Here is a 576716-nt window from a genome sequence, read left to right as displayed (position 1 = left end):
TCATTGATTCTTGGCCAGGACACGGGCCTGCCTGCACAATTTAAAGTGATTCAACATGAGTCCCAGGCTTCCAGGTTGGGTCTTTTTTTATAAATTTTTTTTTTTACTTGTGATAACTTGGGAATTTTAAGTATATGTCTTTTTACTGTGTTTTGTTTTTTTTTTTAAGTTTTCAAATTTGGAGTCTTCTCTGAGACGATGTAATGAGAAAAATGCTTCACCTGAGAGATAGTCTCCCCCAAACCCATCACTGTCATCTGACCATGAGAAGAACATCTGACAAATCTAAACGTGGGGATGTTCCACAAAATACCTGACAGTACTTCTCAAGTCTGTCAGTTTCTGCGAAAGAGGGAAAGACGGAGAAAGTGTCACAGACCAGGGGAGGCCAAGGAGATATGACGTCTGCGTGGAACATGGTCACCAGGACAGTTCAGAACAGGAAAAGGACGTTAGTAAAAAACTGATAAAATCTGAATAAAGTTTGGTGTCTACGTACTGGTAATAGACCCATGTTCTGATCTATGGTAAGGGAGCAGGTAGTGTTTGGCATAAAGTTGCAGTCGTACAAGATGACTAAGTTCTGGAGATCGTGCCTATAACTAACAATATGGATTATGCTCTTCAAAATGTGTTAAGAGGGTAGATCTCACATTAAATGTTTTTACCAAAAACAAACAAACAAACAACAAAAAAGGAGGGATATGAAGATGCTTTGGGAGGTGCTAGATATGTCCATTACCTTGATTGTAGTATTGGTTTCACAACCTTTTGCATATTTCTAAATGCATCAAGTTGTACACATGAAATACGCTCAGTTCTTTGTGTATCAGTTATACCTTCATTAAAGCTTTAAAGAAAAAGAAGTCAAGATTAGAAGAAAATGGATAAAGAAGTTTCTGTGACTAGTTGAATCTCAGAGCCTCAGTATCTGACAGATTATCTTTATGACCTTTCTCAAAATCTAAAATCATTCCAAATGAGTTTATTTTTAAAAATAGTGCCTTAGCCAGGGCTCCCCCCAGGCGCAGACTCAGAGACAAGGATATGAGTGGAAGTCACTTTCTCGGGGGGGGGGGGGGGGGCTGTGATTCTAGGGATCGCCTGGCAGGACGTGGGGACGTGAGACTGGGAAGAGAATGATCCAAAGGGGCAGTGTTGGCAAGTGGATTTCTGCCATGGGCCAACCAGGACAGTTGTGCCCAGAAATCTGGGAGATGATATAGATCAAATCTCAGAGCTACTCCAAGTGGAAAGCCAGGGAGCTAGAATATCTACCCAACGTTCCCTTCAGATATTAGGTGAGGGCTGCCCTGGAGCTGGACGCCTCCCGGCTGCCCCAAGTGGGCCAGGCAGGCTCTGGCAGCCACAGGTTCGCAGGCAAAGAGCTGCAGGCCTTTGGGGTCAGACAGATGAGGGGGGAAGTGTCCCCCCGGGGGAGACAGACCGGACACAGATGGTACCTGCCACAGTTGGCTTCTCTCCCAGAACCAATTCTCCCTTTCAATGTCTCTGGGCTGAGACATCTAAACCCATCACCCTATTAGGATATGCCAATCTGGTGCAACAATATTATTTGTGATTTCGGCAGTCATCTTTATTCAAATTAATGTAAGGCCATCTAAAACTTTCATCTCCTGCTTGATGAGGGATTGGATGAGCAGAGTGAGCTCCTCTCCTGAGAACATCTGATGAATTGTCCCTGGGCAATGTCCTGTCGAACTCTTTCTCTCCCTGCTTCTTGCACACACCCGCCTGGGCCCTTCCACCTGGGTTTGCTGTGACCATGGCGCACATCGGCCCTTCCTGCACTCGCTACTAGGTCTGTTTGTTCTGAGATGTTGTGGTCTACTCGCAGTTCCTGGTCTTTGCTCTTCCCTGGTATGACCCGATCTGTCAAACATGAACCAGGAAAACAGAGGTCCTTTCAATAGTTCACATTGAGGGAGTCTATCAGAGGGGTTGTTGATGTAGCTGAGAAGCCAAAGGAGGAAGCATGGCTGGCCCCATTGGGGACAAAAAAGGAGAAAGTGCTACTGGAGACAGAGGACTCAAGGCCCCAGAAGAAGCTGGCACAGTGTGTCTGGCAGCTGTAGCTACGGAGAGGATGCAGGGGGGCATGCAGCCAGGGACAGACACTGCGGGACACGAAGCAGAGGAAGAGGTCCCCTGGCTCTGCTCCTCTTCCCCTCACCCCTCTTCCAATGACCAGGCCCTGCCAGAGCCCACAAATGCAGCCTGTGAGCAGCGGTCCTCGCATCATGCAGAACAGAGAAGGGTTGGGGTGAGTGTGAGGCTCCATGCAGGTCACAGTCATTATAACCAGCCACCCACCCTACAGAGTTCGTATGCATTAACCCTCCCTCATGTTCTAGCAGAAAAAGTAACTGCATCCTGCTAGTCATCCTCCTCAAACCGTTCAACTACCCTTTTGTTGGTTAGACGGATTTTTCTCATTTGCATATCATTATGAATTCCCAGGCTTTCATGAATGCTCCAATTAATTGCCTTATTAAATGGTCAAATTGTCACCCTGTCCATGTGAGCACTTCGAGGATGCCCTTGGCATCCTTGAAAGCATTCTTCCTTTCCGGCAACAAGATGATCTGAAACTTTCCATCCTGATTTCCCCACCTGCACCCACCCCATCTCCAGCGTGGAATCAACTACCTTCCAAGCAGTCCTGACTCCGTGAGCAAAGAACAAGCATTAAAGATCAGAATCTGGCTACAGGGGTTGACCCTTGATCGTGACAAACCCGGGAACATTTCTTTCTGAGATGATGCATTTATCTCAATAGTTTCAGTTCAACATCCATCTTGCGGAAAAGCAGCATACAGTTTTGCATGACTGAGGCGTTCACGTAGGCAGCCGGACCAAAATGCCTCGAGGAAGAGTCAGAGGAGCCTTGGCTTCAGAAAGGACTCAAGCACAAGCCATGCCTCTGACACATCACAACCCAAAGACATGCTTGCTGTGTGCCAGGTACTGTTTTAAGCTTTCCATTTGCAGACTGTCGTTCAGTTGTCCCAACCCTGGGCCAGTAGAATCATTGTTCCCCTTTTACAGATAAGAAAACAGACTGGGAGATGGTTAAGTACCCATGGTTCTGCCAGATGGAACCCACAGAGCCATGCTCTTTGCCTCTGCTCTGCACTGCCAGGCTGGTCCCTGGACAAACCTCTTGGGCTCCCACAGCCTGGTCTCTGCACCTGCTGCCTGCTGGTCCTCCCTGGCTTGGGGTACTTCTTGACCTTCAAATTCCAATTGGAGCACTCTTCCTGTGTGTCCTTGCTCCTGGTACCCCTCAACCCCCTTAGAGTCGCACGTATGTGTGTGTGTGTGTGTGTGTGTGTCCTCACACCGTGAGCCCCTCCAGGGTAGGTTCTGCATTTCACCTGTGCCTGGCATGTAGCAGCTACTCAAGTCATAGCTGATGAGGGAAGAAAGAGGGAACCCGGGATGTCCCGTAGCTCAAGGCAGCGCTTCCAACACCTGGACAAGCTGAGGGGTCACCCCCAAACTCCCTTTCTATTAGGTGGGGCTTCTCCCCCCTCACCCCACATCTTGAATCTGCACCAGGATGCTCCTCCTAAGACACGTGGATCTTTATCTGCTGCGGAAACCAGCCTAATTTGCTCGTGTCATCGAGGCTTCAGGTAATGATCTGAGAGATGGATGAGGAGAAGCTGGAACGAGGTCAGGACTGGGGGCTTCCAGGCTGTTTTCAGGGGTCTGAGGGCTTGTGAGAAATCTCCACAAGCCTAGTGCCCTTGCCAGCTGGCACTGGATCGCTCCCCGGCCTCCATCGCATGTGCACACACACTCACACACACACGCAGCCTTGGTAACCAATGGTTACTAAAGAACCTCAGATGCAGACACATTCCCCACAAACAGAAATCCTCTAGGATACACCTGGCACAAGCCAATTGCTTCCAAATCCCTCATGTGCAGGGCTGTGGAGCTATGTGGGCCGTGGGCCACCATCCTCGGGATTCCTCGCGCATCAACCTTGTGGGCACTGGGCAGGCCAGGTCACAGTGGCCCAGCCTGCCTCGGTGAGGGCCCAGTAAGCATCTGCCAAGCGGCTGGCATTCAAGTCCTTGAAGCCGGTCTGTCCCTGAAATAGGTTAAAACCCACTCCGCGGCCTCTGTTACCTGCTTACTCCCTTGGCTTGGCCACAGTGCCTATATACGCCAAGAAAAATCCCCGGGAGAAATGATTAGTGTTGGCATAGCAACAATATGCTAACAGCTCCTTCCCTCAAGCAGGCCAGCAGGACTCTCCCGCGTGGGCCCGTGGCCGGTTCCGGCGTGCGGCAAAATCCATTGAAACTGCATTCCTCTGCAGGCCCGCCGTGCCTCGGACCCTCCTGCTCCACTCCTGCTCCACCCCCGGGTTAACCCATGTTAACAAGGTGTAGGTGCTTCTGAACGCTTCCCTGTTGGACCAGAACATGCACTGAATCTGGGTCCGTGAACTGGTCTTGATGTCAGGACACTGAGGAAAAAAGAGATCGTTGTCTTTCCCATCTTCTTTGTCCTTCACCCCAGAACTTCCCTGCACCTCCAACTAACCAACGGAGGAGGGAGGGCTGCCAGAAGCACGGAGAGGGGGACAGTTCCTGTGTTTGGGGCTGCAAGTCCTAGGGGAGGCGAGTCCAACAGAATTCAACCGGAGAGAAGATTGGCAACGGCGTCCAGGCGGGGTGGGCTCAAGGCTGCTCCATTTTGTACTCAAGGACAGAATCAAGAACTCGGGTTCTTTCCAGAATCTCTGTTCATCCATCCCGAGCCCTGAACTCCTTCCAAGTCTGCGCCCCTGTGGTCATGGCTACTAACGCTTAGCAAAGGCGGAGACAAATAAATACAGCGAGACAGACAGACACAGAGGGAGACAGAGAATGGATCTGGCTTCTCATCCCTCCACAAACGGTGGAACAGTTTCCCAGAGACCTTCAGCAAATCACTTCTTGTGTCTCATTGGCAGAATCAGGTCATGTCCAGTTCAGCCCCAGTAAGTAGCAGAGTAAATAGAATTAATCCCAAATGCCTCAGGATCACCCTGAGAGCTGAAGTTAATTTTTCAGACTGAAGTTCTACTCTGCTGTGGTGGAAGGAGCGGAATGGACAGTGGGGAGGCCAGCATGACGTCCGCCGTCAAACAGTGGTAAGTATGACCAGGATGTGTGCACCATCATGGTGCCACCAGTGTGTCCCCTTCACGGTCCTCAAGCTTGGCCTTGTTCACAACCTACCTGGAAACCAGAAGATGGGGTCCGGTAATCCTCCTTTCACCAGAGAGCAAGTACGTTCTCCCTCTCTAATCCTCACTTGTGGCCTGTGACTCAGCAAGGAGCTGGGCTCTGCTCATGGTCAGCAGGAGCTGCTTCCTGAAGTCTGGGCAGATGGTGGACAGGGAGGCTCCCACAAGGGCAGAGCAGAGGCCATTTCTTCCCTTGGGTTCCCTTTATCTTCAACCGTTTTATCCGTGAGGTACCTGCATGGAAGGAGTGTGATATGGCGCCAATAAAGCAACGCCCACAAGCCACCCTTCATACAAGAACCGGGGTGATCAGAGGAGCAGTGGTGGCCCCTGCCCTAGTTCCACTGTTTCACTGGAGCCTTGGAGCAACGTAGGGAAGCAGGTGGAGAAAACTGTATTATCCCCGTATAATCAGGGATGAGGCTCAGGAGCTTGAGTGATTTGCTTAAGCCTTGGTGGACCTCAGATCTCACGAGGACTTGTCTCCAAAATACAAAATAACTCTTAAAACGCAAGGGGAAGAAGAACCACAACCAAGTTTCAAAAATGACCAAGAACCTGAGTGGACACCTCGCCAAAGAGGCCAATGAGAATGGTGGATAAGTGCATGAGAAGGTGGTTCAGCCTCATTGGCCATGAGGAAAATGCAAATCAAAACCACAAACTCGACGTGCACCCCCTAGGATGGCTACAGCGAAAGAGACAGCCAGTACCCAGTGCTAGCAAGAGTGCAGTGCAACTAGGATGCTTCTGGGGTGACACAAAGATGGTTTAACAGTTTCTTATAATGTCAGGCACATATTTTCCAGAGGACCCAGCAATCTTGCTCTTGGATACTTATATCCGAGAAGTGAAAACGTGCTCACACGAAAACGTGCACAGAGACGCAAATATCTGTGAAAGCCCCAGACCAGAAACACCCAGATGGCCCTGGAGGGGTGAAGGATCATCGATGCTATGGAACACTACTCAGCCACGAAAAACGACTGAGCTGTTGGTGGTGACAACTTGGATGAACCTAGAGAACATTGTGCTGAGTGAGGGAAGCCAGGCCCAAGGAGTCACGGATGGCACAATTTCAGGCACCCGAGGTCCTCAAACAGGCCAACCCACAGTGCAGGGCAAACTGGTCAGTGGCTGCCAGGGCTTGTGGGTGGAGGAGAGGGGGGTCTTCTGGGGTCCCAGGATTACGGTGGTCATCGGAGAAATGCATACGTATGTTAACATGCAGAGCACTGTGCCCTGAAAGGAAAAGGAGTCGAATTTTACTGTATGATCGTTTTTTAGATAAAACTTCTTTAAAAATCAGTGGCTTGTAGACCAGTCCAGCTCCTCGCCCATGGCTGTCTCTACGACCGCGCACAGCCTGGATCAGCTCAGGGCTTTGCTTGCCAGGCAGCGCCCAGGCCCATGCTCAAAGCCTCGTCCTTGGTGGAAAATTCTATTAAACTTTGGTCTCCGTTTTTCCAGCTCGAGGAAGCAGGGTGCTGGAAAGAGAAGGTGCAGAGGAGCTGCGGGCACCAACAGCAAGCTGCAGCTGGTCATCCGAGGGGAGGCGGAAAACAACAGAATGCAGACCGACATGTTCAGGCAGGTTCACACCCCGGGCTGTGTGGGTCAAGGGCTCATGGCCCCCAGACACACAGCCGCATGTCAGTCCTGGCTGACCTTGAGGAGCAGGAATCCCAAAAAAGGCCGATTTGGGCTCTCCCTGTGCAGCAGCAGAAAGGAGTGAGTAGGGTTGGTACCCAGTGGGTGTGCTACTCACGGGCAACAGTACCCATTTCAACAAGGTTGAACACATGGTGACTCAGCCTTTAGTTGGGACAAGAATTTGGACCCTAAATTTGGACAGTCCCTACTCCCGTCAACGGCTAGCACCCGCCCCCCCAACACGGCCTTGCTGCTGTCTCTAACTGCCACCACCAGTGACCATCACCCCCGACATTTACTGAGCACCTACTGTGTTCCAGAGACTTTAAGAACTTTCTATTTTTTAAAAGATGTTATTTTTTTTATTCATGAGAGACACAGAGAGAGGCAGAGACAGAGGCAGAGGGAGAAGCAGGCTCCGTGCAGGGAGCCAGATGCTGGGCTTGATCCCGGGACCCCAGGATCACACCCTGAGCCGAAGGCTGACACTTGACCACTGAGCCCCCCGGGGACCCCTCTTAAGAACTATAAATGGACTATTGACTGTAATCCTCACAACAGCCCCAGGAGGAGGAACGATAATAAGCCCAACTTTACAGATAAGGAGGCTGCAGCAGGGAGGACAGGCGGCCTCCTGGACAGCACACAGCCAGCAAGGGGCAGAGCCAAGACCCTGGAGCCCCGCGGCCTGGGAGGGAAAGGGGCAGCAGAAAGAGAGCTCGAAGACCACTGACTCCGGAGCTGTAACAGGAGAGGACTAGGGGAGGCCCATCAGGAATCCAGCTCCTCCCCAGGACCCCACTGGGCAGGACCTGGCGCTCAGGGCGGCCGCTGCCTGGTCTGTGGCACTTGGGCCCAGCCCGGGGGGAGGTCTCCGAAGGAAGAAGATGCAGCGGGGTGTCCACCCCGTGGGCACTACACACACCCAGTGACTCGGGTGGAGCCCGGAGATCTCGGGGACGCCACGCCAGCTCACACCCTGTGCTCCAAAGGTCCGGCAGGCCGCTCCAAGGTTGGGCTCGCCCCGAATAGCACCCGGGCCTCCCAGGTGTGACCTGAGTCCCGCCAAGGCCGCCGCCACCGCCTCAGTATTACTAGGCCCGTGGCCACTCAGAATGACTTTTGTTGTTTTGATCTTTTTTTTTTAAGCAGGAAATCAGATGTCAGCCAATTGTAGGGAAGGACTTGCGCCGAGGAAAAGGAGAATAAGCAACATTCCCAGACAAGTGGGATGGACGGGCCAAGCCGGAGATGGCTTCCTTCCTCTTCTGTGTGAAACGCCAGACACGGGCTTCCCCAGGTTTGTGGCGGGGGCCTAGGGAGACGCCTCTGCCCCTGCGCCCTGTCCCTCTTCCTCTCGGGCCGGCTAACGACTCTGGGCCTTACTTGCTGCCAAGACACCTGAGGCACCTGCGGGTGAGGCATCAGGTGAGCCGCAAGCGGGGCCGCCCAGAGGCCTCGGCCCTCCTTTCCGCCGGGAGATCCTTGGGCCTGGGAGGTCCCCTCGCTGCAGACGCCCTGAGACAGCGGACGAGGTATGGTGGCCCACGGAGCTGCCCTGAGCCTCTGCCCACGGGAAAATGCTTTGTTGTGCCCAAGATCGCGAATCCGAGAAACCCCCGAGGAGCCGACACCGATGCAAACTCCCGAGGGTTGATTTACAAGCTGGAGCTTGGGTCCAAGTGCACCCGACACAGCGGAGCAGGGACTTGGACCCCGAGACTAAGAAGCGTAGCAGCTTTATAGGGGCCAGTGGCCCATGGGATACGCAGAAAGGTGCACAGTCCTGTCGGTCCACACGCAGGTGGCCGATTGAATCACACCTTACCCTAAAGTATCCATTTGAACTGGCTGGTCACTCTGGTCGATTTCCGATGAGGGTGTGCCCAGCTTCTTGACTAGGGTGGGGCAGCGCCCTAAGCAATAAGCAGGTCATGTGGGGGTCATAGGGGAGGTGGCGGGTACAACACAAAATGGAGTTAGTCCTGCTCTGCTTGTCCAGGGGTGGGGGATTTTTGTCAAATTTCCTGAGTCCCACAGCTTCTGAGTTTGACGTCTTCCCCCGGGGGAGGCTCTCCAACCCGGGGACCAAGGCGGAGGGTGGGATGGTCCCACCACACCTCCCTGCAGAGGCATCTCTGGGTTCCTGGTCGGTTCATGTCAGCTCTGGTCCCGTTCAGTCTGTGACCCACCCGCAACCCAACAAAGCAGAGGCCACCACCTACCCTCCCTTCTTCCTCGGAAACAAACACGTGGAGCCCATTAAGTATCCAAATGTCACCAGCTTTAAAGGCATCGGCTTGTGTGGGAGATGCTCTATGTGTCCCTTCCTCCTTTGCTCTACCTGGAGTCCTGCTGTGATGGCTGGAGCTACAGCAATCACGTTGCCTCTATAAAGCGAAATGGAGGGTAGTGGAGAGGACAGCAGAAGGAGCCTGGATTTCGGAAGAGTTTGTGAAACGACCACACCATCCCTACGTTACCCACCCTCAGACTCTAGGTCAGAAAAAGGCAGTCCTCCATCTATGTGTAGGCCAGTACTATGGCAGATCTCCGTCATTAGCAGCCAGAAGGAATGTTCTTGTTTAGAGACAGGATCTCTGCCTCCAATTAGAGACGAGACAGACCCCTTGAGGTTAAAGAAATTGTAACAAGGAGCCCAAGGAGCAAAAGGCAACCCTCAGCAACTACTCAGGTCGCTCCCCACATCAGTACTTGGTCCTTGGTCCCTGTCCTGTGGACTCACTCCCCTGGCAGGTGGGAGACCAAGCAGGTGCAGGAAACCATCCCAGACCTCGTAGATGGAGAGACAAGGACGTAGGTGATGGTCCAAAGTGGACTCTCTAGAACTCTGCTCCCTGAGACCGGTTCTAGAAGACCATAATCACGCCCCACCACGATGCTCTTTACACATGATTGCTGTTGGTTGTTAGTGAGTTTTAGCTATAAGCTAAAGACAGCCTAGGAACTCAGACAATATTCACACTGGTTGTGTTGCGAAAATGAGCGTTTAAGTTCCAAACAACTCACTCGCCTTTAAAACCCTGCTGACCTAAACTGGCGAAGGTCTGTGATGTCACGTGTTTCTCTCCAGCAGCTGCATGTGCTAATGTACATTTAACAACATCAACAACTTTTAAGGGAATGATGTTCATACACAGCTAGTCCCCTTCGGAGGTGGCCAAAATGCAAATTTTTATAAATTAATGGTTTGATGAAATTAGGACCAACACCAGAATATTTTACCATTTTTTCATTGTTCTGTGCACTCACCTCAGTGTGCATGGCCAAGATCCATGTAAAATCAGTTTTTTCATAAGTTGATACAGAAAGTGTGGCTCTAAGCTTTTCTACTTTTTTAATAGTCCTTTGCATTTGCAAATCTACCATTTCCAAAGTGCTTTTGGATCCAGTGGGTCATCTAGACTCACGGCGATCTGTTGTAAGGACAGTATTGTTTTTCCCATATTACAGGCAGAGCAGATTACTTCAAAAGAATGAGCTGAACATGAAATGATTTGCCCAGCATGGCTGGTTAGTATGCGCTCCACATGTAGCTGGAGGCACCTCTGCTGCTCTTTATATCCCGCACAAAAAGCTGCAGGGTTGGAGGTGTGCTGTGGATGCCTTCCAGCGCTTGGGCTATAAACTAACATTTTAAAGGCAAAAGAGTAAAGTGATCCTGGAGACAATAGCTCTCCTGCTTCAGTTTACCGCAGGATCACCTGAGGGAATTGTAGGAAATCTGTGCAGGGTCGAGGAATGTGCATGTTAAATTGTTCTAGAATATTTGCTACTCAAAATGTGATCCTGAGTCCAGCAACAGCAGCCTCACCCAGGAGCTTGTTAGCAATGCAAATTCTCAAGTCGCATCCCAGTCCTCCGGTATAAAAATCTGCATTTGAACAAGTTCCCCAAGTGATTTCTGTGCACATTAAAGTTTTAAGAGGCTCCCCCCCCCCCCCCCCCCCCCCCCGCCCACTGTTTCAGATGCAGATCTTCTAGATCTCACTTTCCCTGTGTCCCGGGACAGGAGGAAATGCTTTAATCTTTTGGTTAATTTACTCAATTCCCTGAAAACTAGAATAGCTGACCAGTTGACTGTGTGACCACGGCCAGCAGACTGGGAACTCTCTCTGAAGGACAAGCCTATGTGGAAGTCCTGGCAAGCACTGTCTCTCATCTGCTCTGCAACACTGCGTATGGTGAGATGCATTATTGGCGTTTCGTTGGTAGGAAAGCCGGATTTCAGAGACTAGCGTGACTGATCCAACAGCACACCGTAAGGGGCGGAATCAGATTCAAACCCAGCACACTCTGACCCTCTGTGGTAGGGCCCTTCTGCTACCCCTGTTTCAGTTACTCTGCAACAAGGGGTTCCAAGTCTGGCCCCCAGACCTGCAGCAGCCACATCACCCGGACACTTATTAGAGATGCAAGTTCTGGGGCCCTACCCAGAAGGGGTAGGTAGACTGAACGACTCAGAATGTTTGAAAATGGAGCCCAGCTAGCCATGGCTTCTGCCTCCCAGGTGATTCTAATGCATGTGCACGAGCTTGAGAACCTCTGTGCTACGGATCCAAGCCTGGCAGATGCAGGGGAGGAGGAGATGGGGCCACCAGGTCTGACTAGAAGCCCACGGCACTCAAAACCATTCCAAGCTTCCGTGGTAGCTGAGATTTCCTCCCTTCACATAATGCTGCAGGACCTTGATGCTCAAAGGGCAGGGACTATAGCAGCACCCCCAGCCCTTGGGAGCTTGGTAGACCTGCAGGATTCAAGGCCATCCATCAGCACCTACTACTGCAGCACCTGCGTCCTGAGGAGGTTCAGGTGTATGTTAGAGCCTGAGAAGCACCGTAGAACGAGCACTAGATTGAGAGGCTCCATCCCTGAGTATAAATTCCAACTTCACCACTTTCTTGGATCTCCCCAGCCTGCTCACTTCCTAACTCAACCGGTAAAACCTTGAGGTCCCTCAAGGTCTTGAGGGAACCTCCAGGTCCCTCCGGAGAGCTGACACAGTTGAATCTCAGCCAGCCTCTAACTTGTGGTGGGACCCTGCCCTTCAGCCTGAGAGATGTCCTGGGGTGTGACATCATCCTGGGGGTTTCCTGTGAGTGGACAAAGCCCAGAAAAAGCACAGAAAGATCACGTGGCTAGAAACAGAGACCTCCCGGGTGGGGCAAGGAGGAGTGGCTAGAGTCTGAGAAAACCCATCAAAGGGCCAGGGGCACAAAGGAGGAAGTCAGTGGCTTAGATTAAGTCTGCACACACCAGGCTAGTGCACCATGCTGAGCAGCTTCCATGATGCTGAGTCCTTTCCCAAAACTGGTTTGGGTTCTGCCTCAGTTTCCCACTTGGCCTTCCAGCCCCGCCCTGCCTGAACCCCTTCCATAAGCTGATGACCAGTCTGCTCCCCACCCCACCATTGCCATCCACCGCTGCTCCCAGCTTCCTTCTCTTCCCAATGTTCACTAGATCCATGTGCCTTAAGCCAAGACCATCCAAAGTACAAGGAGATCTCACAGTAATAAGAAGCCTAGAGAGGGAGCTGGTGGTTAACCTGGCAGACAGGGAAAAGCTGACAGATTTCAGAAATAGCTGAGAAAAACCTACCAAAGCAGGTGTCACAGAGAAGAGAATGGAACCAGAGAAGTTCAGTACTGGGGGTAAAACCACCCGTACTTTGGGAGAAACCTAATCTGCCCGTGTCTAGGACTTCCAAAGCAACAGCATACTTTTTGGTGACAGCCACTTGATATCCAGGAAGCCTCAGGTTGTATTCCAGTAGGCTTTGTTAAGCCCTTTATTTTCAACATCAAACTGTGTTCTGCCAAGAAGAGATTACCCGGACATCAGGTTAAAGCCTGTAAAAGTCCAGAAGAATTCTAATGTGGCCCAACCCATGTGGGACCCACTGGCACCCACCCTGGCACTTCTCCCTGGGTTCTCCTGGATCTGGTTCCTTTCCGAATCCAGGTGTATTTGTTGGCTCAGGCTGCCATCGTGCCAGATTCCACAGACTGACTTAAATAGCAGACATTCATTTTCTCATAGTTCTGGAGACAGAAAGTGCAAAACCAAGATACTGGCAGGGTTGGTTTCTGGTGAGGTCTTGCTTCCCATCAGCCATCCTCTTCCTGTATCTTTATGTGGTCTTTCCTGTGTATGTACACCGAGAGTGAAAGAGCAAGCTCTGGTGTCTCTTCCTCTTTTTTTTTTTTTTTTAATTTTTTATTCATTTATGATAGTCACAGAGAGAGAGCGAGAGAGAGAGGCAGAGAGAGAAGCAGGCTCCATGCACCAGGAGCCTGATGTGGGATTCGATCCCGGGTCTCCAGGATCGCGCCCTGGGCCAAAGGCAGGCGCCAAACCGCTGCACCACCCAGGGATCCCTGTCTCTTCCTCTTGTAAGGACACCAGTCCTACTGAATTAGGGCCCATCTGTGTCACCTTCTTTTGCCTTAATTTCCTCCATATAGGCCCTCTCACCAAATACAATCACACTGGAAGTTAGGGCTTCATCATACAGATCTGAGGAAGGCAGACACTGTTCAGTCCATAACACTAGGGTTGAGAAGCTAGGCTCCAATCAGCCCACAAAATGCAGCAAGTGGGGCCCAGCTGGTACTGGTGGGTTGGCCCCTAAAAGCTGCAGCTTCAAATAGTACAGATGAGTGTCCTCACTTCTGGACCTCAGTTTCCTCCTTTGTAAGAAATGAAGTGGGACAAAGCCCTGTTGTATACTAGGACCCCTAGATATTGATCCTGACTTGGCCACAGTCCTGCTGTCTTTGAATAAGCATGGCTTTCCTATGACCCATTTTTTCCATGTGTAAGAAGAGGTGTCAACTCACAAACAAACAAAAATCCCAACAACTCAATTTTAAAATGGGCAAAGAACTTGAATACATATTTCTCCAAAGAAGATATACAGATGGCCAGTAAGTAGCGAAAAGATGCTCAGTATCACCAATCATTAGGGAAAGGTGAATTGAAACCATACTGAGAGACCACATCATGCCCATTAGGATGGCTACCATCAAAAGAATAGAGGGGCACCTGGGTGGCTTAGTCGGTTGAACGTCCAACTCTTGGTTTCAACTCAAGCCATGATTTTGGAATCCTGGGATCGAGCCCCATGTAGGGTTCTGTGTTCAGCATGGAATCTGCTTGAGAGTCTCCTTCTCCCTCTGCCCCTCCCACTTGTGCTGTGTCTCTCTTTCAAATCTTAAAAAAAAAAAAAAAAAAGTGTTGGCAAGGATGTGGAAAAGTTGGAGCCCTTGTGTACTGTTGGTGGGAATGTAAAATGGCACAGCCAGTGTAAAAAACAGCATGGTGACCCTTCCAAAAACCTAAATATAGAGTTACCATGTGAATCCAGCAATTCCACTTCTGGGTATCTACCCCAAAGAAGTGAAAGCAGACTCAGATATTTGTACCCAAACATGGGTAGCAGCATTTGCAAAAAAGTGGAAACAACCCAAATATTCATTGATAGATGGATAAATAGAACATGGTATATAGATAATGGAATATTATACAGCTGTAAGATGGAAGAAAATCTTGTCACACGATACCACATGGATGACACTTGAGGACATGATGCTAAGCAAAACAAGCCAGTCACAAAAGAATAAATACCATAGGATTCTACTTCTGTGCGGTCACTAGAGTGGTCAAACTCCCAGAGACAGAATGGTGGTTGCCAGGGGCTGGGAGGGGGGGTGGAAAGGGGACTTAGTGTTTAATGGGGACAGAGTTCCAGTTTGGGAAAGTTCTGGAGATGGCAGATAAAGAGGGGTCATTGGTCTAATGGGTCATGCAGCTGAGCCACCAAGACACCCCAATCTTCAGCCTCTTTCCAGCCTGTGCTTCCCATACCTGAAAGGGAAACAAACACTTGTTGAGAATCTGTGGGTTTAACCAGGCTTTAGTCTTTCCTGGGGGGAGGGGATGGGGGAGTGGAAGCCCCTGGAGAAATTTGCACTTTCAGGGAGTTTAGGCCAAGTATTTTGTTTCTGTTTTTGTTTTTTGTTTGTTTGTTTGTTTTTGTTTTTGTTTTTTAGGCCAAGTATTTTGTGATGCCTGTAAGGATAAAATTCTTTAAAAATCAGGATTCTTGTACCTTTGGGTGAGTCCTGCTTATCGTATTTCTGAGCTGGGTGAGGCTGCTGGTGGATAGATTCAGGAAAACCCAAATTGGAGCCCATCTGTTCCATATTTGAAGCAAAATCATGGGAAGTAGTCAGGCTGAAAATTGGTTTGGGGTTTTGGCGGTTGTCTTAAAAAAAGAAAAAAAAAAATCCTTCAGCTGCCATGCGGATGAGTATAGTATCTTAAAACACACTGCCCTATGAAAACACACCAAATGGTCTTTGGGCATTCTAATTTGAGATGTCTGCCCTTCAAATGTGATGAGTCATTGTCAGCTTAAATGCCAGATTCTTGATTCAGGATATCTTTAAAGGACCAGAGGGGTTTGCAGCGATCCAAAGGAATGGTTTCAAACCCGGGTGCCAACCTCTACTGCCACTGCTTCCGTGGAAATCACTGCCGGGTTCCTCTGGAATGGGGTGGGCATGGCATCCCCAGGTTTCAGGCCCAGGCACCGCCCCACTGCCTCCCTGTCTCCCTCAAATCCCAGGGCTAGGGCTAGGCTGATCTCCAAAAGCCCATGTGCACCCCAAGGGTGACGATACAGTATCTTGTTCACCACAGCATCCCCAGCTTGGGAGCAAACAGAAGTTCAGCAAATATCTACCGAGTTTAATTGAATGTCCTGTGGATGATAGAGGATGGAGCATACGGGTCAAAATGTTAATTCCAAATAAACCAATTTAAACACCACTCTTTGTCTTCCTAGCTAAGTAAACAAAGAAGAAGCGCTCAAACTTTATTCCTTGCACTAATTAATACCTGAATTTTAAACCCTAAAATCACCATATTATTTTTGACTTACGATTATTAACCCTGAAAAACAAAGGCGATTATAATGAGTTGTTGGTGCTTAACTTTCTCCATTTGAGTTTCCCCCTTTAGCTAATTGCCTCTTTCTAATAAACGACAAATTCAGAGCTAGAGATCTCTATGCAGCCCAGACACACCTGCCAACCCCACGTGAGGCCAGGTGTGGGTTCACCCACTGGCCTACTTCATCCCTAAACATTGGATCCCAAGGTCCAGCTCTAGGTATGTTTCTGACCAAGCTCCTTTGTTAATCAACTTGGGTAAAATCCTTGCATTTTCTATTATACCTCGCACTTTTCAAAGCCTTTTGATAAGCGTCTATACCACTTTGTTCTCACAATCACCTGGGGAAAGCAAAAGCAACCCCATTTTGCAGAGAAGACTGAGGCATGGAGAGATCATGTGATCTGCTCACTTGCATTAAGAGCACGGTTTGTAGGGCACCTGGGGGGCTCAGTGGATGGAGCATCTGCCTTCGGCTCTGATCATGATCCCAGTTGGGATCGAATCCCCCATCGCGTTCCCTGCTCAGTGGGACATCTGTTTCTCCCTGCCCCTCCCCCAACTCTCTCTCTCTCTCACACACACACACAAAAATAAAATTTTAAAAAAGCTTTAAGAGCATGGTTTGGATCTGAATTCCTTCCCTACTTCTCTGACTTAATCATTTCTGATTTTAATGCACATTTATAAGCTTAAAACTTAGGAGTGCCCTGCTGGTTTTTTAAATAATATGCTCACCGTGACTTGGGCACACTGTAGCCAGTGCAGACACTCAGGATGCCCACCAGCTGCAATCACTTTCTCTTGTAGGACAAGAGCCTTCTTCTGAGTTAGCAAAGCTTCTTAGACTCCATGCTGCCCTCCTCTTTGGTTGCTGAGCCCAGAATCCATTTCAGGAATATGGTCTGAATTAACAGGAAGAGGAACCCAGGACAGACCAAAGAGCTGGATCTCAGGAGTCACAGGGAGCCACGGGTGGTACTGGGTCTAAAGCCGCCCAGGGTCTGCAGCAGCCGAAGACTGTACACCTTCACCCCGTCTAGAACTTTCCTATTAACAAGACTAAGCTCTCAGGGAGACAGCTCAGGGTATTTCTGTCTTGCCTTCATTGCCTGCTGCTCAGGGGGTGTGGAGCTAATGAAGTCAGCATAGTAAATGAAATTCCCATAGAATCAAAATGTGCCCTTGAAAAGCCTGGAAGCCTCCCAGAGAGAGCGGCTGCCATGGATGGGGCTGTGTGCATCCATCCAAGACATGTTACATGCAGAACGTATAGGGTACAATCCTTGCTGAGCTGAGCTATTTTCTCTGGCCCTGCCCTTTAAGCCCTCCCAGTAGAGGTTATCTTCCTCTTGTCCCTGGATGGACACTTGATGCAGTCCCTTGATTTTTTTAAAATTAAGATAAAATTCACATTAACATCAAATTAATAACCATTGGCAGTGAACAATTCGATAGCATCGAGTATATTCACACAATTGTGCAAACCAGCCCCTCTATCTAGTTCCAGGACATTTTGAGCACCCTGAAAGGAAACCCCCTACCCACCAGCACTCACTCCTTGCTCACCAACTCACCTCCTCCTCTGGCAACCACTAGTCCCCTCTCTGTCTCTATGATTTACTGATTCTGAGTATTTCATTTAAATGGAATATTACAAAAACGTGACCTTCTTGTCTGACTTCTTTCCTTAGGATAAATATTGTTGAGTTCATTCTTTTTATCAGCAAACCCCCCCCCCCCATTTTTTTTCCCTTTCTTTGGTTTCAAAAAGTCCTACAGCAGTTTTCTTTGCAAACATGGTCCTCAGTTCAGAAAGTCAACTCTCAGAGCCAGTCAACAATTAGGTCTTCCTAAGGTAAGATTCTGGGCCACCTCTGGCCTTGTACCTCCTGCCCCATTGCCACCACCTCCCCGTGCGGGAGGCAGGCTGTAGTTCTCTCTCCTTCCCTCCTCCTCCCCAGTCTGTGAACTCTAGCTCCAGCTTTCTAGCCCCTGTGGGTTGCAGAGTGTGGAGGGAAAGCCCAGAAAGGAGGTAGGGGAGCAGAAGATTAGCTACTTGATTAGCGCTACAGGAAAACAGCCTCAAGAGCTCTGAGTGTGGGCAGTCCAGGTGGCTCAGCGGTCTAGCGCCACCTTGGGTCCACGGTGTGATCCCGAAGACCTGGGATCGAGTCCCATGTCAGGCTCCCAGCGTGGAGCCTGCTTCTCCCTCTGCCTGTGTCTCTGCCTCTCTCTCTGTGTCTCTATGAATAAATAAAATCTTTAAAAAAAAAAAAAAAGAGCTCTGAGTGTGATTCCATCGTAGGCTTTTCTTGAACGGAGCTGTCTCTGGGCCCTTCGGAAGCACCTGCCGCGGCTCTGCCATTGCAAACACCTTGGTGTGGGCAACACATTCTGTGCTTTTCGTGGTGTCCCATGGCCTTTTCAAACAGCCCTCTGAGCAACATTGAAAACTCTCAGATTGGTCTCTCCCAGGGGGTTGGGGGCTACTAAAAATAATTGCATAGAAATATTTAGCTATTGATCTACAAGTAGGTCTGATTACATTTGTGAACCTATAGAACTGTAAACTAGTCCTACTCAAAATCATACTTAAAATTCTCAGGGCTCCTGTGGGGACACAGTTGGTTGAATGTCCGACTCTTGGTTTCAGCCCATGTGGAGACCTTAGGGTGGTGAGATCACCCCCTCGCCAGGCTCTGGGCTGGGCATGGAGCTTGCTTGAGATTCTCTCTCGAGCTCTCCCTCTGCCCCTCCCCACCTCCACTCACATTCTCTTTAAAAAAAAAAAATCTCAAAATAAAAACATATCTGTATCTGCATATGTCTGAGCAAAAATTTTAAAGTATCTAAACTAATGTGAACATTTAAAAAACTTATTAGAATGATTACTGTGGGTACACAGTGAAGTGCTTGAATCCATTTTGTAGCTATATCTAATAGCATATCACAAATATTCTTCTGAAGAACATGCTTTGTTTTTTTTCAGTTTGGGCTCATTATTTTTAGATTTTCATAGCATAGACTGAAATTGTCTTCAAAGTTGCATTTACACATTAATAAATTTGAAACTGTTGATACCTCCAAAAGAACCCTCAATAGACCATGATATTTTTAATCAAGAAAATATTCTTTGCAGGTGCTGAGATACCCGTAAGCTCAAAGGAAATTCTGGCTAAATGAAAGATGGCCTCATTTCTTTTCTCTTTTTTTAAAGGTTTCATTTATTTGTTTGAGAGAGAGAAAGCGGGGGTGGTGGGGGTGCAGAGGGAGAGAGAAACTAACCAGACTCCATGCTGAGTGTGGAGCCCAGCATGGGGCTCAATCTCAGGACCCAGAGACCATGACCTGAGCTGAAACCAAGAGTCAGAGGCTCAACCCACTGAGCCCCCGAAGTGCCCCAAGGAGAGTCCCATTTCTAACATATTTCATATCATAATTTGATGTGTGATATTTCAGCCCAAATATTTTCCCAGGCGCTGTCTCTTTGCCTCCTTTCAGATTACTCTTCTTTGGTGAATACAGACACAAGATTTTTAAAAAAGCATCAGAGAAGAGATCTCTGTTTAAGACTTTTTTTTTTGTATATATATTTTTTATTGGAGTTCTATTTGCCAACATATAGCATAACACCCAGTGCTTGTCCTGCCAAGTGCCCCCCTCAGTGCCCGTCACCCATTCACCCCCACCCCCCGCCCTCCTCCCCTTCCACCACCCCTAGTTCGTTTCCCAGAGTTAGGAGTCTCTCATGTTCTGTCTCCCTTTCTGATATTTCCCACTCATTTTCTCTCCTTTCCCCTTTATTCCCTTTCACTATTATTTATATTCCCCAAATGAATGAGACCATATAACGTTTGTCCTTCTCCGATTGATTTACTTCACTCAGCATAATACCCTCCAGTTCCAACAACGTTGAAGGAAATGGTGGGTATTTGTCGTTTCTAATAGCTGAGGAATATTCCATTGTATACATAAACCACATCTTCTTGATCCATTCATCTTTCGATGGACACCGAGGCTCCTTCCACAGTTTGGCTATCGTGGCCATTGCTGCTAGAAACATCGGGGTGCAGGTGTCCCGGCGTTTCATTGCATCTGTATCTTTGGGGTAAATCCCCAGCAGTGCAATTGCTGGGTCGTAGGGCAGGTCTATTTTTAACTCTTTGAGGAACCTCCACGCAGTTTTCCAGAGTGGCTGCACCAGTTCACATTCCCACCAACAGTGCAAGAGGGTTCCCCTTTCTCCTCATCCTCTCCAACATTTGTGGTTTCCTGCCTTGTTAATTTCCCCCATTCTCACTGGTGTGAGGTGGGATCTCATTGTGGTTTTGATTTGTATTTCCCTGATGGCAAGTGATGCGGAGCATTTTCTCATGTGCGTGTTGGCCACGTCTATGTCTACCTCTGTGAGATTTCTCTTCATGTCTTTTGCCCATTTCATGAATGAATTGTTTGTTTCTTTGCTGTTGAGTTTACGAAGTTCTTTATAGATCTTGGTTTACGATTCTTTTGAATGTTCCCCCGGACTTAGGTCACAGGCCTTTCCTGTTCCATCCTGGCATATAGAATAGTAATGTATAGAGTTAAAAAGAGAAGCTTCATCTGCAGTGTCTGGCCTCGAGCTGAGCACAGGTGCAGGATGTGCCATGGGCGCGCTCATCCTTGACTTTTCCCAGTTCCTCCTTTCCTTTTTCAGGGGCAAGTTTCCATGCCTTCCCATGTGCAAGCTTTGTTTTCAGTCATTCCAATTTTCAAAAAGGTTTTAAAAGCTGAAATTCATGTTAGCATATTACTCATTGAGTATTTTGATTAATATTTCCAGCTGATTTTTGGCAAGGATTCAGAGGACTCCCTTAAAAAGGGGAAAACAAACAAACAAAAATACTTGGTAGCTTTGGAAGACTCCAGCGGACATACAAAGTAGTCCTGCAAAAGCTCAAGCATTTTCATGTCTGATAAATGACTCACAGCGAAGAAAGCAAGCATGGGCTACTATGCTGAGGTACTTTTTAACACCATATCAGCCTTATCACAGTTCCTCTCAGTTTGCATGCCAATATTTGTGATTTTTGATGGTCACAGCTCCTATGTCAGCTGGTACAATATCACAGCTGGTCTGAATGAATTAGAAGGTCTATGTGCATCACAACCAATTCTAAGGTCACTGCTATTTCAAAGTCTAGTAAAAATATCATTTTGATCATGAAGCTGTGTTTCGTCAAAATACCTATTCCTACTGAGACCACAAAAGCCATTTCATTTTCAGTGCCAGATATTTTAACTAAATTTACAGTAGTGTCTACACTAATTTGGATATTTTACTTTTGGCAGGATTCTATGAATTGGTTGAAAAAAAATCAAATCTCCATCAGATCCACTTAAAACGTCAGATGACACTGATACCAAACCAGCATTGTTTCACTGTTTGCAAAGTTGTTCCTATGCGAGCGGAGCCCACACGTTAACCGTTACTACTTCTCTTTGCCCATGTACAAGAACACCTAGAATCAAACACGAACAAAATTAATTTTTTATTGTGGTAAAATATCATGACAAAAAAGGACCATTTTGATCCTTTTTCAGGGTATAGTTCAGTGGCATTAAGTACTTTCCCAGAACTTTGTCATCATCTCAAACTGGTTCCCATCTCTCTCTCTCCAACATCTGGTAACCATGCCTCTACTTTCATTCTCCATGAGTTGAACTGTTTAGACACTGCATGTAAATACAATCACACAATATCTGCCTGTGTCAGGCTAATTTCCCATAGCGTGAGACCAGCAAGCTTCAGCCCTGTGTAGACCTGTGTTACGGGTCTTGTGGAGAACGCTGCCATGAACACGGAGGTCCAGACATCTGTTCAAATCTCTGATTTCAGTTAGTTGGGGTTGATACCCAGAAGTGGAATTGCTGGATCATAGGGGAATTCTATGTTGGACTTTTTTGAGGAATTGCCATACCATTTTCCATAAAGGCTGATGATTTTACATGCGCGTCAACGATGCACAAAGGCTCCAGTATCTCCACAGCCTCGCCAACACTTGTTATTTTCTGGGGGGCTTGTTGTTGTTGTTTATGTAGGCTTCATGTCCAGCACGGAGCCTGATGTGGGACTTGAGCTCACAACCCTGAGATCAACAACTGAGCTGAAACCAAGAGTTAGACGCTTAACCAGCTGAGCCACCCAGGTGCCCTATTTTCTGATTTTCAGCAATAGCCATCCTAATGAGTAGGAAGCAGTAGCTCATTGTGGCTTTGACCTGCATTTCTCTAGTAAGCAGTGACATTAAGCATCTCTTCATGTACCTCTTGGCCTTTTGTATATCTTCTTTACCCCCCAAAATGAGCAAGATTAATTTTAAAGGACGATCACTCGATACGAACAAACAGCTGTGGTCCACAGAGTGGTATGTAAATGCACTTTTCTCTAGCTGCGGATGGTAAGCCGTCCTCTTTGGGCATCATCCCTTAAAAAAAAAAAAAATCACTACCTTTTGCAGTGAACGTTGACGCTTCTTCCGCATGCAGATTTGTGCCTTCTGGTTTTCATGTGGGTGGTGACCGCAGCCCCAGGGGTGTCTTGGTAAACAGCACGTTGCACTCAGTGTATGTTCATCATCTACGGTCTTGAGAAACAGAAATGTGGTACTTCGGTTTTCATTAAATATGCATGCAAATTTTTGAGCTCATTATGGCTGGATGGATGTATTGGAAAAACAGAAATATTACCAAACAGTACAGTGAATAAATAGAGTCACACCATGTAAGTGACGACCACTGTAGCAAAAGACTCACTTCTCTCTATGCTCCAGGGTCGGGCTGCTCAGCTTCTCCTTCCTGCAGATATTTTCCGACACCAAATCTACACCTACCATCCCTAATCTGCTATATCCCATATTCCCAGCTGACACCACCGGTCGGCAGCCTGCTGGCTTCCAGCACTTGGCAGGCCGCACAGGCCTCGATACAGCTCATTGGCACCACTGGCCGGCACACTGAATGGCCACCAGATCCGCAGCCCCAAATCCTTTCCCTACCACCGGACAAGCCTGGCAGCATCGGCTTTCCCTTGTCACTCATGTCCTAGCCGGCTTGGTCTCTTTGCCAGGGCCCTGCAAACAGTCCTTGAAAGAAAGCTGTGGGTTATGCGGTGCAACTGAAAAAGAGAGATATCACTAGGAAACTTTTGGGCCGCAGCACAGGTGTCACTTGTTACCAGGTGAGACAGATTCAGGTGGAAGCTGGAAGAGCCAAGGGGACGTCTACGAAACTCACACAGCCTGTTTGAGTGGAACTATCCATATAATATATTTTGCTTAAAAATGACACGCTGAGGGGCACCCAGGGGAGGCTGCTGGCGAAGCATCTACCATGGGCTCAGGTCGAGACCCTGGGGTCCTGGGATCGAGCCCCACATCAGGCTCCCTGCTCAGCTGGGAGCCTGCTTCTCCCTCTCCCTTGGCTCCTCTCCACCCATCCACCCCCACTTGTCCCCTCTGTCTCTAACTCTCAAATGAATGAATCAAATTGTCAAAAAAATTTTTTAAATGACTTGCTGAACAGGATGAGACTCCAAGACAACAGTTCCAACAGTGGAACTGTCCCCAGCAAAGGAGGACAGGTAGTGGCTAATCAGCAGCTCCACAAGTGGTCCCTGGGAACCCCACACACCCTGCTCTGACAGGCCATGGGCCCCACGTGGCAGCCACCCATCTGTGCTTCATTGGCCTCTGCTTCCCTACACAGTAAGGGGCTTAGACCCCTGCCCAGCCCCTCTCACAGGCCACGTGGACCCTCGAAGTCAACCGCTCAGGCCCATCTTTCTGCTAGTGCTGGCTCCCTGCCCATGACCGGCTGGCACAGCCTCTGGCCTACACCACCTCCTAGATCCAAGGCTGCCTCCCCATGGGTGGTTCCAAGAGCAGACCCTGACAGAAGCCTTCTAGGAAAGTAGGTTATTTGGGGCGTTTCCCACAGACATGGGGCCTGTGAGGCAGCGGGGAGAGGAGAGAGAAGTCAAGGACGGAGTCACTAGTGATGCAGTTACCACAGGCAATGGAACCCCAGTCTTTCTGGGAAGACCTGGGACGTGGAGTCACCCCACCGACGGCTGGGAAAGCAGAGCATTTACCTGCTGGGTGCCTTCATCCTGGCGAGGGCTGCTTCTGGGAGCATTAGGTCCCCAGCACTTCTGGCTCTCACCTTGTGCACAGGCTAAGCGCACGCCCCTGCCAGACCCAAGCGCCCAGAGGCCCCCCGGGGCTGTGCAGAGACACGGATGGAGGGGCTACGGGAGGGCGCAGGCCGCATCTCCCACGGCACCCACCCCAGCTGAGGAATACCTTTGTCTCAGTTCAGACTCTCAAGGGACAGCAACTGATTGGCTGCCAGCTGCCAGCGGGCTGCTTGCCTTGGGTCAGATGGTGCCCCCCCCCCGCCCCCACAGAAGGTGCTCAGAGCCTGGGGAAGCATCCGCACCTGCACCTGCTCCGACAGCAGAGGCCTGGTTGGGTCTTTATTATAGACACGGGCCCAAGGTGGGGAATGCCCTGCATGCACAACCACCTCCTGCTGAGAGTCCCTCACACTGGTGCTTACGGATGAGGGTACAGCCCATCTCTTGCACCTGTGCCTCTCCCCTGGGTCAGGAGCCTCCCAGGCCAGGCCCAACCAGTCTACAAAGCACCTTCCCCATATCACAGTTGTGCTCACCGGCGCCATGCCCTCTTCTTTCTCAGCTGAATCAACATGCTCAGTTCCTTCAGCTCTTCTTTGTATCAGGCTTGTATTTTCCTTTGGTCAGAAGGACCAGCAGTCCAAAAAAGCGGATGTGAGTGAGGAAGGCCGAGGTGGGAGCTCGAGGCCCCGTGCTGTGACTTGGGCCATGAGCTGGAGGGGAACCGCGGGCAGGAGGCCTCGGCCAGAGCCAGCGGGCTCCCGGTGGCTCAGAGGCCGGGCGGTGCTGCGCTCGCTGTGCCCCGAAGAGCTGCGGGGCGGAGAAGTGAGGAACCCACGCTCGGCCACCCGCGCCCGGCCAGCTGCCCAGGAAACTGAGGGAAAGCGCTGCCCTGGTGGCTGGGGGACAGACCACTGCTGGCAGGAACCCAGGAAGGCAAAGGCTCCGGGTCTGGGAGAAGAGCACCGGCCTGGCACGGGCCCACGACGAGGTCACTTCTCCCAACAGGAGGCTCTTCATCAGAGAGGACGTTGTCACCAGGGACACTGACTAATCCGGACCAATCATGAAGTAGGGGAAACGAATGAAAGCCAGACCAAGAGGAGCACAAACAGCAGCCGTGGCTGATAACCGTCTCCAACCTGACTCCTATCTCTGGGTTCAGCAGACCCAATGGACCCCGGCCTGTCCCAGAATGGAGTCCAGCTGACAGCTCCGTGCCCCGCAGAGGCTTCCAGCACCCATCCCTGAGCAGTGTCCGGCACCTTCCGAGCTGGCATGCCCTGTGTTCGAGGTTACCAGCTCCACTCGCTTCCCAGGACTGCCCCGAGATCCAGACGTCAGCAGAGTCGCACTCCCTCCAACGGCTCTAAAGACACTTGGTGTCCTCGGTGGCCGCTGGCAGGTGCTCCTGGCCCAAGCTCTGCCTCCGCTTCCGCACAGTCTTCTCCTCCGGGTGTCTGCACCGCCTCTCCTGTCTCATGAGGACACTTTGCCATCAGACTTAGACATCACTCGGTTAGTCCGGGGTGATGTCATCTCGAGACCCGTCACTACCTCCACAAAGACTTTGTTCCCAAGTAAGTCCGTGTTCACAGGCTCCCAGGATTTGTATAGGGATGTGTCCTTCTGGAGGCCACCATTCAACCCATGACACCAACTAGTTTAGAAATCCTGGAAATTGGGGCAACTGGGTGGCTCTGTGGTTCAGCATCTGCCTTTGGCTCAGGACATGATCCTGGGGTCCTGGGTTCAAGTCCCACATTGGGTTTCCTGCTGGGAGCCTGCTTCTCCCTCTGCCTGTGTCTCTCATGAATAAATAAATAAATAAATTCTTAAAACAAATGGCATCTGCAATGACCTGATTTCCAAATAAGTCAGGTTTTGAGGTGCTAGAGGTGAGGACTTTGATGTATATTTGGAGAGGGACACAGGTCACTAACTGTCAGTAAAGGGCAACATGCAGTCAGAAGCAGGGCACAGAGCTGTCTGTCCTGTGCTATCTGAGCCACCCCCAGGGCAGGGCCATCCCCGCCAGACACGGGGTGGAATCTTAGAGGGAATGACTGACCTGGAGCTTCACACAGGGCAGGGAGGGTGAAGGCTGCTGCCTGGTCTGGAGGTGCTGGGTGCTAACCCTTCCGGTGGCCTGGTCTGCTTCCCTCAGAACACCCTCATCACTGAGGTCCTGCATCTTCCTCTCCACAGGTGCCTGGGGCTCCGGTTCTCCCATAGCTCCCAGTGGCATCCAGGTTGGCAGCTGCTGTTTATTCATGACAGCCGCCCCCAGTAGGTGGTGGAAGTCAGAGCACGTCCCCCTCTGCCTGTGGCCCCAGGGGCTCCTGTGTCAGCTCTCATCCCCTGCAAGCCCTTGTGCAGCAGGACACAGTCAGGGAGGGTCCTGGCCGTGTGGCTCCAAGGCTGTGTCCCCAGTGTGTTCCCAGTACCTGAAGGACTCCTGGCGAACATTAGGCACGCATGCGTGCATTCATCCGACGTTCACCCAGTATGTGCGGTGGTCCTGGCTCCATCCGGGCCGGTGAGCTTTGTCCCTTGTGCCTTCCCTACCTCTGACCCGTCCCCCTGTCCTTGCCTCTGGCTCGTACCCGCTTCCTGGGTATGCTGTGGGATGCCCCTCAGTCTCCCTGGGTGTGCAGGGGTGACACTCCTCAGTCTCCCTGGGTGTACTGGGGTGATGCTCCACGGTGCTCCCTGGGTGTGCTCAGCTGATGCCCCTCGGTCTCTCCGGTGTGCTCAGCTGATGCCCCATGGTGCTCCCTGGGTGTGCTAGGGTGCTGGGGTGCTTCCTGGGGTGCTGGGGTGCTCCTTGATAGCCACTCAGGAAATGCAGGGAGCCACCCCCGGGGTACCTGCACTGGGCAAAGGCCCAGGATGGGCCAACAGGGGGCTGGGGGCTGCCCGTCATCAGGCCCCACACCGGGCATCCAAAGTGAAGCCCACTCCCTTGGGCCCTGCCTATTCTGCCGACAGTTCCCAGGCGAGCAAGGCTAGGCCTGGCGGGAGCCAAGAGAGGCCCTGACTGGTGTCCCTGTGCTCTCAGGGCTGGTGCCAAACTCCTGCAGCCCAAACACGTCACATCTGTCATTCCTGCTTCTGCCTGTTGGTTCATCGCTTGCTGAGCAGAGGCTGCATCAGAGCCGTGGGCACCGGGATTTTCAGCTTGTGTTTGTCCCTTGGTCTCTTAAGCGGATGTTTTGACACCGGATTAGCAGGGCCTGCGCGGCTGTAGGGGCTAAGGGGGGCTTGGGGCTGCAGGCCATGTGTCGCCTTGGCCTGTGCCCTTCCAGCCACAGCACCCCCACTACCCCACCCTTGGTCCTCCTGGCTAGGGCCCTCTGGTTTGGGCCCTGAATGCCTAGCCTCTTGGCCTCTGTTCCTGGCACGGCCTTCCTGGCCTTGACCCTGGCTTGCCCTGGATCACTTTCTGTCTTACCCCTGACATGTCCTGGATACACTGTCTTTAGCAGCTAGCTGCTCCTCCCAGCCACACATGGTCCTGGCAGCTTCTTGTTCCCAAAGTGTCCCTCAGTCCCATCCTGCACCCTGCTATGGACAACACTCAAGCCGGGCGCCACAAGCAAACACAGAAAATGTTCTTAGACTTAGCAACTCGGGCTCTGTCAGAAGGGGGAAACTGAGGCAGGTGTTACCTAAAGCTTGGCTATACCTCCTGAGGCTGAAGAGTAGGGGGGACAAATGGGTGGATGCTTGTGTGTCTGGATCCACTGAAGTGTGATCTCAAATGCAAACCTCGGGGTATCTGGGGGGCTCAGGCAGGGAGCCGTCTGCCTTTGGATCAGGTCATGACTCTGGGGTCCAGGGGTTGAGCCCCGTGTCGGGCTCCCTGCTCAGTGGGGTGTCTGCTTTCCCTCTGCCCCACCCCCCCGCACATGCTCTCTCTCTCAAATAAATAAAATCTTTTTTAAAAACTTTTTTTTTTTAAATAATAAAATCAAATGCATCGAGAGATGTTCGTGGTCCCATCTGGTTGGTTGAATGGACGAGGAGGAGGTAGGGGCTGGCTGTCCTGCCAGGATGGTTAGGCTGGGGAAGAAGTAAGTCATGGGTGCCAGGGAGGCCCTCTGATCCCCAGAAAGAACCATGGCACCAAGGGGAACGTGATAGACCACCAGAGCACGAGAGGGCAGGGGGGTCATGGGGGTGCTAATAAAGAATCCAGGTGCAGGTGCAAGTGTGGGGTACGGGGTGCATCCCAGGGAACACAGTCCAGCGACTGCACCTGAGGATTTATACTGAGGTTTTAGTGGCCGAGTTTCACCGAGTTAGGCACGGAAAGCTCAGCAGTCCGCAAACTCCAGTGTTGGGCACAGCAGCCGACACCAGGGTGAGAGGGAGAGCGGGGTCATGCCAACTGCAGACAGGATCCCGTGGTCGCATGTGTGCCGTTCCCTGTTGGTGCCGGCCCCGCATTCCAGGCCCTTGGTAGGCGTCCGCATCCCTGCCTCCTCGAAAGTTAGGAAAGTCCTCACCTCTAGCACCTCAAAACCTGACTTATTTGGAAATCAGGTCATTGCAGATGCCATTTGTTTTAAGAATTTATTTATTTATTTATTCATGAGAGACACAGAGAGAGAGGCAGAGACACAGGCAGAGGGAGAAGCAGGCTCCCAGCAGGAAACCCAATGTGGGACTTGAACCCAGGACCCCAGGATCATGTCCTGAGCCAAAGGCAGATGCTGAACCACAGAGCCACCCAGTTGCCCCAATTTCCAGGATTTCTAAACTAGTTGGTGTCATGGGTTGAATGGTGGCCTCCAGAAGGACACATCCCTATACAAATCCTGGGAGCCTGTGAACACGGACTTACTTGGGAACAAAGTCTTTGTGGAGGTAGTGACGGGTCTCGAGATGACATCACCCCGGACTAACCGAGTGATGTCTAAGTCTGATGGCAAAGTGTCCTCATGAGACAGGAGAGGCGGTGCAGACACCCGGAGGAGAAGACTGTGCGGAAGCGGAGGCAGAGCTTGGGCCAGGAGCACCTGCCAGCGGCCACCGAGGACACCAAGTGTCTTTAGAGCCGTTGGAGGGAGTGCGACTCTGCTGACGTCTGGATCTCGGGGCAGTCCTGGGAAGCGAGTGGAGCTGGTAACCTCGAACACAGGGCATGCCAGCTCGGAAGGTGCCGGACACTGCTCAGGGATGGGTGCTGGAAGCCTCTGCGGGGCACGGAGCTGTCAGCTGGACTCCATTCTGGGACAGGCCGGGGTCCATTGGGTCTGCTGAACCCAGAGATAGGAGTCAGGTTGGAGACGGTTATCAGCCACGGCTGCTGTTTGTGCTCCTCTTGGTCTGGCTTTCATTCGTTTCCCCTACTTCATGATTGGTCCGGATTAGTCAGTGTCCCTGGTGACAACGTCCTCTCTGATGAAGAGCCTCCTGTTGGGAGAAGTGACCTCGTCGTGGGCCTGTGTCTGGCCGTCTGCGACGCCCGCCCTTGCCCACTATCGCATCCTTGTGTGAATACTGCTGAATTGTGTCACCTGCTAGTTCTGAGTGTAGATGTGGAGCATTTTGCTGGCAGGTGATGGCAGAAGCTGTTGGCACCCCTCTCCGTGTCCCATGGCCCCGCCGTTCAGGGGCGCAACCACTCCACCCGCAGGACCCTGTGACATCCTGCTCAGGACCCCGGGGTCACGCCCTCAGGGCAGACACCGAGCCCTGAGCCCCAGGCGTCCGTCCCACGTCCTTCTTCTCTCCCCTCACTGCTCTCCTGCCTTCCTGCTGCCGCTGCCGCACAGCCTCAGCCTGTTGGGGTCAGGGGGTCAGGTGTGCCGGCGTCCTCTGCTGTCGCCTGGGTGTTTCAAGGCAGGGCGGCCTGCAGTGGGCAAGTAGAGAGGGAGGGGGACGCCGGTGTCACTTGGGGGGCGGGGTCAGCAGAGCCTGAGCAGCCCTGAGCCAGACCTCTCCCGGGAGCAGGGGAAGTGGGCGGAGGGCAAGGCAGGCCTTCGGGTGCCACACTCCAGCTGCTGTCTCCTCGCTTCCCCGGCCTCCCTGACTGTCCTCTGCCCGCTCTGCCCGCTCTGCCCTGTTCCACTGGACATGGACGCCGCTCCTGGCTCCTGGCCCCGGGGCATGCTGATGGGGCTCCGCTGCTCAACAGCAACAGAGGACATTGCCAACCACAGACACACTGGGTGCTGGAGCTCCTCACGACAGGACCGCATGGCCAGCGTAGGTGGCAGCGGGGTGCCCTTCTGATGGGAGAATGTGGGAGGCCTGTGATTCCAACCCCCTGCAGCCTGAGCTGCCCCGGATTCTGGGAGCAGCGTCCAGCAACCCCCGGGAGACCTGCCAGGGAGTAATGAAGACCGTGGCCTGGGCTAACCAGGGTTGGAAACTCCACTTGCATATTTACCAGCTCAAGTGGACATTCGTCGTCACCCTTGGCCTCTAGAATCCAAATCCCCTTATCTTACGGTGAATCCCCCACCTGGCAAGGTGGAAAACTCTCCACTGTCCTCCTGTAGAAGTGGGAAACACCGGATACTCCCAGTCCCCACCCTCCTGGCTGCTGAGGCGCAGGTATGTGGCCCCCACAGTGTCCATCATCGAAAACCTGGTGCCGGGACACCTGGTGGCTCCGCAGTGGAGCATCTGCCTTCGGCTCAGGTCATGACCTGGGGCCCGGGATTGAGTCCTGCATCCGGGTCCTGGCGAGGAGCCTGCTTCTCCCTCTGCCTGTGTCCCTGCCTCTCTCTCTGTGTCTCTCATGAATAAATAAGATCTTTAAAAAAAAAAAAAGAAAGAGAAAAAGAAAAAAGAAAACCCGGTGCCCTCTGCTTTCCTGGCTCAGCACTCACTGACCGTGGCTGAGTCTAGCCTCCAGCAGGACTCAGAGCATCTCTCACAGCCACAGAGTCTCAACACCAGGTTCCCTGGCCTTCCCAATGACATTTTCCTCCTAGATTTATTGAGATATTCCTTTTCCAGCTTCACAGAGATGACATCATGTAAGTTACGGGGTGCAACGTGGTGACTTGCCACTCACCACACCTATATATGGGGACACGTGCGCCACAGGATACTCATGAAGACATCAGTCCGCTGATGTAGGAACGATGGTGTGGTGAAGACACCAGGCGAAGCGGTCCACATGACATGGGTAACTGTAGTCTGTGTGCGGTACGTAGACACCCAGAAGTTACTCATCTGCCAACTCAAAAGTTTGTACCGCTGACCAACCTCCACCCATTCCCCCAACCCCGGGTTAACCACCATTCTCTGCTCCTGTGTGTTTGATGTTCTGAGATCCCACGTATAGATGAGAGTGTAAAATACTGGTCTCTCTCTGACTTATTTCACTCAGCATACCGCTTTGAAGCTCTAACCACGTTGTCACAAGTGGCATGACTTCCTCTTTCTGTCTGTATAATATGCCGTCTGTGTGTGTGCACGTCACGCATCCCACATCTTCATCCAGCCATCTGTTAATGGACACCTGGGTTGTTCCTCGTCCAGGCTCCTATGACTGATGCTGCCCTGAGCCCGGGGTGCTGTTATCTCTTTTGATAATTCCGTCTTCTTCAGATACACACTGAGAACTGGCATTGTTGGAGCATACGGTAGTCTTACTTTAATTTTTTAGTGACCTCTACTTTGTGTTGTGGCTGCGCCAATTTCCATTCCCCCCAGCGGTGCACCGGGGTCCCTTTGTCTCCACATCCTCACCAACACTCGTTCTTTGTCTTTATGACACTAGCCATGCTGACAGGGGTGAGGTGATAGCGTGCGGTGGTTTTGATTTGCATTTCCCCCATGACGAGTGATGTGGGACACAGTCTCATGCACCTCTTGGCGGCTGGTATTGGGGTCTGTTTTATAGGCAGGGATATTCGCCCTTTTTAAGTGTGTAGTATAAAATCTGGCGAAATTATACAGTCGAATGACAATTCATTCCCACGATCAAGATCTGAAACTTTTCCTTCATACCAAAAAGATCCCATGTGTTCCTCGGGGTCAGGCCCTCCCCTGCCTGAACACCCTGGTGCTGATTTCCATCTCAGTGGTTTGGCCTTTTCTAGAATGCCACGTAAATGGAATCATGCCATGTGCTGCCTTGTGAGTCTGGTTTCTTATACTCAGCGTAACGCTTTAGAACGTCATCACCATCGCTGCATTACATGCGGTCTGTTCCTTTTTATTACTGAGTCAAAGGCTACTTATTGAACACATCAGAATTTAATTCACCAAAAAAAAAAAAAAAAAAAGAATTTAATTCACCAGTTGATAGACATTTGGGTTGTTTTCTGTTTGAGGTGATTAGCCAGCTCCCTTGGCATTTCCACCAACCGCCAGCCGCGTAGGAGGGGGGTTCCACATCTTTATCAGCATTTGATATTGTCAGGTTTCTAAAAGATGAGCCATTTTCAGAGGTGTGTGCAATAGCTCATGGTTTTGACCTCCATTTGCCTAATTAGAAATGCTGATAAGCATACTTTTGTGTATTTATTTACCACTTGTCCACCTTGGTTGGTGAAATGTTGTTCAACACTTCTGTCAATTTATTTATTAGGTTCTTACTGAGCTTTCAGAAGTCTTTATACGTCCTGGTTACCAGTCCTTCATCAGGTTTGCCCTTTGCAGATCTTTTCTCCCAGTCTGTTGTGTGTCTTTTTATTTTCATAAATGTCTTTCAAAGACCAAAAGTTTTTAATTTTGATGCTCATTTTATAGTTTTTTTTTCCTTTTATGATTCATGGGTTTTATGGCTGACCCAAAGTATCAGATGTTCTGTTTAATTCTAGAAGTCTTATAAGTATAGCATTGACATTTAGGTCTACAACCTATCTCAAATTAATTTTTGTATACAGTCTGATTGAGGGGTTTTGGATTTGGGGTTTTTTTGTTTAGTTTGGTTTGGTTCTTTGTTTTCTCATGTAGATATCCAACAGTGCCTTTGTTGACAAGACTATCCTTCCTCCATTGAATTGCTCAACACCCATGTAAAAAAATCCATTTCTATATAGGTCGGCATCTGCATTCTGTTTTCTGTTCCTTGTTCTGTGTGCTTATCCTTTCGCCAATACCATACTGTATTGATTGCTATGGCTACAAGGTAAATCTTGAAATCTGATAGTAGAAGTCCTACAATATTATCCTTTATCAAAGTCGTTTCTGGCTAATTGAGACCCTTTGCTTTTCTATGTAAATGTTAAAATCAGCCCTTCAGTTCCTCCAAAGAAACCTTCTGGGATTTTGGTTAGCATTGCATTGAATCTGGAGATCAATGTAGGGAGAATTGGCATCTTGACCATATTGCATCTTTTGATCCATGAACACAGTACATTTCATTTATTGAAATCCTTTTTGATTTTTCTCATCAATATTTTATAGTTTTTAGCTCACACATCTTGCACATTATTTATCCCAAAGTATTTCATGTTTTTGGTGCCACTGTGAATGGTACTTTGATAAAAGTCTCCCGTTTCCATTTGCATATTGCCAGCATGTAAAGATATAATTAAATAAATGAAATAATTTTAGTACATAGATCTTGTATCCTCCATTCTTGCTAAAGTCACTTGTTGGATAATAGCTATCTTTATAACTTCTTTGAACTTCTCTGTGTAGATAATACCATTGTCTACAGTTTTATTTCTTCATCATCATTTTGCCTTTTATTGCTTTTTTCTGGCCTTATTGCACTGATTAGGATATTGAGAAGGAGTGAGGAGAGCAGATATCCTTGCCTTTACCCCAGTCTTTGGGGAAGAGCGTGGAGTGTTTCGCCATTAAATACGATGGTTGCTGTAGGGTTTTGTAGCTGCTGCTTTACATGATGAGGAAGTTCTCACTTATACCTAGTTCACTGAGTGTCTCTTTATCATGAATAGATGTTCAATGACCTTTTAATACATTTCTGCCTAACTCAACTAGAGCTGATTTCTGTTGCAAATAGGTGCCCTGACTGATATATGATGTGGCAACACAGGGCAAGTTCCTTAACACCCCCTGAGCCAGGGTCTAAAGAAAAGCCTGGTGATGAAAACCTGAGTCTTTTTAATCCTCTCACCTTAAGAGAACAACCACAGTAAACTCCAAGGCCATCCACTGTGCTATAGATGAACCTTGAGTTTAATTTATTATTTTTCCCCCCGCCTTATCCTCAGTAACCTTACCCATTATATGTAATTACGCAAATTATATATATTTATTGTAAAGACCTGAAGCATTCATTAGAGTTGAGAGAAGAGAGTAAAAGTCCACCTAGACGTCACTGTCCCGCGATCACCACCATCAACAGTTTGATGATTCCCCTTCAAGCCACTCCTTATGTGAGCTCACTCATACATACATAATTTCCCACAAGTGAACATCCAGAACACACACACTATCTCATCATGGGCATGCCACCGCCTCCCCGCACCCCTCACATCAGAACCACCCCCTATGTCTCTCACGGGTCATGGGATTGACTGGGCCCAGCCGGATGGTTCTCACGCAGGGTCTCTCTCCTGCACTTGCAGCCACATGCTGGCAGGAGGCATGGTCATCGGAGTGCTTGCTCGGGCTGGAAGTCCTGCCTGCCTGTGTCTCTGTCATGGCCGGCAGTTGATGAGCTATCAGCTAGGAGCTTAGCTGGGGCTGTGGGTTGGAGCACCTTGGGCTGCTCACCGCAAGACACCCAGGTTTGGAGAAGGAGAGTCGAAGCGTAGGAGTTCTGAAACACCCAGGTGAGTCTCTCAGGCCTCTTAGGCCTGAGATTGAGAAGTCCCAGAAGCCACTCTGCCGTGTTGTGTTGGTCAAGCGAGTCAGTAAGGCAAGGCTGGATTCGGAGTGTGGGGAAATCAGCACAGAACTCATGGCCGTCTTTAACTTACCACAATTATTACACAATAAATACATGCTGAGAACCTACTTCACTCCAGGTGCTATCGTGAGTGCTATTGTGAGGGATACAGAGGTGACGAGATGAAGTTCCTGCTCTTCCAGAAATTTCTTTATAGCATGGGGAGAGAGACCATAAACAAGGGGGCATATAAACATCAACAAAAGTGTTTCAATTCATTAAATCAATAAATCAGATGCTATCGCTCCTTCTCTGAAGTTCTGAGAGCTTTACCTGTACTTTGCTTGTGGCTTTGTTGCCTCTGTGCCTTCCCCATTGGGTGTTGCCCTTCCAGGCATATCACAAGGGGCAGATCATCCCCATCTCCGCCACCTCCAAGGACTGCGTGGGGGGCAACATTTAGCAGGCACCAGATGGCCCAGTGATTAAGAACATGAGGGTTTTGAAGCCACGATGTGGGTTCAAATCCCTGTTCTGCCAATGTGCTTACCGTGTGACCTTGGTGGATAACTTAATTTCTCTGTTTCTCACTTTTCCCACAACCTATAAACTGAGGAATTGGGGCCAGTAATAAAACCTACTTCGTAGGGTTGCAGTGAGAACTAACATTTGTGAGCCACTTGTAACAGTGCATGGCACACAGTAGGTGCCTTATCCATATTTGTTGAATGAATGGACAGCCCATCAAGCCCGTGACAGAGTCAGCCCTTCTGCGGCAGATGGTCCAGCCACCCACTGACCCCCAGGCCAGTCTACACCGGTGTGTGCAGGAGCCACACCGAAGTGAGTCCACAGAGCTCGGTCCTCAGGTCGGTCTTTACAGTGGTAATGAGCAGGCCTGTCCCACACATCATTTCAGGAAAACTAAAACAGACCTTCCTTGTAGGGGCTGTGGCAATGCCAGCTCACTCATGAGCACAGCCCCAGCCAGGCAGACAGGACCCAGGGTTGCAGGAGCGGACCTTGTACATGATTAGGGCTCACAGCATGGGCCTCCTCGTCCCACAGAGCATCCCCGTGCACTGTCAGAACCCAATCCCTGCGCTGGGCAGCTGGGGACCTGCTGGCCTGCAGAGCAGGTGCTTTGTGCCAGTGACAGGCTGTGGGCTCAGAGCCTGGCCACTCCATGGTTAAGCCAAGTGGCTTACCTCGTGTGCCCTCCGGTCCCGGGGAAGTAGGCTAAGGCCAGCCTGGCAAGATTATTCGCAGGGAATTAGAGCAGGAGGGAGCGGGCTTAGGGCAGCCTTCCAAAGAGTGGAGGCTCATCTGTAACCACCATCTGCAAAGGGCGGGGGCCACCTTCAGGAGGGCGAGTCAGGAAGGCACCCTTGCAACCGTGGGGGGCGTCCCTGCCCACCTCCTCCTCCTGCAGGCCTGCTCACCAGCACCTGCAGTTCTGTAGAGGACAGGCAAGTCCTTGCTGGGAATGAGACCCATGTGCTCCCGGGCCTGTCGCTCAGTGTGCAGCCTGGGCAACCCACCTTCTCTCTCTGGGTCTCCTTTTCCTCACCTGTAAGAAGAGAGTGCTGGGCTGGAGGCCCTGTCATCCCCACCTACCTGTCCTTCTTGAGATGCCACCACTCCAACGAATGGGGGGACCTGGAGGAGCAGAGACCCACCTGGGATTTCTCCTGGATTGGAAGGCAAGAGCCTGGAAAGAGATAGAATTGTCTCCTCTGGGATAACAATTAGATTTCGTTGTGGAAGGAAGGAAACAGTCGGTGTGGATGACATACAGGACTGTCCCAGGGCAACAGCTTCCTTCCAGGGACGTGGAACCGATATAACTAAACTGACTTCTAAGGGTAAATCATATAATCCCCATAAAATGGATAAAATCAGAATTATTCGGATGCTTTAAGTAACATGAATGGTACGTGTTTATTGAACATTTCTCCACCAGACATCAGTCTTCATGCTTTGCAAACATAACTTCAAGTAGTCCTCACCATAATGTAAAGCAGATAATATGGGAAGCCTCAATTTACAGATGGAGAAACTGAGAGGCAGAAATGCCCAAAGCTGACCTTAGAGTCTGGCTTCGGAGGCCACGGGCTGACATGTCCCAGGTCTGCCTCAGAGCACCCACAATGGCTCTTAGGCCTGAGTGAGCCCTGGCCACAGCCTCAGTGAGGTGGGGACTGTTTCCCTGGAGCCTGCCTCGGTTCCCCCTCTGGAGGTGAGACCCCTCCTCACCACGCAGGGCAGGAAGTCTGAGCTTTGGATCCCTTAGCTTGTCCAGCTGGAAACCCTCAGTCCCCAGCGCCCAGGACACAGTGCTCCCCCCAGCCCGGCAGGGTCAAGCTGTGGGTTACCCTGCCCTGGCGCGCCATGTTGCATGCAGGCCTGATCTGACCCCAGGACCCCAACTCCACCTCCAGCAGCACAGCTCGAGATCCAGTAACTCGGTGACCACTGGCTACAGGGTGATGGCATGAGCAGAGTGACCCTAAGTCCTGCACAATGGCAGGGCCTGGAGGCCTGGGCAAGAGATGATGCTGGCGCACCCCTCAGGCTGGGTCTGCTATGTAAAACTGACGTCAAGCAGCTCACAGCCTCTGTGTGATCTCCAGGACGAGCAGGGCTGAGAGGCCCCTGGGTTCTCACTCACACTTGGGGCCGCCAGACACACACAGTCCGGGACTGACACGTGCTGCTGTTCTCCATCGACTCGCAGGCTCACAGCACCACCTAGAAGGGGGCACGGGTGCTGCTCGTGGGCAAACCGTTTAGGACTCATCTGGATCTCAAAGGTGTTAAAATGTGGAAACACATGCTGCTGAGAATGGAGAACATGATGGGATCCCCAGTTTTTAGCTCAAGGCTTCATGACCTGGTGGACATAATGCATTGGAGGTCACATGGACAGTGAAGACAGGAGACTCCGGGGACCTGTGCTGAGGACAAGCCCCGTGCTGCTCCCACAGACCTGCCTCCCTGCAGTGTGTAAGGAGAGGACTGGGGGGTGGAGGGCGCCCTGCAGACAGAGCCCCCCTGAGGTCAGTGGCTGTTTCCCGTGCAGCAGATGCCGACTTTGCTGGGGATCCTATCACTGCAGTGACTCCAGGAGACAGATGGGAGGTTGGTGTCTGCACAGCGGGTGTGGCAAGGAAGGGATGCTGGAAGGGCACGGATGGGAGGCAGGAACAGCCCCAGCAAAGGAAGAGGAGGAGGGCAGAGGCCCCCCAACTCCTAACTTTCCAACTCACGCTGAGTGGTCTCTGCCCGAGCCCCATGAATGATAGAGGAAGCTGCCTCTGAGGAGGACCTTCAATGACGCTGGAAACCAGTGCATTTGGAAAATCATGAAGCACTGTACAGATTTGTTTCCCAGTATTACAAGTCAAAACATACCACCCCAGCTGCTGTGGGGCTGTCCCAGTGCATGACCCTGTGCAAAGGAATCCCCCAAACCAACTGCAGGGTCATTTACATAATCTCTTGCACATCTGGCTGCTCAATCAGAAGAGCAAGACTCGGGGATCCCTGGGTGGCTCAGCGGTTTAGCGCCTGCCTTTGGCCCAGGGCGCGATCCTGGAGTCCCGGGATTGAGTCCCACGTCAGGCTCCCTGCATGGAGCCTGCTTCTCCCTCCTCCTGTGTCTCTGCCTCTCTTTCTCTCTATGTCCATCATAAATAATAAATAAATAAATATTTAAAAAAAAAGTAGGGATCCCTGGGTGGCGCAGCGGTTTGGCGCCTGCCTTTGGCCCAGGGCGCGATCCTGGAGACCCGGGATCGAATCCCACGTCAGGCTCCCGGTGCATGGAGCCTGCTTCTCCCTCTGCCTGTGTCTCTGCCTCTCTCTCTCTCTCTGTGTGACTATCATAAATAAATTAAAAAAAAAAAAAAAAAAAAAAGTAGAGCAAGACTCTTGATCTGAAAAGTTCAAGATCCCATTTTGGGTATAGAGAATTCTTAAAAAGTTTCAAAAATTTAAATCTTTAGGGGTGCCCTGGGGGGCTCTGTTGGTTGAGCATCTGCCTTGGGCTCAGGTTATGACGCCGGGGTCCTGGGATCGAGCCCCACGTTGGGCTCTGTGCTCCGCGGGGACCCTGTTCTCCCTCTCCCTTTCCTTGTTGCTCTGCCTGCTTCTGCTCTCTCTCTCTATCAAATAAATGAGCAAAATCTTAAAAAAAAAAAAAAAAATCAGATCTTCAATCTCTTGAAAAATTCCAAAAGGGGATTCAGTGCCTCTCTTGTTTGTCCTGTATGATGCAAGCTGTGTCTGTCATTCTTTTCCTTTCTCTTTCCATGAACTCCCAGAACTTTAAAGAGAAAAAGGAGAAGAAGGCCCACCCAGCTGGGCAGCTCTTTCCTTTGCCTCAATCTGTCCCATCTCAGGATCTGTCCTTTTTCTCTCACATGCAATCTCTGCCCTTGCAAATGACTCAATTTATGTTTTCTTTGCCCCTAAAAACTCTGCAGTTGTATCCCTCATCATATCTGGCACAGAGCTGCCAGTCCCAGAAGCTGCCCCCAGAGCCAAGCATCCCTTCTCGTGGGGCAGTGGGGAGCATGTGGACACTTTCTGTTTCTGGCATATCAATAATCACCAATGATCTCTTGACAGCTGTTGGACTTGTGATTGTCAAAGATAATGGAAAGTCTAAGTTCTGGTGGCTTAGGTGTGATTATACACACACAAACGTACCACAGGATTCCTCCCTGAATTTTCCCTCTCACAAAAAAAGGAGTTGCCTTGTATCCCGGTCCTTACAAAACGTAGCGTGTGATGGGGTCACGTATACTTGCTGCTGTTGTTCTGGACGCTAAGACACTGTTCTGAGGAGATACATCAGCTTGAAGAAACAGTCAGTGGATGGTAATTTGGGATGTGCATGAAGATCACCTGACAGAAACAGACAAACAAAAAGGAGCCAAAGACGTTTAACACAGATTGAACAGATGTCAGATATAGTCTTTAAGGGGAAGGTCCTACAATCGTCTGAGATGTTGTTTAAAAACAAAAACATGGGACACCTTGGGGCTCAGGGGTTGAGCATCTGCTTTGCTCAGATCGATCAATTTGATTCTGGGGTCCCGGGATCAAGTCCAACGTTGGGCTCCCTGCTTAGAGCCCGCTTCTCCCTCTGCCTGTGTCTCTGCCTCTGTGTGTGTGTGTGTCTCTCATGAATAAATAAATAAAATCTTAAATAAATAAATAAATAAATAAATAAATAAATAAATAAATAAATAAAACAAAAAACCCACGACTTTGTAAAGACCAGTAAGAAGCAATGCATTTCGTTCAGTGGGGTGGGTGCCTGCCCTGTCCCCACCAAGCTCTGGCCATCTAGAGGCTTCTCTCCTGGGCTTTTGGACCCAATTCAACATGGTGCCGGGTAATGAGCTCAGGTCCTGCTGCCCCTGCCCTCCCTCTGGTGAGGAGGGAATGGTGGCCCTCCCAAGATGTGCACGACCTAGTCCCCAGAACCTGTGATGATGGTGCCTTCCATAGCCATGGGGATGTCACAGGTGAGGTTAGGGGCTGAGAAGGGGACATTATCCTGAGGTATCCAGGTGGGCCTGGGGCATCACAAGGGTCCTCAGAAGAGGGAGGCGGACGTCAGGGAAGAGATGACAGCAGAAACAGAGACTGGAGGGACCCAGGGTAAGCCAGGGCCATGGCCTGGGCAGGCAGAAGCCTCCAGAAGCTGAAAAAGGGAAGGAAATGGATTTTCCCCTGAAGCCTCCAGAGGAAGGAAGGCAGCCCTGCTGACACTGTCTTAGGCCACTGAGAGCCTGTGGATGCCCTGACCTGCAGAAGTCTAACGAGTTTGTTACTTTTTTTTTTTTTAGATTTTTTTTAATTCATGAGACACACACACACACACACACACAGAGAGAGAGAGAGAGAGAGAGAGAGAGAGGCAGAGACACAGACAGAGGAAGAAGCAGGCTCCATGCAGGGAGCCCAATGTGGGACTCGATCCTGGGTCTCCAGGATCATGCCCTGGGCCAAAGGCGGCGCTAAACCACTGAGCCACCCGGGGTTGCCCAAGTTTCTGTTACTTTAAGCCAAAAAAAGACCAATGCAGCTCGCACTTAGGGTGTGGAGGTCACAACTCTGTCTGCAAGAGGAGCTGTCCCCACGTCTCCAAGGACACTGTCATGTGCCCTCTCACAAGGGCCGGTGCCTCTGGCCGTGTGGGCTGAGGCCGTGAATGGTCAGGGCTCAGGGAACAGAGATGTGGATGTCGGGGAGTCCCCAGCAGAACTTGAATGACATGCTCTGTGAACCCCGGGAGTAGAGAAAAAGGAAATTTCTAAATTAGTAGGACCTTTTACATAACATGTGACTTCAGATATATGAGCGCACACTTAAAAAGTGTCATCGGGATACCTAGTTGCCTTAGTCATGATTGGCTCAGGTCATGATCTCAGGGTCATGAGATCAGGGGGGTCTGCTTGCAATTTTCTCCCTCTGTCCCTCACCTTCCATGCACATGCTCGCTTGTTCTCTCACTCTCTCTCTCTGTCTCAAATAAATCCTTTTTCAAAGAATAAGTATTATAAATCCTTGATGATTTCTCTACAAATGAATAGGTTCACACTGGCCCAAACCATTGGCTTCTGGCCAGTTAGTTGGCCGGTGGTGTTTGGGGGCTGCTTTAATGCTTTTCACTGGGAAAAATGGGAAATTGCTTTATATTTAGTCACGTCCATGAACTGGGCACCTAAGGGCACGGCAGGAACAGAACTGAAGGCCTCGAATGTACGATTTAGTCCACAGAGAACCCATGTGCCAGCAGTTTCAGGATAACGACCCCCATCAGAACGTGGAAACTTCTAGTGTGGGAGGCCATCCCCTCCTGGAGTCGGGCCTCTCCGCATATTTGTCCTCTGGGCTGTGCCGTGGACCCTTCAAGGCCGACGATGACCAGGTGAGCCCCTTACACTGTCATAGGAAGCACAAGTCCTGAATTCCCTCTCAAGATCTCTAGAACACTGTGCAGGGGAATGGAGCAGCGAGTTCAATGAGCATCAGCCTCATCCTTTGGAGATTTATGCGGGACAGAAAATGTGCCAGGTTGGTGTGAAAGCCCAGGCTTTCCCCAGTGTCCTTCACAGATGGCAAGAGAAGTGGGGTGGGAGGCCTGACCTGCTCCCCGTGTCCTTTCTGGTCTCCTGCCTTTCTCTCTCCTGGGATTCAGTGTCTAAAGAATGTTCCCCATCAAGCATCAGCAAATTCTAGTCCAACCTGAATCCTACCTCCACCCGATAATTCCTTTTCCCTAACAGCCAGAAACCTTTAGAAACCCAAACTCAACCTGCCATCCTCCCCACAGGGCCTGCTTCATGCTTCTCTTATAAGAAAAGGTGAAAAAAAATTGTTTTTTGAAGGAATGTAGTGTTGTATTTTGAAAAACTAAAAAATAAATAAATAAATTAATTAATTAATTAATTTAATTTAATTTAATTAAAATAAAAGGGACATTTCTGATTTGGCAACATTTCTGCTCTACTTAAAATTCCCCCAAAGAGTCACGATCTGCGAGCGCAGCTGAGTTGGCATAGGGGCACAGGGTTTTGGTTTTCAAAGGGCTTGTCTGTCTGTCCTGTCGACCTGTGCAGCCACACCACCAGGCGCATGGGGCCAGGACTGTCTGTGGTTTGCAGTCCAGAGGCTGAGGCTGTGGAGGGAGATGGAAGCCAACACGCAGTTGCGTGGCCGTCAAGATTGTTGGACCCTGTGGGGCAGGTATGCTTTGGTCTCAACTCTTAGATTCCTAATTCCAGACAAAAAACCAGCTCAAGGTACCTTAAACAAATAAACCAAAAAAAAAAAAAGGGAATTCGTGGGTTCCCATAAGATGGTCACAGGGTCAGTTCAGACAGTGTCATCTGCGCACACACCCCCAAACTGCCCCCCACCGCCTCCATCCTTAGCCTCCTCCTGTGTTGGCACCCTTCTCAGACACACTGTCCACCAAGACGTGGCAAAGAGGCAAAGACAACCAGCAGCCCCGGGATGTGATCCTACGAGTTCAAGGGACTTGCACAAAGCCAGGCCCTTCTCACCAGCATTTGAAAAGGTGTGCAGTCCCTGCCCCTCTGGCCTGGCTGTCGCTGTCCCGAGCCCGAGACAATCGCCGCAGCTTCAGCCTTGGTTATTCCCCTCCCAGTCAGGTGATGGGACAGCCAGGAGGACTGGGTCCTCAGGGCCCCCAGGTGCAGCCACAATGGCAGGGGGACTGCGAGGCTATCACATTCACCATCCCCGTGGTTCCCATGAGAAAGTGGGCGCGACAGGTGTGGCCCTGGGTCCTGGAACCAGACCCACCCCCAGATGCTGTGGCCTGTGTGCATGGCCAGGGGAGTCCCCCAGCCGCCTACACAGCCAGAGCCGGCCCTGCCCCATCAGGAACACCAGCTTCTCCTCATCTCACAGCCTCCCACCGTTAGCACACTCCCACCCCCAAGCAGCACCTCTCATTAGGAAGATTATATTCATGGGGATGCCTTAAGTGAACCATCAGCCTCGAGTCCTTCCTTTCAATTTCCTGGGCCTCAGCCTCCTCTCCTCCTTCTGGGGTTGCCCCTCCCCACCTGGGAGCAGCTGCTCAGCGGCGCTCATTCATGTCGTCTTTCTGTCTGACGCCCTGCTTTTGGGCCTCTGTCTGTCCTGATCTATTTAAGACACTGCTGTGTTGGGGCACCCAGGGGGCTCTGTGCTTGGGAGTCTGCCTTCAGCTCAGGTCCCGGGATGGAGCTGCTGCATCTGGCTCCCTGCTCAGCCGGGGGGTGCTCATGCTGTCTCTCAAAAGAATAAATCTTATAAATAAATAAATAAATAAATAAATAAATGAAAGAAAGAAAGAAAGAAAGAAAGAAAGAAAGAAAGAAAGAAAGAAGAAAGAAAGAAAGAAAGAAAGAAAGAAAGAAAGAAAGAAGAAAGAAAGAAAGAAAGAAAGAAAGAAAGAAAGAAAGAAAGAAAGAAAGAAAGAAAGACTACTGTGTCTTTGTTCTTAAACACATATGATGTCCTTAAAGAAATAATGCCAGGGACCAGGGACCAGACCTTATTTCTTCTCCCCCCATCCCTGCCCTGAATGACCAGTCCAATACTCTGTATACAGTCAGCCTTCAATAAAAAAGTGATTTCTTGAGACACCCAGATGGCTCGGTGGTTGAGCATCTGCCTTTGGCTCAGGGTGAGATCCTGGGGTCCTGGGATCAAGTCCCACATCAGGCTCCCTGCAGGGAGCCTGCTTCTCCCTCTGCCTATGTCTCTGCATCTCTCTGTGTGTCTCATGAAATCTTTTTAAAAAAAGTGATTTGTAGGGTGCCTGGGTGGCCCAGTCGGTTAAGTACCTGACACTTGGTAGCTCAGGTCTCGGTCCCAGGGTTGTGAGTTCAAGCCCCACATAGAGCCCACTTAAAAAAACTAATTTGCTCCTGATTTGTACTAGACTCATTTCTGGAGTGACTCGAGTTACCGTTCAGTAGACAAAGAGAAGACACAGTACTGCTCATTCCCATTTCTAAATATTCTGACCACAGATTGTCTCAGACTGGATGGGAGCGGTTACATAAGCATTACATAGGGGACGATTTGGCCTTGGGGTTATTTTTCTAATCAGAACAGCTTCACTTGCTTTGCAGTGTATTTTTTAGAAAGTAATTTCTCCCAATGATGTCCTCTCTTCGTTCATCACAACTAAAAAAAAAAAAAAAATCTCTTTGACATTTCTCTTTTCATTCTTTCAGATACTCATTTTTCTATAGATAGATATAGATGAATTTAATATATTTCATTTCCCTCAAATTTTAATGTATCTTTTTAGAATCTATACCCTACTTCACGCTGAGAATAGGGAGTTAGATACCTGGAGCATTAAAGATTTATCACCTCCATCACTCTTTATAGGACTTTTCTTATTTCTAAGGAATAACTCATTTGCGAAGGTTATTGTACAGAAAGAAGGAGAATTATAGTTTTCTTGAAGCCCTGCAAGAATTTTCAAAAATCTGTAGGATGGCGAGTTTTTAATAACGTCTACCAATTACCCCTTTTAAGATTAGATGTTAGGTGGAAGCCTTTAGGTTTACCACCATTGAAAATGACTAATAAAACCAACTTATTGTGGACAAAATGCAGTTCCAACACGAGGATACCTCCAGGGCACAGCCGTTCATACAAGAAAGATTTTCCCCAATTCAGGTTTGAAGAGATGCATGGTAAATCCATCCAACAAAGAAATGTTGGTTGCAAGTGCTAAAATGACGTGAGCAGTGAGCTGAATTACCATGATATTTGTTTCCTACTCCTGGGTTGTAGTGGTAATAGGAAAGGGGAGGGCCACGTGAAGGACAAGAGTCATAGGGGCCCAGAAGGGCATTCACGTGCCAGATCTTGCTTTTATGAACTAGTCCCCACAGCATCTGGGATTGAAAAGATAGAACGCCATTCCCTGAGCGCCACAACACACATGACGTGGGTGATAGAATCACAACGTACAAGAGGGTCTTGTAGCCCCACCCCAGGGAGGATCCCATAGAAAGTGGTAGTTTCGGCCTTCTAGACTGCAGCGTTCTTTCTCCACCGAGATACTCATTTGCTCACTCATCGTCCTTGTCATCCACTTAGGGCGCCAAGCTAGGGATGACCCCATGTGTGTGTTCTTGAGCATCTCGCTGGAAACCATATTTAATGTCATGACTTGTCCAGACCTCCCAGTGTTTCTAGGGTGATGGGGCGCATGCACCGTACACGAGATGAGCAGGAGTATCACCATACTGCGGACCCTTTGAAGGCAGGTGGAGAGCAGTGGAAGCCAAGGGCAATGACGCTCTGGGGGAGGTGCTTCTGCATAGCCCTCCCCGCCTGCTGCCCCTGGCCCCTCCTGGCCACCAGGTCCCTGCCTGCCTGATGTTCTGTTGCAGCCCTCAGGGATGCTGAGCAAGAGGAGGCGAAAACTTTCAGACATCCAGCACAGTCTCCGCTTAAATAATGAGCAATTGCTCATTGAAACAAAATAAACACATTGGTAAAATCCATAAACTCAACACTGGCAGGGAAAAAAAAGTTCATCGTTAATGCACACCTGGGTTAGGCTCTTTCCCTGGCCATTTGCATCTGTAGCTTCATGAACACGGCATCATACCTTCTGTATTACTCTGAAATCTACTGTTTGTCATTTTAACATAACACAAACATCTCTCCAGGGGAGTGTGTAGTGTCAACCTATGGATCAAAATTTTTTTTTTTGAGATTTATTTATTTTGAGGAGAGAGAGAGTGTGAGGGAGCCGCAGAGGGAGAGGGAGAAAGAAGCTGAGGCTGACTTTGCAGCGAGCGTAGCTGGACGTGGGGCTCCATCTCACGACGTGAAGTCACAACCTGGGCTGAAACCAGGAGTCAGGTATGCAGCTGAGCTGAGCCACACACATGCCCCTCAATCAAAATTATTTTTTTCTTAAATAGGGGTTAACGGTTCCACAGCCTGGCTACACCATAATCAATCCATGAATGTTCATTGTCACTCAGGTTTACTATTGCAAATGCTGTTTACTAATCAAGTGCTGAGAGCCCAGCAGCAGCTGGGGCAGCAGGGCAGACAACCATCGAGCATCTGACTCTTGGTCTGGGCTCAGGTTTGCAGTCTCAGCGCTGTGACATCAGGCCCACGTCCCTCTGCACATCCAGCCCCGAGTCTGTCTGAGATCCTGCCTCCCCCTCCGTCGGCCCCTCCAGCTCATGTGCTCTCTCTCTTAATCTCTCTCTCAAACAAATAAATGTTTAGGGCACCTAAGTGGTTCAGTCGGTGAGGTGTTGGTCTCTGGATTTGGCTCAGATCACGGCCTGGGGTGTTGGGCTCCGTGCTCAGCAGGGTCTGCTTGAGATTTCCTCCGCCCCTGTCTGTCCCTCTCCCCCGTCTGCTTGCTCTCTCTCACTCTCACTCGTTCAAGAGCTTGCTCTAAAATAAATAAATAAATAAATAAATAAATAAATAAATAAATCTTTAAAAAATAACAAGTGCGTAGCCCAGTGCCTGTGGTGGAGTGTAACCACGTGCCAGGCTCGCCACCCTCCTTTCCTATGGTGCCTCCACGGTCAGAGAGAGGGTGCGGGTGAAGTCAGGGTTAGCAGCTCCAAAGACGTGCCTCTCATGTTGCGCATCTCTGCTTGCTGAGGTCGAGGATTTTCCTCAGTTTCTGAATTTGCATTTGACCCCAGTCCTCTCCCTACTTTACCTCGAGGCTGGAGGTCTCAAAATGTTTAAATGTGTCTGGAGAGTCTCGGTCGATAGCAGAAACATTCTCCCAGCAGGGATCAGGTAAAGCAGCATGCTCTGCAAAAGCGTCTGCAGTAGGGAAGATGTCAGGTGGCCCCCAATTACACATGAATGTGACTCCTGTTCCTGTTTTCACATGGCGGTGAGTTGAGGCCCCGGGAATATCCAGATCCTGGAGTTTCAACAATGGTCAGAGAGACACAGAGGTTTCCTTGTCTGAAAGACAGGCGATAGTCTTGCTTTATGAACCTCATGACGTACATGGAAGTCCCCCACCCAAGTCACGCAGCGGTCCCTCCCTCCTTCCTGAACACCATCTGTTGCACCGTGGGGATAGGGCAACAATTGTAGTTGCACTTTGAAGTCTTTAATGTGTCCTAGTCCAGGAGCGTGGACCTCAGGATACTCAAGTCTGGCTGCATGTCCTGGCAACAGCTCTTAATTGCTGGCACTGGCCCCCTGGGAGCCACGTGCTGGATCCGGCTGGCCACGCGGGGAGGACTCTGCACAAGGGGAGCGAGAGCAGGGCAAGGGCTCACCATCCATGTGGGTCACTGACTGAGCAGACACACAGACCCCATCCCCCCTTAGTGGGCTGAGTAGTGCACAGCGTCCTCTATGACTGTGATTTCTCTCTGCCACCCTTCATCCACCTCTGTAGGACTGGCAACAGCGGCTAATCCTTTCTGAGCACTTGAAAGCTCAATGTGCTAATTGTGGCCCCACTTTTCAGGAAACTGAAGTCACGGGATGAAGAGCTCACTTGGGATGGCTGCCAGGGGCTGACGGCTGGGGGTGAGTTTTGTACAGTAGCCACAATAGATGTTTTTTTTCCCCCCACAGGGCAACACATTATATGATGACTGGTGGTACAGTAATGACAATGACGGTTTCGACAAATGTTTTTTTTTTTTTTAAGATTTATTTATTTATTCATAGAGACAGAGAGAGAGAGAGAGAGGCAGAGACACAAGCAGAGGGAGAAGCAGGCTCCATGCAGGGAGCCTGACGTGGGACTCGATCCCAGGTCCCCGGGATCACGCCTTGGACTGAAGGCGGCGCCAAACTGCTGGGCCACTGGGGCTGCCGGATGCATGACTTTATGACTAAATCTGTCTGCATTTCACATTGTAGAGAAAACCTGGAAACCATCCAACAACTGGGAAGAGCCAAACAATGATACAGCCTGACGAGGGAGTATTTATAGCTATTAGAAGATATTTATAAAGGTGGGGAAATTTTCTCTAAAGGCACAATGAAAACTTACATATCAACTCCTATAAACATTTCATTTAAAAAAAAGATGGAAAAAAATAAAATAAAGATGGAAAGAAGCCAAGATGATATAAGTACTACATTCAGTAAAAGATTTTTTCCTGTTTCTCTACATCTTTTCTATGCTCTCTAAATTTTCTATAATATGCATTTATTACTTATTACAGAGAAAAGCTAAAAGGGGGGGGTAGTCTACTGAATGAAAGCTCGGTCTTACCAGTGGAATGAAGCAGAATCACCATCTTTATTTTGAACAGTCCATTAGTGATTAGTCCAATAGTTTATTAGTAAAATGGCCCTGATTCTTAACCTTTTTGGCAGCCATCTCTATAACTCAGTTTATAGTACAATAACATGCTTCTTTTTAAGCCTAGAATTCTAGGGTTTTCCTCTCCATCATATATTTATTTATGCCACTGGTTTAGAAAGACAGGTGAAATTCCATTTTCTTAGATTTTGCCCATTGTCAGGATCCCTGTAGGCACCAATTTTCTGTCTCTTTATACAAGAGCTAGTTCTTCCAGTGGCAGGTCATTTGCAAATTTTCTGAACCTGCTACCAATATCCTCAACCAGAAAATTTATGAAAATTTCAAGTTAAGGTAAGATGAGAACTTACTGTACTGTACTAATTCAGTACAGTACTAATTCAGTAAGTACTAATTACTGTACTAATTCAGGCTAGCACACATCCATCCATGAGCCATTTTGCAAATAGCTTTGGAAGGGTTAGAAACCCACTTGACTCAATCTTAACCCAACCCCAATGTCTGTCTCTTGTTAGTGTTGGATGGCATTTTGGAATTAATATATTCCTGAATAAATATGCTCCAAGACTATTCTCTGTAATTCTATGGGGAACAGCATAAAATCGCAATAAATTTGTGAAAAGATTCAGTATCTCTAGATTAATGTATTATCACTTTGACCAAACTTGAAAATTTGCTGCATTTAAATTATTTTACTGTATGCCTAAAGATAAAAATGTCTAAGATCAGGGCGCCTGGGTGTCTTAGTCAGTTTGGCGTCTGCCTTCAGCTTAGGTCATGATCTCAGGTCCCTGGGATCGAGCTCCCTGCTCAGAGGAGAGCCTGCTTCTCCTTCTGCCTCTGCCCCTCCCTATTCCCACTCATGCTCTCTCTCTCTCTCTCTCAAATAAATAAATAAAATCGTTTAAAAAATGTCTTAGATCTACATTAGGTCATATGTTGTAAATCACAGTTATTTAGAGGATACTATAAAAACATTAGAAGCTAATTTAAAGAATTCTTGCCTAGACACTAAAAGAGTAAACAGTAGAGGACCTTTTGGTAGATCAAGTGATAATGGTAAAAGAACTCAATTCACTATTGGTCTGAATCAGGAATGTGACTTTTTTTTGTTTTAAAGATTTTATTTATTTATTCATGAAAGACACACAGAGAGAGAGATTGGCAGAGACACAGGCAGAGGGAGAAGCAGGCTCCATGCGGGGTGCCTGACAAAGGACTCAATCCCAGGACCCCAGGATCACGCCCTAAGCAGAAGGCAGGCGCCAAACCGCTGAGCCACCCAGGGATCCCCCATGGAATGTGACTTTGAACAAGCCATTTAAGAACTCCCTCCCCCAGAGCTAGTTTCTGTATTTGTAAAAACAGAGGTGATATGAGCATTTAGGGGTGGAATGGAGTAAATAAGGCAACAATGATCAATAATTGTTAACATATATTGAGGTGCTTACTATGTGCCAGACGCTCCACATGCCTTGCATGATTCATACCACTTAATCTTCATGCAACCCTTATATATAGTACCATTGCATTGCCATGTGGGCTCAGGGATATTGCAGGTTTGGTTCTAGACAACTACAATAAAGTGAATATTGCAGTAAAGTAAGTCAAATAAGTTTTTTGGTTTCCCAGTGCATTTAAAAATTGTGTTTACATCATACTGTCATCTATTAAGTCTGTTTAGGCACAGGGCAATAACATTGTGCCTAAAAACAAAACAAAACAATGTACAGGCTTTAACTTAAAAAATACTTTATTGCTAAAAAAAAAAAAAAGAAGTGCTCAGAATCACCTGAGCTTTCAGCAAGTTGTACCCTTTGTGCTAGTGGAGGGTCTTGCCTCGGGGTCAATGGCCACAGACTGATGAGGGTGGGGGCTGCTGACGGTGCCTGGACCATTTCTTAAAAAAAAAGACAATGAAGTTTGACCCACTGATGAACTCTTCCTTTCACCTGAGCACTTAAGAGGCCATTGCAGGGTTATTAACTGGCCTAATTTAATACTGTTGGGACTAGGGAGCCCAAGGCCAAGGAGAGAGATGGGGAAGGGCCAGCCCACAGGGCGGTCAAACATACAGAAGCTACATTAGGTTCGCCGTTTCACATGGTTCGCGGTCCTGTATTGTCCACGGTCCCATTCGTGGTGCCCCAAAAGAATCACAATAGTGATACCAGAGATCATTGATCGCAGGTCGCCATCGCAAATGTAATTACAGAAAAGTCTGAAATACCGTTAGAGTCACTGAAATGTGACACAGAGACATGAGGTGAGCAAATGCTGTTGGAAAAACAGCACCGTGACCTGCGGGGCGCACGGCTGCCACAGACCGTACTGTGTAAAAACGCACAGCACCCGCAAAGTGCAACAGAGTGAAGCACAATAAAATGCAGTGTGCCTGTGTGTTTTAAGTAACGGGGCCCCACGAACACACCAAGCACTGCCCTCAGCATCAGAGGCCCCCATCTTCGGAGCCTATGCCCCTAAATACCGCATCTCCCCGGAGGGGGTGCTTGCCGGGTTTCAGTCTTTCACCCTGTGGAAACAGACCCTGGGAGTCTAGTGGTGAAGTGTCCCTACCTGTGTGGAACCTTTGGTGGGACTGACCACCCAGGTGCCACCTGAGCCTCAGCGTCCGCTGAGGACAAAGCCAGGCAATGAAGGGCCACCCGCATGATTGTGTGGGGAGGGGCTATTTCCTTGGTGGCTCTTCAAAGGCTGCTGGGCCACCTGCCTGGATCCTCAGAGCTACCTGAGGTTTTTGTCCCCATAAACCCTGCTTGTTCCTAGGCGAGCCAGCATTTCTTTTGCTCAGAGCTGAAGAACTGAGGTACTAACCCAACACCTGTACACACCGCAGTGCCTGTTGTAAGAGCCGGAGGACTATGGACAGACCCTAAGCTTCATTGTCCTTACAGGGTAGGAGCAGGGCCCATTCTGCCCACAATCATGATGGTTAAATGGGACAATGCGTGTAAAGTACTTGGCACAGTATTTGGTACATGGAAAATACTCTGTGTCAAGCACTCTTGCTAGGGGCTGTTATTTATTTTTGTAAAGTAAGCACTTGAGCAATTATTCTCATTAGGTGAGCCAAATCTCTAAATGGGCGAGAGGGGCACTTGATGGGATGAGCACTGGGTGTTGTACTATATGTTGGTAAATTGAACTTCAATTAAAAATTATATATATATATATATAAAGAAATAATTATAGCCATAGACTCTATTTCCCCACAAGTACGAGTAAGTTCTAATAATTATTATACAGGCTCCCACGTTTGTTACATAACTGGACTCCAGCCTGAGCTGACTGAGGAATCGTTTGTCCAGGGGCACAATATTATTCCTCCTACTACAGACTGTGAAGATTGAATAACTGATTGTTTCATAAAAGAACAGCTCAGCGCTCAGTAGAGTGAACTTGGTCCTGACACTCCTAACACTTAAGAGTTAAGGGGGTAGATGATCCAAATGATGAATTGATAGGCTTTTTTTTTTTTCAAGGACAGTTATAAAATAATCTTAATGCAGACCTAAAGATCTTTAACTGCTAATGTTTCAGTGCAGAGGGCATTCTGGAGTGTGATCACTACGGGGTGGTGTCCTCCCACCATGCCCATCATCCCCCTCAAGGCTGTGGTGCCACCTGCTTCCTTTTCCTGCTCTCCTCCATGGACCCACTCCACTGCAGTCATTACTTTGGCTTACCTAGTGCAGAGACTAAGAAAGGAACCTATTGTAACAAAATAACCAAGACAAATGCCTGGACTGAACAGTTCCATTCAATGGAGAAACCTTCAGTTCCTGTGCCCGTTTCACACCCAGACCACAGTGGGAACTGGAAGGCAAGGTCAGCTATGGCACAGCACTCTGGAGCCTACTACTTAAAATACCTACCATGGCATTCAATTGGCAGGTGTGCCGTGGATTGGGAATGGGAGGGCACTCGAGTCACAGCAGCCAGGGTAGGGGGCCTGGAGGTAAGTGGCTAGCCCCTCAGTCAGGAGGTTCGCTAATCCCAGAGAGAGGGAATACATGAATACACTGAGGATTACGGGAGCCTATATTTTTTTTACTATAGAGTAAAGGAGGTACAAATATGGAAAGGGAGGAAACCAGAGTAAACCTCATCTAAGAATGGAATTGGAGATGTGTGCACTTACAGTTTTTACTATACAGAGATGGATGAACGAGGAACAGACGGATCTATTCCCCACTCTTGGCTCAGAAGGCCTAGTAGCAATGATAGCACAGTGGCAATGAGGGTAACCTAGCACCCGGATCTGGTTTCTAAATATCATTTTCCACTGGGACACCTGGATGGCTCAGTCGCTTAAGCAACCAACTCTTGATTTTGGCTCAGGTCATGATCTCAGGGTAGTAAGATCAAGCCCTGAGTTGGGCTGCTGAAAATTCTCTTGCACGCACACGCGCGTGCGTACACACACACACACACACACACAGGAAAAAAAAATACCATTCTCCACTAAACTAAAATAGGACTCTTTGGAGAAATATCTGATCCTAGGATAGGGTAGGAATAATAGAAGATGGAACCTGAAATACCTTGTGCTGAAATGTAAGAAAGTGCTCAAAGAACCATGGGGAAAACAATTATGGAGCCATTATGGAAATGGCAAGTTCCTCCAAAAATTAAAAATATTCCCACTGGATCCATGTCCCAAAGAATTGAAAGCAGCATCTCAAAGAGGTATTTGCACACTCCTGTTCATCACAGAATGAGTCACAATAGCAAAGTGGCAGGAGCAACCCAAAAGTCCACGGACAGATAAACGGATAAAGAAAATGTGGTATTATCCACACAATGAAATATGCAGCCTTAAAAAGGAAAGAAAACCTTCTTAGAAAATAAATAAAAAGGAAGAAAATCCTGCCACATTCTACAGTATGGATGAGCCCTGAGGATGTTATGCTAAGTGAAACTAGCTACTCATGAAAAGGACAAATACTGTGTGATTCCATTCAATCTAAAGCAGTCAAAAATCACAGAAAAAAAAAATCACAGAAAAAAAAAGTAGAAAAGGTAGTTACAAAGGGCTGGGAGGAGGGGATGAGGGTGAGTGCTTTAGTAGGTATGGAGATTCAGTGTTGCAAGATTAAAAAAAGTTGAGACCTCTGTAGTGCAACATCGTGAATATACTAAACACTGCTGAACTGTACACCTAAAGATGGTTAGGATGATTTAATGTTGTTTTTTCACACAATTAAAAAAAAAAAAAAAAAGAACCTGAGAACCATGTTAAAGAACACAGAGGCCAGCTTGAGTGTTCCTGCTAGCCAAATCTAGGGCAACTGGAGAAATCAGAATAGATCGTGATAGTTTGTAGATTATAAAACAGAATCCATGTTCCATGCATACAAATAAATAAATAAACGGGGAAGAGAAAGTATGACTCGAGAATATGCCAATTACATGTAGATGCAGGAGTATAATCAGAAAGCCACCGTTTGGCAATGACTGTTTCAGATAAGAATCATCAATGGATGCTAGAACCAGAGGATAAAAATGTACAGAATATAGATACTGAGGGATGCCTACGTGACTCAGAAGTTGAGCATCTGCCTTTGGTTCAGGGCGTGACCCCAGGGCCCCGGGATCGAGTTCTGCAATAGGCTCCCTGCATGGAGCCTGCTTCTCCCTCTGCCTGTGTCTCTGCCTCTCTCTCTCTGTATCTCTTATGAATAAATACGTAAAATCTTTAAAAATATATATTGATACAGTCCCAAAGTAGCTACCCACAAGACATTTATTCCACATTAATAAGTACAAAATACCAACTTCACAGTGGAAAAACCTTGCAGACGTAACCAGTTATCAACAATTAACATCACTGGTAGCAGCAAAAACGAACACCAAGCACCTCCTGATAGAACACAGCGTCACTTCTCCAGTATTCCTGCCAAAAATTCCTAACCTGATTCTAATCATGAGGTATCAGACAAATACAGTGTAAGGCTCAGTCTACAAAGTCACTGGCCAGCACTCTTCAAAAATATCAAGGTCTTTAAAAATTCTTTATTAAAAAAGGAAAAACCAAGGGAGAGCTCCAGATTGAGGAAAACAGGAGGGAAAACCTAACAGAATGCGTATTGCACTGCGGACAGGACCTTGGAGCAAAGAGGAAAGGATTATTTTAAGGACATTTTTAGAGTAAATGGTAGCATTTGAATGGGGTTTGTGAATTAAATGGTAGAATTGTATCAATATTGTCTTCCTGATTTTGATGGAAGTACTGTCGGGGACTGATGGGACATCATCCCTGCAACTTAGTATCAGACAATTAAAAAATTAATATGTATATATAGAGGGAATAAGGTAAACAGGACAAAAAACAGGAGAGGGATATATGGGGTTTTTAAAATTATTCTTGTAAATTTCCCATCCATTTAAAATTATTTTAAAATAACTTAAATAATAAAATAGATACACGTGGTCTTTCAGCTATTAGAAATTTATTACACCAATTTTTCTACTACTGGAGAAATCTCTACTTAATGCTTTCATTATCTCAGGTAAAACTATTCAAAAGAATAGTTGAAATAAATGCGTTAGAAGCTTTTCTTAATGGACAATAATCTAGGTATAAAATCCTACTTAATAGTTAAAAATGTATATTCTGAATCTTCATTAAACCTGCTTCTTTCTTCTGCAATAGTTTATCTCCTTGAAAAAAACCCCACATACATGATATTGAAAAACCTTGAGATTTTGAGTCCTGTACATTTAATTTTTTCTCATAACTGATAAAGGATTTATACACAATCTCATTAGACTTATGTCCTCTGATATTTAAATATGAAATTTAACCTGAACCAACATAAGGTTGGAAATTACAGTATCTTTACAATTTCTGGTATACTCTACTTTTAATTATAGTTTGGGATTAAATAACCATTTAATATAAAAAAAAAATCTCCTACAGTAGCAAATATCTATTAGAAGAGGGCTCTTTGGGCAGCCCAGGTGGCTCAGCGGTTTAGCGCCGCCTTCAGTCCAGGGCGTGATCCTGGAGACCTGGGATCCAGTCCCACATCAGGCTCCCTGCATGGAGCCTGCTTCTCCCTCTGCCTCTGTCTGTGTGTGTCTCTCATGAATAAATAAATAATCTTTAAAAAAAGAAGAAAGAGGTTACTTTAAATCTTTTTCTTCTTTCTCCCATCATTTAGAGTCAAGTAATAAAGTCATGTTGGATCAAGACCACAAGTTGTTTCTAAAATCATTTACATTCCTCATAAGCTTGGTAAATGAATCTAAAGAGAAATGAGAGCTCCCAAATTATTAAAAACCAGGACAGTGGCAGCACCCTTGGAATAAAAACAGCTTCCCACAGAGAGTTGTTTGAAGGACCTCACTAGTTGTGAATGTTCAATTTAGCAGTGCCTTAAAAAAAAAAATTGTCAGAGGAAAGAAAGGAAATATGATAAGTTGGATATTGAACATTACAATTGACAAAATCTCAGAAAATGAATGGGTAAGCCTTTATGAAACCTTCATACATTCTCCACTTGACGGTATCACTCTGTATCAAAAATCTGAGCAGGACATATGGAACCCAATTAACAACTTCCCACAAAAAAAGCACATATACTTTTGGTTCTCTTCAACTACAGTGCAGAGAAATTTAAGTCTCCAAACTTCTATTTTGCTCCTTGAAATCGTATTTTGACTTCAAGAACTAAAATGAAAGAGGCCTGAGTAATAAATGAAAACACTCAGAAAAAAAAAAGAGAAAGCGAGCGAGCTGTGTGCACACTGGGAGAGGACAGGGGAAGAGGGAAAGGACAGAACAAAGATACCCTTACCTCCTGGTTGGGTAAAGTCCTGGGTTGATTTACTTTTGGTAATTTTTGGTATTTTCTCATAAATGCAACTGAGGTGGTTCACAGTTAAGAGACAGGCAAAAGGAGAAGAAAAATAATCCTCCTTGATCCCTGCTCAGGAGAGCAGATCTGAATGTTCCTTCTGTAGTTCCCACCAAATCTTCACTTCTATGTTCATTGAATGGATGAATATAAGAGGGGAGTGGGGTGACAAGGAACCACCACCACACAATCAAACTCCCAATCACTGAATTGCTAACTACTAGTCCACTGAAACAAAGTGAACATAAAGTATCATCACAGCAGTGCAGAATACAAAAAAGAGTCCAAATTCAGTCTTAACATCTCCTGATGTTATGGTAGGGGCTGTGAAATTTATCTAGTCCAACACTTATTTTAGTGCTGAATGGATTCTACAAGGATTCTAGATCCATTCATGTGGTACCAAATGAAAGGATTTCATGAGGCTGGGTCCCACTCCCACTCTGGTCTATGAGGCTCTCAAGCAAATCCCTTCCTTACCTGAGGTCCATTCACCCAGTATTAAAATAAGCGAGCTGAACTAGATGAATTCCAGTACTCCTCAGCCATAACTTTGTTAAGATTTCATGCTGTAGATTTCAGCTACTTTTTCTTTCCCCTATGGGTTTTCTGCAGACATTGATAAGCTGATTCTAAAAATCACACTGACATGCAGGAGAACCAGAAAAAACAAAACAATCTTGAAAGAATAAAGTTGGGAGGACTCACCTTTGCTGATTTTAAAACATAATTTTAACAGTTATCCAGACACTGTGGTATTGGCATAGGATATATCATATAAATCAATGAGAACTGAGAGACCAAGAACAAACTCATACATTTATGAGCAACTGATTTTCAACAAAGGTGATAATTTAATGAGGAAATGGTCTTTTCAACAAATGATGCTGGGACAACTAGGTAGCCACATGCAAAAGAATGAAATTGGACCCCTACCTCACACCATATATAAAAAATTAACTCAAAATGACTATAAGACTTCAATGCAAGAGTTTAAATTATAAAACTCATAGGAAAAAAACAGGTATAAATCTTTGTGACCTTGGATAAAGCAATGGTTTCTAAGATATAACACCAATAGCACATGGAACCAAAAGAAAAAAACCATAATCACAGTTTACCAAAATTAAAAATTTTTGTGGGGCAGCCTGGGTGGCTCAGCGGTTTAGCGCCACCTTCAGCTCAGGGCCTGATCCTGGAGACCTGGGATCAAGTCCTACGTCGGGCTCCCTGCATGGAGCCTGCTTCTCCCTCTGCCTGTGTCTCTGCCTCTCTCTCTCTGTCTAAATGAATAAGATCTTAAAAAAAATTAATAAATGAATAAAATCTTAAAAAAAATTAAAAAAAAATTTTTGTGTGTGTGGCTCAAGGGACACAATCAAGACAGTGAAAATCAGAATGGGAGAAAATGTCTGCAAGTCACTTATCTGATAAGGATTTAAGTATCCAAACTGTATTAAGAAAATGTTATTAATTCAACAACAAAAAAGATAAATAATTCAACTAAAAAACAGGCAGAGAATCTGAACAGAATACAATGGCCAATAAGTACAGAAAAGATGCTCAACATCATTAGTCATTAAGAAAATGCAAATCAAAACCATGAAATACCTCTTCACACACACTAGGACGATTAAAATAAAAAATAGGGTAGGAAACAAGTGTTGCCAAGGATGTGCAGAAATTGGAATCCTCACATCCTGCTAGTGGGAATGTAATATAGCATTGGCACTTTGGAAATAAGGTTTGGAAAACTGACAGTTTCTCAAAAGAGTTATTGTATTATCCAGCAATTCTCCTCTTAGGAATATGTTCCCCCAAAACTGAAAACCTACATTCACACAAAAAACTTGTATAGGAATGTTCATGGCAGCATCATTTATACTAGACAAAAATTGAAAAAACCCAAATGTCTATCAACTGATGAGTGGATAAACAAAATGTGGTATATACACACACTGGAATATTATTCAACCACATAAAGAGTGCTGACACATGCTACAGTATCAATGGATCTTGAAAATATCATACTAAGTGAAAGAAGTCAGACACAAAAGGCCACATATTGTATGATTTCATTTTTATGAAATATTCAGAATAGGCAAATCCATATAGACAGAAAATAGATTGATGGTTGCTTGGGACTGGGGTGAAGGGAATGGAAAATAACTGCTAATTGGCAGAGTGTCTTTTTGGGGGGATGAAAATATTCTGGAATGAGAGTGGTAATGGTTGCACTACTTTAAATATACTAAAAGCTAATGAATTATATACTTTAAAAGAGTGAATTTTATGGTATATGAATTTCAAATTTTTTTTAAAAAGGCCCTCTTAGAAAATTGATTTCCTCACTTCTATTTCAGACCACCTACTGGTTCATAAAAACAATAATTTTCAACAATACTTGACATTTATAATTCATTGTAACAAATACTACAATAAATTTTTTTGACCAAATTATTTATAATCAGCTGATGGTCCACTTGTATTTATTTTGCCTCTAAACAAAATCTGAAAGTTCCTCTGAGTTCATGATTTATTTTATAGCCTTTTTTAAATGTATATTTTTAAGTAACTAAGGCTAAAGAAATGTCTTCATTTTAGAAATTTTAGTAATCCTGCCATCAATAAACAGGACAAAGTATTGCTCTTGCAATGACATTAGTTAGCACAGCCATCTTCAAGCAGCACTTTAAAATTTAATTCCTGTTCATAGGACAATAAAAAGGCTAAGTGAGAAATAATTTTTCAATATCAGTATCGCAATGTAATCTGTATAACCAGATGCTTCAAGCCATATAACAAATGCAGACTTTCTTTCCCCTGGAATATAAATAGGATTCCAGGCTTACTCTTTTCAGTAACAGGATTTTAAGTTGAATTTTTTCAAAGCTCTACAAAGAAAACATACTCTTTATCGTCACCTTCTGTAATGGTGTTCTGCATATCTGATTTTTGCTATCAGAAGACTGAAACTTTGCATTAGCACTATAATCCACAACAAATTCTTTATAAACTTTGAAAGAGAATAAAATATTAATTCTAGTCTGATATCACTGGGTAGTACTATACTATGTATAGTTCCATATAAGTTAAACAGGAATGATCCTTCTAAAAATGCTAAGCATTAAAAAGAGGGCTTAATTACTTGAGAAATAAAGATCAAGGACTGCCATGATCAAGCTACACACTAGACAAGCATCCAAGATTATAATAGGGCAACATGATTCTCATTTTTAAGTTCAATGAAAATTGCATATATTCAGTTTTTACTCTTAAACACAAGTGGTTTATACTGTATTTGGGCCGCTAGCCCCAAGAAAGACAGGAACACAGAAAGGATGACCTTATACAACTTCAGTATTATTTTTGTAGTAAGGTGTATAAAATCCAACCATTGCTTCTGCAACCTTAGGAGGGAGCAAGCCTAAGAGATGAAAACATTTACACCTTTTGATTCAATTATACTATCACCTTATAAAAATATAAGGTTCAACATTTGTTTCCTTAAAAACAAAGCACTAAACAGTTCTCAATGAAGTAACCTAGCGATAGCTAAGATGTATCTAACATGTATACAGAATCCTTAAGACTAAAATAGCAGGAGTTCTTTTGCACTACATATATTCAAATGATGTTAGTTGTTGTAATTCAACCTGAACAACAAAATCTTGGTAAAGTAATAGGAGAAATAAAAATTGATTTCTGAACGAAATATGTACCACCTTCCACTAGATTGAATAACTGGGAAATACAGGTAGGGTAAGGAGATATGTGTGAAGACAACTGCATATCAGAATTCAAAAGAAGAGTTAGAGCACATACTCTTTGTTTTTTCTTTTTTAAACACACGGGCCTCAAAAAACTGTATCTTCAGTTTTTTTTTTTTTTTTTTTTTTTTACATAGCACATCTTTTCTCAATAATTCTCACTTTTCATTCCAGAAAATTTAAGAAACTGTTTGCAAGAATTCACAACATGCAAACATGTTTCTCTAAGGCCATGAGCTGGTTTGCTAAGTTGCATTGTTTTATTCAAGTAAAAAGCCCTTCTAGAACAAGGGGTCTGTAGAGAAAACCAATCACCTTCGATTCTTGGGCCTGCACACTTGTTAGGATCTCTATCACTCTGAAAGCTAAAATGTGGAGTGCTCATTTGAGCATTAGCAAAATGGACTCTATTTACATTTTTTAAAAAATCGAATGCATGTTAAATTTTTCTGGCAATTCTTTCTGTATGTTACAAGACAAAAAAGCAAAAGCTTAGAATAAGAACGCTTTTTTCTTAGAAAGGTCAAACAGATACTTCCTGACATCATGTCCTTTACACAATGGCATACTGTTCATATAAAAGGTCTCTTATCCTATAAAAATCTTGACAAAGGCAGCCTTCTAATCCAATGCGTCCAGTTTCCGTCTAGAAAGTAAAAAACAAAAACAAAAACAAAAAACAAACTTTAGTATATTTGCTATTAATATGCAGACATAATAAACAAGATATATTAACTCGACTATTTGATGATTGGTCTGGAAATGGGTTGCTCAGCACAAAATAAGGATATTACATTCAAGTCATGAATTTTACATAGATATGTAAATGTCAAGATTCAAGTAATAAAAATTTACAGTAAAATTATACATTATTTCTTTAAGAGTCACTTTTATAAGCCTTTAAGGTCATCATTATGAATATAAATTACGGTCTCCAGTTTGTGAAATTACTGATCAAGAATCACAGAAGTCAAAATGGCAACACATCAGAAGGAAATATTTGTTCACTTTGCCCCTTATTAAAAACACATTTACGGGCAGCCCACGTGGCTCAGAGGTTTAGCACCGCCTTCAGCCCAGGGCGTGATCCCAGAGACCCAGGATCGAATCCCACGTCAGGCTCCCTGCATGGAGCCTGCTTCTCCCTCTGCCTGTTCTCTGCCTCTCTCTCTCTGTGTCTCTCAGGAATAAATAAATAAAATCCTAAAGACAAAACAAAACAAAGAAAAAAACCACACTTACTCTACGGACCGCTACTTGATTGTTGCAAACAAGCACACCTCCTACAAATTCAGCTTGAATCCCCTCCCGTAAAAGAACTTGTTTGAAGTCTGACAGTCTTGGTTCGTTCATAAAAACTGACTGATGTCCAGGAACCTTAAACAAGGATAAAGGGGAAAGAAGAACTTCAAATAAGACACCACACATACAGTTGTACTGAATAAAGTGCAGTAACACATCTCTAAGATATTTTCTATCATTCCCTGAAGACCTCTAAGGGATCCTATCAAGGCTGTAAATCACATTCTGAGTTGCTATTCTGAATTTTACCTCATTATTTAACATTACAAAGCCCAAGTTTCCCATCAGTTTTTATTAGTCATAGCTCACAGTAACAGGGAGATTTGGTGATGTTATGCTCTTCACTCACCCACTTGCCTGAGGGGGTCAAGGAGAGTGCCAGTAGGCAGAACTGAACCAAAAAATTCATTTTCCAGATCCAACTCCTTCACTTAGGGAATTCTCAGGGGAGTCCTCCCCTGATCCCACTTTCACCTTCCCTTCTCCCTTAGAGTGAATGCAGTGGATGCCAGGGGTTTTAGAATCAGAAAAATAAGCGGTTCCACCTATTGCTGCTACTTGGAAATTGCCGTGAAGCTTACTAGCTTTAGCAGAGAGAAAAAAAGATTCTTTTTCCTCCCCCAATCTCAAGAGTATTACTAGAGAGGAATCCAATGACAGAGGTCGGCTCTCTACTCCTTACTACACAGAAAGTCTAGAGTCCTCTGACATGCACACAGGACTCTTACTACACAGTTTTAACACTGTTGTAAGTTAATTACCTGAAATCTTTGCTAAAAGAGTATCTCCTGAGAACATGTAAATACTAGATTAAAATTATACCTATACTTTATAAAAGATTCTTACCTGTATCAAAACCGAAAGTGATTTCAGCTGAGCTAACAATGTACAAAAATGGAGTACAAGAGTTTCAGTCTTAAAAAACTATAAATCTCCTAACTGGAAGTAGGTATGTGATGTAATCCTCACAATCAATATTTAAATACTGAAAAAATAAATCATAAAACAATAATATATCTTATGATATTTGCTAAATATTTCCTGTAATTGTTATCATTCCCTTGCAGTCCAGGATATAAACACACGCTCCTGCATGCACACAGCCATATTGTAAATAATCTTTTTTCTAAAACTCCAAAATTCGTCTACATAGGATACATAATTTAAAGAGTTAAAAACAAAAGAAAAATCCAAAGGATGACAAATGCACAAAAAGCACATGCTTTTTTTTTTTTTTACCTCGTGGGGAGGCAATGGTTCCAAGGTTGGAATGATCTCGCTTTCTTCACCTGTCTCTTTCTCATCATCCCCAAACAGACTCTTCATGGCCTTCTGTTGTGCTATAACGCTGGAATCCGAAGGAGCGTCCACTTGCATTTCGGAGTCTTCTCCATCATCCTTCAGTTCTCCTTCTTCTAAAATAACTCCTGTGTCCACTTTGGAAACTCTCATGTCCAAGACACCGTCTATCCAAGCTAATTCAGCATCTTTTGCCTTACAAAACTGAAGGGAGCTGACGAGTGAATCTTTCAATCTCACCTAGACACAATGCAAAGGGGAGGGAGAGAGATGGGAGTCCACGAAATATAAATTGACAACAAAATACAAACAGCTATCATTTCCTGACTCTGGTAATGTGTATTAAGATTCGAAAATCTTGCACTCATCTGATCCTCACTGCGAATGGTAAAGACCTAGTGACCTGTGAGATCATGAGGACTGCTGTCTGCTTTCCAAAAGGTTCTTAACCCGGGGCCCCGAGGTGGTTCAGCAGTTGAGTGTCTGCCTTTGGCTCAGGACATGATCCCAGGGTCCTGGGATTGAGTTCCACATTGGGCTCCCTGCATGGAGCCTGCTTCTCCCTTTGCCTGTGTCTCTGCCTTTCTCTGTATGTCTCTCATGAATAAATAAAATCTTAAAAAAAAAAAAAAAAAAAAAGTAAAGAAAAAAGATTCTTAACCCTTGACTGCACATTGGGATCACATGGCAATTTCTTTTTTTTCTTTTTTCTTTTTGTTAAAGATTTTATTTATTTATTCATGAGAGAGAGAGAGAGGAGAGAGAGAGGCAGAGACACAGGCAGAGGGAGAAGCAGGCTCCATGCAGGGAGCACGACGTGGGACTCGATCCTGGGACTCCAGGATCACACCCTGGGCTGAAGGCGGCGCTAAACCGCTGAGCCACCCGGTCTGCCCCACATGGCAATTTCTTAAAATATATGTTGATGCTAAGGTCCCACCTCCAGCGACTCTAACAAAACTGATGAGACTAAATCCAGAGCATGGAGTCCCCCTGTCACCCCCAAACCTCCCCCAGATGATTCTAAGGTTGGTGCTCTTCAGGAGTACTGAGTTACTGCTTCCTCCATCACCATGAATTTCACACATCCATATTCTTGGAATGCTACTTCCTCTCGTTCTGCCCAGAATAACTTTGCTGCCTGGTGAATTCCGACCAAATCTAGATATCACTCCTGCTTTAACTGCTATCATCTCCCACTATCAGATAAAAGCTAATCTCTCCTCTGTGCTACTCCTATTTTTTATACCTGCTTCCATTTTTTTCAATTAGGAATAGACCCTTGACATCAGTGAATTTTTATAAAACTTTTGAATTCTTGAATACTCCCTATTCTTCTCCCCTTCATACTTCTGCAAATCTTGTTCCCTCTGCCTGGAATACCCTTTCTCTCTCTCTCCCACTCTCTATGCCACCCTGATGACCCATCTAAACATGTTAGAATTCAGCTTAGTTATTGCGTACTTTGGGACATCTTGTCTAAACTTCCAAATCTGGGTTGGGGGTCTCACTCTTTATACACCCACAACATACTGTATTTTCTCTACTGGAGGTCTAACAATGTGATAAATGCTCTTTCCTTGTTAAAGCCCCACAGACCGTAAGATCTATGAAGACAAGGGACCGTATGGGTCTCACTCACCACTATATTCCTAATGTGTACCTGTCCTTTTTTTTTTTTTTTTTTTTATATAGTATATATTTATATCACTTTTATTTATTTATTTTTTATTTATTTATGATAGTCACAGAGAGAGAGAGAGAGAGAGAGAGAGGCAGAGACACAGGCAGAGGGAGAAGCAGGCTCCATGCACTGGGAGCCCGATGTGGGATTCGATCCCGGGTCTCCAGGATCGCGCCCTAGGCCGAAGGCAGGCGCCAAACCGCTGCGCCACCTAGGGATCCCTACCTGTCCTAATCTGCAACAAAAAGTGTTTATTTCTGTGTGGCTTCAGATGCCAACACACTTACCTGGTAGATATGAGTTTCACTAGTGGCATCCACTGTTTCATGTAGCTTTGGCATGTACACTTTAATATCTTTCCCACCAAATGCACGACAGCACTCTGCGAGATCCTGACTGGCCTCTGGTGGTCCATGGACAATGATTAACTGTCGTGGTTTCATCTGATTAATGATCTTTTTAATGGAATCTCCATCAGAGCGTCCTTCATAGTCTATGTAAGTAACTCTGGCTCTGTAATTAGACAGGATTATTCAAGGTTACTTTTCTGATAAGTTAACTCCAAAACTAGGTTATTAATGGCTTTTATCATCAGGAAAGAAATGCATAGAATATGTAAAATAAGGATTTGAGGAATACGCATATTATATTGTTAATAAGTATTTGAATGGGAAGGATTATGGATTACTCAATAGCTATTAGAAAAAAATAGCTCACTATATAAAGAAAAGTAAAACTGGATCCTGTTCTAATGCCATATATAACAGCAGGTTGAGCTGAAGCCATAAGAGAGAATGTGAAGACTTAAAATATAATAGAATAAAACGTACGAATTATGTCTGTGACCATGGACAGGGAGAGACTTCTCTATACACAATTCTAAAACCATAATGGAAAACATTTTATTATTTCATTACATCAAAATTAAAGATTTTTTTTTTTTAAAGTAGACCATGGACAACTCTTATAAACAGGTAACAGAATGGGAGAAGATATCTGCATTGTCTGTAACCAACCAGGGCTAATATCCAAAATATACAATGATCCCCTGCAAATCAATAACAAAACAGCAGCAACTGCTACAGAAAAATGCACAAAGGCCATGCACGTGGACTTCACAGAAAAAAAAAGTAACAAGCATTTGAAGATAATAATCACAGTAAGACAAATTTAAACAGTGATATGTTACTCTGTACTGGAAAATGCTGAAGAGTTAGATAATGCCAAACACTGGTAAGGAAACAGGGATGAAAGAAGCCTTCTGCTCTTGTTAGGGAAAATATAAACTAATACAGCCATTCTAGAGAGAATTTTGTGATACTGATAATAAGCATTATTTAGATATTAGGTGTACTCCAAAATATATGCTAAATGATATCACTAGACAAACCACTTTGTTCTCTAATGATTTAAAAAAAAAAATCCATCCAGAATGATGATTTTCTGGCGTTATTAACTGCACCAAATGAAAAAAAGGTTTATTAACTACTTCTGATTGTAGTAACATTTTTAAGACATAAGGACACTAGAGATAAGGAGTATAGTTTATGAAACACTTAGAAAAATTAAACTTGTGAACTGCACAAGTTCACATGCTACCAGACTTACTAAAAAGGCCAGAATGTTTCTTCATATAAATGTACAATTTGAAGTTGTTTTGTTTTTTTTAAAGATTTTATTTATTTTTATTTTTTCATGAGAGACACACACACACACACAGAGAGAGAGAGAGAGAGAGAGGCAGAGATACAGGCAGAGGAAGAAGCAGGCTCCATGCAGGGAGCCTGATACGGGACTTGATCCTGGGTTTCCTGGATCACACCCTGGGCCGAAGGCAGCGCTAAACTGCTGAGCCACCCAGGGATCCCCCAATTTGAAGTTTAAACCCCACCTCACCACCAATTCAAACACACTGGCATTCAAATACTATTAATGAAAACAAAATGCCACCATACTTTATAAGTCTTTGCACAGAAAAAGAAATTAAATTTTAAAAGTACAAACTTACTAGATATTCAGAATTTTCACTTCTGAAACAATGAAAAATTATGTAATTCAAGTTCTTAAAATTTTATCTTAGAATTTAGTTTCAAAATGCAACAAAAAGCACTTACTTTATTTCAATAGACTCTGTTGTAGAAATACACTTGGTAGGAACATCAGATAAGTCCTGATCCATGGGTTCATCTCCATTTGTCAAGCCAGATTCTAATTTGCTTTTCTCTTCTTCAGTCGCTTGGAGTTCTGGAACTAAGAAATCTTCTGGTCTAAATAATAAGTCTCTAATTAGAAGTGCTAATGGCAAACTAATATTATATAATATATATAACTAGTAGATGGCACAAATTTTAGACTCCTCACATCTCTCAAGATTTAAATACACAATTGATCCAAAGCTAATGCAACTTTATAACACCGATTACCAAATGACTGTGTATATTCTGTTTTCCTGACCACTGAGGAATGCTCTGTAAAACATGCTGTGTGGGCTAGGAAAGAGGCCTAGACAGACCACTGGAAGATCTTCATGGCTAGGGACACCTGCACCCCGATGTTTCTAGCAGCAATGTCCACAATAGCCAAACTGTGGAAGGAGCCTCGGTGTCCACTGAAAGATGAATGGATAAAGAAGATGTGGTCTTTGTATACAAAGGAATATTACTCAGCCATTAGAAACGACAAATACCCACCATTTGCTTCAACGTGGATGGAACTGGAGGGTATTATGCTGAGTGAAGTAAGTCAATCGGAGAAGGACAAACAGTGTATGTTCTCATTCATTTGGGGAATATAAATAATAGTGAAAGGGAATAGAGGGGAAGGGAGAAGAAATGGGTAGGAAATATCAGAAAGGGAGACAGAACATGAGAGACTCCTAACTCTGGGAAACGAACTAGGGGTGGTGGAAGGGGAGGAGGGCGGGGGGTGGGGGTGACTGGGTGGCGGGCACTGAGGGGTGCACTTGACAGGATGAGCACTGGGTGTTATTCCGTATGTTGGCAAATTGAACACCAATAAAAAATAAAGTTATTATTAAAAAAAAAAAAAAAAGAAAAAAAGATCTTCGTGGCTATCACAAGTACTTTTACAACCTGGCCCTGCATTTGTTTGAATCATTCTTTCTCTCAGTTTCTGTGGTTTCTCTTCCCAACTCCCAGTCTTATAAATCTCGGACCTCTTTTGATTTCCTGAAGGGCCCTGGTTACTCCATCTGTGCCCAAAGAAAGCATATGACTCTCCATTGGCACATTACCAAGTAGACTAAGATACAAAATAATGAGCTCCCTCAAAGGCATTTGCCTTTATTTCAACAAAGTATGAATGCGTCTATGTTCCCATCTTTACTTCCCCTATCAGAGAGAGTTGTATGTTAAAATTAAAGAACAGGGGTGCCTGGGTGGGTCAGCTGGTTGAGCATCTGACTATTGGTTTTAGTTCAGGCCATGATCTTGGGGTTGTGAGATCAAGCTTAGCGTTGGGCTCTCACACTCACCGCAAAGTCTGCTTGAGATACTCTCCCTCTGCCCTTCCCCACTCCCAGGTTCTCTCTCTTTCTCTAAAATAAGTAAATTAAAAAAAAAAAAAAAAGAGAAAGAAAAAAAAGTAAAAAATAAGAATATTCTTTCTCGCCTCCTGTAATTATCTATGCCACATGCCCAAACCCACTCCCACTGGTCTCTGGGAATGCAGGCCTCTGTTACCCAACACCTAGACTGTACAGCAGTTTCTCAGAACCTGGAGTTCAACTTCACCATCTATGATCCACAGAACAGCAGTATAGCAGGAAGCACTCAAAGTGCATCTCCTAGAAGTCATGAGTCACCAAATTCTATGTTAAATGTCTTAAAAACACAACCTCATTTCATTCTTATCCCCACTCTTCAGATAAGGAAATTGAAGCTAAAGAACTCTGTTCACATGCTGAACAGACTGGACACTAATTAAGTGGAATGGTACATAAACTCACCAACGCTATTTATATTGTTATTTTTCCTCTCTACTATTTTAGAGGGCCACACAAACAGTGGAAACTTTGCTCATTAAATTCCAGAATGACCTAAAATCCACTATATGCTCAAGAAAGCATTACCAAGGAACAAAGGAAGTACAAGTGAGGGACCCAGACTGTGTTGGGGTGGTAAGCAAGAAACACAGGAAAGGTTTCCAGCAGTTTGTAACACCCACTTTGGCAGCACAGAGACCTGGGACAGGAAGACAGAACAAAGCTGAGGGATGAACATATGCAAGCGCCTGACGTGGAAAAGTCGCATAGAAGGAGGCTGCAATAAGGATGGTACCACTAGAACAGAGAGCGCACGTCGGCATCACAGAAAACTAGGGAGACACCAAACAGCGTGAGACACCGTGCACTGTGCTACAGCATCTGACATTCAGCTGGAAAGCCACGGGGCCCTGAACAATCTGCACACAGGTTAATAGTGTTTTCAAAATTGGATTAGAACATGTGATTTCAGTTGTTTTTTCCAATAGTGCATGTAGAGCTGGTAGATCTCCCATGGTTCTACCCATGCTATCTCATATTCCTCTCGTAACCAAAACCCTTGTCCAACACTGCTTGAAATATAACACATTTCCCAAACTTCACACATCATCATCCATCAAAAATTCTCTTTATCCTGTGTTGTTCTCCAATGCATGTTCCTTGCCCTCTTTCTCTTTTTTTTAGAATTATTTACTTAAGAGTGGGGGAGTGGGGGAGAGAAAGAGAGAGAGAAAGATAGTGCTTGAGTGAGTGGGGCGGTCGGGAGAGAGACAGAATTTCAAGCAGAAATCTTGATCTTAGGATCAAGACTCGAGCCAAAAATCAAGACTCAAAGGCTCAACCAACTAATCCACCCACCCAGGTGTCCACCTTACCCTCTCTTTAAATGGAGGAAGTCTTGTTCATCTTTTTAAACTTTTCACATACCTAGGTAATAAAACTGCTAGTTTGCCTTTAATACTAATTCTTTAGGTATTCCTCTAAACTTTCTTTTTGTTTCAAACTACACAAGTCCTCTGTATTTTTCAAAGTGCGGTACTCAGAAACTATCGAAGTACACAACATGATCAAAAAGGCCAAATTTATTGAGTTCTAATGATACACTGAGTTATTCACAAAATACACAGTCTAAACTGAAAGAAAGAAAAACTTGTTTTGTTCACATACTTGATAATTTCTCCATATTCATCCCATTTAATTCTTTCTTCTGGGGCAGGAAACATAGGGTAAGACTTTTTAGCCTGTTTGAAGAAACTTCCTTTCCGACTACCTTCACCTTTCATCATCAGGTCATGCTTCATCTTATGAGCTGATGGCTGGTCAATGTCTTCCTCAACATCACTCTCATCACTGGAATCTATGTCTGCCCTAAAAGGATTGTGGAACAGATAAAGGTCATAAAGTCCCAATATTTTGAATTAATATTTACAACACTATTTTTGAATTAATTCAACAATAATAATTAAATTTATAATTTTGTAAAATAGCATTAACTGCTAGTTAATAAATGCATATTAACACTAGCACTGAAAGTGTCAACTATACTCAAAAAATATTTTAAATAACACAACACACTAAGGTACATCATGTTATAATCAATGGAGAAAAACACATACTATAGAGGGACAAAGGAAACAATGACAGCATTGTCTGAAACTCCCTGCCAGAAACAATGAAGTCTGTAAATTGCTGATCTGTATCCTTAGTAAAAATGTCATTCAAATACAAATAGAAAAAGAGAAAAAAGAAAAAAAGAAAAAGATATTTGCCAGACTGAAAAAAATAAAAAAAAACACAGAAAAATCTGATGGAGGTTATTGCCTGCAGATATGTAATCCATGAAACAAAAATCAAAGGAATTTCTTTAGAGAAGGGAAGATGATACCATGTGGCAATATATCCACATAAGGGAGGAACAAGAACAAGAAATTAGAAATACATATAAAATAAGTCATTTAAAAACAATCTCTTTAAAAATAAATTTGATTTTTTAAAAAAACAAAACAAAAAATTAGCACTGAAAGAAGTTGGCATTCTAGCACCAGTTAAAAATGTAACAAAAATCGTGAAGTCAACAGAAAATTTAAATTTTTTTAAAATTTAAATTCAAGTTAGTTAACATATAGTATATTATTAGGTTCAGGGTACAATTTAGTGATTCATCAGTTGCGTATCATACCCAGTGCTCATTCCATCACATGCTCTCCTTAATGCCCATTACCCAGTTACCCCATCCCCATCCCCGCCTCCCCTCCAGCGACCCTGTTTGCTCCCTACAGTCAAGGAGTCTCTTATTTACATATAATTTACATATAAACTCCTAATCTATCTGAAAATAACTCACTCTTTTGACTGCTCAAGTTTTTTTGCTGCCTCTTTCTTTAGTTTCTCTTTTTCTAAGTATTCTTCTAGTTCTTTTCCTTCAAGCTTCACACGTTTCCTCAACTAGAGAAAAACAGCAGACAGAAGAAGTATCAGTATCAGGGGTTACGCAGGGGTGTGAGATGCAGCATATCTGTGAATTTATCATCTTAAATTTGAAATTATTCAAGTTCCCATTACATGCAATTACAGATCCTATTTAGATTAGCACCAAAATTGAGCTGCCACATTTCTAGACTGGGTTTAATTTAAACTGGTTAAAAATAATCAATCAGGAAAAGAAAATATAGATTAAGTATTTTTATAATTTGGAATAGGTGAGGCCTATGTAGGACATAAAACTCAAAAGCCACAAAGGAAAAGATGAATAAATATGGCAAAATGAAAAAAAAAATCTCTTTGACATTTAAAAATCTCATAAAATTACAGGAAATGGAGAAAATTATTTGCAGCACTAACATGACTATCAGAAGCTATTTTTTCCAAAGAGCTCTTTGAAATCAGTTAAGAAAAAGATGGTCATAACACATCAAAAAAGGACAAATCCATTTATAAGCAATTTGCAGAAGAAAAACATATAAGATGTCTCATTTCACTGATTTCTGAAAAGTGCAAAAGTTTTTAAAATATAATATCATTTTAAAATCTATGAGATTGGCAATGCTAATTACTATACATCTATGGGAACAATAGCACAACTACAGTAGAAGGCAATTTACCAACTTTCTTTTTTAAAAGATTTTATTTATTTATTCTTGAGAGACACAGAGAGAGAGAGGCAAAGACACAGGCAGAGGGAGAAGCAGGCTCCCTGCAGGGACCTCAATGTGAGACTCAATCCCAGGACCCCGGGATCAGGCCTGAGCCAAAGGCAGATACTCAATCGCTGAGCCACCAAGGCATCCCAATTTTCCCAATTTTTCTAAACATAAAAATGTGCCTGTCATTTGACACAGCAAATTCTACAAATTCTACTTCTGGGAAATTCTAGGAATTTATAAATTCTAGGAATTTATCCTACAGAAATAATCATAAGCATGAGGAAAAAAAAGTACATTGCAGTAATGTCTGTAATGGTAAAAAAATGGACTCAACTTTAAAATCTATTAATGCGCAGCCCTGGTGGCACAGCGGTTTAACGCCTCCTGCAGTCCAGGGTGTGATCCTCGAGACCCAGGATCGAGTCCCACGTCGGGCTCCCTGCATCGGGCCTGCTTCTCCCTCTGCCTGTGTCTCTCTCTCTCTCTCTCTCTCTCTCTCTCTGTGTCTCTCATGAATAAATAAACAAAATTTTAAAAAAAGAGGGGGGCGGGGATCCCTGGGTGGCTCAGCAGTTTAGTGTCTGCCTTTGGCCCAGGGCGTGATCCTGGAGTCCCGGGATCGAGTCCCACATCAGGCTCCCTGCATGGAGCCTGCTTCTCCCTGTGCCTGCGTCTCTGCCTCTCTCTCTGTGTCTCTCATGAATAAATAAAAAAATCTTAAAAAAAAAAATCTATTAATATGAGATGATTAAATCAGTAGGTCTCAAACTTTTTAATCTCAGGATAGGCTTAGACTTAAAAATTACAGAGAACCCTAGAGAGCTTTTTTTATAGATTACATTTATTAATGCCTACCATTATCAGAAATTAAGAATGAGAAAATTTTAAAGTGTTCATCTGTTCATCAAAAAATAAAATCATGACATATTAACATTATCATATCTTTACAAAAGATAATTGTTACTTTCTAAAGCAAAAAAATAGCAGAAAGCATGGCATTATTTTACATTTTTGCAAGTATCTTCTTAAAATTTTTATATTATTTTTTTAAAGATTTTATTTATTTATTCATGACATATAGAATGAGACAGAGGCAGAGACACAGGCAGAGGAAAAGCAGGCTCCATGCAGGGAGCCTGATGTGGGACTCGATCCCGGAACTCCAGGATCACACCCTGAGCCAAAGGCAGTCGCTCAACCGCTGAGCCACCCAGGGATCCCTGCAAGTATCTTTAATGTCTAGCTCAACAGAAGACAGCTGGATCTTCACATCTGCCGAATTCAATCTTCTGCAATACATTGTTTTCGTTGGTACCCCTGGGTGGGTCAGTGGTTAGCGTCTGCCTTTGGCTCAGGGCATGATCCTGGGGTCCCTGGACCGAGTCCCACATCAGGCTCCCTTCATGGAGCCTGCTTCTCCCTCTGCCTGTGTCTCTGCCTCTCTCTCTCTCTCTCTCTGTCTCTCATGAATAAATAAAATCTTAAAAAAAAATTTGTTTTGGTTAAAGCATATGAAGAAAATGCAGCCTCACACAGAGATATAATTGGAAAAGGGAGAAATATTTAAATAGCGTTTCCATGAATATTCCTTGATATTATATTAAACCTTAAAAACCGGGCTCCTGGGTGGCTCAGTGATAATGTACGCCTTTGGCTTAGGTCGTGATCCCAGAGTCCTGGGATTGAGTCCCATATTGGGCTCCCTGCATGGAGTCTGCTTCTCTCTGTGTCTCTCATGAATACATAAATTAAAAAAAAAAAAAAAAAAAAAAAAAAAAAAACTTCAAAAACCGGTGGCTTCTTAAAGATCTGTTGTAATGTGGAATCTGAAATCAACAACTTTTTTATACTGTTATATTAAATTTATTGATTTATCTTGCACTTTGAATGGATCTTTTATTTGTGCACTATTTTATATGTACAGGCATCGGTTATTTGCAAAACATGGTTTACCAAGTTACATAGATCTTACAAATGTTGATAGTATTTTAAAAATCACATTTGCAAATATCACCACCAAACTCATCAGCAAAGCCGTCTAAGCTTAAGTTGTCAATTTCACGGTGATGGGCATAGCTTTCTAAAATTCTGATTTTCACTTGAAAGTTGGAATTTTATCAGATTGAGGCAACAAAATTTTATCTACTCTTTTCCCTAGAGTGACAAGCTCAACTTATTCATCCTTGAGAGAATATCTGCCAAATATCCAAGTCTGAATAACCATGTTATTATTTCAAGTAAAAATGGTGTTTTAAGAAAAAAGTGGCCAGTTAATTATACAATTGGTTTTCTTGGAGACAAACATCATGTATTAGTATGCAACACAAGTGTTGTACAAATCCTTCCCATCTTGCCATTCAGGTTATTTTTAAAAACCTTGTAATAAAAGGATTTAATAAAAATAAATGACTTTTACTGCTTCATCAAGAGCATTCTTAAGTGAAATGGACTCTTTATTTGGAGCTTCGAGTGTGTGCTGATGCACAATGCGGTGGCCACCATCATCTGGTGCCACTGCCTGGATTTATGCTAAGGCACCAGCACCTTTCCCACCACTGCTTTTACTCAGCAACGTGAAATGTAAGCATGATGGAAAGGTAAATAACATCTTAAGATTACTGTGAGAAGTAGTTTTGACCTTAGGGACTCCCTGAAGGGGTCTCAGGGACCCCCTCCAGGGTTCTCACAGTATACTTTGAGAACCACTGGATTCAATCATCACAGTACATATATACACATGCATTATTAAAAAGTTATTAAAATGAAATCATTTATTTGAAAACACTTAAATGTTCATAATATGGCCATCTGTGCATCAGAAGTCAGGATAGTGGTTTCTCTCAAAGAAGACGGGGAGAACCTTGAGGGGGATGTGTGGGGTACTGGTGTGGGTATAGGCTAGACACAAGTATTCCATTTGTGAACAGGTAACATGATGTACCTGTACCACATGCACACTTTCAGTCTGTATTACATGGCAATGGACGTTTAAAAAATCCATCCTTTTTTGGCCAGAGTAAATCTGTGGGAAGTGCTGCTATTGTCTGAGATGAGGAAGACTTAGAAGAGTATAAGTCTGAGACAAGCAGGAGGGGAAATAGTAGTGTTTTGCATATGGCCAAGGAGAGGGGAAAACTGACAGGTAATGGACAGGGAAGGCATAATTCCCAAGGAAACATCACTACAAGGGGAGTGTTAGTGCTGCTTATAAAGTCAAAAACCTCAAATTTCAAGTTATAGCTCCAAATGTCCTTTTCTATTTTCTTCAAATTGAAACCATTTTTAATATTCTTCTATTAAATCCTCAAATGGCCTTTCAGCCTTAATTGAATTTCTACTAATTATTATTTTCAAATTCAGCATTTCATACCTGATGAAACTATTTCAAGTATTTCAAAGAGCTCTTTTAATTTTTATCTTAAAGATCTATTTATTTATTTTGGAGAGAGCTCATGTGCGAGGGAGTGAGCACACACCAGCACTGGGCAGGGCAGAGAGGCCAGAGGGAGACAGAAAATCTCAAGCAGACTCACTGCTGAGCACAGGAGCCCAACTCAGGACTCTATCTCACCACCTCACAACCCTGAGATTATGACCTTTGAAATAAAAAGCTGGCCGTTTAACCAACTGAGCCACCCAGGTGGTCCTGAGCTCTTTAAATTTTTTTTTCCTTGGCTCTTTTAATTTTTAAAGAAAACTGTGTTTTTAAGCTATTAAATAACCCAAAGGACAGGTTTTATTTTGATATGGTTGCTCGGAATCCTTCTTCAGCAATTCTGTATTTATAATGAATGTATTTGAGATTTTGTCCTTTTCTTAAGTAGATTTAAAGACTAAGGTATGCTTATCACTCACTTCTAACAACATTCCTTAACATGGCTACCAGGAAGGAAAAGTAAAAAACAGTCAACTACAGCCATGCCCAACTCTGGCAGTTGTCAGCCCATTCAGCATCAACTGCTACAGACTTCACAGTTAACGATACTAGCTTTGGAAAATTAATAGATGCAATGGGTTGGTTATTAAGCAAAATGATCTTTTGGCATATTGATCATTTGGCTGCTTGTCTTGCTCCAATTAACAAGAGATAAAATCAGCAAATGTGGATACAGAAACAAGTTTGGCTATCTAGTGGGGAGAAGATGAGGAGATTCTTGTCTGACTTCTACTTCTCAGCCAGGTTTCAAACAAGTTCATGTGCTATGGGTGAGGGCTGTAGGATATTTGAAGGGAATGAAGCTACCCAACTGGAGAGCAGGAAAAGGAGTATCTTACAGAATGTTGGGTTGGTGCTGAGTACCCATCCGAGATGTGATGTCATAAATGTGAAGGGCAACCTGTCCACACAGTAGTGTGTTTAACACTAGTGATGTACGGTTGCTTGGGTTTAGGCATGGTTAAACAAATGGTTTAACTAGAGTCAACACTTTGCCAGGTGAGTACAATCAACAGGAGGGTTACAGAGTTAAAAGTGTTTGTAAAATAATGATGGACCACTGACTAGAAGCTGGAGCAATGATGGATAGTAAAAGTGGCAAGGTTCACAACATGAAAGTCCCAATGGAACCAAAGAACTGTTGGCATGGGAGCATTAGAGCAGGTCAGCTATCAGATCAGAGTGGGATGTTTGAGGTAGAGCTCTTCAGAGGTAACCCGTAATAAGGTGAAGGTATGACCACAAGAGTAGACAGCATGATCTGTGGGGAGGGAGAGGGATGGCTAAGGTGGAATGGGGGAAAAGATCATTAAGAAATAAGGCATCAAGGAACTGAGAGGGCCCAGGACTCAGACAGATCACGCCTATGGATGCCAGAGTCATCACGAATGCAGTCCTGACTAGAGACCAGAGTCAAAGTCACCAATGAAGGACAGAGAATGACTATGAGATCAGTAAATGTCAGAAGGGATCAGTGTATTGTCAAGTCTGATGGCATGACCTAGAGAAGGAAGAGAAATGGCTTGAAAGCTGCAAAACAGAAAAAGGACACCTACCCCACCCCAAGTACCTGAAGTGAGAGAGAGAAAAAAAAAGAGCATCTACTCGAGAGGCCCACAGGAAAATTAAGGAAAGGATGTGAAAAGAACTTTTCAAAGAGAGCTTTAAGAATTCAGAGTCCATGACACCTTCTGGGCACGGTTCCAGAGGATACCACAGAAGGGTTAAAGAACACAAATTTCCAATTAAGAAACTCTAAAATTTGTGCTATTAAAGGCTCTCTACAGTTACTCTGGTAAAAATCTGGAAACAATTTCAAGTTTCATTTTTGGTCACTGACCCCCAAACAGGTTTAAGATACAGTTCACACACAAGAACTTACCTCTATTTCTGTAATTTTTTCAGAAGGATTATCAATTAGGAAACGTGCTAAAGTCCCAGGAGTAGTTCTGTAAGTTAGAATGATTGAATTTTTAGGGTCCTGACACCATTGAATGAAGAGATCCCTTGAAAATCCACATTCCAGGTCAGGCTGGCTGGCGAGTACTACTTTGGGGCTAGGTACTCGAGCCAAGTCAGAAAGACCATGACATAAAGAGAGATGACGAAACTGAAATGGATTGTTTCTTTTGTCTTCAAAACATCTCATCAATTTGTCACTCATCCATTCTACCTAATACAGGGGAAAGGATGATCATAATTAGAAAATACTAGATTATAACTTCAATGCCTTCCACAAAGTCTAGAAATTCATGTTCTGCCTTCTTTTAAGTCTTTACCACCAACCAACCAATGGTTGTTTAAACTTGTACCATTCTGATAAGCAGCACTTATTCTCTGTTCTGTTCCCCATTAGATCCTCTCATCCCATAATAGCTCATCTCGAAAAATCCAATTTTGCATTATATTTCAGTTATAAGTCACCCTAAATCTTACGGAGAAAGCAGAGTATAAGTTCTAAATAAATCTTACCCAAAATTCCTATTTCAAGGGAAAGAGCTATTTAAAAAGAAGAGAAAAATGGTTTCTAACATTTATATCCTATGAGGTACACTTTATTTTTAATCTCCATTTTACAGATTGTGATAACAGACATTAGAGGAGAAGTAACTTGCCCAATCTGTAAGATGGGGACAAAAACAGAACCTACTTCATAGGGTCTAGAAGGACTAAATTAAATATTCCACGTGAACATACAGAACAAGTGGTTTATTACCATTATCATCATCATCAACCTCTTCAACAGAAAAATGAAATCCAAAGGGCAAATAAAACATTGTTTTCCACAAAAGCCCAATTTCTGCAGCAAACTTCTGCATTACAAATGTAACAAGGACAAACCTGGGACTTAGAAAACTCCACTACATTATAGCTGACATTATTCAGGAGCGCCAGTGAGTAGACACCCAGTCCTGCATCTTTAGTTCTCCAGATCTGATCAAGAAGTTGAGCAAGTTCCAAAACTCTGCCTGCAGTGTCCACTGCTATTAATACATTTCCATCACCTCGAAGCGTTTCCAGGACATTTGCTAGAAAACAAGAAAGTCAAATCCATGGAGAACATAACAATACCTTGATGCAAAATTAAAGATGACTTCATCTCCAGAATAAAGACTATAATTTAGGAGCAGCCCGGGTGGCTCAGCGGTTTAGTGCCGCCTTCAGCCCCGGGCGCGATCCTGGAGACCCAGGATCCAGTCCCACATCAGGGGAGCCTGCATGGAGCCTGCTTGTCTTTCTGCCTGTGTCCTCTGCCTCTCTCTCTCTCATGAATAAATAAATAAAATATTTTTAAAAAGACTAATTTATAAATGAGCAATTATTAGGAAAGGTACACAATTCTATTTTTTAAAAGATTTTACTTATTTATTCATGAGAGATATATAGAGAGAGGTAGATATAGAGGGAGAAGCAGACTCCCTGCGGGGAGCTTGATGTGGGACTCGATCCTGGGACCCCAGGATCATGCACTGAGCCACCCAGATACACAATTTTTAAAATTCCATTCAGGTTATTATAACTACTTTGTATTCTGTGAAGGTATCTTCATAGGAGTGAAAGACAACGCCATTAATTCTCAATTTTCTTTCACCGAAAAGTACAGAGGGTCTCCAGCCCTCTTCACCCAGAGTACACATAGAAAATGACATTTGGGGACAGTTAGGTGGCTCAATGGTTAAGCATCTGCCTTTGGCTCAGGTCATGATTCCGGGATCGAGTCTCACATCAGGCTTCCTGCAGGGAGCCTGCTTCTCTCTCTGCCTGTATCTCTGCCTTTCTCTCTCTCTCTTTCATGAATAAATAAAACATTAAAAAAAAAAAAAAAAAGAAAGACAGAGAAAATGACATTGGTATAGTACAGTGGGGCCAATTATTTATAACTTTGTTATAAGTGATTCCCAAATTTATACACACAAAAGTCCATATTTATATTTACATATACATATAGATCACATTCCCTCTTCCAATAAAAGTATCTTTTTTTAAGATGTTTTTTTTTTTTAAGATTTTATTTATTTGACAGACAGAGAGCATGCAAGTACACACAAGCAGGGAAAGCGGCAGGGAGAGGAAGAAGCCTGACACGGGGCTTGATCTCAGGACCCTGGGGATAATGACCTACACTTAACTCGCGGAGCCACCCAGTCATCCCCAAAAGTATTTTTATGAGTAGATTTCCTTGCTCTACATTAAAGTCTACTTGGAAATATCTGAAAAACAAAACAAAACAAAACAAAACAAAACAACAACAACAAAAAAACAAAACTGTAGCAAAAACAAACAAGAAAACATAAAAACATAAAAACTTCTTAATACAACATAGTACACAACTGTGCTTTTAAAGTAAATAGATGAAAGCAGTGTTTTCAGACGTGCTTAAAAGTCAAAATCACTTTTCCTGTTGAAATCTCATGCAGCCTATCAAAAAAGAATCGAAGGTAAAGTAGCTGGAACAGAAGCACCCAGGGATGGCCCAGAGACTCCTCTTCAGAACCGACACTACTAGATTAGAGTTTAAGGCACTCAACACCAAGATCAGTTGACTATTTGCACCCTCATGTATCTCCTTTGCTCATTTTTCTGTTAGAGTGTAAATGTTGTTCTAATAGATTTTTCTGAGCTCTCTGTATATTCTGGCTATGTGCTAAATGACAGGGAGAAGTCAATCTTTATACCTGTCCCACAAAAGCTAAATTCACACCAACCAAAACATCTTTTTGTACAAAATGATGATATGGTCACAGAATATTTTTTTCAAAAATATTAGAGTTAGGGGTGCCTGGGGGGCTCAGCTGGTTAAGTGTCCCGACTCTTGATTTCAGGTCGGGTCATGATCTCAGAGTGGTGCGATCAAGCCCCCACATAGAGCTCCATACTGGGTGGGGAGCCTGCTTAAGATTCTCTCTCCCTCTGCCCCTCCCCGGCCTGTCCCTCTCTTAAGAAAAAAAAAAAAAATGTTAACCAATCATTCATGACAAGAAAAGTATAAACACAAAACAGAATAAACAGTAATTCATTCTACCATGCACCTCCACAGAGGACATCACGAAATACGTACTCAGAAGTTGCTCGTCTCTCTGTTTTCTCCTAGGCTGCACATATGTAGCATTAAATGAATCTGTGATAAGCAGGGAGGGTCTGCTTAGCATTTCCAGGGAACATCCATTTAAATGGCTATAACAAAGATGAAGAGGAATATTTTAGATCAATTCAAATAAACAATAGTTTATCTCACCTAAAAAATAAGCAACTTCATGTAAAATTTTTCCTTCTCCAACTACAAAAGGACACGTGCTTATTAATAGGAAATCTAGTATATTAAAAAAAAGGGGGGGGGGGAATTAAGATCTTCCAGGGTACCATCACTCTGAGAAATCAATATAATATTTTAGTATACATCCTTTTAAGCATACAAATACATTTTTCTATGCATATACATGTGAATGTATTTTACAAAACTGGCATCTCATGTATACACTGATATACTCAGTTCTATGCCTGGTTTTCTCCCATGACACTAAAACTGATTTCTAAACCTATTTTTTAACAATTGTAAAAACCTCCTACTGTGTATTTTATTTGATCACTTCCCTTTTTAAGGTTATTTTTCTTGTCATCATAAATAACTTCAAAGAACATTTCTGTAGAAAGCTTCAATTCCACTTGATGGTTTCTTTAGGACATATTCCTAGAAATTACTTACTCCAATAATTGCTAAGTGGCTTTCCAGAAAGATTTAAACCTTTTCCAGAAAGGCTCTTCCTTTTCCAGAAAAGTTCAACCAGACAGAATGAGCAACTCACTAAATATTTCCCAGAAGAATAATACTATTTAAAAATCAATTTATGATATTTAATTTTAAAAAGAATTGCCATTTAAATTTACTTTTATAAACTTTTGTCTATCTGGCATCTTTTTGATTGGTTAACACTTGGTCTTATATTTGTAAGTCTTTAGCCAATACGCTGCAAATATTTTCCCAACTCTTTTTGTCTTTATTGTTTCTGATGTTTTAAATCTGTATGTAATCAAATCTATCAAAGTTTTCCTTTATAAGTTGGTCCATTGCCTTTACACTTACAAATCTTTTTCATATCAGAAATTAGACTCATCAGTATTGCTTCATTTTCTATTTAATTCTAATCCATCTGAAATTTACTTGGTTAAAATAAAGACACAAACTGATCTTTTCCCAAAATGTTTGAATACCATTTACTTGAATATCCATGTTTTCTTCATTCATCTGTGATTACGAGACTAAAATGTATTAGTCTTATATATTTCTGAATGAGATACAAAAGACCTTGAGCCTACTATAACCTCATACAAAAGAACTATGAACTTAATGTACAGAAATTACAAAAGAAGCCTCTATGAAACTAAACATCAAAACAATTTTCTAGTAATGATGTGAGTACTTGAAGTATACAGTACATAAAGTTACAATTACTGTGTCCCCTTTTAAAAAAAATCTGACTTTATTTATATAATTACTAACATTCCAAAACAAAAACAAAACCCAAAAGCCACCCACAAAGTTCCTTTAAATAGCAGGTCAAGTAGCATATAAAATATAATTTTACATACAAAAATTAATCTCCTTTGCTACGTCTCCAGGGAGATATATGTTCTACACAGTGGATACTTACATGTCAATTTGTAAAATGTATTTTATCTCTTATATCAAACTTTCCCCTACAATGCAAAAAATTAAGTTATTTTGAAAACAGTCACTATGAGGCTTTTAAGTAGTTCTAGATTTCTGGTTAAAAAAAGATCCTTAATTTTCCCTCCAAAGAATCAAACAATACCAACTGCATTTCCATTAGTTTTTGTCTTGATATACCTACATCTCCCTCTTGTGGTTAAAGTCAACTGCGTAAACAATTTCTTCTTCTCCATCTTTGACTATTTTCCATATTGTTCCACCTATCATATGACCAGCTGGCAGAGGTGTGATAGACAAGCCATGTCCTTTACCTATGTTAATAAGATAGTGACAATACTCAGATTTCTTTTACAAGCCTAAAGAAAGCTTATTTATCTGTAAACTATTTTTTAATAGCTAATATATGCAAATCCCGAAGTAAAAAAAGCACATAGTAAAAATGCAACTCTCACTCTTCTGTCCCCCCAGCTACTCCATTCCCTTACTGTAGACAGACACTCATGTTGTTTTATTATGAATTCTTGCAGACATATTTGTGCTCATAAACTGAAATATATAAAAAGACTAGATTTGAAAGCCAGTACCCAGGGAACCTGGGTGGCTCAGTCAGTTACACGTCTGCCTTTGGCTCAGGTCATGATCCTGGGGTCTTGGGATAGAGCTCCCATCAGGCTCTGTGCTCAGTGGGAAATCTGTTTCTCCCTCACTCTCTGCCTCTCCCCCTGGCTTGTGCTCTTTCTCTCTCTCTCAAATCAATAAAATGAAAATGAAAAAAATAATAAAGTAAAATAGCCAGTATCCTATTACTTAGTATGAATCAATAAATTTGGATATTTATACCATACACACAATTATCAAATGTTTCCATTTTTGCTAACCTCTAAACTGACAGAGTAAAAATTCAAGTCTCATGGTAAAAAAATTTATCCTATAGGAAAATTAAGTACAAGCTAAACTGTTGTGACATTATTTCTTGGCTAAATCATCAGAGTCCATTGTGGCACCATTTTCTTGATTTCAACACAAGGCATCGTATTTAATACCGCTCTCTCCGAGAAGATGGGAAATATATACTTAACAGAGGACTTCTTGACTTAATTAAATAATAAACTTCTTAATTTCTAATTCTAGAATTCAGTTATATTCTACTACACTGCCAGGGCACTACATTTCCTTCAAGACTTCAATCACTACAATTTATCACCTAAGCCTCTCAACCTGTGAACTCCTAAAAGGAGGACCTGGCCACATTACATCTTTGGGCATCATATACAATAAACACAAAATAAGTCTTTTCTAAGTTAATGTGAAAAGGCTTGAGCTATTAACATTGTATTAGTATTTAGTCTGGAATATTTTAAAATCCAAATGACTTGGGAAAAAAGTTCAGAGTTCCATATCAGAATATGCTCATTGTTTCTTTTTCAGACCACAGTACCTGTTGTCTTTTACTACAAATTCCCCTTGTACTTTTCAAAGTAGGTTAAACCCTATTAGTACAATTATTTACTATTGGAAACATTTTTTACCTTTCAAATTCACAATCTGAGAGAATTTTAACTGCTGTATCTTATCAAAGGCTGCATCCACATCATCTAATGTAAAGAGTGTAAAGTCTTCTGTATTGTGTCGAGACTAAAAGAAGAACACAAACCAAAGGTTAAAAATGATCACTGCAGGAGTGTAAAAAGCATTTTTTAATTGCTTGAGTTACCTGGTAAAGATCATACATGAACATCTGTCCCATTTTATAAACCGGAATGGTTGCGTAGATAGCACAGTTCAGACCCAGCTTTCCGACGGCGTACGGGAGGGCACCAAGATGCAGAGGATCGGGGTGAGACAACAGTACTGCATCAATTTGGTGAACATGCCTAGGAGAACACGATAGGAGAATACGATCAAAATGCTTTCTCAATTTCTCCAATCTTGGTTTTAAGAGTAAAGACTAGGCTGGGGTGAAAGAGCAAAAGAGCTGAAATTATGATACCTATCAATATCAGTTACTACCCCATCCTGCACAGATATCAGAAGTATGGCATGTGTTGTACATAATAGATGATGTCTATGCACATTAAAAAAAAAAGAGAAAAAAGAAAAAAGAAAGAAAAAGAGAACAAGTAGACGCCATACATAAGATGAATCTGGATGCCTATTTTATGTACTATTAATTAAAGTTCAAGAATTCAACTTGAAATTTCAGAAATTGCTAAGGAGAGGATATTTAAATGGCCATGTATTTATTATGGATTTTGCCTCTGCTTTTTAGCATGGTGACAGGCAGCACATTCACTAGAGTGAAACTTCAATTAATAAAGCATGCTCTCACTGGCTGAAGAAATTAGAAAAAACATATTTTGCTATAAACTCTAAGTTTTTAAATATTTAAGTGCTCTTTCCTTCCACAATTAGTACAGTACTGCAAGCATAACTGAACTTTTCTTTGATGGATTTGTATCCTTTCGTATCCTGTGGTTGTTATTCTGGGCACCAAAACTCAATATGGAGGATCAAAACATACAGAAAGTAAGCTAATGTGATCTGATGGCAGACCTTCCATATGAAGGTTTTTCTTCTCTTCAAATTCTTATATGCTTATTCTTCTCTAAAACTAAAGTGCAAAAATCTCTACTGATACCCATTAGCCAAGTAACAATATTTTACTGAATTTCAATAAACAGAGCTCATAATGCAATCAAAACTTTACAAATGAAAACGGTCAGTCTGGCTCTTTGGCATAGTAAAACTAAGTCTTTTACTATAAATCAAAATAGAAAGCAAACACTGCATAATATTAAAATAGTATTACAGTGTAGAAAAGAGAAGTTGGTTTAATAGAAGTTTAGAAATATGAAAAGTAACTTACTTCCTCAGGGAATCTATAATATCCATAGAAAAGTGCTCATCCCAGCCACAGTCCAACAGAAATCTAAACTCATCAACTTGCAGAAGATAGCAAAGAGCAGACTCTTCTTGAACCCCAGAGAGGGTAGTTAATTTGATAATAGATGTCATTTTCAGTCCAAAATCAATCCAAAAAGTCCTTTCAAAAGAAACAAAAATATAATTAAGCATACACCGTAGCCTAACAAATATAATGGACAAATTAACATTATATCAAATTTCTAAGTGGGTAAACATTCTATAAATATAGAAAGCAAACACTTTAAAGACCTATTTCCATTATTGCTAAGTTTGAAAGTACAAACGTGATCTTGTTTACATTGTGTCCTTCAGAGGCTCCCCAGTGTGGCTTAATGAAAAGCAATAGACTTTAGAATCAGATGGTTTCAGAATTGAAACTACTACTATGTGGTTGTATGCAATTAACTAACTTTTCCTCACTTAATGTGTCCCAGCCTATAAACATGAATATTAATAACATACATAAAAAAGGTGCCTTGGCACAGTCGGTTAAGCATCCGATTCTTTGTGTCAGCTCAGGTCGTGATCTGGGCATCTTCAGACAGCCCTGAGTCAGGCTTTGTGCTGGATGCAGACTTTCCCTCTGCTCCTCTCTATCCCCTCCATGCATGTTCTCCCCCCACCTCTCTAAAATAAATAAATAAATCTTTAAAAACAATTATGCACATAAAAAGAATGCTGGAAGATTTCAAATAATGTGTAAATAGAGACTACAAAGTCCGTCAGTAAATAAATGTATAATGAATTGATGAACTCCTCCTTCAAAGTGAATTTGTGCTTCCTTTATTTGGCTCTGTGATGGCAATAATTTCATTGCATTACAATGAGTAGTTTTTATGTCTCTCTCTCCTATTAGACCAGTGGTCCTTAAATAAATAGACCCCCTTAAGAATCTGATAAAAAGCTAGGGACTGTTTATTCTCCCTTTGGTCTTCAAAAAGCAAACAAGGTGCACATACACAAAGAAACCCACATACTTTTCAGGGGTTGAATATTAAAAAACACTTGCACTGGAAAGTAAGCAACTAAAAATATAAATAGTATCTTTTGTTTGCAGTTCCTAAAAGAGAACCTGATACACAGTAGGTGCTCAATATCTATCTGATGGAATTTATGTTGGGATACCTACTGTTTACATTTCAAGAAGACAGAACACTCAATATCTACCTGATGGAATTTATGTTAGGATGCCTACTGTTTACATTTCAAGAAGATAGAACATGAACACATCTATTGGAATTTAAAACCTAGAATTTCATGCTATTAAATAGATGTTACAAAAACATTCATCAGCAAAGTATAGCTCCACAGCAACATTTCAGATCTCAGCTCCTTGAGGTAAATTAGCCTTCCCTGGCCAACTACGCAAGTAGGAGAGGTCATGCATACTTGATAACTTGATAACCTCTTACCAGCTGCCCCAGATCCTATCAACAAACTCAAGTGAACTGTCATATTTGGTGACAGGCTGTCCGGAGACCAATCCTATCATATCTCCCATCCTTTTCTCCCCAGTCACAGCCAGAGGCCCAGGACTCCTGGGGTACCCATTTTCATGACATGCACATCTACAAGTCGGATCCAATCCCCTACTCTCTAACCCTCCCAAGACCTCCCAGTGTGCCCTCTGGGCCTATGCTGCTTACCCCCACATGTAACTGCACCTCTTCCCTGAAGGTTCTCTTCACCTGGTAATATTCACAGAAACTTTCTCCTGCAGCCTTCTCAAGGAGTTTTTTCCTTGTACTCCCTATACCTCCAAAGCAGGAAGTAAGTGTTCCTTGCTCCTCACTGCAGCTTCCAAACCACGTCTTCTCCTTCTTCCTTCAAATACTCCAATCCTTCCCAGCTGGTTCACCATGAGCCTTCCCAATTTCCTCCTCACTGCTGGCATCTCATTCATGGTGACTTCATTCACAGACTTTAATTCCTGATTCCATCTTCCTCAGTAAATTCACTACTGACTCTAGTCCCCTAACATTCTCAACTCCAAAAACCTCATTTCATTTCAGCCCCCACCACTGTGGTTTTGCCCTGGACCTTATCACCCCTGAGCTGCACCATTTCTCAATGTTCCCCTCCTGAGATCTCATGCTCTCACTCCCACCTTACTTATTGACTGCAAAAACCCTTCAGCCTCACGGACTCTCTAATCAACCAATGGCTCTTTCACGCCCTCCTGTCTCCATTCATGTCCTTCCCATTGATCCACAATCCATCAGAAGTATCTTGCAAACACTATCAAGGTATGGTGGCCAGGGGCTCCTGGGTGGCTCAGTGGTTGAGCATCTGCCTTTGGCTCAGGGTGTGATCCCAGGGTCCTGAGTGTGATCCCAGAGTCCTGGGATCGAGTCTCACATCGGGCTCCTGGCAGGAAGCCTGCTTCTCCCCCTGCCTCTGCCTGTTTCTGCCTCTCTCTCTCTCTCTCTCTCTCTCATGAATAAATAAAATCTTAAAAAAAAAAAAAAAAATCTGGCTGCTCTAATGCTTCCTTGTACCAGCCTGGCAAAACCCTAACCCTGACTCTAATTCTTTGCTTTGCCTATTCCAGAAACTGAATGTTGGGAAGAGGAAGGAACAATCCCACAACTGTGCTATTTGCTCTTAAAATTCACGGTCAAAGATCTCAAATGGAAAAATTAGATATAGATACATAGATATATCTCTCTCTCTCAAATGGGTGCTAAGTACTACCTATCAATCTGAGTTTTTGTAGTAGGTTGACTATTTCTGAGACTGTGATTTCACATCACCTCTTCTCTGCTCATGCACCACTCCCTCTACCCTACTCTCAGCTGATAATCTCACCTCATTCTTCAATTAGGAAAAAAAGTCATCAGACAGTAACTCATTTTCCAATAGCAACTCTACTAATGTATCTGCAAATACACTGTTTGTTGTGTCTCCTATTACATGGAATCAAGAGCCCTGCTCTCGTCCAAAGCCAATCTCCATGAGTAATCTGGATCCCATTCTCATTTTTTACCTTCTAGAGGACTGAACCTTCCCAGTCATTCCCTCTTTTCCCTGTACCACTCCTATTAGCATACACAGATACTCCAGAATTTCCCAATTTAAAAGAACCCTCTCTTAATTCTACAACCCCTGGCAAATACCTCATCTTTTCTACGTTCCCCTTTCATAGCAGGTCTCAGAATATTTGTCCACAAACATGTCTCCACTTTCTCACCTCACATTCAGACTCCTAAAGATGTCATCTTTCTTTAACTGGCTCACCAGAAGTGCTTTCATCAAGGTCACTGACCAACCTCTATGCAATTTAACCCAATGGGCATTTATTTCTCTGGTCTCAACTGAGGAAATCATAGCAGCATTCAATAAAAGTGCTCTGGACCACTTGAAATGCTCTCCTGCCTCTAAGCTTCTGAGTCCACCCTCTCCTGGTTTTCCTTGTTTGTTCATTCGTTCCTTCCTTCCTTTCTTTCTTTTTCCTTGTTTCTAAGTGGCGACTCCCCAATCTCCTTTGCTAGGTACTTGAAAAGCAGTGCTCTTCAATGGGACTTCTTTTTTTCTTTCTAGGTAATCTCACCAGTTCCACAGCTAAAAATATCTTCTGATCTCAGATGGCATCATCCTTGAGTCCTTTCTTTACTTTGTGTCCCACATCCAAACTATCAGTAAGTGCTACATTTTTACCTTCATTCTAATTTCCTTCTATTTCCACAGTCACGAAGAGCTCTAACTAGCTGGTATATTTTCCCTGCCTCAAATTCAATCTGTGAGATGGTTTTCTAACAATCCTAAAATCCTTCTCTATCTCAGTTACACCCTGTGACATCACTCTATTTACCTCAAAATACTCACTGCTCTCTATACCTGCTCTTTCTTTACTTGCTTTAGCCACCTCCTTGTCACCCTGGCACTAGATTACGGACTCCATGGAAAAATAGGCCTTGTCAGGATGTCTGGGCAGCTCAGAGGTTGAGCATCTGCCTTTGGCTCAGGATGTGACCCCGGGGTCCTGGGATCAAGTCCCACATGGGGCTCCCTGCATGGAGCCTGCTTCTCCCTCTGCCTGTGTCTCTGCCTCTCTCTCTATGTCTCTCATGAATACATAAATAAAATCTGAAAAAAAAAAACAAAAAAAAAAACCACAAAAACTTGTGAAACAAATTAAATTAAAATTAAAAACATATTGACTTAGCATGTTCCTATTTGTAAGGTATGAGAAGTACAAAGATATTAATTCTTCACTTGATGAAAAACATTTCTAAATACAATTTTGGAAAGGTTCTAAAAAATAATTCTCCCTGCTGAAAAGCTTCCTGTACCATAATTAATATTAATGGCCTAAGAGAGACTCTGTTTTACTCAAATCCACCTTAATTTCCACTTTATTTAGATTATGAAATGAAAATACAAAATATCTTGCAGACAGAAGTAAATGAGTTCATATCAAAATATTTTGCAGACATACCCAAATTTCAACATATTTTTAATACAATTGCTCAAACATAATAAAACTGTAGCTTTGTTAGACACGTTCATTACTTACTGATATCTCAGTTGTATATAGGATGAAATACCATGAATTCAAGGGAGGAGTTCTTTATAGATCTAAAAAATAAAGAAATGAGAATCTGATGAATATGGTATAACAGACTTACTTCTGTTTCTAATTATGGTGATTAACTTCTATGTCTTGCCCTAAGATGAACACCATGAGCATCAGGAAGTAGTATAATAAATGGTCCTTTTTAAAAAATGAAACTTGTCATCATTTTAGGAAGCTGAAACTTACATAAAACAAATATAATAAAAAGGAATAATAAAAGACAAAATGTATCAAATTGGTCATAATCACGAGCTAAAATCTGCAGGTTAGCATACAGGATTTTAAAAACTGACATTAGCTTATGTTATCGAGAATCACAAGAGGTGGGATCTTAAAATACCTCTCATGGATTAGGAAGACCTGAGTAAAAGAGACAAAAAGGAAGGTATTCGAAACAGGAGAATAATATGATCAAAGGCACATAAAAACTTACAATTTTAGTAGGAAAAATCAGGTGGGCACACTTTCATATAAGCAAAAATCAAAGAAAAGGCCTAATGACTAGAAAGGGGCCAGATAATGGAAGGTCTTGGACTCTGGACCTAGATCGTCAGGCAACAAAGAAATATTTTAGGATCCATTACCAAGTAAAGATGACATAATACAGGAAATTCCATATTTTAGGAAAATTAGCCGGTGTGTATGATTGACTCAATGAGATACAGAAAGCGAGGAGATAAAAAGGAAGAGCATTTAGCAGACCACTTCCTCCTTCCTATTTGCTGGTTTATTTTGAGATTAAATTCTTTTAGCCTCAAATGTACTTTATAACTTTAGGACATGAATTCACTATTAGTCCTTATCTAAGTAACCAAGGCTTGAAACTCTACTTTGGATTCCTTCCTTTACTTTTTCTTGAATAGTCTGTTACCATTCCTGATTATTTTTTCCTCAGAATGCCTTGCATGTGTACCATTCCTTTTCCCTTCCTACCACCAGTATCTTAAAGCAGGACCTCGTAATGACCTGCTTGTATTTGGGTTTCTCTGATTCTCTGCCTCCAGGCTTTCCTCTCTTCATCTCAACCTAAACATTACTGCCAGATTAATCTTCAGAAACACCCCCTGTACATTATCATCCTTTGCCCAGAAATCTCTGAAGGCTTCTGACTACTTGACAAACAAAACAAAAAACCTGAATGCCTTAACTGGCAATGGAGGGCCCAGCCAGCTGTCCTCACATCACTGCTCACCACTGTCTCAAGGTTCAGCTCAAATTGCACCTCCTTACAAATTCCTCTATCATCAGTCTAGACTACATGGGCTCTGCCCAACAGAAATATAACACAAGCCAGATATAATTAAAAATTTTCTCATATCCGCATTGAAGTTTTACATGCAAAACTAATTTTAATATATTTACTTAACCCAATATATTCAAAATATTATCATTTCAGTATGTAACCACTATTAATAGAGATATTTTACATTGTTTTTCATACCAAGTGAAACCCAGTGTGTATTTTATATTTACAGCACATCTCAATTCAATCTAACCACAATTTCAAGTGCTCAACAACTATACAGAACTTGTGGCTATTGCAATAGCACAAATACAGAATCTAAAATCAATGCTTTGTACTGTGGAGCTCTGTGCTCTACCACTGCTTAGAGGGCAGGTTGGCATCATTTTATTTCTATGTACATATCTGACGCTTGATTTTAATGGTTATCACCAACCATTTAGTCTCTCAGACCAAAACTCTGGAGTCGCCTCCTCCCGGCAAATTGCTGCCACCAGTCAAATCCTATGACATTTCAGAAATGTCTTTCACATCTTCTACTACCCTATTTCAATGGAGACAATCACCACCTTACTTCAAATGTCTACCATTTCCTCTTACCTAGTTTTCCTATTCCAAGTTGATTCTTCATACAGCTGTCAGAGACCACCCTAGAAGAACAAATACATTCTTGCCCTTTGCTTGTGCAAAGTATGCACCTTCCAACAAATAAAATCTAAACTCCTTCGTTGGAAATCAAGGTCCTTCATAAGTTGCTCTCAACCTCCCTCTTCCTTCACCAACTAACCTCGCACTACAGGCTCAAGCACATTAACCTTCCCACTCTTCCTCAGTATGTCAAAACCGCTCAAGTCTCAGCGTCCAGGAATGACCTTCCCCTGAGCCCAGTAAATTCCTTTTGACCCTTCAACACCCAGCTCAAACATTTACTCCTTTATGAACTTTTCTGGTGGCCTCGGGAGGTTTTGGGGTTTTTTGTTTTTTTCATCTAGCATGAACTGGGAACCAAGAGTATTTGTTCAAAGGATGCCGAATGTATAGGTCAGGAGTAAGAGCCAGCACTTTTGTATCACCAATATCAAGCACAGCACTGCAGCGACCTACACGTGCGCCTGGAGAATGAACCCCAACCAGATCATCAATTCCTTCCTGACGGATACCATTTCATCTCAGTCATCTCACGCAGTTACTTGCTCTCTCAATAACGACCTTGCCTGTTGGTGACAGCTAAAGGGAACTATGCAAAATCCGAGGGAAAACGAAGGAATCTGCTTTGGCCCTCGAGCGCACGAAGTACACACACACACACACACACAAAGGCGGTTTTCGTACAAAAATCACAGCGGTGGTGAGATAAAAAATCAGGGGATGGGCGACTAATAACTCGGGCTCAGCTGGTGACAGGAGGCCAGAGGCGCAAGGGTCGAGGCCAGTCCGATCTCCCGTTTACTTAGGAGCACGTAGAACCGAGTCCTGGAAGCACCGAGGGCAGAGGGAGCCTGGGGGCTGCGGGCTGCGGGGCTGCGGGGCTGCGGGGCTGCGGGGCTGCGGCGGAGGGCCTAGACCTGTTCTAAATAGAGCCTGGTAATATCTCAAAAGGTCCCCGGGGTCGACCGACTAAAAAAGGGCGCCTGCGGTGTGCCCAGCGCTCAGCAGCCTCGTGGTGTCTACACCCCGGACCGCGGGAAGACCCCCGAAGCGAGGAAGCGCAAAACACGGCGACCGCGAGGCCAAAGGGCGCCAGCGCGGGCATCGGATTCACTCCCCCGGCGACCGGACCCCGAAAGGTCACCGGGAAACGGCAAAAAAGAGGGAAGGAGCACACGGGAGGGAGCCGGACGGACCGCCTCAAAGACCGGGGGCTGGAGACGCTCGGGGAAAGCGCCCCCCTCCCTCGCCAGGCCCGGCCGCGCCGGCCGCTCCCCAAGCCCAGGGGCACGTCCCCAGCGCAGCCTCGGACGAGGGGGCATCGGGGTCCCCCGAGGAGCCGAGGGCGCCCCTCCCCCAGCCAGGCTCCCTCCTTTCCTCCGCCCTCACTTGCCTCGTCAGTCCTCCTCCGACGCCGTCCACCGCCCTTCCCAGCTCCTGGTCGAATCCAGGTTCCAGGGAGAGCAGAGCCGAGGCCGGCTCAGTAGCACCCGCGACGAGCAGCCCGCGCAAGCCCCCCGATGGCGGCCGCCATTTTGAAACTGGAGGCGAGCCGCTGAGGCGGGGAAGGCCCAGGGCGATACCATCTGCGGGGGGAGGTGGGGCCGAGGCTGCGGGAAGGGGACGGAGCTTCGCCAGCAAGTCTCGGCACCTGGGGCAGACGTTTCATTTTTAAGTAATTTGTAATGTGCGAGGGCTGAAAGAAGCACGAAAAGAGTCGGGCTTCCAGAGGAAGAAATGGTGTGGTTTCCCAGCGCCACCCCTCTCTGCGCGGGCGCGGCGAGTGGCACGTCCCAGGGCCGCAGCTTCCGCCGGCGCCGGTGGCTGGGCTCGCAGCTGCCCTTGGCCGCGGGGTCGTTGGAGCTTCCCGGGCTGCAGGTGGGTCTGGGGCCCCCGTGCTGCAGGAGGGGCGAGTCCCCCTTTCCTCCGGGAAAGGCCTCGGCGGCGGTGTGTGCAGGCGAGGGGTGGTCCGGGCCTCCCCGGGGCTGGCGAGCGGCGGGGCCGGGAGAGGGAGAGGGAGGGAGAGGGAGGGAGAGGGAGGGAGAGGGCGAGGGCGGCCTCTTCCCGTGGACAGGTGGGCCCACGTTTCCCGCCTGGCGGCTTTTGGAAAGGGCCGCGGGAGGCAGTCGTTATCGGAAAACGTCTCTAGAGATCGATCACCCGGTGACCGCTCCTGCCCGGGCTGGAGCGAACGCGGGCCGGGATCCGCTCGTAGGGAAGGAAGCGGACGGAGGGACGGCGTCACGGAACGGTCCAGGTCTCAGCGCTCGGGTTCCTGGTTGCTCAGGATGGGAGACCAGCAACTCCTCCTCCAACTCGCAAACCCTCTCGAGCCGACCGTTCCATACACACACCGCGAATAACTTAAAAAACGTTATATTTAATTCGTCCTTGGGTTCCAGGGCGTACGGTGTATTTAGACACAGTCCAGACCTCAAGGAGGTCCGTGTCAGAGGACGATCTAGAGTGCTGTGGGGACCAATGAGAGATTAGGCCTTAGTTTTTGGAACATCTATGCACCCATGTTTTAGAACGCGAATTGACTTACCAAAATACACAGCACATACAGTTTTCTTTTTAGAAGTTAGGCGGGGGAAATCCGGTAGAAAAAGTAATGTTAAGAAATACAAGATAATGCTGAGTGAGGTCAGTCTAAATGTTTATCTGTAGAGTTACCTTACCAGACAATAACACGGATAGCTTGGACCAAGCAGCCAGGCTTCCTGAGTGTTAATCCTAGTTTTGCCACTTAACTGCATCTATGACCCTAAGTGAAATCGATTGTCCCTGGATTTCCTCATCTGAAAAAAAACAAAAAAAAAAAACAAAACTTGCCTACTACTTTGGGGACATTAGTAAATACACACACAGTATTGTGATGGTTGCATGAGTTAGTGATCATGAAAAGCAGTAAGAACTATACCTGACAGTGCTAGAAGAGTCAGCTCTTTCTAGAAGTAGGCAAAACATTTGGAGCATGTTTTGGTATGTTGGTAACAAAGGATTAGGTTACATCTGTTACGTGATGCTGAGTCCATAAGATAAAAACTAGTTTTTCTTAGGAACACCATAGCAAGTCTCAGTTCTGAAGTAAAATAAGGATTTTTCATGAGTCTTCTTATAAAGAAGACACTAATGGGGCACCTGGGTGGCTCAGTCGGTTAATCACAACTCTTGATTTCAGTTCAGGTCATGATCTCAGGGTCGTAAGGTGGTGCCCCACATCAGGCTCTGTGCTGGGCATGGAGCCTGCTGAAGACTCAATCCTTCTCCCTTTGCTCCCCGCCCCGCCCTGGGAAAAAGGAAAAAAAGAAGACACTAATATGTACAGTGTCCTCATGGGCACCCATGTGGATGTCACTTTATCCAAACCTCGGCTTGTTTCACTGGAGCCTCTCCCAGGACCTCACTGCCCTCTGTCCATCAGACAAAGCCCCTTATCATCTTGGGCTCATGACCAGAGCCTGTCTATATTCCCCAGTCGTATCCATTCTCCAGGAAGTCATCCTTAGGTCCATAAATCTTTGTCCTCTCTGGTGATCCACTCACTAAAATACAGAGAACAAATTATGTTTAATGCGACTGCTCCCAAAGTCCCATTAAATAGATTGTACTAGTGTAATGTGAAATGCCTCTGGTTCTAAGATTTGTCATTTACCTGTTAGCGATGGAATCATGGTGGCTGAACTGAGCTCTGGGTTTTGAATATACAGAATCCTCCTGTCAGTCTTCACTTGTAGAGAGTGTGTAAGAGCCTAGGTACAGCCAGTCTCGGGCTTATCTCACCTCTTCTCAGAGTAGAGCCAAATCAAAGTAGCTACTGGCCAACGATAATGCCTTCTAGCCCAGAGGTGGCCATGAGCTTATTTAAAGCAGTCTTGGACTAAGTCAATAAAGCAAACTTATGTGGTTGGTTAAAATACAAATAGTATCTGACCCACCTGAGGGTCAAGCTGAGGGTTAAGCTTGACCCCTGTTACGAAATTAGAGGACCCTGTGAGGGACAGGTGACCGAATACATGACCACTTTACATCTACAGAGACCCATATTGTCTAGTATTTTGCAGTTTTTGTGCTTTCAAAGTTAGAGTAGTTGATAAAGGCATGTATTGTCATTCCTATACTTGACTAGGTCAAGTTTATTAAGCAAGTGGCCACTTTGGTGGGCACTTGGTCAGATTCACAAAGTGCTTTAGTATCAAAATGCAAATAATGTTACTTAAGGAAGGCAGGGTGCTAACAGGAAATAAGATAAGTTTGCTGAGAACTATTTGCATCGAATCAGCAGGTGAGTTCTTTCAACTATAGGTTTTTCTGGCCTCACCAGGAAAGAGGACCAAGAGTCCCTATTTTGTTTGTTTGTTTTAAAGATTTATTTATTTACTAGAGAGAGCATGGGAGCATGACGGGGAGGAGGGGCAGAGAGAGAGAAACTTGAAACCAACTTTCCATCAAGTGTGGAGTCTGACCTCTGCCCCAGTCCCACAACCCATGAGATCACGACCAAGAGCCGGACACTCAACTGACTGAGCCACCCAGGCGTCCCCAGAAGTCTGTATTTTGATAAAGGCTCCCCAGATGCTTTTGATGCGCAGTCACGTTTGAAATTTCCCACTGTAGGCAATAGACTGAAACTTTAATGATTAAACTGGAAGTTATATATTTTAAATATCTCATTAACTTTACATAATTTTCCAAATCAGTGATATTCAGAGTAGGACCCGCTGTCTGTAATAATTATACTTTATCAAATATAAAGTAATTGTGCAACTATTAACTTCATGGCCATTTTCTAGCCTGGTGCCTTTGAATAGTGATGAAGTTTGAGAAATAGAGAATTCTCTCACTTGTGTGAGAACCAGTGTCTTAGGAGAGGCAGGAATCCAGTCTTCTTAACCCTAGCACAGTTTAGTGCTGAGCACTCTTGTTGGCGATACTGTATTCTCTTACCAGGGTGTTGTTATATGCCTTCTCAGCCATTGTCTATGAGTTACTCATCTTAGATTCACGTGTAGGCAGATGTATTTTGATGTCATCTTTAGGCACAAATTTTTACAGAAACTGATAATTCAACCATATTTTTATTGAATTAAGGCCAATTTATTTTCTGTGTGGTGACTGCTAGTGCTATTCTGCCTCTACGTTTTAGAAACCCTTAGAACTTAAAAGTCCTTAAGTATCATAAATAATCAATTCAGGAAGTCTTTTAGAGAGGTATTATAATCTAATGGGATATAGAGTTTTGGAACAAACCTGAGCTTGAATTCCAGCTGTGTACTTAATACCTGTTTAGGTTAAGCTGTTTTCTAGTGTATAAAAAAGAATAATAATAGTTATTTCATGTTAAATATATATAAGATTATACGATGGCTCTGGTACCTAGTAGTCATTCTATAAAAGTGAATTCCCCTCTGTCCATGTCTTTTGAAAACCGTTGATGTTGAGATCTACCATGACATTTTTTGAATGCAATTGTTTTTTTAAAGTTTCTCTCCTTTCCTTTCAAAAATTAGTTTTTAGCTTTTTGCAGTAGCAGTATTGTAGCTAGTGGAGTTTATCTGAGTCACAATTACTGCTAATTGAAAAAATAATTTTCAGTAATTACAGCTTCACTAAAGAATCCTGCTTTTGGCATAATAGTACAATATATTTGTTTTAGCATTGTAAGAGGCTCTGAAAATATTTTACACATGTGTAAAAGCTTTAAATAAATAGTAGGAGGGTGCAAATATTCAGCTTTTGCAGGTAGAATTGTTTTATACTCGCCATTCCTCTGTGCTATACTATATCAGATCACTAGTGGAGCTAGAAAAAAGTTAATAAATTGATTTTAGTGTAATTTTTATACTGATCATTGTTACCTATATAATTGTCATCAGGTAGATTTTAATTTTATCACTACATTCTGATGCTAAGAAAATTTGAAGAGACTTCTTATGCTTTTTAACATCTATCTCTTCTATTCAGGGCTACCTTCCTGTGTCAGATATAATTTTGCAAGATATTTCAAAGGCAGTTATATTTCTGATAATCTTTTTTTTTTTTTTTTCCTAGCACTTAAGATGAACGTAATTCAGATTGTTCGTGACCACTGGGTACATATACTTGTGCCTATGGGGTTTGTCCTTGGATGTTACCTAGACAGAAAGAATGATGAAAAGCTAACTGCCTTCCGGAATAAGAGTTTGTTGTTTAGAAGGTTAGTTTGTACACTTTTTTTAAACCAACAATTAACCAGCTCTTGGAAATAATTCTTTTTAGTACCATATATGCCAAAAATAAACAGAGGATAAATTTTGACCCAAGGACTTATATTTAAGTTATATTGTTTAGCAGCATTAGTTGTTTAATCCTTCTACAAAACTGTATGATTACCTTTGGAATGCCAATAAGTCTTTAGTTTATGAACAGGCTATTTCAGATGTTTGAGTTTTTCTTTCTTTTTTCTTTTTTGGCATTCAGGGTGCATTGTATTATAGAAACAAAGTTTTAAACCAGCTCACCAAAGCCTTTCATACAGCTTTCACATATTATCATATATTATCTCACTTAAGCCAGAAGGTAGCTGAAATCTATGGTACTAATAGTGGCTTGGTGCTATATTCACAGGAACGCTGCTTGAGAGCTTGAGATGCGGTGGCTGAGTGATCAGAAGGCAGCTGGCAGCTGCCTGGTCCCGTTGTGTCTCTGGAGATGACTCTTTTGGCAGAAAGTTAGTTAGCAAGACAGGGTAGCTGCCGCTGGGTATGCAGCTGGGTGGGAAAAGCTCAAGGGACCAGAGGCTTGGGCAGCATTAACAGTATGGAGAGGAGGTTTACAGTTAAGGATTTCAAGAAAGATAAATGAATTGGAAGGTGTTCAGAAAAACCTCAAATGAACTCATTGAAATGATAATAGCTTTTGTACAGACTAAGAAATTGTAGTTCCTTAATTTGGAAAAATGAAATTAAAGGGATGGTAAAAGTTTAAAATCATGAGACAATAGAATGAGTATGTTGAGTCTATATAAAAATTGTAATGGGTCAATTTAATAGAATATAAGATTGAATTAATATTCTTCTGAGTCTTTTCCCCCCTGTAAAAGTTTAATTTATAATTTTTCCTTTCCTTCCTTTTTAATTTCTACACAGGGAATTGAGACCCAATGAAGAAGTCACCTGGAAGTAAAGGCTGTGACTAAATTACAGAATGTTCACATTTTAAAAGTTAGGAGAGAAATAAAAGCACATTCATTATTTAATATGAAGTATGATTCTTTTTAGCTTAAAAATAAATAACTATTGAGTACTTGATTGTGTACATTGATGGTAAGTTTACAATTAAATTTTCATTTTGTTTTCTTCATTTTAGGCCATAGTACTATTAAATAGTAGAGCCAATTTTTTCCTCAGGTATTTTTCAGAAATTTTTTAAAACTGTACTTTAGAATGATGATAGTAGCAGAAAATTTTAGTGATCTTGAGTTTCGCAAAGATTTCTTGAATGCAACACATAAAGCATGAACTAATTTTAGAAGTTTTTGTTCTTCAAAAAACACTTAGGAAAAGGCAGCCATAAACCAGGGAAAAGAATTTGTAAAACATAATATACAACAAAGAACTTATATCTAGAATATGTAAAGAACCCTTATAACTTAATAAGATAACTCAATTTTTAAAAAATTATTCATTTATTTATTTAATCTCTACACCCAACGTGGGGCTCAAAGTCATAACCGTGAGATCAAGAGTTGCATGCTCTTCCAACTGAGCCATCCAGGTGTCCCGAACCCAATTTTTTAAGTGAGCAAAATTTAATAGATACTTCACCAAAAAGATAAAAGGATGGCAAATAAAGCACACGAAAAGACTCCCAACATCAGTAGTCATTACGGAAATGCAAATTTAAGCCACAATGAGATACCACTACACACCTATTAGAGTGGTTAAAATTAAAAGACTGATCCTATTACTGGTGTTGGCAAGGGTGCAGAGCACCTGGACCTCACACACTGCTGGCAGGAATGTAAAACGTAGCTGCCAGGAGTTGTACCACTTTGGAAATCAGTGTAGTGGTTTCAAGTGAAAATAACACCTACCATATGACCCAGCCATTCCACTCTGAGGTATTCATCCAAGATAAAGGAAAGCTTATGTTCACACAAAGACTTTCATGAATGCTCATAGCAGCTTTATAACAGCAAAAAATTAGAGCTAACCCAAACGTCCATCAACAAATAGATAAATTGTATTAAATCTATACAATGGAATACTACTCAGCATTAAAAAAGAAATGATCTGTTGCTATGACATTGATGAATTTCAAATTAATAATCCTAGATGAATGTAGCCAGACAGCACACACTTTACAGATCCATTTATCTAAAATGTTAGAAACTGTATACTATAGTTAAAGCAGATCAGTGGTTGCCTGGAGGAGCAAGGTCCAGAAAAAGGTTAGAGGTAAGAATTACAGGAGGGCACAAGGAAACATTGGGATATAGGTGGTTCATTCTTTTGCTCGTGATGGTTCCATTCAACTACTTCTCAGAAAACATTTTGTTTTAGGTAATACTGAATTTAGGAGAAGCAAAATGAAAATGAAATGATACTCTCTAATTATTACTGCTGGGTCTTTGTTAATGTAATTAAGGTCTCCGCATGAATTACTCTGGATTAGAGTAGGATCTAAATCCAATCATTAGTTCTTGAAAGAGGAGAGGACAGAGACACAGAAGGCCATGTGAAGAAGACCAAAGCCGAGGTTAGAGTCTTGCTTGCAATCACAAGCCAACTAATGCTAGGAGCATCTAGAAACTGGAAGAAATAAGGAAAGGATTCTCCCTGTGACCATGGAGTATGGTTCCGCTGACTGGTTTCAGGCTTCTGGCCTCAAGAATATTTAGAGGATAAATTTCTGTTGTTTTTAGCCACCGAGTTTGTGATGCTTTGCAGCAGCCATAAGAAATGAATACAGTCACATTTTTTTCTGAATAATACATTAAGTAGTTTAAAAATCAAGAATAAAACTGTATACAGTGAAAACTCTTCCCACTGCTGCCTCCTATTTATCTAGTTCTCTTACCATCTCAAACTTGTACATAACCTCTAGGTGCCCTGTATATTCTTCCAGATATTTGTAATGTATATGAACAAAAAATTAGATAGTTTCTGTACACACTTTCTTTTAAAAAAAAAATAAAAAAAAATGGTTGCATATTTTTTTGCTTCATGAAACCATGATTTATTTGCCCAGTCAGGCCACAGTTCCTTAAGAACATGCATGGACTGTTTCCCCAGTACAGGATTGTGGACTATGCACACGAGGGTTTCAGTAAATAGTGACTAGTATTGAGCACCTGGTCCTCACTGGAACACTCCATTTCCTTATCTCCCACTGCCCCTTCTGTTCCTCTGAGCCTACACTCACCCAAGTCCCCAGTGGTCTCCATAGCAACATAATTTAGTGGACTCCTGTAAGTCCTTATGTTGCAGGATCTCTTGGCAGCAACTGACAGACTGATTCTTGAAACGTTCCTTCTCAGGGCTTTGATAACCTTACACACTCCAAGTTTTCCTCCCTTGTCCTTGGCTATTCCTTCTTGACCTGAAGGTTCTGTTCTAAATCCTCTTCTCAATCTCTTCCTTTTCCCTTAGATGATTTTATTCACTCCTGTGAGTAACTCCCCATTTTACCATAAAACCAAGCCCCTGAACTCCTGACCATTTATATATATAAATAGGTATATATTACTTGTCTTATACCTCACAGATATTTCCCAAACCTTGCCCCTTCCTCCAGTATTCCCTATCTCAGTGAATACTATTCCTACCTCAGTGGTTGTCTAAGGCAGAAACCCAGACATCACCCCTAACATTTCTGTGTCCCTCACTCCACTCTCACTCAGTTCTATTAAGTCTCCCCACCTTCCTAATCTCTCAAAATGGTCTTCTCTCCACTACAGGTCATTACTCTAGCCCAAACACCATCATCTCTCCCAAGATTCCTTCCACAGCATCAGCTCTTTTCTGCAGCTAGAGTGATCTTTGTAAAATGCAAATCTCTTCTCGTTTAAAAATTTTATATAGCTCCTCAACTGTCTAAAAAGCATACCTGCTGGGATGCCTGGATGGCTCAGCAGTTGAGCATCTGCTTTTGGCTCAGGGTGTGATCCCACAGTCCAGGATCGAGTCCCACATCGGGCTCCCTGCATGGAGCCTGCTTCTCCCTCTGCCTCAGTCTCTGCCTCTCTGTCTCTTTCTCTGTGTGTGTGTGTGTGTCTCATGAATAAATAAATAAAATCTTAAAAAAAAAAAACATACCTGCCTTAACCTAATTTCAAGGTTAAACCTGCTTCTTTCCTACTCTTTCAGTTTCATCAACACCCTTCTCCCACTTTACTGAACTTTTCAGTTTCTCCAACTCATGCTTACTCTTCAGGGTCAGAACGCAGACGCTAGTAACAAGGTGTCTGGATTTGGACCCCAACCCAGTAGTGGACCTTGGACACGGTTCTTTTCTTAACCTCCCTGTGCATCCGTGTCCTCACGTATGAAACAGGAATCATAACAACACCTACAAGGTTGTTGTATTAAATTCGTTAGTATATGCAAAGTAGTTTTAAAAGAATGCCTACCTAACAGTAAGCTCTATATAAATATTAATTACATTTTTAGACAAGGGCTAGGTGTTGGGAATGGAATGTCTTTTTCCTAATTAGGCTTTCAGTGGGGGAGGAGGAGAAAGATATTAAAAATAATAATAATCATATCTGATACGCAGATGTGAAAAGGAGGAAGTACAACGTGGGAAAACATAAGAGAACGCATAACCCAGGTATTCCTTATCCAGAGCCCTTGAGGCCTGAAAATCCATAGCAATGGGTGGGAAGCAGGGGGTTCCTCCAGACCGCAGGGGGCGCTGCAGCACCCGCAGCCGGCCAGATAAAAGGAAGTGGGAGGACGCGCTACGAAGGTCACGTGTCCTCCCTCTACCGCCCCGGCGTGCCCCCGCTCTCCGTCCCACGTGACGCCCGTCCTCGGGGGTGATTGGCCGGGGCGCGGCACGTGGGCGGGGGGCTCGAGGCGGGGCGGGGCGGGGCGGGGCGGGGCGGGAGACGGGGTGGGGCCGAGGGGCGGGGCTGGAGGGGGTGTTTCGGCGCGGGGGCCGTTGGCTCCAGACAAATAAACATGGAGTCCATCTTCCACGAGAAAGTGAGTGTCCGAGCTTGGCGGGGAGCCCGCCCGCCGTGCGGTGGCCGCGGCGGGGCGCGGCACGGTGTCCTCCTGGAGAGCTGGCGGGGGCCCGAGTCGCCCCATCCCAGGCTGGGCCGGGCGGGCCGGGGACGCCGGGGAGCTGGGAGGGACCGAGGCAGGGCCGCGGCGCCGGGGGCACGCAGAGGGGTGCCGCCGGGTGGGTTGGCTGTGCGCCTCCCGTCCCCTTCCCGCGGGATCCGTGCTCTGGTCCCTTCCCGCCCGCTCCCCGAGGTTTCTGGCCGGTCCCCCTTGGACGAGTGAGAGCCTCGCCCCTTCCTAACTCCACCCCGCTCCCCAGCCCTACTCCTGGCAGAATGAACTTTTCCTTCTCTGGGCTCCTCGGCTCTATGCTGGAGCCTCGCAGACGTTGGGTCTTCGGGTTGTGTTCTCGTCCTCCTGCACTGGGTCCGGAAGCCGCCCGAGGCGGGGGCCCGGGCTCGCCCCGTGTAGGGCCTGACACTTGGGGAAGGGAGGTCGGAAATCCTGCGCGCCGCTAAATAGGGAAGTCGTCGCCAGACTTTTTGTTACGGGATGTTCAGGTTTCGTTTCTTTGGGTGGTTGGGTCCTCCCGGAGCAGAAGGGCAAGCCTCTCCGCAGGTATCGGGATGGACTGGAGTAATTGCGCCGTGGTCCGCCTCGCCTGTCTTATTCCTGGATGACCACGCACTTTGAAGATGCCGTCTGTGGCACGTGGACGAGCCCATCTTTTCTCACAGACAATAAACATGCTTATTCGGGTGTGAGTGAAACCTTCCTCAGGACAATTTTGGCCCAGGCTATATTGTTTCATAATAGTTTCATGTTTGGAAAGGGTGTCTGGGGAGGCTACTGCTGAGTAGGAGCAAAGGGGTTGGATTTTGTGAAGTACTTAGCCACTGAAAAACTCACACGTCGACTTTAAACGAATTGTTAAATGGAGTGCTTTTCCCGATACCTGCTATAGAAACGATTTTAGCACGTTTTGGGGCTGGGGTAGACCAGTTTTTATGTGTGGGGAAGTTATCACTAGTCTTTTGATCGACATGATTTATGAATCTTGGACAAGAGAAATGTAGTTGCTTGACTAAGGAGATTGGATAAAGAGAACCCTATGTACACATATTTTTATTACTAATTTTCAAAAGCTTTAGTTAGTGTAGGACCAGATGTTTCAAGTGGAAGACTTTAAACATTTCCACACACCATCTCCTGAGAGCTGTATGGTTTTACAAATACTGATTGGTGGATATGGGTCACTGTTTGCATAGATTGCAGTGAAGGTAACTACCGAACCACCAGATCAAAAGAAGCTGGGCTCTAGCCTCATAAAGGTCTAGTTTCCTGAAGGAAGTCGCTCTCAGTTATCAACATCTGTGACGGCTTTAAGGGTACTTGAGTACAATTTACCTTTATCGTCAACTTATATGTACTCAATAGAAGGCTGGTAAGGTTTTTTGAAGCATAGTTCAAGAATGGAAAGCGCCTTGTAGCCATAGGGCCCACTGTTAATCTCATACGTAGTCCATTCTGGGAATGTTTTAGCTTGATAGGCCGTTTTCTAGCACATTCTCTTCCCCTCTGCCACACATATTTAACCTTTGCTACAGCCAGAGAACCACCTTTGGCTCTAAGGAAGCTGTGTATATAAAGATACCTGCCTAGAGCAGACCTTGCAGCTACTTTCTCTTGGAATATTGGTATCCCCCATTTTCAGAGTTATCACTTTGAGTGTCCTCTCTTAAGTTAGAATGCAACAGTTGTTCACTGATCTGTCCGCAGTGCCCAAGATAGTGCCTGGCAGATAGTAATTGCTCAATAAATATTTGAATGAATCAAGAGAGTTTCTTAAGGTTCTGAGACGTGGATTGTACTATTTATCTAACTTAAATAGTTTTTCTGTAAGTATTTTAAGCTTTGCAGGTTGTATATGGCTTCACGTATTCTTGTTTGTGTGTGTATGTCTGTGTTCCCCAACCATTAAAATCATAAAAACCTGGGCGCCTGGATGGCTCAGTCAGTCAAGCAGCTGGCTCTTGGTTTTGGCTCAGGTCATGATCTCGGGGGTTGTAGGATCCAGCCCTGAGTGGGGTTCATACTGAGCACAGAGTCAGCTTCAGATTCTTTCTCCGTGTCTCTCCCCATTTGCCTGAGCACGCTTTCTAAAATAAATAAAAATATCTTAAAATAAAAATTAAAAAAATAAAAGCATAAAAACCATCCTTAGCTGCTGGAGCAGATTGGATTTGGCTTATAGGCTAGAGTTTGCCAGCCCATAACTTTAACCTATTATTAAATGGTCACTAACTGCTGAGTATCTTGGTTTTTGTTTTAGTTCTGGAGTCTGGTATTTTCTCTTTCTTTCTTTCTTTCTTTCTTTCTTTCTTTCTTTCTTTTCTTCCTTTTTTTTTTTAAGATTTATTTATTTATTTATTCATGATAGAGAGAGAGAGAGAGAGAGAGAGAGGCAGAGACAGAAGCAGGCTCCATGCCGGGAGCCCGACGCGGGACTCGATCCTGGGACTCGATCCTGGGACTCGATCCTGGGACTCCAGGATTGCGCCCTAGGCCAAAGGCAGGTGCTAAACCGCTTACCCACCCAGGGATACCCTGGAGTCTGGTATTTTCATTGCCATTTCTCTTGCTGCCTGCTCTTGGTACAGTCACTGTGCCATCTCCATTGATACTTTTCATGTAATGTGAACTGAGAATGATAATCAAATTTGTTGGGATTGTGTTTAAAATTAATAAAAATAGTTAAAAGATGCTGAGCTTTAACTTCATGTCTTCATTTTGCCCTGTGGCGATTCTGGTTCCTAATTGCCTTTAGGATATTTGAGGTTTAGGAATCCCAAATAAGTGGCTTGAGAAAGTAATAATATCACAGACTTGAAACTTTTGCTGGGTTTGAATCCCAGCTCTGCCATTTACTGTGCATACATCTTGGGCTGGTTACTTACTAAGTCTCTCTGCTCCAGTTTCCTCCTGGAAGATAGGAGGATAATAAAGTGTCTACCTCAGTTAAGCACTTGGAATGCTTCCTGGCATGTATACTGTAGATGTGCTGGCTGTTCTTGTGATTCAGATGCTTGTGTTTGCTGAGCCTCACAGTAGAGCATGAGACTTACCACTGAGATGAGATGAAGATCTGCTGGGTTGACTGTGTGGCCCTTTACATTAGGGCCATTTCCGAGCATACCCTTAGGTTTCTGCCTGGTTTCTGTTGTAATCAGTAGTATCTCCCTGCAGCGTGGGGTGTGATCCTGGAGACCCAGGATCGAGTCCCACGTCGGGCTCCCTGTATGGAGCCTGTTTCTCCCTCTGCCTGTGTCTCTGCCTCTCTCTCTCTCTCTCTCTCTCTCTCTCTCACACACACACACACATACACACACACACTCTGTGTGTGTCTCTATGAATGAATAAATAAAATCTTAAAAAAAAAAATTTGCATTAGAACTGTTTCCACAAAATCCAGTGTCTGGTCACTATAGTAAATAGCTCTTGGCATGTGAAATAGCTGTATCTTAGCAGAGGTTTTTTGTTATTATTTGAACCTTTTTAAGTGTAACAATCACATGTTAGGGGTACACAGATCATCATAGTACAGCTCTAAGTTCTGACAAAGTGGACACACATATGTAAATAATGCTTAGATCAGGTAACAGAACATTACCTACATCCCATAAGCTCCACTTAGGCCCTCTTCCAGATGCTCTCCCTCCATCCCACCTTCACCCCTGCAAGGACAATCACTGTCCTGAATTCTAGCATCATAGATTAGTTTTGTCTGTTTTTGAGCTTTAGTAAATGGAATCATATAGTGTGTACCTTTTGAGACTGTCTCAGTGCTCCCTTCTGATTCTGTTGTATACATACCCTGTATCATTTTCAGAAGCTGAATTTTGCTCCTAGAAAAATTTATTCATCAGGAAAAATATGCGTCTTCCAGTGTTCTTTGGAGACACCATCTATTTTTGTTTTGTTTTAGATTTTATTTATTTGAGAGAAAGAGTATGAGTGGGGGGGGGGCAGAGAGAGAGGAAGAAGCAGACTCCCTGCTGAGCTCGGAGCCCAGATACAGGGCTTCCCAGGACTCTGGGATCATGACCTGAGCCACCAAGGCTCCCCAGGGGGTCATCATCTATTGTGTAACATAGAACAAATTGCACAAGGTAAGACAGGTTGGGTTAAGGCATAGACGTTACTGGGGAAAGGGAGATCTTAGAGGACCGGGGAATAGGAGAAGAAAGTGTTCTCTTCTGCCATCCCCCTACGAGGGGTTTGTGTTCACAGGAAGGGATCTCATCCACCAGTGAATCTTCCTTAGAAGGCAAGCATGAGAAAGTGGCATTGTTGTAGGCAGCAGGGTGATAAGCAGACTGCTCAGTGCCATGCAGCTTGGATTTAGATTTGGGGTGCTGGTTGTGTGAGAGCCATTTGCCCAGCACTTGAAGACCCTGGTGCCCATGGAAAGTTGTACTCCCTCCACCCCCCACAGTAGGAAGCCAGTGATACCGATGATTCATCCCATGGCTGCTTGGATGCAGCCCTTCTTGCTGGCTTGTCTGGAAATGAGCTCCAGGGGTGGTTTTTGGAAGTTTTGCTCATTGTACTATACTACATATACACTTAGTGCAGAGTTAGCTACAAGTCTTCATTAACCTCAAACAGGATCTTTCTTACCTGTATCAATTCTTGAGATTCTTTTGTTCATTGATCTCAAATTCCTTTTTAGATTGAGTAGATTGTCTTGTTAAAAGAATACAAATGATCTAGGGATTAAAGTTCCCTTTCAGCATTTTAAAATTGCTGTGGAACCTCCAAAGATATGTGTGTTTTAGGTACTGAAAATGAGAGATGCTAATGTTTTTATAGTTTCTAGTAAAACATGAAATTTGGCATACTTGATAGAATGATTGATGTAAATCATTCTTAAGTTTTTGATCACATAGCTAAATAATTGTAGTTTCATTAGTGGTAAAGTTGTAAGAGTTAAAAAATGATAATTCATGTACTTAATGTTAATCATGCTTATCAAAAGCCAAAAAGGTTCAGTTTGGCCCTGTTGAGTTAATGATTAAATTCTCTTTAGAGGAAGATACTGAAAAAAAAAAAAATTGAGGAAGATACTGTACAAATCTTGTTTCACAAGTCACATTTGAATTTTTTCTTTTGGAAATATTAGCAAGAAGGCTCACTTTGTGCTCAACATTGCTTGAATAATCTATTGCAAGGAGAATATTTTAGCCCTGTGGAATTATCTTCAATTGCACATCAGCTAGATGAAGAAGAGAGGATGAGAATGGCAGAAGGAGGAGTTACAAGTGAAGACTATCGCACATTTTTACAGGTACTGATTTTAAACTCACGAAATTGTGTTTTTTTTTAAAATGTGGGTACTGTTTAGAAACGGATGCACCATTTTTCCTATGGGGCATTGACTTGTTAATTATAACTCTGCTCTTGACTATATAAATGGGATTGCACAAGATGTTATTTTAAAAATGCACACTAATGACAGTTTTAATCCTTCTCTCCCCATCCTCAACCCCCGCCTCAACTACCTGTCCACATTAAACAGCAGCCTTCTGGAAATATGGATGACAGTGGTTTTTTCTCTATTCAGGTAAGTAGTCACAAGCATGTACTAAGGGTTGTTTATGTCCCAGGCACTGTTCAAGCTGAGAATATGGTTGATAGGAATATCTCTTCACAGCCTTTCATGATCACTGTAATGATGTGACCTTCAGAAATTCCTCCAATAGTTAGTGTCTAAGAGTATAAGATTATAAAAAATAAAATAAAAATCAGCTGTAGAGCACAAGGAAAAAAACTGAAAAAAAAGTATGAGATTATACTCTAGAGTACTGGATTTTTATAGAGTTAAACATGAAAATTAGGATTGTAGAACCTTCATTTTATTTTATTATTTATTTTTTTAAAGTAAGCTCCATACCCAGCCTGGATCCCAACACGAGGCTTAAACTCATGACCCTGAGATCAAGACCTGAGTTGAGATCAAGAGTCAGACACTTAACTGACTGAGCCACCCCGGCACCCCTGAGCCCTCATTTCTAGGTTAGGGCTTTTTGAAAGGAGATGATTTAATTTACATCTGGATGCTGATAAACATAATTCCAATAAGTCACAGTATTTCAAACTTACGACTTGTATAAATTTGAGAAAATGCAGCAGCTTACTACCTTCCATTTAAATCCGCCTACCAGGACTGTATCTCTTTATTATGGTCCGTGGCTTTTGCTTGTTTTCTTTTTTGAAACTTACACTCCCCTTGAATTCTGTGGGTGATGGTAGATGTGCTTGTGAGATTCTTTTATCTGGGTCTTTCATTCTGTTTCTCACCCTTGGGAGGTGTGTCCAGAGTTCTTTCAGAACCTCTTCTTGGGGTGTCTGTTTCTACAGATACCTCTGTTGCACCCCCCTGTGCTGTCCTCCTGGATTCCCCACTAAGGAGCATTTCCACCCAGTGCTCCATTGTGGATGGCAGTGTGCAGCCGCTGCCGCAGGGCTAGGGGAAGCTCGAGCAGGCCTGGCACCCGCCATGGCTTATTTGTGTAGAGCTGTTCTTGGTGCCCATTCACCTTTGTCCACCACATTGCATTCACTTTGTATCCAAGCTAGTACCTGCTTCACTCCCTTCTTTGTTGGCCACCCTGGAGGGCAGATAGTAGGTTTTCAGAAATCCATTTTGTTTTCTCAGTTTGAAGTAATCAGATTTATTTTTTGTTCTGGTTTTCTTTCCCCTATGAATTACAGACCCATGATAATAGAAGCTTAAAGTCTGAGAGCTTCAGTTTAAATTCTCAGGAAGAACTCCTAATAAACAAAATTTTCATCACTACTGACAGCCCAGGTTCTAAGTTGAATATAGCTTTTCTAAAGCAGGATCCATAGCAGCCAAATTATCACATGCATATATTGGACTGGTTTTAAGAATAGTACCTGCTGGATCAAATATACATCTGGATTTTTGAGGCAGTTTCATCTAGGAACTGTGTGCTTCTCTGGAATGTTCCAGAAACCTAGTGTAAGTAGCACTCTTTTAATGCTATGTTTGTTCTTTATGGATTTAGTGATATATCTATACGTACAAACTTTTTTAAAAACCGTAACTTTCCAGGGAAAATTATACATAGAGTACAGTTGTTTATACACTTCACATGACCAAACTACTTAAATTTGGAATTGATAGTTTAGCTCATGGAAAGTTGCTTTTTTTTTTTTTTTCTTTTTTTTCTTTTTTTTTTAAACAGGTTATAAGCAATGCCTTGAAAGTTTGGGGTTTAGAACTAATTCTCTTCAACAGTCCGGAGTATCAGAGGCTCAGGATCGATCCCATGTAAGATTTTATATTGCTTTTCCTAAATTTGACTTTTAAAGTTAGAATTTCTTAAAGAAGAAAAGTATATTTTGAATGCTTTTGTTTTGATGTTCCTGGTTTCATTCCCTTAGAATTTCCTATTATATCTTTAGGGGATGTCTATGAATATCTGCCCACTGAGCCTTCCCCACACCTCAGTGTGTAGCAGCACAGAGCTGATCCTTAAATGCTGTGTGATGCCAGTGTTTTTGCACGGCATTGCTAATCTGCAGAGAGAATTATACCGTTTTGTAATTTCTTAAAAACCAGTGATCCTTAGCTGTAAGCATAATCCTAATGTTTTTTATAGTACTTGCCAATAGATAAACTAAATGAATATGAACTCTACTATTTCAACTTGTGTATGTATTTTTTTCTTTTTCTAGAAATGAAAGATCATTTATATGCAATTACAAAGAACACTGGTTTACAGTTAGAAAATTAGGGAAACAGGTAATGTTTCTCCCCTTCCCCGTCTTTCTTCTCATTTTGCATTCCATTTGCAACTAAAATGTAAAGGATTGGAAAATTAAAGATGAAGAAACTTACCAATAATGTGTATGTGGTATGGTTTCAATCTTGATAGAGATTTGCTATTTTAAAAGACAGTATCAGTTCCCCTTACAGATTTAAAACAACCATACATACTTGACTCTTGAACAACATGGGTTTGAACTACATGGGTTCACATTCACATTCACATTCACATTCACTATATGTGAATTTTTTTTTTAAGATTTTATTTATTCATGGGAGAGAGAGAGAGAGAGAGAGAGAGGCAGAGACACAGGCAGAGGGAGAAGTAGGCTCCATGCAGGGCACCCGATGTGGGACTCGATCCCCGGTCTCCATGATCACGCCCTGGGCTGAAGGCGGCGCCAAACTACTGGGCCACCAGGGCTGCCCGTATATGTGAATTTTTTAAAAATACAGTACTGTAAATGTATTTCCCTTATGGTTTTCTTAGTAACATTTTTTTTCTCTAGCTTTATTATAAATATAAGTATATAAGGGGCACGTAGCTGGTCGGTAGAGCATGTAACTAACTCTTAGTGTCAGAGTTGTGAATTCAAGCCCCATGTTGGGCATGGAGCCTACTTAAAAAAAAACCCAACAAGTGTATTATATATATACAAAATATGTGTTAATTGTTCACATTCGAAGTAAGGCATCTAGTCACCAGTAGGCTATCAGTGGTTGGGGTTTTTTGAGGAGTCAAAGTTACATGTGGATTTTTAGCTGTGCAGGGGTCAGCATCCCTAACCCCCATATTGTTCATGGGTCAACTGCATAATTTAACTATATCATAAGAAAAACTTTCTCTTTAATGCAGTACAGATGTGACTACTTTACCGAGTTTTATGTGATAAAGATGTTCTTCCAGTTAACTGTGACTTTATAGATTTGTATTCAGTGTATAGTAGTAGTATCATGAGGCCTGAAACAACATCCAGCATGAATAAATTTTTGAGTCATGTTTGCTTTAGCATATCAAGATTACTCACGTGCTAAAACACCATGTAATCTGTACATCTACATAAAGTCATTTCTTTTTTTTTTTTTTTTCAAAAAGAACATGGAATAGGCCTTGAACAAGCCTTTTTTCAGATCAAGAAATGTACCTAAGATGTTATTTTTATAAATAATTACCAAAGAATTTCTATGTACATGATACCACAATTATTTAAAGTCCTTTTTATTAGAATTTTGAATCTTCAAAAGAGTTCTTGTAAATGATTTAATATAAAAAGAAACAAACTATTGATATGTTTAACAACATAGATGAATCTAAAAATAATTATGCTGAGTGAAAGAAGCCAGACACAAAATACTACATACTGGAAAGTTCCATTTTCATAAAGATCTAGAAAATGCAGACTAATCTATAGTGACAAAGTAGAATGACCAGTGGTTGCCTGGGGATGAGGAAGGCAAGGAACAGTGAGAGAAGAGGATCGTAAGGGGTGCAAGAAACACTCTTGGTTGTGTTGAGCTTTCATGGGTGTATATGCATATGTTAAACTTCAAACTGGACATTTTAATGTGTGTGATTTCTCACATGTCAGTTACATCTCCATAAAACTGTTTATAGAAATACTACAGAGCAAAAAGAAAATGAAATCAAGCATGAGAACATTGGATTAAATCAATAAAAGAGAATTCAAAGCAGAAGCCCTACTATTATCTTTTAGGCCAGCCTCCTAGAAGCAGCTTCATGTGACTTAGTTATTTCTAAAGGTCCCTCCTGAGTTATAAAGAGCAAGGAAGATGGTGTGGCACAGTAGAGGCTGACCTGAGTAGGGATCAACTCTTAAGGAAAACCCAGGGAGGACCATGCCATGATTATTTAACCTTTGACTTTTGTTTATATTTTTTAAAAAATATGATCAAGTATTTGTTACTTTTTCTATATAAAGTACTCACTGGATTTTTTTAAGATCTGAAGACTTAGGTCCCAGAAGTCCCTTTGTATTGGTTTGCATGTAAACTTACATCGTTATTTTGAGAGGTTTTAAAAATTTTAGTTCTTTAAAAGTGAACTTTCAGAGCACCTGGGTGGCTCAACCGATAACAGTGTTCCACTCTTGGTTTTGGCTCAGGTCTGTATCCTGTTTTGTGAGATTGAGCCTGCTGAGCAAAGAGCTGACTTGAGGATTCTCTCTCCCGCTACCCCCTCCCCCCACTCACACACACAAACACACACTCTCTCTCAAATAAATAAATCAAAATTAAAAAAAAAAATAAGGGGAGGATCAAGGTGGCTCAGTTGGTTAAATGTCTGCCTTCGGCTCAGGTCATGAGCCCAAGTTCTGGGATCTGGTCCAGCCCTGTGTTAGATGCCTTGCTCAGCAAGGAGCCCGCTTCTCCCTCTCTTCCTTGCTCGTGCTTTCTGTCTGTCTCTCTCTCATAAGTAAGTAAAATCTTTAAAAATTTTAAAAATTTAAATAAAAATAAGTAAAATTGAATTTTCACATTTTAAATTATCTTTGACAAATACAAGAAATGTCAAATTTTGACTTCTCTTTGGCTCTATATTTTTGTTTATGGTTACATTTTTCATTATGTATTGTGTATGAGGTCCTTGTATTATGAAAAATATGATTGGAAAAGGTTTTTTTCTGTGTATTGTTTTTAATTCCAGTATAGTTAACATACAGTGTTTATATTAGTTTCAGGTGTACAATATAGTATTCAATAATTCTGTACATCACTCAGTGCTCATCACAAGTATACTCTTATCCTCTTCACCTGCTTCACCCATCTACCCGTCCCTTCCCCTCTGGTAACCCTCAGTTTGTTCTCTGTAGTTAAGAGTCTGTCTTTTGGTTTGTTTCTTTTTTCTTTGTACCTTTGTTCTGTTTCTTAAATACCACATATGAGTGAAATCATACATTATTTGTCTTTCTCTGACTTATTTCACTTAGCATTATATTTTCTAGATCCATCCATGTTGCAAATGGCAAGATTTCATTCTTTTTTTAAATAATTATTTAGAGAGAGAGAGAGAGAGCATGCACACACAAGTGGGGGGGGGAGGGGAGGAGGGAGAGAGAATCTCAGACTCTGAGCTGGGTGCAGAGCCCGAGTTGGGGCTTGATCCCATGACCATGAGATCATGACCTGAGCTGAAATCAGGAGTCAGATGTTTAACTGACTGAGCCACTCAGGTGCCCCAAGATGTCATTCCTTTTTGTGGCTAATATTCCTGTGTTTGTGTGTGTATTTATCTTCTATCTTTATCCATTCATCTGTTGGTGGACACTTGGGCTGCTTCCATAATTTGGCTGTTGTAAATAATGCTGCATTAAACATAGAGGGGCATATATCTTTTCAAATTAGTGTTTTAGGATTCTTTGGGTAAATACCCAGTAGTGGAATTACTGAATCATAGAGTAGTTCTATTTTTAATTTTTTGAGGGACCTCCATACTGTTTTCCATAGTGGCTGTACCAGTTTACATTCCCAGCAGTGTGCAAGGGTTCCTCTTTTGCCACATCCTTGTTAGCCCTTGTTTCTTTTGTTTTTGATTTTAGCCATTCTGACAAGTGATATCTCATGGTAGTTTGGATATGCATTTCTGTGATGATGAGCATATTTTACGTGTCTGTTTGCCATCTGTATGTTGTCTTTGGAGAAATGGATGACTGGAAAAGCATTCTCTGCCAAAATCAAGGAAGAGTAGTCAGTCATAATGCTGACGGGAACTTTTCAATCTTCCTTATCTTGTGGGTTAAATTAGGAGTCTTATGAAGTAGTGACTAAATGATTTTAATTACATGTGATAGTGGCTTAGTGGCTTAGTGATGTTTATAAAATCAATTGGCAATTGTAGAAGTTCTCTTCCTGGAATGTCCAGTTCTCTCACAATTGAAATATTTTAAAATTTTATGTATTTATTTTAGAGAGATAGTGTGAGCACACAAGCAGGGGGAAGGGCAGAGGGAAAGGATTCTTGAGCAGACTCTGCACTGAGTGTAGAGCCTGACACAAAGCTCGTTCCCATGTTCCTAAGATCACGACCTGAGCTGAAATCAAGAGTCGAATGCTTAACTGACTGAGCCACCGAGGCAACCCTGAAATCTTTTAACCAAAATTATCAGCAGTGGGAAAACTTTGTGTAGCTTCATTTTTCTTCAGTATACTGTGATTAGGATTTTTTGTTGGGCTGATACTTTGAAAAAAGATTTAATTATAACCTATCAATAAAGATACTTAAAAGTATTAATCAGTATCTATGCTCTTTTGCGGGGTGGGAGATTTAAAATTTATGACTTAAAGCAAAATTTTATTTTTGAAAAAGCATTTTAAAACATTTAATACTGATAAATCTGCAACATTTATTTCAGTTCTTAAAAATCATATTATTTAATGCTTTTAAAAAAATCTTAATTTGACAGATTTTTGCTGTTTAGTCTTAATAAATTTAGGTGGGTTATATTCTTAACATGTTAAAACTTCCTCATTACTTACAATGTACATTAACTTAAATATTTATGATTTCTTTTCAGTGGTTCAACTTGAATTCTCTCTTGACGGGTCCAGAATTAATATCAGACACATACCTTGCACTTTTCCTAGCTCAATTACAACAGGAAGGTAAATAAAGACTGAAATTTTTATAATGTTATCTTTCAAGGGAGCTAAATTAACTCTATTGGGTGTAAGTATAATAATAATTGTTTATAGCAGTGAAATCATCTTTATGTTTTACTTGGTGAATGTTAATCTGTGATTTGGAAGACACTGTCCAGGTAGAGTTTTCACTGACTCTTGGCCCTCCACCTGAGGAGTGTGCTTCCTTCACCCCACTAAGTAATGGCTCTTCCAGACCCCATAGATCCCATGACTAAGAGTGGGGGGTGGGTATTCTTCTGGCTTCTTCTTGCCCCTTCAGGCCACTATTCTTCCCTAAAAACTCCAGCTCCTTTAACATACCTGACACTAGAAAAAAAATTTAAAAACAAAAAGGAAACTCCAGCTCCTTTAACATATCTGACATTAGAAAAAAAATTTAAAAACAAAAAAAAACAAAAATAAACTTTCCCTCTTACTCTTTTGCATTCATCTGTGATCATCCTTTTCCTTGGAAGATTTTGGGGTCTGACTTACTGTTTTCTCTCAACTTGGACTCTCATCATTGTTAGTGATTTCTACATCAAAAATCCATCCAGTTCAGTACCTTGCTTTTTATTTTCAAAGAATATTTTCTTCACTCTTGCCTTGCTATTACCAATAACTGTACCATCTTCAAATCCCAGTCACATTTTACTCTTTGACAATTGCCTTCTGTCTTTACGCTATATTTTCTCTGTTTTTCCGTATCCAACAATTCTTTAAACTCTACCCAACATTCCTCTTACATCTATACTTCTGTCTGAACCTGCTTATTTCTGTAACCCATCATTATAATCAATCTGATGTATTCCTCGACTTCTTTTTCCTTCCTTTCATCGTACTTCCATGACAAATGCCAGCCCTGGTTAAAGTCAGATCTTGGGTTTGTTCATTCCTGCATCAGAGTAGCAGAACATGGTTACAGAATAACATAAATTAGGATGGCTGATTTTGCTTTAAATATATGATCACAAGTTTCAGAGGATCCTTTAGGGCTGCTTGACATTCCTACTGTGTTTTTGTAGTAAGTTCACTTGCCTCTCTCCAACGTGCTTATTTTCCAGTGCATCTCTTTAAACCTCTGATCACTCCCCTCTCCCTGACTCCTAGCTTATGGCTTGTCTTTATATTCTGATAAAACAGAAGCAATGAAAAGAGAACTTGCCCATCTTTCTACCAGCAAATGTGTCAGCTTGCTTCTATGTCAGCCTGTGCGTTGAGCCCTAGTAAAGTAGCTAGTAGGTGAATTGTGCCCTGCTCCTGACCCAGACCATCCTGTCTACTGTGGGGTGGGATCCCAGCTCCTCTCACTTATTCAATATCTTTGCTTCTGCATTTGTCTACTTTCCTGCATGATCACTTCACCCCCTTTTTCTGTATTACTTCTATCAACAGAGATTAAACCCTTTGTTTCTATTGACCAAAAACGAAAAAGTCTCTCTTGACTCCAGAGAAGTCCAGCTACCTGCCATTTTTATTTTCTCCTTAGACTCACCTCACCTCTTATTGTCTCCTGTTACTGAACTCATTCCAGTCACAATCATAATGAGCACAATCACTGTCATAATGAGCATTTAACCAAAAAGCCTTCTTCCAAGTTCACCGGTGACCTCCACATTTGTATTTCAATCTCAGTCTTCCTTTTATTGGACCTCATCTACTTAAGTGCATAGTTGATGATCCCCTCATGTGGATGGTACAGAATAAAACTTTTTCATTGAAAATTTCAGACGGAAAGTAGAGAAAATGTGATGAATTCTCATATATCCTTTACCCAGCTTCAACAATTATTTCATGTCCAATCTTGTTACACTTTTTCCTTCCCTGGCTTATTTTGAGCATCTTATTTTTTCTGTGAATTTATTTGAATTAAAGTATTTCAAAGCAAGCACTCTTAAATACATAGCCTCAATGCTACAAGCATACAAAAAATTTAGGCACAATGCTTTAATAACATCAAAGATGCCACCAGTGTTCATATTTCCAATCTCTTTGGTTGTGTATTAGGATTTTTTCACTTTAGTCAGGTTGAAATAATTATTAATTAATGCAATTAATTGCATTGATTGATGTCTTCCAAGTCTACAGGTTTCCTCTTTTTTTCCCCTTGATTTATTTTTAAATAAATTTTTTATTTAGGATTTTATATATTTATTCATGAGAGACACACAGAGAGGCAGAGACACAGGCAGAGAGAGAGGCAGGCTCCATGCAGGGAGCCTGATGTGGGACTCAACCCCGAGACCCCAGGACCACGCCCTGGGCCGAAGGCAGGCACTAAACCGCTGAGCCATCCAGGGATCCCCCTGTTTTTTTGTTTTTTTTTTTTTTAAGAAATGGGTCGTTCTTTCCCATGCTATGAATTTTGCTGATAACATCTTTATTTTTCTCAGAGCCCTGGATACCCAACAGACTGGCCTTTTAGAGTTTGAGACTTGATCAGATTCAGATTAATTTGAGGGCAAGGTGGGGAGACAGTGGAGCACTTCACAGATGGTGTGACACTTGATGTCTGGTTGTCTTTCTGTGATTTGAGCAACTACTGATGTTGAGTTCCTAGATTGATGCAAATTGGTGGTGGTAGATTTTATCATGCCTTCCTGTATTAGCTGGATACTTGTACACAGATAAAATTTGATCAGTGATTTGGTTCTCCTAAAGTATAGTTTTTTTGTTTGTTTTAAAATTTTATTTATTTATTTATTTTAAAGATTTATTTATTTATTTATTCAGAGAGAGCAAAAGAGGCAGAGACACAGGCAGAGAGAGAAGCAGGCTCCATGCAGGGAGCCCAACGTGGGACTCAATCCCAAGTCTCCAGGATCACACCCTGGGCTGTAGGCGGTGCTAAACCGCTGTGCCACCGGGGCTGCCCTATTTATTTATTAATGAGACGCACAGAGAGAGGCAGAAACACAGGCGAGGTAGAAGCATGCTCCCCATTGGGAGCCTGATGCCGGATTTGATCCCAAGATCCTGGGATCATGACCTGAGTCAAAGGCAGATGCTCAGCCACTGAACCACCTGGGTGCCCCTGAAGTTTAGTTCTTCTGGGAGAAATAGGATAAATGTTTCTTCATTTTATCGCTTTTAAAGATGAGTTGGGTTCATCAGTGTCCTTCTTCCAAAGGTAACCAGTTAGTTTGGGGTTTTTGTATGTTATGGTGAACTAATCCATAAAACATAGTTTGTGTGTTTTGGTCTATTGTCATTATTATTCCTATTGATACTAAGCTTGTCCCATGTAGACCAAGGAGAGCCTTTTGAAGTTGACTCCTAAGTTTCCAAAATGACTGCTGTAGCTTTTTGAAGACTTTCTCAAAGGCAAGGTGTTTCAGGCTTACCTTGTATGTTTCTTGCCCGTTTAATAATACTGCTTACTGCTACTGGGTTTGTTGTCATGTTGTTCTTTCCAATTTACGTTTAGGATTATAGTATATTTACATTTTTGATTTCATGTACTAGTATGTTTTTTCCTTTCATGCCTAAACCTTGGTTCCTGAGTATACCCTTCCTTCTTGAAATACTGTCCACACTTGGGTTCCAGGCCACTATGCTCTGGTTTTCCTCATATCTTGTTTGCTGCTTCTTTCAGATTCCTTTTGTGGGTCTTATTCTCTTGGTAGTCTGTTGTGATGAAGTGACCCAGAGGTCAGTCCTTGGACAGTTTCTAGATTATGTGCTGTCCTATTATTTTAAATATCATCTCTAAAAAAATCAGTATGCCTGTAATTCCCATATTTTATCTCCCGTCTACACATCTATCCTGAACACCAAACTCCTCACATTGACCTCTCCACTTGGGAAGTCCAGAAAGCATTTTAAACTGAACATGTCTGCAAAGGCTGGTTTTTCTTCTCCCAGTATATTCTGTCCATCAGGTTTTCTGTCTTAGTAAGTAAGGGTCTCTCTTGCATTCCATTTCCTATATGTTACAAAGAAGCTCAGAGTACTTTTTAAACAATGGAATGCATGTTACAGCACTCCTCTCTCTTCATCCTTCAGTCTCTTAACAGCATACTTAGAGTGAAAGCTAACCCCTTGAAGTATTTACTATGCCACCTGAACAAAACAAATTTCTTTTTTTTTCAAAGATTTATTTATTTATTTATTCATTCATTCATTCATTCATTCATGATAGACATAGAGAGAGAAGAGAGGCTGACACACAGTCAGAGGGAGAAGCAGGCTCCATGCAGGGAGCCCGATGCGGGATTTGACCCTGGGACTCCGGGATCGCACCCTGGGCCAAAGGCAGGCGCTAAACTGCTGAGCCACCCAGGGATCCCCTGAACAAGACAGTTTCTGATACTCCTGATGCTCTTCATGGAATGCCATGGTGCGGACACGTTTACTTTAAGATCTGGAAACAGTTTTACTGCCATAAAACATGCTAGACCATCTAAACTCTGAACACATTTGTCCTTATTTTAAAAAAGTACATTAGTCATATTATGTCCGTGTTCAAAAAATAAAGGTTAATGTACTGTTTTGAATTTTTCGATTAATAGTGGTTTTGATCTTTGTTCATTTGTTTTGTTATCTTTTAATGCTCACAAAGGATATCCAGTAATAAGTACCAGAGTTTAAGAAAAACTTATGGTAGATAAGCTTAAATTGATTAGAATGACTTAGGTATAGTCCACCCATGTTCAGTTTTTGTGTGGAGTATTTAGCTGTGAAAACTCTAGCTTTTTAGAATCATATTTATAAAAAATTACACTGAATCAGTGTAATTCTTTGAAAATATGAACCACATCATCAACACCTTGACTAGATTCTCAGCGTTGGATTCCCAGCTCCTGTTTTCCGTGAGAGGAGTGTGGATGTGTCAGGGTTGTGGGGGCAGCTATTTCTACAGATGATTGGTTTAACCCATATTTCACATTATTACACACATTATATGATTATGTCCTCATGACAGTCCTCTGAGGGAGGTACCGTATCATCAGCATCAGACAATACTCAGTCTTGGAATTGGAAGAGGTAGGATCAAAGCCCTGGCCATCTGATTCCAAATTCCTTGCTCTTCTCCACTCTGTTACTCACCTCTCTATTACATTTAGTGATTAGTCTACTTGGTCATGCATTGTTTTGGTAGGGCCCTTTGCAGACATTATTTCATTCACAGTCACACTATGAGGTGGCTCTTCCCATCTTACAGATGGAAAAAGTGGGGCTTAGTGGCTTTGAATAGTTTGTCTTGGATCACCCTGCCAGTAAGTGAAAGAACCATTACCTGAACCCAGCTCTTTCTCACTCTTCAGCTTGTATTCTTTCCACTATACTGTGTTGCCTTTCTATCTGTTATCATTTTAAATCTATTTTTAATCTCTTACTAGCTGTTTTAGTTTATTTTTGCCTCTTTTTTAGGTTATTCTATATTTGTTGTTAAGGGTGATCTGCCAGATTGTGAAGCTGACCAACTTCTACAGATGATCAGGGTCCAACAGATGCAGAGACCAAAACTTATTGGAGAAGAATTAGCACAACTAAAAGAACAGAGGTAAAATAAAGCCTGCAGCATGGAGTATATGATAGTATTTCTTTACAAAAATTATATTTTATATTTCTATTCTTTTCTTTTTTTTTTAAGATTTTGTTAAGTAATCTCTACATCCAACATGGGGCTTGAACTCAGAACCATGAGAACAAGAGTCTCATGCTCTACTGACTGAGCCAGCTAAGTGCCCCAGGAATTATATTTTCATGCTTATATTGGACGGATATACACAAAGTACATTGGTTCTTTTATGGTTGGTGATTTTTTTTTCTTCTTTAGAACTCTTATATTTTTAGTGAAGTTTTCTGGTTTAAACTTGACTCTTTGAATTACTTAATTAGCTTATATGCACATCATAGCACAATTTTTATGCTATTAGATTATCAAAAAATGTTTAATTTTTGACTTATATAAAATCTTGGTTGGGGGGCTGGCTGGCTCAGTTGGTGAAGCATGTGACTCTTTTTTTTTTTTTAATAATAAATTTATTTTTTATTGGTGTTCAATTTGCCAACATATAACACCCAGTGCTCATCCCGTCAAGTGCCCCCCTCAGTGCCCGTCATCCATTCACCCCCACCCCCTGCCCTCCTCCCCTTCCACCACCCCTAGTTCGTTTCCCAGAGTTAGGAGTCTATGTTCTGTCTCCCTTTCTGATATTTCCTACCCATTTCTTCTCCCTTCCCTTCTATTCCCTTTCACTGTTATTTATATTCCCCAAATGAATGAGACCATATAATGTTTGTCCTTCTCCAATTGACTTATTTCACTCAGCATAATACCCTCCAGCATGTGACTCTTGAACTTGTGGTTGTAAGTTTGAGCACCATGTTGGGTGTAGAGATTACTTAAAAATAAAATCTTAAAAATTATTTAAAAAATCTTTTCACTTATAAATGTCTGTGTTTTATCTAAAATAGAAGACTGGAAAAAATAATAAAATAGAAGAATGGTCTGCAGTTACTCTCTGGTTTTGTTCTTTAGAGTCCAGAAAACAGATCTGGAACGAGTCTTAGAAGCAAACGATGGATCAGGCATGTTAGATGAAGATGAGGAAGATTTGCAGAGAGCTCTGGCACTAAGTCGCCAAGAAATTGACATGGAAGATGAAGAAGCAGATCTCCGCAGGGCTATTCAGCTCAGTATGCAAGGTATCTGCATGTGGATGTGTTGTTGAAGAATTGATTCAGATTATTCTTAGTTACCCTGGAAGTTAATATTATTGTTAATAAAGGTTCTTTGACAATTATTGCAGAAGCAATAACTATGTACATACGATCAGGTAGGTATTTTAGCTTTCTTACAAATAACTTTTTACAACCTAAGTTATATTAGGACTAGTTAAATTTTTTAAAGATTTTTTTATTTAAGAGAGGGAGCCACAGAGAGAGCACAAGTTGGGGGGAAGAGTAGAAGGAGAGGGAGAAGCAGACTCTGAGCAGGGAGTGAGACATTGGGCTCCATCCTGGGACTCCAGGATCATGACCTAAGCCAAAGGCAGACAGACGTTTAACCAACTGAGCCACCCAGGTGCCCCTGACTACTTATATTTTTATTCTGGTTTTTCTGTTTGGTTATAATACTATACTAACAACAATAAATGGAGCTTAATCTTTAGAGAAGAATCTTTTTTTTTTAATATTTTTATTTATTTATGATAGTCACACAAAGAGAGAGAGAGAGAGAGAGGCAGAGACATAGGCAGAGGGAGAAGCAGGCTCCATGCACCGGAAGCCCGACGTGGGATTCGATCCCGGGTCTCCAGGATCGCGCCCTGGGCCAAAGGCAGGCGCTAAACCGCTGCGCCACCCAGGGATCCCTAGAGAAGAATCTTTTAAAGAAGGGGAGGCTCTTTCCCAGACCAGCTATTTTGTAAATGTATGCTGTTGGATACAAAGGAAGGCCTGGGTAGAAAATATTTTAAAAGTCTACCACTTGGTGTACAACATAACAACTTAAGCCCACTTTGATGGGCCCACCTTGATAGTGACAGAAGCCCACCAGCAGAAGAGAATAAAGATGTATCCCCTAGATGGGCATCCCTGATGGCTCAGCAGTTTAGTGCCACCTTCAGCTCAGGGCCTGATCCTGGAGACCCAGGATCAAGTCCCAATGTCAGGCTCACTGCATGGAGCCTGTTTCTCCCTCTGCCTGTGTCTCTGCCCCCCCCCCCCCTCAGGAATAAATAAATAAAATAAATAAATAAATAAATAAAAAAAGATGTATCCCCTAGGGAATCCAGGCAGAGGGACTTGTCCAGAACGTAGCCTCAGAGAGGCCTCTGAAAGGTATGGGTGATTTTCTTTGGCAGTTTTGTTTTCATCTAATTAACATGAATTTCCCTTTTACTTAATGAGATTACTCAGTGGAATTTCTCAAATATCTAAGTAAAATTGAGGTTCCATTAATATAAAGGTTATCCTTTTTATCCTGAATTCTCTTGCCTCCTGGCATACCTTGGAGTGCTTCATATATGCAATCCCATTTTTAATTCATAGAGCTCTGCTGGACTAGCCCAATAATGAACAGAACAGCTATTTAAATTTTAGATATTTTCATGTCCTTCGTTTTTCTTCCTGCGTTATTACATGATCGATGCAGGATCTCTGATTGGTGTAGCTATTTAGTGAGAACACACTTAAGTTGGTGTAGCATGCAAGTATTTTAGGATAGAGGACTACAGAGAATGGGTTTACTGTTACCCACTTTAAATTGCTTCTAGGGGATCCCTGGGTGGCGCAGCGGTTTGGTGCCTGCCTTTGGCCCAGGGTGCGATCCTGGAGACCCGGGATCGAGTCCCACGTCGGGGTCCCGGTGCATGGAGCCTGCTTCTCCCTCTGCCTGTGTCTCTGCCTCTCTCTCTCTCTCTCTCTGTGACTATCGTAAATAAATAAAAATTAAAAAAAAAAAAATGCTTCTAGTTGAAAGTACCGATTCATTGCTAGCAAGTTAAAGAGGGCATGCAAGCGTGGTGTTAATGGCTCTTCCTACCTGGTTGGTTGTTGGACTTACATCCTCACACCTGCTATATCACAGATGGATGTGGACACAGGTTATATTTGAACTGCCTTATTCAGATTTGTCCTTGAGAGTTTCAGAGCCTGCCTTATATTTATAGAATAGTAGCACAATATTTTTAAGAAGAAAACTTTTCAAAAACTTGCCCAAATAAATATAAACATAGTGTTGCTCAAATTGGTAAGTAAAATGATTGTTTTTTTGTTCTGTTTTCTTTTGTTTTCAGGGAGTTCCAGAAGTATATCTCAAGATACTCCACAGACATCAGGTATACATCTTACTTCAGAAGAGCTACGGAAGAGAAGAGAAGCCTACTTTGAAAAGTAAAGTAGTTAGTACAATATTAAAATTGCGTATTTAATGTGTACTTTGTTTTGTCTACAGTTTATACACACAGAGCTTTTGCTTAAACTATTTTATTTAGGATTCTCTCCTTTTAAAAGATTGTTACCACCTGAACCATGAACATCTGTGTGTATTTTTTTTTTTAATTTACAGCAAATAAACTGATATCATATGTAGTTTTAGGGAAAACTTTTGCCTCGATATCAGTTAAGTTTATCTGACATAAAATGAAGGAAACCCAGTAAAATTTCAGTCATTAAAAGAAAATGGGATTGGACCAAAACAAGAACAATGCCATAAGATCCTCTGGATGTGCTTCTTGGTTACCTGACCAATTCTGCAAAGTTCTTTTATCCATTAACAGGAAAAGCAGCATTGTGGTCAGGGAGCACACTCTCAGATAGAGGCGGTAGATAATTGTTCTTACTGCCACTCTAGGGTTTATATGCAGGCCTGTTGGCATAGGGATATGGGAGCAAACCATAAACTTGAATCATCAGCTCCTACAGCCCAACTCTGTAAGTGTTCTCAAAATAAGAAACAAAAATGTCATCTTTTCCAGTGACTACCATTCACAAATTGTCTTCCCTTTTTATTTTTTTAAGGATAAAACTTATCTTAAAGGCTACACAGTAGTCTTTAGATAAATACTCATATCCTCTGATCCCAGGTCAGAAACCAAAAGGCTGGTGGCTGAATCTGGCCTGTTCACTATGTTTCATCAGTTCTGAGATGTACATATTTTCACATTTCAACATCTCTGCAATTGAGTAGCATCTTACAATAATAATTGGCAGTATTAGTGGGATCTAAAATATTGGAGCATTTTACATTTAATGATGTAATGAAGATAATATTTACCTTGTTTTCTGTTTTTTTTTTTTTTTTTTAAGTCACAACTCAGAAGTATATGAAGGAAAGTTCTGATCAGCTGACATCCTCTTAATGTGAGATATTTCTAGTCTTTATTCAGTGATAGATTGATGGATTTAATTATATATAGAATTTCAAAATAGTGCTTATTAGTGCTTTCAAATTTTTAACTTCCTTTCAAATTTTTAATTTTTCTAGTTTTTTAATTATGATAAACTTCAAATATCCATAAAAGTAAAGAAACCAGGATAAGGAACCCCTGTTTACCCATTGCCCAGATTTAGCAAATATCAGCACATGGCCAGTCGTGGTTTTCTATGCCCTCATCTCTCCTACTTTCCCCTCTCTCCCCCCCAAGCTGCGATTATTTTATGACAAATCTAAAGCATTATATCCTTTCATCCATTCTTTAGTAATATAGCCAGATGTTACTGTCACACTGTAATGTTAATAATTATCACATGATAATTATGTGATAATTTTTATATCTCAAATATATCAAATATTGTATATCTCATTCTCTCAAATAAAATATATAGCTTTTAAAGATTCCACGTATTTACTTGAGAGAAAGAGGGAGAGAGAGAAAAAAAAAGGAGAGAGCACGCATGCACACATGTGCACACAAGCAGGGGCGGGGGCAGACGGAGAAGCAGACTCCCTGCTGAGCAGGGAGCCCCATGTGGACTCCATCCCAGGACCCTGGGATCATGACCTGAGCTGAAGGCAGACAGTTAACTGACTGAGCCACCCAAGTGCCCCAAATAAAATCTTTAAAAATAAATAAATAAATTTTTTAGATTTTTTTTTTTTTTTGAAAATGTGAAACTCTTATTGCATTTAATCTTTATAGTAGAAAGAATTTAAAATGAGCATTAGTATAGCTCCTTCTAGGTTGGAGGATAGTTGACTGGAGAGGAAGATGTGCAGTGATGGTTTCCAGCTTCAGTTTCATCCTCTGCCTCTTGGTTTGACCTTGAAACTACTTGTGGGAACTTGAGGAAAACTAGAGAATATTTGATAATCACATGTTACTGAGAAGAGTTAAGAGCTAACTCCTTGGTGTTTCTTTTAGGCATTATCTAGTATTCAGAATCTTGTAGGGCTCATTAGTAAAGGAGCTGAGAAACAATAGTAGTTTCAAATATTAGTTCTTTCACCAGAATTCCTGATTACTAAGCCTACAAGGTCCTTCTCTCTCTAGCTTCCATCTTTGGGAAATCAGTTCTAAGGTTATAGAGCCACTCTTTGTTCCTTCTGACCCTCTCCAAACTGACCCTGGTGCTATTGTTATTTAAACAAATTTTGAATTCAAAATAAGGCTTTTTTCCATTTAAATAATTTGTTATTCACTCAAATAGTTTTTTTTTTTTCCTGTAGAGTATTTGAAGCTTCATTCCTAATGTAGAAACCACAGTATTCATGCATCAAGCATAAAAATACTGTTTAAAAACGTACCTAATACAAAGTCCTAGTTAATGGGGGCACCTGAGTGGCTCAGTCAGTTAATCATCCAACTCTTGATTTCGGCCCCGGTCATGATCTCAGGGTTGTGAGATAGCCCCACATCAGATCAGGCTCCCTGCTCTGCAGGAAGTCTGTTTCTCTCAACAACCCCTCCCAACCCCCTCATCCTTTTCCCAACTTGTGCATGTGCATGCTCTCTCTAAAATCTTAAAACAACAACAACAAAATCCCAAGAAAGTTATAGTTAATGAGTGTTAAGTTCGCAGCCGAGATGAGTTTTTTCAAGAAGTAATCTTGAAATCTATTTTATCTATTATAAAACCCCAAATAAGAACTCTTATTATGGGGATCCCTGGGTGGCGCAGCGGTTTGGCGCCTGCCTTTGGCCCAGGGCGTGATCCTGGAAACCCCGGATCCAATCCCACGTCATGCTCCCGGTGCATGGAGCCTGCTTCTCCCTCTGCCTATGTCTCTGCCTCTCTCTCTCTCTATGTGACTATCATAAATAAATAAAATTAAAAAAAAATAAATAAATAAAAAAAGAACTCTTATAATGTTAGCAATGTTACCATAAAATTTAGCTTAAAAACTCACAGACTGAGCATCAAATTAGGCAATGTGTGTAAAACTACTGTGTAAATTGTAAGGTATTCCACAAATGTCTTAGCGTATTTAATATCTTTTCCAGGTGTAGCTTTGAAATGATGGAGATTCTTTCCTTCTGTTACTAAAAAAGTGTTTTCCAACAAAGAGAGAATTACTGGGCATTGTCTTCATGGTCACAAATTGCTATGATTTTTTGATCATCTAACTCTTGAGCCACCACTTCAATGGCATGGCATAACAGGATTCAGTTTAAGAAACAAGCTACTAGGGGTGCCTGGGTGGCTCAGTCAGTTAAGCGTCTGCCTTTGGCTCAGGTCTTGGTCCCGAGGTCCTGTGATGGAGTCCGGCACCGGGCTCCCTGTTTAGCTGGGAGCCTGCTTCTGCCTCTGCCCCTCCCTGCCATATGCTCTCTCTCTCTCTCCCTCTCTCTCTCAAATAAATAAATGAAATCTTAAAAAAAAAAAAAAAAAAAAAAGCTACCAGAGGTATTTTAAACAGGAAAGTAATTAGTACAGAAACTTGGCTTACACAATCCTAAGAAGAGCTGGAGGTGCAGGCTATAGGCCAGGTCTCAGAAATTCCATAGACCAAATTCCATAGACTTGTTGGAAGAGCTGTGCCACTTCCCCCATTGGCATCATGGGGAATCGGGACATGGAGTTTAAGAACACGCTGCTATAGCTCTGATCCTAGATCAGGAAACTGCCATCACAGTTGCCTGGACATGGGAATGGGAGTCCCCGCTGCAGCTGCTGTGAAGCAGAATCCTGGTCTTGGCAGCTTCCCAACCTGACTTGTGTGCAGAGAGCAACCAGGGTAGCAGGAGGACAGCTGTGCCTCCTTTCTGCGGAGTGCTTAACTGATAACCATAATCCTAGCTATACAGTGACCTAAGATGTTGTTTTAGCTCTCTAGCCTCTCTGATTCTGAGGGCACAGTCAAAGCTGCAGTGGGAATGGGTACTGATTTGCTGTTTGAATATGTTGCATCTTATGGTGTCATCCAAGATGAAAGGTGTCAGAATTGTTTCAAGGTTGGCAGTTCATCTACTTCTCACTTTTAATAAATTTAAAGTAGAATAAAGGTTATCCCTCTAAGTCACTGTCTCACCTACTACTCTCTTATATTCTGACCTATTACCTTGATCGGAGGGGGAAAGGGCATGCATGGAGAGAGATCTGATGGGCCAGAATCCCTCCTGCTTCACAGCCTGTCCTTCCTGTGCACACCTCAGAATCGGTGTGTGCTGGCGGGAGCATCCTGCCCTCTTGTGCATCATTAGCCACACACACCCGAGAATAAACCAAGACAAACATCAGTGTACTTGGGTTTTCTTTGTTACATTTAAAACAGAAGAGTCTCTAGGGGAAAAAAAAAGTATGCTATTCTATTAATAGCATTACTGGTAAATCTAAAATACTAATTCCTTTAAAAGTCCTATGCATTTTTTTTTAAAGCTATGGCTTCTCAGAGTGTCAGCTGTTTGTAAATTTTGTTAATTTTCAACATATATGTGGTATGATGTGAAATAATTTTAAATTTATGTAAAAGTAGAAATAGTTTAGAGAACTCCCTATATACTCTTTGCCCAAATTCCTCAATTGTTGACATTTCTGAGGGATTTGAGAATAACTTGCAGACATGATCTCCCATTACATCTCAATATTTCAGTGTGTATTTAAGTACAAGGACACTGTCCTACATATTTACATCATAATCATCGTGTTTAAAAGTTTAAAATGTGAATTTTTCTGACATTGTTTTTCCATCCGAAAGAAATACAGGGAAGATTTATTTTAATTCAAAAAACGGTACTGAACCTTGACCATGCATCTTAAAAAGTTATATTCTTTCATTCATGAAGTATTTGGCGAATGCCTACTATGGACAGGCACTGTTTTAGGCATTTCAGAAACAAGTTTTGTGCTCTTGTTAGCTGACACTCAAAAGAGGGAATATCTGATGATATATCTGATGGTATAAGTTGATACTGGAAATTGAAAAGGAGCAGCGATGAGATAGCATATGCCTGGAAGCTGCTGCAGGTGGTTGGTCAAGAAAGGTCTCTCCTAGGACTTGCTAAAGCTCAGAGCTGAACAACAAGGAGAAGCTGGCCATGGGAAAGATCATGTTACCTTGCATGGTAATTGGGATGCTTTACATTTTCAAAGGTGCTTATTTTTAGTGACTTCCAACAATATTAAGGATCTGTAAATGCAACACATTTGTATAAGAGTAGCTACCAGTGAATGCTTTTGTTTATGTGTTATTTTGTGGTAAAAATCTTTACCTATTAATTTGTTTAATAATTTAGATTTTATATCTAGGTTTCCTAGGATCAGCACTGTGATACTTGTAAGTAATATAAATCAGACTGATTGCTCTGGCATTGTTTTGTGGACTTATGACAATGACTCTTATTTTGTGGGACCTTTTATTTTCCATGCGAATACTTTTTCTTATGGCATATGTATTCTTAGGGTTTGTTTTTTTTTTAATGTACATTCACTTTTGAATGTTTCAGGCGGCAGCAGCAACAACAGCAGCAGCAGCAGCAGCAACAGGATCCACTAGGACAGCTCTCACATCCGTGTGAGAGGCCCACCACAAGTTCAGAAGCACTGGGTAGTGATCCAGGTATGCCTCTCTGACCATGCTCTGACACAGGCTCTGTGTGATTAGGGCTTCACAGGGTTTTTTCTCCCCTATTTAATTATGCTGAAACTGTTGTATGAATTTTTTTTTAAGATTTTATTTATTTATTCATGAGAGACAGAGAGAGAGAGACAGAGAGAGGCAGAGACATAGGCAGAGGGAGAAGCAGGCTCCATGCAGGGAGCCCGATGTGGGACTCGATCCTGGGTCTCCAGGATCATGCCCCGGGCTGAAGGCGGTGCTAAACCACTGAGCCACCGGGGCTGCCCTTCTGTATGAATTTGTAATCTACTCAATTTCCTTAGACTAAGAAGCAGGCAGACTAGAGCAATCAGTGCATGTGTTGCTTTAAAATTATAGACAACACTTGCAACTTCAAAATAATCAATAAATTCTTCAAAAATTTCTCAGAGATAATGGATAGTAATAGGTGGAAGATGAATACATTTTACCACCTGGAAAACTAGAGCACCCATGTGTAGCCTAAATAATAGGAAATCTAAAATTATTTATCAGGCCTTGGTTTAATAGGTCTTAAACTTTGGCCAATTATTGGCAGTACAAGTTGAGTAACAAAACAACTGTATATGACAAAGGCCTTAAAAGCAGACCACGTAAAGAACTCTCAAAACTGAAATAAGAAAACTCAAATGGGGTGAAGGATTTGAACAGATACTTCATCAAACATGTGGTTGACAAATAAGCACATGAAAATGTGATCAATATTAATAATCAGGGAAATGCAAATTAAAACCACAATGAGATACTATTACACACCTTATTATAAGAATGGCTTAATAAAAAAAAACTGACAGTACCAAATGCTGGCTAAGATCAAAGCAACTAGACACCCATACGTTGTTAATAGGAATATAAAATGGTACAGCAACTTGGAAAACAGTTTAGTATTTTCTTATAAACCTAAATGTAGGGGATCCCTGGGTGGCACAGCGGTTTAGCGCCTGCCTTTGGCCCAGGGCGCGATCCTGGAGACCCGGGATCGAGTCCCACGTCGGGCTCCCAGTGCATGGAGCTTGCTTCTCCCTCTGCCTATGTCTCTGCCTCTTTCTCTCTCTCTCTCTGTGTATGACTATCATAAATAAATTTAAAAAATTTAAAAAAAAATAAATAAATAAATAAACCTAAATGTACACTTCACCATGTGATTTAGTGGCCCCACTCCTAGGTGTGTAACCAAGAAAAAAGAAACGTGAGTTCACAGAAAAATATGTATGTGAATACTTATAGCAGCTTCATTTATAATTGTCAAAAACTAGAAGTTACCCAACTGTTGTCCTTCGGTGGTGGATGGGTGCACAAACTGTGGTGCTTAAAAGCAATGGACTACTATTTAACAATAAGAATAAACCGGTGCTGTTTCCTATTGTTCCTGCTGTTTTTAGCTAATAACTCTGGACATTTATATCAAACAAACATAAGAAAAATCTGAAAGGTGGGGCACCTGGGTGGTTCAGTCACATAAGTATCTGCCTTCAGCTCAGGTCATGATCCCGGGGTCCTGGGATAGAGCCTGGCATGGGCGGGGTGGGGGGGGGGTGTCCCTGCTCAGCGGGGAGTCTGCTTCTCCTCTGTCTGCTGCTCCCCCTGCTTGTACTCTCTCACTCTTTCTGTCAAATAAATAAAATCTTTTAAAAAAATCTGAAAGGTAGAAGACAGACTTTAGGAAGCTCAGGACCAGAGGAATGACATATTGATGTGTAGCCTGGATTTTCTTTTTTGCCTCACATATCCTAGACTTGGTGCTGAAGAAGCCACAGCAGAGACAAAGTAAAGCCTGCTCTATGTCGTCAAAAGGAACTACCTAGCAACTAAAAACTTCTAGATAATAAATATCCTGTTCTATCCAAGCAGAATGATTAGGTAAATAAACTGGCCTTTATGTCACCCCCTCCATTGGCACAGGCCAAGTCGGAGGAGTGTAGCCTGGTATCCCACCTGGCAGGAATGAGGTGTATCTCCTGCTTCCCCAGCCAGCAAGATGTCAGAGAAAGCCAAGTGGGGAGCTGAGATTTTCATTCCCTCCAGGAGGGAGGGCCCTTTCCCATAGTGTCTGTAGTCATAGGGAGCCTAGACTTCCACCCAGCACTGTATTATGAAGGCATCTCTCTAGCTTCCTACCTGAGTGGTTTGAAAAGAGGCCCACTGGAGAATCAGGAGTTACTGATTTGAGGCTGTAACAAGGCCACAGCCAGAGTGTCAGTAAGAGGCGGTAAGGAGGCATTCCTACCCCTTGCAGGCAGGGAGATGTCAGTGGAGGACAGTGGAGACCCTGAACTCCCACGTGTGCCCAGCAGTAATGATCATACACTCTCCCCTTCTCCTGGCCACAGCAGGGCAGCACCCCCTTCCCCCACTGGTGCTGTGTCAAAAGAGGCTTACTAACAGAGAAGATTAAGTAGGACTTACAGTCTTATAACATGCAACACTGCAGATGTTCAGGACTTGATCAGAAGCATCATTCTACTAAAAGCCAGGAAAAATTCAAATTGATTGAGAAAAGACAGTTCATAGGTTACCATCACCAAATGACACTGATGTCAGCATTAATCTCATGAGGATTTTTTTTCTTTTATTATTATTATTATTTTTTAATAATTTATTTTTTACTGATGTTCAATTTGCCAACATACAGAATAACACCCAGTGCTCATCAAGTGCCCCCCTCAGTGCCCGCCACCCAGTCACTCCCACCCCCTGCCCTCCCCTTCCACCACCCCTAGTTCGTTTCCCCAGAGTTAGGAGTAGTTATGTTCTGTCTCCCCTCATGAGGATTTTTAAAGTAGCCATCATGAAAATGCTACAATGAGCAATTAGAAACATGCTGAAAACAAATGAAAAAATAGAAAGCTTCAAGAGAGAAATAGAAGATAAAAGAACTAAGTGGTAATTTTAGAAGTGAAAAATAACAATACCTAAAATTTGAAAATGCAGTGGATGGGTCCAACTAGTGAATGGAAGGACAGAGAAGAGAATCTGTGAACTTTAAGGCAGTACAATGGAAATTATCCATTCTGAGCAACAGAGAGAATTAGACTGGAAAAAATTAACAAAGTCTTGACACCTGTGGGACCATAGTAGAAGATCAAATGTGCCATGGAAATCCCAATAGATGAGAAGGAGGGTGGGGCCGAAAAAATATCTGAAGATAAAATGGCTGAAAATCCCCAGCTTTGACAAAAGATCTAAAACTACAGGGCAGCCTGGGTGGCTCAGAGGTTTAGTGCCAACTTTGGCTCAGGGTGAGATCCTGGAGAACAGGGATTGAGTCCCATGTCGGGCTCCCTGCATGGAGCCTGCTTCCCCCTCTGCCTATGTCTCTACCTCTCTCTCTCTCTCTCTCTCTCTCTCTCTCTCTGTGTGTGTTTCTCATGAATAAATAAAAAATCTTTAAAAAAATCTAAAACTACAGAATTGGGGCACCTGAACATATGAGTATGAGCAAACAATAGATATCCCTCTCCTTTTGAGTTTTCTAAATTACATTTGATGATTGAAGCAAGAATTTGAATATTGATTTAGTTTTTAGTATATATGTAGAAAGTAAGGCAATTACATTATAAATTAGAGGGACATAAAGGGAGGTGAATTTTCTACTTTTCATTTTGACTGTTAGAGCCACTGTGGGAAACCGGTTGTCAGTTTCTTTAAAAACTGAACCAGTACTAAGCATACAACCCAGCAGTTACACTCCTGGACATTTACCCCAGAGAAATGAAAACTTACCTGTCTATGCAAAAACCTGGACACAAATGTTCAGAGCAGCTTTCTTTCTCATAATCAAAACCTGGAAACAACCAAATGTCCTACAGGAAAGTAAACAGTTAAACAAACAGTAGTATGTCTGTGGAATATTACTCAGGACTAGGGAAACCCCAGCTATTGATACATGCAATTCCACTGAGTCTCAAAGGCATTATGCTGAGTGCAGGAAAGATATGTAACATTTTTCTAAAAATGACAAATTTGTAGAGATGGAGAACAAATTAGTGGCTGCCTGCAGTTCAGGAAGGTGGGGGCAGAGAAGTGGGTATGAATCAAAAGGGACAACAGGAGAGAGACCTTTGTGGATCTTGACCAGCTCTCTGTCCTGATTGTGGTGCTAGTGGTTATATGAATCTGCACATATGATGAAATAGCCTAACACTACACCCAACTTTGTACCAGTGTCAGTATCCAAGTTTGGGTTTCAGCTGCAGTTTCCTAGGATTTAACTGTTGGGTGAAATTGAGCTGAAGTGTAGATAGTTCAGTAAACTGTCTTTGCAACTTGCTACAAATTATTTCAAAACAAAATTTAACTAACAAATTACAAATATATACACAACTAAGTTAAGTCTTTGAGCCTAATGCACTGGTTTTGAAATCTAGGATAAATGTTTGTGGGGGACTGACCACAAAGGGGCAGCATGTGTGAATCATTGAGAGCAGGGCACAGCTCTGTGTCTGGGTGGTGGTGATGGTTGTACAGTGCCATGTGTTTGTCGAGACTTCTAAAACTGTCAGAGTGCATATTGCTTTATGTAGATATTAAAAATCAAAAAAGGAATCTATAGTAATCAAACAGATATATTTTCTAAGAGCTTACCTTTTGATGACTGAGAATTTTCCAAAAAATAGCTAAGAGATATACTTGGTTTTTTTTTCCCCCAACAGGAGATGTTATGAGTGAAGAAGACATGCTTCAGGCAGCCGTGACCATGTCTTTAGAAACTGTTAGAAATAATTTCAAAACAGAAGGGAAAAATTAATACCTTTTACAAATCATTTAGATGTTCTTACTTTCCAGCATTATTATCTGTGTGGTTATAGCACAGAGGGTCCATTTTAGTCATGTGTCAAACAATGTTCAACAGAGGAGATTAGACGTTTAGGTGGTTTGCAACAAAAAGAATGGAAAAATGCATCAGCTGTAGGACTAAATAGTGATCCTCCAAACACTAGCCAAAGAGGCATTTAGAGATTAAAGAAGTTTAAAATAGTTTTCTAAATGTTCCTTTTTCTTTTTGAGTGTGCAATATCTAACATGTCTAAAATTAGGGCATTTTTCATGGATCTTTTTGCAGACCAACTAATTAGCTCTTGCCACAGAACTTTTTCCATACATGTTCTTCTCCTCGTTTCTGTTCAGGTCATTTGACTCACTTTCCATCATCTCATAGTTGCTTCTCTTATTAACCAAGTTAACCTTTTAGGACAGCGTCTCTTCTCTGTGTTGATATGATTCCAGAAGGATTCGCTGCTTTCGCTCCAATTATTTAGCGAGCCCTTGAATGTTTTCTCATGTTATTTCCCCAATCACAATGTCTTTGCTACTTTGTTTCCTTGCTTTTCTATAGCTCTTTTGAAAGATGGTAATCTTTCTTGAGGTTTGCTTTTTAAGCCCTCTAATATAAGATCATTAGTTCGTGATTCTGGTGCATTCCTAAACTCTGAAATCAACTCTGCACAAGTATTTGAGAATAAATGAGAATTTTTTTGATGTGTGAGCACATCCTTTTCCAGATGCTTTACAAATGTCTTCTCAATTATGTTAGACAGTCACAGCTCCACTGGGACCTTTTCTTCTGCACCTTGATATTTCCTTTTCTCCAGTTGAGAAAAATAGGAGAAGCACAGTATGCAAGTAAGTTTCCTTCTGTTTAAGACTTAACAAATAATACCCACCATGAATGTATGAGAGGCAAAATTTGGCTTTCAATTTAATGGCAGTGTCATTTTATTCTCTCTTGTGACTGGAGCTCTCTTTACGGCGGAGCCACAGAACATAGATGTCTGCCTCTGCTGCACATCCTGTAGTAGGTATAGCTTGCCAGAGATGATGATCTGGAACATGAAAATAATCTAACAAAAATACATTTACATTTATACTATGATTTGACCCTCGTATCATGTTTAAGTAGCTTAAGAATTACAGAAGTCACACAGTACTTAATGGGTCTGTAAATAAGAGTTTAGTTTTGATACACATTCTTTAATTGGGATGCACAGAGTTTTTTGCTGGGTCAATACAGTGGTATGGTTTTGGTGAAAATTAACTATGTATGTCTCTCTGAAATGGACATTTCGGGTTCTGTCACTTATTCCCCCATTCTCCATCCCCTTTGAAGCCCTTTGGGATGTTGAATTGTTCATAAGCTAAAAGAGGAAATTTCAGCCGACAACATAGAATAAGAAAGTATATGTTGCCATGACTAGTGTATGGCTGTACACATTTTATCAGGGAAATTTTTTTGACCTAGGACTTATTACTGAATTTAAAAGAGATGAAAAAATGCCTTTTATGATTATGAAATAGCTTTTTTGGGGGGGGGGACAGATAGAGACAGATTTTTTTTAGTCATTATTTTGTGCCAAAATACAGTTTTCTGAAGTTTCCTGTGCAAAAGTAGACCATTTTACTTTAAAATCTAAAGTTTTCTTTTGAGAATTGAAAGTATTTCGGAAGAGTTATAAAACTTTAGAATTGCAAGGGATGTTGGAGTATAGTACTGCTCCCTCAAGATTTATAAACCAAAATATTTTAAGGTTGAACATTTGTGTAATTATCCCCAATATGCTTATCCTATTTTCCATGGATATTATTGGCTTTTACCTTATCTCATTGAAACATTGCATTAAACTTTTCATACACTTGAATGGATGAGCTACCTAATATAAAAATGAGAAATATGCTTTTGAACTCTTAACCTCAGAGTTTATAAAGTTCTTATATTACAGCCTTTATTAAAGCACTTAAGGAAATATGGCATGTTGGCCTTCATTTAGGCTGTTTTTGTTTTTAACAGCAGAGCTGAGCACACACTGGATACATTTGAATGTGTTTATTTACTTCCTTATGAATGTTGCATTTGGCAGGAAGATCCAGAATGACTAAGGAACTGCCAACTTGTTTGGATTGGCTTAAACTTAATTTAGACTCCATTCCTTAATTGGCCAGTATGAAGAGATGCCAATGCTCATAACTACAGTATCAGAAAACTTAGTGTGGTTCACACATCAGGAACTTTTTTTTACTGTAAACAACCTCAAGAAAGTCCGAAACAATTAAATTCACAATAACTGTCCTGCTAAAAGCTCTATATTAAGATTTCCATTCTGTTTTACCAATTGGGAACATCTTGATGTTTAATATTTAAACTATTGGTATCATTTTTCTAATGTATAAATTGCGTTACCAGGATAAAATATGTACAGTGGTGATGCTAGTGTTTAAAGTTTTGGAAACACTGCTTTCATATTTTGAGATGTCATGGATATAGTAAGTTATATTTTAAAAATTCACAGTAGTTAAATTCACAGTTAACCTGATCAATTAACATTTTTATAGTAATTAACATACAAATATTTCAGTAATGTAAATTGTTCAAAAAGATGCTGCAGGTTATATTTTAAAATCTTGGTCAAATAATTTACAATTCACAGAAAATTTAAGGAGGTGCTTTTTTTCTTTAAAACTTGATTTTTCTTAATTAAGACTTTATTCATGCCAAAGTTAATAAGGAAAAAAGCTCAACACTGGTTGAAGATCATTATAGGTAAAACTACCAATAGTCTGGGTTTTTCCATTTAATATTAAGTTGAATAAAGTAAATTTTATTCCATTCAGAGCCTAAATCACATATTTAATGTCTTCATGTTTGATATTCTTTTTAAATAGTATCATACTAGTGCCAAGATTTATTAAATGTCTTAAATTGGCCCATTGGGCCCATGCAAATTCAAATTTTGAGTCAGTACATAAGCAAAATACAGTAATAGAAATTAAAATATCTCCAGTTGAAATAAATCTCTATGTTTTTAAATTCTCAAGATTCAGTAATGAATTTTGATGACTTCTATTAAAAACTTTATTTGCAACTGGAGAGCCCAATGACCTCTACTCTGAAAGTAAATAGTTTGTTGTATCTGGGCACTAACAAGTATGGAGATATTACATGTGTGATCTTAATTAAGAAAAACCAGATTGGATCAACTAGTCATTTCAGCAGTGTCAATAATTTTTCATATCTTAAGAGAAAAATTTTCCTTTTATCCTGGACCCTTTATGAACCAGCATCTTTTGCTAAAGAGATGAACTGGCTTGTATTTTTTAAAGTCTTCCATTAGCAAAAATATTTTGTTCCGTTTTGCTTCTATGCACGAAAATATTATTGACATCGTTAATTCTTGAATTTTGATGTTTTTTTATTTGAAGAAAATCTTTGCTATTTTTGCCCAAAGTGTCCTGGTATTTTGAGAATTAATGCTAGTTCATAATTTTTAATCTTACAGTAATTGGCATATTAACAATAGTGTGTAAGTAAATATTTTAAGACTGGATTCATAGACAAGGAATGGGAAGCAATAGAGAAATATATATGAAAATTCCTGATTCATTTAGGAAGTACTTCACCTGTTTTTTGCATAGTTCAAGTGAAGAATGTCTCCAGGAATTAAAAAAAAATTTTTTTTAAAGAGGAAAACATACATTTGAATGTGAAAAATTATCTAATTTCTACAACACTGGACTACCAGAAAAAGAACTTTGTAAAAATTACTGTTGTGTACAAACTATTTGAAATACAAGTACAAAAAAACACCTGATAAGGTATGGTCTTTTGGCCGTGACTACAATGCACCGTGGCAATGCCATTTGCTCAGGACCCAGCACTGCAGCCCTGTGTGCACCTGCCTTGAAGTTGTGTTGCGGTTACTACACACACAGATCTTCCCGTCTGGTCCGTAGAAAAGCCAGGCTTCCAAAGCACTGTTGAACACTGAGATTCTATTGTTAAAGTGGATGTTCGATGAGTTGTATTTTAAATATCAAAGATTATTGAATAAAGATAATGTTTGCTTTTTTATTTCTGTTTTTATTTGTGTTGACAGTTAATTCCTAGCCTTGCTCTGCAAAGGATGGTCAGAAGACCAGTAGCCTCCTCCACAGCTTTTCAGAGAGGCCGAGCTTCAGGCCACACCTACGACTGGCTGGGAACCTGCGTTTTTACCAAGACCCCTAGGGAACTCACGTGCAAATTCAAGTTTAGGAGGCATTGTATGGGCTGCATGTGATTAATAAAATGGGAGGGGGGCACTGATAACTCCGTTCCAGCCAGCTGCTACCCAGCGCTTCATTATGACTGGAACCTCTCCTCTTGTCTAAGATGCTAAGAAGTCCAAATTTTTACTTGAAATCTGATTTTTAAATGATTGCTCAATCGTTTTTAACCCCGAGGGCCAAACAAAGCACATTGGTAACAATTTTTTTAAGAGTGCCATTTTTTTCTTCCTCCGACTCAACACGGGAACCCAACTAGTAGTTAGAATCCTAGTTTGAGGGCAGCCCCAGTGGCGCAGCGGTTTAGCGCCGCCTGCAGCTCAGGGCGTGATCCTGGGGACCCTGGATCGAGTCCCACGTCGGACTCCCTGCATGGAGCCCGCTCCTCCCTCTGCCTGTGTTTCTGCCTCTCTCTCTCTAGCTGTGTCCCTATGAATAAATAAATAAAATATTTAAAAAAAAAAAGAATCCTAGTTTGAGGATTCTACAGTCCTTAAACCATAATGAAGGTTTATGTATCCATTTTATCCTTATCCTTAATTAGGATTGGGCACAAAGAAAATTTTCGAGTTGATTACATGAGTCTGGCAAAACCTGCTAGCTTAAAACCTAGAAGGAGGGGCCCCTAGTTGGCTCAGTGGGTTAAGTGTCTGACTTCAATCAGGTCATGATCCCTAGGTCCTGGGATGGAGCCCCCATCGGGCTTCCTGCTCAGTGGGGAGTTTGCTTCTCCCTCTGCCTCTGACCCTCCCTCCTGTTTGTGCTCTTGCTCTCTCTCAAATGAATAAATAAAAATCTTTAATTTCAGAGCATCGGAGGTAAAGAGAAGATTCTACAAGCTTCCAGAAAGAAAAGGTCTAGAGAATAATCAGAAAAATGGAGCAAGGGAAAAGTGTTGAGTCTAAGCAAATTAAACTGATGCTTTCTTGCAAACAGAATTAGGAGCATGTTTTACAGTTCTCTTGATGAGTTTTAGAATGACTTGCAATTCTGTAGTAACAGAAAAATGTGCAAATTAAAAATATGGAATCTGCTAACCTCAGGAAGAATAGTTGAAAAATAATTGTAACTTAATACAACCACTTGGCTCAGGCAATGAACAATGCAGATGTCCTTGTATAAGGTAAACACTGATTACTGATTTACCAATAATTATATCACCATACTGGGAGCTCAAATGGAAGTGGAGACATAGGCTAATAAAAGTACAAAACTCTCCATAATAGTGGACAAGATCTAAGATTAAAGAAAAAAAATGGCAATTTTAAGTATCATTTTAGAAATCCAGAGGGAAAGATCAGACTTTTTTTAAAAAAAGATTTTATTTATTTGACAGAGTGAGCACAAGTGGGGGAGCAGGAGACTTCCTGATATGTTTGTGCAGGATTGGTTTTTCTGTTGTTTGATAGTGAGCATCCGTGTTAGCTACAGGGATGTTTGGCAGGAAGAGGAGACATCTTTAGCCCAAACTTCAACCTGGATGTCTTTTCACTTTTTACTATAAAAAAATCTTGATTATATGCAAAAGTAAAAGACTAGTATAATGAACCTCCATGTACCCAGCTCAACAATCATCAGTTAATGGCAATTCTGGTTTCACCTGCACCCATTATTTTGAAGCACATCACAAACATCGTGTTATTAATCATAATCAATCTTTAAGTCTCTTGGGCCATAGTTCATCCCACAGGAAAAAAATATACCCCATAAGGAACTTTTAGGACATGGCTTTTTATGTTAATTAGTTAAAAAATGATGTAAAGACATGTATTTGTGTTCATTAATTGCAGTGTCTTTATGGCATGACATGAATTTATAGGATGGCGGTCCAGGAATTTACAGCTGTAGGCAATAAAAGCTTGATTCACATGAGAGCTAAACCTTTCACTGTTGTCCAGAAACCCAGTTAGATCCTAAGTTCATGTGCCTCCTCTGCTCAAAGCAGTTTCCCACTCTGCCAATTGTGTCCCATCCTTAGGACATCCCTGTCTTAGGCCCTTGGCATCAGTTGTTTCTTTCTTCCTGCCTGTTCTGCTCTTTCCCATATATCCATATATTTCACATATCTCCCTCTTCTCCCCCTTCCCCCAAGTAAGCTTTTTTTTTTTTTAATTTTTATTTATTTATGATAGTCACACACAGAGAGAGAGAGAGAGGCAGAGACACAGGCAGAGGGAGAAGCAGCCTCCATGCACCGGGAGCCCGACGTGGGACTCGATCCCGGGTCTCCAGGATCGCACCCTGGGCCAAAGGCAGGCGCCAAACCGCTGCACCACCCAGGGATCCCCCCAAGTAAGCTTTTGGCCCAACTCAGAGCTTAAACTCACAACCCTGAGATCAGGAGTCGCATGCTCTACTGACTGAGCCAGCCAGGCGCCCTGACATATCTAATTCTCTTAATTCCTTCAAGTATCTGTTCAAGTGTCCCCTTATCAGTGAGGCCTTCCCTGACTACCATCTGTAACATTACAAGTGCCTCTCTTTACCCTGTGTTTTTTTCTCCAAGTAGTCATCACTACCTGTCTTATATTTATTACATTTTATGTCTCTTTCCAGTAGAACGCAAGCTCCATGAGACCAGGAACTATGTATGTTTTTTCCTTCCACTGAACCCCCAGTGCCCAGAATAGCAACAGACACATCAACTTGCAGGTCATCTGTATGCCACATTTTTGAAACTTTACAAACACTTAAGTACAACTGGGTCCCAAGCACTGCTCTAAGCACTTAAAAATATTGCCCTATTTAATCCTCCTAATGACCCTACCCAGCAGACACTGTTATTATCATTCTCCATTTTACAAAAAGAAAAACTGATGCAGAGAGGTTAAGTAACCTACCCAAGGTCATACAGCTAGTAAGACATCCAAGCAAGTCAGGTCCCAGAATCTGCACTTCTAACCCTTGGGCACTGGTGCCTTTCAAATAAAACATTTAAGAAATATTTCCAGAATGGGATGCAATTTTCTTTCTTTTCTTTTCTTTCTCTTTCTCTCTTTCTCCTTCTTTCTTTCTCTTTCTTTTTCTTTCTTTCTTTCTTTCTTTTCTTTTCTTTTTTCTTTCTTTTTCTTTTCTTTTCTCTCTTCTTTCTCCTCTCCTCTCCTCTCCTCTCCTCTCCTCTCTCTTCTTTCTCCTCTTCTCCTCTCCTTTCTTTTTCTTTTTCTTTTTTTCTTAGCATTCAGATTTCCAGAGCTGCTACTGCTAGGTGCCATCAGATTCTGAACAGTGGGGGCATTCCTGATGTTCCAGTCATGAATAGTGTCCTGTATGGTGGCCCCTCCCGTAAAGAAAATCAAAGAGAAAGAGGCCAGTATATTTATAGTGTTTTGCTTAGAAAGACTGCACACGACCTATCTACTTTTTTTTCTTTTTAGAGCAAAGAACGTGGTGGTCTCTCTGGCCAGGTGATGTGCGTCTGGTACCGCGGCAGCCAGTGCCCGTCACCCACGTGACCTTCCCTCCTCTAGGGAGCAAGTCGGGCAAGGGCAGGACACTCCGCTGAGTGCACCCACTCGTGTAAGAGGACGGTGGGAGGGGCGGGCGCTTGCACACAGTGTCACCAACACTCTAGGAGAGTTTATTAGCACAGCGTTTCTTCATTCTTCACATTAAGTTGTCCTGCTGTCCCCTGATGAGGTTTGTTTGTTGTTGTTTTTTAAGGTAGTCTGTGTTTGTGTTTTAATTTCACGGGTTAAAGTCGGCTTCAGGAACAAAGCTCCCGGTGCATCCAGGAGGGCAGGGGTTCAGCTCTTGAGCTGTACAGCTCCCGGGGCGGGGCACGACGGTGCACCCCACGCAGTCCTGGCCCTCCGTGCATCCCGAGCGCCTGCCGTCGCGTCGGGCACACAGCAGCCCCGGCGCCTGCAGAAGGACCCACACAGGCGCGGCGACAAGGAAAACCGCGCGCGGCGCAGCGCCCCCTCCTCGCGCCCCCGCACCGCGGCCCGGGTGGAGCGCGCGCGAGGAGCAGGGGCGGCGGGCGGGGCCCTGCGTCCCCCGGGCCCCTGAGGCCACGCCCCCGCGGGCCGAGCGGCGCTGCGCGGACGCCGACCTTGCCCGCGCCGGAGGGGGGCGCCCTAGCCGGCCGCTCGCGGTCCTCCGCGATCCCACGCTCCCTTGCGCCGCGGACACGTCCGGCAGCTCCGCAGAGCTCTTCTAGGCCAGCGCGGCGTCTCTCTATGGCCCGCCGCCGCGGTCGGGGTGGGTGTCATGGCGGCCGGCGTCGAGTTGGCAGGAGTTGCCCTCGGAACTGGGGAAAGTCGTTAAAGCAGAGGAAGTAGTGGCCCAGCCCGGACGTTGCGGGGCGGGGGGGGGTCGGAGGAATGAGCAGAGGCCTCGGGGGCCGACCGTGGCGCTGGAGGCGGACCCCCGGTGACGTCCCGGGCCAGGCCTCTGCGTTTCTGGGCAGAATCCGGCGGTTGGTGGGAGCCGCCGCGGCGCCGGCGTCGCCTGGGAACCCTCCTTGTGTCGTCTGACCTAGCACCTTGGGCTCGGGACGGGCCCTGCGAGGCGGAGGTTCGAGGACGCTGGACGCTTCTCTCGGAGCGGACCCGGCCGTTCTCCACCCCGCGGCGATGTCGTCCTGGCTCGGGGGCCTGGGCTCCGGCCTGGGCCAGTCGCTGGGGCAAGTCGGAGGCAGCCTGGCCTCCCTCACTGGCCAGATTTCAAACTTTACGAAGGACATGCTGATGGAGGGCACGGAGGAGGTGGAAGGTAACAGCTGGAGCGACGGAGGGAGGGCTGTTTGGGGGCCTGGGAGCGCCCGTTCGGCGCCCACGTCCAGCTCTCGGGAGTGTCACGCCTCCTTTTTTGCCTTTACGCTCCTTTTGCCTCTTTCTTAACAGACTTTCTCTGGTGAACGACCCCTGGGGTCCGGGGGACAGTTCTGCTTCTCCCGTCGAAGACTGCGGCCCCTCAGAGTGGAGTGAAAACTGCTCCGACGTCGAGTAGTTTATTTTTGTTTGGTTCTTCCACGCCCACCGCTTACTTTGCCTTTAATTTGGGGGCGGGTCTCATTGTCCTCCTTTCCCTTTATACTGACACAATTTAAAAAAAAAAGTGTCTGTGCGTGACACAGTTTTTTTCTTTGGAGTTTTGTAACAACTGAAGCAACTGATGAAAATCTTTTAAGACGCTCAAGTTCTTTCTGACTTGAATATGTTGTTAAACATGGCTGCGTTTTTCCTCTTAGTTATTTTACATTTTTGCTTATTCTGATGACACAGTACAACGTTCCAGCTGGAATGTATTTTTGTGCCGAATGACCCATTCCACCTATGTTTCTCCAGTAAAACAAGGAAGATGCCCATCCTTAGCAACTCTCCTTTTTGACGTCCTTGTTTTGCTTTACTAATGAATAGTAACCCAGAGTTACATAGTGATTGATAGTTAACGTTAATATTTTGATTTCTTGGTATTTTTTTTTTCCCCCGCAAGTAGTATTTAGATCTAAAGAGTACTGTATCTATTTATTTATTTTTAAAGAGTACTTTAAATCTCAATGGAGGTCTGCCTCCAGAGAGATGATGGGCTGGTCTTTTGAATGAGAGCGTTCCTTGGAGAATTTTATTTCTTATAAGTAAATAAATTAGCATTCTGGTTTAATTTCTTTATCCTGATATAATTGAAACTTCATGTTTATTGGGTGGAAATAAAGATGGTTTGAGAAAAAGTCTATTCAGAATTTGTCTTTTTAAAAAGGAGGAGCTTTGGAGAGCTGCTGAAATCCATTTTACTACTTGGAGTACACCTTGGGTGGGAAGGGCAACAGGTGGGACAGGTTGGGGATGAGACTGAATGGGATTCTCCCTGTGTTGGGGAGGAGGGTCATGTGACCTTTAAATTTAAAACAGAAAAGGGCTGGATGGCATGGGAGATGACTAGTCTCTTCCCGGATCCTGGTTAGGGGAAAACAGCTGGATACTCCTAGAAAATGTGCATCCCCCCCCCCCACCCCATCTGACTGTTTATAGGGTTAAGGTGGTATGCTTTTTGTTCTTCCTACCAAATATATTCCTGTATTCTCATTCTTAATGGTTTCATCATCTGCCCAGTCTCTTAAACTAGAAACCTTTGTCACCTTTGTTTTGCTTTTTTTTTTTTTTTCCCATTTCTTGTTTCCATTTGGTCACTAGCTCTTGTTCATCCTGTGCCAGAATTGTTCCTTATATTCCTCTTTTCCTTTATTACTCCCTCTGTTTTCTTTCGTTCAGACCCCCATTCTCTCTCCCATGCACTTTTTCCTTCCGTATCCTGTCACCCATTTCTCCCTACTCAATCCCATATTCTTTGTGCTGCCAGTTTTCTAAGACACAGCTGCTTTAAAATCTTTTAACTCTGCTCTTTACAGGATAAAATCCAAAGCTCTTGGTTTTGGGAGACCAGAAAACTGTTCTGAGATCAACGTCCCTTTTCTAGTCTTACCTCTTATTCCTTCCCCTTCTCTCCAAATTGCCATACATAAGCATGTTCACACACTTAGGCTCTTGCACCCAGAGCTTCTGCCACATGGAACCTTGTGAAGTCCCTACAACTCCAAACCTTTGCATGGAAAGCCCTTCCTTTTCTACTTCCTTCTTTGCTTGGAAAACAGTTTTTTCCTGTATGACCTTGCTCACGTGCTGGATACTTGGTGAAACTATTCTCAGTCCCTGACAGGCTGAGTTGATTGTATGTGATCCTGTGGATCTCTCTTTGAGAGCACTTACCATTATAAGTTAGTTATAATAACTATAATGAAATATAAATTAAATTAACATAATTAAATATAAATTACAATATTATGAGTTATAATTTACCTCTTTTCTAGATGTCCAGCATAGGGAATGTACATATATATGTTATCCTTATATTACCAGTATTTGGCACCTTCCCACATAGTACAGGCACAGAAAAAATTTGCTGAGTGATTAAAAATCTGCAAAGTTGCTTAATGCTTCTATTATCTCCCTTTCTAATAGGACTTTCTTTTAACACCTAATTTATTGATTTTATAAATCATTAAAAGGGTCAAAATACAGTTCATTTATTCATTTAACAAGTATTTATTGAGCATCTACCCTGTGCCAGCAGTGAACAAGATAACAGTTCCAAAATAGCACTGTTGGTACACCTTAAAAATTATCCATATTTGCAGTATCAGAAAGTTCCTGTTGTACCAAAAACTACTGATTTATTCAGGATTAGGAGCTTGGGCTTTTCAGTTAGACATGGGTTGGAATCCACCTCCATGCATTACAGATTGTGGGATCTTTGGCAAATTCTTATTTAGCCTCTTTAAAGCAGAATTCCCTTATCTGTTAAATAGATGTAATCATACCTGTCGTGGGGTTGGGAGGATTAAGTGAAATCACGATTGTAAAATGCCTAGCAGATGGTAAGCATTAATAAAGAGTAGCTGTTTTTGTTTTCCCTCAGTGAGGAAGAAGTTTTTGGTCTGTAAGATATCTCCCCTTTATTCTTAAAAAGACCAGGATTTTTATTTTTTATTTTTATTTTTTTGGAGGCAGTAAGGAGGAGAGCTGCATAAAACTATTTTTATCCCTCTTTGAAACAATTGCTGCTTCTAACATTGACCCTCCTAAACAGACTAGATTATAATTTGTTCTCTTCTGAGAAGCAATTAGATGATCCTGTTAGAGTTTCAAGCGAGATATATAAACAACCACAGAAGCAAATGCACCTGGTGATTTTCAAAATTAAAAAAAAAATGGTTTTGTCACTATTCTTTACTGAATATCTTTGTGTTTTCTTTTGACTTAAACTGTAAATCAGAGAAGTTATTTTTATAGTGTTAAAATGGTGTAACATCTCTCTCTCACTGTGTGCCTAGCATAAATAAAAAATTAAAAAAAAAGAAAATTATAAAATGGTGTAACAAATGAAAAATACTAACTAGTACCTAGGAAAAAAATCTTACCTCTGTGGATGATGATCATGCTCTGGTGGCATTGAGAGTGCCGTTTTGACACTGCTGGCCTCTTGCTCTCCCTTTTTTTAAAAAAAAAATTTAATTTTTAGACTTTTTTTTAAATTTTTTTTTTTTAAGTAAACTCTACACCCAATGTGGGGCTTGAGCTCATACCCTGAGAATAGGAGTCACATGCTCCACTAGCTGGGCCAGCCAGGTGCACGATCTCTGATTCTCCTTTTTTTTTTTTTTTTTGTAAATAAATTTATTTTTTATTGGTGTTCAATTTGCCAACATATAGAATAACACCCAGTGCTGATCCCGTCAAGTGCCCACCTCAGTGCCCGTCACCCAGTCACCGCCACCCCCCGCCCACCTCACCTTCCACCACCCCTAGTTCGTTTCCCAGAGTTAGGGGTCTTTCATGTTCTTCTGACTCTCCTTTTAAATAAAAATATACAAGAGCAGACTGAGCTCATTCCCATTTTAAATAAATAGTGCTCGTGTTACTTGACATAAGTATTCTTTTAGTGCATTTTCATTATTTATTTATGGGTCATTATTATTTGATAGTATTGGAAGCAGAAGTTAGAAATAAGGCCTAAGCGCCAGTTTTATAACTCTCATCTAAAATTATACTAAACCCAAAGAGATTTTAATTTGTAAAACTCAATTTTCCATAATAAAATTTTAATGAACACTTCCAAGGGGGAAATGTAGATGTCCTACCTAGATACAGAAGGTAGGCAAAAATAATGACTTATGTACTGATAAAGCATATATGTGGCAGTAGGAAATTGTGATAAAAGTCAAGTGGTATTTGTCTTCTGAATTTGTTCTTGGATCCGCATACCATTCTGTTGAAAGCTCAGTAAAATATATGTACTTCACAATGCCTGTTTATTCATATGGTGTTGATCATATATTCAGTGTATGCTGTTTCTTTCATAGCAGAATTACCTAATTCTAGGAGAAAGGAAGTTGAAGCCATTCATGCAATCTTAAGATCAGAGGTAAGGAAAATTAAAGACTATTATTGAACTTATATTTTTTCTTTTTTGAGGGCATGACAGTAAACTCATACGGTTTTTCAGTTCTTTTTATTGTACTGCTTACCACTTTTATTTCTTCTCTTTTATCCCAGTTCTTTTTTCATCTTTTAGATGAATATATTTACATGTTACTCCACTTTGCTGCTTAATATTCCTGTCTCTGCTTCTATGTGCTGGAAGTTGGAAAATGGCCAAGTGTAGAAATATAGAAATACTAGTGGCAACAATTTATCAGGGAATTACCAGGTTCTGACAGTGTGCTCAATTATAGTAGTACATTTATTGAAGTATAATGTGAAGAATGCAATTCTGTTTAATCTAGGCCTTTTAAATCTAACATGAAAAAAAAGTGTGATATTTGCACACAAGAGTATAGGTATAACAAATTAGTTTTGCCATTTTTTTCCCATTGTTCGTCAGTGCCTTGTGGTGACTACCTCTGGACATTGTACTTAATGGGGAGGAGGAAAACTTGGGAACGATTCAAAGGAAAACCATAAAGAAAATGATTTAAAAAGAGATCTATTGTATAGTACTAATGACACTCAACTATTCAGCTTTTGAATAAGAACAATGAGGGAACATGTAGTATTTCATTAAGATATTTTTAGAGGACTCTGAGAAGTATGGTTTCCTCTTTGCTGAGCCCATAAAAAGAGAAAATTGGATTTAAAATATCAGAAAGTATTTCCTGATGAGCATTATTGAACTCTGGCCCAGATTACTGAGGTGGACGTAGAGGGACCTCTCAAGAAGACTGTCATGGTTTTATACTGTCTCAATTCAAGATGACACTTGGGTGACACTTGAGACGTTAGGTATAATTACCTAGTAAGTAGATGCTTCAGTGACAGATGAACTAAATAACTTATTTACATAGCTGAGATAGGAAATTGTTCCTGTAATCCCTAAAGAAATCTTTAAGAAGGCACTGAATAATTAGTACAGGCTCACCCCGAAAAATTAAATGGTAGAGATGTGTGTAGTGACATTAATTTAAGTAAATTTGGGCAGCCCGGGTGGCTCAGCGATTTAGCTCCACCTTCAGCCCAGGGAGTGATCCTGGAGACCCGGGATCGAGTCCCACATCAGGCTCCCTGCATGGAGCCTGCTTCTTCCTCTGCCTGTGTCTCTGCCTCTGCCTCTCTCTGCGTGTCTATCATGAATAAATAAATAAAATCTTAAAAAAAATTTTTTTAAGTAAATTTGCCAGTGTCCATTTGGGGGAAAAAAGTAAATAGGATGAACCTGCTTAGTGAATGTCTGCTCTGTATTGAGTTAGCGAAGGGAGAAGAGAAATCTTCTGTCCCTCTGTCGGTCTCACTTCTAATCTCTCAGGGTTATGGCAAACATGATTCTAGTGTTTAGAAATATTTTTGGTATAATACATCCCCAGATGAAAAAGCCAGTTTCCTCATTTGATGCTTATTCACAATAGCTTGAGCTGCTCAAATACTAGAGGACAAGAGACTGTTGGATTTCCCAAGGGCTTTGTTTTCTTAGGTGATTGATTCTTAGCTGTCTGTGTGTTAGTACAAAAGCACTTTATACCTTCACCTCATACATAACTGTGCAATAAGAGAGTAAGGTGAAGCTATGATTGAAGTCATCAGGAAACTAAAAAATATAAAGTTGTATTTAGAAAGTTTTAGATTTTATTTATTTATTTTAGAGAGAGAAAGAGAGTCGGGGGAGAGGCAGCAGGGGAGTGGAAGAGAGAATCTCAAGCAGACTCCTTGCTGTGGGTCTTGATCCCTCAACCTGGAGATCATGACCTGAGCCAAAACCAAGAGTTGGATGCTTAACCAACTGAGCCAACTGAGAAAATGTAGGTTTCTTAAGTTTAACCCTTTATGCCCCAAAAAGTCTCATCACATTTACCATCTGGATCCAGTGAACTCTTAATTTTTTTATATTAAATCATTTTATAAGTAATTTACAGAGGTAGAAATAAAATGATAGTGAAAACTTTATTTAATAACCTTTTCATGGCAAGTCCATATTTTTATTATATATATTTCTGGTTTTGAAAACATATATGTTCAAAATATGTTCTTTGAATGTAGTTAACTGCTTTTTAACTCTTATGCATGAACTGAAATGCATCTTACTTTGTAAATACTGGTTCCAGATTTCACTTACATCTCTAATAGATTTCAACTGATCATGACTTCTGGTTCTTCTTGACTTGTGTCATTAAAACTACTATTTTTGAAAACTGTGATGCCTCATGATTTGTTGATGAGGGCTGTCATCTTTGCTCCATAATTATAAAGCCAATTTATAAATACCAATTAGATTTATAAATACCAATAACAGTGATCAGTCCACTGAATTTTTTTCCCTTATGTCATCTTTTTTTTCCTATTCACTTTTTTATACACACCGGCATGTAGCATTTTTCCATGTATGAATGATGTCAAGTAAATATTGGTGTGCTAATACCATATATAGTGAAAGAATACCATCACATAGCCATTTAGGAAAGTTGAATGGCTCAGGTCCTTGTCACAAAGTAGTGTGAGGTAAAATCTTTTCCTAATGAATGACTAACTTGATGAGAACATTGTATTTCTTGTTTGTTCTTAGAAATATATTGTTCACTCATCAATTCTGGAGTTTGAGAAAATCCCTGCAGGATACTATTATGTGAAGACTTGGCTGGGATTTTGTCTCTCCAGCCTGCTCACCACAAGCATCAGACTATGGAATGCTGTTTTCTGTCTCTTCACATTTGTCTTCTGAGTTGTCTAATTAGCTGTGAAATGTTTTTCTCTGTCAGTTTTCTTTTCTTTGGGGAAACGAAAATTCTTAATTTTCAAATGTGTTCAATGAAAGCAAAAAACAGCAAAACTAAAAAGACACTACAAGTGGGTATCTCTAGCTTTTTTCATTTTAAAAGGTGTTGTAATACTTCAGGCACTTCAGTCAGAAAACTGGTTATTTCACTATTGCATTATTCTTCTGGGTGACTCTATCAGTCTTCTGTTTTCTCATTGTATAAGACTTTTAACCTAGTTGAGAATAATTGGTGAATGGTAAAATAATTTTTAAAATGGTAAACATCAAAATGTTTCAAATACAGAAAAAATAAGCTCTTTACAGTCTCATGAATGTTCTTAGATTTATAAAGGGCTCAACAACTTCTTATGGTAAGTGCAAGATAGAATAAGTCTCATTTTATAATTTATTTATTTTTAGCATTTTATTTTCTTTCAATTTTATTTTTTTAAGAATTTTTTTTTTTTTAAGATTTTATTTGAAAGATAGCAAGAGAGAGCAGAGCAGGAAGGAGGGAGGGGCAGAGAGAGAAGCAGGCTCCCTTCTGAGCAGAGACCCTGATGTGGGACTCATGTAGGACTCAATCCCAGGACCCCGAGATCATGAGCTGAAGGCAGACACTTAACTGAGCCACCCAAGCATCTTAAGATTTTACTTTTAAGTAATCTCTACACTGAATGTGGGGCTCGAACCCACAACCACAACCTCAAGATCAAGAGTTGCATGTTCCACCAACTAAGCCAGCCAAGCACCCAGAGTTTTATTTTATTTAAGAAATAAGTAATTTTTCTCTGTTAGAGGATGTATAAGAAAAAATAAAAGTTATAAGTATCTGTCCTCACAGGACTACTCAAAAAAGAAACTCAGAAAATAAAGTTGGGTCCAGTAGACCTTGATGGTATAACAGGTTGAGCAGGATGGAATCATTTAAGGATATGAGAACCTCATAGATTTATTTCAAGGGCAGAAATTGTAGCCAGACTTCAGAAAGGGGCTGCAAGCAGAACTGCAGACAACTAGGGATATGTCTCTCATTTTTACTCTCTGTTCCTTATGTATGTCTATTTGTTTTCCTTTCAGACAAGCCATCCTGGTTTCATATTCCATATAATAGAAAGTATGTCCTTCATGAATTTGGCAACCTTGTGACTCTCACATGGCTAGGGAGGTGAGGGCACCTCACAAGCAATTAGATATTGGCCAAATCAGAAGTTTTCAAGTTCTGGTTATTAACCAGAGTTCACTAAATAGACTTAGGTTGTTTCGTTTTGTTTTGTTTTGTTTTGTTTTGTTTTTAAAGATTTTATTTATTCATGAGATCCCAGGACCCCGGGATCATGACTTGAACCGAAGACAAGACATTCAACCATTGAGCCACCCAGGTGCCCCTAGACTTAGTTATTTTTATCTGAAAAAGCCAGAGTAGACTTTATTACTGGATTTTTGACTACACTATATTGTGTTACTTCAGTTATGTTTGGTATTTTTCATGTTAAAAGCTCACAGAAAAAAAAAAAGCTCACAGAAAGTCATTGGCAGAAGTTGCCAATAGAATAGAAGGTAATTAATTGTGTGAGCCTGTGTCTTACTTGTTTCTTCAAGATAACCAAAATCTATTAGATTTTTGGGGACAGACTCCCAAACTAGGATTTGTGTTCATTCCTTTGAATTTCTCTGCGTATTCATAAAATCTCCCTGGATAAAAACTTTCACATCTGTTGATATAAGAAATTCCTGGACTCTTAAGACATTCTCAAAGTGAAAAAGTCTTCATCTTCTAGCAGAACTTTTTTTCCTACCACATCAGTCACTGTTTTCTTAGCTTTCATTCTTAAACTGTGTTTGTAGATGTATTAGTAGAATTCTTAGTTATTTGTGATAATTTGTAAATTCTTTTGCCAAAGAGCTTTAGTGCCCACTTATGTTGCTCCATTATGTCCTTTTTCATTCAAATTCTAGGAATGATAATAGGTTAAGATAATGTAATATTTGAGTACATAAAATTTAAGTAAATTTTATTAAGATTTAGGGGCGCCTGGGTGGCTCATTAGGTTAATAAGCATCTGCCTTTGGCTCAGGTCATGATCTCCATGTCCTGGGATCAAGCCCAGCATCAGGCTTCCTTCTTAGCAGGGTGTCTGCTTCTCTCTCCCTCTGCTCCTCCCTACTGCTCCTTCTCTCTCTCTCTCTCTCTCCAAATAAGATTTACTTATTTGAGAGAGTGAGTGCACATGTTCGTTCTCTCTCTCTCTCTCTCTCTCTCTCTCTCTCTCTCTCTCTCTCTCTCTCTCTCGAGTTTAGGGAGGGGCGAAGGGAGAGAATCTTTAAAGCAAACCCCCTGCTGAGTGGGGAAACCCAACACGGGGGGCTCCATTGCATGACCCATGAGATCATGCCCTGAGCTGAAACCAAGACTGAGACGCTTAAGTGATTGAGTCACCCAGGTACCTCCAAATTTAAGTATTTTTTTTTATTTTTTTATATTATTTATTTATTTATGAGAGACCAGAAAGAGACAGAGAGAGAGAGAGGCAGAGACAGGCAGAGGGAGAAGCAGGCTCCATGCTGGGAGCCCGACATGGGACTTGATACCAGGTTTCCAGGATCACGGCCTGGACTGAAGGCGGCGCTAAACTGCTGAGCCATCCGGGCTGCCCAAATTTAAGTAATTTTTTAAACATATTTTCCAAAGTTTTCAAAGACCGTGATGTCTAGATTCATTGAATTAGAATATTTTTGTCTACCTCAAACTACTTGTGTACTAGTTTTTGAACTCGGTTCTAGTATGGTTTTCAAATTGGATTTTTCAGAAGTGCTTCAGGATCTGGCAGACAAGCAGACAAGGAATATGAAGCTTTGGCCTCCTACCTGTACTTCAGCAAGAAGTCTTTTTTAAAAAGATTTCTTTTAAAAATGTTTCTTTTAAAAATGTTGGGTGGCTCAGCAGTTGAGTGTCTGCCTTCGGCTCAGATTGTCATCCCAGTCCGGGGATTGAGTCCTACATTGGGCTCCCTGCGTGGAGCCTGTGTTTCTGCCTGTGGTTCTGCCTCTCTGTGTGTCTCTCGTGAATAAATAGATAAAATCTTTAAAAAAAAATGTTGTTTGGAGAGAAAATAAAAGTTGAAACGTGTAATGTAGTTTATTCATTAATCAAACATAGATTGCCTATTACATGCCAGACCCTGGACATGCAGAGATGGGGGAAACATTGATTGTTGGCTTTTTCTTAGCAGAAGATCAAACTGAACAAGACTTTTTTTTCTACTTTGGTTCAGAATTTTGCATAATCTCTATAAATATGCTTATTGTACTTCTAACTTTAATTGAAACTGTATTTCAAAGACCAGAATTCTGTCTGAGAATTTCTATATTTTATATCTTTTTTTTGTATAAAGCAGTATATTTTTTGTGATGCCATACATATAACTGTTATTAACATGTTTTAGTCTTTTTGTTGAAAATACTTTTTTCTTTATTTCTAGAATGAGAGACTCAAAGAACTTTGTACTGATTTAGAAGAGAAGCATGAAGCATCAGAGCTTCAAATAAAGCAACAATCTACAAATTACCGAAATCAACTACAACAGAAAGAGGTAAAGGTTATTACAATTACTTCATATTTATTTCATTGTGATGTTTTTAGGAAGATTTTTAAGAGTTATAAATCAAACTATAACATAGATACATGAAAATATTTAAAGAGTGATGAAGTTAGTAATTCCCAACTCAGTTTGATCCCGCTAATTTAACAAGAACGCTAAGCTTTTCTGTTAAATTTATATTTTATAAGCTAACCTTTACTTCCTACCTTCCAAAAGAGGAAAACTTTTAATAAAATATCTTCACGTATCTTTTACTTATAATTTCTGATTTTATGAAACCTAATTTCTACTCTATTTACTTAAAATTGTGAATCAGTGTAATTATTGCTAATGACATTTCATTTTTTTTGTTTAAAGATTTTATTTGAGAGAGAGCGAGTGAAAGAACACAAGCAGGGAGGGGCAGAGGGAAAGGGAGAAGCAGACTCCTGGTTTGCAGGGAGCCTGACGGGCAGCTGTAACCTAAGCTGAAGGCAGCTGCTTAACTGACCCACCCCAACACCCTGACTTTTTTTTTTTTTTTTTTAAGATTTATTTATTTATTCATGAGAGACAGAGAGAGAGAGAGAGAGAGAGAGAGGGGCAGGCTCCATGCAGGGAACCTGATCTGGGAATCGATCTCGGGACTCCAGGATCACGCCCTGGGCCAAAGGCAGGCAGTTCTCCGCTGTGCCACCCAGGCTTCCCCACCCTGACATTTTTAAAAAATGATTTTGACTACCGTGTTAATGTGTATTGAATTGGCATTTATTTGATGTCCATGGAAAAACAGAATATCAAGTCTGTTGAGTTGACTTACATTGTTCTGCAAATATTTTTCCCCTTTAATTTGTTAGAAATGTTTATTTTGAAATAGACTTATCTCTCTGTGGTGCTGGTAATAGATACAATGTAACTTATCCTTAAAATACAGACTGTGTCCATGTTTCTCTCTTTTTTTTTTTTTTTAAGATTTTATTTATTTATTCATGAGAGACACAGAAAGAGAAGAGGCAGAGACAGAGGCAGAGGGAGAAGCAGGCTCCATGCAGGGAGCCTGCCTGGGACTTGATCCCGGGACTCCAGGATCACGCCCTGGGCAGAAGGCGGCAGTAAATCGCTGAGCCACCCAGGCTGCCCCTGTGTCCATGTTTCATTCTGTGAATTCTCTTCAGTGTTTAGTACATAAATGGAATTCAGTAAATAGTTCTATTGAATTAAACTATTTCTTGTTTAATTATCCAGATCATTTGGGTTTTCTTCAGTTTGTTGATTAAATATTCATTTCTAACATAATAACTTCTTATATGAGTTTTTTAAGATTTATTTATTTTTATTGCTTCTTGGCCTTTTGGCTCAGATCAAGTGAAAAGATTTCTTTATTCTAGAGAGAGAGTGGATGTGCAGGCACGAGAGCAGGGAGGGGCAGATGAGAGGAAGAGACAGAATCTCAAGCAGATTCAGAGCTGAGTGCAGGGCCTGAAGCCATGCTCAAACTCACACCCCTGAAGTCATGACCTGAACTGAAACCAAGACTTGGATGCCTAACGAACTGAGCCACCCAGGCACCCTCATATATGAGTTTTTAAAATTTAGATGCAAATAAATAAATAAAGTTTAGATGCACTGATTTTTTTTTTAGTTCCTTTAGTAACATACTAAAATGAAAAATAAAAGTAAGCCACAGTAAAGATAAACACTTAAACTTAAGTTTCCAATCTGTAAGGAATTGATTTCATAAAATATAATAAATTACTACAAAAATAAAATTAATATAAAAAAGGAAGATTACAAGTTCAAGGTAAAGCTAAAAGCCCACTTTTTTTTTTTTTTTTTAAGATTATTTATTTGAGGGCAAAGCGAGCAAATGAGAGACCATGAGTGGAGGGGGTTGGGTCAAAGGGAGAGGGAGAAGCAGGCTCCCCCTGAGCAGGGAGCCTGATGCAGGGCTCCATTGCAGGACCGTGGGATCATGACCCGTGCCGAAGACAGACACCCAACCAACGGAGCCACTCAAGTGCCCCTCAAAGCCCACTTTTTTTTTTTTTTTTTTTTTTTTTTTTAAAGATTTTATTTATTTATTCATGATAGTCACACAGAGAGAGATTGAGAGGCAGAGACATAGGCAGAGGGAGAAGCAGGCTCCATGCAGGGAGCCCGATGTGGGATTCGATCCCGGGTCTCCAGGATCGCGCCCTGGGCCAAAGGCAGGCGCCAAACCGCTGCGCCACCCAGGGATCCCAAAGCCCACTTTTTAAAAAGATTTAACAGATTATAAAATTTCTCTGTCAAATTGCTTTAAAAGACTATTAAGCCTTACTCTTTAAACTTCTGTACTTGTCATGGACTGGTAATAAAACATTCATGCCTTCAGTCCATAAACCACACTTTGAGCAACACTGACTTGTAAATATTGCAATAGAGCAGTAGTTCCCAACTAGGGATTTACAGCTGAATCATCCGTGACACCTTAAAAAAAATATGTTTATGTCCTTTAGGAGATTCTGATTTTGGTGTACTGGGAAGGGGCCATGGTATTGGTATTTTCCAGGAACTCCATAGGTAATTCTGATGTTTACATACTAATTGAAAACACTGCTGTGGAAAATCTGGCATTTTATTTTCTACTTAACTATTGATATTAGAGGGCAAATTAAGCATTTTAGTGTAGAAATACCTCTTTGTTATTAGAGCTCGCATTTTTTTTAACTCTATAATGATATAGATACCAATTTTATAATGAGAACTTTCTTTGTATTAAAGCTACACTTGAAAAAAATTGTGGATTTCAGTGCTTTTTTTTTTTTTCTTTAAAGATTTTATTTATTTATTCATGAGAGACATAGAGAGAGATAGAGAGAGAGGGGCAGGCAGAGGGAGAAGCAGGCTCCATGCAGGGAGCCTGATGTGGGACTCAATCCTGGGATTCCAGGATCATGCCCTGGGCCGAAGGCAGGCACTAAACCGCTGAGCCACCCAGGGATCCCCGATTTCAGTGCTTTTTACTAGAATGAAAGATAATTTATAAATATACTTAAGATCTGTTTTCTACCCTTGTTGTGATATTCATATTCCCCAAAGATGCAATTTACCTTTCATCATTAATGGGCAAATGAATGAAAGGTGTGCACTGATACAAATTTCTTTTAGAAAAGGAGCTCTGATATGAGAAACCTGTTTGTTATGACACTTGACATAATTGTGCTTGGTTTTTGTTTAATTGCTTGGCTTTATATGTATATGTATAGTGGTTGGTTGACTCCCAATATCATATTCTTTTCCGTTGTGGCAGGATATCGTCTGGAGTAGGTATTTTATGGGAAGCTTATCTCAATTCTCCTTAGCTTATTCACTTTTATATTTCGAGTAATCTTTCAGAATAGGTATGATTTTATGGTAATATGCCATACCTATGTTCATAATTTCTTCTGGACAATGAGTTAGTATTGCCAGTCCTTAGTCAAAACTTTACTAAGGGTTTTGGAATTTTTTTTTTTTTTTAAGATTTTTTATGTATTTATTCATGAGAAACACAGAGAGAGAGAGAGACAGAGACACAGGCAGAGGGAGAAGCAGGCTCCATGCAAGGAGCCGGATGTGGGACTCGATCCTGGATCTCCAGGATCATACCCCAGGCTGCAGGCGGCGCTAAACCGCTGCGCCACCGGGGCTGCCCGGGTTTTGGAATTTTTATTTTATTATTTCCCTGAGTAAAGTCATATTTTCACTGGCTCCTTTTTGCCAAGGCTAAAGCCAAGGCCTCTTTCATTATATGATTTCTTTCTAAGACTCAAAGGCTGGTAATAATAACCACAGGCTCACTGTGTTATCTAAGAATGGATTAATAAAGCATTTCTTCAGTTATACAGATTAGTATAAAGCAACCCCTGATTCATGGTGCATTTTAAGCCTAAATTCCATATGTAGACTTAAAATCAGTAACATAAGACTATGCCAACATATGCTCCAAAGAAACTTGCTAATACATAGACTCCTGCAGCTTTCATTTTCCTATCACTTACAGTTGAATAATACAAATAGAACCCTTGAAATTGCCTATAGTACTTGACACCTTAGAATGTAGTAAACCCAAGTTTAACTGAGAATTTTGTTGGCTTAGTTAACATAGGAGCGAGATGTTCTGACCTTTTTGCTATTTGAACCATTATCTTTGTTTTAACTAGTAATCAATCATGTTTGGTTTTTTAATAAAAATGTTATGGTTGGGGGTCTTACAGAAGCCTTGGATTCAGCTGATAGAGTTACCATCATTGGATAATTTTAAACAAATTATTATAACAGTCTAGAAAGAGGTCAGGATGGTTATTTTAAAGTGCCTTCTCTAAAATACAGATTGTAAATGTGTAGGTAGAAATCAGCCATCTTAAAGCAAGACAGATTGCACTGCAGGATCAGTTGCTGAAGCTGCAGTCAGCTGCTCAGTCTGCACATTCAGGAGCTAGCAGCGTACCAGCAGCCCTGGCATCATCTCCGTTCAGCTATTCTGTCAGTCATCATGCTTCAGCTTTCCATGACGATGACATGGACTTCAGTGACATAATTTCATCACAACAAGAAATAAACAGATTATCAAATGAAGTTTCAAGACTTGAGTCTGAGGTTGGCCATTGGAGGCATATTGCTCAGGTAGGTAAAATTGACATGAGTCTTTGAAAACTATTAGGAAAAAATAGTGGTTCTATATGTACAACTTTTGGTATCAGAGAGAACCCTGGACTAGGAAATTGAAGATCTGTATTCTAATTCTGCCAGTGATTTTCTGAGTGGTTTTTGGTCAGGTCATCTTTCTCTCTCAGTCTCCGTTTCCCCCTCTATAGAATATTTGGGAGAAATTTTCAAAAAAATTGAGAGCAACAGAACCATATTTTAAAATAAAATAAAAAATTACAAGTCCAGGACTTAAAAGAGATAAAAATGGAGTTGCTATGATTGAGCTAGCATCTTTTCCCCTGGAGTCTCTGAGGCTTCTCTTTTTTTTTTTAAATAATAATAAATTTATTTTTTATTGGTGTTCAATTTACCAACATACAGAATAACACCCAGTGCTCATCCCGTCAAGTGTCCCAGTGCCTGCCACCCAGTCACCCCCACCCCCCACCCTCCTCCCCTTCCACCACCCCTACCTAGTTCGTTTCCCAGAGTTAGGAGTCTTCCATGTTCTGTCTCCCTTTCTGATATTTCCTACCCATTTCTTCTCCCTTCCCCTCTATTCCCTTTCACTATTATTTATATTCCCCAAATGAATGAGACCATATAATGTTTGTCCTTCTCCGATTGACTTATTTCACTCAGCATAATACCCTCTAGTTCCATCCATGTCGAAGCAAATGGTGGGTATTTGTCATTTCTAATGGCTGAGTAATATTCCATTGCTTGAGGCTTCTTTGATGGCAACTCCAGGGATCCAAGACCCCAGATTGGAAACTACTTGTGTGGATGTTCTCTGAGGTTCCTCTTCTCATTAATTATGTATATGATAAAAATCTGATCATTCATATTATCCAATACATTAAGCAAACTATTCTGTATTTTGTGCATTAGAAATTAAATCCTTGCTATTTGGTTTATTTGCTATAAACTTTCTTTCAAGGAACACTTTGTCTTTTTTTAAAATATTTTATTTGACAGAGCGCACATGTGCGTATGCAGGGGAGCAGCAGACAGAGGGAGAATCAGGCTCCCCGCAGAGCAGAGAGCTAGATGTAGGGCTTGATCCCAGGACCTTGGGATAATGACCCAAGCCAAAGGCAGACACTTAACTGACTGAGCCACCCAGGGACCCCTCAAGGAACATTTTTCATCTTATATATCAGATTCTATATACTATTGAGACGTCTGTCTACATGAGACCCAAAGGAAACTGGAATATTGTACATTTGGATTTAATTTCATCAGTGTAGAGAAAAAGTATATAAGTAAAGAAATTATTTTCTTTTTGTGAGTGTGATCTAGTTATATAAAGGAAAAACCCTGCTAATTAAAATTACCTTTTGCTTCCCAAGTTGCTAGAGATTCCCAGTACCCAAAATACATGGAATGATCACTTTGTCCATCTTATATCTAAAAATGTAATAGTTCTTTAACTACTGTCAAATTGTAGATTTTCTATCCTACCTTTAGAGATTAGGATTTTATAGCCTATTTTAGGGCCTTGGAAATTGCATTCAAATAAGTAAATATCCCAGGTGATTCTGATACACATTTTAAGAAACATTGCCTAGGATAAGATTTTATAGGGAAGAGATGTATTTTTGGTAAGTGTATTTAAACATATCTTGAATATTTACTATATTATAGACCTATAATAGGATATACTCTAGGTAGAAAAGGCATAATTGGGATCTTTCAGGGGACTTAAGTTTTTAGCAAGCCATAGTAAAACTTATTTGTGTTATATTTTACAAGACATTTCTAAATATGTTATCCTAATATATTTTAATCTTCATAACTATGAGGTATTTATTACCTCTTTTACAGTTTAATACAATTACTGTAAGTTTAATATATTTACTATCTCAGTCATGAAGTTGTAATTCAAATAGGCATCTTTTGACTCCAAATCTTGTGTTCTTTCTAGTATATTGTGTCCCTCTTTTGATCTCAAGAGCAGCTTTTGGTTCCTTAACACGCTATATAGTAAATGTTAATAAAAATAAATAGACAACATTCAGCTTTGAATGTGAAGAGAAGAATCCAAAAGTTTAATTGTCAAACCAAAGATTATTTTGTATTGAGGTAGAGATCTTCTGGGTAAAATCATTTAAAAAAGATTTTTACGTGGTTATTACTAGAATTAATGTTGGGTAGTTGGCATTTTAGAAATTTTCCTTTTAGGAAGCTGTTTCATTTTCATCAAATTTACATTTTGTTAAGCGAAGTAAAATATTCTCTGTTTTCCTTCTTAACGTTGGTTATTTTGTGAGAGTGTCTCTGTAATTAACAAACACTTGAAAATTATGTTTGTGTCTTTTTTTTAGAAAGAGAGAGTTGGGGGGAGGGTCAGGGGAAGAGGGAGAGAGAGAATCTCAAGCAGGATCCATGTTCAGTGAGGAGCCCAATTTCGGGCTTGATCTCACAACCCTGAGATTATGACCTGAGTTAAAATCAAGAGTTGAACGTTTAACCAGCTGAACCCAGACATCCCTTGAAAATTATCTTTTATTTGTTGTATTTTAAAAGGTACTCGGCATTCTTTTTAATCAGAATTTGTCTGAAAAACGCCCCTTTTTTGAAGAATATTTTTATTTTTTAAAGATTTTATTTATTCATGAAAAACACACACGGTGGGGGGGGTGGGGGGAGCGGGGGAGCGGGGTAGAGACACAGGCAGAGGGAGAAGCAGGCTCCATGCAGGGAGCCCGACGGACTCGATCCCGGATCTCCAGGATCATGCCCTGGGCTGAAGGCAGCACTAAACCACTGAGCTACCCGGGCTGCCCTTGAAGAATATTTTTTAATAAAATTTGTGACCTTCTCTTTTACAAGAAAACCAATACAATTATTTTCTAATTCTGTTCTGATCTAGACTTCTAAAGCACAAGGATCAAATAGCTCTGATCAAAGTGAAATCTGTAAACTACAAAGTATCATTAAGGTAAGGTTGTTGGAACAATGGCTATTACACATCTAAAATTTTGCTTATTAAAGTAGAAGTGTGACAGAAGGCTCAATTATAAAACTATATAGATTATGATTGTTTTTATCATTTTGTATTTTCATCTTTTATAACAGCAAGGTATATAAAAATGTCTGTTTCCAAAATCATTTGGTTTTGAACATTTGTTTTTGTTTTTTTTAGTAGTTTATATTTCCTTAGTTTCTACTTGCTACTGCATCTTGTAAAATTGTCTTTTTTTTTTTTTTTTAAGATTTTGTTTATAAGAATGGGAGGGAGAGGGAGAGAGAATCTAAAGCAGACTCCACATTGAGCACAGAACCCAGTGTGGGACTCAATCCTGTGACCCTGAGATCATGACCTGAGCCAAAATCAAGACTCAGTTACTTAACTGAGCCACACAGGCTCCCCAATATGGTTTTCATTAAAACAACTCCAGGGTTGCTAAAATTTCAGGGTTTAGTGTTAAACGATATTGAGAAAATAAAATGCTAATACTATTCATTGTAAATAGCTATTTTCCTTTAATGGTAGAATTTTGCTACTGTATGTCAATTATTTTAAGAAAAATCTTGATTACAAGTTTTATCATGTAGCAATGAATTGTTTTTAGTGTACAAATTATGATCAAGTGTATGGGGCACCTGAGTGACTCAGTTTGTTAAATGTCTACCTTCAGCTTAGGTCATGATCCCAGGGTCCTTGATCGAAGCCTAATTTGGGCTCCCTGCTCAGCAGAGTGTCTGTTTCTCCCTCCCTCTACCCTCCCCCAATCAGTCTACTTGTGCTCTTAAGTGCACATGCTCACCCTTTCTCAAATAAATAAAATCTTAAAAAACATATTATCAGGTATAGAATTTTTAGTTTTTGGTTTTATTATTATTACAATACTAACATAACTGGGTTCCAAAGTCAGACTTGTGTTTGAATCCTGACTCTGCTATTACCAGCTGTTCTGCTTTGAGCAAATTACTTAATCTTTCCAAGCTTTGGCTTTATCATTAGTAAAGTAGATTTCATAATACCTTCCTTGTAGGATCATTTTTTTTTTTTTAAGATTTTTTATTTATTCACTCATGAGAGACACAGAGAGAGAGTGAGGCAGAGACACCGGCAGAGGGAGAAGCAGGCTCCATGCAGGGAGCCTGATGCGGGACTCGATCCCGGGACTCCAGGATCAGGCCCTGGGCTGAAGGTGGCGCGAAACCGCTCAGCCACCCAGGCTGTTCCTTGTAGGATCATTTTATAGTTTAATTGTTAAGCTGCCTGCCAAGTGCTGGCATCTAAGTAAGTGTACAGGATTAAAGAATAACTTGTCTTCTCAGGAAACAAAAGCTAATTTATTGATTACAATTCCTGGTTATGAGCAACAAAAACCTTCTCTGGCTAAGTAAAGTGAAAGAGGATTTACTGAAAGGACCCAATAGTCTCTCCCCAAGATCGAAGGAAGAATTAAGCATTTTGGTCTTGGAAAGGACAGGAATGAAAATAGCAACAGGGATCTAGATAGCAAGACACAGTGGACAGACTTCTCGAAGCAGCTATCACAATGTTTGTGGTCCAACCAGTTTCCCTTTTTGAAGGACTAAGCTCAAGATCCAGATTCCTGGGAGAGAGACTGGTGGTCTCATGTTGGATAGCAAGATATTTTTGCTCATCTTTTGTTTCATTTTTTTTCTTGCTGGTATTCTCTCATTAAAAGAGAAAAACCATTTTTCAGACCCAAGAAACGAGAGAGTTTTTCAGAATTGTCAGGATTTAGGTCCTGTGTTTAAATTCTTTCCAGCCTTAGCGTGTTCAGAGAATTATTTTTGCACAACGATGAAATAGCTTAGGTATATCATTGATTACAAATGTTGTTAACTTGGTTTTTATTTTTTAAGGAACTCAAACAGATTCGAAGTCAGGAAATCGATGACCATCAACATGAAATGTCAGTGTTGCAGAATGCACATCAACAGAAGTTGACAGATATAAGTCGTCGGCATCGAGAAGAATTACGTGACTATGAAGAACGAATTGAAGAACTGGAAAATCTGTTAGAACAAGGTGGTTTTATTAACTTAACGTATTAGATGACATAATTAAATGACAAGCCTAGTACTACTGTAAGACCAAGACACGGATGTAAAATTAGACTCTGTTTTAAATAATGGGTGGATGACTAGTTCTGTTCATCTGCTTGAAATTTGTAGTGGGATCATTGTTGCAAGATTATGCAGAAATGGAAAGGTCCTTTTGCCTTTGTGGTAAAGAGTTAACAATATACAGATTTCTTTGCATTGCTGGGTGATGATACTTTGGCAATAAATGATTAGAAATATTTTCACTTCTTTCAGACTCATATACAGAGGTCTTTTAGTAGTTGATTCAAATAATATTTTTCCTCAAGTATTTATTTTAAAATGGGGGTGCCTGGCTGGCTCAGTCTGTGGGGTGTGTAACTCTTGATCTTGAGGTCATGAGTTTGAGCCCCACATTGAGGGTAGAGATTACTTAAAAAAAAATCTAACAAAAGCTTTATGTTGATAACTTTTTAAAAGACTCTTTTTATAACAAAACTGAAAAGGAAGTACAGAGATTTCCCATATACCCCTGCCCTGACCCATGCATAGCCACCCCACTATCATACCATCATTCATCAGAATGGTACATTTTTTTACCAAAGATGAACCTACATTGACAGATCATGGTCACTCAGAGTGTGTAGTGTACTTTTGGGTTCATTCTTGGTGTTGTACATTCTCTGGATTTGGACAAACATAGGACACAGATTCATCATTAAACAGAATAGTTCCAGTGCTCTAAAAATCCTTAATGCTCTGCCCTACTCACCCCCTCCCTCCCAATCTTGTTATTGTCTCTATAGTTTTGCCTTTTCCAGAATGTCACGTAGTTGGAATCATACAGTATAGATGATTTCAGATTGATTTCTTTCACTTAGTAATGTGCATTTGAGTTTCCTCCATGTTTTTTTTCATGGCTTGACAGACACCTCAATTCTTTTTAATGCTGAATAGTATTCCATTTCTGAGAGATACCACAGTTTATCCATTCACCTGCTGAAGGACAATCTTTGCTACCAAGTTTTGGCAGTTAGGAGTAAAACGGCTATAAACATCGTTCAGGTTTCCATGTGGATAAGAGTTTTCAGTTCCTTTGAGTAAATACCAGGGAGTGCAATTGCTGATCATACGGCTAGGATGTGTTTTGTTAGAGACTGCTGAACTGTCTTCCAAAAGAAGCTCTACTATTTTGTACTCCTGCCACCAGTGAATGAGAATTCTTGTTACTCCACATCCTCGCCAGCATTTGGTGGTGTCAGTATTCTGAATTTTGACCATTTTAATAGGAGTGTAATGATATCTCATTGTTGTTAAGATTTTCAAGTTCTCAAGTCTGTTAAATCTCTTAGTTGTATATATAGCAAGCTATTTGTCTTTCAGTAGTTGACATTTGCTGTCCTTGGTTTTCTGTTTATGTTCTAGGTGGCTCAGGAATTGTAATACCTGATCACTCAAAAATCCATGAGATGCAAAAAACTATTCAGAATCTACAAACTGAAAAAGTAGCATCTATAAAAAAAATTGAAGAACTTGAGGATAAAATAAAAGACATAGATAAAAAATTGTCTTCTGCAGAAAATGACAGAGATGTTTTGAGGAAGGAGAAAGAATGCCTAAATGTTGAAAACAGACAAATAACAGAACAATGTGAAAGCTTGAAACTGGAATGTAAATTGCAGCATGATGCTGAGAAGCAAGGTGATACTGTGACAGAAAAAGAAAGAATCCTTCCACAGAGTACATCAGTGGAAGAGGAAGTGCTCAAACTGCAGCAAGCACTGTCTGGTATAAAATGTTTGGACCTTATTTATGATTGGTGTGTTACTGCATACTAGTTTTTAGAGACAACCTGAGTACTTTACGGAGATGGAGTATTCATATATTTGTGTAGAATTTGAATATAATTGTTTGGTTTAGGATTCAGTGCCCTAATTAATGGATCACAAATAGGAATTTTCTGTTAAAAAGGCCTCATTGTTGGCTGGCTGTCTCTCAGCTCCCCTTCCTCATCCTTTAAGTACTTACATGGAACTCATTGATTAAGAGGCCTTGTAGATTTCTGAGAAATGTATATGTAGCTATTTATTGGGAGGAGGTATGGTTCTGTTAGTCTGCATAGAGCCAGATACTTTCTGCAACTCTAGGTTCCAGACCCTCCACTTAGGGAATGCAGCCTCCCTTTTTCAAAATTCTGTATTACCTTTTAAAATGATGTCCTGTATCTAAGCAGACATGAGACTGGTAAGAACCGTAGGTCTTTCACCATTTTCCATACTCAAAAGTGTTATTTACTTACCTGTGTTATGTGTTAGAAAAAGTAAGTTATTAAATGTAATAGGTCAAACATCAGTGTCCTTTCATGCCAGGAAAACTTAATGGGAGCTCTTAGCTGTGAAGATCTATTTTATTTTGCACTTTGTCTTCTCACAATATAAACTCTCACTTTATGAACTGCTGCTCTAAAGGTTTTTAGCCCTTGTGTTTTGTGTTCCCCTCCCACCCTTCACTGCCCCCAATCTGTATTCCTTGCTTAGTTGTTTATCATGAGCTCCTGATCTGGATGGCCAACTCTATAAACTCAGGTTCAAATTCACCATGTCCTCCTCCTCCTCCTCTCCCTCTCCTCACCTTGGTGATTTACCAGTCTGCCAAAACAGAGAATTTGAAATCATCACTAGCATGTCCTGTAGGTTCTATTTTCCTTAGCTTCTCTGGTTTAGTAATATTTTAGGATTATGCCCCGGAGGAACTCTAAAGTTTCTCAGAAGGGCCTCAGTCCTGGGAGCTGCCATGAAGGCAAAGAGAAGGCTGTTCACTGGTGTTCTAGACTTTTTTCTCATTTGACTTCCAATTAACTCTGCTCTTTTCAAAATTAATGTTTCCATTTATTTAACATATTGGATGACTCATGGGTTTATTTGCTTTAAAAACAAACCTCTCTCCCTAGTCCTTCTTCTTTTTCCCCTTTTCACTGCCACTGAGTAACTTCAGCCAATCATGTTTTCTTTTGCCTGGTTAACTATAGCTGTTTCTAGATGGAGCTAAATTGCATAGTGGTTAAAAACATAACTGAATCCAGCTCCATCACTAATTAGCTGACTTTGGGCAAGTTAATTAACATCTCTATGCTTTAGTTTTTCCATCCCTGTGGTCAGGATACTACTACTATCTTCTTCATAGTTGGAGTAGTAGTAATGGGGATTTTGTGAGCTACTAGCTGCAGAGTTCTCTTTAGAACAGGGGCCATCTCATAGTAAGCATTATAAAAGTGTTAGCTGTTATTTATTCTCTGATCTCCGTGATTCCTTCAGTCCAGTTTTTTTTTTTTCCCCCTATCTGTAGCCAGATAGGTTTTTCGGAAACACCAAACAGGTTTAACTCCCCCAATTGTAGTACTTTGTGGCTCCCTGTGAACTTCTGGATAAAGACTAAACTTCTTCAGTGGACATGTAATGTCTTTCATGGTCGGGTCCCTGGTTCCCTCTTCAGTTTCAATTCTCCCCATTCTCCTAATATGCTAATAAGCCTTAGCCGCTGTACTTTCTTATATAGCTCTTTAAGCCAGTGAAGACTGTTAGCTCTGTCATCTTTGTGTTTGCTTTTCTGTCTGTGTTTCTCTCTGCTAACTCTTGAGTGTATTATGATTCATTGCAGGCATTGTATCTACTGGGAGGTGCCTATGCTGTGGCTCTCCTGGCCCTCCTTAGCAACCCCGCAACTCCTCCCCCCACCCCCAACCGTCTGGAGTAGGTGTCTGCCCTTTTTGCTCTAGTGGCAGTTTGTGCTCCCTGAATCATACTGTACTATAGTCATGTATTGACTGAATTGAAAGCTCCTTCAGAGCAAGCAAGGACTAAATGTTTTCATCTTGTTTAGCAACTAACTGATCTCAGTAAATGCTCAGTATCATCTCAATGAACATTGAATGAATTATTTCAGCTGAACTCAGGGTATTCTTTGTGTTCTTCTAGAACCACTTCTGTATGGGGATCTATCTGTAATACCAGTTTGAATGGTCTTTTTACCTGTTGTCATGTCTGAGTCACTTTAAAGAATTGAGAGATTGTTGTATCATTGTGGTATAAATACATTTTTTTGTTTTTAACCATTTCCCCCCAATCTCAGTCCTTTTCCTGTGTCCTGCTATGCAAACTAATAAGCTAATTTGAAACATTGTTATTAATGTTCTTATCAATGCAATAACTTATGACTCATCCAGAATATGATTCTAATTCTTTCTTCTACTGTTCCACAAGATTGCATTTTAATGGAGCTCCTAACTGGTATTTATATTATGGTTTCTTTGATACAGTCAAATAGAAATATAAAATACCAAAAATACATTTCACTATGAACCATTTGAGTGTGCCTATAAATACTTTATTTTAATTGAGTTTTATTCTTGAATTTAATATAGGAGGTAATTATTAAGTTAAAGAATTTTAATGTCAGATTCATTGTTTTTACAGATGCGGAAAATGAAATTATGAGACTGAGTAATTTATACCAGGTAAACTGATCTTAAGAGAAAAAGCTTCTGGCTTTATCAAGAAAAAGCATTTTGATTATTGTAGTTGCTTATTTTGTGTTTTTTACAAATTCACACAAACTTATCCTAAGGACTTGCATCTTAGTAATTTTGTTTGCTGATTAATTAACTTATTGACATAATTTTAAAAGTTACATAATTGAAAAACACAGGTATATCGCCTTCAAGATTAATTTGACAGACATTATGTATGTAAACATAGAAAATAGATTTTCTACCACAGTGAGGAATGTATTTTGATTCCCTTATGGAATTCAGAGAGTTGCTTCTATTGCTAATGATTTCAGGTTACTTTGTAAATGTATTTATATATTCTTTGAAATAAAATTTAAAAATTGTCAGAATGTTTATAAATGAATGACTGGCTTTATTTTATTATTATTTTTTTAATAACTGGCTTTAGATGGCTATAATTTTTATATAACACTAGTGAAAGACTCAGTACAAATGCGCAATTTTACAGCTTGCCTACTTTTTTGTAAACTTGATATTTATCTGAAAACATACTGTTTTAACATTTTGTAGGATAACAGTCTCACTGAAGATAATTTGAAACTTAAAATGCATGTCGAATTTTTAGAAAAACAGAAGTCCTTATTGAGTCAAGAAAAGGTGGGTGCAATAAAAATGGGGACAGAATTACAATGTTGTGTTTATTATAGGTCACAGCCAAGGGCCAGTTTATATCAAAATGGAATGTTTGGGTCTTGAGAGTCCTGAAGATGAGACTGGTATCATTGATGCTTGTCAGACCAGGTTGAAGTCTTTGAGCAAAGTTCAGGGTATGAGAGAGGCTGGCCATAGTTCACATTTACAGATAAGCCAGAAGACATACAGATACGAGCAGAAAAGATAGGTAAAGATTGTTTTGGTTTCCGCTGAAGTCCTGACAGCACAGGATACACAGGTGATTCTAGAGCCTGGAGTGGTTGTAGTGGCATCCTACAGAAACTATTAAGTGCTAGTGTGGACAGAACATATCTAGTGTGGACAGAAATTTTTTTTTAAAAGATTTTATTTATTTATTCATAGAGACACACAGAGAGAGAGAGAGGCGGAGAAGCAGGCTCCATGCAGGGAGCCCGATGTGGGACTTGATCCAGGGTCTCCAGGATCATGGCCTGGGCTGCAGGCGGCGCCAAACCCCTGCGCCACCGGGGCTGCCCTGGACAGAAATTTCTTAGTGATGAGGGATGAAGAGGGATACATTCTCAGTGGTAGAAATAGATTCTTTGTGCATATTAGTAACAAGGTTCAAATAAGGTTCTGTGATACAGCATTGGGTATTGGAAGAAGTATTTTTATACTACTCAGGGATAATTCCCTGGCTAAGACAGCTTAAATACAGGGTAATTGTAAGTTGGTATTAAGTTATAGGCCAGTGTTTTAACTCAGTTTAAAATCTTAATTTTTAAAAAAATAATACATATTCACTGACATACAAATTCAGTAATTCATATGGAGAGCCTTTAGATGGTACAAATGGAGTATCCTTGGCACTTCTTTTGCTTGGCTTCTTTTCAAAAGGCAGTCTTTTTTTTTTTTTTTTTTTTTTAAGACTTTATTTATTTATTTGAAAGAGAGGAAGAGAGAGAGCACAAGCAGGGGGAGGGGCAGAGGGAGGAGAACAAACATCTGATATGGTACTTGAACCCAGGACCCTGAGATCATGACCTGAGCTGAAGGCAAATGCTTTACCAACTGAGCCACCCAGGCGCCCCTAAAGGTAGATGTTTTTTAACCAGTTCCTTGTGTGTCTGTCCTTCCTGCCTACACTTATGTATATATGATTATATAAATAGTTTTTAAAATATGTAACTATTAGCATACTATACATACTATTTATATGTATACCTTAACATATTTTCAGCATCCTTCCACATTATGGCATATAGGTAGTGTTTCTCAAAGGGATGCTAACACATGGAAAATTCTTAGTTTTGTTCACTGGCATATGTGTTGTAGGATCTTTGCCCCCACCCTTTCTACCAACTAAAAGCCAGTGTATCCTACTCTTTTTTTATACCTATATTACATATATTTTCTCTTTTCTCTGCTTTTTTCTGCTCCCTTTGCATTCTGCTTTTCATTCTGCTCTGATTCATTTATTTTTCTGTCCTAGGTATACTTCATTGTTTGCAGATCTTTGCACTTATCTGATAGGATCTGTAACCTTTCCAGGATATTTTTGGATTCTGCAGCCATTTCTTTTTTTTTTTAATTATTATTTTTTTAATAATAAATTTATTTATTGGTGTTCAATTTACCAACATACAGAATAACACCCAGTGCTCATCCCGTCAAGTGCCCCCCTCAGTGCCCGTCACCCATTCACCCCCACCCCCCGCCCTCCTCCCCTTCCATCACCCCTAGTTCGTTTCCCAGAGTTAGGAGTCTTTATTTTCTGTCTCCCTTTCTGATATTTCCCACACATTTCTTCTCCCTTCTCTTATATTCCCTTTCACTATTATTTATATTCCCCAAATGAATGAGAACATACAATGTTTGTCCTTCTCCGATTGACTTACTTCACTCGGCATAATACCTTCCAGTTCCATCCACGTTGAAGCAAATGGTGGGTATTTGTCGTTTCTAATGGCTGAGGAATATTCCATTGTATACATAAACCACATCTTCTTTATCCATTTATCTTTTGATGGACACCGAGGCTCCTTCCACAGTTTGGCTATTGTGGACATTGTCTGCAGCCATTTCTAACAGCTGTTGCTCCTTTCTTTTAATGTTACGTAATCTTTCATAACTTCTTTAATTTTCTCTGAGTCTGCTCATTGCTTAAGAATGCCAAACATACCTGCAGCGCTATATGTGTTCTTAACATCTACCTTAAAAAAAACTTCATGATTCTCCTGAGTGAACATAAAACTTTATTTTTTTAATATAAATTCAATTAGCCAAGAAACATATAGTACATCATTAGTTTCAGATGTATTCAGTAATTCATCTGTTGCATATAATACCCAGTGCTCATTGTATCACATGCCCTCCTTGATGCCCACCACCCATTTACCTCATCCTCCCATCCACCTCCCCTTGAGCATATAACTTTAGAAAGGCATAAGAGAATGCTGTTTTCATCACCTGTAGTTCAGAATAAGCTTTTAAATTGGAATTAAAATGAGAATCGTGAAGCAGATGTTTTCATTTTCACTGGTCTCTTTGTAAGGTCTCTATAGTCTCTTTATTTGTAGAAATTTAAGATTCTTACTTGCTTTAAAGTAGATTCCATAGAAGTTTGATTTTTTTTCTTTCAGTGAAGTGAAAGAAAGCTTTATACTATTGTATCACAGGCCTCACAATCAGAGCTTGAAACTATATGGGAGCTTAGAGAAACTGTCTCACTTCTAGAATTTGGTGGAAAAGTATTAAATACCAGTAGAACAGAACATAAAATATAGTTTAAAAATAATATATAGATAGATTTTTAGGAATGTTAGAGTTGAGAGAGGGGAACGTACTGTGTGCTCAGGTTAGATGGCAAATGAAGGAAGGAGTCTAGTTTTTTGGGTCAGAGAAAAGTTTCATGTTCTGACAGGAGTTAGTAATAAGGGAAATTCCTTTAATGAGGGAAAAGAAGCCTTTTATTTTCTAATTAGACAATGAATGAATGATGGTTTTTATAGATATTTATTTAGTTTATGGCTACTGGTGACTGGATGTTAGGGAATGGAAGGGCAGAGGGCTGGAAGACTTGGGACATTTTGAAGAGTGTTGGAGAGCAGGGAGGGAAGAAGCAGACAGAAGGGAAGCAGTAGTGGGAGTGGAATCAGGAAGGCTTCCAGATGGGAAAGTTTTTGTATAAAGAAGCTGGAGCCGGACAAGCTATAACAGCCATTCCATCTTGTCTGGTGTTACAGAAATGTTCTTGAAGCTGCACATGAATGAAGGCTGTGATTTGCTGAATTTTATATAGCATTGCTGAAGTAGTATTCAGTAATGTTTCTGATAATAGCATCTGAGAATAGACTCCTAAGTTTTGTTTTGGTGTCTCCTTCCAATTGACAGTATATGTTGTTTTTTTCCCTTTTTTATCACTTAAGGAAGAGCTTCAACTATCACTTTTAAAGTTGAACAATGAATATGAAGTGATTAAAAGTACAGCTGTGAGAGACATGGATATGGATTCAACATTATGTGATTTAAGACTGACCTTGGAGGCAAAGGACCAGGAACTCAATCAGAGTCTCACTGAGAAGGAAATATTGGTTGCTGAGTTAGAGGAATTGGACAGACAAAACCAAGAAGCTACAAAGGTAACAGGATACCAGAGTGGCACACTGTCTTCTCAGCACACTGAACATGGGAGTAACAAGTGAAAGGTGATGGGTGTGATTTAGTTCATAGTTTGCTGCATGGATAATTTTATCATAGCGGTTGGCAGACTTTTTCTGTGAAGAGTTAGATGGTAAATATTTTTGGCGTTGCAGGCCATGTGGTTGTCTCAGCTGTACTCAATTCCACTCTTGTGATACGTAAACAATGAGCATGACTGTGTTCCAATAAGACTTGATCTATAAAAACAGGTGGCAGGCCTCATTTGGCTTATTGGCTGTATGACTCCTGCTCCAGTGTTAAAGAGTTGAAAATGAACAACATAGGTCATTTACCATCTCTGATTTTAAATTCTAATCTCTAAAATGAAATAGATTTGCTGTAAGATTGTTAATAAATAATTTTGTTGGGATTAAAATGTTGGGGTTTTTTTTGCAGGGATGCGTTTGGTTTGTTTTTTAAAAATATTTATTTATCTTAGAATGCTTGTGTGCAAGCAGGGTGAAGGGCAGAGGGAGAGAGAGTCTCAAGCAGACTCTGCACTGAATGTGGAGCCTGATGCCAGGCTTGATCTCATGACCCTGAGATCACAACCTGAGCTGAATCTAGAGTGGGATGCTTAATCAACTGTGCCTTCCAGGCACTCCTGAATGTTGGGAATTTTTTTTTAAAGTTCTATTTTAAGAAAGACTATAAATATCCGAGGATGGTTATTCTGTTATTTATGACATTTTACAAAATTTTCTCCAGGTACTAAAAGGAGAAAGTGTCTTAAAGTTACCATGCAAACTATTTTTCTTTCAGCACATGATTCTGATAAAAGATCAGCTATCAAAACAACAAAGTGAGGGAGAAACTATCATTAGTAAACTGAGAAAAGATCTAAATGATGAAAACAAGAGAGTCCATCAACTTGAAGATGATAAAAAGAATATGACTAAAGAACTAAATGTGCAGAAAGAGAAGTTAGTTCAAAGTGAACTCGTCCTAAATGGCTTGCATTTAGCCAAGCAGAAGCTTGAGGAGAAAGTAGAAGATTTAGTGGATCAGCTAAATAAATCACAAAAAAGTAATTTAAACATGCAGAAGGAGAACTTTGGACTTAAGGAACATATTAAACAAAATGAGGAAGAGCTTTCTAGAGTCAGGGATGAGTTAACTCAGTCTCTAAGTCGAGACTCTGGCAGTGATTTTAAGGATGACTTACTTAAAGAAAGGGAAGCTGAAGTCAGAAACTTAAAACAAAATCTTTCAGAAATAGAACAGCTCAATGACAGTTTAAACAAAGTTGCCTTTGATCTCAAAATGGAAAATGAAAAGTTGGTCTTAGCGTGTGAAGATATAAGACATCAGTTGGAAGAATCAATTGTTGGCAGCAATCAGATGTCTCTGGAAAGAAACACTATTGTGGAGGCTCTAAAAATGGAAAAAGGACAGTTAGAAGCAGAATTGAGTCGAGCTGACCAAAGGCTGTTGGAAGAAGCCAGTAAGTATGAACAGACGATTCAAGAGCTATCAAAGGCACGTGATTTGAGGACCTCTGCTTTACAGCTGGAGCAGCAGCATTTAATGAAACTCAGTCAAGAGAAGGACTTCGAAATAGCAGAACTTAAAAAGAACATTGAACAGATGGATACTGATCATAAAGAAACTAAGGCAATTTTGTCATCTATTTTAGAAGAGCAGAAGCAATTGACGCAACTTATAAGTGAGAAGGAAATTTTTATTGAGAAACTTAAAGAAAGAAGTTCAGAGCTTCAGGAGGAATTAGAGAAATCTACTCAGGCCTCAAGGAAAATTGAAATTTTAAAGCAAACCATTGAGGAGAAAGACAGAAGTCTTGGGTCCATGAAAGAAGAAAACAATCATCTGAAAGAAGAACTGGAACGGCTCCGTGAACAGCAGAGTCGAGCCGTGCCTGTGGTGGAGCCTAAACCCCTGGATAGTGTTACAGAGCTAGAATCTGAGGTGTTGCAGCTAAATATAGTAAAGAGGAATCTTGAGGAGGAAATAAAACGTCATCAGAAGATTATAGAAGATCAAAACCAGAGTAAAATGCAGCTGCTTCAGTCTCTAGAGGAGCAGAAGAAGGAAATGGATGAATTTAAGTGCCAGCATGAGCAAATGAACGTCACACACACCCAACTCTTCTTAGAGAAAGATGAGGAGATTAAGAATTTGCAAAAAACAATTGAACAAATCAAAACCCAATGGCATGAAGAAAGACAGGACGTTCAAATGGAGAATTCTGAGTTCTTTCAAGAAACAAAAGTGCAGAGCCTTAATCTAGAAAATGGCAGTGAAAAGCATGATTTATCGAAAGCCGAAACTGAGAGGTTAGTAAAAGGAATAAAAGAACGAGAGCTGGAGATTAAACTTCTAAATGAAAAGAATATATCTTTAACAAAACAAATTGATCAGCTGTCCAAAGATGAGGTTGGTAAACTCACTCAGATCATCCAGCAGAAAGACTTAGAGATACAAGCTCTTCATGCTAGGATTTCTTCAGCTTCCTACACCCAGGATGTTGTCTACCTTCAGCAGCAGCTGCAGGCCTATGCTATGGAGAGAGAACAAGTATTAGCTGTTTTGAGTGAGAAGACCAGGGAAAATAGCCATCTGAAAACAGAATACCACAAAATGATGGATATCGTTGCTGCTAAAGAAGCAGCTCTCATTAAGCTGCAAGATGAAAATAAAAAATTGTCTGCTAGATCCGAAGGTGGTGGCCAGGATATGTTTAGAGAGACTGTCCAGAATTTATCACGTATCATTCGAGAAAAAGACATTGAGATAGATGCGTTAAGTCAGAAGTGCCAGACCTTATTGACAGTTTTACAAACATCGAGCACTGGGAATGAGGTTGGAGGCGTTAATAGCAATCAGTTTGAGGAGCTTCTACAGGAACGCGACAAATTAAAACAACAAGTAAAGAAGATGGAAGAGTGGAAACAGCAGGTGATGACCACAGTTCAGAATATGCAGCATGAGTCAGCCCAGCTTCAAGAAGAACTTCATCAGCTTCAGGCACAAGTTTTGGTTGACAGTGATAATAATTCTAAATTACAAGTGGATTATACTGGCCTGATCCAAAGTTATGAGCAGAATGAAACTAAACTCAAAAATTTTGGGCAGGAGCTAGCACAAGTTCAGCACAGCATAGGGCAGCTGTACAGTACCAAAGACCTTCTCTTAGGAAAACTTGATATTATTTCTCCTCAACTCCCCTCCGGATCATCGCCTCCTTCCCAGTCAGCAGAGTCTCTTGGAATGGATAAGCGTGATACATCAAGTGAGTCTTCAAAACAGGAGCTAGAAGAGCTAAGAAAGTCACTGCAGGAAAAAGATGCAACGATTAAAACACTCCAGGAAAATAACCACAGATTGTCCGATTCAATTGCTGCCACCTCAGAGCTAGAAAGAAAAGAACACGAACAGACTGATTCAGAAATTAAGCAGCTAAAGGAGAAACAAGATGTTTTACAAAAGTCACTTAAGGAGAAAGACCTCTTAATCAAAGCCAAAAGTGATCAGTTACTTTCTTTAAATGAAAATTTCACCAACAAAGTGAATGAAAATGAACTCTTGAGGCAGGCAGTAACCAACCTGAAGGAGCGGGTATTAATTTTAGAAATGGACATTGGTAAACTAAAAGAAGAAAATGAAAAAATAGTTGAAAGAACCAGGGAAAAGGAAACGGAGTATCAAGCATTACAGGAGACTAATATGAAGTTTTCCATGATGCTTCGAGAAAAAGAGTTTGAGTGCCATTCAATGAAGGAAAAATCTCTTGCATTTGAGCAGCTACTGAAAGAAAAAGAGCAGGTATGTTGGGGATGGAGTTTTACACAGGAAAATGGAGGTGGGGCAGATTGTCCAACGGCTTGGTTATTGATAATCGTCTTTGAAGGGGCATGTGAAGTTGTTCATCCAGAAATACTAATTTCAGGAGCTTATGATTTCATTCTAAACAAGTTTTCCTCAGAGGTCCTGGGGGTTTCTCCCCTAAATTACTAGATCTTTCCAAATATTTTATTTTTTATTTTTCAAATATTTTTAGCAATAGGTTATTTACATAGAAAAAAAAGATTAACAGCAATTAATATTTTTCTTTTGAAATGACTTCCCTGTCTTTCCTTTGCCAGTGACTTTTACTTTTTTTTTTAAGATTTTGTTTATTTATTCATGAGAGACACAGAGAGAGGCCGAGACACAGGCAGAGGGAGAGGCAGGCTCCATGCAGGGAGCCCGATGTGGGACTCAATCCTGGGACTCCAGGGTCACGTCCTGGGCTGAAGGCAGGTGCTAAACCGCTGAGCCACCCAGGCATCCCCAGTGACTTGTACTTTCTGAGGAGCAGTTGTGTGTGCCTGATGAGTGAACACACATACACATAACTCTCTCATACTCTTTTGAGTGATTTTGGGATCTGTGAACACTTCGTTGTAAAGGGTAAATTTGAAGAGATTGTGTCTTGAATTCTTTTATTTATTTAATTGTAAAATTATTTATTTAAAAACCTTTTTTAAAAAGGATTTTATTTATTCATGACAGACGCAGAAAGAGGCAGAGACCTAGGCAGAGAAAGAAGCAGGCTCCATGCTGGAGCCCGATGTGGGACTTGATCCTGGGGACTCTGGGATCACACCCTGGGCCAAAGGCAGGCATTCAACCACTGAGCCACTCAGAGATCCCTTGAATTCTTTTAAAAACATTTTTTTAAAGATGATTTTATTTGAGAGTAGTACACGAGAGAATTCTTTTATAAACATTTCTAATAAACGTTTTCTTCAGAATAGTTTGATTATTTGAAAAGTTGCAAAGATAGTGGTCTTTCCCATATGTCTCACCCCAGTTTCCCTTATGTGTTGGCATCTTAGATTACTATGATACATTTATAACAACTAATTCACCAATACTGATATATTACTATTCACTGAAATTCTTACTTTATTTGAATTTCCTTAATTTTTTTTTTAAACCAAAAAAATGACCAAATGTCTTTTTCTGTTCAGGATGCCATCCAGGATAACATGTTATATTTAGTTGTCATGTCTCCTTAGGCTTCTCTAGACTGTAACAGTTTCTCAGACTGTTTTTGATGGCCTTGACTTGGTTAACTATATCTCAAGATTAATTATTTAATGAGGCAAATATGTGTTTTTTTAATGTATTTTTCTTAAAGCTAATGTTATTTCTTCCCCAAAGGGCAAGACTGGGGAGTTAAATCAACTTTTAAATGCAGTTAAGTCAATGCAGGAGAAGACAGTTAAGTTTCAACAAGAGAGAGACCAGGTCATGTTGGCCCTGAAACAGAAACAAATGGAAAACAGTGCTTTACAGAATGAGGTATGCTTTTACTTTAAAGAAATTGAGTCAAGCAATAAGTTTAGTAACTATTAAGAAAACTAGAATGACTTATTAAAAATAATTTCTCTCTTAGGTGATTTTTTTTCTCAGTCTTCCTCTGATGTGCTATAGTAGGATTTTGATCTCCCAGAGTACATATTATTTCAGTTTTCAGAAGTGAAAAACCATGGCATATCTTGGGTATGAAAACTATTTCCCACTGATGTAACCACTGCAGAAAACAGTGTGCAGATTCCTCAAAAAAATTAAACATAGAAATATTATACAATCCAGTAGTCCATTACTGAGTATTTAACCAAAGAAAATGAAAACACTAATTCAGAAAGATATATGCACCCTTATGTTTACTGCAGCATTATTTACAAATGCTGAGATAGGGAAGCAACCCAAGTGTCCATTGATAGATGAATGGATAAAGATATGATATGAAGGGAATATTAGTGATATGAATGGAATATTAGCCATAAAAAGGAATAAGATCTTGCTATTTCCAACAACATGGGTGGACCTGGAGGGTATATTATGCTAAGTTAAATAAGTTGGACAGGGGAAGGAAAATACCATAGGATTTAACTTATATGGAATGTAAAAAACAAATCCGTGAAACCGAGACAGAATCATAAGCATGGGGGACAAACTGGTGGTTGCTAGAGGGGAGGGGTTTAGGGAGAATGGGCAAAATAGGTCAGGGGGATTTAGAGGTAAAAATTTCTAGTTCTAAGTAAGTCACAGGGATGAAAAATACATTACAGGGACTATAGTCAATAATATTGTAATAACGTATGATGATAGTACCCTTACTGTGATGAGCAGAGATTGGCATATATAGAGTTGTTGGATCACTATGTAGTACACTTGAAACTAGGGTAGCATCATCATATACTTCAACTTAAAAAAATTCTCACCCATAAATTATGAAAAAATGAAATTTTTACTGAAAAAGTGGTCTGTCACAAAGATCCTCGTACTTGGTACAATTCCATTTTCTGTTATAGCCATAGGGAATGAGCTCTTACAAGGTGAAACTTCCAGATGAATAGTCAAGTGGATTTTCAGAGACTTTTTCTTTTTTTTTTTTAATAAATTAGTTATTGGTGTTCAATTTACCAACATACAGAATAACACCCAGTGCTCATCTCGTCAAGTGCCCCCCTCAGTGCCCGTCACCCATTCACCCCCACCCCCTGCCCTCCTCCCCTTCCACCACCCCTAGTTCGTTTCCCAGAGTTAGGAGTCTTCATGTTCTGTCAGAGACTTCTTATAATACAAATACATCTTGCAATATAAGAAATAAGTATATAATAATATACTTAAGTAATGGGCAAAAGATTTGATAACAAAGTGGCTTGTCGAGTAGAAAGGGGAACATTTTATAGAAGAAAAATAAAAAGGTGTCCTCTGCCTAGGTTCAACATTTACGCGACAAAGAATTACGCTTAAACCAGGAGCTAGAGAGATTGCGTAACCATCTTTTAGAATCAGAGGATTCTTACACCCGTGAAGCTTTGGCTGCAGAAGAGAGAGAGGCCAAACTGAGAAGGAAAGTCACAGTATTGGAGGAAAAGCTAGTTTCATCTTCTAATGCAATGGAAAATGCAAGGTAACTTTTCCTTGTTTTTAGCACCCATATTAGCTGAACACTTCTTAAGTGTCAGAATCAGTAAGCATTTTTCCTGGGTTACCTCATTTTACGAAATTCATTATCTCCATTTGACAGATGAAGATACTGAGGGTAAAGAGGTTTTAGTAAGCTGCCCAAGATAAGACTCAGAGTATGTGTGCAGGTTTCACATTCAGGTCTGTAACTCTTGACCAGATCTGGCATTCACATAGCTCCCTCTGAATTGTTTTCTTTTTCCCCTTTTAAAAAATACTATTTTATTTATTATTATTTTTTATCATAATTGTACTAGCTCTTTCTAAATTGTAACTATCACCCTAGATAATTGTCTCTTACTGTTTTAAGAGTTTAGACTTAAATTCTGATTTTCTTTTTTATTTTTTTTCCCATTTGTGATTAGCTTTGTCAGTCTCCCAAAGAACTAATTTGATTTATGTGATTTTACCCTGGATCAAATGGTCTAAGGTTGAATAAGGTTTGGATGTTAGAAGGGACAGAGTAAAGGAAGTAACAGGGTGAAGACCTAGGTCAGTATGAATTAACTCTTGGTTTGTTGGACCTTTTGAGTTACTGGGTCCCTACTTATGTATTTTTATTGCTGTTTTTACTAGAATACCGGTTTTTAGTAAAAGGCTCAGGAACAGTAAGTGGAGGACATGTGTGGGGTGTAAGGCATGGGGTAGGGGTGCAGAGTTTCCAGCTCTCTCCCAGCAAGCACCTCTCCTCACATCGCCCAGTACTCACCAGCCCAGAAGCTTTCCAAACCCTCTCCTTGTGAGTTTTTATGTAGGTCTCATTACAGAGGCATGATTGATTCCGTGCCTATATATTTTAAATTTTTAATTTTCTCAATAAAATGTATTTTCTTTTTTTCCCTGTCTATTATAAAAACATATTTTGCACTTCAGGAAAATTATGTAAACTAAAAAGAACATAAAGTCACAGTCCCACCAAGAGATAATCCTTTTCAGTGCCTTTGCATGCTTCTTACAAATGTATGTATATATTACATATGTTGTGTTTTTTTTTTAACGTGGGCCTCATCACAGGGCTTGAACTCCCGACCCTGAGCTGAGGTCGAGAGTCGGTTTTTCAACCAACTATAAGCCACCCAGGTGCCCCATATTATATGTATTTCTAAAACAAAATTAAGGTCATTCTATTGATACCGTTTTGTAATCTGCTTCTGTACCTAGTGAGTATCAGCATATGTTACACCATGTTTCTGTAATATCATTTTATGGCTACATAGTATGCCATTATTTGGATTTTCCATAATGTCTTTAATCTAGTCATTTATTATTGGACATTCAGAAGTGTTTCAACTTTTCAAAATTTATATTAAGAGTGGTGTCATATTATCCCAAGATAGGTATTTTTGTGTTGATGACAAATTACCTCCTTAGCATAAATTTTCAGAAATGGCAGTTCTGGTTCAAAGGACATTTTTAAAACTTTTGAGGTGTATTGCCAAATAATCTTCCAGAAAAATTATGTTCATTTGTATTTCCATTAGTGGTATGTACATCTTTTAGTTTTTCACTGCATATGATGCTAAGGGAGATATAAGGATGTGGTATATATTACTCCTGTCTGTGAAGTGATCATAGGCCAGTGGAGACCGTACTTCTGAGTTGAACTTCTCTTGCTTTGCAGGGAATGTTATTACCTTCAGTCTCAGAAAGAAAACTTGTTTGAAGTGAGTGGTCCTTTGTATGTCTGTTTCACACTGGCAGAAATGCCAAAGCATTCCCAGGCTATAAAATTGATAATCCTTGGGACACCTGGGTGGCTCAGTGGTTTAGCGCCTGCCTTCAGCCCAGGGCTTGATCCTGGAGACCCATGATCGAGTCCCACGTTGGGCTCCCTGTATGGAGCCTGCTTCTCCCTCTGCCTGTCTCTCTGCCTCTCTCTGTCTGTGTCTCTCCTGAATAAATAAATAAAATCTTTAAAAAAAATTTGATAATCCTTCCTTCAAATTTTTGAATCCTTCTTTTCTCTAATTAAAATAGTTTCTGGGCTATCTACTACCTCATTAGCCTTATTTCACACTATCATCTATATCTAGCCAAACTGTCTTACGCAGTCCTCTAGCTAGAGCTACTGCTTTCCTGTTTCTTCTGCTTTTTTTTTTTTTTTAAAGATTTATGTATTAGAGAGAGAGAGAGTGAGCTCATACTTGTGAGCAGGGGGAGGGGCAGAGGGAGAGAGAGAGAATTTCTAATATACTCCCCACAGAACAGATGTCAGGCTCCATCTCCTGACCCTGGAATCATGACCTGAGCCAGTATCAAGAGTCAGTGGGATGCCTGGGTGGCTCTGCAGTTGAGCATCTACCTTGGGCTCAGGGTGTGACCCCGGGGTTCTGGAATTGAGTCCTGCATCGGGCTCCCCACAGGGAGCCTGCTTCTCCTTCTGCCTGTGTCTCTGCCTCTCTGTGTCTCTCGTGAATAATTAAAATCTAAAAAAATAAAAAATAAAAAAGAATCAAGAGTCAGCGGTCAACTGACGGAACCACCCAGGCACCCCAGCTTCTGCCTTTTCACATCATATTCTTCTACCTGAAGAGTAGGCTTGATTCCTAATCTACCTGAAGAGTAGGCTTGATTCCTAACAGTTCTTCTGTTAGTCCCACCTGTTCTTCAAACACCATTTCCTTCATAAAGAATGCTTTATTTATCACCCCACTCCTCAAATTCAAAACCAAACCCTGGTGTGATGGTTTTCTTTTGAACCTGCATCATGCTTTGTTTGAGTCTTCTTTTTTTGAGAGACAGAGGCAGAGGGAGAAACAGGCTGCCTATAGGGAGCACAATGGGAGACTTGATCCCAGGACCGGGGGGATCACGCCCTGAGTGGAAGGCAGATGCTCAACCACTGAGCCACCCAGGTGTCCCTTTGCTTAAGTCTTCACTAGCACACTTGTATTTTACTTTAGGGTACAAATAATTTTGACCCATCTTATGTCTTGTACCAGGCACTGAAATATAAACTCCCTAGGAGTGGGGATGATGACATTTATTTTGTACCCTTCCCATAGCGCATATATATATATATATATATATTTTTTTTTTTTTTTTAAAGATTTTATTTATTTATTCATGAGATACACACAGAGAGAGGCAGAGACACAGGCAGAGGGAGAAGCAGGTTCCATGCAGGGAGCCTGACGCGGGTTTCAATCCCGGGTCTCGAGGATCAGGCCCTGGGCTGAAGATGGCACTAAACTGCTGAGCCACCCTGGCTGCCCCCACAGCATATATTCTTAACACCTAGTTCATGGATGCTTCTGTAATGCTTGTTGAATGAGTGACTGATGTCTACAAACCAGATTATAGTGTTTTGAGCCCTTGATTAACTATCGTAATAAGTGGTATTTATTAACTTTTTGAGTGACATCATAGCTCATTTCATCTTTGCAATCACCTGTTGAAAGACATGCTAACCGGCAAAGTTGTGTAAAGTCCAGAAATATTTGGGGGCAAAATTCAGTCTCCTGATTATCAATTTACTGCTCTTCCCACAAGAGGGTGCTGTTGGGTAGTTTCCTCAAAGTGAGTTGTGCTTAATGGGTATTAAAGGACTGCTCCTGACTAAGAATGTTTTAACTGGATATTAAAAACCCAGGAAAGACATGCAATATTTTGTTTGTAATCATTATACATTAAGTAAGTAAATCAATGACATAAGCTGGGGTAAAAAGATTGCATTGGAATCTCTTATTATTTGGGCAGGTGTAGAGATTATTGTATTTAATATAAAAAGAAACAAAGATGATGGTAAAAGATAATTAACTAGTAATCAGAGCATTTTGTTAATGGGACGACCTTTGGAAAGTTGTAAGTTCACCATGATTGCAAATGTTAAAAGCCAAGGAGGTTTCAGAATCCATTGCTAATTGGGTTGGAAGCCAGACAAAATGACTTCCAAGGTCCCCTGCAACTTAAAATTTTGTGATAAATTACTTTTTAGCCTGGAAAAATGAAAATTGCAAGCTGTGTGTGAATTTTTAGTATACTGACATGTATTGTATAAAAGTCCAGCTTTTAATCTTTAAAATGACTGCCATTTGTTCAAAGTCACTCTCATGGGTGAAATGGGGAATTTGGGGAAATGGGGAAAATGATTGAATTAACAAAACAAAGAGGACAAAGATCAGAGGAACTCTCCTAGTTTTTTTGAAATCTAACTTGAATTTAATGCAGTGGAATGTAAGGAAGGTCAGATTCATAGAGACAGAAGGTAGAGTGGTGGTTGCTGGGGGAAAGGGGAGTTCCTGCTTAGTGGATATAGAGCTTCCCTTTGGGATGACGAAGTTCTGGAGAGGAATGATGATGATGATTGTACAACAGTGTGGATATACTTAGTACCACTGATCTGTATACTTAAAAATGGATAAAATGGTAAATGTTATGTAAATACTTCCACAAAAAAAAAAAAAGGTTTCATCTTATAAAGTAAATAGAAAGAGTTGGCTTTTATTTTATTTTACTTTATTTTATTTATTTTTTGTAGAGGAGTGGGAGGTGGAAGGGGCAGAGAGAAAATCTTAAGCCCACTCCTCACTGAGCACAGAGCCCAACACAGGACTCAGTCTCACAACCCTGATATCATGCCTTCAGCTGAAATCAGGAGTCGGATGCTTAACCCTCTGGGCCACACAGGCGCCCCTGACTTTAATTGTCTTTGTTGGAAGCCATCAGGCCAGTTTGCAGGTAGAGTCACTGCAGGAGCAGCTGAATGTGGTCTCTAAGCAGAGGGATGAAACCGCCCTGCAGCTCTCTGTGTCTCGGGAACAAGTAAAGCAGTATGCTCTCTCACTCTCCAACCTGCAGATGGTACTAGAGCATTTCCAGCAAGGTGAGTTGTACAGTCAGTGAAGAAAAATTGTACTTCTTGAGAATTCCAGCTTACTTCAGTTCTCCTGTGAAATAGGATGGGGAAATCTTTGAAGGGTTACCACTTAGAGGAGGAAAAGATAAGTAGCCATCAACAAGTTGATGTAGACTCCTTTTATAAGTAAAACTAGAGAATGTGCTACATAGTAATTATTAAAGAGCTGTTTGGGTATCATGTGACCAATGAAGGTGAGAATTGGGGAAGGATGATTACATGATAAAGAGAGGACCATGTAGACGCAATGCTTAGGTTTTGAGATATACTGGTCAGAGGTTGAATCCACTTCAGAGGGTTAATCACCATTAATTACTGTCCTTTGAAATATTGATTGACTTGTTCTTAGCTGTTCATCTATACCTTGAGGTAACTACATTTTCTAGTCCAGGTGGATATATTTTTCTGAAGACATAGTAACAGTGACCAGAGAACAGTATTACTGTGATAACCAAATATGCTTTTTCATATCTATCACCCATCCTCAGATTTACCTCCTTTAGATCATTCATTTTACCTGTTTATTTGTATTTCAGTAATGTTTGGCAGTGAATTAACTGCTAGTAGGGAGCAGGTGATTAGGGGATATGAAGGGCATGAAGTAACAGAAGTTACGGTTTTGTACCTAAGCAAAACTTTAAATTCATACATAGGTAGATCTTCAGGCTTACTCATGGTTGAAATCTTGAATTTTAAAATAAGAATTCTCAAGGTCTGTTATACATAATACTTATTGGAACAGACAGGTGTACAAAATAGTGTGACCATAGGGAAGACTTTGCCAAAGAAAAGATATTTGAGTGGAGTTCTGAAGGGAGGGAAGGGTTTTGCATGATGGACAAGATGGAGGAAACCAGTCTCTTTAATTCCAGCTCACATGATCTAAAGACATATAGAATATTCTTGTTGAGATATTTGAACTGTTTCTATTGAATTGTTAAAATTTCAAGTGGTATAAAATTCTAATTCACACAATTGCAGGATACTAATATAACTTTCTTTTCAGAGGAAAAAGCTGTGTATTCTGCTGAACTAGAAAAGCACAAACAGCTTGTAGCTGAATGGAAGAAAAAGGCAGAAAATCTGGAAGGAAAACTGATGTCATTACAGGTTGGTTGAAATAATTCTTTCCTGTAAATTTCATTCATGAACAATCATTTGTGGAATCTATATCTCAAAATAATCTAAACAATTAATTTTAGTAAATACTGTTTGAGTGGTTACTTGGAATCCTATTCTGGTATGTAATGGTGAACAAGATATTCAGGATTTTCCCTATGTGGCTTAAAGTTTAGACACAACAAATATGAGATGATGGGAAATTTTCTTTAGCATAGATGGTTATATTATGGGGCCACTAAAAAAAATTTATACTGTTAACTTTATAATTTTCTCTTTTCACTAAGATATATTGGGCACTCTATTTTACATGGATTAAAATAATGTATATTGGGACGGCTCAGCGGTTAAGCATCTGCCTTCGACTCAAGGCGTGATCCTGGAGTTCCAGGATGGAGTCCCACATCGGGCTCCCTTCGTGGAGCCTGCTTCTCCCCCTGCCTATGTCTCTCTCTCTCTCTCTGTGTCTCTCATGAATAAATAAATAAAATCTTTAAAAAATAATAACAATAAAATAATGTATATGCTTTAGATCTTTTCCTTTTATAGCATAATACTTCAAAATATCTTTGTTATACTTCATATGCAGAAAAACTGACATGAAAGTGACTTGCTTTTAGGATTTAGAATGAACTTTTCTAACTCATAAGTAGACTTTGTTGATACTTGGTGGAAAGTAATAAAATCTGTTTACCTGTCATTAGTGGTGAATGTGCTATCCAGGCCTATTAATATTCCTAATAAAAGAAGACATATTTCCCTTAAAGTTTTGAAATTCTTATTAAATACTGAGTGGCTGCAAAACAGTATTTAGGTAGTACATGTAAAATAAAAGAAGAGCCATATAGCAGATAACCTCATACTTGCCCACCCAGGATAAGAAAAGGATTGTCATTTTTTTTTTTAAGATTTTATTTATTTATTCATGAGACACAGAGAGAGAGAGAGATGCAGAGACACAGGCAGAGGGAGAAGCAGGCTCCATGCAGGGAGCCCAATGCGGGACTCGATTCCCGGGTCTCCAGGATCAGGCCCCGGGCTGAAGGCAGCGCTAAACCGCTGAGCCACCCAGGCTGCCCAGGAATGTCATTTTTTTTTTTTTTTTTTAATTTTTTTTTTTTTATTTATGATAGTCACAGAGAGAGAGAGAGAGTGAGAGAGGCAGAGACACAGGCAGAGGGAGAAGCAGGCTCCATGCACCAGGAGCCCGACGTGGGATTCGATCCCGGGTCTCCAGGATCGCGCCCTGGGCCAAAGGCAGGCGCCAAACCGCTGCGCCACCCAGGGATCCCGGAATGTCATTTTTAAGTCCTGTTGTGCTCTCTGTATCTCCCCTTCTTATCACTTCATAGAGAACCAAGAGTCCAGAATGTTACATTTATCACCCTTTGTTTTTCTTTATGGTTTTATCACATATATCTGCATCTCCAAATGATACATTGTATGGTTTCGCATATTTTTGAACTCTTCTATAAATTTAAATTTTTGGAAATGTATGTAAATTCAGTAATTGTCCTGAAACTTGCTTTTTTCACTTAGTATTATATTCATGAGTTTTAGCCATGTTACTGTGTGTTATTATGTGTGCAAAGCTTATTATTCTCACTGCTGTATTTATTGCATGAATGTTTAATTTATTTACCCATTTTACTGATAAAGGACCTTGCTGTTATCTGCCATAAAATGTGGTTATGAACTTCCTTGTTTACATCTCCTGGTGCACATGTTTGAGAGTTTCTTTCATGCCTATGCCTTTTTTTTTTTTTTTTTAACATTTTATCTATTTATTCATGAGAGACATAGAGAGAGAGAGAGGCAGAGACACAAGGCAGAGGGAGAAGCAGGCTCCATGCACGGAGCCTGACGTAGGACTGGATCCTGGGTCTCCCTCCAGGATTAAGCCCTGGGCTGAAGGCAGCACTAAACCTCTGAGCTACCCGGGCTGCCCTCAGGCCTGTGTCTTGATTGGAATTGCTGAGTCCTGGGATATATATGGGCAATTTCAACTTTATTCAATGATGGCAAGTTGTTTTATAGCAATAGTGCTAAGGTACTAGCACTAGCACTAGTGCTAATGTGGTGTATAAGAGTTCTTGGTCTACATCCTTGGCAACACTTGGCATTAAAGTTTTTTGCCAGTGTAGTAGGTGGGAAAGGCTATCTTCTTATGTTTTTTTTTTTTTTTCACATTTATTTCATTTCATTTTATTTTAAATTCAGTTTACCAACATATAGTATAATATATAACACCCAGTGCTCATCCCAAATGCCCAATCACCCACCCCATCTCCCCATCCTCCTCCCCTTCTGCAACACATCTTATGGTTTTAATTAGCATTTGTCTGACTGCTAACAAGGTCAAGCATCTTTTAATGTGTTTATTGATCATTTATGCTTACTTTCTGGTGAGCTCATTAATATGTTTAAAAAGATATTTTATCCAAGACTTTTAATTGTTTCCAGTGGGTCCAGAGTGTCTCAGCTACCATACATATTGTTAGAAGTGTCCATATCAAAAAAAAAAAAAAAAAAGAAGTGTCCATATCTTCTTTTTAATCTAACTTTATTTTTAATTTAAAATGTAATGTATACTTAGAAAACAAAATAAATCAGAAGAGACTAAGAGTGAATTAGTAAAGATAAAAGCTGAAATTGGCGAAATAAAATCCAAACAAATGGTAGAAAGAATAATAAAGTCTAAACGTTAATTTTAGAAAAAATCTGGGATCCCTGGGTGGCGCAGCGGTTTGGCGCCTGCCTTTGGCCCAGAGCGCAGTCCTGGAGACCCGGGATCGAATCCCACATCGGGCTCCCGGTGCATGGAGCCTGCTTCTCCCTCTGCCTATGTCTCTGCCTCTCTCTCTCTGTGTGACTATCATAAATAAAAAAATTAAAAAAAAAAAAAATTAAAAAAAAAATTTAGAAAAAATCTTAATGTAGTTTTGAGATTTAATAATTTCTTAAATAGAAATGCTGTGAGGTAAAAATAAATATTTGAAGGTTTACTTAAATTTCCTTTATACTAAATTTAGTATTTTTGTGGATTTTAAATTTTTGTGGATTTTACATTTTTTATTTAAAATTTTTTGTTGCAGTCCCTTTGTGTATCAGAGTTCAACTTGAGAAGCAGAACCAGTAGGGAGGCAGTGGTGTGTGTGTGTGTGTGTGTGTGTGTGCACGCGTATGCATATATATATGACGTGCACAGATATGTATCTGTGAGATTTATTATAAGGAATTGACAATGTGATTGTGGGTTGGTACTCAGAATGGAAAGATCCCATCACAGACGTGGGCCAAAGTTGTTCTCCATAGATAATCAATAAAGAAAATCACAAACAAGATACAGCTCTGTGGGAGGGGCCAAAGTTGTAGTCCTGCATGAATTTTTTCTTTTTGGGGACAGCTCATCCTTGATTTCAAGGACTTTGGGTTCAGTCAGGCCCACCTGATTATTCAGGATAAATGCCTTCCTTAAATTTAGCTGATTAGGAGTTTTGATTACATTTGCAAAATAGCTTCACAGCAACATCTAAATTATGGTTGATTAACTGGGGGCTGTAGCCTATCTAAGAGGACACATCAGAAAAATTCACTTTGATTCAAGATGGTAAAGCTTGGCCTAAAACTTACATGGGCCAATACTCTAGAATAGCCAAGAAAATTGTGTGAAAGAACAACAGTGAGGAGCTGTTAATAAACAGCATATTGACTGGATTTGTCAAACAGAAGGAGAATCCAGATATAGAAGCTAGGATATATTTGAGAGTTTACTTTATTTTTTAAAGACTTTGTTTATTTATTCATGAGAAACACAGAGAGGCAGAGACACAGGCAGAGGGAAAAGCAGGCTCCCGCGGGGAGCCTGATGCCGGACTCCATCCCAGAACCCTGGGGTCATGCCCTGAGCCACCTGGGTGTCCCTATATTTGAGAATTTAAAACCAAACTCTAGTTACAATTTAACAGAAAGAGGATAGATTATCTAATAAATGATGTTGCCACATGTGGCTGTGTGGAAGAAAATAAAAGTGGATCCCTATCTTACAGCGTATGCAGAAGTAAATTCCAATTGTATTAAAGCTTGGATCCTCAACTGGGAGTGGTGTTGGAGATCTGGGACTATTTTACCATGTAACAGTGACTGGATTTAGTGGGTGGGAGCCAGGAATGCCAAAAGCAAACCTGTTGAGAAACACTATTTGAAAGATGTAAATACTGAAAACAACAAAATAACCACCTTGCCAGAAAATCTGGAAGAGTACATGCGGAGTCTAGTGGCAAGGAGGAGCCTGACCAAGACTAAAACTCAGGAAGCTGTGAAAACAGAGTAGGACGTGTTTGAGTATACACAATTTAAATACTTTTATGTGGCAGAAGGTATTATGCCGTCAACAGATAAATGGCAGATCTGGCGAATAACACTTGTAGCCCTGATGACAAAGGGTTCTCGTCTCCTCTACAAGGTGAGCTTAGAAACAGGCAAGGGTATGCAAAGACGTTTTCACAGAAAAGCAGCTCTAGCTGTCCTATAAACATGGAAAAATCTCAAATTCACTAGTAGTTAGGGAAATAAAAATTAAAATAATAAAGTAGTAATGAAATGTCATTTTATACCTGTCAGACTCACAAAAATTAAAGAGAACATTTGTTCTATTTCTTAACTTCTTATATCTGCTTTTTGTAGTTTCTATGCTCTTATTATTGTCACTTTTTAAAACTTTTGTCACCATATTGTCTTTTAGTAAGCATCCTCTTATTTAGTTCTAAGGGAGGTAGTATGCTTACTCTGTGAAGTATGGGCTCTGACTTTGATACTTCCTGTGTGAACCTGCCCAAGGTCACAGAAGCACAGTTTCATTAGCTGAAGCGAAGAAGGTCGATCGACTCTGGCTGCCAGCAATGTAGTTTGTGAAATAGTTTTTGCAAGCTGCTTTTTGATGAACTTTTCTTCCTCAGGAGCGTTTTGATGAAGCAAATGCTGCGTTGGATTCAGCATCAAGACTTACAGAGCAGTTAGATTTAAAGGAAGAACAAATTGAAGAACTTAAAAAACAAAGTAGGTGGTTTTTTTCTTTTCTATTTTTCTCCCTCTGATGCTAGCATTGAATCAGATGGAGTCTTCTCCTGTGCGTCCACACAGTTGAGTGAGACCAACTTCCCCTGGCTGTGACTTCCGTTTCCATCACCCATGACCAGCTTGATTCAATTTTAATATGGTCTGAGTGAAACCAGAGTTGAAAGTGGGCCCTGGCTATCCAGGTAGTTTTCCTGCATATTGTATTGATTGTCCAGTTGTATTGATTGTCACCCTATTGACCATCAAGGGAATTGATTCTTATGGTTAGGACTCCTCCGTAATCATTCTGTGTTCATCCTATCTAAGGCAATGGGATATATCAGGGTGTTATTCTCAAGAAATAGAGTAACTTCTTGTGGAATGAACGTCTGGCTATAACTAGCTTTTTATGATTATAGGTGGTGCTCTACCTATAGGCACTCATTATGTGATTGTGTAGTACTTGTAAGATATGAGCCTTGCCAATTCCCTGAGGTGATTCCTATGCTTAGGATTATCACTTGGGCCTCAGGTAATCAGGTGGTTTATAATGCATTGTTGAATCTAACAGCTGACAAAGATTGCAGGTCTCTGTTTAATCTCTGATTTAAAGGCCCCTGGAAGTTGAGCTGTTCTAGAGCTGCATTCAGTAGGTAAATATTTAAGGTGATCCTGGAACCTAGAAGTATACCACCTTTACATAGCTGGGTTGGGTACAGTAAGCACCAAGGCATGTAATTAAAGAATTAAGAAGTGCCACCTAACATAAAATAGAAATTAGAAGTAGGCAAAATTAGGAGGAGATGGCACAGTGGACATGCTGTCAGATGACAGAAACAAGGACTTGAACACTAAAGAGGCAAGCCAGCAGGAAGCACTGAAGCATGGGTACCAACGGACAAACCAGAGGAAGTTGTCCTGAATCTGACAGCAGACCGCAGATGAAAGATTTGTAGGACTACAAAAAACAATAAGGTACATCACGTGAGGTAGGTGTCCTCAAGGTAATCTGCTTCTGAGGCAAATAATTGCCCTTACTTGGTCAGACTTGGCCAGCCTTGGAATTCTAACTCTCATGGGGGCGAGAAATGGACAGCAAGGAAACAATTACATACTGAGTATCGTGGGCTATTTATACTGCATTATGTCTAGTCTTCACAAGCAATTCTAGAGTAGGTTGATAGGAATTTCATTTTATAAGTCAAAGAAACTCAGGTTTGAACTCTGATCTTCTTACCCTTGACCAAAGCTCATGATGTTTCCGTATTACTTTATTTCTATCCTGTCAGGAAAATGGTTACTTATAATCTGACTTGTATTTTGTTCTGTGTATTTCCATCTCCTTTAAATATAGGACAGCATCCTTTATATATTGTGCCTTTATATATTGTGTTGATATGGTTGCTCGTAGGGAGAGGCAGTACTTACTGAGAAAATGCCAGAGCAACTATAGCAATATCTGCAGATATATGGCCAACCCAGAGAAGACACACTGGATACCCAAGGGATTAGCCAGAGAATTGACAGCTTAGGGTAGTGCTAAACTGCTGCAAGTGAAAAGGCAGTATTCTGAGCCAACACATTGGTCTGTGACACCCCATTGCTCTGTGGCATGCTGCTATATGTTTAAGGCCACATCCCTTTTTAGAGACCTACTCGAGTCGTTTCGTGCAGATGATGTTAAGATAAAAAAATTCTGTGACTTACTGTAGTTGGTAAATATTATCAGAGTCCTTGTACTACTTTGTACTCATTCAGGCGCTCATTTAAACCCCCAGTAGCAGAATATTTCAGATTTAGATTATTATATCTGACGAGGCTTAGGTGGCTTTGGTCCCTATTGATATAAAAAATGACAATTACCATTCAGTGTAAATGCATAGGAACTTTGGACTCATTCTGTGGGGCAAATATTAGGTGCAGGAAACTCTGATTATGCTTACACAACTGGTATTTGAGAGGACAGGCAAGAGGCCAGTGTTGCACAGACAGGAAGGGGAGTAAAGAGACTGTTCTGTTGTGTCTTTAAGTCATTCTTGCCATTTACATTCTTGTTTCTTCTTAACAATCTGTTTTCTTTTATTACCGTAGTGCTTAATACTGCTTTTATATCTGTAAACACAAATGTGATTTTATTTTCTCAAAGCTGCTCTCTTGATTTGGTAATATAAATAAAACCTTGATTGGCTTGGTTGTTTCAAAAGAATCACTGTATATTTTCTTTCATAGATCATTAAGTACTTTAAATGTTGATTGATGTTGTAATACTGTACTTTATTTTTAACACGAAACTTGGCCAGACAGCGAAAATATTTGCCAGGAGAAACAATTTTGAAAAAGACAGATTGGCTTTTGTTGCAAGAAAGTACATGGAGACTTGAGTTATAGAAGCAAAGTATTGTTTTATTTCTAAGCATCTGTACTGATGATTAGTTGATATGGAGTTTCAACATTTAAACAATATTGGGAAACTCTTTAAAAGTGGTATTTTATTCAAATTGCTTAGTTATGTTCTTGCTACTGGAGATGAGATAATTCGTTCTGGTCAAACGTATAAAAAGGGAGATATTACACATAACACCAGTATTAAAGCAATAGATCATTGACGATTTTATTCATTCTTAGAGGACACAATTGTGTATGTACTTGCAACTGCAGTTCTAGGTTCAGGGTATTTACAGGCCTTGTATGAAAAGTATGAAGATACCTTACCAGGCATTAAGTAATTAATGAGAACCGACTACTTGGCCTCATGCTAAATGCTGTGTGAGATAGTAGAGAGGATCCTTTTTTTCAAGGAGCTTAGTGAAGAAAGTAACAGTGTAGATACAGCATAGGTTCACAGTGTAAAACAGTGGCACACAGCAGTGGTCATAAGACAGCACATATTTACTCTCTAAGAATCTCCTTGAGGGTCAGGGCATTCCATGGAAGAAAGCAACTTGAGCAGAGCCCTAAATTAGTAGGGAGATTTTACCCCTAAACTGTAAAGGAAACCCTAAGATCCTATAGGTGCTATATTTTAGTAGATAATGTGGCTGGTAGAAGAAATGTTGCTTTGCTTCCTTCTAGAAATTATTCTTTCAGCATTTTACCTGAAAATATTTTTGTTCAGTATAGTTCCAAAGACTTACTACACACACCATCCTGTATTACTGATTTTTCAAACTTAAGATGCTCGTCCTCTGTGGAGCAGATAGGAGGACGTAGTCTTTGAGTCACTGTTTTGAATTGATCAGAGTTCAGAATTTCTGTGGAATTGTCTACATGGGAAAATACACACCTCTGGAAACCAAGATCATAGCTGAGCCATTAAAAGATACATCGTCTTGCTATATTTATGCCCGGATTTGACCTTCTACTTCTTTCACTTGTTCTCTGCCATCATCTTTGAGATAAATTCCTGCTTAAATGAAAATGATGGATAAAGTTGAAATAGAAAGCACAAAATAGTTCTCATTTTGCTAACAATTATTTTATGATACACAAAAGTTAAGTTTTCATAAACAATACAAATTTAGGTTCTAGCATTGCGAGTAACTTTCAGTATATCTGCCAGTATAGAGCTGCACCGGGAAGGGCCCCATAACTGACTTTTGTTTTTGTTGTTAGTTTTTTAAGACTACCTTTTTAGAGTAGTTTTAGATTTATAACAAAGTTGAGGTACAGACATTTCCCATATAACCCCTTCCCCCCATTATTAACATCACTCACCAGAATGGTACTTTTTTTTTTTTTTTTTTTTTCCAACCAAGGATGAACCTGTAGTGACACAAGGTTTTTGGCCCACTTAAAAAAGAAAAAGTTTTTTTTTTTTTTTTTTTTTAAAGAAGCTTCGGGGGATGAGCACTGGGTGTTATTCTATATGTTGGCAAATTGAACACCAATAGAAAATAAATTTATAAAAAAAATAAAGAAGGTTTGGTGCCTGCTTTTTAAAAAGTCTCTTAAGTTGAGAATGGAAAATTTTCTTAAGTGTTTTTTTTTTTTCCTTGAAGAAAATCTAGAAGAACGTATAAAATAAGCCCCAGTAAACCTTCTGTAATATGAAGCATAAAAATATGTTTTAAAACTACAAATATAAAAGAGGTTTAAAATGTTTTTCATGGAACCACTTTTATGGTGCTAGATGGTGGAGTTTTTATTTTAAATAAAGACATTCCGTTTTCCAGGACATGATTTATACAAGAAAACATATAATGTCCTGTTGAACATAGGCCAGAAACATTCCCAGACGCTTTGTTACCCAAACCTTTTGAGGGATTTCTTTATAGATGTTTTTGGCAGAAGTGGTGATTTTAGAGGAAACATATAAGAAATACCAGATGCAGTTTTCTGAATTGCCATAAATGGTTAAAAAAATTATTTGTGATGATATAAACATCTGGGTATACTAGACAATGCCAGGACTTTAGTTAAAAAAAAAAAAAAAGTTTATATCAATTAGGCGAATAACTAAGCCCTTTTTGACTTAATGGTTATTTTTAAATGTGTGTTTTAAAATAAATTACATCGAGATGGGAATGTTTTTGGTTATTGCATTTTGTGTGTTTTCCTTCATATGGACAGAGTAATTCAGAACATAAATCATTTCTTCTTTTTGTCTTTTGTTCCATTTTTCCCAGATATTCTCCCTTCCTGAGGAGAAATCAATCATTCTTTCATGTACATATCAAAAATTCATTGTTTCCTGCTGTGTACCCAGCACTGAAATAGGCACTGGAAATACAAAGGTTGGGGACTGGTACTTTCAGGAGGTTTGTAGTCTGGCAAGGAGGGGAAGAATACATGTAATCACAGATATGTGACTGATACTGTTTCAAACAGAAGGAACAATTCATTCAGCTTGGTGATGGTGATGTGAAGGGTAGTGAAGGCTAGTGAACGGTATACTTGACCTCACTTGAATGATGAATAGGTACAGTGAAGCAGGCAGGGAGTTGGGGGAGAGCATTCTAAATAGATGGAGCAATTCATGTGAATCTATGCAGCTTACTTTGGAAACTGGCTGAAGAGCCAGTGGACTGGGAATGACCAAAGGGAAGGCATAGGTGGAAGTGGATATGTGGTGAAATAAAACTCCTAAGTATGGATCACAAACACAGATTGTAAACTGGGGTCCCAAGTAATAATATAAAAGAACAAATAGGACCAAGTAGAGACAGTGGTGAGTTGGAGTTTCCTTAGGGAGGTAGCAAATTCTTGGCTCCATCTGACTGTTGCCATGCAGGCCTGTAGGCCTAATGTCAAATCTCCAGATCTTTCAAGAGACATTGGAAATGTAGACTTTTATGTGAAATATTCCAATTTTTTATGTGATACCAAATTAAAACACCCCGTGCAGGCTGAAAAAACATTTCTTTGGGCCAAATTTAGTCGGTGCTGTTTACAACAGGGAGCTTTCAGAAATGAGTTGAGGGTCAGCCTGTAAGCCTAGAAAACCCTTTTGTCATTATTTTCTGTAGTAATGATGATATTCAGTAAGTTGCAAAATTATTACAGTGGGTTTACTTTTCTCAAAATTGCAGCCCTTTCTTTTGGGATATAACTGGTCTGTGTGAACCTTTTAAAATTAAATATGTAATTTGATTCACAGTATTCAGTGGTTTGTTTTGATATGGCAAAATGCAGTACAAATGATCTGAATTCATAGGAAAGGATTGAGAGAGGAGGGTAGAGAGGGAAAATAAATTTGATCTAGTTAAAGATATTTATGTAAAACCTCATTTAAATGTACATAGTAACTCTAATTTAATTGTACAAATAATCCAGGAGACCTCAATGTTGCTATTTCAATGTAGTCAGATTCTGACCTAGTGAAATTCAAATTAATGAGCTTATATTGTATTAATAAATTTTTTTCCTATGAGTTCATTGCTAGGAAGTGGAATTTCAAAAATTACTTTTCATTCATCAATTAATAATTATAATTATGGAATAAAAGCACTCACCATGTACTCTAAATCTTAAAATTCTATATGGTTGAAACGGGTTGAGAGAAATTAAAAGACAAAGCAGATGCCATTCATTATCTTTTAACTTCAAATGTTAAATATAAGATACCTTTTTTAAAAAAAATTTTTTTTCCTTATATTAGAGAGAGAGAGAGAGTACACAAATGGAGGGGAGAGGCAGAGAGGGAGGGAGAAGCAGACTCCCTTGCTGAGCAGGAAACCTGATGTGGGGCTCAATCCCAGGACTGTGGGATCATGACCTGAGCTGAAGGCAGACGCTTAACCCACTGAGCCACCCAGGTGTCCCTATTAAAATGCCTTTAAAAACTATTATTTGGTGTTTATAAAGAAAGTGATGTTGTTGAAATTCTGTGATAAAAAGACTAATTTGCAACCTTTGCTTTGATTATATTTAATTAAATGAAGAGGCTAGGTTTCCTCATTGGATTTAATGTATTAAGATTCACATTTTTTAGGTAACTAGTACAAGTAAGACACTAGATCCAGTTTATTTGCCAGCATATCTATAAATGAAATCATCTTTCTAACATTTTTTCTTCCTTCTCTTGGCTCCTTTGCCATGGTTCATAAAGAAGACAAGACAAAATGGAGGCAAAATCATCAGAGTTAATATTAACTAAAGTGATTCCTTATTGGTATTGGTTAGGGGTAGATTAAAAGATTAATTCTTGAATTATTTTAGAAATCAGATGAGTGAGTGCTAATGCTTAATATAGCACTTCACTGTTTAGAAAAGTCACATTTAATCAGTAGATTCAAAATACTTTGATATTAAGCATATTTTGCAAAATAGGCTACAACATCTGGCCCTGGTGAAAGAACCGTGGTTCATATCCAAGTCTTGTTATGGGACCGTGATTCATATGCAGGTCTTCTGACCCTCAAGTCCCGTTCCAGTCACCTTTGTTTTCTCTGTCAGGTGACTGTTAAATAAATCTGACTTGAGTCTTGTCCAAGGGAGCTAAGTCATGCAATAGCCAAATGACTTTGTAAAGAGTGTGACTTAATTTTATAATGTACTCTGAAGACAGTATTTTAGTGCAGTGTCACTAATCACAAATAAAATGTAAAGTTATGATGGACTTATTTGTTGTAGTCAGTTACATTTTATGTTCAATTTTGAGTGTAAATCAAGTGATGAAGACCACAGTGTCATCTCTAGGCATTACAGAGAAGAGGCTGTGAGATGGCAGGTTTTTAGGATGGCATGTGTCTAGAGTAACTCTTCCCCTAAGCTAGACTAAATCTCAGTTGCTTTATTGTTCAACTTTAAAGCGTATCCCCTAGCCTTTTCTTTTCTTTTTTTAACTTCCAAAGAATTATTTTGGCCTGCTAGATTATTTCACAGGGATATTATATTTGGCTTAAAACCCATTTCTGAATAACCGTTATTTTGTCTGCCCATATAAATACAGTTTTGATTTCAAATTGTGGTTTGAATTAGTGTTCAGTTTTTGTGGAGAAATATTCAGGATCTCTGATGGGAGGAAAATAAGGGTGCCTAGAGAAAAAGAGAAGTCCATAGGGATCTTTGAAGTCAGTGTTTGACTTTTTTTCCTAAATCTTTCCTAGTTAATACCATTCTTCCAAGCCCTCACCCCAAATTCTGAGGGATTTTTTGTAGACTCAAATATCAGAATATGTTTAAACTACTGCTTGAATTTGAAACAGCCCTCTGCATGCATGCAGGATATGCAGAGTTATCAATTTTCTATCACATTAATTTAGGACTAACTTGTATTCAGATGAGTTTAAGAAAATTTTCCCTGTTATTTTGGCCATTAGGATGCTTTCACCCCACCTTTCAGAACAGAGATTTTAATCAAAATTATACTAATATCAATAAATTTTCATCAAGAAAATATCTTTGATTTGAACTTAATTTTTTTTTATTTTTTTTTGAACTTAATTTTTAAAAATAATTTGTTTTTCTTATTTTGAGAGAGAGAGAGGAAGGAAGTAGGGGGAGGGGCAGAGGTATAGCATCTCAAGCGGAGACTCCCTGCTGAGCACAAAGCCCGCTGTGGAGCCAGATGCAGGATTCAATCCCAGGACCCCAAGATCATGTCCTGAGCTGAGATCAAGAGTTGGACCCTTAACTGACTCAGCCACCCAGCACCCCTTGACTTCAACTTTATTAAGACAGATTTCTTGATCTGTTTTTTTATAGAGCAAGGTTAAATTTTTCTAATTTATTTTATTAAAATTTTAATCAAAGCAAAATCAACTCTTTGCTGTATGAATTTTTCTCTGACAATGTCTATCATTCAGTTTTATCTTTCGTTTTTTTTAGTAAGAGAGAGTATACTGTAGTGGTACTGGTTATGCTCCAAAGCAGTGCTAGCCAATACAAATATAATGCAAGCCACATGTATAATTTAACTAATGTTTAGTAGCCATGTTAAAAAGACACAGGTGAGGTTAATTTTAAGTAACATTTTATATAGGCCAATATACAGAATATTATTTTGTTATATAATTGATATAAAAATCATTAATTTTAGAAGAAAGTAAATAGGAGAAGGGAAATCTGAGAGAAAGAGAAGGTGGAGTTAAATTTGACCTTTTTCTCTACTACCTCTCCATAGTGGGGGAGGATGAAACAGAAGACTGTGCCCATTACTCTGCCCAAGACTCAGTTACTCTGGCTCTTAACTGTAGTTCATGAGTGGGATTGGTTAATTCAGAACATCAGCAGGAGATTAATTTACCTGATATTCTTCCTCTGAATAATTGCGAATTCTATTTACATTCAGAATATAGTACTAGAAATGGCCCAAATAGCACCATGTAGTGCTCATAGTATATAGGTGCACATTAAGAACCTAAAATGTCTTTTACTGACTCAGACTTTAATAGTAATCTTGTTCTCTCTCTCTTTTTTTTTAATGTCCAAGTTTAAATTCCTTGCTGGAAAGACAGGAAAGGAAATGTTTGTAGTAGATTTTCCGAATACAAACCTTGCTTTTATAGTATGGTTATGGCAACCATCTCTATTTTGGTAAAGTTAGCCTATTATATGAATTACATTTTGCAATTTAGAAGAACCAGAAACCATTACAAACAGTTAAACTGAACATTTTTGTATATACATTTGGTACTTTAAATCAGAATATTAGGCATTGTGCAAGGCAGATTGAAACATAAAGCAGATGAATCTGTCCTAATCTGTAGGGTTTAGAGAAAATTTGAGGAAGTGATCTATGAGCTTTGATGTGAAGGTGAATAGGAGTTAATAAACAGTCCTGATGGAAAAGAGCTCTTCAGGTGAAGAAAAAACATCTGCAGAAGTCTTGCAGTAGGGATTGAGAGTCCAGAAATAAACCATACATTTTTTGATCATTTGGTTTTCAACAAAGGTGCCAAAGGAATAGTTTCTTCAGCATATGGTGCGGAAACAACTGGATATCTACATGCATAAGAATGAAATTGATCCCTTACCTCACACCATGCATGAAAATTAACTCAAAATGGACTTGCACTTTAGAGTTAAAATTATAAAACTCTTAGAAGTATACACAGGAGTAAATCTTTGTGTTGTTGAATTAAGCATTGATTCCTTTGATGTGACTCTAAAAGCACAAACAAAAGAAAAAATAAAAACAAACAAACAAACAAAAAAATAATTAAAAAAAAAATAAGTTGGACTTCATCAAAATTGAAAACTCTTGTACTTTAAAGGATAGCATCAAGAAAGCAAAATGACATCCCATGGAATGGGAGAAAATATTTGTGAGTCCTGTATCTGACAAGAGGACTTGTATCCAGCTACCACCAGGAAAATGCAGCATAATTCAAAGAGTAGTTTTGTGGAAAGAGGTCAGAATATAGTGTTTGGATTGGAGTGCTCCTTGATTTGAAAAGTAGAGCTCTGCTACAGAGCAATCTCTTCATTTCTTTCAGAAACAAACTTGTAATCTAGCTTTGATAAGCATCTCCTTCAGCTCAAACTATCTATTTCTGAGGTGACAGGTATCAAAGCTTCATGGGTCTGGCTCAGAGTTCCTTCGTCTGGGAATCCTTGGCCCCGTGGTACGTTCAGATTTGTGAACAGGGTATCTACTGTTGTAATTCTAGACCTTGCCTGTAGTACTGCTTGGATTCCAGCCGTTCCACCAAGATTTTACAGATTTGCTTCCTTTTTAAATAAGAATTATAAAATAAAATAGTTCAGCATTCTTCTGAATTAGTCATAATAAGCTATAGTTATCTTGTTTAGTATATTAGAACCAGTGATCTGATTTGTGTTTTGCAACCTATATACCTCAGAATACTTTGTCCTGTGAGCTGCATCTGGAGCCATGCTCTTAGTTGTATTAAACACTCTTCTTACCTCACCAAAAATCAAAGTCCAGCCAGGAAAATGGAAAAAGGAAAATCTAAAATTGTCCTTTCCATTTCTCCCCAGAGTGGCTCTGGAAATGTTTTGTGTAAGGAAGCAGTGGTGAAAATTTTCTTTTTTGCTATTAAGTTTCTGAAGAGAATGAAACCCCTTTTTGGTTTTTAAATTTTCTACTAAAGAATTGAATCCTTTCTGGGGATAAACTGTGTGAATCAATGCATATCTAGCTGTTAGGTTATTTCTATACCAGAAAGCCCAGTTCCCTGAATCAAAGAAGAGATGGAAGTAATTCAGTATTACTAATTAGAATAAGTGTGTGTGTGTGTGTGTGTGTGTGTGTGTGTATACACACACACATATACACAAAATTTGCAGGAAAGATGCTATAAATCTCATATATTCATCCAGGCTATTTTAATCAGTTAATGACTGTCTTTATTCACTCTTTATTCACATGTTTTTAAAACAGATGAACTCCGACAAGAAATGCTGGATGATGTACAAAAGAAATTGATGAACTTAGTAAACAGCACAGAAGGAAAAGTGGACAAGTATGCTTTGCCTTTTAACTTTTATGAATTTTATGGAGATTACCTTTATGGTAAAAACAGGTTCTACATGTAGGTGTTCATACGTGATTTTTGAAAAAGCCTTTTCTTGTATGGTGATGAGGTATAGGTTGTTTTTATGAGGAGTCAGTAGAATAACTTCTCTTGGTTTTTAAATGGATTTTTCCCAGCTCAAATTCTTTTTCTTAAAACCATATGGATGAGTTAAAACATCACCATAATATGAAGGACTTAGAAAATAAAAAGTTTTATTCTTAGCATTCTTTTTTAGCTCTCCTTAAATGAACATACCTTGTTTAAATATATTAGGTCTGAAACCTAGGTATATATGTAACATATAATTAATATTTTAAAGATTTAGATATTATTAACGAATTTTTAATAAAATGTGAGTAGGGAAGTATAAGCATACCTGTGAAGCACAAGAGCTGTCCTCACCATTTGAGATGAGGAGGGAGACATCAGGAGAATCTTAGGGCAGAACCTAGACAGACACTGAGTGAGAGTCACCAAGTACCATCTCAGCTGATCGATGTGGTTGGAGAAAGTGAGTGGGTGATAAGTGATGTTTAATTTAAAAGGTATTTAAAGGTATTTATTTAAAAGGTTTTTAGATTATTTGAGTCTCTTTGATGAGACTTGTCAAGAGTTTTTTTTTTAAGTACTTCGAAATATTTTATTGTTTAGTGTTTTTTTGTTAACTTATTTAAGTCTTATCAAATACGTGTATGTTTAGTGTTTATTGTGTGGATACACTAAATATGAGGATGACTATTGAGCTACCTTGAGCTGTTCCTGCCTTTATTTTCAGAGTCCTAATGAGAAACCTCTTCATTGGACATTTCCACACACCAAAGCATCAGCGCCACGAGGTGTTACGATTAATGGGAAGCATCCTTGGTATCAAGAGGGAGGAAATGGAACAGGTAACTGGACGACAGAGAACCATTTTGAATACATTTATAACTCCAACAGTGTCATTATATAAAATTGTCTTTTACTCTCTATTATATGTTTCCTTTTTCTTAGTAATGTGGAAATAGAACAGTTGACACTACAGTGAAGAGGTGGATATGTTCAATTTGTATAATACTCATTTTGTCACTAATAAGCCATCTTTCCTATTAGAATGTTGAAATTTTGAGACATCTCCACTTGGATTTGAGATAGTACTTGAGATTTGTAGCTTTGAGAGAAGCTAGGAAGCTTCCTAGGAAGTAGGAAACATTTACTAGGAATTGGACTTGAAAAGCAGTTTGCTACTATCTGAAATCATGTTAAAATTGTTCTTATTTTTTCTTGTATTGATAATATTTTCCGCTTTAAAATAATCTTTCAGTTGCTTCATGAAGATCAGGGTGGTGTTACCAGGTGGATGACTGGATGGCTTGGAGGAGGATCAAAAAGTGTCCCCAACACACCTCTGAGACCAAATCAACAATCTGTGCTTAATAGCGTAAGAGCCAATTTTATTCTTGCTCTGAATATGAGTGGTGAAATGACTGTGCATCACTTTTATTTGCAAAAATCAGATTTCTTTTTTAGGTTATTTTATTATACAGCCCTTTTATTTTGAAGTGGAAACTGAGATCCAGAGAGATGATTAGCTTAAGGATAATAAGCCAGTTTAAATAATTTTATTGCGGGATGCCTGGGTGGCTCAGTGGTTGAGTGTCTAGACGCCGTTGGCTCAGGGCATGATCCCACGTCTGGGGATCATCTGGGGATCGAGTCCCACATTGGGCTCCCTGCAGGGAGCCTGCTTCTCCCTCTGCCTATGTCTCTGCCTCTCTCTCTCTGGGTCTCTCATGAATAAGTAAATAAAATCTTTAAAATAAATAATTTTATTGCATATATGTTTTACTTTAGCTTCTTATTTATACAGTACTTTTGGTTTTCGAAGTATTAAGTATTTTTATATTTGATCATGCTGCTATAGGCACAGAGACATTTGTCTTACTACTAAATTATGAGATTCTTAAAGACAGAGGCTTTATTTTATTCTTGTTTGTATCAGCCTGTCATTGAGCACTTATTTACTGAGCACCTGCTGTGTATCAGACTATTCTCAGCATTGGGGATGCAGCAGCAAACCAGAAGACAAAGTGCCTACCCTCAATGAACTTGTATCTTGGCAAGAGGAGGCAGTTAATAAACGTGAAAACGCAGTGCGTGGTAGTCTGAATGAGCATTCACAAATTGAGTAGCTTGGGCTGTCTGGCTGGCTCAGTCGGCAGACCCTATGACTCTTGATCTTGTGAGTTCAAGCCCCATACTGGGTGTAGAGATGACATAAATAAATAAAAACTGAAAAACTAAAAATAAATAAATTGTGTAGCTGTGAATTAAAATGTGGAGTTTATTTCTTTATTTTACTTTGTTTTTTAATAAGACATTGAGGATAGAAGGCATACTCAGAGCTGGTTGAAGATAAAAAATACCCTATTTAAATTGAGTGGCATGAAATTTATTTTAAAGAAAAGGTTTAGGGGTGCCTGGTGGGCTTAGTCAGTGGAGCAGGTGACTCTTGATCTTGAGGTTATGGGTTCATGCCCCATGCTGGGTGTAGAGATTACATAAAAATAAAGGAGAGGTCTACACTGCATTATTTATCTGATATTATGGTGAGCTTTTGCTCTATTCACTGATTGATTAAATATGACTAATACTTGTTTTCTATCAATATCGTGTTTCATGTCCATGTAGACTGTTACTAGAGTGATTTAAGATGACGCCTTAAGTGCCATCGATGGCAAACCTGAGTGTCATTGGGTAGCTAATTATGACTAAGGTTTGTAACAGATGTTGTCATCAAACATTACTGATTGAATTGCTAAAGATTTTAATTGATAAACATAAGCACTAGTGGTTTTAATGGTTCATATAAAGCTTAATTATATAAAGAGGTGATTCAGAAGACATGATTAGTTTTTGACATTTAATTAGGGTAGCAGATACATTTTCTTAGTTGTAGTGAATGTAATTTAATATCTGCCTAATATAACCCAAATATTATTTCTTTAGTCTTTTTCAGAACTTTTTGTTAAATTTCTAGAAACAGAATCTCATCCATCTGTTCCACCACCAAAGCTTTCTGTTCATGATATGAAACCTCTGGATTCACCAGGAAGGAGAAAAGTAGTCATACATGTATCAGAAAGTTTTAAAGGTAAAACCAGATATTTATTTTTTTCTACAATTAAAAAAATTGAATATTTAATTTATGATTGTGCTTTGCAGTGATACTAAGTTTTTAGTGTTTTTGAAAATGTGGGGATCCCTGGGTGGCGCAGCGGTTTAGCGCCTGTCTTTGGCCCAGGGCGCGATCCTGGAGACCCGGGATCAAATCCCACGTCGGGCTCTCGGTGCGTGGAGCCTGCTTCTCCCTCTGCCTGTGTCTCTGCCTCTCTCTCTCACTGTGTGTGCCTATCATAAATAAATTTAAAAAATTAAAAAAAAAAAGAAAAGAAAAGGTGCAGCGACCTCTTCCAGAATTCCAGTAAGGCATTAGATTTTGGCTTCATATATTCATGTAGCAATCTGGTATTTAATTAGCTTAGATTAACCTAAACAATATGAAATATTTTTCCTTTGTATAGTGGAATAGTTCCTCTCTCTGCATAAGCCAGTTTGAATTAGTCTTGGAAGTGTGGTGAATCAGTAAACCTTTGCTTAGTCACCTGTTTTTCTTTCCTACTAATGGTGCTTATTGCTAAATTAGGGTTAAAAGTCTAGTTTATAGGAGTGCCTGGGTGGCTCAGTGTGGTTAAGCATCTGCCTTTGGCTCAGGTCATGATCCCAGGGTCCTGGGATGGAGCGGATCTCCCTGCCACTCCCCCTCCTTGTGCTCACTCCCTTTCTCTCTCAAATAATAAATAAAATCTTTTTTTTTTTTTATAAAAAAGTATAGTTTATATTCAGATTGTTTCAGTTCCTCTGTTATAAATATTGCTGTGATGAACATCCTTATAAATTTTTGTACACCTCCTTAATGTTTCCCTTAAGATAAATTTCTGAAAGTACAATACCTACATATAGACATTTCTTGAGAATTAAAATATAATGGCAAATTACCCTTCAAAAAAACCCAAAGTGTAGTTTAGAGAAAGAGTTTTCTCCCTGTGCACATCTGAGTGTTACACTCAGTAACCAAACCTTGGTTATGTCAATAATATTTATAAAAGCAGTTTAGTAAACTGGTTTAGACATCTAAGAATGTTTTGAAGCATTCTTACATGTTAGAAGATGTGCCTGGAAGTAACTTGTTTGATGGTTCTGCCATCTGTATGCATAGTTTTCTATATACTGGGTTGGAAGGGCCAGTTTATTTATATTCATGTCTCCTATATTGGCATGCAGTAAATTTTCTTGAATTGAAACTGAAATATAATTCATTAGACTATAAACAGATTCTTTATTAGAAAGTCTCCCTTTAAAGCCATCTACGAAGAGCCCACAGCAAATATCATTCTCAATGGGGAAACACTGGGAGCCTTTCCTCTAAGATCAGGAATAAGACAGGGACGTCCACTCTCACCACTGCTATTCAACATAGTATTGGAAGTTCTCGCCTCAGCAATCAGGCAACAAAAAGAAATAAAAGGCATTCAAATTGGCAAAGAAGAAGTCAAACGCTCCCTCTTCACAGATGACATGATACTGTACATAAAAAACCCAAAAGACTCCACCCCAAGATTGCTAGAACTCATACAGCAATTCAGCAGTGTGGCAGGATACAAAATCAATGCCCAGAAATTAGTGGCATTTCTATACACTAACAATGAGACTGAAGAAAGAGAAATTAAGGAGTCAATCCCATTTACAATTGCACCCAAAAGCATAAGATACCTAGGAATAAACCTAACCAAAGAGGTAAAGAATCTATACCCTAAAAATTACAGAACACTTCTGAAAGAAATTGAGGAAGACACAAAGAGATGGAAAAATATTCCATGTTCATGGATTGGAAGAATTAATAATAGAAAATGTCAATGTTACCCAGGGCAATTTACACATTTAATGCAATCCCTATCAAAATACCATGGACTTTCTTCAGAGAGTTGGAACAAATCATCTTAAGATTTATGTGGAATCAGAAAAGACCCCAAATAGCCAGGGGAATATTGAAGAAAACCAGAGCTGGGGGCATCACAATGCCAGATTTCAGGTTGTACTACAAAGCTGTGGTCATCAAGACAGTGTGGTCCTGGCACAAAAACAGACACATAGATCAGTGGAACAGAATAGAGAATCCAGAAGTGGACCCTCAACTTTATGGCCAACTAATATTCGACAAAGCAGGAAAGACTATCCACTGGAAAAAAGACAGTCTTTTCAATAAATGGTGCTGGGGAAAATTCGACAGCCACGTGCAGAAGAATGAAATTAGACCACTCTCTTACACCATACACAAAGATAAATTCAAAATGGATGAAAGATCTAAATGTGTGTGAGACGACAAGATTCCATCAAAACCCTAGAGGAGAACACAGGCAACACCCTTTTTTGAACTTGGCCACAGCAACTTCTTGCAAGATACATCCATGAAGGCAAAAGAAACAAAAGCAAAAATGAATTATTGGGACTTCATCAAGATAGAAAGCTTCTGCACAGCAAAAGAAACAGTCAACAAAAGTAAAAGACAACCTACAGAACGGGAGAAGATATCTGCAAGTGACCTATCAGATAAAGGACTAGTTTCCAAGCTCGATAATGAACTTATTAAACTCAACACCAAAGAAACAATCCAATCATGAAATCGGCAAGAGACATGAACAGAAATCTCACAGAGGAAGACATAGACATGGCCAACATGCACATGAGAAAATGCTCTGCATCACTGGCTATCAGGGAAATTCAAATCAAAACCACAATGAGATACCACCTCACACCAGTGAGAATGGTGAACATTGACAAGAAACAATAAATGTTGGAGAGGATGTGGAGAAAGGGGAACCCTCTTGCACTGTTGGTGGGAATGTGACATGGTGCAGCCACTCTGGAAAACTGTGTGGAGGTTCCTCAAAGAGTTAAAAAGAGACCTGCCTTACGACCCAGCAATTGCACTGTTGGGGATTTACCCCAAAGAGACACATTCAATGAAACGCCGGGACACTTACACCCCGATGCTTATAGCAGCAGTGTCCACAATAGCCAAACTGTGGAAGGAGCCTCGGTGTCCACCGAAAGATGAATGGATCAAGAAGATGTGGTCTATGTATACAATGGAATATTCCTCAGCCATTAGAAAAGACAAATACCCACCATTTGCTTCCACATGGATAGAACTGGGGGTATCATGCTGAGTGAAATAAGTCAATCAGAGAAGGACATACATTATATCGTCTCATTCATTTGGGGAATATAAAAATTAGTGAAAGGGAATAAAGGGAAAGGAGAGAAAATGAGTGAAAATATCAGTGAGGGTGGCAAAACATGAGAGACACCTAACTCTGGGAAATGAACAAGGGGTAGTGGAAAGGGAGGTGGGCGGGGGCGGATGGTTGGGGTAACCGGGTGATGGGCACTGGGAGAGGCACTTGGCAGAATGAGCACTGGGAGTTATGCTAAAGGTCGGCAAATTGAACTCCAATAAAAAAAATTTTTTTTAAAGGAAAGTCTCTCTTTTATCTGAAATCTTTTTATTTTAATACAAACTAAAATGTTTGCTAGGACTGTATGTTATTATATGCTCTCAGCTTTATTTCATGTCAGATACTTAAATTTGGATAAAATATTATTTTATATTCTGAAATTCAAAAAATTCTCTTAAAAGTCATTTAGCTGAGTTTTCTATTCTTAACTTTTATTGAAAGAAATGGTAAAAGATTTGGTCACTAAACTTAGTTAAATGTCTTCACTTTTATGTATAGCAAAAACACTTCTTGTCTTGCTACATTAGGTTGTAGCATCTTTAAGTGGCTTCCAAAATTCACTGTGGCAACTTCTCCTGCTCCCTGTCCTCCCTTCCCCCTCCATACCTTCCCCTTTTTCCCTCTCCCTCTTCCTTTTCTTGCCCTTTTCACTTATCAAGACATGTGCCCAGTTTAGATTGATCAGAGATGAAAGCCAGTGATGTTCTGAGCTGGTACAGGGTTTTCAGTAAAAAAAAAAAAAAAAAAAAAAAACCAAGAAACAAGCTTAGTCTTTAATCCTGGATTTGGAAGTGTGACAAGGATCAATGCTTACTAAAGAGCACCAGAAGCTTTTCCAGAATTTGGAAAGTTGTCATTCACAGGGAAGTAAAGCTTAGGGACCCAGGGTGTTCCACCATAAGTTGATTTGATGAATCTGTGACAATGTTTTCTTTGTTTTAGAGGCTTCTTTTTATTGGAGTTTCCCTTTGCTGAATGATGCTTGTCTCTTAACAGTGAAGTAGTTAGTCTTGAGTAATAAAGCTGAATTCCATCCACCAGGACATTAGGGCATAAACACATCCCCATTTGAACAAAAACTGGTTTTAGTGTACTTTATAGAGAAATAATCTAATGAAGAATTGTTTCAAGCCTTTGAATGCCTAAAAAAGGAGGGACACCTGGGCAGCTCAGGCCTTTGGCTCAGGGTGTCCTGAGATCAAGTCCCGCATTGGGCTCCTGGTATGGAGCCTGCCTCTCCCTCTGCCTGTGTCTCTGCCTCTCTCTCTGTGTGTCTCTCATGAATAAATAAATAAAATATTTAAAAAATAAATACAAAAAGGATTGGGTACTGTAATGCATATATTGTTTTTCTTTGGGTAAATTAATATTAAATCTGGTTGCTATCACTGTGGTATTGGTACCAGTTTTTTTTCATGGCCTTCATAATTATTGAGGAACAGGAGTTCTTAAGTCCTTCCATCTTTCAGGTGAATAGCTAGAAAATTTGCATTGTGACATAGAAAACACCTTCTGAAAAGCTGTTATTACAGTAAATGTAGTTCATCAGTTATATAACTGGTATTCAAGTATCAAACAACAATATTAATGTGTTTAATAAAGTATTAGGCGTGCATACCGATATTCCTCCCTCCCCTGTTCTTTCTCCATTCCTCTCATTTCCTAGCTTGTCTTTTTTTTACCCTTTATATGTCATAGACCCTGCTTAGCGGATCCAGAACCCAGCAGCATTGGAATTAAATTTACTCAGGATCCAAGTCTAGGAACCTAAAACACATTTATAGTGTTAAGTAAATAATATATAGGAGACTGAAAAACTTGTATCTTATCATTTAGAAACCACAGAGTCCAGATGTGGAAGGAGAACAGATGTGAATCCATTCTTGGCTCCCCGCTCTGCAGCTGTGCCTCTCATTAACCCAGCTGGACTTGGACCTGGTGGGCCTGGGCATCTTCTTTTGAAGCCCATCTCAGACGTGTTGCCCACATTTACACCTTTGCCGGTGTCACCTGACAACAGTGCTGGAGTTGTGTTGAAAGACCTTTTAAAGCAATAGATGATTCTCAAGCCAGAGACAACATATGTAGCACTTTAAAGAAACCATGAACACTATGTGTATGTACTTTATCACAAAGTGGCCTTTCAGAAAAAGTCATGTGTTTGTTTGCAGTTGTACATTCTCTGAACTTAATAAAATATTCTTTTTGCTTTTAGAAATTGCAGGTGTCACAGGACGAAGTGTTTGCTATATTGTATGCTTTTTTTTCCCTTATTTGACCTAATTTAGGCTAGAATCATTTGATCTTTTAATTTACAAAAAATGAGAAAAATATTAGGAAAGATTATATTCAAGTCTTAATTGAGTAAAAAGATTGTATTAAGTCAAGGGATTTACAAAAAGAAGAACAAAATAATAGTGGCTTATCTGTATAGTGCAAACAATTGATCTGAAGCATGTATTGATCATCTTTTTTTTTTTTAAGTCTTCTTGAGAGAACTTTGTGTAGATAGGCCAGCAACAGGGTTGTCCCTGGGAGAACATAGGTGTCCTGAGGTGGAATGTGTGTGTATTTTTGGTTCTATGCAATTTTATCACACGTGTAGATTGCCGTGATCACCACAACAGTACAGATACTGAGCAATTTCTCAAGTCGCTGTCGTGCGGTCCTGCTGGATTTTGTAGTCGTGACCTCCTTCCCTACCTGCAACCCGCCTAACCTCTGGCAACCGCCAAGTGTGCGCTGTCTCTGTAATTTTGTCATTTCAAGAGTGCTGTGTAAGTGGACTCATGCAGTACGTAACCTTTGAGGTTGGCTTTTTCTCACCCAGCATAATTCTTGAGACCCATCCAAGTTGTTATGTGTATTGGTAATTCGTTCCTTTTTAATGTCGAGTACATAACAGTGGAGATACGATTTAGTTTTAAGAGCTAGGGTATCTTTTTACAGGTATCTCAAAACTGTTCACACACACGCACACAACCCTTATATAAGCATTATGTCGTACAGCTGCACTTACGTACCTACAATCCGCAATATCACTAAACAGGTACGATACCTCCTGCCTCTAGTCCGAGGTGTGATAGAAGAGGCACAGCCCCCCCCCCCCCATCCTCCTGGTTACTGAGGGTAGTGTCAATAACACCAGCATCAGGTGTTTGAAACTGAGGAGGAAGGGCATAGTTCTTTAATTTTTTATAAAATTGTCATAAAAAATCTTGACCTGGAACTTAATTATATCAAGATGTCATGTTTGTATTAGTTGTGTTGGAGTTGTACATTTACAGACATTTCTTGCAAATTTTGTAAATTTCAGTATGCCTTTAAAATAGAAACATCTGTATAACAAGGAAAGGTGAAAATAATACTAATCCAAATATGTAAATAGGCCTAGCCCTGGCCAGGGCTCAGTTTGATTGTTTGTAAATTTTGCTATGATTAACTGCCTACTGTATTTAGATCAGAAGATCAGAAGTCTTCATGTGCGGATGGGTAAAGCTTGTTTTTCTGAAATGCTTAATAGCTGAGATGTTGCTGCCTCAGAACATCACCTGTGTCCCGAGCTAATGTATTTATATCGCTCTTCTTTGTTAAGTACACTTTAAAGGAAGTTGTACTGGTTCTATATTAGAACTGCCAAACTGCCTCATGTCCATTTTGCCCATTATTATTTCTCTATGAAATTATTACCCTTTAGGTTCTATACGATCCTTCCAGAGATGCTTTCACTGGCCATCTGAAATTATTTGCTGCTTGCCATTAAAGTTTCATGTCAGTGTGGAGCATCTGAAATAAAAGTTTCTAAGTTAAAAAAAAAAAAAAAGATACATGATTCTTCATTTTGAAGAAAGAGAACATACAAAAAAAGTTTTGTCTTAATTTGAAAAGAAGATGCATGGTACATGTTTAGGTAGCATATCATCATATTTTAAAGGCCTTTTATGACCTTTTGAGTATTCTCACCCTCACCCCCATAGTTTCATGTAAGTTTGAAAGCTGTTACGGGTGGATTGCATATCTAAACATGACAGCATGACCTTCCATGGCTGCTGTTTAAGTATGTGATCTTGTCTTCAAGCTGTAGTATCCAGTGTTTCATTGTATCATGGTTGAAACTATAGCTCAGTGGTATGCATACTAAGTGTTTGTTGATCTAAACCAGACGTAACTCATCTACTTTCTGAAACCAAGTTGTGTCAGAGATGAGCCATCTGCTCAAGGAATCTTGGTAACCATACAATGATGAAGCATATAATTGTGATGTTAGCAATAGGACATGGCGAACAGTATTTTTACTACAATATTTTAACTACAGTCCTTTTACTGTTTACTTCTCTCTAAACTTACTAGAATCTGTGGTTGATTTTTGCTTCAGCTGCCAGTTTTTCATAACATTCCTAATGTTTTCAACTGCTATAATATAGTAGAAAAGCCATCCAGCCATTGAGTTTGAGTTTAATATAATCTTGTATCATGGTTGGTTGAGTTTTAGTTCCTGCCATTATTGATTTTTAAAAGAAAGTAGAAAACCAAAATAACAAAAACATGGGGGAAAAGGAATGACTTTCCTAAAGCCAGCCAATTAAAATATTAACCATCCTCTGCAAATAAAGCCTCCTGTTTATTTTAACCTTTTAATGGTTAATTGAAAAGGGGAAAAAGACTCAAAATACTTATCCAGCCAGTAGATGGAAAACAATTCCGTCTTCAGGGATAGGGGAGTGATGAGAATTAGCAGGGAAGTGCCATTATGCGTCAGACTTAAAGAATTTAATCTGTTTTTTCAAGCCAATGAAGTTTTTCATTTAAAACATCTTCCATCCACAAAAATTTCCTTTAACTTTGTAAATATCCAGTAAGTATAACTGATACTTATTTTATATATTCCTATGGAAAAGGTAATGGTATTGTAATGTTCTGACATTTGTGATTGCTAGTCTTTACTTTTTAACTTATTAAGGTTTCTCTAATTAAACTTGATAAGTTGTCTTGGTTTTTAGGGAAATATCTAAATGTGGGAAGTTTACAACCCAGCCTTACTATTGGGTTATGTTTTATAGAGCTAAAGTCAATGCATTTCTGAATTCCTCAGGACCACTGCAAGGCAAAAAAAACAAAAAAAAAAAAACAAAAAAAAAATCCTCCAAATAAAAATGATATATGTAAGTTGGCAATGTCTTTAACCACAATAAAAAATTTTTTTTTTAGCAAACAGCTGCTGACTTTTTCTTTAGAGGGGGGAGAAATGACTTACACATGTTGTTTATAGCAGCAGTTGATGAACTACGGAAGCTAATGTCTTCAAGTGTTCACCGGATGTTGCTGTTAGGATACTATGTGATGTGAGCCGTGGAAATGTTAAATATGAACAATTTAATAGATGCTGAAGATTTAGTATAAAAAGAGGATCTGGGAGGTATTATTTAGCCAGCCTTTTAATTTTCATCCAGAGGTAATAGGCATCATTGGGCTCTTGGTTTTTCAGCAAGATAATTGGTTTATGTCTTCCCTTTTTTCTGAGATGTGAAACTTGAATATTTTTAACCGTTCATGTGATGGTAATATTGGAAGGAGCATGGTTTTTAAAGTTGAGAGATGGAGTACTGATTCTGGTCAACCTTTTCTCTGGGACCTTTAACAAAATTGCCTTGACTGTGGGACTGATTTCTCTCATCGTCCAATACCCACATAGTAAATGATCAAATGACATATATTCATTGCAATATTAAATGAATACATGTACAACTTATGGAAATGCTTTATAAAGCCTGTGGTTCTACACAGAATTTAGAAGTTGTGATTATTACTGCCAAAAAGGTGGGTAAGTGTCAGGAGTGGGGGTGTTACTGAAGCTGAGAGTTGTTCCGAGAAGGCAGGAAGAGATCAGAAGTGTGAAGTGCTTGGCGCCCTGGCAAGGTAAGTTCGAAGAAGAGTCCGTTGGATTTAGGGCCCAGGAGGTTGTTGGTGCTGAGTTTGAGCCTTGTTCATAGAATGGCAGAAGCCAAAGCCGTGTTGTCCAGTGGTCAGTCAGTGCTGAGCAATGAAGTTGTTTGTAGGCCGCTCTTCTGAGGCTCTTCTGAGAAGTCAGACCTCGAGAGACAAAGGATATGAGGAGGAGGGGGGAGGAGGGAAGGCCTACCGGGTTGGGAGCGGTAGCATGTGCGAGTGGCCCTGGAAGGGCCCAGCACAGACCAGACCACGGGGCGGGGGGCCAGGGCTGGGGGCTGTGGGGAGGGTCCTCGAGGAGGGGGAATTGGCAAGGAAGGCCGCCCTCATGGAGACCAGAGGGAGGGAAGACAGGGCAGGCCGAGCAGGTGGGGCTGAAAATGAGGGAGTGGGGAGGCTCTGAGACCAGAGAGATTGGGGGGGAGGGGAGACTGAGAAGCAGCAGGAGGTGCCTGGGGTGGGGGGGGCAGTGGGAGCGGGAAGGCCTGAGCAGGACTAGTGCTTAGAGAAGGAAGCAAGCTGGCAGGTTGTGTCAGATAAAGAGCGAGCAGCTCTTGCCCTCACCCAGCTCTCAGGGGATCTAGAATGTTGGGAACCTGAACCTTGTTTCCTGTCCTTGGGACTTAGGTCATGTGAACACAGGGCACATCTGAGAGGTTTATAGTGTGGCTTTGCCATAATTAATGCATCCAGTGAATCAATCATCCACGATAATTAAAACAGTATTTGTTTTGGAGATAAAGAAAAATTCAAGAATGAAAATAAAAACTGAAGGCAAATATTTGAACCCCTAGTTGGGTTTCTGCCTCGGTTATTCTTGGGCATCGGCCTTTCAGGCCTCCCGGTGTTAAAAAGTGGGTACTGGGCTGTGTCACGGTACCAGCACTGACCATTTGCATCAGGGGCCGTGTTCACAGGGCACCCTCCCCAGCTCCAGGGCTCCTCCACCCCTGGGAATTAAGTCCAGGTTGAAAATACTGTGTGTTGTGCCCAAGATTGTGTAACCAAGAAACCACCAAGGAGCCAACACCGATGCAAGCACACGAGGGTACAAGCTCGAGCTTGGGTCCAAGTGTACCCAACACAGCAGAGCAGGGACTTGGACCCTGAGGTTAAGAGGCGTAGCAGTTTTAGCAGGGGCCAGTGGCCAATGAGATTGTAACACACACAGAAAGTTGCACAGTCGTGTCGGTCCACACGCAGGTGGCCAATTGAATTATAATTTATAGTGACCGTTTGAACTAGCCTATCACTCTGGTCAGAATTGGTGTGCAGTTTTGGTGGGCAAAAGGCGGGGTTTACATTCTTTGGTGGTTAGGGGTTCCGCCTTCCTATATGAGCAGGTTTCCGGTAAGGGTGTGCTCAGGGGCTTGACTAGGGTGGGGGAGCGCCTTAAGCAATAAGCAGGTCATGTGGGGGTCATAGGGGAGGTGGCGGGTGTAGCACAGAATGGAGTTAGTCCTGTTCTGCCTGTCCAGGGGTAGGGGATTTTTGTTAAATTCCTTGGGTCCCACACTGTGGACTTGATGTAACAGTTGGTAAAGTTGTTTCCTAGATATGGTTGGCCTGTAACACGTGGGCAACATCACTGTCTTCTGGAATATGTGGCACTTAAAGGCGCCTGCTGCCCCCATCCGTGGAGCATTCGACTCGATATCGGGGCTGTGAGTTTGAGCCCCACGTGGAGTGTAGACATGACTTTCAAAATAAAACCTTCAAAAATAGATCTAAAATACAATCAATGGCAATGGGATGTTGTAGGGCACAGTATTGGGAAACACCTCTGGCAGAAACCGACCTCAAGCCCTTCTTCTGACCCTTGGGCAAAGGCAAACACTTCCCCAGGATGAGGTCTGTCCCAAGGAGGGAAGGGAAACGTGACTTCCTTTACAGAAAAGACTTGGAAAAACAGGTGGTAAATACTTGCTTCAGGGCCCTGAGCAGCTTCTCCCATCGAGGTGTATTTAAAGAATCAGGGGACATCTGGGAGTCAACACGTTAATCCCTTTCTAAAGGGGATTTTTCAGGCTCTCTCCCTGAATAAAGGGCTGACGGTGATGGGAGTTACGTTCTGGACTAAGGGGGTGATTTTTTTTGTTCTGAAAACTTACATGGAATGTGTCTTTCGAAAAATTTTTGGCATCCTTGCACAGCCATCTCCCTAAAGCCTCATGTGCAGCACGTGCGGCCCTGCTGCGGGAGGACGCGGCCGCCATGGGCCTGGGCCCTCGCCACCCCTGCCAGCTGTGGCCTGTGCGGAAAACCGCCGATGCTGGGAAATGCCGATTCTCCACGGAGCGACCACTTGCCAAATTAAGACTTTTGTTTTTTATAAGCCTTTTCACTCCCCACCCCTGCCCCACTTCGGACATTAGGTTTCCTTGGTGAAAAATAATTTTCTGCTGTCCTTTAATTTGTGTGTGTGTGTATCAAATATTTCAGACATTTAAGAATAGACAGGATATCTAGAGACATCTGGCTAAAGCAGTGGGATGAGGTCAGCCAATTCCTCCCTGCAAAAAAAAAAAAAAAAAAGAAAAAAAGAAAGAAAAAGAAACTAAAATGGTCAAAACCAACCATTCTGGGGCCCTGGTAACTGACCAGAGGAAGGCGAGCAACTGAAAATTGTTGATTTTGAAGATTGTCTAGAACCTCAGGTAAGAGCCATTGGGGCCGTAGCCTTCCTGCCTGGGGGTCTCCAAACCTCCCAGGTGTCCTAGCTCCAAGCCCACCGCGAAAACCAGCAGAAGCCAAGCCTGCAAACCCGCAGCTCTGCCATGGGGGCGGGGTGTGTGTGTGTGTGTGTGTGTGCGTGTGTGTGTGTGTGTGTGTGTAGGCCACGCACACAGTGTGACTTCGGCAGCTAAAACGCGGAACAAACTCTGCTCTGCTGGTCCTGAGGTCACAATCTCCGCCAGGGTGAGGCGCCCAGCGGTGGAAGTCCAGCGGGGAGACTGGAACCGAGAAAGCTGAGGGGCACCGGCCTCAGAGCGCTCTCATCCGGGCCAGTCCCGGGGCCCTCGGCCGCCCACGGAAGCCGCTCGGGAGCAGCCTCCTAGAGGCCAGAGCACAGGATAAAAATACGAATATCAAAACAGCTGAGACTCCAGCAGCTGCGCTCTCCCAGGGGAGAGACAAATTTCCTTGGAGTAAAGCGAATCAGGCTTAAAAAAATCAGAAAAATACATCGGAACGCCATGGTTGCTATGATATAATCCAAATTGTCCAGATTTCAATAAAAAATTATGAGCAATGCAAAGAAGAAAGTATAACCCAGACTCAGGAAAAAAGCCGTCAGAAGAAACTGTGTGGGCCCAGATGTGGGATCTGGGTCCACAGAAACTTCCAAGCAGGGATGGCCAGGACAGAATTTCAAGTGTCTTCAAGGACACAGAATAAATACATGCATACTTGTCAGCCAGCTTCACCACCGCTTAGTGTTGTGTCCTATTTTCTAAGGAATTAAGCTTTTCTTTTTTTTCTTTTTAAAATTTTATTTATTCATGAGAGACAAAGAGACAGAGGCAGAGACACAGGCAGAGGGAGAAGCAGGCTCCATGCAGGGAGCCTGATGTGGGACTTGATCCCAGGACCCCAGGGTCATGCCCTGAGCTGAAGGCAGACGCTCTACCGCTGAGCCACCCGGGAACCCCAGGAATTAAGCTTTTTATTAGAGAATGTTTTGAACTTGGACATGAAAGCAGAGAAGGCGGCATAAGGAGCCCACGTACTCATGGCAGCGTCCACTGTTGCCAGCTCCGGGCTGTCAAGTGTCGCTTCCTCTCGCACCACCTTCAATCCCCGTTCCTTATTTTGAGAGCCTTTTCACACAGCACAGCACGCCCTCAAACCGTAATAAGTCAAGAGTCAATATTGTTGCTTTTGGGGGGACAACAGAGATCAAATAACTTCTGCTGTCTCCCTTTGCTGAGTCCTCCAGGCCTGTCTGAAAAGTTGACACCCTGTCTGGATGCAGAGGGAGGCCTGCAAGGCCTGTCCCACGTTCGACATTAAAAGTCCTCTCTTCGGTGCAGTATGATGACATACATGATAGTCGTGTTGATCTTTAATTTTATGTTGGCAGAATTAAAAGTTGACATAATATCGTTCCCTCTAATTTTTGAGGGTGTTGATTTTACTGGTCTGGTACATTGAGGAATTTGGGAACTGCTGATCTTACATGGCTCATAAAGAGGAAATGAGATAATGTGAACGTCATGCCATTATACAGTTATATTAAGTCTGCCCCTACCCTCAATCCACATTAACTGTCAGAAAAGAGAGAGACAAAAATGAAATAGAGATGACAAATTAGAAGAATGCCAATAACTATTCTCTTGCGTGTGACTATGGGGCCCATGGCAGAGGGTCTATTATGGCTGAGATCCCGTATTTTACATGTGGTTAGATGTTAAAAACAGGACCAGTTAAAATAATCCATAAGAAAAGACCAGGTGTTTTCACAATTCACTGGATTTCCTGAGAATTCCAAGCATGTGCAGAAAATTCGAATATCTTTGAACAAGTTGGTTTAAGCACAGCTAGAGATCAGGGAAGAGCCCTGAAAATCTGGGTTTCGATTTCTGTTCTGCCTCTAATCCTATGATCTTAGGTAAATGAGCCTCTCCGGGCTTTCATTTTCCACATTTGTAAAATTAAGGGGTTACAGTAAATGATTTATAAGTTTCAGGGCTCGGCCCCGTCCTCCAGGCAACATCCTTCTTAACCATCCTCAAGCCTCGGGGGAACTTCTTTGTACCTCCCTTGGCCAATGCAAGCTGACTTGCACCATAGGGATGTGGCATGTGGGGAGATGTTCCGGACCTTTACTGGGGACCTACCATGCGTTGGCACCTTCTAGGGACTTTATGGACACTGTCTTCATCACAGCAGCATGTTGTTGTTTTCACCCCTATTCTATAGCTGAGAACCTATGGCTCAGCAAGGTTAGAGACTCACCGGGTCCCGAGCTTGTCGGGGTTCTCCAGAGAGGCAGAACCCATGTTTTAAAGCTCACTAGATGCTTTGACATCAGCATGACGTGCAGGATGGCATTAAGATGTTTAAATACATAAAACTATTAAAATGTACGTGTTTTAAAAAATTTCACAAGATGAAAAAGCAAAAGACCAACTGAGAAAACCTTGTAGCATGAAGGACAACAGAGCTAGAAATGGGCAAAGGAAGTAGAGACACAGCTGGGGCTCCTTGAGATATCTGTAGTGTCTCCCCATGTCCACTCTGCTTTCACAGGCAGAGGAACCAGGTTCTGAGCTAAGTCGGTTTGTGAACTCTCAGGACACAGGCTATGTCTCCCAGCATCCCTTGCAACGGGGTGCTGCCCTTGCCTTCTGTCCTGCTTCCTGAGGTGAGTGTGGTGGTGACATGCCACCTCGGACCTAGGAGGAGGTCAGCACTCTAGAGACTGCGAACAGTGAGGTGATGGAGCTTCAATCTCTGGTACCTCAGAGGGAGGCGGCTGCCAGAGTAGCCCTAGACCACCATCCCGCAGACTATCATGTCAGGATACGTGTCACTTTGTCATCAAACATGACTGCTGAGGTTTTCTCTTAGAAAAAAAATATATCAATGCAAAACACCACCAGCCACAACCCCAAACTAAAAACTACCACCAGGATGGAGTCATTTTGACTTCTCAGTTCATAGAGAGGGAACTAATCACCTGGACATGGTGGCTGATAAGTCAGAAGAGGAAATGGATGTTGGGATTGAACAGGAGCTGGGAGGACCTGGGGGTGGTGAGAGGCCTTTATTCAAGGATCATCAGCATCATGCTGACTATTGATGGGACCATATGTCCCATAACAGTTCTGGGACAAGTGACTCTTCCTAGGATGGTTGTAGACAGAGTCAACAGGCTGGATCCAACTTTGGGGGACCCTTCTGTTAGTGGGAGGAGAAAGAAAGAGGGCTGGAGACAACACGGTCACAGTCCTAGTGGGAAAGCCAGGATGACTTAGATACAAGAGAGGAGAAAGGGAGTCATTAATGGTCAACTTCTTCAGAGGGACAAAGGAACAGTTGGGAATGGAGAAGTCACTGCACTTGGCCCACGAGAGCCCTGGGAAACTCAGGAAGTGTCATGTTGGGTGGCTGGTGGGGCGTGGCCAGATGTCAGCTGGCTAAGCTGGGGGGCGGGAGGAGCTGCAGAGGCATCAGGACCACACAGGTGTCCCCTCTTCAGGTAGTGAAGACCTGTGCAGTTGAGCCATCCTTACTGTGGATGTTGGCAGTGATTTTAGTTTTCTGATGGTTTGGGGCCAACTTGGGGTAATATAGGTGAAAGGTTTTATTAATGCTAAGAAAGGAGAAAGGAAGGTGATGATGGGAGGCCCCATACAGTTCTGGAGTGTTGGGGGTGATGACAAGGAAGGAACCAGCCATGTGACCAGCAAGTCAGAGAAAGCAGATCTTGGGAACTGGGAAGCATGAGGATCCTAGAGCCAAATAGGCTTGGTTTGGGCTGGAATTGGTTTGGGTTCATCATCTGCGTGGCCCTGATCTCTTTGGGTGTCGTCTTCATCTGCCGACTAGAGGGTTGCCCATTTTAGAGTCATTGTGGGCATCAAAGGGGAGGGTTTGTGTGGACTCTAGCACGATAGAGACATCCAATGACAACCTCTTCCCTGTTTTGCTTTTGCTTTCAGAAAGGCATTGTGATGTAATTGTTTTGGGGCAGTAAAAGCATTAAGCAATTTAATATTAAGAGTCAGAATATAGGGCAGCCCGGGTGGCTCAGCGGTTTAGCGCCACCTTCAGCCCAAGGCCTGATCCTGGGGTCCCGGGATCGAGTCCCACATCAGGCTTCCTGCATAGAGCCCGCTTCTCCCTCTGCCTGTGTCTCTGCCTCTCTCTTTCTTTCTCTCTCTCTCATGAATAAATAAATAAAATCTTAAAAAAAAGAGTCAGAATATATCATTGAGTGTATACCTTTGTGAATTTCCCAATTGGAATATTGTCTTTTTTTTTAAGATTTTTAAAAATTTATTCATGAGATACAGAGAGAGAGAGAAAGAGAGAGAGAGAGGCAGAGACACAGGCAGAGGGAGAAGCAGGCTCCATGCAGGGAGGCCGACATGGGACTCGATCCCAGGTCTCCAGGATCAGGCCCTGGGTGGAAGGCAGCGCTAAACCGCTGAGCCACCCAGGCTGCCCGGAATATTGTCTTTTTTTAAAAAATCAATACCCTATCTGTGTTCTAGCCCATGGCCCCTGAGGATCTTGAGCGTCAGTGGAGGCAGGAGGGTCCCAGTGAGCAGGGGAGACCCTCCTGTACGTCCCCACATGAACATTCTGTGAAGCTGTGTGGTGGCTGTGACCATGTGTGACCATGACGAGGGCAGGAGAGGAGCTGTTGGGACTTCAGTGTGGCTTCAGTGTTTTCTCAACAGGGAAAAGCATGTAGGGAGGCCATGGTCCCTAGAGGCCGCCAGGGTTCGGTGCTTAGCAAATCTCATTCCCCATCTTACAACAGAGCCTCTAAGTAGGGATGTGCTGTGATAACCCATGTGCTGACGGGCCTGGGCCGCCTGGCAAAGCCTCTCACCAGGTCTCTGCGGACAGGCTGTGTAGACGGAGCGGGAGAAGCTGCTGGCACCCAAGTCAGCAGCAGCCCCCACAGTGCTGGAGAAAGAGAAGCGGATCCGGGCCAATGTATGCAGCACGGCACTGGGGCGCAGTCATGGTGGATGTTTTACTGAGAGCTCTCATCAGGTCAAAGAAGTCATGGTCAGCAGGTGCGTAGTTGGCAAAACTGGGGGTGGGGGTGAGACTCGGCATAGTAGAACTCACGCTGTGAAGGATCTTGAGCAACGGACAAAGATTCAACGTGCACACACAGAACCCCTTGTTCTCTGTTTTAGTTTTTTTTTTTTTTTTTTTTGAGATAAAAAAAAAGTCACAGAGAGAGAGGCAGAGACATAGGCAGAGAGAGAAGCAGGCTCCATGCAGGGAGCCCGATGTGGGATTTGATCCCAGGACCCCAGGGTCACACCATGGGCCAAAGGCAGATGTTCAACCACTGAGCTACCCAGGTGCCCCCATCTGTTAGATATACAATCCCCCCCAAAGATATTTTGGGGGGATTGTATAGGGTAAGGAGTTGGACACAGTGACTATCATGAGGATCACCAACTTTTATTCTATTCCCACATCAACCCTGAGAGATAAATATTATCTCTCTTTTGCAGATGGGGAAACCGAGATGCAAGTTAAGTGATTCACCGGAGGTCACCCTAGCAGGTAGGTGGTGAAACCAAGACAAAGACCAGGTCTTTCATTGCAACCCTAACTCCCCTCTTCCAACCTTGGAGTTTTATTTATTTATTTATTTATTTATTTATTTATTTATTTATTTATTGATTGGAGTTTTATTTTATTCTATTTTATTTTTCAATTTTTATTTATTTATTTGTTTGTTTTTAATTTAAATTCAATTTGCCAACATATAACCCCCAGTGCTCATCCCATCAAGTGCCCCCCTCAGTGCCCATCACCGAGTCATCCCATCCCCCCACCCACCTCCCCTTCCACTACCCCTTGTTTGTTTCCCAGAGTTAGGAGTCTCTCATGTTCTGTCTCCCTTTCTGATATTTCCCACACATTTCTTCTCCCTTCCCTTCTATTCCCTTTCATTATTATTTATATTCCCCAAATGAATGAGAACATACACTGTTTGTCCTTCTCCGATTGACTTACTTCACTCAGCATAATACCCTCCAGTTCCATCCACGTTGAAGCAAATGGTGGGTATTTGTCGTTTCTAATGGCTGAGGAATATTCCATTGTATACATAGACCACATCTTCTTTATCCATTCGTGTCTCGATGGACACCGAGGCTCCTTCCACAGTGTGGCTATTGTGGACATTGCTGCTAGAAACATCGGGGTGCAGGTGTCCCGGCGTTTCACTGCATCTGACTCTTTGGGGTAAATCCCCAGCAGTGCAATTGCTGGGTCGTAGGGCAGGTCTATTTTTAAGTCTTTGAGGAACCTCCATACTGTTTTCCAGAGTGGCTGTATCAGTTTGCATTCCTAATTTTGGAGTCTTAAAATGGAAACAATCTCTGGCCCATAATGGGTCCCTGGACAGTTTTGCTTTCAAGATCCCCAATTTGCTCAATTTGTAGAAAACAGGCATATTAATTTTCTCCCCCTTTTTCTCCCTCAAGACAGTTGATACTATAAGCGAGGTCCATGGGTTAAGTCATTTAAAACTCTTTACTTCCCAAATAGCACCACATAAATAGAATATATGTTTAATTTTATTATTATTATTATTTTTTAGATAGAATGAAAGAAGTGGTGGAAGGGCTGAGAGAGAGGAAAGCGAGAATCCCAAAGAGACTCCATGCCCAGCATGAAGCTTGATGTGGGGCTGGATCTCACAACCCTGAGATCATGACCTGCACCGACGTCAAGATTGTCGCCGGTGAAGAACAGTGAAGAGCAAATTTTCCTTTCAGTTCTTTTTCCCAGCTGCCTCCCCCATTTCCTTCCTAGGACACAACACTAAGCTTCTCATGTATCCTGCAAGAGATGCCTTTTCTTTACATACAGAAGTAAGAACTTGTGTACATATTTTTTTTTTCTCAAATGGTGTCATGCTCCACACAGTTCTACAACTTGCTTTTACACTTAATATACTATATTGAGTTATGTGAAATTACTGATATCCTACCATTTTTGACTCTGCCGGAAATCTTTCAATATCAAGCACACAAGGAAGTGGTTCCGTCCTTTAAAAAAAATAATGAAGTGTGACATACGTAAGCCTTCACAAATCCTGAGTGTCCACTCCGCTGTGTAACCAGTCCCCAGAGTAATAACTCAAATGTTATCAGCATCCAGAAGTGCCCACAGTCACGACGGCGTTCAGAATTGTATATAAAAGCAGTCATCCAGTACGTTCTCTGATGTGCCCAGCTTTTTTTTGTTGGTTGCATAATAGTCCGGGTTTGGAAGTCCCGTGTGTTATTTAACCCTATTGGTCCCAGCTGATGGACGTTAAGGCTGTTTATAAGCTTTCACAATTGGGATCGGTGAACAACGCTATAAATAGAATGTATTTTTATTTATTTTTTAAAGATTTTATTCATGAGAAACAGAGAGGCAGACACAGGCAGAGGGAGAAGCAGGCTCCTTGCAGGACAGGTTCCCAGGATCCCAGGATCACCCGGTGAGGTGAAGGCAGACACTCCAGCGCAGAGCCACCCAGGTGCCCTCCCTAAAGTCCCACAGTCTCGCGGAGCCGAGATCCTAATTCCTACTGCGCACAGTGTCCGGAGGAGAAAGGGCCTCCTCATCAGGGCCTTTCCAGGGTGGGCCCTGCTGCGGGGAGGGAGGGGAGACGCAGGTGAAGAAGGAGGAGTTAGGACTAGTGCCAATTCCACAATCCGTTGTCTTTTCTGCAACAGTGTCTTTGCTGAGGAAAAAGGTTCAGTGCTTAAAAGCAGAAAGAAAGGAAGAAAAAGAAACAGTTTGAAGCGGCCGATACACTGGATGTAAAACACTGAACATCATGCTTTTTTGGGTTCTTTGCCATCGTTCTGCTTTCCCCGACTGTCCTTTTTTGTCTTTTCCAATCACCATTTCCCTCGTTAAAATCACTTTCAGGCCAAGGAACACTTTTTTTTTTTAAGTCTTAAAATTCATTTCATTCTTTAAAAAGTCTCATTTGGATTCAGTTTGCCAACGTCGTAACTAACACCCAGCGCTCATCCCCTTTTTAAGATTCTAATGACAGTTTTTTTTCAAGCTTTCTTGAGACATTCCGGGACGCGGCGCCCGGGGAAGGGGCCTGGCGTGCGGGTTCGCGGCCGGGCGCCGTGTGGTGCAGGTGGGCGCGTGGCCCGGGGTGCGCACTGCGCGGGCTGCGGGCTCCATCCCCCCGGGCGCGGCCCCGCCCCGGCCCGCCGGTCGCCGCCCTGGGGTGCGGGCCGGGGGCGGGGGCGGGGGCGGGGGCGGGGGCGGGGGGTGCGGGGGCCGGGGCGGGCCGGGGCCGGGGGGGGCGGGGGCCGGGGCGGGCCGGGGCCGGGGGGGGCGGGGGCCGGGGCGGGGCGGGCCGGGGGCGGGGTTGCGGGGGCCGGGGCGGGGCGGGCCGGGCCGGGGGCTGGCGGGCGCCCCAGGTTGTTGTGAGGAGCGTCGCCAGGGGTGAGCGCCGTAATCCGAACCAGCTGTGTGCAGACCGAGGCCCCATTTGCATTGTTTAACATACTTAGAAAATGAAGTGTTCATTTTTAAGATTCCTCCTGCAGTTGGACTGAGCGGGGCTAAGCGGAACCAGGTGCTCCCCGAGCGGGCTCCGCCGCGGCCGCAGGACGCAGGCCCTCCCGGCCCCTCCCGGCCCCTCCGGCCCCTCCGCGACGGGCTGGTGCCCCGGACGGCAGCCCCGGAGCCCCGCGGACGGCGCCACAGCCCAGGCCGCGGCTGCAGGCCCCCGCCCCTCGCCGCCCCGCCCGGCCCCGGCCCCGGCCCCGGCCCCGGCCCCGGCCCCGGCCCCCGCGCCGCGGACATGCCCGGACTCCAGAGGTAGGTGCCCGCCCGGGGGTCGCCCGCCCGCCCCCGCCCCCGCCCCCGCCCCCGCCCCCCCGGGCCGCCCGCGCGCTCGCACCGCCGAGCCGAGCCGAGCCGAGCCGAGCCGAGCCGAGCCGAGCCGAGCCGGGGTCTCCGGGGCGGGCCGGGCCGGGCGCTCACCTGGCCGCGCCGCGCGAGGCCGCCTGCCGTGTGCGCGGGGTCGGTGCCCGCATCCCGGCGCCCAGCCCCCAGCCCCCAGCCCCCAGCCCCCAGCCCCAGCCAGCGGCCGCGGGGACCGGGTCGGCAGCCGGAGAACACGGGAGCGCGCTTCGGCCCCTCCGGGGAAGCTGCGGCCCGAGCCGAGGAAGCCCCGGGCTCCCGGGACCGAGCCGGGCGGCGGCGGGCAGCAGGCTGCCCCGGACTTTCGGGCGAGCCTTCACCTCCGGAGGCTCCTGGGGCTCTGCACGACCGGGCATCTGCCTTCACGAGAGGGGCAGGGCAGCGAGGCGGGAGCCGCTTCGTTTTCAAAAGACCCGTCTTCGTCGACCCCAAGGCTCCCGCCGGGGCCAGGCTTCAGGCTGCAGCGCTCAGAGCGGACCTGCCGGGGGCTGCCCCGCAGCGTAGGGGGGTACCGGGCAGATGGGGCGGGGGCGGGGGCGGGGGTCAGCATGCCGCTTCCACTAGCTCCTGGAGCCTTCCGCCTTCAGCCAGGCTGTTCCGTCTCCAACATAAACGAGACAGGATTTTATAACCTGGCGAAAGGAAACTTCGTGTGAAGAAACAGGAAAACATTGAAATTCATAATATACAGCTTGGAAAATAAATTTGTTATTGTTCTTTCATTCCTTCCAGATATAAATCTGGCCATCACAAATATCAAACAGTCCTGGGATCTGGCTCTGCACTTTATAAGGTCAGGGCTGTCTCGGGCATTGTAAGACCTGGCTCACACAGGCACTCAGACAAGATGAGAACATGTGGACTCTCAGGGTCTTTATTCTCTGGTTCCGGGGCTCGAGGAAGGAAGCGAGCCCGCGTCTTCTCGCACCACATCTCAGTTCTGCCCTCCCCGGAATGTCAGCTCGGTGCCAGGGCCCTCTGAGCCCTCGGGCTTGCTGGTTCACATGAACCTTGTGTCATGCACTGAGTGGCATCTATCGAAAGTTCTTTTTATGGAGGGAGGAGTTGTAGAGTAGAGGTGTGCGCTGGTAGCGGCAGGTCTTCAAGGCACCTCCTCCAGGAAGCCTTCTCAGGCGGCCCTTTCCTTGCCCGCATCCTGGCTCACGTGGTGCTCACGGGGCCTGTCTCTAAGTGCCCTTGCCAACCTGCAGAGATGGTACGGGTTCAGGTGGCACTCCCGCCAGCTCCCCAGGGTGGCGATGGGGTCACAGTTTGGTTGCTCTTCTGTCTAGGATCTCTGTTGGCAAAGAGCACTCACTTGGATGAATCATTACAGAACTAGACACTAAAATAGCACTAAATAGCTCTTCATTTACATAGGTTTTTTTTTAAACCATTGTCATCATTTAAAAAAAAAAGATTTGTTTATTCATTTATTTGAGAGAGAGAGCACACACGAGCATGAGCAGGAGGGCAGAGGAAGAGGGGGTCTCAATCAGACTCCCCTCTGAGCACAGAGCCCTTCATGGGGCTCAATCTCACAACCCTGGGATCACGACCTGAACCAAAATCAAGAGTCAGACACTGACCAACGGAACCCTCCAGGTGCCCCTACAGCATCGGGATCCCTTTTTGAGTTTAGGATTGGGTAGCATTGACTGCCCTCGGTGCAGTCACACAGTGGGTCTCCAGGACTCTTCTCATCTTGCAAAACTGAGACTCCGTCCTTGCGAAGCACTGCCTCCCCCCGCCCCACCCCCATTCTTCCTTCCCCTGTGCCCCCCGCGTCCCCGTCCAACTCTCTCTAGGCCTTTAGCTGTTCATGGCCCTCAGGTAAACACACTTGGAGGGTATTTATCCTTCTGCTGGGGGGGTCGTGTCCCGAGCTCCCTGTCCCCCCATCCCCGGGGCTGTCCCTGGGGTGGCCTGGCTCCCGCCGCCGCAAATCCCCTCCTTGGTAAGCCGACGAATATTCCGAATATTCCGCTCACCCACCCCTCCGCCTGGGGACCCTGGGGTTGCTTTCAGCTTCGGGCTGTTGTGAATGACTCTGCTGTAAACCCGGGTGTGTGGATACCCCGTCAGGGCCCCGCTTGCACTTCGTCTGCGTGTTCTCCAGGGCGTGGAATTGCTGGAGCCTATGGTACATGCAGTTTTAATTTCCCGGGCGGCTACCACCCAGCTGCACCATCAGACTTCCCCACCGACTGCGCACAGGCTTCCAGTGGCTTCACATCCTTTCCAACGTGTGCTGTTTTCTGCTTTTTTTAAAGAAAATATTTTATTTCTTTATTATATACAGAGAGAGGACAAGCAGGGTAAGCAGCAGAGGGAGTGGTAGAGGCAGGCTCCCTGTGGGGAGCCCGATGTGGGACTCATCCCAAGAACCCGGGGTCATGCCCTGAGCTGAAGGCAGACGCTTCACCGCTGAGCCCCACCCCCACCCCCGGGCCCCTGTTTCTGCTCTTTTGATTATAAGCCATGCTGACAGATGTAAGGTGGCATCTACACTGAGAGGTTAAGGCATATTGGCCACCACGATTTTGTTGGATGGAAGCTCGTGGGTGCCGAAGCCTGGGAGGTGCAGGCTCGGGGAGGTTGGGGGCGGCGGGCCTGCGGGCAGCTCTGGGCTTAGGGGACTTCCCGCCGACCCCCGTGTGCCCCAGGGCTCGAGTGCTTCACGTGGGTGCCTGCCTCCTCCCTCGAGGGTGCTGTGGGCTTGGTCACTCCTGAATCCGTTTCAGGAAAAAGACGTTCCAACCTCAGGCAAATCTTGTGTGAGAGGTAGAGACGGCGCAGTCGGTCAGTACATTGGTCATGCCACAGGGGTGGGTTTCAGACTTTCTCTTTGAAGCAGCAAAACCTTTTACCTAAAAAAGAAAAGTCATCTTACACATTATCCCAACACTCGAAACCAATAGAAGAGGCGTGGTTTTGTTTGGGGCGATCGGGGGCATCTGGAGCCTGCTGACCTGGCCCCCCCATAAATACACAGGGTGGAGTCCCCATTGCAGGATCATGGGCAGCGTGAGACCCATGTTTGTTCCCAGACCTGGATTCTGGAACGATCATGGGTATTTATGTATCAACTTCTTGCTCCCCGCAGGATTCTCACCGTTACCATTCTGGCTGTCTGTCTTCTGAGCCCTGGGAAGGCACAGGTATGATTTTGACTTTGTTTATTATCTAGAAGCATGTTAAATATCGGAATGAGGGTGTCCAGCCCTGCGTTTTGGAATCCCAGGGTGGGGGGGGGGGCAGAGGGGCGCCACAGCTCACCTGAGCTGAGCTCCACCCCTGCATGCAGGGGGCAGCCAGGCTCTGAGAGGCGGTTGCCTGCCCCTGGTGACAACGTCGTCGTCTTTAAGTGGCAGGGCTGTGACTTGAGGCCTCTGATCCCTAATCTGAGACTGGGAATGGGATCCGCTGCCTCCGTGATGTCTTTCAGGTCTTGATTCACAGTCAGTGTTGAGAAGTCAGAGGTGCTGTGGTGCTTGGGGGCGGCGGTGCCCTTCGTGCACGTGGCCCATGTGGGACTGTGTCTCCATAGACGCGCATCCCCAGCGGGATGGGGGTCCTGCGTCTGGGCCAAGCCCCTGGCAGGAGTGTGGAGGGCTGGTGGGGGGGAGGCTCAGGTGGGGGCCCGGACTTTACGAAGCCATGTCTATGTTAGCCTTGGGGGCTGTGGGTACATCCCTCCTGAAAACTCAGAGCGGCCTCTAACTCTAGCTCAGAAATGAGTGAGGCCTCACCACGGAGCAGGGCTAAGGGTGGGGGAGTATATTTTTTTCACTTCAAATTACGAATTTCAAAATAGATTCAGGCTATTAGGGATAGACAGGGTCTTGGAGGGGCCTTGGAGTTTGGTGGTCCAGCCTCACGGTGACAGACGGTGACATCCAGGCCCAGGGAGGACAGGGTCCTGGGCTGCACGGTGCATGTTAGGCCCTTTGCAAACATTGACACTTGGAACCGCCTGGAAGGAGGCACTGTCACCCCCATTCACGGGTGAGGAGATAAAGGCAGAGGAAGTTGTAGGTGAGAGGCTGATGCTGGGCAGGCTGGTGGCTTTGAGCCCTCACTGGCGCTTAGTGGGTAAGCCAGTCCCGGACATCCGTCTCGCGGTTTCCCGAGCTTTATGGCACAGCCTCCTGGCTCATTGCTCCCTTTCTTTTGCCCTGAGGCCCTGAGGCCCTGAGCCTCCAGAGCCCTCCCATGAATACAGGCTGACTCCATCATCTCCAAGCACCAGCCCATGGCCCTGGGAAGCCAAGCCCTGGGAGCTGCAGGGAGGGCCAGGGAGGGGATCCCCATGGTCAGAAGCATTCCTTCTCCACCTCGCCTCCGAGATCTGTCGGCCCCATGACATTTTTCTGAGGCCGTAAAGCTGTGCCTTGAGGTGCACGTGAAGACCACGACCCTTGGGGACTGTTGAGGCCTATTTCTGGAAGCATCTTTGTGTGGTTGTTGTGCCGAGATGCAAGTAGAGGGGTTTCCCCAAGTCGGCTTTTCTTACCAAACCCACCACTTTGCTGTGTGTACAGCTTTCAGGGTGGAGGGTGCAGGGAGGGGATGTCACAGCAGGCAGGGTGCTCACCACAGTCCCTGACAAGGGGTCACATAGCACCTGGGGTAAGAGTGATCGCCCTTAACCGCAGTTGTAGCCATTCTTGGAAAGAGATGAATACAGATGTGCCTCATCACCATGCAGACCAAGTGTGGTTACTGCCCTTCATAGCTACAGTGGGAGATAGCCCCCAAATCTGCTACAATTGGGGGTTTTGAAGCAATGACGTGGGGGGCGGGGGTTAAAGAGTGATGCTCAGTGTACAATGATGATAAAAAATACTAAGAAGAATGGGGGTAAATAGGCCTTATAATAGGTGTTGGTGTTACAGATGCTTTTTTTTTTTTCCCTTTACTTCATTTCTGGAACTTTCTGTGATATCCTTGTAATACTTTTATATTAAAAAAACAAAAACAAAAACAAAAAACAAACAAAAAAAAAAACGAAGGACTACAAGCTCACCTCTGTCTCCTTTCTCCTTGCCTGCAGCAACAATGCACTAATGGCTTCGATCTGGACCGCTCGTCAGGACAGTGTTTAGGTACGGGGCCTCCGAGGATCCTGCGCTGGGGTGGGGGATGTTTGGTGATAGACCCGATGACAGGGCCATGTCTGTCTCGGCCGTTGCTCGACATAATGAAATCTGTGTTGGCCTGGATCGTGGAAGAAAACAGGGCCACAGAAGGTGTCAAGAATGGCCTTTGGTCAATCACCTCCTTTGTGGGCAGTCCTGCGAGGGGGCAGGAAGGGCCACACGGATCCGTGTCCCCGGGGCTCTCCGCATTCGCTTCCTATCTGCTGTAACCAATGGCCACAGATGTAGTGGTTTAAACAACAAAAATGTATCTCCCAGCTCAGTGATCTATGGATCATTATCTATGTTATTGGTAGGTCGGAGGTTGTATGGGGGTCTCCCAGGCAAACATGGAGGTCCAGCAAGGCTTTGCTCCTTTCGAGGAGCTCTCGGGGAGACTCCTTGTCCCTGCTCACTGGTGGTGTTGGTAGAATCCACTTCCTTTTTTTGGAAACATTGAGATACAATGGACACACCACGTTGTGTGAGCTCAAGGTGTAGGTAGGACTCATTGGTGTGACACGCGTACGTATCACGGTGATCGCTGCCGCAGCCCCTGCTGCAGCTCCGTCACACCACATAGTCACCTTTCTTTTCTTATGGTGAGAACATGTGAGATCTGCTCTCTTAGCAGTTTCCAAGTGTGTCAGCGACCCTCACGGTGCTGTACCAGCACGCACGCAACTTATAACCGAGACTTTGTTCCCCTCACCAGCCTCTCCCAGACCCCAGCCCTTGTCAGCCACCCTTTTACTCACGATTGTTATGAGTTTGGCTTTTTTGATTCCACATATAAGGGAGGTCGTACAGGATTTGTTTTCCTGCGCCTGGCTTATCTCATTTAGCGTAACACCCTCGAGGTCCATCCATGGTGTTGGAAATGGCAGGACTTCCTTCTCTCTCTCTCATGGCTGAAAATGCCCACTGAGTGTGCATGTGTATGAATATGTGTGTGTGCGTGTGTACCTTGATATAAACACATCTTCACCCACCTTATCCATTCCTCTGCTGATGTACACGTTGGTGGCTTCCACGTCTTGGCTCTTGTGAACTGCCCTGCAGGGAGCATGGGAGTGCAGGTGTCTCTTTGAGGTTCTGCTCTCATTTCCTTCAGATAAGTACCCAAAATTGGGATTGCTGGACCATATGGTGGTCCTATTTTTAACTTTTTGAGAAACCTCCAGATCCCTCTCTGTAGTGGCTGCACCAGTTTGCATTCCCGTGGCATTTCCCACAGTTGCAGGACTGGAGCCCCCAGGTCCTTGCTGGCTGTCAGTAGAGGTCTTTCCCTCCTCATCCCCTGCCTCGTGGTCCCCTCCTCCATCTTCAGAGCCACCACTGTGGGTTAAGTCCCTCACAGGCTCTGGATCTCTTCTTTTCCCGTTGTCACATCTCTCTGACTGACCCTTCTTGCCTCTTCTTCTGCTTTTAAGGACTTCTGTGATGACACTGGGCCCACTCATGTAATCCCCCCACATCTCAAGGTCAGCCGGGTAGCAGCTTAAATTCCACCTGCTACCTCATTTTCCTTTACTGAGTAGCCTGATGCTGCCACCAGTTCCGAGGATGAGGACTGACATTTGGGGGCTATTCTCCTAGTACGTCATCTGGTGGAAAAGGTAGACCTGGACAGAGAGAACACCGTATGTGCTGGAATAACAATCATTGCCAAGTTAAGGCCAGAGCCATGGGCCCTACAGAAGTAGGGGAGGCAGTGATGTCTTATGTCAGGGGTCAATAAAAAAAGCCTTCATGGAGGCCACATTTGAATCTAGTATTTTTTTTAATGTTTTATTTATCAGATGAGAAACATAGGCAGAGACATAGGCAGAGGGAGGTCCTGGATCCCCGGACCCCGGAGTCATGTCCTGAGCCACTCAGGTGCCCCTGAATTGAGAACTGAGGGATGAGTAGGATCCTGAGAAATGGCATCCCAAGTGGAAGAAACAGCAGAAGTGAAGACCGGGGTGGAAAGGACACTGCGAGTACAGAATAGTTTGCTGTGGCTGGAGCATAGCTCCTCTACCAGGACAATAAGGCAGCCCCACTTGCTCCCACCTGGGGGGTGTATTTAGCTTTTTGATTATATTTGATGGAAGCCAGGGGCTGTGTCTTCCTGGAGCTCACGTCAGCTAAGACCCAGAGGAGAGACACATGGTTCCCAAAAGTGATGAGTGGTGAGGAACAACACAACCCTGCTGTGGAAAACCTGGGTGTGCACTTTGATTAGAGGCACTGGGAGACGGGGGTGCGCCAGGGGCAGAGAGGGGGGCAGCGGGCCATTGTTTTCTGTCCCACCGGCCTTCTGGAGGGCCTCAGGCTTACGGCTGCAGATGGGGCACCTGAGCCTCAGCATTTCCCTTTCCTGGTGGGCCTTCGTGTGCATTTCTTTGGAGGGGCTGCTTGGGGTGAGCCATCGGGCTTCCGACATGTGTCCCCCAGGCGCTGGCCCCTGTGGAGTGACCCCAAGGCTGCGACAGGGCCCAGCGGGTAGGCTCAGATAGTAGGCTGCTATGCTGGAGCCAGAGCCCAGGGGTCCCCTGCCCCATCCTTGCAGGGCCGATTTTCTCAGGAACCTGCCTCCTGCTCCTGGCATGATGAGCAGAACATTAGCCTGTCTGGAAATGGGCCTGTTGTGGGCTCAGTGTGAGCTGACCTGCAAGGAAGCCTCCACTTTGCTAATAGGTGGCTAGCTCTCAGCCAGGCCGGACGTCTTCCTGCGTGCAAGCGGCTGTCTCCCGTGCCCAGCTGTTATTTGGAGTAGAGGTGGGAGTAATGATTAGGTCTGTCCCCATGTTTCCCAGGGGCACAGGGGGGCCTCTGAGGTGTTACTCACAGAGAGATCCTCTAGTTTAGTATTTATAGATTCCTTTTTCCTGTTTTTCCTTCTATTCATGTTAATTGATAGTGTTTTTACTTGGGCTTCAAATGGGGGTGATAATGTTTTGTGGATACGGCCCCCAAATGGTGATGTGGTCTCTAATGGCTGATGCTCAGGTGACGCTGGTCAGTGTGATCCCATTTAGCCAGCATGTGAGAGTCCCTGCAGTGATGAACCAGGGACTCTCCTCAGCGTCTGGGAGCATGTGGTAGTGAAGAGGTCTTGGGGTCTTTGGCTTAAATATGCAGCACGTAGGGCATGGGCAGGGAGCCGCTAACACTCATCCTTTCCGTGGCCCTTCCAGATATTGATGAATGCCGGACCATCCCTGAGGCCTGCCGAGGAGACATGATGTGTGTTAACCAAAACGGCGGGTATTTATGCATCCCCCGGACAAACCCAGTGTACCGAGGGCCCTACTCGAACCCCTACTCAAACCCATACACGGGTCCGTACCCAGCAGCGGCCCCACCACTATCAGCTCCAAACTACCCCACCATTTCGAGGCCTCTCATATGCCGCTTTGGATACCAGATGGATGAGAGCAACCAGTGTGTGGGTGAGTAGCCTGGCATCTCCGGCTTCTGTGCTCTGGTCAAGTCCTAATCCCGCCACAGTGAAGTCTTCACTCACGAAACAGTGACTTCTTACTTTCTATGAAGTTCCTTCACGTTTAGCAGCCCGTGTCTCTGGGAACCCTCCCAGCTGGGAGTAGCTTGGATTGATGTACGTGAGGGTTCTTCATCCAGAGAGCCAATTTTTCTTCATTTTCATCTGTCAGTCTGTCTCTCTGTCATCTATCTATTTAAAGACGAAGTTTATATTTTTTCTGTTTGATAAAAAATGCTTCTGGTTTCACTGAGTAAATCCCAAAGAGAAGATCTAGAAAGGACCAGCAGTTTCTCTGCAACACTCCTCACCCTCGAATGGAATGTATACTCTTGAAATAAAAAGTCCTGAAGGCCACGGCCAATTGTTCTGGAAAGAGAGTGGGTTCCTTGGGTGGGTGCCAATGTTCTTTTGGCTAAAATGTGAGCCTCACTGATGGTAATTCACAGCAGGAGTAGACCTCTGGGAAGAAGGCGACACCAGAGGCTGTGAGGCCCCCAGGGGGTTGGCAAGCTGTTTGACTGGTGCCCTAGTGAGCTTTGGTATCTGTGGGACAGGGTGGGCCTTGGCAGAGGGTTACCTGGGTCCTCTCTTGGTTGCTTTGATGGTTGGACTAAAACCTTTGTAACTATTTCTAACTTTGGCAGATGGACTAGAGTTATGATGGACTTTTTTTTTTTATCATATGCACCCCATATCCAAGATCATTTTGAGCCTGAAGCCCCATTATAGACATATTTATAAATTACATACATATCCTGTTATGCTAATATGGTTTGAGGAGTGTAATGCATCCATTCAAAAATAGAACATTTTAGAAGATGTGATAGAAATAAATGTGCCTTGAAGCTCTGATACTTCCTTCTGATGTCCTCAAAGGTCTGGAGACCACTGGTGTACCTAGTGAGATTTTTTTTTTTTGTTGGTCCCATTTCAGGGCTCTGAAGCATTGAGCTGTTAGAGAGGCTGGGTTGATTATTTCATGACGTCTTCTATACGTTCATGCAAACGAGTGTCACATTGCCATCTGGATCCATGCAAATAGTATGCAAACAAGTAGCCTGCAGAGTTGCGAGGGGAGAACTTCTCCATTCTTAGGGGTTGCGAGGGACATGGGGTGTGTGAGTGTGTGTGTGTGTGTGTGTGTGTGTGTGTGAGAGAGAGAGAGAGAGAGAGGCAGAGGAGGAAGAGAGTGAAAAGGAGGGGTGAGGCAGGGAGGGGAGAGCTGGTTGGTGGTCACTCTGAAGGTGAAGAATGTGGGGTCCAGTCAACCCAGAGATGCAGTTTGGTGGAGGAGGAGGTAGCACGCTTTATTAACAAGCAGCAGAACCGCTGTAACTGGAAGGGACTTTACCAATTGAACTCCAGCCTCCTCATTTTGTAGGAAAGGGAGCCTGGACTCCAGTGAGTTTGTAGTGACAGAGGTAGAGTGGGAGTCCACTGGGCTGACTGCCAATATCTACGTTCCTAACTTGGCCGCATGACCTGTCTTGTGTGGTAGAAAAGAAATGATCCCGAAAGAAATGCAGAGGAGAGATTGGGGTGGCGCTCCTCTTCCAGGATGCCTGCCCTGTGGGGCTGGATGTGCCAAATGTGCAACTCTAAGGGAGGGAGGCGGTGTAATAACCCACTGGACTTTGGGAGGGGGCCCTCTGTGGTGCAGGGTGCCTGCCTGATGTCGGGGGCAGCCCCACAGGCCCCTCTGGGGAGAAGCTGGGACTGGCGCATGGCCTCCTGAAGCAGGCCCCTCTCCCCCCCCCACAGACTTCTTTCCAGGATTGCAGGGCCCTTGAGAACAGGGACGGGGCTGGGAAATCTAGTCTTCTCCCGGCCCTCGTGATGTCATGCAGCTTTATGGCTCCCAAGCTGTCACACGGGAGCTGCCGGGCTTTCATAGTGGCCCTTGTGTAAGAAGAATAGAACCAAGGAACCCTAGTGAGACTTGGCCTGGGGCCCACCCATCTCCAAAACGTTCAGCATTATGCATTCATAAGCGCGGAGTCCCTTCAACTTCCCTTCCATTTCCTGCTGCACAGAGGTCCTTCTGGGCATTGTAAGAGGTGGCGTCACAGGGGCGGGGTGACCGAAGGGACCAGGAAGGGAGTCAGTTTCCACATACTGTTCCCTCCAGAACAAGGAGGTGAGAGGTGGGCTTGAGAACAGGCAGGAGGGAAGCAAGGCCTAGGGATGGTTGGCGAGGGGAAGGTGCCAAGGGGGGCCATTGTTAATGAAAGAGGAGGAGGTGAGGACGGGGTGCTCACCACCGGGAGGAGGAGAACGTGGTCTGAGCTGGTGGAGAAAGCATGGAAGGAGCAGTGCGTGATTGGAAAGAACTGGGAAATGTTCCTGAAATGCAGGTGTCCTAGGGAGGAGGGCCACCTCTCCAAGGGAGGCTTTTCTTCCTCCCCATCAGGATGAGATGAATAAACAAGAGTGAAGCCAGCAGTGGCATCACATCAAGAACAAACACTTGTGCGGTGTGGTGCGGGGTGCTGGGATGTGTACACGTGAACTAACACGTTTATGCCTCACGGCCGCCCCACATGGCAGAACTGTCACTATTCCTGTCATACTGGTCAGGCCCTGGAGCCCTTGGAGGAGGCCAGGAAATCTGGCTGAGGCGCAGTGCGGGGGTGAGCTGGGATGTGAACCCATTAGGCCCTGAATGAGGCTCAGCAAGGTTAAGGTGTGTTCACCTCAGAGAGTCTGCGTTGGAGCTCTGATTAAACATGAGCGCCTTCTCTTGCCTTTTTTTTTAGAATTAAAATTTTTGTCCTGTCACATTTTGAACATAGAGGTGGAGAGCAAAATGAGTACCACCTGTTTACCATTCGATTGCTATAATCAGCCTCGCTGGTCCTTTCCCCTCCCCCAGTGGATTCATTAGAGCAAACCTCAGTCATCATATGACTTTATCTTTAAAGACCTTAGAATATATCTCTAAGACATACAGATTCCTTAAAATATATCGCCCCAACACTGTTATCAAACCTACAAAAGTCAACAATAATTCCTATTTATTGTTCAATATCCAGATGGTGTTCAAATTTCCCTGGTCATGTCATAAATGTTTTTTTGCCCCTGTTGGTTGGTTAGAACAGGATACAGATAAGGTCCAGGGGTTGCATTTTGTTGACAAGTCTCTTAAATTTCTCTGGATCTTTCCTGTCTCTCTGGCCAGGTGTTTTGTTAATGAGGCAGAGCGGTTTGTCCTGTAAAGTTCTTTACCTTTGGGATTTCTCTGATCACGTTTTTGGGGGCGGGTATTCAACATACTTCTTCACACCTTCTGCTTTTCCGTGAACTGGTAATGGTTAGATCTAGAGACCTCATCCAATTCAAGTTAAGCTTCTTTGGCAGACTGCTTCCTAGGCAACATCCCTGTTTTTTTGTCTTCCTTCTGCCCTGGTTTTTCCTCGTGAACTGTGAGACAATCTGCTTCAAGAAGCAAAAGGGCATTTTCCCTATGGCTTCCTTTCTCTGAGTCTTGGACCCAGTTTCAAAGAAGCAGTTTCCACTCTTGTGTCCAAATTAGCCCATGACCCCTCGCTGCAGGCCAGGCATGGCCGGCTCAGAGCACGGGTCCCCTGTGGTCCTGAATTTCCTTCTCGACTTCTCTCTTTTGGATTCTGCTTTGGAGGTGACTAGACCCTGTCCCTTCTGGAACAAAATCTGGTTTTGAGTCCCCCAACCCCTAGAAGTAAATCTGGATCACCCAGGACACTTGCAGAGTGAACAGCAACCCAATAAAGAATAACAGCCCATGAGCCAAGAGAGTTTTGAGTCCTCAAGAAAACTGGCATCTTTTCTCCGTGAGTGGGGTGGGACTTATGGCTGGTGAGGGTGGGTCTTTCAGCTCCCAGGCCCCGGGGAGACCGGTGCCGGTGATGGAGAACCAGAGGGACGCGGTGAGTGATCAAGGAGAAGGGGGCTGCTCTAGGGAAGCCTTACCTTACCTACCTAGACGCACCCAAGGCACAGACTGAAGTGAAAGCAAACACATCCCCAGGGCTGAGCTGCTGGAAGGCCTCACAGAAGTAGCGTGCTATGGGGTGACCAGTGTGGGCGCTGAAGGCTCAGAAAGAGGGGAGCTGAGCCGAAGGGTTGGGGCACCCATGGGTTGACCTTTGGCCACAGTCCCTGACTGTTGGTGTCACTCGTTTGTGCGTGTGTCCCCTTTGGGGCTAAGCTTGTCACCTCCCCGGGTGGACATTCTTCGTCTGGCTTTGCCAATCAACTTGGCTCAGTGGCAGATTTAGGGACTCCACCGGTGACAAGTGCTTGTGGAATGTTCTGTGGTTGTGCAAGCCGTCTTTCACTAGAGCCCTGCTCCCCTGGGGACCGCGGGGGCTCTCCCAGTCGTTTGTGAGGTTGTGAGCAATGACTTTCTTCTCCCTCCTGGCCCTGGGGATTTGTCATTGATTGAAATGCTTGGGCAGGCAGGTAGGGACATGCATGGATCCTTCTGGAAGATGGGTGGTGCTAGCCTGAGGCTTTCCTTGAGCTAGTTTTCCTGAAAGCCAACCATTTTTTTTTTTTTTTCAACATTCAACATGTTGAATGTGACTGATGGAAACAGAGCACCTGTTGGTGTCAGGCTGTGGCCGGGCCACAGCCCGGGCGGGGGTGGGGGGGCTCTCCTCAGAGTTTATGGTCAAGGAAGGGAGATGAGACACAAGAGAAGCAGCTGAAATACTAGGTGGCCCATGGCAGGTCCCTGAGACAGTGAAGAGAAGGCAGAGATAGGGAGGCCATAGAAAGATTCATAGGGTCTGAAAATGTGCTGAAGGCCTCATTCTTTAACACCTTTAAAGTGACCTAGAACCCAGCTGGTGATGCACCCACCTCGCACTTTCACGCCTTTGCCCGGTTCTGGTCCCTTGGTCAGATTCTGCTCTGAGACCCCAGCAAATCCAGGTTCATTTAGACTCTGAACCCAAGCAGTGAGGAGTCCTTCCACCATGACGCTGGTCCCCAGTGGGTAAGGCCAGGCCAGGAGCACCTGTCACCATGTAGAAGTTCCTACAGGCTTTCCCTCCGATTTCTTATACCGGCGTGGGCTGATGAAAATCACATCCTTGGGGACAAGGCCAGAGGGAAACTGAAGGTGGCACCGACCGCTCGGTCCTCCAGCTGCCGAGGGCACCGGGCATAGGCAGGCCTGGGAGGAAACAGGCTGGGCTCAGGCAGGGGCTCCACAGGCGGCTTCGCTTTGCTGTCCTGGTGCACCAGGCTCTGCACGCTTGTTCACCTGTAGCCGGACCTTGCTATAGGTCTTGAGGAGCAGCTTAGCATCTCCGCACCTCAGGGTTTCTGTCTGTAAACGGGGAGAACGCTACCGGCTTCCTTCCATAGGCAGTTTGTGAGCCTTAAATGAGATTTTCATGTAAATGGTCAGGTGTGGGGGGTGGCTCATGGGAATGGCTCATGACAGGGCAGTGATCGTGATAACTGTTGTCAGTATTTCCAGTCCCAGCATTCCGTTAGGAGTTCTCCTGCTCCAAATCCCTAGTCCTGTTATTCTATCAGTGTTTATTATTTCCACTGGGTATTAGGTTTAATGGTGCATGACTTTTGGAGGGTTGAGGGTTGGATCCTTGACACTGGTTGGCATTCGGGATCTGCAGGGAGACCTCAGCAGAGAACGGACTCTGGGCAGCTCTTCTCCCAGGGAAATGCAGGTGGTGCCTCAGCAGGTCTGTGGTGAGGCCTGAGGTTCCAGCTTCCTTGGCAGCTCCCCAGTGAGGCAATGCTGCTGGTCCCAGAACCACGCTTTTTAAGCAAGGCTGTAGTCCATCTGTCTATTCTTAGATGAAACTGCATTTAAAAATACATGAAGAGGTGCCTGGCTAGTTCAGTTGAGCATGTGACTCTTGATCTTGAGGTCATGAGTTTCAGCCTCACGCTGGGGGTACAGATGACTAAAAACAAAACAGAAAACAAAACACTTAAAAGAAATGTTAAAACTTAATATTTATTTATTTATCTTAAAGATTTTATTTATCCATGAGACACAGAGACACAGGCAGAGGGAGAAGCAGGCTCCCTGCAGGGAGCCCGATGTGGGACTCGATCCTGGGACCCCAGGGTCATGCTGTGAGCCCAAGGCAGATGCTCAACCGCTGAGCCACCCCGACATCCCAAAACTTAATTTTTACAATATAATCCCCATATTGTTTGAATCTCTTGGCAGGATATATTATTTTTATTTAAAAACGAAAATACCACCAATTTTTTTTTTTTAAAGCATAAATCAGGGCAGATTGTTTGGTAAAGGGACCAGATAGGACATTGAGAAGAACTGAACAGTTTTGCTATTTCTTATCTGTGGGGCAGACAGAGGTCACAGGGCCTTTGTATAAGAAGAAAGGATGGTAGGATAGTAAAGCATCTTAGCTTGGGGTCTGCGGCTAGAATTCAGGGGATCTGTTGTCACGTTTTTCACCCATTGCCATCTAGAGAGGTTTGTCACTGTTTTCCATTGAGTAGGCAGTAAGCTGTAGGCCCTGCGCAGTACTGGGACAGTATTCGCAGGGGAAACACATATTTATATGTCATATCACAGCTGTAACAGTTCTTCTGAAGTGCTTGAAGTGTTCGGCACATCCTGAAATACCGTTCTCACTAATCCCTCCTTCAACACTGTACAAGATGCTGAGCTGCTGTCCCGTCTTGGTGTTCCATGCCCTGACCAGGGAGCACATATATGACCACGACATGCATTTGTTGTAGAGAGATTTTTTTCAGTGCCTTCATTGTGCTGGGTCTCCCTTGCCATCCCGTGAATTTAATTTCCTGCCGCTCACAGCATTCTTCCGAGAAGGGGCCTGTGGGCTTCATGGGTCTGTAGAACGGGCATGTTGCCTGCACACCACAGTCCTCCGTTGTCTGGAGGAGATGCTCTCTGGGGCCTCCTCCAACTCAAGAATGTTCTGCTTTTCTGAATCATCCCAGTCCTTAGGAAGACAGTCTGGATTTTCCACTTGTGCGTCCTGGTCCGGGGTGCTCACTGACGTGGCCTTGCTCTCCTCCTGTGCTCCAGCTGGCACGTGTGCTCGCTGGCGTCTGCCAGGACTGTGTCTGCCCTCCATGGACGAGGAATCCCCCCCAGCCACAGCCTCAGCTGCCCGGCCTCCACACGGGGTGGGCATCCGCCGCGGCCCACGCCCAGCCCTGGTGCCGTGGGGAGTGGGCACTTCCCCAGGGCTCAGCGGAGCAATTTTCTCAATGACCTATAAATTTTTCTTGGCTCTCACCTTATGTTCTTTGGTCTGGTCCTGTTTCTTTCAATTATAGTCTGTCCTGGAATTTGCCAGTTGTGTGTGGAGAGCAAGTGGTGTTGCAAGAGGATGGAGGAAGTGTGAGCCTTCAACAGCGGGATGCTTCAGCAGTGCCTTTGGTGGTCGCTGCAGAGGCGGGTGTCTGGCCGCATGTCTGGAGGGGGCCTGAGGGGGGCGGGAGGGCACGGTTGCCTGTCAGGGCCGGCCCGTGTGTTTGAAGTCCTGGGCGGTACGTACCCTGGTGCATCCGTAGATGTGTGATGCTTCCAAGGGTGTTGAAATAGAGGAAGGTGATCGGAGCCTCCCTTCTGTCTTCAGGACTAGGTGTAGATTGCATTTCCAACATCCCGTTGATGGAAGTGGATCAAGTGCGCTGCCGGCCAGCTCTGGAACAGAGCCACAGGCGCAGGCCTTGAACCTGCGTGGCCGCTTCCGCAGCTGTTCTCCACGGTGCATGTGTGCTTGGGTGCACATGGCCCCTGCCCTCGCCCCAGCTTGCGCAGGAACACGGTGACTTGGGAGCTCTTTGTGCCACCAGAAACGCAGGAAAGGAGATAAAGGATATGTAGGAAAGCAAAGGATCAGTGTTATAGAGTGTGGGCATGAGCACAGTGGACGTGATTCAGGTACCACATGAGCCATCGCGCTGGGCAGTACTGACAACAGCCTCGGGGAGATATCACTCCAAGGCTCCGGGGCTAGTACCTGCTGCGAGGGAAAGAAGGGTGGTCTTTACATCCTCAAGGGACCTGGAGGGAGGGGTGTGAGGCCAGAGAGTGGAGGGAGCTAGTCAGATGTGGGCAGGAGCGCGGGCTTTAGATTGAGATACGTGGGGTCAGATCCCATCCTGTGGGTGGTCGGGTGCCGCGTGCTACATCCGTGAGGGGCCGTCTATAGGATGGGGTGAGAACGCGTGTCTTATGGGGCTGTTCTGAAGCTTGGCAAGGACGCCCTGAGTGCGAGTGCCTCATGGTCAGGGGCGCACTCCCCGAACCATCGCTGCCGTGGCTCCCTCACCTCTGCTCCCCTGGGAGTAGCAGCCCCATGGCCTCACACCTAACCATCCCTACCCTATTCGGTGAGATGTGGGGCTGCACATCCCAGCTGGGGGGGGGGGGGCTGGCAAGGGAGGAGGAGAGGCTTCCTGACTGTGAGCCCTGGCGATTCTCCCCCTCTGCGCTGTGACCCCCCTCAGCTGGATGAGCTGCCTTTGGTCCGTCCCCTGGACCCCTCAGCCTGAGAGAGCCAAAGGGCGACAGGGTACAGTGTTGCTCGCTCTCCGGCTGCCTGCTTCTCTGGACACATGGACACGCAGACAGAAAGGCGGACTCCAGACCCCGTGGGCTAGCAGGCTGTGAAGGGGGTGGTGCGGGTGGGCCGGGCCAGCACCCCATCAGGGGACCCTCTGCTGCAGCCCCAAGTGTGACAGGGCAGGCAGGGGCCCATGTGCCCTCGCGAGGATGTGGGCATTGGGGTTTGGGGCCCCGGGTAGAGGCCTGGGGGAGGCTTCATGGCTGCAGGTGTGGTGCCGGCCGTGCAACCTCTCAGTGGGTGACTATCGAAGGAATGAGTGAATGAATGAATGAGTAGAAGGAGGGGGAGCGTGAGCACTGCTGCACCTGCAGTGAGGCAGGAGCCCTCGCTCAGTTCCTAAGTCAATGGCTCCTGACTCGCTTGAGCACAGCCCCTGTGCCTGAGGCTCCTGTTTGTCTTGGAACAGGGGCGCGTGCTTGGGGAAGGGTCCCGGCCGTGTCCCGGGGCTGGCAGGGACACCACATTCACAGGATTCCTTCCCTCCGAGGCCTCCGACATCAGACTGCGTGTCAGGGGCTGCCCTGCTCTTCCCCTCGGCTAGTGGGCGCTGGGCCAGAGGGGAGCCGGGGACAGCCAGTGCCGGGCCCTGCCCCAGGCCGCAGCGTCCAGGCAGCCGGGGAGGCAGGGAGGCTTTGGGGCCTCGGCGGTGCCGTCTGCCTCTGCTTCCAACCAAGATACTGGCGGAGCCAGAGTGCCAGCCAGAGCTGATTCTTGAGCTTTCACTTGCTCCGCGGTCTCAACACCTCCCCCAGGAATCGGTGAGGTCAGACCCTGCAGGCCTCACATCCGGAATCAGTAGGAAATTGGTGTCTTCAGCGGTTCCCGTGGGAAGCAGGGGATGGTGATTTGGGGGAGATCATATTAAGCAATGCAAAGACATGGAAAAAACCCTGAGTCTACTTCCCCCCCTTTGGGGATAAAGTGTTTTCTGCCTTGGAGCTAGGGAAGGGGACGCTGGCCCTGCTGGGGCTGCTGGGGCCACGCGGAGCACGATGGGGACAAGGCCATGAGGGCAAGTGGTGAACTCAGGGCGAACTGAGCGACCACAGCATCCTGTACCATGTCTCTGGCTCATGCCCCATAACCACGATTGGTAGGCATTTGCGATCATTTATTCGGCGACTGTATCAAGCAGGAACTTGTATTTTCAGCCCCGGATAAACCTCACTGAACCAGCAGGAAAGCTTACGCGGTGACCCGTGTGTACAGGGTTCAGATGAGCAAAGGGGAACTGGCCGTCTGTCCCTTGTCCACGTAGGGCAGTTTCATCATTAATGGACTTGGATCGGTCGTTTATCATGTATGTGCAGGGTCTGTGCTGCGCAGCCGAAAATCCACCAGGCGCCACTGCTGCCCAGGGTGCACACGCTTGCCAGGACGGGGATCAGAGGAAGGAGGGAGCCTGACACCACTGGGCAGTTTGTGCCCAGCGTCACGGTACGGCACCCAAGGCGGGTGGGTGAGTCTGCGTGGGGACAGGTGTACACTTCCGCGTGTTCCTGTGGATAAACTGTCACTGGACACTTCTGTGGGGCAGACACTGCCAGGGGCTCGGAGGGGACATGAAGATGCAGAAGCCTCAGTCCCTGCACATCTCAGCCGGGTGGGGGTGTGCAGGGCTGGGGGCATGAACACAACCTAGCAGAGGCTTTGCCTGAGCCACAGGCCAGTGGGTGCTGGGAGCAGCATCCCCAGGGGCTGGAGGAGTGGCCGCACGGATTGGGAATTCTGCTCAGGAGTGGGCTGATGCCCCCCCAAGAGAACCTTGGGAGGACTGAGTAGGATCTCCCCCTGGGAGGAAGGCAAGGATTTGTGGGTGAGGCCACAGCACGGGCACAGGTGTGTGGGGCAGGAATCCTGCTAAGGGCCGGCCTTGGTGCGGAACCTGTGGGTCATGCCCCTGCCATGATGCCCAGTGTGTGGCAGCAGCGTCAGGGTGGGTTGGCGGGGTGGGAGGGTGGCAAGCATGGGAGGAGAGTGTGGGAAGGCCAGCGGGAACTAGGCTGGGGGTCTTGAATGCCATGCCAATGGCTGAGGCCCAATTCTGTGGACTCGGGTTTTTGAGGGGTGGGAACTGTGACTTGTGTTTGAAGAAGCTCCTGGGTCAGGCCCAGGGGTCTGGGGTCTCCGTCTCAGTCTTGCCACAAGTTCCATGGGTGGGGGCAGCTCCATCCCTTCTCTTCCTGGGCTCAGGCTCCATTTCCCATCTGCAGGAGAAGGCCTGGCCCACAGTGTGGGCCGCTCGGGGCCCTGAGCACTCAGGATGTGGACTTGCTCACAGCAGGTAGGGGAGGGTGGCTTCTGGAAGCAGGGAGGATCTGGGGGCCTTGTCTTCTCGCCAGAGGCTTGAGGCAGAGAGTCTTGCATTTCGTCTGCGCTCTGGGGCGCGGGCCACTGACTGGGCCAGCTCGATGCTGTGCCCTCCATCCTCCGAGTCCTGGGGGAGCCTCCCTGGAGGCTGGGGGCAGAGTGTGGGCCTCCCCAGTCCCCCCAGTAAAGGGGCATAGGGGGGATGGCGGAGAAAAGGCTCTGACCGCCCGAGAGCGCGCCCAGTTCAGTTCAGGGCATGTGTAGCTCCCAGGGGGCTTCAGGCAGTCAGTGAGGCCCAAACTCCAGGGAAGCCAGACCAGCCCCTAGCTTCTGGGGGTGGGTGCAGCTGCTGCACCCAGGCCAGTCTGGGCGACCTGCCCCTCCGCCCCCCTCCCCCGGCTCCCAGGTGCTGTGGTCTGTTGGCCACCCCCAAGGCTGCAGGCCCCTGACTCCCATCCGTGGTCATTCCCACGTGAGCACCCCTCACTCTTCTAGCTGCACTCCCACCCGCTCATCACTGGACTCTCCAGCGGCCCGGGAGGCAGGCTCAGGACTGTTTTCCACTTTACGGAACACCTGGAAGGCTCTGAGACTGTCCCCCGTGTCCCCCTCCCCGGTCTGCGGGGCAGGCCAGAGGGCAGGCATGTGGACTTTCAGACTCTGCTCCTCCCATGAGATGCCTCTGGGTGCCTTTGTTTTGTTTGTCTTAAATTTTAATTCCAGTTAGTGTAAATTCAGTTGTTGCAGGAACACAACGGATGGGTTCGGCACGCATCACGGGGGGGCCCTGCCCTCTGGGATCCACTAGTGTGTTCTCTGAGGTCAAGAGTCCACTTCTGGTGTGCCTCCTTCTATTTTCCCCCCTTTGTCCATTTGTTTTGTTTCTGGAATTCTACGTAGGCGTGAGCTCACACAATATTTGTCTCTGAGTTATTTCGGGTGACGCCACACTCTCTAGACCCACCCATGTTGTTGCAAATGGCCAGGAGTCCTTCCTTCTTACGGCCGAGTCATGCTCCGTTGTATGTACACACCGCGTCCTCTTTGTTCTTTCATCGGTCGGTGGGCACTGGACCGTTCCCATGATTTGGCTACTGCTGGTAATGCTGCCATGAACATCGAGGTCCACAGATCCCGTTGAGTCTGTATTTTTGTATGCTGAGCCGTGATGGATGTGAACTATATCAATACCCAGTAGTGCAGTTGCTGGGTTGTAGGGCAGCTCTAGGTTCAACTTCCTGAGGATCCTCCACACTGTTCTCCAGAGCAGCTGCACAGATGCATTCCCACCAGTAGGTAAGAGGCTCCCCTTTCTGCTCATCCTCACCGACACCTATTGTCTCCTATCTTGTTGATTTTAGTCCTTTTGATGGGCTTGAGGTGGGATCTCATGGTGGTTTTTATGTGCTGAGGATGAGTGATGCTGAGCATCTTTCCATGTGTCTGTTGGCCACCTGGGTGCCTTCTTTGGGCAGGTTGTTCTTTGCTTTTTCCAGGCTGCACTGGCTTCCTTTCTCTTCCCTACTTCAGGGCCTCTGCTCCTGCTGTTCCCTGGGCTGGAACTCTCTGCTGCCTCTTCACAGTGCTGCTCATCCCCCCTTTTCAGGCGTCAACTCAGTTTATAGGTCTTCCTTCCTATAAGGTCTTCTCTTCCAGGAAGAGCCCTTCCTGGGCCACTGTGTCCCAAGTAACCCCGCACTCACTCTCCACCACAGCCCTTGCTATTATGTGTCACAAACCTGAGTGTGCACAAAGATCATCTGGAGGACTTCGAACAGTTCCTGGGTCCCACTCCTACTGATTTAGTAGGTTCAGGTTGGAGCCTGGGCTTTCAAATGATGCTAAGGCTCTGGTCTGGGGACCGTACTCCGAGGACCACTGGTTGGTAACTATCTTTTAGTTAGTTAGTTAGTTAGCAAATTTTTATTGAGGTGTGATTGACATCCCACATCATATGAATTCTTGGTGTGCGGCACAGGGGGTCCATTCTTGGCATATGGTACCGCCTTGTCTAGTTCACATCCATCACGGCTCAGCATTTTTTTTTCTGGTGCTGGGAAACTTTGAGATCTACTCTCTTAGCACTCTTTCAGATCTGTGGTGCGGTAGTATCTGTGGTCACTGTGCTATGTGTGGCCTTCCCATGCCTAACTTATCTTATAACCAGAGGCTTGTACCTTTTGACCCCTTTACCCCGGAGCTGGTAAACACCAGTCTGTTGTCTGTACCCATGAGTTTAGGTTCGTTCTGTTTTTCTTTTTTTTAATTTAATTTAATTTAATTTATTTATTCATGAGAGACACAGAGAGAGAGGCAGAGACAGGCAGAGGGAGAAGCAGGCTCCATGCAGGAAGCCTGATGTGGGACTTGATCCCAGGACTCCAGGATCATGCCCTTAGCTGAAGGCAGGTGTTAAACTGCTGAGCCATCAGGCGTCCCAGGTACCTTGTTTGTTTGTTTAGGTCGCACATATCATGTGGTATGTTTGTCCTCTCTGACTAATACCACTTGGCATGATGCCTTCATGGTCCACTCATGACCCATATATATGGACGGACCATGACTTCTTTGTTCACCCTTGGATGGACAAGTAGGCCATGTCTGGTCATGGCTGCATTTGTTGCTTTGTGTCTGTCCCGCCTCTCATTTCTGTGGCTCCTCAAGCCCCTGGCCCGACACTGGTGCTGGACAAGTATTTGTTAACTGAGTATTGACTGAAGCCTTGGCTGTAATCGTCAATTGTAATCGTCCCACACCTTAAAAGGAAAGAAGTCAAACAAGGACAGTGACCCTGGGGGTGACTAAGTCTGCTCACTTTGCCTCTGTTCTCTGACTTTTTGTGCCTGAGCTTCACATAAAGGTGGGTGTGAACTTCAGCACAGGTTGCATGGACACCGTTCGTCACATCCCAGGTCAATGGGCTGGGCTCCCCAAGCTCAAAGGAGGGTTGTCAGAAACACAGCCAAACGCCACAGGACATCTCGGGGTCGGGGTGGGTGGGTCTGGCGCCTGCCCCTCTGGGGCTGTGCTTGAAGCTCAGCTCTCGCCTTGCTCTCCGGGTGGGGAGGAGCCCGCATGACCCCCATTCTGTCCTGAGCAGATTTTGGGAGGAGGGGGTGTGGGCACTGGCCGCAGCCCGAGGCTTCCTTCTGTGCCCAGCTCATTGGCCCAAAGGGAGGAAGGTTTGATTCGGGCCTGTCAGGTCCCTATTCTAGGAACCGTGGGCCCCAACCAAGGCACGCTGTGAGTCTCTTGGGAACCTCCTGAGTAAGTGAATCAACGTTTTATGACTGATTTGCACACAACACTTCTCATTATTCCCCAATTGGTACTTTCTGAATCCTTGTGTGTCTGAGGCCTCCTTCTACCCTTCAGTTTCAAAAGAACAAAGTTGAGATTTTTGCCAGATTGGGTTTTGCTGAAAATTGGGTACTAACTGTAAAATTTGATCTTCCCTGGCAAGAAGAGCTGGAGATGACATCTGAAGTGGTTGTAGAGCCCCTGAAGGTATCATGGGGACTGTGTGTGTGTGTGTGTGTGTGTGTGTGTGTGTGCGTGTGTGTGTGTGTGTGGATGCGTGGGTATCGAGGGTGGGCTTGGGCCTAGCAGGCTGACACTTCACCCTCCGGTGGGGGCAAGGCTCTATAGAGGACTCACAGGAAAGGGAGTGTGGGGCTGTTTTGAGGGGGGTGTAGGGGTGTGGGGTGCGTTGGGGTGTTGGGTGTGGGGTGTTGGGGGTTGTGGGTTTGCTGGGGGGGGGGTGTTGGGGGTGTGTTGGGTGGTGCCAGTTCCTGTGGAGATGACCATAGGCCCTGGGCTGTGTATGGTGGCCCGTGCAGTCCTGCCCAGGGAGCCAGGGAAGTCTACATAGGGGACATGCGTGTATTGGCTGGAAGCCAGGTGAGGGGGGCTCAGAGGTGCCTGGGCAGCTCTCCTGTCAGGTCACTGCGGGCGAGAATCAAGCCCAGAGCGTCCTGGTTCCTCCTCCCAGGGAGTCCTGGTTAGCGGCAGGGTGCCCGGGGCAGGTCCCTCTCCAGTTTCATCTCCTCCAGCTCCTGGGTTTACAGAGAAGGGAAGCTCTGTCAGCCCTTCTGCCCTCATCTGAGCACAGCGGGTCAGTGGAGGAATCTGCAGACGGGGCCCTCAGCATTCTTAGGCCCCCACAGTTCAAAGAGAATGACTCCTTGGGCCAATCTCGAAGAGACTCTTCAATCATTTCTTGAATCGTGGCATTCTTCTGGCCCTGCTCTACGAATACTCCTCCCTCCGCCTCCAACCCAGTGACCTTCTGTCCCCTGGTTTCTTGGCTGGGAGTCTTGGTCTGCTGGACAGAGCACAGCAGTTTCAGGCGTGGGGCCCTTCCCACGAAGCCGCTGCTGCACACCCTGGAGAGCCGGACTGTGCAGGAACAGCTGGGGCTTGGCAGAGGCTGATGCCAAAAAAACAAGGCTAATCATCTGCAAGCATTTGGTTCCAGGATGGCGTTTAGAGGAAGAATGTGCTGTCAGATAAGGCATGTCACCCATTTTGACACAAGCCGACTCACTTGAGGATCTGTTCTGAAGCATGTCCCCGCCACGTCTCACTGTTACTTTGCTCTCGTGAGGCCTCCCACCTGGCTCCCGGGAGATGGGGATGCCAGGGATGGCCGGCAGAGATATGGGGTGCCTGAACCCTGGGGCCAATCGCCTTTGCTCTCCCCATTGTGCCTTATGCCCTTCTGGAACTTTCTTGTGCCTCAACATGAAAATGGGTGGGAAGAGCCACTTTAGACCGGTCGGTTCTGCAGAGATTCCCGGGAAACGCATTCAGCTCTCTCCCTTGGTGCTCTGGCACTTGACGGCAAGTACCCACATTGGGACTCTGCTTCAGCAAAGGCGTAGGGCACTTTGATCACACGAGTGTATTAATGGTGGTTGCAAGTCACAGAGGCCCAGCTCAAGGTGGTTTAAGAAGGAAAAAAAGATGAAATAGCAAAACGCATAGACGTGCACACGCACGTGACCCTATGTGCCCACATGGTGTATGTTTCCATCACTGAAAAGTCCACGAGTAGAATCCGCCTCAGACTGAGTTGGATCTGAGGGTTCAAGGGCAGTTATATGGACTTGGGTTTTTCTCCCCTTTTCTCCTGTCTCTAAATAGCAAGCTTTCTGCGTCCTCAGGGAATGCGCCTCAAGAGGTAGGCCTGGCAGCTGCGGGCTTCTAACAGTTTAGGGACTGGGAGGGGGTGCCCCAGGCCCGAGGCCTGCAGCACGGGGATGCAGCAGGGCCCTGCTTCCAGCTCAGCCCAGTCGCCCACCCCTGAGCTCCTTGAGCCACTGGCAGCAGGCGAGGCTGTCGCTTCCTGAGACCGCGGCCCACGGAGGCCACCCTGGCAAGGGACGTGGGCCTGAGCGCACACACTGAAAGGCGCTTCTCCTCGAAGAAATTCAGGCGGTGATGGCCCAGCGGCAGTTTGGGTGTCGGGTGCACAGGGCTGTGCCGGGGCTCCTGGTTTCCACATGGCAATGGAGGAAATGGAGGGCTGTCAGTCTGCCAGGAGCCAAGAGCGATGGGTAACAGGTGCGCCCTCCATCCGCTGGCTCAGCCTGCACTGTCCTGCACCCCTGTGACACCGGAGGACCATCACCGGTAAGGGAGGAGGGGCCTTAAGCCGCTGTCCTCTGTGCTGCCCACCTGTTCTCAGGTGCCAGGTACGCAGGCTGCCCCTCAAAGGTGACCAACTCTCCCTGCGGTAACAGTCGTGAGGAGGGGCTCCTTCTTGGCCTCCTGCCCTCCGTGGTAGCAAATCTCAGGGACGGCCTTGGCTTTCTCATCTGAAACACATGGATCCTGTTTATGTCAGAAGTTTCTCTGCGAGGGTGTGATGTTGGAAGGTGCTTGATGGGTCAGGTACAAAGCCATAGGTAACCAGGTATTCCCTAAGACGGGTTTCCTTAGGGTCACTGACTTGTGCTCTTTCACCGGTGTCCTATGGGTCACTTGCAAAGCGCAGGATGGCTGCCAAGAGCATCTGAGACTGGAATAATGGCCCAGGGCTGTACCCTGGGCCCCTGACTGAGAAAGAGACTCTTAAGAGCCATCGAATAACACTTTTCTGAACATGGACCCATTTCATGTTAGGAATGCGGTACTGAGTTTGCAGAAACAGACTGGAATCTTCCCTACAAGTGTTTAATGAAGAGGCACCCATAGAAGGACCACAGGGCCTGGACTGGGATATTTGGGTCTCACCCCAGCTCTGCCTCTCATGAGCTCTGTGACCTGAGACCAATGTCTTAAGCTTTTTGCGTCACCGTTTTCTCTTCTGTAAAATGGGAATAATAACTCCAGCCCTGCCTGTCTTGCAGAGTTATTAGGGATGCAGCAGATCCTTTAGTCCTTATAAAATCTACAGGACTAGAGAGGCAAACCAAGAAACAGACTTTTTTTTTAAGATTTTATTTTTAAGTAATCTTAAAAAGCTCAGCATGAGGCTTGAGAGCTCACAACCCCAAGATCGTGCGCTGCATGCTCCACCAACGGAGCCTGCCGGGCGCCTCCAGACTCTTCACTGCAGAGAACAGGCTCATGGTTCCAGAACAGGTATGGGGAAGGATGGGGGACTAGGTGATGGAGATGGAGGAGCGTCCTCATGATGAGCAGCTGGTGATGTTTGGAAGTGTCCAATCGCTGTATTGTGCTCCTGCAATGGACATTACACTAACTACCTGGAATGTAAATAGGAGCTTCACAAAAATCTGCAGGACTAACTGTCTCCAGAGCTTTAGAAAAACTTTGCTCCATTATCTATCTGGACGTATTGTAGCTGTTAGTCCGTGCTGGTAAACCACAAGCTGGATTGTGGAGAGGATTTATGCCGTGTTCGCTATACACACAACATCACACATGTAAAAACCGGAAGCTTCTGACCTATGCACATGGGAGAAGCCTGCCCCAACCCCACGGGCCCGTGGGCCTCTCCCCCGCCACCCCCTGCATTTCCTTCCAAGGTGGTCTGAGGCTCCTTTACTTCATTTGGCCTCGTGTTTCTAAGATTCCCATCTGGGTCCTTGCATGTAGCTGCAGTTCAGCTCTTGCTTTGTTTGGTGTCTTTGCTGCGAGGCCACACTCATGAGGGGTGAGGCCTCATGTTCTTAATTGCATTTCCTAGGCTACTAATGACATTGGTCATCTTTTATGTTTATTAAACAATGTTTATTTAAATTTAATGAACTAACACATAGTGCATTATTAGTTTCAGAGGTAGAGTTCAGTGATTAGTCAGTTTTATGTAATGCACAGTGCTCATCCCATCACATACCCTCCTTCATGCCTGTCACCCAGTGACCCCATCACCCACCCCTCCAGTGACCCTGTCATTTCCTAGAATTAAGAGTCTCTTATCATTCGTCTCCCTGTTAATCATGTTGTAGTATATTTATTGGCCATTTGTGTTTCCTCTTTTTGTGAAATTGTCTGACCCTATCTTTTGCTAATTTTTCTGTTGAATTCCTTTTCCTTTTTTGTACTTGTGATTTGTATGAATTCTATATATATCTGGGTACGAATCCTTTTCCAATTGTATAGGTTGCAAATATCTCCTCCCAATTTGTGACTTATCTTTTCAGTATCTTTATGATATTTTTTGAGCAACAGACATTTCAATTTTAATGTAGTTGAGTTTATTAATCTTTTTTTTTGTAGTTAGTGTTTTTGTGAGGGCTTGTTTGAGAAATCCTTCTCCACCCTAAGATTATAAATATGTTTCCTGATGTTGCCTTTTAAAAGTTTTAAGGCTTTGCCTTTCACGTGGAAATCTTGGATTTTATTTGTTTAACTGGTGGGAAGCACAGATCCAGTCTCACTTCTCTCCGTATGGACAATGACTAGTCACCTCAACGATTTTTATCAAGCAGTTCCCCCTGCACCCTTACTTTGTAATGCCCTCTGTTTTACCTGCCAGGTCCATACCTGTGTTATGTTTTTTGGGGTGAGGGAGGGGCAGAGGAAGAGAGAATCTTAAGCAGGCTACAGTCAGCACAGAACCCGTTGTGGGTCGTGATCGCATGACCCTGAGATCATGACCTGAACTGAAATTGAGAGTCAGATGCTTACACAGCTGAGCCACCTAGACACCCCACCTGTGTTGTATTTTTCTGTTCTGTTCTTTCCCACTGACAATTTGTGCACCCATACTTCTCAGTGTTTATTATAGTGTTATAATAAGTCTTATTATCTAATAAGACAGGGTCCTGTACTTTCTTATTCAGGAATGTTGTTTTTCTTGCACCAGGTGCCTTAAAACAAAAACAGAAACACTCTGTGGAGATTTGGGTTATAATTTATCAAGTAAACTTGAAGTGATTGTTATATTTTATTGACTCTTTAAAACCTTGATCATCAAATCTCTTCCCTTTTTAAGGTCCTTAATATCTTTCAGTAAGGTTTTATAATTTTCTCCGAACTGGTCTTGCACATATTTGTCAAGATTCATTCCTAGGAATCTTACATTATTTGTTGCTATAGTAATGGTATCTTTAAAAAATTTTAGTGTTTCGTATGTTAGTAAATTGAACACCAATAAAAAATAAATTAAAAAAAAAAAGTATGTTAGTAAATTGAACACCAATAAAAAATAAATAAAAAAAAATAAAAAATAAAAAAAATTTTAGTGTTTCCTTTTGTTGCTAGTATATAGAAATGCAATTTATTTTTAAGTATTGAACTTATATCTGGATGGATTGCAGAATTCTCTTATTATTTCCAATTCTTTGTAGAATATTTTGGGTTATTGTAACAATCACACTATCTATGAATAATGGGAGTTTTGGTTCTTCTCTAATTTTTATACCTTTAATATATTTTTCATGTCTTACTGCACTGGCTAGTACGTTGATATGATGCTCCATATAGGTGTGACAGTGGGCATCTTTGTTTTTTTCCTGAAAGTGGAAGAACTGTGCCTAATGACCCCTCATTAAGAATGAGTTTTGTTGAGTTTTCTTTCTTTTAAAAAAAAATCATTAGTGGGTGTTAAATTTTATTTTTTTCTACAATTATTGAGATAATTATATGCTTAAAAAATCTGCTTATGTTGGGAATTACACTGATAGGTTTTATTAAGCCGCCTTTTATTCATGCCTGGGCTAACCAACTTAGTCATATAGTATGATTGGCTTAAAACGTACTCTGGGTTTGTTTGGCTAGTATTTTGCTTAGGATATTTTCCTCAATGTTCTGTATGTTAAAATGGCCTGTCATGTTCCTTTTTTTTTTTTTTTTAAGATTTTATTTATTTACTTATTTATTTAGAGAGCATGAGTGGGGGTGTTAGCAGAGGGAGAGGGAGAGAATCTTCAGTAGATTCCTAGCTGAGTTCAGAGCATGACATGGGGCATGATCCTGCAACCCCAGGATTATAACCTGAGCTGATCAGACACTTGAACAACTGAGCCACCGAGGCACCTCTGACACATTCTTTTGAAGATTACTTTTGCTGTGTTTGGTGTCAACACAGTAGTTTGGAAAAGTGAGATATTCTTCCTTTTCTCTGGAAGGCTAGAATGATCTATTCATGGAAAGTTTATTAGAATTTGCCTTAAGATCATCAAGATCTCTTGCTTTTGTTTTTTGGCTTGGTTTTTGTTTTTTCTATGGGAAGATTTTTTTAGCTACTGATAACAATTTTCTTAACGGTTATAGGACTATTGGAACTTTTTATTCCTTCTTAGGTCAGTTTTGCAAAGCCATGTTTTCTAAGAATTTGTTCTTTTAAGTTTTCAGATAATTTGTGTCTTTTGGGGGCATTCTTTGTATTCTCTTTTGAATCTTTGCTGAATCTGTAGTTCTGTTGCTATTTTCATTCCTAATATTGCTCTTAAAAAATGCTAAAGTAATATCCATTTTATTAGCCATTTAAAAAAAAGCAGCTTTGGCTGTGTTGATCTCTATTTCTTTTATCACTTTTTTATTTCATCATTAATTTCTGCTCTTTTGTTTATTACCTTCTTTCTAATTTTTTGGATTTCTTTGTTCCTTTGCAAACTTCTTAAGCTGGATTCCTAGCCCACTAATTTTAAACCTTTCCTCTTTCCTAATATTAGCATAAGACTACCTTGTTCTCTTCGTGTTCTCCAAGTTTGGATATGTGGCATTTTAATTGCCATTGAGTTCTAAGAATTTTCTGATTTATTGTGATGACTTCTTGTGGTCCGTGATTTGTTTAATGATAAATTTTAAATTTCACACATAATGGAGGTTGGTTTATTTATTTATTTTTGTTGTTGATTTATACTTAATTGCATTGTCAGTAGGGAATATGATCTGTGTGATGCTAATTCTGCAAAATTTGTTTGGAACACGGTTTAGTCACTCTGGTATCCATAGTGCCTAGCACAATGCCTAGAATGTAGAAATTGGTAAATGTTTGCCGAGCTAATGAATGATGAATGAATGTCTAGGGACCAGGCATTCAAGGAATTACCTCTTTCTGTGCAGCCAATTTGTCCATTCTATATTCCAAAGTAGCCTGGCAAATAAGCACCGGAACTATACCGGCCCTCCAAAACTGTCTTCTGTCCTACTCTCTCCCTTCCTCCTTTGGCCTGGGAAGCAGACACTGAGTGGGTGGGTGAGAGGCTGCTTGCAAAATTGGTAGCATGAGGCCATCAGAGCTAGTCTTAAATGTAATGGAACTGGGTCATTGCTTTCTTGTTTGTTTCTCCTGTGACCTGAAGGAAAGTATTTCCTCTCTGATGATAATAGTCTCTAAAGATGCATATTAAAGTAACATCTCCTCCAAGGGAAATTCTTACCTCATTGAATCCCTGAAAGTAAATATGCCCAATACCCCTGTTAAAGAAATGGCAAAAATGGACATAAACCTAGTTAGTGATGAGGCTGTTTGAGTTCCTGATGTGTACTTTTTGTTCCCAATCCTGTCCATTTCCACTTCATTGTTACTCCTTAAAATAACAGGGGATAATACTTTGGACTTGACTAAGAGAATATAAGCATTTGACTGAATTCTGCTTCTCCAACGGTCATTTGAAAACAAAGGATGAAAAATGCATATCCATTCTGTGCTAGTCAATAGGTGTTGGTTAAATGAATGAATGAATGAAAATTCCTTATGTTGATGAGTACGTTTTCTCCTTTTCGAACCAATACCACTTTGCCATGTGAAGGAGAAAAGAGTGAATCATTAACTTCTCTGTCTACCTAAGCTTTTAAGAAGCCTTTCAAAGATGCCTATTGAATAGGTCTTGAAAGAGAGGTAGAGGGAAATATTAAAACATTCTTATTTCAGAGTAAATGTCAGGAAAGATGGCAATGTTTATATGTTATAAGAAGATTTATATATAGCAACAACATTCACATATTACAACGTGTTCATATACCGTAACAATGGCCATGCATTGTAATGTTGATATAATAGACACTTGACTCAGGGCTGACCAGAAAGCAGGTAACTCCATTGTGCTCCCCATACTTTTTAAGCAGCATCAGGTAAGAAGCTCTTCCTCATCCAGGTCACCCTACCTTGAGTTTTCTTCCTACTTTGTAATAGTCTGGTCTGCAAAGACCTGTCCTCATTTTTATGCAGAGGCAAGTTGTAGGCATCTCCTCCTCATGTTTATGTCTTTTCCTCTTGCGTCCTCCAGAGGGCCTCCTTAGCTCTGCATAGGTAAGAGGTGTAGACTGTGATGACGACAGGAAACTCATCTGGAGCATAGAGGATTCAGATTCACCAGCCTTTCCAGATAGAAGAGACCTCAGACCTTGCTTCCAGAGGAGTAAACAGGCTGAGAAAGACTTGCTTGAAGGCTACCCTTGAGCTAGTGGAAGGTTCTGGACTAGAACCTGGCTTTCAATCCTTTTTCACCTTCTAAAAAGTAGACTCTATTCCTCTCTTCCCTTTCTTCCTCCTCCTACTTGACATGAAGCTTACATAGCAGTTAACCCTGACTGGGGGCCATTTTCATGCCAGGCACTGATTTAAAGGCTTTATTTGCACATGATCCTCACAAAACCCCAGGAGTATGTTCCATGGGGAAAGCCAGGAAACCAAGGCTTTTAGAGGCTAAAAACAAACAGAAAAACAAGAAAAATACTTGTTTAAAATCACACAGCTAAAAAAAGTGGGCCAGCAGGATTTGAAAGGGATCTAACTCCAGAGCCTGTGTTCCCACCAAACTGTGCTGTCCTTTGAATTGAATTACCGAGTCGGAGATGCACCATCACAGTCTAGACCTCTTCATTCCTGCGTCCTCACCCCGCTCCTTATCTCTTCTACCCTCCATCTTTCTCCCACTCCAGCCCCTTCTTTGGGATTCTCTGCTTCCATGTGGGGAGGCCCAAGTCTTGATCCCCTTGTGGAGAAGGAGGCTACAGAGCAGATGTGGGCTTTGGGGATAAGGGTTCATTAAGCAGTTCAGGAACTTGCCATATGCTTCTTCACTGGGATTTTGTTTCAGGTCACAGGTCGACTATATCTTTGGGTAGAAACAACTTATACAATTTAGAATGAAATTAAATGAAGAAATAGGCTTCAATTTACAGATACTAACTTTTTATTGTGGCAAGAGCATATAATATGAATGTTCCATCTGGAATATTTTTAGGTGTACAGTTCAAGTGTTAATTATATTAACATTCATTGTTATGAAACAGATCCCCAGAATGTTTAAATCCTGCAAAATGGAAACTCTATACTCGTTACCTACTGACTGCCCATTCCCCTCTCCTCTCAGCCTTTGGCAGCCACCATTCTACTTTGTTTCTATGAGTTTGACTACTCTAGATACCTCATATAAGTGAAATCATACAAAATTTATCCTTTTTAAAAAAAATATTTTATGTATTTATTCATGAGAGACACAGAGTGAAAGCCAGAGACACAGGCAGAGGGAGAAACAGGCTCCCTGCGGGGAGCCCGGTGTGGGACTCAATTCCGGGACCCTGGGGTCACACCCTGAGCTGAAGGCATACACTCAACTACTGAGCCACCCAGGTGCCCCCCAATTTTTTTTTGTAACTGACTTTTTTCACTTAGTGTAATGTCCTTGAGGTTTCCATGTTATCCCGTGTGTCAGAATTTCTTTCCTCTTTAAGGCTGAATAATATTCCATTGCATGTGTATTTTATTTTATTTTTTTTATTTATCCATTTATCAATGGACATTTGTGTTGCTTGCATCTTGTGGCTGTTGTGAATAATGCTGTGAACATGGGTGTGCAAACATCTCCTCAAGACCCTGCTTTCAATTCTTTTTTCTTTAAGTAGCCTCCACACCAAGCGAGGAGCCCAGTGTGAGGCTTGAACTCATGACCCTGAGATCAAGACCTGAACTGAAATCAAGAGTCGGGGCACTTACCTGCCTGAGCCATCCAGGCGCCCCTCAATTCTTTTATACATATATACCCAAACATGTAATTGCTGGATCATATGGCAATTCTATGTTTAATTTTTTGAGGAGCTGCCATACTGCTTTCCACAGCATCTGCACCATTTTACATTCCCACTAATAGTGCATGAGGTGTCCAGATTATCTATATTTTCACCAATTTTAGTTCTTTTCTTTTCTCCCTCCCTCCTTCCTTTTCCCCCTTCCTTCCTTTTTATAGCAGCCATCCCAGTAAGTGTGAGGTAAGCAACTCTGTTTTGAATGAATATTCTGTGCCAGGCACCCTGCCTGGAGTACAGGGCTACAGAGATAAATGCAATGTGGCTCCTGCTCTTGAGTCACTCGGGCTCGTGGTTGGGCTAGTTCAGTGTTTCTGCAAGTATATGTATACTTGCACCAGCATCGGCTGGATGCCTGTTAAAAATACGGATTCCTGGGACTCTTTCTAGGCCTCTTGAATTTAGAGCTCTGTTAATGTTTAAAAACAAGCCTCAAAGGCAATTCTAACGCACACCATTGGGCTAGATCAGTATTTAATCTATCCGCACACTAAAATCTATCATGAACCTCTCCAGGGGTTGTGATATTTATCTGGTGTGGGGTGGGCTTCCCAGGTGGTACAAACAAATGTACAGTCACGGTAGAGGAACATTGTTGGACTGGATGATTTCTAAATTCCTTCTGGTTTTAATATTTTGCCACGGGCAGCGTTTTATAGTTCAGCAAATACTTATTGACTTGTCTGTGCAGAGGCTGAGGGTCAGTGAGGGTATGAGGGTTGAGAGCAGACTGGGCTCAAGTACAAAGGCTTGTGTTGTGTCCTGGGCCATCCTTACTGACTACTAGAGTAACTTTAGGAATGTTTCCAAGCCAGGAGAGGGGGACAACATGGAATCCTAATGAATAATGTCTTCAGAGAGGAAGGGGGAGGTTGACTGTGCCAGATAATACTGAGAAGTAGCAAGGATGAAGACGAAGCCATTGGATTTGACATTGTGGAAGTCATCGGTGACCTTGGAGAGAGCCTGTAGTAGGATGGAACAGCTGGAAGTCTGCTGGGAGGGAGTTAGGGAGAGGGAGGAACAGAGGTAGAGCTGTGATCACAGACAGCAGGTGTACAGTTCAAGTGTTAATTATATTCAAGCAAACAAAGCTTGAATATAGATGTCCAGCTTCGAGGACGTCTGTGCAGAGGGGCACAGACAATTGTGCTCACTGGGAGTTACGGGAGGCCATTTATTTTTATTTTTCATTAAAACTTCCTTCACTACTGCTATTAACTCTTATCAAAAAAGCATTTGTTGAGAACCCAGCTGTGTAGACTCCTATGAGCAGACTCTTGACCCAACCATGTAGAATCAAGGATCACATTTTTTTTCAGGCTCACCTATGGTTTTTAAAAAAATATACGGAAGTCAAATTGTTGTGACTGAAGCTAACTCAGAGAGCTCATCAAATCATAAAACCTAATGTAATGTGTTCCAGAGCCACAAAGGGCTTAGGACTTTTGTGGGGGATCACTTGAGAGCCAATACAAGTGCTCACATGCAGGAGAGGATGGCTGTGTTTTTATTTTTCTTCCTCATTGTCTTCATTTTTTTCTTTTCTTTTCCCCTTTCCAGTTCTTTCTGCTCCTGTTTCTTCCTGCTCCTCCTCCAGCATTTTTTGTATATTACTGTATATTATAGTGTGTTCTGCAAATATACTGAATTTTTTATTGGTTCTTTTTTTTTTTTTAAGATTTTATGTATTTATTTATTTAGAACATGAGCAGAGAAGAGCAAAGTGAGAGGGAGAATCTCAAGAAGACTCCATGCTCAGCATGGAGCCCAACATGGGGGTTGATCCCGCAACCCTGCGATCATCACCCAAAATGAAATCAATAGGCAGACGTCCAACTGACTAAGCCACCCAGGCACCCCTGTTTATTAGTTCTGATAGTTTTTTGGTTGAATCATTAGGGTTTTCTATATATAAAATCATGTTGTCTGCAAATAGTGGGTTTTACTTTTTCTTTTGCGAATCATTTGGTTGCATTTTATTTCTTTTTATTGCCTAATTGCTTTGGCTAGGACTTCCAATACTATGTTGAATAAAAGTAATGAGGGTGAACATCTTTGTCTTATTCCTGATCTTAGAGGAAAAGCGTTTAGCTTTTCACCATTGAGTGTGATATTATATGGGTGTTTGTTGTATATGGTTTCTATGTTTCTTGTGTTACATCACCTCTATACCTGCTTTGTGGAGAGTTTTTATCATAACGAACATCGAATTTTATGACCATATGATTTTTGTTCATTTTGTTAATGTGGTGTATCACCTTGATTAGTTTGCAGATATTGAACCATCTTAGCCATAGACTAAATCTCACCATAGAATAAATCCCATGTGAATAGGGGGTATGATTTTTTTAATGTATTGTTGAATTAAATTTGCTAATATTTTGTTGAGGATTTTTGCATCTGTGTTCATCAGGGATATTGGCCTGTAATCTTTTTATGTGTAATCTTACCTGTTTTTAGTATCAGGTTAATGCTGGCCTCATAAAATGAATTTGGAAGTGTTCCCTCCTCTTCAATTTTTGGAAGAGTTTGAGAAGAGTAGGTGTTAAATCTTCTTTGAATGTTTGGTAGAATTTACCAGTGAAGTCATCTGGTCTTGGACTTTTGTTTGTCAGGAAGTTTTGGATTACTGATTGAATCTTCTTTTAGTATCAGTCTATCCAGATTTTCTATTTCTTCATGATTCAGTGTTGGAAGATTACATGTTTCTAGGAATTTATCCATTTCTTCTAGGCTGTTAAACTTGTTGATGTATAATTTTTCATAGCAGTCTCTTATGACCTTTTGTGTTTCTTTGGTATCAGTTATAACTTCCCCTCTTTCATTTCTGATTTTATTTATTTGAGTCCTCTCTCTTTTCTTAGTGAGTTTAGCTAAAGGTTTATCACTTCTGTTTATCTTTTCAAAAAATAAACTTCTAGTTTCATTGATATTTTCTATTTTTTTTTAGCTTCGATTTCTTTCGGCTCTGGTCTTTATTTTTTCTTTCCTCCTACTAACAACTTTGGACTTTGTTTGCTTCCCTTTTTCAAGTTCCTTTAGATTTATTGGGGAAGGGTCATAGGAAAACTCTGGGCCAGTGTGCATCCATCCTTCAGGTCCACAGGGGAGACCACCTACACCTTTTGACTAGCCCCTGTTTATTTGTATTAGGGTCTAAGCTAAGCTGCTATAACAAAAAGACCTTCAACACACTAGTTTAGATAAGAGAGAATTTAAATATTCCCTTATGGTACAGTTCAGAGGCAGGTAGTTCAGGGCTAGTAGAGTGGCTTGGCCAAACTCAACATGTGGCTCTCACTTCTGGATCCAACATGGCTGCTCTGGCTCTCACCATCATATATACATTCCAGCCAGAGGGAGGAGATAAGTGACAAGGGTACCACACACTCATTATTTTAAAGTATGACTCTGAAGTTGTTATGCAATATTTTTGTTTGTGTTCCACTGGCCAGAATTTAGTCATATAGTCCCAGTTCACTGTAAGGGAAGCTGAAAAATCCAGTCTTTAGTTGGGAGAATAGATATTGGAAGACAGTATTCAATTGCACAGCCTCTCCCACATCATATATCTAGATCCACCCAAATAGCTTCTGCTCCAGGAAGTCTGTTTCTCCTGGAAGTGATCTCATTCTTTGCTCCAGGACGACACTTACCATAATGAATTATAATTATCTAGTCCCTTATCTGTTCCCTACTAGACTGTAAACAGACACGACCCACGTGTCATTTATCTTTGAATCCCTAGTATCTACAGCTGTATTGGTTCATGGTGAATATATGTGGCATAAATGAATCCTGTTTAGCTTTCTATCAATACTGGGACCTGGGCACTTTGTTCTTTATGGGGGTTGCTAGAGGGATCTGGCAAGTCAGTTAGTTGGTTGGCCCCACATGTAGTTCCTTCATCTCCCTGCCTTTCACATCAGAGAAATCAGGAGTTTTCTAAGGACCACAGAAGGGTGGATATAAAAGGAAAGCCCCTATTGCATGGGCTGGGTAAACATGAAATTCTGAAAAGTGTTTAATTAGTTCAAATATTTATTTTATGCTCAAGTGATAGAATACAACTCTTACCAAGGCAGAAGGGTGGGGGAAGCAGGTGTGGCTATTTCAGCCCTGTGCTGTTTGGGGTGGGGCCTTCTCTTCCAGACTTTCAGGATGTGTGGCCCCCCTCAGCCAGGAGACAACATCCCTAGTATCCTCTACCCAACCCCTGTGGCCCCTACATGCTTATTGCCTCTTCCTCCTATGCCTTGAGGTTTCACCTCCTCTTGAGTTTTAGCCTTAACAATTATTCGCCTTGTTCTGGGGTTATCTGCTAGAGATGGGAGCAGGGTGGAGGGGTGGGGGCAGGAGAAGAGACATTGTAGGTTGTTCTCAGGATGAAATATCTATATTCTTAATCATTTGCTGGTCTATTGCTTGTAACTAGTCATGTTGAAAGAGCCAACTGTCAGCTCCCTCCCCTGTCCTAGGCTTCAAGGAATAGGAGTATGTGAAGGAACTATTCCTCTACATCATTGATCAGTGTCAAGACCTGCCCTCACCTCCCAGATCTGGGACATTCCCAGGTATATGTACTCATAGTCCTCTGCAATGCCCTCCACACGTTTGTTTCTGTTCAATGTCAATCTTCCCCACTGGTCTGCAAGCACAAGGAGGGCAGGTGTAGTGGCTCAATTTCACAGATAAGAGAGCAAATGCAGGTCAGGGACATGTACAGTGGCACCCTGGTTAGTTAGTGATGGAGTTAGAAGTGGTGGCAGGGTTTTGGACCTCAGATGTGGGGAATAAAACATGCAAATTTTGTTATCATGCTCTGAGAGTTACCTGGCAGGGAATGTGTGTTGCTGACGATAGGCTGATTCCTTGGAGTGAGTTTGCACATCTGGGTATTCTCACAGGCAGCACCAGGCTGAGCTTTTGTCCTGAGCCTGAAAAATGGATCAGATTTCCTGGTTGTGCCCTAAGAGGCCCTGTTGGAGCCCATCTTCAGGCTGGAATGAAGATGTATCTTTTCCCTCCTCTGGTGTTCTTCCTTCTTATGATTGTTGAAAATAAACTTTGTCCTTAACTAGATAGACATCCAGCTCTCCAGGAGGAAAGAGGAAATATGACTTACTACATCAGGCCAAAGCACAGAGCCTTTGGAGCTTGAGGACACTTTCAAATCAGCCCTGGGCAAAGTCTGGGATGGGAATGAAGCCCCGGGGAACTCCTGGCTGAGGCCTGAGGCTTTACTGGAGTTGGAGCCGTCTGCCAGATATCCTTCAACCCATGGGAATGAGATGTAGGCCACAAAGGGAATGGGTGGTTGAACTGGTTTCCTCTGATGCCCTGTGCCTTACTCACTCTCCCTCTTGCTTTCAGGAAACTGTGAGAACGAAATACCTTCATTCAAATATAATTTATTTCCATACGCTCCATTATGGCAGGCACTGGGTTAGGAGCTTAAGATACAAATGTGAATAAGACCCAGTTCTGGCTTTAAAGAAACTCTGTTTATAAGATACAAATGTGAATAAGACCCAGTTCTGGCTTTAAAGAAACTCTGTTTAGTGGAGGGAGATGGGCCATACACCACTCACTATGTAATACAATATGAAGTGCTATAAAGCTAGATGTGCTTAGCACATGTTTGAGTACGAAAGTAGGCTTGATGTGCTGTGTTGCTGATGTGCCAAAAGAAAGCTATGACATTTCTAAGGAGGGGCTAAAAAATTCTGAAGAGTAGAGCCACATGATCATTTTTGTGTGTTGGATAGGTCTGCAGGTTGTGTTTAGTTTGCTGTTGGGGAGAGACTGGAGGCCGGCAGACTAGTAACAGAGTTCTTTCAGTCATTTAGAGAAAAGACAGTGAAGCCTTGGAGTCTTCGGGGGGTGATATTAAGAAAGAGGGCAGTTTGCAAGATTTCCAGAAGGAAATTGTGTGAGAAGAGGGAGTTGGGGGGATTGAAGACTGGCTGAGGTTTCTAGCTCGGGATACTAGGACACAGTGATGCCCTTCACCAGGGACAGGGAGATCAGAGACTGTGGCCCTGAGGGTGACAAGGAGGTCAGGACGTGGGGCAGGAATAGGCTCAGAGGGGGTGAAGAGGAGGAGCCTGTGGGGAGACGCCTTGGAGATTCTTAGATTCAGGAGCTGTAGGATATCTAGACGGTGCTTGTGGAAGAGGGGCAGTGTGCATCAGAGGAAAGACACTGTCCTTTCTTCTAATTGGAATCTTTTGCACTTTTTGTCATCACTTTGGGGCAGTATTTCTAAGAACTTCATCAATATTCTGGAAACTAAGTTTACTCATAGGAAAGCAAACACCATCAGCAAACTGAAGGAGGGGAGAACTTCTGAAGGCACACAATGCTTTCGCCCAAGGCGCCGTAGCAGCAGGCACTCAATTGCAGGGTGAAATTGAATAATGGCTATTTCTGTACAGCAGGAAAGCCTTCTGTCTGGTATAGACTGTGCTGCAGACTTGTTTAATAAGACTCCAGAAGTGTGAATAGTATATAGTAACCCATGGGTTTGACTGTAGAGAAATATCCACGTAGGACTCGTTGGCTTGATATTTGAACACTTCAGTTCTCTCCTGGACACTCTTGAACAGTCTTTGAAACTCTGAGCAAGTTGCACGGGGTACAGGACTAATTATCACTCATGATAATCCAGCACCTTGTTATGCAAAATGTGGCCCCTGGGCTGGCAGGGAGCTTGTTAGAAATGTGGAATCTACCAAATGGGAACCTGAGCTTTAGCAAGCTCCCCACTGACTCATATGCACATTCACGTGTGAGAGGTACTGGTCTGGCACAGCAAGTTCCAGATACAGTTTTGCATTGGAATCATGAAGCTAAACAGCTCTCCAAGCCTCAACCCCAGATGTTTGGATTAAATCAGGTAATGCTCTCAGGTAGTAGGTTTGGGAACCACAGGTAGTAGCTAAGTTTGGGAACCACTGGCTTGTATAGGTTCAAAAGTCCTTCTCTGTTGATGGACAAATGGCACGATTTTAGTAAATGGAAATCTAATGTGAGCTCCATGTTTGCCTGGTTTACAATCATGGTATTAACTAAAGCCTCAATCCCTTTAAAAAAAAAAAAAAGATACCATGTCTAGACTGGCAGTGAGCAGCCTTGGCTCCTTACTGTCAAGACAGTTTGATTCATGACACTCAAGAAGGCAGATATGTGTCATCCCTTCCTCATCCCCTACCCCCCACAGCTGCTGTGACCATTCATGCGTTGGCAAAAGTTGAATGCGCTTGGCCAATTCTCTGCCTGTTTTGAAAGCAGCTAAAGTCAGCTGATGTTTACTGAGCACTCTGATGAAAATAATTACCCAGGACCAAACAATGTGATCTCCATTAGTTGCATAGTTTGTTTCTGTAGAAGACCACAGCTAGAAGGGGCCTTCCAGAACTCTCCTCCATGCTCTCATTTTATGGATAGAAAAACAGAATCCACAGAGAGGTCAGAACTTGCATTCCAGCTGGTTTCATCCAAGAGGAAAGGATTCTCTGTTGTTTGGAAGAATGGACCACATATTTGTTGCCTAATTAGAGGCACAACATGCACAAGTTTTGTATCCTAAGCTTAATATCAAGCATCGAGAAAAGTGCTGGAAATACAGAAAGATCTCGTTCCTAATTGTTGCCCAGGACCCATCAGACACATGGAGCGCAGATGTCCTGGGATTTCAACAAGCGAGTTCTCGAACGCTGAGGTCTTTAATTAAGCAGGTGTTTGGGAAGGAGGTCCTGTGGAGATTCCAGCCGTGACTGGGCTTGTCTCGCTGAGAAATGGCAGTGACCCAGTCCAGCAGCGGGCCTGAGACTGGTTTCAGTGGGAGGCCTAAGAATGTGCCATTGTTACTTTCTTCTTTCTTATCAAAAGCCCCATTAGCTTGAGCAAGGAAGGAATAAAAATGGGCTGGGAAAACATGTTGTTTCACTGGGCAAAAATTTACTACCAAGGAAATGATTTTGCCATTTCCAAAAAAGGCTTTTGAAAAGGTATAGCCTTCCAAATACTTCTGGACGGTCTCCCCCTGTGTCACCCAGTGAGAATGTTTCCCTTTGGCCAATGACTGTTCTCACATAAGAACAGAGACATTCCTCTGAGGTTGTGTACACAGGTTCGCCAGGGTGACCCCCTTGCTTGTTCACAGTATCAGAGAACCGAAGACACGCAGGAGGGAGGAGTCATAGGTGGGGTAAAGGCTGATCCCGCTTTGGCTGTGGAATTCAGTGAGATGCACATACTCCTGGGCATCTGGGCGTCTGGACGTCTGCAGTTACAGACTTGTAGATGGACCCCGAGATGCCAAAGTGCAGAGAGGGAGACTGACCCCCGTGAGGGAACGTACCCTACCCTTTGGCACTTGTGTCCCCATCTCCTGCTGGGTGTCTACCGCTCTGGGGGCGGGGAGTCCCTGGCTCTGGCTACGGTGGAACGAATCCTGCCCCGCAGCCTGCGGAGCCCCAGTGCCGTCATTGTGCTGTCTTTGGTGAATCCCAGATCAGAGCCTGCAGAGGCAGAGGCCGTGCGTCGCTCCTTTCACGGCTGTTAGAAATAGCACCTCATGTGGGAGGGGGGAATAAAATCCCCCGGGGGTACCCTGCCTGTGCTGGGTGGTGGTGATAGGATCTGCGCACACTTTAACTTATGGGCCCTGCTTCGCTCCATTTGTCAGGACACCGGAGGGTCTGGGAGGCTGATGAACTTGCTCCGTGGTACTTACTTACCAAGTGCGGAGCCTGGATTCACATCTAGCTCCACCTGCCCCCGAAGTTATTTTTTACGCACTAACCCTTCCAGGGGAGGTCTTGGCCCTTTGGTCTTTTTCCCTCTTAGGCTTTGGTGGGGGGGGGCAGGATGGCTTAGGAAATGTTCTCCCCGTGGGCAGGGATGAATCATTGGTTTTTGTTTTGCATTGTCTTAGCAGTTTTTAAAGGACCTTTAATTTCAGTTAGGATGTGTGCTATGAAAACGGTTTAAGTGTTTTCCCTTTAACTTTCAGGAATGAATCCGGAAATGGAAATGCGTGTTGGTATATGATAGCTACATTCACATATAACTAATAGGTGGCATACACGTGCGTGCTTTTTATATTCCATCTGATTTATGCATATGTACGGCAGCATGTTTAGTCTGTTGCGCCTCCCTGTTGAGATCTTTATATAATAAACCCATGAACCAGCACTCAGACTGTGGTCCCTCCCCGTGGCGTTGCCTGAGTCAGCCTGGAAGACTTCATTTGTTTTGTTGTCTGGGTTGTCAGGCGGTTGCCTTCTGATGTCTTACAGCCAGTTTCTCCATCTGCCGCCTCCGTGAGATCCCGCCTGGACCTGACAGACATCCTTCTTCCCACTGCCTTAGCGCACCTGATACTTTCTGTCTGGCTGAGGACCTGAGACGCAGCTAGCCGTGGGAAATCCCATAGGAGCATCCCGAATCTGTGGGCCGCCGTCCTGAAGTGGGGGCGCTCCCTGAGGCCGGCGGCCTCATGAGGGGGCGTCAAGGAGCTGATGGATTTTGCTGACTTTCAAAAGTGAGCAGTGGTTTCAGATTGAGGATGTTTCCAGTGAAAGCCACTCTGGAGACATGTGAAGGAAGGGGTGCCAGCCCAGGCAAAGCTGCAGCACTTGGTGCAGAGGATGGTTTCTCCTGGGCAGGTGCAGCACTGGCTGTGCTGTGCCACCAGGTCCTGGAGACGTGCGTGACCTCTGTCCTCTGGTTGCCGGGGCACTGGCCATGTGGACCGCAGACAGACAGTGCCGCACCTGTGGAGAGATGAGCCATGGGGGCGCTGGTAGAGTCCTCCAGGTGCCCACGCAGTCGACGAGGGCCACAGCTCCCAGGAGCCAGCCAGGGGGCAGGCCCAGGACACGGAGGACGCAGACGGTCCCCTTCTTGGAGGGAGGTGGAGGGAGAACCCTCCAGCCACCCTGGGGCTTTGGGAGGCCACATACGTGCACACATTGAGCCATAGTGAGGGAGGGAGGGAGGAAGTAGATAAAGCACTGAATGAACAGAGCACCCTGGTTTGGGAGACTCTTCATAAGGGTCCCACAGGGAAGAAAGTAGTGGGCATGGCGTGGGCACGACGATAGTGATGCCTACTCAGGGTGCCGTAACTTGTGATTTTCCACGGATGCAGAAAGGGACGCGTTACCAAAGAATGTCCTTGGAGTGGTTCGATGTCGCTTTCCTCTTCTGTTATTGAAGTCTGATGTATGTAATGTAAGCGACTGGGCTTGAGCTGGAACGTGTGGTGAGTCACTGTGCCCTGGAAGATCCCCACAGCAAGAACCTTCTGGTTTCTGCTCCACCGGGTGTATAAGCTAACCACGGTGGTTTTGTGGGTTGTTTTTAAAGTCCACACACCCCAGGACGCTGGCTGGGGCAACTCATCTGGGGACTTCAAGGCCATAATGGGTGTTGTTCATGTGTTCATTCATTCGTTCATTCATTCATTCATTCATTCATTCACCAAATAATCATTGAACATTTACTGTGGACACAGCAGGACACTAGGTTATGTTTTCAGGATATAAAGGTAAGATGCACCCTCCAAAAAACTCCAGGGACTTGTAGGATTCTCCAAAAAAAAAAAAAAAAGTATATATTGACATTCCATTTGATGAGCAAGTGAGAGTTTAAAATATAGTTTTTCCTTGAACATGTGTCAGCAGACATGCAGTTATTCTAATCAAGTGAATTCTTTACGTAAAAGCAGGGGAGTTTTTTTTTTAAACAATGAGTTTTAAAGATGCAGTTTGTAGGTTCACCTAGTTTGCACGCACCCTCGGGAGTGTGCGTGTGAGCCGGCGTGCCTGCTGGAGCCTGCTGGGCCCACTGGCAAGGCTCTGGTTTTTCCCTGCAGGAGGCCACCACCGCCACATTGTGTGTGTCACAAGTTACACAAACACAAGAGTCTTGAGAACCTGCTCTCACCACGTCTGATGGCTTTTGTCCCCTTGAATCTCTCTCTCCCTTTAATCCTCTCTGGGCAGGAAAAAATGTGCACAGATTCCTAGGGCCATGCTGTTCCCAGGGCACAATTGCCATCATCCATCACCCCCCGGCTGGAAAAATGTAAACATGTGCTGGCTGATAGTGGTGTTATTTATTATCATAGTGTTCGATATGGATTTGGGCAGGAGTGGCTGCCGGCCAAGCATTATTCGCTGGTCCCCCTGGGAGGCTTCGAGGGGTGGGCAGGACTGGGGGTGGAAGGGAAGCCGAGGGCAGAGGCAGGAGCTCTTGCAGCCAAGAACAGGTGGGGGTTTGCCACAGAGGCTTGCCACGGAGGCTGCACGTCGTCATGGGGCCGGGGGGCGTGGGGGCTGCCAGCATCTTGGAACCAGGTTCTTGGAGCCTTGGTGCCTAGAGGACTGAAGCCTGGTTTCACCCGATGCCCACACACCTTGATCATTTGGGGTGGGGTGGAGATTGTGTAACGGTGTCAGGCCAATGTGCCGCAGGTGACCCGCAGGTGTCATCCGGGCCCCCGAGGCCATGGCTTACCTGACCCATGGTTCCACTGAACCCGTTGAGGCTACTTCTTGTGCTCGCAGCAGGCAAGACTCTGGGCCGTCGCCCAGGCGCCCCCACGGTCTGTGAGCTGCAATGTCGAGAGGTAGACAGTTTTCCAGGAGGGACAGGAGAGGCGGTGAAAGCTCAACCCTCTTTTCTGCACCTCGGTATCACCTTCTTCAGCTCCCTCTGGACCCACAATGTTCTTGGGGATATGACCCCTGTCCTTCCTGCCACAGAGGGCTTAGGAGTAGGTGGGCAGGGAAGCCTGGGCCCTTAGCTCAGAACTTACTCTGTCAGCACAGTTTTTGCATCTGTAAGTAGGAGGTGTGAGTCCTTCTCCCAGGGCGATTGTGAGAATAAATGTGGCAGCATGTGTGAGGTGTCATATGTGCATGTGGCATCTGCACACAATACACTGCAGATGGAGTACACACAAGACTTCTGCAGGCCACATTACATACCACACATGCACATGACACACATGTGGCCTGTGTACACCACATAGGCATGCTGCACAGGCTTAGTGAGTAGCTTTTATTTTTTTTTAAATTTTTTCCCTAGACTTTATTTATGTATTCCTGAGAGACACAGAGAGAGAGGCAGAGGGAGAAGCAGGCTCCATGCAGGGAGCCTGATGTGGGACTCGATCCTTGGACTCTAGGATCACGTTCTGGGCTGAAGGCAGGTGCTTATCCACTGAGCCACCCAGGTGTCCCTCAGTGAGTAGTTTTAATAGTATTTCCAATTGCAAGTGGTCCTTTTGGAGGAAAAGACGGAGATGAGCCAACCCGAGGGCAGTAATGAGGGGAGCAAAAGGCAGGTGCCCTGAGGAAGCACAGACAGGAAGGCGGGCTGACAAGGAGGGGAGGCGCAGGTGCAGGGCCGGGCAGAGCCGGGCGCTTGAAAGGTCACGTGCAGTGAGTTAAAAGATGAATGTGTAGGGAAGCCAACGGATGGCTGTGGGCAGGTGGCATTGCGTGGAGGGCAGTGGGTCAGCCCTGGGGGCTGCAGCTGCAGGGAGACCACAGGGCCCTGTGAGGCTCTGTGGCAGGGCAGGAGGCCCAGGCTGAAGGATTTCCGTGGACGGAGGGTCCGATCCCACGGCTCCACCACTCCCTTCCTTGAGCGGGAGCTGTTCCCACGCAGGTGCACCACAGACCCCTTAACACCTGAGTGAGTGCACCCACAGCCAGATGTGTTTCCACATCGAGTCATGGTTGTTTTCAAGGTGACCTGCCTTCAGAAAGGGATAGGACAGGAGGCTAGACGAGTCCCCAGGGATGTGTGTACCCTTCGTGGCCGTTTTCTTCTGTGGATCTCCAGGCAGCACACGAGGTCTGCCCCCCACATAACAGTCAGGGCCTCCGTGTGGTATCCACCAGGGAGGCACCTCCATCTCCTTGGATGGAGCCTGTAGCCGGTATCACCTTCGCAGCGGGACAGAGAAGCAGCTGGCACCACCGGTGGCTCCAGGGCTCTGGGTAAGTGTAGGTGACCTTGTCTGGAACATGTTTGTGTTACAGATGTGGACGAGTGTGCAACGGATTCTCACCAGTGCAACCCTACCCAGATTTGCATCAACACAGAAGGAGGCTACACCTGCTCCTGCACCGATGGCTACTGGCTTCTGGAGGGCCAGTGCTTAGGTAACCGCTCTCTGGGGCTTTCAGGGACTCTGGGAAATCGATGGCTGCAGGTGGTGGTGTAGAACCAGGGCCCAGCCGGCTGGCCTGAGGGTGCTGGGCTTCTCTTGGGTGGGGGCCAGCGGGGTAGGAGCCTATGGAGCTTGCCTGGCCCTTTTCAAACCACCTGTGACTGTCACCGTCAGTGTCAGTAGCGGAGTTTTTTTTTTTTTTTTTTAAAGATTTTATTTATTCATAAGAGACACAGAGAGAGAGAGAGAGACACAGGCAGAGGGAGAAGCAGGCTCCATGCAGGGAGCCCGACGTAGGACTCGATCCAGGGACCCCCGGATCACGCCCTGGGCTGAAGGCGGCGCTAAACCACTGAGCCACCAGAGCTGCCCAGTAGCGGAGTTTTTGAATGTAATGTTTAAGGGCCCACAGTTGGTTTTCCATAGACTCACTTCCTGTCTTTAGGACGTTGGCATCCCAGGCAGGAAGTGATGAGGGGTGAGGATTATTCTATCTTAGGTCGACATCATAGTGAGGGGGGGAACCCTTGCTTAGTCACAGAAACATTCCAAGTCCCAAATCAGGATCAGAAGATCCTGACACTCCCCCACCCCCAATACCCACCCCCCAGGTCTTTTTTTTATTCCCAAGGAATCAGTCATTGCCAGTTGAGAATTTTGCCCCTTGCAGTTGGCATCTGCTATCTGATCTCTCGGTTTATTTTTACTGGAGGGTGATTTTCCTTTCTTCCCCTCTGGTTTCGCTCCAGCCAAGTGAATGCATTCATAGCAATTGCTTGCTGTCACTTCAATTCTATTTCTAGGGTGTGATTTCTAATGCTGTGTTTCCTTGGAAAAGCCTTAGCAGTGTAAGTTCTCTAAGACACTGTTCTGATGCCCGAAAAATCCATCCTGGAGGAGCTGAGAAACAAATCCAAACAACATCATGGAAACAAAAAGAAAGAAAGAAGGTTCTTTTTCTCCAAGACACTCCCGATTAAGACTTGAGTGTTGGTCGGCTTTAGAGCCCTTCCCAAAGCATCTTGGGGGCCTGACAGGCTAGACTGGACTTGGCGGGATTCTCCTTCCTGGGCACAGGCACTGAAGGGCGGGCTGCACACGGGCATTTGTGAATATGATGGTCACTGCATTTAAACCAACCTTAGCGATGATGGAAAATTTGATGCTACTGATTTGAACATAAGCAGATCAGTGTGAGTGAGTTATTTGTGTGGGAACTTAATATGTCGGCTCTCAGAGCTGGAAGGGATGTTAGATATTATGTCATCCAATTTTTATAGAGTTGGAGACTGAGACTCAAAGAGGGGGAACATTTTGAACAAAGCTGAGGTGAGTGAGTTGGGCCTGAAATCTGGCTCCTCTCTCTCAGTCCAGTTTTTCCTCCAAGGGAAAGGGGAGGCTAGAGAGGACCGGGCAAGCAGTACATGGCCCCATGAAGGAGACTTCAGGGCCGGAGGCCCCTTCCCCATCTGAGGGGGACCAGGACCTGGGACACCTCTCTCCTTGGGAGGGCTGTTCTCTCCCACAGGGCTTGAAGCTTTGGGGGGGATGTTCCTGGAGCCCTAACGTGGTACCACGTGCACAGCCTGCTCATACTCCACATCCTAAGTGAAGATGTCTCCCAACTGTGGCTTAGCTCATGCCTTCTCCTGGCCACATCTTCTTTGCCTTCCAAAACCTGGATTCCATCCCCATCTACCACCCCTTCTGTGCACCTTGGAGGCTCTTGCAGAAAAAAGGAGGCGCTGGGGGCTGCTTTTCCTGCAAGGTACCCTGAGGCAGAGGGGGGCCCTTTCCGGCCTCAGTGACTGTGCCCTGACCTGGGAACAGTCAGGACCAGCAACTGTCAGTGTGCTTTCCCAGCAGGCGCTGCAGAGTACTCGGTGGGTCCTGGGGAGGAGGGCTGAGTTCCAGGTGGTTGCTGCTCAGATAGAGAACAGAGTCACAAGGGCTAAGCACGGCCTCTGAGGGGCTGAGCAATAGGTTAGGTGGAGGTAGGTGAAGGTAGGCTCGTTTGTGGCAGTGCGTGTAGAAACCAGGTACAAGGACAGGTTCTGGACTGGTCTCCAGGGCCCTGGCTGGATTCTGGTTCCAGAGGAACCGGGGGCCCAGGAGGAAACCTCTGGGGGAGATGGGTATAATGTGATAAGGCCCAGTTACTGCTGCAGTTGGATCCACTGGTCACAGCAGGTGCCTGGACAGGTGAGGACTTGGTCTCCCTCTGTGGGTGTCACTTGAGGCATCCCATCACACAAGAGTGAATCCTCTTGCTCATCAGCCCATTCACTTGGGGTAATGGGGACTGCTTTTCCAATGACATCAGGCTCCCCGTTGACTGGCACATGTCAGCAGCAAGGACAGGTTGCCCAGATCTGCTAAAAGCAGCCTCCATTCACCCACAGAACTGCTTGCTCAGGGTGAGCCAGCCATGGCTGGGAAAGGTGTGCTTGCCCAGAGTTTTAGTTCTGCTCGGTGCAAGCAGGAGATCCAGGGCGAAGCCCGGCATCCTTGTATCACTGGATTCGTCAGTCTCCTGACTGTGGTGCTGCTGCTTGCCAGGGCCCGCACTTGCTCTTATTCCTGAGAGCTAGACAGATACGGCTAACAGCTGGCGAGGGGTCTGTTGGAGCACAGCTGTGCACTCCTCTTGCACTCTCAGCCACTTGTCCCTTCCTGAGGTGCTGAGACATCTCTTCAGAGTCTTAGAGTAGACTCTTCATGTTGGGTAAATCTTAGCATCGAAGATTGGAGTTGGACAGAATCTTGGAGGCTGTCTTGCCCCGCATCCTTGTCTGAGCAGACATTTCTTCTACAACCTTCCAGACAGGTGCAGGTGTTCATGGGACCGAGACAGGTCAGGAAGGGTGGTGGGTGGATGGAGCCTTAGACCCCGGCGTGCATCACCATCCCTGACATTCAGTGGGTCCTGGCTTTCCCTTAGTTCCCCTTCCTCTCATGGTCCTGCTCTTGAAGAGGTGGGCATGCATGATGCTGGGCATGACCCCTTGATTGGGAAGAAATGTCTCACCTTGCTAGTGTTTCTCTTTCCAGACATTGATGAATGTCGCTACGGCTACTGCCAGCAACTGTGTGCAAATGTTCCTGGATCCTATTCCTGTACGTGCAACCCTGGCTTTACCCTCAACGAGGATGGAAGGTCTTGCCAAGGTATGTGACGCGAACGATAACTCGAACACGATGTGAAACACTAGACGCTGTCTGCTCCAGAGTCTGACAGTTTCCGTGGTGTCTGTTCTTGCTCATGGTCATTGTGCTTGCAGAACCTTGAGGTCCAAACTAAGGTTATGGGAAACATCTCAAAAAAGCACCACAATCATCCATCAACTGGGGCTTATGATTTCATGGATTTGTTTCTCTCCATGTGTCTACTTTCCAGAAGAGGTCTTGCCAGCTTTCTGGGCTAATTGGAAATTTTCACACATGTCCTATAGCCTGAGTTCAATTTTTGATGCTTGGGGAGCAGGGTGGGGGCTGTGTGTCAGGAAGGGCTCTTGAGCCTTGGTGAATTACACAGTAGACACCCTCTGTGCAGGGGTTTCATGGCCAATTTCCATGGCTCTCCCTCCAGTTTTCCCTATGACCCATGCTAGCAGGGCCTGTGCCTTAGTAGAGTCCAGGGGGTGATGATAATTTCCGATTCAGCATTCCCCACAAAACCGGAGTGAAACAGAGGCCCCTGGGGGCTCAGCGGTTGAGTGTCTCCCGGGGTCCTGGGATTGAGTTCCACATCGGGCTCCCTGCAGGGAGCCCACTTCTCCCTCTGCCTGTGTCTCTGCCTCTCTCTCTGTGTCTCTCATGAATAAATTAAAAAAAAAAAAACAGTGAAACAGAGGTGTTGTTTTTGTTTTTGTTTTTTTGAGAGAGAGAGAGAGAGAGTGAGAGAGAGAGAGAGAAGGGGGAGGAGGGGTAGAGGGGGAAGGAGAGAGAGTTTCAAGCAGGCTCCCTGCCCAGCCTAGAGCCTGATGTGAGGCTGGATCTCACCATCCTGAGACCGAGCCCTGAGCGGGAGCCAAGGGTTGGACGTGCAGCCACCTGAGCTGCCCAGGTGCCCCGAGACAAAGGCCTTCTCTGAGTTTTACATGATCACTTCAAATACTGATAAGTGAGAAAACACAACACATGCCTTCTGCAGTCTCCATCTGGAGGTTTCTTCTGCCCAAGAAGTGAATGGAGGCTCCAGGCCCAAGGAGTCAGTGCCAGAGCTGCCCGGCCCCGCCCCGGCTGGGCCTCTAGCCCCCTGCCTGGCTCTGTCCACCGTGGAGGTGGGACTGGAGACGCAGAATGAAGGCTTTGTTTGGAACTTGCCACCAGGTTCTGCAGGGCCCATTTCCTTGTCACACCATTTGAGGTCTGGCGGAGGGCTTGGCGCCAGCTGGTTGGAAGATATTATGTTTCCATTAGCTTAATCGTATCTAAATCATTGGGTAAACAGGAAGGCATCGGCCCTTAAAGGGGCTGATCCTGGACTCTTTGTAAGTCTTTCCTCCAAAGCTGGTTCTGCTTATTGTTCCAGAAGTCTCCACCGAGTTCCTCTTGCCAGGGGAGGCGATTTTCTTCTGAGAACCAGGCGGGCCCTGGAGGTTGAGGGAGCTGATGGGACAGGGGCCCTTCCTTCCCCCGGGCCCTGGGTGCTGGGTGCTGGGAGGAGCACATAGGGCAGAGGCGGCTTCTCTGCGCGGGGCCGGGCTGGGAGGGCAGCATGGCTTCCACCCAGAGGCTGGCGAGGCGCTTCCAGCACCCACAGAGAACAGCTGACGCCCGCCCGGTGTCCTTCAGGCGTCTCAGGGACAGGCCTGTGATGAGACGCAGGTGAGACACCTGGCGGTGCCAAGTCCACAGCGCGCCAAGGCCTGCACACCGGCCCCCAGCCACTGGGACATTGCGTCAGCAGCATCCTCGGCCTAAACAGGGGGTTATGTTCTCTGTTGAGCTCCTGGAATCCTTCTGCTTCATTCAGCAGAGCACTCGGGTGTGCGGGACCCAGGAGGCACAGGGCTGTGGGACTGTCGTTCCACAGGGGCAGCTGAGAGCTTAGAGAGCCAGGCCACAGCTCCCTCATCCTGGTCAGCATGTGGCCGGAAGCCAAGGACACCAGCCCTAAAACTGGGCAGTGCCATCCTGCCTGGACTGTACTCCAAGGCCCACCGCCATGGCATTTCCTGGCTTCTTTCTGGGGTGCAGAGCCTCCAAGCTCTGTTGGGGAGACTGGGGTCTCACTGGGCCCTCCCTGCAGAGCCCCGCTTTTTGTTTTGTTTTGTTGTTTCTTTCTTTACTCCCTCTAAAAGCTCCAAGGAGGCAGGAGTTGTGTGGGCCCAGGACCAGCTCTCCCCATTAAGAAAAGTTCAAGCTGTTCCCTATGAAGGTGTCTCACTCTGAAAACACCCAAACTGCTGTCCAGAGCCTTAAGAGGTTGACCTGGACTTCGAAGGGGATAGAAACTCTCTCAGCTGGGACTTGGGTCATTGGCATATAGAGCTAGGGAGAGGATGTGCTTAAAAAGGGTCAGCCAGTGCCAGTACAGAAAGGGGCTCCCTCCTTCCCCTCCCCTCACCCCGCTGAACTCTGCAGGATAACTCATGGGTGTTATGGGGGGATCCCCAACTCAGGTTCCAGTTCCAGCTCTGGTCTTGTCACTTCAGGGACTTGGACATATCTACCAACCTCAAAGCAACCTTAAAATTATTGATGTATCAGGGATGTACAATCAAGTGCACATTAAAGGCACATTATTTCATAAACGTTGCCACCTGTAGACCCCCATGCAGCCATCACCACACTCAAGGTGATGAAATATTCCATTATCTAAAAGGTTCCTTGTGCCCCTCTGTGGTCCTCTCCTTAAGCCACTGGGCCTGTAAGACAGGGCTGTGGTCCTTGGAAGGGTTTGACACATGTGAGATCCTTTGGTCCTAATGAATGACATTGTTAACGAGCCATTGTCTCAGCTCAGGCTGCTGTGATAAAATACCAGACTGGGTGGCTTACGCAACAGAAATTTATTTTCTCATAGTTCCTGAGGCTAGAATCCCAAGGGCAAGATGCTAGCACAGTCAGGCGCTTGTGGGGGCTCTGTCCCCGGCCCGCGGATGGCTGCCTTCTTACCATGTGCTCACATGGCTGAGGGAGCAAGCGTTAGCCCTCTGGTGTCCACTCTCATAAGGGCACAGTCCTATCGTCAGGGCCCCGCCTGTACGACCTCATTTAACCTTAATTACCTCCCAGGTGCCCATCTCCAAATATAATCATGTGGGGGTTAGGGCTTCAACATAGGAATTTTGGGGAGGGACGCAATTCAGTCTCTAGCAGTGATAGACTTGTAACTGGAAGGGTCATGGTTATTCGTTGACTTGAGACTTTGAGGTCAGCGGTGGTGAGGGAAGAGCCAGTCAGCAGGATAATGCAGCAGGTGATGAGAAAGAGCAAGTGTTGCCTGGAAACTCCTGTGGCTGAGCCTTGGAGCCTGGCCTTCCTAGGGGGAGTATGTGGCTACATGCATGCACATGGGTCTGATGTGTACACAGGCCTTCCAACCCTTCCAGCCTCTGAGCACAGAGGCCCTGGTCCTCCTGGGAACCCTCCGGGGTCTGCGCTCCGGATCTGGTGGGTCCTGGCTGAGATCCTTGGAGCCTGGGAATCTGGTCTCCTGGTGCCAGCAGATTTTGTGGCCGGTGCGTTTTCTGCTTCGTCTGTTTCTGTTGTGAGGATGGCCAGTGATGGGTTGTTGCTTTCCACAGACGTGAACGAGTGCGCCACTGAGAATCCCTGTGTGCAAACCTGCGTCAACACCTACGGCTCTTTCATCTGCCGCTGTGACCCAGGATATGAACTTGAGGACGATGGCGTTCACTGCAGTGGTAACAGGCTTTGGCGTTTGGTGACTTCATCTCTCCTAGGGGGGTGAGGGAGGCGAGGAGAATAAGCACGTCCTTTACAGGTGTTTCCTCTCCTCTCCCAGACGCATCCCCAGTTTGGGATATTTCCCAGGGCAGTGGGGTCATGACCACACCAAGCAGAGATGAGTCACTTCCTGGAAGATGGAGTAGGGCCCCCTCCCTTTATCACTTGGCCTTGAATGCAGAAGCCAACGGAGCTGCCTTTAGGGTCTGACGTGGGGTGAAGAGGGAAAGGAATCACCTGGGTTTGTGTACTGGTTTGAATTATCTGTCCCTACCCAGCGCTGACGAGTCCTGGGGTAGTGGAGATGGTACTCGCAGAGGGAAGTGGTGTCAGTATAGTAGGTCTCTCATGGGGGAGGGTGGGCGGGGCCCTGAATGAGTGAGATCATGTGTGTAAGTGAAAACGCTCCGTGAACCTCTGGACGTCTACGGATGCACACGGCCTAGCTCCAGGCCGGGCACACAGCGTGCACACGATCAGCGGTGCTCAAAGCAGCCATGACTGAATGTTGAATGCATGAATTCTTCATCATTTGTGAGAACATATTGTGGCTCTGTCAGCCTTTCATAAACCCCTTCCAAGACCAAGAAACTGTGGTTCTCTGCCAGCGCTGTCTTATGAATGCCATTCTGCTTTCCTTATGAAACCTGTAATGAGAACCTTGTAAGCTCCTACACGCCGTGGGAGTGGGGATGGCCTTTCACTCGCATGAATCCTGTAGCCTCCTGCGCGGAGCCACGGCCAGCTTGTTCTTTCTTCTATTCTTCCGGCTTCCCCTTCTTTTCTTTCTTTCTTTTTTTTTTTTTTGTTTTGTTTTGTTTTTCGTAAATACGGTTTTAAAGTCAACCCCGTTGCATCCACTTTTGGCCCTGTGAGCGATTGTGAGTTGGCACAGTCCAGATCAACGAGATGTCCCGCTGTATTCTTCAAAATAAGCGAACCCTACCCGAGGGCGTGAAAATCTGTCCTGCTGAATGGAAAGTTCCTTAATCCTGGTTTCACTGTGACGGGAACTGACCCGGGTCGTGAATGAGACTGGTCTGGTAGCTTCACCGAGGCCCGGGGTGCTGTGGGGACAGAGCTCTCTGAACAACCGAGCCCCCCTCCCCAGGGCCCAGGAGGCCGGAGCCCAAGCAGCAGTAGCAGAGAGCTTGAGGCGGATTAAATGTCTGCCCCAGAAACGAAAAACGTAGCTTCAGGCCTGAAAAGCTACTTTCCTCCTAGATTTCAGTTCCTCCCATGGCCCCCTAAGGACTAAGAGTGGGGAAAGGTTGGCGTTATGAGGGGGATTATTTGTTTCCCTGGGAGTCTGTACACATCCATGGGTGTTTACCGACCATCTGCGGGGGTGGTGCCAGAGGGTGATGGGAGACGGATGGAGCTGTTTCAAATCCCAGCTCCATTCAGTGCTTTCCTTGGCCAAGTCACTAGGGTGGCCATAAAGATGAGAAGAACTGGTGACCTGTGCTGTTCCATGTTAATTTACTTTCTCGGGCAGCCTGGTGGCTCAGCGGTTTAGCGCCACCTTCAGCCCAGGGCCTGACCCTAGAGACCCGGGATCGAGTCCCATGTCAGGCTCCCTGCGTGGAGCCTGCTTCTCCCTCTGCCCGTCTCTCTGCCTCTCTCTCTCCCTGTGTCCCTCATGAATAAATAAACAAAATCTTAAAAAGAAAAGAATTTACTTTCTCTGGGCAGAAGGGTAAGAGACTTCTGGCTACTCAGAGACTTTTACATCCCTGGTGGTTTGGGAAGGATTTTCACATGACTCATTTACCAGAAATGGTCCTCTTCTCCTCCATGACACCCACCTTCCACCTTCCTAAGACTTAGAGTGACCCCTGGCCACCAGAGGCTGTCGGGTTGGCCCAGGATAACAGTGCGACACAGGGACTTTGTTTTCTGCATATCCCCTTTCTCTGCTCCTCCTCTTTTGCAGGAACTGTAATTCTCAGTGCTACCGAGGCTAGTACGGCCCATCTACGCAGCACCAGCTCCTTTCTGGCTATATCCTCTTATCTCTCGGGGACTTGCTAAGCTAAGCTGATCCTGGGAACCATGGCAGGTTGTCACGTCAATGAGTAAAAGTGGCCTCAAGGGCGCTCCTGGCCAGAAGCCAGGCTTGTATTTGAGCTTTTTGGTGGAGACAAGAGCCAGGGCCCTGGTCAAGCCCTGGGGATTGCAGATCCCAGGATAAACCGAGTGGGCCTGGTGGGGCCCCTCTCTACCCAGCAGGAGGTGGAGGCAGGTGCTGCCTTCTCTGTCTGCCCTGGAGCAGCCCCCAACCTTAGAACTCCTCAAATCTGCTGATTTTAAGTCCCAAGCATGATTGCTGAGGGAGACATTACAGCATTGTGTTGACCAGTCATAGGATCTGGAAGCCGGCTGGCTGGCTGGCTTCAAATCCCAGCTTTCCTGCTTACTCGTTATCTGCAAACTTAGTCAAGTTACCTAACCTCTGCAGTCCTCAAGTTTTCCTCTATAAGATGTAGCTAGTAATAGCGCTTCCTTCATGGGGCTGAGGTGAGGATTAAACCAGATGCAACATGGGGCGCCTTGCGTCAGTGGAGCATGTGACCCTTGATCTGGGGGCTGTGAGTCTGAGTCCCATGTTGGGTGTAAAGGTACTTAAAAATAAATCTTTTAAAAAAAGATTCATGAGAGACACATGAGAGAGACACACACAGAGAGAGAGAGAGGCAGAGACACAGGCAGAGAGAAGCAGGCTCCATGCAGGGAGCCTGATGTGGGACTTGATGCCAGGACCCTGGGATCACATCCTGAGCCCAAGGCAGACGCTCAACTGCTGAACCACATAGGTGCCCCTTAAAAATAAAATCTTAAAAAAATAAAATAAGATGAGGCACGTGAAGCCCTCGGGAGCTACAGGTTTTGCCACCACTTGTGCGGGAGATGTGGATGGAATCTAGGAGCATAACAGAGATCCCAGAGGATACTCTCTGTTGAGGGGCTGAGCCTGGGCTGGGAGTCCTGCAGGGCCCCGGGGAGGGGGGGTGCAGGAGGGGAGCTGCTGGAAGCAGATCCTGCCTAGCTGAGCATGCTTTAACCTTTCACGTCAGCGTCCCGGGCCTGCTGGCTCCTAGGCCCTGCCCGGAGACCGCTGGGAGAGACGGCAAGGCGTTTCTCCTCCTCTGACAGGGGAGGCGTTAGGCACAGAACATTCGGGATCAGCCAGTGGGGGACAAGCTGCCTTGTTTGCACTGACACCCTCCCTGGGTGATTACAGCCTCCAGTGGTCTGGGAGGGAGGGAGCAATCCGAGGACATGTCACATGGGGGAACTGGTGAAAGCAAGTTTTCGGGAAACAATAAATGAATGTTTTCTTTGGCCCGCGTATCGAATGAGGCTCAAATGGGGGCTGTGTTGCCAAACTCTGTGTGTGAGGAGGAGCTGGCTCCCCCGAACCGCCCTCTGTGTCTGCTGCCACAGCCTCCGAGTTCAGTGGCTCCCGCTTCCCGTGGCCCCACGACCTGCTGGGGCAGGCGGGTCTGGCGGGGAGGATGCACTCACCCACCCCGTACCACTGCGGACTTTTCTCTCTCGAGATTTTTGGACACCGTGGACATTCCCTGACCTCCTGGATATGTCCCTCTTAGTTGCGATTTTTAGAAATAATATTATTTCTCAATTTTAGGGTGACTTGAGGGCCACTGGCACTAGTGAAGTGGCCCTTTCAGAGGACTGGGGTCAGGGGATGTTTCTTGGGGTCAGGGGAAGAGCTCTGCACCCAGAAAACTCCAGTGGAAGTGGAGGTCATATTTACCTGCTGGGCAGAATGAGTCGGTGATGAGTAGATAGTGTAGCTGAGCCAGAGAGAGTGTTGGAAATTCAGAGACAGGCTTCTGCTCCCTGTCGGGAAGAATATGCTAACAGTTAGAGCCGTCCACATGTCAGCAGGTGTCCTCGTGGGTCGTGAGCTCCCTGTCACCTTAATGTGCAAGAAGTAAACTGCCAACCTCGTAGCAACAGACATGCCACCATCTGTGTCAGGAGAGTGTGAGAGCTGAAGAGAAAACCAGTGACGCCCCCAGCCCCGGGTGGTCTGACAGACTATGAGCAGCAGGTGTGACTTGTCGCCCCCAGATATGGACGAGTGCAGCTTCTCTGAGTTCCTCTGCCAGCACGAGTGTGTGAATCAGCCCGGCACGTACTTCTGCTCCTGCCCCCCTGGCTACATTCTGCTGGAGGACAACCGAAGCTGCCAGGGTGAGGCCATCCAGAGGGTCCCAGCTGGGGTGGGGGTCACCCGGGAAGGAGGCAGGATGTGGGCAGGAGTGGGTTCCAGGGGCTCCAGGGCAGCAGGCTCTGGCCGGGATTCCTGGCTGCCCAATCCCATGACCCATTCTCTGGCCTCAGAAAGGACACGGCTACTTCTGCTTCTATGATGAACTCCACAGACATGGGTGGCACCCCAAAGGGCCGGTCCGGCCGCCCCAGGAAAGTGTCTATGACCCCTGGGAGGACCCCAATTAGCGTTTCTCTACTGATTCCGGGAGCACGGCCTCCAGGGGAACTCACACAACTGACCGCCGTGTCCCTTTAAGAGTCAGGACCCCAGGCTGGGAAAGGGTGCATCTCCTTCCGATGGCTGCTTGGGCAGATTCCTCAAGCCCCACGGCCCACCTGCTGGGCCAGTGCAGGGGCAGGTGGTGGCTGAGCCTTGACCCATTTCAGCTCCTTGAACCTTCCTTACCTGAACACCAAAGGCAAGAATTCCCCATGTCAGTGCTGGGCAATAGAAATGTACAACCAGTTACAAATAGGAGCCTTATGCGAATTTAAAAAAAAAATAGGTACCATTAATTTTAAGAATACATTTTATTTTATATATTATTTAATGCAGTATGTTTACCATATGTACTCGATACAAAAACTACTGATGAGATACTGCATTCTTTTTTCGTACTGAGCGGTGGAAACCTGTGCCTGTTTTCTACTGACGGCACATTTTAGTTGTTGGCGGCCACACCTCAAGGGCTCAGTAGCCACCTGTGGCCAGTAGCTATCGTACCAGGTGATGCGCGATTCTATAGTAAAGGCCCAGGCGACCCCCACAGTGCACACATCTCGGAAGGCGCTGTCCCGTTTTAGCCTCTCCTCTACCCTGCATTTCAGATATCAACGAGTGTGAGCACGGAAACCACACGTGCAACCTGCAGCAGACTTGCTACAATTTGCAGGGCGGCTTCAAGTGCATCGACCCCATCCGCTGCGAGGAGCCGTATCTTCGGATTAGCGACAAGTAAGTCCTGGGAGAAACAGGAGTGTGAGGAGGGCCAAGCTCCAGAGGCTGCCAGCACGGCGTGAAGGACAGCGGCCCTGCTGGGGAACCGCACTGCCCAGAGATTGCCGATTGCACACACCCACACCCAGGACATCTTCTGCCCTCCTGTCTTCCCGTCCACATGTTTACTACCCAGAGTGACACCCATTCTTTGCCATGGAGACGAAGGGATGAGCTGGACCCATGCATCACGTCTTGTAGGAGTGCAGCATCCCACGGCAGTTTTCAGCTTGCAGGGTGCCTCCTGCCCTGAACAAAAGCTGGCAAAGGAGGACAGGGCCCAGCAGGTGGGGGTCCATTGCAGACGGCTTTGCGTGTAGCTAAGAGCTGTGCTTCCAGCCGCCCTGGGCCCTTTGAGGCTGAGCTGAGTGTCGGGAGGCCCCCCACGCCAGCTTCCAGGGCTGGTTCTCCCTGGGATCCTGCAGGCCACCCTCGCCTGTGCCTGGGGAGTGGACCCAGTTCAACTCACAGCCCGCATGCCCCGCATGAGGTCCCCCGCATGCCACTGGAAGCTGCCTGCCTCTGGGACCTGTTCCCTCACACTCCAGCCACCCCCTTCCAGCTCATTTCCTTGCTCCTGGGTCCTGTCCTCCTGCCAACCTGCGCAGGGCTGACCCTCACCGCTGCCCACACTCTGGAGTGCCCAGCCCCCTGACTTGCATGCGCCCCTTTCTGCCGTGTGGAAGGCATTTCTCCCACCGCCACACAGATACATCCCAGATCTTGGCACCACTACCTCCCCCCGCCCCCACAGCTATTTGTGATCCTCCTCAGCTGCCAGTCATCACGCCCTCCTGCAAGCTTCTTCATTTAGGGAGCAATTCTTTCTATGGGACACCTGCCATTCTAAGGGGCCATTTGGGTACCAGGGACATTTTGACTTGGCTATTTTGATCAGCCTTGAAAAAAAACCACAACTTTAGTAATTATTTTTATACATTTCTTTATTAGATGTTTGTTGAGCTCCTATTACGGGGCAGACACTATGCCAGGTGCCATGGTTCTTGCTGTTATGTTAAGGGAGGAGAAAGACATTTGGCAAATTGTCCCATAAGAGAATACGTGATAATGGACTGGGATGGGTGCTAGAAGCAGGAGGAATGGGAATTTACGGAAGGAAAATGTCTAGACTCGGGAGTCTAACAGCCCCTCTGAGGCAATGACATTGGAGCTGGAATGGGAAGGTGAGTCCATGTGAACAGAGTAGAAGAACAGAGGGAACAGTATGTGCTAGGGTTACAAGGTGTTGGTGAGCTTGGTGTCTTCACGGGATGGAGGAGGTCCAGGGGCCTGCAGCCCTACTGAGCGAAGGGGCAGGGGTGGGAGGGAAATTCACAGAGGCCAGACCCCATTGGTCATATAGGCTAAGGTGGGTGTTTAATTTTTAGTCAAGTAGCAAGGGAAAGGGGTGACCACTGGAGACTCTTCAAGCAGGATGGAGACAGATCTGGTTTTTGTTTGATGATGGGCACTCTGGCTGCTATGTAGTGGCCTGAAGCGGGAGGGAGTTATTAGGCCACCCCAGAGGTCCAGGTGAGACGATGGTGGCCAGTGATTAAGGAGCTGAGGAAGGGCGCTTGGATTTGGATGATAGTCCGGAGATAGAACCAACCAGTGTTTGGAAGCTAGATGGGAAGCCTGAGGAGAGTGACAGGAACAAGACAAGACTGACTCCTAGTTGTGCCCATCAGAGCGTGTCCTGACAGACGTCCTCATCCCGTGGTAGCTCTGACCCCTGGGGGGTGTCTTAGGGGGAGGTGAGAGATGGGGTGCCGAGGGAGACATGCAGGGGTGTCCACAACAGGCAGCCCTTGGGAAGAGAATCGTGACATTGTATTACAACCATGCCGTGCTGGTGTTTCACATTAGCCACTTTGTAGTAAAGACATTTGTGTCCATGATTTACTTCTCCTCCTGGAAGATGGACTATTTGAGGTCAGGATCTCATTTATCACTACGATTCCAAAGCATCTCACATGGGTTCTAATACATAGCTAATTTAGAGAGTTCAGAGCTCTTGTGTACTGAACGCCAAGATGAGGTGATGCTCTACACAGAGCAGGCCACGTGCGTGGGGAGTGCGCAGGGACCGCCCAATTCCTGCCCATCTAATGTGCTTCCTCACTTCTAGAATTCCGTTGTGAGTACACATGTCTGGGGAAGTGAAGGGCTAGGTGGCCAGTGACGTGTCTTGCCCAGTAAATGTGCGACAAATGTAACACGCATTAGAGAAGGGCCAGTGTTCTGCGAACCAGACATCTGGGGTTTATGCCCTCATGGCAGGACTATCTGATTGGTCAGAATAGGCCATTCTCTGGGAAACAGGGAGTTTCAGCTACACTCTGGTGAGTTTTTAGAGGAGACCCAGGGGCAGAGAGGATCTACAGGTACAGCATGCGGAAGATAAAAGCAGGGTGGCTGGCTTTCCAGTGTCTTAGTGAGGAAGTAGGTATAAAGGAGCATCTGGAAAGGATTTGTCGCATTCTCACGCAATTTCCCTCCTCAACAGCCGCTGTATGTGTCCTGCTGAGAATCCTGGCTGCAGAGACCAGCCCTTCACCATCTTGTACCGGGATATGGATGTGGTGTCGGGACGCTCCGTTCCTGCTGACATCTTCCAAATGCAAGCCACGACCCGCTATCCTGGGGCTTATTACATTTTCCAGATCAAGTCTGGCAATGAGGGCCGAGAGTTCTACATGCGGGTAAGAGGGGATGGTTACCATCTTCCACCATCCTTGTGTTGTTAGCCTGCCACATGCTTCTAGAAACAGGTAGGAGAGCAGCTGAGAGGGGCAGGTGTGAGGAGAGGAAAGGAGAGTAGGGGGCAGTGAAGACCTCAAGGTTCTGATTCCTGTTACCTTCTGGGCAGCTCTATGAAAACTGCTTCTCCTGGGTGAGCCTCTGGGTCCTCATTGCACAATGAGAAGTTAGGCTGAGATGCAATCTTCTGCCTGGAGGAGACGCTCCCATATCTGGTTGTCCATCCACTCCTTTGACAAATACTTACCACCTGCTCTGCGCTTCCAGCAACTGAAAATGGGGTAGCGGAGGAACCATCCCCCAGATCCCCGCCCTCGTGCGCTTACGTTGCAGGAAATGTCATGGTGTCCTCACAGAGGTGGGCGCCATCTGTGGCGTCCCAGAGTCACCATCCTGGCTCTCTCCTTTGCAATGAAGTAAAATGAAATGAAACCAAACATTAGGTTACTTCCATGGCACCAGCCGTGTTTCAAGCACTTGGTGGTCACCTGGGGCAGTGTGTTAGCTCAGGTGAGGAGCATGCCTGTTGTTGAAGAAGGTTCAATGGGATAGCCCTGACTGTGTCAGGAAAAGATTTTAGGACACGTGTCCCCCAACATATTTGCTTCTTTGTTAATTCCTGTGCTGCTGTGCTCTTGAGCTTCACCTCTGGCAGTGCTGGGGTGGACGCACCTCTTTGGAGACCCTCTGTTTAGAACGATGCTTTTCATGTTTCGGTGGGAATTCGGGCACTGGCCCGGCAAGTGGATTCTGGAGCTTCCTGTCCAGAGAGTCTCTTCCAGATGATGGTGGTTGAGGCCTACCATGTCAGCGTCCTGTGGTCACTGTGACAAATCACCACAACATGGTGGCCTAAGACGACAGACGTTTATTTTCGCATGGTCCTGGAAGCCGAAACCCTGAAGTTGCATTCACGGAGCTGAAAGCAAAGCTCCCAGAGCCACAGCCCCTCTGGAGCTCTAGGGGAGAAGCCCCGCCTTGCATCCTGCAGCTCACCACCGGCAGCCAGCATGTCCCCACCTGTGGCCCTATCGCTTTAGCCCCTGCGACTTCCGTCACAGTGCCTTGGCTTCTTCGTGCATCATGTCCCCCTTCTCCGTCCAGCTCACGTAGGATTGGATTCAGGGCCTGCCCAGATAATCCAGGATAATCTCCCCATGCCAAGAGTCTTAATTTAGTCACAGGCTAAGATCCCGTTTCCTTTAAGGGAATATTTACGGGTTGAGGGGATTAGGGCCTGGCATCTCCAGGGGCCCTTCTTCAGCCAGGAATCCGCATCTCTGCACATGCAGCGTGCGGCCCCTGGGGGCGCTGTGGCGGGGTGGGGGGAGCTCTGGCCCATGGAAGCTCTCCCACTTGGAAGGGGTTCCGCCTGCCCCAGGGCCTGGGAGAGGACCACCAGACCACCACCTCCCTCCCTCCTGGCGGAATCTTCCCATCCTTGCCTCAGGGGCTGGGACGGTCTAAAACCAGGGAAACCTCAGAAGCAGTGGTTGGAACAGATTCGCAAAGGTCCCCGGGGCTAGTCCCCTGGTGCCTGCAGCCTCACTGAGATGCTTTTGGCAAGACCCTCCTAGGACCAGGTCCCAGGTGATAACATGGTCTAGGAGCCAGAGGCCTTGGGAGAAGAGGGACCGAGCTGAAGGTAGAGGAGCTTCTGCAGGATGAGGACGGAGCTGCATTTGTGTCTGTGCTTTCTGTGCTGTCCTGCAGAAACCTGCATCCTGGGAGCTGCTCTGGTCCTGCGGCCTTTGGGAGCATAAGCACCCAACCCCCCATCCCCGCATCCTCTAGTTCAGCCTCTCGCATTTGTACAGACACAGAGGGTCCCCACCACAGGGCACAAAGATGCCCCTTTTGGGGATTTAAAATACCACCAGTGATACCTCTTGCCTCGCATTTTTTCCCCCTGAGCAGAAAAGAAGATCGTCAGAAGGTGAGCTTGCCTGGGCAGGATTTCAGTCGCTAGAGCACCACCTGCTAGGATCCCTCCAGCCCCACGCGGTCCCCGTGTGGCTGCCTGAATGGGGTCCCCAGTGGCAGTGGGGGAAGCCGACTGTCCTGCAGGCGGAGTGGACAGGAGGGAGGAGCCTTCCCGGAAGCTTCCCCTAAGGACTTAGATGTCAGGGACCCTCAGGGACCTTTGAGACTCACAGCACTGAGCTGTAAGCTGGTGCCCTCTGCGACACTGACTAGGGCCCGCGTTCTTCAGTATTTATTCAGAAGAGGCTGTCGGGCCTCTGAGGCTGAAGGAACTCAGCGAGGGTTTGCGCCCCAGAAGAGAGAACAGGCACCGTGAGGGGCCCTGTGCAGCCCCGGACTCAGGGGCAGGGAGACGGAGAATGTGCCTGGGAGTGGGCCTTCCACCCTCAGTGGAGCCAGGCTGACCTCTTCCCTTGCTTTCCAGCGCTCACCAGCTGTGCGGCCTCAGGCACATCACCTAACCTCCCTGGGCCCCAATTTCCACATCGGTAGAGTGTGGATCATAGTATTTACTTTGGGATTAGATGGGATCAGCTACTTAGCCCAGGGCCTGGGACACAGAGCGACTGCTTCCATCCCACGGGCAGCGTTAGGCGAAGCTAAAACCCTCAGCGTCACTAACCCCCTCACATTGCGGCTCCAGACCTGTGCACTCCTGGGTGCTGTGAGGTTACCCCCGTAGGGCTGACAGGCATTCCGAGCTGCTGTGGAGTTGTCTCCTCCCACATCCAGCCCAGCTGCTTTCAGCAGAAACTTTACCCCTCTGCCTCTTGTGCAGTGTAGCTTCTCCCCTTCCCTGACCAGGGGTGAGGATTCTGAGCCAGCTTCCCCTCCCCCCACTGTTCACTGTGCTGCCTCTGGCTCCTCCTCCAGGACCCGGGGGTGCAGCTGCTGGGCGGGAGCATTAGGGGGGACCCAATTCTCACTAGATTGTTGCCTTTGTAAGCAGGCGTCAGTGCTGTGTCTGCGTCACGGGGATGCTTTGTGGGTTCTTTGGAAGTTCCCCTGAAGATGTTGCACTGGCCATTCCCTGGCGTGGGCATCAGGGCCCCTCCATGGGGCCATTGGTCACCCCGAAGCACCCTCACCATCCTCTGGCGCTCTGTCCTGCACACACCTCCCAGGGGCGGGGAGGAGGAGGTGGCGCCTCGACAGGGCAGGTGCCCCAACAGGCCACTCCCAGCGCCCTTCCCCTTGCTGTGGTTCTAGGTGGTGGGGGTGCCCTGTGTAGGCTTCTCCAGGACAGTTGGGACTGTTGTCTGCACTCCTAATGCCAGGGGAACCACAGCCCTGGATGGTTCCCATGACCCCCATCTGGCTTGAGTTGGGGGCTGGGAAGGGTGCTTAATGCAGCCTGGTGGTGAGGGGGCCCAGAGAGACAGAGCTGGCCGGGGCAGGGGGGGGGCCTCCCTGCAGGTGGTGGGTAACAGCTGCAGGAGCCCCTGAGCAGCGGGGCGCAGCCAGCATCACGCCCAGTGCCATCTCTACGTCCCTACGTCACTCCCTTTATTCTTCCAACCATCCTGTGGCCGGGGCCTGATGTGTCTGCGTGACTGTCCCAATGTCCAGATGTGGGCCTGAAGCACAGAGAGACAGAGGCTGTGTCCGTGGTCTCAGAGCAAGGACACACTAGAGCAGGACTTGAATCCCGCAGGCTCATCTCCAAATCTATACCTACTCTGACATTTCTCCTTAGGATGTGCAGTATTTTCACCTGCTCTTCTAGCTTTGAGATTCGGCAGAAATTGAGATGACTTTAACATCCAGTAACGGTAGAAAGTGTTCAATAACCAGTTCAAGTGTTCAGTAACTAGTCTTAGTTATTTTACATTGATAGCATTGATTCTTTTTTTAAGATTTTATTTATTTAGTAGAGGAAGACAGAGCAGGTGTAAGCAGGGGAGGGATGCAGCGAGAGGGGGAGAGAGAATGTGAAGCAGACTCCACTCCCAGCATGGAGCCCAACGTGGGGCTCGCTCTCATGACCCCGAGATCATACCTGGGCCGAAACCAAGAGCTGGGTGCTCAACCCACTGAGCGCCCAGGCGCCCCTGAGAGCGCTGCTGCTGCGGCTGCCATCAGGAGACCGTGAGCTCTGGGCCCTGGGTGTTGGCAGAACTGGACGGAGCATGGCGTGTAGGTGGGGCTTGCTGGCCCTCAGGCCTTCCCACTGAGATGCACCAGTTGCCTTACAAGCACACAGCACATGGACCACATACACCCACCTGGACGCCCGGGCTCATGTGCATGCAAACACACACCCCTTCCACAAGCACCGTGGGCAGCCCATCTCACCCAGAGCCCCAGACAGGGGACTGGGGACTGGGGGCCTTGGCCAGGTGACTCAGGGACACAAGTTGGGCCAGGAGGAGGAGCACGGTCACAGGTTCAGACTGTGCCAAAGCACGTTTACTCCATGACACCTGGACCAGGGGGCAGGTCCCGGGGAATGGCCCCGCTTGCTGAGGTCAGACAGTGCCGCCGGGCAGCTGGCTCTGGAAAAGGCCTGATGATGCTGAGAAGCAAGCCAGGAAGACGCACATGGGGGGCAGCTGGCAACCTCTGCCATGGCCCACGGGACTTGTGCCTTCTCTTGTCACATGCGTGGATTCAGCAGCGTGAACTGTGCAGCTTTGAGCCAGGCACTGAGAGTCCAGGAACAAACAGGATGTGGCCTGGGGGAAACCACACGGGGTGGGGGGAGGACAAATGGCCAGGCAAACATGGACAATGTCAAGTGGTGGTTCTTACCTGGAGCCGCGGCAGAGGAGGGTCAGGAGATTGAGATGTACGGAGACCGTATCAGAGACTGTGGTGGCCAGAGCAGAACAGGGTGTGGGCTTCAGACACTGCCACCTAGTGTGGTGATCTATGTACACTGTAGGGCCATAAGGATTAAATAAGGGATGTGCCCAAGGTCAAAGCCGAACGCCAGGGCTCCTAACCCCTCCCCAGTCATCATGACCGTTTTGCACCAGTGACCATGAAGCCAACCAATGAGCAGGGGCTCTGGGGAGGCCTCTTTTCCTTGATGCCCTTGGTTGTGCCCCAAAAGCCTAGTGAGTCGTGGAGGCAGCTGTCCTCAGCCTTCCTGACAGGTGCTCGAGGGCTCCCGTGTGCTTGTGGCCCTGGCAGGCATCAGACCTGCTGATCCCTTAGGGTCACTTCCCAATAGAGAGGCAAGAACCCTCTTATTCTCTGGAGACCTTTACCAGGCAAGCCCAAGGGAGCACCTTGGAGGTTCCCAGTTGCTCTGTTCCCCTCCCGGACCTCAGCCTCCCTCCCAAGGGCTGCCCGTGCTCAAGGTCCTCAACCCTTGGCCTTTGTTCATGCAAACAGCACAAGCTGCCAAGGTATTTGTCTATGTAAATGCTGTGGGCATTTCCCTCTGTGGCTGTCTCTTCTGAAGTGCTGGCCCTGTGCCCCGAGAAAGTTTTGCAAGAGTCCACAAGGAAGTCTGCACGATCCTCTGCGCAAGGAGACGCCAACTGTGCTGATGCTGATGGGAACAGAGGGAGCAGATGCCAAGAGGAAGTTTCAGTGACGTCAGGCTGATGATAGCCTGTGGACAGGGGAGGTCTCGGTTCCTGTCTGCCCCGCCCTTGCCATACTTGAGGCAGCTCTTGGGGATGGTAGAGCTTCATGGGGAGCCCTCCTTTTGTGGAGACAGATGAAACACTTGGTGTGGCTTTAAACAAGCCAACCATCTCGATTTTGCAGACCTGTTGCTTTCAGTTTCTGGGCACAGTGTTGGGCTCTGCAACCTCTCCTGTTCTCTCACGCCGTTCCCTCCCCAGGAGCCTGCCATCCGGCCCTGCACGGACCATGGGCGTCTCTCCCTAAGGGCTGTGCTAAGGAGAAGCAGCGAGGCACGCAGCAGCCTCTTGTGATAGTTGGGGTGTGGTGGGAAAGGCCTGGTGTCTGGGCTCGGGCAGCACCTCTGCCCCTGCTGGTCAAGCACTAGGCCTTGGTTTGCTTATTTAGCAAACAGGGAAACAATGAGACATGGCTGTGGGATGGCAGTCCTCATCCCCAGATGGGGTCCTGGGCTCTTAGAGCAGCACTTCCCACTGTTGATACTGTTGATGTGCCCGTGAATCAAGTGGGGAGGAGTCCTGCTACAGAGTCTGGCTCGGTTCTCAGGTGTCAGGTGGGGCCTGGGATCCTGCATTTCTCACCGGCTCCATGCTGGTGCCAATGGTACTGGTCTGGGGACCACACCTTGAGTTAACCAGGCCTTTCGGGGCTTTTTATAAGGATGAAATACATGCAGGGCTCAAGCAGGCCTCACAGGTGGCAGGGCCTCAGTGGATGTCTGCCCTTTTGCTCGGGCTTCTCAGAAGTTTTAGAGACCGATTCAGCAGAGGAGAGACGCTCACAGGAAATCATTAGGGCCTCAGCATTGGGGTCACAGAGGGGTGAGGCTGGAGGGGCGAGAGGCTGCCTTGTGGGAGCTCTGGCAGGGACTACATGTCAGAGGCCCCAGAAGGTCGATCAACATCCACTCGGGTGGGTAAACTTGGAACGAGTCCCTGGAATTGTTGGTTTAGGAAATGAGTGTCCTGGGTGCATCGGAGGCCGGGTCGGCTACACTCCCTCATTTTAGAGACGAGGCCCTGAGATGTGAAGGGACAGCCCTCTGCCGTGAGTTCCGTCAGTTACTCGCTGTTTCCTTCAGGATAATACTCGCTGAGCACTCACTGTGTGACGGGCCCGGGCTGAGTTCCAGGGCTGCAGTGGCAAAAACCCTGACCCCAGCGCTTGTCCTACAGAGCTCGCAGTCTGGGAGGGACTAGACATCAGACCTAGACCAGTCCCTGTGGACGGCGATGCACGATGACAAGTGCTTCCCACCCCAGGCAGACTCGGTGCAGTGGTGGGGGGGTCACCAGGTGACCCGGACTAGGTCGGGGGATGCAGAGAAGGCTTCTCCAAGGAGGTGACCTTGCAAGTGAGCCCTGAGGGTTTAGCAGGACCGAGCCCGCTGGGATGTGGGCAAAGTCCGGGGAAGAGAGTGACTCCACAGGGATGCAGCTGGGCTGCAGTGCTGTCGGGGGCGGCAGGGGGGTGGGGGCGATTGGGGCTGCAGGGGCCCCTGCTCTGGGGATGGCACGAGAAGCCCCACACCCCCGATAACAGCTGCCCCCCCTTCTTTGCTGTTGCTCAGTGGCATCTGGGCTGCAGCTCATGTGCCCCTGGCGCCGGCCAGGCCTTCTCTAACCAGTGTGCTCGCCTCTGTCCACAGCAAACGGGTCCCATCAGTGCCACCCTGGTGATGACACGCCCCATCAAGGGGCCCCGGGACATACAGCTGGACTTGGAGATGATCACTGTCAACACCGTCATCAACTTCAGAGGCAGCTCTGTGATCCGACTGCGGATATACGTGTCGCAGTACCCGTTCTGAGCCGCGGGCTAGGGGCCCTGACACTGCCTCTCACCAGCACCAAGGGGACAGGAGAACGGGAGGAACGAGGGGGAGAGTGGAGTGAGGTGGAGGTGCCGCTTCTCTTGCTGGCGGCCCCCAAGGAGACGGCCCTGTGTCCTGACCCTGCCTGTGGCGTGGCGGCCCCGTCACTCCAAGGGCCATGCTTCCCCCACTCCTTACAACACAGTTATTGGAAAGTATTATCGGCACCTGACCTGAGATCCACGGTGATTTTTCAAGGTCTTCAGTTTATTTTCATATTTTCGAAGGAAATAGGTGAGGTTCGCGGGGGTCTGGGTCCTCGTTCAGAAGACTGTGAACAGCTTCCTGCCACCTCCTGTCGCCTTCCTGCTTGTCTCTGGCTCGTTGCTGCCTTGCCGGGTCCCCCCGAACCCCGGGACGTGGGCCGTAGCTAGTTTGCTTCTTGTCCGTGCAGAGGAGGATGGCAAGAAACCCCAGCGGGATCTAAGGGCTTTTATAGAGTCTATTTCAAAACCACATGTGGTATTTTCAGCCAGAAAAGAAGTTGTTGTTTTCTTTAAGTTTGTGTAACTGTTTAATCCTTTCTTGTGCATTTTGAGTATTTTTTAAAGAAATTAAATGATAGAATTCCTTAAAAAGGCCTTAAGACACATGTTATGTTCTAACTTCCCAAACCCAGTCTCCTCTCCTGTTTAGCCCAATGTTCTCTTCGAGGATCCCTTAACCATGCTTTCTTTAGAATTTTTACCCAACTGGGTTGGAAGGCAGAGGTCTCTAAACAGATTAAATATTTGAAGAGATCTTGTGTTTGGCTCGTTTTGACTCATCGTGGATGGTCTGGCATTCGGGGTTGGTTGGTTGGTTCTGGTTCTTTTAGAACCTGTTCATTGTGCGTCGGTGTGGAAACTCCCGGGAGAGTGGGATGGGCCCTTGATGGGGGTTGGGGAGGTGGGGGCGCGGGCAGGGCAAGGGGAGCTGCCAGCTTCAACCTGAATCCTACTTCATTCAGTTAGAAAACCAGGAACCATCCCTCTGTCATGTAGATTATTTCCAGGTGCCCTCCCAGGACGCCCAGGTCATGCTGTTACTTTTAAATCAGTGGTCCTCAGTCCTGACTGCATAGCAATGCAACTTGTGGCGCTTTTAAGAAAAACAAACAATAACACCTGATTTCTTGGGCTCTGACCCCCAGACATCCTGATTTAGTTCGTCTTTGATAGAGCCCAGGCCTTGCGACTTTTTCTTTTCTTTTCTTTTCTTTTTTTTTTAAGATTTTATTTATTCATGAGAGATCCAAAGAGAGGCAGGTACACCGGCAGAGGGAGAAGCAGGCTCCATGCAGGGAGCCCAGTGTGGGACTCCATCCTTCGCCCTGAGCCCAAGGCAGACACTCAACCGCTGAGCCCCCAGGCGCCCCCCATCGGGCATTTTCCAGGGATGTTACAACCCCATCAACGGTAAATAGCTCCAGAGGCCTGGCATAGCTCAGGAGAGTCAGGACGGTTTCCTGCAGACTTGGTGGCCTTTGCCTCTCTCGGCTCAGTGGGGCGCACAGCAAGGAGCAAGGGGATGGCCCTGAGCCGGGGCACCCCTGGCGTGGGAGGTGGAGGGGTCAGGAAGAGGTGTGGAGCCTGGAATGCAGCCGGGTGCTAGGAGCGGGGCGCCAGGCAGCTCTGAATTACCGCCCTCGGCTCAGCACAGCCACGGGGAAAGGTTTCCTTGGACGTCAGAAGGAGACTGAAGGCCGGCGGCATCTTGGTGACTGAGGACCCACTGGTTTCAGAGGTGCCACATTTGGAACCAGACCTGCTTCTCTCTGGGGCTCACCTTTTACTTGTCCACGTCAAAACGTGGCTTCCTGCTTCTAAAAAAATAATAATAATAAGCAAGAGAGGCTCCTAAAAGCAGGCTGCAGGGGCTCCTTGAACCTCAGAGGTTCTTCCCAAACGTCCCAAATAGACGATGAGTTCGGTGTAAATGGATCAGAAGCATGTGGGATCAATTTACCTTAAAACACGCTGGGGCCTAAAAATTAAGGGGAAAACATCCTGGGGCAACATTGTGTATCAACGCCAAACCCAAAACATTCCGGAAAGAGTTAGAGAGGCTCCCAGATCCTGAAAGCTGTTGGCTCCCCCCACCGCTGGGGAAATCTGCTCGTAAGGTTGTAAGGTCGGGGATGAGCTTGCTCTGAGTCACAGCATTGCGCTTCCCTGGCGTCCCATGGGCGGCTGCTCCTGGGGGTTCGGTCCCGGGCCCCCACCCTGAGCCCTTGAGGACAGGCTCCCCGTCAGTCATCCGGCTATGCTGAGCCCGTCACAGGAGCCTGCTTGGGCCGCGTCATCAGGCCTGAAGAATGAAGCCCCCTGTGGCAGGCGGGGCGCTGCGTAAAGAGGAAGCACACCTGCACACGTCCCTGGGTTCCCCGCACATCTGGGCTCTCCAGGCATGAAAACTGCCATTCAGCTGCTCTAATTCTAAAGCCTTGTGATTCCTTGAAACGTACTGAGGGGATGACAGCCAGTATTTCCATTAAACTGCAACCTCAGTTCCACGGTGGTTTGCCAATCGTAACATTTTCTAACTGGCACAGGATCCACCCACCTGTTGCCGCTCAGGCCCGGGAACGTCCTTGAAATTTTCTTAGGCAACCGTCTTGGCCCTGGGGGTGTTATTGTTCCAGACGGCGAAAACACTGAAGGAAGTCTGGTTACTTCATTTTCAGCGGCACAGACGTTGTTTTTGCGGCCGCTTGTTTATTGCGGTGCGTGCACGTTCTTCAGCGGGTGAGCCATGAGGGTCCCCAGAGAGGCGACCCGGCAAAGCAGTGAGTATTCTCGACTCCCCTCTCGACACACGGAATCCTGTTTGCAGAAAGGTTTCTTCCTTGGGGGGCGGAGAACATGCTTTGGGGGAGCAAGCGCCCACCCGGCTTTGGTTCAGCCGTTTGGTTCAGAGAGATGAACAGACGGTCCACGGATAAGATAGTTTCCTGAGGGACTGTGCTGCCCACGAGACGCAACGGGAGTGCAGTGTGACCGGTGCCTGTGAGCAGGTGAACAAGGTGATGAAATCGGTTAGATGTGTCTATTCTACGCGACAAAAATTCTTACGAACATCTATAGATACATATTTGAAATGTCCTGTAATACGCCTCTGCTTACAATCATTACACACCTTGAAAGAAAACAAAATCAATGTCAGGTGAAAATTTTCTTGTACTTTGAAAACACTTTTTTTTTTTTTAACGGATGGATTGACTCAGAGCGTCAGTAGGGGGAGGGGCAGAGGGAGAGCAAGAAAGAGAAGCCCCGGCAGACGTGGCGCTGAGTGTGGAGCCCTGCATGGGGCCCGATCTCACGACCCTGAGACTATGACCTTAGCTGACGTTGAGTCTGGCTCTCAACCCACTGAGCTCCCCGGGTGCCCCAGATATACTTTGTACCTTGACATGCAATGATTTCTTTTTCTAGAAAAAGAAAAAAAAAAGCAAACATTTGTTAAAGCTCTTCATTATTTTGGAACTGGCTGATGCTCATCAACCACAAATACACCAATTTTTTTCTTATTGGTATTTTGTTCTCGAATTTCTTACTGCCTGTATTTAACAAATGGCTGATATCTTCATTAGAATCCTTGCATCTTGAAAGAGGAAAGAAAACCACGAAACCTAGAGGCTTCAGGACAAAGGGAACATGTAGATGCAGGATTTATCCCCTTGGTAGCTCTTGGGTTGACAGTGCCAGTTAGAGTCTTTGACTCGCTGATGCCTCCTCACTAAGAATCTTTGCCTGCAGCCATCAGCGAAACAAATCATAGGCATGAGAAAACTGGTTTCAACTCCGGAAGTATTTACCAAAGTGCCATCTTTGGTGTCTTCTCACCAAGGGGAGTTACATGGTCACAGGCAGCATTAACAGCATTCCTTCCTCCCTTCCCTCCCAATAACGTAAGATGAAGGTAGCGCTAAGACATAGGTTGATGGCAAACGTCGAGGGCATTATGACACCAATGTATAAAGGTTAATTAATCAGTGAATTGTGACTGATGTAGGGCCAGAGAGTCATTGTATAGCCTGATGTCATGTAAAAGCAGTTTTTATTTGGGGAGGATTGTTTTGGTTTCAACCTCATCTTTTCTCTAATTCCTGCTGCCCACCCTCCTGCGGAAGGCACATGATATGGAAACCAGGCTCATATAACAAGATTGTGACTCTACTTTGAAACAGGTGCCTTGAGTTCTTCTGTATCTTAGGGTACAAACCATGTGTGATTTATCTGTCAAGAGGAGCATGGATTGCTGTTCTACTTGTGAAATATAACGTCCCCTGCTCTTTAAAATTTTACCGAAAGAGCCAATCATGGATGTGACGCCAGGCCATGGCCTTTGCACAGAACTTAGCCCTTCGTGGTAACCTGTTGTCTTATGGTTTGGTTTGGTTTCTGTCTGGTTCTGCACTGAAAAATACCCCATGGAGATTTGCACCCCACCCCTGGCATTTCCACGCAGCATTTTGCCCATCTTTCGGAACAGCAGACCCACGCACAGTCAGGTAACGCTGCTGGATTTTTATGTGCAAAGGCACTATTGACTTCATAATCTCCTTCTTCCCGTAAAATCATGGCTGGTCCAGAGGATCTCTTCAGCCCAGAATTGATGCAGAGGTGGGGACAGCTAGATCCCCCTGCTTCTTGCTTTTTCTCTGTTGGGACTTTGGAATGCATTTTCTTCTCGGGATCCTCTGTACCGTTTTTAAAAAATTCCACGACCCCATTTTTCATCATAAAAGCCAAGACATTTCGCAAGTGGGTGGTGAAAAGCTCCCAGGTAGCCTGCGAGGATTGGAGGACAAGAAGGCACACCTAAAAGGAGTGGGCGGCCCCATTGGAGCAACATCTCCAGAGGGGGCTGGGTTCCTTCCTGCTGACACCAAGCCAGGGCTCCGCAGACACTCGGGGGCCACACCCTGCTCTGCTGCCCGTCCCTCCAGCTGCACCTGCTGCACCTGCGTCTTGGGGACTGCGTCCAGCCTCATTCTTAATTTTCACCAGGTTTCACTCAGCTCGCCAGCAACCTGCTGAAGGCTGAGGTGGGAAGGAAGGGGAGGAGCGTGCACTTGGGGCAGGTTGGCTGGTTCCTCCTTGGGAGGTTGAACTCCACGTCCTTGCAGAGCTTCTCAGTTGAGGTCGTGGGCTTAGGGGAGGAGTTCTTTGCCTCTCTCCCTTCTCTTCCCATTTCTTCCTAGTCCTGTCTTCTTCACCTCCACCCCCACCATCAGATCTCCATCCCAAAGTCAGAGGGAGGCAGTCAGGGTGGAGTCCCATCCAGGAGAGCACAGTGGCAGCCTAGGGGCAAAGTCCGGCTCTTTCAGCCCCTCTTGTGTCCTCTTCACAGCCACAGAATTTCTCCCCAGTTCAGAACATTCCTACCTGAATAGAGCCAAGACCTGCTCCCCGCCCCTCCTTCTCCCATTATCGTTGCACACACACACACACACACACACACACACACACACACATGCAGAAAGTGTCTTTATCTGGTGAGCTGGCCCTGCGTCTTCCTTGTGGCTGCTCTTCACAAGGATTCTTCCTTAAGGTTTCTTCTGATTTCCGGTGTCTCCATTCTAGGGTCAAGTTCCTTTATTCCAACACCCCTTGTCCAGGAGCCAGGCCACCCCCACCCCTCTCATTCCCAGAAATACATTTAAAATTTTTTTATGTATTTATGTTTAAAGATTTTGGTTTTTTTTATCCATGAGACACAGAGAGAGACAGAGAGAGAGAGAGAGAGGCAGAGACACAGGCAGAGGAAGAAGCAGGCTCCCTGTGGGGAGCCCGATAGGGAACTCGATTGCAGGACCCCAAGGTCACGACCTGAGATGAAGGCAGATACTCAACCACTGAGCCACCCAGTCATCCCGAAATGCATTTTTAAAAAAATCTTTCTAGCCCTCTCTTTGTCCCTCGTCCACCGTGGCATCCAGTGGCTAGACATAGTGCCTGTGTTCATCACGAACTCTGGGAAAAACTGGAGTCCCTTTAAATATAGGGCAGTGCACAGTGTCAAGAGACCAGGGCCCAGCGACAGCCCAGCGCTTGATTTGCAAAACATGGGCTGGCACTGTGTACAATCTGTGTATTCACAGATTACAGAATTATTCACCCAAACTATTCCAAGATGGTGCATAGGGATGTGTGTGTGTGTGGGGGGGGGGCGGGGAGGGTTCAGTTTTTTTGTTGCTTTTTAGTGTCAGGGGTAGAATTTGCTGATTCATCAGGTGCATACAACGCCCTGTGCTCATCCCACCTCGGGCCCTCTTTAACACCCATCACCCAGTGACCCCATCCTCCATGACCTCCCTCCAGCAACCCTCGGTTCATTCCATATACTTGAGTCTTTTAGGGGTGCCTGGGGGGCTCCATCTGCCTTCGGCTCAGGTCACGATCCCCGGGGCCCAGGATCGAGCCCCATGTCGGGCTCAGCGGAGCATCTGCTTCTCCCTCTGCCTCTCAAAATAAATTTTTTTAAGAGTCTCTTACGGTTGCCTCCCTCTCTTTTCATCTTATTTTTCCTTCCCTTCCCCCATGTTCATCTGTTTTGTTTCTTCACTCATACGTGGAAATTCAGAAACACTGGGTGGTTTTAGGGACAGGAGCCTTTGGTTGGACTACCGTATATCCCTGCAACCCTCAGCCGCATGTCACTTTTTCATGGTGCAGCTGATGTTTGACGGTGACCTAGAAAATGACCAGGAATTCCTCAAGCTTGGGAAGGGAAGGGTGCTGAGGGGACCTGTGTGGCCTGAGCAGAGGGCGAGGTGACGTGTGTGCAGCAGGGAGTGACGGAAGCGGAGACCGGGTTAGTACATCCGGATTCATGTCATCGAGCTCGCACGCACGTCGTAGAAGCCAGCTCTGCATATGACACCGGTCCGCGGCGGAGGTGCTACCCAGTGCTCTCGGGTGGAAGGCTTCGCATGCTTAATAAATTAGGGAATCTGAATCTCCTCTTTAATGATTCATGCTTGACATTAGAAAATCAAAGGCTCTGAAAAGTTCTGCAATGAAAAGGAAACATTTAATTTTGTATAAAGGTCAACCAAACTTATTTGCAAGGGACACATCTCCCCCACTAGAACCACCACCAACACCCCCAGGAACAATTTTCTCTAGAGCTGGGGACTTGCTGTTGCCTGCTGTGGGAGCTATGGCAGGGCTCTTAGTTCCCATTGTTTTGCTCCTTAATTAGGAAAGGGACATGGTCTAATTTTTAGCAAGATCATTTTGGAAATGGTTTGTGGAGATGAGAGAGAAGTCAAGAAAATCGTTGCAGTTGTTCCCTCCCAACGGATCTGTCCGAAGACTAGTTTCTCGCTCGAGATGCTTGATGACGTACACTGTGGCCACGGGTTAAGGTTCAAACACCTGAGTGTGGTTGAACGAGCCTCCCAGGGCCGGGCCCTGCCTGTGCATCCAGCTCCACCTCCCATCACCTGCCCCCCTTTATAACCAATTCTGAACCCCCCCCCGCCCCAGTGAAACCGGAAAGGCTTGTGCCCTCCCTGCAGGTGTTCAGGTGAGAGCGGTCCTTCTTGGCGTGTCCTCCCTTCACCCCTGGGCAGACGCCCGTCTATGGATTGGTAGTCACCCTGGAGGCCGGTCCCTCTGGGAGCTCTCCAGACCCAGGCCTGACTCGGTGGCTGCACTGCTCGCCCACCCACCCCGGTCCTGTATAGAGAAGGTGGCTCCTTGTGCACGACCTGCGTCTCGCAGGCTGTGATTTACTAGGTAAATTTCCAAACTGCAAACACGTTTTAGGCTACATCGCATGGCTCATCAGTCTAGACTTAAGGGCTGGCACCCAGCCTGCCATAAGGTGGGTGTCGATGTCATTTGAGGGAATGTGATCATGGAAACCGCTAGAGAAAATGGACAAAAAAAGGGAAAAAATTCAGGGGCATTGCAGTAGTTGGAGTCAGAAGGTCTTGGTGACCTATGGAGTGTGGAGCCTAAGGGACCCCTGAATCGGGCTATTGAATACTTCAGGAGGAGGGGTGTTGGTGGTGGAGGAAGATGAATTCCATTTTAAGCCTCTTTATATATATATATATATATATATATATATATATATATATATATATAATTTATTGAGGTATAATTTACATACAGTCGAGTAAATAAATGCATAGATCTCCACAACACAGACATCTTGAACAGATGGAGTATGCTAAGCACGAGATGGCTGTAAGACACCCAGCTGGAGGTGGTCTGAACATGGTCGGAAGTGTGTTCATGTTGGGGGGCCTGGGTGGCTCAGCAGTTGAGCGTCTGCCTTTAGCTCAGGGTGTGACCCAGGGGTCCTGGAATCGAGTCTCGCATTGGGGTCCCTGCAGAGAGCCTGCTTCTCCCTCTCCCCCTGCTTGTGCTCTCTTTTCTCTGTCAAATAAATAAATAAAATCCTTAAAAAAAAAAAAAAAGAAGTGTCTGTGGAAAGAGAAAAGTTGGCACTGGAGATTGAGCACTGGGGATCCTTCTGAGAAGCGGCCTTGGGGATGGAGAGGAGTTGGCGCCATGGGGATGAGAAACCAGAGGACCCAGTCTTTGACCTAGATGATCAGATAGGTTCGGCCAGCCCCTCACAGAGAGTCAGTCACTTCCTTGAATGAGTGATGAGGTGCCTATCCCCAGATTATGGTCTGCACATACCACATACCAGGAAAGAATGCTAAGATAAACAAAAGTGACTCATAGCCTAACATGAAAACTGAAAATTGCCAATAACCATGCCACCTAGGAGCTTCCTGAAGCAGCAGAGTCATTTTCTAGTTAACCCATTAGGCAAATAAATGTTCTTGGTTGGAGGTTGGCATTCATTTTCTCTCCAAGTATACTGCATTTAATTAAATGTATAGGAAAAAAATCTGTTGGCCTAAGGAATTATGGTAGTGTGGCGGGAGGAGCTCTAATCTGGAAGTTTAGACATCCTGGGTTCTTTTTTCCAGCTCTCTCTGGAAAAAGAGATCTCGTCTAGGTTGTCTTGACATACGGCAAGTCACGCAGCCTCTCGGACACTGAGATCCTTCTTTGGCGACCTATAGAAAACTTTAACCCTGAATCCTGTATTTAGTTAACTCCTTTTTTCCCCCTCTTTTTAAAAAGATTTTATCTTTTTTTTTTTTTTTTGAGAGAGAAAGAGAATTCAAGCATGAGTGGGGAGGAGAGGCAGAGGGACAAGTAGACTCCTGGCTGAGTGGGGAGCCTGACTCGGGGCTTCGTCCCATGAGATCATGACCTGAGCCAAAATCAAGAGTTTGCTGCTTAACCAACTGAGCCACCCAGGCACGCCTGCTCACCTCTTCAACAAATTTTTATTCAGCTTCTACTCTGTTCTGGCTCTGACCTGGATAAGAATCCCTGTTTTCACAACTCTTTTCCGTGACCCCTGACCAGATAGCCGTCACTTTCAATTCAAAGCATGTCCTAATTCTTTATGGCAGAGGATGGAAAAGTAAAGTGGACACCACTCAGGTTCATATATATATATATATTTTTAATTTTTTTATTTATTTATTTTTTTTATTGGTGTTCAATTTACTAACATACAGAATAACCCCCAGTGCCCGTCACCCATATATATATATATTTTAAATTTATTCACAAGGGACACACACAGACAGGCAGAGATATAGGTAGAGAAACAGATCACCTGCAGGGAGGCCAATGCGGGACTTGATCCCAGGACCCTGGAGATCATGACCTGAGCCAAAGGCAGACTCTCAACCCCTGAGCTCCCCAGCTGCCCCCCAACTCAGGTTCTTTATAGGAATTTTGCTCTTAAATTCAGATACCTGGGCATAATTGTATTACTCTGGTGAGGCAGGAGAACCACTGGGATTGGAGCTGAACAGAGCTGGATTTGGGTTCCCATTCTGCCACTTACCAGCTTGTGACCTGGGGTCAGTTGCTTAGGTTTTATGAACTTCATTTTCCTCATCTGTTAAATGGAAATAATGCTACCTTCTTGTTTTGAGAAATAAGATGATGCACATGGAAATGCTTGGCGCTTGTCTTCCCTATTATCCTAGCAAGTAGCAATTGTCCATGTCTTTCTTCACCTCAAATATTCTAAATATCTAAGCCATTTGCCTGAGCCACGACTCAGTTTATAAACAGTTATTGGAATTTGGAGGATCAGAGTGATCCCATTTGCTTCAGCATACCCTTAGCAATTTCCATTTCATTTCAGACTTGAAATCATCTTCACTTTCTTTTTCTTTTTAAAGATTTGTTTATTTATTTGAGAGAGAGCATGCAAGCATAAGAGCAGGGGGCAGGAGTGGGGAGGATGGCATGGGCAGAGGGAGAGGGAGAGGAGAGGAGAGAGAAAATCTCAAGCAGACTCCTTCCTCCCCCTGTCTCTCCTTCTCTTCTTTCACCCCCTCTCCTTTTCTTTCTTCCCCAAACTTATCTCAAGTATTTTTTATATACCAGGTCTTGTGCTAGATCCTTAACCCCAAAAGAGCTTGTGTTTCTTTCTCCTTGGACGTCCTTCAAAGACTCATCTCTCTCTTGTCTTTCTTACTCATCTCCTTACCTTTTTTTTTTTTTTTGCTTTGGTTCTTCCTTCTTTTCTGCCTCTCTGTTTTCTCCTTTTGAAGGGGTCTTTGTTTTATTGGTAACCCAAAACCCAGCTGTGGTCTCCTTGGTCGACGAGGTCTAGTTATTATTGCCTTGAACTCCTCATTCCATGCCCTATGGAATTGCAGAGCCCTTCCCAATTTCTAAAAATTCCCATGGGATGCGGAGGGGCTTTTATTTTCATGGCTACCTCTGACTCCAAACACTGAACTTCTCTTGAATTCGCTTGGTTGACAGGCCTTTTTATTATGAACCCAGTCCCTTGCTGAGTTGATCCTGACATAAAACTCTGCTTCTTGATTTGATTTCCACAAAAACAAGATGAAAAAACACTTTAGTGGATTGAACAGGGCCCTCCCCTCCATTCATGTCCACTTGAAACACCAAAATGTGAACTTATTTGGAAATAGGTTCTTTGGATATGTAATTAATCAAGTGACGATGAGGTCGTATTGGACTAGGTTGAGCCCTAGATCCAATGACTGATGTTCTTATAGGAAAAATAGAGGGCATTCAAAGATACACAGAGAGCAAGAAGGGTGAATATGAGGCAGAGCTGGAATGACGTGGCCACAAGCCAAAAAGCACCTGAGATTTCCAAGAGCCATCAGAAACTAGAAGGGGTGAGGAAGTGATTCTTCTCTGGAGCCTTCAGAGGGAGATTGGCTCTGCTGACACATTGATTTTGGCCTCTGAGCCTCCAGAAATGTGAGAGAATGAATTTCTGTTGTTTTCAGCCAAGTTTGGTACTTTGCTACACAGCACCCATGGGAAGCTAACACAAACACTACTTTCATTGGGTGTGTAGTCAGCTTTACCGAGGAGTTGAGTGAGAGGGGAGATGAGACAGAGGAATACACACTTTAGCTCTGCTGTTTCACTGGCTCCCTCTTCCGTGCTCAACCTGCCTCCGGGTCCCTTCTGCCCACAAAGTCCCCAAACTCCAAATCCACTTAACCCTATGATGCAGAAGCCTAGCTCTCAAACTCAGACCCCAGCTGGCCATTCAGACCAAAGTCCTTTCTGGTGCTCAGCTGCATGAAAATACGTTGCAAGGACTAGCAGCCCCTCTCAGGAGGGAGGGGATTGAAAAAGCCACCCCTATTCCCCTTTTGGGAGACATTTCTTTTCCATTTCCTGTTCTTCAGTCTGCTAGAGACAGTGGGGTGGCCTTCTTTACCTGCACTCACCCTTAGAATGCTCAGGGCATGGGTTGTAGAAATCAGAGGGATTTTTCCATCTGTGAGTCAGTGGATGCTGTCCCTGGCACCTTGGAGAGACAAGGAATGCCAGAGGATGTCCCATCCTTGGGGAACGTTCCAGAAGACTGCCCTTAGTTTTCCTTCTTTCAGAGCTCTGTTCAGCTCTGATCTCTCCCATATTCTAATAACAATCTTTTACATTCCACTTCTTCCTCTTTTCTCTCTGTTTCCTCTTCTGTGTGTCTACTTTTTGAGAGCTTTAAAAATTCTGTCACCCTTAGTATTCTATTTTTTCATGCTTACAAATTTCCAAGACCTGTGGGGCAGTATTATTTTTTTTCCAAATTTTCATAGGGAATAAGGAAAACCAAGCCCAGAGGTAGAGTAAATTGCCCCAGATCAACTGTGTTTAAGTGACAGAGCTTGCCATGCCTTTCTCAGAGTGGTGGTGAGGCTCAGCCATTAGCCTGGAAAAATCCATTTAATTTAGACTAGCCATCTCCTGGTTAGCATGAGAGCTCTGGATCCATAAGCTTGGTTTCCTTTAGATGCTCTCTGTTTTAAGAACTGATTTCTAGCCTGATTTTAAATTAAGTTTATTTAATGATTTGAAGAACTCTGTGTTTTGACTCTGGTTTCAGAGAAATATTCTTACTAGGTTACACGAATATTTTGAAATTCAGTCCTTACTTTTTTTTATTCAATAAAAGTTTGCACAAACAATGCATCCCACAGGAGAAACTTATGCCAGATAGCAGATGTTTAACACGTTTGCTTCAGATATTGGAGTTCATGGCCTCTTGTGCTTGTTAAACCAAAAAATGTAAAAGCACAGAAATGATTTTTAATATCTGCAAGTGCTGCAAGGCCAGGCTGGATTCTGGGCAATTGCAACATTTCAACAACATTTTAGATCACAGGTTTTTCACGTGTGTATTTGTATGTATGTGTGTGTGTGTGTTTGTGTGTGTAGAATTTTTTTTTACACAATCCAAGCAGACAGTTCAAAGAGGGGAAGCATAAGCCCTTTAGTTTTGACTCAATTTCAGTTCATTTTGGTTGATCTCTGCAGAAATGTTAAAAAATTTCCTTTTCTAGTTCTGATGTTGACTCTGACTTGTAATCACACAGCTGGGCCTGCCATTGATTAACCAACCATTTATCGGTAAGTCTTGGGTTTCAGAATGCCATCATACTGGTAATAGCCCTCATCTGCTGAGGACTGACTGTGCCAATCATTATGCTGTGTGTTTGCTCGCATTCTGTCATTCAACCTTCACACCCATCACCTTCATGGCTATTATTTTGGAGTCAGCCACTCCCCTCTTAGTGGGCTAACCATCTCCCTGCCATTTCCACTCAACCCAACAGCTGGAGTGATCCAAATAAAAGTTAAATCTGTTCATGTCATTGCTCTACTCCAAAACTTCCAATGGCTTCTCAGCCTATTCAGAATAATAGCAGAAGTCTTTACAATGGCTCATGCTATCTCTTTTACCCTGAACCCTACCTATGCTCCTCTGTCCTTGGTTTCTCCTTCTTCCTCTCTTTCTCTTGCTCCAGTTGCTCTGGCCCTCTCACTGCTCCTTAAATATGCCAGGCAAGTTTCTTCTGTATGGTTCATTAGTACAGCAGAGGTTAAAGCACACATATAATATTATGTCTATGAAAGTAGGAAAATAGAATAATAATTTATTTCAAACAATTAACGATAAGATAGTGCTCTATTGATGGGGATTTAAAAGAATACCTAAGGCCCCACAAGAACTTGTTTGTTTTTTTTTTTTTCCAACAATCTTTGCTGTAGGAAATTTGGCCACCGATGTTTTCCCTTATAAATGGAAGAAGTCAAAGTTAGTGGGCAAAGCATTTTTATCCCAATAGCATCCACTTATTATTGGGAGATTGTTTCATTTTCACCTACTACACGATGTTAAGGGTTAGGAGTGTTAAGTTGTAGACACCTAGTACCTGCAACTAACTTATTGAACCATTGAATGAGTAATGATACCCCGAAACTAAGGCCCCCTTGAATAGGTGGAAAATCAATAATTTCGGGAGATTTGTTTCAGATAATTGAGAATATACCTTTTGAAGCACTAAACCTTTAAAATAATATTAGTCATTCTGATGGATTTTAAAAATAAAATATTATCCACTTTCTTGTCTTGGTCGCTTAACTATGCAATGTGTAAGGTTTTACTTGATAATGACTTAGGATTATCATTATGGACATGGTGGCTACTCTCTGCTGTATTATAATACAATGTATAGATCTGTTTGCCCCTATATGGAATGGCCCCAGGCAATGGTGTTTCTTGAATCCTCATGTCTTCCTTGTAAAATTTTATGATAGGCATTTAGGAAGGGAAAAAGGAGTCACAAATGGGCAATTTCCATCCTGAGAGTTCTGTAGGAGCCTTGGCTGTGATGATGCCTCCTCAGAAGAAAGGTTAAGTTTATGTGCTAATCATAAGTGAAATGGCCTTGGATCATTTTAATAACCACTTTCTTCACCATCATCTCCATCTTGTTGCTTCTGCAATAGCTCTAACAGCTCCAAAGTATTGGCCACTTTCGGAACTTGGGACCAGAGACACTTTGACACACTGTTTGAACCAAACAGAATAACCAAAGAGGATGGATGGGTGCTGGGCACAAGTTCCATTTACTTCACATCTTGTTTCTAGGAAGCTTATAGGAAGTTACAAAATTGTCATTCAGCCCAAAGATCCACTTAACCTGCCAATGTAAATCTTTATACATACACTCCACTATTGTGAAGTGAACTTAATCATTTTAATTCACACATAGTGCTTTAGTTTACAGAATACTTTGATATTTTTTCTTTCACTCATTGAATATTTAATATCTATACCACTGTCCCATACTTTATGGTTTGACATTAGAAGTGCAAAGATGAATATGCCCTGTCCCTCTTTATTTTCTTATTTTGATCATCATAATGACCCTGAGAGGTTGTTATTATTATCCTCATTTGCAGGAAAGAGATTGAGGCTCAGGGAGGTTATTGCACTGTCACAAAAAAGCATGAAAGCCAGAATTTAAACTCAGGTCTTCTGCCTCTAAATCCCATGTTGGTTCCCCCCACCCCCAGCCCCCAGTACCTTCTGCTTTAAACAAATACTGAGAGGCAAACATGCAAAGCAAATTAAAATGTATGCAAATCACAATCAAATGAACATACCAAAGACCCAGCTCCAAAGAATATTGTAGAGACCCAGTTTTTTTGAGAATTCACGTTAAGTGCCTTGTTTTTGGGTGACAGAAACTACACATGTGTTCACTTAGACAAAAGATGTAATTTGTGGATTTATAACCAGTATGGCTTATGTACTAAAACAGTGGAAAAAAACAGGGTACATCTTCCCTTGGGACTGAATGCAACCAAAAAAATCTAGTGCCTTTGAAACTTCTTATACCATCTTTACTTCTCTTGGAATATCTATATCATTCTCCTTTATTATATGTTGACTTTTCCCTTGGAGATATGGCCACCAAAGGATCTTCTGTCACTAAAAAGAGGACTCTCTGCTCCTTCCTGGTTATGGTTTGAAAAAAAAAATTCTAGGGAAAGATTCTGATGGATGTTCATTGGGTCAAGTGCTTCTTGTGAGCCTGTCAACTGACTGGAGGGGGGGGAGGTTGTGGGATGACATCATGGGAAAATATAGCAGTTACTGTGAGAAGTACATGTTTGGAGAGGGACAGGGTGGTTCTTATGATCAGAATATAAATAGATATCCACTTTGAGCACCCTAAATTTAATCCACACATGTATTTTTTCCCCAAGAACTAACCTATTCAATTTTGGGAAAATAAATATTTTCTGGACTCCATCTCAACACTGTACTGTGTTTAAAGGAATTAGCACAATGCCAACAGGTATGAGCAGGAAAAACTCTTGTAGAAAAGTTAAAGAATCCTTGTTACATTTAGCCAGTCCTGCGTAAAGAAGGAAGGCAGAATTTAGAGATGGCCCAGAGCAGTGAAAGCAAACTAAAGATAGGGAGATGGTGACTCTAAAGAACATAGAGCACGACAGTCCCAAAATGACATTGATTTTCAGGCTTGGATGAATCTTGGAGGAAATAGGAGGCAGGATGTAGAAACTCTTGGAGCTAGGAAGGTTATCACTCCTTTGGCTACTCTTCTCATTTGAATAGGTAGATGCAGGGAGAAGTAATCTGCCCAAGGCACAAAGCCTTAATTATCTTATCAGTAAAAATAATGACACCAACACTTGTTTATTCAGGGAGAGTATTCTTCTGAGGGAAATTGGGATAAAGTTACCAGAAATTGAACAGTACATTTTTTTTTTCCTGCTGAGCCAACCTTTGCCAGAGAGTAGGTATAAATATGTAGATGGAGGATTAAGGGGAGACAGGTGATAAAAATGGAAAATGCCGGGGATCCCTGGGTGGTGCAGTGGTTTGGCGCCTGCCTTTGGCCCAGGGCTCGATCCTGGAGACCCGGGATCGAATCCCACGTCGGGCTCCCGGTGCATGGAGCCTGCTTCTCCCTCTGCCTGTGTCTCTGCCTCTCTCTCTCTCTCTCTCTCTGTGACTATCATAAATTAAAAAAAAAAAAAAATGGAAAATGCCAGGAAAGGGGATAAAGGAAACGTTCTAACTTAATGGGTTTAGAAAGTATACTGTAAAGCCCTCACGATCTGTATAAAGCCAGTTTACTCAGGACAGTCCTAATCCTGTGAATCTTTTCCTGGTTTTCATATGCTGGGGTTGGCCACAACCTGAGGGCTGTCCCATGTAGCTGACCCTCTTTTCAAAAGTCTTAGGTCAGTGGAGTGGCCTTCCCAACATCAATTCTGTCCCATAAGTAGTAGCAGTCAGGTTTGGGGAATTGACTTTAACTGAAAAGGCAGCCCTTTTTAATCAAAATGTTATCTTACCCTCCATGCCAGTCACTGGTTCAAGAATGAGCAGGCCACCCAGTTCTGGCCAAAGAGATAGGAAGAGACATTTGCTGGCATTTGGAAAAGTTGATCTTTCAGGAGCAGTTTTGGGGAATTCATTCTATCCTCCTTATCTGAATTGGAGAAACAAGGTCTGATTGTCCCTGGAAGCCGTTCTACAAATGTGATGGAAGTTGATTTAGGATAAAGCTTACATAATCTAGAGCAGAGCAAAGAGAAGGGAAACATTCAATGATACACCATGGGATTGCTAAAGCAAGGAGTCCTATCTACCTTTGCACTTGCTTTTGGGTTAGCCCTCCTAAGATGTAGAGGCTTAAAACAAGAACATTTTATCATTATTTAGCTCCCGAACACCATATGGGCAGGGCTCAGTGGGGAGGGCTCATCTCTGCTCCACAAGGTGTTGGCTGGGGCAGCTCAACTAGCGGCTGAAGGATCCATTTCCAAGATGGCTCAGTTGCAATCTGAGAGTCTTTACTCTTGGTTCTTTCTGTGTGGGCCTTTCCCTGTGGGTCTCTCCACAAACTGCTTTGGTTTCCTTAGAGCATGGTGGCTGGATTCCAAGAGCAAGCATCCAAAGACAGCCAAGGAGAAATTGTACTGTTTTTTATGATCTAGCCTTGAAGGTCCTATTTCCGTATTTCCACATTCTGTTAATTTCCAGAGTATTCTCTTGGTCAACCAGTCACTATGGTTAGCCTACCTTAGGGAGAGAGGACCTAGAGCCCAACCTCTGATGAGAGGAATTTCAAAGAATTATGAGCATGATTTAAACCACCATACAAGTTAATCTATTTCTTTATTTTTATGACTGTTTCAGGGTTTTTTTTTTGTTTTTTGTTACTTGTGGCTGAAAGTATTCTCATTGGTCCAGTTAGTGTCGTCTCAGTGGCTGGTAGCACAATGTCCTCCATCAACAGCTTTCAGTTACAATGCCAATTGTAGCACAGTTTCCAATAATTTGTTACTAGCAATTTAATACCAAGATTTTGAAACTATTTACTTATTGTTCCCTTTTCTTTTTTTGCAAATTGGAGCAGAATCAAGGTTACCACTATAATAGCAGAAGAGTCATTTATTTTAATTCTAGTAGACATCTCTAAATGGGTGATAAATGAAAGGAATCAAAGCAAGGATATGGTACGGTGGAAGGATTATTCTAGGTTAATCTAGAATAATAGAGCTATTGGCCTGGCTGCCTCGTTTAGTAAGATTTGGAGGGAACTCTAGATTGTCTGTTCAGGGTCAAATTCTTTTTCTTCTCCAGTAAGCTACAGCTAAGCTAGTGAGGTTAAAGACTTGTGGTCACATTTTATATTCTCATTCTAGTTCTGTTAGTATTTCTATGGGCAAGGAAAAGAATAAAGGCATTCTTCTTGGTCATCCGCATTGTCCTGCCCCACAATGAACTCTCATAAAGCAAACTATGGTTAAGTGTCTACTGTGTTCTTAGCACTTTGCTAGGCATTGCATAGATCAGGATAAGATGTGGTTCTCTAGGAGCCTGCCAGCAACCTGTGCCTTGTGTGTGGAAAATCTGAGCTGAGCTTATCAGATGGCTGGAACCTGGAAAGGGACATTTGGGCCATGGGCCCTGACCTCAAAAGTCTGGCAGAGTTGTCCTCAAGGCTGCCATTGTGGAACTGGGTGCAAACTGCAGCTCTGAGGGATTAGAGACTCCAAGAAGTTGGTTAGGATGTGCAGGAGAGCAGAAAGAAGCAGTCTCCAGAAGATGAGGGGCAAAGGGGTGTCTGAGCTGCCTTGTGTCCTGTCCTTCCTGGGGCTATTTGCTTAGATTCCTGAAAAAGTATATTCCTTTGTTTCCTTGCCCAGGGTACCATGCTCTGTCTTTTACTTGAACTAATTTGAGTGGGTTTCTGTGTCTGGTAACTATCAGAGCTCTGGCCAGAACAAGTCAAGAATTTGTAGAGGAGATGGCAATTTCAATGGGCCTTGAGTCGTGAATTGGATTTATGTAAACGCAATTCCTATGTCTGGACTTCTCAGTTTGCTGACCAATCCTGTGATTTAATGAGAGGAGGTTGACTTTTAGAGTCACACACAGCCTTAGAGTCAAATCCCAACTCCTTCATCACTTCCTTGTGATCTGGGAAAAGTTACTTTTCCATAAATTTGAACAATAGTCCCCACTCTGCAGGGCTGTTACAAGAATTATATATATATATATATATATACACATACACACACACACCATTACACAGTACTTGGCATATGATAAGTCAGCAGAGAACAGCAGCTATTATCATTCCAAATATATTTGGATGGGAAGAGGGAAGTCATTTTTAACCCTGTTCTCAGTAATGCAAAGTGGTTTTGATTGAGGCGTTTTATATTTCTCCACATTTTTAAGTGGTTTTATATGTGAAGCATATGTATATGTTAAGTACACGTATAAGGGTGCAGGCATGTGTGCCTGCGTATGTTTGGTGAGGGTGTTGTTTGTTCCCCTTGGCCCCCTTTGCCTATTGAAGTTGTATTCACTATGTTCTCGGACTAGTTATTGTTATTAATCAGACATGCGGTATGAGATGAACAGGGGTGGTGAGTTGGTCAGACTGCCAAGCAAGTTCATGTTTTGCAGGAAACGCCAAATTGTTTCCTTAGGGGATGTTTTTCAGGAGTGGGAGAGTATGCTTCACTGGCCCTCGCAGGCCCTGTCCTGTCCCTAGAGTGTTGTCACCTCACAGAGTGATACAATAGCTGTTTAAAAGCCAGTCATGGAGCAGTTTTGCTTGAAGTGTGTTCTCCTGGTTGTTTTTCTTTTTCCTTCTGGTAAGTGAAGCTCACATCAAATAGGAAATGGATTGCAGACCTCCCACATTTCCTCAAAAAATATCCCAACTTCATCCATCCCCTCATAAACTAGAAGGGTGGGGGAAGCTAGCAAAAGGCAGGGAGTCATGGGGAAAGAAGGAATGCCTGAAAAAAAAAAAAAAGACTGTAAAGCGTTTTGAGGACACCTCCCTTTCCACCAGTGTCTCTAATTTATATAAAGATCAATGCATACTTAACAAATTAAGATGCAACTGTCATACGAATACATCTTTGGACATGTGGTTCATCTGCCAACCACATTTATTCATGAATTCTCCTTATGGACTTGGAGCAATTTTAAAGAGAAGGAAAGAAAGTCTTGGCATCCTAAACTGCCTGGGGATTTTGCTGGGCACATGAGTTTTCCTAAAACTCTGATGAAAACAAAAATCACAAATGATAGCCTTCAAAATTTCAGATGGCGAGTTTGAGTCGCACTTGTAAACAACCACTAATGTTCCGATGTAGTCTTCCAAAGAGTTTTTAAATTTTTCTTTTACTGCTGTGACAAATGTTTAAATTTTATGTCTGACCAAAAGGATAGAAAATGTCAAACAGAACTTTACTGGGTGTGTGAGGCTGAATCCTCTTATTGACCACTGGCCACCTTGTGACTTGAGATCGGGTGCTGGGCACACTGGGTCTGGAAGTCTGGGGCCACAGAGCGGTAGGGGCACCTCCTTCACGTCCCCACAGAAAATCATGGTGGGGTGGGTATGTCAGCAAACTATTGGTGTGTAATAGTCCTAATATGCCAGGACATAAAATGACAATCCTCTATTATTTCTCATGTGTCCTGATGGTCAGCTGGGGATTAGCTCATCTAGTCTGGGCTTAACTGGAATGACTCTGCTCCGTGTCTCTCATCCTCCTTGGACCAGCCGGCTGGCTCAGGCAAAATCTTCTCATGGCATTGGCAGAAGCACAAAAAGGCAAGCAGAAATATATGAGGCCTCTTCAGCTAAGCTCACAACTTTAACACTCTTAGTTCTGTATCACTTTATTGGCCAAAGTAAATCAAATGGCTGAACCCACATTCAAGGGGCAGGGAAATATATTCCTCTCCTTGAGTGGAAGGAAATTCAAAGTGATGGCAAACTGGATGGGTACAGTCTGGAATGAAAAACTGGGGTGAATACTGTAATCTACCACAGAGAAGGCCTATGACTAGGACTGTACCCTGGGTGAGCAAAACCAGCTTGTCTGCAACTGTGACAGGCCAGTCTGCTCTGTGGTATCGATGATGGTCATCATAACTTTTTTTTTTTTTTAAAGATTTTTATTTATTTATTCATGATAGTCACAGAGAGAGAGAGAGAGGCAGAGACACAGGCAGAGGGAGAAGCAGGCTCCATGCACCGGGGGCCCGATGTGGGATTCGATCCCGAGTCTCCAGGATCGCGCCCTGGGCCAAAGGCAGGCGCCAAACCGCTGCGCCACCCAGGGATCCCATGGTCATCATAACTTGAGGCTATTAACCACTCAGTATTTCTCCTAAGTCCTTTAATTTTGGTTCCACTTCCCCCACCCCACCCAGGCAACCTTCTGATTTCACTCAGCTTTCCATATGGTTGTTTCTGTGGGGTGTAGGATTGGGACCATAAGATAGAAATGTCTGGGACCTACCATGATTCTATTCCTCATGCTATATTCATAGACAGGCCCTATCAATACTAATAGACCCTAGTGTCTAGTTTGGTCCCTAGTGAGCTTGACTGAGACTTCTTCTTCAGCAGAGTTTAACTTATAAAGCTAAGGGGAAAAGAAGCAAGTTTCTAAGCTTGGAATGAGGAAAGTCAGCTTCCATAGTACAGTAAAGTCATACTTATGAAGCCAGTGGGCTTCTAAATAAGTACCCTGTCTTGGGGAAACCTCCACCAGTGTGCAATTTTACCCACATGTTTTGTAGTCCTATATATAAGACCAGCACTTTTTCTTTCATAGGGGAAGGGAAGAAAGGTACAATCCATGTAATCTTCTTATTGGGCAGCCAAGTACATGCATGGCAAATCATAGGGCTGCAATCTGAGAAGCAGAACCATTTGAGTATTACTAATATAAGAGTAAGATCTTACAGAATTATGGGAGAGAATTGGGAGATAAAGGTTTGGAAGTGAGACTGAAGGATCAAAGTCTAACCTGTCTCCAAGAAGACCTGATGCAGGTGAACGTAGAGAGTCAGAACTCGCAATGCATCTAGAAAGCTGGGCATGCTTAGCCACTCAAGAAGAATCCACAGAAGAGCTGTGGAAAAGTCTTTGGACAGCTGTCAACCCGGTAGGTCCTCAGTCAAGCTTTGGACATGGGCCTGGGATTCAGGTAGTCAGCAGGGCCAGTGGTTAGGAAGAGGAGCAAGACATGGGAAGTAAGGACACGCTGGAACCTGACAGCATCTCTGTTTTTCTGCCACTGTGATTATGGAAATCTTTCAACAGTAAAATCTCTGTTTCATTTATACTTTCCAAATCTTGTTCAAATTCCTCTTTTGGTCATTCTAACAAAGAACCATATATAGAGAAAGAAATTTTGGAAAACGTAGCTCCAGCTTAAGCAAGTTCATGCAGTTTAAGCCATTGTAGATGGAGCCCAGGAGAATGCTGAGCCATTCACTTTAGGTTTGAATCATTTCTTCCAACTTCACAAGAAGTAGGGATTTAGATGTTTCTCTGCTTTGTTCAGTTAGTCTGGGGGCATTTGTTCTGGAATCCTGAGGCAGTTTCACATGATGTGCTCCACCTGTCTTTCATCCTCTTTGGACCAGCTTCCCACCCAGGTGAGTTGATGTTGTTGCTGATAGAAAATCCTTTTTTTTTTTTTTTTTCCTGTTTGGGAGTTTGGAGGAGGAGGACGGTAATGTGTTGGGGAAGTGCTTTGGGGCAAGGGCATTGAGAAAAGAGGCTTTCATCATTCTAGGTCTCAGTGGAGCATCTTTGACCAATCATTTTCCCACTGTTATGTTAGCTTTACTGGGTACCAATTAGGAAAGAAGAAGATGGGGGAAGGAAAAGAAAAAGGAGGAAACTCACCCCACTGCAAACAGTCCCACTTATTCAGCATGTGTCCCAGTGATTAGTACATAGCCTCCCTGGGGAGGTAGTCAAGAGCCTTCAGAGCTTATCTTCTCACTCCTATGTTACATCTTTCAACAAACAGTTGGCACTTGAATAAGGCAGGGTTGGGGATAGGATACCAGCCCCTTGAGCTGTCAAACATCTGGGTCTAGCTTAACTACTCCCCTAAAGCTTAACTACTAACAGTCTACTGTTGATTGGAAGCCTCACTGATAACAAAGTCAATTAAGACATATTTGGTATGTCATATGTATTATATGCTATGTTCTGATAATGAAGTAAGCTGGAGAAAAAAAATGCCATTAAAAATCATAAAGGAGAGAGAATACATTTATAGCACTGTACTGTAAAAAATTCATGTATAAGTGGATCTGTGCAATTCAAGCCCATGCTGTTCAAGAGTCAACTCCATGCTCCATTCTGAGTGAGGCTGGACTCACCTAGAGAAAGTATTCAAAGAGCAAAGAGATTTACAAGGGCTCGTAAAGATGATGAAGATGATGTGATGAATCTGATTCTGTGCTAGCTTTCAGGTCAAGAGGTCAGCATTTCAGGATTTCATTTATTTGTCTGAGAGAGAGCATGCACCTGAGCAGAGGGAAAGGCAGAGGGACAAGGAGAAACAGACCTCCTGGAAGTCTGATGCGGGGCTTGAGCCCAGGACCCTGAGATCATGACCTGAGCCAAAGGCAGCCACTTCCCTGACCGAGCCACCCAGCCACCCCAAAATGTCAGCATTCTGACCTGGTGGCCACCTGAGAGAGCTCAAAGAGCTGCGCATCATAAGGATATTTATTTGTCCACTTGGGGCGAACTTAACGTCTCTGTGACCTTAGTAGCTTTGCTAAATTTTCACATTTCATGTCTGCCATGCAATGCCGAGAGCCGGAGACAGCAGTTTTCTGGTGTCTGAACCCGTATGCCATCATTTATGGTGGGGTTAATCCAGGTAAGGAAAACTGCCTGCTGGGAGAAAACATCCCTACATGTTAGTGTTTCACACCATAAGGTTTATTTTTCATTTATATCACAATCCGGTCAAGGTTAGCGGGTGGTGGGGGGAGCCTTGGTCTTTGAAGTCAGTCAGGGACCTGGACTCCATCTGGTCGCAGTTTTGGCTTTAGCAATGGTCTAGTGTGGTCCAAGAGCGGGCAGAGGGAAAGAGTGGGGAAAGGCTCAGGAGTTCTTAACAGCCTAGACCCAGAAGTGAAACTCTACCTCTGTTCAAATTCCATTGGTGAGAACTGGCCGCAGGTATGGGAGAATGGACAACATAATTTAGCTTCATGTTCAGGAAAAGGAACGGAAGTTAGATGAGCATTCGAGGCCCTGCTGAAATGTCACTTTCCCTCTGAAGCAAGCACTCGGGACTATTCCTGGTGCACCACAGGTGCTCAAGATCATCAGTTGTACAAAGCACATGGATAAATGAGTAACTATGTACAGGCTTCTGTTTTTTAAGGCGGAAAATGAAATGATTTTGGGGGAAGCAGAAATCTGTCTGCCATCCCTTTTTACTCGTATGACCACTTATATTTGTGGAATTTCTTCACAAGTGCTCTACAAGTTCATATTCTTTTAAAGATTTTTTTTTCTTGTTCACCTTCTATGCATCAGGTGGTCTGCTAGGTGTTCAGAAAGTCATAATTCCTGTCTATTGGTAACTCAAATAGAATGCGTTTAGTTGGAAGAGGGATAAGACGCCAACAATCGCAATTGTTGTGTAGATGCTATGACAGAGACGTGGATGCATGGTGGGTGGAGTGCTGAGGTAGAGTCCCCAATTCACTCTGGGATGGGTGTTACAGAGTTTCACTTTTCATACTGCAGCTGAATGAACAGGAGTTTGTCAACTGATGACTCACAAAATAAGGGTGAGTGAACAGTCATGCAAATTTGGCAAGTTAGGGAACAATTAATTCTGAAGGTCAAAGTGTGTGGTAGGGGGAGTGGAAGGTGGGGCTGAAGAGGTAGGGCCAGACTGAGTCACCTAGCATTTTATAAAGAGCACTAAAGGAAGGATGAATAAGAAGGGATTAGGACAGGGATTAAGTGATTTGTCTCTATCAGATGAAAGAATAGAAATAGCAAACTCTGAGCAGAGTGTTATCCACATCAACCCAATTATCGTTTTCTCCTCAGATCTGCTTCAAAGAATAGAGGACGTTAAACATTAAAAAGCCGTTAATGTTTAACATTAAAAATCAACAAACCAAAGCCACTCGGAATGTTGCAACACAAAGAGAGGCAGACTGTAGGCTCCGTTCCTATGAGGTAGCCTTGCCTCCAACACACAACAGGAAGAAGGTCCATTTCAAGGAAAACACAACAAATGGTTTCATTGTTTTCAGAGAACTGCATCTGTCAACAGGAGTGGATTCCTCTAAGAAGGCCTTTTTACATGGAAGATGGACAGAAGCAATGAACAGTTCAGCCAGTGCTTTCTCTTGGGACTTCTCCATCCGTGGGGAGGTTGTTGAGCTTGTTCAGTTAGGGAACCAAGTTCTCAGTCCAGTTTAATAGGTATTACTGAGCATTCACACGTTCACTCATCCTTTGTTCACTCAGCACATGCAGATGACACCTCTGTGCCTTGCACGATGATGTCTGGGTGCAGGAGACGAAAAGAGACATAAAGGTCCTGGACCTTGATAACTAACACATCCACCTAGAGCTTGCGGGCCGAGGAAGTGCTCTACTTCAGGGTGTGAGGTAAAAGAAAATAAATACTGGTCTCTGCCCCTGGCTCCTGGTTCAGAGCTCCTAAAACCCATGTAAATTTCCAAGCCATAAGAGCACAAGGAACATCTTTCGTTCTAAAGGAGTGACTCTGTGTGGGCTGCTGGATGGCTCCTGGATGAGGGCTAGTCACCAGAAAGACCAAGCCACAGATTAGAAACTTGGAATTTCCCACCTATTGCCCTCCTCCCCCTAAAGAGGACAGAGTGGCTGCAAATGGGGTTAGTAAGTGATTACGCCTATGTGAGGAAGCATCCATAGAATCCCAATAGTGTGGGGTTGGGGAGCTTCCTGGTTGGCAAACACACTGAAGCTGGAGGGGTGGGACATTCCAACCCCACGGGGACAGAAGATCCTGTGTTTGGGACCCTCCCAGACCTTGCCCTATATATCTCCTCATCTGGCTGTTCATCTGTACCCCTCATCATATCCCTTAATAAGCTGGTAAAAATAAGGAAGCGTTTCCCTGATTTCTGTGCCATGCCCTTGCAAATTGATTGAGCCCGAGGAGAGGGGTCACTGGAACCTCTGATCTATAGGTCAGATGCACAGGTGGTAGCCTGGGCTTTTAGCTGGCACATGATGTTTGGGGGGTGAGGTGCGGGGAGTCAGTCTTGTGGAACTGAGCCCTGCACCTGTGGGATCTGGTGCTCTGTCTGGGTAAGGAGGGTCAGCTTTGAGTTGAACTGCGGGGCATCTAGCTGGTGTTGCAGAGAATTATGCCATGTGGGGGAAACCTCCACACACTTACTTGGTGACCAGAAACATCAGAATGAAAGTGTTTTGCACAAGGAGTAAAGGAGACACAGGGGCAAGAAAACCACAGGAGGAAAGAATGGAGTTTTCCCCTACAACAGGTGGGAAATGGAGTTTTTCTAATACAAAATGTCAGGGAAAATATGTATATTCTTTTCCTCGCGTGACCACAGCACATCATACACATATATGTACATCCCTGTGCACACACACATATCTTATATAATACATATTTAAGAGCCTTGGAGTCTGAAGTCCAGAGTCAATCTTGATTCTATTCTTGGGCAACCACTATTTGTTTGAGTCTCAATATTTTCAACTGTAATACAAGGACAATAACAGCTACATCATAATTGTGAGGGTTAAATGAGATGACTCACGGGAGCGCTTTGTGTAAACAGTACAGGACTCTGCAAACATTGGTAATAGTGAAATTATTGAAGGTGGATGTACGAGGACTTTCAAGCAGTGTTTATCAAAGTGTGTACCTTGAAACACTAATGGCCCAGGATGGCAACAGTCATTTCTCAAGAAGAAAGCTGTGTGGTGCGTAGGGGAGGCAAAGTTTACAGTCACCCTTTTAGGGTTTCTGGGGGGGCACCAAGAATTAGATTGACACAGATTACCCACAGCAAGCCATGCAGTTTTACATGTACACAGCAGCCCTTGTCAGAAAATGAGGATCACAAGCAGTGGGAGCTAAACATTCATATACTGAGTTGGACAAAGTGTCCTAAATAGTGAGAAAGGGGCTTGAGCTGAGGCAGCTAATGGGGAAGCGACTAGGAAGGTTTGTGTGTGTTGATTTCCATCGCCGGCGATTCCTGTCTCTGGTGATAAGAACGCTTCTTCCCTCCTGACATAGGGAACATATTTTTCATTTGGGAGTTTCATCTTCTGCTTTCAGGAAGGAAAAGGAAGGTCCGAGTGATCTTGTATCTGCTGTTCCTCAAGGGCTTTTAACTTTAAATAACCCTTATGCTAAAGTGGCGTATTTTGGCCTGCCACCCTTCAGGTCAAATGAACTTGGCACCTAAACACAGTTCTTGGGCCTGGAAGTGTGCGACTCTCACGGAACATAATTATGCTGTGTCTCTTTTCCCGGATGAATTTGCTCTCAGTGTCTACACCTCCCCTCCACTCCCATTCCAGCATCTCTGGGGCCTCAGGACCCACCTACCCACTCTGAGAAAGACTGTACCTTAGTGTATACCTCATCAGCCTTTCAAACCCCGAGCCATTCATTCATCAACGGATAATCCAGGCATTCGCTCAGCAACTCTCCAAGAACAATGCTGAGACCCCGCCCGTGGGAGGCTATAGCAGGGAGGGCCAGGGGATTCCGGCATAGTATTCGGTATTCGTGGCCAGGCCTCCCGCAGATACCTTTAGGATCCCTTCCAGCGTACCTGTGGCTGGCAAGGTGGTAGTAGAAGCAAAGCCACAAGAGGGGAGAGAAGCAGGCTGATTCTTTAGCAATACAAGGCAGCCAAGAAAAGGTTCTTCAGTTTCCAAGAAAAGGGAGCAGCCTCTGGCAAGAAAGACTGTTCCTTCCTCCCTATACAAAGAAGTCCATCAGGCCAGTAACTTTCCCCTTCCACCTCTTTTCGTTTTCAATCTCCTCCCCCCTCCCCCCCACCCCCGTGGGAGCCTTGCACTCTCAACTCAGCGCGGCTCCAGGTAAGCCTTTCCGGACCGAGCAGCCCAGGGTAGGGGAAGGAGAGTGGGCCGGAGGGCGCAGGCCCAGCGCGCCCAGGTCCTCGGCGGGGAGGCCCCCCCCGCCCCCGGCGCGCGCCTCCCGGGGTGCTGGGCGGACCTGCGGGGCCGGAGGCGGGGCGCACCTGCGGGGGCGGGGCGGGCCTGCGGGGGCGGGGCGGGCCTGCGGGGCCGGGGGCGGGGCGCACCTGCGGGGGGCGGGGCGGGCCTGCGGGGCCGGGGGCGGGGCGCACCTGCGGGGGGCGGGGCGGGCCTGCGGGGCCGGAGGCGGGGCGCACCTGCGGGGGCGGGGCGGGCCTGCGGGGCCGGGGGCGGGGCGCACCTGCGGGGGCGGGGCGGGCCTGCGGGGCCGGGGGCGGGGCGGGCCTGCGGGGGTCTGGGCGGACCTGCGGGGCCGGGGGCGGGGCGCACCTGCGGGGGTCTGGGCGGACCTGCGGGGCCGGGGGTGGAGCGCACCTGCGGGGGGCGGGGCGGGCCTGCGGGGCCGGGGACGGAACGCACCTGCGGGAGGCGGGGCGCACCTGCGGGGGGCGGGGCGGGCCTGCGGGGCCGGGGGCGGGGCCGGGGGCGGGGTTGCCTGCGGGGCCGGGGGCGGGGCGCACCTGCGGGGGGCGGGGCGGGCCTGCGGGGGCGGGGCGGGCCTGCGGGGCCGGGGGCGGGGCGCACCTGCGGGGGGCGGGGCGGGCCTGCGGGGCCGGGGGCGGGGCGCACCTGCGGGGGGCGGGGCGGGCCTGCGGGGCCGGAGGCGGGGCGCACCTGCGGGGGCGGGGCGGGCCTGCGGGGCCGGGGGCGGGGCGCACCTGCGGGGGCGGGGCGGGCCTGCGGGGCCGGGGGCGGGGCGGGCCTGCGGGGGTCTGGGCGGACCTGCGGGGCCGGAGGCGGGGCGCACCTGCGGGGGCGGGGCGGGCCTGCGGGGCCGGGGGCGGGGCGCACCTGCGGGGGCGGGGCGGGCCTGCGGGGCCGGGGGCGGGGCGGGCCTGCGGGGGTCTGGGCGGACCTGCGGGGCCGGGGGCGGGGCGCACCTGCGGGGGTCTGGGCGGACCTGCGGGGCCGGGGGTGGAGCGCACCTGCGGGGGGCGGGGCGGGCCTGCGGGGCCGGGGACGGAACGCACCTGCGGGAGGCGGGGCGCACCTGCGGGGGGCGGGGCGGGCCTGCGGGGCCGGGGGCGGGGCCGGGGGCGGGGTTGCCTGCGGGGCCGGGGGCGGGGCGCACCTGCGGGGGGCGGGGCGGGCCTGCGGGGCCGGGGGCGGGGTCTCCGGGCGCGGCTGGCGAGGGCGAGGGCGAGGGCGAGGGCGAGGGCGAGGGCGAGGGCGAGGGCGAGGGCGAGGGCGAGGGCGCGGCGGCCCGGGGCTGGGCGCCCGCGGGAGGCGGCGGCTGGGTGCCCGCTGCGAGCAGGAGGTAAGCGGCCTCGGCCGCGCAGCGCCGCCTCGGGCCGTGGGGCGGGGGCGCCCGGGGGGCCGCGCGTGGACACGGGCGCAGGGCGGCGGGGACGCGGGTGTGCGGCGGGGTGGGGGCGGCGGCTCGGGTGCGCCGTGGGTCGTCCCCGGGCGCGCCGCGGGTCCCGGCCTCCGGGTGGGGCTCGGGGAGTGCGGGAGCCGGGGTGCGGCGGCGGCGGCGGCGGCGGCAGCGGAGGGGCCGGTCGCCCCCAGCCCCGCGGGGCGCACTGTTCCCCGCTTGGCGCGGCCTTGACTCTGGGAACGTCGCCCGGCTTGGGGGCCTCGCGGGCGGGGGCGCTCCGGGGAGCCTGGGGGAGGCTGGGGCCCTGATGGGCGCGCCGGGTGGGCAGGGCGGGGGCGGGGGGGCAGGCCGGGCCCCCTGCCGGGCCCGCGGGGAGGGGAGCGCAGCGGCGGGGCGGGGGCTCCGGGCGCCGAGGGAGCCCGCTCCTGGCCCTGGAGAGTCGATTCCCGATTCCCGAGTGTCTGCCACCGTGATGTTCTGAAGCCTTCGGAAGTCGCAGAGGAGCGTTAAAATGTCGCTTCCCTCTGGTTTTTGCAAAACACGGATTATACATCCAGCTTGGTTTTAGATTTGGCTTCTGTCTCTTTGAGTTGTCTTTTTTCATTTGCCGTCGCTTCCTTGAAATAAAAGGAAACGGTATTTGTGGGGGTATTGCACACAGGTAGACGTCCAGATATGGGCAAGATAGATGCCAACCCCGAAGCATTGATTCCTTAAGAATACTTAAAATACAGCGTGTGAAAGGATTGCTTTGGGTTTTGGAATATTATTCCAATTCTCACTCCAGGTAGGCATGTAGGAGAAATTTTTTCCCCCTGATTAATACGATAAAAAGTAGCCTGGAAAATATTGAGAGTTAACAACAACATCCTCTATTTGCCAATTTAATGTTTTGATCTGTAACTTTATTGTGCTTAAAAACTTTCTTGTGGAAGGAAATTAATACTGCTTGCCTCTGAGAGCTGGGATTGGAGAATTTATCTTCTATCTCTCGTGTTTTGTAGTTTTTGTCAGTGACTATGATTACCTTCATAACCGGGTGAAAAAGTCTTCATAAAAATCTGTTTCTTTAAACTTTTCAAGAAAATATTTCAAAAGTATCCCTGGTATTTTATTGGTTCCACTTGGATTATCATTGTATTCATGAATAAAGCTAACAAATTGGGAGATTAATTCAGGTTGAGAGAAAAGGAGTGAGGTTCCTGTAGGACATCTGGCAGACCTGTTTGGTTGGCAGATGTATTAGTATTGGGATTTTCTGAAGTCCAGAATTGTAAATGTTAGAAGCTTGGTGGATTTGTGGTTTGTTTGTCCCGTGGGAGTGGAAGTGATTATTCAAGAGAGTAGAGTAAGAAGAGAAGACCAAGGATGGGAAACACCAACATTTAAGTGATGCAATGCATAGAGATGGCTGTGGAGAGTGACGAGGAGAAGTCAGGGAAGGAGGAGGAACATCTAGCGGACAGTGGTTCATAGATGCCTGGAGAGGAAAGAGTTTTCATCAGGAGAGAAATCTGTCTCAGTCAGATGAGTCAGGGGATCTGGAAAATAGGAGCTGATCAAGTAAGTGGCTTTGGTGGTTAGGTCAATTGACCTCAGCAAACACAATTCAAGCAAAATGATAAGGATGGAAGTCAAATACGAATGAATTTGAGGAGTAAATAGAAATGAAGAAATAATAAGGAGAATAGAGTCCTTATTTTGAGAAACAAAGATTAGGAGACATGACAGGGTGGTAGAGGGGAGCTGGTAGTCAGTTTGGAAAGAGTATAAGGACAATGGAATATGTTGCAGTGCACCTCAAGCTGGAGCAAGTAGCTGAGCATATTGAGTAGAACTGTTATAAGAAAGATTTTTCTCTTCCCCCCCATTCAAATTATGACCACCATCCTGGTGGTATTTTGGTCTGTTGGATTCAGGTGTTACCAGTGTTAAAGTGACACTGTCACAAACTGTTGGATTGCGCTTCACCTGCAGCACTCCAGTACTGTAATGCCCCCAGCTTACATTGAACTCGCAGGATTCTTTCTTGTATATCTCAGCAATTCTTACTATCTCTTGTAGAAATCAGACATGTTGGTTAGATCAGAATTCACGAGGCATATGTCAGGGGCTTTGCTTCGATTATTATTATGCTTTCAAGGGAAGATGCTCGTAGGTGAAAATTTCTTTATAAGGAGTTTTACTTCCAACACCATTGAAAGTTTAATTTTTCTGTTGCTGTTCAGACATGTTGTTTTATGTGGATTTATGTTTGGAATATGAAAGTAATAGCTAAAATGGAAAAGGCCAATAATCAAGTGCTTCCGAGGATATAGAACACTTGGAAGTCTTTGTACTCTGCTGGTAGAAGTGTAAATTGGTAAATCATTTTGAAGACTTTGTGGCTGTACCAAATACAGCAAGTCTTATGCATAAACTATGTTCATACTGGACCTGACAAAACCCTAGAAAGTGCAAACTAGCCTAAAGCAACAGAAAACAGATTAGTGGTTACTTTGGGGTTGAGGGCAGGGGAAAGGTAAGGAGGGACGGATTGGAAAAAGGTTATGAGGAGACTTTTGGGGTTGGTGTGTTATTTTCTTGATTGTGAAGATGCTTTCACCAAAGTATACATATGTTTGAGTCATGAGATTGTGTATTTTAAATATGTGTAATTTACTGCAAATCAGTACGTAAACAAGGCTGTAAAAAAAGTAAATAAAATAATGGAAGGAATACTTAGTATACTAAGTATACTTTTCCTTTCTCTTCTTTTTAAAAAGGTTTTATTTATTTGAGCGAGAAAGAGAGAGCATGAGCAGAGGGACAGGGAGAGGGAGAGGAGGAGGGAGAAGCAGATAGACTCCTTACTGAGCAGTGTAGGACTTGATCCCAGGACCCTGAAATCATGACCTGAACCCCCAGGATCCTGAGATCATGACCTGAGCCAACAGCAGACGCATAACTGACTGAACCACCCAGGCACCCCTATTTTTTCTTTCAAATACTGTGGTGATCTGGGGGTGATGGGATTATTGGTAATTTTTTATTTTCTTCATATGTTTGCCAGTATTTTTCACATTTTCTACCACGACCATGCATTTCTTACTGTTTAAAGGAGAAATTATTTATTTCATATGTACAAAATAGTACTTTTGACACATCCAGACATTTAGAGAATATAAATAAAAGCCACTGTACTTATATCATGTTTTAGAGATTATACATCGTCAGTATTTTCAAAGCCCTGATTGTATGTTTCCCTCATGTCTTTATCTTTCCATGCTCCTTGATTTTCTGTATAGTTTTATTATGTAGGTATGTATTCATAAATAATGTCTTGTCTATTCCATGACTCCTTTGGTACAATATTATATTTATGAGACTCATCGATGTTGATGTCTTATTGTTCATTCACTTTTTATTGCTCTATATCATTCTATTGTATGACTTTACACTCTTTATCCATCTTCCTATTTATCTTCCAGTTAATGGCTATTTAGAGGTGTTTTCAGTTTTCTTTTTTTAAGTTTTGCTTTTTGCCGTTAAAAGCTATTTTGTTTTGGCCTTTTTTCTTTTTCTTTTTTTTTTTTTTTTAAAGATTTTATCCATTTATTTGAGAGAGAGAGAGCACAGTTGGGGGAGAAGGGAGAAGCTAACTTCCCACTGAGTGCAGAACCCAACGTGGGGCTTAATACCTGAGATCATGACCTGAGCCAAAGATAGATGCTTAACTGACTGAACCACCCAGGCACACCTGTTATGGCCATTCTAATGCACGTCTCTTGGCCTAAGAGTAGAGTTGTGGATCTTCAGTTCTGCTAGATAATAGAGGCTTTTTTTTTTTTAAGATTTTATTTATTTATTAATGAGAGACACACAGAGAGGCAGAGACACAGGCAGGGGGAGGAGCAGGCTCCCTGCAGGGACCCCAATGTGGGACTGGATACCCAGACTGGGGTCATGCTCTGAGCCGAAGGCAGATGCTCAACCGCTGAGCCACCTGGACGTCCCCAGAATTATTTTATAAAGCGGTTGTAACTGTTTATACTTTCACAGGCAAAGTGTTAAGTGTTCACTTTGTCCCCTTCCTCAACATTTGAGATCTTTGTACAACAACATTTGTAATTTATAAAAAAAAACATTTTATTTATTTAAGAGAGAAAGTGAGTGAGAGCAGGGGCAGAGGAGAGGGAGAAGCAGGCTCCCCACTGAGCAGGGAGTCCAATGTGGGGCTTGATCCCAGCACCCCGGGATCATGACCTGAGCTGAAGGCAGACGCTTAACCGACTGAGCCCCCCAAGGGCCCCAACAACATCTGTAATTATCTGAATTGTTTCCTTTCAACACTAGGGTGGGTGAGAAATGGTACTTCACTAGAGGTTTAATTTACATTTCCTTAATTATTGATGATATGGAACCTTCCATAATTCCTCTCTAAGAGATATCTGTTTATGTCTTTTGTCCATTTTTTTTAGTTTTATAAATTTGATTTCTAGAAGTTGTATTTATTTATTTGTGGTATTATAAATAGTATAGTTATGCATATGGCAAATATCTTTTCCTCAGTTAAGTGGCTTGTCTTATCTTTTACTTTACATAGTTTTATTTTATGTAGTTTTTAATGGATGCATTCTCTAGTGTGGTTGAATGTATCAGCCTTTTCATTTATGGTTTGTGCTTTTGGCATCTTGTTTAACACCTCTGTCTCTTCCTTGAGGTTGAAAGAATATAGTCTGATATTTTTTCTGAAAGCTTTAATATATTGCCTTTTGTATTTATGTGTTTAATCCTTGTGTGATTGATATTTGTGTGGTGTGAGGTGGGTGTCCAGTTTCATGTTTTTTCCCCGTATTGGTAATCAGTTTTTTCCAGCATCGTTTATTGAATATTCTGTTTTTTCCCCCCAGGGATCTGTAAGCATCGTATGTCAGGTTTTCACATATGTGTGTGTATGTTTCTTTCAATGGTCTGTGTATTCTTGCTGCCATTTTACTTACTTTATTTGTGTAAAGAGACATGATACCTACGAAAACGAGTCACCTACTCATAGTTTGTTTAAAATTAGACTCCTCTTCAAATTAATTTTTTCCTAAAGTAAACTTTTCACTTGAATATATATATATATTTTTAATAATAAATTTATTTTTTATTGGTGTTCAATTTGCCAACATACAGAATAATACCCAGTGCTCATCCCGTCAAGTCCCCCGCTCAGTGCCCGCCACCCAGTCAACCCCACCCCCCCGCGCACTTCCCCTTCCACCACCCCTAGTTCGTTTCCCAGAGTTAGGAGTCTTCATGTTCTGTCTCCCTTTCTGATATTTCCTACTCATTTCTTCTCCCTTCCCTTCTATTCCCTTTCACTATTATTTATATTCCCCAAATGAATGAGACCATATAATGTTTGTCCTTCTCCGATTGACTCATTTCACTCAGCATAATACCCTCCAGTTCCATCCACGTTGAAGCAAATGATGGGTATTTGTCATTTCTAATGGCTGAGTAATATCACTTGAATATATTTTTAATCCTTATCTACCATAATCAGCTGGGATCACAAGTAGTACTGAAGTTACTTTTATTATTATTATTATTTATTAATTATTATTATTATTATTATTTTAGAGAGGAAGAAAGGGCAGGAGAGGCAGAAGGAGAGAGGGAATCTTAAGCAGGCTCCACTCCCAGCACAGAGCCCCATTGGGGCTCTATCTCTCAACCCTAATGAGATCAAGACCTAAACTGAAATTAAGAGTTAGGTGCCTAACTGACTGAGCTACCCAAGTGCCCCATAACACTGAAGCTACTTTAATGTAGACTATATCAGACTGTCATTTGTTTTAGCAAATCCTGTCCTAACTCACTAGAGTTCATTTTAACTTGAAAAAGAAATACAGAGATTTCATTTTGGGAATATAGTTAAGATATTTGGAAAAGCTTTCATACTGCAAATAACTAAATACTAAAACTAAATACTAAAACTAAATACTAAAACTAAATACTGTATTTAATTTTTTTAAAAAGGTACTTAGGAATGACTATGCCAAAATGTAAAAGAAAGCTGAAAATCTGAGACTCAAGGAGCCCTTAAATCTTATTTGCTCTGAGAGCATTTGCTAAACAGGGGGGAACTTGATTAGATTTGGTTAAAAACTTGATGAATTTGTAGGACTGGAGGCGTAGTTAGCAGTCAGCCCCAGGCTTATTCAAGGCCAGCTAACCAGAGACTCTGCCCTTAATTATGGGATTTCCAAAGGTGTGTGGTGTCAAGGGTGAAAACTCATTCTACCTCTTTTAAAGATCTGCAAGGAAAATTACCTTGATGTCAAATAAAACAGGGAAAGAAAACCTGTCTTTGGGAAGTTGTAACCACCAGTCCATGGGCAGTGGTAGGGGGTGGCTCACATCACCTCCGTGGTCCAAAAACATTTTAAGATGAAATTTTAAAAATATCTTATTTTACTTTAGATATAATTCATATACCATAAAATTCACCCTTTTCACAGTTTAGTGGTTTTTCATTTATTCACAAACATATGCAATACCATCATCTCTAATTCTAGAACATTTTTATTTCCCTAAGAAAGAAACTTTGTACCCATTCACAGTCAGTCCTCATTTCCCCTGTCTTCACCAACCCCTGGCAATCACTAACGTACTTTCTATTTCTATGGATTTGCTGATTCTGGGCATTTTGTATGAATGAAATGATACAATATGTGGTCTTCTGTGTCTTTCCCTTTTCACTTAGTGTAATGTTTTCAAGGTCTGTTCATGTTGTTACACAAATCAGTACTTGATTTCTTTTAATGGCTGAATAAAATTCCATGGTGTGGATATGCCATATTTTGCTTTTGTTTTTCCATTTGTTAGTTGATAGACATTTGGGTTGTATCCTCTTTTTGGCTATTATGAATCATGCTGTCATGAACATTTGTGTACAAGTTTTTATGTGGATATATGTTTTTCATTCTTGTAGGTATAAGAGATCTAGGGACTGGATTCTTGGGTCATATGGCAATTCTGTAGTTAAGTGTTTGAGGAACTGCTGAACTATTTTCTAGAGCAGCAGCCCCATTTTTTATTCTCACCAACAGTCTGTGGGAGTTCCAGGTCCTTTACATCTTTGTCAACACTTGTTTTTGTCTATTGTTTTGATTATAGCCATCCTAAGTGTACATGGATTAGTAGCTCATTGTGGTTTTGATTTTCATTTCCCTAATAACTGATGGTGTTAAGCACCTTTTCATGTGTTTATCGGCCATTGATCTATCTTTGGAGAAATATCTATTCACATCCTTTGCCCATTTTTAAATCAGGTTCTCTGTCAAGGTACGAGTTTATTTATTTATTTATTTTTTAAAATTTATTTATGATAGTCACAGAAAGAGAGAGAGAGAGAGAGAGAGAGGCAGAGACACAGGCAGAAGGAGAAGCAGGCTCCATGCACCGGGAGCCCGACGTGGGATTCGATCCCGGGGTCTCCAGGATCGCGCCCTGGGCCAAAGGCAGGCGCCAAACCGCTGCGCCACCCAGGGATCCCAGGTACGAGTTTAAAATGGGCTTCTGGGTGGCTCAGTCAGTTAAGCATCTGACTTGATTTTGGCTCAGGTCTTGATCTCAGGGCTGTGAGTTCAAGTCTCACATTGGGCTCCATGCTGGGCATGGAGACTACTATAAAAAAATAAATAAACAAAATGATATGGTAAACAAATGCAAATATTAACTGAAAGTATATTTTCATCTTTGGGTTAAAGAAGTTCTACAAATAAAGTTTCAAGGTCGCTGAATAATTTGTCAAAGATAAACTAAGTGCACAGGACATAAGACAACCCGAGCAAGAATCAGCAGAAACAAAATATAGAAGTAAACTTACAAAAGCTTACATATTGGAATTACCAGTTATAGATTATTAAAATAACTATGATGGAGGCACCTGAGTGGCTCAGTTAGTTGAGCCTTTGACTGTTGATTTTGCCTCAGGTCATGATCTCAGGGTCGGGAGATCCCTCCACCCTCAACAGGGAGTCTGCTTGGGGTTTTCTCTCCCTATCCCCCTGCCACTCCCCCTCAAATAAATAAATTAAAAATAACTATGATGGGTTATATTTAAGAAAATAAAAGACAAGTTGGTTTTTTTTTCAGCTGCTTTTGAGGTTTCCTCTTTATCACTGGCTTTGAACCATGTTATTATGATGTGTCTTGGCATAGTTTTCATCATACTTCCTATGTTTAGTGTGTGTTGAGAGGTCGAATTTTATTTTTTCAAATATTTTTTCTGCCTTCCCCAGTCTTTCATGGACTTCAGTTAGGCTGCTTACAATTGTCCTATGGGTCACAGATGCTCTTTTTTTTGTTTTTTTTGTTTTTTTTGTTTGTTTTTTTTTTTTTTTTTACAGATGCTCTTTTTATTTTGTCTTTATTCTTTTTTTGCTCTTTGTTTCATTTTTTTTTTAATTTTTGTTTATTTATGATAGTCACACACAGAGAGAGAGAGAAAGGCAGAGACACAGGCAGAGGGAGAAGCAGGCTCCATGCACCGGGAGCCTGACATGGGATTCGATCCCGAGTCTCCAGGATCGCGCCCTGGGCCAAAGGCAGGCGCTAAACCGCTGCGCCACCCGGGGATCCCTCTTTGTTTCATTTTGAATAATTTCTTTAGCTATACCTTCAAGTATATTAATCTTTTCTGTTCCAATATATAGTCTGCTTTTAATCCCATCCAGTGTATTTTCCATCTCAGATATTGTAATTTTTGTCTTTAGAAGTTGGGTACTTTTTTGTATCTTTCATGTCAGTTTTTAACTTTTTGAACATATAGATTCAGTCAGAACTGTTTTAATTATTTCTGATGTATGGGGCTTTTAAATCCTACAGTAGTTTCCTTAAATTTTCATTTCATGAAAAAAAAAAACTGTTTTAATATCCTTAACTGTCTGTGTCATTTCTGAGTGGGACCTAGAACTGATTGATTTTTCTCATTATTTTTTTTTTTTGCAAATTTGGTAATTTTTTATTGGATGCCAAATATTGTGAATTTTATTTTGTGTGCTGGATATCATTTAGATTTTTCTAAAAATGTTTTGCTTTGGGACATAGTCTTTTTGGAAATAGTTTGATCCTTTTGAGTCTTGCTTTTTGAATTGTTAGGTAGAAGCGGCTAGCATTTAGTTTACAGTTATTTTTTCCTCACCAAGAATGCAACGCTCTCCTGAGAATCCTATCCAATATCCTGTGAACTGTATGGTTTCCCCAGTTTGGTTGGTAGGGACAGGCATTATTACCAACCTTGGGGAGTACTGGTATGGCTTTCATAATCTTTTCTGGCCGTCTTTGCCCAGACTTATGCAATTTGCTTGCATGCATGTTCTGACCCGTATTCTGCTGAATACTGGAGTGGGACCCTCTGCTGATGGCTGTGGCTCTCTCTGTGTGCACCTCTCCGCCCTCTATTAGGCGACCATGCAAACTGTATTTGCTTTATTCTTATTCACACCAGCATGTTCCTTTTGCTGCGTTCCTCCCTCATAGTCTTCAGTTCATTTTGGATGACTCAAGGCCGTCAAGTTTAAGGATCTTGTCTCCAGAAGTAGAAATCATTTTTTTAAAAGATTTTATTTATTTATTCATGAGAATACACAGAGAGGAGAGAGAGAGAGAGGCAGAGACACAGGCAGAGGGAGAAGCAGGCTCTTGCAGGGAGCCCGACGTGGGACCCGATCCTGGGTCTCCAGGACTACGCCCTGGGCCGAAGGCAACGCCAAACCACTGAGCCACCGGGCTGCCCAGTAGAAATCATTTTTAATCAGTCCTCCCACAGTACTTTCATGATGAATGTAAAGTATTTGCAGGCTGACTGGGGTCAGAAATGTGGTTTGATGAGTTTAAGAGTTTTTATATGAGCTCATTGTTCTGCTTTGTTCCCTTATCTGTCAACTACATATTTGCTAAGTTCCTGCTATATTCCCAGCATCATATAGGGTGCTGAGTGTGAAGTAGAAAGTGAGTATAATATTTTTTCTAAAAAGTTTATATCCTAGAGGGGGAGAGAGAACAAGTGTCACACATGTCAAGAAAAATATAAAATTCTTTTTTTTTTTTAAAGTTTATTAGATGTTTACAAATGAGAGAAATTAGTATGGTCTGAGTAGTCAAGGAATACGTCCTTTAAACTAGGGCCAAAAAGGGATTTTGAAAATGTATAAATTTTTAAAAGATTTTATTTATTTATTTGAGAGAGCATGAGCAGGGGGAGGGCTAGAGGGTCTTGGGATCAAATCCTGCATTGGGCTCCCTGCATGGAGCCTGCTTCTCCCTCTGCCTGTGTCTCTGCCTCTCTCTGTGTGTCTCTCATGAATAAATGAATAAAATCTTTTAAAAAAAATGTGGTACAGGAATAAACAGACCAGTTGAAGAAAATAGAAAATATAGAAATAAGCCCAATTGTATGTAGAAGTTTAGTCTGTAATAAAGACAACATTCTAAAATCGTAGGAGAAAATAATGGGATTTTAAATAAATGGTGTATGTGATACCAGAATAGCTAATTGGGGAAGGTAGGATTGGATCTCCTTCTCATACTGTGCACCAGGCTGTTAGTATAGAAGGTGGTAACTCTGTTACGACTAAGTATTAGAAGAAACTGTGGGTAAAGTCTTTTATGACCTACATTTGGGAAAAACGTTCTGATGACTCCAAATCCAGAAGCAAAAAGGGAAAACATAGATTAAGTATAACTATATCTGTATGTATCCACACACTCATCTGTTGCTTTCTTTCTTTTTTTTAAGATTTTATTTACTCTTTTATTTACTGTGGCATCCCCAGACTCATCTGTTTCCATATATATGTATATGTACGTTTGTATATTCCCACACATTCTGTCTCAGTAGAAAATACCATAAAAAGGCAATGACAAGGAACGCCTGGGTGGCTCAGCTGTTGAGCGTCTGCCTTTGGCTCAGGGCGTGACCCCGGGGTCCTGGGATCGCATCCCGCATCGGGCTCCCTGCACAGAGCCTGCTTCTCCCTCTGCCCATGTCTCTCCTTCTCTCTCTCTGTCTCTGTCTCTCATAAATAATAAAATCTTTAAAAAAAAAAAAAGACAATGACAAACTGGAAGAATGTTTGCCACTTATATCACTGACAATGTGTTAATCTCTCCAATATATAAAAGTCCTCTAAAACTGAGGCAGAAAAAGATGAATAGCTTTACAGAGAGATGGGCAAGAGATAATGAACAGCGAGTTCATAGAGCCAAATACAGATTAACCTTATATGAAAAGGTGCCCACACCATAGTAAAAGAGATGCACATTACAACAACACAAGATACCATTTCTTTCCCATCAGATGGGAAAGCATTTTGACGAATACCTTCTTGGTGGCTGTGTTTGGAAGCTGAAGCTACTGTATTACATTGAGAATATGCAGATTGTGACCTGCAGAATGGGGAGGAACAAGCCACCTATAGGGGTTAGCAGGTAGCTCCCTCACCATCTGAGCTCCCACTTTGGGGAAGTAAAAACTTACGGGGCCTTCTTTTCAAAATTTTTTTTTAAAGATTTGATTTATTTATTTGAGAGAGACAGACACAGCGACAGAGATAGCAGTGAGAGAGAGCACTGACAGGGAGAAGAGGGAGAAAAATGTACGTGGGGGTTAACCCCAGGACCCTGGATCGTGACCTGAGCCGAAGGCAGATGTTTAACCAGCTGAGCCACACAGGCGCCCGCCACCACCTCACCCTGGTTGATTTGCTTGAAGGTGCCGTTTCGGTGCACCCACACAAAGGAAGTAAAGTCAGAAGATTTTTTACTTAGAGATCTCAGCCACAGAAGTGGGGAGGCAGAGATGGATTAAGATTTGCTGTGAATTGATAACGGTTTAGTCTGGGTGATAGGGATATTCTTATACCCGTTTTATCTTTTGTATACATTTGAAATTTCCTGTGAAAAATGTAGAGTTTAAGAATGCACAAGTGAAGAGAGTCCATTTGGAATTGTGTCACTGAGGCCAAGGCGAGCAACTGGACATGAAGTCCTTACACAATTTTATGTGCCTGATAAATTTACAGCAGACTCTCAGGGCGCTTGACTGGCTCAGTTGGTGTAACATGTGATTCTCGATCTTGGGGTTGTAAATTCAAGCCCCATGGTGGGGGCAGATATTACTTAAAAATAATTTTTTTAAAAAACCCAACTCCCTTTATTTCTAGTTTATATTATAAGTGGTTTAGTTAGCTGGTGTCTGTGGGTGTGTGTGTTGGGGGGGTAATACAGTGTTTAAGATATATTTTTCTATTAGCGCAATTCTAAACTTTAAACCAACTTATAAAGTATGCAGTTGTTTATTGGCCCCATATAATCCCCCATCATCTTTTGGATAACCAAAAGAATTGACTTGGAGGAAGTGAAGTTGTTCTCACATGTCCTAGGAGTGCCATATTTTCTTGCAAAGTTTGCTTGGGCATTGATTTGGGTATACCTGGCAAAAAAGAAAACTCAGGGTGGAGTTTTTTTTTCAAATTTAATGTTGGGATTGTTCATTTAGTGATTTTTGAACATGTTTTAATGACTTGTAAGGCGCTTAATTAGGTCATATAAAATTACATGTAAGATGAAAAACCATCATCTTCTAAACCTTTTTTGCTTTGTTTTCCTCATTACATCTTAGAAAGATAATGGAATTAATTTAGTGATACCTAATGCTATTAAACATGATCATGTTAACTTTTCTATTCTACCAACAGATTAATATTAAAATTGGAAGTTTGTATCAATTGCTGAGTATTGGAAATTGGATGTGATGGCAGCAGAATTTATAAAGAGTTGCTGTAGAGGATGTTTCTATGGAGAAACAGAAAAGCACAATTGTGAGTTTGGCTTCTTTTGGCTTCAACAAACACTTATTTAATGTATTTTTTGTCTGTGGCATTTCATAATATAAAGATGAGTCAGACATAGTCCATAACTTCACGGGGGAGACAGAAACAAATATGAGGCACACTAGGTAAGTATTAAAGTACCCTGGGGCAAGGCAGAGGTAGAGAGTGAGAAATTCAAGGTTCAACCAGGCAGACACCCGGGACATCACCACCGACTGACAAGAGGATGGTGCTTGGTATGGGAATCTGCAGAGGATGTCAGCAGCGGGGTGGGAAGAAGGAAGTAAGAGAAGTGAGCACTAGACCTGAGGATTTAGGTGGATGAAGTAGAGGCAGGGAGGGAGGTGCTGCATGTGGTTGGGGGCAATACACGCTGGCAAATGTTTCCATTTGAACAAAGACAATTCCTAGTTTATGAACAGTGCACTAAGACATGCCTTTCACAGGTGAGTGACGTTTCATCTCCTCAAGAATCCATGTTTCTGAAAGCCTCCTGGGGAGTTCCCTTTCAATCATAGGGTCTCCTCACCTCATCAGAGTTATGACCGGAACTTTACTTTTCTCTGGCTTTTCCTTGTATACCTCCATCTAGAGTATAGCTCCCTCGTATGTCTGAGTACAAGGGCTTCTGTTTGCATTAAAACGTTTGGTAAATTCCTATGCAGCAGTATTTGTACTTTGATAATTGTACATAAAGATGAGCTCTGGGTGTCCCTTGCATCCCTGTCCTAAATCACCAGCTTAGGAATCACATAGCATTTGAGACAGGGACAGAAGAGGTCCCAGAAGCTAGCACAGGGAGACCAGCTATTATATTAGGGTAGAAAGACATTTTATCTTGTGATTGGGTGAAGGTTTTTGTAGATTTGGAGGCCTTTAGCTTCTTTTTAGAATTCTTTTATATATTTGAGACTGATGTTTACCACCAGTACTGACAACAAGAATTGATTCGTTGACAATATTTTTAAGTGACTGGCCTTTTCTTGAAAGATTTCTTGAAAGAAAGCATTGTAGAATTAATTACAGAATAAACTTGTTATTGCTGGGACAGAATTAATGCAGATTCCTATCAAGTGCTTGATAGGACCTGCAAGTAGTAGTTTCTGCACCAGCAGTTTGTTCTAAAACAATTAAGTAACATACCAGAGCATGCTAACTTTAGATTATTAAATATAAGTCTACATTCATATTTGTGATTTTTCTTTTTTTTTTTCCTACTTCTTTTACACACAGTTTTCATGGAAAGAGACTTTAAAGCAGCAGTCTCAGCGGGTCAAGATACCACGGTCCGTGTACCTCCGTTGACTTCCATCTCCGTCAAGCCCCAGGTTGGCTGTACTGAGGATTACTTACTTTCCAAATTACCATCTGATGGCAGAGAAGTACCGTTTGTGGTACCGAGGTTTAAGCTCTCCTATGTTCAGCCCAGGGCGCAAGGAACTCCTTCACATCTGGAAGAGCTAGAAGGTAAACAGTGACACAGGATTTAAAAATCAACACACGTAGCATTTGAATGCTATTGTTTCCATGATTTTGCTCTTTTATACCTTGAAAGATACAAAAGTCTTTTATGTATGGATTTTACATTTTATATGTTTTGCTCTTTCTGTAGAGGAACTTAATGTATAATATTTTTGAAAGGCCTCATTATGAAATCTGATCAGTCAACAAATTTGTGTTTAGATGTGGCCTTTTTAAAAAATATTTAAAATCAGTTAACAGTGTTTTATTAGTTTTAAAGGTAGAGTTTAGTGATTCATCAGTTGTACACAACACCCAGTGCTCATCCCATTATGTGCCCTCCTTCATCCACTTACCTCCCCCATCCACCTCCCTTCCAACAACCCTCAGTGTGTTTCTTAGAGTTGAGTCTCCTATGGTTTGTCTCCCTCTCTGATTTCATCTTATTTTTCCCTTCATTCCCCTCTGATCCTCTGTTTTGTTTCTTAAATCCCACATATGAGTGAAATCTGTGGTATTTGTCTTTCTCTGACTGACTTATTTCACCTAGCATAATACTCTCTAGTTTCATCAACATTGTTGCAAATGGTAAGATTTATTTTTTTTTGATGGCTGAATAATATTTCATTGTATATATAACTTCCTAGTCTAAATAGCCACTTGAATGGGATAGATTTCATTGGGTAAATTTTGGCTGATGTCGTTAGAGGTCAATGGAGTAATGATGATAAGAAGAAACAGCATGTAATTCTTGTATTTTAAAAACAATTTGCTTTCGTCCATTGAAACTCTGTTACAGGGCAGCCCCTGTGGCGCAGCGGTTTAGTGCCACCTGCAGTCTGGGGTGTGGTCCTGGAGACCCAGGATTGAGTTCCCTGTCCGGCTTCCTGCATGGAGCCTGCTTCTCCCTCTGCCTGTGTCTCTGCCTCTCTCTCGCTCTCTCTGAATGAATAAATAAATAAATCTTAAAAAAAAAGAAAGAAACACTGTTACAAGGTTCCCCCCCAAAAAAATTTTTCTTGTGAAAAATTTCAAAGGCACAGGGAAGTTGAAAGAATGTAACGGTGAAGGTTCCTCAGGAAGTTAAAAATACAGCTCCCCTATGCCTCAGCAATTGCACTATGAGGTATCTACCCTGAAGATACAAATGCAATGATATGAAGGGACCCCCGCACCCCAGTGTCATAGCAGCAACGTCCACAATAGCCAAACTGTGGGAGGAGCCACAATGTCCATCAACAGATGATGGATAGAGAAGATGCGGTCTATATACACGGTGCGATAGCACTTCAGCCATCAGAAAGAATATTTACTATTTACATTGACATGGTTGGAATTGGAGGGTACTATGCTGAGTGAAGTAAGTCGATCAATTATTACATGGTTTCCCTCATATATGGAATATAAGAAACAGTGCAGAGGATCATAGGGGAAGGGAGGGAAAGGTGAAGGGGAGTCATCAGGGAGGGAGATAAACCATGAGAGACTCTAAGTTCTAGGAAACACACTGAGGGTTGCTGGAGGGGAGGGGGTGGAAGGGTGGAGTAACTGGGTGACGGGCATTAAGGAGGGCACATGATGTGATGAGCACTGGGTGTTATACACAACTGATGAATTATTCAACACTACATCTGAAATTAATGATGTATTATATGTAGGCTAATTGAATTCAAATTTTTAAAAAGAGGGAAAAAAGAATATGATGGTGAATATCTGTATATCCACCACATGGAATCTATCATTAATGTTTTACTGTGCTTAATCACATATCTAGCTCTCTATTCCTCTGTTATTAACCCTTTTTGAGTCAGGTGAAACACATTTCATGGTAAATTGCAGGCATTAATACACTTCCTTCTAAATACTTAAGCATCTGTGTCATTTACCAGAGTTTAGTATCTGCTTATATTTTTATTCTTTTGACATAAGCCTTATATGCAACAAACTGCCTCAGTTTTAAGCTTGTATTTGTTGAGTTTGGATAAATGCATGTACAGTGTAATTCAAACTCCTATCAAAATCTAGAATATTTTTCCAAGTATTTTTATCTACCCTACCTTTCTCCCTTCTCATTCTAGGATTCCAATTAGACATATGTTGGACCATTTTATATTGTTTTACATGCCTCTCAGACTTCTTTTCTGTTGTTGTTCAATGTTTTCTTCCTTCTCTTTTCTAAAGATTGGATATTATTGATTTTCAAGTTCACCGTCTCTTCCTTTTGTCATCTCCTTGCAGCTGTTAAGCCCATCCAGTGAATTTTTATTTTAGACCTTGTATTTTTCAGTTGTTGAATTTACATTTGGTTCTTTTTTGTAGGTTCTTGTTCTTTGCTGTGATTTCATTTTCTTCTTTTCATTATTGTGAGCCTTTTTGCTTTTATATCTTTGGGCATTAGCATCTTTATCTGCTAATTCTAACATCTGAGTCACTTAGGTTTGGATTCTGTGATTGTCTTTTTTTTTTGGAGGATAGGTCACTTTTCATGTTTCACAGTGTTGGATGTTGTGTTGTGGACACTTTAAAATCTGTTACATTGCTTTGAGAAGAGAAGGGTTTTTGTTTATTTGTTTTTCTTTTTCCTTTCTTTTATCAAGGCAATGAACTTGGTTGGGCTATGCTGTAAATTCTGTGTCCTTGGTGACAGCTCTTATCTCAGCTTGTTTTTTTTTATCCTTAGTTGGAGTCTGTCCTGCATGTGTGTGGCTCCGGGATCAGAACAGATATTTGAGCAGACTTTACTCACAGAATTTGGTGCTTGGAACTCTGGTTCTTTAGGCCAGAAAGAGTGTGGGTTTTCTATTGGCGCTTTATCCATCCCATGCTGCATCAACTGTGGCTTTTGTTCAGGCTAATAGACATTAAAAACGGGTGTCCATTCCCTTTCTTCCAAGGGTCAATGCTGTCCTGGATATGTACCACTTTTGATAACTCTCTGGTACCTTCAGGGTTTTGTTCATTTTGTTTTTGGTCTACAGTGTACTTTTGTTATCTATAGGAGACTTGACTTTAGTGGGATGATCAATTAATCTATCTTTCCTCCCTCCCTCCCTCCCTCCCTCCCTCCCTCCCTCCCTCCCTCCCTCCCTCCCTTCCTTCCTTCCTTCCTTCCTTCCTTCCTTCCTTCCTTCCTTCCTTCCTTCCTTCCTTCCTCTTTCTTCAAGGAAAGAGGAACCCTGTGCTTGGCCCACCACTTTGTCTTGCATATGTCAGCAGTGTCTCTCAAAAATAGTGTTTAAAGGCTCTTGGCCACAGGATAGCCTGGTCTTTCTCTTGTACTTGTGACAGCATTGGGATTAAACCACATAAACAGTTTTGTAATCTGTTTTATTCATATCACACATTGTGAACACGTTTTCATATTCATTGCTTTTTAATGGCCCCATAGTATTAAATCAATAGATGTACCATAATTTTTTTTAATGAATTCTGTATTCTTAAACACTGAGTATCTAATATATTATTTTCATAATCAGAAAATAAGAAATACCTGGCAATATAGGATAGGACTTCTTTTGTCTTTTCATTTTCATTAAATCACTAGAAAACAGATTGCTTTTTTTTTTTTTTAAAGATTTTATTTATTTATTCATGAGAGACATAGAGAGAGAGAGAGGCAGAGGGAGAAGCAGGCTTCATGCAGGGAACCCAGTGAGGGACTTTATCCCAGGACTCCAGGATTATGCCCTGGGCCAAAGGCAAGTGCTAAACCGCTGAGCCACCCAGGGATCCCCAACAGATTGCTTTTTGATTTGAATGATTTGCAATGAATGAGGAAATTGGTTAAATTATAGGCTCAGGGAAGATGTGGCAAAGCCATCTGATTTTGATCCTATGGGAGAGAAAAATTACTTTATTAGACTCAAGAAAGTGTTCTGGGCATCTAATTCTAGAAGTCAGACATGTGCATGCTGTATGTGTATATGCCTGTGAGTGATGGGCTGACAAGGACATTTTGAGAGGGAGATAGGGCAGGCAACTGTCAGTGATGGCTGAAATTATGTGTCAAGTATCTGAAATTGTTTTGTTTTATTGCTTGCTTAGTGAGGGGTCTGATTATAACCATCACTTACTACTTTGTAAGATTCTATCATTAACATCTTTCTGTGCTTGCTTTGTCACACATCTACCTATCTATCCATGAAGAGAATGTATTTTGAATAAACACTGAAATTTTAAGTAGAGCTTTTGAGAGATATAAAGTAAATGTCTGGTTTGGTTTTATATGGCACTGTGGTTCTGTAAGTTGAGAGAACTTCCTCTTGAACTTTAATAATGGTATCACTGTATACTGTTTGAAGGGAAGGTTGGGATTCTGTAAAGGTAAAATAAGATCTGAATATTCTTTCTTAGATATAGCCTATAAATGTAGTACATCATCTTTGATGCTACTACTCCAGACAGGGTATTGTGTCTAAACAGACTTGTGGCAGTGCTTGTGTGCTGAATGAGAGGGGTTAGTGTCCAAGGTGGACTGGTTCCTTACAAAGCTCTCTGGCTTCATAACTCCATCTTGACACCCCTCTGCCTGTGAATTGTGCTTGGATTATACACACACAGTTATTTGACCTAGGGTGAGGATAAGATTTCCCCTCATAACCCCATATTTTCTTTTTCTTTTCTGAACTCAGTGTGAAGCCACCTGTTTTATTGTTTAACTTAATTCAGAAAGTATTGGTTTTACTATGAGTTCTATTTTAAATAGGACAAAAAAGAAGAAAAAGATGGTAATCATTTAAGCACTTAAAAACTTTATAGCATGTCTCTATATTTTTTCCAATGTGATTCTTAACTTTGAAAGGAATTTGATAAATGGTTTTACCTGTTTCAAATTGCAAAATACACACATATAGAAAAAGGAGAAAAGCAACTATGTAGCTCTGTGATTTATTACAAAGCAAGACACATGTATGGTCACCACTCAAGTAAACAAATACCACCAGCAATGTGTAAAAGCCTTCATCTTCCCTCGTTTCCATCATCAGTCCAGAGTAATCAGCGTCCCAACTGTGATGATTATTGCTTTCTTGCTACTCTTACTTTCTACCAGCTAAGCACATATCCCTAAATGTTGTGGTTTAGTTTTTTCTGTTTTCTGACCTTTATGTAAATGAAATGACATATTCAGCATAGTCTTTTTGTTTATGGGTTCTTCCTTCCTTCCTTCCTTTCTTTCTTTCTTTCTTTCTTTCTTTCTTTCTTTCTTTCTTTCTTTCTTTCTTTCTTTTTTTAGCTTTTTGAAAGTCTTTTTTTTAAATAATAAGTTTATTTTTTATTGGTGTTCAATTTTCCAACATACAGAACAACACCCAGTGCTCATCCCGTCAAGTGCCCCCCCCTCAGTGCCCGCCACCCAGTCACCCCCACCCCCCACCCTCCTTCCCTTCCACCACCCTAGTTCGTTTCCCAGAGTTAGGAGTCTTCCATGTTCTGTCTCCCTTTCTGATATTTCCCAAACATTTCTTCTCCCTTCCCCTCTATTCCCTTTCACTATTATTTATATTCCCCAAATGCATGAGACCATATAATGTTTGTCCTTCTCTGATTGACTTATTTCACTCAGCATAATACCCTCTAGTTCCATCCATGTGGAAGCAAATGGTGGGTATTTGTCATTTCTAATAGCTGAGTAATATTCCATTGTATACATAAACCACATCTTCTTTATCCATTCATCTTGCAATGGACACCGAGGCTCCTTCCACAGTATGGGTTCTTTCATTCAACATAATCTTTGTGAGATTCATTCACATTTTCAGTAGCTTCCATTAGTTTTAACATCTGTACAGAAAATATATTTATTTTTATTTATTCTAAGTGGCATGGTATGCAGTCATGTTTCTGTATAGCACACATTTATTTTTATTAGTACGTATAGATTACAGTTCATTTCACTAGTGATAGACGTTGAGAGTTTTTCCATTTTTGGCCATGATGGATAAGGATGCTTACAAACATTCTTTTTTAAAATTTTAATTAGCCAACATATACTGCATCATTAGTTTCAGATATACAGTCCAGTGATTCATCAGCTGCATGTAACACCCAGTGCTCATCACATCCCGAGCTCCTTCATGCCCATGCCCCAGTTGCCCCATCCCCCGACCCCTTCCCCTCCAGCGATCCTCAGGCTTATGAACACTCTCATACACGTCCCTAGGTGCACACGTGCAGACAGTTCAGTTGTGTATGTGTCCCAGAACGGCATTGTCATGTCACAGGATATATATATCTCAGCCTTCCTAGAATTTGCCAAGTTTTTTTTTCATGGTGATTGCCTCAGTTTATATTCCCACCAGCAGGGTTTGGTAGATCACATTGTGCTACTCTCTTGCCAACACTTGCTTTTGTAAGGCTTTTTTATTTTAACCATCCTGCTGAGTCTGTAGTGGATTCTTCTGGGAGTTTTAATTTGCATTTGCCTCCTAACTCATGAAAATTGAGCACCTGCTCATGTTTTTTGGCTATTTGGGTAGCCTCTTTTCTGAAGTGCCTGCTTGAGTCTTACAGCCAATTTATATTTGGACTTGCCTGTCTTTTTCTTATTGATTTGTGAAAATTCCTTGTATATTCTGGGGTATGAGCCCTTTGTTGGTTCTATTTGTTGCACATGTCTTCTCCCACTCCGTGCATTACCTTTTCACTCTCTTCAATTGAAAATGGAAAATTTCAATTTTAAAGTAGTTGAGTATATTAACAAAATTTTGTGATAAATGCTGTGTTCCATTTAGGAAGTTCTTTCCTGCTTTAAGGCTGTGAAAACTTTCTTATAAATTTCCTTAAACATACAAGTTTTATTGGTTTGCTTTAACATTTAATTTAGACCCACAATCCACTTGAAATTAATATTTTGTGATTTTTTTTATGTTGGGGTGAAGGTATATATATACCAATATCCAGTTGTCTTAGCACACTTTAATGAAAAGATTTTCCAGTGCTACATTGGTTGTAAATCTAATGTCCACAAAATAATGAGTGTCTCTCTCTGTTCTGCTCAATCTTATTTTATTGTGCCAATCTTCCGTTCTTAATACATAGGAGCATAGATCTTTCCATATGTTTTCCTTTTTGAAGATTTTTTCAGTTGTCCTAGATCCTTTGTGTTTCCATAAAAATATTCTCTAATCACCTTTTTGTTGGTTTCTAGCTTTATTGCACTGTGGTTAGAAAACCTTATTCTGTGATTTCAGTCCTTTTGGAATTATTGAGAACTGCTCTGTGTATATCCTAGCTTCTGGTCAATTTTTATAAATGTTCTGTGTATTTGTGAAAAATGATCTTTTTACTAAAAGATGTTCTTTGTGTAAGTAGAATAATAAAAGAAAACTCAGATCACAAAATACAGAATTGTTAATGGGGCAAAGAAAAATGCCAAAAATTTACCAGACTGTCTTGAGAGCAGGGTTCACAGCTGACCCCTGGCAGAGTGCTGTGTGCAGAGCTCAATAAATGTACTTTTTAAAAAATATTCCAAACACATGTGATTTAGTATTACTTGAGACAAAATTTTTTCCCTTCACTTTGGATGCAACAGCTGTTAGCAAATAACTCTAAGAAGAGGGTCTTATAAAACTTTAGAAACACTTACTTTCAGCATCTGCCAGAGCATCTTTTGGAGATCGAAAGGTAGAGCTTTCTAGTTCATCCCAGCATGGAGCCAGCTACGATATATACAACCCGTACTATCGATATCAGCACATTTCACCTGATTTGAGCCGACGCCTTTCCCCTCGTTCAGAAGCAGTGAGACTATATGGATCAGGTATGAAAAATTTTTTGTATATTTTCCTCTTTAACAAATGTGGAAATCAAATTAAAACCCTGGAAGAGATGATTCTTATTATCAAAAACAAAACAAAACAAAACAAAACAAAAAAACAAAAAAAAAACCAAAAAAAAAAAGAGAAAAGCAGGCTTCAGAAGTGATGGGATAAATGTTATGACTTCTCTCTGGTACTCTACCTAATGTAAAAATTGAATGAATTATATGGTTGGGAGTTCCAAATTCCATTTTATTTGTCCTTTTTTTAAAGTTTCATTTATTTATTTATTTATTTATTTATTTATTTATTTATTTATTTATTTTTTTAATTTTTATTTATTTATGATAGTCACAGAGAGAGAGAGAGAGAGAGAGGCAGAGACACAGGCAGAGGGAGAAGCAGGCTCCATGCACCGGGAGCCTGACGTGGGATTTGATCCCAGGTCTCCAGGATCGCGCCCTGGGCCAAAGGCAGGCGCTAAACCACTGCGCCACCCAGGGATCCCAAAGTTTCATTTTTTTAGTATCATATATCCATTTAGAAATTCTGCAACAGATATTTATTAGCTTTTTTCTTCCCTGCTCTATTCAGTGAAAATTGTAAACATACAACCTCATGATGAAATCATAAGTGTAAACAAAGAAAACAGAAAATGCCTACATGATCATAGAACTTTCTTAGTTTAATATTTGAGGACTGTATCAATTTTAGACTGTCATGTACACATCTGATTGTCAAAATTCTGTTTTTCAAGTTTTTAATGTATACAGCTATCAACAGCTGAATTCAAGGTGAGATGCTGAAAACAAAGTAGAAGTATTTATTTAAGTGCTGTGTTAGGATACACAGTATTCTGAGTTCCATTCTTTAAAAAGTCTTCTAGTTTGGGGGAAAACTAGAAATACAGACTAGAAATATAGCAGCACTGGAATTCAATATTATTTTTTTAATGTGGTAAGTGCTCATTACATAGTTGAATTGCATTTAGCACAGAGGACCTACATTCTCTTAGATTATTCCTATGGATGAAGAATTGTAATGTAAACAAAAAGAGTTCAGTTTTTCCTGCTTGATATTTGATATGGTTTTGAAATGTGTTGTTTGATTTATGTTGGTTTCTGTTTGGAACAAAAGTAAAATAATTGAAAAAAATTAAACTTTAGTAGAACACTTTCTTCCTTTTTTTTTTTTTTTTTAAAGATTTTATTTATTTATTCATAATAGACATAGAAAGAGAGAGAGAGGCAGAGACAGAGGCAGAGGGAGAAGCAGGCCGGGAGCCCGATGTGGGACTCAATCCCAGGACTTGATCCTGGGACTCCAGGATCGTGCCCTGGGCCAAAGGCAGGCGCTAAACCGCTGAGCCACCCAGGGATCACCAGAAGACTTTATTTCTTAAATAGGTTGCATTTATATGCACTTCTATAGAGATTTAGTTTATGGTGATTAAGTAAAATTCCAATGTTTCTTCTTTAAAGAAAATTTTCCATGTCTCTTTGTAGTTTGTGATTTAAGGACCAGCAAACTTCCCAGTTCTTCTGGGCTAAGCAAGTCCATGTTTGATCTTACAAGTTCATCTCAACGGTTCATGCAGGTGAATTATTGATATAAATTTAATTGTATACGATTATTTTTAAGGTAAAAATTGAGGAATGTATGAGTTATGTTAGAAACAACATATGTGGATCTTTTGTAGATAAATCTGTGGTAATATCTGAGGAATTAACACTGCATTTCCCACGTCCATTTTTTCAGGAAGGTCTCAGCTGAATGCTAAAAGGCAGTCTTTTTTTTTTTTTTTTCTTTTTCTTTAAATGAATCTTAACATCTCTCTGTTGGTATGTACTCAGGCAATCTTGAAGGCAGTTGGAATTTAAAATGGTATGGTTATTGATGTGCTTATTGATCTAACTCTCCTTATTGAACATAGCTACCTACTTAGTAAAAATTAGTATTTCTATTGAGATACAGGACTTTTGTTATTTATTAATATTAACACAGCATTCTCCTATTTTTGAAATAGAATAATTTTTGTTGTTTAAAAAAGTTTCTTTTAAAAATATAAGTAAATTGTGATTATTATTAAAAATTAGAAAATAGTTAAGCAGAGTAAAAACACAAATCACCTATATTCCTGTAACTGAGAGTAAAAACACCATGAAAATATTATTATATATACTTGTGGGCTTTTGCCCATGTGAATGTATTTACATATATTTTATTAAAATGGAAATGTATTACAAATAATGCTTCATAATCCTCAGTCAAGTTAATTTTTTGCAGAATTAATTCTTTATAGCAGCAGCTCTTTAATGTGTATCAGAATAGGTTGGGGAGCTTGTTGAAATACAGGTTGCCAGATCTCACCCCCAGAGTTTTTTTTTTTTAAGATTTTATTTATTTATTCATGAGAGACCCAGAAAGAGAGGCAGAGATACAGGCAGAAGGAGAAGCAGGCTCCGCATGGAGGGCCTGATGTGGGACTCAATCCCAGGACCCTGGGATCACACCCTGAGCCCAAGGCAGATGCTCAACCACTGAGCCACCCAGGCATCCCACCCCAAGAGCTTTTGATTCAGTAGCTCTGCACTGGGACCTCAGTTTGTATTTCCAACAAGTTCCCAGGCAATGTTGATATTGCTGGTTCAGAGGGAACTCTGCTTTGATGATTGCTACTTAATAGGTTTTTAGGTAATAGGGCTCTTCCAAATATATTCTTATTTTTACTAGTACTTTCAAGTAGGAAATGTGGTAACCTCTTTCCTTATTATAAAGCCAAACCCCAAACAACAAAGGCTTTCCCCATATGTAATCCAGTAAGTTATTTAAGATTTTCCTGATAACACACAGAAAGCTTTTTTTTCTCTTTACTGCCTAAAAGAGGGAAATTCTGACCAGTAACACTTGTCAACATGGTTAGCATGCGGTTTGATACTAAGGTGGGTGTTGGGGCATAAGTGTCAGAATCTTAAAATTTGATGTGTGATATCGGACTTAAGGGCAATTTTTATCTCTAGAGACATGATTCATGGTCCAGCGTGCCAAGCACTTCTTCTTCAAGGAAGAATTCCCAGGGAAGTAACAGAAGCCTGGGTAAGGAATAAAGTTCCACCTTTTTATATTCTTAAGGGAGTTATTTCTACCAAAAAAACAAAACCTCTAGATGGTTACATCTGTTATCTGTGTATAAATACCCAGGTTGGATGGCCCATTATTCAGTGTTCAGGCATGAATGCATCTTTAAAAAAATGTGAAGCTGTTAAATGCCTTTTGTTTGTTTTGAAGTATTCTAGTGAAGGAATTTCCAGAAGCATATAGGATTAAAGCCATATCTGTGTTACTTGGGGGAAGTTTATCTTAGTTTTAACTTAAGTGTCTCAGTCTATATTTGAGTTAAATTTTTAAGCCATGTACTTTTTATAGTAGGCCTCCCCCAGCACTCTAATAATAACATTGAAGTGTGACTTCTTTTTTTTATTAAACTGGCAACTTAAAAAAAGTTACAGCATTTTTCAGTTGTGTTCCTAAAATTAGATTGTATCAAAGCGTAATTGGATTAGAAGGATTGCATAGCATGTCAAATGTTCTTGTCTTTTTACAATTCAGATACAATTACTTTGTCAGGAGATGAAAGAGATTTTGGGAGATTGCATGTGAAAGTGTTTTATAATTCTTCAGTAGAACAGATCTGGATCACAGTTTTACAAGTAAGTTCATTTCTTTTTATTTATTTATTTATTAATTATTATTATTATTATTATTTTTAGTTAATATAGTTAATACCAACTTTTGAATGAATGTTTGATTGAATTGAATTGAATGTTTTTGTTTTGAATGTTTTTGTTACAAACTTACAGTGCTCTCTCTGGGGAACTGGACAATACTTTATTTGGAATTTAGGATTCTGTAGTATTTTGCAGAAAACAGTATTTAAAAAAGACTAAAGAAAATAAATCTGTAGGTATGATGGAATTGTGGTTTTTAACCTTAAGAAGAAAATTGATATGATATCTAGAACATTAAATGTCAAATTATTTTAAGGTCGAAGAAATGAGATCTCAGTAGACTAAAGTTTACTTTTATAAGTTTGTATTTAAGTCATTAACTCAAAAACATCAAATATTTGTATTGCCAGGGTCCTTTTTAAAATTCAAACTGTATTTTTAATTTTTTTTAGTGCAGAGATTTAAGTTGGCCTTCTAGTTTTGGAGACACTCCTACTATTTCTATAAAAGGAATACTTACATTGCCCAAACCAGTGCATTTCAAATCTTCAGCCAAGGAAGGCTCTAATGTAAGTGGCTGTGATTGAATTTCATTTTAGGTTTCTTTTGTATTAGTCACGTTAAGCCATGTGAAGACTTGGAATAACAAAGTGTTTTATTTTGGGGAAATTGCAAATTACATATTCCTTACTTTTTAAAGACAATTTTGAGTCTCAAAAATACTTGATATTACATTGTCTAATGTTAAGATGCATTTAAAAAGAAAATCATAATCACTAAAGTATATACAAGATAAACAATTCTAAGAAGACCATTTACTTTTCTCGTATGAAAGGAAAATGAAGGTCTATTTTCATCTTCTTTCTCCTACCCCACTTTGGCTTTGAGAAATAATTGCATGATTATAATAAATTTCTTTTAAATATTTCCAGTTATTATAATTGGAAGACTAATGATCCTGATTTTGGTTTTATAGGTTTTAGATTTCACGTCAGTTTATTTTTTTATTTTTTATTTTTTTAAAGATTTTATTTATTTATTCATGAGAAGAGAGAGAGAGAGAGAGGCAGAGGGAGAAGCAGGCTCCATGCAGGGATCCCGACACGGGACTCGATCCCGGGTCTCCAGGATCACGCCCTGGGTTGAAGGCAGGCGCTAAACCACTGAGCCACCCAGGGATCCCAGATTTCACATTAGTTTAAATATATCTTCATTTTTTTCTTCTCATCTGTCTTCTCATTACTGCTTTTCCATCCAAATGAAATGTATTTTCTATAAGAATGTATGATTTAAAAATAAAGTAATTCAAATGGCTAATAACCATGAAAAAGTTTACTCTAGTAATTATGGAAATACATATTTAAATTACACATTGTTCTTTCTTTTCTATCCTTCTTTGCTTATGAAAATTAGGAAAAAATTTATAAGTACTCTAGAGCATAGAACTTTATGGAAGTTATTTTGACAAAAAACATCAAAGCTTTGAAATATTTATATGCTTTAATATGCCTTTACATGATGATTCGACTTGGAATGTGTTCCATGGAAATAATTTAAATATATAAAGTATTCTTGGCAGTTTTATTCAAGGGGAATAATTGGAAAACTATCTAAATGTCTTATATAGGGGAATGGTTAAGAAAATTCACGCTACATATATACCATGTGCATTTGTTTCTTTGGGTAATGAAGTACCACAAATTGAGTGGCATAGAACAACAGAATTTTCTCTCTCACAGTTTTAGAGAAAGTCTGAAATCAAGGTGTCAGCATGTTGGTTCCTTCCTTCAGCAGTGAGGGAGAATCTGTTCCATGCCACTCTCCTAGCTTCGGTGATGGTCAGCAATCTTTGACATTCCTTGACTTCATTCTATGCTTCCACCTTCATGTGGCATTTTCCATCTGTCGCTGTGTCTTCACTCCACTATGGCCTCACCTTAACTTCACTAGTTACCTCTTCAAGGACCGTATTTCTAAATAAGGTACATTCTGAGTTACTGAGGGTCAGGGCTTCAGCATATCCTTTTTGAGGCCAAATTTAAACCATAACACCATGTGATAGAATATTAGGCAGCTATAAAAAATAATGTTTAGGAAGAGTTTTTTAGGACATGGAAAAATATTCTTAATAAGTGAGAAGGCACTAATCAAAATTGATATACATGTCTTAGTATCTCACTGTGAAAATATGCATTAGAGAAAGTCAAGATGGAAATAAATCTTAAATATGGTTATAGTGCTGATATTGAAGATGGATCCTTCCTGAATTAAACAGTTTCACTTTTTTATTTTCAAATAAAACTAAGCTTAGGAAAAATTGCTCTCCTATTAGTTCTTGCATGGAATCTTACTTTTAAAATTTATTATCATTTGTCAACTTGTTTACCCCTTTACCCCTATTGTAGCAAAATGTGGGACAGACCAGCACACTTGCATTATGTGTAAGCTCACTGCATTTCAGTTTTAACATTACATATTTTATGAATACTCTATTGGTGGTGTGATCCTGTGCCTTGAGACTCAGAGAAAAAGATAGCTCCAGTAGTTGGGAGGCTCTCAGAAACACAATTTTGACTATACAGATGTAAGCAATTACAATAAAAGTGAAAATGTTGGCACAGTATCTAAAATATGGATGTTAGTTGCCCAGATATTGTGTTTTTTCAAAAGGCAAAAAAACCCCCTCCCTTTCAAAAGAATGCAGTAGAGGGGAAGAAGGAAGTAGATAGCAAAAATCAATCTTGTGTTAAGAAGATGTTAGTTCTTGGTAAGACAGGGCTTTTAAAATATTAGGAGTTATGGAAAGAACGTTTGAAAATCTTCTGAGCACGGAAAACACTGACTTGCTGCCTAGGGTGGATAGTTATGGGAGAAGGTAGCACTTTTCAAGGAGATTGATTTTCAGGTTGCAAAGAATGGAGCAAATGTCACAGGAGGAGAAATCAGAGCCCGAGGTAGGTGGGAAGAATATTAGACAAAGAATAGAAATAATTCAAGTCTTTTAATATGAACAGTTAGATTTGGGGTACTTGCTGAAAGAGCACACCTGAGATTCTGAACCACTTATTAACTGTTGAAAATTGTGGTGAAGAGCAGGAAAGATACCCCAGAACCAAAGATGGAAAACAACCCAGTTTTCAAAAAGAAAAGCTATCTTCTGCTAAATGTGGAATTAATATTGACCTGAATTCCTTAGTAATTAAAAGGGTGATTTGATTTGTGAAAGTAAGAAAGGCAGTCCAGGATAAATTCTGGAAAAACAACTCATGGTCATTGTCATTTTGACTTACGTTGAAAAATATTTTTTGTTGCAAAAAAAATCAGATCTTCCTGTCCTAGATGATAAAATGTTACTTTCACTTCTTTTGTACTGGCATATCGTCTTTTCTTTCCCCATTCCTTTTACTTATTATATTGTTTTCTTTTATTATTATATTGTTTTCTTCTTATTATTTTTTATATTATTATTTCTTATTTTCTTGTGGGGTTTTTTTTTTAGGCTATTGAATTTATGGAAACTTTTGTATTTGCCATTAAACTCCAAAGTCTACAAACTGTAAGGCTTGTATTTAAGATTCAAACCCAGACTCCCAGGAAGAAAACCATTGGAGAATGCTCACTGTCACTCAGAACTCTCAGCACACAGGAAATGGATTACTCTTTGGATATAATGCCACCTTCAAAAATTTCTGTAAGTGATAATAGTATGTAATGTTAAAACTGTTTTATACTTTTAGAATTATTTTGTGGATGAGTTTTTGTTGGGACATTCTAGAATATATTAGAGGGTTGGGAAGGCTTTCAAGAAGTAATAATACTGTCATTGTTAATACTTTTTAAGTAAATGATAAAAGGTTAACAGAGACCCTTTGCTTTCTCTGTTGAAAAATACCCTTAGAGTTACCTTCTCCTGTACATTTTTTATAAATGTTTCATACTTCAGGGAAAATAATCCTGAAGTGACTAATTGATAATTTAGTTATAGCAAGAAAGAATAATAAATTCCAAACTCTGAGATTGCCTTAAAATAGACTAGGAAGGTGGTTTAATCATGAGTAAGCTAAATGTCCATAAATTGGGTAAAATGGAGGTTTTTATAGCTGGATTTGTTTTTTTTTTTTTTTAAATAACTTGATTATTTGTACTGTGTGTTGATTTTTGAGATCTGATTTTAATTCTTTCAACTAGCCAGCTGAACACTGTCTTTAGATTGTTTAGAAACCCCTGATAATTTAATTATATAGTTTCTGTGTCAGGATAGCACTTACAGAAATCAGTCATAAGCTTCTGTAAGGCCAAATCTATATGTGATTTTAAGTTTATGTGAGATTTATATTTTACCTACCTTAAAAAAATTTAATGTGATTTAAAGTGGTTCTTAACCCTGGCTACGCATTAGGATCACCTGGGGAGCTTTACAAACATGCCCACACCTAAACCAACTAAATCAGAATTTTCTGGGGGCGAGGGGAGATGGGAGGGAGCCAGAAGCTGCTGTTTTTTTCAGAAGCTTCCCAGGTGATTTTACTGCGCAGTCTGGCTTGAGAACCACTGAATTAGAGGGGTATTAAATTAGGGATTAAAAAATGAAAATGGATTTCTATGATTGATCAAAAAGTGAAAATTTTAGGTAGTTATTTCTTGTATGTTATTTCCTGTCTTCATCTCCTATGTGTTCTCTGTACAACATTCATTATACTTTAGAATTCAGTTGCTTGTTTTAAACAAAACTAGGCTCAGGCTTCCATTTTTTTTTAAATTTTTTATTTATTTATGATAGTCACAGAGAGAGAGAGAGAGAGAGAGAGAGAGGCAGAGACACAGGCAGAGGGAGAAGCAGGCTCCATGCACTGGGAGCCCGACGTGGGATTCGATCCCGGGTCTCCAGGATCGCGCCCTGGGCCAAAGGCAGGCGCCAAACCGCTGCGCCACCCAGGGATCCCTCAGGCTTCCATTTTATTGTGCTCTTCATAAGGGCCTGTTATACTCTTGACATTGAATATTGGTACCCAGGTATGAAAGAATAAATGAGTGAAAGCATGCTCTATTAGATTATTTTTATATTCTGTTTAAATATAGCAAATTTGCCTCATAACTGGGACAGGTTGGTCACTTGCATCTTTGAAACTAGCTTGGTAGATGGTAATCTGCAGCCGTGTTTTACAGAAGGCACAAATATACTATTCCAGTGGGTAATTCATATAATAAAACTTTAAAGACCAGTAGAGTGGATCAGAAGATAACTCAGCAAAGGTGTTTTCTGGGGAAAATTGAGATGCTATCATTTTTATCTGCCTTGGAGAATCTGAAAGGATGGTTTTGGCTAAGTTTCTACCAAATTATTTCCTGTATTAGAGGCCTTACAAATGTTTGTGTATCTGTTGTGTGCTGGGTGCTAGGGATACAGAAAGGCTGATGGCTTGAGGGAGCTCGCGAGGTACCCTGGACCAGTGAACTTGTGTTACCGGTGAATGTTTTATACTATTGGCTAATGCAATAATAGTATGCTTTGTTTCCTGTGTAAAATTGATATTCGGATTGTGAAAGTGACAGAGCCAGATTTCCACACCCATCCTCCATACTGACAGCTATGTCACCGTAAACAGCAGAACTTTCATGTAGAGCTAATATTTTCCTTACTACAGAGTTGTTGACCTCGACAAATAGCAATGGAAGTATTTGTTTGAGAACCCAAATTTCTGTGTCAAATAATGTGGAAGAGGTTTGTGTGAAGAAATAGCTGACATTTATAGACACTTAACCAAACAACTGATGTGGTTTTAGGTGATTTTTTGATTTTTTAATTTTTATTTTATCCAAATTCAATTAATTAACACCTAATGTATTACTGGTTTCAGAGATAGAGGTTGTGATTCATCAGTCTGCTGTAACACCTGGTGCTCATGACATCACGTGCCCTCCTTCATGCCTGTCACTCAGTTACCCCATCCCTCCGCCCCCACTCTCCTCCAGCAGCTCTCAGTTGTTTCCTAGAGTTATGGGAGCTCTTATGGTTTGTCTCCCTCTCTGATTCTGTCTTGTTTTATTTCTTCCTCTCTTCCCTTATGATCTTCTGTTTTGTTTCTTAAATTCCATGAGTGAAACCGTATGATAATCGTTTTTCTCTGACTTATTTTGCTTAGCATAATACCTGCTAACTCCATCCATGTCTTTACAACTGTCAAGATTTCATTCTGTCTGATGGCTGAGTAACATTCCATTGTATATATATAGACCACATCTTTATCCATTCACCAGTCAGTGGACATCTGGGCTCTCTCCATATGCTGTTAGGTGATTGAATGCTCACACCAAACTTATGAGCTTTCTGCTCTTGTTATCCCTACCATAGTGACGAATATGTTGAAGCGCTTGCCTGGTTTTCTCTAGCCAGCAATTGGTGGGCTAGAATTTGGGCAGAAGCTTTGCTCCCAGGGCCAGCTCTCTTAGCTCTACCACGTATCGCTCCCACCAAGGAGACATCACCAGACAGATCACGGTCTAATTATGCTTAACTTTTTACTTTCAACAATAATTCTAGGAAGGCTCAGGTTTTTTTGTTCTTTAAAACATGATACATAATAATGTAAGACCAGAGATCATATCTTATATCCTCCACAGTGTTCTGCCCATTAAAAATGCACTTAATATATACCAGCTAATTGGAATTTTAATTTTGGGATTATTGGGAGATGGAAAACCACTTTGAATAGTTTTCCACAATCCAAATTGATATACTGGAACATACTAAGTGAGTTGAACTCTGAAATGGCATTGGCAAGTTAGAAATGGCAAACCCTTTGCCAAATGCTCATTTTTGTGAAAGTGAGCCCTACCCGTGTGTAACACTAAGAGAAGTTTTGCCACCATTAGGTGTTTTCATGTGAATTATCACATTATGGGTACAAAACCATAATAACAAAAATTTTTAGCCATGGTTTCCTTGGCTTTTGTAAACAGTAAGTAACTGTTATATTTATTTTTTTAAATGCCAAGAGCAGCAGCAGCATTTTTTTAAATCAGCAAAGGCTTTATTTTATATATGCTACCAAAGAGATGTATGGATCCATTCTTATTCTGATAATAAAAGCAAAAATAGTATTTTCACTTATTTATCAGAATTCAGCATTTGTTGGGGCGCCTGGGTGGCTCAGTTGGTTAGGCATCCAACTCTTGGTTTTGACTCAGGTCATAATCTCATGGGTTGGGAGATCAAATGTTGTCAGGCACCATGCTCAGCATTCTTTCTCTCTCCTCCTGCTCACACGCATGCACACATACACGGACACTCACTCTCTCTCTCTCTCTCTCTCAAAATAAATAAATCTTAAAAAAAATCCAGCATTTGTTGCCAAAATAGACGAGTTTGACCATGATTTTAGACTTTTTAAGGGGAAGTCTAACCTCAACAGTTGGATTTATAAAGTGGTTCACTTTTCACTGTCTATCTCTTTATTTCATATGACATGACCAATTTAATTGTATTTTTAAAAATGTTTTTAAATGAAAGTATGATTGGATAGTTAAATTAGTTTCAGGTGTGCAGCATGAGGATTTGGTAATTCTGTACAGTATTCTGTGTTTACTATAATAATTGTAGTTACCATTTATCACATGTGACGCTGTTATAGTATTCCCTGTGCTGTACTTTTCATCTCTGTGACTTATTTATTTTATAACTGGAAGTCTGTACTTTTTAATACCCTTTATCTACTTCACCCATCCCCCCACCCATGTCCCTTCTCCCACTGTTTTCTGTATTTAAGAATTTGTTTTGTTTTTTGGATTCCACATATGTATAAAATCATATGATTTTTATTTTTTTTCTTATAAATTTATTTTTTATTAGTGTTCAATTTGCCAACATATAGAATAACACCCACTGCTCATCCCGTCAAGTGACCACCTCAGTGCCCGTCACCCAGTCACCCCCACCCCCCGCCCACCTCCCCTTCCACCACCCCTAGTTCGTTTCCCAGAGTTAGGAGTCTCTCATGTTCTGTCTCCCTTTCTGATATTTCCCACTCATTTTTCTTCTTTCCCCTTTATTCCCTCTCACTATTTTTTATATTCCCCAAATGAATGAGACCATATAATGTTTGTCCTCTGATTGACGTGGATGGAAATGGAGGGTATTATGCTGAGTGAAATAAGTCATATGATTTAAAAAATATATTTTATTTATTTATTCGTAAGAGAGAGAGAGAGAGGCAGAGACACAGGCAGAGGGAGAAGCAGGCTCCATGCAGGGAGCCCAATGTGGGACTCGATCCCAGGTCTCCAGGATCAGGCCCTGGGCTGAAGGTGGCACTAAACCACTGAGCCACCCAGGCTGCCCTATGATATTTTTTAAAATCTTATTTCACTTAGCATAATATTCTTTAGGTCCATTCATGTCATAGCAAATGGCAAGATTTCATTCTTATTTATGGCTGAGTGATATTCCATCATATGTATAAATATATCTCACATCTTTTTGATCTTAAGATGACCAGTTTTAAAATGCAGGATCAGGGATCCCTGGGTGGCTCAGCGGTTTGGCGCCTGCCTTTGGCCCAGGGCGTGATCCTGGAGTCCCAGGATCGAGTCCCACGTCAGGCTCCCGGCATGGAGCCTGCTTCTCCCTCCTCCTGTGTCCCTGCCTCTTTCTCTCTCTCTCTCTTTGTCTATCATAAAAATGAATAAATAAATAAATCTTTAAAAACTGCAGGATCATGTTTTAAGGAAATGCCCATGATTCAGTCAATGGCATGTACTTGGAAAAGTTCTTTTTCAATGAGTTATGTCAGTTACTGGGGAATACTAGGCAATTACCAAATATAAATCTCTTCATGGAGTGTCATTCAGCTGGTTTTTTAACCTTCGTTGGCATCAACACTCACAAAGATTTTTGTGCCTGTCTATTCCGAGCCCTAGTGAGGTCTATTAACACGATGCTCTTGCTTTATTCCCATACCTATTCTTCTCAGCACATGAACAGTAATGTTTTTCTGTTTGGATGACTTTATGTTTATTTCTTTTATTTTTTTACTCCAGGGACCTTGAAGTTCACCTAAGTAGGCTGGCTTGTGTTCCATTTCATGAATTTACTTATGTTCTTCTGCTAGCAATAATGAAGAGCACATTTTAACTTTTCCCCTCTCTGAATCTGCTTCATTGCATTGTTTTCCTCAGGTTTTCTTTGACTTTTTCCTTATTATTTGCTATCTCATTACTTTCACTAGCTTCCTTCTTTCTAATGTTCTTCTTTGGCTGGCTTTCACTCAGCATAGCAATTCAGCTTTTAACCTACACGTTTGTCGCTTGGAATAACCCTTTTTCTTCTAAGTTGGGTAGCACCTACTGTCATGTCTACAATTGGGAAAAATAATGATGATTCTTATATTTGAAATTTTTTATTGTAGTTTATGTATTAAAAATAATTCAAATGACTGAATTTAAGTGTTTTGGGAGTGTGGTTTTTTGGTGTTTATTTCACGGACATTTTCTTTAGTACCGCTGCTCAGGAATTTAATTTGTTTTCAATTTTAATTGTCTTTTGACCACCCTGATTTTAAAGGTGTGTATGTACGTAGGTGTGATTTGGATTTTCAGAATCCATGAAAGTGAGTAGCTCATATTTACAGAATCCATGGCATTTATCCGAACCATCTTTTATATCATAGCTTTGTGTGTCAATAAAAAGCTTTCAAAACTTCTTACTATAGCTCTTTATTTTTTAATTTTTGAAGTATCTGCAAAACTTTATTCTTATTTACCAAAAGGCACTTTTTTGATATCCAGGTTTGCCATGCAGAACTTGAACTGGGGACTTGTTTTCAAGCTGTAAATAGCAGAATTCAGTTACAAATTCTTGAGGCACAATACCTTCCAAGCTCTTCGACACCTCTCACTTTGAGTAAGTATATCCGTGGTTCAAAGTGGAGTCTTCAACTCCTAACTCTGGGAAACGAACTAGGGGTGGTGGAAGGGGAGGAGGGTGGGGGGTGGGGGTGAATGGGTGATGGGCACTGAGGGGGCACTTGACGGGATGAGCACTGGGTGTTATTCTGTATGTCGGCAAATTGAACACCAATAAAAAATAAATTTATTATAAAAAAAAACAAAAAAAAAACCAAAGTGGAGTCTTCAGAAGATATTAGTAAAAGGTAATTTTTCCTACATATCTTAGTAATTGACATTAAAATCTTAGTTGCTTTTATTATGGAACTTAAACACTTTTTTAAAAATAATAAATTTATTTTTTATTGGTGTTCAATTTGCCGACATACAGAATAACACCCAGTGCTCATCCCGTCAAGTGCCCCCTCAGTGCCCGTCACCATTCACCCCCACCCTGCCGCCCTCCTCTCCTTCCACCACCCCTAGTTCATTTCCCAGAGTTAGGAGTCTTCATGTTCTGTCTCCCTTTCTGATATTTCCTATCCATTTCTTCTCCCTTCCCTTCTATTCCCTTTCACTATTATTTATATTCCCCAAATGAATGAAACCATATAATGTTTGTCCTTCTCTGATTGACTTATTTCACTCAGCATAATACTTAAACACTTTTAACTTAAAATTACTTTATTGGATTTTACATTTTAGTCATTGTGACAACTTTCCATGCTCTCTTGGTTTTTATCCATTTGATCATATTCCCTATTTAGTTCATTAGTTAATATAGATTGAGTGTCCAGAGGACTGTCAGATACATTTCACCAGCCTAGATAATTTATCCTTTCTATAGGTCTACACCCTTTGTTGAACATTCTAACTAGAAGCTTAATTTTAAAAACCTAAAAATATCAAACAGAAACACTAAAACACTTTTCCTTCGCTGTTCCTTTGGGCAGAAGAAGGGGTTCTGATACTTTGTGTTATCTAGGCCTGGTTCACATGGCTGTTCCCTGAGCTGGAAGTTTGAGGTCAGTTCTACCTGAAGGGCTAAGAGTATGGTATGGTAGGAGTGCTCCTTTATTCTTCTATAAGATGTCTGGATGTCCACTGTAACTACAAAGACTAACAATAAATGCAGTTGGCCATTCAGTTCAGGAAGCTAAGAAAACCCCAACAAACACAGAGGAAAGTAGACCTAAAGAATTAAAGGTAAAGTTGAAGTTGATAATTATCAAGACAACAGAAAAAGACATAATCAGTAAAACCCAAAGCCCTTTCTTTGAAAAGATCAATAAAATAGACAAACCTATAGTGAGTTGGATTGAGCAAAAAATAAAACATGAACAAGGAAGAGGATAACATTGCAAATTCAGAAGAGGTTCAATAATAAATAATATCATTTAAAACTGCCAATTCATTTGAACATCTATATAAAATAACTGATTTTCAGAGAAAAGAAAATGTTGCCATTCACTCCAAAAGCAGGGGAACATCTGAATAAAATGATAACCATGTGTAGGTAGTTAAAGAATTGCCTCTAATAAAAGCACCAGGCCAAGATGATTTTACTGGTGGAGTCTACCAAATTTTCAAGGAACATTTAATTCCTATTTTATATAAGCTGTTCCAAAGCATGAAAATCAATGGAAAAAGTAACTTTATGAGGTGAGCATATTCTCGTATCAAAACAGAAAAAATAGTGCATAGAAAAAATAGCTATAGACTATTACCACTTGTGTAGATAGATGGAAGAATCATAAAATAAAAATAAGCAAATAAAATCCAACTTGGCATGAAAAGAACAAATCACCAGGACTACACAGGGTTAGTTCTAGGAAACAAGGCCATGAGAGAAGTCTACAGATGTGGTTTATTACACCAACGGGTGTCTTTCGTTAACCAAAACTGCTAATTGGGATTATCCACATCTGCATTTTCTAAATCTCATGGTCCGACTAGCTCCTCACTTTACAGCTGCCTCCTTTCTGGAAGTTTGCTCACTTTCTTGCTGCCCTGGCAGCCTCAGCTCTCCCTTGTGACGACTCATACTAGTCAGACTGCACCCTCGGCCTGAACTGTTGGCCTGTGTGTCCATCAGACTGGGCATTGTGCTTAGGTGGAAAGCTTCAGAAACCTGAATTTTGCCCAGTACAGTTCCCATCTTTTAAGACTTGACTCCTCTTCAGTTTCTTCCTGTTTTTGATCATTCTTTAATGTCTTGTACAGTGTTTGTTTGTTTTTTAAATTTTTCTCAGGGTTTATCATTGTTATGTATGGGAAGATGAGTTTGTGCAGCTATTATACCATTACTGGAAGCTGTACTGGAAGCTGTCCATCTCAATCTGTTTAATGAACAGATTTTCTTTAGTGGGCATCTGTTGAACCTCTAGAGTCTCAAGCAAAGAATTGTACCTCTGCAAAATTGGGAATTAGATTCCTCCAGCTGTCCAAAGAGTTGACCCCTCTCTTTTTCATAGCATTCAGGTTAGGGGAAGATTAAATTCCTTCAAGGTTGCTGTAGTTCTTTGTAAAGTGTGATTAAAATTACCAAGTTTACTAGCAATGTTTTCTGTTATACCTGTAGCTCTTCGGATCTTTATAAGTGGTCTATATCTATTTTCACACCAAATATAATATATAGGTATACTATCTTTGTATGGCACTTAAAATAAAATTTTGCATATCACAACTTCTTATTTTTTTAGGTTTTTTTGTGAAGGTGGCAATGTTTAGTTCAGGAGAGTTGATTTATAAGAAGAAGACCCGCTTACTGAAAGCCTCCAATGGAAGAGTAAAGTGGGGAGAAACTATGATTTTTCCACTTTTACAGAATGAAAAAGAAATTCTTTTTCTCATTAAGCTTTATAGTCGGAGCTCTGTAAGAAGACGACACTTTGTGGGGCAGGTTAGTAGGGAGTTTTTTACCTTGATCCTTTCCTTGCTCTTTTCTATGCATTGAAACAGTTGGTTAACAAAAGGAATGGAGGATAAAATTGAAGTTGAATGGAATAAATTTCTACAGCATCATAAGTTAAAATTTAATGTTGCCACAAAAATGATATCCTGTCAGATTTTGCTTTAATACAAGTAGTTGGAATTTCTGTGCAGTTAGGCTGCTTATCTTAGAATGAGTCTATTTCTGAGCTTCTCAACTATAAATACCATAAGAAAGATCAGATCTTCAGTACCATTGACTAGTTAATGGTACTGACACTAAGCAATTAAATAGACTTTTCTAAGGCTGCAGATACCCAACCTCATTCTGTTTCATGTTAAATTTAACATGTAACTCTGTGTGCTATCAACTGAATTATATTAGACTTGAATTTCTAGAAAACATTAGTTTTAGCAGTGGTTGTGATGGTATTTAGATGGATGATTTTAGTGTCTGGATTACTCTCTTAAAATTTTTTTAGTAGTCTGTGTAAGACAGTAGAACACTTGCTTCCTTGTCAATCCTATAGGGACTTATTTCCCTTGTAGTTTCTTTTACTCTGAGTAGATTAATGGCAGCTGCCCATTGTCTTTTATCTTCATTATGATTGTTTGACTAGCATTTAAAGTCCAAAATCTACATCATTGGTTTAAAAGCTTCTGCTTGATAACAAGATGTTCTTAGCAGTCTACATGAAGTCCTCCAATTAGGTGTGAATTTCCAAAGATTAATATTAACTCTGACTCACTTCTTCATGTATTTTCTACCTAAAATATTTGTTAAAAAAGTTATAGTTTTGTTGTTCTTTATTTATTCCTATTTGAGAAGGAGTTTGGACTCAAGAAGTCATATGAGTAGTCACCATGAGGCCTGTGAAATGCATTCAGTTAAAGTTTTCCTATATCCTCAAGCCTCAGCTACCATGTATGAATGGAATGGGAGATTTTCTTGACATGTGATTTTTCAGGATAACTTTTTTGGTGATTCCACTTTCTTGGTTGAGAGTCTAATTAAGAATAATAATTCTGGAAGGGTTCTTGCTGGCCATCTGTTCCTGTGGCTTCTCTGGTATCGTTAGGAGCCACCATGGTTGGGGAGCCGGATGTGGACTCAGAGCCTCCCACTCATCTCAGCCAAGGTGCTCTGGTATTACCTGTTGCATATATTAGGTTCTTTGTAAGATTTTATTTGAAGGAAAAGTTCTTTAAGACCAGGAAATTTAGGAGAAAAAGTTTGAAAATTAGTAACTTGCTTCAGTTTCTTTATTTAAAAGAATTAGAAACTGAATGTCAGAGGAGTTAATTCCAAACAGCACCTGTTAGTACTAAAGCTCAGGTGAGAATTCAGGCTTTGCACCCCTTGTGCCCCTTGCCTCTGGGGCCTGTGACGGATATGATGCTTTACACTTGCATAATGCTCTGCGGTCTTCTCAAATTCATTCATATCTATTACCTAAAGTTATAGTTTAGATTTCAGTTAAAATCATAGCTTTATCTAGTGTAAAAAGTGCTTTAAAATGTACATTTTGTACCAGTCTAACTTATATCATGATTAATCTCAGCTTACTTTTACAAAGATGATTTTGAATGGTTGGGATCAATTGTAAGTTGAACTCCTAGACCTATTGAATAACGAAGAATACTAATTACTGTTTGGGGAGAAATTATTTTAGAATATCTCATATTGAATTTTTCTTCCACATTGAATTTTCAAGTTGGATTGAATCATACAAAATTAGTAAATGTTTTAACGTTGTTTTGGAAAAATGAAAAGACGTTTAATTGAAAATAATGTGAACCCAACTTCTACCTGGCTTTCATCAGTAAGAAGAAGTAACTATTTTGAACCCAATTGCTGTTTTTGTGTTAAGTTAAATGATTGTACTGTTCCTTTGCAGATTTGGATAAGTGAAGACAGTAATCACACCGAAGCAGCAAATCAGTGGAAAGAGACAGTTACAAATCCAGAAAAGGTTGTTATCAAGTGGCACAAATTAAATCCATCTTGAAGACATCACACATTAATTTGGTGAAGAACTTGACATTCTTTTAGAAGACTTACAATTTCAATTTGCTACCAATAAGAAGAGACAAATCAATACGTTTGTCAACTTATTTATGGAGGTCATAATTATAATGAATCTTGTAGAAAATTAAATTCGATAAAAAATAAGATGAATTATATCAAATATCCAAAGTAAAGAGAATGTTTTTAAACTGTGCCAAAATAGACAAATAAAATAAAGAGTGGTATGCTGGGGCAACTAAATAAATTATACAACCAATGAGAATTTCACCCATAGGTAGTTATTACTGTATTACATTTATGGATTTTTTAAAGCTTTACCTAGATATTCAAAATCTCTATTAGACATGTTAGAAGACTTTACTACTGACTATTTCAGTGCTAGTCATTATTGCTTAGACCTTGACTCCGCTGTTTACCTCTTGCTACATATTTTCCCTCAGAAAGCAAAAATGAATGAAACCACTTCAACTTTTCTGTATTTAGGGAAAATTTGTGTCTTGTGTTTCTCATTTCTTGCCCATAAGTCATCATATTGCCACTTTGTACATTATTTATCTCCAAGAAACTTCAAATATAGAACACTATTTTAACAAGAATAAGTGAAAATGCCAGAAGGTTGAAGTTTAGTAGAAAACCTATTATATTCACATTTTGCTATGTTTTTCCTCCCTCAAATATTTTGCCCTTTGTTTTAGTTGGAGTTGGAATAAGAAAATCATCCATAGAGCCATCCTAAGTAGCAAAATTAAATGAGCTTAATTAGTAAGTTCAATATTTTATGATTATCACTTCCTTTTTTTTCAGCTTTTTAAAAATATAAACTGCTTGTTCCAATAATATCCATGATATTATTTTTCTCATGTTTTTCAAGAAGCCATCTTTTAGCAAATATTTTCTTTCTTTTTTATTTTGATTTTTTTTTTTGGTAGAGAGGGACAGAGGGAGAGGGAGAGAGAGAATCTTAAGCAGGTTTCACTCAAGGCATAGCCATGGGGCTCAGTCTTACAACCCTGAGATCATAACCTGAGCCAAAATCAAGAGTCCAGCTCTTAACCAACTGAGCCGCCCTGGCGCCCTGCAGATATTTTCTATAGCAGTTTCCCCCACGTACTCAGAAGTCAGGATGTGGGCATGATGTCAGGTTAGTTGGGTATACAAGCTATGGCCAAAAAGAACAACTGTTGGGAGAAACAGATAACACCATCTTTGATCTTGAGAAGTCCAACTTTAGTTTTGCTGAGTGGACCAGGCACTCTGTGATCGTGATCTTCCATTTTCCTTTCTATCTTACCTTATTCTACAGATGCTAAGAGATAGATGGTGATATTTTAGGCCAGAAGATATTTTGGGGGTAGCTTTAGCATACCTCTAGTTCTGATGTTCTGTATATCTCATTAAAATTTTCTCAAACAATTCCTCTTTTCCTGGGTGCCATCTCCACAAGGAACAAAATATACATAATTTACAGGTCCTTTGCTTCTACTCCCTAGGGTTAAGTTATACTACTCCCTAGGGTTAAGTTAGGTACTCTCTAATACTGCATTGGAAATAATTTTTTTCTTAGATTTGTGAAAAATGGCATATTGATTAGTACTCACATAAACTTTCAAGAGAAATCACCTTGTATCATAGTGTTTTAAATCTTTGAGACAAAAGGCTTTATTGTTTAGAGCCATTTTAGGTTCACAGCAAAATTGAGAGGAAAGTACAAAGAGTTCCCAGATACCACTTACCCCACGTACACACAACCGCCCCCTGTCATCAACATCTCCCACCAGGATGATAATATTTGTTAAAAATCAATGAACCTACATTGACACACCATTATCACCCAAAGTCCGTAGATTACATTAGGGTTCAATTGTGGTGGTGTCCATTCTGTGAGTTTTGACAAGTGCATAATGTCTTATATCCACCACTATAGTATCATACAGAGTAGTCTCACTGCCTTAAAAATCTTCTGCAAATGCAGCTATCTTAATAGCCACTAAATAAGTATATTGACTTTTAGATAAATAATAGGTTTTATTGTTTTTAAAAATCTGGAATTTTATTTGGGTAGCTTTTTGTGTTCGAGTAAAGCTTTCAATTCCTAAACTTGTTATATGTATTTAACTCAATTTTAAATTATTTAATTTTTAATATTTTTGCAATATGTATACAATGTGCAATTTCAGAGAAGGTGTGATTTCTTGGTTTGCCTTAGAATCCTAGGTAAATAAAAGGAAAACTTTTCATTTAAAGGACATTTCATCTAGAGTAGTATTGACACAGCTAAGTTCACAAATATTGTAATTAGTTGTACTTAAGCCTTTTTTCAGGTGTAAGAGGTACCAGATATGGGTAATATTCTAGTTCTTTCTTTGAAGCCTTACATGAAATATAAAAAGAAACGTTCTTCTGTTAATAGTTATTCATATTATGAGAAAAACATTAGGAGCTGGTAATAAAAAAATGAGATAGTATGCAAAAATCGCCTTTGTTTTTACTTAGGCATTTCTGGATCTTAACCCATTTATAATAAGAAGGGAGTCAAAATGGTGCTGGTTGATCAGAGGAAGCCTTGGGAGAGTTCACACTGATAGCTGATATCAAACTTGCACAATGCTAATCCCTTACATTGTAATTGTTGATAAGCTTTTTGATTGATTCAATTGGGTAGCTGCAGCCCATGTCAAAATATATCATCACTATTTGGCTTTCATTTGGTTTTGCATGATTTTTTTTTAGCAGACCTCCTAGAGAAATTATCATTGAAGTCTATCAGTTCTGGCACTTACCAGACTGTTAAGAAGGAACCAGTGAGATTTTGAACATACGTAATTGTCTGAAAATAACATAAAGTGAACTTCTGCTTGAATGCAGTCAATTTCTATAAAACTAATGTACTGAAAGTATATTTCCCAGCAAAAATTTCTGTTGTCTGATCAAATAATAGCTTATTTTTGAAGGATTTTAGAAATTCTCATTAAGTGTCACCACTTTATATCATGGTAGTAATGGATAATCCTTTTTTAAAAAAATTTTGTAATGGATATTTTGTAGGATATATATTTTCTTGTGATATTTGGTGGGGTATATTTGGGGAAGTACCAGATAACATATCTGTATGTACACTGTATTAGGGTTTTTCAGAGAAACAGAACCAACAGAATGTATGTATTTCTAAAAATGTATGTATTTTTTAATTACAAGAAATTGGCTCATGTTTATTGAAGCTAAGAAATCCCAGAATCTGCCATGCAGGCTGGAGACCCAGGAAGACCTGTAGTATAGTTCAGTCTGACCCTGAAGCCTTGAGAACCAGAGGAACCAATGCTATGAATCCCAGTGTGCGGGCAAGAGAAGAGGAAATGTCCAGCTCAGCCATGAGGCAGGAGAAAAGGATCAATTCCTTTTTCATCTCCCTTTTGTTCTATTCAGGTTCTCAGCAGACCAAAAGGTGCCCACCCACACTGAGGAGCACAATTTGCTGAGCCCACTGATGCAAATGCTGATCATGTCCAGAAACATCCTCTCAGACACACCTAGACATAACGTAATCCTGGCATCCCTAGCCAGTCAAGTTGACACAAAAAAATTAAGACATCTACTAGTGTTCTCCCAATAGGTCAGCTGAAGTTATTACTCAACAATCAATTTCAAATGCTTGAAGTTTTGGTTGAAACATTTGAATTGAGGAAAGAATTGTGAAAAGTGAGTGCATATGAAGTACCATGTCCATGTTGAAATACAGGCTTAGTGTTTAAAAGATACTAAAAGAGTTAACATTGCCCTCCACAATTGGGTATTTTGTCTGAAGATAAATGTTGCCTATATTTTTGGTCATTTCCTGGCGGAATCTTTTTAACTTGGTAATTACTGGTTTTTAAATGTTCATGTATAGGAAATCTGATTTGAAAAATAACTTTATCTTATTAGTTAAAACTGGTAACTAAATTATATAACGATAATTGTATTAACTGTACAACTATATTAAACTGTAGTACTCTAATAATGGTAGTAGATGTCCAGAAAGAAAGTTCTATATGTCTTCTCAGGTTGCTAGAAGGTATCAGACTCCATGCTGAGCTAAATCACTGAGTAAGATATGTCTTTAGATGATGATTGTGTTCATTCAGTATTGATTTTCCTATTCTCATGCTGTGGAATTTGTTCTCTGAGCCACCATTCTTTAGTTTCTGAGGCAGGAGGATGTTAAAAAAATATCTGCCCTTCATGATAGAGCTAGATGTATTTTAACAGATTTTGTTGACTGCGGCTTTTAGTTTAATTTCTAGGTCTTTACCATTTCTTGATTATGCAGACTTGATCTTGAAACAACTAAATTTTTAAATGAACCATTTTATGTACTTGAATAGTTAAACGTAAAAATGTCTATAAAGTACTTTTTGCAAAGAACTGTTGTAGGTGCTTTGAGGGAGAGAGATGAATAAACCATCACTCTTTACTCTGGGGTTTTATATTTTAGCAGGGAAATAAAACATTATAAAGTAGTAAAAAGCAGGTTCAAAGTATGGACAAAATGCTTTAGAGGCTCAAATAAAATCAAATGCAGCTGAAGGAATTAGGAGCACCTCTAATTTTTTTCTTTTTTTCAGGCTCCACCTGCAATCTGGGGCTTGAATTTACAATCCTGGGATCCAGTCAGGCTTCCCTGTAGGTGAAGGAATTAGGAAAACTTTGGCAAATCCCTGATTTGAAACACACAAAACCAGGCAAATCGGCAGCACTATTAATTCACGGTCGCTCTGACTCTGCCTAACTGGGTGTCTCTTGCTGTATTTACATTGTCCGCTGAGTCACTGTGAAAAAGTTTATACTTCCTTCCACTCTCTTCTAACCTTCGCACCCCTGTTCCTTTCTGTGCTCTCAGTGGAACATCTGATTTTGTGCCTCACAAAGAAAACGGTGGTTGGCATTCCTTCCACTTTCCACCATCGTATCCACAGACTTATTTTTACCCACATCCAACCTCCATGACGTTAGAAAGTCTGTCAGTCCTTGTGAATTCTGGATCCACTCCTCTGCTTTCCGGGGGATCTCATTCCATCTGTCATGCCTATCTTCTCTCCTAATCCTTGAGTCCCTCCTTCTCTCCTGGGTCCTTCCTAGTATCATTCCAACCTCCCTGTTGCATGCACCACTGTCTCAGGATAGGTGGGTGATATGTCCAACAGGAAGATGCCAATAGACATTGTCTTGGGGCTTAGGTCTCTGGACTGATGAAGCTGTGGAGACACTATAACTCAGGAAGTGCAGCATGCTCTCCCCATATGACCATGACTGAGCCTGCCTGCAGCCAGTGAAGGTTTCCAGAAGCCCTGTTTTCTCACTAGGGTTTTTATTCTTTCCCCACTTTCCCTCTCCCACCTGCCCACTCCTAAGCCTTCATTTCTGCTTCCTCAACAGGAAGTTCTCTACTAGATACTACAATCAGTAAAGAACAATCCCAACAAACTCCTACGCAATTACTAAGAATTAAGTGTAAACTCTAGGGTTAGTTTCTTTGCACAACTTCTCTTAGGTCACCTATACTTCAGGCCTCTCTCTGGTCTATTTCCTTTTTTAAAAAAATTCCTAGACTTCTCACCTTGTTCTAGATTCTGCCTTATTTGGTCTCCCCTTTATAGATAATTTCCAGCTGTTCTGACCTTAGCCTAGTAGCTTCTTTCATCCCACACTGTACTGAACCTCATTCTGAAGTCTTAAATGCTTTTCAGTTCATTTTTCTTTATTACTTATCAATTTCTTTCCCTTCCTCCCCCTTTTCTTAGAGAGAGAGGCAGGGGGAGAGGGTGCACATGCAGTGGGAAGGGAGGACAGCAGGGCAGAGGGAGAAGGAGAGAATCTTTTTATAAAAATAAATTTATTTTTTATTGGTGTTCAATTTGCCAACATATAGAACAACACCAATTGCTCATCCCATCAAGTGCCCCCTCCCCCAGTCACCCCCACCCCCCACCCACCTCCCCTTCTACCACCCCTAGTTTGTTTCTCAGAGTTAGGAGTCTCTCATGTTCTGTCTCCCTTTCTGATATTTCCCACTCATTTTTTCTCCTTTCCCCTTTATTCCCTTTCACTATTTTTTATATTCCCCAAATGAATGAGATCATATAATGTTTGTCCTTCTCCGATTGACTTATTTCACTCAGCATAATGCCCTACAGTTCCATCCACGTTGAAGCAAATGGTGGGTATTTGTCGTTTCTAATGGCTGAGGAATATTCCATTGTATACGTAAACCACATCTTTATCCATTCATCTTTCGATGGACACCAAGGCTCAGAAGGAGAGAATCTTAAACAGGCTCCATGCCCAGTGAGGAGCTGGATGTGGGGCTTGATCTCATGACCCTGAGGTCATGACCTGAGCCAAAATCAAGTGGGAGGCTTAATGGAGACGGAGCCATCTGGGCACCCCGCTCATCAACTGTCTCAATGATAGAACTCTCCCTCCTTGAAATCACGTCTTCCCTTAGCTTTCGTGTCATCATGCTCCATTTGCTGTCTTGTTACTTCTCTAGACTTTCCTTTTCTTTCTTCTCCATTGGCTCATCTTTGTGCACTTTCAACATCAGGACTTCTTGTGGACTCAGTCCTAGGTCATCTTCTCTTCTCACTCAACATTATTGCTCAAGGCAACCTCATCTGTTCCCATGCTTCACATCTACTGGCCAAAGGCTGCCAAATGTTTATCCCTGCCCTAGCTTGCTGATGAGCTCCACTATCACTTGGCTAATGCGGACCTCTCTTCTTGAACATATCCCAATCCAAACTTTGGATTTCCCATTCTATCACAATCTGACCTCCATTGTTCCCCATCATAATTAAAGGAGCTATCATCCACCTGATTAGTTAGTCATCCTAGAAACCTAGGACCCCCCCTTGTAATTTCTCTTTTTTTCATCTCCCATACTTGATCACCCTATTCAGGAGTGTACCTGCCGTGTAGATTTTGAATCTACTTGTCCCTCCCCACTGTAACTTCTCTAGTCAAAGACAGCATCACCTTCCACCTGTAAGCTCTATCCTCCCTCTACCCCCCAGTTGGTTTTCCTGCCTCCTTCTGGTTTCCCTCTAAACCATTCTGTACCCAGCAGCCAGAGCGATATGTTTTAAATACAAATATGATGATCACTCCTTAGTTTCCACTGCTTTTGGTGCGAAGTCCAAAATTTTTCAGTCTACAAGGTCCTGCATTGTCTGAGCTCTGCCTTTCATTCCAGCTTCATCTTTCCCACTGATCTGTTTTCAATTCTTGGGAGGCAATAGCCCCTCCCTTCTTCAGGGTTTCACACAAATCATTTCATCCACATGCAAGAGTTTTCCTCTTCGTGCTTCCCTTTGCTAAACCCCGTTTAGGTGCTAGCTTAAGTATCTGTTCCTCTGAACTCTTTTTTTTTTTTTTGACCCCTCAGGCAGTGTTAGATTCTATTTTCAGTATCAGTGAGGATGACAGAACATGAGAGACTCCTAATTCTGGGAAATGAACAAAGGGTAGTGGAAAGGGAGGTGGGTGGGGGCATGGGGTGACTGGGTGATGGGCACTGAGGGGGGCATTGATGGGATGAGCACTGGGTGATATGCTATATGTTGGCAAATTGAACTCCAGTACAAAAAATAAATAAATAAAAAGATTCTATTTTCATATGTAGCTTCCCTTTATTGCTTTTATTGTAATTGTGATTGAATAATTACATAATTTTTGTTCATTTCAGTGTGTCTTCTGTAGTGCAGTTTCCATGAGAACGGGGTCATGTTTGTGGCTGCATTCCTGAGGTTAGCATAGTACCTGGAACATAGGAAGTACATATCTGTTTAGTCACTCACTTAACTGATAGGCAGTGTTCTGAGTGTTTGGATACAGCAGTGAATAAACAGGAAAAAAAAAAAGAATGAACGCATTGAATTATATCTTATTGCACATTATGGTGGGACTTAAAGGCTAATATCATCTTATTGAGAGAGATAATGCTGGATTATTTACCTTATTAGTAAATTTACTTTTAAAGTTCTTAATTATAGAAAAGAGAAATACGATAGCCTCACACTATGAGTTCTGCCCTAGAAAAAAAAATTCTGAAATTCCCAGTAGCGTTTATAACATATGATTCTATTCAATAGCATTTAATTTGAAATTTTGTAGATTGCTGAAATGTTAATAGGATTTTGCCTAATTATTGCTTGATAACAGCTTAACATGTATCATTGCTAAGCACAACAATTATATCAATTTATTTAAAACATTTATTTTTCTGTAGTTGTTTGATTCCTGTATAAAATAAGAAGGGTACTTAGATTGAAAATTTCCTGTATGATGTCAATAACCTATTTATTTACCAGCCCAAACAGGATTCGTATGACTTCTGTATAAAAGAAGACGAGTAGGAGATTGGATCATTGACATGTCTAATCCTGGAAGGATAGAATAAGAGATTCGGAGGCCTTCTTCAATAGAATTTAAGGACAAGATTCAGGGAAGAGGCTGTAAGAGAAGCAAGCCTGCCTCCGTATATGTCTCAGTGTTAAGGACACGTTCTCAACAGATAATGAGTCTGGAGATGAGTAAGGTGGGGAGGATTGTGGAGTTAAGTGTTCTTATTCGTAACGGAAAAGGAGTCCTGGAAAGGAGAACAGATTGGCATCCAGAAGGAAGAGAGGCCTCACGGAGGAAGGGAAGCTTGTGGAGAGCAGTTAGGGATGGAGGTGGGATGGTAAGGATGGACTTGTACGAGATGCCTAGATGCTTCCTCATACTGTACACTCTTCCTTTTTACATAAGACACTATGTTATAATTCAGATTTCCTTCAGAGGAATGTATACAGAACTCTAGATGGTTCCCGTCCCATCCCCCACCTACTGTTTACCAAAACTCATGTTCAATTTTCTCTTTTTCATAGAAAATCTGAAAATTAGTTTGGCCTAAGGTAGTAAAACCATTGACTTTTACATTTGGAAAAGACCTGAAGAGGTTTCTAACTTAGGTAGACGGGCATTTACAGAAGGAAATGCCCGTCTGCCTAAAGCATAGGGATATTTATTCAACAAGTAAATACTGGGTAGCTCACAACACTGTACCACTCATCTCAGGTGCTAGGAACACACCTAATACACAAGCCCCCACCCTCTAGAGCTTATATTTTAGTGAACATGTCAGAATATAGAGAATATTTCCAAATAAAATTTGATTAATTTTGTGCAGTGAATGAGCAAATACAAGATCAGAAAAATCTGTTCCTGGCCTTTTCCTTCAGTGTAATTGCCTCATACACTGATTGTCATCATTTAATTTCCTTCTGGGTTAGTTTATTTCAAATACTCATGCTCACATATTGATGAGTTACTATTTAGGGTTTTTATTAAAAGATAATTTGATCTTTTAAGAAAAGATAGCTATAATTTAATAAAAGATATCTATTCTTAACAGATACTATTCTCCTTAAGTTACTCAGAGCTAAAACAGGACACACAGAGATGTCAAGTGACCATTTGAAAAGAACCACCTAGGCGAGTATTGTGATGATTTTAAGAACAACCCACTTGCAAAAAGATTTTTGGCTGTGCTGCTTGCGTGTTTGGGTTTTCCTGACTTTAAAAGGCAGTAGAGATGAAATATGATTTTGTTTTTATTGAGTTTAGACAAAAAAAGACAATGGACATCTTTGTATTGTAGGAAATTATTTTTAGAGTATCTGGAAGGGGCAAAAAAATATGTTTGATTTTCTGCATTTACTTTCCCTGTGTGTGTGTGTGTGTTCATATTTATACACTTCAATGTAGTCACATGTCAATCCTTTGCTGCCTTTAAAAAAAAAAAGATTTATTTACTTTACTTAGAGAGCAAGACAGCACGAGTGAGCCAGGGGAGGAGCAGAGGGGGAGAAGCAGACTTCCACTGAGTGGGAAGTCCAACGTGGGGCTAGATCCCACAACCCTGAACCGACCTGAACGAAATCAAGAGTTGGACACTCAACCAACTGAGTCACCCAAACACCTGATCCTTTTCTGGCTTTTAAGGCTGGAAGCTAAAGGAAGGAAAGGCAAAAGGTATCGAAATTATTTTCTTAAAATGATAGAAGTATGTTATTAACTGAGTATAGTTTCTTCTCTGGGACACTGAAAAAATACTTGTCTTTTCTAAAAGCATTTCATTTCTTTCTTTCTTCAATATACTTTTTTTATTTTGTAGCCTGTGGGCTATAGGTAGAAGGAAGGGTGGGCTAAAGAGAATGGACTTTTGTAGGGAAATGGTAACATCAGGGGCCCAGAAAACCACATTAGGCAGTAGGATTTGGCTTATGGAGGAGTGTGTGTGTGTCTGTCCACCATGCACCCTGCACACATGTCCTTTATCTCGTAGAATCAGAAAAATGACATCTGTTTTCTTGAAAGGAAGAGGAACAGATGATTCCAACAGGATTGGGAGGATGAGGGAAATATTATGACAGATTTGATCTACAGTCAAGTTTGTTTCTTTTCCTAGTCCAGAAAAAAACTAAGCCTGAAAAATAACAAAGGGAAAAGTTTTCCCTTCCCTAGCCCAGAAGAAAGTAAGTTGCAGAAACAACAAAATGGGAAAATGTTTGGAATGATGCCACTGTGTATTTGGCTCAGAGAGTATGGCAGACAGGAGTTGCTCATGTGTCCCACATTCTGTTTCTGCCATGTGGATGGTAAATAACACGTGCACTAGGAGTTCCTATTCTTGGTTCTTTCTTGAAAGCTGAAGGTGTGAAAACAATTTTTCCTCCCAAATGATCTTACCTGGGCTTACGAAATAAGATAATTGATTAATTGATTTTGACCTTTTTCTTTTCCCGTGTGTCTGAGGGTATGACTCGCTTCCCTTAGTGGCAATAATTTGCACCAGCTTGTGAGTCTTGAAAGAAGCCCTCTGGGTGATTTATTGAGTTATTGACATAAGTAGACCACAGTGAAATACATAAACATACTTGGGTTATGAAGCTTTCTGATTTTTTTTTTTTTTTTTTAGTTTTTGGTGTTTTGTTTTTTTATTACTGTGTTAAATAGACATAACATAAAGGACCCTGAGGTCATGACCTGAGCCAAAGGCAGACACCTACCGACGAAGCCGCTCAGGTGCCCCCCTGTTTAACCGTTTGCAAGCGTATAGTTCATTAGTATGAGATATATTCATAATGTTCCGCAGCCATCACCACCATCCAGCCCCATAACTCTTCCTGTCTTGTAAAACTCAAACCCATTCAAGAGCTCCCTGTTTCTCTACCCTCTCCCAGCCGCTGGAAACCCCCATTCTACTTTCTGTCTCTATGATTTTGACTATTTTGTCCCGTAAGTGGAATCAGACAGTATTTATCCACAAATCAAAACCACAATGAGATACCACCTCACACCGGTGAGAATGGGGCAAATTAACAAGGCAGGAAACAACAAATGTTGGAGGGGATGCGGAGAAAAGGGAACCCTCATACACTGTTGATGGGAATGTGAACTGGTGCAGCCACTCTGGAAAACTGTGTGGAGGTTCCTCAAACAGTTAAAAATAGACCTGCCCTACGACCCAGCAATTGCACTGTTGGGGATTTACCCCAAAGATACAAATGCAATGAAACGCCGGGACACCTGCACCCCGATGTTTATAGCAGCAATGGCCACGATAGCCAAACTGTGGAAGGAGCCTCGGTGTCCAACGAAAGATGAATGGATAAAGAAGATGTGGTTTATGTATACAATGGAATATTCCTCAGCTATTAGAAATGACAAATACCCACCATGTGCTTCAACGTGGATGGAACTGGAGGGTATTATGCTGAGTGAAGTAAGTCAGTCGGAGAAGGACAAACATTATATGTTCTCATTCATTTGGGGAATATAAATAATAGTGAAAGGGAATATAAGGGAAGGGAGAAGAAACGTGCGGGAAATATCAGAAAGGGAGACAGAACGTAAAGACTGCTAACTCTGGGAAACGAACTAGGGGTGGTGGAAGGGGAGGAGGGCGGGGGGTGGGAGTGAATGGGTGACGGGCACTGGGGGTTATTCTGTATGTTGGTAAATTGAACACCAATAAAAAATAAATCAGAAAAAAAAAGACAGTATTTATCCTCTTGTGACTGTATGATTTTACTTAGCAGAATGTCCTCGGGGTTCCTTGTGTTGTAGCATGTGTCAACATTTCCTTCCTTTTATGGCTAAATAATATTCCATAGCATGTATATACCACAGTTGCTTATTTGTTCATCCCACAGTGGACACTTGGGTTGCTTCTGTATTTTAGCTGTTGTGAGCAGTGCTGATACTAACATGGGTGCATAAATATTTCTATGAGATTCTACTTTTAATTCTTTCATGCTCACAAATGGAATTGCTGGATTCTATGATTATTCCATTTTTTCTTAAATATTTTATTTAAATAGGGTTCCTGAGTGACTCCGTCGGTGAATCATCTGCATTCAGGTCGTGATCCCGGGGTTCTGGGATCGAGTCCCTCATAGGGCTTCCTGCTCAGCAGGGAGTCTGCTTCTCCCTCTCCATCCTATCCTCCTCCCCGCTTGTGCTCTCTCTTCTTCTGTCTCTAAAATCTAAAAAAAAAAAGAAAAGAAAAAAAGAAAAGAAAAGATTTTATTTATTTATTTGAAATAGAAAGAAAGCATAAGCTATGAGCTGGGGGAGCAGTGGAAGGAGAGGAAAGATAAAGAGTTGGATGCTCACCCAACTGATAATTCTATCTTTAATTTTTTGAGGGACTACCATCCTATCTCCCATAGCCACTCTACCATTTTATATTCCCATCAACATGAGGAGAACAACAAAGTTTCCAGTTTCTCTATATCCTTACCAACATGTGTTATTATCTGTTTTGTTGTGTTTTGTTTATTATCATAGTAGCTTTGATTTGCTTTTCCCTGATAATGAGTGGTGTTGAGTGTCTTTTCATGTGCTTATTGGCTATTTTTGTGTCTTTTTTTGGAGAAATGCCTATTCATTTTCAATTTGGGATTTTTAAAATTTGTTATTCAGTTTTAGGAGTTTTCTATATGTTCTGGTTATTAATCCTGTACCAGGTATATGGTTTGCAAATATGTTCTTTCATGTTGTGGGCTGCCTTTTACTCTGGTGATACTACCTTTTGATGCACAAAGTTGTAAAATTGTTATGAAGCCCTATTTGTCTGTTTTTCCTTTTGTTGCCTGGGCCTTTTGTGTCATATCTAAGAAACATTGCAATATCCCAGGTTATGTAGTTTTATCTTTAGTCAGTTCAGATATTAAAATGTAACTCAACTTTTTGAATTTTTCAAAGCCCTTGTTCCTTTTTTTCTTCCAAATCTTTATTCAAATTGTAGGTAGTTAACATATAATATAATATTGATTTCAGGAGTAGAATTTAGTGATTAATCGGTTACATATAAGTGCTCATTTCAGCAAATGCCCTCCTTAATACCCATACCCCACCTTGCCCATCCCCCACTCACCTGCCTCCATCAACCTTTAGTTTGTTCTCTGTCTTTAAGAATCTCTTATGGCTTATTTCCTCCTCTTTTCCCACCTATAAATAAAATCATATGGTATTTGTCTTCTTCTGACTGACTTATTTCACTTAGCATAATACCCTCTAGTTCTAACCACATCATTGCAAATAGCAAGATTTCATTCTTTTTGATGTCTAACTAATATTCCATCACACACACAAACACACACACACACACACACATGCCGCACACATCCTTATCCATTCACCAGTTAATGGACATCTGTCAAAGCCCTTTTCCTCATTAATATTATTATGATATTAGTAAATATTAATAATAATAAACATGACTGATTATGTTATTAATATTACTTTTAGGTCCTAGGAATGAGGAAAATAAATAACATACATACACTTTATTTTAAAAATCAAGATGTTGGAAGGTTAATCTTTTGGTCTTTGGGCCACATTTGGGAAAAATTGATTTAATTATTCAAATTATCCCTTTTAAAGTAGAAAAAATTTCTTCAAGACCTTGTGTAATCGCTGTTACTTGCTGTAAGACAGTAAGATAAACTCCGTTGTTGCTGGAGAAGGGAGGTGGGAGTAATGTGGAGACCAGCACTTCTCAGCACAGCTCCACCTGAGTGAAGTCTCTAGAGGCAGCGTCTGGGCCCCCAGTTTTGCAAACCTTGAATTTTCCTTCTGTCAGAACACTAATGAATATGGACAACTGGCTCAGCTACCAAAACTTTCCAAAGACGATATACAAACTACAATACCAGGTGACTAGTTTATAAAGGAAAGATAGTCCCTTCCACTAACAGAAGTATTTATATCTGCCTTCACAGTCAACATGTTTTGTTTCAAGGCACCTAGAGAATTGAATTTTGGGAGCCAGGTGGTGGTGCAGAGAACATGAAATCATAGCAAAGGGAAGTGGACTTTGGACAGAGCTGTGCCCTGGGCTCTCTGTTGGCCTGTTTAGCACTATGCCCCTAAAAGGAGATTGCCACAGATCCATGCCATCTGATGCCCTTGCTTAGTGCTTTCTCCTGGAGAATATAGGACTCACACAGGTTGCTCTGTCTCTTTGGCTTTCCCATTAGCTGTATGCCATTCTGATCATTGTCACCTATTCAGAGTCTTTGGCTAGGCAAGTCATCGCTTAATTGATGAGGTTTCAGGTTGCTACTAAGTTATAATCCCACCTTACAAAGTCCCCCAGACACCCAGGTCCTCTGAAGTGCAGTTTGAAGAAGTCCCCTCACTTCTTGGTAATACATAAATGCATGTCTTAAGTCTCCAGGTGTGTAATTCCTGTTCTATCAGTAGCATTTGAAGTATTTAACACAGTTCATTATTCCCTCCTTTTAAAAACACTTTTCTTCATTTTGGAGGGACTTTAAAAATTCATTTATTACTGCATTATTGGAGGTAGATGTAAGGACTATATGAGATATTAAGGAAATGTGTCACTGTCATCCACAGGGTAAAGAAACTACATGGGGTTTATATTATGCTTGTTTGAGAGGCTTCATAGCACAAGGAGGGTAAGAGAAATTTATTAATACAGAATGCCTCTCTGGCTTGTCAGAGAGCATCTCCAGTCATCATCATCATCATCATCATCATCATCATCATCATCATCATTCTCCGGGGAATCTGTATCCTGAGAATATGGCATTTTGAGATTTGGCTGACTGGAGCTTACTGCAAACAGCTCAAATAACAATCTGCTTTCCACAGATACTAGGGAAATCATTATTATAAAACACAGGTCTCATTTTTGTATGCTGCTTCACTTTGTAGCAAGATTTCCATTTTTATTTGCAGGGTCATTTAGAAGAGTTCAAAGTGTACTTTTGATACCATTTACCATCTTGGTTTACTTATCTGGAAGTGACAGTGCTCTATTCTCCTGCCTTAGGAAGAAAATTGGTGAGAAACAGCTTTTTCATTCCAGGTATGGGATATAGCTGTTTTGAAAGAAATACGGTCTCATATTGCTATTATGGGTTCAGGATTGACTGAGATCCCTGTCCTGCCACAATGTTTTCTGCAAGTCTCAGGAGTCGCCTTATTACGAAAATGTTAGTTCATAATATAAAATTACAAGTTTTATGTTAAAAATATAAATTAGTTTATATGTCCATAAATTTGAGGGGAAGAGGTCCCTCATGCAGTACTGCTTTCCCCATTTTGTGGGGTGGTGTCCTGAAAGTTACCTGAGAGCAATTTATCATCTGCGTCACTAACCAACATGGCAGGGTGGTCATTATTTGGTGCGTTACTGCAGTGTTTGCTAGGGAAGTTACCTGTTCTTAGAGCTAAAGCTACTGAGGAATGTACTTAATCTAAGATTAGCCTTTATGCTTGCTGTCTCTAGGATATGGCCACAGTCACAGGAACCATTAGTAATTTTTTGGAGGGTTACTCTAGGGTACTTATGACAAACAGCTAGAAGTCTACATTTATGGAAAAGACTGCTAAGATTCCAAGTAATTTTGTCATGGAGGTGGAGTACTAATTAGGAAACAAATACATACAAAATTCTAGCTTCCACAAACGGAGAGAAAACAAGAGTAAAACATCACATCACCACTGCTAATTGGTTTTAAGTGTAATTGTGTCCATTTGATGAGGTTAATGTCTACAACCAAAGAAAATTGTAAGTTATAAGTACACGAGAAATAGTTTATCTTCTAAAGAAAAGTGACTTAAAATCAATCCTGTCTAGAGGTGGCTTTCAAGTCAACCAGTATATAACAAGTAAGTATCTATTATAGGTGGGATCCAGAGAGGACTGTATCTCTGTATTTTTTTCTGTTTTATGATTAAATCTACTTGCCAGTCATTTAAAATTTTTGATTTTTGGTTTATTCAGCATGTATGTATATACTGCCTCATATACATGTCTATGACAGTGGGTGGGAAGGCTCAGCTCATTTTCGTGGAACAGAATGGTCATTAATGGTTGGATATCTTTCAAACTGAGTCTGACTCAAGTTAAATAACAGTAAAATAAATAAATAAATAAATAACAATAGTTAATATTAACCAAGAGAGATAAGTACATGCCAGAAGCCTCTTGAAATAGTCTGTCCTGAGAAAAAGAGAGGTAATTTGATAATATGTAAATCCATATCCTTTGGGAATGCTTAGCTCTCATTTTCTCAGGAGACACATTAAAAGTCAGACTCTGATAACATCTCAGTACCTGGTGTCATTAGCTCAGGTCTTGCTGTTTATACATGGGTGGCTCATATACTGTCTTGCCCTTTGGGGCTACACTCATGGCGCTTTCCACTGCCTTCCTCTTTCTTCTCCACTTTACCTACCTAATTTCTATGTATTAAGAGTCTCAGCTTAGAATCACTTTCTCTAGGAAACCTTCTGTCTTAGTCAGGATTCTCTGGAGAAACAGAATCAATAGGATATGGATATCTATATATCATATATATATATATGTCTGAAGTCAGATGCTTAATCAACTGAGCCACGCAGGCACCCCTATAATTCCTATTTTATTTAGCTCATCTGATTGATTTTAGAACCATGGAAACCTAGGGGCAAAATGAACATTTTATAACAAAAAAGTGGAGTCCAGGGCACCTGGATGGCTCAGTCGTTTAAGCATCTAACTTGATCTTGGGGTCCTGGGATGGAGCCCCATGCCGGGCTCCCCACTCAGTGTGGGGGGTCTGCTTCTCCCTTTGCCGCTTTCCCCTGCTTGTGCTCTTTCTCTCTTTCTCTCAAATACATAAATGCATTTTTTTAAAATGGGGCCCAAGTTAATGTTGGATAGATTTATTAGCTAATTAGTGCCCAAGCTGGAAGAGGGATTCATGTGTCCTGATGTCTAGTGTCCTGATTCAACAGACATCAAGCACATGTTATATATCTCCAGGTACTGTAGTCAATGGCATATTTTGGTTAAAATAATTTTAGAATGTATAACAGTTTTGTTGCAGAAGTCACTGTCCATTTCAGTTGTAGAAAAGGAAATATTGAGATATCAAATATTATTCAGGCCTATATCGTTGTACAATTCAAAATTCAATCATTTTGTCATGGCTCTGCCTTAGTTATTGATAAAATTATATTTGCTCTACTGTCTGCTACTAGGAACTGTTCCTTTAGTGAGAATGCTTTAAATATCTTTACTTAACAATTATTTAATTAAATAGAGACCTACCTAGTTGAATTACATTACATCCCTTCACTGTCTCTTCTTTTTGAATAACGAAATGAGGTAATTTGGATATGACTGGACTGGAGATGTATTTTATTTTGAGGGTGTGCATTGCCTTGATTTTTTGTTGTTTCCACCTCAAATAAGGTTTGACACACCAAACTGTGAAGAAATAAAGGAAATCTTGTTTTTAACTTTATTATTATTTCTTAAATACCACAAGTGTCGGTAAAACAAACTTCATTTGGATCAATATCCTCACTCACCCCACACCTTCAAGAATAAGTACATTTTACTTAAACATACATACTAGAGAGTCTGGAATTGAATTTAAATAAACATTAATTCCATTTTCCTTGATTATATACAGTGTCTCCATGACATGAAAGGCAAAACATGGGTAAAAAAAAATTGCCATTTAGTTTTTTTTTTTTAAAGATTTTAGTTATTTATTCATGAGACACACACACACAGAGAGAGAGAGAGAGAGAGAGAGAGAGAGGCAGAGACACAGGCAGAGGGAGAAGCAGGTTCCAGGCAGGAAGCCCGATGTGGGACTTGATCCCGGGACCCCAGGATCACACCCTCAGCTGAAGGCAGACGCTCCACTGCTGTGCCACTCAGGCGTCCCTGCCATTTAGTTTTTAAAATTTTGCATTTAGTTACTGTAAGCAGTATGAACCACAGCTTAAAATATTTGCTTTTCTTCTGGCTGAACCATGGGCCATTGTATTATTGACAGCAAATACTTTGAGACTAAATATCAGAACTGTCATTCATTTGGGGAATATAAAAAGTAGTGAAAGGGAATAAAGGGGAAAGGAGAAAAAATGAGTGGGAAATATCAGAAAGGGAGACAGAACATGAGAGACTCCTAACTCTGGGAAACGAACTAAGAGTGGTAGAAAGGGTGGGGGTGGGGGTGACTGTGTGACGGGCACTGAGGAGGGCACTTGATGGGATGAGCACTGGGTGTTATTCTATATGTTGGCAAATTGAACACCAATACAAAATAAATTTATAAAAAAAAGAACTGTATTTCTGTTAAACGCGTATTGGTTTGGCAACTGACAACAGGTCATTGAAGTGCTTTGTGGTGTGAGTTGTAGTAGTTAGTATCCAGGCCCTTCTCCTGATGAGGGGGTCTGTCACAGACCCCAGAGAGAGGAGAACATGCCTCTCCTTGCCCAGTTCCTGAAGATGGTACAGGCCACCATCCCTGGGGTCAAATGAAAACTTTGGGCTCCAGCTCAACTATAGCCTACTTTTCAGTTGACAGCCACTAGTCTTTTTTTTTTCTTTTATTTTTTTAACTTAAATTCAATTTGCCAACATATAGTATTACACCCAGTGCTCATCCCATCACACACCCTCCTTAATGCCCATCATCCCAATAGCCCCATCCCTCCCCATACCTCCAGCAGCCCTTGTTTCCCAGAGTTAAGTGTCTCTCATGGTTAGTCCACTAGTCTTTAACAACAACAGCAACAAACAAAATGTTAAGCGCCTTAGAAGATTTTTGGATGCACATTTCAATACATCATTATCAAAGATGAAAGAGAATTTATGATATCAGACCTCCTTCAAAACCTGTGTTTATCCTTAAATCACTTTTTAAGAAACCAACAACCTGGGAATGAATGTTTTCATTCTAGCCTTCCTATTGTGGTTACTGGAACAGGACGCCTATGTGATAATGAAACTGAGAAACCTTTTCATTCCTAGAATTTCCTGTTGGGAGGGTAGTTTTCTAAGTACTGTGTGGCACTGGCTAGTTACACAATACATTGGATTTTACTGCCAACTATTTGTTTAAGAAGGGTGTGAGAGGTTTGGGCCACCAGGAATGTGAAGTCAAAGTTAACTATGACGTCATCTTACTGCCTGTCACATTAATAAACTGGACCCATAAGCAAATACACTGTATATCAAGCTTTTTAAAATTAACTCTGATAAGTCAGCCATAAAATAATTAGCTTCCTCTAGCACTTACATAGATATGATTTGGGGAAACTCTTTTTCGTTCACGGGACATGTTTCGAGGAGGAAGCGTGACCCCCAAAGCTATACCCACAGGTGAATGGACATGTGAGAGAGGTTTCTTTGGTGATTGCAGGGGAGAGGGATTGGTACCCACAGAATGTTTAAATCCCCATACATGGCTGAGAGTTAATTCCTCAGAATCATGTGCAACCTGCTGGGATTCAGGCCCTGCTGTGCGGAAAAATGTCTCTCATCTATGCTGTTTTTAGAGCTGTATTTAGAGACCATTCTATATAGTTCCCTTCAGCCACGTATCTCCTCATTTAATAGTTGTAACCACCAGGAATTTCTTAAGTTAATACCTAATTTGTCTCTGTTAAGACAGTTTCTCAACCTCAGCACTGCTGACATTTTGGGCTGGAGAATTCTTTATGGAGTGCTAGTGAGACTTGGCACGGTACTGCTCTGTACAAGGTAGGATGTTGAGCAGCATCTCTGGCCTCTATTCACTATATGTACTCCTGCCCCAGTTATGACAACCAAGAATGTCTCCAAACATGACCAGATATTCCCGAGGGGGCATAACTGCCCCTGGTTATGAGCCACTGTTCTGAGGCAAAATAGAATATCAGAGAAAAAGGTCTTAGCTAATATCTGGTTTCTATTTTTTCATTTCCCATATGACTGTGATTTACTTAAGATCTCATGACTCCTGAGTCTCAGAGATGCCTTGGGTTTCCTAATGTTTTAGTTTCTTTTTGTATCATAGCATGCTTTCTTGGTTTGGGTTTAGGATACCTTGACGCCCCCTGAGGGGCTTGTCCAACTACACGGGTTCTGTTAAGGCATAGCCACTGCTTAGTAGCCTGTTCCATACCATGTCCACAAAATCTGTAGTTATCCTGAAGTATCCACTTGTACATCTTGTTTTTGTCTTTTCCTTTCAAGAAGCACCCTGAGATGTGGATTTGTTTTTGTTTTTGTTTTTGTTTTTTTGTTTTTTTTTGAGATGTGGATTTGAATAAAAGTGGCTTATTAGAGGGGTTCCTGGGGGGCTCAGTGATTGAGCATCTGCCTTTGGCTCAGGTTGTGATCCTGAGGTCCTGGGATCGAGTCCCTCATCGGCATCCCTGCAGGGAGCTGGCTTCTCCCTCTGCCTGTGTCTCTGCCTCTCTCTGAGTCTCTCAGGAATAAATAAAATTTTTAAGAAAAAGTGGTTTATTAGGAAGTGTTCTCAGGAAAAATCAGTAGGGCAGTGGGGAAGTGGACAGGGAGAAGGAAACCAAGTACCGGTACAATAGCAGGCTGACTTCCAGGAGAACCAATTTTAGCTCAGTCTGACAGGAGAGCTCTGGAGAGAGTGTAGATCGTATCTCAGAAATTTCCATATCCCACACAAAAGACCTGGAGTATCCACGCTTCCCTGCCAATCAGTCATTGTTTATGAGAGAGTTTCTCCACCTGGATGCCACTGACGTTTTGGGGCTGGCTGTTTGTTCTGTGTTGCGGGAGTCCATCCGCAGCATCCCCGACACCTGCCTGGCAGCTGCCAGTGATCCCCCAGGCCCCTCCCCGACCTGGAGATGGCAACCAAAAAGTGCCTCTAGACAATTACCCCCAGCTGAGAGCCATGGGTTTAAGGGTTGCCCCTGGGGAGGTATGCATCCCCGGGAACTTCAGGCTATGGGGCAAAATGGTGTCTGGCAGCCCGAAAGCAGCCCACAGGTGGCAGGGGTGGGGCGGGAGAGCACTGCAGGTGCCTGCGTGCAGAGGGGTTACTGAGCCAGTGGACAAACGCACTGCGCTGACATCATCTCCTCCACGGACAGGAACTCGGGAAATTTCTACTGAGCAGTTGGAAGGATCCAATACAAAGGCCCCATTTTCTTTCAACGGCGTGTGCTAGATAGTGATTCACTCAAGTGTGACCGTCTCACCGCCAGCAAGTCCGCAGCAGTGCTGGAGTCACCCTGCCGTGGCCACCATGCTCCTGAACAGGCAGGGCTCCACTGCAGTCCTCCCCTGGGGCTCGCTTTAATCTATGTACAGTTGCTTTGATCAGAAATATGATCCAAGAAAGAGCTCAATAACTTGGAACCATTCCTGCAAGACTGGAGTTGCTGATTTGTGTTTACTGCATCACTGTGTTTTGGCTGTAGTCTTGGACATAGTTTCTTGTTTCCCTCCTCCTGTCCTTCTATTAAGTTACTCAACAAGTGTTTATTGAGTGCTTACTAGATGCCCAGCACCGCTGGGAATGAGACATTCCCAGCAGGATCCCTGCTTTCACTGTAATAGAGGAGAAAGACAAGAAATAAGTTGCATTTCCAAGAGCAGGGTTGCCTGAAAATGGCCATGAGTCCTCACTCTGGGTTTTCTGGATAATGCGATCTGGGGGTCCCCTTCTCCCAGTAAGAGGGGCCATGCACAATTCTTATAGGACTGATGGTTTTGTCTTCCCAGCAGAGGTGATTGCAACATCACTGGGAAGCTGACATTGTCAGACAACTCTAGTAAACAGCCTGCTTGCCTGCCAACATCCTGCTGCCTGGCACCAAGGGGTTTGTACATGCCCTTAATGTGAAGGCTCTGCAAACAGGGGCCCATTGTCTTTTTACTAAAAGGAAAGCCCAGTAGTATAGTGGTTCCTGTAGGAAGAAGGCAAGATACTTATATCTTTTCTTCTAAACATTGTGAAAGTTAATCCTATGAAGACCTAGGGGAAGAGCCTTCTCAGCAGAGGCAGAATATGGGAAACCCCTGAGGTGGAGAAGAATTTGACAAGTTTGAGGAACTGAAAGAAGGCTAATTTAGGTGTAGAGAGCATAGTGATTGAAGGAAGGAAGGATGAAAGTGGAATGAAACACAGGTGGAGAAGTTCAAAACACGGGTGGGATCAGATCATAATAAATGACCTCACTGGCCATGGTTAGGAATTTTTATTTTATCTAAAGTATACAATGGGAAGCAGCTCATTAGGTTTTTAAAACATAACCATTGTTTATATATGAAGAATGGTTTAGGACAGGAGAAGCAAGATCAGAAACTGATGTAGAAATCTAGTTGAGAGATGGTGATAGCTTTGGGTAGGGTGATGGCTCTGTAAGTGGAAATGAGTGTAGAGAGCTAATATCAACTTTGGAAGCATAATCCATTGGACAAGTTGGCCAACAGGAGGGAAGGGAGAGGGGGAGAGTCAAGGATGACTCCTGAGCATTTGACCTATGCTGCTGGTAAATGCTGAGATTAGGGTGTGTGGGCAGAGAGGCTGGGAGAAGAGAGATTTGTAGGACAGGATAAAGACTGTCATTTTTGTTGTGTCAAATTTGAAATGTGAGCTATCTGAATAGAGATTGAAGTGGGCATCTGAATATAAACCAGTTAGAAGTTTGGAGATGAGGTCTAGGCTGAAAATGGATATTTTGGAGTCATTGGCATACATGTGAAATTTAAAAGTAAGAACCCAGGTAAGTTTGCCGAGGGAACAAGTATAGACAAAGAGGAGTCCCAAGGGACTGAGCCCTGAGTTCTCCAATATGAAGAGGACAGAGAGGCGAGGTGGAACCAGAAAAAGTTATTCAGATGATGGACTATCTCCAATGCTTTGGGTTAATGTAACAAAAATTAAAACTGGGGGTTGAAAAGAGAAAGGAACACCATGACTTGTCCTTTCTGTTCATCCTTGATACTAGAAGGAAAATTACAGATCATGAACACATACTTGGGCAATAGAATTGTACACAGTATTCAGTTATACAGGGTCATCCCAATGATACAGAAGAAGACTCTGTTAGTTCTTCAGCATTTTCATGCAAATGAAAATACATCTGAGAGTTCTAGGAAATCTTTCCTATGCCAAGAAGACCAGTTTTGTGCTTCTCCTGTGTATATGTGACACCATCCTCATCAGCACATTGATAAGTAAGGTTGTATGATGGAAAGAACCATCAGGAGTTCACATGCTGTGCCCTCTGCCTTCCACTCCCACCCCCATACGTGCACAACTCTTCACACGAAGGCCTCCTCTCATCTTTTAGTTTAGATGTCATCTCAAAAGGAATTCCCTCAAAAAGGACACATCCCTTACATTCTTATTCTCTATCAAAGCACACTACTATTCAGGATCTCTTCTCAATTTATCCAGTCATTTACTAATTTTGGTTTTTCTCCTCCCATGGATTATAAATTCCATGAATGCAAAGGCATGGCAGTATGTCATTCCAGTCTGCACATATTTGATATATACTTTGTGAATGAATGAGTAAAATAACTATAAAAAAAGTTTTGAAAATTAATGATAAGTAGAGACATAGTTCTTTCTTTCTCCCGCTACACAAAGGTCAATGTCTCACCGCGTGGAATTGTTTTTCATTGTTACTTTTTGGTATCTAGGTACGTGACAATGCTTGCCGCCATCTCCAACTTTCTCAATTTCTGTTAATTTCTTAAGATTTATACTATATCTGCCCACCCTTCTGTGGACTGCCATAGCTGCTGTTCACCACCTGTAGTTCTGCGCTTGCTCACCTTTTAAAACAACCTCGGCCTTTAATAACCATATTCTTCCAGACTCCCTCTTGCCTGCCGTCAGCTTGCTGCTTTGCATTTCTGGTGCCTACCTCCAACCTGTCCAGCATATTGACTTCCAGTCCCGAGGTACATTCTGGGGCCTGTGCTCTTTTTGGGAGCCCCCAGGCACTGTATTGATTTGAAGACCTTCGGGAGGGGGCATTGAGAGCTGGGCCTAGCAGTGACGAGTGATGGGATAATCAGCTGTTACTTGGCTGATATGCCTGTGCTCTTCCACTGATAATTTACCCATGCTTTTTTTGGAGGCGTAAGACTTTGGCAAGGACAGAAGCATTTGCTCTGGAACTTCTCCATTCTATGGATGTCTGCCTACAGTTTTTCACTTTCAGAGGAGCTTCAGCTGTGATTTTTTTCAATAAGATCTTTTGCTTGGATTATGTCTGGGCCTACTCACTGCAATCTTAGTTATTTAAAAAATCTTAAATAAAACAATCTGCCTTAGTTATGGTCTTACCCTGTTAATTTTTACTTTTTACCATAATGATCTGATGCTATTTTTAAAGTATCTGCCTGTAGTAGACATTATCAAATATGTTGCATTGCCTAGACCCCCTATGCCTAGGTGTGGGATGTCCTCACACAGGAGTCTTGGTGTGAAATGGAATCCCAAATCCCACATCATTGGTATCTCAGTCTTCAGCTTGGTCCCATGCATATGACCTAGGCTTGATCAGTCAGGTACATTCACATGGAGTTTTGAACCTGGAACCTGTACTGCTGAGAAACAGAGGCAGTGGAGAATCTTAGCAACATCTAGTTTCAGAGGCAGTACCCAGTACCCAGTCCCAATGGAGGTTGTGTGATAAACAGTAGGTGGACAGTGGTTGGGGTTGCAGCTGCAGCCATGTGCTCATGAATTCTTCTATGACTTGATACTTGGCTATGATCTTGGCTCCTGTGAGCCTTTCCAGCGTTATGAAAGGCCAACGATATCCTTTCAGTTGACTCCTATTTAGAAATCAGCCAGATTCAGTTGCACCTAAGAATGCTATTTTCTTTACTGATTTGTCTTCATATCATTCCTTCTTGTACTTCTTTTTTTTTTTAACGATTTTATTTAAATGAGACACACAGAGAAAGGCAGAGACACAGGCAGAGGGAGAAGCAGGCTCCCTGTGGGGAGCCTGATGCAGGACTCGATCCCAGGACCCTGGAATCACGCCCTGAGCTGAAGGCAGATGTTCAACCACTGAGCCACCCAGGTGTCCCTCTTCTGGTACTTCTGATTATTTTTTCAAAAGGACCTTTCAGAAGGTCATTTCCTTTCTTGAAGTGCATATTTTAGAAGTTCTCTTAATGTGGAGCTCTTGATAGTATAGTTGGTCCTTGAACAATGCAGGAATTAGGTGCCCTGATCTCCTGCACAGTTGGAAGTTTGTGTATAACTTTTGTCTCTCCCACAACTTAACTACTAATAACCTCCTGTTGGAATGGATGCCTTTCAGAAAACATAAACAGTTGAATAGCATACATTTTGAATGTTTTATATATTACATACTGTATTCTTAGTAAGCTAGAGAAAAGAAAATGTGATTTAGAAATTATAAGGAAGAGAAAATAACACAATACTGCCTTGTATTTTTTTTTAAACCCATATAAGCAGTTCAAACCCATGTTGTTCAACGATCAATTGTAAGTGCTCTCTGTTTTTATATGTAAATGACTATTTCACTCTCATCCTTGAAAGATTGTTTTTCTGGGTAGTTATTTTTCTTAACACGTTGAAGCTATCTTTCCCTTGCTTCCTGGCCTTTATTATCACAAAGAAAAGAATTGTCTTTCTAATTATTTCTTTATAGATGATCTTTTTTCCCCTACTTTTAAGTTCTTCTTTTTAAGAACTGAAGATTAACTGATTGGGAAAGTCTAGAAATTACTAGGAATATATTTTCCAGTAAATTTCCTAATAGTTATCTTGTTGTAGCTGAATATCAACTCAAGGAGCCAAGGAGTCCTCCCTATCTGTAAAATTCATTCAGTCTGGGGCATCTGGGTGGCTTAGTTGGTTTAGCATCTGACTCTTGGTTTTGGCTCAGGTCCTGATCTCACTCATCTCTCTCAGAAGTCTATACTACCACCACCATCCCCCATAGCTGCTGACTCTCCATCAAACCCTACCCTCCTCTAAGACTCTAGATTTAAAACCAGTGGGCAAACATTATGGAAACAGCCTAAGTGTCCATCAACTGATGAATGAATAAAGACTATGTGAGATATATATAATATATATATCTCGAAATATTACTCAGCCATAAAAAAGGAAATCTTGCCATTTGCAATGACATAGATGGAGCTAGAGTATCATGCTATGAAATAAGTTAGCCAGAGAAAGGCAAATACCATATGATTTCACTCATATGTGGAATTTAATAAAACAAAAAAGCAAAGGAAAAAAGAGGCAAAGTAAGAAACAGACTCTTTTTTAAAAAATATTTATTTTGGAGAGAGAATGAGAGAACAGGGGGAGGGGCAGAGAGAGAGAGAGAGATAGAGAGAGAATCTCTAGTAGACTGCCCCTGAGCAAGGAGCCTGGTGTGGGGCCCAACCCCACAACCCTAGGATCATGATGTGAGCCAAAAGAGTTGGATGCTCAACCAACTGAGCACCCAGGTGCCCCAAGAAATGGACTCTTAACTATAGAGAACAACTAATGGTGACCAGAGGGAAGGTGGATGGGGCGATGGGTGAAATAGGTGATGGGGATTAAGGAGTGCACCTGCTGTGATGAGCACCAGGTGTTGTATGGAAGTGTTGAGTCACTATTTGTACACCTGAAACTAATATTACATTGGATGTTAAATAACTAGAATATAAATTAAAACTAAAAAAATAAGAAAATCAGTAGGTGAGGATATAATGAACTGAGCCCTTTCAAATTGAATGATTGTAACAGATCAGCAACTGTAGAATCAAACAACTGCAAGCTGTGGGAGGCTAACGGATATGTCACACTTGATGAAGAAGCACTAGAAGCACTTCTGGTAAAACCAAGAAAGAGATAAAGATGAATCCATCACAGTTATCTTTGTTCTGGGCTTATGGGCCATTGCAATTAGACTGAATTAGAAATAAATGGTAAACAACAAACATTTCAAAAGGAGATCAGGGGATCCCTGGGTGGCTCAGTGGTTTAATGCCTGCCTTTGGCCCAGGGCGTGATCCTGGAGTCCTGGTATTGAGTCCCACGTCAGGCTCCCAGCATGGAGCCTGCTTCTCCCTCTGCCTGTGTCTCTGCCTCTCTCTCTCCATGTCTATCATAAATAAATAAATAAAATCTTTTTTTTAAAAAAAGGAGGTAAATCATCAGAAACACACTGCGGGTCACTGGAGGGGAGAGAGGTTAGGGGATGGGTAACTGGGTGGTGGACAGTAGGAGGGCATGTGATGTGATGAGGCTCTGGGTGTTATAGAAAACTGGCGAATCACTGACTTCTACCTCTGAAACCAGTAATATATTATATGTCGATTAATTGAATTTAAATAAAAAAATATATAAAAGAAAAAAAGAAGGAGATTAAATCAGTATTTGCAGACCCCAGGAATCAACTAAAAGGGCAAGTGGTGGGAAAATTCAGTAAGGTCACCAAGACCAAAAGCACAGAAATAGAACTTTATATATTCAAACAACAAACAAAAGTAACGGTGAAGAAACAATCTCATTGCATAGATTTGAAAAAGATAAAAAGAAAGGAATAGACTTAGCAGGAAACATGAGGAGTATGTGAAGAAAATTGTAAAACAACAGAAAGAATAAAAAAGGGACTTAAAAGAAATGTAAAGGCATTGCCACCTTTAGGCAGGAAAACTTAACATCTGCGCGATATCAATTCTCCTCCCATTGATCCAAGTGACCACAGCGGGGCATTTTTGTTTTTGTTTTTTGTTTGGACAAACAGGCTTCAGAAATCATGAGAACAAAGGAGTAACAATTACCAGGGAAATTCTGAAAAGTGAAGATTAATGAAAGGATACTAACTGTACTGAAAATAGGAACGTGTTCTGCAATAATAGTAACGAACTGCTGGCACATGAGCGGGTCAACAAAGGAGTCCACTAGAGAACCCAGACACAGACCCAAATATACACAGCAATTAACTGAAAGTCTCTTTTCAAAACAGTGGAGAAAAAAGGGATTATTCAGTAAATGATGTTGTGACAACCGAGTAGCCATCCAGAAAAAAAATGTTGGATCTGTACTGCAGATATTATACTGAAATGATTTCCAGATGGATCAAAGAAGTCACATTAAAAAAAATGAAACCATGAATTACCAGAAGATAAACAAGAAAATCCACTTATTTAACTACAAGGGGAAAAAAAAATCATGTCACCAGAAAAAGAAGTCAAAAAGACAAAGGACGGTGACTTTTTTTTTTTTTTTTTGTAATTTAACCTCACAAAGGGCTAATCAATTCCCTTCACCTATAAAAATGCTTATAAAATCAGTAAGAAAAAAAAAGACCCAACAGTCCATGAAAAAAAACAAAAACAAAAAAAAACCCAGGCAAAACCTATGACAGTTTAGAAAAAAGGGAAGAATGTAATATGAGAAGAGCAACTGCGCCAACAGCGCGATCTTTTCCTCAACGTGACCGTGACCGCGCTGGGCGGGTGAGGGTGCAGACATCGGCCCTCCTGCGGCTCAGGCGCGGTTCCCCAGGGCCCTGATGGCAGGAGTGGCCTTGTAAAGTTCTGGAGCACCTTCCCTTCAACCGAGCCATGTCACCCTGAGAAATGTACCTTACGGCCACTTCCATGCGCATCCAATGTTGTGCGTGCCACGCGGACAGGGATACTCTTGGGAATAGAAAAAGATTGGAAATGACTGACTGCCTGTCTCGGTGGCAGCCGGTTAGGTCAAGTGTGGTGGGCCTGGCGGGTGGAAGGAAAAGCAGCCACTACCAACGAACAGGACAGCCCCAGGGACAGGTGTGCTGTCAGGCTGGGAAACACCAGGCCCAGCAGGATGGGAGTAAACTGTGTGCAGTGAGGTCAGGGCACATGTCTGTGCACGTACACTCGTACCCTTGTAGACTGGGGCAGAGAAATAGCACTAGTATCCTCATCTTTCAGATAAGGAAACTCAGAGTTACAGAGGTTAAGTGACTTTTTAGAATAACACAGTTATGAAAAAAAAGAAAGAAAGAAGAAAGAAAGAACAAAGAAAGAAAGAAAAAAAAGAAAGAAAGGAAGAAAGAAAAAGGAAGGAAGGAAGGAAGGAAGGAAGGAAGGAAGGAAGGAAGGAAGGAAGGAAGGAAGGAAGGAAGGAAGGAAGAAACCCCATAGCACAGATAACAATGACCATAGCATAAGTGAGAATCCCGGCGATGGAGGCACAGGGTTCCTGGTCCTCACTAGCACATACTGTGTCCAGTGGGGAGGAGAATACTACAGTCTCCTTCCAGTGCTCGCCATGGATGGCCCCAACTGGATGGCAGGTGGCTGAGGACACCCGAGTCCCCAGCAAGAGGCAGCTGCCGGCGAGGCTGGAGGGGAGCCTCAGGTGGGGTGGCCTGAGGCAGGGAGAACAGAAGGAGCCGTTTCCCAGAAGTTGTTAAGCATCTTTATCCTTGTTCTAATATTTCATCAAGTGTGACCAGAGATGAGCCTGTTCTCATTTTTCATGCTAACATTTCAGTCTGTATACTTGTGTCTTTCATTTGCTTTGAGGAGACGCTGACTCATCATTGCCCATTGTCTACACTGTTTCTCCAATGACTTTACCATTTTTAAAAGTTTGTTTTGTTCTCTTGATAGTTTTCCTTCCTCTTGTCTAGGACCCTTATTATATTTGTGGTCAAAGCTATTTTCTCTTAGCTTGAAATTTATCTTTATTTCTGAGATTATTTTGTCTTTTTCTTCCATTTCCTGAGTTTGGTCAACTCTCATTTCACACCGTCCTGGATTTTTTTTTTCCTTCTGTTTCTGTGTTATTTCAAACTGATTATCCAAGGTGATTTTTGTTTTAATGAGCAAATTCTTGTTTTAACATTTAAATTCCAGTTGGAGTGCTCTGTTACAGTTTTCTCTCCTTTGTACTTTTTGTTTGTTTGTTCCTTTTGGCAGGGAGAGCATTTTCATCTGCTGCAACGTTTGGATTCTCATGTTCTGTCATTTAATGGTTTTGTAGGATGTTGCCTGCCACTTTGTGTTCATTTTCAAACACATTTTATCTGGACAAGCCTCAAGTAGGGGGTTAGTGAATTGAGGGTCTAGCTAGGTTTCTTAATTCAGAAGCATCCCCTTCTGTTGTTTTAGTGAAGTTCAGTTTTGAAGTAGAAGGAAACTTTTTTGAGACAGGGTCAGTGTGTTTCCCAATTCTGTGGTGCTCTTTTCTTTCTGTAAGACCATTAGTTTCTATGGCTTTCTTTCTTCTCTCCACCATCACACACCTGAGAGACTCCTCCACCTTCCACAGCATCTACCCTCTTCTTCAGAATGCTGCTCTCCTAAAATGGCACAAGGACGTTCAAGCCAGGGCTCTACTCTGTTCTTAGCATTCCTCTTCTGTTAGATAGGACTCTAGGAGAGAAATGATCTATTCTATACCTGGAATTAGTATTGTAATAAATGTTAACTGGCATTTAATAAAAACTTGAAAAAAGAAAAATAACACTTCAAAGACACTGTCACTCAATTACTAAGTACAAACCTTATTGGATTTTAATTTATACAAGTATAACCGATTCTAAGGATGAGATAAGTGGGGAAATAGGAACCATGACTGGGGGATGCCTGGGTGGCTCAGTGGTTTAGCACCTGCCTTTGGCCCAAGGTGTGATCCTGGAGTCCCAGGATCGAGTCCCACATCAGGCTATCTGCATGGAGCCTGTTTCTCCCTCTGCCTATGTCTCTGCCTCTCTCTGTGTCTATGAATAAAATAAATAATCTTTTTTAAAAAAAGGAATCATCACTGGATAGATATCTTGTTCTTATCTTTAAGCATGAAATGGTATTGTGGTTTTCCTTAATTAAAAACTCATTTTCTCTAAGGAATATATCCTGAACTGTATATGGATGTTTAAGATATCTTCAGGATATTCCTGGAGAAGAAAGATGACTGGGTGGGTGTATTGATGAAATAGGACTGAAGCTAGGTGACGGATACAAAGGGACTAATCATACCATTCCTCTTGCTTTTCCTAATGTTTGAAATAACCCATAATAAAACTTTTTTTTTTAACTGGGAGAAGTGTTAATCTGGGGTGATCAAAATGTCCTTGTTATTTTATTCTTTGAATTTTCTGAGTCTTTAGATTTTCTTATATGAAAGGATGAGCTATGTATGTCTCTGGATGGGGTAGGCTTTGAAATCTACCTGGTTTCTGATGGAAATCACCAGCAGGGGAAAATCCTGATAAATTGGATTGCATCACATTTGAATGACTACATCCAAGCTCATCATAAACCAATGAAGTGACAAATTGGGTTTGATATTTGCAGTAAATATTGCAAGAGATTATTTTTACCATTTCACAAGCAAAACACTATGATTCCAGTAGGACATGGTCAGGAATACCTCTGGATAATTTATAGAAGAAAAAAAAAGGCTAAATAGCATATTGTAAATGCTCAGTCGAACCAAAATACTAAAAAGTGTATAACAATGAGATACTTTAAAAAAAAGATTTTATTTATTTATTCATGAGAGACACAGCGAGAGAGAGAGAGAGAGAGAGAGAGAGAGAGAGAGAGAGGCAGAGACCCAGGCAGAGGGAGAAGCAGCCTCCATGCAGGGAGCCTGATGTGGGACTCGATCCCGGGACTCCAGGATCAGGTCCTGGGCTGAAGGCGGCGCTAAACTGCTGAGCCACCCGGGCTGCCCAAGATACTATTTTTTTGCCTATCAAAGTATTATAGATCATATCTCATTTTCAGTGCTTCATTTTCTGGAAAGCAATTTGCTAACCTGTCTCAGGAGTCTTCGGTATATTCATATCCTAAGAAAATATTTTATTTTTTTATTTTTGTTTTAAAGAGAACTTTTATTTTTTAAAAATTTTTTAAAATTTTATTTATGATAGGCACACAGTGAGAGAGAGAGAGATAGAGAGAGAGAGAGAGAGAGGCAGAGACACAGGCAGAGGGAGAAGCAGGCTCCATGCACGTGGGATTCGATCCCGGGTCTCCAGGATCGCGCCCTGGGCCAAAGGCAGGCGCTAAACCGCTGCGTCACCCAGTGATCCCAAGAAAATATTTTAAATGTAGGGACAGATATTTGTTTAAGATCATTTATTACCATGTTATTCATAACAGGAACACCGAGCACTGCTGAGTGTTTTAATGCTTAAATGCTTAAATACATTGTGTGTAGGGTCGCCTGGGGTCAGTCAGGCATCTGCTTTCAGCTCTGGTCATGATCCAGGGTCCTGGGATCCAGTCCCGCATTGGGCTCCCTGCTCAGGGGGGAGTCTGCTTTTCCCTCTGCCTCTGCCCCTTTCCCTGCTTGTGCTCTCTTTCTCAGGTAAATAAATGAATCTTTAAAAAAAATGTGTGTGGTTATTTTAGATATGTAATTGTGAAAACTTCTGAGAGAACACTTGTATTACATGAAAAAATAAGAACAGTGACCAAAGCTGTATACAGAAGGAATCCTACGATGAAATATATAAACATGTAGGGAACAGACCGAATACGTACGTCAAAATGTCAGCCGTGGTTCTCTTTGACTGAGGGTTTAATGGCAATTAATTTCCTTGTATCTGTATTTTTCCAGTTTTGCATCTTGAGCACTTTCATGGCCAGAAAAAAATTACGAAGAAAAAAAAAGTCAAAGTCATCCTTCTTCCAATAAGCCCCTCCCCTGGCTCCCAAACCTCCTAACCAGATAACTCAGTGGCTGTCTTGTGTTTTGGGAAAAAGAGCATCTTTCACTGTGCTGTTAAGGTCAATAATCTGCCATGAGAGTTCTCTTGGCTGGTACTCACTTGCATCAAAGTTAATTCATCAGTAAGTCTGACTGAAGCAGATTCTTATCTTCTGGGGAAGGAAAGCATCCCTCAAACAGGAGGAAGCATCACATGAGGACAAATAGGGCAGGGAAGCAAAGGTGTTACTGGGGAAAAGGAGGGTGATGTCACCTGCTTCATCATCTTGAGCACTGTTGGGTGAACAACCACCACCCTCCTCTCACTTTCCTATTTTGATGCAGATGCAGGGAAGCAGCTTCTCCTAGTGTGGCTGCAATCACCACCACTTAGAGCTGGCTTCCAGAGGAAAACTCCTTCACCCTTTGTAGTCAGAAACAAAAAGAAGGAGCCCCAGCCCCCTTCTGATAACTGAGGGTTTTTAAAAAAGATTTTATTCATTTATTCATGAGACACACACACACACACACACACAGAGGCAGAGACACAAGCAGAGGGAGAAGCAGTCTCCATGCAGGGAGCTTGATGTGTGATTTGATCTCAGGACTCCAGGGCTGAAGGCAGGCGCCAAACCACTGAGCCACCCAGGGATCCCCTGATAACTGAGTTTTGGTTACAGTTCTGCACATTATTTCAGATTGAAGAATAACTTTTGGTCAAGGTCAAGGTCACAGGGAAAGGTAAGAGAAAGTATTTCTTTTTTTTTTTTAAAGATTTATTCACTTTTATTTTTAAAAAATATTTTACTTTTTTATTCACAAGAGACACACAGAGAGGCAGAGACACAGACAGAGGGAGAAGCAGGCTCCCTGCAGAGAGCCCAATGTGGGACTTGATCCCAAGACCCTGGGTTCAGGACCTGAGCCAACAAAGGCAGATGTTCAACCACTGAGCCTCCCAGGTGCCCCATTCACTTATTTTGGAGAGGGGCAGAGGGAAAAGGAGAGATAGAGAGGGAGAGAGAGAATCCCTCCCTCTGTAGAGGGAGAGAGAGAATCCCCAGCAGACTCCGGGCTGAGCCTGGAGCCTGAAGCGGGGCTCAGTCCCAGGACCCCAAGATCACAACCCCAGCCGAAACTAAGAGTCAGGTGCTCAACCAACCAAGCCACCCATGTGCCCTAAGGAAAGTGTTTCTTCTGCAGGCTCTTCCAGGAGACGTGAAACCTATAGACAAGCAGATTCTCTAAGGCCGCAAAGGGTGCCTGTAGGAGAGCTCAGGTGTAAAACAGGTTTTATCATCATAATTAAAGAAATTGCTAGCTCCTGGGACCATTAATCATTCGTCAGGTACTTAGAAGTCAGAGAGGTTCAGCCTGGGCTTGGGAGCTAAAGGCAGCCTAAGTAGGACATTCACAGAAGGATGAATCTGGAGAACCGACTGGGACATCACTTGCTCTTACCAATTCCCAAGTGTGCACAACTTGTTCTCATCTTTGTGCTTTGTGTATTTACTCATCCTGCTCACTCTGTCAACAAGGTGTTCTCCATTTTTTAAAGTCCCAGACTTCCTTGAAGACACAGTTATGAAGTTCTCTTTGACATATTTTCTTCTCTGAAACCTCATTGGATGTAGTTGACATTTCTTTTTAGCATATATGGGTTTCCTCAGGGACCCAGTAGTCCTGTAATGATTTATGGATTTTGAGACTAGTCATAGGTAGATTTCTGAGCCTTTCTGGATGGATGGATGAAAGAAGGTAGGTTTGGAGCAACTCCAGCTCTTAGATCTTTAAAGAAAATGGCCTTTGGTACTCTGAAGGAGGCAGTTAATTGGAAATTCCAACTGCCTGCTTTTAGATTTTCCGTGCTTGGTAGCAGCTGATTGGCTGTTACCAAAGTCAGTGGGCTACTAAACCAGTAAATTGAAAACTCAGACCTGGGTCTTTCTTAGCCTGGATGGAAAAAAAAAATCCTTAGGAAATTACAAAAAAGAAAAGTGCAACTAGTCTGCCATCCTATGAGGAAGTTGTCACAGTAAGAAATATTAAAATAAGGTCCTACTTCATATTGATAATGTAATCACTATTCTATAACAGAGTGGTTAAAAATGAAACAGATGGTGGGAAAGGTAGATTCCTTCTTTGGGGCAATTCTCAATATGTTTTGGTGAAAGAGAACAGAAAATATTGAGATATATGATTTCTATCTGGCCATTATATAAAACTCATAATAATTCAATGAGATTGGTAACTGGAGGTAATTTTATTACTAACAGAGTGAGTGAGGAGTGCAGTGAGGATAAAGAAGTTGCTTCAGTACATCAAGACATGGATTCAGGGGCCCCTGGGTGGCTCAGAGCGTGATCCCGGGGTCCTCACAGGGAGCCTGCTCCTCCCTCTGACTATGTCTCTGCCTCTCTCTCTGTGTCTCTCATGAATAAATAAATAAATAAATAAAATCTTTTAAAAAAAGGACATGGATTCAGAGCTAGAGTTTATCAATTGCTTAGTCTATGTAAAGCAGCTGCTAAAAGTTTAAAGTGTATTACTCATTCAGTTCTCACCACAGGGTCGTGAAGTAGCTGTGATCCCTATTTTACTGAATCGAAGAAGTAAATTAGCTTTCCAAAAAGCCAACAGCCCAACGGGCAGAGCCGATTTTAGGCTAAAGTCTTTTTCCCTAACCGTGAGATGGTTGTTGAAAGAAGGTAGTATGAAACTGAGAAAACTTGTCATACTGAAGACAGGGAAAAGGAGACTAAGGTCTGGAATAGAATGATGATGGACACATTTAGCAGTTTTAGTGAGAGGTCGAATCTAATCATGTACTTCATCCCTCTGTGTTTTTAAATTTTCATTTTGTGGCATCAGGAGAACTTGGTTCTCAGCCCGACTGTTACCAGCTAGCAGTAGATTTTAGACATGGAACTTCGGGTCTCCTATTTGCAGCTTAAGTACATCCCACATAGACATGAACAAAGAATGAATACAGGCTGAATTACTAGAACAAGGTCCTAGCAAAGCCACCGAGAACCCAAAGGTTATTCCTTAGCTGTCTCTCCCTTCATTTATGCTCTCTCAGGTTATCTTTCCTTAATGAAAGCCCTTAAAAGCCTTTTAAAGTAAGTTTTTAGTTCTTTGATCAAAGATAGATATAACCAAAGCCACTCACATGAAATTAGAGATCTTTTTATATTTATTCCAGAGAACTGAATTGAAACAGCTCATCCATCCTGGAACCCTGGAGCATGATACGTGTCAGCCCATTTCTTAAGAAGGAGAAAAACTAATGGGTTCTTATAGTAGTGTTATGTCATTTAATGTGAGTGTTTAGTGAAATAATATAAGATTTTCCTGGCAAAGGCACTATTTCCAAATTTTGACTGTGATGACTTCTCCATTTAATGTTAAATTCACTCTCACACCAGAAATATAATTGAGCATAGCCCCATGCAGATAGAGTTTTGATGTAGTCTTTTTTTAAAAGATTTTATTTTTATTTATTCATAGAGACACAGAGAAAGAGAGAGGCAGAGACACAGGCAGAGGGAGAAGCAGGCTCCATGCAGGGAGCCCAATGTGGGACTCAATCCCGGATTTCCGGGATCACGCCCTGGACTGAAGGTGGCACTAAACCACTGAGCCCCTGGGGCTGCCCATGATGTATTCTTTTGTTTTGTCTTACCTTGTGAAAGCAAATTGTTTTCCCAGTGACCAAAAAGAGCACTTAGGAAAACACACACGCACACACACACACACACAAACACAAAATTCCTCCCTGATCATGTGATAAAGATGATGAACTTAAAAATCCAAAGAATGTTTGAACTTTATATATTGTTGATTAAATGTATTGAATCAAGCAAATGAATTTTGAGGGAGGAAAAACAACAGTTTAAGTTACCCAGCAGTTGTCAGGAACCACCCAGGATCTCGATTATGCTTTACCCACATCAGGCAAGTCTCTCTGTTACTGCTCCTTGGATACTGGCAAAAGGCACGACACCTCTAGGTCAGAGACAAAGGCTTAATCACTCACAGCAAAAGCAGGAGCCAGATTGCTGTATGAGTTCTAGCAATCTTGGGGTGGAGGCTTTTGGGTTTCCTATGTAGAGTATCATGTCATCAGCGAAGAGGGAGAGTTTGACTTCTTTGCCAATTTGAATGCCTTTTATTTCTTTTTTTTGTCTGATTGCTGAGGCTAGGACTTCCAGTACTATGTTGAATAGCAGTGGTGAGAGTGGACATCCCTGTCTTGTTCCTGATCTTAGGGGAAAGGCTCCCAGTTCTTCCCCATTGAGAATATTTGCTGTGGGCTTTTCGTAGATGGATTTTAAGATGTTGAGTTATGTTCCCTCTATCCCTACACTCTGAAGAGTTTTGATCAGGAATGGATGCTGTATTTTGTCAAATGCTTTCTCTGCATCTAATGAGAGGATCCTATGGTTCTTGTTTTTTCTCTTGCTGATATGATGAATCACATTGATTGTTTTACAAGTGTTGAAGCCGCCTTGCATCCTGGGGATAAATCCTACTTGGTCATGGTAAATAATCTTCTTAATGTACTCTTGTATCCTATTGACTAGTATCTTGTTGAGAATTTTTGCATCCATGTTCATCAGGGATACTGGTCTATAATTTTCCTTTTTGGTGGGGTCTTTGTCTGGTTTTGAAGTTAAGGTGATGCTGGCCTCATAGAACGAGTTTGGAAGTACTCCATCTCTATCTATCTTTCCGAACAGCTTTAGTAGAGTAGGTATGGTTTCTTCTTTAAATGTTTGGTAGAATTCCCCAGGGAAGCCATCTGGCCCTGGACTTTTGTGTCTTGGGAGGTTTTTGATGACTGCCTCAATTTCCTCCCTGGTTATTGGCCTGTTCAGGTTTTCTATTTTGGCAGTGTGGCAGGATACAAAATCAATGCCCAGAAGTCAGTGACATTTCTATACACTAACAATGAGACTGAATAAAAAGAAATTAAGGAGTCAATCCCATTTACAATTGCACCCAAAAGCATAAGATACCTAGGAATAAACATAACCAAAGAGGTAAAGGATCTATACCCTAAAAACTACAGAACACTTCTGAAAGAAACTGAGGAAGACACAAAGAGATGGAAAAATATTCCATGCTCATGGATTGGCAGAATATTGTGAAAATGTCAATGTTACCCAGGGCAATTTACACGTTTAAAGCAATCTTTATCAAAATACCATGGATATTTTGTTTCTTTTGCCTTCGTGGATGTATCTTGCAAGAAGTTACTGTGGCCAAGTAATAGTAAGAAACTGTTTTCTTGAAGAAACTTAGAACAAATAATTTTAAGAGTTAGAACAAATAATTTTAAGATTTGTGTGGAATCTTCAGAGTTAGAAAAAATAATTTTAAGATTTGTGTGGAATCAGAAAAGACCCCGAATAGCCAGGGGAATTTTAAAAAAGAAAACCATAGCTGGGGGCATCACAATGCCAGATTTCAGTTTGTACTACAAAGCTGTGGTCATCAAGACAGCGTGGCACTGGCCTAAAAACAGACACATAGATCAATGGAACAGAGTAGAAAGTCCAGAAGTGGACCCTCAACTTTATGGCCAAGTAATATTCGACAAAGGAGGAAAGACTATCCACTGGAAGAAAGACAGTCTCTTGAATAAATGGTGCTGGGAAAATTGGACATCCACATGCAGAAGAATGAATCTAGACCACTCCCTTTCACCATACACAAAGATAAACTCAAAATGAATGAAAGATCTAAATGTGAGACAAGATACCATCAAAATCCTAGGGGAGAACACAGGCAACACCCTTTTTGAACTTGGCCACAGTAACTTCTTGCAAGATACATCCACGAAGGCAAGAGAAACAAAAGCAAAAATGAACTATTGGGACTTCATCAAGATAAGAAGCTTTTGCACAGCAAAGGATACAGTCAACAAAACTCAAAGACAACCTACAGAATGGGAGAAGATATTTGCAAATGACGTATCAGATAAAGGGCTAGTTTCCAAGATCTATAAAGAACATATTAAACTCAACACCAAAGAAACAAACAATCCACTCATGAAATGGGCAAAAGAACAGAAATCTCACAGAAGAAGACATAGACATGGCCAACAAGCACATGAGTAAATGCTCTGCATCACTTGCCATCAGGGAAATACACATCAAAACCACAATGAGATACCACCTCACACCAGTGAGAATGGGGAAAATTAACAAGGCAGGAAACCACAAATGTTGGAGAGGATGCGGAGAAAAGGGAACCCTCTTGTACTGTTGGTGGGAATGTGAACTGGTGCAGCCACTCTGGAAAACTGTGTGGAGGTTCCTCAAAGAGTTAAAAATAGACCTGCCCTACGACCCGGCAATTGCACTGTTGGGGATTTACCCTAAATATACAGATGCAATGAAACGCCGGGACACCTGCACCCCGATGCTTCTAGCAGCAATGTCCACAATAGCCAAACTGTGGAAGGAGCCTCGGGGTCCATCAAAAGATGAATGGATCAAGAAGTGGTCTATGTATACAATGGAGTATTACTCAGCCATTAGAAACGACAAATACCCACCATTTGCTTCAACGTGGATGGAACTGGAGGGTATTATGCTGAGTGAAGTAAGTCAATCGGAGAAGGACAAACAGTGTATGTTCTCATTCATTTGGGGAATATAAATAATAGTGAAAGGGAATAGAAGGGAAGGGAGAAGAAATGTGTGGGAAATATCAGAAAGGGAGACAGAACATAAAGACTCCTAACTCTGGGAAAAGAACTAGGGGTGGTGGAAGGGGAGGTGGGCGGGGGGTGGGGGTGACAAGGTGACGAGCACTGAGGGGGGCACTTGATGGGATGAGCATGGGGATGAGCATTCTATATGTTGGCAAATTGAACACTAATAAAAAATAAATTTATATATATAAAAAAAGCAGGAGCCAGAGCATCAGCACCTGCTCCCACCAATCCCCGGTGCCATCAAGTAGATATCCATCATGGAAGCTGCATTAGCTGATGAGGGTTACGGCACCAAAATACCACAGGCTGGGTGCCTTAGACAATAGAAGTTTATTGACACACTTCTGGACACTTGAATCTGAGTTCAAGGTGTTATAGCAGGATGGTTCCTCCTGAGGGCCAAGAAGGAAGGATCAGTTCCAGGCCTCTGTTCCTTTGTCATCTGCTCCCTGTGTCTTCATACTGTCTCCCCTTGGCGCATGTCTGTACCCAAATTTCTTCTTCTTATCAGGACACCGGTCACATTCGATCACGGCCCACCCTAATGATTTCATATTAACTTAATCACTTTTGTAAACATCCTGTCTCCAAATGCAACTAACGTTTTGAGGTACTGGGTGACAGGGCTTCAACGGATGAATTTTTAGGAGGGCACATTTCAGCCCATCAAAGAGGCTTGCTTACACACACAGGGGTGTGCGTTAGAGAAGAATGCTGAGCTTGGGGTGTCCACCATGGAAACAGGTCTACTCTCATCCAAGGGGGAATGTTACCTCATCCCTTAAGGTTTCTTCCCACAAACACAACTCTGAAAGAAGGCCTGGGTAAAAGTGTCCAGGGCTTTGCATGTTTGGCACATAGGGAGGACATGCAGGAATGCCCAGGACCCATGTGGATTCTCTCTCTCAAAAGCAATGCAGTCAAAATATCAGATCAAGGTGCATACACTCTACTAACCTCCGAGTCTTTATCAAGTCAGGCTGCGTTTGCACAGCTACAGAGTTGATCACACCTTCTGACAGTTAATCTACATGGAAGAAAAACCGGAGGTATAGTGCCCTAGTTTATGATAAAAATATTTACAAGTATCTTTAATACCAGCTAGGAAGTAAATGTAGAGCTCTGTCAACTGTTACATTGTTTGCTTTGTTCCTGAAAGGGAAATATTTTTAACTTAGTGGAATAGATGACTTCTTTCCTATGTAGTTGTTTATAGAAAAGGGAATGAAAAAACATGTTAAGAGTGATTGAATAGAAATATTCTTGTTTCTTTCTATAGATGGGGTTGCTACTTCTATATATGATCATTTTACTTTTGGACATATTTTATTTTTCATCAGGAATAATATATAATAAAGGTAAGTTTCAGACTCCCTTAATCTCTATTTTCTTATAGTTCTCCTTTTTTCCCTTCCTCACTAACAATTAAAATACTTTTTGGAGGGCACCTTTTTTTTAACCTCACCTTCCAATTTTTCCCAGGTATTATGTATTTATACTCTTATCCAGAAGTTTCTAATAACATCACTGTGAATCTATTGTTAAGTTGTATCCATAGAGACCTTTGCTATAGTGTTTCTTTACTTCTGAATCATAGAATATTTAAAGTTTAAGGAGCATTTTGTATTTGGAAAACTATTTAAATAGCTTTTTTTTTTTTACTTTTCCTACATGGTTACATGTGGTATGAATTATAAACTGAAATATAAGGCTAACAGATTGAGACTAAAGATAATTTTTTGAAAGTAATACATGGATGAAATTACTCAGTAGGACTTCAATGGTGGAAATGCTTTGTAAAAGGGATAAGACAAGACAATTTACCTCTACTTGTGTGGGTTGTTTAGATTCTCTAGCATTTTGGACTGGATCTGCTAGAACACAGTAGATGCTTAATAAAAAAAAAATGTTGACTAATGGAGAGATGGAGTCAAGCTGTCTTCTATTCACAGGTGTGTTGAAAAATGCTTGAGTTCTGGGATCACCCAGTACCAGTTCCTAGGTTCTACTGGAGAATATATAACACATGCATGGGCAAAATCTAAGATTGGAGAGTCACAGGTCAATTAATGAGATTTCAGAGAAGGGAGAGTTTACTTCCACCTGAAGGGAGTGGTCAGGGAAAGCTTTGTACAAAAGACAGCAATTAACCTAGGTCCCCAAAATGAGTAATCTGTGTCTATGCATGCAAGGGAAAGAGTATTTTACAAAGACAACATCAAGGTAAGTGGTAGTTAAAGTCATGGAGGTAGGTAATCACATAATGTGAGCGGAACAGTAAATACTTCAATTTGGCTAGAATGAAGGTATAGAAGAATAAGATATTTTGGAAAGGTAGGAAACTGGTTCACATCTTAGAATTATTTGAATGCCAGACTGGAATTTGGGCTTTAGCCTAAATTCATTGAGATGGAGATGGATAGAATGGATTAAAAACCATGATCCAACTCTGCTGCCTGCAAGAGATTGACTTCAGATCAAGATAAGGAAAAGGGATCTTCTATCTATCAATAGCTCTTTATTAAAATACAAATTCTCTCTTCAATCTCCAACTCCTCTCCCTTTTCTGTGCTCACCAAGGACTTTAAGAGTCAAGAGCCATTTAATATTTATGAGGCAGATTATTCCAGCTTTATTTTATTGTTGATCTTTATTTTTGTACCATTGTGTTTGGAAAATATACTCGGTACAATTTCAGTCTTCTTAAATTTTTGATATTTGTTATGTCTCTTTTTATGTGGCCTAACTAGGGGATTCTTCTGTGTGCACTTGAGGGAAATGTGTATTCTCTCTTTCTCGGATGGAATGTTTTATATGTATCTTTTAGAACCATGTATTCTGAAGTATGCTTCAAGTAAAAAAGGTTCTTATTGACTTTGCTTCTAGATAATGAAATTTGTTGAAAATGGTTTTTTAAAATATTTTATTTATTCATGATATACACAGGGAGAGAGAGAGAGAGAGAGAGAGAGAGAGAGAGGCAGAGACACAGGCAGAAGGAGAAGCAGGCTTCATGCAGGGAGCCCGATGTGGGACTTGATCCCGGGACTCCAGGATCAGGCCCTGGGTTGAAGGTGGCACTAAACTGCTGAGCCACCCAGGCTTCCCTGTTGAAAATGTTTAAAAATTTAAAATGGTCAAGAACTGGTTTCTGGCCACTTCTGAATTTTAAAAATATGATTATAATTCTTACTGTTTTAAAATTATTTCATCATTTAAAAAAACATGATTCTTTTAATGAAAATTCTTCTATCAGCGACCTAAAATATATGTATTTTTGTATTATTTAGGTGATATGGAGAAACACTTTGCTTGTCATAGCCAAGGGTTCCCCCAAAAGACTGAAATAATCAAGCTGTATCTTTCCTCAGATGACTTGGTAAGGTCCCCTGATAGTATGTGACAACACATACACAGTCTTTTTAAGTCCATATGTAAAACCAGTAGCACTGTACTCTTTTCAAATACCTCCAACTATGTAAAATCCTATGTAATAATCATTTCTATTCCATTCCACTTGGAGCAGGTGAGACATTGCATTTAGCCATTGAAACCGCCTGGGTGGTTTTTGCAAATTTTTTTTTTTAAAGATACCTTCCTCTTCTCTTTTTAAAAGGTTGGTTGTAATGATCTTTATTTTTTATGGATCTTATTTGTCCTTTTGAAGTTTGACAGATGTAGCCTGTTAGAGAAATTTACGTCACATGACCTAGAGAAAGAACCTTTCCCTTTTATAACAAGTACCTCATTGCAGTTGTCATTTGGGGTAAGGGATAATTTGATTTCTTAAATTCACATAATGGCATTTAAACACACACACACACACACACACACACACACACACACACCCCAAAACAAAATAAAATGTACTATTAGGATGGCCATCCAGCAAATGCTAAAAAGAATGTAAGTTAAGGAAAAATGTATAGATTGTTTGAAAATCTATGATAAATATAATAAAAACAAAGTAAACACCCCACAAGGACAGATGCCTTTTCCCCAAAGTCTTCTTTGACTTAGTTCCTGGTTCCTTCTTGATATGCCAAACATATATTCACTTTTTAAAATTCACAACTGTTGTGAAGTGCTTGCCCTTTGAGTCAGGAATGCCTTTCCTCTGTGATTACAAATTATGGAAAGAGAATGGGCTTTAGAGGAAGAGAGACCTTCTAAGCTGGGGTCAAACCTTGGAGCTATATGCGCAGACATACCTGGTCTGTGTGCCCGGTGCAGGTTACCTAACCTCTTTCACCCCTAGTCTCGTCCTCTTAAGAAAGGGACTAATTATTTTTTTAATAATAAATTTATTTTTTATTGGTGTTCAATTTGCCAACATACAGAATAACACCCAGTGCTCATCCCGTCAAGTGCCCCCCTCAGTGCCCGCCACCCAGTCACCTCCACCCCTACCCTCCTCCCCTTCCACCACCCCTAGTTCGTTTCCCAGAGTTAGGAGTCTTCCATGTTCTGTCTCCCTTTCTGATATTTCCTACCCATTTCTTCTCAAAAGAGACTAATTATAGCCTACTTTTTGGATAGTTGTGATACAGTAGTTCTAGAACTAATAGTAGAAATAATACCTAGCATTTATAAAATGGTTATGTGTGTCAGGCATTTTTCAAACTGTTTTATGTTCAGTATGACATTTGAACTTCTGTAGGATAAATACTTAAGATTAGTTGAGGACGACTAAACCCACCCTCTTAGATTCAGTACCAGGAGCCTGTGAAATGAGCAGACAAAAAACATTAACAGAAGGAAAAATTAAACAACAGATTTTTATTTACACATGCAGTGCATGTAACCACAGGAGAACTGAGTGGTGAGCAACTCAGAAGGAGAATTGGGATGCCTAGGCTAACTTCACAAAGGGCAATAAATTTTATTTTATTTTATTTATTTTATATATTTTTAAAATACAATACATTTTAAACCAGTGACAAGACAAGGGAAAGGGGGTTTGGGTTTATCTTCCCTCCAATCTCCTTCAGAATGTAAGTTCCTTGAGAGCAGGGATTTTTGTCTGTTTTGTGCAATTCTGCTCCCCCACCCTCACAACACTGCCTGATTTGTGGTTAGAGCTCAGAAAATGTTTTTGAAATGAATCTGTTTCCCCATTTCATAGACAAGGAAACTGAAACTTGGGGTAATTTGCCCAAAGTGGTCTTAACTATTAGGATAACCAAATGAGATGAAGCTGTCAGCATCCAACTTGTGTTGGTTTTCAGTAAAATTTACCATTTATAATTGCTATGTCCTCATGCAACTTCTTAAAACTGGGAAATCTCCCATAAAAATGCACTAAAATGAGTTTTACCTTATATGTTTGCTTCTTTTAAACACACACACACACAAAATAAATTTTAAATACAAAACAATGATTTTAGTAAAAGAGGAATTTCTGTGTGTGGCTTTGATTCTATATTTATTTAATGTAATAACTTTATGCCTATTTTGACAGCAAAGATTATTATATGGATGAATTGAAACCTATTATGACACTAGCATAATAGATTACAGGGTTCTAGAAGTTTACTTTTCCAAAGAGATTTTTTTTCCCTAGTTAGAGATGAGGATTACTAAAGATAGCAGTCTATATCTGCATCTACTTTTTATAGATTTCCCCTCACTTTTAGATTTATGTAAGATATGCTTCTCTCCATCAAGTTGTCATTACTTTTTTTTCCCTCCCCTCTTTCCTCAAGAAAGTCGAGTGTTTTTTCCGATCTGAAAGTGAGCTTACTTCGAAGGAATATCTAGGTGTGTTCACATCAGGAGGACTTGCTCCCAGCTTGGGAATTATGAATAGTACATATACTGGCATCTTCCACTTTAATTTAACTCTGGTAATAAGATTTTATTTTCTTCTTTGATATTATTAATAAGAAGCATAATCTTATACAGGATGTGTTTTTTAAAAAAATAGATAGTCCGTGATATCACATGTATACATGTTTAAACCTAACAATACAGTATTATGCTTTTTGCTTTAAATAGTTTTTAAGAAATTAGTATATGTGCTGCCAAAGTGAGCACAAGTTCCTAAGACATTTAAAAAAGATATGTATGGTTTTTTACTATTTACCTACATATTAATGATTTCCATTGATGTTCATTGTTTTCTGGAGATGCGAATTGCCATCTGGTGTCATATTTCTTTCGCCCAAAGAACTTTTATCATTTCTTATAGTCCAGGTCTGTGGGCAATTAATTCTCTGGAAATGAATTCTTGAAACTGTCTTTATTTTGCCCTTTCTTTTGCAGGTAATAAGAAAATATATACATATTAAGATAATTTGCAAACCATACAGTTCACCTATTTAAAATGCACAATTAAATAGTGTTTAGTATATTCACAGAGTGCACAAACATCACTACTATCTAATTTTAGAACATTTTCGTGACTGTGAAAAGACAGCTCACGGTCCACATTAATAGTCCCTTCCCAGTCCACCCTCTGCTCTCCAGGTGTAGACAACCACTAAGCTTCCTCTGTCCCTGTGGATTTGCTTATTCTGAACATCTCCTGTAAATGAAATCTTACAACATGTATGTAAATGAAATTGTACAACACTTAGCTCTTTATGACTGGCTTCCCTTCAGTTACTGTAATTTCTCCAAGTTCCATCCACATGGTAGCATGTGTCAGATGGCCCATTTCTTTTTATTATCAAATAATATTGCAGTGTATCAATATCACATTTTTTAAATCCATTCATCAGTTGCTGGACATTTAGGTTATTTCCACTTTTTGGCTGTAATGAATCATGCTGCCATAAACATCTGTGTATGAATCTTTGTGTGGAAATTTGTTTGTTTGTTTTTTATTTCTCTTGGGTGTCTACCTGGGAAATGGAATTGCTAGGTCAGAGGGTAATAGTCTGACTACTACTTTTGCACTCTTTTATATTACCACCAGCACTGTATTAGGGTTCAAATTTCTCCACCTCCTCAACCACACTTGTCACTGTTGGTCTTTGTTGATAAAGCCATTCCGGTAGATGCGAAGTGCTATCTCATTTGGTTTTGATTTGCGTTCCCTGATGATTAAATGATGTTCAGCATCTTTTCATATGTTTATTGTCCATTTGAATATCTTCTATGTGGGGATATCTATTAGATTCTTTATTCATTCTTAATTGGGTTGTCTTATTATCATCTTTATATATTCTCAATACAAGTTCCCCTACCAGCCACATTATTGGCAAGTATTTTCTCCCATTTTCTGGATTGTATTTTTACTTTTTAGATAGTCTCCTTTGATGCACAAAAGTTGTTTTGAGGAAGCCTAGTTACCCATTTTGTACCTTGTTCTTTGGTGTCATATATAGGAAATCATTGGCTAGTCCAAGGTCACAGAGATTTATCTCTCTGTTTTCTCCTAAGAGGTTCATAGTTTTAAATTTAAATTTAACTTTTAAATTTAGGTCTTTGATCCATTTTGAGTTCATTTTTATGTGTGGTGTGAGGCTGGGGTCCATATTAATACTTTTGTATGTGGATATCCATTTGTCGAAAATACTATTATTCTTCCCTACTGAATTGTTTTGGCATCTTTGTTGAAAACCCAACTGACCATAAAGGTGAGAGTTTATTTCTGGATTCTCAATTCCATTGAATTGATCTATACATCTATCCTTATGCTACTAACTACCATGTTGTCTTGATACTATTGTTTTGTAGTAAGTTTTGAAGTAGAAAGCCATGAGTTCTTCAACTTTGTTATTCTTTTTCAAGGTTGTTTTTGCTAGTCTCTGTATGAATTCACTAGCTTCCATATGAATTTTAAGATAAGCTTGTCAATATTTATAAAGGAGCCTACTGGTAGGGATTGTGTTGAATGTATGGATCAATTTGGGTGGTATTGCCATTTTAATAATAATATTATCACCCCAATCCATGAATATAGGATGTTTTCCTATTTATTTAGATTTTCCTTACTCTTTCAACAATGTTTTCTAGTCTTCAGAGTATACGTTTTATACTGCTTTTGTTAATTTCATTCCTAATATTTTATTCTTTTTGATTCTATTGTAGAGGGATTGCTTACTTAATCTCATCTTCAGATGATCCTTTACAAGTGTATAGAAATACAGTTAATTTTTATATATTAATCTTGTATCTTGCAACCTTGCTGAAGTCATTTGTGAATTCTAAAGGTTTTTAGTGGTCACCTTGATTTTTGAATGATAGTTTTGTCAGATACAGAATCTCTGGTTGACTTCCATTTCCTTTTGATATTTTAAATGTTATTCTACATTTTTAATATGTCAACTGACACTGTTGTTTCTGAGTGAGAAGTCAACTATTAATTGTATTATTGTCCCCTACATGTAATGTGTCCTTTTTCTCTGTATGATTTTTAAAAATATTTTATTTATTTACTCATGAGAGACACACAGAGAGAGGCAGAAACAGAGGCAGAGGGAGAAACAGGCTCCCTGTGGGGAGCTTGATGTGGGACTCGATCCCAGGACCCCAGGATCACGACCTGAGCCAAAGGCAGATGCTCAACCACTGAGCCACCCAGGCATCCCTCTCTGGATGCTTTTAAGATTTTCTTTTTGTATTTACCCTGATTGTGTTTCTCTGAGCTTCTTGGGTTATAAGTTTACCAGATTTGTAAAGTCTTCAGCTACTATTTCTCTAAAAAAATGTTCTGCTCCTTTTTCTCTTTTCCTACTGTCTCTTTTCCTACTGGGGCTCTAATTATGCACAGTTTAGAATATACAGTATTTTCTCATAGATATCTAAGGCTCTGGTCATTTTTCTTTAATTATTTTCCCCCTTTTTTCAGACAGGGTAATTTCAACTGCTGTATCTCTAAAATCACTGATTCTTTATTTTACCATCTCCAATCTGTTCATCTAATAAATACTTTATTTCAGTTACTATATTTTTTGCCTCATTATTTTCATCTGGCTTTATTGTTGTATTTTTCATCTATGTGCTGGGATTCCCTACCCATCCTTTCACTAAGACACTTTCTTTAAGCCTACATACATTATTTGTTTTTTTTTTAAGGTTTTATTTATTTATTCATGAGAGATACAGAGAGAGAGAGAGAGAGAGAGAGAGGCAGAGACACAGAGACACAGGCAGAGGGAGAAGCAGGCTCCATGTAGGGAGCCCGACATGGGACTCAATCCCGGGGCTCCAGGATCACACCCTGGGCTGAAGGCAGCGCTAAACCACTGAGCCACCCCGGCTGCCCTACATACATTATTTGTAATAGCTGCTTTGAAGTCTTCATCTACTCTCTGGACTCACTCTGGGTCCATTTATCATCTATTTTTTTTAATCAGTTACATGTTTCTTTTTCTTTTGGTTGAAACTGGACACATAAGATAAAAACCTATAGCAACTCTGGATTCTGTTATGTTTTTATGAGAGTTTGCTAGTGGAGAGGGGGGTGGTTGTTGGTTGTAGTATAAAAGGCTCTTTCTTGCCTTGACACAAACAGTAAACTGTGTTATCTATGGTTTCAGCAGCTGTTACCTCTGCTCAGTTTTTTAAAGCTTCCATGGTTTATTTTTTAACATGGCCTTCATTGGTCTCTGCACTTGTGTTGCCCCGGGGTTGGGGAAAATTTATATTTAACTCTTAGCTCAGTTTCCTTGCTCATTGTTTTTTCCCCTTAAATTCCCCAATTCTCAGTCAATACCAAGCTCTGTTCCCTGACACATCAAGCCAGTAATGCCTCAATTTTGTGCTACCTCAGCATGGTTGCATGATATTCCACTTCATAGTATTTTACATAATTGATTAACATTATAGTTATTTCTAATCTTCTACTATTACAAGTAATAATGAAAAATATTCTTGAACATATTTTATTTCCCACATATGTGAGTATAATATAGGATAAATGCCTAACAGTGAAATTACTATGTAAAGGGTATATGCATTTGATATTTTTATTTAATTTCCATTTTTAAAGATAGGGTAAAATATAACAAAAGTGTTGCCTTTAACATTGTCAAACTCTGTATTCTGATGTCTTCTTTATTCAAGTTCAGTGATCAAGTTTACTGGTTGATCAATATTCCCAGAGAAAACATTACAAAAAATACAGGTAAGAATGATCTGAATTAATTTTTTTATTCAAGGGTTTGCATTGCCAAATTTAGCAAGTAAACAGAAACATGTATATTCAAAAATTGTTTGCTATTCCAGGAAAATGTCTCATGTAGTATTTGGGACCTACTTACTAAAAATTATTATAGTTCATCTAAAATTCAAATTTAATTAGGGTTTCTATATTTTATCTGGCAATTCTATTACAAATAGATTGGTTTAACATACATAACATTTATATTGTTCTTTATTTAAGTAAACTCATTTTCTAGAACTCAAAAGTTGTGGTATGGAGAAACTCATGTACCAATAGGTTACCTTAAAATAGTCTGTAATATGTAACATATTATTTATTATGGAATCTCCTATTAAGCGTTATGTGATAGCATAGCTTTATATACGACAGTAAATACCCTTATGGAAAAAGGAGGAAAGTAAAATTTCAGGAGTTATAAGTATTGAATTAGTGGACTGAGCTAGTAGATGTTGAGGCATGAAATACATTTTCATAATTTAAAAATGGTGGAGGGCATATTATTGTAATATGGTAGGTACAAAGAGTGGAAACCAACTTGGCTTCATTGAAGAAGAAAGAAGAAATTTGTTTTTGTCATGGAGCCCAAAGATAAAAATGCATCCAGTTTATAGGAAGGAATTATGACTAATAAATGGACAACCATCAAGACTTTCACCCTATTTCTCATTTCTATGTTTTTTGGATATCTACATTTATTTTTCTCTCTCTACAGACTAGCTTTCTAAAGCTGCCTCACTGCCAGTCAATTTTCTTAAATGTGTACTTCCTAGGAGCCAACCCAATTCCAAATTCCCAGGAGAGTATCTTTAATTGGCCTGATGTTGATCCAGTACCCACTCATATAGCAATCAAATGGTGATGAGGGACCAGGCCAGTGAGAATCATATAGGCCAACCTCTCTAGATACAGGAGTAATTAAAGGGCATAGGGGATTGTGTGTCCTTTGGTGTAAATGTGGGGGGCTTAGAGTAAGGAAGAAATGATAGGAAAGTTTTCACATAAGGAAGTGTCAAGGACAAAAGTCTGCAAGAGAAACCCCAGTGCTGTAAATTCTGACATGAATTAGATCTATCTTTATTTATCTCAATTTTTTACAAGTTAATCTACTGGAAACTTGGTGATTTTTTTGGCAAGGAATTCATCCTGAAAATTGTACTCCTTTAAAAAAAATCTAAGTTAACTATCATCAATATTAGGATGGAATGTTCTAGCTCCTTGGCATAATATTGACATTAGATTGAGGACTGAAAAAAGTGAAGATCACTTGTTATTTTTGCTCCTTCCATTTACAAACTTTAATTTTAGAAATGCAGTGATTCTAGAGTCACCCAGACAGGAACAAAGGTGAACTGAGAACTTAAGCATTTTATAGAAACACACTACATGAGCTCTGTGTCTCTTGGTATAACTCCCTAGACTGAGTAAAAAATATTTTTGAGCTCATGATGTAATAGGAGAGGATGGCCTAATTAGTCATATGCTAGAAATCAGGGGGAGAAATATTCAGGGGGAATGGTCTCCTTTCCCCCTCACTCATTTTTTTTCTTTCCTTAATCATGTCTTATCTACTGTCCTGCAATGAATTGGAGTATTATGTAAGGATGACATCTTGGGAAGGATAGTTGAGGATACATCAACCACAAAGGTAGCAAAATAGTTATCATAGTAGTAGTAGAACTAGCAGGTTCATCACTACTCTAAATACTTTACCTATACTAACTCATCTATCCCTCACTGTGTGGTAGGTATCATTATCATGTCCATTTTTTTTCAAGATTTATTTATTTGTTGGCAAGGGCAGGGGAGTGAGGGGCCAAGGGAGAAGAGGAGAGAGTTCCAAGCAGACTCCGTACTGAGCTCAGAGCCTGATGCAGGGCTCAATCCCATGACCCTGCGATCATGACTTGTGCTGAAATCAAGTCAGTTCCTTAACCAACTGTGCCATTCTGGTGCTCCTATTATGTCCATTTTCACACGATTTAACTAAGACCCAAGGAGCTGCAGGGAGACGCAGTGATAGCTAGAAAGTGCTAAAGGTAGTTTGAAGTTAGAACAGCATAGAACTGTTGAAAGTAAAAAGAGTTTCTCTTATTTATACTTCATGATTTCTTCTTTTTTTTTCATTTATAAGGTATAATTTGCATTCAGTAAAATGTACCCTTTTTATAAAGCATCTAGTTCTGTAAGTTTACACAAATGTGTACAGTTGTATAATCACTACGGTCAAGATACTGAACTGCTCCATCACCCCATAAAATTACCCCACCTGGAGTCAACGTCTCCCCATTGTCCAAGCCCCAGCCACCACACATCTGTTTTCTGTTCCTGTTGCTTTGCCTATTCTGGAGTCATATACATGGAATCATGGAATACATAGCCTCTTGAATTTGGCTTCTTTCACTTACCATAATTCATTTGAGATTCATCTGTGTTGTAATTTCTTTGATTTTCTTCCTGGAAAGTATTCCATTGTATGGGCTATACCAGAGTTAATTTTATTGAAGGGCATTTGGATTTTCCCAGTTTTTAGCTATTTTGAGTAAGGTTGTTATAAGAATTCTCAGACAGGTTCCCTTGTGAACATAAACTTTCGTTGCATTTAGCTAATACCAAATAGTAGGATCACTGGGTTATATGGTAAGTGTAAGTTTAACTTTATAAGAAATTGTCAAACTATTTTCCAAAATAGTTGTATCATTCTGCGTTCTCACCAACAGGTTATCTGAATCCATGCCAGCACTTAGTATGTGTAAGGGTGTGGGGTGTGTGTGTGTGTGTGTGTGTAATTTTAACCATCCTAATATATGTATGGAACCATTTAATAATTTTAATTTGCATTTCCCTAATAACTAATGCCATTGAACATTTTTGTGCTTAAATGCCATTTGAATTATCTATGTAAATATTTTGCAAGTTTGTTGTATATTTTGGATACACGTCCCTTATCAGATGTATGACCTACAATATGTTTTTCCTACTCTGTGGCTTGTGTTTTTCATCTCTTAAGAATATCTCTTGAAGATCAGAGTTTTTAATTTGGGTGAAGTCTAATTTATCAGTTTTTTTACTTTATGGATTGCACTTTTGGCATCATAGCTAAATCAAGTTCACAAAGGTGTTCTACATTTACTTCTAGAAGTTTATGGTTCCAGGTTTGGTATTTAGGCCTATGACTCAGTATGAGCTAATGTGTGCTATATGGACTGAGGTTAATTTGGGGGGGATCATGGGTACCCAATTATTCCAGCACCATTGTTATAAAGACTATTTTATCTCCATTGTATTGCTATTTTTGGGCTCTGTGTCTTTTCACCAATACCATATTGTCTCACTTGAGCTTTATAAATAATAGGCTTATAATAAGTAATGTTAATCCTTCGACTTTGATCTTCTTTTTCAAAATTGTTTTGGTTAGTATACTTCTTTTGCCTTTCTCTATAAATTTTAGAATAAACTCATTTAGTTCTATAAAAAATCCTGTGGTTTTTAAATTTGAGTGGCATTAAATCGATAGTTTAGAGAGAATTGACATCTTACCACTGAATCTTCCAATCCATGGACACTGTATACCTCTCCATTTATTTATATCATATCTTCTTTGAACTATTTCATCAGGGTTTTGTGGATTTCACCATAGGAAAAAAATGTTCAGCATTAAAAAATCTTTATACCTAAGTATCTCATATTTTTTGGGTATTGTAGATGGTTATTTTTAATATTTGAATTTCCAACTGTTAATTGAGAGTATGTAGAAATATGATTGGTTTTTGCAGATTGATTGTGTATCTTGCAACCTTGTTAAATTCACTTATTGGTTCTAGCCTTTTGTATATTCTTTGGTTCTTCTATGTGGAAAAAGCATTCATCCAGAAATAAGAGATAATTTCATTTCTTCCTTTTCAGTACATATTCATTTTATTTCTTTCTCTTGCCTTATTTGTAGTGGTAGGACCTCCAGTACCATATTGGATAGGAATGGTAGGGGACATCCTGGCCTTGCTTCCAATTTTAGGGGGAAAACATTCAATCTTTCATCATTAGGTATGATGTTATCATAAGTATTTTGTAGATGCTCTTTATCATGTTACAGAAATTCCCTTCTAGTACTGGTTTGCTAGTTTTTTTTTAAATCATGAATTGGTGTTGAAATTTGTGAAATGCTCTTTCTGCATCTGTTGAGAAAATAAGGATTGTCTTATTTAGTCTGTTGATATGGTGGATTTCATTGATTCCTTTTTGAATTTTGAGCTAGTCTTGCAATCCTAGGATAAACGACTCTTGGTTATGATGTAGTATCCTTTTTATATATTGTTGGACTCATTTGGCTGGTAGGTTCTTGTGGTTATTAGCCCAGAGTTTAATTTTCTCCCAAGGTCTTTATCTTGTTTTGGTATCCAGTAATGCTATTGTTATAAAATGATTTGCTCTGCTGTTCGGTGGTTGCTGATGAACAGCCAGGGTGGTGTTCAACGTTAAGCTGCAAAAGGTCATGCAGGGATTTAGGGAGGAATCCAGGTAGACCAGCACAGGTGATAACATCTAGGAGTTCTTACGGAGCTTCAGGTTTTTTAGAATCTTCATCACCCTGGGGAATGTCTTCATGATGTCCTGCAGGATCCAGCTGTTTGGCTCTTGAGCCACAGATATGGTACTAGGAACACACCTGCCTAGATGCCAGGTCTGCATCCCTCCATTCCTGATGACTTTGAGAATGTTTTTGACTAGGAAGCCACTGATCTTCCCGGAAAGCCCAAGCTTGTGGGGGCAAGGGGAAGGGGGAGAGATTGTTCCTCAAGATGTGCACAATTTCCCAGCCACATTGCTTTTCTTTCATTCTTTTTTTTTTCCAAAGGTTATTTTCACTTTGGTCTCTGAATTAAAATGCTGTCTAGTTAAGGAGTTTCAGGAAGGCTTCAATAAGAGGCTGTGATAACACTGCATTCCCCACAGATAAAAGAACATGACTAAATCATTTTATTCAACTGGAAGTCAAGCTTTCACTAGAAACTTGTTTCTGAATATTTCTTGGTTTATTTTTAATAGCCATCCTTTGGGGTCAAATTTTACAGGTTCTAAAAAAATATTTTACTTGGAGGGGCAAGATGGTGAGAGAGTAGGGTCCCCAAGTCTCCTGTCCCCACCAAATTGCCTAGATAACCTTCAAATCATCCTGAAAATCTACGAATTTGGCCTGAGATTTAAAGAGAGAGCAGCTGGAATGCTACAGTGAGAAGAGTTCACGCTTCTATCAGGGTAGGAAGACGGGGAAAAAGAAATAAAGAAACAAAAGGCCTCCAAGGGGGAGGGGCCCGCGAGGAGCCGGGCTGAGGCCGGGGCGAGTGTCCCCAGGACAGGAGAGCCCCGTCCCGGAGGAGCAGGAGCTGCACCGACCTTCCCGGGGGAAAGGGGCTCGCGGGGAGTTGGAGCAGGACCCAGGAGGGCGGGGATGCCCTCGGGCTCCCGGGGACACTAACAGACACCTGCGCCCCGGGAGAGTGCGCCGAGCTCCCTAAGGGCTGCAGCGCGCACGGCGGGACCCGGAGCAGCTCGGGGGGCTCGGGGGCGACTCCGCGGAGGGGGCTGCGGGGCGGGAGCAGCTCAGGGGGGGCTCAGGGCGGCTCCGCGGAGGGGGCTGTGGGGCGAGAGCAGTTCGGGGGGCTCGGGGGCGGCTCCGCGGAGGGGGCTGCGGGGCGGGAGCGCGAATCCAACAGCGCAGGCCCCGGAGCCCAGGGCGCCGGGACACAGCCCAGAATCCGGCCCCCCCCCACCCCGGCAGAGGCCGGAGGGCCCAAGACCGCAAGGACGCTCCTGCCCCGAGCTGAGCAGATCAGCGGCCCCGCCCCGGAGCCTCCAGGCGCTGCAGATGGGGAGCTCAGTAGTTCCTGCGGGGGCTGACTCCAGGGCTGCAAGAGCTGGCCCCGCCACTGGGGTTGTTCCTCCTGGGGCCTCACGGGGTAAACAACCCCCACTGAGCCCTACACCAGGCAGGGGGCGGAGCAGCTCCCCCAAGTGCTAACACCTGAAAATCAGCACAACAGGCCCCTCCCCCAGAAGACCAGCTAGACGGACAAGTTCCAGGAGAAGCCAAGGGACTTAAAGTACACAGAATCAGAAGATACTCCCCCGTGTTTTGTTTTGTTTTTTTTTTTGCTTTTTGATTTCTGTTTGATACCCCACCCTTCTTTCTCTTTTTCTTCTCTTTTTTCTTCCTTTTTTATTTTTCTATTTTTTTCCGTCTTTCTCTCCTCTCTTTTTCTCCTTTTCCCAATACAATTTTTTTTTGGCCACTCTGCACTGAGCAAAATGACTAGAAGGAACACCTCACCTCAAAAGAAAGAATCAGAAATAGTCCTCTCTCCCACAGAGTCACAGAATTTGGATGGCAATTCAAAGTCAGAAAGCCAATTCAGAAGCACTATTATACAGCTACTGGTGGCTCTAGAAAAAAGCATAAAGGACTCAAGAGACTTCATGACTGTAGAATTTAGATCTCATCAGGCAAAAATTAAAAATCAACGGAATGAGATGCAATCCAAACTAGAAGTCCTAACGACGAGGGTTAACGAGGTAGAAGAATGAGTGATTGACATAGAAGACAAGTTGATGGCAAAGAGGGAAACTAAGGAAAAAAAGAAAATCGAAAGACCATGAGGATAGATAAAGGGAAATAAATGACAGCCTGAGGAGGAAAAACCTACGTTTAATTGGGGTTCCCGAGGGCGCCGAAAGGGAGAGAGGTCAAGAATATGTATTTGTACAAATCATAGCTGAAAACTTTCCTAATCTGGGAAGGGAAACAGGCATTTAGATCCAGGAAATAGAGAGATCCCCCCCCCCTAAAATCAATAAAAACCGTTCAACACCTCAACATTTAATAGTAAAGCTTGCAAATTCCAAAGATAAAGAGAAGATCCTTAAAACAGCAAGAGACAAGAAATCCCTGACTTTAATGGGGAGGACTATTAGGGTAACAGCAGACCTCTCCACAGAGACCTGGCAGGCTAGAAAGGGCTGGCAGGATATATTCAGGGTCCTAAATGAGAAATACATGCAACCAAGAATACTTTATCCAGCAAGGTTCTCATTCAGAATGGAAGGAGAGATAAAGAGCTTCCAAGACAGGCAGGAACTGAAAGAATATGTGACCTCCAAACCAGCTCTGCAAGAAACTTTAAGGGGGACTCTTCAAATTCCCCTTTAAGAAAAAGTCCAGTGGAACAATCCACAAAAACAAGGACTGAATAGATATCATGATGACACTAAACTCATATCTTTCAAAAGTAACTCTGAACGTGAACAGGCTTAATGACCCCATCAAAAGGCGCAGGGTTTGAGACTGGATAAAAAAGCAGGACCCATTTATCTGCTGTCTACAAGAGACTCATTTTAGACAGAAGGACACCCACAGCCTGAAAATAAAAGGTTGTAGAACCATTTACCATTCAAATGGTCCTCAAAAGAAAGCAGGGGTAGCCATCCTTACATCAGATAAACTAAAATTTACCCCGAAGACTGTAGTGAGAGATGAAGAGGGACACTATATCATACTTAAAGGATCTATCCAACAAGAGGACTTAACAATCCTCAATATATATGCCCCGAATGTGTGAGCTGCCAAATATATCAATTAATAACCAAAGTTAAGATATACTTAGATAATAATACACTTATACTTGGTGACTTCAATCTAGCGCTTTCTATACTTGATAGGTCTTCTAAACACAACATCTCCAAAGAAACGAGAGCTTTAAATGATACAGTGGACCAGATGGATTTCACAGATATCTACAGAACTTTACATCCAAACTCAAGTGAATACACATTCTTCTCAAGTGCACGTGGAACTTTCTCTAGAATAGACCACATACTGGGTCACAAATCGGGTCTGAACCGATACCAAGAGATTGGGATCGTCCCCTGCATATTCTCAGACCATAATGCCTTGAAATTAGAACTAAATCACAACAAGAAGTTGTGAAGGACCTCAAACACGTGGAAGTTAAGGACCATCCTGCTAAAAGATGAAAGGGTCAACCAGGAAATTCAGGAAGAATTAAAAAGATTCATGGAAACTAATGAGAATGAAGTTACAAACGTTCAAAATCTTTGGCATGCAGCAAAGGAGTCTTAAGGGGGAAATACATCGCAATACATCCATTCAAAAACTGGAAAGAACTCAAATACAAAAGCTAACCTTACACATAAAGGAGCTAGAGAAAAAACAGCAGATAGATCCTACACCCAGCAGAAGAAGGGAGTTAATAAAGATTCGAGCAGAACTCAACAAAATCGAGACCAGAAGAACATGGAACAGGTCAACAAAACCAGGAGTTGGTTCTTTGAAAGAATTAATCAGATAGATAGACCATTAGCCAGCCTTATTAAAAAGAAGAGAGAGAAGACTCAAATTAATAAAATCATGAATGAGAAAGGAGAGATCACTACCAACACCAAGGAAATACAAACGATTTTAAAAACATATTATGAACAGCTATATGCCAATAAATTAGGCAACCTAGAAGAAATGGACGCATTTCTCAAAAGCTACACACTACCAAAACTGGAACAGGAAGAAATAGAAAACCTGAACAGGCCAATAACCAGGGAGGAAATTGAAGCAGTCATCAAAAACCTCCCAAGACACAAAAGTCCAGGGCCAGTTGGCTTCCCTGGGGAATTCTATCAAACATTTAAAGAAACCATACCTACTCTACTAAGCTGTTTGGAAAGATAGAAAGAGATGGAGTACTTCCAAATTCGTCCTATGAGGCCAGCATCACCTTAATTCCAAAACCAGACAAAGACCCCACCAAAAAGGAAACTTATAGACCAATATCCCTGATGAACATGGATGCAAAAGTTCTCAACAAGATACTAGCCAATAGGAGCCAACAGTACATTAAGAAAATTATTCACCATGACCAAGTAGGATTTATTCCCGGGACACAAGGCTGGTTCAACACCCGTAAAACAATCAATGTGATTCAACATATCAGCAAGAGAAAAACCAAGAACCATATGATCCTCTCATTGGATGCAGAGAAAGCATTTGACAAAATACAGCATCCATTCCTGATCAAAACTCTTCAGAGCGTAGGGATAGAGGGAACATTCCTCGACATCTTAAAAGCCATCTATGAAAAGCCCACAGCAAATATCATTCTCAATGGGAAAGCACGGGGAGCCTTTCCCCTAACATCAGGAGCAAGACAGGGATGACCACTCTCATCACTGCTCTTCAACATAGTACTGGAAGTCCTAGCCTCAGCAATCAGACAACAAAAAGACATTAAAGGCATTCAAATTGGCAAAGAAGAAGTCAAACTCTCCCTTTCGCCGATGACATGATACTCTCCATAGAAAACCCAAAAGCCTCCACCCCAAGATTGCTAGAACTCATACAGCCATTTGGCAGTGTGGCAGGATACAAAATCAATGCCCAGAAGTCCGTGGCATTTCTAGACACTAACAATGAGACTGAAGAAAGAGAAATTAAGGAGTCAATCCCATTTACAATTGCACCCAAAAGCATAAGATACCTAGGAATAAACCTCACCAAAGATGTAAAGGATCTATACCCTCAAAACTATAGAACACTTCTGAAAGAAATTGAGGAAGACACAAAGAGATGGAAAAATATTCCATGCTCATGGATTGGCAGAATTAATATTGTGAAAATGTCAATGTTACCCAGGGCAATATACACGTTTAATGCAATCCCTATCAAAATACCATGGACTTTCTTCAGAGAGTTAGAACAAATTATTTTAAGATTTGTGTGGAATCAGAAAAGACCCCGAATAGCCAGGGGAATTTTAAAAAAGAAAACCATATCTGGGGGCATCACAATGCCAGATTTCAGGTTGTACTACAAAGCTGTGGTCATCAAGACAGTGTGGTACTGGCACAAAAACAGACGCATAGATCAGTGGAACAGAATAGAGAATCCAGAAGTGGACCCTGAACTTTATGGGCAACTAATATTCGATAAAGGAGGAAAGACTATCCATTGGAAGAAAGACAGTCTCTTCAATAAATGGTGCTGGGAAAATTGGACATCCACATGCAGAAGAATGAAACTAGACCACTCTCTTTCACCATACACAAAGAGAAACTCAAAATGGATGAAAGATCTAAATGTGAGACAAGATTCCATCAAAATCCTAGAGAAGAACACAGGCAACACCCTTTTTGAACTCGGCCATAGTAACTTCTTGCAAGATACATCCACGAAGGCAAAAGAAACAAAAGCAAAAATGAACTATTGGGACTTCATCAAGATAAGAAGCTTTTGCACAGCAAAGGATACAGTCAACAAAACTCAAAGACAACCTACAGAATGGGAGAAGATATTTGCAAATGACATATCAGATAAAGGGCTAGTTTCCAAGATCTATAAAGAACTTATTAAACTCAACACCAAAGAAACAAACAATCCAATCATGAAATGGGCAAAAGACATGAACAGAAATCTCACAGAAGAAGACATAGACATGGCCAACATGCACATGAGAAAATGCTCTGCATCACTTGCCATCAGGGAAATACAAATCAAAACCACAATGAGATACCACCTCACACCAGTGAGAATGGGAAAAATTAACAAGGCAGGAAACAACAAATGTTGGAGAGGATGTGGAGAAAAGGGAACCCTCTTACACTGTTGGTGGGAATGTGAACTGGTGCAGCCACTGTGGAAAACTGTGTGGAGGTTCCTCAAACAGTTAAAAATATACCTGCCCTACGACCCAGCAATTGCACTGTTGGGGATTTACCCCAAAGATACAAATGCAATGAAACGCTGGGACACCTGCACCCCGATGTTTCTAGCAGCAATGGCCACGATAGCCAAACTGTGGAAGGAGCCTCGGTGTCCAACGAAAGATGAATGGATAAAGAAGATGTGGTTTATGTATACAATGGAATATTACTCAGCTATTAGAAATGACAAATACCCACCATTTGCTTCAACGTGGATGGAACTGGAGGGTATTATGCTGAGTGAAGTAGGTCAGTCGGAGAAGGACAAACATTATATGTTCTCATTCATTTGGGGAATATAAATAATAGTGAAAGGGAAAATAAGGGAAGGGAGAAGAAATGTGTGGGAAATATCAGAAAGGGAGACAGAACATAAAGACTGCTAACTCTGGGAAGCGAACTAGGGGTGGTGGAGGGGGAGGAGGGCGGGGGGTGGGAGTGAATGGGTGACGGGCACTGGGTGTTATTCTGTATGTTGGTAAATTGAACACCAATAAAAAAAAAAAAAAAGAAAAAAAGAAAAAAAAAAAAAAAAAAAAAAAAAAGGAGTCTTAAGGGGGAAATACATCGCAATACATCCATTCAAAAACTGGAAAGAACTCAAATACAAAAGCTAACCTTACACATAAAGGAGCTAGAGAAAAAACAGCAGATAGATCCTACACCCAGCAGAAGAAGGGAGTTAATAAAGATTCGAGCAGAACTCAACAAAATCGAGACCAGAAGAACATGGAACAGGTCAACAAAACCAGGAGTTGGTTCTTTGAAAGAATTAATCAGATAGATAGACCATTAGCCAGCCTTATTAAAAAGAAGAGAGAGAAGACTCAAATTAATAAAATCATGAATGAGAAAGGAGAGATCACTACCAACACCAAGGAAATACAAACGATTTTAAAAACATATTATGAACAGCTATATGCCAATAAATTAGGCAACCTAGAAGAAATGGACGCATTTCTCAAAAGCTACACACTACCAAAACTGGAACAGGAAGAAATAGAAAACCTGAACAGGCCAATAACCAGGGAGGAAATTGAAGCAGTCATCAAAAACCTCCCAAGACACAAAAGTCCAGGGCCAGTTGGCTTCCCTGGGGAATTCTATCAAACATTTAAAGAAACCATACCTACTCTACTAAGCTGTTTGGAAAGATAGAAAGAGATGGAGTACTTCCAAATTCGTCCTATGAGGCCAGCATCACCTTAATTCCAAAACCAGACAAAGACCCCACCAAAAAGGAAACTTATAGACCAATATCCCTGATGAACATGGATGCAAAAGTTCTCAACAAGATACTAGCCAATAGGAGCCAACAGTACATTAAGAAAATTATTCACCATGACCAAGTAGGATTTATTCCCGGGACACAAGGCTGGTTCAACACCCGTAAAACAATCAATGTGATTCAACATATCAGCAAGAGAAAAACCAAGAACCATATGATCCTCTCATTGGATGCAGAGAAAGCATTTGACAAAATACAGCATCCATTCCTGATCAAAACTCTTCAGAGCGTAGGGATAGAGGGAACATTCCTCGACATCTTAAAAGCCATCTATGAAAAGCCCACAGCAAATATCATTCTCAATGGGAAAGCACGGGGAGCCTTTCCCCTAACATCAGGAGCAAGACAGGGATGACCACTCTCATCACTGCTCTTCAACATAGTACTGGAAGTCCTAGCCTCAGCAATCAGACAACAAAAAGACATTAAAGGCATTCAAATTGGCAAAGAAGAAGTCAAACTCTCCCTTTCGCCGATGACATGATACTCTCCATAGAAAACCCAAAAGCCTCCACCCCAAGATTGCTAGAACTCATACAGCCATTTGGCAGTGTGGCAGGATACAAAATCAATGCCCAGAAGTCCGTGGCATTTCTAGACACTAACAATGAGACTGAAGAAAGAGAAATTAAGGAGTCAATCCCATTTAAAATTGCATCCAAAAGCATAAGATACCTAGGAATAAACCTTACCAAAAAGGTAAAGGATCTATACCCTAAAAACCACAGAACACTTCTGAAGGAAATTGAGGAAGACACAAAGAGATGGAAAAATATTCCATGCTCATGGATTGGAAGAATTAATATTGTGAAAATGTCAATGTTACCCAGGGCAATTTACACGTTTAATGCAATCCCTATCAAAATACCATGGGCTTTATTCAGAGAGTTAGAACAAATTATTTTAAGATTTGTGTGGAATCAGAAAAGACCCCGAATAGCCAGGGGAATTTTATAAAAGAAAACCATATCTGGGGGCATCACAATGCCAGATTTCAGGTTGTACTACAAAGCTGTGGTCATCAAGACAGTGTGGTCCTGGCACAAAAACAGACACATAGATCAATGGAACAGAATAGAGAATCCAGAAGTGGACCCTCAGCTTTATGGTCAACTAATATTCGATAAAGGAGGAAAGACTATCCATTGGAAGAAAGACAGTCTCTTGAATAAATGGTGCTGGGAAAATTGGACATCCACATGCAGAAGAATGAAACTAGACCACTCTCTTTCACCATACACAAAGAGAAACTCAAAATGGATGAAAGATCTAAATGAGACAAGTTTCTATCAAAATCCTAGAGGAGAACACAGGCAACACCCTTTTTGAACTTGGCCACAGTAACTTCTTGCAAGATACATCCATGAAGGCAAAAGAAACAAAAGCAAAAATGAACTATTGGGACTTCATCAAGATAAGAAGCTTTTGCACAGCAAAGGATACAGTCAACAAAACTCAAAGACAACCTACAGAATGGGAGAAGATATTTGCAAATGACGTATCAGATAAAGGGCTAGTTTCCAAGATCTATAAAGAACTTATTAAACTCAACACCAAAGAAACAAACAACCCACTCATGAAATGGGCAAAAGACATGAAGAGAAATCTCACAGAGGAAGACATAGACATGGCCAACACGCACATGAGAAAATGCTCTGTATCACTTGCCATAAGGGAAATACAAATCAAAACCACAATGAGCAAATGGTGGGTATTTGTCATTTCTAATGGCTGAGTAATATTCCATTGTATACATAAACCACATCTTCTTTATCCATTCATCTTTCGATGGACACCGAGGCTCCTTCCACAGTTTGGCTATTGTGGCCATTGCTGCTAGAAACATCGGGGTGCAGGTGTCCCGGCGTTTCATTGCATCTGAATCTTTGGGGTAAATCCCCAACAGTGCAATTGCTGGGTCGTAGGGCAGGTCTATTTTTAACTCTTTGAGGAACCTCCACACAGTTTTCAGAGTGTCTGCAACAGTTCACATTCCCACCAACAGTGTAAGAGGGTTCCCTTTTCTCCGCATCCTCTCCAACATTTGTTGTTTCCTGTCTTGTTAATTTTCCCCATTCTCACTGGTTGAGGTGGTATCTCATTGTGTATCTAGTTTCATTCTTCTGCATGTGGATGTCCAATTTTCCCAGCACCATTTATTGAAGAGACTGTCTTTCTTCCAATGGATAGTCTTTCCTCCTTTATCGAATATCAACATGGATGGAACTGGAGGGTATTATGCTGAGTGAAGTGAGTCAATCGGAGAATCACAAACATCTTATGTTCTCATTCATTTGGGGCATATAAATAATAGTGAAAGGGTATTTAAGGGATGGTGGAAGAAATGGGTAGGAAATATTAGAAAGGGAGACAGAACATAAAGACTCCTAACTCTGGGAAACGAACAAGGGGTGGTGGAAGGGGAGGACGGCGGGGTGTGGAGGTGAATGGGTGACGGGCACTGAGAGGGGCACTTGACGGGATGAGCACTGGGTGTCATTCTGTATGTTGGCAAATTGAACACCATAAAAAATAAATTTATTATTAAAAATTTTTACTTATTTTAGAGGGAGGGAGAGATAGAGCCATATGTGAGCAGGGCGGTGGGCGGTGAAGGGAGAGGGAGAAAGAGTCCCAAGCAGGCTCCAGCCAGAGAGCAGGGCCTATCCTGGGGCTATCCCACAGTCCTGACATCATGTCCTGAGCCAAAACAAGAGTTCCCCTCTCTTAGCCAACTCTGCCGCCTGGCTGCACCAAATTATATAGATTTTTAAAAATCATTTTCATCCAGGGATCTGGTGAAAGGTTAGCTTTTTAGTTTTGAGTCATGCTCTTTATTGGACAGTATCTATGAATAATGAACAAGTTCATTGTTGCTGGGACCAGCTAGAGGTTCTGTGTCCAAATCCCCTCACACCACACCCCCGCCATCCAGATTGGCTCTGCTTGGCAATTCGGTGCAGCTGGGGTCATCCCCAGAACTTTAAGGGTGAAGATTCTCATGGAAGAGGGAGCCAGAACATTCAACAGAAGCACAGGGAATGTTATGAGAAATTTTGCCCTGTCTTGAATCTGTTAAATTAATTCACTCCGGGCGCTCTTAATTGTGTAATTGCTGGAACGATGAAGATATTATGACTAACTTCTGAAAGCCAGGGTTTCTGGGTCTGCTTTTCAAGAGGGTGATTCCAAGATTGAAAAACAATGAGCCTCATTCTAGGCGATATGGCGCTTTGCACAGAGGTTTCTTTGGAATGGAGTCCTGGTGTAATTGCCAAAATGAAATGCAGGTGGTCACTGCCTGGAATCCCACAGTGCTGCGTGTTTGTTTGTTGTAGTTTTTGAAATCCTGTGTTTCAGGGAAACCGGGTGGGAAGGAAAAGTAAGTACACAGGTTTTTAGAACTAAGTGACGCTGAAAACAAAGCTGATTTCTAAAAAGAGAAATAGACAAATACATAAATAGATAAATATGAGGAAGAGTCCCTCCTCTGTTACAGAAAAAATTTTAGAGTATCAGCTTTCATTAAATGTTTGGTGGGCTTCTCCAGGCCAGTGAAAACATCCAGGCTTGGAGTTTTCTTTGTGAGAAAGCTTTTTAACCCCAAATTTGGTTTCCTTAATAGGTATGGGCATATTCATGTTTTCTTTTTTTTTTTCTTAAGTGCGTTTTGGCAGCTTGCGTCTATCAAGGAACTTTTCCATTTCATCTACAGTTTTGAATTTACGGCACAAGAACCATTTGTGATATTCTCGTATTACCCTTAGAATATAGAGTCTGCAGTGACGTTCCCCATTTCATCTCTAAGACGACTTACTTGTACCTTTTTTCCTTCTTGATTAGTCTGATAAGTTCATCCGTTTTATAGACCCTTTCAAAGAAGTATCTTTTGATTTCATTGATTGTGAATAGTTTTCCTGTGCTTCATTTCCTTGACCTTTAGATTATCCTACTTACTTTTGGTTCAGCTTACTGCTTTTTCCCCTAGTTTCTTAAATTTGGAAGCTTTAGATTAGGGGCCAGAAAACAATGCTTTTGGTCTGCAGCCTGTTTTTGTAAACAGAGTTTTACTGGGACACAGGCATGTTCATTTGTGTGTTTGCTGCGGCTGCTTTTGTACTACCTTGGCGGAGTTGAAGCATTGTGACAGAGGCCATATGGCCCACAAAGCCCGAAGTGTTTACAATTTGACTCTGTATAAAGCCATTGCTCTCTTTCATCCCTGGCTTCAGATAATTGATTTATTTCTTTAATCCAGTATAAATATTTTACTGCTATATATTTCTCTCTAGCCCTGCTTTATCTGCATCTCATAAACTTTGATTTGGTGTGTTTAAATTTCCTCTCAATTCAAAATATATTCTAATTCTCCATGCTACTTTCTTTTTGACCTGTGGTTATTTAGAAGTATGTTGTAAGCTGTCCACATATTTGGGGATTTTTCCAGATAGCTTTGTTATCAATTTTTCTAGATTAATTCTGTGTTCTGAGAATATATCTCATATGATAATTTGTTGTTTTGTACGGCCTGTTTGGTGAATCTACCACATGCACTTGAAAAAAAGTATTTATTCTGCTCCTCTCAGCTGGAGTATCCTAGCAATGTTGATTAGCTCAGTTGGTTGATAGTGTTCAGCTTTTCTACATTCTTACTATTTTTTATCAATCACTGACAGAGGAGTATTGATAATATCCCACTATAATTGTGGATTTTTAAAATATCTCTTTCAGGTTTTATCAGCCTTTGATTCATGTCTTTTGAACCTCCTGTTAAGCATGTACACGTTTAGGGCTGTCACATCTTTCTAGGGAATTGATCCCTTTACCTTATGCATTGGACCTCTTTATTCCTGATATTATCTTGATCTGAAATCTGCTTTGTCAAATATTGATACAGCCACTACAGCTGTGAATTAGTGTTTGCATAACGTGTCTTGTTTCATCCTCTTGCCTTTTTTTTTCTCCCCAAGTCAGCCTTTAGAGCACATTAACCAACAGAGGGGAAGCACACAAATGAATTATTTATTTATTTATTTATCTATCTATCTATTTATTTATTTATTTTACACAAATGAATTTTAAAATAAAGCCAAGGCATCAGTAAATAAGATCTGACACAGAAGTACCCATTGAAAATATAATTCGAGATGCCTTCTGTTGAGAATGTAATCAGATGGAGGAAAGCAGGAATTTAAATCCATGAGTATGTATACAATGGAATATTACTCAGCCATTAGAAATGACAAATAACCACCATTTGCTTCCACGTGGATGGAACTGGAGGGTATTATGCGGAGTGAAGTAAGTCAATCGGAGAAAGACAAACATTATATGTTCTCATTCATTTGGGGAATATAAAAAATAGTGAAAGAGAATAAATGGGAAAGGAGAGAAAATGAGTGGGACATATCAGAGAGGGTGACAAAACATGAGAGACTCCTAACTCTGGGAAAGGAACAAGGGGTAGTGGAAAGAGAGGTGGGAGGGAGGATGGGGTGACTGGGTGACGGGCAATGAGGGGGGCACTTGATGGGATGAGCACTCGGTGATATGCTATATGTTGGCAAATTGAAGTCCAATAAAATAAATAAATTTAAAAAAGGTGGGGACTTGAAAAATAAAAATAATAAATCCATGAGTGCAGGAGGGATGCCTGTGAGGAGCGAAGGACCCTGGAACTGAATTATCAAGGCAGACTCAGTTGATGTCTTTAGCTTCCAGATGCCTCTGGCCCTGATTGGTAGGTTGAGACAAGTGTTGGCTGGTGGTTACAAAGAGCAATGAGAGGTATCTGTTGTGTCAGGAATGGGGAAGAAGTTCAAAATGCTGTTAAGATTGGGGACCTTCAACCCTGTAAGAATGAGGAGTGAGGACACAAGAGATGGAGGCTCTGTGCTCTTTTATGTTGGGCACTAGCCACGCTGCAGCAAGATACTATGAAAAAGTACTCTGGTTACTAGTTTCATGGAGTTGCTGGGGCTGTAGGAAGGACTCCATGGAAAACAACTGGCTGATCTAGATGAAATCAACATTCAGGCATGGAAGTAGGGACAGTGCTATTTTTCAGAGTGGGACACCATCACCTTGGCCACTTACCTAATGGACGAGCCTTCTTTACCCAAAGTAACTAGGGTTTTTAACAGTGAGATATCCCGGTTTTGTATGACTCTTAATGCAGCTCTGTTCTCACTGAGCTCTTAAACAGCATGTGAACAAGGTGTGATGGTGTATCAACTGCCTGATGAGGTTTGTTTGGAGTTTTGCCACTAAACTCTTCTTCAATTTACAGTTCTTGAACTATTCCAAACTACTGGCTAGCCTGGTTTGGCACAGCTTCTTGGCTGCTTCATGTACCTCTTTCACTACATTGGATACAATCCCACTTTGCAGATGGGATTCATATTTCCTGTGTGCTTGGGATGAGCAGGACTAGTATTACCACCAAACAGAAGTGTGTGCTGGTTAATATGCAGGTGGAAAGTCCAAGCGATGCACTTGATAGAAAACCAATCCAGAAAATAATTGGATGTTACTGTTAATAAAGGATTAAATCCATGCTTTTTCCTTATATTCAGTCACTCCATATATCATCATAGGAACCACACCACTTCTGACTTTAATCAGAACTTGCAGAGGGTTATCCAAGACCTGTGGATCCTCAGGTTTCTTCATATTTTAAAAGTCAAAGATAGTTATGCACAGACCAAATTTTTTTTAATAATAAATTTATTTTTTATTGGTGTTCAATTTGCCAACATACAGAATAACACCCAGTGCTCATCCCGTCAAGTGCCCCCCCTCAGTGCCCGTCACCCATTCACCCCCACCCCCTGCCCTCCTCCCCTTCCACCACCCCTAGTTCGTTTCCCAGAGTTAGGAGTCTCTCATGTTCTGTCTCCCTTTCTGATATTTCCCACTCATTTTTTCTCCTTTCCCCTTTATTCCCTTTCACTATTATTTATATTCCCCAAATGAATGAGAACATATAATGTTTGTCCTTCTCCGATTGACTTACTTCACTCAGCATAATACCCTCCAGTTCCACCCACGTCGAAGCAAATGGTGGGCATTTGTCGTTTCTAATGGCTGAGTAATATTCCATTGTATATATAAACCACATCTTCTTTATCCATTCATCTTTCGATGGACACCGAGGCTCCTTCCACAGTTTGGCTATTGTGGACATTCCTGCTATAAACATCGGGGTGCAGGTGTCCCGGCGTTTCATTGCATCTGAATCTTTGGGGTAAATCCCCAACAGTGCAATTGCTGGGTCATAGGGCAGGTCTATTTTTAACTCTTTGAGGAACCTCCACACAGTTTTCCAGAGTGGCTGCACCAGTTCACATTCCCACCAACAGTGTAAGAGGGTTCCCTTTTCTCCGCATCCTCTCCAACATTTGTGGTTTCCTGCCTTGTTAATTTTCCCCATTCTCACTGGTGTGAAGTGGGATCTCATTGTGGTTTTGATTTGTATTTCTCTGATGGCAAGTGATGCAGAGCATTTTCTCATTGCACAGACCAACTTTGAACTCATCCCACCGAAGGCCAGTTAAGTCATACATCAGAAGATTGACTTCTCTTTTTGGGTTAGGCAGTCACATGAGAAGCTCCTTTTATAGAAAACCTATAGAATGTTTTCTCACACCATTATCTTTTCCAAAGTCCAGAAGTTGCTTGATGGAAAATAGTGACAGGGAGAAGCACAAAGATCACTTAATCTACTCGAGTACCAGCTGCTTCAGAGCCACTGGAAGAGGCATTTGCTCCCTGCAGTGGTGCACAGAACCGCATGGATGCCTGGGTGTATGTGAAGGCCTGTGCATCCAAGACCTTTGGGGCAGGCAGCTTTTCATGAGTGTGCCCTGATTTCAGCCTCAGCCTTGGCCCCGTCACAAGAGCTCTCAGTCTGAGTTCACTACCCATGGCTTCCCCAGGCCCCACTCATTTTTTTTTTTTTTTTTTTTACTTTTAACCCACCAATGCCTTTATGTTTAGGGAGAGTTTCTTATAAATAGCATATAGCTTAGTCTTGAGTTCTACATCTAATCTGGAAATCTGTCTTTTAATTGGTATTTTTAGACAACTTACATTTAATGTAATTGTTGATATGGTTGCATTGAAACCTATCATCTGGCTATTTTCTATTTGTTCCATCTCTTCTCTATTTTTCTTTCTCTGTTGTCATTCATATTAATTATGTTTTATTACATTTTATCTCCACTATTGGATTATTAATTATACCTTAGGTCTTTTTTAGTGTTGGCCCTAGGAGTTACACTATATTTTTTAATTAAACATGGTCTACTTTAAAATAGTAGTACACCACTTCACATGAAGTGTCATCATTTGCTTCTTAAGCCACAATAGCTCTTGGAGAAAAATGATGATCTAAAATATAATTAACCAGGGGCACTGGGTGGCTCAGTTGGTTAAGTGTCCAACTCTTGATCTCAGCTCAGGTCTTGATCTCAGGGTTATGAGTTCAAGACCCACGTTGGGCTCCATGCTGGGTGTGGAGCCTACTTAAAAAAATAAATACATAAATTAATTAATAAAATAAAATATTATCTGGACTTACACTGTGGTAGTAAGACCACTTCATTATTCTTTTATTTTATTTACCATCAAAATATCTGTAGGAAAAACATAGGAAATCTTATTTATAAATGCAGTCAAAGTGATTGGGAAATGAACAGTAATATTGTTGGTCATATTAATATAGCCTTAAATTTCACCAACTTGGCATACAAAAAAAACAGCCAATTATTTGCCTTTTATTTTCAAACAGATATTGCAGCTGTAGAAGAATGGTTAGTAAGGATCACTTTACAACACGGATTAAATATTTATACTACTGAAGGAACACTATTGGATAATGTTCGAGGTAAATGCCAACAGATAAAAGTAAAATGGAATTCATAGTATTCTTTTAACAAACATTGTAACCTACTATATATGCCAGACTCTGTGCTAAGTCCTAGAGAGAGAGAGAGAGAGAGAGAGAGAGGTATGAACATTACCCTTGAGGGATGACAAAGAATACACATGGTTAATTGTTAATAGAGGTCTACAAAGAGTGATATAGAAATATAGAAATATATGTTTTTTTTTCATGACCCCAATACGGGGTCATGATAAATAATGGCTTTATAAAGTTAGTTTTTGCATCTTCTAGAAACATGTTATAAAAGATACTGTTCAATGCATTACAGTCTTCTTTATGATGACTATCAGCAAAAATTCTTGCTCATTCTTTGTTAGAACATTTACATTTTTTCATGAAAAATTGGTTGTTTCTAAGGTTATGAACACTGAGTGATAAATAATTGTTGAGGCCTCTCTTTTCCAATTGTCTTATTTATAGTCCAATTTTTGGATCATCTGTAGCAGTATAATGTAAACTTTTTAAAAAATCCTCATTCCTGAATCTTGTATTTATCTTTATTTTCCTCACCTTCCTTTTATTTATTTTTAAAAAAGATTTTATTTATTTATTCATGACAGACACAGGGAGAGAGAGAGAGAGAGAGAGAGAGAAATAGGCAGAGACACAGGCAGAGGGAGAAGCAAGCTCCATGCAGGGAGCCGGACATGGGACTTGATCCCGGGTCTCCAGGATCACACCCTGGGCCGAAGGCTGCGCTAAACCGCTGGGCCACCGGGGTTGCCCCTTCACCTTCTTTTTAAAAGAAAGTTTTTCACTTAAATTCCAAATGGTTAATATACAGTGTAATATAAGTTTTAGGTCCTTTTTACTTTTATTCTTTTTTTTAACTTTTATTCTTTTACTCCTACTTTGATTTGGTGCTATGTAGAATGCAGAGCAAAAATAAAGAAATGTTACAAAAAAAAAAAAAAAGAAATGTTACATTTTATGGAGAGAATTTCCTGGGTAGCTTTATGAAAAGTAATGATGTCTCCACCCAACTCTATGCCAATTAAAATTGGACCTCTACGAGTGGAGCCAGGCATCTGTAATAAAAAGGGGGGGGGGGGATCCCCACAGGTGATTCTGATGTGCAGAGGATTAAGAACTGCTCTAGAGAAGAGGTTGCGTATGTGCCAAGAGTCAACGGAAAATCTCATGCAGCATTATTTGTAATAGGAGAAATGAGTAACAACGTAAATGTCCATTAAAAGGGGAAAAGACAAATACCTGTAGTATGTTCTGTTAAGATGAAGGAAATAGATCCACATATATTATCAAGAACAGAAACCAAAGCATTGAAGGAAAGATCAAGTTTCAGAATAGGAGAATATTTACTTAAAATTCAGAAAACACATAAAGGAAAGCTATATACTGTTCATGGGTACATATATAGTGTAGAAAATATATAATAATGTAGATGAGAAATAGATGCCGCAATTTCATGATAATGGTTGCCTTTGGGGAGAATTTGGGAATCGGGCCACAAAGGGGACAGAGGTCTCTTCAATCATATCTATATTATTTGATTTCTTTAACCAAAATTGAAATATCTGAAAAAACAAAATGGCAAAATGTGCTTTTTTTATTTTGTCATAGTGTCCAAATTTTTAAAAAACAATGAATTATCTATTCAATAGTAACTGCAAGCTTTTGAGGCTGACATTTTGAAGTCCTGTGCTAGCTACTTTGAGGTACTGAAACAATATATAGTTATTTCCATTTTCAAAAAAAATTGAAATATGAGTCACTTACATATTAAAATGTACCCAGAATATTATATACTGCATTAAAATTTTAGTGTACACTTATTTAGAATGTATGGAAATGCTGTGGTAGTAGAGTTTGGCAAGTTTGTTGTTGTTAAAGGTTCCAGATGCAGAAATGAGATTCATCTGTTTGAGGAACTGAAAGGAGGCCAGTGATGTGGAAGCATAATAAGTGACAGCGTGGCTTATAATAAGTTTGGAGAAACCAGCAGGGAGTATGGTTAAAAAGTATGGGTTTTATTCTAATGAAAAGCTGTCCAAGTGTTTTAAGCAAGAGAGTGCAAATTTGGATTTACATTTTTCTAAATGGATCGCTTCGGCTGCTGTGCAGAGACCTGACCCTAGGAGAACGGCAAGAATGAGGAAAAAAGAAAAGATTGACTGGCGGTTGTTGCCCTTGTCCAGTGGGAGGCAGTCCAGAGGGTGTGGGCTGGGGGATTAGTGTTGGAGATCTAACGTTTCTGTCTTTGGAAACGGTTTTGGAAGTAGAGTTGATAGGGCTTCCTGGTAGACTGGGGGTGAGGGATACAGAGGTATCAGAATGAGTCCTAAATTTCTTTTTTTTTTTTTTAAGATTTTATTTATTTATTCATGAGAGACACAAAGATAGAGGCAGAGACACCGGTAGAGGGAGAAGCAGGCTCCCTGTGGAAAGCCCAATGTGGGACTTGATCCCAGGACCTCGGGGTCACGCCCCGAGCCACCCAAGGGCCCCTCCCTCATTCTTAAAACATTTAAAATATAATATATGATTCTGAGGAGATTGTATGTAAGTAAAAGGTGTTCCAGTTGGATGTGATCATGTCCAGGTTACAAGGTCCAGGCTCCCTGCCTCTAGAGATCTTGTTATCAATTGTCTGCACAGACACGCTCCACCCTGGAGAGTCAGCAGTCACACCCAAATTTCTTTAAATTAGTTTGGTTATAAATTGTATCTTTCTGTCCTAAGGTACACTGTGTCAACCAAGATGGAAACTTCACTGCATTTCTTGCTTTTCACAAAGTTAAAAATTTATCACTTAACGTTTTGGGATTTTGTAGCAGACTTGGGAACAATGGTAAAGATTTACATTGTAGAAATACAAACAGCTAAAGAATTGATTACTACATCACTCTTTGTAAAAGTCCTTTGACAAGGGCGCCCAAGTGGCTCAGTTAGTTAGGCATCTGCCTTTGGCTCAGGTCATGACCCTAGGGTCCTGGGTAGATGCTGGGGTCAGGCTCCCTGCTCTGCTCCTCCCTTCGCTCATGCACATACTTTCTCTCTCAAATGAATAAATCTCTAAAAAAAAAATTTTTTTTAAAGTTCTTTGATTATTTCTGACATTCAGACAGTATTTTGTTAGATTGGCCTGGCTCGCTTTTTGTACTCCCTTTTCTCATTTTTTTAGAAGAGAAAAAAATCCATTTTCTTATCATTAAAATTTTAACTTCATCCTGTTTGAACTCTTTGCCTCTCCAAGAATAGATGGGGTGGAACGTGTCCTCCTCCAAATGATTTCCCCTTATAATCCTGGCCCAGCTTCCATGTTTGTTCCAGAACTCCCTCTTAATGCCTTGGCCACCAATGGTAGGTTTTCCCTATCCTTCACTGGTATTCTGGATTTATTCTGATTATATCTGCTGCCATTTCAATGCAATTGGAGGAAGAGAACAACAAGTAAAAGTGTGGTGTGGGCTTTGGAAGCAAAGGTTGCTCTGTGAATTATGAATGTCCTGTGATGCAGCAACCCCACTTCTAGGGATGGGTCCTGCGGCCAGGTGTACAACCAAAGATGGTCAGAGCAGTGTCTCTCGACCCACATGTGCTTCTTCCAAGTAACTGTTTCTGGCCCCCATGGAGGATAGTTAGACTTCATTCCTTTTATTCTGGAAAATAAGAATCATCCTATTTCTTAACTGATGAAGGGTGAGGTAAGACAACTATTTTGGGGGACGATGGAGTTGTCCTCTTTATATAGCTCTTTTAACACCTTCAAATGAGGACACGTGTCATGGTGAACACTGGGTGTTGTACAAGAGTGTGAAATCACGGGGCAGCTGGGTGGCTCAGCGGTTGAGCATCTGCCTTCAGCTCAGAGCATGATCACGGTCTCGGGATCCAGTCCCACATTGGGCTCCCTGGAGGGAGCCTGCTTCTCCCTCTGCCTGTGTCTCTGCCTCTCTCTGTGTCTCTCATGGATAAATAAATAAAATCTTTAAAAAAAAAGATGTATGAAATCACTAAATTCTATACCTGAAACTAATATTACATTGTGTGTTAACTAACCGGAATGTAAATAAAAACTCAGGAAAACAAAACCAGACCAAAAAAAAAAAAAAAAAAAAAAACCACTCTGAAAGGAGAGCATTACTGTTCCCTTTTCAAGACTGCTGCCGCATTTTAAGCACCTACATTTGATTTCTGCAGAACCTATTCTTCAGTGGGATCTTGGGACGGTAATGACAGAAATTGATATCACGAGTGTGTATCCATATGTGGTTGATCTCAAAGTGGCAAAGTGTCCCTGCGCCAACGACGTGGCCCTACTTGGCTTCATCCTGAATGCAACATATAATGGTAGGCTCGCGGCGTGGAGTTTTGTGTTGTCAGGACGGTGGTGTTTCACTGGCAGTGCAAGTCAGATGTGTAGACAGAAGGGAGTGAAAAAGTTTCTTAAAACACACTTGCAAATTTACTCTTGGCTGCTTCCCCTTGTCTACCTGCAGCTGTGACTTTTGGCCACGTCCATAGAGACTGTGTTGTCTGTCCCACTTTCACGTATCCCCTACCACCTATTAGTGTTACTTCCTCTCAGAGATTTTTTTGATTGCATTTCTAATCCATCTGCTGTTCCTACCATCTACAGGTACCGGGTTCTAAGGCATCATAATATTATCTTATTACGTATGCATTTTTAGATTACTACTGAGTGTTTCATAGCATCTTTACGTGTTTCAGCTGCTAACTGTATTATTGTAGTTGTTTTTCCTGGGTCATTGGCGACCTTTTGAGTCCCCAACCCAATGAATGAAAAGGGAAATAAAAGAACTAAAAAATAACAAAATTGCATCACTCACAGTTGATACGTGTATCCCTCAAAATCCAAAAGAATCAGTAGCCAAGCTATCAGAACAAATAAACGGAGTACTACACAACTGAGGAATGAAATCACAACATGTACAAAACTGTTCCACCAAAAACTAAAGATTGTAATTTTACAAGAATCCTATTCAGAAAGTAACAAAACCTGGGAGGTATCTAGGATTAAACAAGGAAATGAATTGTAAGGCCTATTGGACACGAATTATAAAACTTTAACGAAGGTCATAACAAAGACTGAAATAAATAAGATTTTATGTGCATGAACGGGAACTTCTGCTGTGAAGACCTTCACTCTGTCCAGATTTATCAGTCAGTTCAATACAGTTCCAAGAAAAATGGCAACAGTGTATTTTGCGTGTGGAAGTTGGCAGAGCCCAATCCAAAATTCACATGGGAGATTGAAACAATGTGAATTACATAATTTTTAAAAAGAGCAAGAACTTGCCCTCCCCCCCATGCCCTGGACAAAGGAGCTCGCCCCTGACATCAGGGTCCCCAAGGGCCAGCTCGTTCTGTGTTCTCTTGTTTGGGGTGCTTGCTTGTGCTGAACTGGTGTAGTTAGGAGCCGAGTCTCTTCCTCCTCTGTGCTGACCCCGCAGAGTCTAGGCTTCTGGCCTAGCTGGTCGGGTGCCGGGCGAGGATCCCTCCTGCTTCCCTGAGCCCCAGGACAGGAGCCATTCTCCACTCGCCAGGGCAGGAGGGCAGCCTCCACCTGGGGATGTGCCTCAGTCTCAGCCTCAGCGGAGAAGAAATAGATTCAGCCACATCCCCCCCCGCCCACCCGCTCCTCCAGCCCCCCAGCTGCCTTCTGCTGTTACTGAAGCAAAACCGAACTTCCGACAGGGTGCAGCTGCTGCTGCCTAAACTTGCAGGCCCTCTGTGAAACCCTCGGCTGACGCCACCCCACCAACGCACCCGCCCCACCCCCTCACTCGATTAGTCCCCTGACCCCCCATCCCACTCACCTGCCCCACCCATGCACCTGCCCTAGCTCCCTGCCCGCAGCCCCCAGCCTTTAAGACCACCTGGTTACTGGTGGGAACAGGTGTCCGGGAGCCCCGTGGGATCCAGCGTGGACTTGCCACCCACCTTCTCCTGTGGGACACTCCCAGCAGGCTTCCCCGGTCACTTAGGATTCTATCCTACCCACACTCTTCTACACCCCCTTTCGCCTGACCCGCATTCCGGTCCCTTTCCATCCACCCAGCTCTGCTCAGCAGCCGGCTCCCCACCTGCCCCACCGCGCTCATCTTTCTTCTAGGCGGCTCTTCACCTTGCTGGCCCGGTCCCCATCCCGGTAACACATCCCCACCCTGCCCCTACACCCCACCCCCAAATCACTTGGCTTAACAGACCAAACTGCCCAGGTGCCCCCCGGCAGCCAATTCTTTGTGCTCCTTCTAATTTCTTTCCCGGCAGCAGCTGATAGAGTTGACCATTCTCTCCTCCAAACACTTTGTTCTCTTGGCTTTCTCCATCTCACCTTTGATTTTATCCTGCTGCACCAGCCACTCCTCAGTTTTCTAGATGGGCTTCTCTTTGGGGTGATCCCTCAGGTGTTGCTGAACTCAGGACTTTGTCCTGGACTCTCCTTCCTTATGGAACCACTTCTGTCTCTGAGAAATGCAACCTAGTCCTATGGTAGAGATGCCATCTCCAGGCCAGTGATTCTCAAATCTGTATTTCTGGTGCTGACTGCTCCTTGGAGACCAAACTCCTCTACCCTGTTGCCTCTTTTACATTCCGTCTTGATGTATAATGAGCATCTCAAGCACAGTAAGTCCAATCCCTAATTCTTGATTCATTTCCCTCTGAAATCTGTTTCTCTCCAGTATTCCTTATCCCAACTGATATCCAGTTACTCGAAACTTAACACCTAGAAAACATTCTTGAGTGCTCGTCCTGTCACGACATTCCAGGGCGGTGCTGCACCCAGTACGTGTCTCCAGTGTGACCATTCTCCCCTCTGCTACAATCTTAAATCAATGATGGTTTCTCCATGGGACTAATTCATAACCCCTTAGGTAGGCTCCCTGTTTCTATTTTTGCCACAGTATAACTCACCTTCCATACAGCCACCAGGGTGGTCTTCTCAAGTATAAACCAAATCACATCACTTCCCTGCTTCAAACATCTGGTGGCTTCCGTCTGGCCATTCCAATAATATCCAAACTCTTCACAATGGTCTACATCAGCTTCTGTAAACCTGCAGTGCAGTTGTGGTCGTTTGTTAGAGCAGCTTGTAACTTAATTTGAGTCTAAATTTATTAATCAGAATAAGGCATTTATTTCACTGCTTACTTCCCTAGTAAATATTTCTGAACTTGGCAGGAGTCTGGTCATGTGATATCACACAGGACAGCAGCAGTAGTCATCCCTACTTAGTATATAGGGTAGTGCCTCATTCCACAGCCAAAAGGCAACACTTGTTGTTAGCTTTCCTCTTCTGAAAAAAAGTGGACAATAACAGCATGTCCTGCTGCATCTCTCCCTACACGGAAAACAGCTGAGAGTGATCATACACATCTCACGTTATGAGTGGTCCTACATTCATCTTTGGGAAACAGTATATGCGTTAGATTGTCAACTGTTTGCAGGCTCCCCCACTGCCCTCAATAGATATGCCTGTCAACTAGACTCCAGGTTAATATGCTGTATTTAAAACAAAGGACTCTCAACCCTCCTAGCCATGGCCAAAGAAAGGTGAGATCAGAGTATGTGCAGTGCATTCTATCTTCTTCTTTTACTAGGTTCTCATGAGGCATTGTTTTTTTTTCCTGTTTCTTAAATCACAAATGTTAAAGTAAATCCAACATAGTTTCTTCCTCTTGGAATTTCAATTTTCTTCTTGGAGTTTTGAAATTATGGACTAAGATTGTATTTCTGAAATAGGAATTTCTGATGAAAATACTGTCGGAAAAGGGAAAAAAAAACCCTCTTCCTCTACTCTCTTAGGTTCAGTAAATGAGGTCTGTGAATTAAATTAATAAAATAGGATTAGCAGGAAAAAAGGCACACCATTTTTATTAATATTTGCATTCAGATGGAGTTAACTAAATAGAAGTGAAACTTGAATGGTTAGACTTGGGGCATAGGTACCACTTTATCGAAAGAAGTTTGGGCTTCACGGGATTATAAATTATGGGGCAGTGACTAAGAAATATGTGGGAGAACTAATGAAAGAGAAGAGCTATTTTTGTAAAGTCTGTTTATGCAACTTTGTCTCCTCGCTGACTCCCCTACCCTCTCTGGTGATAAGAGTGCTCTTCTCTTCCTGGTACCAGGGTGAGGAGGCGCATTTCCCAAAGTAAAAATTATGCTCCTATTTTAGGAAGGTAAGGAGAAGGCAGAAAACCTTCCTGAGTCTGTTGATTCTCAGTTGCCTTCGGCTCAAAGTAATCCTAAAGCCAGGGTGGTGTATTTTGGGGTGGCATAGTCTGATCCCCTTCAATATAAAACAAAATCCTTAAAATTTAAGTCAGATGGTTGGGCTGAAATCCTATATTAACCTGAAGTCACTTCATCTTTCCAATGCCTGGGAAGTGAGATCCCAAGTGAGGGAAGGCAGGTTGAGGTAGGGCAGAGAATGGTTTGGAAAGTAGGGCAGTTGTGGGCTCTGGACCTGGACGTTGAGCACCATAGATGTGGGTTACTCGCCTTGTAAAGCTGGCTAGGCTTATTCTTCCTTTTTTCTCGTCTCAGGTATTTACATAGGCCTCAGTTTTTCTGGATTTTGGAATTACAATGATACCATGTGGTATAACCTGACAGATACGATCTATTCCCAAGTTGGAGAAGGTAACTACCCTAACTGTGCCTTTATCTCCAGTGTCCGGTGTATATCAGCCCTTGGTCACTACTGATGGAATGTCTTTGCTTTGCTAGGGAGCTCATCTCTTCCTTGCTGCTTAACCCCTGGTATGATTTCTTCCCTTAGAACACACAGATCTTTCCGTGGTGGACATGGTTCTAACAAATCACTTTTTAGTTATCCTCACCTCTCTGGGTCTTTTTGTAAGCGGAGATCTCCGTTATCCATCGTCCTCTGTCTTAACGGTATGTGATTTGCTTTTATTTTAAAGATTTTATTTATGTATTCATGAGAGACTCACACAGAGAGGCAGAGACACAGGCAGAGGGAGAAGCAGGCTCCATGCAGGGAGCCCGATGTGGGACTCGATCCCAGGACCCGGGATCACTCCCTGAGCCAAAGGCAGATGCTCAACTGCTGAACCACCCAGGCATCCCGTGATTTGCTTTTAAATATCTTCTGTAACATAAAGTGGAGATTCCTGATACTTGAGCTATGTGTGGCATATCTTAGAATTTAAATGCTTTTTCCATTTAAAAAAATGTAAAAGCAGAATACAGTGACTTTTTCCTTTGCCTTCTAGGGTTGAATACATCCTTTGAAAATGGTGCTAGTCTTATTGCTATACAATTTATAGTCAGTTTTAAATACGTACATGTAGAAGATTATTTCTCTGCCTATTTACAGTTACATATATTCCCAAAATACTTTACAGCAACTTATACAGTTAAATATGTTACAAATTAACATAAATTAAAAAGTTAGTTTTGGGATTGAGAGAAGGGGAATATACATTTTGGTGAGGATATGTAATATGCATACCATAAAATTCTTTTTTTAAGATGTTTAAATTTATTTTAGAAAGAGAGGAGAGGGCAGAGAGAGAGAGGGAGAGAGACTGTCAAGCATACTCCCTGCTCAGCAAAGAGCCTGACCTAGGGCTTGATCCCACGACCCTGAGATCACAACCTAAGCCAAAACCAAGAGTCAGATGCTCAACTGACAGCCACCCAGGTGCAAGGAAACAAAGTTACAATTAAAATTATATTTATTTTCCTTGATTATATTTCCTTCTAATTACATGATTTAAAAAAATCTCACATCCTTTCTGAAATTAAGTTCATGTACAAATAAATTAATAAGATGATGAAACAAAGCAAAGATCAAAGACACAATCTCCATAATATTCTTTTTTTGATTTTTATTTATTTATTCATGACAGACACAGGGAGAGAGAGAGAGAGAGAGAGAGAGAGAGAGAGGCAGAGACACAGGCAGAGGGAGAAGCAGGCTCCATGCAGGGATCCCAATGCAGGACCCGATCCTGGGTCTCCAGGACCACACCCCAGGCTGAAGGCAGCACTAAACTGCTGGGCCACTGGGGCTGCCCTCCATGATATTCTATAAACCATATTAGAGGCTGGTTTTAGTGTGTGATACTCCTAGCTGCAGGAGTGCAAAAAGCATCATTTCCTTTAGTACAATTCAAATTGCTATGTTTCGTTATGACTTCTGATATGAGAACAAAAATTAAAGTGTTTGTTTTTTTTTTTCTTGTAGTTTTCAAGGGCAGACTTTTGCGGTTTTGAAAGGGTAAGAAGCTTTACATTTCCAAGGGTTGGCTAAAGGATAGATGTTTCCTCAATGACCTAGGGGATGAGATGCAAGACAAGAATCCACAGCATAGATCCTTCCTGTTACTATGATGTTGTTTACAGTTTGAGCTCAAACATGTTTCCAGCGAACGTTAGGTGATGACCTCCCCTGTGCTTCAATGGAAGCAGTGCCTCCCCTTGTTTAGAGGCCACCCTGCCTTTCTTTGTATATTCTGTCCAGGACTGTTGTGGTTGTTGAAGGGTATTCTGTACAATGGCACCCAGTTGGAAAGAGAGCGGGGGCTGAAATTTGGTTAACACTTTTCTGCCCAATCCATCTACCCCCGTGGGGGTCTGTGTCTACCTGGAGAAAGGGGCATTTCTGATTTTCACAAAGGTGCTTATGAGATAGCCACAGCTCTGCTTTTGGCCTTTTAGGGTGGTGGGGGCACGAGGTATTTCATCAGTTTTCTCTTTCCTCTCTATTACAAAGTCAAGTTGTGTGATTCAACAAGGTCACTCCCATCAACATATACCCATGCTTCATTTTGGAAACCACAACAAAACTATGATTATTCCTAGCATTTTGCTGCGTCCCCTCCCCTTTCCATCCTCACACGTGCCCACACACCATCTGGAAGGAAGGAGCATTTAAGTCTTAGGACGCAAATGGGATGGACTTCTTGCCATTTTAATTGGAGGAAACATGAGGCAGAGAACCAGGGAGTCCAGATAGGCAAAACTGATGTACATTAGAAAGGACAGGGAGCAGTGCCCACCAAAATAAAATCCCAAACCTAGCTCAACTCTGTCATTCAAGAATGAGGGTAAAGAAAAGAAATCTGCACAGATAACGACATTAGGAGAGCTTATCACCCAGAAACACCCATGAAGGAGTAGGGTGCCAGGAATAGTAACAGAACTATAATGTAAGCTCTCAGCTCTAACAGAGGCAGGCATCCCGTCTGTGATCTCCACTCTGGGATCCATGTCTAACATGGTGTCATGTCTAGCAAGGTAGGTGCTTAGTAAATACCTGTTCAACGAATGCAATTGGTGTAAAAAGTAACAATTACAAATTTTGTATTTAATACTTGGGCAAAATCAAAACTCCAGATACTACAAGGAGGGATGTAAATAATTTTCAGTGAATCAACAACTCATATCAAGATCCTTGTTTGGTAGGAGAAAAATTTTGGAATTTGACAGAAAAATGTATAATTCAACATAAATGATAAAGTTTAAAGGATAATCACCAAGTGAAAGAAAGAAAGAAAGAAAGAAAGAAAGAAAGAAAGAAAGAAAGAAAGAACCATAACCTAAAACTTCCAACCCACCAGAGGAAGGAAACAAGGATTAAAGAATAATCCATCTGTTCCCACAAAAAAAGAAAGGAGGAAAACAGAGGCAAAGATAAAATAATGGAAAACCAACTATAAAGTAAGATGTCAGAAATCGATCCAAATAGATCGGCTAAAACTAAATCACACAAAAAGCGATAAAATAAAGAGACAGAGGAGACTATGACCTGAGCTTTGCTCCTTACCCCTCAGCTCCCACTAACTTCCATTTCCTGTCCACCTGCCTATTGAGTCAAGGGTGTTGGGGATGCTGGACACCTGGACTTGCTTGAAGCCCAAGCTTTGAGGAACCCCACTGGGAAGACCTGGCACACCTTCCCTCTCATTGGTCATGTGAGAACAAGGTATTTGATCACACAGAGATGCAGGTGGAGGGCTAGAAGGTGGGGTCTCCTAGAGAGAGCTTGGCTTGCAGAGCTCTGGGAACCCCCAGAGGAGGTTTCTGTCAACCTTGTAAGAGTGGCTAGTCTCCTGGTTAGAAGCCAGTGAGAAGGCTGTATTCTCTCTGCAGCCAAGGTGAGCAAGCTGAAGGAGACCAAAGCAAGGAATCCTCTTTCTGGTTCTGAGGTGAAGGGGAAATGGCAGCCCAGAGGTGGAGAGGCCACTTGGCCTTCTGTCATTCTGATATCACCACAATCTGAAGTGCTCCCTAAACCAGACCTGAGCACTCCCTTGAAAACACATCTGAGCCAACATCCTGAAAGCATAAGAGCACTAGAATCAGAACATACACCAGAGTTGCCAATGAAGAAGCAACACAACTCAACAAGAACAACAAAACTTGATTCACCAACTCATGTGACAATGATCCAATGAGCGCCTCTTATATGGCTACCATTAGTGTCATGGAAATATTAGCGAGAAAAAAAAGACCACTAACATCTATTAGCTTAGGGTTTCAAGTGCCACATAAGAATACTTTCTGCAACTAAATACCACCAATTGCAATTAAAAATGGAATACATTGAAAGAATAGCCACTGTTTACATGCAAATAAGTGGTATAGAAGATGAAGAGGAAAAAACTCAAACCATCTAAGGAAGATGAGTAAAAATCATTGGGGGCAAAGATAAGTCTTTGAGAATTTCAATCCAGGGATGAGGTGAGAAATTTTTTGGAAGGAATAAAAAAAAATAAATAGAAGACAGGCAATAGTAACATGAATAATAGAGGATTACGCAGAAATTGAGAAAGATCCAAGGCTATCTATTGAAAAGGCCCACTAGATCCTGGAAGAATTGAAAAAGATGTATGCATAGGCATGTCCTAATAATATTTCTGAATTTGAAGGTGAAGGGGGAAATATTACAAGTTTCCAAACAGAAGGAACAAAAGCAAATACACGTCACTGGTATTAGATTTCACTTTTACACAGTAGAAGCTGGAAAATAGTGAAATCCACATCTACAAAGGGGCCAACGTCCAAAAATCCTATTCCCAGCCAAGAGATCATACTTCTTTCAGATTGAGAAAGAGCTCAGGGAATACATCACCCAGTTATCCCATGCAAGGAAAATGCTCAAGAAAGAACTTCGACAAAATAAACCAGTGAGCACAGATATTAGGGAGACAGAGATGAGGAAACAGCGATGAGCGATGGTTTCTCTCATTTTATCTAATATCTACATTTTCTATGTAGATCAAAGCAGAGTGCTAGACAACCTTAAAACAAAGAATATGTTGCAAGGGAAATTAGGATTTTCAATGCCTAAAAATTATTATTATTTTCAAATAGTAATACATTCCCCATGTTAAAAACAAACAAACAAAAAAGTCATATAAAGATTTATATTGAGAAATCTCACTTGCTTCTTTGTATATACTCTTCCCACTCCTTGCCATCCCCTACATCTTTTTAAATCTTTTCAGTGATTTTTTAAATGCATATTTAAATAATTATAAATATAAATTGTCCTCACTTTCTTACACCATATTTTATTTTTATTTTTTATTTGTTTTTATTGGAGTTCGATTTGCCAACATATAGTATAACACTCAGTGCTCATCATGTCAAGTGCCCCCCTCAGTGCCCGTCACCCAGTCACCCCATCCCCCCACCCATCTCCCTTTCCACTACCCCTTGTTCGTTTCCCAGAGTTAGGAGTCTCTCATGTTTTGTCACCCTCTCTGATTTTTCGCACTCATTTTCTCTCTTTTCCCTTATAATCCCTTCCACTATTTCTTATAGTCCCCGTATGAGTGAAACCATATAATGATTGTTCTTCTCTGATTGACTTACTTCACTCAGCATAATACCCTCCAGTTCCATCCACGTCGAAGCAAATGGTGGGTATTCGTCCTTTCTGATGGCTGAGTAATATTCCATTGTATATATAGGCCACATCTTCTTTATCCATTTATCTGTCAATGGACACTGAGGCTCCTTCCACAGTTTGGCTACTGTGGAGATTGCTGCTATAAACATTGGGGTGCAGGTGTCCTGGTCTTTCACTGCATCTGTATCTTTGGGGGCAACACCCTTTTTGAACTTGGCCACAGCAGCTTCTTGCAAGATACATCTATGAAGGCAAGGGAAACAAAAGCAAAAACAACTATGGGGACTTAATCAAGATACAAAGCTTCTGTACAGCAAATGAAACAGTCAATATAACTAAAAAGACAACCTACAGAATGGGAGAAGATATTTGCAAATGACATATCAGATAAAGGGCTAGTTTCCAAGATCTATAAAGAACTTATTAAACTCAACAGCAAAGAAACAAATAATCCAATCATGAAATGGGCAAAAGACATGAACAGAAATTTCTCCAAAGAGGACATAGACATGGCCAACACGCACATGAGAAAATGCTCCGCATCACTTGCCATCAGAGAAATACACATCAAAACTATAATGAGATACCACCTTACACCAGTGAGAATGGTGAAAAATTAACAAGGCAGGAAACAACAAATGTTGGAGAGGATGTGGAGAAAGGGGAACCCTCCTGCACTGTTGGTGGGAATGTGAGCTGGTGCAGCCACTCTGGAAAACTGTGTGGAGGTTCCTCAAAGAGTTAAAAATAGACCTGCCCTACGACCCAGCAATTGCACTGCTGGGGATTTACCCCAAAGATACAGATGCAGTGAAACTCTTGGACATCTTATACTATATTTTAAAATAGGTACACATGTTGTTTTCACTTAGCAATATTTGATCGGGGTGGAATTCCATATTGGTAAATGGAGAATGGCCTTTCCCCCTTCTTTCTTTATAGCTGTAAGTATTTTTTGTGTGGACTTCCCAGAGTTCACTTAAACTGTCCCACATTGAGGGATACTTGGGTAGTTTTGTAATCTTTTGCTATTATGAACAAAGTTGCCATTAATAATTTTGTATGTGGCAGGTCTGTAGTCCAAGTATATGGGTAGAATACGTTTCTAGAACTTGGACAGAATTGACAGATCAATGAATAAATACAGAATGAATAAATATTATGCAAATTGTCCTTCATCGAAGTTTTTACTATTTGCAAGGATACTGTAATAAATCTTCTTGAGCTAAACTATCTTGACAGAACTCAAGGGTTTTTGGTAGTGATGATGGACAGGGGGTGTGTGTGTGGGGAACAAGTGTCCCCAAAGTAGCTAAGTAGTGTGGCAGAGGAGAAAAGGAAACATGTTAACTTATTCTTAAAAGTATAGGGGTTTACCTTTCCATAAGACCTTTTTTTTTTATATAATGATTGAAGGAAAGATGGTAGGAATGGAATATATGTGGCTCTCTGGGCAGGAAGCTGAAGGAGTTAATACTTGATGATTTATTCATTTGTTTGTTCGTTCAACAAATATCGGCTGAGCCATGCTTGATTCAACACGCGGGATTCTACCTGTGGAACGAGAAGACGAAGGCCCTGGCCTCCTGCGGCCTACCACTCTGCTGAAGGAGATAGACTATGTAACAAGGGCATACTGTGTGTAAACAAGGGCATAACGTGGCTGCAGATTGTAATTCGGGCTTGTGGCTGTGAAAGCAGGCAAGAGAAATGGGAGGGAAGAAGAGGTCATACTGTATTTTAAACAGGGTGATTCTCACAGGCCTTCCAGGGAGGTGACATTTAGATAGAAACCCAGATGACCTCTAGGAATGGTTTTGACAAAGGACGTCCAGAAAGAGGTAATAAGAAGCATGAAAGCCCTAAATTGGGAACTTATCACGAGGCAGAATCTATCAGCCAGCCACCCAAATCTGCTCAGTGGATAAAACGGGAATTTCAGGTCAGTTCTTTCAGGATGAAATTCGGACTCTTGTGAGACATGCAGAAGCTTCCCAGTCAGCGCTGTCCTTGCCTTTTTCGGCAGTGTTCTGTCTGTGTCACCACAAGCTGCCCTTTCCAACCATCCTAAACACCCGCCTTCTGGGAGACGAGACAGCGCTTCCAGCACCTCGACTCCATTATACAAAGTGTTTTATCCTCTCAGCGGGCCTTCCCTCCTCCTCCTTTCAATTCCACCTGGATAATTTCTCCTCATCCTTCAGAAATCTCTCCCTGACCACCACGGTGCCCTGTCTATGCAATCTCAAGGCTTTCAACACTCCTTGCTACCACTCACCACCTCTTCTGTCTGAGTGGCCCCCCGGCCAGCTGCCCAAGACTTGAGGTTTCATGTCAAGGCCTGTCTTACTTGCCATTGTATGCAAATAGGTTACCAGGCTGCCTTGCAGATAGGGGGTCTCAGTAAGTATCTGTGGAATCAGGGTTCAAATAAATGGAAAACAGCTGGGAGCCACATCTCGAACTGGCTTAGAAGCCATATCACAGTGAACTTTGAACCAGTGCCCTATCACCCTCTGGACCTATTTCTTCATTTTAAAACAGGCATAAAATACCTACCTGTGGGGTAAAGTGTGGGGTAAAGTCATATCACATAAGAACAACCTCCGCATGGTTCATGACACAAAGTAGAAGCTTAGAAAAACAGATTCTCTCCCTTACACGGATCATCCAAACCTTCTGAAGGCAAATGCTAGTGGCTCATTTAAGTAGAAATTCAAGGTGGAGATGGCTCTGGCTTCCAGACATGACTGCATGTAGTGCCCGATAGATGTCTCATAGGACTCTGTTTTCTCCACCGTGGGGCCAGCTTTCCTCTAGATTAGCTTCATTCTCAGTTGGTTTTCTCCAATTGTTAGTAGGAACAGGTGTGCCAGGGTTTGATGTAATCAGTTTAGTGGTCCCAAAAAAGAATGAACTCTCTCTTTCCCTTGAGGTCTGGGCCCACTCATTAACCTCACTTGGATCATGTGTTCATTCCTAACTAATCTCTGCATCCTGAGCTCATCCTTGGAATGAGGCCAGGCTGGTCAGCGTAAATTATGCTTAAGAATCTTCACGAGATTTTCACCGGTTTGCTTCCAGGTAGGAAAAAAACAAGGACCCTAAAGAGAAAGAAAAGGAATAAGTCAAGACCCAATAAAAAGTCTAGATAATTGCCTCAATACTATAAGGATAATTATGGTACACTGCAAACCTGAGTGTTTATATGAGAACTCTAAAGGTCCATTCAATATAACATCTTAGCTTGAAGATACTGCACCATTCAAATAAATTGTCCATTACATTTGGAAATGCTGTTTTGTTTGTTTGGCAGTTTTATTTGAGATATAATTCACATAGCACAAAATTCACCCATTTAAAGTGCAATTCAGTGACCCCTCGTACACAGCTGTGCAACCCTCACCACAATCTATTTTAGAACATCTATTTAAAAGACTTTCAGGGGATCCCTGGGTGGCTCAGCGGTTTAGCACCTGCCTTTGGCCCAGGGTGTGATCCTGGAGTCCCGGGATCGAGTCCCACGTCGGGCTCCTGGCATGGAGCCTGCTTCTCCCTCCTCCTGTGTCTCTGCTTCTCTCTCTCTCATTCTATGTGTATCATAAATAAATAAATCTTAAAAAAAAAAAGACTTTCAATGCACAGGTTATAAAGACTTTCTTGCTGGCCTATAAAGTGCAAGGTCTTCCTCTTGTCTCAGTAGGACTTTGAACATGACAGTCTTGCTATAATAAAACCACCTTCAAACTCTCACACGTAATTCAAATCCAACATATACTCACTATCTTGGAAGCTTCTCTCTTATGACTAATTTTTTTTTTCAAGACCTGTATTTTTGTGGCTTTTTTTCCCTCCCCTTCTGCTTCTTGCTGCCATCAGGCTTCTGCAGAGACTCCTGGAGCAACAAGGGACATGTGACCCATCATGACAGCATCTGGTAACTCCAGAATGAGTCCTATACTGAACAACTACAGCTTCTGTCACTAATAGAGGCCAAGTCATGTGAAGTTTCTTTCTTTTTACTCCTTTCACATGGGCTTGGTTCAAGATGCATATTCTTGCCCCTTGCCCTTGTTCTACCACCTTTTCTTTTGTTGGCCTATAATTTTCCTCCTTTTATTTACCTCTCACACCTAAGCTGTCACACTTCTGAATTTTTAAGTCAGTTTCTTCAATTTTATGTATCTCAAGTCTACCTCTTCTCTATATGATATTTTTTGTATCTTCATTCATTTGTGTAGGTTGACTACATCAAAGGAAAACTGTGGTATAATGAAAGATGTTTTGCGAACAGAGAACACTTTGAAGGTAAATTTAGAAGAGATACGACAGGCTTTTTTCAACGTGGTTGCTTATAATGATTAAATAAAATGACATAAAATTAAAATAGAATAAAATAGAAAGGTAAGCTTGTTCTACATACGTCAGTGGCCTAACACTGAGGGGGAACATATTAAATCTGAGACAATAGGCATGCTCTGTTGTAAGTGCAAAAAAAATATTGTGTTTTTAAAAAATTGTGTGACTTAATGATACATTTAGAACTATAGGTAATGCTTGTAATTCCTGTACCTTTATATTTTATAGTTGATTATGTTACTATCACCTTTGAGAGAAACAGGACTCTAAGTGAGGTATGGTATTAAATATTTTATTTTTTAAAGATTTTTATGTATTTGAGAGACAGTGAGCGAGGGAAAGAGTACAAGTGGTAGGGGAGAGGCAGAGGGAGAAGCAGACTACCCTGATGAGCAGGGAGCCCGACCCAGGGGCTCAATCCCAGGACTGTGGCATCATAACCTGAGCCAACGGCAGATGCTTAACAGATTGAGCCCCCCAGGTTCTCCAGAATTAAATAGTTTAAAAGGTAAGAAATTTTATTTCTTAGATTGTTTCATGATTTGTTATTTACCTAAAAGATGGAAATTCTACAGGCTGAGAGATTTCATCCCTCTTTGTACCCAGTTGCACCTCTACTTGGGTTCAACGACAGTTACCTAGTTACATTAAATCTGGACCTACACAGAAGTTCTAGAAAAACAGCCCAGACCAGAAAGAGAGGCTTCGCAGTGTTTTCCTAGACCCACGTCCCCAGAAGAGAAGCACAGACATCAAAGGTTTATCACTGCTATTGTGGTTGGTCAGGACAACACAGTAGTTCACTAGCTTATTTGCTTAACTGGTTAGAACTTACATTTTTAGGGGACGCCCGAGTGGCTTGGCAGTTAAGCACGTCTGCTTTTGGCTCAGAGGGTGACCCCAAGGTCCCGGGATCGAGTTCCACATCCAGCTCCCTGCATGGAGCCTGCTTTTCCCTCTGCTAGTGTCTCTGCCTCCCCCCACCCCGCCTCTGTCTCATGAATAAATAAATAAAAATTTTAAAAACTTACATTTTTAAAAAGGCATTAACTTTTCCTTTCTCTTTTTTTGTAGTCAAGCTCTTGTTTTTATACCAAAGAACCATTTACTCAATGGTTACCTTGCTTACCTCATATTTTAAAAGGAATGAAATCTATTCCTTCAATTGTGGTAACGTTTCTTGTTGACCAAGAGCACAGTGCGGGAATCTACCTCTTCTCCAACCAGGTAAGCCTTACAGCCCTGGGGTGATGGCTCTTGATGATGCAAGAATGAAAAGTTACCTTAGCAAAATTTATGTCCAAGTTCTTGCTATCTTTGGCAGTAGAAGTTGATAAAATTAGCTACAGCAAAACTATTTGTGGTTAATAATATAGTTTAAGGCACTTTAGGGATTTCTTGCCCCTGCTGGTGATTCAGTTTGATGAAAATGGAAAATATGATGCTCTTTGCATAGAGATTCTTCTTTGCTTATTCTCCAAGAGAATATAAACTGAATTTGGTCTATATAAAGTTAAGGTTCCATAAGATGGTTAGTTTAATTGAGCAAAAAAAAAAAAAAAAAAATTGATCCTAGCCCTACTCTAATCATTCTAGGGTAGAAAAAAATAGTTTTCCTCTATCCACTTACGTTCAGTGATTGGGGCCCTGCAAATAAAACTGATAAGAGACAGATTAATAGGAGAAGATAAAACGATTTATGCATGTCGTGTACACACATGTGTGTGAAAATCAGTGATGAGAAACTTGAAAATCATTAAAATTTGGGGCTTATATATCATCTTAATAGTTTAGGGTGGCAAGTGAGAAAGGTATGCAAGGGAAAACAAGTGGGAAGATAATGGGTTAAGACGAGAACAAATAGGAGATAAGACAGTTTATGATAATGTTTGTTTATACAGGTATAAGTGGTTTTTCTGTCTCATCAGGGCCATAAAACAACCCTGGAGCAGGGATTTGGAGTAGGCTTTATTTGCATTCTCCCTTCTGGGAGTCATCTGTTCTGAAGAGGAATTAATAGTAGCCTTATGTGATCCTGGAGTCCCAGGATGGAGTCCCACGTCGGGCTCCCTGCATGGAGCCTGCTTCTCCCTCTGCCTGTGTCTCTGCTTCTCTCTCTCTCTCTGTCTCTCATGAATAAATAAATAAAATCTTTAAAAAAATAATAGCCTTATTTCCCAGAAATTCCTGCTTTTAGTCAGAGAAGGCTTTTTTCCCCCACATCTGTTGAATTTAAAATGTCTACAGCTTAAAATAATCTCTATACCACCATGGCATATTTTGGGGTACATGTTCTGACCCCCTACAATATCATGGTCTAATAGAATAGGAATGCAGTCCAGGCATCCACACTTTATTTTTTTATTTTTTAAAGATTTTATTTATTTATTTATTTATTTATTTATTTATTTATTTATTTATTTGAGAGAGAGAGAGAGAACACAAGCAGGAGGGAGTGGTAGAGGGAGAAGCAGTGTCCCCACTGAGCTGAGCAGGAAGCCCAACATGGGGCTCAATCCAAGACCCCAAGATCATGACCTGAGTGGAAGGCAGACACTTAACCAACTGAATCACCCAGGCCCCACCCCCCAGACAACCACATTTTTAAAAGGTAGTTTGCCATGACAGTTGTAAGCATGCTCATTGGAATCTGTCTTTTGAGTTCAGGAATAGTTCTATAATAAACCTTCCCATGCCATTTATTATAGAAGCTTGGACCAATTATTTAATCTCCTAAATTTCATGTTTAACATCTATAAAATGGACCCATAAGGCAGGGAAATGACAGGTGATGGTTGCTAATCCCTCCAGTTCTATGTTATTTTAATGGATGTCTCCCTATCAAAACCTGAGTAACAGGAAACACAAATTGTAACATAGTCTAGTAATATTAATGATAATATTCTTCTGATTTGTTCATGGTTTGCTTATCTATTATTAGAAAATCACCACTGCCTCTGTGTCTGTACTAAAAGACAACAAACCAGGATTAAAACCAAAATTTCCACTTTTCATTTTTCCTTCTTCATTCTCTTCTCCTGTTGGAATGGTATTCCATCCACGAAGCCATTTTTTGTATGCCTACGGTAACCAGGTATGTACACATGAAATTTCATGCTCTAGTATAGGTATAAATCATTCACTTATTTAACTCTGCTGAGTGGCTTATACAACAGGTAAAGAACAGAGTCATTCTGATAATCAGGGAAGTAGGAGGCCTGGCAAAGAGAGAAAGAGAGGAGACGAATTAGTGACAGTGAATACAAACAAATCTTTTGCAAAGGTTTGGTGAAAAGTAGAGCAGAGAAATGCAGCAATGGTAGCAGGAGGAAAGGAGATCAAGAGAAGAGTGAGGGACAGAAGGAATTAGGCTGTGCTAATGGGAATTATTCAGTAGAGAGAGAAAAACTGATGATGCAGGAGAGAGAGAAGGGAAGAATTGCTGGAGTGATATTTCTCAGTAGGTGAGAAGAGATGCAATCTATGAAGTAGAAGACAGGTTGGTCTTAGGAGCCCCTATACTAACAGGAAGAAGGGTGAGTTTTTGGGTTCCAGAGCTGATAAGTGGGTAGATATAGTAATGGGAGGGTGTGGGAATTTATCTCTTATTTTCTCAACAAAAGTCAAAGTTATTTATGATGAGGATGGAGGAGTGTCAGGGGTTCAAGTAAAGAGAGAACAGAGTGAAATTGTTGCCTAGGGGCAGGGTGGGAGAGTGGATTGACTAAGGGAAGTCAGTATGATTGCTTATGCTTTGTGCTTATGAATTCCAAGTGTAACCAATTCAGCATTATGGAATGTTCTTGGCTGTGTTCAGTTTTGGGGGTCCACACATATTGGAGAAGATAGAGAGTTGTATTTAACCACAGTTGGAGTTTTACCAAGGAATTATTAAGAAGTAAAAGAGTGTATAGAAGGGAATGCATTAAGACAAATTAAAAAAATTTAGAAATCAAAGAATGAATATTAAAAAGTAGTAAACAGAGTGTTTACTTGCAAAAGATATGATTGTCCATATAGAAAACTTAAAAGATACTTACAAATTATTAAAAGAAGCAGAAGAATTTAACAAGATGGAAGGGCAAGGCATTTTCATTTCTGCACATGATGAACAAATTTGAAAGCATAATTTTTATGACACTATTTATAATAGCAAAAACAAAGCAAAATGACACGCAAAACACCTATAAAGTGTGGCACCTGGCTGGCTTAGTCAGTGGAATATGTGACTCTTGATTGTGAGTTCAAGTCTCACATTGGGTGTAGAGATTACTTAAAAATAGTATCTTTAAAAAAACTATTAATAAGAATAAATCTAAGATTTCCAAGATGTAATGTGTATAAAATTATAAACTTTATTAAAAGACATTTAAGACTTTATAAATAAATGGATATAAACATACTTGTGGACAGGAAAATTTATCTTAAAACATAATTTCTTCCTCAAAATAATCTGTAGATCTAATACAACCTTAATCAAAATCTCAAGGCTTGTTGTGGAGTTCAAGTTAATTCTAAAGCCTATATGGTATATGTCAGTTCTACCTCAGTTTAAAAAAAATTTAAAGAAAATAAAAAGAGCATATATGGAAAAGCAAAAGGCCAAGAATAAGCAGGACACTTCTAAAGAAGAATAAGGATGAGAGATTTGCACTGACAGATAGTCACACTTTTTTAAATGTTGCAGTAATCATGATAATGTGGTTTTGATCCAGGAACAAACAAATTGACCAATGGAAATAGAAAGTCCACGAATAGCCCCCACCAATGTTGATAGAGGCCAAGAATTGTTTAACCCTTCTGAGAGAAAAAATGAGAGATTGCTCAAAATGAGATAAGTATTGGTTACATATGGACAATGTTGAAATACATATCTACACTGCAACATACATCAAGTCCAACTCTTGATGGAATCATAATTTAATTATAAAAACTTTTAAAGGAAAACATAAGTGAATATCTTTCTGAAATCAGGGTAGGGAAAGCATTTTAAAACAAAACTTAAAAAAAAGTAACCATTAAAAAAATTGCATCACTTTCCTTAAAAATAATTCTGGGTATACAGGATGGCAGATTAAGAAGCTTTAGGCCCTTGTTCTCCCACAGACACATTGAGTCAGCAACAGTATACATATCAGAGTGCCTTTGCAAGAGCTCTAGAGACCATTTGATTAGCTACAGCGCCCAAACCAAAATAAAACCAAAAGGGATTCTAACAACAGGGGTAGGAAAATTTGCTCATCTGTGCGCCACCCCCAACCACCATGGTGTAGCACAATGAAGAAGAAACCTAACACTCAAGGGATCCTCCCTTGTGATAGAAACAAAAGAATGGACCTTGCATGCAACACTCTGGCTCTTCTGAGGACTGCTCAAGGGACTAGTCTCCAACTTGCCTAACCCAGAGCACTGACAGGACTTGTTTGGAAACTGCCAAAATGAGGGGAGTTATGTTGGCAAGAGGGTGGAGCAGGAACCTTCAGACCCTCCCTTTCTCCCAGAGATGCCAATATAATAACTTGCAGACCAGAATACCTTTGCAAGAACTCTGGAATCCATTTGAGAAGCTACAGCATCCAGACCAACTTAAAGCCAAAGAGATTCCAATAAAAGGGGTTGGAAAATGTGCATTATTTTCCATATCCATCCACACCTCTCCTCCTATCTGATTTAATGCAGCATAACTTGGAGGAAACCTCCTGCACCAGAGATCCTCCCTCAGGATAGAACCAAAATAATTAACTGTGTGTCCAACATTCTGGCTGGACTGGGGAATTGACTGTCATCTGACTCAGAGTACTGATGGAATTGGTAGCCTTGTTCAGAAACTTGAAAACAGATATGATCAGTACAGCACTTTAGAGCTGTAGTTCTATATGCACATGCCAGGGTCAGCAAGAGCTTATGGGTGTCTGGAAGGAGAGGGATAAACTGCTTAGGCAATTTGAGACAATGAAAAACACAGCACAAGCCAGAGAAAACACATCCTTAGAAGACATTTGAGAAGTCCTAGATCCTCTAGCTTGTCTGATTGGTAAGGGTCTGTGTGAAGCCAGTCCATAAACACTGGGAGAAGTGGTGTGTAATCAAATGCCCACATCTCAAAATAACAGCATGACAAGGCATGCCAAAGAAACAGGGAAACATGGCCCACCAAAGGAACAGACTAAATCCCTAGAAAATGACCCTAAAGAAATGCAGAGCTATGAGCTGACTGACAAAAAATTTTAAACAACTGTCATAAAGATGCTCAATGCACTAGAAGAGAACATGGATAAATTACTAAAAAAAAAATCAAGAAAATCATGAACTAATGGAGAATATAAAAAAGTAAAGATTATAAAAATGTCAAGCAGAAGTTCTGGAGCTGAAACATGCAATAACTGAACTGAAATACTCACTAGAGGGGGTGAACAGCAGACATGCTCAAACAGAAAAATGAGCAAACTTGGAGAGAAGCTGTTTGAAATCATCAAATCAGAGAACAAAAAGTGAAAAAGAATGAAAGAAAAGTGAAGAAAGCCTCAGGGATTTGTAAGGACTATCAAACAGACATTTCTATGCAATATAGGAGTAATAGAAGGAGAAGAGAGAGAAAAGGGGTAGAGAGAGCTTATTCAAAGAAATAATGGCTGAGGGATCCCTGGGTAGCTCAGTGGTTTGGCGCCTGCCTTTGGCCCAGGGCATGATCCTGGAGTCCTGGGATCGAGTCTCGCATTGGGCTCCCTGCATGGAGCCTGTTTCTCCCTCTGCCTGTGTCTCTGCCTCTCTCTCTGTGTGTCTCTCCTGAATAAATAAACAAAACCTTTTAAAAAAATACTTAAAAGAAAAGGAAATAATGGCTGGAAATTCCCACATCTGAGGAAAGAAACAGGTATACAAATTAAAGAAGCTTTAAGAATTCTGATCAGAATATATCCCAAAAGACCAACACAAAATCAAAATGTTAAACATTGAAGACAAAGAGAATCTTAAAAGTCATGAGAGGAAAGTGACCTACTACATACAAGAGAACTTCCTTAAGATTATCATTGAATTGTTCAATAGAACCCTTGCAAGCCAAAAGAGAGTGAGATAAAATATTCAAAATGTGGAAAGAAAAAAAAAACTGTCAATCACAAATACTATTTTTGGCTGTCATTCAAAATTGAAGGAGAAATTAAGATTTTCCCAGATAAACTAAAGCTGAGGAAGTTCATTACAACTAGACCTGTTCTTAGGGGGGAAAAAAAAGCTGGAGAGATTCCTTCGAGGTAAAAATAAAGGATACCAGACAGCAACATGAAGTCACATGAAAATAGTTTTCCAATAACATAAATATGTGAACAAATTTAGTGACTTGTATTCATGTGATTTTGGTGCATAAATTCACTTTTAATGCTTGTATAGAATTTAAATGAGAAGACCACTTTTAAAAACTATAAATCTTTTTTTAAATAATTTATTTTTTATTGGTGTTCAATTTGCCAACATACAGAATAACACCCAATGATCATCCCATCAAGTGTCCCCCTCAGTGCCCATCACCCATTCACTCCCACCCCCTGCCCTCCTCCCCTTCCACCACCCCTAGTTTGTTTCCCAGAGTTAGGAGTCTTCATGTTCTGTCTCCCTTTCTGATATTTCCCACACATTTCTTCTCCCTTCCCTTGTATTCCCTTTCACTATTATTTATATTCCCCAAATGAATGAGAACATACAATGCTTGTCCTTCTCCAATTGACTCATTTCACTCAGCATAATACCCTCCAGTCCCATCCACGTTGAAGCAAATGGTGGGTATTTGTCATTTCTAATGGCTGAGGAATATTCCATTGTATACATAGACCACATCTTCTTTATCCATTCATCTTTTGATGGACACCGAGGCTCCTTCCACAGTTTGCCTATTGTGGACACTGCTGCTAGAAAATCCTAGAGGAGAACACAGGCAACACCGTTTTTGAAATTGGCCACAGTAACTTCTTGCAAGATACATCCAGGAAGGCAAAAGAAACAAAAGCAAAAATGAACTATTGGGACTTCATCAAGATAAGAAGCTTTTGCACAGCAAAGGATACAGTCAACAAAACTCAAAGACAACCTACAGAATGGGAGAAGATATTTGCAAATGACGTATCAGATAAAGGGCTAGTTTCCAAGATCTATAAAGAACTTATTAAACTCAACACCAAAGAAACAAACAATCCGATCATGAAATGGGCAAAAGACATGAAGAGAAATCTCACAGAGGAAGACATAGACATGGCCAACACGCACATGAGAAAATGCTCTGCATCACTTGCCATCAGGGAAATACACATCAAAACCACAATGAGATACCACCTCACACCAGTGAGAATGGGGAAAATTAACAAGGCAGGAAACCACAAATGTTGGAGAGGATGCAGAGAAAAGGGAACCCTCCCACTGTTGGTGGGAATGTGAACTGGTGCAGCCACTCTGGAAAACTGTGTGGAGGCTCCTCAAAGAGTTAAAAATAGACCTGCCCTACGACCCAGCAATTGCACTGTTGGGGATTTACCCCAACGATACAGATGCAATGAAACGCTGCCGGAACACCTGCACCCCGATGTTTCTAAAAACTATAAATCTATGTAATGAGTATATATAAAAAGATGTAATTTGTAACTTCAGGAACATAAAGTAGGAGGTAGAGCTGTTTAAGAGGACATTTTACATGCAATGAAGTTAAATTGTCATCAAATTTAAAAGAATATTATAACTAAGATTTTTAAATTTTAAATAAAATTAAATTGATTTTATGTTAATTTTAGATTAAATTAATTAAAATTAAATTTAAAGTAAAATTAAACAAAATTAAAATTTTAAATTTTAAAGATTCTTACATTTTGAGCCACCCAGGTGCTCCAAGATGTTTTATGTTATTGCAATGGTTACCACAAAGAAAATATATAGAGAATATATGCACAAGACAATAAGGGAATCAAAAAATGTCACTGCAAATGATAGATGAAATGATAAGGCGAGCAATAAGAGAAGAAAGGAGGAGGGACAGAAAGCCACAGGACACACAAAAATAAACAAAATGGTAATAGTGAGTCCTTCCCTATCAGTAATTACTTTAGATGTATATATATTAAATTCCCCAATCAAAAGATAAAAATAAGCTCAATGCATAAAAACAAAAAATAACAACAAAAAAACCCAGGATGCAACTACGTATGGTCTACAAGAAATTCTCTTTAGATCCAAGCACACACATAAGCTGAAAGGGAAAGGATTGAAAAGAACATTCCAGGCAAATGGTAACCAAAAGAGAGCAGGGCTGTCTATACTAGTATCATAAAGAATAAACTATAAGTCAAAAAGTATTATAGGAGACAAAAAAGGTCATTATATGATAATAAAAGGTCAACTCACCAAGAAGATATAACAATTAAAAATGTTCATGTACCAAACATCAGAGCTCCTAATATATGAAGCAAACTTTAAAAGAATCAAAGCGGGGCATCTGGGTAGCTTAGCCACTGAGTGTCTGCTCAGGTCATGATCCCAGGGTCCTGGGATCCAGTCTCACATCAGGCTCCCTGCAGCGAGCCTGCTTCTCCCTCTGCCTGAGTCACTGCCTCTCTCTGTGTGTCCCTCAGGAATAAATAAATAAAATCCTTTAAAAAAATCAAAGAGAGAAACAGCAACACAACAATAAAAGCCTTAATTTCCCCACTTTCAATAATGGATGGAAAAACCAGATGAAAGATAAATAAGGACATAAAAGACATGAACCACATTGTAAACCATTAGACCTAATACACATGATCAGATGACTCCACGCAACAAGAGTAAAATACAAATATTCCTCAAATACACACAGAGCATTCTTTAGGATAGAACATAAGTGAGGCCACAAAACTAGTCTCAGCACATTTAAAGTGACTAAAATTATACAAAATGTCTTTTCTAATCACAATGAAATGAAACTAGAAATCAATAGCGGAAAGAAAACTGGAAAATCCACAAGTATATGGAAATTAAGTTTTTAAACAACAAATGAGTCAAAGAAGTAGTCAGAAGGGAAACTAGAAAATATGTTAAGAAAATTAAAATAAAAACAAAACACACCAAATTTATGGGAGGCAGCAATAGCAGTACCAACAGTGGAGGTTATAGTTATAGACACACATGTTAATAAGGAAGAAAAATCTCAAATCAACAACCTAACTTTCCAATTTAGGAAACTATAAAAAGAAGAAAAAAAATCAAACCCAAAGTTAGCAGATGGAAGGAAATAATAGACTAGAGCAGAGATAAATGCAATAGAGAATACAGAAATAATAGAAAAAAATCAACAACACTAAGAATTGGTTCTTGGAATGTTCAACAAAGTTGATAAACCCTTAGCTACAATAACTAAGAAAAAAGAGAAGAGTCAACTAAAATAAAAAATTAAAGAGGACATTACAACCGATACCACAGAAATAAGAAGGATTGTGGGATTATGAAAAATTATATGCTAACACACTAGAAATACATAAACTACCAATAGTAAATCATGAAGAAATAGAAAATCTGAACAGACCAAAAACTAGTCATGAGATTGAATAAGAGATTAATATCCAGAGAACTTCTACAGCTCAGCAATTAAAAGAAAGGCACTCTGATTAATAAACTGGCAAAGGTCTTGAATAGAAATTTGTATAATTGAGTACCTTCCAGCAAAGGAAATCCCAGGGCCAGGTGGCTTTATTGATTGAATTGTTTCAGATATTTAAAGAATGAACACCAATCCTCCTCAAACTCTCAACCAAAAATCGAAGAGGAAGGAATATTTCCTAGGTCACTCTCGAGGCCAGTGTTACCTTAATACCAGAGCCAGATAAGGATACTATAAGAATACTAGAAATCAATATCCCTGAAGAACATTTATGCAAAACTCTTCAACAAGATACTAGCAAACTAAATTAAAGAGTACATTGAAGGGATTACTTATACTGTGACCAAGTAGGATTTAATTCTGGAATGCAGTGATGGTTCAACACATGAAAATTAATAAATGTAACACACCATATTAACAGAAGGAAGGTTGAAGCCTCCACCATCATGTCAACAGGAGATGTTGAAGAGGATATGGATCAATCAGATCTCTCATCCATTGCTTATGGGAGCATAAATGACTACAAATTATTTTGGAAAGCAATTTGGCATTATTATCCTGTAAATTACAGTGGTTGCATGTGCTCTGTCTCACCAATTCCACTTTTTTTGGCAAGGGAAACACAAATATGAGGAAACATTTTGAAATCTTCATCATGGCACTATTAGTCATAGCATTAAATACCTGAAAATGATCCAGATGCCCATGAATAGGAGAATAGATAAATTGCAGTTGATTCACATAATAAACTATTATACAGCAATATAAAAGCAAATGAGCTGAGCTATATGCAACACGTATGACTATAAGTAAGTAATATTAAGAGGAGGAAAAGTCAGTCTTAGAAGACAATATATGGATGGTATCTTTTTATAAATAGCCAAAAGAATAAACTCAAGCAATTTATCACCTAAACCTGCATACACATATATTGCTAAAACTGAAAAGAAAGCAAAAACCAAGGGAGTGAAAAATGCAAATTTCATTTCAGAATATTGGACATCTCTGAGGGAAGATGCAGTATAATAGGATTGGAGAGAAGGAAGAAAATGCAAAGTACTAGCAACATGCTAATTTCTGGGTTGGGATGTCAGTTCACACATGTTCATTATACTATGCAATAACATAAGAAAGATAAAAGTGAGCTGTACAGGGATCAATAATTTAGAATGGGAAAGAGTGTGATGAGATGCCATTGTTTTCATTCAGGTAATCAGTAAAAATCTGAAGTAAATTTTTGATGATTTGTGAGGTTTTGGAATACAATGCTAGTGGGACTATAAGGTGGTTCAGTGAAATTGAAAAATCATACAAGTTTTATATTTTGATAGCCTCTGACCCGGTAACTCAGTTTTTCAGTATCTGCTCTACAAACACACTTTAACATTAGTAACAGAAAGACAGATAAATGAATGCTCCTTGCCATATTGTCTGTTAACAGCTTACATTTTGATCCGACCTTTAAGTGTCCTCTGGTAGGAAAACAGAATATCTCCAGTGTGGTGTAGCCATCATATTGGATACCATGCAGCACTAGAGAAGATCGTGAAGATCCACATGAGCTAATATGAAATGATCTGAGATGTTTTGTTGAGTGGCAAATGTAACTTAGAGAACAATAGGTACAATATGATGCTGTTTTGAGTATATTGTTCAAAATGCCTTTCCTCACCCACCGACCCACCCACCACCATGCTCAGTAGTAACATTTGCAGGAGCCAAAGCCAGAGTAATATTGGAGTCCTCATATCCTATAGTCACAGGATGTATACATAGGACATGTCTACATAGGATATGTATACCCATGGGGGGGTATAGATCATGCTACACCAGCAGTGAGCACTAATTTCTGAGTGATAGAAATCTTCATATGTGGTTTAGTAAATACTCTGTGTAATACGCACGTCCTAAACATGTAATCCAGGACAAGGTTAAAACTAATCTGAAGCTAATATGGCACTCAGATACAGAAAGACGTAGTTATAGAAAAAAATATACGTATAGATATAAATATAGGATTTTAAAATATAACAGTCGTTAGTTACCTCTAGGAAAGGACAGAAAAGACCACAGTTATATAAGATAAGGTGTAAAAGAAAATGATTTGGATGGTGGTCAAAGAAACTGCAGTGGCAACTTATAATGTTTTAAATGTATGAGAAGCTAATTTTCAGATCTAACTTGTCATTAAAATTCATTTTTTAAAAAGAACCTTAAAAACCCGGAATCTTTGTTTGACTAAGATTTAGGCCATTAAAAGAGGTCCCAAGGAAGCAGGATTCATCCAATACAGGATCCGATTTATCTTCAAGCAACTCTTAGGGGAAAGAGGAGGGGAATAGAGAGACTTCTTCTGGGGTGGAGTAGATCTGGAGATTGACTCAGGTCTTGGGACACGCTGTGGCAAGTGTCAGTGAGCATTACCACCAACACAGGCTCACAGACATACTTGCCAGAGGCTTAGAACAGAAAGCCTCATGTCAGTAGGAGGTAAGCTCCTCCCTTCCCAGCCAGTCACACCCAGCACTTCATCCTTTCATGATCAAGGGGACCCCACTTGGGAGCTGATGGGATAACTCTGTTCTTTTATGCATTCATCATGCACACTGTAGACCTGCGACTCTGCCACGTGCGCCTCGTCCAAACCCCAGGAAGAAGCTACACAGGTCGTTGACTGGGTGGGTAAGGAGTCTGTGCACCTGCAGGCACCTGATGGGTGTGGAAGTTTCCGAGGGGCCCTGCGCTGGGGCTTCGCTGAGTAGGGAGCTTATAATGTGCAGACAGGGTAACGGTGACCATTGGGGGGCAGCCCCTTAATGAAACATCGTCTGTTTGTTCCCTCAGATATGGCTTTCAATCGACGGCGGCAACACTTTCGAATTATTAGCTGACTTTCATGATGATATCATAAAGAATACTTACCATAGCTTTTATACTTCAGACATTACTTTTGTTTCCCAAAGTGGAAATGTCTACCTGACAAAGGCAGGTGAGAAATTCACTTTTATTCATAGAAGAACTACATGTGAGCAGGGATTCGAAGATCTATGAAAAAACAAACAAAAAACCTGTCGTATTAATCAACTAATCTTAAGGTCTCAAACCTATTAGGGGTGACAGATTTTTTAAAGTTTATTATTTTTTAAGATTTTGTGTATTTATTTGTGAGAGACACAGAGATAGAGGCAGAGACATAGAGAGAGAAGCAGGCTCCCTGCGGGGAGCCTGTTGCAGAACTTGATCCCAGGACCCCAGGGTCACGACCTGAGCCAAAGGGAGACACCTGACCACTGAGCTACCCAGGGGCCCCTAAAAGTTATTTTTATTGTGGTAAAATACACATAACAAAGTTGACCATCTTACTCATGATTAAGTATGATTATTAAATATTGGTGGTTCAGTGCATTCAAAATTCCTGCAGCCATGAGCACCCCCGTCTCCAGAACTCTTCCCATCTTGTAAAACTTAAATGCTATATACCTTAAAAAAAATAAATCCTCATTTCCCCCCTTCCCACAGCCCCCGTTACCACCAGTCTATGATTTTGACTGCTCTAGGTCCCTCATATAAGAGGGACTCTATGATTTTGACTGCTCTAGGTCCCTCATATAAGAGGAATCATCCAGGATTTGTCCTTTGGTGACCACGTTATTTCACTTAGCATCACGTCCTTAGGGTTCATCCATGTTGTAGCATGTGTCAAGATTGCCTTCATTTGTAAAGCTAAATAACATTCCATTGTATGTATGTATATATATGTATATACCGCATCTTGCTTATCTATTCATCCATTAAGGGACATTTGTGTTGCTTCCATGTTTTAGCTACATAGGTGTACAAATATCTCTTTGAAACTCTGCTCTAAACTCTTTTGGGCAGATACCCAGATGTGGAATTCCTGAATCATATGGTAGTTCTATTTTTAATTTTTTGAGAAATTGCATTTCTCCTTTTCCACGGTAGCTGTACCATTTTACATTCTCACTGCCAGAATAAAAGAGTTCTAATTTCTCTACATCCTTGCGAACACTTGTTATTTTCTGGTTTTGGTTTTTGGGTTGTTTGTTTTTTCTCCCCCGCTGGGTGGATATAAAACAATTTATTAAACTAGCCTCCTCTCTGTATATGTACATTTAGATTATTATCAGTATTTTGCAATTAGAAATTATTCCAGAATGCGTACTCATATACATATTATTTTTATATGGACTTAGATGAATATTTCCAGAGTATATTCCTAAAAAATGAAATTGCTGGGTTAGGATGTAAATGCATTTATAGTTCTATTAGAAGGGCCAAATCCCATTCCATAGACACCCACTTGCTCCCAGTAATACATGGGAGTCAACAGTGGGTGCTCAAACTTTTAAAAAAATTTTAATAGTCAAATTTTTATTTTTAAAATTTTATTTAAACTCTATTTGCCAACTTATAGTATACTACCCAGTGCTCATCTCATCGTGTGCCCTCCTTAATGCCCACAACTCAGTCAGTCACCCTCTCCTATCCTTTTGTAACCCTTTGTGTTTTTCTTCATAGTTGTCATCCTAATGAGTGTGAAGTAGTATCTCATTGTTTTGATTTGTGTTTTCCTTAATGTTAAGCATCTTTTCTTGTGCATATTAGCCATTTGTATATCTTCTTGGGAGAAACCTCTATTCAAGTCACTTGCCAACTTATTAATCAGATTGCTTGAGGTTTATTATTATTATTATTATTATTATTATTATTACTAAGTTGTAGAAGCTCTCTATTCTGGATATTAATCCCTTATCAAACATTTTCATGGGCTGCCTTAAATCTCCTTGGTTACGTTAATTCTAAGTATTTTTTGGATGATGTTATAAACGGAATTGTTTTCCTAATTTCCTTTTCTGATTATTCATTGTGATTGTATTGAAACACAACTGATTTCTGTGTATTGATTTTATAGCATGCCACTTCTCTGAATTCACGTATTCTAACAACTTTTTTGTAGGACCATTAGGGCTGCTACATATAGAATCATATCACTGTGAGTAGAGGTGATTTTGCTTCTCCCTTTGTGATATGTATGCCTTTTATTTTTTTTCTTGCCTACTTGTGCTGGCTAGAACTCCTAGTACTACTAGGTTGAACAGAAGTGATGAAAGCAGACCACTTTGCCTCATTCTTGATCCTAAAGGAAAAGCTTTCAGTCTTCTACCATTGAGTATATCATAGTTCACTATGGATTTCTCATATATGGCTTTTATTATGTCGAGGTCATCTCCTTTTTTTTTTTTTTTTGAGGTCATCTTTTATTCTTTGTGGAGTGTTTTTATCATGAAAAGATCAGAATGCAGATTCCCAATATTTGGAGGACAGGGTCTTTTTTGCCCACCCTGGCTCCGGGAATATGTGCACAGCTGCCTACCGGGAGGCTCAAGTGGAGGAGAGGCAGCTCCTGCTACAGGCCATACTGTCCACATCCACACCTTCCTCCAGAGGTTACAAGCCTCCAATAGACCCCAGAATTCCAAAATAATTAACATCAGAGACATTCTGCCAATGCAACTGTCGTCCAGGTGAGGAGACAGGTTCCTGGTGCTCTCTACTGTCTTCCCAGAATCTTTGGGGGGTGACGGGGTTTTAGGATCCTATGAAAGCCCTCAAGAGGGCTTGAGGTCCTCAAGAGGGGACCCTGAAACACCATGCTATGCTCCCATTTACAGCTTCTGTGAGGTTTTACTTCCCCACAAGACAATAGTCACTCCTGTTTACTGAGCTGTGTTTGTGCTGAGCATGTTACAAACACCATCTTGCTTAACATTCACAGCACTGACGGCAGCAGGTCATGTTAGCCTGCTTGTACAAATGCAACTAATACAAACAGAATCACACACGGCTTGTAGGAGGTGGCATTGTGTAAATGGTGCATGGCTCTCCATCCACATTAATTCTGGGATCTCGGTGGTCAAGCCTACATAGCTTCTCTCAGTTTATTTGTCCGGCAAAAGAAACAGTGTGTATTGATTGACCTTGTTGACCAATGCCCAGTCTTTTCCAACTCAGTTGACACTTTGTTAACCCATCTCAAAGCCTGGAAAGATGAAGGAACACACTTCTCTATTTATGTCTGTGTCTGTGTCTCTGTGATCTGCGTTCTCACTTTGTTTTGTTATACAATTTTTAGGTTTTTGAGGTCGTGTTCTGTGGAGTCTATTAATTTATTAAGGTCCTTTAATGAAAAATATGGGGGAAAATTTACCTCCTCTTGGGATAGACTTTGTCTCAACTGGATTCTTTACATCTTTTATATGCTGCTAGTGCCTTCTTTTCCTTTTCTTTCCCTTTTCCCTCTGCTCCTCCTGAGGCTTCCTCTTTACTCTTTTTCCTTCTTCATGTCTTCTCTTCTTTCTATCTCTGCTCTTCCTTTCATTTTCCCTAGTTCATCATTAAAGTGCGTGTAGCCCTAGTCAGACCTTCTATTTGCTCTAGTGTACTCTAGGTATTCTAACATACCCTTGAGACCTGCTTGCTTCACCTTATTGAGGTAGCCTCTGGACTTGTTTTCTCAATACAATGTCTTGGAAGGTAGTAAACCTGGCTACCCTCAAGAGGGCTTGATTTTTGCCCTCTGAGTACCATTTCCTCCTCTGTCAACTTCTCTCTTGTTAACTCTCTGTCAACTTCTTCTCTCTCTCTCTGCACGTTTCTGAGAAGTCCCTCTTCCTTTTCTTAATATGACCTCAAAGGACTGGGTGTAGAGCACTGTGACCTATTACATCAAAATTTTCTCTTTCTTTCCTCAGTGCGTGTTTTTGCATGTTTTGGCATATTGTTCTCTTTCCTTTCTTGATTGCTGCTGGTAATTTTTATTTTTTATTTTTATTTTTTTTTTTGTGGGCTAAAACCGTATAAGAATTTTATTTTATTTTATTTTATTTTATTTTTATTTTTTTAATTTATTTTTTTATTGGTGTTCAATTTACTAACATACAGAATAACACCCAGTGCCCGTCACCCATTCACTCCCACCCCCCGCCCTCCTCCCCTTCTACCACCCCTAGTTCGTTTCCCAGAGTTAGCAGTCTTTATGTTCTGTCTCCCTTTCTGATATTTCCCACACATTTTATTTTGCCACTTATTTTTGTGGTAAAATATACCCAGCATGAAATTTAGCATTTTAGCCATGTTTAAGTGTACAGTTCAGTGGGGTGACGGGCAGAAGCAGACTCCCCGCTGAGTAGGGAGCCCAATGCAGGACTCAATCCCGGGACTCTGGGATCATGACCTGAGCTGAAGGCAAGCAGTCAATCAATTGAGCCCACCAGGTATACTGTCAAGTCTCATTTTAGTCAAGTTTTTATTGGAATGACTCTTTTTTTATTGATTTCTATGAGTTTTTAATGTATTATGGATGTGAGTCCTCTTTTAGAAACATAACTTGCAAACATCTCTTTCCATCCAATGGCTTGTCTTTTCTATTCTCTTTATGGCATCCTGTGAGGAGCAGAACTATTCATTTTTTTAAAGTTCATTTTGTCAATCTTTGCTTGTATGTTTAGTATTCCTTCTTATATCCTATTTGAGAAATCTTGGCTATCCCAAAGTTATGAAGGTATTTTCCTGTTATCTTCTAGGAGCTTGTTTTAGATTTGGTATATAGGTCTATGTGAAATTTCTATTTTTGTGTGTTGTATGGAGTGAGGTTCTTTTCTCCTCACACAGCTGCCGAATTTTCTACTGTGGCCTTTAGTTGAATATTCAAGGTCATAAATAGATTGTTTTTGTAAGTTCTTCCATAAAAGTCATACCACCTTGTAGTCTTTGGAAAAACCATAATTGTTATTGTTGTCATGTATAGCCACCCCATTTGATCATGTGTAGTGTATTTGACATGTAAAGTGTTGTCCCCCACAGACATGCTACCCCATGCTATACACCAGTAATAATTTGAGTCATTGTTATGCCCTTGCTTGCTGTGGATTACCAGTATCACAATAGCAACTTAGCATAGAGGTCATATGGGCATTCCTTAAATATGTGAGCAACTCAGTCCCAGAATCCAGTCTATTATCCAGGGACATTTCCAGCAAATACTGTGTCAGTTACAGTCCTGGCTGGAAACATAATTCCACTCAAGTGTTTCACCTGAAGAGCCTCTATAAGGGGATTATTTGCAGAGCAATGGACCAAGTTAAAGGAACCAAAAATGATACTAAAATATCCAGAAATTAGCAATGGGAGGGCACTCTTACAGTTCCTTTGATTTGAGGTGTAATGCAAATAAATAGGGGATGGATAAATAGATAGATAGATTGATCGATCAATAGAGAGATAGTAGATAGGTAATAGCATCATCTAAGCCCAGTCAAAGCTGAAATGGACTGGGGGCCACCCTGCAAGAGGCATAGTGTAGGAGGCTCAAAGCTATCATCAGACTGCATCAGTAAAGTGGGAAGAAAACTAGGAAGAACTATCTAGACCTTCTCCCCTTCCCTTGTTCTTACCTCCTTCTAGAGCCTTTCATTGGCCAAATCTGATCAGAAGGCATCTGGAAACATAGCACGAGTATTACAATTCATAGGGGTCCACCTCCTGTGTAACAGACAGAGAAGAGAAAGTCTGGGGGTGGGTTTGGAGAAACAGCAAATAGAAAATAAATAGCGCACTGATGTTTCTAGCAGCAATGTCCACAATAGCCAAACTGTGGAAGGAGCCTCGGTGTCCATCGAAAGATGAATGGATAAAGAAGATGTGGTTTATGTATACAATGAAATATTCCTCAGCCATTAGAAATGACAAATACCCACCATTTGCTTCGACGTGGATGGAACTGGAGGGTATTATGCTGAGTTAAATAAGTCAGTCAGAGAAGGACAAACATTATATGTTCTCATTCATTTGGGGAATATAAATAATAGTGAAAGGGAATAGAGAGGAAGGGAGAAGAAATGGGTAGGAAATATCAGAAAGGGAGACAGAACATGGAAGACTCCTAACTCTGGGAAATGAACTAGGGGTGGTGGAAGGGGAGGAAGGCGGGGGGTGGGGGTGACTGGGTGGCGGGCACTGAGGGGGGCACTTGACGGGATGAGCACTGGGTGTTATTCTGTATGTTGGCAAATGGAACACCAATAAAAAATAAATTTATTATTACAAAAAAAGAAAAAAAATAAATAGCACATATAGTAAAACAAAAATCAAAATAGACTGGGCAAGATTACTTTGGAAACAGTAAAAATAACACCAAAGAAAATGGAACTGAATTGTCAATCCAAGTGATAAACAATTACATATCATAGATATAAACTAAGAAACACATCCACGTGTAGAATGGATGCATAATTAAGTGGAAAGAATCTAAAATGGTAAATATAGACACTAAAGATTGAGAGACTGCAAGTTGTAGGAATTTCCAGTAATGAATAGGGGTGATGTCTCTGTTTCTCCATCTATAGGTCCCATTCATTCCCTCTGATGTGAATGAATGCGTGGATGGATGGGTGAATGCATAAATACTGAAAATACAAAAAACCATAAAGGAGGGCAGCCCAGGTGGCTCAGTGGTTTAGCGCCGCCTTCAGCCCAGGGCCTGATCCTGGAGACCCGGGATCAGGTCCCACATCAGGCTCCCTGCAGGGAGGCTGCTTCTTCCTCTGCCTGTGTCTCTGCCTCTCTCTCTATCTGTGTCTCTCATGAATAAATAAATAAAATATTTAAAAAAAAACATAAAGGAAACCCAAATCGACAATGTAATTTTAACTAAAAGCTAAAACACATCTGAATTATTTGAAATAGAGAATGCAAATCAACTTTAAAGGTACAAAAAAAAAAAAAAATCAAGCCAGTTTTGGATTTTGCTGCTTCAGCAATGAATCGTCCATACTCTTCTACAGAACGTTCAGAGAAAAATAATATTACCCAAGAACTTGGAGCCAACTCAGCAGGTTGTTCATATGCAAAGCCAACAGAAGAATGTTGTAAAACCTATATATAATAAAATCTGAGGTTCATTGATTGTAAGACGACCTTGTTCTGTTGACACAAGGAGAAACTTCCAACTGAACTTTCACACATTGTTTTAAACAGTGATCCTGAGTGATGAATGGATTATTGTCAAGCTATTTCCCCTGCCCACCATGGCATCATGTGGCATGTCGTCAGGCAATCATTTTGAGTGTATTTCACTAGCAAAAGATAATGTAATTTCAAATACTTGTGAGTTTTTTCCTTTCTTATGTCCTAGAAAACACTCAGTTGTGGCTGTACTAGGAAATACAAAACTGCAGTCCTTCTTCCAGCATTGTTTGCTGTATTATTGACAAATATATGCTCTGCTTTGTTTTCTTCTCTCACTGCACCTACAGTAACTTTGTTTCAATGCCAAATTATGATGTAATACTTTTTAAGTATTTTAAAGCATTTTAAGCATCAGTAAAATTTAAATGTTATTATACTAGTGTTCCGGGAAACTCCCCAAGTGAGGGACAAAACTGAGCTGACTCAAGGCACAGCCAGGGGAGCAATTGAGCCCTGTAGCATAGGGGCCACCTGCTGGATGATAACTGCCAAGACATCGCGATTATAAAAGTAATCTCAGGCAAGATGTTAAAATGCGAAGAAAGTGTATTTTACAGTGACAGATGAACTATAGCATGTTGAGCCTTAGCAGTGGTAATGGTCACTTCTATGTGTCAACTGATGGGGCCAAGGGGGTGCCCAGATTAAACAATGTGTGTGTGAGGACATTTCCCGATGAGGTTAGCCTTTGAATCAGTGGGCTCAGTGAAGCAGCCGGCTCCCCCCAGCCTGGGTGGGCATCTAGTCTGCAGAGTGAAAGGGTGAAGGAAAGTGGAATTCACCCTGTTTGCTTCCAGGGACTGGGCCTTGAACCAGCCCTCTTTCTGATTCTCGCTTCTCGCTGATGTGTCCTCTGATATGGGAGCTTGAGTTACTCCGGGAGGTCCCCTGCTTCTCAAGCCTACAGACAGCAGATCACAGGACTGCTCAGCCTCCACGATGGCATACGCTGATTCCTCATGATAAGCCTCTTTCCATATTGTGTTTGTGCTGGGTGACAGGTGCAAGTGGTGAGAAGAGCTTGGGTTCTCTACATATCTCAAGGTGAACATCGGTAGGATTTGCTGATGGGCTAGATGTTGGGTGTGAGAAGAAGAGGGGAGTTAAGAATGACACCAAGGTGGGGGCAGGGAAAGATGGCGGAGGAGTAGGGTCCCCAAGTCACCTGTCCCCACCAACTTACCTAGATAACTTTCAAATCATCCTGAAAACCTATGAATTCAACCTGAGATTTAAAGATAGAATGGCTGGAATGCCACAGAGAGAAGATTTTGCACTTCTAACAAGTACAACTCGTTTTTAGCCACTCTGCACTGAGCAAAATGACTAGAAAGAAGAACTCACCACAAAAGAAAGAAACAGTACTCTCTGCTGCAGAGTTACAGAATTTGTATTAAAATTCAATGTCAGAAAGCTAATTCAGAAGCATAATTATAAAGCTACTGGTGGCTCTGGAAAAAAGCATAAAGGAATCAAGAAACTTCATTACTGCAGAATTTAGATCTAATCAGGCCAAAATTAAAAATCAATTAAATGAGATGGAATCCAAACTGGAGGTCCTGACGATGAGGGTTAATGAGGTAGAAGAAAGGTGAGTGACATAGAAGACAAGTTGATGGCAAAGAAGGAAGATGAGGAAAAAAGAGAAAATTAAAAAAACCATGAAGAAAGGTTAAGGGAAATAAATGACAGCCTCAGAAGGAAAAATCTACATGTAATTGAGGTTCCAAAAGGTGCCGAAAGGAACAGAGGACCAGAAAGCATATTTGAACAAATCATAGCTGAGAACTTCCCTAATTTGGGGAGGGAAACAGGTATTCAGATGCAGGAGATAAAGAGGTCCCCCCAAAATCAAGAAAAACTGTTCAAGACCTTGACATTTAATAGTGAAACTTGCAAATTCCAAAGATAAAGAGAAAATCCTTAAAGCAAGACACAAGAAATCTCTAACTTATATGGGAAGAACTATTAGTCTGGTTAACAGCAGACCTCTCCACAGAGACCTGGCAGACCAGGAAGGGCTGGCAGGATATATTCAGGGTCCTAAATGAGAAGAACATGCAGCCAAGAATACTTTATCCAGCAGGGCTTTTATTCAGAATAGAAGGAAAGATAAAGAGCTTCCAAGATAGGCAGAAACTGAAAGAATATGTAACCTCCAAACCAGATTTGCAAGAAATATTAAGGGGAACTCTATAAAAGAAATAGGATGCCCAAAGAAATAATCCACAAAAACAGGGACTGAATAGGTATTATGATGACACTAAATTCATATCTTTCAATAGTAACTCTCAACGTGAATGGGCTTAATGATCCCATCAAAAGACGGAGGGTTTCAGACTGGATAAAAAAGCAAGACCCCCCCCAAAAAAAAAAAAAAAAAGCAAGACCCATCTATTTGCCGTGTACAAGAGACTCATTTTAGACCTAAGGACACCTCCAGCCTGAAAATAAAAGGCTGGAGAACCATTTACCATTCAAATGGTCCTCAAAAGAAAGCAGGGGTAGCAATCCTCATATCAGATAAATTAAAGTTTATCTTAAAGACTGTAGTAAGAGATGAAGAGGGATGCTATATCATACTTAAAGGATCTATCCAACAAGAGGACCTAACAATCATGAATATTTATGCCCCTAGTGTGGGAACTGCCAATAATATCAATCAATTAATAACCAAAGAAAAGACATACTTAGATAATAATACACTAATACCAGGAGATTTCAACACGGCCCTTTCAGCAAATGACAGATCTTCTAAGCACAACATTTCCAAAGAAACAAGAACTTTAAGTGATACACTGGACCAGATGGATTTCACAGATATTTACAGAACTTTACATCCAAATGCAACTGAATACACATTCTTCTCAAGTGCACATGGAACTTTCTCCAGAAAAGACCACATACTGGGTCACAAATCAGGTCTTAGCCGATACCAAAAGCTTGGGATTGTCCCCTGCATATTTTCTAGCTTTGAAACTTGAACTCAATCACAAGAAGAAACTTGGAAGAAACTCAAACATGTAGAGGTTAAAGAGCATCCCGCTAAAAGATGAATGAGTCAACCAGGAAATTAGAGAAGAATTTTAAAACTTTTTTTTTAATTTTTATTTATTTATGATAGTCACAGAGAGAGAGAGAGAGAGGCAGAGACACAGGCAGAGGGAGAAGCAGGCTCCATGCACCGGGAGCCTGATGTGGGATTCAATCCCGGGTCTCCAGGATCACGCCCTGGGCCAAAGGCAGGCGCCAAACCGCTGCCCCACCCAGGGATCCCCAGAAATTAGAGAATTAAAAAGACTCATGGAAATTGATGAAAATGAAGATACAACTGTTCAAAATCTTTGGGATACAGCAAAAGCAGTCCTGAGAGGGAAATACATTGCAATACAAGCATCCCTCAAAAAATTGGAAAAAACTCAAATACACAAGCTAACATCGCACCTAAAGGAACTGGAGAAAGAACAGCAAATAAAACCTACACCCAGCAGAAGAAGAGAGTTAATAAATATTTGAGCGGAACTAAATGAAATAGAGACCAGAAGAACTGTAGAACAGATCAACAAAACCAGGAGTTGATTCTTCGAAAGAATTAATAAGATAGATAAACCATTAGCCAGCTTTATTCAAAAGAAAGAAGACTCAAATTAATAAAACCACGAATGAAAAAGAAGAGATCACCACTAATACCAAGGAAATACAAACGATTTTAAAAACTTATTAAGAGCAGCTATACGGGATCCCTGGGTGGTGCAGCTGTTTGGCGCCTGCCTTTGGCCCAGGGCGCGATCCTGGAGACCCGGGATCGAATCCCACGTTGGGCTCCCGGTGCATGGAGCCTGCTTCTCCCTCTGCCTATGTCTCTGCCTCTCTCTCTCTCTCTCTCTGACTATCATAAATAATAAAAAAAGAGCAGCTATACGCCAATAAATTAGGCAATCTAGAAGAAATGGACACATTTCTGGAAACCACAAACTACCAAAACTGGAACAGGAAGAAATAGAAAACCTGAACAGGCCAATAACCAGGGAGGAAATTGAAGCAGTCATCAAAAACCTCCCAAAACACAAAATCCAGGGCCAGATGGCTTCCCAGGGGAATTCTATTAAACGTTTAAAGAAACAAAGCCTATTCTACTAAAGCTGTTCTGAAAGCTAGAAAGGGATGGAATACTTCCAAACTCATTCTATGAGGCCAGCATCACCTTAATTCCAAAACCAGATAGAGACTCCACCAAAAAGGAGAATTATAGAACAATATCCCTGATGAACATGGATGCAAAATTTCTCAACAAGATACTAGGATAATAGGATCCAACAGTACATTAAGAAGATTATTCACCTTGACCAAGTGGGATTTATCCCCAGGATGCAAGGCTGGTTCAACACTCGTAAAGCAATCATGTGATAGATCATGTCAACAAGAGAAAAAACAAGAACCATAGGATCCTCTCAATAGATGCAGAGAAAGCTTTTGACAAAATACAGCATCCATTCCTGATCAAAACTCTTCAGAGTGTAGGGATACTCTGCATAGTGAGATCCTCAGCATCTTAAAAGCCATCTATGAAAAGCCCACAGCAAATATCATTCTCAATGGGGAAGCCCTGAGAATCTTTCCCCTAAGATCAGGAACAAGACAGGGATGTCCACTCTCACCACTGCTATTCAACATAGTACTGGAAGTCCTAGCCTCAGCAATCAGACAACAAAAAGACATTAAAGGCATTCAAATTGGCAAAGAAGAAGTCAAACTCTCCCTTTTTGCAGATGACATGATACTGTACCTAGAAAACTCAAAAGTCTCCACCCCAAGATTGCTAGAACTCATACAGCAATTCGGCCGTGTGGCAGGATATGAAATCAATGCCCAGAAATCAGTGGCATTTCTATACACTAACAATGAGACTGAAGAAAGAGAAATTAAGGAGTCAATCCCATTTACAATTGCTCCCAAAAGCATAAGATACCTAGGAATAAACCTAACCAAAGAGGTAAAGGATCTATACCCTCAAAACTACAGAACACTTCTGAAAGAAATTGAGGAAGACACAAAGAGATGGAAAAATATTCCATGCTCATGGATTGGAAGAATTAATATTGTGAAAATGGCAATGCTACGCAGGGCAATTTACACATTTAATGCAATCTGTATCATAATACCATGGACTTTCTTCAGAGAGTTGAAACAAATCATCTTAAGATTTGTGTGGATTCAGAAAAGACCCCAAATAGCCAGGAGAATATTGAAGAAGAAAACCGTATCTGGGGGCATCACAATGCCAGATTTCAAGTCGTACTACAAAGCTGTATGGTACTGGCACACAAACAGACACATAGATCAATGGAACAGAATAGAGAACCCAGAAGTGGACCCTCAACTTTATGGTCAACTAATATTCGACAAAGCAGGAAAGACTATCCACTGGAAAAAGGACAGTCTCTTCAATAATGGTGGTGGGAAAATTGGACAGCCACATGAAGAAGAATGAATCTATATCATTCTCTTACACCATACTCAAAGATAAACTCAAAATGGATGAAAGATCTAAATGCAAGAATCCATCAAAATCCTAGAGGAGAACACAGGCAACACCCTTTTTGAACTTGGCCACAGCAACTTCTTGCAAGATACATCTATGAAGGCAAGGGAAACAAAAGCAAAATGAATTATTGGGACTTTATCAAGATAAAAAGCGTCTGCACAGCAAAAGAAACAGTCAACACAACTAAAAGACAACCTACAGAATGGGAGAAGATATTTGCAAATGACAGATCAGATAAAGGGCTAGTTTCCAAGATTTATAAAGAACTTATTAAACTCAACAGCAAAGAAATAAACAATCCAATCATGAAATGGGCAAAAGACATGAACAGAAATTTCTTCAAAGAGGACACACACATGGCCCACAAGCACATGAGAAAATGCTCCGCATCACTTGCCGTCAGGGAAATACACATCAAAACCACAATGAGATACCACCTCACACCAGTGAGAATGAGGAAAATTAACAAGACAGGAAACTACAAATGTTGGAGAGGATGCAGAGAAAAGGGAACCCTCTTACACTGTTGGTGGGAATGTGAAATGGTGCAGCCACTCTGGAAAACTGTGTGGAGGTTCCTCAAAGTGTTAAAAATAGAGCTATCCTATGACCTAGCAATTGCACTTCTGGGTATTACCCCAAAGATACAGATACCTTGAATGCTGGAACACCTGCACCCCGATGTTTCTAGCAGCAATGTCCACAATAGCCAAACTGTGGAAGGAGCCTCGGTGTCCATCGAAAGATGAATGGATAAAGATGTGGTCTATGTATACGATGGAATATTACTCAGCCATTAGAAACGACAAATACCCACCATTTGCTTCAACGTGGATGGAACTGGAGGGTATTATGCTGAGTGAAATGAGTCAATCAGAGAAGGACAAACAGTATATGGTCTCATTCATTTGGGGAATATAAAAAAATAGTGAAAGGGAATAAAAGGGAAAGGAGAGAAAATGAGTGGGACATATCAGCGAGGGTGACAGAACATGAGAGACTCCTAACTCTGGGAAATGAACAAGGGGGAGTGGAAAGGGAGGTGGGCGTGGGGTTGGGGTGACTGGGTGACGGGCACTGAGGGGGGCATTTGGCGGGATGAGCACTGGGTGATATGCTATATGTTGACAAATCAAACTCCACAAAAAAAAAAATGTACAAAAACAAAGAAACAAAGACTAATCAAGGGGTGCCTGAGTGGCTTATCAGTTACACATCTGCTTTTGGCTGGGTTGTGATCCCATGGTCCTGAGATCAAGCCCTGCATTAGGTTCCCTGATTGATGGGGAGCCTGCTTCTCCTTCTTCCACTGCCTGCTGCTCCCCCTGCTTGTGCACTTGCTCTCTCTCTCTCTGTCAAATAAATAAATAAATAAATAAATAAATAAATAAATAAATAAATAAATAAAATATTAATTTAAAAAAAAACCAAAAGAATGACACCATGGTTTCAGACTGAGCAACAGGAAGAATGCAGGTGCCCTGATGGAAATGAGGAGGGAGGACTAGGGTGGAGGACTTTGCCTGAGGATGGCGAATTCAATTGGAGATGAGTTGGGTTTGGGACACCTGCCTGCCGTGGGTCTGGAGCCGGCCGAAGCAAATCTGCAGGTCAGGTACAAGTATGAGATGGTAGGTTTAAACTTGGGACTCAGCCACATAAAAATGGGATTGAAATTCTAAAACTGGATGAGATCTAAACATTGAGTCCTGGGGCACTCCAACGTTCAGGGGTCCGAGAGAGAATGGACCTGGGGTGTCTGCCAGAATCAGGGTGGTGGTGTAGAGATCAGCCTTTCCGATTCCAAGAGCTGAGCTTGCTCTCTGGCTCTCCCACTCTGGACCAGCATCTGCCTGGCTGGGTGGCTGTTTTCTGTCCCAACAGCCACCTCCCAGATGAGCTTCATGCGCTGCCCTGACACGTGACAGGAACTCAGGACAGCGGCCCAGCCCCACACAGCCATCCAAGGATGGCCTGCGACCCACCAGTCTCCGTGGGTGGCTGCCCTCAGCCCCCTGAGGGTTACTCCTGCTGCCCCCTTTTTGGGCACCCAGTTCCCTGGGTTAGGACGAGGAACCACCACCAGGGGGACCTACCCTCTTTTTCTCCAGATCTCTGTTGTGGTCCCACCATCTGCCCTCCATCTACTTTGGCAAACAGATTCTATCATGATTTGGAGCCTGGAAAGGACTTTCCAGGGACTTAACAAGGACTAAAGTGTCTTACCAGTTCTGGAGTCTCGAAGCCCTACTCTCCCACCCCTTAGTTTCAGTGAATAGCTGTGGTTTGTTTTCCTCCCCGCAAGGTATGGTATGTTCTCCAGTTGTACTTCATCAATATCAAGACGCTTCTGTTTCATTCCTAATAGGATTAAGAAGATACAGCAAAATCGGATCTGTCTCTGATAATATCTTCACATTATACTATGACCACATGGGCTTTATACATAAACTGACTCCAGACCATTTTGAAGCTGATGGGTCCCTTAGAGCTTTTGGAAATTCTAAAAGTATCTTTGGACAGGTGAGTGATATAATGGGTTGAGAGAGTTTGCCAGTTTTTTTTTTAATTTATTTATGATAGTCACAGAGAGAGAGGCAGAGACACAGACAGAGGGAGAAGCAGGCTCCATGCACCGGGAGCCCCATGTGGGATTCGATCCCGGGTCTCCAGGATTGCGCGCTGGGCCAAAGGCAGGCGCCAAACCGCTGCGCCACCCAGGGATCCCAGAGTTTGCCAGTTTTAAGAACAGATGCCACATTCTATATACAGAATTACAGGGAAACGGGATGATGTCTTGCTTGGGACAAACTCTTAGCCACGCATTTTGCTCCATTTGACTTTGAAAGAAACCTCTACCTACTAGAGAACATCTCCAACACCTTCTTCCCGGTCCCTTTCAACTTAACTCCACCCAGAATATCTTCCTACAAATATCCTTATGGCAACACCACCAGATACTTAAACCTTTTACTTCCAACCCAGGTTAATGGTAGATTTGGTTTCCTACCTCCCAAGGTTGACCAAGAAACACGAGTTATCTTTTTCCCCACTGGTTTACCTTTCTGCTTTTGTAATAACCGTGCCCCTTCATCTTTTATTTTTTTTTCCTTTTCTAATGCTGACTTAGGAAGGAGACATTATCTTCTTTGCAGGTGAACCACAGGGTTTTCTAAGAATTTTACTGTATAATGTACTGCTTATGAAGGGGCATGTGCTAAGAATTCATCACTGGGCACAAGGTCATGAAAATAAATTTTCCTCAGTACATGGGCAAAGAATTAGACTTTTGTCTTTTCTTTTTTTGACTGGGGCTTAATAAAACTCTTCCTTTGGCCTAAAGGAAATAGAATAAAGGCCAACTTTAGTTATTTTTAATAATAAATTTATTTTTTATTGGTTTTCAATTTGCCAACATACAGAATAACACACAGTGCTCATCCCGTCAAGTGCCCCGCTCAGTGCCCTTAACCCATTCACCCCCACCCCCTGCCCTCCTCTCCTTCCACCACCCCTAGTTCGTTTCCTAGAGTTAGGAGTCTTTATGTTCTGTCTCCCTTTCTGATATTTCCTACCCATTTCTTCTCCCTTCCTTCTATTCCATTTCACTATTATTTATATTCCCCAAATGAATGAGAACATACAATGTTTGTCCTTCTCCGATTGACTTACTTCACTCAGCATAATACCCTCCAGTTCCATCCACGTTGAAGCAAATGGTGGGTATTTGTCATTTCTAATGGCTGAGGAATATTCCATTGTATACATAAACCACATCTTCTTTATCCATCATCTTACGATGGACACCGAGGCTCCTTCCACAGTTTGGCTATCGTGGCCATTGCTGCTATAAACATCGGGGTGCAGGTGTCCCGGCGTTTCATTGCATCTGTATCTTTGGGGTAAATCCCCAACAGTGCAATTGCTGGGTCATAGGGCAGGTTTATTTTTAACTCTTTGAGGAACCTCCACACAGTTTTCCAGAGTGGCTGCACCAGTTCACATTCCCACCAACAGTGCAGGAGGGTTCCCCTTTCTCCACATCCTCTCCAACAGTTGTGGTTTTCTGCCTTGTTAATTTTCCCCATTCTCACTGGTGTGAGGTGGTATCTCATTGTGGTTTTGATGTGTATTTCCCTGATGGCAAGTGATACAGAGCATTTTCTCATGTGCATGTTGGCCATGTCTATGTCTTCCTCTATGAGATTTCTGTTCATGTCTTTTGCCCATTTCATGACTGGATTGTTTGTTTCTTTGGTGTTGAGTTTAGTAAGTTCTTTATAGATCTTGGAAACTAGCCCTTTATCTGATAGGTCATTTGCAAATATCTTCTCCCATTCTGTAGGTTGTCTTTAGTTTTGTTGACTGTATCCTTTGCTGTGCAAAAGCTTCTTATCTTGATGAAGTCCCAATAGTTCATTTTTGCTTTTGTTTCTTTTGCCTTCGTGAATGTATCTTGCAGGAAGTTACTGTGGCCGAGTTCAAAAAGGGTGTTGCCTGTGTTCTCCTCTAGGATTTTGATGGAATCCTGTTTCACATTGAGATCTTTCATCCATTTTGAGTTTCTCTTTGTGTCTGGTGCAAGAGAGTGGTCTAGTTTCATTCTTCTGCATGTGGATGTCCAATTTTCCCAGCACCATTTATTGAAGAGACTGTCTTTCTTCCAGTGGATAGTCTTTCCTCCTTTATCGAATATTAGTTGACCATAAAGTTGAGGGTCCACATCTGGATTCTCTATTCTGTTCCATTGATCTATGCGTCTGTTTTTGTGCCAGGACCACACTGTCTTGAGGACCACAACCTTGTAGTACAACCTGAAATCTGGCATTGTGATGCCCCCAGATATGGTTTTCTTTTATAAGATTCCCCTGGCTATTCGGGGTCTTTTCTGATTCTACACAAATCTTAAAATAATTGGTTCTAATTCTCTGAAGAAAGTCCATGGTATTATGATACAGATTGCATTAAATGTGTAAATTGCCGTGGGTAACATTGACATTTTCACAATATTAATTCTTCCAATCCATGAGCATGGAATATTTTTCCATCTCTTTGTGTCTTCCTCAATTTCTTTAAGAAGTGTTCTGTAGTTTTTAGGGTATAGATCCTTTACCCTTTACCTCTTTGGTGAGGTTTATTCCTAGGTATCTTATGCTTTTGGTGCAATTGTAAATGGGATTGACTCCTTAATTTCTCTTTCTTCAGTCTCATTGTTAGTGTATAGAAATGCCACTGATTTCTGGGCATTGATTTTGTATCCTGCCACACTGCCAAATGGCTGTATGAGTTCTAGCAATCTTGGGGTGGAGGCTTTTGGGTTTTCTATGGAGAGTATCATGTCATCGGCCAAGAGGGAGAGTATGACTTCTTCTTTGCCAATTTGAATGCCTTTAACGTCTTTTTGTCGTCTGATTGCTGAGGCTAGGACTTGTAGTCCTATGTTTAATAGCAGTGGTGAGAGTGGACATCCCTGTATGTTCCTGATCTTAGGGGAATGGCTCCCAGTGCTTCCCCATTGAGAATTATATTTGCTGTGGACTTTTCGTAGATGGCTTTTAAGATGTTGAGGAATGTTCCCTCTATCCCTACACTCTGAAGAGTTTTGATCATGAATGGATGCTGTATTTTGTCAAATGCTTTCTCTGCATCTCTTGAGAGGATTCTCTGGTTCTTGTTTTTTCTCTTGCTGAAATGATGAATCACATTGATTGTTTTACGAGTGTTGAACCAGCCTTGCATCCGGGGATAAATCCTGCTTGGTCATGGTGAATAATCATCTTGATGTATTGTTGTATCCTATTGGCTAATATCTTGTTGAGAATTTTTGCATCCATGTTCATTAGGGATATTGGTGTATAAATCTCCTTTTTGTTGGGGTGGTCTGGTTTTGGAATTAAGGTGATACTCTCCTCATAGAACGAGTTTGGAAGTACTCCATCTCTTTCTATCTTTCCGAAGAGCTTTAGTAGAATAGGTATGATTTCTTCTTTAAACGTTTGATAGAATTCCCCAGGGAAGCCATCTGGCCCTGGACTTTTGTGTCTTGGGAGGTTTTTGATGACTGCTTCAATTTCCTCCCTGGTGATTGGCCTGTTTAGGTTTTCTATTTCTTCCTGTTCCAGTTTTGGTAGTTTGTGGCTTTCGAGAAATGCTTCCATTCCTTCTAGATTGCCTAATTTATTGGCATATAGCTGTTCATAATATGTTTTTAAAATCGTTTGTATTTCCTTGGTGTTGGTAGTGATCTCTCCTTTCTCATTCATGATTTTATTAATTTGAGTCTTCTCTCTCTTCTTTTTAATAAGGCTGGCTAATGGTCTATCTATCTGATTAATTCTTTCAAAGAACCAACTCCTGGTTTTGTTGATCTGTTCCACAGTTCCTCTGGTCTCTATTTCGTTGAATTCTGCTCGAATCTTTATTAACTCCCTTCTTCTGCTGGGTGTAGGATCTATCTGCTGTTTTTTCTCTAGCTCCTTTAGGTGTAAGGTTAGCTTTTGTATTTGAGTTCTTTCCAGTTTTTGAATGGATGCTTGTATTGCAATGTATTTCCCCCTCAGGACTCCTTTTGCTGTATCCCAAAGATTTTGAATGGTTGTATCTTCATTCTCATTAGTTTCCATGAATCTTTTTAATTCTTCCTTAATTTCCTGGTTGACCCTTTCATCTTTTAGCAGGATGGTCCTTAACCTCCACATGTTTGGAGTTCTTCCAAACTACTTGTTGTGATTTAGTTCTAATTTCAAGGCATTATGGTCTGAGAATATGCAGGGGACGATCCCAATCTTTTGATATCGGTTCAGACCTGATATGTGACCCAGTATGTGGTCTATTCTGGAGAAAGTTCCATGTGCATTTGAGAAGAATGTGTATTCAGTTGAGTTTGGATGTAAAGTTCTGTAGATATCTGTGAAATCCATCTGGTCCAGTGTATCATTTAAAGCTCTCGTTTCTTTGGAGATGTTGTGTTTAGAAGACCTATCAAGTGTAGAAAGCGCTAGATTGAAGTCACCAAGTATAAGTGTATTATTATCTAAGTATGTCTTAACTTTGGTTATTAATTGATTGATATTGGGCAGCTCTCACATTTGGGGCATATATATTGAGGATTGTTAACTCCTCTTGTTGAATAGATCCTTTAAGTATGATATAGTGTCCCTCTTCATCTCTCACTACAGTCATCGGGGTAAATTTTAGTTTATCTGATATAAGGATGGCTACCCCTGCTTTCTTTTGAGGACCATTCGAATGGTAAATGGTTCTCCAACCCTTTATTTTCAGGCTGTAGGTGTCCTTCCGTATAAAATGAGTCTCTTGTAGACAGCAAATAGATGGGTCCTGCTTTTTTATCCAGTCTGAAACCCTGAGCCTTTTGATGGGGTCATTAAGCCCACTGACGTTCAGAGTTACTATCGAAAGATATGAGTTTAGTGTCATCATGATATCTATTCAGTCCTTGTTTTTGTGGATTGTTCCACTGGACTTCTTCTTAAAGGGGAATTTTAAGAGTCCCCCTTAAAATTTCTTGCAGAGCTGGTTCAGAGGTCACATAATCTTTCTGTTCCTGCCTATCTTGGAAGCTCTTTATCTCTCCTTCCATTCTGAATGAGAGCCTTGCTGGATAAAATATTCTTGGTTGCATGTTTTTCTCATTTAGGACCCTGAATATATCCTGCCAGCCCTTTCTGGCCTGCCAGGTCTCTGTGGAGAGGTCTGCTTTTACCCTAATACTCCTCCCCATTTAAGTTAGGGATTTCTTGTCTCTTGCTGCTTTAAGGATCTTCTCTTTATCTTTGGAATTTGCAAGTTTCACTATTAAATGTCGAGGTGTTGAACGGTTTCTACTGATTTTAGGGGGGGGGTCTCTCTATTTCCTGGATCTATATGCCTGTTTCCCTTCCCAGATTAGGAAAGTTTTCAGCTATGACTTGTTTAAATACATTATCTGACCCTCTGTCCCTTTCGGCACCCTCAGAACCCCAATTAAATGTAGGTTTATCTTCCTCAGGCTGTCATTTATTTCCCTTAATCTATCCTCATGGTCTTTTGATTGTCTGTATCTTTTTTCCTCAGTTTCCCTCTTTGCCATCAACTTGTCTTTTATGTCACTCACTCGTTCTTCCACCTCATTAGCCCTCGTCGTTAGGACTTCTAGTTTGGATTGCATCTCATTCAATTGATTTTTAATTTTTGCCTGATTACATCTAAATTCTGCAGTCATGAAGTCTCTTGAGTCCATTATGCTTTTTTCTAGAGCCACCAGTAGCTTTATAATAGTGCTTCCGAATTGGCTTTCTGACATTGAATTGTAATCCAAATTTTTGTAACTCTGTGGGAGAGAGGACTGTTTCTGATTCTTTCTTTTGAGGTGAGATTTTCCTTCTAGTCATTTTGCTCAGTGCAGAATGGCCAAATCAAGTTGTATTGGGAAAAGGAGAAAAAGAGAGGAGAGAAAGAAGGAATGAAAAGAGAAAAAGAAAAAGAAAAAAGAAAAAAAGGAAGAAAAACAGAAAAAAAAGAAAGAGAAAGAAAAAGAAAGAAAGGGAAAAAATAGATAGAGTGGGGGAAGCAAACAGAAATCAAGAAGCAAAAAAAAAAAAAAAAAAAAAAAAACCCACGGGGGAGTATCTTCTGATTCTGTGTACTTTAAGTCCCTTGGCTTCTCCTGGAAGTTGTCCGTCTAGCTGGTGTTCTGGGGGAGGGGCCTGTTGTGCTGATTTTCAGGTGTTAGCACTTGGGGGAGCAGCTCTGCCCCCTGCCTGGTGCAGGGCTCAGTGGGGGTTGTTCACCCCGTGAGGCCCCAGGAGGAACAACCCCAGTGGCGGGGCCAGCTCTGGAGCCCTGGAGTCAGCTCCTGCACTCACCACGGAGCTCTCCGTCTGCAGGGCCTGGAGGCTCCGGGGCGGGGCCGCTGATCGGCTCAGCTCGGGGCAGGAGCGTCCTCGCTGTCCTGGGCCCTCCCGGCCTCTGCCTGTCCCGGGGGAGGCCGGATCCTGGGCTGTGTCCCGGCGCCCTGTGCTCCGGAGCCTGCGCTGTTGGATTCGCGCTCCCGCCCCGCAGCCCCCTCCGCGGAGCCGCCCCCGAGGCCCCCCGAGCTGCTCCCGCCCCGCAGCCCCCTCCGCGGAGCCGCGGACCAAACCCCTCCGAGCTGCTCCGGGTCCCGCCGTGCGCGCTGCAGCCCTTAGGGAGCTCGGCGCCTCTCCCGGGGCGCAGGTGTCTGTTAGTGTCCCCGGGAGCCCGAGGGCATCCCCGCCCTCCTGGGTCCTGCTCCACCTCCCCGCGAGCCCCTTTCCCCCGGGAAGGTCGGTGCAGCTCCTGCGTCTCCGGGACGGGGCTCTCCTGTCCTGGGGACACTCGCCCCGGCCTCAGCCCGGCTCCTCGCGGGGCCCCTCCCCCTTGGAGGCCTTTGTTCCTTTATTTCTTTTTCCCCGTCTTCCTACCTTGATAGAAGCGCGAACTCTTCTCACTGTAGCATTCCAGCTGCTCTCTCTTTAAATCTTAGGCCGAATTCGTAGATTTCCAGGATGATCTGAAGGTTATGTAGGTAATTTGGTGGGGACGGGTGACTTGGGGACCCTACTCTTCTGCCATCTTGCCCCTCCTCTCCCAACGTTAGTTTTAATGGATCATTGTGAATTACCAGGCCAAGATCGGAGCTGAAAGGATCGTGCCTTCAGTTTGCTTGTCTGAGTCGTGTACAGAGGGAGGTGGGAGTCCCTGGGTGGTACACACTGCCATGTGACTCCCGAGTAGTTGCTGTCTGTTACATGGCCTCTGTGTACACACAAGTCAGAGGACGTAAGCAGGAGGGTCAAAGTTACCAAAAAAACCCCCAGATACCAAACTTCATCATTTGTAGAAAATGTCTTAATTCTTTTATGTGAAAGATTAGTTTTTAAAAAGTTTTTTCTAAGGGAGAAGAAATGTGTGGGAAATATCAGAAAGGGAGACAGAACGTAAAGACTGCTAACTCTGGGAAACGAACTAGGGGTGGTGGAAGGGGAGGAGGGCGGGGGGTGGGAGTGAATGGGTGACGGGCACTGGGGGTTATTCTGTATGTTAGTAAATTGAACACCAATAAAAAATAAATTAAAAAAAATAAAAATAAAAAGTTTTTTCTAAGAAAGTTCTTTATAAGATTTTATTTGTTTGTTTAAGAGAGAGATAGTGAGAGAGAGAAACAGGGAGGAGAAGCAGGATCCCTGCTGAGTAGGGAGCTTGAGGCGGGGCTGAAGCCCAAGGCGGGGCTCAATCCCAGGCCCCCCGGGCATCATGACCTGAGCCCAGGGCAGACACTCAACTGACTGAGCCCCCAGGGTGTCCCAGTGGAAGTTTAAATTATTAAAATCAAAGGAGGTTTTTAGGCTCCAGAAGGGTTCACCTCCCTCCTCAAAAACAAAAAAGCAGGTTTCTGCTCTGGATAAAAATAATCTCTAGCCTTTATTTGGCTCTATGTGCCAGGCACTGCTGTGTATGATTAAACCTTTATAATAGCTATTTATCCTCATTTTACTGATGAGGAAAATGAGGCGCAGCAAGGTTAAATAATTTACAGCAAATTACACACACAACTGGGTAGTTATTAGATCAGGCCTCTACCCAGGGAACAGGTCCCAGTGCCTAGGCTTTGGTCAGCATGTTGCCTTTTCAATGGACTTGTACACGTGTTTCACTGGGTGATCTTGCCACTCCCAGGCTAGGAGGGTCTCTGGGACCCTAACTCACGGTTAGCCTTTTTAAGAGTCCTCAGAACTTCGATCAGTTGGGTCTCATGCCAGTTCTCCTTGCATCTATTTCCCACGCTCTCCCCTTCCCAGCGAGTTCCCAAACTCAGTGGGTTCCCAAATTTGAGAAAGAAAACAGGTCTTGGAGGCACTAATGGATGGCCATGCCCCCACTGGTCTGCACCATCCACCACCCACTCTTCATGGCATAGCCACCAGGTCAACATCCAGCATCCCCTTCAGGATGGTCCCCAAAGTTCCCAACACTGGAAAGGACCAGGATCAGAGAAGGGTGTGTTGGAAAGACCTACGGGTCAGAGATCAGGGCGGAGGTGCCCGAGTTGACTGCAGGGGATGACGTGCAAAACAGAAGGAATGAGAAATGCCACTGGAGTCAGGGATAGATGTGTGCATTATCCCTTGCACACACACGCATATGCAAACAGAGCGTGTTGAAATATTGCTCCTGCTGACGAGCAAAGCAGCATCCTTGGGACACACACTGGAAACAAACCTGATACTGGCATTTTGCTCTAATTGAAGTATAAGATTGTTTAAATGCAATGCTTTTGATTCCTCTTTTCCTCCTCTAGGCTCCTGATATGGGCTTTGAAGCTGCGCTTGCACCACAGTACATCACCTTAAAAGAAATGATCTTTTATGCATATGTGCCTGCAAATGAGCCTCCAGAAAGTATTTACGCCAAGAAATTCAGCAACATTCATTTGGGGAAAATGATACACTCCAGGTAGTGAACAATTTGCTTCCCGTTCATCCAGATCGCACACTGATTTCTAAACTCTAAATTTTGAGGCAACTTCTTTGAGCAGTTTTCTTGGTGAAACAGAGTATGTCTTTTTTCTTTTTATGAGTCCTTGGAAGTTCAGGTACATTTATAGATTCCAAGGTGGCCTTGAATGATGCCCCAAGCTTAGAAACGTAGAGCTATGTCGGGACCATCAGGCCGTGCTCTGGAAATGTGCTTTGTCATTGGGGTATTGAATATGTTCTGGGCTACACTAGATACCACTTGGCCACAGGGTACACACGTGTGGCCATTGTCATGCATCCTTCAGACAGACGCACCTCCTGTGGCAGAGGCCATCTTGCATGGCAGGGTATGCAGTATTGTTAGCGATGCTTACTTCTAGCATACCTGCAAGAGCCAATAACCCTTAATGCTACCTTCAAGGTTTGAAAATTCTCATTGAAGGAAGTGGATTTTGCAACTCCCGAAACACCTAATGAGCAGAGAAGGAACAATTTCAGATGATCAGAAACTCACCTTATTCCTTTTTTTTTTTTTAAGGATGGGGAGGGGCAGAGGGAGAATCCTGAGCAGGCTCCATACCCAGCACAGAGCCCAACACAGGGCTCGATCTCTCACAATCCTGAGATCATGATGTCAAGCTGAAATCAAGAGCTGGATGCTTGACCGACCAAGCCCTCCAAGTGCCCCTAAAGTCACTGTATTCCGGACACAGGAAGTCCTATTCCACCAGGTTGAAATGTGTTTATTATAGTTGTATGGGGCTGTCAGTATGCACCTGGTCCCATAGCCAACAACTTCATGTGCCATGTGGCAGCTCACATAGAAGTGGAGGCAAAGACTGAGGTTAGATATAATAGAACAAGTGCTGGACATAGTTGGGGTTTTATTTCCCCCACGGGGGGTTTGTAGAACTTTCTGTGTTAAGGAAAAATATCTATGATCTCCAAAACTATTTTTTGTTTTCAATGGTTTTTGTATGCTTGACATTCAAAGCCACTTAGTTTAAGTGGGTATGTTCTGTAGAAAACATACAGAACCACTTTTCATTTATTTTTTATTTTTAAAAAAGATTTTATTTATTTACTCATGAGGGACACAGAGAGAGAGAGGCAGAGACACAGGCAGAGGGAGAAGCAGGCTCCATGCAGGGAGCCGGATGCAGGACTCAATCCCAGGACCTCCTACTCATGCCCTGTGGAAGGCAGATGCTCAACCACTGAACCACCCAGGGGTCTCCGTATGAAACTTTTTGCAAGCTGAAGTAGAGTAAAGCAAAAAAGCAATTATCCTTAATTTAGATGGAAAACTTTCCGAGCATTCCCAGACCCCAAAAATACCCTCCGTTAGGCTTTTTCTGACACCTTAGGACACATCTTGCTAGCAGGTGCACAGTGGCTTACACAGGCCAAAGCTCTGGTGGCTTGATGCTGAGGTGCTTCGTGGAGTTTGCGGGCAGGGAGGTTTGCTGCTGAGGATGCGCACTGCCCCTATAGGGGCCCCGCTCTGCTGGCTGCCAAACCAAAAGCAGCTGCAACGTTCACTTTGCTCCTCTTTTCGTCAAAGTGAAAATTCTCTCGGGACTCCAAGAGAGTCTTGTTCTTGGCAAGAACAAGCGCCAACACGGATCTTCCGCAGGAGTGAAGTGGGGTCAGACGAGGGTCCCTGTATGCGAACCCCAGAGCAGCGCGCTCTATGATCGGCCTCCACGCCGCACTCCTGGTGTGGAAACGAGGGAGTGAGCCCCTGTGGGGCAGGGCAGGGGAGCACAGGGGGGTGCCCCTTGACCCAGGCACGTCGAGGATTTGGGACCCCAAAGTCCGAGGTCCGCAAGGGGCCACGGCAGGTTCTAGGCAGTCAGGGGGTAGAACGGGGTGAGACCTTCCTTCGCCTCTTCCACAAATCATTGCTTAAGACGTACTGCGCGCAAGGCTCCCGTGGCGCTGCTGTAGGTGGAGGCTCCAGACCTTCAAGCCACCGAGGGCCAGTTGGCTACAGGGGAGCGGGGGGCCCCCGAAGGTACTCTACGGGGATCCGAGCCCTTGTTTGGAGGATGCTGGAAAGGTGCTCAGGGGCGGGGCTGCTTGTGATGGGATAGGAAGGAGGAGGATGAAGGGGGTTTGGGGGAAGGTTCCGGACCGAGAGAACAGTCTCACTTGCTCGTGTTATGGCCACAGCTGTGTCTCTCCACCCCAGCTCCTCCGCAGGTGAAACCATTCCTGTGTGGAGACGCCCCTTGCCGTGGCTCATGGCCCTGGATGTCATGTAAGTCAGGTATATCTTCGTTGGTGACCTAAGTTCTCTGGTGGGCTTAGCGAAAGTATTGACTTTGTGCTTTATGGACTTGGCTTGGCTTGGCCTTGCTTCCTGGTTGGCTTGATCTTTCTGCCTCGGAAGTCCGAGAACTGACTTTTGTCTAGCTATCGCCAATTGTTCGAATTTGCCAAATTCTCTCAATAATTTCAGTACTTGTTCTGTGTGTTATTTTGGATTTTCTGAGCACTGGTAGTTGAGTGTCTAAGCAGATAATCCTATCACCTGCAAATAGTTTTGTTTCTTCTGTAGTGTATCTTTATCACAGTGTCCAGGACCTTGTTAAGTAGCAAGGCAGATAGATAGCAGGGACCTTAGATCTGTGTGGGCCGCTGTGACAAAATGCCACAGACTGAGTGGCTTATAAACAACAAATGTATTTCGTGTGGTTCTGGAGACTGGAAGTCCAAAGTCGGCGGCCAGCATGGTTGGGTTCTGGTGAGGGCCTCTCCCGGGTTGCTGACTCCTTACTGTGTCCTCAGGTGTTGGAGTGCTGGGGATCTCTCTGGAGCCTCTTTTGTAAGGACACTAATCCCATTTGTGAGGGCTCCACCCTCATGACCTAAATCACCTCCGAAAAGGCCCCACTTCCTAATACCCTCACATTGGGCATGAGGTTTTCAACATATGAATGAAGAGGGCTTAGGCATGAACATTCAGATTATTAATGGTGGACTTCCTTGTTCCTGACTTTTAAAGGAATATTTTAAGGGACGCCTAGGTGGCTCAGTGGTTGAGTGTCTGCCTTCAGCTCAGGGCCTGATTGGGGCTCCCAGCAGGGAGCCTGCTTCCATCTGCCTGTGTCCCTGCCTCTCTCTGTGGGTCTCTCGTGAATAAGTAAATAAAATCTTAAAAAAAAAACCTTTAAAAAGTAAAGAAAGAATATTTTAAGAGTTTCACCATTATGTATTATGCTTTTCATCTTTTTTCTTTTAACTATTTTTGCTTATAGATAATTATCTTCATTTTTTTTTCAGTTTAAGAGGTGTCTTATTTTTGGTGTTAAATAGTTCTACATCTACTGACCTCATACATAGAATTTTCCCCTTTAACCTTTTATATAATATTGTGAGTTATATTATGTATTTCACACATCTAATTCCGGGATTTACCAACCCAGATGTCTTGAAATAAACCTATCTTGATCGTATTACCTATTATCATACTTTCTGGATTCAGGTTGCTAATACTTAGGATTTTCGTGTCTATGTTCATGAGTGACATTTGCCTGTAATTTCTCTTTCTCAAATAGTCCTCGCATAATTTTTTAAACAAGATCATACCAGTGTCGTAAATGAATTTTTTAATTTTCTGGAACAGTTTAAGATCAGAATTTCCTGTTTCTCAAAAGTGAGCTTTGAAAGTGGTTGAAACTTTCTTTATGGTGAAGGGGTAGGCTATTTATTCTCAATTTTTGTGAGTACTCCACATGTGTTTATAGGGACTATAATCTGTTGTTCAGAGTAATGCAAATACTTATCAGATTAATTGTAATGTTCCAATTTTCTGTACCCTTACTGATTATTTTCTTTCTCCTCAATCTATTAATTATTGAGAGAATTGCGTTAGAATTTTCTTATGTGTTATTGGATTTGTCAATTTCTGTGGTTTTATCAAATGTGTCTTACAGGTTTTGAGGCTGTTGTTAGGTATTTGTAAGTTTAGAATTGTTTTCATTTCTTTTCTGAGAGCAAGGGAGCAGGGGAGGGGCAAAGAGAGAGGAAGAAAGAGAATCTCAAGCAGGCTCTGCACTCAGGGGGAGCCCTACCCAAAGCTCGATCTCACAACCTGAAATCACAACCTGAGCTGAAATCAATTTGGATGCTTAACTGACTGAGCCATTTAGGGGCCCCATAAGTTTAGAATTTTTAAATCTTCCTAATGAATTAATATTTTGTTGATATTTGGTGACTATTTTTATCCCTATAATGCTTTTTTTTTTTTTTTTGGTCTAACTTCTCTGTATGCTTCAAAGTCAAAGAAAAACTGGACAGGAAATCTAAAACCAGATCCTCTGGCTCTCCATCCACCAGGCATTCCTATAAAGAATAACCATTCATTCAATAATCTTCTCAGGTCATGCTGACATTAGCCACTTTGGAAAGTGGATTTTGACAAGGTTTGGCAGAGTGTTGAAGAGAAAGATTGTTCTGGAAACTGGGGCATTCCTAGTTGGACAAAAATAGGGCTCTTGAAGGGTGTTTCCACAGTGAGAATGGTGACTTTGGACATAGAAGTGCTGAGTCTGGAGGCTACTGAACTGTGAGTCCTAATGGAGCAAGTTGAAGGAAAAGGAGCCGGAAGGTTATCAAAGAGGCAAATTCAGTCATTTCCCAGTTTTACTTAGGACATGTGTAGTGGCAAGTGCAATTGGAAATTATCCTGAGTGCCCATGATATAGACTGACTATACCTATCTTCATGGTTTTGGTCTGCCATTAGCCAGGTGGGCAGTGATGACTGGGCATTTTGCCCAGAGACTTGAAGACCCATGCTGCTGTAGAGGTGATAAATGCAAAGCAACTGGTATGCCTTCCCAATGTCATCCTTTTTTTTGGGGGGGGAGGTGGGATAATCATTCAAACTTTAATCTTCCTTTACACATTATATTAACATTCATATTGCAAGGCATTCCATTCACAAATATTACAGTTTGATAAAAAACTTCACACACATACCCAAAAAAAAGTCTATACCAGATTCAGTCACTTCACTAAACCATTATAATAATAAAGTAATGAAAACATGATCATAATTCTCTTAAAGCAATAAAGATCTGAGGCGCTCTGGGAAAGATATTCTTATATAGTATGTCAGTGGTATCAAATTATCTTACAAGAAAGTTACCAGATACCAAGCAATCAAGTATACTCCAATGACAGTAACTTTGATCTGGATCCACTCCCATTTGGACTGAGCTATTGAAAGGAACACAGATAGTGGGCAGCTGAGGCCTTTTCTAATGAGGTTCCAATGTCATCCTTTTATTTTTTTTATTTTTTTAAAGATTTTTAAAAATTTTTATTTATTTATTCATGAGAGACACAGAGAGAGAGAAGCAGAGACACAGGCAGAGGGAGAAGCAGGCTCCATGCAGGGACTCAATCCCGGGTCTCCAGGGTCATGCCCCAGGCTGAAGGCAGAAGCCCAACTGCTGAGCCACCCAGGCGTCCCCAGTGTCATCCTTTAAAAAAAAAAATATATATACACACATGAATATCAACAATAAATATATGGAGAAGGGGTATTTTTAGAGCAACTACACACAAATACTGAAGAGTTAAATGGGTAACACTAAAGAGTCAGATTCAGATAAAAACTTATTTATTTTTTAATAATGCTTTTATTTGGGGGTCCTGGGTGGCACAGTCAGTTAAGGATGTTAAGCATCCTTAAGTTAAGACAGTTAAGCATCCAACTCTTGATTTCAGCTCAGGTCATGATCTAAGGGTTGAGGTCGAGCCCTGCACTGGGCTCTGTGCTCAGCAGGGAGTCGGCTTGAAGATTCTCTCTCTCTCTCTCTCCCTCAGCCCCTCCCTCTGCGCACAGTCTCCTTCCCTCTCTAAAATAAAATATTAAAAATTAATGCTTTTACTTTGTATTCAGTATTTTTGTGGTAAAAAAATACACAATGTAAAATTTACCACTGTAGGCATTTTTAAGTCTACTGTCCCTTAGCATTAAGCATATTCGCATTATTGTGCAACCATCCTGAGCATCTGTCTCCAGAAGCCTTTCATCTTCCAGACTGAAACTCAGTACCCATTAAACAGTAACTCCCTATCCCCAACCTCACAATGCATGAAGACCACCATTCTATTTTCTGTTTCTATGAATTTGACTAGATTAGGGGCCTCATATAAACAGATTCACATAAAATCTGTTCTTTTGTGGCTGGCTTATTTAATTTTGCATAACATCCTCAAGGTTCATTCATGTTGTATATTGTAAGATTTCCTTTCTTTTTAAGGCTGAATCATATTCCATTTTATGTCATATATACAATTACACACACACAAAGAAAAATGTGCCCCATTTTACTTATGCATTCATCTATCAATGGACACTTGGGGTGCTTCCATCTTTTGGCTTTTGTGAATAATGCTGTCACAAACATAGGTGTACAAACATTTCCTTGAGACCTTGCTTTCAATTCTGTGAGGTGGATACCCAGAATTGAAATTGCCAGGTCATATGGTAATTCAGTGTTTAATATTTTGAGGAACCTTCAGACCAGACCACTTTCCACAGCAGACACAGTGTTTTATATTCCCATCAACAAGGATTCCAGTTTCTCCACATTCTGGCTAATACTTGCCACTTTCTGTTTAATTTTTTTGATAATAGCCATCCTAGTGGATGTAAGGTGGTATTTCATTACGGTTTTGATTCCCATTTCCCTAATGACTAGTGATGGTGGGCATTTTTCATCTGCTTATTAACCATTTATATATCTTCACAGGAGAAATATCTATCCAAGAACTTTGCCCATTTTTAAAAAAAAGTTTGATTGATTGATTGATTTGAGAGGGGGGTAGAAGGAAAAGCAGACTCCCCATTAAGCAGGGAGCCTGATGTGAGATTGGATCCCAGGACTCTGGGATCATGACCTGAGCCAAAGGCAGACTCTTAACTGACTGAGCCACCCCCCACCTTTGCCCATTTTTAAATCAGATTGTTTTTCTGTTGTTGAATTACAATGGGTTTTAGGTTTGTTTGTTTGTTTGTTTTGCAAGGGTATGATGTTATCCATATCATCTTACTAGCCGCCTTACAAACCCATACTTGCCTGGTATGTGATTTTTTACTTCACCTGCTTATATATTTCTCATAAAAGACTTACATGGATTTTATGGTTTTTTTAGCCAATCTAACAATTTTTGTCTTTTAAATGGAGAGTTTAGTCCAATTACACTTAGTAATTTTTTACTAATATATTTGGTTTTTAAAAATGTTTTACTTATTTATTCATGAGAGACACACAGAGGACAGAGACACAGACAGAGGGAGAAGCAGGCTCCATGCAGGGAGCCCGATGTAAGACTCCATCCCAGGACTCCAGGAACACACTCTGAGCCGAAGGCAAGAGCTTAACTGATGAGCCACCCAGGTTCTCCTTTACTAATATATTTGAATTCATTTTTACCATATTCTTTGTTCATTTTTACTGTATCTTCTTGCTTATTTATTTTTAATTCCAGTATAGTTAGTATGCAGTATTGTATTCATTTTAGGCATATAATATAGTGACTCAATTCCATACATTACGCACTGCTCATCACAGTAAGTGCACTTCCTAATCCCTATCACCTCTTTCACTCATCACCCCACCCAACTCCCCTCTGATGACCACTGGTTTGTTCTTTGTAACTAAGAGTTATGTTTACCTTATCTTGAGGTTCTTTTTCTTCTCATTCCTTTTTTTTTTCTTTGACTGGGTTGAGACTTTATATTGTTTGGATTTTTGTTTTGTTTTTGTTTTGAGAATTTTTTTCATGTTATGCAAGATTTTTACATGTATGTTCAAGTAAAGTCTAAAATTAATTGATATACTTTTAAAAGATTTATTTATTTATTTTAGAGAGACAGCACATGCAGGAGGGGAAAGGGAAGTGGGAGAGAGAGAAAGAATCTCAAGATTCCCTACTGAGCACAGAGCATGTGATCCTGAAATCAAGACCTGAGTTGAAACCAAGAGTCAGGTACTTAACCAACTGTGCCACCCAGGTGGTGTCCCTAAAATTATTATTTTTTCATCCCTGCATCTATAACCCCAAGCCCTAGATGTCTTGTCTGTCTCCACTCTATTTTCTTAGGATGAGTCTAACTCTGATCCTATGCCCCCCAAACCTCAGGAGACAGGTCAGGTTACAATGTGTTTCCCCTGAAGTTCCTCTTGGCTTATCACGACAGAAGCATTTTTTTTCTCCATGTTGAGTGGCATGGAGATGAGAGGTGAAATGCACAGCACACCATTACTAACTACTGCCTTCTTTAAAGTTGTAAACTTATTTATCTTAAATAATCTAGCTTTTTAAAAAAAATTTCATTGGAGTTCAATTTGCCAACAAATATCGTATCACCTAGTGCTCATCCCACCAAGTGCTCGCCTCAGTGCCCATCACCCAGTCACCCTAACCCCCGGCCCACCTCCCTTTCCACTACCCCTTGTTTGTTTCCCAGAGTTAGGTGTCTCTCATGTTTTGTCACCCTCACTGATATTTTCACTCATTTTTTCTCCTTTTCCCTTTATTCCCTTTCACTAATTTTTATATTCCACAAATGAATGAGACCATATAATGTTTGTTCTTCTCTGATTGACTTATTTCACTCAGCATAATACCCTCCAGTTCCATCCACGTTGAAGCAAATGGTGGGTATTGGTCCTTTCTAATGGCTGAGTAATATTCCATTGTATACATAAACCACATCTTCTTTATCCATTCATCTTTCGATGGACACCGAGGCTCCTTCCACAGTTTGGCTATTGTGGACATTGCTGCTATAAACATTGGGGTGCACCGGCGTTTCACTGTAGCTATATATTTGGGGTAAATCCCCAGCAGTGCAATTGCTGGGTCATAGGGCAGATCTATTTTTAACTCTTTGAGGAACCTCCACACAGTTTTCCAGAGTGGCTGCACCAGTTCACATTCCCACCAACAGTGCAAGAGGGTTCCCCTTTCTCCACATCCTCTCCAACATTTGTTTCCTGCCTTGTTAATTTTCCCTATTCTCACTGGTGTGAGGTGGTATCTCATTGTGGTTTTGATTTGTATTCCCCTGATGGCAAGTGATGCGGAGCATTTTCTCATGTGCGTGTTGGCCATGCCTATGTCTTCCTCTGTGAGATTTCTGTTCATGTCTTTTGCCCATTTCATGATTGGATTGTTCGTTTCTTTGGTGTTGAGTTTAATAAGTTCTTTATAGATCTTGGAAACTAGCCCTTTATCTGATATGTCATTTGCAAATATCTTCTCCCATCCTGTAGGTTGTCTTTGAGTTTTGTTGACTGTATCCTTTGCTGTGCAAAAGCTTCTTATCTTGATGAAGTCCCAAGAGTTCATTTTTGCTTTTGTTTCTTTTGCCTTCGTGGATGTATCTTGCAAGAAGTTACTGTGGCTCATTCATTTGGGGAATATAAATAATAGTGAAAAGGAATAGAAGGGAAGGGAGAAGAAATGGGTAGGAAATATCAGAAAGGGAGACAGAACATAAAGACTCCTAACTCTGGGAAACGAACTAGGGGTGGTGGAAGGGGAGGAGGGCGGGGGGTGGGGGTGAATGCGTGACGGGCACTGAGGGGGGCACTTGACGGTATGAACACTGGGTGTTATTCTGTATGTAGGCAAATTGAACACCAATAAAAAATAAATTTATTATTAAAAATCATTTACACATTTTTAGTAAGGCTATTCATTAATTCAGTTAATAGTTATTGAGTGTCCATTATGTGTCGAGTCTTATACGGGGACTGGGAAGATTGTAGTAAGTAAAATAGACAAGGTCCTTACCCAAATGAAGACATTCTAATGACCAGAGACAGGTGACAAATAGATAAGCAAAAAAACCAAAATAGGGTCTTTAAAAAAATATTTTATTTATCCATGAGAGACACAGAGACAGAGACACAGGCAGAGGGAGAAGCTGGCTTCCCAGAGGGAGCCTGATATGGGACTCGGTCCCAGTACCCCTGGCTCATGCCCTGAGCCAAAGGCAAATGCTCAACCACTGAGCCACCCATGTGTCCTTAAACAAAATAGTTTTAGATTTAATATATCCTAAGAAGAAAATAAATTTGGTGAGAAGGATCATCAAAGAGCTGAGAACAAAGAGCAAAGAGCTAAGGAAAAAGCTTTCCAGTCAAAAGAAATTGCAAGTGTAGATGCATGCAACAAGAAAAAATTCAGTATCTTTAACAAGCAGAAAGGAAGCCTATGTGGCTGGTGCATAGTGAGATGGTGTGGTGGGAAGGTAATCAAGGAGGTAGGCAAGTGTCAGATCATATAAGTACCTTAGTCTACATGAGGAATTTAAATTTTATTCTGGGTGCCAAGCCTGGAGAGTTTTATGGAAAGAATGATTTATGCTTTTGAAAGATCTCTTTGACTACTATGAGAAGTACGGGACAGGGTGAGACCAGAAGTTTCCAGGCCTTTTGGAAAGCTATTGAAGTAACATAGGTAAGAGATGAAGGTGGCTGAAGCAGGTGCACTTGAGAGAAGACAGGATTTGATGGTAGGTTTCCTGTCAGAGGTATGACCAGAAGAACCATCCAGAATGATCAGGGTTTCTAGTTGCAGCTGGGTAGATGATGCCATTGTTTCCTGAAATGAAGAGTGCAGGATTATGCAGGGTAACCGAGGGCTCCGTATTAGAAATATACAGTTTGTGTTGTTTGTTAGGTACCAGGTAAACATGTGAAGTTGGTGGTTGGATGGATGCATGATTTTGTTGCTCACAGCCAGAACAGGAGCTCTGCCAAATGCAGTTGTTTGGCTTTAGATGCATCTGTACAGAGAAGAAAAGACCTAGGGTACTCCAGCAAGAAAGAGCAGGTAAGGATGGAGGCCCTTGCTAAGAGGGCTTAGAAGGAGCAGTGCGTGAGACAAAGGGAAAACCAGGAAAATATGAGGCTGTATAAACCAAGAAAGGTGGGTGTGTTTTAAAGTGTGGAGCAGACAGTTGTGACCCAGACTGCGAAAACTAAGGACAAAGACGTGACCCTTGGAGTAGTAACACCCTAGGCTATAGGAACCTTGATTAAAATAGTTTTATTGGGGGACACCTGGGTGGCTTGGTCAGCTGAGTGTCCGACACTTGGCTTTGGCTCAGGTCATGATCTCAGGGTCATGATTTCTGGGTCTCAAGATTGAGCCCTGCATTGGGCTCCACACTCAGCAGGGAGGTGGCTTAAAGATTCTCTCTCTCTCCCCCTCTGCCCCTCCTCCTGTTCTTTTTTTCCTCTCTCAAATACATAAATGAATCTTAAAAACCCCAGCGTCATTGAAGGTAGGAAGGGGGTGGGGGCAGGAGAGCATCAATCTTTGAATGGGAGCTGTGCACATGTAGGTAGTTAAGTCTGATGATGTTTGTCCTTTTGTAATATTTTCCCCACTCAGATACTCCTCTGCCTCAGGAACTCCCTGACACCTCTAATTTTAAGCCCATTATTCCAAATCCCCTTCCCTACTCCTTTAAAACCTGGTTTCCTACCTCTCCTGGGATGGTAGAGCGTGATTACCCCCAAGAGCAATCCTAGACACTTGAATAATGCACACCAGTGGAGGAGGGAGACAGCTTTGGTAGTTAAGGTGGCTGCCTGCCCATTGGTCATTGACTTCAGATGCCAAGAGGCTAAGTTTTTTTTTTTTTATCATCAATACACTTTTTTTTTTTTTGGAGAAGTTTTAGGTCCACAGCTAACTGAGCAGAAAGTACAGAGTTCTCGTATACCCCCCTCCACACCCACACCCACACCCCCTTCCACACTACCAATGCCCTCCATTATTGTGGTGCGCTTGTTACTACCTATGAACCTACACTGACATATGACCATCTGGATGCAACACAGATATGTATCTGTTCACCTACTGAAGGACAGCTTGGTTGCTTCAAAGTTTTTGGCAATTAGGAATAAAAGCCCTTAAAAAAAAAAAAAAGGAATAAAAGCCCTTATAAACATCCTTGTTTAGATTTTTGTGTGAGTTTAAGTTTTCAACTCATTTAGATCAATACCAGAAAATGTGATTGCTGGATCCCATGGTAAGAATATTTTTAGTTTTGTAAGAAACTGCTAAACTGTCTTCCAAAGCAGCTGTACAATTTGGCATTCCCACCAGCCGTGAATGCGAGTCCCTGTTGCTCCACGACCCTGCAGGCATTTGGTGATGTCCGCATTTTGTATTTTTGCCACTCTATTTTTTACTAATTTTTAAAAAATATTAAGTAGGCTCCACACCCAATGTGGGGCTGGAAGTAACAACCCTGAGATGAAGAGTCACATGCTCTACTGACTGAGCCAGCCAGGTGCCCCAATCATCTTTGCCATTCTGATAGGTGTGTAGTGGCATCTCACTGTCATTTTAATTTGCATTTTCTGATGACCTATGATGTGGAGCATCTTTTCATGTGCCTATCTGCCACCTGCATACCTACTTTAGTGAAGTATCTGTTCAGATCTTTTGCTATTTTTTAATTGGGTTGTTTGTCTTCTTACTGAGTTTGTAAGAGTGATTTGTACTGTAAGGGATCAGAATATACCACCCCAAAATATTCCAGTTTGGTATAAGGATTATTTTCAGTGGAGGCAATTGAGAAGAAGCAGACCCAAGAAAAAAATCCCTGACTTGAAACCCAAGTAGCCCCTTCATTAAAACACATGTGAGGACACTGGGACTCACAGGGATGGGGGTTTTACAGACATCACTCAACTGATAAATGACAGAGCTGATGCTTCTCCTCTGGTCTTCTAACAAAGAACATAGACTTTTATCATTTGTCTGAATTCTCATCTTAGAAAAAAACTGAAGAAAAAAGCCCAGCAAAGCAATTAAGCACACATGGAGAAAAAGGAAAAATTCTCAAATAAATAAATACATAACATCTTTGCAAAAAAGAAATGTAAAAAAAGAAAAAAGAGGGGTGCCTGTGTGGCTCAGTCGGTTAAGCATCCAACTCTTGGTTTTGGCTCAGGTCATGATCTCAGAGTTGTGAGATCCCGAGTCAGGTTCCACACTCAGAGGGGAGTCTACTTGAGGATGTTCTCTCCCTCTCTCTCTCTGCCCTTCTCTCTGCTTGTGTTCTCTCTCTCTCTCTAAAATAAATAAATCTTTTAAAAAAAGAAAGAAAATGAAAAGAAAAATTCTCTGCCTTCCCCTTCCCTACCAGAAAAGGCAAGACGATCTGTAATCTCCAAAGATTCTATCAGCCTGGAGACCTGAGTGGCATCTGCATAATAAATCTTACTAAATAAGATTTATCTTTCATTAGTTTCCCTCATGTATTAACTTTTCTGCAAGTTGGCGCTCCTGAAAGCCTAAACCCCTTTTCCTTTGTCTTGTCATTTCTCTACAAATTTACTGTTCCTTATTAAAATGTTTTGTAAAACTGTGGATTCTAACCATCCCTTTGAGTCCCTTATCGCTGACTTTTCTCTGGTGTGTAAACGTGACACACAGATTAATAAATTCTATTTGTTTTCCTCTTATAATCTGTCTTTTGTCAGTATAATTTCCAGGGCCTTAGATGCAGAATATGGGGAGGTAGAGGGGAAACAAAAGGCTTTTTTTCCTTCTCTGCAGTTTATTTTGGATAATAATCCTTTATCAAATGTGTCTTTTGCAAATATCGGTGCCCCCTCCCATCCCGCCCAGTCTGAGGCTTCTCCTCTAATCCTGTTGACAATGTTTTTCACACAGCAGAAGTTTTTAATTTTAATCAAGTACAACTTATCAATTTTTTTCTTTCACAGATCGTGACTTCAGTGTTGTATCTAAAAAGTCATCCCCATGCCCAGGGTCATGTAGGTTTTCTCCTGCATTAATCTTGTACTGGTTTTATAATTTTGCATTTTATACTTAAGTCTGTGATCCACTTTGAGCTAATTTTTGTGAAGGGCGTAAAGTCAGTGTCTAGATTTATTATATTTTTGCATGTGGGTATCCTAAGTTAACATTTTAAAGATAGATTTTTTTCCTTGTACTTACTCATTGTACAAATTACCCAAAAGTCAGTTAAACATGGTGGCACCTGGGTGACTCAGTGGGTTAAGTGACCAACTCTTGATTTGGCTCAGGTCATGACCTCAGAGTCCTGGGATCTAGCTCTGCACTAGACTCTGCACTCAGTGTAGAGTCTGCTTGTCCCTCACCCTCTGCTCCTCCATCCTGTCTCTGTCTCTCCCTCTCTCTCAAAGAAATAAAGCTTTCTAAAAAAGTCAAACATGAAAAAGCAAATTAAAATCACAACTGAATTCATTTTGATGAATTACCTATTAATCCTTTTAAATATGCATTTTAATTTTTAATTTTTTACTTTTTAAAGACTTCTTAAGATAAAATGTATGTAACATAAAGTGCACCATCTTAACCATTTAACGTATACCATACAGTAATTTTTAGTACATTCACAATGTTGTGCCATCATTACCACTAATTCTAGAACATTCCCATCACCCCAAAAAGAAACCCAGTGACTGCTCCGACTCTTCCCTCCCACCCCCTGGCAACCACAAGTCTACCCTCTGTCTCTATGATTTGCCTGTTACCCCAACTCCCCACCCACCTCCCTTTTCCACTACCCCTTGTTCGTCTCCCAGAGTTAGGACTCTCAAGTTCTGTCACCCTCACTGATATTTATGGGGAGAAGTATTAGGTTAACAGCATTTTAATTTTTTAATTAGCACTTTTAACCTTCTTTCATTTAGACATTATAAATGACCACTATCCTTATGTAATTAAAAATGCTTTCTAAATATGCTTTTAATTGTTGCATTTGTTCTAAGTAGATCATGTACTAATGTATTATCACTTACTTAATTTTCCTATCGTTGGCGTTTCTTCTAATTCTTATCATCATACCATGATGAACATCTCTGTGGAAAGCTTTTTTTTTTTTTTTTCTGTTTCAAGTTATTGTCTTAGGATAGAACCCTGTCACTAGACTTATGGAATCAGAGGGGATAAACATAATGCTAGAGCTCTTAATGCATAGTGTCAATTTGCTTTCTGGGAAGTTTGTACCAACTTGCAGTCCATCAGTAGTGGATGAGTGTCTATCTCCACTCAATTCTTGCTGCTCCTGAACCGTGTCATTTAAAAATCTTTGCTGGGATCCCTGGGTGGCGCAGCGGTTTGGCGTCTTCCTTTGGCCCAGGGCGTGATCCTGGAGACCTGGGATCGAGTTCCACGTCGGGCTCCCGGCGCATGGAGCCTGCTTCTCCCTCTGCCTGTGTCTCTGCCTCTCTCTCTCTGTGTGACTATCGTAGATAAATAAAATAAAATAAAAATCTTTGCTAATTTAATGGGTGAAAAACTGTATTCAGTTGCTATAGGTGGTGTTTCATTGATTGCTAGTGAGGTCGAAAAAATGTTAACCAAGTATTCATTTGTTGACCATTTGTGGTACATTTTGTAAATCCAATGTTCACAGACTCACTCATTGAAACTACTGTTTTATCCAGATGGTTTTATTTTTGTTGATTTGGTTTTTAGGAAAACCGGAACAGCTTACATAAGAAAGGTATTACAACATAACACTCCTGAAGGATTTTTGTCTTCTGTCATTGCGGAAGTGATAGACCCTTTTGGAATAGAAGAAGCGAATACAAGCTCTTGCTTGTTTAGTTCCCTTTCTGTTAGTGAACTTGGAAATGTCTCCTATAAACTTACTCTTCAACCACAAAGTAAGTGTAATAATACAGTACAACTCTGATGGCTAGAAAAAAATTAAAAATCATCTTTTGGGAATATTGTTCATGCACATTTATAGGTGAACAGTAGATTTCAAAATTTAGTCCCATTGGTAATCTACTAAAGCCTACAAATGGTTAGGAGGAATTTTTGATTTCTAATATAATACAACCTAGCAATAATTTCATTGATATTTCATCAATAGTAGTGCCTGTCATTTATTTCTATAATGTTATTTTGTCTTCAGCAGTATTCAGAAGTGAAAGAAAATAGGAAGTCCAAAAAAAGGGAAGAAATAGAAAATAGGAAGTCCATGTATATTTTGCCCTACATACTAAAATAATCACGTAGAATATTTCTATTCAAAGGATTATGTATGATACAAAGCCAAAGCTAGTACAGTTTATTCTAAGGATTGGCTTCTATTGTGAGTAAATGAGAAGCCACTGGAGAAAGTAACATGATTGGACTTAGGTTTTAACAAGATCACTTTGGCTCCTGCATTGAGAGAGGACTGGGCAGGTGGAGGAAGGAGGTCAAGAAGGAAAGCCGAGATATCAGTTTCATGATTGCAGTAATCAAGAGAGAGATTATATCAAATGTAAGATACTTGTTACTTATCCAAGTAGAGAAATGAGGTTTATATTTAGGAAGACACACCTGGAGTTCAGGCAAGGCATCTGGACGGGAGATAGAAATGTGAGCAGTCAGTATCTGTATGACAATTGATGTTATGAGACCAGATGACATAACCTGGAAGATGAGTATAAATATGGAAAGGAAAAGGTCTAAGTTGCAATCTCTGGTTTTGCAACAATTAGTGATTAGAGAGATGGGAAAGAGTCAGGAAAGGAGAGCGGGTGGTCTGCTCAGAGAAGAACTAGGAGAAAGTGTCTCTCAGAGACACTGAGAGTGAGGAAGGTCTTTCAGGAAGAAGAGAAGTAGGTCAGGGGAGATGAGCAAGGAAAACTAGCCAGCAGATATGGGCAGGTGGTTGGTAACCCTGACAAAAGCTTTTGTTGGGTGGAGTAGTGTAGACAAAAATCTGATTGGATTAAGTTCTAAACAGTAAGGGGAGGGGAGGAATTGAAGATACTGAATGAAAGCAACTTTCTTGGGGGAATTTTGCTTACAAGGGGAGGAGAGAGATTATGTGACAGTTGGGGAGGAGAGAGATTATGAGTCAGTTAGTCATCTGACTCTTGGTTTCTGCTCAGGTCTTGAACTCAGGGTCCTGGGATTGAGACCCACTCCACATTCAGCAGGGAGTTTGCTTGGGATTCTCTCTCTTCCCTCTTTTATCTTCCTCCTCTCTCTCCAATAAATAAAAATAATAATAAAGTGGGAGAAATTAGAGCATGCTTACACAATAAAGGAAATTATGAGGGTGTCTTCTGACTACTTCTATTTATTTTTTCAGAATGAGTACATTGGTGGTTTCATGACCTATCAAAGACATTTGATCATGGCGAACCCCCCTTCCTTGAAACAGCCTTCTTGTGATTCCCCTTACATCCTCTTACATGATGGTGCTCCTCATAATCCTGCCCTAAAGTCTAGTTTCTTTTAAATTCTCATGCTCTTCCTAAACAATTATTCATCTACTCAACAAATATTTGTTGAGCACCGTCTATGTGATAGGCAGACCTCTAGGTCCTAGGGAAACACTGGCTATGTTATCCTTTGCTCATAGAATCACAATAAATATTCTAAGTTATTAAGGCTCTTGGCAGTTCTAAGTAAAGAAATCAGCTTTCTTATAATTACTTAGCCCTACGTGGGTGTTTTTTTTCTGCTGAGGATTTTATAGAATTAGTTTCATAGTAAAGATTCAAATATAGATTTGCACTTGACATATTTGTGATACTCTTTCTACAAAATAATTTGAATTCCAACCTCAAATCTGGCCAATGTGTTCTTTGGTTAAGACCATAGTTTGAAAACTCAAATAATGTTTTCATCAATTACGTCCACCAGTATGCTTGAAGAACATTAGCTATTTTATTTTATAATAAATTATTCCTGTTTTAGATCCAGGCATTAATTCCTCATTTCAAGATCTGGATATAGAGAAGACTGTGGTGATTCCTGGTTACAGCAGCTTCCTGATCACAAACATTTTAGATGCTAAGAATGCTTTGGCTATTGCTACTATGCCTGAAAGAATACTCAGCAATATTACCTTCCAAAAAGACTCCTGGTTCTTATATAACCTGGGGCACAGGAATGGACGAATTTGGACTATATATGCAAAACCATGTAATTATTGGTTTCAACATGATGATTCTCTATCCCTCAATGTCCTGAAATACATTGATCTGGGGAAATCTCATACTTTAAAAGTTAAGGTCATACCTAATACAAAAGGTAAGTTTATTTTTATTGGGAACATCAAAGGGAGATGATGTTGTTTTTCTTGAATGTAAAATATACTCTGATATTTCCATTATCCTTGGCTTACATAATAGCTGGCATTCTACTAGTAACAGTATTCGCTTCTAATTCTTGATTACTTACTACATGTGAGTCTAGGTACTTAATTATTTTTATGTATTTTTTATTTAATACTTACAACTCTTAAAGGTGAGATTTTTAATCCTTTAAAAATGAGGGTAAGTTAGCAGCCTAAGGTTACACAGGATTTTAGTTTAGATTTTTGCTGTCCTCTGAAAAGAAAACCATTTAGTTACTTCAGTATTGTCATAGTTATTTCAGGTATTTATTTTAAGCCAAAAAAAATGGCTTTTGAGTAATGTTCTATTTTCCTCATTTTTCCATGGCATTTATTCATTACAAAGGTAATATGAAACTTATTAAAATGATGGAGAAACAGCATACCGGAAAAATAAAATAAAACAAAAATTTTAGTAAATATCTGAGCTAGAAAGAGAGGAAGGGAAGATGAAGGGAAGGGAGGGAAAGAGAAGAAAATACTGTCACCAAAAATGAATGGGGAATTCAAAGTCAAAGAAATGAGCTACTTAGTTGCTCCCTGAGGATGTGAGTCCCAGGTATGGGCCATATAGGCAGAAGAATGGAGTTTAATGCCCAAGCATTAACAGAATAGACTTTGTGGTAGGAGGCTGGAACCAAGATATTAAGTAAAGCTAGAAGTTTAAATCATGAAAAAGGGGATCATGAAAACTCTACCCACCAACCCAAAGAGGGAGCTCAGGGGATTATCATCTCCATGAGACTCAAAGTGGAAAAAAAAAGGATCTCTGGTAAAAACCCCAAGTTCCAAGACTCTATTACCCCAAGAGACCACAAACCAGTTGTTGGAATCCAAAGCTGAGAAATAATTATAGCACATAGGCCCCAGTCTAGGCAAGCATAAAACCCTTGGTAGGAATACTTCCATAATCCAGGGAACATAGATTTCCATGGAAAAATTAATCTCCTTTGAACATGAATTGAGAAAAACATTTTAAAACTATGTAAGAAAATGACCTAACATAAGAAAGAGTCCACAGGCTCTCTCTCTCCAAGAACTTGATCTTTATTTTTATTTTATTTTATTTATTTATTTATTTATTTTTAATTTTTAAAAAATTTTTATTTATTTATGGTAGTCACACACAGAGAGAGAGAGAGAGAGAGAGCAGAGACACAGGCAGAGGGAGAAGCAGGCTCCATGCACCGGGAGCCCGACGTGGGACTCGATCCCGGGTCTCCAGGATCGCGCCCTGGGCCAAAGGCAGGCGCCAAACCGCTGCGCCACCCAGGGATCCCTATTTATTTTTTAAGTAGGCTCCACACTCAGCATGGAGCCCAACACAGGGCTTGAACTCATGACTCTGAGATTAAGACCTGAGATCAAGAGCCAGCTGCTTAACTGACTGAGCCACCCAGGTATGCCATGAACTCAATCTTTAATTTCCAAGGACTTGAGATAATGGAAAAATCAGAAAGACACTATAAAACAAGTATATGTAGAAATCTCAAATGAAGATATATGAACCATAATGAAAGGACTTTTAAGGACTTTTAAGAAGGCCTCATGTGAAAAACAGAACCAAATATGACTTATACAGATGAAAATTATAAAAAAAATTAGAGGACATTTCTTTCTGTTTCAATCAATATTGTAGACTTAAATACTGTTAAAATAAACATTTCCTCTTAAAACCCTTAGAATCTTTTCTCATTGGTTATATGACTAATTGTCCATATTTCCTTCAAGTAATTTTAGAGTTTTAATTTTATAGTTTTAACTTTCCATCCAAGTCTTTAGTTTATCTAGATTTTGTTTTGATATATTGTAGGTGGTCAGCTAATTGTTCCAACATCACTTCTTGAAGAGTGTGTCCTGTCTTAACTGGTTTCAGAATACAGTAAACAATTGACCTGTAATTTTGACCATTCTGGATTTTTTTTTCCATTCTGGATTTTTAAATCTCTGTTCTTTTTTTATTTCTTTATATTCTGTTGTGCACAAATTCCACAGTGTTATAAGTATTTTAGCTTTAAAATATACCAGATTCATTGTTGGATGGTTTGATGGAAGCAAATAGTAACCAGCAAATCAACTCAATTGCCTCTTTGTAAAGAAAAGCCCAGTGCATGCTACTCAAAGGGTGGGTACCTAGACCACCCACATCAGCAGCAACTGGCTGCTTGTTAGAAGTGCAGAGTCTTTTGTAGTTCCACACAAATTTTAGAGGTGATTTTCTAAGTCTGTAAAAAAATCCTATTGGAATATTGATATGGATATTACATTGAGTCTGTAGGTCACTTTAGGTATGAATATTTAAACAATACTAATTCTTGCAATTTATGAACACAGGGTTATCTTTCCATTTATTTGTGTCTTCTTAAATTTCTTTCACTGATGTCTCATGTACAGGTCTTTTACCCTCTGTTAAATTTATTCCTATGTATTGTATTCTTTTCAATGCTATTGTAAATGGGACCATTTTCTTAATTTCTCTTTTGGATAGTTCATTGTCAGTGTATAGAAACACAACTGATATTTGTATTTTGACTTTGTACTGTACAACTTTACTTCTCTCTATGTAAGATCCTGCCATCTACAAACAGAGACAATTTTACTCCTTCCTTTCTGATTTGGATTCCTTTTATTTCTTTTTCTTGCCTAATCATTCTGGGTAGGACTTCCAGTACTATGTTGAAGAGAAGTAGCGAGAGCAGTGCATCCTTGTCTTGTTCCTGATCTTAGAGGCAAAGTTTTAAGCTTTGAGTATGACAAGTATGATGAATATGAATATGGTGTTAGCTATGGTCTTGTCATATGTGACATTTATTGTATTGAGATACATTCCTTCTATATTTAATTTGTCAAGAGGTTTTTATCATGAATGGGCATTGAATGTTGTTGAATGCTTTTTATGTATCTGTTGAGATGATCAATGATTTTTGCTCTTTATTCTGCTAATGTTCTATATCACATTAAAGACCCTGAGTAGCTAAAGCAGTCTTTAGAAAGAACAAAACTGGAGGTATCACACTCCCTGACTTCAAACTATATTACAACACTATATTAATGAAAACCTTATGGTCCTGACATAAAAACCACACACATAGCCCAACGGAGCAAAACACAGACCCCAGAAATGAGCCCACACATATATGGTTAATTAATCCTTGACAAGGGAGCCAAGAACACACAGTGGGAAAAGGACAGTCTTTTCAATAAAGTGTTGGGGAAATTGGATAATCACATCCAAAACCATGAAAGTGAACCCCTATTTTACACCCTCACAAAAATTAATGAAATGGATTAAAGGCTTAAACATAAGACCTAAAACCATAAAACTCCTAGAAGAAAACATAGGGGAAAAGGTCCTTGACTTTGGTCTTGGCACTGACATTTCTGGTTATGACACAAAAATCAAAGGCAACAAAAACAAAAGTAAATAAGTGGGACTATGTCAAACTAAAAAGCTTCTGCACAGCAAAGGAAACCATCAGAAAAATGAAAAGACAGCCTTTGGAGTGGGAGAAAATGTTTGCAAACCATATGTCTGATAAGGGGTTAATATCTAAGCTATATAAGGAACTCATACTGCTCAATAGCAAAAAACAAAATCCCACAAATAATGCAATTTAAAAATGGGCAAATGAATAGACATTTTTCAAAGAAGACATATGGCCAACAAATACAGGAAAAGGGGTTCAACACCACAAATCATTGGGAAAACTCAAATCAAAACCACAATGAAATATCACCTCAAACCTGTTAGAATGACAAGTATCAAAAAGACAAGACATGACAAGCGTTGGTGAGGATGTGGACAAAAAGGGAACCTTCGTACACTGTTGGTGGAAATGCAAACTGGGGCAGCCGCTATGGAAAACAATATGGCAGTTCCTCAAAATATTAAAAATAGAACTACCATATGATCCAGCAATCCCACTTGTGGGTGTATATCTGAAGAAGACAAAATCAGTATTTCAAAGAGCTATCTGCACCCCATGTTCATTGCAGGTTATAATAGCCAAGATACAGAAACAACATAAGTGTCAGTTGATGGATGGATGGATAAAGAAAACAGGTGTGTGTGTGTGTGTGTGTTTGTGTGTGTGTGATGGATTATTATTAAGCCATAAAAAATAAGGAAATTCTGCCATTTACAGCAACATAGATGAAACTGGAGGATATTTTGCTAAGTGAAATAAGCCACATAGAGATAGACAAGAACTGTATCATCCCATTCAGATGTGGAATCTAAGTTTTAAAAGTCCAACTCGGGATCCCTGGGTGGCTCAGTGGTTTGGCGGCTGCCTTTGGCCTAGGGTGTGGTTCTGGAGTCCCGGAATTGAGTCCCACATCAGGCTCCCTGCATGGAGCCTGCTTCTCCCTCTGCCTGTGTCTCTGCCTCTCTCTCTCTCTCTCTCTCTCCTCTCTCTGTGTGTCTATCATGAATAAATAAATAAATAAATAAATAAATAAATAAATAAATAAATAAATATCTTCAAAAAAATAAAAGTCCAACTCATAGAAATAGAATAAATGCTGGCTGCCAGGGGTTAGGTAGTAGAAAAAATGGACATGTTGGTCAGTGGATACAAACTTCTTGTAAAATGAACAAGTTCTAGGGGATATAACATATGGCTTGAGGCCTATAGTTAATAATACTGTATTGGGGGCACTTGGGTAGCTCAATCAGCTAAGCATCCGACCCATGATTTTGGCTCAGGTCATGATCTCAGGGTTGTGAGATCAAGGGTCATGAGACTGACCCACATTAGGCTCTGTCCTGGGTGTGGAACTTGCTTAAAATTTTCTCTCTCCCTCTCCCCCTCTCTCCCTACATTCTCTTTCCCTCAAAATTATAATTACAATGATGATGGTGATATACTATGTATATGTATACGTATGTATACTTGAAAAATTGCTAAGAGAATAGATCTTACATGTTCTCACTACACACACAAAGTAACTGTGAAGTGGTGAGTGTGTTCATTTAATTTTGGTGATCACTTTACAGTGTGTGTGTATATATACATATATATATATGAAATCATCACGTTATATGCTTTAAATACATACAATATTCTTTGTCAGTTATACCTCAGTAAAGCTGAGGTGGGGGATGTGCAACCTCAGCCCTCTCCGCAGACCCTGGTAAATCAGAATCTGCATTTTAACAGAAATATCCAGTGATAGTTTAGGAATCACTGGCCAGGTCACTTTGGTTTAAAGGAAACTGCTACAGATGAGACTTCAGGCAAATGATTTTCTCCTTCTCAGCCCCGATTTACTGATTAGCAATGATGGCAGATAGACTACATGGTCTGTCAAATCTCTTCTTCTATTAAATTTCTCAGTGTGGAGCGATTCTAAGCAGGTGGCTTGCAGGCAGAAACTGGCCTGATGACATGTCATGTGACCTGCTTAGTTTTGTCTTGGCAACGGTGGGCTGATGGCTTCTGAAACTGAGCCATGCAGCTCAGTGTGATCATTCCTGTCCAAGTAACCTTTCCAAATGGAGGGAGTGAGATTTCTGTGAGAAAATATTTGTGAAGCTAACTTATTCTAAGAACCATCAGAGTTAACTCTATATAAATTACTAACTATATTTGTAGCCATTATGAAGCCTTCATAATACATCATGTAGATGATCTAGAATCTTGACTAGCTACTCATTATGAAATTGTTTGAAATTTTCATGACTAGACCATTCTCTTACACCATACACAAAGATAAACTCAAAATGGATGAAAGATCTAAATATGAGACAAGAATCCATCAAAATTCTAGAGGAGAACACAGGCAACACCCTTTTTGAACTTGGCCACAGCAACTTCTTGCAAGATACATCTAGGAAGGCAAAGAAAGCAAAAGAAAAAATCAACTATTGGGACTTCATCAAGATACAAAACTTCTGCACAGCAAAAGAAACAGTCAACAAAACTAAAAGACAGTCTACAGAATAGGAGAAGATATTTGCAAATGACATATCAAATAAAGGGCTAGTATCCAAGATCTATAAAGAACTTATTAAACTCAACAGCAAAGAAACAAACAATCCAATCATGAAATGGGCAGAAGACATGAACAGAAATTTCACCATAGAAGACATGCACATGGCCAACAAGCACATGAGAAAATGCTCCACATCACTTGCCATTAGGGAAATACACATCAAAACCACAATGAGATACCACCTCACACCAGTGAGAATGGGAAAAAATAACAAGGCAGGAAATCACAAATGTTGGAGAGGATGTGGAGAAAGGGGAACCCTCTTGCACTTTTGGTGGGAATGTGAACTGGTGCAGCCACTCTGGAAAACTGTGTGAAGGGTCTATTAACTCAGAGAGTTAATAATAGAGCTACCCTATGACCCAGCAATTGCACTGCTGGGGATTTATCCCAAAGATACAGATGCAGTAAAATGCCGGGACACTTGCACCCCAATGTTTATAGTAGCAATCTCCACAATAGCCAAACTGTGGAAGAAGCCTCGGTGTCCATTGACAGATGAATGGATAAAGAAGATGTGGTCTATATATACAATGGGATAATAGCCATCAGAAAGGACAAATACCCACCATTTGCTTCGACATGGATGGAACTGGAGGGTATTATGCTGAGTGAAATAAGTCAATCAGAGAAGGACAATCATCATATGGTGTCACTCATATGGGGAATATAAAAAAAAAATAGTGAAAGATATCCTAGGGGAAAGGAGAGAAAATGAGTGGGAAAGAGATACAGAACATGAGAAACTCCTAACTCTGGGAAATAAACAAGGGATAGTGGAAGGGGAGGCGGGTGGGTAGACGAGGTGACTGGGTGATGAGAACTGAGGGGGGGCACTTGACGGGATGAGCACTGGGTGTTATGTGTTGGCAAACTGAACTCCAATAAAAAAAATCTACAAAAAAAGGGAATAAAAGAAATAAATAAAATTTTTATGATTTTAATTTTTTTCTTTTTTAGTTTCTGAATTTTTTTTTTTTTTACTATAATTGGCACACAATAATTTAGTTTTAACCTATGGCTTTGTGTCCATAGGTGTTCGAACACTTGAAATACCGCTCCTGAAAGTCATTGTTGGAAATGCAAATTTGTTGGAAGTCAAAGTTGAAGGTTCTTTTGACGACACTGATAGTTACCTAATGAAAATTTCTGGGGCTAGCAAAGCTTTACGTCAAGTAAGGTTTCCTTTAATTACAAAAAACTCTATTAATTATGGAAAACTTACACTGTAAATTAAGAGAAGGAAGGGAAAATTTCACATAATCCTGCCTCTCAAGAATGACCAAGCCGTACAGCATTACACAACAGCGGCTCAGTGAGTGAGCTTTGGACAAGACTGCCTGGTATAGATCACACTCCTGGTGCTGTTGTGAATGTGGGAAGGTCCTTTACTATGGCTAAGTTTCCTAATCCACAAAATGTGTATGATAACACCTACCTCATGGGCAGTTTCTGAGAATTCAACGTGATCATTCAAATAGGGCACCTAAAACAATGTATGGCACATGGAAAATGCTCTGTCACTATGAACTGACAGTACTTTTCTTTTTTTCCTAAAACTGGGAGAGTGTTATATGTACACTTTGAACATGTTATCCCTTCCACTTAACTGTATGATTTAATCCTTTTGAGTTACTAAATATTCTTCTACAATGCCAAAATTATTTTTATCATGGAGACTTTCAGATATAGACCAAAGCAGAATTTTCTGTATACTTAGTACTCAAATGATAGTCAAGACTTTGCTATTTTTGTTTCATCATCCTCGCCCCACCTTTTGGGTTTTGGTTTATAGTCTGAGGTATTTTAGAATGAAAGCAAACTTGTAATTTCATTCCTTCCATAATTCAATATATATCTCTAAAAAATATGTGCATTATCTCTCATATAACCATTATGATGCAATTGTTGTTCCTAAAACTTTTTAAACTAATTTTTTGGTATCTACAAAATCTAGTGCATAATCAAATTTCCCAATTTTCTCAAAAAATATTTTGATGTTATGTTTGAATTGGGTTCCAAACCAGATCCACATGGTATGTGATTATTTTCTCTGAAGCATTGTAGGTACCAGTCCATTTTCTTCACTTGCCATTGAATTGTAGAAATTGGATCAGTTGTATTATAGAATATCCAACAGTTTGGATTCTTTTGTTTGCTTCCCTGTCTCTCATGTAATTTGTGCCTCTCTCCCACCGCAGTGATATTTCCTTTAATAGAACCCTATGTAGCTTTTGGTTCAATGTGTTTTGGTAAAAAAGTTTAAAGACATATCATTTTCAATGGCTATAGAGTATGGGGACAGAGGTATCAGAGTCTACAGCATCACTACAGTTATTAGTATTTCTACATTTAAGAAAAAAAATTGTTTGTTTTGAGAGAGACACAGAAAGAACATGAATTGGGGGAAGGGCAGAGGGAGCTGGAGAAGGAGAAGCAGACTCCCTGCTGAGCACAGGACCCTGGGATCACGACCTGAGCTGAAGTCAGATGCACCCAGGTACCCCAGCATTTCTACATTTTTAAAATTCCAAAAATACTTTAAAATTTCCAACATAATTCATCAAATTTTGCTGAATATTTAATATTGTTCAAGGTTCAAGCACATGTATTGTGCATAAATTCCTCTTAAAAACATACCTTTGTGAAATACAGCGATTGTCAAGTGAATAACTTCTTTTCAGAATGTTATGCAGAAGTGATTTTATTTACATCATCCAAAAAAATGTCTAGGTGCTCATCAGTAAAGGATGGAAGCATCAGTGAGTTGGGTGCAATATTGGGGTTTACTGTAGGGGCACCTGGGCAGTGCAGTTGGTTAAGCGTCCGACTCTTAATATCAGCTCTTTTCAGGATCTCGGGGTCATGAGAGCAAGTCTGAGCAGAGCTCTTCACTCAGTGGGGAGTCTGATGGAGACTTTCTCTCTCTTTGCTGCTCCATACCCCACAGAAGAATAAAAAAATAAAAATAATGGGTTTATTTCATAAGTTTTCCTCTTTTTTCCTGTATATTTTTTGAGTTCGATTTGCCAATGTATTGTATAACACCCAGTCTCATCCTGTCAAGTGCCCCCTCAGTGCCCGTCACCCAGTCACCCCGTCCCCCCACCTGCCTCCCCTTCTACTACCCCCTGTTCATTTCCCAGAGTTAGGAGTCTCTCATGTTCTCTGATATTTCCCACTCATTTCCTCTCCTTTCCCCTTTAATCCCTCTCACTATTTTTTATATTCCCCGAATGAATGAGACCATATAATGATTGTCCTTCTTCGATTGACCTACTTCACTCAGCATAATACCCTCTAGTTCCATCCACCTTGAAGCAAATGGTGGGTATTTCTAATGGCTGAGTAATATTCCGTTGAAGACCACATCTTCTTTGTCCATTCATGGACACCGAGGCTTCTTCCACAGTTTGGCTATTGTGGACATTGCTGCTAGAAACATCGGGGTGCAGGTGTCCCGGCGTTTCATTGCATCTGTATCTTTGGGGTAAATCCCCAGCAGTGCAATTGCTGGGTCGTAGGGCAGGTTTATTTTTAACTCTTTGAGGAACCTCCACACAGTTTTCCAGAGTGGCTGCACCAGTTCACATTCCCACCAACAGTGCAAGAGGGTTCCCCTTTCTCCACATCCTCTCCAACATTTGTTGTTGGGGGTGGATTGGGAGATGGTGGTGGTGACGAAGTTGTAGTGGCAGGAGAATGTAGTCTACCTAAGTGGCCCTAGAAGGTGATCTTCTTGCTTCTGAGTATATAGAAGATACTCAGTCCCAAATTCATATAAAAGAGCCATACTTGTAGAAAGCCCCAACATTGACCACCAAAACATAAATGAGATAAAATATTGGGGCAGAATGGTAAGGAAGAGAAAATATAATCTCACAGAATGAACCAGCACGGTTTTTTACTTGGTTCTGGGTGTATACTGTTCATGTTTTTTTGAAGGTATTCTGCCATTGTAGAACAAAATGAGGCAGAGAAAAAAAAAAACCCACAAAACAACAACCCATATCTTGCATATCTCCCCAAATTGAGTATGTTGAAGGGAATCCAGAAGGGGAAAATATATCTAGGACGTGTAATTGTAGATATATGAAAGTCAAAAAGGAAGAAACTTAAATAAAAGTGAAGACGTGGTAAAATATTGTAGTTAAGGTGGAAAAAGAGAAAAAATATTGGAAATTTTTAGTCTGATATAAAAATGAGTTGTACTGGAAGAAGGAAAAAAAATTTAAAAGTAGGGGGACCCTCTAGTTCTATATTACTGTTTCCCTTGGTACTGGAGCTTTCCAGTGCTGCTTGGTCGAGAACTTGCTCTTCCTGGGTTCTTCCAGCTGGTCTTCTGGGGGAGGGGCTGCTGTGCTGATTCTCAGGTGTATACACCTGGGGGAGATGCCCCGCCTCCTGCCAGGTGCTGGGCTCCGTGGGAGCTGTTGACCCCGTGAGGCCCCTGTTCCCTGGTGGCCCCAGCGTTCCCAGGCGCACGGTGACACCAGGAGGAAGGATACCACTGGAGGCCACCAGGTCTCCAGGCCTGTAGTCCGCTCCCCGCAGTAACCACCCGTAGCTCCCAGTCTGCACTGGCCTAGGTGCTCCTGCGGTGGTGCGGGTGCGCTGACCTGCACAGCTTGGGGGCGCTGGGGGCAGGAGCGTCCTCGCTGTCCTGGGCCCTCCCAGCCTCCGCCTGTCCCCGGGGAAGCGCAGGAATCGGGGCTGTGTCCCCGGCGCCCTGGGCTCGGGGCCTGCGCTGCTGGAATCGCGCTCCCGGGTCGCAGCTCCCATTGGCCGCAGGGCGCAGCCGCCTTGCCCGGAGCCCTTGCCGGACCGACTGGCTTCTCCGGGGGCCCCGCTGGGCGCGCGCTCCGCCCCTTACCGAGGTCGGCCGAGGCGGGGGGCTTTCTCCCTGGGGGCGCTTCCTGTGCTAGTGACCCCGGGAGACTGGAGGCTCCGCTGCCCCCGCTGCGGGCCTGGGCCTTTGCGTTGGGGAAGAGTCCGGGGCGGAGTTTTAAAGTCCCCACATCTCCGGGGCGGGCTCTGCTGTCCCGAGGCTCCCGCCGCCCCCCTAGCCTGGCTCCTCGCAGGGGCCCCTTTCCCACTTGATTCTGTTTTATGCTATTTTTTCCGCCTTCCTACCTAGTTAGAAGCAAAAACCCTTCTGTCTGTAGCTTCCGGCGGTTCTCTCTTTACATCTCAGGTGGAACTCGTAGGTGTTCAGGATGGTTAGGAAGTGATCCCGGTGGGTTGGCGGGGCCGGGTGAGGCGAGGACCCTAGTGCTCTGCCGTCCGGCCCCGCCCGCCTCTCTGCAAGTTTTTCTCATTTCCAGTGTTTGCCCACACCTGTCAGATTGCAATGTATTTCTTCCTGGAGGAAAAAGAAAAGATTTTCTGTTATGATTTATTCTCAAACAGATATTTATGGTTGAATGTATCCCTCTGTTTCTTTCTGTATAGCCTTTAGTTGGTCGCCCTGTTAGTCCACTTGGGCCGCCACAGCGAAATGCCACACACAAGGCGGGTTAAACAACAGAAGTTTATAATCTCACAGCTGTGGAGGGTCTGCAGGGTTGGTTTCTCCGGAGGGCTCACCCTCTGGCTTGCAGGCAGCCCTCCTTTCCCTGCATCTTTTTTTTTTCTTTACCTGCCCAGAACAGCAAGGTTTTTAAAAATTTTTAATTAGAGTCAGGGTTGGGGAAGTTTATTTTATTTATTTTTGTGTATATATATATATATATATATATATATATTTTTTTTTTTTTTATCAGAGTTTGCTGCATCTTCACCCAGTCCTTGCACCGCGGGAGTCTGGGTTCAAATTCCCTCTTGTTATAAGGACGGCCATCATATGGAATTAGGGCTCACCTTGATGGTGTCAACTTAACTTCATCCCCTCTTGAAAGGCCCTACTTCTGAGTATAGCTGCCTTCTGATATCCTGGGGTTAGAGCTTCTACAGATACATTTTGGGTGGACACGTTTCAGCCTGTAACAGTTACCTTAAATAACCTTACTTTCTTTGCATGTTTTCAGGGTTCAACCTCATTGGGATTAGTTGTTTGGGGAGCATCTACCCAGTGCTCTGTCACAACCATTGTGCCAACGTTGAAGAACAGCTGTAGTTATCTCAAATCTATGCATCACATTCCTAGTAAAGTTATCCCACTGGAAGACTGGATTAGTGGCATTCACAAAGACAGTCAGGGTTTCAATATGATCAAGACTTTGCCGGTAAGAACCCTAAATGGATGGTTTTAAGGTTACCGTGATATATTACTTTTTATGTAATTGGCTGGCCATCCCATCTTAGCATTTCTTTCCTGAGATGCGCAAAACACTCCAGTTTATTGTTCAATCTCCCTGTCATCTTGAAGACGTGATGATTACTTATTTCTAAAATGCCAATACTTCCTGAAATAAGGATTTTTCCTGGTAACTTAGCCTCACCATTTTAAAAATAATTTTATGCTCTATTATGATCGCATAATCTTGGGGATGTTGTGTTATGTACATTATCTATCTTTATGTTGACCTGTCCCTGGTTCCCTCCTATTGGTTCCATTTTGATGTAGTTACAATTTTAATTTCTGCCCTGTCAGAATCTGTGACATTTTAAAAAACATATATTATTATTCTTTGCCAACTAACTAATTACTTATGATTTTCTCTGTAATGAAAAAAGCTACGGGGCCTCACAGGATAAACAACCCTCACTGAGCTTCACAGTGGCCTCACGGGATAAACAGGTTAAACAACTTTCACTGAGCCCTGCACCAGGCAGGGGGCTGAGCAGCTCCCCCAAGTGCTCACACCTGAGTATCAGCACAGCAGGCCCCTCCCCCAGAAGATAAGCTAGACGACAGGGGGAAAGCAAGTTATTCACCAAGCAACACAGGAAAGTTCCAAGGGAAGTCGAGGGATTTATAGTATAGAGAATCAGAGGATACTCCCCCTTGTTTTTTGTTTTGTTTGCTCCCCACCCTTTTTTCATTTCTCCTCTTTTTTTCTTCTTTTTTTTTTCTTTTCTTCTTTCTCTTCTCCTTTTCCCAATACAACTTGTTTTTGGCCACTCTGCACTGAGCAAAATGACTAGAAGGAAAATCTCACCTCAAAAGAAAGAATCAGAAACAGTCCTCTCTCCCACAGAGTTACAAAAATTTGGATTACAATTCAATGTCAGAAAGCCAATTAAAGCACAATAATAAAGCCACTGATGGCTCTAGAAAAAAGCATAATGGACTCAAGAGACTTCATGACTGCAGAATTTAGATCTAACCAGGCAGAAGTTAAAAATCAATTAAATGAGATGCAATCCAAACTAGAGGTCCTAACGACGAGGGTTAACGAGGTACAAGAACGAGTGAGTGACATAGAAGACAAGTTGATGGCAAAGAGGGAAACTGAGGTAAAAAGAGACATGAGGATAGATTAAGGGAAATAAGTGACAGCCTCAGTGACGTTTAATTGGGGTTCCTGAGGGCGCCGAAAGGGACAGAGGTCCAGAATCTGTATTTGAACAAATCATAGATGAAACTTTCCTAATCTGGGAAGGGAAACAGGCATTCAGATCCAGGGAATAGAGAGATTCCCCCCCCCCAAATCAATAAAAACCGCTCAACACCTTGACATATAATAGTGAAGCTTGCAAATTCCAAAGATAAAGAGAAGATCATTAAAGCAGCAAGAGACAAGAAATCTCTAACTTTTATGGGGAGAAATATTAGATTAACAGCAGACCTCTCCACAGAGATCTGGCAGACCAGGAAGGGCTGGCAGGATATATTCAGGGTCCTAAATGAGAAGAACATGCAACCAAGAATACTTTACCCAGCAAGGCTCTCATTCAGAATGGAAGGAGAGATAAAGAGCTTCCAAGATAGGCAGAAACTGAAAGAATATGTGACCACCAAACCAGTTCTCCAAGAAACATTAAGGGGGACTCCATAAAAGAAAGAGGAAGTCCAGTGGAACAATCCACAAAAACAGGGACTGAATAGTATCATGATGACACTAAATTCATATCTTTCAATAGTAACTCTGAACGTGAATGGGCCTAGTGACCCCATCAAAAGGCTCAGGGTTTCAGACTGGATAAAAAAGAAACACCCATCTATTTGCTGTGTACAAGAGACTCATTTTAGACATAAGGACACCTCCAGCCTGAAAATAAAAGGTTGGAGAAGCATGTACCATTCAAATGGTCCTCAAAAGAAAGCAGGGGTAGCCATCCTTTTATCAGATAAACTAAAGTTTATCCTGAAGACTGTAGTGAGAGATGAAGACGGACAGTATATATATCATACTTAAAGGATCTATCCAACAAGAGGACTTAACAATCACCAATATATATGCCCCGAATGTGGGAGCTGCCAAGTATTTCAATCAATTAATAACCGATGTTAAGACATACTTAGATAATAATGCACTTATACTTGGTGACTTGAATGTAGTGCCTTCTACCATCGACAGGTCTTCTAAGCACAACATCTCCAAAGAAACAAGAGCTTTAAATGATACACTGGACCAGATGGATTTCACAGATATCTACAGAACTTTACATCCATACTAAACTGAATACACATTCTTCTCAAGTCTACATGGAACTTTCTCTAGAGTAGACCACATACTGGGTCACAAATCAGGTCTTAAAGGATACCAAAAGATTGGGATTGTCCCCTGCATATTTTCAGACCATAATTCTTTGAAATTAGAACTAAATCACAAGAACAATTTGGAAGGATTTCAAACACGTGGAGGTTAAGGACCATGCTGCTAAAAGATCAAAGGGTCAACCAGGAAATTAGAGAAGAAGTAAAAAGATTATGGAAACTAATGAGAATGAAGATACAACCATTAAAAATCTTTAGGATACAACAAAAGTGGCCCTAAGAGGGGAATACATCGCAATACCAGCATCCCTCAAAAAATTGGCAAAACCCCAAATACACAAGCTAACCTCGCACCTAAAGGAACTGAAGAAAGAACAGCAAATAAAACCGACATCGAGCAGAAAAAAGAGTTAATCAAGATTCGAGCAGAGCTCAATGAAATAGAGACCAGAAGAACTGTGGAACAGATCAACAAAACCAGGAGTTGGTTCTTTGAGAGAATTAATAAGATAGATAGACCATTAGCCAGCCTTATTAAAAAGAAGAGAGAAAAGACTCAAATTAATAAAATCATGAATGAGAAAGGAGAGATCACTACCAACACCAAGGAAATACAAACGATTTTAAAAACATATTATGAACAGCTATACGCCAATAAATTAGGCAATCTAGAAGAAATGGACACATTTCTGGAAACCAAAAACTACCAAAACTGGAAGAGGAAGAAATAGAAAACCTGAACAGGCCAATCACCAGGGAGGAAATTGAATCTGTCATCAAAAACCTCCCAAGACACAAAAGTCCAGGGCCAGATGGCTTCCCAGGGGAATTCTATCAAACGTTTAAAGAAGAAACCATACCTATTCTACTAGAGCTGTTTGGAAAGATAGAAAGAGATGGAGTACTTCCAAACTCGTTCTATGAGGGAAGCATCACCTTAATTCCAAAACCAGACAAAGACCTCACCAAAAAGGAGAATTACAGACCAAAATCCCTGATGAACATGGATGCAAAAATTCTCAACAAGATACTAGCCAATAGGATCCAGCAATACATTAAGAAGATTTTTCACCATGACCAAGTGGGATTATCCCTAGGATGCAAGGCTGGTTCAACACACGTAAAACAATCAATGTGATTCATCATATCAGCAAAAGAAAAACCAAGACCATATGATCCTCTCAATAGATGCAGAGAAAGCGTTTGACAAAATACAGCATCCATTCCTGGTCAAAACTCTTCAGAGTGTATGGATGAGGGAACATTCCTCAGCATCTTAAAAACCACTTCTTAAAAGCCACTATGAAAAGCCCACAGCAAATATCATTCTCAATGGGGAAACACTGGGAGCCTTTCCCCTAAGATCAGGAACTCTACAGGGATGTCCACTCACATCCCTGCGATTCAACATAGTACTAGAAGTCCTATCCTTAGCAATCAGGCAACAAAAAGACATTAAAGGCATTCAAATTGGCAAAGAAGAAGTCAAACTCTCCCTCTTCGCCGATGACATGATACTCTACCTAGAAAACCCAAAAGCGTCCAACCCAAGATTGCTAGAACTCATACAGCAATTTGGCAGTGTGGCAGGATACAAAATCAAGGCCCAGAAGTCAGTGGCATTTCTATACACTAACAATGAGGCTGAAAGAGAAATTAAGGAGTCAATCCCATTTACAATTGCACCCAAAAGCATAAGATACCTAGGAATAAACCTAGCCAAAGAGGTAAAGGATCTATACCCTAAAAACTACAGAACACTTATGAAAGAAATTGAGGAAGACACAAAGAGATGGAAAAATACTCCATGCTCATGGACTGGAAGAATTAATATAGTGAAAATGTCAATGTTACCCAGGGCAATTTACACGTTTAATGCAATCCCTATCAAAACACCATGGACTTTCTTCAGAGAGTTGGAACAAATCATCTTGTGTGGAATCAGAAAAGACCCCGAATAGCCAGGCGAATTTTAAAAAAGAAAACCATAGCTGGGGGCATCACAATGCCAGATTTCAGGTTGTACTACAAAGCTGTGGTCATCAAGACAGTGTGGTACTGGCACAAAAACAGACTCATAGATCAATGGAACAGAATAGAGAACCTAGAAATGGCCCCTCAACTCTGTGGTCAACTAATATTCGACACAGCAGGAAAGACTATCCACCGGGAAAAAAGACAGTCTCTTGAATAAATGGTGCTGGGAGAATTGGACATCCACATGCAGAAGAATGAAACTGGACCATTCTCTTAAACCATACACAAAGATAAACTCAAATGGATGAAAGATCTAAATGTGAAACAAGATTCCATGAAACTCCTGGAGGAGAACACTGGAAACACCCTTTTTGATTTTGGCCACAGCAACTTCTTGCAAGATACATCCATGAAGGCAAGAGAAACAAAAGCAAAATGAACTATTGGGACTTCATCAAGATAAGAAGCTTTTGCACAGCAAAGGATACAGTCAACAAAACTCAAAGACAACCTACAGAATGGGAGAAGATATTTGCAAATGACATATCAGATAAAGGGCTAGTTTCCAAGATCTATAAAGAACTTATTAAACCAATAGCAAAGAAACAAACAATCCAATCATGAAATGGGCAAAAGACATGAAGAGAAATCTCACAGAGGCAGACATAGACATGGCCAACATGCACATGAGAAAATGCTCTGTATCACTTGCCATCAAGGAAATACAAATCAAAACCACAATGAGATACCACTTCACACCAGTGAGAATGGGGAAAATTAACAAGGCAGGAAACCACAAATGTTGGAGAGGATGCGGAGAAAAGGGAACCCTCTGACACTGTTGGTGGGAATGTGAACTGGTGCAGCCACTCTGGAAAATTGTGTGGAGGTTCCTCAAAGAGTTAAAAATAGACCTGCCCTACGACCCAGCAATTGCACTGCTGGGGATTTACCCCAAAGATTCAGATGCAGTGAAACGCCGGGACACCTGCACCCTGATGTTTCTAGCAGCAATGTCCACAATAGCCAAACTGTGGAAGGAGCCTCGGTGTCCATCGAAAGATGAATGGATAAAGAAGATGTGGTTTATGTATACAACGGAATATTCCTCAGCCATTAGAAATGACAAATACCCACCATTTTTTTCAATGTGGATGGAACTGGAGGGTATTATGCTGAGTGAAATAAGTCAATCGGAGAAGGACAAACATTATATGGTCTCATTCACTGGTGAATATAAAAAATAGTGAATGGAAATAAAGGGAAAAGGAGAAAGAATGAGTGGGAAATATCAGAAAGGGAGACAGAACATGAGAGACTCCTAACTCTGGGAAATGAACAAGGGGTTGTAGAAAGGGAGGTGGGCGGGGGGTGGGGGTGACTGGATGACTGGCACTTAAGGGGGTACTTGATGGGATGAGCACTTGGTGTTATTCTATATGTTGGCAAATTGAACACCAATAAAAAATTATAAAAAAAAGAAAAAGAAAAAAGCAACCAACCAAACTTGAAGATTTATTTATTAAATACATCACTAAGACTTTTTCTAAGGTGTTGAAACTTTCTTGCATTTACATTATGGTAGCTATTTTGCATACTAAAAATTTTTTTCACCTGTATTTACAAGTTCCAAGCAATTATATTGCCTTGGGCTAAGGTTGTTGGAATCCCAGAAAAATAAGGTGTAGGGACTGCAGGGAGAAGAGAAATTTATGCCTGGAACTAAAAATGAAATATTTGCTTTGAGTCCTTTTGTGGAAAGTCAAGATTTTTAAGTTGAAGACTTAGTAAATAGTTGTGAATTACCTGTTTTCTTTGCTTCATCACTTACAGGTAAATTACAGGCCTCCATCTAATATGGGAATTGCTATTCCACTCACAGATAATTTTTACCATGTGGATCCTAGCAAACCTATACCAAGAAATCTATTTCCTAAGTCAAAGGTAAATCATTTTTGAGCATATAAAGCAGTACTTATTTGAATTCAAAAGTCAGTCAGTGAAATTACAGATGGACCTAGCTGCAGGGATTCAGTGAGAAGGTTCATTCATAACAATTTTGCATCTGCCCTGATATGTCAGGTTATGTGGACATATTACTACTCCTACTATCCTGTTCCTCCTCCTCCTTTAGACCCCTCTCCTCTTTTCTTTAAGATTTTATTTATTTACCTGAGAGAGATTGAACACAAGTGGGGGGAGAGGGAGAAGCAGGCTTCCCACTGAGCAGGGAGCCCAACACGGGGCTCTATCCCAGTACCCTGAGATCATGACCTGAGTCAAAGTCAGATGCCTAACTGACTGAGCCACCCAGGCACCCCATTAGCCCCCTCTCCTCTTACTGCTACCTCTGCATATGGTTTCAGAGCAAGAACTCTAAATGGACCACTTTCTCCTGATGTCTCCCTGGTTCCCCTTTGGATTTCAAAGGGAATAAGTGGGGTGAGAGCATCTCTTCTCAAATGAATGGAGTCCCAAGACCCAACTCACATCTCCAGTCCAGTGAAACGAATGGTGTCCTAAAGAAAAGAAGACTATCTGATCGAACACAGCACATTTAAACTCCTGCCAAGGTTTAGGAAACAACCAAGACCAGCAGCACTCTGCCTCTCTGGAGGGTGGAGTGAACAAGATAGAAAGAACAGAGAAACCATGAGGTTCACAGGGAGAGTACATGATGGGGTAGCTTCTTGAGGAAACCTCACAGATGCCTGTGGAATCTCTCTCCAGAAGAAAACACCTACCTGCCTGTAGACATGCACAACATTCACATCTACTACATGTGCATATGCATTGTGTGCGCACACACACATAAAAAAGACATAAAATGCTTGTTTCTTTGTGTTCAAAACTCTCCCTTGTCATCTCATGGAATTCAGAGCAAAAGCCAAATTCTTGCAATGGTCTACTAGGTCCTCAATGATTTGGTGTTGGCATTCCCTCTGACCTGATTTCCCCTGGGTTAATCTGCTCCAGCCACACTGGCCTCCATGTAGTTCTTCAAATATGCCAGACATATCTCCAGCTCAAGGATTTGGCAACTAAAGAAATTCCTCTGTCTGGAATGCTCTTCTGCCAAATGGCACCTGGAGCAGACATTGTCATTGTCTTCGGGTCTTTGCTTAAATATCGCCATCACTGTGAGGCCTGTTTTGACCACTCTATTTAGAATCAGAAGCCTCACCCCCAGTGTTATCCACTCCCTGTCCCCCTTCTATCCCTTATTATTCTTCATTGCACTGATTATGATTTACAGATTTTACTCATTTCTTTTATTGTGTCTTTTTTTTATACATTTATATTTTATTGGTGTTCAATTTGCCAACATACAGTGGTCTTAAAGCACTCCTATGTCTGGCACTGTTTTAGATACTAAAGATGCAGCAGAGAAGAAAATAGTTTTCAAAACAACAACAACCTCGACTTAATGTAGCTTACCTTTTTTTACAAGACACAATACAATGGAATATTACTCAGCTATTAGAAACGACAAATATTTGTCTTCACTGTAATGGAGGAGGATAGGAACTAAACAAAAAGTTGTACAAATTAGAAACTATTTATGAACAGTATGACTGTGCATAACCCAGAGCAGAATTATCAGGAATATTTCTACAATGCAGCCTTCTCAATTGTACCTCACAGCTTCTTTTTTTTAATTTATTTTTTATTGGTGTTCAATTTACTAACATACACACAGCTTCTGAATCAGAAACTATAGTGCAGTCCTGAAATTTGCATTAAAAAAACCTCCCAGTTAATCCTTACTTGCTCTTAAGTTTAAGATAGACACGTAGTAGATACAGACACAAAACACACACTATGACTGTTGATCAGGGTTATAACCTAGTCCAAGGGAGTCACACTGAAGATAAACAGGGGTGAGCCAAAAAAGAAGGAGAAAGTCAGAGTGTAGAGGGTACAGAGGAGAGAAAAAGAGCATCCTAGGCAAGGAGGTACTCTCACCAGGGCAGTCATGAGACAGCGCTCCATGACTTGGGAAAGCCAGGAAGCCTGGAGCACAGTGAGTGGGGTCGTATACAACAGAGAATACACATTCCTTTCAGTCCACATGGAACAGCCATACAAAGTGACTACTTATTTTGTAATAAAGTCTTAATGAATTCCAAAAAGGCTTACTACAGTCTATATTCTATAACTTTAAATCATTAAAATTCAAATTTAAAAAGAAAAAAAAGCAAAAAAGAAAAGTATATGCATACACACATATGTCTTCAATTTACCCCTTAAGTTGACCTCTGTCTAGTCTGACTTGTGAAAAAAATCCTAACTAAACTACCAGCAAGTCAAATGCATGGATATACTAATGCTGTGGTATTTCAGGACTTTCTCCAATGTGTGAAAGTTGGAGCATATGAAACATGCTAAAATAATTAGGAAAAATAATCTCAACAGAAGGCTTAAAACATGTTTGATACCATTTAACATTCATCTCTGAATTAGCTTCTGTAAAACAGAAATAGAAGTGATACTACCAAATCTAATAAATAAAATCTGTGAGAAATATTTAACAAACATATAAAATCAAATATTAGAAGCATTCAGGCTTTAATACTTCTATTTTACTTTGTTCTGTAAAGTCAAACTGAGCCAATGGGACAAAAGTAAATAAAGTATAAATATTAGAAAGAGACAAAACTCATCATTCCCACATGTAATTACTTACTTGAAAATATGGAAGAAACAACTGACAAACTACTAAAACTCAAAATAATTATAAGTAATGCAGCCCAATGGATATAAGATCACAAAGAAAAATCAGTAGTGTTCCTTTATATCTGCAATAACTAATTAGAAGTAAAAATGGAAAACAACCCATTCTTCATTTGCATATAATGATAGATGTAGAATTTAATCTAAAAATATGTGCAAGACAGGTATGGAAAAAAATATATTTTTTAGCTGAGGCATATGAAAAACACCTTAAATTGAGAGAAGTCTCATGTTTCTGATGGGATGCTTCACCATAATAAAGCTCAGCTCTCTCCAGATTAATCTATAAAATTAGTGCAATTACAATCAAAACCCCAACAGGATATGTTTGAGGGAACACAATGGGCTTATTCTAAAGTTCATTCTAAGGGCACCTGAGTGGCTCAAGGTGGAGCATGTGCCTTGGGCTCAGGGCGTGATCCTGGGATCCTGAGATCAAGTCCCACATTGGGCTCCCCGCAGGGAGCCTGCTTTTCCCTCTGCCTGTGTCTCTGCCTCTCTGTGTCTCTCACGAATAAATACATAAAATCTTTAAAAACAATAAAGTTTACTGAAAAAGAAAATGGGTATTAATAAATAATTTGAAGAACAGAAAATGAATGAGAGATTTGTCCTCCTATAGATTAAAAAAGGTAATTAATATAATACAGTAAGCAGATGGAAGTAAGCAGATGGAAGGAAATAATAAAGATTAGAGTGGAGATGAATAAAGATGATAATAAAAAATAAACGCCACCCAGGTGTCCCTAAAGAAGAGAATTGAAGAACAGTAACAAGAATAATAAAACCAAAAGTTGGTTCTTTGAAAATATCAACAAAATTTACAAACCTTTAGATAGACAAGAAGAAAAAGAAAAGACAACTACAATCAGAAATGGACATGGGATATTGCTGTTTATTTTACTGTATATATGATATATGGGAATTATGAACAATTCTGTGTCAACAAATTGGATACTTAGATGAGATGGAAACGTTCATGGAAAAACATAAATTACCTAAAGTGACTGAAAATGAAATAGAAAGTCTCAGTAATCCTAAAACAAGTAGAGAGATTGAGTCAGTTAGTAATCAAAAACCTCCCAACAAAGATCAGATGGCTACATTGGTGAATTCCACCAAACATTTAAAGAAAAAAAAATTTTAAGATTTTATTTATTTATTCATGAGAGCCACAGAGAGAGAGAGAGAGAGAGAGAGAGAGAGAGAAAGAGAGAGAGAGAGAGAGCCAGAGACACAGGCAGAGGGAGAAGAAGGCTCCCTGTGAGGAGCCTTATGTGAGACTCGATCCCAGGACCCTGGGATCATGCCCTGAACCAAAGGCAGATACTCAACCACTGAGCCACCCAGGCATCCCTAAAGAAAATTTAACACCAATAGTTCTCAAACTTTTCCTAAAGAACTAGAAGAGTTCCTAACTGATTCTAAGAGGCCAGCATTATCCTGATACTAAAGCCAGATAAAGACATTGCAAGAAAATTACAAACCAATATGCCTTATGAATATAGAGACAAAAAAACCCCACAACAATACTAGCAAACGAAATTCAACAGCATCAGAAAAGGATCATATGCCATGACCAAGTGGAGATTTGTCCCAGGCACACAAAGGTGGCCTAACATAAGAAATCCATCACTGTTATGCATCACATTAATAGCACATACACGTGGTCATCTCAATTGATGCAGAAAAGGCTTTTGACAAAATCCAACATTTTATGAGAAAAGCACTCAACAAACTAGTAATAAAGGGAAACTTCCTCAACCTGATAAAGGGCATCTATGAATTACCCACTGCTATCATCATACTTAGTGCTGAAAGATGAACAGCTTTTCCCATAAAATCAAGAACAAGACAAAGCTCATGCCCCTTTTATTCAGTATTGGACCAGGGCAACTAGGCAAAGAAAAGAAATGAAAAAAACATCCAGATTGGAAAGGAAGTAGTAAAGTTATCTCTATTTACAGGTGATATGATATTATAAGTTATATATAACATAATAACTTACTATGAAACCATAGTAATCGGGCATCTTGGTGGTTCAGTCAGTTAAGTGTCTGCCTTTGGCTCAGGTCATGATCTCAAGGTCCTGGAATCGAGTTCGTGTCGAGCTCCCTGCTCAGTGATGAGTCTGCTTCTTCCTTTCCCTCTGCCCCTCCCTCTGCCTGTGCTCTATCACTTTCTCCCTCAAATAAATAAAACGTAAAAAAAACACATAGTAATCAAAAGAGTGTGATAATGGCATAAGGATGGACATATTTATCAATGGAATAAAATAAAGAGCCCATATGGTCAGTTGAGTTTTGACATATGTGGCAAGGCCACTCAAAGGAGAGAGAATAGGTTTTTCAACAAATGGTGCCAGGACAACTGGATATCTATATTTAATACTATGAAGTTGGACACCTGTCTTGCACTATACACAAAAATTAACTGAAAATTGATCGAAAACCTAAATGTAAGAACTAAAATATAAAATTCTTATAAGGCAGTATAAGTGTATATCTTTGTCTCTTTGATTAAGGTGGTGATTTGTTAAATATGACCCTAAAGCACAAACAGTGACAGAGAAATAAATAAATTGAACTTCAGCAAAACTAAAAACTTGTGTATGTATATGAAAGGACACTGTCAAGAAAGTGAGAAGACATCACTGAATGGGAGAAAATATCTGCAAATCATATATCTGATAAGACTCTAATATCCAGACTATCTCAAGATCTCTTACAACTCCACACCAAAGAGACAAACTACCCAGTTAGAAATAGATGAAGTTTCTAAATAGTTCTCCAAAGATACACAGATGGCCAACAAGCCCATGAAAGATGCTCAATATCATTAGTCATTATGTAAATGTAAATCAAAATCTCATTGATTTTAATGGGAAATAACAAATATTGGTGAGGATATGGAGACATTAGAACCCTCATCCATTGCTGTCAGGAGTATAAAATAGTGCAGCTGTTGTGGCAAACATTTTGGAAGTTCTTCAGAAAGTTAAACATATAGAATGACTGTACAACCCAGCAATTTTATTCTTAGATATATATCTAAAAAAATTGAAAATGTATGTTCAAACAAAATTTATAACAGCGTTTTTCATAACAGCCAAAAAGAGGAAACAACCAATTATCCATTAAGCAATGAATAGATAAACAAAATAGGCAATATCTGCACAATAGAATATTACTTGGTCGTAAAAAGGAATGAAGTACTGCTGCATGTTACCACATGGATAACCCTCAAAAATAACATTTGAGGGACACCTGGGTGGCTAAGGGTGAGCATCTGCCTTCAGCTCAGGGTGTGACCCCGGGGTCCTGCGATCGAGTCCCGCATCAGGCTCCCTGCATAGAGCATGCTTCTCCCCCTGCCTGTGTCTCTGTTTCTCTCTGTGTGTGTCTCTCATGAATAAAAACAAAACAACATGTGAGCAAAAGAAAACAGACACAAAAGGTCAAATATTGTATATTTCCACTTATATAAGGTGTTGGGAATAGGAAAATTCATACAAATGGAAAATAGAATGCATACATGGGTTGGGAGAAGGGGAAGAGGGAAATGAAGAGAACTATTTTTTAAAGATTTTATTTTCAAGCAATCTCTACACCCAACATGGGATGTGAACTCACAGTCCTGAGATCAAGAGTCACCTGCTCCACCGACCAAGCCAAGCAGGAGCCCCAGTATGGAGTAACTATTCGTGGATACAGGGTTTCCATTTGGGGTGATGAGAATGTTCTGGAATTAGCAGACAACATGGCACATGTAGTGAAACTCACCAAATAGCACACTTGAAAATGGTTAAAGTGGTGAGTTTTGTCTCAGGAAAGAGAAGAAGAAAAAAAAAAAAAGAAGCTGGGGGATGGTAATCCTAAAAAGAAGTAAAGGGGGAATGAGATTTTTTAAAAAATAGAATTGATTATCAAAATCAAAAGCCAATCACTGTTAGAACAGTGATCAAGTAAGAAATGAATGACAAATGGATAATTATAATGGAGATTTTTAAATGATAGGTGAACGCCACAAAGAAAGGCAAGTGAGAAACAGTAGACTTGGAGAGGGTTCCAGAGAGCCCACAGCCCTGTCGCATCATGTCGAGGTCTCTGTTTTCATGTGATGGGAGGTGCCCAGGACAGGGAATCTGAGGGCTCTGGTGTGCTGCCTTCAGAAAGACACAGGCTCAGTAGGTCCCACACATGTTGATAGTCAACCCGGCAAGCAGCTGACACTTGAATTCAAATGGCCAAGCAAGGAGACAGAATTCAGAAATACTGTAATTTTACTCCATTATTAATGGCATCTTTCCCCCTCTTAGCATCTTGGGGATTTTATTAATTCAGGAAACAAATATTTAGTCGACATTTACTCAGTTTGCAGAAATCCTGCCACAAGAAAAGCAAGTCAGCCTATATTCTATTTACAGAGATCTGGTAAATTCAAACAGTGCGCTAACATGTCCACTCGGGAGGAGTGTAATTGCACAAATGATCAGAAGTTTTCACATGCTGTTGCTTTCTCAGATTGCAGAGAAAAGGTAAGGTAATTTTTAACTGCCTAGAAACAAAGTGCTTTCATATTTATAAGATTTCGAAGTGTGCATTTTCATTTAAAATGAAAGATGAGACATAGAAAGAGCATCTTATTATGACATAGAACCAAATAATAAGACACAGAGCTAGAAAGATCTGGATTTAAATGTCCCTAACCAAGGTAATGAACCATTCCTGCAAAACAGGATAATGGCTGCACCACACTGCCCACCTCACAGGATTCTCATAAACACATGTGCCCATATCTCTGTGGAAACAATCTGTAACCTGTCATACACTGTACTAGTTTATGATGGATATTGATTCATAAAAAATTTATTGAGTGTCTAATGTGTATCAGTGGTGGGAATGTAGAAGTTGAAGTCCTTGTAATCAAGAAGCTGAGTCTGGTAGTAGTGACAAAATAGAGGACAGGAGAGTATGTTGGTTAAGAGAAAGGATTCTGTGTCAAATATTCTGTTAGTCTCTCAAAGCATTCAAAAGTGTATTAAATGGATTATTGGTGTTTGTGTTACTAACTTAAATGTACACTTAATATAACTTTCAAGTAGGTCTATTTCAAGGTCTTGTAAGACTATATAATAGCATTACAGACTCTGTATATATACATATATAGCATTGTATTAAGTGATTTTTATTTCCATATAAAGGCTTTTCAAAGTAAAGTTGTTTATTTTTTAAAATAAAATCCTCTATATAAAGATAAAATCATTTAATACCATATGAGGCATAGAGTTAGCATTCAATGAACTGTGAGGGCTATTATACACACCCCTACAACTCTCCCCTTTCTGAATTACAGTAATGTTTCTTGAGCATTTACTGTCTATGAAACACAGCTCTGAGCATGCTCCATGGTTTGTCTCATTTAATTAGAGGTAGGTAAATTTGCCAAAGATCAAATCATTAGTATGTGAGAGAGCTGGATTTGACCTCTGACTCCAGAGCCTGAGTTTCAAGAACATGGCTGAAAAGATCCTGACTGGCCAGGAGAGAGGTATAAGGGAGCTGGGCAGGATCCAATTCATGCAGCACCCTATGAGATATGAGTTAGCCAAAAAAGTGTGAATGTCATCATAGCAGACTCCTGAAAAAGGCCAATAGAAAATTACAAATTTTGTTACCACACTAATTGTGTATTACTTTTGATTCTACTGTAAGATTGCTTCTCATGTTCTGAGAAGGTGGAACGCCTAAGAGGCACATGTCATTTAGGAAGACCAAACTCTTGGGTGATGCATATCTATTCAATACTTTTTTTTACAGAGGAATTGAAATTAGTCTTGAATTTTCCAAATTGATGTTCATTCTTGGAATTTGCACTTTAGGTTCCTCGATTTAAGTTTCCAGTTACACAGTATCCAGTGTCTTTGGAAATTTACAGCGAGGATGGACATATCCCAGTGGAAACTCCTTATCTGGTGACCGTAACTGAAGTGAACAGGAGGGAAAACTGGAAACTAAGTAGGGTTTGCTTTCTTCTATGGCTGTTTTGTCTTATAAGTAATGTTGTTATTACCTAGGTAAGTGGCTTATAAAACCTGTTTACACAAGGAACAACCAAGAGTTGGAGGCCTAACTGGCTGAGCCTCCCATGTGCCCCTCTTTGGAGAAGAATTTGGATCCACTGGTACACTGCTGTTCACTCTCCTTCTCTTGTCTCTCACATATTTCATTATTACTTTCAGTGCCCTGGATTTCATGGCATAAAAGCATTTTTGAAGAATTTGAAATCCATTTTGTAGATGAATAGCAAAAGATGATTGAATTTGTGCTACATGTTGGTCTCGTGTCTCTTTTGATTGCTTTTGCAATGTTACAGAGGAAGTTCCAAAAGATGTGGCCAGATAGCCTATAGAGTCTGTCTTCTAGGGCACCAGGCTGGCTCAGTTGGAAGAGTGTGCAACTCTTGATCTCAGGGCCATGAGTTCAAGCTTCACATTGGGTGTAGAGATTACTTAAGTAAAAAAAAAAAAAAAAAAAAAAAAAAAAAAAAACTTAAAAAATTATCTTTTAATTATATAAGCAAAGTTTCTTCAAAATTCTATGGTAAAATAATTTAAAAGATGTGGAAATTTTTTTAAATAAGAAAAATGAGGGGTGCCTGACTGGCTCAGTCAGTAGAGCATATGACTTTTGATTGGGGGGTTGTAAGTTTGAGTCCCACATTGGGTGCAGAGGTTACCTAAAAATAAAATCTTTGAGGTGTCTGGGTGGCTCAGCTGGTTAAGCATCTGACTCTTGACCTCAGTTCAGGCCTTGATCTCAGGGTCATAAGTTCAAGCCCCACACAGGGCTCCATGTGGGGAATGTTCCTAACTAAAAAGTTAATCAATTGATCAATGATCACATCTTTAAAAAAAATGAAATTTATCACAATTTGATTTTACCTCAAATGTACAATTTTTCCTGCACATTTTGTGTTTATAAATACATCACGGCAATTGCTTGATCAGTAGGTAGACAGATAAATAGATACATTTTAATGAAATTTTGATCAGCCATTAATATGTTACCAAATAGCCAGACATTGGGTATTCAGGGAGCCTTACTCTGCACAGTACATGCATTCTTGAGATGAAAATCTAACAAGACTTTCTGGTAGTGTATGAGAATCTAATGTTGCCAGCTTTTGAGCACTGATCATTAAATATTCAAACATTTGTATACTGACTGTTAAGCCATTCGTAGCTTGAAAGTAGCCACGGTGAGACTATTTACACTATGGAAACTGGCAAATTCTACTATCAGAGCCTTATCCCCCTTAGATCTCATGTACAGTTGTACCACTGCAATCACTATGAATTATAAGAAAGGCAAGAATAACTGATCACATCTTTTAGAAAATATTCAAATGGATTTATTGTGAAAATGTTCTGCCATCTTTTGAAAATTATTTAGCAACTGCTAAGTTTGAATTATCTCGTTGCCAAAGATACAAAGTATGTGCAGGTTAAGACTGGTCCTGAGCACAGGGCTAGAAGGAAAGGTCAGCCTGAATAAGGTGGTCAGAGGTCTTGTCCTTTTTTATTTTTATTTTTTTGAAAGTGTGTGTGCACAAGTGCATGAACGGGGGTGGGGAGGGGCTGGCAGAGAGGAAGAGAAAGAATCTGAAGCAGACTCCATGCCCAGCTTGGAGCCCAGAGTAGTGCTCAATTTCCCAGTTTCTGAGATCATGACCTGAGCTGAAATCAAGAGTCAGACACCTAACTGACCAAGCCACCCAGGCATCCCAGAGGTCTTGTCCTTCTTGACGGCGTCCCTGAGGAGATTCAGTGTTAGCTATGAGACCTAATTTTCCCTATATATGTTTTCTATGTTGTCAAGCAGAACTGAAAGTCTGGGGTATCTTAGCCATGTTACAGAGTGAAAGCCTTCATTATCTCGATGTATGTAGCAAATTTTATCCAAAATGTGAAAACAACCTAAGTGTGCTTAAACTATACTTCATATGCTTTTAGAACACAGTGTACCAGAAAATGTAAAAAAATTGAAAAATTACTTAGAATCACGTCTTAATGCTCCAGTATATAATCCTTTAGGCCTCAACTTAAGTATAAAGGTAAGTGGACAGCATTTTTGTTTTTCCTGTTTTGTTTTTTTTATAATAAATTTATTTTTATTGGTGTTCAATTTGCCAACATACAGAATAACACCCAGTGCTCATCCCGTCAAGTGCCCCCCTCAGTGCCCGTCACCCATTCACCCCCACTCCCTGCCCTCCTCCCCTTCCACTACCCCTAGTTCGTTTCCCAGAGTTAGGAGTCTTTATGTTCTGTCTCCTTTTCTGATATTTCCCACACACTTCTTCTCCCTTCCCTTATATTCCCTTTCACTATTTTTTACATTCCCCAAATGAATGAGACCATATAATGTTTGTCCTTCTCCGATTGACTCATTTCACTCAGCATCATACCCTCCAGTTCCATCCACGTCGAAGCAAATGGTGGGTGTCATTTCTAATGGCTGAGGAATATTCCATTGTATACCTAAACCACATCTTCTTTATCCATTCAAACAAAACACATATGTCTAAAGTAAGATTGGTTTAAGTTTTAAAGCATAGGTATCCATCAATGGTAGAAATTGCATCTTTAAAGCATATGGAGAGTGTTTATTTTTCCTTTTCCTTGATATTGTCATTTCTAAAGGTATCTGGAAGTTGAATTTAACATTAACTTACTATTTTTTGAGCTGATAGGCACAACTAATAGATTATTTTTGAAGGTGGGGCAGAAAGGGTATTTCCAAAATTTAGGGGAAAAATTGGTTTGGTATTTTTCACCTGGATGTACACAGATATGTCTTTTGGTTTCAGCTGTGTATCAGAAGACAACACAAAGTTGATATAATCTAGGTAATTGTTATAAAAGCCCATAAAAGTGAGTGGACATATCAAAACCATGAATATGAACATTAGCCCAAATTACTTGTCAAGGCCGTGTTAGGTTTTGTGTTTATGTTTCTTCATTCTATAAAGAAGTATCAGCTATTGTCCTTCTCCCTCCATTTTTATTTTGGTATATAAAGTGGATGCCTGAGAGACTTAGGAAGGGGAATGGATTTTTCTATGCAACATCTATAAAGAAATCGGCCCTAGTGTATATTTTAACTTAAAGGAACATAAGTTTCAATGCTGCTAATGACTGGGTATGTTTTTCTCCACAGGGCTCTGAGCTTTTTCACTTTAGAGTGTCTGTTGTTCCAGGGGTTACTTTTTGTAACTTAGTTGAAGAATTTCAGGTATAGTAAATGCACAAGATACTGATGGGGTGATGGCTGGGGAAGTAACATGACAAATGTCCGTGCAAGAGACACTAAAGAGGAAAATGGCATAATTTGTGTGATGGACAGGGCTTGGAGACAAGAGATCCTGGAGAGTGGTAGTGACATTGTCAGTAATGATGAAGGTAGAGTGCATGACACATAGCAGGACCCATCAGTGCTGGGAGCATTTTAATAAATGCCTGGATTTGTTTTTGTTCTCTCTCCATCTTCTATATTTAAGTCAGTTTTCAGACTTGTACCACCTTTCCTCTCACCACATATTCCCATAGAAACATATATCTATGACATTTTAATTTCCATTACAATCTTCCTGATTATCTTCATTGTAACAGTAGAATCTTAATACACCAAAAGCTATCAAGATGCAAAAGTATCGGGAACCAAAGTCAGTCTCCCCAAATTACCTCCATGATGTACAATAATTCAAATTTTCTTCTTTATATAATGACATTGGCTACTTGTGGGGGAGGTGGGGTGAGGAGGAATGAAGATTTGATTAAACTGATTAACCACTCATTAATTATTAAATATGGATACCACAGTATCAAAAATAAAATCTCTCTCTCTCCCCTCCCACCCTTCCTCTTTCCCTCTCCCCTTCCTCCTTCTTTTCCCACCCCTCTCCTTTTTCTATCCCAACCTTGCCCTAAGGCCAGCCCCAATAATGGATCCATACTGCTGTAAACTTGTGTTAACTAGTTGGAGTGTAAGTAAAAACTTGAAAAATAAAATAAAATTGGCAAAAATATTGTCGTTCCAAAAAACAAAAACAAAGAAGCATAGCAAGGGCTTCAAAATAAAACTGCAATATAAACACCACTATAAAGGTCTGGAATAACCCTTGAGTGACAAAGGAACCAGAAAGACACAATAACATAGCCAAAGTTTTGATATTAAATGGACACTGAGCCACCACAGAGAATAAAGTATAACTTGAACGGATCTCAATCAGTGTGGCCAATTGCTAAAACACACAAAAACCCCAACATTTAAAAAAATATTTATTTATTCATGAGAGACACAAAAAGAAAGAAAGAGACAAAGACAGAGGGCTGAGCCGAAGGCTGGCGCCCAACTGCTGAGCCACCCAGGTGTCCCAAACCCCAACATTTTCCCAGAGAATGTTTAATGGGACCTAGAGTCTCACAACATAAACATCTTAGATGTCCAGGATAAAATCCAGAATTACTTAATATGCCAATAACTAAGAAAATATAATTGATTCTCAAAAGCAAAAGCAATCAGCAATTGATGTGGCCAATGAAATGATCAGACAAATGTTTTCAACTAGCCATGGTAACCAGGCTCCAGGAAGTCAAGGTGTGCTCTTTTGAAATGACTGAAAGGGGAAAGGGGGAAATTCTCTGCAGAGAAATGGAAGCTATAAAAAAAGAACCAAATGGAAATTTTAGAACTGAAAAATACAATATCTAAAATTTAAAAATCACTGGATAGACTGGCTAGCAAAACATATATGCAGAGAAAAAAAAAGTCAGTGAATTTGAAAATAAATCAGTAGAAATCCACTCTGAAGAAAAGGGACTAAAAATAATGGCCTCAGGGACCTATGTGATAGTATCAAGAGGTCTGACCTTTATGTCCCCAGAGTCCATGAAGGATAGCAAAAAGGGATTGATACAGAAAAAAGGAAGAAGAAGGAAGAATGGGAGGAAGGAGGAGGGTGAGGAGGAGGAAGGAGAAAAGGAGGAGGAGAAGAGGAAATAACAAAGGCTGAAAGTATCCCAAATTTGGTGAAGACATAAATTTACATATTCAAGAAGCTTAGTGAATCCAGAACAAGATATAGAGGTCCTGTCTAAACATACAATAACCAAACTACTAAAAATCAAAGATTAAAAAAAATCTTGAAAGAAGCCAAAACAACAACAAGAACCATGCAAGTGAACAATAATTGAATGATGTTTGACTTTTCCTCAGATACTATGAAAGCTACAAGAAAATTGCCTAGCATCGCTAATGTACTAGGAACCAGGGTTGGGTAGGGAGGAAGGACCACCTATCCAGAATTCTATATGTAGTGAAAATATCCTTCAGGAATGAAGGAGAAATAAAAGCATCTAGATGAAGGAAAACTAAGGTAATCCACTGTTGGCAGAACTCCTCCTGTTAAAAATGCACAAAGAAGTTCAGGCTGAAAAGAAGCATCAGCAGAAGGACACAAAGCTTCAGGAATGAAGGAGGAACCAAAAAATGAATAAAAGAAAGATAGGAAGTGATTGCACAGTTAGTAAAGGAAGAGAATCATTAAGAAACAATAGAAAAACAATATGAAGTTTCTCAAATCCGTTGAAATCTTATTTGAAAGTATCTGAAACAATGGGGATATTTGTGCACTATAATGGACAAAATTTGAATAACACTGTAAATTGGGTAACAGCATTGTCTCAATGTTAATTCCTTGATTTTGGTAATTACACTGTGGTTATTTATTTTTTTTAAAGATTTTATTTATTTATTCATGAGAGACACAGAGAGAGAGGCAGAGACTCAGGCAGAGGTGAAAAACAGGCCCCATGCAGGGAGGCCGATGTGGGACTCTATCCCAGGACCCCAGGATCATGCCCTGGGCTGAAGGCAGACACTAAACTGCTGAACCACGCAGGGATCCCCTGTGGTTATTTAAATGAATGTGTCCAAGAAATACAAATTGACGTATTTTGGCAGTAAAGGGACAGTGGGTCTAGAATACACTCTGTTATGATTCTGGGGTTGAATCCAGACACAGAGAGGGGCAGAGACACAGGCAGAGGGAGAAGCAGGCTCCCTGCAGGGTGCCTGATGCAGACTTGACCCCAGGATCCCGGGTTCACACCCTGAGCCAAAGGTACACACACAATGGCTGAGCTCCCCAGGCACCCCTAGATGCTTCCACTTCCACATTGAACATAAGTGGCACCCAACCTTCCCTCATGTCTCAGAGAAAAAGACACCTCTGTGCCTCTTTGTCAACAATCCTGTCTCTCTTCAAGGAACCTTTTTTTTTTTTTTTTTTTTTTTTGTCCATCCAGGTGTAGGAAGCATTTTGAACAGAGGGAAACAGAAGTTTCCCTATGTTAGCACATAGAGGATTTTTCTACATAGATGATAGCTTGAAATAGCACATGCTATTCCCTGTTCCCGGACTGCCCATTCTTCTCCTTCTCTTTTATTAATCCACTTACTTTTGGAGATCTAGCCCAGGAAGCCCATTCCCTGGTCATCCTCAGCAGTTTCACATCCACAGCCCTCTGTCCATTCCTCTGTAATGGAATACAGCTCTCTTCCCTGCTGTTTAAGTATCTTGCCTACCTCTGCCATTAAAGTCCTTGCACGGAGGCATTGGACAGCGGATAGGATTCTTATTCTGTATTGTGTGTAAATCGTGACTTGCCAGATTGTCGAGAGATTGTTTCTAGGCTTTGTGGATGCCGAAGGTCTATATGTATCTGAGAAGTTTGCTAAGTTGATCAATAGTGTCTCCACTGTTATGGAAATCATATAAAATTCCACGTGGTCAGTGACTAGATTCAGGAAGCTAAAATACTTTGCTTTTTCTGTTGCAGATTTATGTTGACGAAGTACCATTGCCATTTCCAGGACATGCACTGATCGCTGTTGCTGCGGCTGTAGTGCTGGGGGGATTAATTTTTATGACATTTATATTTCAAATACGTAACATCCATCCAGCTGATATGTGCCAAAAATTTATGAGGAGACACAAAGTGAACATATCAAATGCCACTGTCAGCTGGCTTATAGATGAAAATTGAATCATGAACAAATGATAATCACCATTTTCTCTTGGTTTACTTGTTTTATGAGACAGTTCCTCGAACACTATAATTAAATGTTAATATGAAAACAAGAGAAGCTACTACAGGATTACCATTACAACTCAAATTGCTATCCTTCAATATGTGTACCATTCTATTTTCTTATTCTAAATATGTGGAAAGTTTCTTATGTTAACACTTACATAGGAAATTTTCCTCGAGGCTTTTACAAAACCGTAAAATGATAGCCAATCTCTGTGTGGAATGAGCCGTCTGTATTCTTTAGCTTCTATTGACTGGAGCCTATTCTGCGGGATCAGAACACGTGAGCCTTGTTGTGTTCAAGAGAGAGTATGAGTAGAATGGGGTCCTGCCAGGGACAGGTAGGTGTGGAGGAGGCTTATCTGCAGGTGTGCTAGCAAGGCTTCATAGGAACTAAAGATGAAGCCATTTGGGTTTCTTGAAGCAACTTTAGCCCAGATTGTAGTGCCTAAAAAGGGGGAAATGTGACCTCCATTATGGGGGTGCTGGAAGAACCCTGTCCACTCAAGGTATTAGCTTACAAAGCTACAGATGGCATGTGGAATTGCAAATGATGTACCTCTGTGTGCTCCTTCAGAGCACCCATCCCCCTGAGAGTCAGAAGATTGGCAATACATCCAGAGATAAGAGCTGCACTCTCTTGGAAAAGCTCATGAGGGGCAGCATATGCTTTGAGAGCATAAGAAGAAGCTAAGCAGCTTGTCCAGTGTTGTGCCCAAGATTACGGATCCGAGAAACCACCGAGGAGCTGACACCGATGCAAACACACAAGGGTTTATTTACAAGCTCGAGCTTGGGTCCAAGTATACCCGACACAGCGGAGCAGGGACTTGGACCCTGAGGTGGGTTTCAGTTTAGTTTTATGGGCTGGTCTAGGGGACCTCCAGAAGGGGTGGAGGAATTTCTCAAGTTCTGTTTACATTCTGATATGGGACTTCCTGCCACTGGCTTGGGCTCTGTTCTCATTCTAATATGGGGCTTAACTGAAGTAAGGTAAAGTTCAGCTCTTATTCACATGGGCCTGAGATGGCTGTACTTGTGCTAACACTGAACTTAAGGTGGAATGGCCTTAATTTTCTTGGCCTCCACATCCAGAAGATCATGTTTTCCTGCTACACCAGGAGCCCAAAAAAGGCTACATGGCAGTCTTGGTTTCTGAGTCAATGGAACCATTATTGTGTTCACTGGTGGAAGCACTACTACACTAGCTAGAGAGGCCATTTGATTGTCAGAGCCCAAAGTTGAGGGCACAGGAAGCAGAAATCCTAGTAGTGTTTTAGTAAGCAAAATCTTAAAAAAGAACCATTCACTCTCCATCCCTTGTCTCCCAAGGGATGGTGTTGTAGCTACAGGAAACCACCCCTGTACCCTGGGCATTATGGCATGGGACCCATATTCCAGCCAGCCACTGGAATTGCCAGTGTCCAAGGGGCCACTGTGCATGAACTTTCAGTAGACCTCCTTATTGTAAGACTGCCAGTTTCTGGGTGACAAAGTAACAATAATGTAGTGACTCCCAGAGCATCACTTGTTTTTGTGAAGTTGAGGATAGAGTCAGAGGCAAATTGTGAGGGATTCAAACACTTAGAGTCCATAAGCACCAAAAAGATTATTGTCTCCCCATGTGGAATTAAAATTTGCTGAGTGAAGTAAGCCAGTCGGAGAAGGACAAACATTATATGTTCTCATTCATTTGGGGAATATAAATAATAGTGAAAGGGAATATAAGGGAAGGGGGAAGAAATGTGTGGGAAATATCAGAAAGGGAGACAGAACGTAAAGACTGCTAACTCTGGGAAACGAACTAGGGGTGGTAGAAGGGGAGGAGGGCGGGGGGTGGGAGTGAATGGGTGACGGGCACTGGGGGTTATTCTGTATGTTAGTAAATTGAACACCAATAAAAAATAAATTAAAAAAAATAAAATAAAGAGAGAACAGCTGGAAAAAAAAATTTTTTGACCAAACACAAACCTTCAACATATATGGAAACGAAAATAACTTCTTTCCAGATTTTCTGATTGGAAAATTCTGAATAAATTCATCAGGGCTTTACTATTTTCAGGGGCTGGGGGAGGCAAGACTGCCCTATTCCTTGTGTTGGTGCATAAAGTTGGCAGAGATGAGAAAACCATGGCAGCAGGTGAGGCGTGCGGTACCCAGAGCTACCTTTTAAGTTTGCAAGTAGGATAAAATCTCAGATTCTTCCCAGAAATTGACACGAATGGGACTTAAATTCGTTCACAGATCTGCTGGGTCATGAGAAAAGAGTCACCAGATTTGTACTACAGCCTATACCAGATGAAATGCCACTCACAGGTGTCCCCTTCTTGAACCAAAATGCATTAGAGCAGAAGATTCTAAATGGTATGTGGGATGTGCTGCCTCACATTTCCAAAATGACTTACAGGTACTGTTTGTCCTTCTTTATGGCAGGGAATGACAGGGGCTCTGGCCTGTCTTTCACTTTAGATCAGGAGGTCCCCACAGGCTCCAGAAAACTGGATTATACCAAACTTTGCTAAAGTGTGTTCTTCTTGAATTTTGTTTGTTTGTTTGTTTTACTCCATCACACCTGTATCTTACCAAGATATCTTAAGAAGTTGCTCATACATGCTTCCTGGGTCCACGAAACATAATAAACATAAACGGTGAGGTGGTCACCTTGCTTCCTACCAAACTGGGGTACAGAGCCAGGGGCAGCAGAATAGTAAAGTCATATTGCTGGCCGGCCAGGGGCAGGACTGCACAGAGTGGTATGCCAAGTACCGGGGCCTTCACTGGTTGTCCCTACACCATGGTCACTGCACCTATTCTGCTGTCACTGTAATAACCATGCTGGATATGGTCATCCTCGGTGCCTCCCATCCCCATCAGTACCAGGGAACCACCTCTAACGATGTCACTGCCCAGCCTCCTCTAATCCTACTCTACAGCCTGGGCTCCAAGGTAGGAGTATCCGGGTTGGAATGCTGCCTTTGCCACTTTCTAGCCATGTCATTTTGAGAAAACTCTTTCTCTGTGTCTCAATTTCTCTGTCAATATAATACTGTCACTCACTTCATTGGATTGCTTGGGATTTAAACGACTTAATACGCCAACTACTTAGAACAGAGCACTTGGCCAGTGCTGTAGAAGCATGAGCCACGTATATGGAAGGTCAGGGAGCATGCTTTGAAAGATCCAAATACTTCTTTGATCAATCCACTCCTAGTGACAAAAAAAGGAGGTGGGGGAGAGGCTTCCAGGTGCCATAAGTCTGAATTCCTTTCCACTGCTTAGGTGCTATATGGCCTTTCAGTGTCCCCTGGGGAGCTGCACATATTGGGCCAGATTTGCATTAGTTAATCCAACCCCTGAGAGCCCCAGCTAGCAGCCTCAGCCAGCATCCTGAATACAGCAGCAAGAAGACAACAAACAGAATCATCAGTACTGTGTTCTTCAGTCTTTGCTCAAACATTTCAAAACTCCTGGCCCAAACAAATTTCCCCAGAATTTGGACAATAACATGACCACTGACATTCTGGGATGTAACTCTCTTCTATTCAACACCTTCCTATTTATCTGGAGTCAGAATCCACCACAGTGGGGCACAGGATGGGTTTTGAGATTTAGCCCTGCAAGAGCAGCCCATCAGGAAGCTGTAAAGGTTCCACTGAAGGAAGCATTTAGATGGGATTCAGTTGGCTGAGCACAGGAGTCAGATTTTATAGCAGCAGCAACACTCCGGTCTCAGCTCTCTGGCTCCTGACAACTAACGTTGTGTTTCTTGCTCACTGGTCTGTGGATTGGCTGAGGTGGTTCGCCTCTAAGTAGGTCTGCCCTACATGTCTGCGGGTCTGGAACACAGACTAAAGAGCAGGAGTCACCCAGCCAGCTCTTCTTATAGCCCAGGACCAGACACCAGAGACCAGCTGAATCATGTGAACTACCTGAAGCTAGAAGTACACGTTATATCAGCCTGAATTCCATTAGTCAGATCACATGGCCAAGCCCAGGACAGGCATGTCCACTACTTTCATCCTAAATAACAAGTTTTAAGATCCACCTCTTACCCAATTGCTTCTGTTTTCTATTGCTATGTAACCAACTCCACAGTGTAGTGATTTAAAACAATCACTACTTTGTTCACTTCAGATGGTGTGGTCTGGGCTGGACTTAGCTGAGTTGTTCTGCTTGTCTCACCAGTGGTCATTCATGCACAGCCTTCAACTGGCCACCCGATGTCTGAGCTGCCTTCTCTCTCCATATAGTCTTAGGGCCTCTCCTTTGAGGCCTCTCTCTGTGGCTTCTCTACTGGGGTAGCCAGACCTCTTCTGTGGCTATATAAATGCTCCTAAAGATGCAAAAGAGGAAGCTGCACACTTGGGCCAAATAGTGGTGCGTCATCATCCACGTTCTATTGGCTAAAGCAAGTTACCAGCCCAGCCAGGGTTCAAGGGAAGAGGACTATGCCCTACCATGGATACTGAGAGATGAGGTTCCTTGAAGGCCACCAATAAAACAGACCACCAGGAACCACCCTCCTTAGCAAAGCTAGGCCCCGCCTGTGCTGGGGCTGAAATGCCCAAGATGACTTTCTAACTCACGTGTCGTCTGGCTCCTCGGCTGGCCAGACACCTGCCTCCCCAGATGGCCTCCCCATGGAGCTAGCTTCGGCTTCCTCGAAAGCTTGCAGAATCATGGTAGTTGGACTTCTTACATGGGAGCTGCCAGATTTTCTTCAATACTTGGGCTTCAGGGACGCCTGCCTTTGGCTCAGGCGTGATCCTGGAATCCTGGGATTGAGTCCCACATCAGGCTCCCCGTATGGGGTCTGCTTCTCCCTCTACCTATGTCTCTGCCTCTCTCTCTCTCTGCGTCTCTCATGAAGAAATAAATAAAATTAAAAGAAATAATTGGGCTTCAAAGTCTCAGAACGTCCTTTCTGCTGCATTCCAAGGGGCAGGGTAGCCCCAGAGGCAGGGTCGTCCCAGGGCCAGCCCAGATTCAGAGGGAGGAGGAAAGGACTCCACCTGTTCTGTGAGGCAAGGTGACAAGGCCACGAGCCTGTGGGGGTGGAGGGACCATCCCAGTCACCTTTGGAAATATAATCTGCCATTTTGATGCTCATCAAAGAAATATACCCGGGCTGTCACCACAGCTGGAAATCCCTAAAACCATCTCAGAACAGGGATCTGACCATCTTGGCTCTCGGCCCTGGGCAGTGAGAACCTGAGACCACGGCTTCTGGGCTCCTCCTTCAGCAGCAACCATCCGAACCAGAAGCACCCACATTCCTGTCTCAGGGCACTGGCTGATGCCCACCCAGCTCTCTCACCCTCGCGGGGCGCGGGACTCTGCACTCACCAGGCAGATCCGGCTCTGCAGCAGGGGCCCTGGCCGACCTTTCCCACACCGCCTTGTGTCACTGACTCCCACACGTATACACACAACCGCTATCCCATTCAAGGAAAAAGTCCTCGGCAGGATCAGGCTGGTGGAGTCTGCGGGACACGGTCACCCTGAGATCACTGGTTCTGGTCAAGCCCCAAGGTCATGAAACTCGGTGTGGCCTCCTGCTTACTGGGATCATCCCGAGAAAACAAAAATCATTTTTTATAGCTTGTCATTGCCTCCGCTTGGTGAGGGCTTTGAACAGCCGGGTGTGGCCCTTGGAGGGCAAAGAGGGCCAAGAGCACGGTGGGCACGGGGAAGGGGCAGGGGTGGATTAGGGTGGGTGGGAGATGGCAGGCTGGAAGTTGGGCAGCAGCCCCTCTGAGCACACGTGTGCGCCCTCCCCCCGCACAGGGGCCCAACCTCTACAGGTCGCAGTAGGTAGATGCCCCGGGGCCTCCTGGATGCTGCCCTCTTCGCCCCCCTCCCCCCGTGGCTGGAAGGAGTAAGTCCTGAGTGATGTGGTATCGGGGGGTCCTGAGCACTCAGCTGACCAGCTGTGTCACCAGAACTGCCTGCCCCATGGGGATTGGCATCTTGCCCCGCAGCCCACAGCTCACCCAGCAGTGCTTCCCTATCAGTTTTTCCTCCCTACCAGTGTCCTCTTCCCTGCCAGCCTCCTTCCCTCTGTCAGCCTTGTCCTTTCCTGTCAGCCTCCTCCCTGTCAGCTTCCTCCTTCTTTTTAGCCTCTTCCTCCTATCCCAGCCTCCTCCTTCTCATCCAAGATTATTTGACCTATTATTTAAGGCCCAGTTGAAATGTCTTTTCTATTACCAAGTTTCCTCCTAACTAATGTGACAATTAGTTTTTCTTTACTTTGAGTAACGTCACATGTCCATGTGTCTATATTAGCATGCTTATTAGCCTGGTTCTGCTGTTTACACATGAGTCTGCTAATTTGCTGTCACTTTTTTTGAAATGCCTGTCTAGTATAGTGACTAATGCACGCCTGGTACCCAATAAATGATTGAGGAGTAAAAAACACTTTATTATCAAATTCAAGGGAGCAGAGGAGACCATATATACAAGAGCACCTTTTATATGAGAAGTTTGGATAAAGTAGCAAAACACCTACCATCCCACAAGTGCAAAGTAGGTAATAAATATTTATTGAAAAACTAGTAAGTGAATACAAAGAAAGGACTCAAAAGAAGTTTGGGGATCCTTATGGTATAATTTTGATGCTTTCTGATTTCTTTTTTTCTTTCTCTTGTTATTTATTCTTTTATTATTTTTCTTATTGGAGTTCAGTTTGCCAACATATAGTATGACACCCCGTGCTCATCCCATCAAGTACGCCCCTCAGTGCTCACACCCAGTCACCTCATCCCCCCACCCATCTCCCCTTCCACTACCTCTTGTTCATTTCCCAGAGTTAGGAGCCTCTCATGTTCTGTCACCCTCTCTCATTTTTCCCACTAGTTTTCTTTCCTTTCCCATTAATCTCTTTCAATATTTCTTAAATTCCCCATATGAGTGAAACCATATAATGATTGTTCTTCTCCAATTGACTTACTTCACTCAGCATAATAGCCTCAAGTTCCATCCATGTCGAAGCAAATGGTGGGTATTCGTCATTTGTAATGGCTGAGTAATATTCCATTGTATATATAGACCACATCTTCTTTATCCATTCATCTGTCGATGGACACTGAGGTTCCTCCCACAGTTTGACTACTGTGGATATTGCTGCTATAAACATTGGGGTGTAGGTGTCTTGGCTTTTCACAGCATCTGTATCTTTGAGGTAAATCCCCAGGAGTGCAATTGCTAGGTCATAGGATAGCTCAATTATTAACTCTTTGAGGAACCTCCACAGTTTTCCAGAGTGGCTGCACCCACCAACAGTGCAAGAGGCTTCCCCTTTTCTCCATATCTTCTCCAACATTTGTTGTCTCCTGTCTTGTTAATTTTCACCATTCTCACTGCGGGTGGTGGTATCTCATTGTGGATTTGATGTGTATTTCCCTGATGGCAAGTGATGCAGAGCATTTTCTCATGTGCTTGTGGGCCATGTGTATGTCCTCTTTGGAGAAATTTCTGTTCATGTCTTTCTGTTCATGATTGGGTTGTTTGTTTCTTTGCTGTTGAGTTTAATAAGTTCTTTATATATATACTTTTTATATATATACTTTTGGGTGCAATTGTAAATGGGATTGACTCCTTAATTTCTCTTTCTTCAGTCTCATTGTTAGTGTATAGAAATGACACTGATTTCTGGGCATTGATTTCATATCCTGCCACACGGCCGAATTGCTGTATGAATTTTAGCAATCTTGGGGTGGAGTCTTGTGGGTTTTCTATGTACAGTATCATGTCATCTGCGAAGAGGGAGAGTTTGACTTCTTCTTTGCCAATTTGAATGCCTTTTATTTCTTTTTGTTGCCTGATTGCTAAGGCTAGGACTTCCAGTACTATGTTGAATATAAGGGTGAGAGTGGACATCCCTGTTGTGTTCCTGATCTTAGGGGAAAGGCTCCCAGTGTTTCCCCATTGAGAACGATATTTGCTGTGGGCTTTTCATAGATGGCTTTTAAGATACTGAGGAATATTTGCTCTATCCCTACCTGTGAAGAGTTTGGATCAGGAATGGATGCTGTATTTTGTCAAATGCTTTCTCTGCATCTATTGAGAGGATCCTATGGTTCTTGTTTTTTCTATTGTTGATATGATCTATCACATTGATTGTTTTACGAGTGTTGAACCAGCCTTGCATCCTGGGGATAAATCCCACTTGGTCATGGTGAATAATCTTCTTAATGAACTGTTGGATCCTATTATCCTAGTATCTTTTTTTAAAATTTTTATTTATTTATGATAGTCACACAGAGAGAGAGAGAGAGAGAGGCAGAGACATAGGCAGAGGGAGAAGCAGGCTCCATGCACCGGGAGCCCGATGTGGGATTCGATCCCAGGTCTCCAGGATCTCGCCCTGGGCCAAAGGCAGGCGCTAAACCGCTGCGCCACCCAGGGATCCCTTATCCTAGTATCTTGTTGAGAAATTTTGCATCTCTGTTCATCAGGGATATTGTTCTATAATTCTCTTTTTTGGTGGGGTCTTTGGTTTTGGAATTAAGGTGATGCTGGCCTCATAAAATGAGTTTGGAAGTATTCCGTCCCTTTTTTTGTTTGTTTCAGAACAGCTTTAGTAGAATAGGTATGGTTTCTTCTTTAAACTTTTGTTAGAATTCCCCTGGGAAGCCATCTGGCCCTGGATTTTGTGTTTGGGAGGTTTTTGATGACTGCTTCAATTTCCTCCCTGGTTTTCAGGTTTTCTATTTCTTTCTGTTCCAGTTTTGGTAGTTTGTGGTTTTCCAGAGATGTGTCCATTTCTTCTAGATTGCCTAATTCACTGGCGTATAGCTGCTCATAATATGTTTTTAAAATCGTTTGTATTTCCTTGGTATTGGTGGTGATCTCTCTTTTTTAATTCCTGATTTATTAATTTGAGTCTTTTTTCTTTTTAATAAGGCTGGCTAATGGTTTGTCTATCTTACTAATTCTTTCAAGGAACCAACTCCTGGTTTTGTTGATCTGTTCTACAGTTCTTCTGGTCTCTACTTCATTGAGTTCTGCTCGAATCTTTATTAACTCTTGCTGCTTGGTGTCAGTTTTATTTGCTGTTCTTTCTCCAGTTCCTTTTGGTGCGAGGTTAGCTTGTGTATTTGGGTTTTTTTTCCAATTTTTTGAGGGATGCGTGTATTGCGATGTATTTCCCTCTTAGGACCACTTTTGTTGTATCCTAAAGATTTTTAATGGTTGTATCTTCATTCTCATTAGTTTCCATAATCTTTTTAATTCTTCTCTAATTTCCTGGTTGACCCATTCATCTTTTAGCAGGATGGTCTTTAGCCTCCACGTGTTTGAATTCCTTCCAAATTTCTTCGTATGATTGAGTTCAAGTTTCAAAGCCAGAAAATATGCAGGGGACAATCCCAATATTTTGGTATCGGCTAAGACCCGATTTGTGACCCAGTATGTGGTCTATTCTGGAGAAAGTTCCATGTGCACTTGAGAAGAATGTGTATTCAGTTGCATTTGGACGTAAAGTTCTGTAAATATCTGTGAAATCCATCAGGTCCAGTGTATCATTTAAAGCTCTTGTTTCTTTGGACATGTTGTGCTTAGATAATCTGTCATTTGCAGAAAGGGCCGTGTTGAAGTCTCCCCGTATTAGTGTATTATTATCTAAGTATGTCTTTTCTTTGGTTATTAATTGATTGATATTATTGGCAGTTCCCACACTAGGGGCATAAATATTCATGACTGTTAGGTCCTCTTGTTGGATAGATCCTTTAAGTATGATATAGTGTCCCTCTTCATCTCTTACTACAGTCTTTGAGATAAACTTTAATTTATCTGATATGAGGATTGCTACCCCTGCTTTCTTTTGAGGACCATTTGAATGTAAATGGTTCTCCAGCCTTTCATTTTCAGGCTGGAGGTGTCCTTAGGTCTAAAATGAGTCTCTTGTACACGGCAAATAGATGGGTCTTGTTTTTTTATCCAGTCTGAAACCCTCCGTCTTTTGGTGGGATCATTAAGCCCATTCACGTTCAGAGTTACTATTGAAAGATATGAATTTAGTGTCATCATAATACCTATTCAGTCCCTGTTTTTGTGGATTATTTCTTTGGACTTCCTCTTTCTTTTACAGGGTCCCCCTTAATATCTCTTACAGAGCTGGTTTGGTGGTCACATATTCTTTCAGTTTCTGCCTATCTTGGAAGCTCTTTATCTCTCCTTCTCTTCTGAATGAGAGCCTTGCTGGATATAGTATTCGTGGCTGCATGTTCTTCTCTTTAGGACCCTGAATATATCCTACCAGCCCTTTCTTGCCTCCAGGTCTCTGAAGAGAGATCTGCTGTTAATCTGATATGTCTCCTCATATAAGTTAGGAATCTCTTGTGTCTTGCTGTTATAAGGATTTTCTCTTTATCTTTGGAATTTGCAAATTTCACTATTAAATGTCGAGGTGTTGAATGTTGAATGGTTTTTATTGATTTTAGGCGGGGAACCTCTCTATCTCCTGCATCTGAATGCCTGTTTCCCTCTCAAATTAGGGAAGTTCTGAGCTCTGAATTGTTCAAATATGCTTTTTGGCCCTCCCATCCCATAGACCTCTTGTGCAACTACTTCTATTCAAAGAGTTCTTTCATCTTGTCCAGAAAACAAACAACTACCCACACCCACCCCATTGCCACAGATACCCAACCAACAAAACAAAAATACAACTGGCCTCCTTCTGCCTCAATCTACTGTAGAGAGTCACTCTCTTAGACATGCCTTAGGCCCAATGACTTGGTGTTGTCTCCCTTTCTCTGGCACAATTCCATCCCCCATTAGGCCCATATTATCATTGCATGACCACACTGCTCACGGGAGCTGGAGACAATATAGTAAAGTGACTGGATGGTAACACTGTCAATTTTTTTTGTATATTTTTTTATTGGAGTTTGATTTGCCAACATATAGCATAACACCCAGTGTTCATCCCGTCGATGTGGATGGAACTGGAGGGTATCATGCTGAGTGAAGTAAGTCAATCTGAGAAGGACAAACATTATATGACCTCATTCGTTTGGAGAATATAAAAAAACAGTGAAAGGGAAAAAAGGGGAAAGGAGAGAAAATGAGTGGGAAATAGCAGTGAGGGTGACAGAACATGAGAAACTCCTAATCTGGGAAGCACTGTCAAGTTGAAAGGACCTACACACCAAGGCATCTATAAACATGGTCCCTGGAAGTCTTTGACATTCACATGCCTCTGATGAAATCATTGCTCTGGAAACTCTTGCATCTATAGCCAATCTTGTCCATATTCTTCTAACCATTACTCCCCCTCCATTCACCTGATATTTCGCCCGATTGTTCACGTAGAAATTAGATCCCATCCCTCAAGAGCTGAATCCGAATCCTCTGCTCACCCCAATGACAGAGAAGAATATGCATAGGTCTGCACCCATCTTATGCTTCTCCACCATGGCAGAAGAAAATGTGAACTGCCCTCCCTTCTCCTGTCAAAAGTCAAATCTGAAATAAGACTTGGATTCCTTTATAAGGAAACCAGAATACTGTTTTGAACCATATTTATTTATTTATTTATTTATTTATTTATTTATTTATATGATTTTATTTATTTATTCATGAGAGGCAGAGAGAGAAGCAGAGTTACAGGCAAAGGGAGAAGCTGGCTCCATGCAGGGAGGCCCATGTTGAACTCAATCCCGGGACCCCAGGATCAGCCCTGGGCCAAACGCAATGCTAAACTGATGAACCACCCCAGCATCCCGAACTATAGACACTTTTATAAAGTAGCCACAGCAGCAAAGAAACACACAACCCCCGCCCCCGCCGCCCCCCAGCAGGAGGAAGGAAGTTGTGCTGACTCCGCTCCCTTTCCTCCTGAGAAGCACACCCTGTCCCATGCCCCTGGAAGGTGCTTTGGAGGGGAGTGCCAGGTGGGGAGTGAGTGACATTCTTATCTTCAAGGACTGGAAGTTGAGCATGAGAATGAGAATTCTGGACAAACAGATTTTGTTATTAAAAAAAAAGAAAATCCTTATGTTCTTTTAGCCTCCCCACATAGTTGAGTTCCTCTCCCACAATCTTTTCTCCTTGTTCAACCCAATAGACAAGCATTTAGGGTTTGCTACTCTTCGGGGTCTTTATTTGCTCAGGAGGGGCCTGCCATGTGAGGCTTGTCGGGGACAAACTCATCTGTCCCTTTTCCTTGTTCATTGGTCTGACCTCAAGTTAGTCCTTGGGATTGGGCCCCAGAGGCTGAGAGGGTGGAGGTCAAGGTGGTGCCCTGGGGAAGCCGTCCTTTCCAGCGTCTTTGGTTCAGTCCTCCTTCATGGTCTTGCCTGCTCCCTGCTGGTGCTGCCCCACTGGCTCTCAGCTGCCAACTCAAGAAACGCCCTGGATAGGGGCGATGCCTTTTCAAGCTGTACACACTCTTACTGGAGGACCCAGCCATCCCACTCCCACAGATCAGTCCAGGGGGACCCAGAGGAGGTGATAGCAGAGGGCCGTCATGCCTCTGAATCCCCTGCCTGTCTAACTGGTCGAGGTCATGTATACAGCCTTATGGTGCCGTGCTGGCCCTCGGGTTGTGCACCGATCCTGTGTGGAGGTGCAGGCTTTTCCGACTGAGCCACCACCAGGTGCCCTGCAATACGTGTCCTTGAAAAACCAACGTGAGGTCTTCACCCATGACCTCTCTCCTGCTGAGTGGCCTTCTGCTCAGCTGACTTTCAAGTGGAGGAAATATCCATAATGCACGTAGTTTAGCCAACTGAGGAAGGATTCCTTTGAAAGAAAACCCTTCTTTTCAAGTGTCTAACATTCAGTCAGTTTCCACCCCCCTAGATGTCTGTCCAGCCTTCCAAGTCACCTGACTTTCTTGATTTCTCTCTTGTCGGTATCTCCTCAGTAGCTTTCATAGTGCTCAGGATGTATGATGTACAGGGAAGTTTTCATCCCGGGGTTGGTGGAAGTTGTGAAGTGGGATCAAGGATTCATATAGGTGAGAAGAAGGCTGAGAGAGAAGCTAGGAAATGAAACCCTTAAAAGCTCATGGTCCAGGGGTGGCTGGGTGGCTCAGTGGTTGAGCACCTGCCTTCGATCGAGTCGCGCATTGGCCTCCCTGTGGGGAGCCTGCTTCTCCCTCTGCCTGTGTCTCTGCCTCTCTCTCTGTGTCTCTCATGAATAAATAAAATCTTTAAAAACAATGAAATAAATGGAAGCCCATGGTCCATTGGTGACACTGCTTAAGGTGTTAAGAGTTCCCTTTAATCAGAGGAATTCTTGCTAGAGAGGCTCGTGCCCTCTCCTGCCTGGATTTGAGGGTGAAGTTTTGGAAAGGTCCCAGAAAGCGTTAAAGTGTAGTAGCACCTAGATAGGATGCTGTTTTGTCACCTCCAGGGTCCTATCCTCTGCCTCCACCCTTTGTTTTCCTATGACTGCCTAATGCTCACAGATGTCTATCTTTGATAGTGATTGCTTCTCCTTGTCCTCTGTGGTCCCTTTTGTTTGGTTGGTTTTCAATGCTTTTTATTGTGATTGATTGATTGGTTGGTTTTTAAGATTTGCAAAAATTCCCATATTCATGAGAAACAGAGAGAGACAGAGAGAGAGGCAGAGACCTATGCAGAGTGAGAATCAGACTCCCCACAAGGATCCTGATATGGGACTCTGGAATCACGCCTGGAGCTAAAGGGATAGAACCTCAACCACGGAGCCACCCAGGCATCCCAAAGATTTTTATTTTTAAGTGTTCTCCACACCCATCTGGCAGATGTGGTGCTGGCTGGTACTCAGGACCCTGCCAATCAATAAAAATCAATCACATGGAGCCAGCCAGGTGCCCTTGAAAACCTGGACTAGAAAAACCACCCATGGATGCCTGGGTGGCTCAGTGGTTGAGCATCTGCCTTCAGCCCAAGGTGTGATCCTGGAGTCCTAGGACCGAGTCCCAGGATCGAGTCCCACATCAGGCTCCCTGCATGGAGCCTTCTTCCCCCTCTGTCTATGTCTCTGCTTCTCTCTCTTTGTGTCTCTCATGAATTAATGAATAAAATCCTTTAAAAAAAGAAACCAAATCAAACCAAAAGACATACACACACACACACACACACACACACACACACAAAAAGGAAAAAGAAAGAAAAGAAGTTTCCTACTTGCCAGAGGAAGTTCTATGCCTTGTTTTCCCTTTCCTCTTAATACCCTGGACCAGCTCATGATCAAAATGTACCTCTTTTCCAGTTGCCTCCCCCTCTCTCCCCGGGGGACTGTATGGATGTTCCAGAACTGGATTTATGTAGTGGATGCCTATTTTAACCCCCTTCCTCACCATGCTGCCCATCCCTCCACCCCCCCACCCCCGTGTGTAGTATGGCTAAGGTCAGTGATGCCAAGCTGATGCTCTTATTGGCACACTTGCCTGCAAAGGCACAGATGTTCCCCACACCTGTTGGTATGTGCAGAGAGGGATTGTGTTTGCACTGTTCTGTAGGTGTGTGTGTCAGTCACCCCCATCTGTCCTCCTGAGTTTTGTTCCTATGCTTGGAAGGACAGAAGAAAAACAGTGCATCCATTATTGTTCTAGGAGTCCGTCCTCGCCTGGTTTTGGTTCTACAGTCCCTCCCTGACCTCCTAATGTGTCTGAATCCTCCTGGGAGCCCTGCGCGGCAAGTCCAGTCCCCTTTCCGGGCGGCAGCGGGCACAGACAAGTTTTCCAAGGCTTCCCTGGGATGCCGAGGGTTCGCGTGGTGGATGGCCGGGTGCCCCCGAGGCCCTCTGCCGTCCCCTGGCTGAGAGGCTAGATCCGAGGTGGGCTGGGAAGGAGGTCACGCGGCCGGAGGTGAGTCCTCACAGCCTTGCCATCTGGATCTGTCCCGCTGTCTTTCGTGCCTGTTGTTGGGCGCCAGCTGGCGGCCGCTTTTATATAGCGTGTCCCCTCCAGAGCCTGGGTGGCGCTGGCAAGGGATGCAATTCGGTGGCGGTGTCCGGGACAAGTTCCAGGAGGCTGGTGGCTCGAGGGCGAGCATCCCGCTGTCGCGGGGGCATCGGCTCGCAATCCACTCTATGGAGATTAGACCTCCAGGTATAAGAGGGAGCAGCGTTATCGCCTCTGTCGCCTCCACCTCGCTCCCAGATAATGGTGTGGGGGCCACCGGTAGGTCGACCAGACCTGCCGGTGGCTCTTCCTCTGCCCTCGTGGACCGACTTGGGCCGCTGTGGAGGAATGGGATGGTGTGGCCGTGTGGGGGTGTGTCCTGCTGCCCGGACTCTGACCGTCCTGTGGCTCCGGCCCCACTCTTTGGGCCTTCCGTGTCATGCGGTTCTCTCCCATTGTCCCACCCAGGCGATGGGGACCGGTCTGAGCCTAGACGGGAAGCCCGTGGATGATGCGACGGGGCCTGGCCGTGGGAGCACGTGGGGTCCTGGAGGTCGTAACCAATTTTCTCACCAGGTTTTCCGAGGCCCCCCTGAGGAGGTGGGGCCCAGTCAGGGTGCAAATCCCGCTGAGGTCTGGCCATCAGGGATGTCTCTGCCTGTGCCCCCCCCCCTTCCCCTGGCCCAAACCACTTTGATGATTTTTCTAAGTCTCAATCCGGAGAGTACTGGCAGATGGGCAGACCGGTGGACCAGTGTGGAGGGGCCTGTGGTGTGGCGCCTGGCAGGGCCTCCCTCATGGGCCCCTTGCAGCGTGTTGGCCGTGGCCAGAATGGATAGGTGGCAGCCTGTAGCTTTGTTCCCCCACCCTACCTCCTCCCATTCCCCACTCCCCTGTCCAGGTACCCAGCGTGGCCTGGCCGTAGGTTTACAGAACTTTGGGGGTCACCCATCCGTCTGGGGTCAGGAAAGTCGGCCTGTGGGGAGAGTCCTTTCTTCCCCAGACTCTGCCACCCAAGCCCCACTCCCAGTGGGGTGGGGTTGCTGGGCCAAGCCATGGTCCTCGCAGCCACCAGGAGGGGGCTGCCTGGTGGCCTTGGGCCATGCATGTGTGCCCCCCGCATCCCCCATGTGGCGCAGGGCAGGTGGGAACCCCTTGGGTGCCTGTGGGGTTGTCTAAGCTCGTCCCCCACTCATGTGCATGGGGGCGGTGGCTGGATGCCTCCTTGTCCAACCCTTCTGAGCTTCTTGGTGTCTGGTCCCCTTGTGTCCCTACTGGCCAGCCAGAGACACCCTCCGGGGATGAGGGCCTCAGGGGATGTGTCGCGGGTCGGGGGGCTTCCCCCTCCACTCAAAATTTGTACAACTCTTAGCGGTGAATCACTGGGGTCCCGCATGGATGAAGAATTCAGCTAGCTTTGAGAATTAATGTGAATTTCAGGACACATTGATCGTTGACACTTCCAATGCACTTGTGGCCCCAGGTTCCTCCCGGGGTACACCTGTCTGAGCGTCACTTGGCAATCAGTCACCACCCCTGCAGGGTCCTATCGCCCCCTCCAGGGTGGCGCGGCTGAGGGTTCCCTCATAGGCAGATCTGCAGGGCGCTCCGGCCACCTAAGAGCAGACAAGGTGGCCGCCTCCGTTCCCCTCCCCTGTCCATGCCCAGTCCCCACCACTTTCTCCCCGCTCCCTCCCTGCCTTGTCCCACTGGGCACGAGTATGGACTATGGGGTGCGGGGGGGGGGGGGGGGGCGGCACCTCTTGTGAGAAAGGGAGAGCGACAAGAGCTCACACCCACCGTGACTAACGCAGTTCCCTCTGGGGGAGATTCCTCGAGCCCCACGACGCCTTGGGGTCCCCTGGGTTGTGCATTAGGGGAGTTGTGGTCCCGCGGCGCTGGCGGGTGGTGGTCCGTCGTGGTGTGGGCAGGAGGCCCGGGTCTGGAACGCTGTCTGTCTTGCTGCCACGTCCCCGGCAGCGGTGGCCTCGGTCGTCCCGGCTGCGTCCCCAACCCCCCCACGCCCCGGTCTGCCACCGCGGGCCTGGGGTCCATGCCAGCCCTCCCCTCCCCGCTGGCCATCCCTGCCTCCGCCCCATGGGGCAGCTCGCACCCAGGCCGAGTTGTGCGCGGGACCGCGCCCAGAGGACTCGTGCCCGGCGGTGGCCCGTGGGATGACGCGGCGCTGCCCGCCGCTGCCCACTTTGCCCCCCTGGGTTGCGGCCGCACCATCTGCGAGCCCCAAGCCCACAGGGTCCCGGGAAGAAGAGAGGTGTGCGGCGGCAGGCACCACCAGTCCGTAGCCTAGGGAGAAGCCTGGGGGGAGCGCGTGGGGGAACTGCGAGTGCGAGGAAGGAGAAAGTCGGGTGCCGCGTGCGTGGCGCGGCAGCGGGGTGTTGCGGGCCAGCGGTCAGGGGCAACTGTGTTGCCCGATGCCCCCAGCGACCCAGCTCATGCCGGTGCCCCCTTCCCTCGTTTCCACGTGTGTGCCCTGCCAAGCCCATACTCGGTCCCCTCCTTTGACCCTTCCCGTCTCCTTCCCGACCCCCAAGCCCAGCAGGGCCCCTGGGCTGCACCGAAGGCTCTTGCTCCCTTGCCTTGGGTGCTCCCTTGAAGCCTGTTGCCTCACCTTCCCCTCCTCTCTGAGCCTTGCGGTCTTGCACACCCTGCTCTGGGCACGCTCTATGAGAGGCAACCTCAGATCAGACGTGGCAACCCACTGAATTTAAGCATATTAGTCAGCAGAGGAAAAGAAACTAGGTAATTTGGTGGGGACAGGTGATTTGGGGACCCTACTCTTCCACCATCTTGCCCCTCCTCCCAGAAGTGGACCCTGAACTTTATGGTCAACTAATATTCGATAAAGGAGGAAAGACTATCCATTGGAAGAAAGACAGTCTCTTCAATAAATGGTGCTGGGAAAATTGGACATCCACATGCAGAAGAATGAAACTAGACCATTCTCTTACACCATACACAAAGATAAACTCAAAATGGATGAAAGATCTAAATGTGAGACAAGATTCCATCAAAATCCTAGAGGAGAACAGAGGCAACACCCTTTTTTAACTCAGCCACAGTAACTTCTTGCAAGATACATCCACGAAGGCAAAAGAAACAAAAGCAAAAATGAACTATTGTGACTTCATCAAGATAAGAAGCTTTTGCACAGCAAAGGATACAGTCAACAAAACTCAAAGACAACCTACAGAATGGGAGAAGATATTTGCAAATGATGTATCAGATAAAGGGCTAGTTTCCAAGATGTATAAAGAACTTATTTTTTTTAAAGATTTTATTTAATTTATTCATGAGAATACACAGAGAGGAGAGAGAGAGAGAGGCAGAGACACAGGCAGAGGGAGAAGCAGGCTCCATGCAGGGAGCCTGACGTGGGACTCGATCCCAGGTCTCCAGGATCACGCCCTGAGCTGTAGGTGACGCTAAACCGGGGCTGCCCTATAAAGAACTTCTTAAACTCAACAGCAAAGAAACAATCCAATCATGAAATGGGCAAAATACATGAAGAGAAATCTCACAGAGGAAGACACAGACATGGCCAACACGCATATGAGAAAATGCTCTGCATCACTTGCCATCAAGGAAATACAAATCAAAACCACAATGAGATACTACCTCACACCAGTGAGAATGGGGAGAATTAACAAGGCAGGAAACCACAAATGTTGGAGAGGATGCGGAGAAAAGGGAACCCTCTTGCACTGTTGGTGGGAATGTGAACTGGTGCAGCCACTCTGGAAAACTGTGTGGAGGTTCCTCAAAGAGTTAAAAATAGACCTGCCCTACGACCCAGCAATTGCACTGCTGGGGATTTACCCCAACGATACACATGCAATGAAACGCGGGGAGACCTGTACCCCGATGTTTCTAGCAGCAATGTCCACAACAGCCAAACTGTGAAAGGAGCCCCGGTGTCCATCGAAAGATGAATGGATCAAGAAGCTGTGGTCTATGTATACAATGGAATATTACTCAGCTATTAGAAATGACAAATACCCACCATTTGCTTCAACGTGGATGGAACTGGAGGGTATTATGCTGAGTGAAGTAAGTCAGTCGGTGAAGGACAAACATTATATGTTCTCATTCATTTGGGGAATATAAATAATAGTGAAAGGGAATAGAAGGGAAGGGAGAAGAAATGGGTAGGAAATATCAGAAAGGGAGACAGAACATGGAAGACTCCTAACTCTGGGAAACGAACTAGGGGTGATTGAAGGGGAGGAGGGCGGGGGGGTGGGGGTGAGTGGGTGACGGGCACTGAGGGGGGCACTTGACGGGATGAGCACTGGGTGTTATTCTGTATGTTGGCAAATTGAACACCAATAAAAAATAAATTTATTGTTAAAAAAAGGAAAAGAAACTAAGCGGGATTCCCTCAGTAACGGGGAGTGAACGGGAAGAGCGCAGCGCCGATCCCCGCCCGGCGGTGGGGCGCGGGACCTGTGGCGCACGGAAGACCCACCCCAAGTGCTTCTGACCTGGGCCCAGCCCGGGAGCGGCCCCGCGCACCGCCTGGCTCTTCCCGGCGGGTTGCTCGGGAATGCAGCCCAAAGCGGGTGGTAAACTCCATCTAAGGCTAAATACCGGCCCAAGAGTCAAGTACCATAAGGGGAAGTTGAAGACTTTGAAGGGAGTTCAAGAGGGCATGACACCATTAAAAGGTCAACAGGCGAGGTCCGCGCAGTCGCCTGCAGGATTCAGCCCCGTGGTGGGTCGGCCCAGCGGGAGGTCTGGCGGTTCTTTCCCGCTCCCGTTCCTCCGAACCCTCCTCCACTCCTCCGTTCCCGGTCGTCCCTCCTCCCCAGAGGTGGCGGGCAGGGCTGGGGGTGGGGTCAGCGGGGGACTGCCCACCCGACGGCGACCTGCGGCAGCCTGGGGTATTTCCATCACCGAGGTGCCCCAGGACTAGCCCCAGGACTGCCGGGGAGGAGGGGCGGGGCGGGACGGGGAGGGGGGCTCGGCCCTCCCCACGTCCCCACCCCCACCCCACCGCGTAACAGCTCCCAGCAGCCGCCAGATGTGCTCGCCAATCCCGGGGCAAGGGAGCAGACCATCTCCATGCTCTCCTCCTTCCCTGCGCCCACCCCTGCAGTGTCCCCCAAGAGGGGACCCCCCCCCAGGCACGTCGGTTTTGCTGGGGCCAGGTCGCTCCTCCTATAGCGCGACTGCTCCCCCACCACCCCTGCCCCCAGAGACGGGGCGCAGGTGGGGGCGCGTGGACTGTCCCCAGTGTGCCACCAGTGGGTCGCGCCGTGGGGCCTGGGGGTTTCCAGGCACCATGCCCTGACTGAAGCACAGCGAACCATCTAGTAGCTGGTTCCCTCTGAAGTTTCCCTCCATGTAGCTGGTGCTCTCGACATGAACGCATGTTTAGCTGATAAAGCGAAAGATTAGAGGTCTTGGGGCGGAAAGGATCTCAACCTATTGTCAAACTTTCAATGAGTAAGAAGCCTGGCTTGCTGGCGTGGAGGCGGGCGCGGAATGCGGATGCCTACCTCGTGCGCCACTTTTGGTAGCAGAACTGGCGCTGCGGGAGGAACCAGACACTGGGTTAAGGTGCCCGATGCCAATGCTCATCAGACCCCAGAAAAGGTATGGATGACACAAACCGCAGGATAGTTAGTGGTCATGGAAGTCGGAATCCGCTAAGGAGTGTGCACTCACCTGCTGAATCAACTAGCCCTGAAAATGGAAGGCGCTGGAGCATCGAGCCCATACCTGGCTGTCGCTGGCAGTCGGTGACATGCGTGTGAGGGACAGGAGTGGGTGGGGGGCCGCCATGGTTCCCCCCACCCCGCAGACACTATGCTGCGACAAGTAGGACGGTGCTGCAGTGAGCCTTGAAGTCTAGGGCGTGGGCCCGGGTGGAGCTGCCTCAGGTACATACCTTGGTGGTGGTAACAAATACTCAAATGAGAACTTTGAAGGCGGAAGTGGAGAAGGGTTCCGTGTGAACAGTAGTTGAACACGGGTCAGTAGTCCTGAGAGATGGGCGAGCGCCATTCCGAAGGGACAGGCGATGGCCTCCGTTGCCCTCAACCAACTGGAAGGGTGTCGGCTTCAGATCCTTGAATCCTGAGTGGCGAGTGGCGGAGGAGGGCGCCAAGAGGCGTCCAGCGCGGTAACGCAACCGATCCTGGAGAAGCCGGCGGGAGCCCCGGAGAGTTCTCTTTCCTTTGTGAAGGGCAAGGCGCCTGGAATGGGTTCGCCCGAGAGAGGGGCCTGTGCCTTGGAAAGTGTCCCGGTTCCAGCAGTGCCCAGTGAGCTCCCACTGGCCCTTGAAAATCCAGGGGAGAAGGTGTAAATCTCGCGCTGGGCCGTACCCATGTCCACAGCGGGTCTCCAAGGGGAACAGCCTGAGCCACGTTGGAACAATGTAGGTGAGGGAAGTCGGCAAGCCAGATCCGTAAGTAACTTCGGGATAAGGATTGGCCCTAAGGGCTGTGTCGGTTGGGCTGGGGCGCAAAGCCCAGCTGGGTGCGCGCCGAGGCTGGAGGAGGCTCTGCCACCCCCACACCCACCCCGCCTGGGACACCCCTGCCGAGCCCGCCCCCATAGCCCTCTGCCCCATCCTGCCTGTCTCCCCTAACTCACCTCTCTACACTTCCCCTCCCAGGGTGGGGGCAGGGGGAGGTGGGATGGAGGGGAGACCCCCACAGGGACCCACTGGGGCCCACAGGGGCCCAGGCCTCTGGGGGACCAGCGGTGGCAGCAGCAACACTGGACGCAAGTGGAGCCCTTCCCATAGATTGTCTCAGCTGTGCTGGGTGTCCTGGGCACACCCAGGGAGCCCAGCAGGCCTCACCACACACTTGTGGGGCAGGCGCAGGCGACGACGGGAGTCCCAACCCCTGTCTTCCCCCGCCCCCCGCCCCCCCTTGCTACTGAGGTGGTCGGCCTGCCGGTCCCCCCACCGGGTCCACCCCCAGGCCACGGTTATGCATGTCGCCTGGCCTCAGCTGGCGCCTAGCAGCCGACTTAGAACTGGTGCGGACCAGGGGAGTCCGACAGCTTAATTAAAACAGCATCGCGAAGGCCCGCGGTGGGTGTTGACCGATGTGATTTCTGCCCAGTGCTCAGAATGTCAAAGTGAAGAAATTGAATGAAGCGCGGGTAAGGGGATCCCTGGGTGGCTCAGCGGTTTAGCACCTGCCTTTGGCCCAGGGCACGATCCTGGAGTCCCAGGATCAAGTTCCGCGTTGGGATCCTGGCGTGGAGCCTGCTTCTCCCTCCTCCTGTGTCTCTGCTTCTCTCTCTCTCTGTCTATCATAAATAAATAAATAAATCTTAAAAAAAAAAAAGCGCGGGCAAACGACGGGAGTAAATATGACTCTTAAGGCAGCCAAATGCCTCGTAATCTAATTAGTGATGCACAGGAATGGATACACAAGATTCCCACTGTCCCTACCTACTATCTGGTGAAATCACAACCAAGGGAACAGACCTGGCAGAATCAGCAGGGAAAGAAGACCCTGTTGAGCTTGACTCTAGTTTGGCATGGTGAAGAGACATGAGAGGTGTAGAATAAGTGGGAGGCCCCCAGCACCCATCTGTCCCTGCAAGGGGACTGGATGATGTCTGCCAGCCTTGTAGGACTCCATTGAAATACCACTACTCTTACTGTTTTTTTGCTGATCCCGTGAGGCAGTGGTGCGAGCCCCCAAGGGGCTCTCACTTCTGGCGCCAAGTGCCTGTCCATACTGGCTGGGTGCAACCCGCTCCGGGGACAGTACCAGGTGGGGAGTTTGACTGGGGCTGTACACCCGTCAAATGGTAACACAGGTGTCCTAAGGCGAGCTCAGGGAGGACAGAAATCTCCTGGGGAGCAGAAGGGCAAAAGCTCACTTGATCTTGATTTCCAAGACAAATACAGACCATGAAAGCAGGGCCTGACGATCCTTCTGACCTTTTGAGTTTTAAGAGGAGGTGTCAGAAAAGTTACCACAGGGATAACTAGCTTGTGGCAGCCAAGCCAGTCGCTTTTTGATCCTTTGATGTCGGCTCTTCCTACCATTGTGAAGCAGAATTCACCAAGCGTTGGATTGTTCACTCACTAATAGGGAACATGAGCTGGGTTTAGACAGTCATGAGACAGGTTAGTTTTACCCTACTGAGGATGTGTAGTTCAGGGTCCTCCCAGAGGATGTGTTGTTGCTGTGGTAATCCTGCTCAGTACGAGAGGAACCACAGGTTCAGACATTTGGTGTATGTGCTTGGCTGAGAAGCCAGTGGGGTGAAGCTACCATCTGTGGGATTAGGACTGTGAACGCCTCTAAGTCAGAATCCCACCCAGGCACAATGATAAGGCAGCACAATGGGGCCTCGGTTGGCCTCGGATAGCTGGTCCCTGACATCCCTGCCAGCTGGCAGCAGTGAGCACCCGGCATGGCATGGCGTGCCCAGCCCTGCACCAGGACCTGGATCTGGCGCAGAGAGCCCCACGTCCTGGGAAACAGGGTGCAGCTGAAAGGAGGCCACCCTGTTGCCTGTCACGCAACGCACATGCATGGGGAACCCGGTGCTAAATTGTTCGTAGATGACCTGCTTCTGGGCCAGGGTTTCATAGGTAGCAGAGCAGCTCCCTCGCCTGTGATCTATTGAAAGTCAGCCCTTGACACAAGGGTTTGTCTACCCTACAGTCTTCGTGCCGCAAAAGGAGATAGGTTGGGGTGTGGCTCTTGCAGCCTGCCCATCCGTTGCTCCACCCTTCCTCTCACGGGTCCACTTGCCAGTCAGTCCTCTGCACCTCCACCACTCTGCGCATCGGGGTGGTCACCAGATCTGGTGAGAGCACCCCACTTGGCTGGTGAGGGCAAGGAGGTTCCCGGCCCGGCCCCGAGGCCTGTGGGGAGGCTGGGTCCCTGGGAATGGCAAAGGGGGTGTGCACCCACAGCTTGGTGTCCAGTGCATCTGGTCGGCCGGCATGCTGATCTTCTCACACCCCACTGGGGCACTCAGGTTGGGACAGGGAAGGGGGAGAGCTGGTGGGCCTTGGCTGATAGGCACCTTCATGTCATGGGGGCAGCCTCGTGGCCCCTTTCTCAGAGGGGACGTTGAGGCTGGAGGGCATACACGCCCTTGCGCCCTTTTCCTCCCTCCCAATTGATCCTGTCGAAGTGTCCCATGGGCGTTTCCTGGGTGGCCCATGGGTGTTGCAGTGGTGGCTGCATCCTCGGCAGGGGCCCCGAGTCTCTGGGCCAACCAGGTGGACCAGCCGCCCGGGTCTCCCAGGCTGCCCCCCCAACCCCGCGGCTCCTGCTTAATCAGGTGACCTGCGCCCCTGAGTTGCCTCCCCTCCCCACGACCAGCAGCTGTTTCCTTGCCACTGCCCTGCCTGAGGTCCTCACACTTATAACTTGTGCTATTTGTGCCATTGGGACTGGAGTCTGATAGCCCATAGCACAGGCCCACTGACTCCACAGGCCCAGCTGACCCTGATCGAGCCTATTTTACCCCCTCTTTTTGTTTTATGACAGATTTTATATTCGTGAAGAGACTAGAGAAAGGCAGAAACATAGGCACAGGGAGAAACGGGCTCCTCGCAGGGAGCCTGCTGTGGAACCCGATCCCTGGACCAGGAAGACACTCCGAACTGAAGGCAGACACCCAACCACTGAGCAGCCCAGTCGTCCCTAGTCCACCCCTTCTACTCCCCATTGCCAAACATGGTCTTGTGTGTTTCTCACACATGACCTCTTGTTCTTTATTATTATTTATTTCCTTATTTTAAAGATTTTATTTATTTACTTAGAGAGAGGCAAAAAACATATGCAGAGACAGAAGCAGGCTCCATGCATGAAGCGAGATGTGGGACTCAATCCTGGAACTTAAGGCTCATGCCCTGGGCTGAAGGGAGGCACTCAACCAAGGAGCCACCCAGGCATCTCCACATTTTTTTTTTAAAGATTATTTATTTATGAGAGGCAGAGAAAGCAGCAGAGACATAGGGAGAGGGAGAAGCAGGCTCCTCACAGGGAGTCTGATGTGGGGCTCGATCCCGGATCCTGGGATCATGCCCCGAGCCAAAGGCATACTCCAACCGCGGAGCCACCCAGGCATCCCTAGTACACCCCTCTTGCTCCCCATTGCCACCCACAGTCTTGCATATTCTTTTTCCTCCCACACACGACCTCGTGCTCTACTTTTTTTTAAGACTTTATTTATTTATTCATGAGAAACACACACACACAGAGGCAGAGACACAGGCAGAGGGAGAAGCAGGCTCCATGCAGGGAGCCCGAGGTGGGACTCGATCCTGGGTCTCCAGGATCACGCCCTGGGCTGAAGGCAGGCGCTAAACCGCTGAGCCACCCAGGCTTGTCCTCTACTTCTATCTCTAGACACACCCTAAGATCCCAGTCTAGGGAATAGGCTAAGATGGGACTGATTCCCACTGACTGTTCTTGTGTTGAGGACTGTCCTTTTTTGCTATAGCAGTGACGGTGAAACCAAGGGTCTCTCTCCACACATGGTGCCAGGTCCTTGGGAGATGACACAGGAAGGACGGATTTTGGTTTGCAGAGCTTTCTACATCTGTTCGGGAACAGCCCCCACCATCCGGTGCTCTGGGTCTTTGGGGGTGAGGGCTGCAGGACACCTCAGATGACATTTCCAAGTGCGCCCATTCCTGGGGCTGGAACCGGAACCAGGACCGGTGTAGCCTGGGTGGTTTGGAAGGCACCAGCGATGGGTTGGGTGGGGGTGTGCACCCTAGAGGGAGAAGGAGGCAAACATCCCCAAGGCCCCTCTTTGGCGCTGGTCCTGAGTCAGGAAACACCACTGACCCACGTGGATCTGGGGCAGGCTGCGTCCCAGCAGCCCTGGGATCCCATATTCCTCACACCTGGAGTCACCGGACTGCCAGGTTTCCCGCCCTCCCTGCCTGCATACCCAACTATCTCTACATCCAACTTGCAACTCTATGTGAAGTTGGGAGCTTTAGCTCTCTGGGTCTTGCGAGAACCCAAACATGGAAAGATGTTGGTCATACAATACCACTTTCAATCAAGCATCTGTGAAATGACTGTTGAGGAAGGAAATTCTCAGCCTCGAGTGTTTCTGGGCCCTGCTCCCTTGGCTTTCACGCTGACCTGGGTCCAAATGGCTGGGAAAGCCCTCAGCAGAAGGGCTCTATTTCTGTCCCTCTGAACACACATTGCCTCTCTGCCTCCCATAAAATTAAAGAAACAGGGATGCCTGGGTGGCTCCTGGTATTAAGTATCTGCCTTGGGGTCAGGTCGTGATCCTGGGGTCCTGGGGCCAATCTACTGCATTGGGCTCCCTGCGGGCAGCCTGCTTCTCCTTCTGCCTCTGTCACTGCCTGTCTCTGTGTGTCTCTCATGAATAAATAAAGATAATCTATAATAAATAAATGAAGGAATGATAAATTAAAACGAATGAAAAAAAAGAAAGAATGAGTATATACCTAAGCAAGCAAGCAAGCAAATAAACAAATAAAATCGATCAAGGGTTGCCTGGCTCCTGGCCAGCTCTGTCGTGGAGTGTGGGACTCTTGATCTCAGTGCTGCGAGGCTGAACCATCCCCTCCTCTCCCTGGACCCTGGGCAGTATCGGCCGTGTTTTCCCCTCCTTTCCCAGGTCACAGGGCAGTGTAGGCAGCGTTGTCACCTCCTCCACAGACACCAGGCAGTGTCAGCCATGCTGTCCTTTACTCTCTCAGGACCCAGGGCATTGTCAGCCCCACTGTCCACTCCTCTCCCAAGACACTGCGCACTCTCAGCTGAGCTGTCTGATCCACACACAGGACCCTGGGAACTGTCCGCAGCACTGTCCTCTCCTCTCTCAGGACACTGTGAAGCGTCAGCCATGCTGTCCCCACGGCTCTGAGGACACTGTGCAGTGTTGGCCGTGCTGTCCCCTCCTCTCTCAGGACGCTGTGTAGTGTTGGACGTGTTGTCCCCTCCTCTCCCAGTTCACCAGGCAGTGTCGCCCACACTGTCCCCTAGTCTCATAGGACAATGAGCAGTGTCGCCTGTGTTGTCACCTACTCTAACAGGACCCTGGGCAGTGTTGGCCCAGCCCTCCTCATCCAGGGCACTGGGCAGTGTTGGCTGTGCTGTCACCTACCATCCCTGGACATTGGAGAGTGTTAGCTGTGGTGTCCCGTCCTCTCCAGAGACATTGGGCAGTATCAGCCGCACTGTCCCCAATCCTCCCAGGACACAGTGCAGTGTCAGCTGCGTGGTCCCACTCCTACCAGGACACTGGGCAGTGTTGGCTGTGCTGATCCCACTAGTCCCAAGACACTGGGCATTGTTGGTCATGTTGTTCCCTCCTCTCCTGGGACCCCGGTCAGTGTTGGCCCCGCTGTGCCCTCCTTTCCCAGGACGTGGGCAGTGTCAGCCGCAATGTCCCTGCCTCTCCCAGGAACCCAGGCAGTGTGGCTGCGTTGTCCTTGCCTCTCCCGGGACCCTGGGCTATGTGGCCACACTGTCCCCTCCTCTCCCAGGACCCTGGGCAGTGTCGGCCACACTGCCACCTCCTCTCCCAAGATACTGGGCAGTGTCGCCAGTGCTGTGCCCTGCTCTCAGGGAACACCGGTCAATGTCTGCCACACTGTTCCCTCCTCTCCTGGAACATGGGAGTGTGTCAGCTGCACTGTCCTCTTCACTTCGGGGACACTGGGCAATGTCATTCACGCTGTCACCCCTGTCACAGGGCACTGGGCCCTGTCAAACGCATAGCCCCACATCTCCTGGGATAATGGGCAGTGTCTGCCACACTGTCGCTTCCTCTCCCAGGACACCAGACAGTGTCAGTGACGCTGTCCCCTCTTCTCCCATAACCCAGGGCTATGTCGGCCATGCTGTCCCCTCCTCTCTGGGGACTCCAGTCTGTATAGGCCATGCTCACTCCTCCTCTCACGGGACACTGGACAGTGTCACCCATGCTATATCCTCCACTTCGGAGACATTGGACAGTGTTGTCTGCGCTGTCACTTCCTGTCAAGAGACACTGGTTAATGTCAGCCACGATGTCCCGTCCCCTCCTCAGCCACGACATCCTGTTCCCCCTACCCCCGAGGACCCCAGTTGGTGTCAACCGCGATGACCCAAATCCTCCTGGGACCCTGGTAGGGGTCGGACATGACATCCCATCCCCTCCAGGGACCCCAATCAGGGTCAGCTACGACGTCCCCTTCTCTCCAGGTAAAACGGTGGGGTTGGCCAGGACGTCCCCTCCTCCCCGAGAACCCAGGGCTGGGATGGACGCAACATCCCGTCCCCTCCCAAGACCCTGGGCAGGGTCGGACCTGACGTCCTATCCCTTCCCGGGGCCCCGGTTGGTTCCTCCTCTCCAGGAACCATGTGTGTGTTCTGCGATGTCCTGTCCCCACCTGCGTCCCTGGTCGGGGTTGGCCTCGACGTCCAGACCCCTCCCAGGCCGCCGATTGGTATCAGCCGCGATGTCCTGTCCCTCCCGGGACCCTGGTCTGGGTCGGACTCAACATCCCCTCCTCTCCTGTGGCCCGGGTTGGGGTTGCCCACGACATTTGCTCCTCTCCAGGGACCCTGGGTGGGGTCGGCCACAACGTCCCCTGCTCTCAGAGGACCATGGGCGGCTTTGGCCTTGATGTTCCATCCCCTCCTGGTGCCCAGGTGGGGTTGGATGCAACATCCCGTCCCATCCCAGGACCCCAGTCAGTGTCAGCTGCAATGAACCCTCTTCTCCAGGGACCACTAGCGGGGTTAGCCTCGACGTCCTGACCCCTCTGACTTCCACATCCACAGGGAAGCTAGATGCTCATGGACCTCTGGAGCAGAGCGTGATGGTGAGTGTGGGGGCCCTGAGGCACTGGCCAGCCATCACTGTGCCCTGCCTCATCTCACCGTCCTTCCTGGAAGGCGGCACCGCCCCACAGTCCCCCCCTGACCCAGAGGAACTTGTGCTGGCCTCTCCCCGGGCTCTGTGGGAGCAGGGTCAACATGAACCCCCCCACCCCAGGGTCAGAATGAAGACTGATGGAATCGAGCCCCCTGTTGCCCTGACCAGTCTTGGATTCTGCTCCCAGGCTGAGCAAGCCCTCTCAGAGTAGTATGTGGCCTCTTGGGACCTGGGCATGCCCCACAGATCTAGGTCGCTGACCTAGGGCAGCAATGGTAATAATGGGACACCCCAGCCAGGGATATCAGGAGCAGCAGGGGCAGGCCGGTGGGCCTCACCCTCACCCACACTAGGAGGTAGTCTCCTCCACATGCATCAGTGGGCCAGAGGCTGGGGGTCCAGTGCGGGAACCCACAAGCTGCAGGTCCAGGTCAGGTTTGCTGTCCTCAGAACTGCATCTCCGGCCCAACCTCAGGCGATGCGCCCCCACCCGAATTCTGCACAGGCTCCCAGGTGGGGACTCTAGCATCCACACCCCCGTGTAATTTCTTACTGTCCCTAAAGGACAGTATGGTCTCCCTCCCCAGGGGAAGGCACCCACACTCGGCTCTGAGCCCCTGTTTGCTGTTGAAAGTTCAATAAAGTGTTGTTGTGTGAAAATGCACAGCCAGCCTGTTTCTGCATCTCCCAGAGCTCTGTGCAAGCAGAGTGGACAGACCCCCCAGAAAGGAGGAAGAGGCACAATCCAGGCCCCTGACCAGTCCCTGCAGAGGGGCCGCCAGGCACACACAGTTGACATTCCCATGTACCCTCCAAGGTTGGCCAGACACCAGGGTCAGGACCAGCACGGACATTGCCGTGACTCAGCCTGTGTCCCGTGGGCCAGGATGGGGCTGGAGGAGAGTGACATCCAGGGGGGCCGGTGGCCTCAGTTCACCTACGTCTGTGCAAAATGCCTTGGGAGGTCTGTACTCCCTCTGTCCAGGGAGCCCGGGCTGGCCAGACTCTGGGTGCACTTCCTCCTTTCCTCGCCCCATGCCTGTGCTCCTAGGGCACAGAGGGCCAGCGGAGCTGTCTGCGTGGCCCTGGAGGGAACCCAGGACAGCAGGCACTTGCAGCCCACGAATCTGGACCACCCTACCCGGTGGGCTCACCTTGCACACCTTGTGCTGCTGGATCTCTCGCACCAGCATGTGGAAGTCATCCTCCATGCCCTAGTAAGTAGGGAATGGGTGAGAGTGGGGCTTGGCCTAGGGGCCAGGCAGCGGAGGGGACCAAGGGACCCCAGCCCCCACCCCACCTGGACTCCTACACACAGGCAGGCCCAGAGCTTCCCCCATGGGTAGCTTGCTCCTCAGGAGATCCCCCACACGGCAGCCCCGAGGTCTGGCTCCCAGCTGGAGAGGCATCGAGGACAAGAGAAGCAGCCAGCACTCAAGCTGGGACCCACTGCCAGACACGTGAATGTGGCCAAGCTGGACCTTCAAACTCAGCTGACCCTCCAGCAGAAAGTCACTGCACGAGGGAGCCCAGGGTCAACAAGGAGAACCCAACTAGCCACACAATGCCATCACCAGAAATGATAAAGATTGTTGTTTCAAGTCATTTTGGTGTTAGGATGACACAGCCCAAGGATCAGATAGCTACATGGTGATTGATACACACACAGCCCAAAACTAACAAAAGTCGGAATCCTCCTGAATGCTGTCAAACAGCAGCAGAATGGTTACATACACGATGATCTGGTCACACGATAGAATACATTGAAGATGCTACAAATCACAACTGCAGAGAGGTTTTGGAGACATGGAGATGTGCTTGCTGGGTTCCGACAATGAGCGAGGAGCAGTAGGAAACATCTTACAGAGGGTGGGCTCCTCTTAGGAAAGGACACCAGATCCCTTCGAAGGCTACAGATGGTGAAATCTGTCCTCCTCTCTTTCAGCTTCTGTTTTTCCCCTATTTCGTTCTTCTTAATTCTATTTCAGCCTCCACCCTTCATCCAAGGCAGTGACAATGCAGGCTTTTTTATGACATTGGGTCCTAAAAGGAGGCAGAGCTCTGGATATCAGGTTCAGGAATGATTATTGCCTGGTTTATGCTGATCCACCTAACTCGCGCCTTCACAGCTCTTCCCTCCTTGCAGAATGAGGGAGAACACAAGTCTTACAATAAAAGAAGCCCACTCCCACTCATGTTGTGCCCAATATTGCGAATCTGAGAAACCACCAAGGAGCCGACGCCGATGCAAGTACATGAGGGTTTATTTACAAGCCCGAGCTTGGGTCCAAGTATACTCCATACAGCAGAGCGGGGACTTGGACCCCGAGACTAAGAAGCACAGTGTTATAGGGGCCAGTGGCCAATGAGATTGTAACATACGCAGAAAGTTGCACAATCATGTTGGTCCACACGCAGGCGGCCAATTGAACCACGATTCACCCTATAGTGACCATTTGAACTAGCCTATTATTCTGGTTAGAATTGGCGCGCAAGTTTGGCGGGCAAAAGAGGGGTTTTCATTTCTTGGCTGGTTAAAGGTCAGAGGTCCCGCATTTCTAAGTGTGCTGGTTTCTGATAAGGGTGTGCTTAATAGCTAAACTAGGGTGAGGGAGTGCCTTAAACAATAGGCAGGTCATGTGGGGGGTTTTACATGAGATGGCGGGTGAAGCACAAAATGGAGTTAGTCCTGCTCTGCTTATCCAGGGGTAGGGGATTTTTGTTAGATTTCCTGGGTCCCACACTCAAGTGGGACCATCACTTGTGGAAGACATCATCTGGGCAAAGCAGTGAAAGTGAGGGTGATGAAGAATGGGTTGCAGGTTAGACATCATCTGGTTTGAGTTTTTTTTTCTGAAGCAAGCACTTACCTTTGATGTCACGGTTTATTCATCCATATATTTTAAAAATATTTTATTTTTATGCCATCTCTATACACAACATGGAGTTCAGACTCATAATCCTGAGATCAAATTCCACCAACCAGGCCAGCCAGGCACCCCAGTGCCATGTTTCATATCTCTTTGCTTGCCTGCCTATCTCTGCATCCAACTGGAACATTGAGTCCATGACGGAGGAGCTTTAGCTACCTCTGAATCCTCGAACGTTCTTGATATATCCCAATCCTAGAATGACATTTGCCACTGAATAGCACTTTAAATAAATCATCAGTTAAATGAATACTGGTAAAGGAAATTGTCAACTTTTAACGGGTATAGGCCCTGCTTCCTGGGCTCCCAGGGAAGCTATGCTTTCTTTAACATTGATCAAGGTCCAAATGACTCCACCAAACCTCAAAGTGTGGGCTCAATTTCTGCCCTGACACATGGTACATGTCTGCTTCAATTAATAGGTATCAACCAATCAAAGGAAGCCTGGCTAGCTCAGTGTGGTTGGTAAGACCATGCGACTCTTGATCCTGGGGTAGTGAGTTCAAGCCCCATGTTGGGTGTAGAGATTACAGAAAAACAAAGTCTTAAGAAAATCAATCAGTTGATCTCCTGCAGGGGCAGGGAGCCAGCTTACGGGTCTACTCACAGTATTATAAGCAGCAAAGCACAAAATCAGAACTTTCAGAAGTCTGCTGGAGTGGGGGACACACCAGCCTTAAAAGTGCTCAGGTGGTGAAGTGGGGGGGGCAGCCTCTGGAGTGACAGGGTGGGCTCAGGATCCCAGGGGTCACAAGGACGGTGGCTCCAACAGTTCCCAGGCACAGGAGCAGGGAAACCGGCTGAGAGCAATGGGTAGAGGCCAGGTTTCTGCCCTGTGTGGCCATAAAATGCAACCCCCTGTGCAGTCATGGGATTGCTTTCCTCGGAGGGGCCAGCAAAGGGAGGAAGTGGGAGGAGACCCTCCCCGGCAGGAATACACAGGTCTCCACCAGGGGAGTCCCTAAAATTTGGAGTCTGGAAACTCAGTCACTTGCCTGAGATTAAAAACAAAACAAAACAAAAAAACTCGGACACAGGCAGGGTGAACGCAAGGTTCTGACAGAAACTGCGGAGACAAGAGGGCTTGATGGCTCTTCTGTGAAGGTTCACTGCAGACTGGGGGGTGGGATGTTCAGCTCCGGAGCCAGAGGACCCAATGCCCCCAGACTCATCCCGGCCTTCAGTGCTGAGCGTCTTCCGGGAGCAGAACAGCGGCACCTGGTGGAGGTCAGAGGCGCCTACACCGAGCCCGCCTCCGAGCACTGCAAGCGCATCTCCACTAAGGCAAGGGCACACCTGACAATCAGCTCAACGGGCCCCTCCTCTAAAAGACCCGCGCAAACAACTCGCTCCCACCAAGTTTACTGTCACAGAGGGATGCAAAGCTTCAGCTTTACGGGGAAAGTAGGATCTTTATTTCTTTATTATTTTTTCATTTATTTTCTTCAATCCTTTTTATTAATTGTTTAATTTTAATTTCTATGTATATACTTCTTTCTTTACTTTCATTGTACTTTACTTTTTTTCTTTCTTATTTTAGGATTTAAATTCTTTTAACAAGCAGACCAAAACACACCCAGGATCTAATGTTGGGGGGGGGTTGTTATTGTTTTTCTTATATTTTCTTTGTCTTTCTTCTTTCTTTTCTGGACAAAATAATGAGATGGAGAAATTCTCCTACAAAAAGAACACGAGGTAGTACTCACAGCTAGGGAATTAATCAATACAGATATAAGTAAGATGTCTGAAC

The 576716-nt window shown here is 42.7% G+C and overlaps 7 protein-coding genes, 1 long non-coding RNA gene and 2 pseudogenes across 33 annotated transcripts; 7 read left to right on the top strand and 3 right to left on the bottom strand.

Moving 5' to 3' along the window:
• Positions 1-58640: 58640 nt before the first annotated feature.
• Positions 58641-92846, bottom strand: CPSF2 (cleavage and polyadenylation specific factor 2). 4 transcript variants are annotated; one of them, XM_072837789.1, is made up of 17 exons: positions 92670-92846; positions 89326-89387; positions 84751-84927; positions 83599-83758; positions 83414-83519; positions 82066-82195; positions 80274-80389; positions 78056-78243; positions 77097-77387; positions 70980-71080; positions 69803-70003; positions 68126-68188; positions 66747-66899; positions 64920-65145; positions 62889-63188; positions 61590-61724; positions 58641-60993 (listed from the first exon to the last, which is right to left on the bottom strand). In XM_072837789.1, the coding sequence occupies exons 3-17, from the start codon at positions 84897-84899 to the stop codon at positions 60901-60903; spliced, it is 2412 nt and encodes an 803-aa protein (XP_072693890.1). In that variant the 5' UTR covers positions 84900-84927; positions 89326-89387; positions 92670-92846; the 3' UTR covers positions 58641-60900. The 4 variants fall into 4 exon arrangements, with proteins under 4 accessions (XP_072693890.1, XP_072693891.1, XP_072693892.1 ...); XM_072837790.1 differs by lacking the exon at positions 68126-68188; XM_072837791.1 differs by lacking the exon at positions 77097-77387.
• A 174-nt stretch (positions 92847-93020) lies between these two features.
• Positions 93021-98516, top strand: NDUFB1 (NADH:ubiquinone oxidoreductase subunit B1). The gene is made up of 3 exons (XM_072837794.1): positions 93021-93154; positions 97331-97475; positions 98407-98516. Exons 2-3 carry the CDS (start codon positions 97339-97341, stop codon positions 98441-98443), a joined length of 174 nt encoding a protein of 57 aa, XP_072693895.1. The 5' UTR covers positions 93021-93154; positions 97331-97338; the 3' UTR covers positions 98444-98516.
• On the top strand, positions 96795-96924 carry LOC140640812 (U4 spliceosomal RNA; annotated as a pseudogene).
• Positions 98517-102346: 3830 nt separating the features above from the next.
• Positions 102347-138709, top strand: ATXN3 (ataxin 3). 13 transcript variants are annotated; one of them, XR_012036278.1, is made up of 13 exons: positions 103106-103247; positions 107672-107836; positions 108068-108112; positions 109761-109846; positions 110254-110320; positions 114877-114964; positions 120356-120488; positions 121470-121636; positions 123730-123826; positions 124742-124795; positions 129122-129149; positions 129319-129431; positions 131205-131317. XR_012036278.1 is itself a non-coding variant. In XM_072837817.1 (12 exons), the coding sequence occupies exons 1-11, from the start codon at positions 103185-103187 to the stop codon at positions 135042-135044; spliced, it is 1065 nt and encodes a 354-aa protein (XP_072693918.1). In that variant the 5' UTR covers positions 103105-103184; the 3' UTR covers positions 135045-135092; positions 138338-138709. The 13 variants fall into 13 exon arrangements, 11 of the variants coding, with proteins under 11 accessions (XP_072693916.1, XP_072693924.1, XP_072693923.1 ...); XR_012036277.1 differs by lacking the exons at positions 124742-124795; positions 129122-129149 and adding an exon at positions 134123-138312 and having other exon boundaries at positions 103102-103247; positions 131205-131330; XM_072837817.1 differs by lacking the exons at positions 124742-124795; positions 129122-129149; positions 131205-131317 and adding exons at positions 135004-135092; positions 138338-138709 and having other exon boundaries at positions 103105-103247.
• Positions 138710-142645: 3936 nt separating this feature from the next.
• Positions 142646-212874, top strand: TRIP11 (thyroid hormone receptor interactor 11). Of its 4 annotated transcripts, none has more exons than XM_072837811.1 (21): positions 142653-143219; positions 147370-147428; positions 153731-153841; positions 158198-158476; positions 161376-161444; positions 163349-163514; positions 164954-165316; positions 168001-168041; positions 168606-168692; positions 172139-172351; positions 173175-176195; positions 177579-177719; positions 179147-179340; positions 184058-184221; positions 185261-185364; positions 190332-190431; positions 201218-201299; positions 202129-202243; positions 202657-202773; positions 204342-204486; positions 209528-212874. In XM_072837811.1, exons 1-21 carry the CDS (start codon positions 143081-143083, stop codon positions 209746-209748), a joined length of 5931 nt encoding a protein of 1976 aa, XP_072693912.1. In that variant the 5' UTR covers positions 142653-143080; the 3' UTR covers positions 209749-212874. The 4 variants fall into 4 exon arrangements, with proteins under 4 accessions (XP_072693913.1, XP_072693914.1, XP_072693912.1 ...); XM_072837810.1 differs by having other exon boundaries at positions 147367-147428; XM_072837812.1 differs by lacking the exons at positions 190332-190431; positions 201218-201299; positions 202129-202243; ... (1 more) ...; positions 204342-204486; positions 209528-212874 and adding an exon at positions 186507-187057 and having other exon boundaries at positions 142646-143219; positions 147367-147428.
• A 12174-nt stretch (positions 212875-225048) lies between these two features.
• Positions 225049-294650, top strand: FBLN5 (fibulin 5). Its single transcript, XM_072837809.1, has 11 exons — positions 225049-225187; positions 228399-228453; positions 230349-230400; positions 233619-233873; positions 271344-271466; positions 274526-274642; positions 278230-278349; positions 282494-282616; positions 283526-283652; positions 286204-286399; positions 293686-294650. The coding sequence occupies exons 1-11, from the start codon at positions 225171-225173 to the stop codon at positions 293845-293847; spliced, it is 1347 nt and encodes a 448-aa protein (XP_072693910.1). The 5' UTR covers positions 225049-225170; the 3' UTR covers positions 293848-294650.
• A 1872-nt stretch (positions 294651-296522) lies between these two features.
• On the top strand, positions 296523-368452 carry TC2N (tandem C2 domains, nuclear). 4 transcript variants are annotated; one of them, XM_072837805.1, is made up of 13 exons: positions 323095-323165; positions 330590-330755; positions 335960-336082; positions 337328-337561; positions 345150-345317; positions 346821-346912; positions 348336-348411; positions 348925-349025; positions 349496-349612; positions 352543-352734; positions 358827-358941; positions 361628-361827; positions 363755-368452. In XM_072837805.1, the coding sequence occupies exons 3-13, from the start codon at positions 336016-336018 to the stop codon at positions 363863-363865; spliced, it is 1473 nt and encodes a 490-aa protein (XP_072693906.1). In that variant the 5' UTR covers positions 323095-323165; positions 330590-330755; positions 335960-336015; the 3' UTR covers positions 363866-368452. The 4 variants fall into 4 exon arrangements, with proteins under 4 accessions (XP_072693907.1, XP_072693905.1, XP_072693908.1 ...); XM_072837806.1 differs by lacking the exons at positions 323095-323165; positions 330590-330755 and adding an exon at positions 296523-296677; XM_072837804.1 differs by lacking the exon at positions 330590-330755 and having other exon boundaries at positions 323059-323165.
• A 3090-nt stretch (positions 368453-371542) lies between these two features.
• Positions 371543-398724, bottom strand: LOC140639606 (uncharacterized). 2 transcript variants are annotated; one of them, XR_012036268.1, is made up of 5 exons: positions 398376-398724; positions 396749-396840; positions 381539-381697; positions 377345-377418; positions 371543-371679 (listed from the first exon to the last, which is right to left on the bottom strand). It is a non-coding gene; the product is annotated as an uncharacterized lncRNA (long non-coding RNA). The 2 variants fall into 2 exon arrangements; XR_012036269.1 differs by lacking the exon at positions 371543-371679 and adding an exon at positions 376294-376451.
• An 84-nt stretch (positions 398725-398808) lies between these two features.
• CATSPERB (cation channel sperm associated auxiliary subunit beta) lies at positions 398809-544984 on the top strand. 4 transcript variants are annotated; one of them, XM_072837786.1, is made up of 27 exons: positions 398809-398949; positions 404921-404999; positions 406932-407020; positions 409347-409487; positions 413656-413716; positions 434596-434691; positions 438913-439062; positions 443290-443385; positions 443525-443643; positions 444959-444991; positions 452872-452938; positions 453218-453264; positions 454064-454216; positions 455931-456083; positions 466449-466593; positions 481565-481719; positions 490514-490668; positions 506216-506406; positions 508445-508780; positions 515898-516037; positions 520889-521086; positions 527275-527385; positions 534602-534712; positions 536057-536192; positions 538190-538290; positions 539397-539471; positions 543080-544984. In XM_072837786.1, the coding sequence occupies exons 2-27, from the start codon at positions 404921-404923 to the stop codon at positions 543284-543286; spliced, it is 3345 nt and encodes a 1114-aa protein (XP_072693887.1). In that variant the 5' UTR covers positions 398809-398949; the 3' UTR covers positions 543287-544984. The 4 variants fall into 4 exon arrangements, 3 of the variants coding, with proteins under 3 accessions (XP_072693887.1, XP_072693888.1, XP_072693889.1); XM_072837787.1 differs by having other exon boundaries at positions 398809-398969; XR_012036267.1 differs by lacking the exon at positions 538190-538290 and having other exon boundaries at positions 543080-543154.
• Positions 431820-432476, bottom strand: LOC140639595 (pyruvate dehydrogenase (acetyl-transferring) kinase isozyme 3, mitochondrial pseudogene; annotated as a pseudogene).
• Positions 544985-576716: the final 31732 nt, after the last annotated feature.

Source organism: Canis lupus, chromosome 9 (genome assembly GCF_048164855.1).
Source record: "Canis lupus baileyi chromosome 9, mCanLup2.hap1, whole genome shotgun sequence".
Classification (NCBI taxonomy): Eukaryota; Metazoa; Chordata; class Mammalia; order Carnivora; family Canidae; genus Canis; species Canis lupus.
Note: the sequence above shows the minus strand (reverse complement) of the source record. Positions and strands in the feature narration are given on the sequence as shown.

Excerpts from the sequence above, each read along its gene's own strand:
- CPSF2 (XM_072837789.1), bottom strand. The coding sequence starts at position 84,899 with ATGACATCTATTATCAAATTAACTACCCTCTCTGGGGTTCAAGAAGAG. Across the intron at positions 82,196-83,413 it reads TCAGATTGTGAATTTGAAAG|GTAAAGGACATGGCTTGTCT; the intron begins GTAAAAAATGTT and ends TTATTAACATAG. Across the intron at positions 77,388-78,055 it reads TGGAGTTTTCTAAGTCCCAG|GTAGAATGGATGAGTGACAA; the intron begins GTTTGTCCTTGT and ends CCCCTGTATTAG.
- NDUFB1 (XM_072837794.1), top strand. The coding sequence starts at position 97,339 with ATGAACGTAATTCAGATTGTTCGTGACCACTGGGTACATATACTTGTG. Across the intron at positions 97,476-98,406 it reads AAGAGTTTGTTGTTTAGAAG|GGAATTGAGACCCAATGAAG; the intron begins GTTAGTTTGTAC and ends ATTTCTACACAG.
- ATXN3 (XM_072837814.1), top strand. The coding sequence starts at position 103,185 with ATGCCGTCTGTGGCACGTGGACGAGCCCATCTTTTCTCACAGACAATA. Across the intron at positions 107,837-108,067 it reads ACTATCGCACATTTTTACAG|CAGCCTTCTGGAAATATGGA; the intron begins GTACTGATTTTA and ends CACATTAAACAG. Across the intron at positions 110,321-114,876 it reads TTAGAAAATTAGGGAAACAG|TGGTTCAACTTGAATTCTCT; the intron begins GTAATGTTTCTC and ends ATTTCTTTTCAG.
- TRIP11 (XM_072837810.1), top strand. The coding sequence starts at position 143,081 with ATGTCGTCCTGGCTCGGGGGCCTGGGCTCCGGCCTGGGCCAGTCGCTG. Across the intron at positions 161,445-163,348 it reads AACTACAAAGTATCATTAAG|GAACTCAAACAGATTCGAAG; the intron begins GTAAGGTTGTTG and ends TTATTTTTTAAG. Across the intron at positions 168,693-172,138 it reads CCTTATTGAGTCAAGAAAAG|GAAGAGCTTCAACTATCACT; the intron begins GTGGGTGCAATA and ends TTATCACTTAAG.
- FBLN5 (XM_072837809.1), top strand. Across the intron at positions 230,401-233,618 it reads CTCGTCAGGACAGTGTTTAG|ATATTGATGAATGCCGGACC; the intron begins GTACGGGGCCTC and ends TGGCCCTTCCAG. Across the intron at positions 274,643-278,229 it reads GGATGGAAGGTCTTGCCAAG|ACGTGAACGAGTGCGCCACT; the intron begins GTATGTGACGCG and ends TGCTTTCCACAG.
- TC2N (XM_072837806.1), top strand. The coding sequence starts at position 336,016 with ATGGCAGCAGAATTTATAAAGAGTTGCTGTAGAGGATGTTTCTATGGA. Across the intron at positions 346,913-348,335 it reads CATCTCAACGGTTCATGCAG|AGACATGATTCATGGTCCAG; the intron begins GTGAATTATTGA and ends TTTTATCTCTAG. Across the intron at positions 358,942-361,627 it reads TTCGACACCTCTCACTTTGA|GTTTTTTTGTGAAGGTGGCA; the intron begins GTAAGTATATCC and ends TTATTTTTTTAG.
- CATSPERB (XM_072837786.1), top strand. The coding sequence starts at position 404,921 with ATGGGGTTGCTACTTCTATATATGATCATTTTACTTTTGGACATATTT. Across the intron at positions 413,717-434,595 it reads AAACATTACAAAAAATACAG|ATATTGCAGCTGTAGAAGAA; the intron begins GTAAGAATGATC and ends ATTTTCAAACAG. Across the intron at positions 538,291-539,396 it reads GCCTCAACTTAAGTATAAAG|GGCTCTGAGCTTTTTCACTT; the intron begins GTAAGTGGACAG and ends TTTTCTCCACAG.